The sequence below is a fragment of the Hyperolius riggenbachi genome, chromosome 12 (assembly GCF_040937935.1).
Source record: "Hyperolius riggenbachi isolate aHypRig1 chromosome 12, aHypRig1.pri, whole genome shotgun sequence".
In the NCBI taxonomy this organism is placed as follows: domain Eukaryota; kingdom Metazoa; phylum Chordata; class Amphibia; order Anura; family Hyperoliidae; genus Hyperolius; species Hyperolius riggenbachi.
In genome coordinates, this window is record NC_090657.1 from 182806601 (window position 1) to 183383316 (window position 576716).

The 576716-nt window shown below is 46.6% G+C and overlaps 7 protein-coding genes and 1 long non-coding RNA gene across 17 annotated transcripts in view; 5 read left to right on the plus strand and 3 right to left on the minus strand.

Annotated features, from left to right (window-relative positions):
* The window catches only part of TPX2 (TPX2 microtubule nucleation factor), a 113909-nt gene extending 48831 nt beyond the window's left edge, over nucleotides 1–65078 (plus strand). Inside the window, exons 1-17 of one of the 4 annotated variants that reach the window (XM_068264090.1) lie at nucleotides 12752–12859; nucleotides 13765–13887; nucleotides 28262–28321; nucleotides 28400–28475; nucleotides 36660–36779; nucleotides 36871–36987; nucleotides 39024–39154; nucleotides 44035–44189; nucleotides 48919–49099; nucleotides 49332–49470; nucleotides 50071–50284; nucleotides 53181–53276; nucleotides 54758–54931; nucleotides 58228–58374; nucleotides 59603–59714; nucleotides 59976–60163; nucleotides 63923–65078. In XM_068264090.1, the coding sequence (XP_068120191.1) occupies nucleotides 13803–13887; nucleotides 28262–28321; nucleotides 28400–28475; nucleotides 36660–36779; nucleotides 36871–36987; nucleotides 39024–39154; nucleotides 44035–44189; nucleotides 48919–49099; nucleotides 49332–49470; nucleotides 50071–50284; nucleotides 53181–53276; nucleotides 54758–54931; nucleotides 58228–58374; nucleotides 59603–59714; nucleotides 59976–60163; nucleotides 63923–64033 (2106 nt within the window). In that variant the 5' untranslated portion in view covers nucleotides 12752–12859; nucleotides 13765–13802 and the 3' untranslated portion in view covers nucleotides 64034–65078. Of the gene's footprint in view, nucleotides 1–12751; nucleotides 12860–12906; nucleotides 13068–13764; nucleotides 13888–28261; nucleotides 28322–28399; nucleotides 28476–36659; nucleotides 36780–36870; nucleotides 36988–39023; nucleotides 39155–44034; nucleotides 44190–48918; nucleotides 49100–49331; nucleotides 49471–50070; nucleotides 50285–53180; nucleotides 53277–54757; nucleotides 54932–58227; nucleotides 58375–59602; nucleotides 59715–59975; nucleotides 60164–63922 lie in introns of those variants that run through there. The other 3 variants (XM_068264093.1, XM_068264092.1, XM_068264091.1) reach the window with 3 other exon arrangements.
* A 42775-nt stretch (nucleotides 65079–107853) lies between these two features.
* On the plus strand, nucleotides 107854–247513 carry MYLK2 (myosin light chain kinase 2). Its single transcript, XM_068262018.1, has 14 exons — nucleotides 107854–107912; nucleotides 130481–130578; nucleotides 150072–150143; nucleotides 180777–181065; nucleotides 205896–206164; nucleotides 209852–209957; nucleotides 213118–213211; nucleotides 215652–215761; nucleotides 221336–221477; nucleotides 233802–233872; nucleotides 235923–236051; nucleotides 239056–239208; nucleotides 243019–243151; nucleotides 244817–247513. The coding sequence occupies exons 3-14, from the start codon at nucleotides 150107–150109 to the stop codon at nucleotides 244910–244912; spliced, it is 1629 nt and encodes a 542-aa protein (XP_068118119.1). The 5' UTR covers nucleotides 107854–107912; nucleotides 130481–130578; nucleotides 150072–150106; the 3' UTR covers nucleotides 244913–247513.
* Nucleotides 247514–260186: 12673 nt separating this feature from the next.
* LOC137542472 (interferon regulatory factor 4-like) lies at nucleotides 260187–339031 on the minus strand. Of its 3 annotated transcripts, none has more exons than XM_068264408.1 (9): nucleotides 338954–339031; nucleotides 293282–293503; nucleotides 290043–290229; nucleotides 287930–288006; nucleotides 287777–287861; nucleotides 275157–275267; nucleotides 273479–273871; nucleotides 262135–262250; nucleotides 260187–260745 (listed from the first exon to the last, which is right to left on the minus strand). In XM_068264408.1, the coding sequence occupies exons 1-9, from the start codon at nucleotides 338975–338977 to the stop codon at nucleotides 260671–260673; spliced, it is 1290 nt and encodes a 429-aa protein (XP_068120509.1). In that variant the 5' UTR covers nucleotides 338978–339031; the 3' UTR covers nucleotides 260187–260670. The 3 variants fall into 3 exon arrangements, with proteins under 3 accessions (XP_068120509.1, XP_068120510.1, XP_068120511.1); XM_068264409.1 differs by lacking the exon at nucleotides 338954–339031 and adding an exon at nucleotides 326319–326390 and having other exon boundaries at nucleotides 260188–260745; XM_068264410.1 differs by lacking the exon at nucleotides 338954–339031 and adding an exon at nucleotides 326299–326383 and having other exon boundaries at nucleotides 260188–260745.
* A 61-nt stretch (nucleotides 339032–339092) lies between these two features.
* Nucleotides 339093–409179, plus strand: TTLL9 (tubulin tyrosine ligase like 9). Of its 2 annotated transcripts, XM_068263733.1 has the most exons (14): nucleotides 339093–339200; nucleotides 340631–340677; nucleotides 342208–342300; nucleotides 361743–361854; nucleotides 364030–364215; nucleotides 364562–364630; nucleotides 364723–364813; nucleotides 366098–366138; nucleotides 373309–373396; nucleotides 389996–390054; nucleotides 393731–393927; nucleotides 405364–405477; nucleotides 407243–407364; nucleotides 407450–409179. In XM_068263733.1, exons 1-14 carry the CDS (start codon nucleotides 339186–339188, stop codon nucleotides 407515–407517), a joined length of 1302 nt encoding a protein of 433 aa, XP_068119834.1. In that variant the 5' UTR covers nucleotides 339093–339185; the 3' UTR covers nucleotides 407518–409179. The 2 variants fall into 2 exon arrangements, with proteins under 2 accessions (XP_068119834.1, XP_068119835.1); XM_068263734.1 differs by lacking the exons at nucleotides 339093–339200; nucleotides 340631–340677; nucleotides 342208–342300 and adding an exon at nucleotides 349756–349894.
* PDRG1 (p53 and DNA damage regulated 1) lies at nucleotides 405350–416855 on the minus strand. 3 transcript variants are annotated; one of them, XM_068263737.1, is made up of 6 exons: nucleotides 416508–416855; nucleotides 415556–415631; nucleotides 412190–412264; nucleotides 412029–412109; nucleotides 409188–409276; nucleotides 405350–405544 (listed from the first exon to the last, which is right to left on the minus strand). In XM_068263737.1, the coding sequence occupies exons 1-5, from the start codon at nucleotides 416595–416597 to the stop codon at nucleotides 409194–409196; spliced, it is 405 nt and encodes a 134-aa protein (XP_068119838.1). In that variant the 5' UTR covers nucleotides 416598–416855; the 3' UTR covers nucleotides 405350–405544; nucleotides 409188–409193. The 3 variants fall into 3 exon arrangements, with proteins under 3 accessions (XP_068119838.1, XP_068119839.1, XP_068119837.1); XM_068263738.1 differs by having other exon boundaries at nucleotides 405350–405451; nucleotides 409170–409276; XM_068263736.1 differs by having other exon boundaries at nucleotides 405350–405451; nucleotides 416508–416853.
* Nucleotides 416856–459134: 42279 nt separating this feature from the next.
* XKR7 (XK related 7) lies at nucleotides 459135–477486 on the plus strand. The gene is made up of 3 exons (XM_068262578.1): nucleotides 459135–459565; nucleotides 467685–467884; nucleotides 476534–477486. The coding sequence occupies exons 1-3, from the start codon at nucleotides 459180–459182 to the stop codon at nucleotides 477484–477486; spliced, it is 1539 nt and encodes a 512-aa protein (XP_068118679.1). The 5' UTR covers nucleotides 459135–459179.
* A 39248-nt stretch (nucleotides 477487–516734) lies between these two features.
* LOC137540791 (uncharacterized) lies at nucleotides 516735–534801 on the minus strand. Its single transcript, XR_011025050.1, has 3 exons — nucleotides 534762–534801; nucleotides 533166–533441; nucleotides 516735–516917 (listed from the first exon to the last, which is right to left on the minus strand). It is a non-coding gene; the product is annotated as an uncharacterized lncRNA (long non-coding RNA).
* Nucleotides 516986–576716, plus strand: part of CCM2L (CCM2 like scaffold protein) — a 64459-nt gene continuing 4728 nt past the window's right edge. The window contains exons 1-9 of one of the 2 annotated variants that reach the window (XM_068261942.1): nucleotides 516987–517105; nucleotides 532254–532421; nucleotides 534780–534863; nucleotides 537908–538091; nucleotides 544756–545273; nucleotides 547746–547878; nucleotides 548865–548928; nucleotides 552706–552853; nucleotides 568098–568236. In XM_068261942.1, coding sequence (XP_068118043.1) covers nucleotides 517076–517105; nucleotides 532254–532421; nucleotides 534780–534863; nucleotides 537908–538091; nucleotides 544756–545273; nucleotides 547746–547878; nucleotides 548865–548928; nucleotides 552706–552853; nucleotides 568098–568236 — 1468 coding nt within the window. In that variant the 5' untranslated portion in view covers nucleotides 516987–517075. Of the gene's footprint in view, nucleotides 517106–532253; nucleotides 532422–534779; nucleotides 534864–537907; nucleotides 538092–544755; nucleotides 545274–547745; nucleotides 547879–548864; nucleotides 548929–552705; nucleotides 552854–568097; nucleotides 568237–576716 lie in introns of both variants that reach the window. The other variant, XM_068261943.1, reaches the window with a different exon arrangement.

Consider the following 576716-nt stretch of genomic DNA (forward strand, 5'->3'; position numbering starts at 1 on the left):
GCACATGTACCCCAATACAGGACCATCCCACCTACCCAGCACATGTACCCCAATACAGGACCATCCCACCTACCCAGCACATGTACCCCAATACAGGACCATCCCACCTACCCAGCACATGTACCCCAATACAGGACCATCCCACCTACCCAGCACATGTACCCCAATACAGGACCATCCCACCTACCCAGCAGATGTACCCCAATACAGGACCATCCCACCTACCCAGCAGATGTACCCCAATACAGGACCATCCCACCTACCCAGCACATGTACCCCAATACAGGACCATCCCACCTACCCAGCACGATGTACCCCAATACAGGACCATCCCACCTACCCAGCAGATGTACCCCAATACAGGACCATCCCACCTACCCAGCACATGTACCCCAATACAGGACCATCCCACCTACCCAGCAGATGTACCCCAATACAGGACCATCCCACCTACCCAGCACGATGTACCCCAATACAGGACCATCCCACCTACCCAGCACATGTACCCCAATACAGGACCATCCCACCTACCCAGCACATGTACCCCAATACAGGACCATCCCACCTACCCAGCAGATGTACCCCAATACAGGACCATCCCACCTACCCAGCAGATGTACCCCAATACAGGACCATCCCACCTACCAGCAGCATGTACCCCAATACAGGACCATCCCACCTACCCAGCACATGTACCCCAATACAGGACCATCCCACCTACCCAGCACATGTACCCCAATACAGGACCATCCCACCTACCCAGCAGATGTACCCCAATACAGGACCATCCCACCTACCCAGCAGATGTACCCCAATACAGGACCATCCCACCTACCCTAGCACATGTACCCCAATACAGGACCATCCCACCTACCCAGCACGATGTACCCCAATACAGGACCATCCCACCTACCCAGCACATGTACCCCAATACAGGACCATCCCACCTACCTAGCACATGTACCCCAATACAGGACCATCCCACCTACCCAGCAGATGTACCCCAATACAGGACCATCCCACCTACCCAGCACATGTACCCCAATACAGGACCATCCCACCTACCCAGCACATGTACCCCAATACAGGACCATCCCACCTACCCAGCAGATGTACCCCAATACAGGACCATCCCACCTACCCAGCACATGTACCCCAATACAGGACCATCCCACCTACCCAGCACATGTACCCCAATACAGGACCATCCCACCTACCCAGCACATGTACCCCAATACAGGACCATCCCACCTACCCAGCACATGTACCCCAATACAGGACCATCCCACCTACCCAGCAGATGTACCCCAATACAGGACCATCCCACCTACCCAGCACATGTACCCCAATACAGGACCATCCCACCTACCCAGCAGCATGTACCCCAATACAGGACCATCCCACCTACCCAGCAGATGTACCCCAATACAGGACCATCCCACCTACCCAGCACATGTACCCCAATACAGGACCATCCCACCTACCCAGCAGATGTACCCCAATACAGGACCATCCCACCTACCCAGCACGATGTACCCCAATACAGGACCATCCCACCTACCCAGCACATGTACCCCAATACAGGACCATCCCACCTACCCAGCACATGTACCCCAATACAGGACCATCCCACCTACCCAGCACGATGTACCCCAATACAGGACCATCCCACCTACCCAGCACATGTACCCCAATACAGGACCATCCCACCTACCCAGCACATGTACCCCAATACAGGACCATCCCACCTACCCAGCACATGTACCCCAATACAGGACCATCCCACCTACCCAGCACATGTACCCCAATACAGGACCATCCCACCTACCCAGCACATGTACCCCAATACAGGACCATCCCACCTACCCAGCACATGTACCCCAATACAGGACCATCCCACCTACCCAGCACATGTACCCCAATACAGGACCATCCCACCTACCCAGCACATGTACCCCAATACAGGACCATCCCACCTACCCAGCACATGTACCCCAATACAGGACCATCCCACCTACCCAGCACATGTACCCCAATACAGGACCATCCCACCTACCCAGCACATGTACCCCAATACAGGACCATCCCACCTACCCAGCACATGTACCCCAATACAGGACCATCCCACCTACCCAGCACATGTACCCCAATACAGGACCATCCCACCTACCCAGCACATGTACCCCAATACAGGACCATCCCACCTACCCAGCAGCATGTACCCCAATACAGGACCATCCCACCTACCCAGCACATGTACCCCAATACAGGACCATCCCACCTACCCAGCAGATGTACCCCAATACAGGACCATCCCACCTACCCAGCACATGTACCCCAATACAGGACCATCCCACCTACCCAGCACATGTACCCCAATACAGGACCATCCCACCTACCCAGCACATGTACCCCAATACAGGACCATCCCACCTACCCAGCACATGTACCCCAATACAGGACCATCCCACCTACCCAGCACATGTACCCCAATACAGGACCATCCCACCTACCCAGCACATGTACCCCAATACAGGACCATCCCACCTACCCAGCACATGTACCCCAATACAGGACCATCCCACCTACCCAGCACATGTACCCCAATACAGGACCATCCCACCTACCCAGCACATGTACCCCAATACAGGACCATCCCACCTACCCAGCACATGTACCCCAATACAGGACCATCCCACCTACCCAGCAGATGTACCCCAATACAGGACCATCCCACCTACCCAGCAGCATGTACCCCAATACAGGACCATCCCACCTACCCAGCAGCATGTACCCCAATACAGGACCATCCCACCTACCCAGCAGATGTACCCCAATACAGGACCATCCCACCTACCCAGCACATGTACCCCAATACAGGACCATCCCACCTACCCAGCACATGTACCCCAATACAGGACCATCCCACCTACCCAGCACATGTACCCCAATACAGGACCATCCCACCTACCCAGCACATGTACCCCAATACAGGACCATCCCACCTACCCAGCACATGTACCCCAATACAGGACCATCCCACCTACCCAGCACATGTACCCCAATACAGGACCATCCCACCTACCCAGCACATGTACCCCAATACAGGACCATCCCACCTACCCAGCACATGTACCCCAATACAGGACCATCCCACCTACCCAGCAGATGTACCCCAATACAGGACCATCCCACCTACCCAGCAGATGTACCCCAATACAGGACCATCCCACCTACCCAGCAGATGTACCCCAATACAGGACCATCCCACCTACCCAGCAGATGTACCCCAATACAGGACCATCCCACCTACCCAGCAGATGTACCCCAATACAGGACCATCCCACCTACCCAGCAGCATGTACCCCAATACAGGACCATCCCACCTACCCAGCACATGTACCCCAATACAGGACCATCCCACCTACCCAGCACATGTACCCCAATACAGGACCATCCCACCTACCCAGCACATGTACCCCAATACAGGACCATCCCACCTACCCAGCAGATGTACCCCAATACAGGACCATCCCACCTACCCAGCAGATGTACCCCAATACAGGACCATCCCACCTACCCAGCAGATGTACCCCAATACAGGACCATCCCACCTACCCAGCAGATGTACCCCAATACAGGACCATCCCACCTACCCAGCATGTACCCCAATACAGGACCATCCCACCTACCCAGCACATGTACCCCAATACAGGACCATCCCACCTACCCAGCACATGTACCCCAATACAGGACCATCCCACCTACCCAGCACATGTACCCCAATACAGGACCATCCCACCTACCCAGCACATGTACCCCAATACAGGACCATCCCACCTACCCAGCACATGTACCCCAATACAGGACCATCCCACCTACCCAGCAGATGTACCCCAATACAGGACCATCCCACCTACCCAGCAGATGTACCCCAATACAGGACCATCCCACCTACCCAGCACATGTACCCCAATACAGGACCATCCCACCTACCCAGCACATGTACCCCAATACAGGACCATCCCACCTACCCAGCACATGTACCCCAATACAGGACCATCCCACCTACCCAGCACATGTACCCCAATACAGGACCATCCCACCTACCCAGCACATGTACCCCAATACAGGACCATCCCACCTACCCAGCACATGTACCCCAATACAGGACCATCCCACCTACCCAGCACATGTACCCCAATACAGGACCATCCCACCTACCCAGCACATGTACCCCAATACAGGACCATCCCACCTACCCAGCACATGTACCCCAATACAGGACCATCCCACCTACCCAGCACATGTACCCCAATACAGGACCATCCCACCTACCCAGCACATGTACCCCAATACAGGACCATCCCACCTACCCAGCACATGTACCCCAATACAGGACCATCCCACCTACCCAGCACATGTACCCCAATACAGGACCATCCCACCTACCCAGCACATGTACCCCAATACAGGACCATCCCACCTACCCAGCACATGTACCCCAATACAGGACCATCCCACCTACCCAGCAGATGTACCCCAATACAGGACCATCCCACCTACCCAGCAGATGTACCCCAATACAGGACCATCCCACCTACCCAGCAGATGTACCCCAATACAGGACCATCCCACCTACCCAGCAGATGTACCCCAATACAGGACCATCCCACCTACCCAGCAGATGTACCCCAATACAGGACCATCCCACCTACCCAGCACATGTACCCCAATACAGGACCATCCCACCTACCCAGCACATGTACCCCAATACAGGACCATCCCACCTACCCAGCACATGTACCCCAATACAGGACCATCCCACCTACCCAGCACATGTACCCCAATACAGGACCATCCCACCTACCCAGCACATGTACCCCAATACAGGACCATCCCACCTACCCAGCACATGTACCCCAATACAGGACCATCCCACCTACCCAGCACGATGTACCCCAATACAGGACCATCCCACCTACCCAGCAGATGTACCCCAATACAGGACCATCCCACCTACCCAGCAGATGTACCCCAATACAGGACCATCCCACCTACCCAGCAGATGTACCCCAATACAGGACCATCCCACCTACCCAGCAGATGTACCCCAATACAGGACCATCCCACCTACCCAGCAGATGTACCCCAATACAGGACCATCCCACCTACCCAGCACATGTACCCCAATACAGGACCATCCCACCTACCCAGCACATGTACCCCAATACAGGACCATCCCACCTACCCAGCACATGTACCCCAATACAGGACCATCCCACCTACCCAGCACATGTACCCCAATACAGGACCATCCCACCTACCCAGCACATGTACCCCAATACAGGACCATCCCACCTACCCAGCACATGTACCCCAATACAGGACCATCCCACCTACCCAGCAGATGTACCCCAATACAGGACCATCCCACCTACCCAGCAGATGTACCCCAATACAGGACCATCCCACCTACCCAGCAGATGTACCCCAATACAGGACCATCCCACCTACCCAGCAGATGTACCCCAATACAGGACCATCCCACCTACCCAGCAGATGTACCCCAATACAGGACCATCCCACCTACCCAGCAGATGTACCCCAATACAGGACCATCCCACCTACCCAGCAGATGTACCCCAATACAGGACCATCCCACCTACCCAGCACATGTACCCCAATACAGGACCATCCCACCTACCCAGCACATGTACCCCAATACAGGACCATCCCACCTACCCAGCACATGTACCCCAATACAGGACCATCCCACCTACCCAGCACATGTACCCCAATACAGGACCATCCCACCTACCCAGCACATGTACCCCAATACAGGACCATCCCACCTACCCAGCACATGTACCCCAATACAGGACCATCCCACCTACCCAGCACATGTACCCCAATACAGGACCATCCCACCTACCCAGCAGATGTACCCCAATACAGGACCATCCCACCTACCCAGCAGATGTACCCCAATACAGGACCATCCCACCTACCCAGCAGATGTACCCCAATACAGGACCATCCCACCTACCCAGCAGATGTACCCCAATACAGGACCATCCCACCTACCCAGCAGATGTACCCCAATACAGGACCATCCCACCTACCCAGCAGATGTACCCCAATACAGGACCATCCCACCTACCCAGCACATGTACCCCAATACAGGACCATCCCACCTACCCAGCACATGTACCCCAATACAGGACCATCCCACCTACCCAGCACATGTACCCCAATACAGGACCATCCCACCTACCCAGCAGATGTACCCCAATACAGGACCATCCCACCTACCCAGCAGATGTACCCCAATACAGGACCATCCCACCTACCCAGCACATGTACCCCAATACAGGACCATCCCACCTACCCAGCACATGTACCCCAATACAGGACCATCCCACCTACCCAGCACATGTACCCCAATACAGGACCATCCCACCTACCCAGCACATGTACCCCAATACAGGACCATCCCACCTACCCAGCACATGTACCCCAATACAGGACCATCCCACCTACCCAGCACATGTACCCCAATACAGGACCATCCCACCTACCCAGCACATGTACCCCAATACAGGACCATCCCACCTACCCAGCACATGTACCCCAATACAGGACCATCCCACCTACCCAGCACATGTACCCCAATACAGGACCATCCCACCTACCCAGCACATGTACCCCAATACAGGACCATCCCACCTACCCAGCACATGTACCCCAATACAGGACCATCCCACCTACCCAGCACATGTACCCCAATACAGGACCATCCCACCTACCCAGCACATGTACCCCAATACAGGACCATCCCACCTACCCAGCACATGTACCCCAATACAGGACCATCCCACCTACCCAGCACATGTACCCCAATACAGGACCATCCCACCTACCCAGCACATGTACCCCAATACAGGACCATCCCACCTACCCAGCACATGTACCCCAATACAGGACCATCCCACCTACCCAGCACATGTACCCCAATACAGGACCATCCCACCTACCCAGCACATGTACCCCAATACAGGACCATCCCACCTACCCAGCACATGTACCCCAATACAGGACCATCCCACCTACCCAGCACATGTACCCCAATACAGGACCATCCCACCTACCCAGCACATGTACCCCAATACAGGACCATCCCACCTACCCAGCACATGTACCCCAATACAGGACCATCCCACCTACCCAGCACATGTACCCCAATACAGGACCATCCCACCTACCCAGCACATGTACCCCAATACAGGACCATCCCACCTACCCAGCACATGTACCCCAATACAGGACCATCCCACCTACCCAGCACATGTACCCCAATACAGGACCATCCCACCTACCCAGCACATGTACCCCAATACAGGACCATCCCACCTACCCAGCACATGTACCCCAATACAGGACCATCCCACCTACCCAGCACATGTACCCCAATACAGGACCATCCCACCTACCCAGCACATGTACCCCAATACAGGACCATCCCACCTACCCAGCACATGTACCCCAATACAGGACCATCCCACCTACCCAGCACATGTACCCCAATACAGGACCATCCCACCTACCCAGCACATGTACCCCAATACAGGACCATCCCACCTACCCAGCACATGTACCCCAATACAGGACCATCCCACCTACCCAGCACATGTACCCCAATACAGGACCATCCCACCTACCCAGCAGATGTACCCCAATACAGGACCATCCCACCTACCCAGCAGATGTACCCCAATACAGGACCATCCCACCTACCCAGCACATGTACCCCAATACAGGACCATCCCACCTACCCAGCACATGTACCCCAATACAGGACCATCCCACCTACCCAGCACATGTACCCCAATACAGGACCATCCCACCTACCCAGCACATGTACCCCAATACAGGACCATCCCACCTACCCAGCAGATGTACCCCAATACAGGACCATCCCACCTACCCAGCAGATGTACCCCAATACAGGACCATCCCACCTACCCAGCAGATGTACCCCAATACAGGACCATCCCACCTACCCAGCAGATGTACCCCAATACAGGACCATCCCACCTACCCAGCACATGTACCCCAATACAGGACCATCCCACCTACCCAGCACATGTACCCCAATACAGGACCATCCCACCTACCCAGCACATGTACCCCAATACAGGACCATCCCACCAGGGGCGTAGCAATAGGGGTTGCAGAGGTTGCAACCGCATCGGGGCCCTTGGGCCAGAGGGGCTCCGAAGGGCCCTCCCTCAACTTCAGTATTAGCTCTTTATTGGTCCTGTGCTCATAATATTCACTTCTATAGATACTTTGAATAGTGGTAATCATTAACAAAGAGCTCCCCATTCCCATCTTGCAGCTCTGACACTGTAGTTGCCATTGGCAGGTGTTGGTGCGCCATATCAATTATGTATAGAGTGCTTGGGGGGCCCCATTGTAAAACTTGCATTGGGGCCAACAGCTCCGTAAGGCTCATACACACATTAGACTATAGTCTTTGGAAAATGAAAGATCACAGACCAATCTTACCACCCTTCATGTAGTATGAGAGCCATACCTACACAGTCTTTTCTATGGAGCTGAACTCCACATCAGATAGAAATCTTTGCAAGATGCTGCACACACAGATTCTGTACAGACACAAAAGATCAGTATCTGCAAAAGATCTGTTCCTGCTAAAGATCCATTCCTGCAAATTGCATTCATAGCCTATGAGATCTGCAGATCATCATACACACCTTGTTTAACTGACATTCATCTGCAGATCAGACAATCATCTGCAGATCTGAAAATCCATCCTGGTGGATCTGATCTGTAGATGAATGTCTGTTAAACAAGGTGTGTATGAGGATCTGCAAATATCATAGACTGTGAGGGCTGGTGCACACCGAGCGGCTTTTTGGGCGTTTTCAGATCCGCTTGCGGCTGCGGATCTGCTTGGTCAATGTATCTCAATGGGGTGGTGCACACCAGAGCAGCAGGCGTTTTGCAGAAACGAAAAATGCCTGGGTGAGGCATTTTTTGGATTTCGGATGCGTTTCTGCCTCAATGTTAAGTATAGGAAAAACGCAAACCGCTCTGAAAAACGGCACTTCAGAGCGGTTTTGCAGGCGTTTTTGTTACAGAAGCTGTTCAGTAACAGCTTTACTGTAACAATATATGAAATCTACTATACTGAAAACCGCAGCAGCAATCCGCAAAACGCTAGCAAAACGCCTCATAAAAATAAAAAAAAGCGTTTAAAAATCTGCTAGCATTTTGCGGATCTGCTAGCGGGTTTTGGTGTGCACCAGCCCTGAATGCATTTTGCAGGAACTGATCTTTTGCAGGAACTGATCTTTTGCAGGAACAGATCTTTTGCAGATACTGATCTTTTGAATGTCTACAGCAGTGCTGTCCAACTTCATGGGCATGGAGGGCCATTTTTTTTTCTGACCCCATGGTGGAGGGCCGAAGGTTCTTGCTGGAGCCGCAGATCTTTTGCAGATAATGACCTTTTGAATGTGTACAGCATCTTTGTGTGCAGCATCTTGCAAAGATTTTTATCTGATGGGGGGAGTTCAGCTTTATAGAATAGACTGTGTAGAGTATGGCTCTCATACTACATGGAAAGGGGGTAAAATTAGTCTGTGATCTTTAATTTTCCAAAGACTTTTATCTGATGTGTGTACCCACCTTGATAGACAGATTCAGCGCAAACAGAGGCAGTTTAAAAAAAAAATGCACATCTAGAAGGAAGTTGGAGAATAGAGATGCCTCTTTTATTGCAACTCTGTCTCAGCACAGAGAAAATGTATCAACTCAGGCAGCACAGCTAGTTTAATTCGGGAATTCCCTGACCTTTTTTACCACTGTAAAAATGTTTACAATTAGCACACAAAAGTCTAAAATACCAATACGGTGTTGTCCCTCCAATTTTTTTCCCCGCACAGCCTTTTATGAATAGAGCCCATTGGGCTCTATTCACATCACAATAACATGTGCTGTAACTCTTTTTTGGGGGGTAAAATATTACCTCCAGTGATGATTAATTTTTTTTTTTTTTTTTTTTTTTTTTAGTACTCACTAAAAATTACGGAGTGTGATAAATGTTTGATAAAAGTGCGGTAAAACAGGTGAGAATATGTAATATGTATGGAAATAAAGCTTTTTTGACCACTGTAGGGCAGCCCATATGCTTGCCACCCATTACACAGAGACTACCTGTATGTATATAATTTAGCCTAATTCCCCCTCATCTGTGAATAATCACAACTGTAATTTGAGCTCTCAGCTGTGCTAGCTGGCTGCCTCAGCAGAGCAGCTAATTTGGAAACACAGGATGTTAACCTTATGTCTGCTTCCATGAAATCAGGAAGTACACACACTGGACATTTTTGGGGGGATTTGTATAAGCTGTAACAAAGAATTATTTTTCTTTAAAGGTTATTATGCTGTTGCTTATCTTTTAGGGCTCTTTCACAGTGCGACGTTAAAGTCGCACGTTATAAAATACTTTAACGCAGAGTAACGCACAGCAATGCAAAGTCTGTGCGACATTCAGTGTGCACGTTGCTTCAGTGTGTAGCGTTAATAAAAAAGTGCTGCATGCGGTGCGTTTAGCAATGTATCTGCCGCGTTGTGTTGCACATGCTCAGTAATGTTTAAAAAAAAAAAAAAAAATGTAACGCAAGTGCCGTTTTTGTTCCATCAGTATGCGACGAAAACGACGCACCAAGAGACACATAACGCAGTGCAAAATAACGTCCAATTTCATAATCTACATGCGCTGCATTAGGCGCATCAAACGCAACGTCCCACTGTGAAAGGGGCCTAAATAGTAGTAATCATTAACAAACCGTTTCCCATCCTCTTATTGCACCTCTGACACTGTTGTTGTCCTTGGCAGGTTTTGGTGCGCCGTATCAATTGTTATCTATAGAGTGCTTGGGGGGGGGGGTGGGGGGCCATGTAAAACTTGCACCGGGGCCCATAGCTCCTTAGTTACGCCACTGATGAGAAGTTTTGTGAATAGAGCTCAATGGGCTTTATTCACAATGAGTTACCGCATGAGGTAATTTAGTTAGTGATAAATACCAACCAAAATATCCCCATTTTGAAATTCACATTTTTTTTCCTCCCTAAATTACCTCATGCGGTAAAAGTGTGGTAATTACCTCAAAATTTATCTCCAGTTTGAGATTCTCAATTGAATAGTTGGTGTTAATTACTGTTGTTTTTTTTTTTTTTTATCACCTACAAATGGTAGGTGATAATTATCACTTCATGTCAGTTTTACATAGAAGGCAGAGAAGACGAGTGTGTCTAATCTCAAGGCGCACTTTCAGACCTCGTACAGTCTTTTAGATGATTTTATAAATGCCGAGGAGGAAATTAATCTCTGCTCTAAAAGATAAGCAACAGCATAATAACCTTTAAAGAAAAACATTTTTTATTTTTTTTACAGCTGATACAAATCTAACAAAAAATCTTCAATGGGCTCTATTCTCAAAGACTTCCCGCATGCGGTAAAGTGCATGCGGGAAGTTACCGACCAAAACACCGCCACATTGAAATTCTGAAAATGTTCCGCATGTTTTTTCCGCATGTGGAAAAAGTGTGGTAAAAGTGCGGGATTCATGCGGAAAAATTTCCGCAAAAGTCGGTATTTTCCGCAATAAAAGATCAATTCTCAGAAATGTTCAGGCGCATCATTTGTCGTTAATTACCGATTTTTTATCACCTACAAGTAGTAGGTGATATATTCCGCATTCCCATTGACTTTAATGAAGTGTGGAGGCATAAGGGCTGTGCTTGCTGGACTTTAACTTTTTTTTTTTAAACACTTTTTCATGCGACCTTTTTACCGCATGATTCCCGCATGAATAATGCCTGTTTCCGCATCTTTTTTTTCCGCATGCGGCAAACATGCGGAAAATGTTAGAGAATGCTGAAAAAATGCGGAGTTTACCGCTGGCGGAAATATAGCGGTAAAATTTTGCGGAAAAGTTTGGTCTTTGAGAATAGAGCCCAATGTGTGTACTTCCTGCTTTCATGGACACAGACATAGGGTTAACATCCTGTGTTTACACATTAGCTGCTCTGCTGAGGCAGCCAGCTGGCACAGCTGAGAGCTCAAATTACAGTTGTGATTATTCACAGATGAGGAGGAATTAGGCTAAATTATATACATACAGGGTGCATTTGTTTTCCTTCTGTCCTGTGCAAGAGTTGAGGTTCCACTTTAAATGTGACAGGCTTTCCTGGGTCGTCTCTGTGTAATGGGTGGCAAGCATATGGGCTGCCCTACAGTGGTCAAAAAAAGCTTTATTTCCATACATAGTTTTGTCACCTGTTTTACCTCACTTTTATCAAACATTTATCACACTTGGTAAATTATCACTGGAGGTAATTTTTCACCTAAAAAAGTTACCGCAGATGGTTTTGTGAATAGAGCCCTTTGAGATGCATTTCACTGCCTAATGCCTATCAACAATCCATGTAAAAGGGATCTTATTTTGTGTATTTAAAAAACAAAAACAAAACAAAAAAAAGCCCACAACTATGTTCAGTAGTTAATAGGCGGGAAGTGGGAACTGCGCATGTTGCGAGCCAGGCATTCTGGGAAACGAGTTTACATCCACGCTGGCGACGTTTTCCTATCACTAATTAAGACTACATTTCCCAGAGGCCCCTAAGGGGGCGCGGCTAATGCTGCTGATCCAATAAATAGGCCTCTCTTAACTCTCCTTGTGATTGGTCAGCTTGATCTTGCGTTTTGTTTGAAACAGTGTAACGTCCCGGGCGGCGGAGAGGAGACGTAGCGCCTCGCTGTCGGGTGAGGAAAATGTGGGGGTGACGTGAGGGGTTAGGGCAGGAGACCTGGTCATGAGCGGGAAAGTGGATGAGGGTACGGTGAGCTGCTGTGGTCGGGGCCCGGATGAGGAGTCCTGCACAGCGCGCAGAATCTGGGCTGGAGGAACCGAGTGCCGTTAGCTTGGAGCTGCTGAACGTTGCAACGAGCTGTTGGTGGGGGAGGGTCTGCTGTAAGTGAAAGAGGGGAGACTGCTGCTGGGGGAGGGGTACTGACTACTGAAGGAATAAATTGGGCAGAGCTAATGTGGGTGTATCAGTCATATTGTGGGGTGGGGGGGGGGGGGGGGCGGCAGAGATAATACGTGAGGTGTTTCAATATGTTAGAATACCCAGAACAGAGGGTGGGGGATTGCTACTGCTTATGAGGGGAGCAGGGCTGCACACACAATAGAGGACGGGGCTGCAGATATGGTAAAAGTGTGTCTTCAGATAAAATGGAAAAGGGGGGCGGTGCTGCAGGTGAGGAGGGCTGCTCTCATAATTGAATTGTGTATGGGATGCTACTTTTGCTGTTGGGGGGGGGGGGCTGCACACTTAATCAAAAGGGTGGGGGTGTACTGTTTTTTCTGCTGATTGATGACTTTTCAGCACTAGTTTATTTTATGGGACTCAGGCGGAATCGGGGAAATTCCGCTAATGTCATTGGCTGGATGGCACCCTCGTGAACTGCTAGGTTTCCGATAGGTTGAAGTAAACTACTTGCACGTTATTTGGTCAATCACAATGCTTTGTGCTGTAGAGACTGATGTTGAAGTGTTCCTTGTGTGGTTTCATGTTGGGTCCCCTGAAGTGGACTAGATGTGCAAGGTCTTGGTTTACAAGCAATCCCAAAATAGTGAAAATTACACTTTTGTACTCATTTGTCAGATACCACAAGCTAGAACTGGTGGCCTTGGAAGAAAGCCATGTCTGGCACGCAAGAATCTTATTTTTTCGATGTCCCGGATTGTGACTTTGGTGAAGATGGCCAAAATCCTGATTCCTGGTTTGGTAAGCCCCTTAAAGAATCTCAAAAATAAAAAATCTATCACTTTTCAATTTGACTTGGTGTAAAGTCTGGGATCCTCTTCTTATGCTAAACATACACTGTTTGAGAATGTCCTTATCAATCGAGCCGCTGATGGCTCGATTGATAATATCCAAAGGGTCCGATGACCCGCCGGATAGATTCCCCGCTCGATCCCCGTGGGCGGGGAATAGAGCGACTGAAAAGGAGCGCAGGCATGGATCGATACGAGCGGGGGCGTGCCGGCATCGTGCCGCTGGCTTGATACCGGCGCATAAACTTATCGTGTATGCCCAGCGTTACTTATGCATACTCTACAGTAATTCTCGCTTCTATCAATAGTGCAGATGCTTACCACTAAATTCTAAGTACAGAATTTTTTTTTTTTAACTAGACCAGCATTTGCAGGGCTACACACAGAGCTTGAAAAGTTCAGTGCAGCGAAATGTGGACCCATCCAAAGTTGTAGATTCTCTTGTGTTATCTTAAATGGTATTAAGTGAGGAATGCGATACATTGGCCTCAATTCTCTAAAGGGGCCCATATACATACCACTTTTCCTGCCGATATACAGCTGATTCGATCACTGATCGAATCTGCTGTGAAATCGTTGCGCGAACGCTGACCGAACAATCGATTCCCGACCGAAATCGATGGTTCCTGTCCGTGGGGAAGATTTCACTCGATCGCCGGCAGGTCGGGAGTGCGTCGATAGCAGCATTCAAATGACCAACGCTAGCGGCAATGAATTGCCTGATCCGCCCGGCACAAGTCCCCGCTGCTTTTTCTCCGCGCTGCGCTCAGTCTGGCAGGCTTCACTTCCTCTCCCGGCAGGAAGTTTAAACAGAGGGCCCTCTACTGTTTAAACTTCCACGGTCAGGAAGTACAGTGAAGCTGGAGCAGAGAAGACAGCAGAGACTGGGGGACTCGCACCGGCCGGATCAGGTAGTGTATGTGGAAGCCTGGGGAGCAGCGGCACCTTCGCAGATGGTGAATCAAATACATGCTGAAATCTATTCACAATCTGTTTACAGTAAAGGCAGCCATACGATCCCTCTCTGATCAGAGAGGGATCTGTTGTCGATCTGATGGCAAATCGACCAGTGTAAGGCCACCTTAAGCTTTATCAAAAACATTAACAAACGTTTGATAATTTACCTCATGGGTAAAATCTAATTTTGAATTCACTAAGGTGTTATATATCGATAAAATGTTCAATAAATCTCTAACACCTTAGTAAATTCAAAATGAGATTTTACTCATGAGGTAAATTATCAAACGTTTGATAAAGTGTTTGATAAAGCTTAGTGAATTGAGGCCATTCTCTGACTGTGGAGAAGCAGCTCGACAGTCAAAGCATGTCTGCCTTCAATACATAATGAATAAAACCAGTTATTAATAAAATGCAAAGTCAGCTCACAAAGCAAAAAACTGTACTTTTGGGAACATATAATTTCTAAATGAATAATAATACTTATGCACAAATGCAATTATGATAACCGCATCGCATATAAAGTAGGAAAACATGTTTTTATTGACTATGTCAGGGTTTTAAACTGCTTTAAGTGGTATCCACTTCAAAATACCTATAGAGTTCTCTATGCTCATATCAGTTAACAATGCTGCAGGACTAACGAGCTCATTTGCTCTTCCCCTCTCCATAGAGGGGAATTTACAGGGCATATAAAGAGGAACATGTATACAAATATATGCAATATACATCTAAACCTGTAATTCACTATCTACAGAGTCTAATGGCCCATACTCACGGGCGGCAAAAGTGGCCTTTCGCCAGCACACGTGAGCGTGTGGGCGACAGGCCGGCGACAGCTCCTCGCCAGGTCCCTCCGCGTACACATGCGGAAGAGGGACCAGCAGCGCGACGGAAGCTGTCGCCAACGTTCCGCGTGTTGCGGCGACAATTGTAGCCCGTGAGTATGGGCCATTATACTACGTTTTCTCACAGACATCAATGACCATCTCAAATGCCTCCTCTCTAATCCATCAATGAAACCAGTTGCTCCCGGGAAACCAGTGTGCAAATCTACTGCATATATCAACTGTGCTCATATTACACATCACAATATACTGGATTGCATTTATTTAAAAAAAGCCAAACCACTTACATTCAAATTAAATATCCAGTTACTTTCTCTTCCAGACATTTTTGCCAAGTCTCCCCCTCTACTATTTCTGCGGACCACCTCTATCCCATAAACTACTTTCCAGACACTACGGGCAAGGAAGGTTTTGAAATGTTTGGAAAGTGAGTGTTCCTCCCAGCCCTTACTGATATTATTAATGTGTTCACCAATTCTACTCGAGTGGGACCTCTTAGTACTCCCCACATTTTTTTGCCAAACTGGCAAGATATACCATAGATCACCCCCTTAGTGAGGCAGGTGATCAAATATTTGATCTTTAAATCTTTCCCCATCCCCCTCCACATGTGTATTTATTTATTTATTTATTTTTATACCCCTTCATTCTTTTACAATTAGAGCACCTCCCACACCTTACAATCCCCCCCCCCCTTTTGAATCCCCCATCTTTTACACAAACCACCATTGCCACCCTTGACCCTATACTGTCAGTTTCTGTATGTGAACTAAGGATTTACTGGCAATATTTCATTAAGGAATTTGTCCTCTCAATATAGGCCAGTGTTTGGAGATAATAATCCTTATCTTCTGGCTCTGTGAGCTATATCTCAATTTTTTTTTTCAAAGAATGATCCTCCACACATTTGCCATTTTTATTACCATTTTTTTTTACCAGTAATTCCTCTCGATTCATCGGCTGCACCTCCCCTTTAGCTTTCTCTAATACTCCTTCATTATATCCCTTTTTCCTTAAAGAAACCTGAACTGAAATTAAAAGTCAAATAAACATACACAGGTCATACTTGCCTCCTGTGTAGTCTACTCCTCAATCTATTTTCCTCTCCTGCGTCCTGTTTGTCCACTGTGATCAATGGAATTCTCCGTCCTCCATTTTGAAAATGGCTATTACACTATAACAGCTTTCTGGTCAGCACACAGTTAAACTGTTACATCGCCCACTTGAGCCATAGGGAAACATGGACACATCAGTTCTCCTCTCAGCTGTAACTGACAGGAACTGATATATAACTGACAGCAACTGATATATTTCAGTTCTGACAAAATGTTGTCAGAACTGGAAGGGATTATTGTCAGAAGAAAATGGTGAGCTTCTGAGAGGAACTGATGGCAAGGTAACTATGTAATGTCCAGTTAAAGTTACCTCATGTGTTTATTTTAAATTTACTCAGTACAGCTTCTCTTTAAGTTTGACAGTCAATTCTTCTACCTGTTGCTTATAAATATGTTCTTCTGTGCAATTCCTCTTAAGTCATATGAATTGCCCCTTTGGAATATTATCAAGCCAAGATGGCAGATGACAGCTAGTGGCCAGGATGTAACCATTCACCTCCGTGGGGTTTTTAAAGGTCTTTGTTTTCAATTTTTTACCTTCTACATGGATGTTCAGGTCCAAAATATTTACTTTACAATTACAAATTTCAGGAGTGAGTCGCAAATTCAGAACATTCCTATTAAGTCCCTCTATAAATTTTCTCATGAATCTCTCTGTCCCCTCCAGACGAGCAGGATGTTATCAATAAATCTTTTCCAGAGGACCAGGGCCACGCCGGGCCCCTCATGCCTGTAAACATGAGATTGCTCCCAATGGGCTATGAAGAGGTTGGCGGGCGTAACTTGGCACGAACCTGGTCCTCATAGCCGTCACACTCTGCAGGAAGACCTCCCCATCATAATGAAAAAGAGGTGTGTGTGTGTGTGTGTGTGTGTGTGTGTGTGTGTGTGTGTGTGTGTGTGTGTGTGTGTGTGTGTGTGTGTGTGTGTGTGTGTGTGTGTGTGTGTGTGTGTGTGTGTGTGTGTGTGTGTGTGTGTGTGTGTGTGTGTGTGTGTGTGTGTGTGTGTGTGTGTGTGTGTGTGTGTGTGTGTGTGTGTATCTAATTGTAATCTAATTGTATCCGCAATAAAATTTCTTTGCTCATCTCTAATTGTGGGAACCTCTTCCAAGAAATCTCTCACTGCTTTTATGCTGGGCATTCACGGTGCGTTTATGCGGCGGAATCGAGACGCTGGCTCGATGCCGGCGCGTCACGCTCATACTCGCGGGCGCGTGGATCGATTACCGCTCGTCCCTGCGAACACTTCCGTATCAGCCGCTCGTTTCTTCCATTGTCCGCCCGCAGGGATCAAGCGCAGAATCGATCCGCCACGGTGATCGGACAGGTTGGATATTATCAATCGTGCCATCAGCGGCTCGATTGATAAGAACTATCTAACAGTGTATGCCCAGCATTAGGCCCTCTTCATGCTGTATAATGGTATATAAAGAGCTCACACCCAGTGTGCCTGGAAACCACCCCTCCTCCCAAGTTAGGTGCTTCAAAAGGTTCAGCACATAACTGGAGTCCTCAACAAAGGCCAGGGTTATCCTCACATTTCTGCAAGAAGGTGTAAACATATATGGATAAATTAGAGGTATTTGACCCTATACCAGATATAATCTGCCTCCCTGGAGGACTAACCAGATTCTTGTGGACTTTAGGGAGATGATAAAAAATAGCAATCCCGGGGTGGGTAATATTCACATATTCATATTCCTTTTTTTATTAATACCCACCTGATGTGCTGACTTAAAGGGATACTGTAGGGGGGGTCGGGGGGGGGGGGAAATGAGTTAACCTTACGGTCCCCTGCAGACATCCTGTGCCCGCGCAGCCACTCACCGATGCTCTGGCCCCGCCTCCGGTTCACTTCTGGAATTTCAGACTTTAAAGTCTGAAAACCACTGCACCTGCGTTGCTGTGTCCTCGATCCCGCTGATGTCACCAAGAGCACACAGCGCAGGCCCAGTATGGTCTGTCTGCGCAGTACACTCCTGGTGACATCAGCGGGAGTGAGGACACGGCAACGCAGGCGCAGTGGTTTTCAGACTTTAAAGTCTGAAATTCCAGAAGTGAACCGGAGGCGGGGCCAGAGCATCGGTGAGTGGCTGGGCGGGCACAGGATGTCTGCGGGGGACTGTTAGAAGCCCCTGGTAAGTACAACTCATTTCTCCCCCCCCCTCCTCCTCCTACAGTATCCCTTTAAGAAATCCACTCAATTCGTCTCCAAACTGTACACTTGGGTCCCCCCTCAACCACCTATATGTATCTGTATCCTTTAGCAGGCGGAGGGCTTCTTGTTTATAATTCGACTACCTCTGAATAACTATTCCTCCCCCCTTATCTGCTTGATGGATAACAATGTTCTTATGTTGGCGTTCCTGAAGGGCCAAATGCTAGGAATACACAGTACGTTTTGTACCGCTGAATCGATTCTAGCGGGCGCCTGGATCGATTCCCGCTCGTCCCCACAGACACGTCTTATCTTCTGCCCGTTTTCTTCCATTGTCCTGCCTGCAGTATCGAGCTCGGAATCGATCCGGCGGGTGATCGGACATGTCAGATTTTATCAATCGAGCCATCAGCGGCTCGATTCAGCGGTACAAAACGTACCGTGTAATTCTAGCATTAGATTCTTCCCGGGTTAGATGACCTAGGTGGCTGGTGGGGCTTTGATTTTTCTGAGATGTTTCTCTGTTACGTTCAAAGATCTGCATTTCTTTTGTTATTAAAAGCTTTATTGATCAGAGAAGCAAATTACAAAAGGCTGTGCATGCCAAAAATAATGAAGTGTACAAAAGGTGACAGCCATGATCTGCATTTCTTTACTCATCTCAATAGATGGAAAAAACGTTGAATGATTTATTTATTTTTTTTTAAACCTGTATGTTGAAAATATGTAGATCTGTTTTAGGCTCAAAGGATTTTTTTGGGAAGGATTTTTTTAAGACATAACTTTCTTGTGTTTTTTTTTTTTTTTTTTTTTTTTTTTTTTAATTTCTAAGTTTCGAATTTGTTTAGTTTACCAGTTAGGGGCAAACTTCAATCCCTTTTCTAATAGGGGTTTTCTCCGAATCTTTAGAGAGTCTGAAGCCAAATAAAAAATTGCTTGTAAGCTTATATTCAGCAAGGACATGTTTGCCCCTGCTAAAACACCGCTATCCCGCGGAATAACGAGGGGTCTTTACCCCTCAAACCCCCCCCCCCCCCCCCCCCCGCTACCTCCGGGTAGCGCTTCCGTGTGAGGCAGGGCTATGAACTGCAGTCCTGCCCCTCTGTCTGCCTTCGCTGAGAGGGGCGGGGAGAGGCGGAGATCCGCCGCTGACAGACGCGTGTGAGGCAGGGCTGCAGCTCATAGCCCTGCCTCACACGGAAGCGCTTAGGGCAGCAAAATCCACGACCAAGGTTGTAGATTTTGCAGGGGGGATTTGGGGGGTAAAGACCCCTCGTTATGCCGCGGGATAGCAGTGTTTTAGCAGGGGCAAACATGCCCCTGCTGAATATAAGCTTAAGCCATTTTTAATTTGGCTTCAGACTCTCTAAGTTCTATATTACTCCAATTGTAAATGCCCTTTCTTTGTTTTTGTCAGAGATGGTTATCTCCCTTTTGCCGCCTCTCCCTCCCCTGTCCTACTGCCCTTTGTTAAAAAATACTGATTGAAGGCCTAGTGCACACCAGAGCGGTTCGGCAGCGTTTTCAGATCCGATTGCGGATGTGGATACGCTAGGGTAATGTATTTCAATGGGCTAGTGCACACCAGAGCGGGAGGCGTTTTGCAGAAACGCATACTCCCGGGCTGCTGCAGATTTTGGATTGCGGAGGCGCTTCTGCCTCATTGTAAAGTATAGGAAAAACGCAAACCACTCTGATGTAGCATTTTTCAGAGCGGTTTGCCAGGCATTTTTGTTACAGAAGCTGTTCAGTAACAGCTTTACTTTAACAATATCTGTAATCTGCTGTACCAAAAACTGCAGCACAAAACCGCAAAACGCTTCAAAATAAGAAGAAAAAACACAGCTAAAAACACTAGCATTTTGAGGATCTGCTTGATGGGATTCGGCTTTACACCTCTATCACAGACGCATCTCTGACGCCCTCTAGTGGCGCTACACACGTCACTGGATCATAAAGATGCATCTGTGATAGTGAAGCTGAATCCTATTGGCACGGCCTGTGTAAAGGTGCTGCTCTGCAATTAGTCTGGGGGAACGCAATAACTTCTGTATACTGGTGCGCACATGCTGGGAGGGGAAGAGGCACTGGTGAGGGGGAGGAAACGATCACAGGCGCAAACCGCTCCAGCAAGGAGCAGAGGAGAGATTTTATATACTGCAGCATCACCAGTACATATGACGGGGAGAGGGGTACGGACAGCATCGGTCACTCCAGCACCCTGGGTCAGACCATGATACGAATATAAGCAGAGACCCCCACTTTTGGGCCACTTTTTGGGGCTCAAACTCTGCTTATACTCGAGTATAATAAGCAGAATTTGAGCCCCAAAAAGTGGCCCAAAAGTATATATGGTAGCTGCTGCTATCCTTATAGGAGTTTCAAAAAGATAATAAAGATATCAAGGGGCGCTGCTAGGTATTCAATATAGGGTATAATATAGACCTTTTTACGTTAAATAACAAACACACTGTTTCAGTTTTATGCTCAAATACAGGTAGTCCCTGACTTAGGAACCCCCGACTTACAAACGACCCGCCGATACGAACCGCACAGGTTCTGTTTCCATGGGAACAGGCCAAATTTTTTTTTTAAATTGGACGTGTAGTTTTTGAAAAAATAAATTTTAAAAAAATTCTAAGAAAAAAATTGCTTTTAAACTTTTATAAGCAGGCACAGAGGGGGACACTGGAGGCACAGGGAGGTACAGGGGACAGACATGGCACATTGTTCCGACTTAAAACCTACAGTCCCTATCTCGTTCGTTATGCAGGGAATAACTGTATAAATATCATGTGGAGAGAGGGATAGGGAAAGATTTAAGATCAAAGATTTGATCGCCTGCGACGCTAAGGGGATGATCTATGGTATATCTTGCCCGTGTGGCAAAATGTGGGGTGTACTAAGTGGTCCCTCTCGAGTAGAATTGGTGAACCCCTTAATATCCGTAAAGGATGGGAGGAACACCTACTTCCCAAACATTTCAAAACCTTCCTTGCCCGTAGTGTATGGGATAGAGGCGGTCCGCAGAGATAGTAGAGGGGGAGCCTTTTTGGCAAAAAAATGTCCGGAAGAGAAAGTAACTGGATATTTAATTAGAAGACTTTGAGTTGTTCAGCTTTTTTTAAATAAATGCAATCCAGTATATTGTGATGTGTAATATGAGCACAGTTGAGATATGCAGTAGATTTGCACACTGGTTTCCCTGGAGCAACTGGTTTCCTTGATGGATTAGAGAGGAGGCAATTTTTGAGATTGTCATTGTTTTCTATGAGAAAATGTAGTATTATGCTGGGCATACACAGTGATTCTAGTCCTTATCATTCGAGCCACTGATGGCTCGATTGATAATATCCGACATGTCCGATGACCTGCCGGACAGATTCTCCGTCGGCGGACAATAGCGGGGAATCGAGCGGCTGATAAGGAGCGCCGCCAGGGACGAGCGGGAATCGATCTGTGGGGATGCGCTGGCATCAAGCCAGCAGTTCGATGCGGGGCGTAATTGGATAAGTGTTTCCCAGCATTACTCTGTAGATCAGAGTTCCCCAACCCTGTGCTCAAGGCCCACCAACAGTACATGTTTTGCAAAAAACCACAAACATGCACAGGTGGGGTAATTAGTGTCTCAGCAGAGCTGATTAACTACTTTCGGACCGAGTGAGTGCGAATCTACGTCGGGCAGGGGGCGCTGCGGTCCTGACAGGACGTAAACTCTACGTCCCATTGACCGCGCGCCCCTGCCCGTCTCCGCCGCTCGGTCCGCTCTGCCCCCGCCGCTCGTTGCTGCCTCTGACGGCAGAGCACTGTGAGCCGGGCAGGAGACGTTTTCATTGGCTCCTGGCCCTGTCATTACTGTAAGCCGCTCTCATTGGCTTACATGGAGTGACAGGGTCAGGAGCCAATGAAAGCGGCTCCTGACCGGCGCTTAGCGCTCTGCTGTCATAGCGACGGCAGAGAGAGCAGCCTGCGGCGGGGACAGAGCGGCATGTTCATCGGGAGCGGCGGATCATTGCGGCGATTCGTCGGGAAGCGGCGATTTACGGGACCAGCACCCTCTGGTCCTTAAGGGGGCAGAGGGTGCTGGTCCAGAAAGGGTTAACCACCTTTGTGGATTTCCACAAAACATGCACTGTTGGTGGGCCTTGAGAACAGGGTAGGGGAACACTGATTGTGAATTACAGGTTTAGATGTATATTGCATATATTTGCATACATGTTCCTCTTTATATGCCATGTAATTTCCCTCTATGGAGAAGGGAAGAGCAAGTGAGCTTGTTAGTCCTGCTGCATTGTGAACTGATATGAGCATAGAGAACGCTATAGGTATTTTGAAGTTGATACCGCTTAAAGAAATTCGGGGAGGCGGAGTACAAATTGGATATACTTTACATATAAATATGGCGACCGGTTGCACAAAACTCAAGGATTCTGATGAAGATAGACTGCATCTGTTGAAACATGTCAATCTGATTATAATCCTGGCATAGGAGGGGCGCCCAATTATCTCCAGGCTTTTCTACCTCTCTGCCACGGAGCACCGTATAGTACACTAGGAGCAGCAAGCTTTTTTCCAAGTGGAACACAAGGCAGTATTGAGTGAGCAGGTGAGACGCACAGAGGAGGAGGAAGTGACGTCTTCCTGCCAAACCGGAATCCGCACACCGGAGATCAGTAGACGCACTGGAACGCAACAGATACTTCAGACAAGATCTTCTGTCTACTGAAGTAAAGTGCATTGATCTATTGAATCCTGGAGGACCGTCTCCACATAATCCATAAGGGGACTCTAGATAACCGCAAGGGAACTCCATTACTGCATAGACGTGAGATTGTTCTGTACTCAGAATTTAGTGGTAAGCATCTGCACTATCGCTAGAAGCAAGAACTACCGTAGAGTATGCATAAGTAAGAGGATCACGGACTTTACACCACTTTCCCGGAGTTGTTATATGAGGCAATTGTGAGGAGGATACTGCAGTTGTATTTCATTCCCAGCGGAATCTTGACAAGTCAGGGCAATTTTGGGTGCCTGGAGTTGGGAAAAAATACTCCGACTCCTAATGAATTTAAACTGTAATTAAAATAGAAAATATAAAATGTTCTATTTCTTAGATAATAGTCATCATAAATAATTTATACATACAGTAATAGCTGTGTGTAGTCTGCAAAAATGAAATAAACCAATCAAAATGAGTTACTTGTGCTGCTTCGATAAAGCAGTCCCCGTATTTTTAAAGTCAGATATACACATCTGATTGTGACTGTATATATGATGTGTACACAGGAATCTCTTATATATGTTACGGCCAGAACCCGAAGTGTGGCCACTTCGGGTTCTGGCCAGCCAATGTGCGAAGTGGCTGCAGCGCAGCGGCCAATGTTAGAAATGTAATGATTACAAGAAGTTCAATGTATTTTACGGCCTTCTCGCTGCGGCCAAATGTATTACAACTTGGTTAATTTAATGAAATTAAGCCGGCGGCAATGTAATAGATGAAGCCGCCGACTTTCGCACTGCCTCCTCTCCCCCCCCCCCGCCTCTCTCGTCTCCCTGCCTCCTATACAGTACGGAGCAGCCGGGGACATGCGTGTCCCCGAGAGTCGTTCGCCGTGGCAGGGAATCCTGCCGTTCCTGCAGAGCGGGTGCTGGCAGAAGCAATGTCTGCAGCCTCCCCACTCTGCTTCCCTTGCCGTGACGAACGACTCTCGGGGACACGCATGTCCCCGGCTGCTCTGTACTGTATAGGAGGCAGAGAGGCGGGGGAGGAGGAGGCAACGCGAAAGCAGAGGTCTTCATTTCATTAGATTAACTAAAGTTGTAATACATTTGGCCGCAGCGAGACGGCCGTGAAATACATTGAACTTATTGTAATCATTACATTTCTAACATTGCCCGCTGTGCTGCGGCCACTTCGCACATTGGCCGGCCAGAACCCAAAGTGGCTGGCCAGCACTCGAAGTGGCTACACTTCGCGTTCTGGCCGTAACATATATACGAAATAACATCTATGCTGTAAGTATAAAGCCTGATGTGTAGCAGTGTCACTAATAGAGATGGTCAATGAGATGGAACTAATTCTACGTGGATTCTGTTTTATGCAAATGTACGCACTCTCTTTGCTCATGAAATCAAATAATTTGATATGTTAAAATTTGGTTTGGTGACTATGAATGAAATGGTACCTGAGAAGGATGAAAAGAAAAGCTTTATACATACCTGGGGCTTCTTCCAGCCCCCTTCAGGCTAATCGGTCCCTTGCTGTCCACCTCCACCACCTGGATCTTCTGCTATGAGTCCTGGTAATTCAGCCAATCAGCGCAGTCCGACCGCATGCCGCTTCTACACCCAGGAGCGTTCTGCACCTGTGCAATAGTACTGCGCAGGTGTAGTACGCTCCCAGCAGCGCAGTGTGTGTGTATGCGCAGTACGCCAGACTGGCTCAAGTACCTGGACTGATAGCAGAAGATCCAGGTGGCGGAGGAGGACAGCGAGGGACTGATTAGCCTGAAGGGGGCTGGAGGAAACCCAAGGTATGCATAAAACTTGAATTTCATCTGTCTCAGGTTTACTTTGTTACACAGTAGTACTATACTCTACATATGCACTCCCCACAGAGCTGCAGGGAATCCACTGAGAATGTTGTGCACATTGAACAAGGTTTATGGGTGGTAGATAACACCTCTGTGTTCAGATTGTGCATGAAGAATGTGTAATAGAGGAAGAATCCCCTTATTTCCCTGCAGAGTACCTGCATATCACTCTTACATGCACCCACAGTCACATTGCCTAGGGCCTGATAGATTTTTTTTTTTTGTTCCGGTCTGTACCTTTTACAAGTACTTTTACCAAGGACTAGTTTTAGTCTATGACTAAAGGGAATAAATATGTCAGTCTCCATATCCTTCTCACTTCAGTTGTCTTTTAAAATTCCTAAGCGTTGGCAGTTAAGAGACGAATTTTATGTTACATACTTTAAATCAACAAGATTATAATATGCAAATTAGAGGAGTCGGAGGCATCCTAAACTGAGTCGGAGTCGGTGGATTTTTGTACCGACTCCACAGCCCTGGCAACAAGTTAGCCTTCTAAGCAAAAGACTGCTATACAGGAGTATATAAGATACTCAGAGGCTGGTTTTGTACATTTGTACTCCTCAGTCAATTCTCTGGCCATACATTTTAGTATTTTAGTATACATTTTACTTTTTTTTTTTTTTTTTTTTTTTTCACTTTTATATATTTTATATTTTTATGGGAAACCAGTGTGCTCATGTATGTATATAAATATCTATCGCACCAATAAAGGTTTCTGATCCTTAAGCGGAGGTGATTTTTACATGTCCAGCGCACCTTCTTCGCTAATATTGTTATACTGTTTTATCTGCCGTACGCAAATATCAATTGCACACAAATCTACACTTTAAAGTGGACCTGAACACTTGCACAGGACAGAAGGAAAATTTAGAGAAATTACTGTGGATGTATTTAGAGCGTTTAGCCTGTTAAATTCCCCCTCATCTGTGTCTAATCACAAGTTGTAATTTGACCTCTGTGTCACCTGACTGCCATGGCAGATAAGCTCATTTGAAAGCACAGGATGTCTGCCTCCATGAAAACAGGAAGTAGAAACATTGCAGATTGAGGGCTGGTGCACAGCAAGAGTGCTTTTATAATCGCTAGTGCCTTAAAAAGGGATTGGCTGAAGTATTTGAATGGGATGGATCTCACCCCAGAGCTTTTTTTTTTTTCTCTTTTTTTCCCCCTTCCTCTTTTATAAAGACATTCCCTGAAAAATATTTATACAAAGATGCTGACCAGCCTCCCTGCTCACTGTAAACTTTTTGCAGTTGGACGGAGCAACTGCCATTCACTAAGTGCATTCCCCCAGTGAACCCCTCCCATAAGGCGATGGGCTAGTCCAAACCCTGTCGGTTCTGTCAGATTTATACTACCTACTAATTTTAAGAATTTAGCGACAGAGGTCCTTTAAAATGAAAACTGACGCAAGAGGGATATGGAGGCTAACTTATTTATTTCCTTTTAAGCAATACCAGTTGCATGGCAGTCCTGCTGATCCTCTGCCTCCAATACCAACAAACTATTTCCTACTTTGTGTCCTCTTCCATTGTCCCCAATGTGTCCTTCTCTGTGGCTGTTTCCCTGCGTCATACTTTGCCTTCCCCATCCTCCTCTCCTCCCCATGCAGAGTACTTAGTAGCAGATGTCTCATTTGATCCGAGGGCACCCACAGTGATCAGCAGCTCCTCCTCTCCCTCACTGCTCCCCTAGTGCTGGCTTCTGCTGATTGCGTACTTTCATGTGACTGGCACTAGGGGAGGATTGAGGGGGGAAAAAAAGCCGTGGGCGGCCCCGGATCAGGTGAAACACTGCCCACTGCTAATTACTCTACATGGAGGAGTCTAGAGGACACAGGGACAGTACAGTGAGTCTGCGACATTGCAATGGGGCAGCCGCTCTTAAAGAGACTCTGTAACATCAAAAACATTCCCTGGGGGGTACTCACCTCGGGTGGGGAAAGCCTCGGTATCCTAATGAGGCTTTCCACGCCGTCCTCTGTCCCACGGGGGTCTCGCTGCAGCCCTCCGAACAGCCGGCGACACACCCGACTGTCAATTCAATATTTACCTTTGCTGGCTCCAGCGGGGGCCCTGTGGCTGCTTTCGGCTCCGAACTACACGGAAATACCCGATCTGTCGGGTCCGCTCTACTGCGCAGGCGCCGGAAACTTGCGCCTGCGCAGTAGAGCAGACCCGGCGATCGGGTATTTCTGCCTACTTTGGAGCCGACAGCCGTCAGAGCGCCTGCGCAGGAGGCGGGAAGGTAAATAATGACGTCATCTTGTACGGAGGGCCGCAGCGAGACCCCTGAGGGACGGAGGACGGCGTGAGAAGCCTCATTAGGATCCTGAGGCTTCCCCCACCCCACCCGAGGGAGGTGAGTACCCCCCCCCAGGGGACGTTTTGACGTTACAGATTCTCTTTAAGTTGGGTACTCCCTTTATTCAGCATATAAGACTAACTTTTTTCTCCCCGCTTTTGTGGGGAGTGTATTTTTCAGCCAATAAGATGTACTAATAGTCTAGAGAAATCTTTAGAGACTCTCCTGTCATGCTGGTCAGCCTCTGACCCAATTGCAGCTGTTTGATTTGTGTTTTAAATATGCCAAAAATGCTTTCTGTAACTGGACTGTAGTAGCTGTCACTGACTGAGTTTTGTATTGCACAGATCAAGTAACTGATGTGGAAAATGTCCCTCCGGACCCACTAAATGTTGCCCAGCCACAAGGTGAGGCTTTGTTCTGTTCAGAGATGTCCATTGCTATTGTTGTAAAACCCACAGCTCACCACAGGTCTCTTTTTACAGAAGAAAATATGGTCCAGTTTAAGGGAGAGGGTGGCAAACCACAGGAGAGGACTCCTCCAAAGACAAAGGCCAGGAGGTGAGATCATTATGGGGATCTATTGGGTTATATAAAACCCATGGTGTGGTGATCCACTCTGCTAATTGACAAACGCCTGCAATGGTGTCATGAGCGTTTGAGTGGTTAGGCCTCATTCACACTAAGGCCCTGTTTCCACTAGTGCGAAAATCGTGCAGAATCCACTGAGTTTCCCCGCAGAAGCAAATCGTGCGATGGAAACTATGCCATAGGGGATAATGCTGCCGCTGTCCGAATTGCTTGCCATAAGGTTTCGGCTGACATTGCAGCATTTTTCTGCACCAATGGCTGTGAATCCCATAGCCATGCATGGCACAGCTTCCGGGATTCTGCTGTATAATCGCAGACCAGGAAGTACTGCCACACGTCTCGTAGTAGCGGCTAGTGGAAATGGTCCCTCGGTGTGCATCTGTCTGCTTTTTAGCAGTACATCAATGTTAGATTGATACACATTGCTGAAAAACAAGAGACAGAAGCGCTCTAGTGTGAATGAGGCCTAAGTCTGGTTCAGGAGGCCATACTTTTGGGTGGAAGATGCTGATTCGAGTGTCGTATCCAAGTGTATTAGTGGACGGTTGAGTAGAAGGAAGAAATGTGGCAGAAAAGGGTGGGACAGATAAAAAGGGTACTGTACAGTCGAGGACATTTAGGAATTACGGCTGTAGTGGCACTCAGTAATTTGGGTGCCGGCTTGCTGAGCCTAAATTACAAAAGGCACAATTTGGCCGCCAGCAATGGCTCATAACCAAATTGCATCTTACCTTACTGTACGTCCCATTTATAGGGGGACCAGTAACTCCTGGGGGGGGGGGGTGAATGCACAGACTCAGACTCCTAATGAATTTAAACTAGTTAAAATAGAAAATATGATAAAATGTTCTATTTCTCACATAATGGTCATCATCATAAGTAACTTGTATATACAGTAATGGCTCTGCTTAGTCCACAAAAATGAAATAAACCAATAAAAAAAATTAGTTAATTGTGCTGCTTCAATAAAGCAGGCCCCGTATTTCTAAAGTCAGATACACATATCTGATTGTGACTGTATATATGATGTGTACACAGGAATCTCTTACATATATACTAAATCACATTGATGTTGTAAGTATAAAGCCTGATGTGTAGCAGTGTCACTAATAACTTAATTTCTAAGTTAACTCTTAAAGGTGGCCATGCATGTATTGCCTCTCTAAGTAGCAGAACGATTGGTCCCTCGCTGATCTAGATGGTGATTTTTCCATTTATTCGATTTTTGATTGTGCATGCTGCAATGGCCCAGCACTGTCACCCTAAAGGTCGAGTCTTGATCCCAGCTGTGGGTGGGGCTTAAAACTTGCTGTATAAGGCAAACAAAGGGACTAGTACATTATGTACCTATGTTTATCTCGTCCTGTAAATTTTCTTTGCAGATATTTTTGAATGGGGTTTATACAACATATCTATCCGATGGCATTTCCCAGCTGAAGAACGTGGGATCTTCAGAGATTACCTGTTTTAGGACAAAAGCAAGTAGTCTATGTGGGCAATAGGGTTGCTCACCAGATACAATCACAAGTTATTACTCGTGATTCATATGAGGTTTAATTGGTGCCGGTGTGTGGTGGGGATACAAGGGGTTATTTACCCATAATGCCGCTGTCCGCTCTGCGTTCTAAACAGCTTTAACACGTCCTATTGGTCACGTTGCAATCCTCACACAGTCACACTTCCTTCTTCGAGCCGGAAGGAGGAAGTGTGCCGGTGTGAGGCTGGCAACGTGACCAATAGGATGCGTGTAAGCTCTTTGGAACGCAGGGCAGACGGCAGAATTATGGGTAAATATCCCCTTGTATCCCCACTACACACCTGCAATAATTCAACCTACATTTGAATCGCTCATGATTACTTGTGATTGCATTTGGTGGGCAATAGAGTTGGGAAACAAGTGTGGTGTATGGTATGCCAATCCACTTGTGCTTCTGGTCACCAGATAAGGTATGAAAGGTCTAGCCTGACTTTGCACAGTAGGGCTAATGCTGTGCCTTTTGCTAATCTGCTCATTTAAGTACTTAAAGAGACACTGAAGTGAGACTAAATCTCGCTTCAGCTCTCATATATAGCAGGGGCACGTGTGCCCCTGCTAAAACGCCGCTATCCTGCGGCTAAACGAGGGTCCCTGACCCCCCAACCCACCCCCCGCAAAGGTTGGTCATAGAATATGCTTCCTAGAGGCAGGGCTAACTGCTGCAGCCCTGCGCCTCAGCGCGTCTATCAGACGCGCATCGCCGCCTCTCCCCTGCCCCTCTCAGTGAAGGAAGACTGAGAGGGGCGGGGGAGGCGGAGATACGCGCTGACAGACTCGCGTGGGGCAGGGCTGCGGCGGTTAGCCCTGCCCCAATGCGGAAGCGCTCCCCCGCATTACGGAGGGGCTTTGGGGGGACAGGGACCCCCGTTAAGCCGCGGGATAGCTGCGTTTTAGCAGGGGCACACGTGCCCCTGCTATATATGAGGTCTGAAGCGAGATCTATTCTCGCTTCAGACTCTTTAAAGCGGACCCAAACCAAAAATGTTTTAATACAAAGATAAATAAACACTCCTTCATCCTATGAGCATTTCAGTGCATGCTTTTCATCCTTCTCTTTTCATAACTAGGGTTACACAGGTGGCAGCCATTCTTCTGAGCTTAGTAGGTTTTAGATCATGGGTGTGTTTGTCATCAGCTACCCTCCCTCACAGGGGCATCATCTATGTGAAATCACACACAAGCTGAGATCACCTCCCCTGTGACATCATCAGTAGCAACCTGTGTTTTTGTTTTTTTTTTCTCCTCCACCAGTTTGCCAGATTCTGTCCCAGCAATATGAAAGGAAGGGAGGGGTTCCTCCAGTAAATTTAAAATATTTTATATTTGTCATCATGCAGCTGAAAAAAGGCTGCTATTTATTATTATTTAGAAAATAGATTTTATTTCTGAAATCTTGTATTTTTAATTTGGGTTTACTTTAAGGGATATTTGAAGTGAGAGGGATATGGAGTGTGCCATATTTATTTCCTTTTAAACAATTCTAGTTCGAGCATCCTGCTGATCTCTCATGCATCAGTGTCTAAAAGAAAGCATGTGGCTAATAGTCAGACTTTAGTCAAAAACATCCGATCTGCATGCTTGTTTGGGGCTATAGCTAAAAGTATTAGGGCTGCCAGGCAACTGGTATTGTTTAAAAGGAAAATATGTCAGCTTTCATATCCCTCTCACTTGTTGTCCTTTTTAAAGGGAACCTTAAAGCGGATCCGAGATGAAAAACGAACTATAACAAGTAACTTGTCTATATATCTTATGTAAAGTTTAGATGGTTTACACAGCAAATCTAGCTGCAAACAGTTTTAAAGGGACTCCGAGCTCTGAAAAAAAAGGAAAGTTGTACTCACCAGGGGCTTTTTCCAGCCCAGTGCTGGTCGGGAGGTCCCACGCCGGCGTCCTGACTCCTCTCCTTCTCCCCGCTCCGGAATGGCTGGCAGGCCGCAGCCCGGGCGACACTCTCCCGAGTGTCGGGCTGCTTCTTCCGCATATGACGCGGATTACGTCACACGCCGGCCGCCTCGCGTCATCACGGCGGCCGGCGTAAAAGTACTGCGCATGCGCGCTTTGTTCGCGCATGCGCAGTACTTTCACGCCGGCCGCCGTGATGACGCGAGGCGGCCGGCGTGTGACGTAATCCGTGTCATATGCGGAAGAAGCAGCCCGACACTCGGGAGAGTGTCGCCCGGGCTGCGGCCTGCCAGCCATTCCGGAGCGGGGAGAAGGAGAGGAGTCAGGACGCCGGCGTGGGACCTCCCGACCAGCACTGGGCTGGAAAAAGCCCCTGGTGAGTACAACTTTCCTTTTTTTTTCAGAGCTCGGAGTCCCTTTAACCACTTCGCGTCCCTGGGGTTTTCCCCCTAAAAAAACAGAACAGTTTTCTACATTTCACACTCTTCCCATTCATTAGCCAATAACTTTATCACTACTTATCACACATACATGATCTATACCTTGTTTTTTTCGCCACCAATTAGGCTTTTTTTGGGTGGTACATTTTGCTTAGAATTATTTAATTTTGAACAGATTTTAATGGTAATAATGGGGAAAAAATGAAAAAAGGAATTATTTCTCAGTTTTCAGCAATTATAATTTGAAAATAATAAGTGGTACCAAAGATTAAACCTACACATTTGATCTGCCCGTCTGTCCTGGTTATTACAGGGTTTAAAGTATGATCCTAGTACAATGTATGGCGACAATATATTATTTGGAAATAAAGGTGCATTTTTTTCCATTTTGCGGCTTTGTATTTTTCTTTAATTGTTGTGGCACTTTTTTTAATCCTCCCCGCTCCATAGTTAGCAAGATGTGCTCCTTTATACCCCCCTCCCCCCATACTTGGCCAGATGTGCCCCGTTACCCTTCCCCAGCCCCTGATGTGCCTTTGTAACCCCCCCCCCTTCATTAAACCAGATGTGCCTGTTTATCTCTCCCCCCCCATAGTTAGCCAGATGTTTTTTATTACCTCCCTCCCCCCATTCATAGCCAGGTGTATGCCCTTTATGCCTCCCCCTCCCCCATTTATAGCCAGCTGTGTGCCCCTTTTAATTTGTATTCCCCCCCCCCCCCCCCATGGATAGCCAGGTGTTGGCCCTTTAAGATATTTTATTTCCCCAAATGCCAGGTGTCCCCTCCACCTCCTCTGCAGAGCTAGGCGCAGGGAAGCATTAGGGGTAAGAATCTCTCACCTGACCTTGTTCCACCGGCGATCACGCTCTCCTCCCTGCAGTACCGCTGTCAGCCTCACTATGCTGACCGGATCGGGTCCCGGCTTGATGACGTCATCAAGCCGGGACCCGGTTCACTCAGCATAGTGAGGCTGACAGCGGGACTACAGGGAGAGGATCGCGATCGGCGCTGGAACAAGGTCAGGTAAAGATTGATACATTGTAATCCTCCATGCTGCCCGATCGCAGCATGGAGGGGGGTATTAGAGGATCGGGCGGGGGGTGGGAGGATCGGAGACCCGGAAAGGGATGCTAGTGTAGTGTAGTTAGGGGGAGGGGGTTAATGAGCCCAGGAGCGTGCTAGCACGCCCGCTGTGCTCATTAAATGACAGCAACTTATAATCACGTCATGTGGCTTTCAGGAGCCACTTGCAATGACGTGATTATACTGTATGCGGGATGTAAACTGGTTAATAGAATATGATTATTTATTCCTGTGATACAATGACAGCAGCCATGTTGTTTGTAAACATTGCACAGAGGCAGGCTTATCTGTATCTTGAGCCATCAGCCTAATCCCCCCTCCTCCCCTCTGCCTCTGAAATCAATGGCTAGTAACACCTCCCCCTCCTCCTGCCCAGACTGAGCTCCCATGAGCCCTTGCTACTGCCTTGGCTCTCTGAAAACCTGTGGGCGTGGCTTTTTTAGTTTATAGGGAATTAGAGTATTAAAACTAAAACAAAAAGTATTTGGCTTGAGGAATGCCCTATAAACAATAGGAAAGGAACACAATTATGCAATGTGTAAAAGTTCACCTCGGATCCACTTTAACTGAGGGATATGGATGTTTCCTGTTAATACCAGTTGCCTGGCTCTCCTGCTTATCTCTTTGGTTGCAGTGGTGGCTGAATCACACACCTTAAACAAGCATGCAGCTAATCCAGTCTGACTTCAGAGCACCTGATCTGCATGCTTGTTCAGTGACTGTGGCTAAAAGTATTCGAGTAACAGGATCAGCAGGAGAGTCAGGCAAATGGTCTTTTTAAAAGGAAAAATCCTTATCCTTCTCAGTTTAGGTCCCCTTTAATGGGATTGCAGCATGGCCTGGAATTTGTCTGGTGTAGCAGGCCAAGGAAAAAAGGCAATGATCTTGAGCACTTTGCTCTTCTCTAGCTATGAAATGGACCGCCTCCCTTTCAGAATTTTTCTGTTGGCAAATTGCTTTGTGGAGGAAAGGTGGCCTGTGGGATTCTGAGCAGGCAGTAGCCTTGGCTGTCTAAAACAATTTTTGTAGTAGGAGTCCCCATTTTCTCTAGCTGCCATCCCTTTTTGCCAATCGCAAGAGCACATTGCGGGGCTCCTTTCAGAATCTTTATTTTGCCAAGCACCACTGGGTCATGCGTGAAATTAGGCTTGGCGCGTACAGGGAACAAGTATAAGACACAGTATACGTCAGAAGGAACAGAAACTAATTATCACATGCATAGATGAACAAGGTGGCATAGTTTACCAGAAAACACACCATTTGTACACAGATGCTCCCAAGTTCTTGTTTTAAAGTGTACCCGAGGCGACATGTGACATGAGATAAACAGGTGTATGTACAGTACTAAACATATTAATAATCAGGATGTTTTACTTGTTTTGCTACCTGAAAGAGTTCATTTTTAAAGATGGAAGTGACAGCTTCTGTCTTGTCAGTAGCTTGTCTGGAATATAGTAAACATCACTGAGAAGCAAATTACAGCCCTAAGTTTTCCTGGCACAATACATTTTTCTACAGATTTCTGAGAGCAGGGGGAGAGAATATGGTCAATATAGTTCACGGATTTTCATTTAGGGACACTTAATAGACTGCAATTGAGCAAAAAGAACAAAACATTCAATCTACTTTCTAAAAGTTTAAATATAAAATAAAATCATAGGATGTTTAAAAAAGTCATTTTAAGGAGTAGGAGCATAAATATAATTGCTTATCTCATCAGTTTATTTTCACCTCAGGTTCACTTTAAAGTGCATCAGTACAAGCATGACATTAACCAGTTAATGACCATGTAGCGTATTAAAACGTCATGTTTGAGCCTATTAATGGCAACAGGGAGTTTTTAATATGTTGCTCTCTCCCGCCCAGGTTTCCATTGGGATTCAGTGTTTAGCGAATGGGTAAAAGGTCCGAGCGGTCCTACCCAATCGCAATGCCTGGAATGAATGGACGTGACCGCAATCACTGGCCACGTCCATTCATAAAACATGAAACCGTGTAGCTAAATGTAAAAAAAATGAACACTTCCTATAATGGGAGTGTTCACTAGCCCCATACATATACAATATTAATAAGATTTAAAAAAAACTGTAAAATACATAAATCATTGCCTTAGGGACTCAGCTTTTTTTTATCTATTTTGAGGGAAAATTGCTTTTACTTAGGGGCTTGTAATTATGGACCAGACAAAAACAAAACAGAAAAATAACACCTACATTTCAAAATGTTGATAGGTGATAGGGACATAATTTAAACTGTTTTAATAATTGGGACAACTGGGCAAATGTCTTTTTTAACCACAGGAGAAAGTTTAATTTTAAAACTATAATGCCCGAAAACTGAGAAATGACATTTTCTTTTTCCCGTTAAAACGCATTTAGAATAAAAAAAATTCTTAGCAAAATGTACTACCCACAGAAAGCCTAATTGGTGGTGAAAAGAGAGATAGAGAGATAGATAGATATTAGAGAAAGTAAAAGGGAGGAGCACTGACAGGTGAAAATTGCTCTGGTCTGTTAGGGTAAAAACCCTTGGGGGTGAGCTGGTTAATGACTTAAAGTGGGGGGCAGGAACACTGGGAGAAGTGTGGGGTGGGAGGGCGTCTAGAGTTCAGAAAGTTGACAGGTGAGGGAAAGAAGCTGTTCCTGTTTCGTCTTGAGGTCCTAGTGGACATTTCCCACTAGTACGCCTTAGGGCCACAAAAGGTCGCCTCTTTTAACACACACCTGGAGTGTGCAGAAATGTTAAAAATATGGGTTAAGTACATATCCCTGACCATCTTCCGACTGCTCCTCCAGCCTCCCAGATGTAAACCTGAGTGATTCTGAGCATCAAATGAGTCCGACCAATTTTGGGGACCTGGAGTCGTGGCTTCATAAACTGAGTCTGATGAATTTTGTATTCGAATTTCCAGGCACTTTCATCAAATTCTTAGACTAAAGGGGTCAGACGAATAATTAAAGGGAGGGGTAACTAGAGGAACCCAGAGGGCAAACTTGCAGTTGTTGGAGGATGGTCAGTAAGTTAATCTAGGCCACCACAGACTTGACTTTTTTTTTTCTCATTTTTTACTTCAGCCATCTCTTAAAACTGTGCCAACTTAAAATGGGTCATGGAGCTGAAGTGGTTATTCGATCTGTAGTGTGGGTTAATGTCTTTCGTCTTTGGTCTTTTTATTTTATTTATTTTTTTAGGTCTTCAAAGCGCTTATCTGCTCAGCAGAGAAGCAAACTGATGGCCAAGATCAGAGCTGACAAAAAGACCATAACACCAAAGCAGCATCAAGACCCGCCCCCCTCTAAGAAGCAGAGGCTGTAAGTATGGCATGCATTTCTTGGGTAGACCGCTGCCCGACAGGCAAGACACAATTCCCTTACGTTCTATATCTGACATCTGTCATTTCAGATCCGCAGCAAAGTCTAAGCTGACAGGAAACGCGGGCAGAGTTCTGTCAACCAGCGTCTCAGACGGATCTCCAAGAAAGCCCAAGCTGGTTGTGCCTACCACCCCCACCGTTCTAAAGTAAGACACCAGTGTCTTGGCCTAGTTCTGTCACCTGACCACTGTAGTGTGTTGCTACCTGGTCACAGAAGTAGCACGGTACTGGATTTCAGCGTGGTAACATGGAAATCAATAGACTATTACTAGGGAGGGCCAGTGAGAGTCTAGCAGTAGGGATGGTCAATGAGATTTAATTAACTCCCAGTTGATGCAGCGTTATGCACATTTTGTATGCAAATTTATGCAGCTTGAAAATGAACCTATCAAAGACTTCTGAGGTAAAATTTGATTGGTCCAAGCTGAGGTAAAATTTGATTGGTCCAAGCTGAGGTAAAATTTGATTGGTCCAAGCTGCATAAATTTGAATAATACTGCATCAACTTGAGATTTGCATCTCATTGACCATCCCTATCTAGCGCAAAATTTGCTTACACGTTAACTTTTTAGCCAAATGTATGCAGGTTAGAAATCGACCAGTAAAATGCAGCAGTTCTTACGTTAGTATCTCATGGTCTGTCCTCCAGATGCTGTTTGTTATATGCAGATTAGTGTTGTCCTCCAGATGCTGTTTGTTATATGCAGATTAGTGTTAAGTACTAAATTTCATTGGTCCAGTTCCAAGCTGCATAAAAACTGCATCCACTCAAAATGAAATGCTAATAATGTCAAGCTGATGCTACCTCTATGCAGCAAACACAGCAGTATGTGGCCTATGGGGATACAGCTTTTGGCACCGCATTATAGTAAGCACATTCAAGTAAATATGTAGGTGGAAAAACGTGCCCCGGGGGGGGGGGGGGTGCTTGGGAGGAGGTAGCCTCTGGATCCTAATTAGGCTTCCTCCCACAGCCAGCTCCCTCCAGCTCTGGCTTCCCTGCAGCGGCACACTCAAAGTTGCCAAGGGGCACAAGCTGCTTTTCCCGCTCAGGCTTCAGTGAAAATGGCTTAGCCCAATCGAGTACACTTTACTGCAAAGGCATGAACAGCCTGTGCAGAAGAGGACCCAATTGCCCATCATTTAAAGGGAACCCAAGGTGAAATGGAGGCTGTCATGTTTATTTCTGGGCGATGATAGGGAAACATCTGGACTATTGCGGCCAGAAAATGGTATTTAGAATTCTTTTTGGAATGTCAATGCTATATTTACGTGTGTGTGTGGGGGGGGGGGGGGGTGGAGAGACTGCGAGACAAGAAAATAAATGGTGCTGTCCACAACTTTTTGTAAAGCAAACCTTTGCCATAAATATGCCCTTTATAGGGAACATGAGATGAGTAATATGGAGGCTGCCATATTTCCTTGTAAACATTGCCAGTTGCCTAGCAGCCCTGTTGATCTTCTGGCAAATTTAGTGTGAGTAAAAACCTTGGAACAAGCATATGGCTGATCCAGTACAACCGGCGTTAGAGTACCTGATCTGCATATGTTTGTTCAGGGTCTATGGCTAAAAGTATTAGAGGCAGAGGATCAGCATGACTACCAGGCAACTAGTATTGTTTAAAAGGAAATGAATATGGCAGCCTCCATCTCACTCACCTCATGTTCCCGTTAAAGAGACACTGAAGCGAAAAAAAATATGATGAATTGGTTGTGTACTATGAATAATTACTGGAAGATTAGCAGCAAAGAAAATATGCTCATATTTTTATTTTCAGGTATATAGTGTTTTTTCTAACATTGCATCATTCTCTAATATGTGCAGATTACACAACACTCAGAGCAGTCTGTGAACTAATGACCTCTCCTCTGCCAGAGGAAAAGTAAATAGTTAACTAACAGTTGTGATAATAAAAGTAAGAAAACAGCCCTCTCCATGACTTTGAAAGTCGTAGAGATAATGGCTTTTTTGTATAGAGAGAACTGGAGTTTCTTAACTCTTCCTGTACTGGAAACAACTAGACTGATGTATCTGATCTTAAGGTTATATTTCTTAGCTGTACTACACATACAAATCATATCATAGGTCATAGGTTTTTTTTCGCTTCAGTGTCTCTTTAAGTAAAGCGTATGTAGCCATGATCATGTTTTTGATCTGAGTTTTTTATGTTTACACCACCAGGCGGAAGAATATAAATATGAAACTGAAGAACTCTGAGGAGCAGGAACTAGAAAAGGTGCAGCAGCTGCAGCAAGAACTAGCCGACATTCTTAAAAAGAATGAGGAGTCCTTCAAGTCGGCATTAGCTGGAGGTTTGTGCCACAGCCCTGCTTTTACTACTTTCTTGTCCCTGTGCACAGGAAGTGAGATTACAGATTCCAACCCCTATGCCATTAAACTTTATATTGTGAGAAGTGATTGAGTGGCGTTTGCTTTGCTTGCAGGTTTCCATTTTGCTGGATTTGCAGGTGATTATCAGAATTGTAATCTGCCAATTGATTTAAGTATACTTGAAGTTTAACTGGATTAATTACCTCGGTGGTGAAAAACCTCTAGATTAGTCCAGAGGCTTTGCAGATCCTCCTGCAGCCCACAGTTCCAGCACATGGGTCTTCTAAAGGCTGGAACCCACTAGAGCGTTTTTTTTTTTTTTTTTTTGAGAGTTTAGGGAGCGTGATAAGTCGCTAGCGATTTCCCTAAACGCTCTGCCAATGTAAATGGATGGTGCAAATTCCACAGGAGCGATGGCGATTAGCAAAAACGCAAACGCAGGACATGCAGCATGGACATGCAGCATTTTGTTAGTGTTTGCGCTTCAATGTAGCGTATATAATTGCTGGCGTAATCGCTCATCAATACCTGCACGAGCAATTTTGCTAGCATTTTAAAGTTACTGTACACTAACAAAATTAATTGAAAGGACCAATCAGACTTTAAAAATGCTAATTGCTACACAACCGCTGGCAAATGACACTTTTTAAAATCGCTCCCTAAAACGCTCATGAAATCGCTTACAAACTGCTCATACAAAACTCTAGCGATTTGTGATTAGTGCTAGTGTTTTGTAGTGGGTTCCAGGCCTAAAGGTGGCCACACATATAATACTTTTTCATTCAGATCATGTTCTTGTATGAACAATTTTAGTTTAATCTAACCACTCAACGACAAGCTAACGCCGATAGGCGGCGGCTAGTCGTTTGTGGGATTTCCATGGAAATGGGCGTTTCCTGTCGGTTCACAGCGGGGGGGGGGGGGGGGTTCCGAGAACAGATCAGAGGCTCGCAGGCGAAATGTAAACACGCGGGGAAGAAATCCGCAGTGTTTACATCGTGCGGTGATGCTGTCACAGCAGTGCCGTAAAGGAGATTGGCGATCCCCCGGCCAATCGGATTGGCCGGGGATCGCCGGCATCTGATAGGCTGGAGCCTATCTAAAGCGGTACAGGACGGATCGCCGTCCTGTACCACCCATAGTGAGGAGGAGAGGGAGGGGGAATAGCGCTGAGGAGGAAGGCTTTGAGGAGTCCCCCGCTCAGCACAAGCCAGCGATGGCGATCAGACTCCCCGCAGTGGGGAAAAGGGGGGGGGGGGGGGGGGAGTCTGATCGCCCTGCCTCAAACCTGATCTGTGCTGGGGGCTGAAGAGCCCACCCAGCACAGATCAATGAAAATTCCTGCGGTCCTTAAAGAGAACCTGTACTGAGTGAAATTTTAAAATCAACACATGAGGTAACTTCAAATGAACATTACATAGTTACCTTGCCATCAGTTCCTCTCAGAAGCTCACCATTTTCTTCTTACAGTGATTGCTTCCAATTCTGACAACATTTTGTCAGAACTGAAATATATCAGTTGCTTTCAGTTACAGCTGAGAGAAGAACTGATGTGTCCATGTCGCATACGATTTCACATGGATGACTATGTATGCGAAATTAACCATGTTTCTAGGCAAAATCGTATGCGAATTGCATGAAAATTCGCATACCAAAACCGCATGTGAATTACCTATTAAAGCGGAATATAACCCTGCATTTCAACTTTGCTCTAAAATATTATTTACAGCATATTATATGCAAAAAGCTTTTTTTTTTTTTTTTTTTACTAGACCAGCATTGGAAGGGTTAAACACAGAGGTTTAAAGTTCTGTGGAGAGATATGCAGAAGTTCAGATTGATACATTCTATTTAGTTACATGTATCTATTGATGTTACACACTCTTTGGCTGTCCTCCAAGCTCCTTCTCAGTCAGAGAGATGAGTCACATTCAACACTTAGATACATTTATGTAAACAAAATGTATCTATTTCAGCTTCAGATGCCTCTGCAGAAATCTCCAGGAATTTTAAAGCCCTGTGTAACCCTTCCAATGCTGGTCTAGTAAAAAAAAAAAAAAAATGCTGGTTGCATATAATTTACTGTAAATAATGTTTTAGAGCAAAGTTGAAATGCAGGGTTATATTCCGCTTTAAATACATTGTATGCGAATCGCATAGTGGTATGCAAATTCTGATTTCTCTGCCGTGCAGATTTTTTTTTTTTTCTGCAGAAAAACGCCCAGAAACGGTCCCATCCACTTGTATTGTTTATGTGAATCTGCATGCAAGAAATGCATGCAGATTCGCTGTAGTGGAAACAAGCCCTAAAGGTTCCCTTTAAAAAAAAAAAAAAACCAGAGCAATGTTATCATTTCAGTGCTCCTGCCATTCATTCACCAAAAACTTTAATGCAATTTTTATTTTATTTTATTTTTTTTGCGCTCCTTCTTTCGTTGGCACTTTTTTTTGCGTGTGTGTGTGTGTGTGTGTGTGTGTGTGTGTGTGTGTATTGCAATTCAATTCAAAGGACATTGTTTAAGTGAGAATTTATGGGTCTTAGTTTTCAGTTTGGAAATAAGGTGTGTTTTTTTTTTTTTTTTTTTTTTGTATATATGCAATATAAATTACAAGCCCTTATTTGCAAACAACATTACTATACCATCGTGGCAGACATACATGAAATAAAACGTGGGGCAAGTAAAAAAAAGTTACCGTAAGGACTCTACATTCTAATAATGGAAATGAGGAGTTAATGACTAATGGGAATTATGTATTTATTTTACTTTTTGGCCACTAGATCAGTGTTTCCCAACCGCTGTTCTGTGCCGCGGAACGTTGCCTGGTGTGCCGTGCTCTTATCCCCCCTCCCGCCCGTCCCCGCGGCCGCCGCTGTTATTACCTTAGCAGCGGCCGCTCTCCCCTCTCCAGACCATGTATATGCTAGCAGCGTATCTCCGGCTGCTCTGTGTGATGCACTGATGCGGAAGGAGGCAGGGCTCGGTTACCATAGTAACGGCGATACATATCGCCGTTACAGGAAGCCGCTGCCCTCCTTTCTTCCGCATCAGTGCATCACACAGAGCAGCCGGAGATACGCTGCTTGAATATACACGCGCCGGAGAGGGGAGAGTGGCCGCTGTTAACAAGGTAATAACAGCGGCGGCCGCGGGGACGAGCGGGAGGCACTAAACTGGCTATACTGGGGCACTATTCTGGGGTACTATACTGGCTATCCTGGGGCACTAAACTGGCTATACTGGGGCACTATTCTGGCTATACTGGGGCACTATTCTGGCTATACTGGGGCACTATTCTGGCTATACTGGGGCACTATTCTGGCTATACTGGGGCACTATACTAGCTATACTGGGGGGCTATACTGGGGCACTATACTGGCTATACTGGGGCACTATACTGGGGCACTAAACTGGCTATACTGGGGCACTATTCTGGGGCACTATACTAGCTATACTGGGGCACTATACTGGGGCACTATACTGGGGCACTATACTGGGGCACTATACTGGGGCACTATACTGGGGCACTATACTGGGGCACTATACTGGGGCACTATACTGGGGCACTATACTGGGGCACTATACTGGGGCACTATACTGGGGCACTATACTGGGGCACTATACTGGGGCACTATACTGGGGCACTATACTGGGGCACTATACTGGGGCACTATACTGGGGCACTATACTGGGGCACTATACTGGGGCACTATACTGGGGCACTATACTGGGGCACTATACTGGGGCACTATTCTGGGGCACTATTCTGGGGCACTATTCTGGGGCACTATACTAGCTATACTGGGGCACAATACTGGCTATACTGGGGGGCTATACTGGGGTACTATACTGGCTATACTGGGGCACTATACTAGCTATACTGGGGCACTATACTGGCTATACTGGGGCACTATACTGGGGCACTAAACTGGCTATACTGGGGCACTATTCTGGGGCACTATACTAGTTATACTGGGGCACAATACTGGCTATACTGGGGCACAATACTGGCTATACTGGGGGGCTATACTGGGGTACTATACTGGCTATACTGGGGCACTATTCTGGCTATACTGGGGCACTATACTGGGGCACTATACTGGCTATACTGGGGCACTATACTGAGGCAACTAAACTCCCTACACTGGGGCAACTATGCCAGCTATGCAGCCGCACCCCAGCCCCCCCCCCCCATAGCGGCACTGTCCACTAGGTCGCGCAAACAACCGGGGGCCGCATCGCCCCCACCGCGCGCGCCGTTCCCCGGAGAAAAATTTGGTCAGACAGTGTTCCCCGGGCCGGAAAAGGTTGGGAAACACTGCACTAGATATCACCATGCACAATCCTGTGTACTGAACAGTACACAGGAAGGTGTGTGTGTGTGTGTTTTTTTTATGCCCCTGGTTGTAAAGGGAAGTCCAGAGGGACATAGACACACAATGCAGTGGTGGGGAAGAGGTTAATATGTTTGCAGCATTTGCATTTTAAAATTGCACTCCCATTTACTTTTAAATCGCAGCAAAATTACCATGATTACGATTTTATGAAAAATTGTGAGGATGGGGAAGCCTCATTTGGATCCAGAGGCTTCCCTCTCCCGAGGTAAGAAACCTAGTTAGTCTTGTTTCCTTGTGTTGCCTCCTATGCTAGGTACACACAATGAGATTTTCTGGCAGATTTCCTGCCAGATCAATTATATCCAACATGTCTGATCTGATTTCCAATCGATTTTCTGTTCCCTTCCATGGAAAATCGATTGGAAATCGATCTGGCAGGAAATCGTGCCTAGTACACACTACGAGATTTTCAGGCAAAATGAAGCAGCTAAGTAGTGTATGGCTTACCGACTGTTCCTCTTCCAGCTCCACCTATGAAAAGGGCACCTGTGCAGGCGACAAAGCCTTTGGAGATCCATTTCCACACGGACGAACGACTGAAGCGCCATCCAGAGGAGCCAATGACTGAATACAAACCCGTGGACTTTACTGCTGCCCTTAGGAAACACCCGCCTTCTCCAGTGAGTCTATAACCACCTGCATTCTGCACTACAGCACGCTTGTATCATAACAGCTTGTATTGGCCATATCCTGCTGACACATCTTCCCCTCTAAGCATCAGTGGGACTTGCCGTATTTTTCAATCTATAAGACACTCCTGACCATAAGCCGCACCGAGGTTTAGAGGGCAAATCTAGAATACCTGGTGCATCTGTAGTGAAAGGACATATTTCGAATTATGCCACCTTTGTACCTCAGAATCCACTTCAATCCAGCACAGCTCTTTTACAAATCCACTTTATGAAAATGGAATACAAAGTTCTGGTGCTGCGTGGCGTGAACAGCCCTAGTGGCTCGAAACAGCGGGCTGTAGCCACTCGTGCAGCATTTTTTAATGGAACTTTGTACTCTATTTTCATAAAATGTGGATTTGTAAAAGCTGTGTGGATTCTGTCTGATGACCTGCTGATACACAGGTGAATCCTGGAACGCTTCTGCACCCTGACCGTTTGAGTGCTTCTCCTGTCTTGTTTGGAGTGCCCTTTGTACCTCATGCCCTTTTGTACCTCTTTTGTCTCCATGTCCTCCTCTATGCCCCTTTGTGTCCTACTCGATAGGGAGGCTTTTCCTTAAAGGGACACTTAAGTCAAACAAAAAAGATTTACTCACCTAGGGCTTCCAATAGCCCCCTGCAGCTGTCCGGTGCCCTCGCTGTCTCCCTCCGATCCTCCTGGCCCCGCCGGCAGCCACTTCCTGTTTCGGTGACAGGAGCTGACAGGCTGGGGACGCGAGTGATTCTTCGCGTTCCCAGACACATTAGCACCCTCTATGCTGCTATATGGTATATGGTATATGATATATGCTATAGCAGCATAGATGGCGCTATTGTGGCCAGGAACACGAAGAATCACTCGCGTCCCCAGCCTGTCAGCTCCTGTCACCGAAACAGGAAGCGGCTGCCGGCGGGGCCAGGAGGATCGGAGGGAGACGGCGAGGGCACCGGACAGCTGCAGGGGGCTATTGGAAGCCCCAGGTGAGTAAACTTTTTTTTTTTTTACTTAACCCATTCAGGTTCCGTGGTTTTCACGAGAGAAATGTTCACCTACCATTCATTAGCCTATAACTTTATCACTACTTATCACAATGAACTGATCTATATCTTGTTTTTTCCGCCACCAATTAGGCTTTCTTTGGGGGGTACATTTTGCTAAGAGCCACTTTACTGTAAATGCATTTTAACAGGAAGGATAAGAAAAAAATGGAAAAATTCATTTTCTCAATTTTCAGCCATTATAGTTTTAAAATAATACATGCCTCCATAATTAAAACTCACGTATTGTATATGCCCATATGTCCCGGTTATTACACCGTTAAAATTATGTCCCTATCACAATGTATGGCGACAATATTTTATTTGGAAATAAAGGTGCATTTTTTCCATTTTGCATCCATCACTATTAACAAGTTTAAAATAAAAAAAATATAGAAATATTTCATCTTTACATTGATATTTAAAAAGTTTAGACCCTAAGGTAAATATTTACTTTTTTTTTTTTTTTTTTTTTTTTTATTGTAATGTTTTTTTTTATTTATAGTAAACATTTTATTTGGGTAGTTTTGGGAGGGTGGGGGGTAAACAATAGATTTATAATGTAAATGTGTGTTGATTTTAATTCATTTTTATTTTCAGGTGTAGTATTACTTTTTGGCCACAAGATGGCGGCCATGAGTTTGTTTACATGACGTCACTCTAAGCGTAACACACGCTTAGAGTGGCGCATCAGGAAGTGAATGGCCAGAAAAGGCGCAGCTTCCGAGACAAGCTGTCGCTTTTTCAGCGGGGGAGAGGAATCAGTGATCGGACTTCATAGTCCGATACATTGATTCCCTGACTACCGAATCCGCGGCCGGGAGTGCGCGTGCACGCGCGCGATCGGGCGCGCGGTAGCGCACATGGTTTCTGGACGTAGTTTCTACGTCCAGAAACCAAAATAGGTTAAAGGACTTACGAGCCCAAAAAGCTAAAAAAAGATAAGTACCTTCAGTTTTAAATGCACGGAGGACGCCGTCCGCGCCCTCCGTGCAGTTCCGCCTGGTCCCCGCAGTGTGATCGCCCCCCGTGCCGCTCCCGACCCCACGGACGGGGTCAGGCTCCCCGTCCTCTCCTAAGATGGCCGCCGGCCGCGGCTGCGCAGTCCGCATACGCGTTAGTGCGGCTGCGCAGCTCTAGGGCCTCCCCCCTCGATCCACGCTACTGTGCGTGGATCGGGGGGGAGGGCCCTAGAGCTGCGCAGCCGCACTAACGCGTATGCGGACTGCGCGGCCGGCTCCGGCGGCCATCTTAGGAGAGGAAGGGGAGCCCGACCCCGTCCGTGGGGTCGGGAGCGGCACGGGGGGCGATCAGACTGCGGGGACCCGGCGGAACTGCACGGAGGGCGCGGACGGCGTCCTCCGTGCATTTAAAACTGAATAAGGTACTTATCTTTTTTTAGCTGTTTGGGCTCGTAAGTCCTTTAAGTGTCCCTTTAAAGGGAACCTGAGGCGAGATGATATGGAGGCTGCCATATATATTTCCTGTAAACCATGCCAGTTGCCTGGCATTCCTGTATGTATGTTGGTGTAGTGTCAGCTTTTACTGGATTTGCCATATGATTGTTCCAGGGATTTTACTGAGTCAGAGCACCTGATATGCTGCATGCTTATTCTGGGAATATGACTAAAACTTAGACACAGGATCAGGACTGCCGGTCAACTGGTATTGTTTAAAAAACAAATATGGCAGCCTCTTTATACCTCTCACCTCGGGATTCCTTTAAAGGACCGCTATCATGAAAAATTTGTAAAATGCATAGGGTTCTCAGAAGTTTTCCAGCTGGATGACATGAAAAAGTAACGGGGTGGGATGTGAGACAGGGAATGCAGGGCCGGTGACTCTGCTTACAGCAAAGGAGGGTGAGGAGGCGAGCCGATGACAGCCGGGTGCTCACCAAAATCAGCCGGCTGGAACTCCCGGCTAAAAGAGCCTGGGGAGAACACTGAAACAAAAACACATTTTGTACATATGCAGTAGTTTTTGGATTGTTCCCATTGTGACAGGTTTTGGACTAGTCAATCTCCTCATACTGTAGGTAGGGATGATCAATGAGATGCAAATACTTTTGAAATTATGCAAATATATGCAGCTTGAAAAGGGACCAATCGGAAAATTGACCAGTCAATTTAAACCCAGGTTTAAACTGCATAAATTTGCATCAACTTGGAACAATTTGCATATCTGCGATCATCTATACTCATAGGGGATTATCAAGCCCTTCCTTGAACACGGTAGTTGCTCAGTCCAACTGCCAAAATTGTGTGCAAGAGACTAGTGAGGCTGGCGGGCATCTTTGTATCTCTGTAGGGATCCTTCCCAGCCAGTGCTTTTGTAAAGAATGAAGCTGGGAGCACACTTGGCTGCATTGTGCATTTCTGCATTTTATTTTTTTTGAGAAAAATACAGTATCCTAATTTTACAAAAGATTGAAACACACTTCTGCTTCTCTATATGTATTCTGTATGATTCAGGCCAGTTTTGCATGCATTTTTATAAACCTATTTTTTTCACTCAGTATGTAACCAGTTGCTGCACTATTGGCAGTATATCTACGCCTTCTGAGGCTTCATCTAAAGTCCCAGGGACGTAGAAAAAGTTGGCGCATCTTAGAGTATGAATAAATTCAGACTGGCACTGTCCTCCGTCCCCTCTGGTGGCACCCCTGTCCCCTCAAGTGTCCCCTCTTCTACGTACGTGCATGCCGCTGATTACCAGGAAGTATCTGTATGCTTTTTGGAAGTAGCCCCACAGCTTTGGAAAGAATCTACCAATCAAAGGACTTGTACCTCAGACCTGCCAATCATGGCTGCCCCATTCTCCCTTTGATTGGAGCGGATGGTCTTGTGGGCAGAAGCACCCCCCCAAAATACGTGATTGATTATATATATTTATATTATGCTCCAGATGTTGAACTGGGGCTTTTCAGTGGATGCCTTATATTTCTATGTACACACAAGTTCCTGTGCTGTTCCTTCCTCACTGGGTTGCCTCTTCCTCTATTGGATCCATCTCTTGTGTGCCACTGTGTTCCCCCCCCCCCCCCTGTACCTTTTAGTGTCTTCTACAGTCTCCCGTGTCCTCTGGCTGCCACGGTCTCCCGTGTCCTCTGGCTTCCCCCATCTCCATACTGCGGTGTCCCAGATCTTTCGCCTATGGGGATGAATTACTGGAGCCCAGAAACAGTAGCTGCCGTACTAACACAAGTTGCCATGCTTTTCCCTGAAACTGCTGCTAGGGCTTGTATGTCTAGCATGCTTGAAATCCTTGCTAGGGCTTGTTTTTGGGGGATGCCCTAAGTTCAAGGAGAGAGGGTAGGTAAGTATCAAACCTGAAATGAGTTTCTTTACTTTAGGTTTACTTTATTTTTAAAGCAGATTCCCAATTTTAAAGTGTAAGGTAGAAGCGTTTGATATTTTACCAAAACATCTGCTAATTCGCAATAAAGGAAATGAAGTGCACCTAATAACACAATGTCTGCGAACTGAGCCCACAATGTGACGGAGCCCTTGTTGTCGGAAGTGTTTACTGTCTGAGGGTCGTGGATTTGGATGGTGAATTGGCTCGGGTCATCAGACATGCCTTATGTTTACAATGCTGCTATTTGGTGTGTGCAGACTACGGATGAGGATGCTGATTGTTCCCTGATCTATTGACAGGTGCAGATTCCAAAAGGGGGCACCACCATCCCGAAACCGTTTAACCTCTCCAAGGGAAACAAGAGAAAACATGACGAAAGCACCTCTTCAGAATACGTCTCCACTGCAGCACAAGTCCTGGCCTTCCAGAACAGAACGCCACAGCGCTTTCACTTACGGAGCCGGAAAAACGATTTGAAAGGTAGATGGAGAAACTGGCCAAGGTCAGATCAACCAGATCCCATTTCTCATGTGTATGGGGGGTAGGCATTGAGACATCAGGTTCACCTTTTTGCTTGGTTTAGGAAGCCTATTTGAAACTATTGGATATTGCTTAGGTTGGGGAGTAAATATATGCTGGAAAATTTAGCTGGGCAGCAAAATGGTTTTATTTTTACCATGTGTATAGGATTCAACTTTGTTTGGCTTTATAGGACCATCACCAGCTAAGCCGCTTAAAGCAAGGATAACTCATCCTAAGACACCACAGCTTGAAACGCGGCAGCGACACCGGCCACCTACCTGCAAAAGCACAACTGAGATTGAAGCAGAAGAACTTGAGAAACTGCAGCAGTAAGTAGCAAACTCTTTGCTTTCTTGTATCTGAGAACTAACCTCAGCCTAGAAGTGCTGGTTGGTTCACCCTGACATTGTTGATTACATTCGGAATGTGGCTGTGGAGTAGGGTGTTTTTTTTTTTTTTTTTTTTTCTTCTCCTTCATATAAATGAACTATAGTATACATTACTTTTTTTTTTTTTCCTATATCGTGGTCACTTGCAGTATTTGTGAACATTTTGTCAGGTATTGGAAATGGTCCATCTCATCATAGGGGATCTTCAGGTTCTTTATTTGCAAAAGCTCTTACTGAAGTGCAAGTTGCTCAGTCCAACTGCCAAAACAGTGTGCAAATGAGTTGAGAAAAGAATGAAGGTAATACTGAGATTCCCCCATGAGGAGATGGACTTGAAAAATGTCAAATCTGACAGCTTTTTACCATTTACTGTAATTGACAAGAACATAGAAAAATGGTGATTTATTGCCTTTTTTTTTTTTTTTTTTTACTTTGGAAAAAGTACATTTTGTATATGTAAGTATTTTTTTTTTTTAAATTTTGCACATAAGCCTATCAATTTAAAAGGTGACTCATGACTGGCATATCTATCTGTGCTAGGTACAAATTTAAAGCCCAAGAACTCAACCCGAGGATTTTGGAGGGTGGCCCCATCTTGCCAAAGAAGCCCGCTGTCAAAGAGCCTACCAGGCCTATTGGCTTTAACCTGGAAATTGAAAAGCGAATTCAGCAGCGTGAGAAAAAGGAGGAGGAAGAGGAGACTTTCACCTTCCACTCTAGGCCATGTCCAAGCAAGATCCTATCAGACGTGGTGGTGAGTACTGGCCATTTACAGCCAACACTTTTGGCCAGCATAATGGCGTAGTGAGTAGCCATCTCTCCTTGCTGTGCTGGGTCCCTGTTTCATATCCCAGCCAGGGCACTTGCTGCGTGGAGTTTGTGTTCTCTCTCCTGTCTTCCCCTGAATTGGCCCTAGACTACAGTGGACCAGGGATGCTGTCACGAGTAGATTCGAGTGGCCTAAGCACTCGAACTCGTGATTCAAATGAGCAATAATTAATGCAGGTGAGGAGCGGGACATAAGGGGTTATTTACCCATAAGGCTGCGTGCTCCCTGCGCTCCAAATAGGATCCATACGTGTCCTATTCATCGCATTACAAGCCTCACTGCAGGCACTTCTTCCGGCTTGAAGGAGGAAGTGCCCGCAGTGCCTGCAGCGAGGCTTGTAACGCAAAGAATAGGACGCGTGTGGATCCTATTTGGAGCGCAGGGAACACGCAGCCTTATGGGTAAATAACCCCTTATGTCCCGCTCCACACCTGCATTAATTATTGCTCATTTGAATCACGAGTTCGAGTGCTTAGGCCACTCGAATCTACTCGTGACAGCATCCCTGCAGTGGACGTTTAACTATGGTAAGGATTAGATTGTGAGCTCCTCTGAGGACAGTCAGTGACACGACTCTATAATCTGTCAAGCACAATGGAAGATGCTGGAATGGTTAATTTTTTTTTTCTACATCCCCATCATTTGTGCACAGGAGAATATGAGAGGAAATCCAGGCAAGAACAAAGGTTTTACATTTCAAGTAAATAAAACCTGTCCGGTGTCAGGATGAAACATGCCGGTTGGTACTCTGTATTCCGTCCCGGCAACTGACAGAATGGATGAATTTATCCCATGTTTAATTATACGGTCTAAAAACGGGATAAAATTGCACTGCTTTTAGACCCTAAAATCCAGAACTCCGGTAATCAGACTAGACCACCGAGGAGATTAACATAGGATGTGTCCACTTGTCCATTTGTGATTTTTCCTTGAATTTCAGTTTCTAGCAGGGCTTTGGAGTCGGAGCAATTTTGTGTACCTGGAGTCGGTAGTATCTGAAACTGAGAAGTCTGAGTCTGATGATATTTGTACCGACTTCACAGCCCTGGTTTGTAGACTAAAGTGTGAACTGAGCCTTAGTCTTTACTGAAGCCAGAAGGGTCAGCACAACAGTCAGACAAGGTAATAAATATGTCTGTCTTTGTAACCCTTTCAATAAAGGGTTACGTTAAATGTTATCCATTTTAGGGCTCGTTTACATTAGGGAAGATTTTTTTTTTTTTTTTTTTTTTTTGGGGGGGGGGGGGGGAGATTTTTAAATATCACCTTTAAAGGAGTTATCGGGCATCTAGAATGAAAAGTGCTACTTACCCGGGACTTCCTCCAGCCCCAAGCTCCCAGTATGTACCTCGCTGCAACTCTGCGGTGAGCTGTTCCCCGCCGCTGCCTATCGGTCTCCGGCGATGTCAGGCCAAACTAAAACAGAAAATGCTCTTCTGAAATTACAAACTCGCCAAATGAAGCAGCAGGACTGACTATACATGTTGAAAATGCAACATAATGCCAGAGTAGGCAAGATGCGGTAAAAAAATCTTGGTTTTATTGCAAAGTGCTCTTAAAACATTTTGTGAAATTTTGAATTAGTCTGAGTGTGGAGACTGTGCAAAGTCACATGTCCATGGAATCCTCAAAAGTAACTTTTTTTTTTTTTTTTTTTTTTGCCACAAAAAAAGTTTGGGAGGAGAAGCCAAAAAATAGCTCCTTGGCTATAAAAAGGAAGAAATTAAACAAACATCAATACGGACGTACTATATAATAAACCTTTTAAAGGAATAATCAGGTGATTATTAGAAAAATCTGTTTCTCACCGGGGGCTTTCTCCAGCCCCTTGCAGCCAACTGTCTCACGCTGTCACCTCCGCTGTCTCCGAACAGTGCAGATGACGACCGCGAGTTTCTCCCCCCCCCCCCTTCCCCCGTACTGGAAAAAGACTCCCACCAGTTAGTTTCATTTTGCTGACAGGCCTGGCCACGCGTAGCCGCCTTCACCTTCCCATCCACAATAGTGTCCTGCGGACAGGAACATGGAGACGCGTGGCCAGGCCTGTGCAGAAGCAGTAAGCCGGTCGGCGAAAACGAAACTAGCTGATGGCAGGGGACAGAAGGATCTGTTAATGACTGCAAAAACTGGTAGAAGCCCCAGGTCAGTAAAGTCCCACCCCACCCTATCCAAGGTTTAAAGAGGAACTGTAACATCAAAATGTCCCCTGGGGGGTACTCACCTCGGGTGGTGGAAGCCTCAGGATCCTAATGAGGCTTCCCACGCCGTCCTCCGTCCCTCTGGGGTCTCGCTGCAGCCCTCCGTACAGCGGCGACCGAAAATATTTACCTTCCCGGCTCCTGCGCAGGCGCTCTGGTGGCTGTTGGCTCCGAAGTATACGAAAATACCCGATCGCCGTCGGGTCTGCTCCACTGCGCAGGCGCAAGTCTCCGGGGCCTGCGCAGTAGAGCGGACCCGACGGAGATCGGGTATTTCCGTCTAGTTCCGAGCCGAAAGCAGCCACAGCGCCCCCGCTGGAGCCTGCAAAGGTAAATATTGAACTGACAGTCGGGTCTGTCGCCGGCTGTTCGGAGGGCTGCAGCGAGACCCCCGTGGGACAGAGGACGGCGTGGGAAGCCTCATTAGGATCCAGAGGCTTCCCCCACCCGAGGTGAGTACCCCCCAGGGGAGGTTTTTGATGTTAGTCTCTTTAAGTATCACTTCAATATTCATGTGATCTGAGAAAAAAAAAATCAACCTTTTAGTCCTGTACCAAACCATAGGGATAAAATGTTTAATCCCAAAACAATTCCCATAGGATCTTTGCTTTTGTCTCATCCAGGGTGTTCCATTAAAGAAAGAACTGCCCCTCACTGTGGCCCAATCTCCAGCCTTTGCACTGAAGAACAGAATCCGAATTACTGCAGAGGAGCCAAAGGTAAGTGCAAGTTGTGACCTTTGCACTCTTCTCATAAACTGGTGCGGTGGAAAGAATGTGTGAAGTTGGGAAAAACCATGAATGTTTCAGTTCTCTTCTGTGTGGGATTTGCTGTACTGGTGGAGGTCTTGGGTATCTGATCCTTTCATTTACCTATCAGCCTGAAGGCTGTGCTTTGCTTGCTGGCATGCATTTGAGGGGCGTTGCTCGGCTGTGATCTTTGCATCTACACTAGTGATGGTGGGTGGGGAAACTCTGTGCCAGCGATGGCATAGGCAGCAAGATTGATGAAGAAATGAAATAAAGCCCATTTGAGTTGTTCCAAAACACAACATTTATATCGGGCTTTTCTCCTGGCGAACTCAAACCGAAAGCTGCAGCCACTAGGGGTGCGCTCTATAGGCAGTAGGAGGGTTAGTAAGGAGACGTTGGGCCAAACTCCCTAAGCTGCCGGCTCACTGAAGAGCTGAGATTTGAACCCAGGTCTCGAGGCAGAGCCCTTAACCAGAAAACTATTCAGCCACTGAAACGGCATGGTAAGCACATCCACTCCACATGTGCTCTGTATAGATTGCTGTGCTTCTTTGCTTGGTCCCGAAGTTCAGTCCTGAGGACGGCAGGAGCATGAGGCTCCTCGTTGCATGACAAGCGACCAATGATAGTTCTCCCTGTTGCTAGGAATAAATTAGTCAACTTCCTGTTGTTTCCCATTTCCAATGGGGATCCCTGTGCTGCTGCCTGACACTGGCCAGTCTACTCGGACCGAGCGGAGGACTTGGCAGGGGTGGGACACGGTCAGGTGGCATGGAAAAGTAGCCGAATAAGGTGTGACGGGGGAATGCAGGGCCGGTGCAGTTTTGCTTAAGGATGAGTAGGCGAGCCAGTGACAGCCTGCTTGGTATTCCAGGTCCTACTGGAACTGGATGGTTGCACTCCTGGTTGGTCCTTCTTGGTTTTAGACAACTCCACACCCGGAAGGTGAACACCTCTAAAGGAGATGTAATGTATAGTACTGGGGTGGGGGAGTGGAGGCACCCAAAATGTAATGTAACAAAAAAATAAGGTGGAGAGAGGTGTCTTTACCACGGGTCTCAACTTACTTCTTCAGGTCAATGAAAGTACCTTTAAAATATGATCACAAGCATGTATGCAAGAAATACTTTCTGGTTCTTCCATCTGCAGTGGTAGACGCCTCTCCACCTTATTTTTTATTTCATTACGTTGCCTATCTTTGGGCACCTCCACCCACAAGTACTCTGGGTATATATGGTAAGCTTTTATTTTAGAGCAGAAGCAAAATCCATGATTTGTATTGCATTATTGACCAGAGCCACTTTTCTAAAGTTGAATTAAAACCGGCTTCGACCTTGGAGAAGCCTGATGTAGTCTAGCAGCCCACTACGCACGTTTATCAATTTTTTTTTTATTTCATTTTAATTTTTTTCCCTTTATAAACCTTTTCTCTGTTCCTCCATCTACAGGAGGAGTCAGCTCCTGTCATCAAAGCCAACCCCATGCCATTCTTTGGACTTCCATTTAAGCCGAAACTAATAGAACACAAACCCGTGGAAGTGTGTGCCTTCTCGTTCAGTGACAGGGACCGCCAGAAGATGGAAGAGAAGGAAAGGAAACTGGAGGAACTCCGAAACAAAGACGTAAGCCTGGGTGTCCTGCTGTGGTTGTTACATAACCTTTCTGACTTTTTGTATAAAACATCTGAGCGTGTTCAACCTACACCTGTAGATGCTGTTCATACTGTGCATTTGGGAGATTAGCGGCCCCATTCACTGGAATAGAATGGAGTCTTGTATCGTTTCTCCTCTGCAGACAGCTGTGCTGAGCTATGTACAAGCACCACTGCCTGTGGGAACATGCCCCTATAATCAATTCACATCGCTAGCTGTCCCTCAGTGGAGCTGGCACTCTAATGTCCCCATCACTGTACAAAAATTAACCCACCGGAATGGTTTTGGGATGTCTGAGCCAAAATGAGATCGAAATCTGAAACTAACCCAGGACTTTCTCCAAGTATCTTTGCATAGTCTGACATAAACCTGGTTGAAAGTCTCCTTTCTTCACCCTCATTTTAGTATGACCTGCTTTTACCTGTACTGGGGCTCTTGTGAAGCTAGAACTTGCTGAATGTCTCAGCACAACATGGGGTATGTCAAAACGGCAGTGAAAACTGCATGTGGGGTGAAGCTGAAAGACTGCTCACCCTGCTCTAGCTAATCTTCGTTATTTTAAACAGGGCTGTGGAGTCGGAGTCGTGGAGTCGGGCAATTTTGGGTGCCTGGAGTCGAGTCGGGAAAAAATGCTCCGACTCCTAATGAATTTGTAACTGTAATTAAAATAGAAAATATGATAAAATGTTCTATTTCTCAGATAATAGTCATTAAAAATAATGTATATATACAGTATATATACAGTAATAGCTGTGCTTAGTCCACAAAAATGAAATAAACCAATCAAAATTAGTTACTTGTGCTGCTTCAATAAAGCAGTCCCCGTATTTTTAAGGTCAGATATACATATCTGATTGTGACTGTATATATGATGTGTACACAGGAATCTCTTATATATACTAAATAACATCTATGCTGTAAGAATAAAGCCTGATGTGTAGCTGTGTCACTAATAGAGATGGTCAACGAGATGGAAATAATTCTGCATTGATGCTGATTTATGCAAATGTATGCACTCCCTATGCTGATGAAATCAAATAATTTGATATGTTGTTAAAATTTGGTTTGGTGACTACAAATTAAAGGGTAACTGAGACGGATGAAAAGTAAAGTTTTATACATACCTGGGGCTTCCTCCAGCCCCCTTCAGGCTAATCAGTCCCTCGCTGTCCTCCACCACCCGGATCTTCTGCTATGAGTCCTGGTAATTCAGCCAGTCAGCGCTGTCCGGCCGCATGCCGCTCCCACAGCCAGGATCATTCTGCACCTGCGCAATAGTGCTGCACAGGTGTAGTATGCTCCTGGCGGCGGAGTGTGTGCATGCGCACTACGCCTGACTGGCTCAAGTACCTGGACTCATAGCAGAAGATCCAGGTGGTGGAGGAGGACAACGAGGGACTGATTATCCTGAAGGCGGCTGGAGGAAGCCCCAGGTATGTATAAAACTTTAATTTCATCTGTCTCAGGTTTACTTTGTTACACAGTAGTACTATACTCTACATATGCACTCCCCACAGAGCTGCAGGGAATCCACTGAGAATGCTATGCACATTGAACACAGAGTTGTTGTCTGTTTACAATCCCCTCATTCCCCTGCAGAGTACCTGCACATCATTCTTACATGTACCCACACTTACATTGCCTAGGGCCTGATAGATGTTCTTTGTTCCGGTTTGTACCTTTTACAAGTACTCTTACCAAGGACTAGTTTTAGTCTAAAGGGAATAAATATAGTAGTCTACATATCCTTCTCACTTCAGTTGTCTTGTAAAATTCCTAAGCGTTGGCAGTTAAGAGACGAATTTCATGTTACATACTTTTAATCAACAAAATTGTAATATGCAAATTAGAGGAGTCGGAGTCGTGGAGTCGGAGTCGGTGGAATCCTAAACTGAGGAGTCTGAGTCGGTGGATTTTTGGACCGACTCCACAGCCCTGATTTTAAAAACGATTCCCCTACTGATAGCAGAATATTTTGTCTCCTGTGTAATTTGTGCTCCAGCCATTTCCTGGTGGCTTTTTTTTTTTTTTTTTTTTTCATTTGGGCTACGGCAATTGCCTAAATTACTAGGTGAGCCCCATATAGCTGTAATTCACACTACAGCGGCACCCAAATTAGATGTGTGATGGTGTAAGCCTGTTTGTCCACTCGCAAGCGTGACCTCATTTGTACTGCGTTTGCGCCACCTACCATTGAACGAAATGCAAGTGCGCCATAAATCGGGCAGGCTGGCAATTGCTATTCTGGCAAAAAAACAAATCTCTCTGGAAAAGCACTGCAATTTTTAACCCTTTCTGGACCAGCACCCTCTGCCCCCTTAAGGACCAGAGGATGCTGGTCCCGTAAATTGCCACTTCCCGACGAATCGCCGCAATGATCCGCCGCTCGACGAACACGCTGCTCTGTCCCCGCCGCAGGCTGCTCTCTCTGCCGTCGCCATGACGGCAGAGTGCTGTGCGCCGGTCAGGAGCCGCTTTCATTGGCTCCTGACCCTGTCACTCCATGTAAGCCAATGAGAGCGGCTTACAGTAATGACAGGGCCAGGAGCCAATAAAAACTGCTCCTGCCCGGCTCACAGTGCTCTGCCGTCATAGGGGCAGCAACGAGCGGCGGGGGCAGAGCGGACCGAGCGGCGGAGACGGGCAGGGGCGTGCGGTCAATGGGACGTAGAGTTTACGTCCTGTCAGGACCGCAGCGCCCCCTGCCCGACGTAGATTCGCACTCGCTCGGTCCGAAAGTAGTTAAAGTGGAACTGAAAGGTAAGTGTTTCACTTACCTGGGGCTTCTGCCAGCCCCCTGCCGCCACCCTGTGCCCACTCCGTGACATACTGACCCTGAGTTCCCTCATCACGGCTCACTTTTCTTCATGCAGTGGAAGCCGACTTTTAAGCCTACCTCCACTGCGCCCTTGCCACGGGTATCCTCGTACGCGTTCCTGGGGCTAGGAGCACCTTGTGCAGGCGCAGTATGAGAATCTGTTCTACACCTGCGCAGTGCACTACCGGCAACGGGCGCATAAACAAGGATGTGCGCAGCCAGGGCTGCACAGGCGCAGTGGACACCCACTGCATAAAGTGACTTTTGCTTTAAATGTAAATCTTTGTGGATTGCAGCAAGTGGAAAAGAGCCCTAATATGTGTTGGGCAAATCTTGCAGCCAATTCATTGTCTCTCAGAAATGTACGTTTTGAATTAATGTTGAGAAACCATGTTTACTCACAGAGGTACAAAACAATAGTAGTTTTTTTTTTTTCTTCTTCTTCTAGGCTCCCAAGTTCAAGGCTCAGCCTATACCTCACTTTGATCACGTAGCTCTTCCTGAGAAGAAGGTAAAGGAAATAACACAGCCAGAGCCATTCGATTTGGCGATAGACAAACGTGGGAAAACAAAGCAGGAGCTCCGGGAGCAACAGGTGAGAACCATAAAAGCAAGATTTAGCCTGGCTTTGTAACATGTTCAACACTGCCCTGTCTATATTGCTTGCCAGAGCTGTCCTTTGCTGTAGTATAGTAGCTGTGTGGCCTCCACCCCTCCCTGGTGCCTGTCCCTTTAAAACTCTGACCACTGCTCCTAAAGCTTTTATTTGGCCTTCATGGTCAAACTCCAGCCATGAATCTAAATAGGCTGAGGGTTGTTCAATTTTGACAAAGCAATCGCATGACCAGAAGTAATTAATAAATCAAAAAGTGGAACTCCTGCTGTCTGTGCTGATAGTGTAGGTTTTATTTTTACAGTGTAGTTAAAACTGCATAGCAGGAAAAAATGTTGAAAGACCACTTGCGCCTTAAAATTCAGGTTTTGTAGGTTAGCCACGCCCTTTTCTGCCTTGTGGCAAAAAGTATTAAGAGGCGGAGGATCAGCGGGGCTGCCGGGCAACTGGTATTGCTTAAAAAGAAATATTAGAAAAATGATACATAATATGAAGGAGGCTGGAGAAAGCCTCTGGTGATCAGTCCCTCGCTGTCTTCCTGGGCCACCGTAATCCTCTAGCTGGCTCGACCCTCAGCCAAGTTCCTTTTTAACCTCCCTGGCGGTATTCCGATATACACGTCAATACAAAATATGCTGTGAACAGTATTGACATGCATACACATCAATACACTCCTGTATTGTATACTAGACCCTTGCTTGACACATTTTGGCAAGTTACAGGAAAAAAGTTAATAAAATTAGATTACTTTTTTTGCACAGAAATCCTGGAGAAATTGAACACCAGGGAGGTTAATTACTGCTGGGCTGAAAAAAATCACTTTAAAATTACTGGCAGCAGATCTATGGCCATAGAGTTGCATTGAAGCTAATGGTACAATAATGCATTTAGATCGCTTTTCAATAATTTCATTCTGAAATCTATGGGACATCTGTTCCTAGTGTGTGGCACGCATCAGATTCGACCTGACAGGCATCTGACGGAAATCTATCTGGTCGAATCTGCTGCAAATCTGTCAGTGTATGGCCATCTTTACTCTATACTAATGTACATCTTGTATATGTGTGTAAACATGGATGTTACAATTCTGCAATCTTTTGCAACAGTGCCCCTTTGCTGGAAGTCTTATTTTGGCTTTGACTTGAGTTTTAGGAAGTCTAGTCAGTAACTCTGCTCTGGAATCTATACCTGAATCACCTCTTTCTCCCAGGTTAAGGAACAAGAGAGGCAGCTGAAGGAAATGTCCACATTCAAGGCACGTCCTAACACTGTTACCCACCAGGAGCCTTTTGTTCCCAAGAAGGAGAGCCGAATATTGTCAGGTAGGTGACCTCCCAACTTAGAGGTCATGTGACCATCCATACATCTCTCTCACCACAGCAAAACAGTCTTACATGGGACTTTTGGTTCTTTTTGATGCTTTTATGTTAAGTGCTGCTAGTCGGTCATGCTTTCAAAGTGAACACTTCTTATGGATTTGGGTACCTCAAACATGGGAGATGTGAGGTCCATGGCTGACCAGCAGCGTTCATTTTTCTTTCCATTTCCACTTGGTGCACCAGTGTTTCATTTTTGTCACGTAGATTCCCTTTCTGGTTCTGTAGTTCAGGACAGCTTTGAGCTGGCAACTGAGAAGCGCGCCAAAGAGCGGGAAGAGTTTGAGAAGCGTCTGGCAGAGTTGGAGGAACAGAAACGTCTAATGGAGGAAGAAGAGCGCAGGCAACAGGAAGAACAGGAAAGAGAGGAAATTGAGCGGTTAAGACAGGAGGCGGTGAGTGGCTCTCATTGGCTGTGTGGAGGGGGTGTAACGGTACGAGTCAGGCAAAAATGGCACTGGAAATTTCGACGTGCCAGGTGCTGCTATAGACCGTACTGTAGCTTACAGCTATTGCATCGCTCAGTAATTTGGGCATTGTCCAGACGGAGCCCAAATTACAATAAATACAGCCTGATTTGGCCGCCAGCAATAGCCCAGAGTCCACGGTGGCCTGGAGAGGGAATAGTAATTAACGCTGCTGGGACTTTTGCAGGAGCTGACCTGCTCTGATTCCCCCAATCGCCGCTGTTTTATACATGCCTGAACACCTCCAATAGCCTGCAGAGGTCGCTATGGCGGCGATCGGAACTGTGCATAATGTCAGACGTCATGGCCGATCGTCGCCATAGCAACGCCTGAAGCTATGGTGGAAGTCTCGGCGATCGTGGCCAGGTAAATATCGCCGGCGGCGATCGGAGGGGGGTGAGCAGTGTCGGGGGACATTAAAAAAAAAAAGCCACCCATGGCTGCAATTAAATGAACGCCAGGGTGGTTAACCTCCTTGCCGGTCTAATTCTCGCCGGGGAAGGAGGCAGCGCAGCACTTTTTCTTCAAATCATGTAACGAGCCCAGGGCTCGCTACATGATAGCCGCTGGGCGATCAGAGTAAGCAGGAAATCCCGTTCAGAACGGGATTTCCTGCAAGGCTTCCCCCGTCACCATGGTGGGATGACGTCATGGACGTCATAGGGAATCCTGATCCACCCCTCAGCGCTGCCTGGCACTGGATGGCCAGGCTGCACTGGGGGGGGGGGGGGGGGGGGGCGGCGGCGCCGCGAATCGGCGGGTAGCGGCGGCGATCGCGTACTACATGCAGCTAGCAAAGTGATAGCTGCGTGTAGGAAAAAAAAATTATGCAAATCGGCCCAGCGGGGCCTGAGAAATCCTCCTGCGCAGGTTACCTCCTTGCTAACCGGCAAGGAGGTTAATAGCGACAACTGTAAGTGTAAGCACGTTATGCTTATTTAAAGTACTTCTCTTGCACAGGACTGAAGAAATACATAGAGAAATTCACCCTGTATGTATTTAGAGTTTAATTCCCCCTCATTTGTGTCTAATCACAAGCTAAACAAGTTGCAATCTGATCCATTACCCCCCCCCCCCCCCCCCTTCCTGTTTCTACTTCCTGCTTTCATGGGAGCAGATTTATTTTAGGATTTGTATCAGGTGTAACAAATGTTGTTTAGAGGTTATGCTGTTGCATAGCTTTTGAAGCACAAAGACTACGTTTTGAGCTCAGGTCTGCTTTAAAGAGAGTCTGAAGCGAGAATAGATCTCGCTTCAGACCTCATATAGCAGGGGCACGTGTGCCCCTGCTAAAATGCCGATATCCCGCGGCTTAACGGGGGTCCCTGTCCCCCCAAACCCCCTCCGTAATGCGGGGGAGCGCTTCCTGGTTGGGGCAGGGCTAACCGCCGCAGCCCTGCCCCACGCGCGTCTGTCAGCGCGTACCTCCGCCTCTCCCCCGCCCCTCTCAGTCTTCCTTCACTGAGAGGGGCGGGGGAGAGGCGGCGATGCATGTCTGATAGACGCGACTGGAGGCAGGGCTGCAGCCGTTAGCCCTGCCTCCAGGAAGAATATTTCTACGACCAACTTGCCGACCATATTTTTGCGGGGGTGGGTTGGGGGTGAAGGGACCCCCGTTTAGCCGCGGGATAGCGGCATTTTAGCAGGGGCACACGTGCCCCTGCTATATATGAGAGCTGAAGCGAGATTTAGTCTCGCTTCAGTGTCTCTTTAAAGCTTCTGTGTGTCATGGTAGATTGCAGATGATCCAGGAGTCAAAGTGACTAAACAAGTTGGGGATACGGATGGTGTGTTGTTGTGGTGTGTGTGTTTTTTTGTTTGTTTTTCCTTTGGAAGGACAGATTACCATATCTAAATCACAAAAGCCAATTTCTGCTGTATTCTAACAGGGAACCTTAAAGAGCACCTGTATAAAAAAAAAAGTTCCCCGGGGGTACTCTCCTCAGTAGAGGGAGCCTCAGTTTCCCAATGAGGCTTCCCTCACTCCTGTAGCTGCAGGCAGTCCAGCGCTGGCTCCGCCAAAGTGTCCCGGAATCCTCCCTTGACAAGCCTGACAAGCGCTGATTTATTTACCTTTCCTGGCTCCAGCGGGGGCGCAGTTGCGGTTTTCCGCATGGAGATAGGCGAAAATAGCAGAGAGAGAGAGAGAGAGAGAGACCCCCCTCCCCTATGGACTATATACCCCATCCCCCCCATACCATCCCGTACATCCTCCTATGGACTGTATACCCATGTCCTTCCCTTATTCCCACAATCCCCCCCCCCCACGTTAATGTTCTATTTTGCTTTGGCAATGCTAAATGTATTTGGTCCTGCCGAGAGAGAGAGAATATCTATATATATATATATATATATATATATATATATATATATATATATATATATATATATATATATATATATATATATATATATATATATATATATATATATATATATATATATATATATATATATATATATATATATATATATATATATATATATATATATATATATAGATATATATATATATATATATATCTCTATCAGGCGGAGAGCCGATACTGCGCCTGCACTGGAGCCGGGAAGGTAAATATTTACATCCCTGCTGTTCGGGGCGCTTTATCTCCACCACCGTGGAGGACGGGGGAAGCCTTAATAGGATCCGGAGGCTTCCCCCACCCCAGGTGAGTACCCCCCCAGGGGAGGTTTTTATCAATACATGTTTTCTTTAAGTGAGTCACCTAGCTGTCCTGTTGATCTTCTGCTTGTAATAAATTTATCCATAGGCCTGTAATACATTTTAGCCATAGGCTCTGAACAAGCATGTAGATCAGGTACTCTGACTGAAGTTTGATTAAAGAGTAACTGTCAGGCTGCAGAGCTAATTTAAACCTCTATTCTCCTGTGTTAAACAGTTTAGACAGAAGCCAAAAGACATTACTAAAGATAAAATCTCTCTTACATTTAATGTGTGCTTTTCAGCAAAGCTAAGCTCCTAAGGAGGACGCAAGCCCGCATTCCATACTGCAAAGCATTCTGGGGCCCTCCCCTCGGCTGCTAAGGAGAAGAAGGGATCAAGTTTCAGCAGCTTCTAACTCAGTCCAGCCACAGCACAGATAAATCTCCGGGCAGAGTACACTGCAGGAGTCAGCTATTGTTCCTAGCCACATGGCTCATTAATATTCACTGCACACTGTGTTATTCTGTACGAGCTCCTCTGTGAATAGGGAAGCAGCAGGACATGACGACACATTTGGCTTCACAAACATGGAACCTGCCATGGGCTGTCAGGAGCATCATGCTCTGCATATACTATATAAAAATTCTGTGAAATCCAAACGTGGACAGTGAAATGCATATGTAATGTAAGTACAGCCAATCTTAGCTACTGATATATGTGTTTATTTTCTCTGAGACTTATACCTAACAGCTCCTCTTTAAATCACACCTGAAACCAGCATGCAGATAAATCCAGACACTACTGATGCATGAACGATTAGCAGGGTTGCCAGGAAACTAGAATTTAATAGGAAATATGGCATCCTCCATATCCGTCTTGCTTCAGGTTCCTTTTGAAGAGATTTGTGATGGCCACGTTTCTGGGTTGGATTGTTGGCTCAAATTTTTTTTTTGTGTGTGTGATAAATACAGTAAGGCTTTCTTAAGTGCTTATTTATATTTTTTTACTTTTTCTTTCTTCAGGTGCACAAAGCACAACCGATCAAGAAATTCCGACCGGTGGAAATCAAAGCAAGTGACCTTCCACTCACCATTCCTAAAACGCCCAAATTTTCTGACCGGTTTAAGATCTGATGTGGAAGGTGCCTCTGTTTACGCGGCAGGTGTCTGTGAGGGTGTTCTGTTCTCTAGACTTTATCTAGATGTAGTGTTAGGGAAGGGGCGAAAAAAATCTTGTCATGTGGATGCTTACAGTATACCTGACCTGAGGCTAAGGTAAGCATCTGTGCTGGCTCCATGTGGCTAAAGTAAGCACAGAGGTATGGCCATGCTGGCTCCATGCACCTCTGTATGTTTTCTCCTCGCCCCATTCCCCAACGCCTTTTGGTTAAAGTCAATTTTTCTAAAAAGGAGGAACATTGCAGCAAGCCTGCCTCTTCCCATCACTTACCCACTTTTTCTCAAGGGTAGAGAATGGGAGAAGGACATTGCAGAAAACCTGCTTCTCCCCCTCTAGCCAAAATGGTAAGGATTGCTGGGGGAGGACATCCTACAGAGATGTGGATCCAACATGAAATGTTCCTCTGTACTTAGCTTTGGTAGCTTTGCCTCAGTTCAGGTATACTTTAATTTTACATACAGTATGTATGGTGACTGTTAGGTTTTTAAATATATAAAGCAATTATAATTGCTTGTCTCAATACATTAATCAACAGTTGTTCTTACAGGAAGCTGCTGGCTTTCCCTTCTTACCAGGAGAGAAATCCTGTATTCAGATGCTGACAATTTATCCCAACATGCATCTGAATAGACAGCTTCCTTTAGGCATAATCATGTGAACTTGACCTAAGGAAAACAAAGGCCCATACAGACTCTTCCATGCATATTTGAGGAGCTGGCTGTTTCGTCTTGTAGAAAGACGAGAGGCAGGCTTGTCTTCATCAGCTTGTAAGGACAAGAAAAGCAACTAAAATATTCTGCTGTTATCCATTGCTAAGTTGGGGGGGGGGGGGGGGGGGGGTGTTAGCAGTATTGTCTGAAACACTCTATTCCTGCAACAAGGCACACATGCGACTAGCTCCCCGCATTAAAAAGGGTATATGTAAAGTTTCTGTAAATGTTATATTTTTTTTTTATTTGCCAGTTTTAAACCCATTATATATTGCAATAAAGTGTAAATAGAGGTTTATGGATTGTATTGCGTGTGTTTTTTTTTTTTTTTCTTAGTTTTGTATATTTTTTTTACTCAATCTTCCCTGTGGGTCCCCCCCCCCCCCCCTTTTTTTTTTTTTTTTTTTCGAAGACCTTTATTGAGATATTTAGAAGTAGAAATGGGCATAAACACACAGAGCCGTATCTAGAGGGGTACAGGCATGGCTCATGCCGTGGCGCCACAGCACCATGGGCACCATGGTCACCATGGTGCACTGGGCTTAGTGTTTAAAAAGAGAACAGAGATATAACTTCAGCAATATCCCAAGCCAAAAAAACACAGGCAACCATAAAACATGTAGGCAAAAAGGATGCTGGGTTTAGAGGGGTGCTAACTGGGCAGGGTGCAATTTTAGTGTTTGCCATAGGCTCTTTATTACTGAGATACGCCCCTGAAAACACCTGAATACCCATGCAGGGGTTGTAACGATGGCTATTGGAACAATTCAATGAAGGATATAATTTTTTTTTTTCTTCCTGGGAATATAGAACAAAACTTAAAGAAAACGGTAACATTTGCTCAGTGACATCACAATTAGCAGGATTTGAATATGAAATGGTATCAGACATTTAATTAGAATTTATGTAATAAGTAAGACAGCCCTGAGCTCTCAGGCTAAGCAATCTATGGGGTCCAGGTGTTGTAGCAACCCTGCATATTGTCAGCAATTTTAGCAGCGATATGGGCAGCCTATATTTTCAGATACTAAATTGTTTTAGATGGGAAAGTTCGAGGTGAGCCAGTTATAAGCCAATACTCGCTTAGCTGTAGATAATATATGCTGGAGAAGTCAGTGGGCAGGGTACAAAAGCTATGGAGGTTTATCTTCCAAGAGGATTACACTAGGCCTATATGGTATGTGACAGGAAATAATGCCGGTAGGTACACTTTGGCATATATGGTGGGCTTTCCCTAGAGCTCAATTATTTTGGATCTCTATTTTGGAAAAATCTATTGACCTGCATCCACAGAAACATAGGGGCGAGCTAGAGGAATGTAATTTGTGGAGTCTGTCTGGTGTATAATGGGCCTGATGAAAGGGCACTCCTGTCAAACCTGAGTGGTTTTTGCCTTTTTCATGATTGCTTACTCAGTAAAGGACCAGCCCTTATAGCGTTGCTATCATATAAATCCAGCATAGCGGGGTCTAAACCCTCTAACAGTAATTATAGATTGACGGTATACCTTGAAATGAATCAGAGCACTCAGTATATGATTTTATATAAAAAATTGTATTTGCTTATACAGCATATATACAAAATATGAACAGTTCCAAGTAGTGTTTCCTTCTAACAGTATTCCATCTCATCATGGCCTTTATAGCCAAACGATCATCAATCTTCTAAGTACATTCAAAAAAGAATATAACAGTTGTGTTATGTAGAATAAGATCAAAAGTAGTCTCCTCTGTATCAATAGCTGTGTATCTAAGAAGATTACTACAAGTTTTACACAGCTACTAAAGAAATGGCAAGAAGCTTTTTAGAAGCCATTTTTTTTTTTGCCAACATCTTAACAGAACTTAATGCTGAAAAATTAATAAAGTAAATCACCAGAACATTAAGCATATTACCCCATCTCTGTCATCTTTTCAGCATCTAGAACCATGTGTGGGAAGGTAGCTTCTGCCTCGTGTCTTCTCAGGAGATTTTTGGGCTTCTGCAAACTTTCAGCTCCTACTTCTATAGTGATTGGATGCAATATGGCTGCCTAATCTGAAATTTGTGCGTCAATGCTTTATCATGTTTTGAATACCTGAATCATAATCTTGTTTATAAATTCCTTATCTTATCTTGTGGGAATTAACATAATTTGGAGTGTTTGAAATTTTGACATCTGATTAATAGGTCATATTTGATGCAGTTAATAAAATATTGACGTCACCAGCCATCTTGTCTGCTGGTTGACTTTTTTTGACCCAGACATTGGACTTCCAAAAACATTAAACAATGTCATTTATGACACATTTCTGATGTGTTCTCTGCTAATTAGTTTGGCATGTGTCTGTACTTTCCCAGACATAAGATTGGTCAGGTTGACACTGTACTGAAGACTCACAGGTCTGGTTAATTTAAGACTTATTGAAACATACAGGGCTTCTAATACACTCATTTAAATATAAAGCTTATTATAATTCTTCTTAAAACAATCATATAAGGTATATAGAACACAATTTTATATTAAATTTTAATGTGCAGTTATATTTGCCTTTCTTATGAATAAATAAATGTAGTAATTCCACCGACCGATGTCACTATTTAATCATCTTTAACTAATTGGGAAAACCCCTTATTGTGTTATATTTTGAGGCCTTTCCCAAAACATAGCATATGTTATCAGCTATCATTATTCAAACTTATAGAAATGTTTATACTTTTCATATTTTAACTTTCTCTGGCTGGGAAATGTTTATCTTTTCTTGCTGGCCTTGTAAGCTAGAAGATTGTTAACATGTACTTGTTACAAGTTAAAATCCTTATAAGCTTCACAGCATGGAAGCTTTGCTTTTGGTGTATATGCAGACCTTCCGTTTGGGTTTAAAGAGAATCTGTATTGTTAAAATCGCTCAAAAGTAAACATACCAGTGTGTTAGGGGACATCTCCTATTACCCTCTGTCACAATTTCGCCGCTCCTCGCCGCATTAAAAGTGGTTAAAAACAGTTTTAAAAAGTTTGTTTGTAAACAAACAAAATGGCCACCAAAACAGGAAGTAGATTGATGTACAGTATGTCCACACATAGAAAAATACATCCATACACAAGCAGGCTGTATACAGCATTCCTTTTGAATCTCAAGAGATCATTTGTGTGTTTCTTCCCCCCTGCATCTCTCATGCACTGAAGTTTCAGGCTGCTCTTTTCTTCCTGCAAACAGCTTTGCCCTTGTTTGTAATTCCTCAGTATGTGAAAGCCCAGCCAGCTCAGAGGACGATTTATCCAGCTTGTAAAACATAAGAGAGGAGAGAGAAGCTGCTCTAATCTAAATAGCACACAGGCAGTGTGCAGAGAGGGGCCTGGAAGGAGGGGGAGTTCATAGCAGAACCACAACACTGAAGAACTTGGCAGCCTTCCAGACACAGGCCGACAAGTCTGACAGGGGAAAGATACATTGATTTATTACAGAGACTGTGATAGTATAAAGTGCTGCAGTAAGCTAGAACACATTAGAATAGCTTTTGGAACTTGTAGGATGATAAAAAACAGGATGCAATTTTTGTTACGGAGTCTCTTTAAGGTGCGTTTGCAGTTTCTAGCTTTGCTTTTGGTGTATATGCAGAGCTTCCGTTTGGGTTCAAGGTGCGTTTGCAGTTTCTGGGGGGGCTCAGTGCACCTCTGATTCGAGGCCATTCGGAGGCGGCCTGGTGATGCGCTGATCCACCTTTTGCACAATTTCCAATTTTCGAATTTACTTGATTAGCTGCACCCAGGCTATGCATATACATAGGTTAGGGTTTAGTTAGTGTTGGGTTCCTTCCCATGGAGCAATGACTTCTTCGCAGTGGGAGGGACGAGTATCTAATAGGTTGCATGCAAGCTATTACGGAAACCAACATCTTCCAGTGGTAGACTGGTCATGTGTATGCTAGTTGTGTATTTTATCCCACAAGTGGGGTTTACACTCTTTTGCAGGTGGGCACTTGTCTGTTTTTTAAGTAGCGCTGTTCATTTCCTTGCCATGCACAGCCTGGAATATGCTGATATGTCTCAGAGCAATATATTAAACTTTTCAGCTGCCCAGACGTGAAGCTCATGTCCGTTCGGCTGCGCTCTCCTGCGTGCGATCGCGGGCGCGCCCCTGTGTCCCCCGGTAGCCCTAGGAACAGTGAAAGGGAACATGGTTCCAGATCACCGATCCCTGTCCCCCGCAGAAAAACCGAAGCGCTCACCCATGAGGCTTCGGCTCTTCTGCCCGGAAAAATGTACGCATCCCCCTTGTACTTCCGCATAGTGAGAAGTACAAGGAGGGAAACCAAAAATGAAGGTGGCCATCTTGTGGCCAAATAGTAAAACTACATTAACACATTTTCTACATTAAAATTTACACATCTAACATTAAAAAATAACTGTCTCACACCAAAATATTCCCCAAATAAAATTTTTAATAGAAAAAAAAATTACAATAAAAAAAACATAGTTACCTAAGGGTCTGAACTTTTTAAATATGCATTTGAAGGGGGTATACTACAAACATTTTTTTTTTTAAATTCTAAGCTTGTAAATAGTGATGGACGCAAAACGGAAACAATGCACCTTTATTTCCAAATAAAATATTGGCGCCATACATTGTGATAGGGACAAAATTTAAATGGTATAATAACCGAGACATACGGGCAAATAAAATACATAGGTTTTAATTATGGTAGCATGGATTATTTTAAAGCTATAATGGCCGAAAACTGAGAAATGAATTTTTTCCTTTTTTTTTTTCTTATTAATCCTGTTAACATGCATTTACAGTAAAGTGGCTCTCAGCAAAATGTACCACCCACAGAAAGCCCAATTAATGGCGGAAAAAACAAGATATAGATCAGTAAATTGTGATAGTTATTAGAGAATTAATGGGAGGTGAAAATTGCTCTGATGCATAAGGTGAAAAATCCGCGCGGGCTGAAATTGTAAAATGTAAAGTTGGGGTATTACTTTAACCATGAAATTTTGCATAGAACATTAAAACTTAAAACACACGACAGCTTTTCCTGCATAAATAAAACCGCTAGAATTCTGACACTCCAGGGTAGAATTTTTTTTTTTTTTGTTGAGGTTTGGCAACAGTATGCCCAACGCTTATCTGATATGACTTTTTGCTTAAATGGGAATCTGATTTACAAAGGGTTTCCCCATAAAGCTATTGTTTAGCATAAGATGCACTCACCTAAACGATTATTAGAAACACCTGTTCAAGTTCTCATTAATGCAGTTATCTAATCAACGAATCACATGGCAGTTGCTTCTGTGCATTTAGGGGTGTGGTCCTGGTCAAGACAATCTCCTGAACTACACATTTCTTTCCCATTCTGACATTCATTTTGATTTTAAAAAAAAACCTGTATAACAAGAAAAACCTCCCCTGGGGGGTACTCTCCTCTGGTGGGGGAAGCCTCCGGATCTTATTCAGGCTTTCCCCGGCCTCCTTAGTCCCATGGTGGTGGAGAAAATCCTCCCAAACGGCGGGGATGTAAATATTTCCGTATTTCTTGGGCTCCAGCGCAGGCGCAGTATTGGCTCTCCGCCTCGGAGATGGGTGGAAATAGCCGATCGCTGTTGGGCCGCTCTACTGCGCAGGATCAAGTCTGCACCTGCGTAGTAGAGCGGACCCTACGGAGATTGGCTATTTTTGCTTATCTCCGTGCGGAGAGCCGCAACAGCGCTCCCGCTGGAGTCAGGAAAGGTAAATAAATCTGCGCTTGTCGAGGGAGGATTCCGGGACTCTTCGGGGGTGGCAGCGCTGGACTGCCTACAGTGGAGGGGGAAGCCTCATTGGGACCCTGAAGCTTCCCCCTACCGAGCGGAGTACCCCCAGGGGGCTGGTTTTAGTAATTTTTTTTTTAATACAGGGTCTCTTTAACCACTTCTCTACCACAGGTTTTTCCCCTTCAAAAGCTCTTCCCATTCATTTGGGAATAACTTTCACTAATCACACTGAAATGATCCATACATTATTTTTTTGCAGAAAAAACTAGGCTTTCTTTGGGCAGTACTTTATGCTAAGAATTATAATATTTTATATGCATTTCAGGGAAGAAGAAAATCACCATTTCTCAGCTTTCAGCCATTGTAGTTTAAACATTTTTAATAACCAGGACAAATGGGCAAATAAAATGTTTTATCTACAATAGCACATTTTATTTTTAAATTGTGTCCCTAGTACAAAGTATGGTGATAATGTTTTATTTTGGGTTAGGGGGGGAAGGCGTTACAAAAATTAAATACATTTTCATTATTTTTGAATGGTAAGTGAATAATTGTGTATTTGGAAGTAGTTTTACTTTTTGGCCACAAGATGCTATATGTACTCAGTTTTCTAAAAATAGAACCAAATATCTACATGTGTTTATAGGTGTTTGTAAACAAGGACGTAGAAAAGTGTGGCAGAAGTTGGTAAGTGGTTAAGCAATTTTTAGCGTGGCATGGTTGTTGGTTCTAGATGGGCTGGTCTGAGTATTTCACAATCTACTCAGTTACTGGGATTTTCATGCAAAACCATTTCTAGGGTTAACAAGGAATGGTGTGAAAAGGGAAAACCATCCAGTATGCAGCAGTCATGTGGGTTGAAAATGCCTTTTTGATGCTAGAGGTCAGAGGAGAATGGGTCGACTGATTTAAGCTGGTAGTAGCGCAACGTTGACTGAAATAACCACTCATTACAACAAAGGTATGCAGCAAAGCATTTGTGTAGCCACAACGCACAACCTTGAGGCGGATGGGTTACAACAGCAGAAGCCTCCACCAGTTACCACTCATCTCCACTACAAATAGGAAAAAGAGGCTACAATTTGCATGAGCTCATCAAAGAACAGTTGAAAACTGGAAAAATGTTGCCTGGTTTGAGCCTCGATAGTCAGAATTTGGAGGAAATAATGAAAACATGGATCCATCATGCCTTGTTACCACTGGGCAGGCTGGTGCTAGTAAAATGGTGTGGGGGATATTTTCTTGGCACACTTTAGGCCTCTTGGTGCCAATTGGGCATCACTTAACTGACACAAGCTAGCTGAGCAATGTTTCTGACCATGTCCATCCCTTCATGATCATCATGTACCCATCCTCTGTGGCATGGTGCACTATCCTGCTGGAAGTAGCCATCAAAGCTCATTAATCATTTCAAATTGGTTTTTTGAACATTACAGAGTTTACTGTACTAAAATGGCCTCCAGTCACCTGATCTCAACTCAATAAGGCATTTTTGGTATGTGATGGAACGGGAGCTTTGTGCCCTGGACGTGCATCCCACTAATCTCCAACTGCAAGATGCTATCCTATCAATATGGGCCAATATTTCTAAAGAGTGCCTTCAGCACCTTGTTGATTCAATGCCACGTAGAATTAATGCAGTTCTGAAGGTGAAAGGGGGTCAAACATGGTATTAGTATGGTTTTCCTAATGATGCTTTAGGTGAGTGGAAAAACTTTGCTCTCATTTTATATACAATGGATTATTTTTACACATGACCTCAAACGCAGCATATGTGAAGGATGTTGTTGAGGGAGTAGGAGTGGAGGAAGTGGAAAACCTGTTACCTCTCTGAAGCGTTTTGTATCTGTGGTGGGCTTTTAAGTAGTTTACTACTCTCTAATTCTGAATTCAAATGAAGTCTAATGACTTTACTTGTGACCATAGGCAGTGGGGTGTTAACTTACCCAGAAGTCTTTGGGGACCTATGCATTCCATTAGCTGTCGTAGGTGTAATGAAAGCTGCATCCATGATTCACTACCGCACTTCATCCTCTTGGCTTGAATAAGCGCAGTAGAGAGTTACGGAACGTGGCTTTCATTACGCCTATGTCTCTTAACGGAATGCAGACTTCCCCGATGACTTCTGGGTAAGCTGACCCTTGTTTTCTGTGGTCACAAGTTGAAGTCTTTAGACTTCATTTGAATTCTGAATTACAGTAGTAAACTGCTTGAAAGTCCACCACTGATCTGCTGCCACACAGGGAATGCTTCATTGTAGGAAAACAAATCAAGGTGCAAAAATGAAATCATAGCTAGCAGAGAATGGTTTCAAACCATCAACTTCTAGGTTATGGGACCAGCACGCTTCCACTGCTGCCACGCAGGGAATGCTTCATTGTAGGAAAATAACGCGAGGTGCAAAAATGAAATCGTAACTAGCAGAGGATGGTTTCAAACCATCAACCTCTGGGTTATGGGACTAGAACGCTTACACTGTACCCCTCTGCTGCCACATAGGGAATGCTTTGTTGTAGGAAAATAAAGCAATAAAGTGAGGTGCAAAAATGAAATCATAACTAGCAGAGGATGGTTTCAAACCATTAACCTCTAGGTTATGGGAACAGCACGCTTCCACTGCATCACTCTACTGCAACACTGGGAATGCTTTGTTGTGGGAAAATAAAGCAATAATGCAAGGTGCAAAAATGAAATCATAGCTAGCAGAGGATGGTTTCAAACCATCAACTTCTAGGTTATGGGACCAGTACACTTCCACTGCACCACTGCTGCCACACAGAGAATGCTTCATTGTAGGAAAATAAATCGAGGTGCAAAAATGAAATCATAACTAGCAGAGGATGGTTTTGAACCATCAACCTCTGGGTTATGGGGCTAGCACGCTTCCACTGCACCCCTCTGCTGCCACATAGGAATGCTTCGTTGTAGGAAAATTAAGCAATAAAGTGAGGTGCAAAAATGAAATCATAACTAGCAGAGAATGGCTTCAAACTATCAACCTCTAGGTTATGGGACCAGCACGCTTCCACTGCACCACTCTGACTGCTGCACAGGGAATGCTTTGTTGTGGGAAAATAAAGCAATAATGCCAGGTGCAAAAATGAAATCATAGCTAGCAGAGGATGGTTTCAAACCATCAACTTCTGGGTTATGGGACCAGCACGCATCCACTGCTGCCACGCAGGGAATGCTTTGTTGTAGGAAAATAAAGCAAGGTGCAAAAATGAAATCATAACTAGCAGAGGATGGGTTCGAACCATCAACCTCTAGGTTATGGGACCAGCACCACTCTGCTGCCACACAGAAACTGCTTCGTTGTAGGAAAAAAAAGCAATAAAGCGAAGTGCAAAAATCAAATCATAACTAGCAGAGGATGGTTTCAAACCATCAACCTCTGGGTTATAGGCCCTGCACACTTCCACTGCACCACTCTGCTGCCACACAGGAAAAGCTTCGTTGTAGGAAAATAAAGCGAGGTGCAAAAATGAATGAAATCATAACTAGCAGAGGATGGTTTCAAACCATCAACCTCTGGGTTATGGGACCAGCACGCTTCCACTGCACCACTCTGCTGCCACGCAGGGAATGCTTCGTTGTAGGAAAATAAAGCGAAGCGCAAAAAATGAAATCATAACTAGCAGAGCATGGTTTCTATCCATCAACCTCTGGGTTATGGGACCACCACACTTCCACTGCACCACTCTGCTGCCACACAGGAAGTGCTTCGTTGTAGGAAAATAAAGCGAGGTGCAAAAATGAAATCATAACTAGCAGAGGATGGTCTCAAACCATCAACCTCTGGGTTCATGGGACCAGCACGCTTCCACTGCACCACTCTGATTGCTGCACAAGGAATACTTTGTTGTGGGAAAATAAAGCAATAATGCAAGGTGCAAAAATGAAATCATAGCTAGCAGAGGATGGTTTCAAACCATCAACTTCTGGGTTATGGGACCAGCACGCTTCCACTGCTGCCACGCAGGGAATGCTTCATTGTAGGAAAATAAAGCGAGGTGCAAAAATGAAATGATAACTAACAGAGGATGGTTTCGAACCATCAACCTCTGGGTTATGGGACCAGCACCACTCTGCTGCCACACAGGGAATGCTTCGTTGTAGGAAAATAAAGCAAGGTGCAAAAATGAAATCTTAACTAGCAGAGGATGGGTTCGAACCATCAACCTCTAGGTTATGGGACCAGCACCACTCTGCTGCCACACAGGGAATGCTTCGTTGTAGGAAAAAAAAGCAATAAAGCGAAGTGCAAAAATGAAATCATAACTAGCAGAGGATGGTTTCAAACCATCAATCTCTGGGTTATGGGTCCAGCACACATCCACTGCACCACTCTGCTGCCACACAGGGACTGCTTCGTTGTAGGAAAATAAAGCGAGGTGCAAAAATGAAATCATAACTAGCAGAGGATGGTTTCAAACCATCAACCTCTGGGTTATGGGACTAGCATGCTTCCACTGCACCCCTCTGCTGCCACATAGGGAATGCTTCGTTGTAGGAAAATAAAGCAATAAAGTGAGGTGCAAAAATGAAATCATAACTAGCAGAGGATGGTTTCAAACCATTAACCTCTAGGTTATGGGACCAGCACCACTCTGCTGCCACACAGGGAATGCTTCGTTGTAGGAAAAAAAAGCAATAAAGCGAAGTGCAAAAATGAAATCATAACTGGCAGAGGATGGTTTCAAACCATCAACCTCTGGGTTATGGGACTAGCACGCTTCCACTGCACCCCTCTGCTGCCACACAGGAAATGCTTTGTTGTAGGAAAATAAAGCGAGGTGCAAAAATGAATGAAATCATAACTAGCAGAGGATGGTTACAAACCATCAACCTCTGGGTTATGGGACCAGCACGCTTCCACTGCACCACTCTGCTGCAACACTGGGAATGCTTTGTTGTAGGAAAAAAAAGCGAGGTGCAAAAATGAATGAAATCATAACTAGCAGAGGATGGTTTCAAACCATTAACCTCTAGGTTATGGGACCAGCACCACTCTGCTGCCACACAGGGAATGCTTCGTTGTAGGAAAAAAAAGCAATAAAGCGAAGTGCAAAAATGAAATCATAACTGGCAGAGGATGGTTTCAAACCATCAACCTCTGGGTTATGGGACTAGCACGCTTCCACTGCACCCCTCTGCTGCCACACAGGAAATGCTTTGTTGTAGGAAAATAAAGCGAGGTGCAAAAATGAATGAAATCATAACTAGCAGAGGATGGTTTCAAACCATTAACCTCTAGGTTATGGGACCAGCACCACTCTGCTGCCACACAGGGAATGCTTCGTTGTAGGAAAAAAAAGCAAAGTGCAAAAATGAAATCATAACTAGCAGAGGATGGTTTCAAACCATCAACCTCTGGTTTTGTGGGACCAGCACACTTCCACTGCACCACTCTGCTGCAACACTGGGAATGCTTTGTTGTGGGAAAATAAAGCAATAATGCAAGGTGCAAAAATGAAATCATAGCTAGCAGAGGATGGTTTCAAACCGTCAACCTCTGGGTTATGGGACCAGCACCACTCTGCTGCCACACAGGGAATGCTTCGTTGTAGGAAAAAAAAGCAAGGTGCAAAAATGAAATCATAACTAGCAGAGGATGGTTTCAAACCATCAACCTCTGGGTTATGGGACCAGCACACTTCCACTGCACCACTCTGCTGCCACGCAGGGAATGCTTCGTTGTAGGAAAATAAAGCGAAGCCCAAAAAATGAAATCATAACTAGCAGAGCATGGTTTCGAACCATCAACCTCTGGGTTATGGGACCACCACACTTCCACTGCACCACTCTGCTGCCACACAGGAAGTGCTTCGTTGTAGGAAAATAAAGCGAGGTGAAAAAATGAAATCATAACTAGCAGAGGATGGCTTCAAACTATCAACCTTTAGGTTAAGAGACCAGCACTCTTCCAGTGCACCACTCTGACTGCCGCACGGGGAATGCTTTGTTGTGGGAAAATAAAGCAATAATGCAAGGTGCAAAAATGAAATCATAGCTAGCAGAGGATGGTTTCAAACCATCAACTTCTGGGTTATGGGACCAGCACGCTTCCACTGCTGCCACGCAGGGAATGCTTCATTGTAGGAAAATAAAGCGAGGTGCAAAAATGAAATGATAACTAGCAGAGGATGGTTTCGAACCATCAACCTCTGGGCTATGGGACCAGCACCACTCTGCTGCCACACAGGGAATGCTTCGTTATAGGAAAATAAAGCAAGGTGCAAAAATGAAATCATAACTAGCAGAGGATGGGTTTGAACCATCAACCTCTAGGTTATGGGACCAGCACCACTCTGCTGCCACACAGGGAATGCTTCGTTGTAGGAAAAAAAAGCAAGGTGCAAAAATGAATGAAATCATAACTAGCAGAGGATGGTTTCAAACCATCAACCTCTGGGTTATGGGACTAGCACGCTTCCACTGCACTACTCTGCTGCAACGCAGGGAATGCTTCGTTGTAGGAAAATAAAGCGAAGCGCAAAAAATGAAATCATAACAAGCAGAGCATGGTTTTGAACCATCAACCTTTGGGTTATGGGACCACCACACTTCCACTGCACCACTGTGCTGCCACACAGGAAGTGCTTCGTTGTAGGAAAATAAAGCGAGGTGAAAAAATGAAATCATAACTAGCAGAGGATGGTCTCAAACCATCAACCTCTGGGTTATGGGACCAGCACGCTTCCACTGCTCCACTCTGCTGCCACACAGGGAATGCTTCGTTGTAGGAAAATAAAGCAATAAAGTGAGGTGCAAAAATGAAATCATAACTAGCAGAGGATGGTTTCAAACCATTAACCTCTAGGTTATGGGACCAGCACCACTCTGCTGCCACACAGGGAATGCTTCGTTGTAGGAAAAAAAAGCAATAAAGCGAAGTGCAAAAATGAAATCATAACTGGCAGAGGATGGTTTCAAACCATCAACCTCTGGGTTATGGGACTAGCACGCTTCCACTGCACCCCTCTGCTGCCACATATGGAATGCTTCGTTATAGGAAAATAAAGCAATAAAGTGAGGTGCAAAAATGAATTCATAACTAGCAGAGGATGGTTTTGAACCATCAACCTCTGGGTTATGGGACCAGCACCACTCTGCTGCCACACAGGGAATGCTTCGTTGTAGGAAAAAAAAGCAAAGTGCAAAAATGAAATCATAACTAGCAGAGGATGGTTTCAAACCATCAACCTCTGGTTTTGTGGGACCAGCACACTTCCACTGCACCACTCTGCTGCCACACAGGAAATGCTTTGTTGTAGGAAAATAAAGCGAGGTGCAAAAATGAATGAAATCATAACTAGCAGAGGATGGTTACAAACCATCAACCTCTGGGTTATGGGACCAGCACGCTTCCACTGCACCACTCTGCTGCAACACTGGGAATGCTTTGTTGTGGGAAAATAAAGCAATAATGCAAGGTGCAAAAATGAAATCATAGCTAGCAGAGGATGGTTTCAAACCGTCAACCTCTGGGTTATGGGACCAGCACCACTCTGCTGCCACACAGGGAATGCTTCGTTGTAGGAAAAAAAAGCAAGGTGCAAAAATGAAATCATAACTAGCAGAGGATGGTTTCAAACCATCAACCTCTGGGTTATGGGACCAGCACACTTCCACTGCACCACTCTGCTGCCACGCAAGGAATGCTTCGTTGTAGGAAAATAAAGCGAAGCGCAAAAAATGAAATCATAACTAGCAGAGCATGGTTTCGAACCATCAACCTCTGGGTTATGGGACCACCACACTTCCACTGCACCACTCTGCTGCCACACAGGAAGTGCTTCGTTGTAGGAAAATAAAGCGAGGTGAAAAAATGAAATCATAACTAGCAGAGGATGGCTTCAAACTATCAACCTTTAGGTTAAGAGACCAGCACTCTTCCAGTGCACCACTCTGACTGCCGCACGGGGAATGCTTTGTTGTGGGAAAATAAAGCAATAATGCAAGGTGCAAAAATGAAATCATAGCTAGCAGAGGATGGTTTCAAACCATCAACTTCTGGGTTATGGGACCAGCACGCTTCCACTGCTGCCACGCAGGGAATGCTTCATTGTAGGAAAATAAAGCGAGGTGCAAAAATGAAATGATAACTAGCAGAGGATGGTTTCGAACCATCAACCTCTGGGCTATGGGACCAGCACCACTCTGCTGCCACACAGGGAATGCTTCGTTATAGGAAAATAAAGCAAGGTGCAAAAATGAAATCATAACTAGCAGAGGATGGGTTTGAACCATCAACCTCTAGGTTATGGGACCAGCACCACTCTGCTGCCACACAGGGAATGCTTCGTTGTAGGAAAAAAAAGCAAGGTGCAAAAATGAATGAAATCATAACTAGCAGAGGATGGTTTCAAACCATCAACCTCTGGGTTATGGGACTAGCACGCTTCCACTGCACTACTCTGCTGCAACGCAGGGAATGCTTCGTTGTAGGAAAATAAAGCGAAGCGCAAAAAATGAAATCATAACAAGCAGAGCATGGTTTTGAACCATCAACCTTTGGGTTATGGGACCACCACACTTCCACTGCACCACTGTGCTGCCACACAGGAAGTGCTTCGTTGTAGGAAAATAAAGCGAGGTGAAAAAATGAAATCATAACTAGCAGAGGATGGTCTCAAACCATCAACCTCTGGGTTATGGGACCAGCACGCTTCCACTGCACCACTCTGCTGCCACACACGAAAAGCTTTGTTGTAGGAAAATAAAGCGAGGTGCAAAAATGAAATCATAACTAGCAGAGCATGGTTTCGAACCATCAACCTCTGGGTTATGGGACCACCACACTTCCACTGCACCACTCTGCTGCCACACAGGAAGTGCTTCGTTGTAGGAAAATAAAGCGAGGTGAAAAAATGAAATCATAACTAGCAGAGGATGGTTTCAAACCATCAGCCTCTGGGTAATGGGACCAGCACACTTCCACTGCACCACTCTGCTGCCACACAAGGAGAGCTTTGTTGTAGGAAAATATAGCAATAATGCAAGGTGCAAAAATGAAATGATAGCTAGCAGAGAATGGTTTCAAACCATCAACCTCTGGGTTATGGGACCAGCACGCTTCCACTTCACCACTCTACTGCCACACAGGGAATGCTTCGTTGTAGGAAAATAAAGCAATAAAGCGAAGTGCAAAAATAAAATCATAGCGAGCAGAGGATGGTTTCGAACCATCAACCTCTGGGCTATGGGACCAGCACCACTCTGCTGCCACACAGCAAATGCTTTGTTGTAGGAAAATAAAGCAAGGTGCAAAAATGAAATCATAACTAGCAGAGGATGGTTTCGAACCATCAACCTTCTGGGTTATGGGATCAGCACCATTCTGCTGCCACACAGCAAATACTTCGTTGTAGGAAAATAAAGCGAGGTGCAAAAATGAAATCATAACTAGCAGAGGATGGTCTCAATCCATCAACCTCTGGGTTATGGGACCAGCACACTTCCACTGCACCACTTTGCTGCCACACAGGGAATGCTTCGTTGTAGGAAAATAAAGCGAGGTGCAAAAATGAAATCATAGCTAGCAGAGGATGGTTTGAAATCATCAACTTCTGGGTTATGGGACCAGCACGCTTCCACTGCTGCCACGCAGGGAATGCTTCATTGTAGGCAAACAAAGCGAGGTGCAAAAATGAAATCATAACTATCAGAGGATGGTTTCGAACCATCAACCTCTGGGTTATGGGACCAGCACCACTCTGCTGCCACACAGGGAGTGCTTCGTTGTAGGAAAATAAAGCAAGGTGCAAAAATGAAATCATAACTAGCAGAGGATGGTTTCAAACCATCAACCTCTAGATTATGGGACCAGCACGCTTCCACTGCAGCACTCGGAATGCTTTGTTGTGAGAAATTAAAGCAATAATGCAAGGTGCAAAAATGAAATCATAGCTAGCAGAGGATGGTTTCAAACCGTCAACCTCTGGGTTATGGGACCAGCACCACTCTGCTGCCACACAGGGAATGCTGCATTGTAGGAAAATAAAGCAAGGTGCAAAAATGAAATCATAACTAGCAGAGGATGGTTTTAAACCATCAACCTCTGGGTTATGGGACCAGCACATTTCCACTGCACCACTCTGCTGCCACACAGGAAATGCTTCGTTGTAGGAAAATAAAACGAGGTGCAAAAATGAATGAAATCATAACTAGCAGAGGATTGTTTCAAACCATCAACCTCTGGGTTATGGGACCAGCACCACTCTGCTGCCACACAGCAAATGCTTCGTTGTAGGAAAATAAAGCAAGGTGCAAAAATGAAATCATAACTAGCACAGGATGGTTTCGAACCATCAACCTCTGGGTTATGGGATCAGCACCATTCTGCTGCCACACAGCAAATACTTCGTTGTAGGAAAATAAAGCGAGGTGCAAAAATGAAATCATAACTAGCAGAGGATGGTCTCAAACCATCAACCTCTGGGTTATGGGACTAGCACGCTTCCACTGCACCCCTCTGCTGCCACTTAGGGAATGCTTCGTTGTAGGAAAATAAAGCAATAAAGTGAGGTGCAAAAATGAAATCATAACTAGCAGAGGATGATTTCAAACCATCAATCTCTGGGTCATGGGTCCAGCACACATCCACTGCTGCCACACAGGGAATGCTTCGTTGTAGCAAAATAAAGCGAGGTGCAAAAATGAAATCATAACTAGCAGAGGATGGTTTCAAACCATCAACCTCTGGGTTATGGGACTAGCACCACTCTGCTGCCACACAGGGAATGCTTCGTTGTAGGAAAAAAAGTAATAAAGCGAAGTGCAAAAATGAAATCATAACTAGCAGATAATGGTTTCAAACCATCCATCTCTGGGTTATGGGACCAGCACACTTCCACTGCACCACTCTGCTGCCACACAGGGAAAGCTTCGTTGTAGGAAAATTAAGCGAAGCGCAAAAAATGAAATCATAACTAGCAGATGATGGTTTCAAACCATCAACCTCTGGGGTATGGGAACAGCACACTTCCACCGCACCACTCTGCTGCCACACAGGAAAACCTTTGTTGTAGGAAAATAAAGCGAGGTGCAAAAATGAATGAAATCATAACTAGCAGAGGATGGTTTCAAACCTTCAACCTCTGGGTTATGGGACCAGCACGCTTCCACTTCACCACTCTACTGCCACACAAGGAATGCTTCGTTGTAGGAAAATAAAGCAATAAAGCGAAGTGCAAAAATAAAATCATAGCGAGCAGAGGATGGTTTCGAACCATCAACCTCTGGGCTATGGGACCAGCACCACTCTGCTGCCACACAGCAAATGCTTCGTTGTAGGAAAATAAAGCAAGGTGCAAAAATGAAATCATAACTAGCAGAGGATGGTTTCGAACCATCAACCTCTGGGTTATGGGATCAGCACCATTCTGCTGCCACACAGCAAATACTTCGTTGTAGGAAAATAAAGTGAGGTGCAAAAATGAAATCATAACTAGCAGAGGATGGTCTCAAACCATCAACCTCTGGGTTATAGGACTACCACACTTCCACTGCACCACTCTGCTGCCACACAAGAAGTGCTTCGTTGTAGGAAAATAAAGCGAGGTGCAAATATGAAATCATAACTAGCAGAGGAAGGTCTCAAACCATCAACCTCTGGGTTATGGGACCAGCACACTTCCACTGCACCACTTTGCTGCCACACAGGGAATGCTTCGTTGTAGGAAAATAAAGCAATAAAGCGAGGTGCAAAAATGAAATCATAGCTAGCAGAGGATGGTTTCAAATCATCAACTTCTGGGTTATGGGACCAGCACGCTTCCACTGCTGCCACGCAGGGAATGCTTCATTGTAGGCAAATAAAGCGAGGTGCAAAAATATAATCATAACTATCAGAGGATGGTTTCGAACCATCAACCTCTGGGTTATGGGACCAGCACCACTCTGCTGCCACACAGGGAGTGCTTCGTTGTAGGAAAATAAAGCAAGGTGCAAAAATGAAATCATAACTAGCAGAGGATGGTTTCAAACCATCAACCTCTAGATTATGGGACCAGCACGCTTCCACTGCACCACTCTGCTGCAACACTGGGAATGCTTTGTTGTGGGAAATTAAAGCAATAATGCAAGGTGCAAAAATGAAATCATAGCTAGCAGAGGATGGTTTCAAACCGTCAACCTCTGGGTTATGGGACCAGCACCACTCTGCTGCCACACAGGGAATGCTGCATTGTAGGAAAATAAAAGAAGGTGCAAAAATTAAATCATAACTAGCAGAGGATGGCTTCAATCTATCAACCTCTGGGTTATGGGACCAGCACACTTCCACTGCACCACTCTGCTGCCACACAAGAAATACTTCGTTGTAGGAAAATAAAGCAAGGTGCAAAAATGAAATCATAACTAGCAGAGGATTGGTTCGAACCATCAACCTCTGGGTTATGGGATCAGCACCATTCTGCTGCCACACAGCAAATACTTCGTTGTAGGAAAATAAAGCGAGGTGCAAAAATGAAATCATAACTAGCAGAGGATGGTCTCAAACCATCAACCTCTGGGTTATGGGACTAGCACGCTTCCACTGCACCCCTCTGCTGCCACTTAGGGAATGCTTCGTTGTAGGAAAATAAAGCAATAAAGTGAGGTGCAAAAATGAAATCATAACTAGCAGAGGATGATTTCAAACCATCAATCTCTGGGTCATGGGTCCAGCACACATCCACTGCTGCCACACAGGGAATGCTTCGTTGTAGCAAAATAAAGCGAGGTGCAAAAATGAAATCATAACTAGCAGAGGATGGTTTCAAACCATCAACCTCTGGGTTATGGGACTAGCACCACTCTGCTGCCACACAGGGAATGCTTCGTTGTAGGAAAAAAAGTAATAAAGCGAAGTGCAAAAATGAAATCATAACTAGCAGATAATGGTTTCAAACCATCCATCTATGGGTTATGGGACCAGCACACTTCCACTGCACCACTCTGCTGCCACACAGGGAAAGCTTCGTTGTAGGAAAATTAAGCGAAGCGCAAAAAATGAAATCATAACTAGCAGATGATGGTTTCAAACCATCAACCTCTGGGGTATGGGAACAGCACACTTCCACCGCACCACTCTGCTGCCACACAGGAAAACCTTTGTTGTAGGAAAATAAAGCGAGGTGCAAAAATGAATGAAATCATAACTAGCAGAGGATGGTTTCAAACCTTCAACCTCTGGGTTATGGGACCAGCACGCTTCCACTTCACCACTCTACTGCCACACAAGGAATGCTTCGTTGTAGGAAAATAAAGCAATAAAGCGAAGTGCAAAAATAAAATCATAGCGAGCAGAGGATGGTTTCGAACCATCAACCTCTGGGCTATGGGACCAGCACCACTCTGCTGCCACACAGCAAATGCTTCGTTGTAGGAAAATAAAGCAAGGTGCAAAAATGAAATCATAACTAGCAGAGGATGGTCTCAAACCATCAACCTCTGGGTTATAGGACTACCACACTTCCACTGCACCACTCTGCTGCCACACAAGAAGTGCTTCGTTGTAGGAAAATAAAGCGAGGTGCAAATATGAAATCATAACTAGCAGAGGAAGGTCTCAAACCATCAACCTCTGGGTTATGGGACCAGCACACTTCCACTGCACCACTTTGCTGCCACACAGGGAATGCTTCGTTGTAGGAAAATAAAGCAATAAAGCGAGGTGCAAAAATGAAATCATAGCTAGCAGAGGATGGTTTCGAATCATCAACTTCTGGGTTATGGGACCAGCACGCTTCCACTGCTGCCACGCAGGGAATGCTTCATTGTAGGCAAATAAAGCGAGGTGCAAAAATATAATCATAACTATCAGAGGATGGTTTCGAACCATCAACCTCTGGGTTATGGGACCAGCACCACTCTGCTGCCACACAGGGAGTGCTTCGTTGTAGGAAAATAAAGCAAGGTGCAAAAATGAAATCATAACTAGCAGAGGATGGTTTCAAACCATCAACCTCTAGATTATGGGACCAGCACGCTTCCACTGCACCACTCTGCTGCAACACTGGGAATGCTTTGTTGTGGGAAATTAAAGCAATAATGCAAGGTGCAAAAATGAAATCATAGCTAGCAGAGGATGGTTTCAAACCGTCAACCTCTGGGTTATGGGACCAGCACCACTCTGCTGCCACACAGGGAATGCTGCATTGTAGGAAAATAAAAGAAGGTGCAAAAATTAAATCATAACTAGCAGAGGATGGCTTCAATCTATCAACCTCTGGGTTATGGGACCAGCACACTTCCACTGCACCACTCTGCTGCCACACAAGAAATACTTCGTTGTAGGAAAATAAAGCAAGGTGCAAAAATGAAATCATAACTAGCAGAGGATTGGTTCGAACCATCAACCTCTAGGTTATGGGACCAGCACCACTCTGCTGCCACACAGGGAATGCTTCGTTGTAGGAAAATAAAGCGAGGTGCAAAAATGAAATCTTAATTAGCAGAGGATGGTTTCAAACCATCAACCTCTGGGATATGTGACTAGCATGCTTCCACTACACCCCTCTGCTGCCACATAGGGAATGCTTCGTTATAGGAAAATAAAGCAATAAAGTGAGGTGCAAAAATGAAATCATAACTAGCAGAGGATGGTTTCAAACCATCAACCTCTAGGTTATGGGACCAGGACGCTTCCACTGCACCACTCTGCTGCAACACTGGGAATGCTTTGTTGTGGGAGAATAAAGCAATAATGCAAGGTGCCGAAATGAAATCATAGCTAGCAGAGGATGGTTTCGAATCATCAACTTCTGGGTTATGGGACCAGCACGCTTCCACTGCTGCCACGCAGGGAATGCTTCATTATAGGCAAATAAAGCGAGGTGCAAAAATAAAATCATAACTAGCAGAGGATGGTTTCGAACCATCAACCTCTGGGTTATGGGACCAGCACCACTCTGCTGCCACACAGGGAGTGCTTCGTTGTAGGAAAATAAAGCAAGGTGCAAAAATGAAATCATAACTAGCAGAGGATGGTTTCAAACCATCAACCTCTAGATTATGGGACCAGCACGCTTCCACTGCACCACTCTGCTGCAACACTGGGAATGCTTTGTTGTGGGAAATTAAAGCAATAATGCAAGGTGCAAAAATGAAATCATAGCTAGCAGAGGATGGTTTCAAACCGTCAACCTCTGGGTTATGGGACCAGCACCACTCTGCTGCCACACAGGGAATGCTGCATTGTAGGAAAATAAAAGAAGGTGGAAAAATTAAATCATAACTAGCAGAGGATGGCTTCAATCCATCAACCTCTGGGTTATGAGACCAGCACACTTCCACTACACCACTCTGCTGCAACACTGGGAATGCTTTGTTGTGGGAGAATAAAGCAATAATGCAAGGTGCCGAAATGAAATCATAGCTAGCAGAGGATGGTTTCAAACCGTCAACCTCTGGGTTATGGGACCAGTACCACTCTGCTGCCACACAGGGAATGCTGCATTGTAGGAAAATAAAGCAAGGTGCAAAAATGAAATCATAACTAGCAGAGGATGGTTTCAAACCATCAACCTCTAGATTATGGGACCAGCACGCTTCCACTGCACCACTGGGAATGCTTTGTTGTGGGAAATTAAAGCAATAATGCAAGGTGCAAAAATGAAATCATAGCTAGCAGAGGATGGTTTTAAACCATCAACCTCTGGGTTATGGGACCAGCACACTTCCACTGCACCACTCTGCTGCCACACAAGAAATGCTTCGTTGTAGGAAAATAAAACGAGGTGCAAAAATGAATGAAATCATAACTAGCAGAGGACGGTTTCAAACCATCAACCTCTGGGTTATGGGACCAGCACCACTCTGCTGCCACACAGCAAATGCTTCGTTGTAGGAAAATAAAGCAAGGTGCAAAAATGAAATCATAACTAGCAGAGAATGGTTTTGAACCATCAACCTCTGGGTTATGGGATCAGCACCACTCTGCTGCCACACAGCAAATACTTCGTTGTAGGAAAATAAAGCGAGGTGCAAAAATGAAATCATAACTAGCAGAGGATGGTCTCAAACCATCAACCTCTGGGTTATAGGACCACCACACTTCCACTGCACCACTCTGCTGCCACACAGGAAGTGCTTCGTTGTAGGAAAATAAAGCGAGGTGCAAATATGAAATCATAACTAGCAGAGGAAGGTCTCAAACCATCAACCTCTGGGTTATGAGACCAGCACACTGCCACTGCACCACTCTGCTGCCACAAAGGGAATGCTTCGTTGTAGGAAAATAAAGCAATAAAGCGAGGTGCAAAAATGAAATCATAGCTAGCAGAGGATGGTTTCAAATCATCAACTTCTGGGTTATGGGACCAGCACCACTCTGCTGCCACACAGGGAGTGCTTCGTTGTATGAAAATAAAGCAAGGTGCAAAAATGAAATCATAACTAGCAGAGGATGGTTTCAAACCATCAACCTCTAGATTATGGGACCAGCACACTTCCACTGCACCACTCTGCTGCCACGCAGGGAATGCTTCATTGTAGGCAAATAAAGCGAGGTGCAAAAATGAAATCATAACTAGCAGAGGATGGTTTCAAACCATCAACCTCTGGGTTATGGGACCAGCACCACTCTGCTGCCACACAGGGAGTGCTTCGTTGTATGAAAATAAAGCAAGGTGCAAAAATGAAATCATAACTAGCAGAGGATGGTTTCAAACCATCAACCTCTAGATTATGGGACCAGCACACTTCCACTGCACCACTCTGCTGCAACACTGGGAATGCTTTGTTGTGGGAAAATAAAGCAATAATGCAAGGTGCAAAAATGAAATCATAGCTAGCAGAGGATGGTTTCAATTCATCAACCTCTGGGTTATGGGACCAGCACACTTCCACTGCACCACTCTGCTGCCACACAGGAAATGCTTCGTTGTAGGAAAATAAAGCAAGGTGCAAAAATGAAATCATAACTAGCAGAGGATTGGTTCGAACCATCACCTCTGGGTTATGTGACTAGCATGCTTCCACTACACCCCTCTGCTGCCACATAGCGAATGCTTCGTTATAGGAAAATAAAGCAATAAAGTGAGGTGCAAAGATGAAATCATAACTAGCAGAGGATGGTTTCAAACCATCAACCTCTAGGTTATGGGACCAGCACGCTTCCACTGTACCACTCTGCTGCAATACTTAGAATGCTTTGTTGTGGGAAAATAAAGCAATAATGCAAGGTGCAGAAATCAAATCATAGCTAGCAGAGGATGGTTTTAAACCATCAACCTCTGGGTTATGGGACCAGCACGCTTCCACTGCACCACTCTGCTGCCACCCAGGAAATGCTTCGTTGTAGGAAAATAAAGCGAAGTGCAAAAAATGAAATCATAACTAGCACAGGATGGTTTCAAACCATCAACCTCTAGGTTATGGGACCAGCACACTTCCACTGCACCACTCTAATGCAACACAGGGAATGCTTCGTTGTAGGAAAATAAAGCAATAAAGCGAAGTGCAAAAATAAAATCATAGCGAGCAGAGGATGGTTTCGAACCATCAACCTCTGGGTTATGGGACCAGCACCACTCTGCTGCCACACAGCAAATGCTTCGTTGTAGGAAAATAAAGCAAGGTGCAAAAATGAAATCATAACTAGCAGAGGATGGTTTTGAACCATCAACCTCTGGGTTATGGGACCAGCACACTTCCACTGCACCACTCTGCTGCCACACTGGGAATGCTTCGTTGTAGGAAAATAAAGCAAGGTGCAAAAATGAAATCATAACTAGCAGAAGATGGGTTTGAACCATTAACCTCTAGGTTATGGGACCAGCACCACTCTGCTGCCACACAGGGAATGCTTCGTTGTAGGAAAAATAAGCAATAAAGCGAAGTGCAAAAATGAAATCATAACTAGCAGAGGATGGTTTCAAACCATCAACCTCTGGGTTATGGGACTAGCACGCTTCCACTGCACCCCTCTGCTGCCACATATGGAATGCTTCGTTATAGGAAAATAAAGCAATAAAGTGAGGTGCAAAAATGAATTCATAACTAGCAGAGGATGGTTTCAAACCATCAACCTCTAGGTTATGGGACCAGCACCACTCTGCTGCCACACAGGGAATGCTTCGTTGTAGGAAAATAAAGCGAGGTGCAAAAATGAATGAAATCATAACTAGCAGAGGATGGTTTCAAACCTTCAACCTCTGGGTTATGGGACCAGCACGCTTCTACTTCACCACTCTACTGCCACACAGGGAATGCTTCGTTGTAGGAAAATAAAGCGAAGTGCAAAAATAAAATCATAGCGAGCAGAGGATGGTTTCGAACCATCAACCTCTGGGTTATGGGACCAGCACCACTTTGCTGCCACACAGCAAATGCTTCGTTGTAGGAAAATAAAGCAAGCTGCAAAAATGAAATCATGACTAGCAGAGGATGGTTTCGAACCATCAACCTTTGGGTTATGGGATCAGTACCATTCTGCTGCCACACAGCAAATACTTCGTTGTAGGAAAATAAAGCGAGGTGCAAAAATGAAATCATAACTAGCAGAGGATGGTCTCAAACCATCAACCTCTGGGTTATAGGACTACCACACTTCCACTGCACCACTCTGCTGCCACACAAGAAGTGCTTCGTTGTAGGAAAATAAAGCGAGGTGCAAATATGAAATCATAACCAGCAGAGGAAGGTCTCAAACCATCAACCTCTGGGTTATGGGACCAGCACACTTCCACTGCACCACTTTGCTGCCACACAGGGAATGCTTCGTTGTAGGAAAATAAAGCAATAAAGCGAGGTGCAAAAATGAAATCATAGCTAGCAGAGGATGGTTTCGAATCATCAACTTCTGGGTTATGGGACCAGCACGCGTCCACTGCTGCCACGCAGGAAATGCTTCATTGTAGGCAAATTTAGCGAGGTGCAAAAATGAAATCATAACTAGCAGAGGATGGTTTCGAACCATCAACCTCTGGGTTATGGGACCAGCACCACTCTGCTGCCACACAGGGAGTGCTTCGTTGTAGGAAAATAAAGCAAGGTGCAAAAATGAAATCATAGCTTGCAGAGGATGGTTTCAAACCATCAACCTCTAGATTATGGGACCAGCACGCTTCCACTGCACCACTCTGCTGCAACACTGGGAATGCTTTGTTGTGGGAAAATAAAGCAATAATGCAAGGTGCAAAAATGAAATCATAGCTAGCAGAGGATGGTTTCAAACTGTCAACCTCTGGGTTATGGGACCAGCACCACTCTGCTGCCACACAGGGAATGCTGCATTGTAGGAAAATAAAAGAAGGTGCAAAAATTAAATCATAACTAGCAGAGGATGGCTTCAATCCATCAACCTCTGGGTAATCGGACCAGCACACTTCCACTGCACCACTCTGCTGCCACACAGGAAATGCTTCGTTGTAGGAAAATAAAGCAAGGTGCAAAAATGAAATCATAACTAGCAGAGGATTGGTTCGAACCATCAACCTCTAGGTTATGGGACCAGCACCACTCTGCTGCCACACAGGGAATGCTTCGTTGTAGGAAAATAAAGCGAGGTGCAATAATGATATCTTAACTAGCAGAGGATGGTTTCAAACCATCAACCTCTGGGTTATGTGACTAGCATGCTTCCACTACACCCCTCTGATGCCACCTAGGGAACGCTTCATTATAGGAAAATAAAGCAATAAAGTGAGGTGCAAAAATGAAATCATAACTAGCAGAGGATGGTTTCAAACCATCAACCTCTAGGTTATGGGACCAGCACCACTCTGCTGCCACACAGGGAATGCTTCGTTGTAGGAAAATAAAGCAAGGTGCAAAAATGAAATCATAACTAGCAGAAGATGGGTTTGAACCATCAACCTCTAGGTTATGGGACCAGCACCACTCTGCTGCCACACAGGGAATGCTTCGTTGTAGGAAAAAAAAGCAATAAAGCGAAGTGCAAAAATGAAATCATAACTAGCAGAGGATGGTTTCAAACCATCAACCTCTGGGTTATGGGACTAGCGCGCTTCCACTGCACCCCTCTGCTGCCACATATGGAATGCTTAGTTATAGGAAAATAAAGCAATAAAGTGAGGTGCAAAAACAAATTCATAACTAGCAAAGGATGGTTTCAAACTGTCAACCTCTGGGTTAAGGGACCAGCACGCTTCCACTGCACCACTCTGCTGCAACGCTGGGAACGCTTTGATGTGGGAAAATAATGCAAGGTGCAAAAATGAAATCATAGCTAGCAGAGGATGCGTTCAAACCGTCAACCTCTGGGTTATGGGACCAGCACCACTTTGCTGCCACACAGGGAATGCTTCGTTGTAGGAAAAAAAAGCAAGGTGCAAAAATGAATGAAATCATAACTAGCAGAGGATGGTTTCAAACCATCAACCTCTGGGTTATGGGACCAGCACGCTTCCGCTGCACCACTCTGCTGCCACGCAGGGAATGCTTCGTTGTAGGAAAATAAAGCGAAGCGCAAAAAAAGAAATCATAACTAGCAGAGCATGGTTTCAAACCATCAACCTCTGGGTTATGGGACCACCACACTTCCACTGCACCACTCTGCTGCCACACAAGAAGTGCTTCGTTGTAGGAAAATAAAGCGAGGTGAAAAAATGAAATCATAACCAGCAGAGGATGGTCTGAAACCGTCAACCTCTGGGTTATGGGACCAGCACGCTTCCACTGCACCATTCTGCTGCCACACAGGAATAGCTTCGTTGTAGGAAAATAAAGCGAGGTGCAAAAATAAAATCATAACTAGCAGAGGATGGTTTCAAACCATCAACCTCTGGGTTATGGGACTAGCACGCTTCCACTGCACCCCTCTGCTGCCACTTAGGGAATGCTTCGTTGTAGGAAAATAAAGCAATAAAGTGAGGTGCAAAAATGAAATCATAACTAGCAGAGAATGGTTTCAAACCATCAATCTCTGGGTCATGGGTCCAGCACACATCCACTGCACCACTCTTCTGCCACACAGGGAATGCTTCATTGTAGGAAAATAAAGCGAGGTGCAAAAATGAAATCATAACTAGCAGAGGATGGTTTCAAACCATCAACCTCTGGGTTATGGGACTAGCACCACTCTGCTGCCACACAGGGAATGCTTCGTTGTAGGAAAAAAAGCAATAAAGCGAAGTGCAAAAATGAAATCATAACTAGCAGATAATGGTTTCAAACCATCCATCTCTGGGTAATGGGACCAGCACACTTCCACTGCACCACTCTTCTGCCACACAGGGAATGCTTCATTGTAGGAAAATAAAGCGAAGTGCAAAAATGAAATCATAACTAGCAGAGGATGGTTTCAAACCATCAACCTCTGGGGTATGGGACCAGCACACTTCCACTGCACCACTCTGCTGCCACACAGGGAATGCTTCGTTGTAGGAAAATAAAGCAAGGTGCAAAAATGAAATCATAACTAGCAGAAGATGGGTTTGAACCATCAACCTCTAGGTTATGGGACCAGCACCACTCTGCTGCCACACAGGGAATGCTTCGTTGTAGGAAAAATAAGCAATAAAGCGAAGTGCAAAAATGAAATCATAACTAGCAGAGGATGGTTTCAAACCATCAACCTCTGGGTTATGGGACTAGCACGCTTCCACTGCACCCCTCTGCTGCCACATATGGAATGCTTCGTTATAGGAAAATAAAGCAATAAAGTGAGGTGCAAAAATGAATTCATAACTAGCAGAGGATGGTTTCAAACCATCAACCTCTAGGTTATGGGACCAGCACCACTCTGCTGCCACACAGGGAATGCTTCGTTGTAGGAAAATAAAGCGAGGTGCAAAAATGAATGAAATCATAACTAGCAGAGGATGGTTTCAAACCTTCAACCTCTGGGTTATGGGACCAGCACACTTCCACTTCACCACTCTACTGCCACACAGGGAATGCTTCGTTGTAGGAAAATAAAGCGAAGTGCAAAAATAAAATCATAGCGAGCAGAGGATGGTTTCGAACCATCAACCTCTGGGTTATGGGACCAGCACCACTTTGCTGCCACACAGCAAATGCTTCGTTGTAGGAAAATAAAGCAAGCTGCAAAAATGAAATCATGACTAGCAGAGGATGGTTTCGAACCATCAACCTTTGGGTTATGGGATCAGTACCATTCTGCTGCCACACAGCAAATACTTCGTTGTAGGAAAATAAAGCGACGTGCAAAAATGAAATCAGAACTAGCAGAGGATGGTCTCAAACCATCAACCTCTGGGTTATAGGACTACCACACTTCCACTGCACCACTCTGCTGCCACACAAGAAGTGCTTCGTTGTAGCAAAATAAAGCGAGGTGCAAATATGAAATCATAACCAGCAGAGGAAGGTCTCAAACCATCAACCTCTGGGTTATGGGACCAGCACACTTCCACTGCACCACTTTGCTGCCACACAGGGAATGCTTCGTTGTAGGAAAATAAAGCAATAAAGCGAGGTGCAAAAATGAAATCATAGCTAGCAGAGGATGGTTTCGAATCATCAACTTCTGGGTTATGGGACCAGCACGCGTCCACTGCTGCCACGCAGGAAATGCTTCATTGTAGGCAAATTTAGCGAGGTGCAAAAATGAAATCATAACTAGCAGAGGATGGTTTCGAACCATCAACCTCTGGGTTATGGGACCAGCACCACTCTGCTGCCACACAGGGAATGCTTCGTTGTAGGAAAAATAAGCAATAAAGCGAAGTGCAAAAATGAAATCATAACTAGCAGAGGATGGTTTCAAACCATCAACCTCTGGGTTATGGGACTAGCACGCTTCCACTGCACCCCTCTGCTGCCACATATGGAATGCTTCGTTATAGGAAAATAAAGCAATAAAGTGAGGTGCAAAAATGAATTCATAACTAGCAGAGGATGGTTTCAAACCATCAACCTCTAGGTTATGGGACCAGCACCACTCTGCTGCCACACAGGGAATGCTTCGTTGTAGGAAAATAAAGCGAGGTGCAAAAATGAATGAAATCATAACTAGCAGAGGATGGTTTCAAACCTTCAACCTCTGGGTTATGGGACCAGCACGCTTCTACTTCACCACTCTACTGCCACACAGGGAATGCTTCGTTGTAGGAAAATAAAGCGAAGTGCAAAAATAAAATCATAGCGAGCAGAGGATGGTTTCGAACCATCAACCTCTGGGTTATGGGACCAGCACCACTTTGCTGCCACACAGCAAATGCTTCGTTGTAGGAAAATAAAGCAAGCTGCAAAAATGAAATCATGACTAGCAGAGGATGGTTTCGAACCATCAACCTTTGGGTTATGGGATCAGTACCATTCTGCTGCCACACAGCAAATACTTCGTTGTAGGAAAATAAAGCGAGGTGCAAAAATGAAATCATAACTAGCAGAGGATGGTCTCAAACCATCAACCTCTGGGTTATAGGACTACCACACTTCCACTGCACCACTCTGCTGCCACACAAGAAGTGCTTCGTTGTAGGAAAATAAAGCGAGGTGCAAATATGAAATCATAACCAGCAGAGGAAGGTCTCAAACCATCAACCTCTGGGTTATGGGACCAGCACACTTCCACTGCACCACTTTGCTGCCACACAGGGAATGCTTCGTTGTAGGAAAATAAAGCAATAAAGCGAGGTGCAAAAATGAAATCATAGCTAGCAGAGGATGGTTTCGAATCATCAACTTCTGGGTTATGGGACCAGCACGCGTCCACTGCTGCCACGCAGGAAATGCTTCATTGTAGGCAAATTTAGCGAGGTGCAAAAATGAAATCATAACTAGCAGAGGATGGTTTCGAACCATCAACCTCTGGGTTATGGGACCAGCACCACTCTGCTGCCACACAGGGAGTGCTTCGTTGTAGGAAAATAAAGCAAGGTGCAAAAATGAAATCATAGCTTGCAGAGGATGGTTTCAAACCATCAACCTCTAGATTATGGGACCAGCACGCTTCCACTGCACCACTCTGCTGCAACACTGGGAATGCTTTGTTGTGGGAAAATAAAGCAATAATGCAAGGTGCAAAAATGAAATCATAGCTAGCAGAGGATGGTTTCAAACTGTCAACCTCTGGGTTATGGGACCAGCACCACTCTGCTGCCACACAGGGAATGCTGCATTGTAGGAAAATAAAAGAAGGTGCAAAAATTAAATCATAACTAGCAGAGGATGGCTTCAATCCATCAACCTCTGGGTAATCGGACCAGCACACTTCCACTGCACCACTCTGCTGCCACACAGGAAATGCTTCGTTGTAGGAAAATAAAGCAAGGTGCAAAAATGAAATCATAACTAGCAGAGGATTGGTTCGAACCATCAACCTCTAGGTTATGGGACCAGCACCACTCTGCTGCCACACAGGGAATGCTTCGTTGTAGGAAAATAAAGCGAGGTGCAATAATGATATCTTAACTAGCAGAGGATGGTTTCAAACCATCAACCTCTGGGTTATGTGACTAGCATGCTTCCACTACACCCCTCTGATGCCACCTAGGGAACGCTTCATTATAGGAAAATAAAGCAATAAAGTGAGGTGCAAAAATGAAATCATAACTAGCAGAGGATGGTTTCAAACCATCAACCTCTAGGTTATGGGACCAGCACCACTCTGCTGCCACACAGGGAATGCTTCGTTGTAGGAAAATAAAGCAAGGTGCAAAAATGAAATCATAACTAGCAGAAGATGGGTTTAAACCATCAACCTCTAGGTTATGGGACCAGCACCACTCTGCTGCCACACAGGGAATGCTTCGTTGTAGGAAAAAAAAGCAATAAAGCGAAGTGCAAAAATGAAATCATAACTAGCAGAGGATGGTTTCAAACCATCAACCTCTGGGTTATGGGACTAGCGCGCTTCCACTGCACCCCTCTGCTGCCACATATGGAATGCTTAGTTATAGGAAAATAAAGCAATAAAGTGAGGTGCAAAAACAAATTCATAACTAGCAAAGGATGGTTTCAAACTGTCAACCTCTGGGTTAAGGGACCAGCACGCTTCCACTGCACCACTCTGCTGCAACGCTGGGAACGCTTTGATGTGGGAAAATAATGCAAGGTGCAAAAATGAAATCATAGCTAGCAGAGGATGCGTTCAAACCGTCAACCTCTGGGTTATGGGACCAGCACCACTTTGCTGCCACACAGGGAATGCTTCGTTGTAGGAAAAAAAAGCAAGGTGCAAAAATGAATGAAATCATAACTAGCAGAGGATGGTTTCAAACCATCAACCTCTGGGTTATGGGACCAGCACGCTTCCGCTGCACCACTCTGCTGCCACGCAGGGAATGCTTCGTTGTAGGAAAATAAAGCGAAGCGCAAAAAAAGAAATCATAACTAGCAGAGCATGGTTTCAAACCATCAACCTCTGGGTTATGGGACCACCACACTTCCACTGCACCACTCTGCTGCCACACAAGAAGTGCTTCGTTGTAGGAAAATAAAGCGAGGTGAAAAAATGAAATCATAACCAGCAGAGGATGGTCTGAAACCGTCAACCTCTGGGTTATGGGACCAGCACGCTTCCACTGCACCATTCTGCTGCCACACAGGAATAGCTTCGTTGTAGGAAAATAAAGCGAGGTGCAAAAATAAAATCATAACTAGCAGAGGATGGTTTCAAACCATCAACCTCTGGGTTATGGGACTAGCACGCTTCCACTGCACCCCTCTGCTGCCACTTAGGGAATGCTTCGTTGTAGGAAAATAAAGCAATAAAGTGAGGTGCAAAAATGAAATCATAACTAGCAGAGAATGGTTTCAAACCATCAATCTCTGGGTCATGGGTCCAGCACACATCCACTGCACCACTCTTCTGCCACACAGGGAATGCTTCATTGTAGGAAAATAAAGCGAGGTGCAAAAATGAAATCATAACTAGCAGAGGATGGTTTCAAACCATCAACCTCTGGGTTATGGGACTAGCACCACTCTGCTGCCACACAGGGAATGCTTCGTTGTAGGAAAAAAAGCAATAAAGCGAAGTGCAAAAATGAAATCATAACTAGCAGATAATGGTTTCAAACCATCCATCTCTGGGTAATGGGACCAGCACACTTCCACTGCACCACTCTTCTGCCACACAGGGAATGCTTCATTGTAGGAAAATAAAGCGAAGTGCAAAAATGAAATCATAACTAGCAGAGGATGGTTTCAAACCATCAACCTCTGGGGTATGGGACCAGCACACTTCCACTGCACCACTCTGCTGCCACACAGGGAATGCTTCGTTGTAGGAAAATAAAGCAAGGTGCAAAAATGAAATCATAACTAGCAGAAGATGGGTTTGAACCATCAACCTCTAGGTTATGGGACCAGCACCACTCTGCTGCCACACAGGGAATGCTTCGTTGTAGGAAAAATAAGCAATAAAGCGAAGTGCAAAAATGAAATCATAACTAGCAGAGGATGGTTTCAAACCATCAACCTCTGGGTTATGGGACTAGCACGCTTCCACTGCACCCCTCTGCTGCCACATATGGAATGCTTCGTTATAGGAAAATAAAGCAATAAAGTGAGGTGCAAAAATGAATTCATAACTAGCAGAGGATGGTTTCAAACCATCAACCTCTAGGTTATGGGACCAGCACCACTCTGCTGCCACACAGGGAATGCTTCGTTGTAGGAAAATAAAGCGAGGTGCAAAAATGAATGAAATCATAACTAGCAGAGGATGGTTTCAAACCTTCAACCTCTGGGTTATGGGACCAGCACACTTCCACTTCACCACTCTACTGCCACACAGGGAATGCTTCGTTGTAGGAAAATAAAGCGAAGTGCAAAAATAAAATCATAGCGAGCAGAGGATGGTTTCGAACCATCAACCTCTGGGTTATGGGACCAGCACCACTTTGCTGCCACACAGCAAATGCTTCGTTGTAGGAAAATAAAGCAAGCTGCAAAAATGAAATCATGACTAGCAGAGGATGGTTTCGAACCATCAACCTTTGGGTTATGGGATCAGTACCATTCTGCTGCCACACAGCAAATACTTCGTTGTAGGAAAATAAAGCGACGTGCAAAAATGAAATCAGAACTAGCAGAGGATGGTCTCAAACCATCAACCTCTGGGTTATAGGACTACCACACTTCCACTGCACCACTCTGCTGCCACACAAGAAGTGCTTCGTTGTAGCAAAATAAAGCGAGGTGCAAATATGAAATCATAACCAGCAGAGGAAGGTCTCAAACCATCAACCTCTGGGTTATGGGACCAGCACACTTCCACTGCACCACTTTGCTGCCACACAGGGAATGCTTCGTTGTAGGAAAATAAAGCAATAAAGCGAGGTGCAAAAATGAAATCATAGCTAGCAGAGGATGGTTTCGAATCATCAACTTCTGGGTTATGGGACCAGCACGCGTCCACTGCTGCCACGCAGGAAATGCTTCATTGTAGGCAAATTTAGCGAGGTGCAAAAATGAAATCATAACTAGCAGAGGATGGTTTCGAACCATCAACCTCTGGGTTATGGGACCAGCACCACTCTGCTGCCACACAGGGAGTGCTTCGTTGTAGGAAAATAAAGCAAGGTGCAAAAATGAAATCATAACTTGCAGAGGATGGTTTCAAACCATCAACCTCTAGATTATGGGACCAGCACGCTTCCACTGCACCACTCTGCTGCAACACTGGGAATGCTTTGTTGTGGGAAAATAAAGCAATAATGCAAGGTGCAAAAATGAAATCATAGCTAGCAGAGGATGGTTTCAAACTGTCAACCTCTGGGTTATGGGACCAGCACCACTCTGCTGCCACACAGGGAATGCTGCATTGTAGGAAAATAAAAGAAGGTGCAAAAATTAAATCATAACTAGCAGAGGATGGCTTCAATCCATCAACCTCTGGGTAATCGGACCAGCACACTTCCACTGCACCACTCTGCTGCCACACAGGAAATGCTTCGTTGTAGGAAAATAAAGCAAGGTGCAAAAATGAAATCATAACTAGCAGAGGATTGGTTCGAACCATCAACCTCTAGGTTATGGGACCAGCACCACTCTGCTGCCACACAGGGAATGCTTCGTTGTAGGAAAATAAAGCGAGGTGCAATAATGAAATCTTAACTAGCAGAGGATGGTTTCAAACCATCAACCTCTGGGTTATGTGACTAGCATGCTTCCACTACACCCCTCTGATGCCACCTAGGGAACGCTTCATTATAGGAAAATAAAGCAATAAAGTGAGGTGCAAAAATGAAATCATAACTAGCAGAGGATGGTTTCAAACCATCAACCTCTAGGTTATGGGACCAGCACCACTCTGCTGCCACACAGGGAATGCTTCGTTGTAGGAAAATAAAGCAAGGTGCAAAAATGAAATCATAACTAGCAGAAGATGGGTTTGAACCATCAACCTCTAGGTTATGGGACCAGCACCACTCTGCTGCCACACAGGGAATGCTTTGTTGTAGGAAAAAGTGGCTATATGGACTGAGCGCTACTATACTGTGTGGACATTTATTGTGATAGTAGGGTAACTATATATAGAGCGCACCACCTCTATTTGCAAAGAGTACTATTATTGTTAGCGCTGTAATACTGTGTGTGTGTCTTTAACTGGCATGTACTGATAGCAATGGTTTCAAACCGTCAACCTCTGGGTTAAGGGACCAGCACGCTTCCACTGCACCACTCTGCTGCAACACTGGAAACGCTTTGATGTGGGAAAATAAAGCAATAATGCAAGGTGCAAAAATGAAATCATAGCTAGCAGAGGATGGTTTCAAACCGTCAACCTCTGGGTTATGGGACCAGCACCACTTTGCTGCCACACAGGGAATGCTTCGTTGTAGGGAAAAAAAGCAAGGTGCAAAAATGAATGAAATCATAACAAGCAGAGGATGGTTTCAAACCATCAACCTCTGGGTTATGGGACCAGCACGCTTCCGCTGCACCACTCTGCTGCCACGCAGGGAATGCTTCGTTGTAGGAAAATAAAGCGAAGCGCAAAAAATGAAATCATAACTAGCAGAGCATGGTTTCTAACCATCAATCTCTGGGTTATGGGACCACCACACTTCCACTGCACCACTCTGCTGCCACACAGGAAGTGCTTCGTTGTAGGAAAATAAAGCGAGGTGAAAAAATGAAATCATAACTAGCAGAGGATGGTTTCAAACCATCAACCTCTGGGTTATGGGACTAGCATGCTTCCACTGCACCCCTCTGCTGCCACATAGGGAATGCTTCGTTGTAGGAAAATAAAGCGAGGTGCAAAAATGAAATCATAACTAGCAGAGGATGGTTTCAAACCATCAACCTCTGGGTTATGGGACTAGCACCACTCTGCTGCCACACAGGGAATGCTTCGTTGTAGGAAAAAAAGCAATAAAGCGAACTGCAAAAATGAAAACATAACTAGCAGATAATGGTTTCAAACCATCCATCTCTGGGTTATGGGACCAGCACACTTCCACTGCACCACTCTGCTGCCACACAGGGATAGCTTCGTTGTAGGAAAATTAAGCGAAGCGCAAAAAATGAAATTATAACTAGCAGAGGATGGTTTCAAACCGTCAACCTCTAGGTTATGGGACCAGCACCACTCTGCTGCCACACAGGGAATGCTGCATTGTAGGAAAATAAAAGAAGGTGCAAAAAGTTAATCATAACTAGCAGAGGATGGCTTCAATCCATCAACCTCTGGGTTATGGGACCAGCACACTTCCACTGCACCACTCCGCTGCCACTCAGGAAATGCTTCGTTGTAGGAAAATAAAGCAAGGTGCAAAAATGAAATCATAACTAGCAGAGGATTGGTTCGAACCATCAACCTCTAGGTTATGGGACCAGCACCACTCTGCTGCCACACAGGGAATGCTTCGTTGTAGGAAAATAAAGCGAGGTGCAAAAATGAAATCTTAACTAGCAGAGGATGGTTTCAAACCATCAACCTCTGGGTTATGTGACTAGCATGCTTCCACTACACCCCTCTGCTGCCACATAGGGAATGCTTCGTTATAGGAAAATAAAGCAATAAAGTGAGGTGCAAAAATGAAATCATAACTAGCAGAGGATGGTTTCAAACCATCAACCTCTAGGTTATGGGACCAGCACGCTTCCACTGCACCACTCTGCTGCAACACTGGGAATGCTTTGTTGTGGGAGAATAAAGCAATAATGCAAGGTGCCGAAATGAAATCATAGCTAGCAGAGGATGGTTTCAAACCGTCAACCTCTGGGTTATGGGACCAGCACCACTCTGCTGCCATACAGGGAATGCTGCATTGTAGGAAAAAAAAGCAAGGTGCAAAAATGAAATCATAACTAGCAGAGGATGGTGTTAAACCATCAACCTCTGGGTTATGGGACCAGCACACTTCCACTGCACCACTCTGCTGCCACGCAAGAAATGCTTCGTTGTAGGAAAATAAAACGAGGTGCAAAAATGAATGAAATCATAACTAGCAGAGGATGGTTTCAAACCATCAACCTATGGGTTATGGGACCAGCACGCTTCCACTGCACCACTCTGCTGCCACACAGGAAATGCTTCGTTGTAGGAAAATAAAGCGAAGTGCAAAAAATGAAATCATAACTAGCACAGAATGGTTTCAAACCATCAACCTCTAGGTTATGGGAACAGCACACTTCCACTGCACCACTCTAATGCCACACAGGGAATGCTTCGTTGTAGGAAAATAAAGCAATAAAGCGAAGTGCAAAAATAAAATCATAACGAGCAAAGGATGGTTTCGAACCATCAACCTCTGGGTTATGGGACCAGCACCACTCTGCTGCCACACAGCAAATGCTTCGTTGTAGGAAAATAAAGCAAGGTGCAAAAATGAAATCATAACTAGCAGAGGATGGTTTTGAACCATCAACCTCTGGGTTATGGGACCTGCACACTTCCACTGCACCACTCTGCTGCCACACAGGAAGCAGTTCGTTGTAGGAAAATAAAGCGAGGTGCAAAAATTAAATCATAACTAGCAGAGGATGGTCTCAAACCAAAAACCTCTGGGTTATGGGACCAGCACGCTTCCACTGCTCCACTCTGCTGCCACACAGGGAATGCTTCGTTGTAGGAAAATAAAGCGAGGTGCAAAAATGAAATCATAACTAGCAGAGGATGGTTTCAAACCATCAACCTCTGGGTTATGGGACCAGCACACTTCCCCTGCTTACACCTCTCTGACACTGCAGCTGTCCTCTCCCCTGCTTACACCTCTCTGAAACTGCAGCTGTCCCCTCCCCTGCTTACACCTCTCTGACACTGCAGCTGCTCCCTCCCCTGCTTACACCTCTCTGACACTGCAGCTTCCCCCTCCCCTGCTTACACCTCTCTGACACTGCAGCGATCCCCTTCTCTGCTTACACCTCTCTGACACTGCAGCTCTTCCCTCCCCCTGCTTACACCTCTCTGACACTGCAGCTCTTCCCTCCCCCTGCTTACACCTCTCTGACACTGCAGCTTCCCCGTCCCCCTGCTTACACCTCTCTGACACTGCAGCTGTCCCCTCCCCTGCTTACACCTCTCTGACACTGCAGCTCTTCCCTCCCCCTGCTTACACCTCTCTGACACTGCAGCTGTCCCCTCCCCTGCTTACACCTCTCTGACACTGCAGCTGTCCCCTCCCCTGCTTACACCTCTCTGACACTGCAGCTCTTCCCTCCCCCTGCTTACACCTCTCTGACACTGCAGCTCTTCCCTCCCCCTGCTTACACCTCTCTGACACTGCAGCTTCCCCGTCCCCCTGCTTACACCTCTCTGACACTGCAGCTGTCCCCTCCCCCTGCTTACACCTCTCTGACACTGCAGCTGTCCCCTCCCCCTGCTTACACCTCTCTGACACTGCAGCTGCCCCCTTCCCTGCTTACACCTCTCTGACACTGCAGCGATCCCCTTCTCTGCTTACACCTCTCTGACACTGCAGCTGTCCCCTCCCCCTGCTTACACCTCTCTGACACTGCAGCTGTCCCCTCCCCTGCTTACACCTCTCTGACACTGCAGCGATCCCCTTCTCTGCTTACACCTCTCTGACACTGCAGCTGTCCCCTCCCCCTGCTTACACCTCTCTGACACTGCAGCTGCCCCCTTCCCTGCTTACACCTCTCTGACACTGCAGCGATCCCCTTCTCTGCTTACACCTCTCTGACACTGCAGCTGTCCCCTCCCCCTGCTTACACCTCTCTGACACTGCAGCTGTCCCCTCCCCCTGCTTACACCTCTCTGACACTGCAGCGATCCCCTTCTCTGCTTACACCTCTCTGACACTGCAGCTGCTCCCTCCCCTGCTTACACCTCTCTGACACTGCAGCTCTTCCCTCCCCCTGCTTACACCTCTCTGACACTGCAGCTGCTCCCTCCCCTGCTTACACCTCTCTGACACTGCAGCGATCCCCTTCTCTGCTTACACCTCTCTGACACTGCAGCTGTCCTTTACATAACAATTGATATGGAGCACCAAAACCTGCAAAGAGTGCTTGGGGGGCCCAATGTAAAACTTGCACTGGGGCACTGAGCACCTTAGCGGCTCCACTGACAATCACACATATTCCGTATCCACTTTTTTTCTATTTTAAATCAGCCAGCTTTCTCCTTTTTCATGCACGTCTTGCGTGTTCCAATGCGCTTTGCTGCCATCTGGAAAATCGCATGCTGAAACTGTGACTGCAGAGCGAATGTAGAGCACTGCAATCCTGAGAAACTGTGAGGACAAGCGTGCTCCCTGCCTGACAGACAATAGTGAGTCAGAATCCGTACATCTGGGGTCAGCCTGGGTCCCGGGTTTATTTTCAGAGCACAAGCAGTTGCCTGATCTCTGAGTTGTCACAACATATCTGGTTACTGCCGTCCTCATATGAAATGCACATGAAATAACATATCCTGTTTTTCTAGGCTGGATATGTCTTCCTTCTAGGGACACTGTGAAAAGGAATATACAGTCTTCTTCTTTCAACTGATCTACTCGCTGTAGGTAAAGAATTAATGTTCACCTGGCACAACCAGGGATGGTCGGTGAGATGTAAATAATGCTGTGTTGATGCTAATTGTATGCTAAATGTATGCAGCTGGAAGATTAACCAATTAATGCCTCATGAGCGGTGTTTGTTTGGGTCTTTTTTCAAGTTGAATAACATTGGCAGAAAGGTACCCTGACCATCCAAAGTTGGGACCAGTTAAGAAACAATGTGATGCAAATCATTTCGAGTTGATGCAGCATTATGAAAATGTTTGTGTCTTGAAAATGCACCATTTGACTTCTATCTTGGCATGAAAGAAACCCCTCCCACAGTGTGATGTCAGGGTCTGCTGTTTGTGAACCTCATTGCATTGCGGGAAATAACGTCTGATTCCAACTGCTAAGCAAGCAGTGTCTCCCTCTGTGCATAGAATTCTAGGAAACAAACATTCTGCACAGATCACCTGGCAGAACTAAAGATATCACCACTTTCAGAGTGTAAATGAGGGAGAGGAAATATTTTACAATGGGCAAACACTGACTAAACCATCTAGAAATGACTATTGTAAAAAGAATAAGCAATTTTATTCATTATGTTATTTTCACTACAGTTCCTCTTAATGCAAATTGCATGCAGCCTGGAACTTGGCGAATCAAAATGATCAGGAAGTGAATTTTGGTCCATTTCCAATTTGTATTGCATTTGCATGCAAATCGCTTTCTCTAGTTATCGTTTTTTCAGCTTCACAGAGATTTTCTATTGATACACTTATTTTCCTTTTACAGTTAAAGGACATCCAAGGTGAAAATAAGCTTATGAGAAAAACAATTGTATCTATCCTCCTCCAAAAAATAACTTTTTTAGATGTCCCACAGTTTTTTTATTTTGTTTTTAAAACTAGTTTTTAAGTTTTTACTGTTTCATTGTCTCTGCTCAATGACACCTTCATTGAAGTATGCCAGAGCTCAAATCTATGAATTATTGACCCTTTTTATTTCTTTCCTGCTCCAGGAAGCCATTTACTGACAGGAAAGTGTTTTATGGCTGTAATTACTTATCAGTGAGGGTTATGCTATAGTCTGACCCAGTCCGACACGGTCCCAACCCAGATAGAAACTGTCATTTGCATACCTGATTTTTAACCCTTTCAGGAAAAAAAGGAACACAGCATAGTTATTTGTGTGCTAGGTACTGTACATACACATGTCTATCTCATCATGTCACATGTCACCTCGGTTGTCCTTTAAGAAACTCATTTAAAGAGGAACTCCAGTGAAAATATTTAAAAAGTGCTTAATTCTTACAATAATTATGTATAAATGATTTAGTCAGTGTTTGCCCATTGTAAAATCTTTCCTCTCCCTGATTTACATTCTGGCATCTATCACATGGTGACATTTTTACTGCTGGCAGGTGATGTCACTGTAAGGAGATGCTGCTTGCATTTTTGGCAGTTGGAAACAGCTGTTATTTCCCACGATGCAACAAGGTTCCCACAGTGTGATGTCAGGACCTCAGTGCTGTGAGTTGCTGACATCACACTGTGGGAGGGGTTTCACCACAATATCAGCCATACAGATCCCCTGACGATTTGAGAAAAGGAAGATTTCTCATGGAAAAGGGGGTATCGGCTACTGATTGGGATGAAGTTCAATTATCGGTTATGGGTTCTCTTAAAGTCTTGATACATTCCTAGTAGAGGAATGCTCAGCATACCATGGAGCAGAGGTAGGGAACCTATGGCTCGGGAACCAGATGTGGCTCTTTTGATGGCTACATCTGGCTCACAGAAAAATTAGGAAGGGGTTGATTCAGCAAGTAAAATTTTCAAAGTTGGCACGCTACTGCTGTAGCATGCACTACTAACTTACTCGCGCTCCCCCCAAAACTAATGGCCGCTCCAACTGTCCCACCCTGGATCCTGTCAGGTCGCACTTCACTTGACAAGCAGCCTATTGGCCCAAAGTGCGGGGATCTCGTCCTACAAAGTGAATCAACCCCCAAGTCAGCTAGCTAATTGTACAAGCTGTTAGTCGGTATTTCTCCTGTCTGGCTCTCGGGGAAATTGCTGATGTGGCTGAAACCCAAGAGAAGCTGAAGACGTGTCTGACACTTCCGCTGCCCGGCGGATCAACTGTATACACATCACCATGGCAACAGGGAAGTGAGCCCTGCTGCCCCAGTTTGAAACATATTGTATGGCTCTTACGGAATTACATTTTAAAATATGTGGCGTTTATGGCTCTCTCAGACAAAAAGGTTCCTGACCCCTGCTATACAGCCTTCCCAGTCTTCAATCCATCCCATCCTTCCCCATTGAAGTAAGGCCTCTTTCAGATGGATTGCTGAACTGAGCACTTGCCGAGCAATTCAGTCTCACATCTGCCGCTCGCATTGCAGTGGTTGTAACGCTACGCGTGTCAAGCGTTGACATGTGGTGGTATTACCTGGTGACAGAGGACTGCGACCTGTTGAGTCTGAGTGTGGCTGCTCAGATCTGACTCCATAGAAGGGGCCGCCTGTACAGCACCAGTACCAATGCTAATGAGCGCTCAGCCGATACAGGAGAGCATCTGAGAATGGAGCAATCCAATGCCACTTGTCTATCCCCATTTATTATGTGTATGAGCTGCAATACACGCCGTATGCCTTATAAAGCACATTATTGCAAGTGTTGTAGCCAGGGGCGGGATAGTAGGCGGGGCCTGCTCCTCCCCCTCCCCACCTGTATGCAGAGCAGCAGAATAAAATATGTACTGGTTAAGGGCTCTGCCTTTGACATGGGAGACCTTACTGAATAGTTAGAAGTCCTTGGGCAAGACTTCCTAACACTGCAGGGTGGCCCGTTGAGCACGCCCTTTGTGGCGGCAGCTCTTGAGTGCGACAGGAGAAAAGCGCTATACAAATGTTAGGATTATTATTATATACCTGCTCCAATGCTGCGGGTCTCCTCCATGCTACACATGCACACACACTTAGCTACCATTCACATGACCAATACGAGTCAAATGATTGGTCAATCAAAATTGGATGTGTATATGTACCACCAGACCCATCTTGCCACACTGTGTTAGGTCCCACACCTCTGCAGTGGCTATAGGCTCACGGGAGCTAAGTGGCCAGCAAATATTTCAAGCCCTTTTTTTTGTAAATCAAAAAGGGAAGTGTTGACTAATTCCGCTTTAAAAACATTTCCGGGGTTAGGAGGTCACTTTAAGGCCTAGTACACACGATGCAATTTTTCGTCAGTAGGACAGTCAGATCTGATTTCTGATAGTTTTTCTGATCGATTTTGTTTAAAATTGATTGGTAAATTGATCAGGAAAACGGAAATCAGATCGGAACTGTCAGAAATAATCGATTCCACTATCAATCTGACAGAAAATTGCATCGTGTATACCAGGCATAACATCCGAGGTGGAGTGAGGCCTTGGCTCCATGGGTGGATGCACACTGGTTTTTGCCTACCTACCCGATTAGGAACACGCAAGCAGCCGTGCTGGGTCCGGGAATCTGGTGAGTATCATAACAGGTCAGAGTGCTCAGACCGGCAGGGAATTTATTACAGCAAGCGTGTCCTCCTAAAACCAGTTCAATTTCACTTGGAGGGCTGACGGCGGAGACACAGAGTAAGGCCTGAAACACACCAGAGGAGTTTTTCTGAGCATTTTGAGTTTTTAAATCTGCTGCTAATGTTATCCTATGTGTCCGTGCACACTGGAGCAATGAGGTTTTGTAAGAAACCCCATAGCATTACATTGGGAAGAGCTTTTAGAGGTTTCAAAAGCTCTTCCCAATGTAATGCTATGGGGTTTTTTACAAAACCTCATCGCTCCAGTGTGCACAGACACATAGGATAACCTTAGCAGCAGATTTAAAAACTCAAAACGCTCAGAAAAACTCCTCTGGTGTGTTCCAGGCCTTAAAGAGGAACTGTAGTGAAAATACCATAATTAATAAAATTGCTTATTTTTTTACAATATTCATTTATAGATTATTTAGTCAGTATTTGCTAATGGTAAAATCTTTCCTCTCCCTGATTTACAATCTGAAATGTATCACTGGTGGAGTTCCGCTAGGTGATCTGTTCGGAATGTTCGTTACTGAGAGCTCTATGCACAGAGGGAGATGATGCTTGCTTGGCAGTTGGAAACAGCCGTTATTTCCCACAATGCTACGAGGATCACAGACAGGAAACTGTCAGGACCATGGTCATGACATCGCACTGTGGGAGAGGTTTCAGCACAATGCATGGTTGCCAAGCGTCCATATTTAGATGGACAGATCGGCTGATTGCCCACAAAAATCAGCTGTCCGTTTTTTCCCGTACTTATGCGCATGCGCGCTTTGCAGTAGGAAGCTCAGGGAGTCAGACTCAGGCGGCTAAGCATGGTTCTCCTCCCTCTCTCTCACCCTCCCTCCTCCAGTGCTCCAATCAGAGAGAGAGGCAGCCGGGCCAGCCCACTACATTGTGACGCACGCCAGAAGGAGAAGAGATTTAGAAGGATCAGCGCAGCAGCCAGCAGCGAACAGCCGTGCAAGGTGCATCCAGCCAGCATTACAGTGAGTGAGCCTCCCTGCTTGTCACAGTCACACAAGAGGTATCTGGCTATAAACATTGGCTATAAACGGGGATTTAGCTATATACACTGGCTGTATATACAAGGGGATCTGGCTTGGCTATATGCAGGGGGATATGGCTATGTACATTGGCTGTATACTAAAAGAGGATCTGGTTATATACACTGGCTATATACAAGGGGGACATGGCTATATACATTTTTGTACAGCAGTAGGAAATGGCAGCACTTTCAAATATAGGCTGCACTCAAATTGACCAGCTGCATAGATGTGCAGAGCCCACACACGGGCAGTTTACACAACTTGCATTCAAAAGAGATGCAGCAAAGGGAGGACGTTGGCTTCAAAAACAGCTTGTGCACAGATTGTACAATACTAGACTCCCTCATATACACTGGCTATGCACTAAAGGGGGATCTGGCTATATACACTAGCATATAACCAGATCCTCCTTGTATATAGCCAGTGTATACAACCAGATCCCCTTTAGTATATAGCCAATGTATATAACCAGATCCCCTTTAGTATATAGCCAGTGTATATAACCAGATCCCCCTTTAGTATATAGCCAGTGTATATAACCAGATCCCCTTTAGTATATAGCCAGTGTATATAACCAGATCCCCCTTTAGTATATAGCCAGTGTAAATAACCGGATCCCCCTTTACTATATAGCCAGTGTATATAACCGGATCCCCCTTTAGTATATAGCCAGTGTAAATAACCGGATCCCCCTTTAGTATATAGCCAGTGTATATAACCGGATCCCCCTTTAGTATATAGCCAGTGTATATAACCAGATCCTCCTTGTATATATCCAGTGTATATAACCGGATCCCCTTTAGTATATAGCCAGTGTATATATCCAGATCCCCCTTTAGTATATAGCCAGTGTATATAACCGGATCCCCCTTTAGTATATAGCCAGTGTATATATCCAGATCCCCCTTTAGTATATAGCCAGTGTATATAACCAGATCCCCTTTAGTATATAGCCAGTGTATATATCCAGATCCCCCTTTAGTATATAGCCAGTGTATATAACCAGATCCCCTTTAGTATATAGCCAGTGTATATAACCAGATCCCCTTTAGTATATAGCCAGTGTATATAACCGGATCCCCCTTTAGTATATAGCCAGTGTATATAACCAGATCCCTGTAACGATTGTGGAATTCTCTCCGTGATCAGCGCACAAGTCGTGCGCTGACACTGCGGAAATCCTCCACAAGCGTATAATTTGAGGGAACCCAGCAAAAGGTGCAATGCACCTGTAGAGGGAAATTCCTGTCGGCAGGTGGAGCTGTGGAGTGCAGAGGAACAGCTCCTCTGCCCTGTCACACACGCCAGACAGGAATTGCACGAAGGGCAGAAACGCAGGGCAAGATAGCCCTGAAAGGGAGAGATCAAAGTGACAGAGGGTATGTGTGTCCACCAATCTAGTCGCCACCCTGCGACGATGAACACACAACCATGAAGAACAGGTGAGAAGGCAATCGCCAGAGATGGCGATTGCTAACAGCGACACAAGACTGAATAAGCACAGATGAGGAATGTATGTATGTCCACCAATCTAGCCGCCACCCTGCGACGGCGGACACACAACAAAGGAAACCGAGTGAGAACGCAATCGCCTGAGAAGCGATTGCGAATGAGATTGAGCAAAGGGACAGATTGTATGTGTGTGCACTTAAACTAGTCGCCAACCCACGACGATGCATACACAACAGCAGATATGAAGTAGGAACGCAATCGCGAGAGAGGCGATAACCAGAGGTGACACAAGGCTACAGCAAGGCAGAGCACGAGAGTAGCAAAGGCACAGCAAATCATACAATGAGAAGATAAGGAAAATAACAAACGCTAACTAAACGCGAACACCGTGCTCATTCGCAACAGCGAACGCGTTTACTGCGCGGTCTCCGCGTGTTAAGCACAACAGACACAAGCACGCCTAACTAACCACCGACAGACAAACATGAAACAGAGGACGCGAGCGCTTACTTAACGGTTACCTCACCGATCCTCCAGCAAGCGTTCGTAGCAGACAAGACAGATACACGAAAACAGGAATAAGTGAGAGATAACAGCAAGAGAGATGGAGATCAGACGGATCCACAGCACTAGCGCTAGACGAGTGCGATCCAGGCAACACAGATTAGATGAGTGTAACGATTGTGGAATTCTCTCCGTGATTAGCGCACAAGACGTGCGCTGACACTGCGGAAATCCTCCACAAGCGTGTAATTTGAGGGAACCCAGCAAAAGGTGCAATGCACCTGTAGAGGGAAATTCCTGTCGGCAGGTGGAGCTGTGGAGTGCAGAGGAACAGCTCCTCTGCCCTGCCACAGACGCCAGACAGGAATTGTACGAAGGGAAGAAACGCAGGGCAAGATAGCCCTGAAAGAGAGAGATCAAAGGGACAGAGGGTATGTGTGTCCACCAAACTAGTCGCCACCCTGCGACGATGAACACACAACCATGAAGACAAAGTGAGAAGGCAATCGCCAGAGATGGCGATTGCTAACAGCGGCACAAGACCGAATAAGCACAGATGAGGAATGTATGTATGTCCACCAATCTAGCCGCCAACCTGTGACGGTGGACACACAACAGAAGAAACCAAGTGAGAACGCAATCGCAAGAGAAGCGATTGTGGAAGAGAATGAGCACAGGGACAGATTGTATGTGTCTGCACCAAACTAGTCGCCAACCTGCGACGGTGCACCCACAACAGCAGATATGAAGTAGGAACGCAATTGCGAGAGAGGCGATTGCCAGAGGTGACACAAGGCTACAGCAAGGCAGAGCACGAGAGTAGCAAAGGCACAGCAAATAATACAATGAGGAGATAAGGAAAATAACAAGCGCTAACTAAACGCGAACACCGCACTCATTCGCAACAGTGCACATGTTTATGCGCGGTCCCCGCGTGATAAGCACAACAGAGACAAGCACGCCTAACTAACCACCGACAGACAAACATAAAACAGAGGATGCGAGCGCTTGCTTAACGGTAACCTCACCGAGCCTCCAGCAAGCGTTCGTACAAGACAAAACAGTTACACGAAAACAGGAATACGTAAGAGATACAATCCACTGCTCTTTCCGTCAGAGCGAGTGCGACCCAAGTAAGGCAACAACAGAACAGAGGGGCCTACCAGTAACAACCACTGCTCTGGTTAGCACCCCACAGACAGACAGAACAGGCAATACAAATAATGCAATCCTACTGCACTAGAGAAACTGCCCAGTGCAGTTCCAGGAATACTCTAAGCTAATCTTCAAACGAAGAGCAAGGCTGACACTTGGAGTGTTTCACAGGAACTAACCCTTATGACCAGCAAAGGACTCTGGGAAACATAGCTCTTTATAGAGCAAGCCTACAAAGGATGTGGCTAGGCAATCTGCATGACAAACATATGCAAATTCCTCAGCAGCAAGCTGCACAACTGACAAAAGGTCTCTCTTCCAGAGACCTGCAGAATGCAGACCTGAACAGTGGTCAAAAGGCTGCCTGCCTGTGCAGGCAGCCGCGCGGATCCTCACAATGAGATAGCTGGTAGCAACCGCTGCTCCAGCTATACTCCAAGAACAAAGATCAGAACGACTTCCTGTCGACCACCGCTGGGACAGAACAATCGCAACAGACAAACAAACAGATATGCAATCCTAACTGCACTAGGGAACCTGCCTAGTGCAGTCCCAGGAATTACTCTAAGCTAATCTTTAAACAATGAGCAAGGCTGACACTCCAGGAGTGTTTCACAGGACTAACCCTTATGACCAGCGCAGGTCTGTGATATCACATGGTATTTATAGTACAAACCTCCAGAGGATGTGGCTAGGGAATTTGCATGACCAACGTATGCAAATTCCCTAGCAGCAGCAAGCTGCAAAACTGACAAAAGGTCTCTCTTCCAGAGACCTGCAGAATGCAGACCTGAACAGTGGTCAAAAAGCTGCCTGCCTGGGCAGGCAGCTGAGCGGATCATTACAATCCCCCTTTAGTATATAGCCAGTGTATATAACCAGATCCCCTTTAGTATATAGCCAGTGTATATAACCAGATCCCCCTTAGTATATAGCCAGTGTGTAATGTTGTGGTGTTTGGTGTATACACTTCAGAGTTTTCTGATTATTAGTGATCCGCAGTATCACTAGTAATACAGATATATTTGATTATATGGTGATCTGCGGCATCACCAATAATACAAATATTTATGCGTACTCTGGAAAACAAGGTACAGATAACTTGTGGAAAACCCACCACACTGACGTTAACTCAGAGGGATGGAGACCTCTGGAAGGAAGGGCAGTGTGTGCGATTCTGCGACTAGGATAAGAACGCAGAATTGCGTTCCTCAACAGTAATGATATGCTGAGGAGTTACTGAGTTCCCCGCAAGAAGAACTCAGCAGAGTTAACCCTTTAGTGGAAAACCCACTAAAGGGGGCAAAGTCAAACGGCCTCATTACAGTACCCCCCCTTTCAGGCATGACCTCCGGGCATGCCTCACCCGGTTTCCCAGGATACAACTCATGAAATCTCCTCCTTTTCTCCTCAGCATGAAGATCTCGAAGGGGAACCCATGACCTCTCTTCTGGCCCGTACCCCTTCCAGTGCACCAGATACTGGAGCTTGTTGCGTGAGAAACGGGAATCTAAAATGTCCTGGACTTCATATTCCAATTCCCCATCCACTACCACAGGAGCAGGGGGAGTAGAATCTACCCTTACCGCAGGCTTCAATAAAGAAACATGATAAGTCCTGCCACATCTCATATTAGTAGGTAATTTTACCTTGTAAGTGACCTCATTGATCTTACTCTCTATAGGGAAAGGCCCGATAAAGCGAGGACCTAATTTTGCTGATGGTTGCCTGAGAGGAATGTGTCTAGTAGAGACCCAAACATAATCCCCTGGAATAAAGTTCCACTCCGTGGAACGTCTTCTATCAGCAAATTTCTTTTGAACAGAAAAAGCTTTGTCCAAATTATCTCTGACCTTCCCCCAGATCTCTCTGAAAGTCCCCTGCCATTCCTGGAGAGCTGGAAGAGGTGACTCCTTGACTGGAAGTGACGTAAACTTGGGACACTTCCCATTGACAATCTGAAAGGGAGAATAACCAGAGGATGCGTTTTTCAAGTTATTGTGGGCAAATTCAGCAAATGGGAGGAATCTTGTCCAGAGATGTTGTGCATCTGCTATGTAACATCTAAGAAACTGCTCCATGGACTGATTGATCCTCTCTGTCTGCCCATTAGTCTGGGGATGGTAACCTGAAGAGAATGATAAAGAAATCCCCAGATCTTTACAAAAGGCCCTCCAGAACTTTGACACAAATTGTACCCCCCTATCAGATACAATATCCACCGGAATTCCATGTAACTTAAAGATGTTATTAATAAATAAATCTGCCAATTTACGGGCAGATGGAAACCCAGACAGAGCAACGAAATGTGCCATTTTACTAAATCTGTCCGTAACAACCCAGATGACAGTGTTACCTTCAGATTCAGGCAGCTCCCCCACAAAATCCATGGAAATGTGGGACCATGGAACCTGTGGAGAAGGCAGGGGCTGAAGAGAGCCTGCTGGAGCTTTTCTGGAGGACTTACTCCTGGCACAGACAGAGCAGGACTTAACAAATTCCTCACAATCAGACATGTAAGAAGGCCACCAGACTGCCCTATTCAAGAGTTCCTGGGTTCTGGCAATACCTGGATGTCCCACATTCTTATGTTCATGAAACATCTGGAGCACCCGTTCCCGAAAACGAATAGGGACGTACAGAAGTCCCTCAGGTTTTCCATTGGGAACATTGGACTGGCATGCAATAAGCGATTTTGACAAGTCTTCGGAGATCTCAGTGGCTGCCAGAAAATACCTCTCAGGTAGAATATTGACAGGAGTGGCTGGTGGGGCAGATTCAGATTCAAAACACCTGGATAAGGCGTCAGCCTTAACATTCTTATCCCCAGGCTTATAGGTTATGATAAAATCAAACCGGGAAAAAAAAAGTGCCCATCTCGCCTGCCTGGGTGTTAACCTCTTGGCCTTCTCAATGTATTCGAGGTTCTTATGGTCAGTATAAACAGTAAAGGGAAATTCTGCCCCCTCTAACCAATGACGCCACTCCTCTAGAGCTAACTTAACAGCCAACAATTCCCGGTTCCCCACATCATAATTCCTCTCTGCCGGTGCAAACTTTCTTGAAAAAAATGCACAAGGATGAACCTTATTATCAGGTCCAAAAGCTTGCGAGAGGACTGCCCCAACCCCAACCTCCGATGCATCTACCTCTACTATGAAGGGGCGGGTGATGTCAACATGACGCAATATGGGGGCGGAACAAAAAGATTTTTTTAATGATTGAAAGGCCTCAATGGCTTCTGGTGACCAGTTAGTCGCATCAGCGCCTTTCTTGGTCAACTGGGTCATGGGGGCAACAACTGAAGAGTACCCCCTAATAAACCGCCTATAATAGTTAGCAAAGCCTAAAAATCTCTGCAGGGCTTTGAGGCCTGAAGGTTGCGGCCAATCCAACACTGCTGAGACTTTGCTTGGATCCATTGCCAGTCCAGAGGTGGATATAATATACCCTAAAAATGCCACCTCTTTCACCTCGAAGAGGCATTTCTCCAGCTTAGCATATAACTGGTTCTCCCTGAGCTTCTGTAACACAAATTTTACATGCTTCCTGTGTTCCTGTAAATTTTTTGAAAAAATTAAAATATCATCAAGATAGACCACTGTAAACCTGCCAGACACATCTCTGAAAATATCGTTTACAAACTCCTGAAAGACAGCTGGGGCATTGCACAATCCAAAGGGCATAACTAAATACTCATAGTGACCGTCAGGAGTGTTAAATGCGGTCTTCCACTCGTCGCCCTCTCTGATCCGAATAAGATTGTATGCCCCCCTCAAGTCTAACTTTGAAAAAACACAGGCCTCAGTAATCTGAGTAAACAGGTCATCAATGAGTGGAAGAGGGTATCGATTTTTTATGGTGATTTTGTTTAGCTGCCTGTAGTCTATGCAGGGGCGAAGACCACCATCCTTCTTTTTAACAAAAAAGAAACCTGCACCAGCAGGAGACTTGGAGGCACGGATAAATCCCTTCTCCAAGTTCTCCTTGATGTAATCTTTCATTGCCACCTTTTCAGGGCTGGAGAGGTTGTACAAACGACCCCTAGGAGGCAGTGTACCCGGTCTCAATTCAATGGGGCAGTCATAGGGTCTATGTGGAGGCAACCTGTCAGCAGATCGAGGACAAAATGGCCTCGATTCATAAAAGTGCCTGCGAGCGGGGAAAGTGGAGCGGGGAAACACCGCTGTCGGTATTTCCGCCTTCAGGGTGGTAATTCATAAAAATGTTGCCTGTTGTGACAGGCGTGCGGAGATACTCCGCTGTAGGCAGGCGTTAGGCTGTCGGGAGACATGCGGAAGCCGGAGAAGCAGGCGGAATCCCTCCGTGCGGTGTTCTCTCTGCAGCTGCTTGGGAGGTCTGTCCCATTCACTGCAACGGATTCCGCACGCTTCTCGCCACATCAGAGGTAGCGGTAATACCCGTCCGCATACCGCTACCTCTAATCTTTATGAATTGATATTTGTTACTTTTGTTATGATAATCACCGCGCAAGGCGGTGATTGATCACTCTGCTCCTGGATGTCGGCTTTTCATGCGGAAAAAGCCTTTATGAATACATATTTTGCTGTGTGGTCGGTAAAGCGAGCGGCTTTCTGCATTTCCTCATGCGGAAATGCTTTATGAATCGAGGCCAATACGTCGGAAAAATCAGTGTACTGAGGTGGGACCCCCTGGACCTGGACCTCTGAAGCACACACAGAAATGGATTTAAGACAATTCTCCTGACAATAGGAGGACCAGGCAGATAATTGGCCCTCTTTCCAGTCTATTTGAGGGGAATGCTTCTTCAACCATGGTAGCCCCAATATGACGGATGAGGTGGCCATCTTTAAAACATAGAACTGGATGACCTCAGTGTGCAATACTCCAACCTGAAGTGTGAGCGGCGGAGTTTGACAAAGAGGTGTCTTGTTCTGTAAAGGAGAGTCATCGATTGCTGTAACATAAATGTGTCTTTGTATGGGAAGAATGGGAATGTTAAAGTTTAAAGCCAGGTCTCTGTCAATGAAGTTGGCAGCTGACCCAGAGTCAACAAATGCAGAGGTTAGGAAGTCACTGTTCTCCCAATGAAGAGAACAGGGCAGCAAGATTTTATTCTGACATGGAGGTAGAACTGGCTCGCTTAGGGTGGTACCTCCAACCATCCCTAAGCGGACAAGTTTTCCGCCTTCTTACTGCAGTTCTGCACTCGATGACCCTTTTCCCCACAATATAGACACAGACCTTCCTTCCTTCTCCTAGCTTTCTCAGCGACTGAGAGTCGTCCGTGCCCCAACTGCATTGGCTCCTCCTCTGGAACCTCAGGGGAACCAACAGTAGAGGGCGCTCTAACTAGCACAGATGACCTGCCCTTTTTATGATAGCGAATGCGTCTATCGATCTTAACCGATAAGGCAATAGCTGCATCTACATCTTTGGGCTCAGGGTGGCTTATCATGACATCAATAATGGACTCGGAGAGACCGGTCATGTATGTGTCTAGAAGAGTGAACTGATCCCACCTCACTGAGACCGCCCACCTTCTAAACTCGGCAGCGTACTCCTCAACCATACGATTGCCTTGCTTTAGGCATCGGAGTTTACGCTCAGCAGTGCCGGCTAAATCAGGATCCTCATATATGATGGCCATGTTCTTGAAAAACTCGGACACTGAAGATAAGGCAGAGTGACCCTCAGGTAAGCTGAACGCCCATGTCTGAGAATCCCCTTGTAACAAAGTTTTAATAAAAATTACTCTCTGTACCTCAGAACCAGATGATATGGGCCTCATCTGAAAATAGGCTAAACAACGATTTTTGAAATTACTGAAGTCGGACCGAGAACCAGAAAATCTTTCAGGAAGAGCCATCTTAGGCTCGCTACTGGCTGGGGAGGGTAGAACATTAAGTGGTGCCGGCAGTTTCTGAAAGGCCTCAGTCAGCTGGTTGATCTGGACCTGCTGAGCAGCAACGGTGTTTCTAAGCTCATCGACTGCCGCAGTTAAAGTCTGCAACTGCTCGGCAACTCCCTCCATGTTACTTTTACTGGTCTGCAGTACTGTAATGTTGTGGTGTTTGGTGTATACACTTCAGAGTTTTCTGATTATTAGTGATCCGCAGTATCACTAGTAATACAGATATATTTGATTATATGGTGATCTGCGGCATCACCAATAATACAAATATTTATGCGTACTCTGGAAAACAAGGTACAGATAACTTGTGGAAAACCCACCACACTGACGTTAACTCAGAGGGATGGAGACCTCTGGAAGGAAGGGCAGTGTGTGCGATTCTGCGACTAGGATAAGAACGCAGAATTGCGTTCCTCAACAGTAATGATATGCTGAGGAGTTACTGAGTTCCCCGCAAGAAGAACTCAGCAGAGTTAACCCTTTAGTGGAAAACCCACTAAAGGGGGCAAAGTCAAACGGAAAAACGGTTCGGTATCAGAACTGGCAAAGAAGTACCGAATCGACAGACAGAAATCAAGATTAGAGGTCAAGCCAAGGTCAGCAACGGGAAATCAGATGAGCAGAGGTACAGAATCGAGAAACACAAGGGTAATCAGAAGCCAAGCCAATAGTCGGTAACGGTACGGGCTGGCGAAGTACAAAATCAGGAGGCAAGAGGATAAAGAGATAACAGGCAAAAGGTCATACACAATATAATGCAATAGTACTTTAGGCTATCAACAGAATCTGGCTAAGTGTGGATCCCCAGCTCCAGCTGGTTCTAGCACACTTTGGGATCTGACTAGGGTCTGAGTGCTAACACACAAGTATTCGCTGACTGCAGACAACTTGCAACTGACAGAATGCCTGCTTTTATACTGTGCTGGACTCAAACAGCCCGCCCAGCCATTCAACCAATCACAACGTGGCTCAAGGACCTTGCAGTACAGCTCAAGGACCTTGCTGAGGTCAGCTGACCAGCTGGTCAGCTGACTCTCTTTCTAAGAGTATAAAAGGCTCTACTGCACACGCGCGCGGCCCCTACGGGGTCCAGACTGTCATGAGAGGTGTCTCGGCGAGCAGCATGCCATGAGGCCTGTGAAGGTGTTCCAGGAGTGCAGCCTCGACGTGGAGTACGCTGAGAGGTCTGCGACTGAACGGTGGATCGTGCTACCGCTGCGGACGTGGACGTTTCTCCGCGTTCCGCATGCGGCCATGCGGGCGGTTGCGCTGCTGATGCGGACGCGGACACACGTCCGCGTTCAGCCTGCTGTTGCCTCATTACACAGTGTATATAAACAGATCCCCCTTTAGTATATAGCCAGTGTATATAACCGGATCCCCCTTTAGTATATAGCCAGTGTATATAACCGGATCCCCCTTTAGTATATAGCCAGTGTATATAACCGGATCCCCCTTTAGTATATAGCCAGTGTACATAACCGGATCCCCTTTAGTATATAGCCAGTGTACATAACCGGATCCCCTTTAGTATATAGCCAGTGTATATAACCGGATCCCCCTTTAGTATATAGCCAGTGTATATAACCGGATCCCCCTTTAGTATATAGCCAGTGTATATAACCGGATCCCCCTTTAGTATATAGCCAGTGTAAATAACCGGATCCCCCTTTAGTATATAGCCAGTGTAAATAACCGGATCCCCCTTTAGTATATAGCCAGTGTAAATAACCGGATCCCCCTTTAGTATATAGCCAGTGTATATAACCGGATCCCCCTTTAGTATATAGCCAGTGTAAATAACCGGATCCCCCTTTAGTATATAGCCAGTGTACATAACCGGATCCCCTTTAGTATATAGCCAGTGTACATAACCGGATCCCCTTTAGTATATAGCCAGTGTATATAACCAGATCCCCTTTAGTATATAGCCAGTGTATATAACCGGATCCCCCTTTAGTATATAGCCAGTGTATATAACTGGATCCCCCTTTAGTATATAGCCAGTGTAAATAACCAGATCTCCTTTAGTATATAGCCAGTGTAAATAACCGGATCCCCCTTTAGTATATAGCCAGTGTATATAACCGGATCCCCTTTAGTATATAGCCAGTGTATATAACCGGATCCCCCTTTAGTATATAGCCAGTGTAAATAACCGGATCCCCTTTAGTTATATAGCCAGTGTATATAACCGGATCCCCCTTTAGTATATAGCCAGTGTATATAACTGGATCCCCCTTTAGTATATAGCCAGTGTATATAACCGGATCCCCCTTTAGTATATAGCCAGTGTATATAACTGGATCCCCCTTTAGTATATAGGCAGTGTAAATAACCGGAACCCCCCCCCTTATAAAAGACAAGGTTCTCCTGCCGTTTTACTCATTCATCTGCCTACAGTAATTAGTGACGGGACAGCTGCTGACAGACTACTAGGGGAAGCTTAGTTAGGCTCTTGTAGGCTTTGTTAGCTTGCTCCTGGCTGATTGTTATTCCTTAAATACCACCCCACAACAGCTCCTCCTCCTCCGGAGGAGGATCTTGTCTTCCAGGGATTTGTAGGATGTCAAAAGCAAGCTCACGTACATTGGCCAGGAATCAAACCCAGGTCAACTGCTTGGAGGGCAGCTATGCTCACCACTATACCAACACTACAGGCTGAAGCCAGCCTAACTGGCCTGGGAAGGATGAAAAGCTAGATGGCCATGCAACCATTCCTGCTAACCTAAAGCTTACTTGTCGAACACGGTAAATCCAGCGCTGGAGACTTAGGCGCAGCAGCGCAGGAGACTTGGGCGCAGCCGGCGCCACCATAGGCCGTAATAGGAATTACGGCTATCGCAAGCATATGGAGTAACTTCAGCGCCGTCAGAAGACAGACCTGAAGTTGCTTTTAAAACAATAATTCGGCTTCCAGCAATTGCTGGAAGCCGAATTATTTCATTCCCCCACTATCCATGTCGGCCTGGAGGGGGAATAGTAATTAACACGGCCCGGACTTGTGCGGCAGCAGGATCAGTCATATACTGGCTGTGTCCTGCGCCCAAGTCTCCGGCGCCGTTCTCTCTCGTACGCTTACTTGTGTCTTACAACACATTGGCTTAAGACTTTACCAAATCCAATGCTCCAAAATGGGTAAGCTTCTCTGTTTGATGTTTTTTTTTTGTTTTTTTTTAAGTGTGGTGTCACAGTTCACTCATCTCTTCAACTACAAGAAAGGCCCAGTAGTAGTCTTAGCTACCGTAATATCTATGTTACAGTAGGGCCCTTATTACACTTTCTCTTACAGGGCTATGGAAACCGTTTTGCCCATGCGATAAAGCGAGGTGCAAAAATGAAACCATACCTAGCAGAGGATCATTTCGATCCATCTGGGTTATGGGCCCAGCAAACTTCTGCTTCACCACTCTGCAGTCTGCTTACATTTGTATACAATATTTAAGTTTAAAGAGAATCTGTATTGTTAAAATCGCACAAAAGTAAACATATCAGTGCGTTAGGGGACATCTCCTATTACCCTCTGTCACAATTTCGCCGCTCCCCGCCGCATTAAGTGGTTAAAAACAGTTTTAAAAAGTTTGTTTATAAACAAACAAAATGGCCACCAAAACAGGAAGTAGGTTGATGTACAGTATGTCCACACATAGAAAATACATCCATACACAAGCAGGCTGTATACACCCTTCCTTTTGAATCTCAAGAGATCATTTGTGTGTTTCCTCCTGCTGCTATCTTCCACTGAAGTGTCAGGCTGTTTCTTCCTGCAGAGTGCAGACAGCTCTGCCTATATGTAATTCCTCAGTATGTGAAAGCCCAGCCAGCTCAGAGGAGGATTTATCCAGCTTGTAAAAGATAAGAGAGAAGAGAGAATCTGCCCTAATCTAAATAGAGAGGGTCCTGGAGGGGGGAGATGCATCACAGAACCACAACACTGAAGAACTTGGCAGCCTTCCAGACACAGGCTGACAAGTCTGACAAGAGAGAGATAAGTTGATTTATTACAGAGATGGTGATAGTAGAACGTGCTGCAGTAAGCCAGAACACATTAGAATAGCTTTTGGAACTTGTAGGATGATAAAAAACAGGATGCAATTTTTGTTACGGAGTCTCTTTAAGAAGGGTACATTAGTTGAAATAGTTACACTACAATCTATGTTACAGCAAGGCCCTAATGACACTTTCTCTTAAACGGCTATGGCCGCCGATTGGCCCATGTGGTAAAGCAAAGTGTAAAAAATAAAGTACACCTAGCAGAGGATGGTTTTGATGCATCTACCTCTGGGTTATGGGCCCAGCACACTTCCGCTGTGTCACTCTGCTTACATTTGTATACAATCTTTAAGTTTAAGAAGGGTACATTAGTTGAAATAGTTACACTACAATCTATGTTACAGCAAGGCCCTAATGACACTTTCTCTTAAAGGGAACCAAAGCTGAAAAAAATAAAGATTTTATACATACCTGGGGCTTCCTCCAGCCCATATGCGCTGATCGATCCCACGCCGCCGCCCTCCTCTGCCCGCAGCTACGAGAACCAGCTCCCCGCTGTTCCGTCAGTCGGAGCCAGTCTAAGCGTAGCAGAAGCGCGCCCTTTGCATATCTCTGCAGCAGTGTATGGAGAGATACGTAGAGGGCGCACTTCTCCTGCGTAGCTGGCTCCGATGACGTCAGTGACGGGAGCCGGTTCTCGTAGATGCGGGCAGCAGTGGATGGCGGCGTGGGATCGATCAGTGCGTATGGGGCTGGAGGAAGCCCCAGGTATGTATAACTTCTTTTTCATTTTTTCAGCTAGGGTACATCTCTGGTACCGTTTAAGAGGCTATGGCCGCCGATTGGCCCATGTGGTAAAGCAAGGTGTAAAAAATGAAGTACACCTAGCAGAGGATGGTTTCGATCCATCAACCTCTGGGTTATGGGCCCAGCACACTTCTGCTGTGCCACTCTGCAGTCTGCTTATATACGCCCTTAAGAGAAATTTAGGGCCTTGCTGTAACATAGATTGTAGTGTAACTATTTAAACTAACGCACCCTTCTTAAACTTGAAGATTGTATACAAATGTAAGCAGACTGCAGAGTAGCACAGAGGAAGTGTGCTGGGCCCATCACCCCAAGGTTGATGGATCGAAACCATCCTCTGCTAGGCATGATTTAATTTTTGCACCTCGCTTTTCATCCTTCCCTGGCCAGCTAGGCTGGCTTCAGCCTGTAGTGTTGGTGGTATAATGGTGAGCATAGCTGCCCTCCAAGCAGCTGACCTGGGCTTGATTCCTGGCCAATGTATTTGAGTGTGCTTTTGACATCCTACAAATCCCTGGAAGACAATCCCTGGAGGGAGGAGGGAGAAAGAATTACACTTCCTGATTGATGTATACACATGCAAGATGTTGTAAAGCACTTTAGTCCTGCAATTCAACATTCAATGTGATTTCTGCCCTTAAAATGCTGCTTTGCGTCAAATCCGGATTTTTCCCCGGGACTTTTGACGTCTATCCCACTCATCCATGCAAAAACTCAGGTGTTAGACCCCTTGAAACATCTTTTCCATCACTTTTGTGGCCAGCATAAGTGTTTCTAGTTTTCATAGTTCGCCTCCCCATTGAAGTCTATTGCGGTTCGCGAAAGTTTGCGCAAACCGAACCTTTTGCGGAAGTTCCTGAACCCCGTTCGCGAACCTAAAATCGGAGGTTCGCGCCATCTCTAGTTATCTGGCTACCTAATCGCTGCCATATTATATATTTATATATATTGGTGAAACACTGCTGCATCATGTGTAATTTGTGGGGAAATGCTTCACATCATGTGTATTTTTTTTGTTTAAGTTTTCTCATTTCAGGAGGGCTGCTTCACATGAGCCTTAGAAACATAGCTGAATTAAGTAATTGCAAGCATAGTGCACAAATACCCATACTATTATTACAAATGGTTACTGTTGCTTAAAGGGAAACTGTAGCGTATTTAAAACGGAAAAAAAAAAAAACCACTGAGCACAATGCAAATTGAAAATGACTTGCTGGCCCCTCTGAGCCTAGGCTCACTTATGTGGTCCATCTATATCATCCCTGAAAACCATTTCTCTAAGGCCCGGTTCACATTAGCGGTGGCTATCCGGAATAGCCGTGCCGGAGCCGCACCGCATGCTGGCCGGACGAAACGGACGCACGGCATAGCAATGTAAGTCTATGCCAGGGTTCACATGTGTCCGTTTCGTCCGGACCGGAGCCGGACCGGATCCGGACTCCGGTGTCCGTTCCAACATGCGCTATTTTTTGGTCCGGCTCCTCCGGCAGCCGTATCCGGGGCGGAGCCGGACTGCACCATCCGGCCAATGGAAACCAATGAGAACCGGAGAGCGCACAACACACTGGCAAAAAATCCGGATGTTCTACCCCACTTCCTATGCGGATTTTTGCGGCGATATTGGCTGGGGACACATGGGCAAGCATTTTGGAGTGGAGCAGCACAGCTGGATCCGGATCCGGAGATGTTGGCAGCATGTCGGAGGTGGAGGTGAGTGCTAAACAGCCGGTTCTCGTAGATGCGGGCAGCAGTGGATGGCGGCGTGGGATCGATCAGTGCGTATGGGGCTGGAGGAAGCCCCAGGTATGTATAACTTCTTTTTCATTTTTTCAGCTAGGGTACATCTCTGGTACCGTTTAAGAGGCTATGGCCGCCGATTGGCCCATGTGGTAAAGCAAGGTGTAAAAAATGAAGTACACCTAGCAGAGGATGGTTTCGATCCATCAACCTCTGGGTTATGGGCCCAGCACACTTCTGCTGTGCCACTCTGCAGTCTGCTTATATACGCCCTTAAGAGAAATTTAGGGCCTTGCTGTAACATAGATTGTAGTGTAACTATTTAAACTAACGCACCCTTCTTAAACTTGAAGATTGTATACAAATGTAAGCAGACTGCAGAGTAGCACAGAGGAAGTGTGCTGGGCCCATCACCCCAAGGTTGATGGATCGAAACCATCCTCTGCTAGGCATGATTTAATTTTTGCACCTCGCTTTTCATCCTTCCCTGGCCAGCTAGGCTGGCTTCAGCCTGTAGTGTTGGTGGTATAATGGTGAGCATAGCTGCCCTCCAAGCAGCTGACCTGGGCTTGATTCCTGGCCAATGTATTTGAGTGTGCTTTTGACATCCTACAAATCCCTGGAAGACAATCCCTGGAGGGAGGAGGGAGAAAGAATTACACTTCCTGATTGATGTATACACATGCAAGATGTTGTAAAGCACTTTAGTCCTGCAATTCAACATTCAATGTGATTTCTGCCCTTAAAATGCTGCTTTGCGTCAAATCCGGATTTTTCCCCGGGACTTTTGACGTCTATCCCACTCATCCATGCAAAAACTCAGGTGTTAGACCCCTTGAAACATCTTTTCCATCACTTTTGTGGCCAGCATAAGTGTTTCTAGTTTTCATAGTTCGCCTCCCCATTGAAGTCTATTGCGGTTCGCGAAAGTTTGCGCAAACCGAACCTTTTGCGGAAGTTCCTGAACCCCGTTCGCGAACCTAAAATCGGAGGTTCGCGCCATCTCTAGTTATCTGGCTACCTAATCGCTGCCATATTATATATTTATATATATTGGTGAAACACTGCTGCATCATGTGTAATTTGTGGGGAAATGCTTCACATCATGTGTATTTTTTTTGTTTAAGTTTTCTCATTTCAGGAGGGCTGCTTCACATGAGCCTTAGAAACATAGCTGAATTAAGTAATTGCAAGCATAGTGCACAAATACCCATACTATTATTACAAATGGTTACTGTTGCTTAAAGGGAAACTGTAGCGTATTTAAAACGGAAAAAAAAAAAAACCACTGAGCACAATGCAAATTGAAAATGACTTGCTGGCCCCTCTGAGCCTAGGCTCACTTATGTGGTCCATCTATATCATCCCTGAAAACCATTTCTCTAAGGCCCGGTTCACATTAGCGGTGGCTATCCGGAATAGCCGTGCCGGAGCCGCACCGCATGCTGGCCGGACGAAACGGACGCACGGCATAGCAATGTAAGTCTATGCCAGGGTTCACATGTGTCCGTTTCGTCCGGACCGGAGCCGGACCGGATCCGGACTCCGGTGTCCGTTCCAACATGCGCTATTTTTTGGTCCGGCTCCTCCGGCAGCCGTATCCGGGGCGGAGCCGGACTGCACCATCCGGCCAATGGAAACCAATGAGAACCGGAGAGCGCACAACACACTGGCAAAAAATCCGGATGTTCTACCCCACTTCCTATGCGGATTTTTGCGGCGATATTGGCTGGGGACACATGGGCAAGCATTTTGGAGTGGAGCAGCACAGCTGGATCCGGATCCGGAGATGTTGGCAGCATGTCGGAGGTGGAGGTGAGTGCTAAACAGCAGAGGGCCTGATTCCACAGGTCCCCCTTCTGCTGACCTCCCAGACCCCAACATTTTTTTTTTTTTTTATACAGGTTGTTACTATCCGGATCCGGACCGCAACCGTGTTCATACCGCACGGAAACCGTATGCAACCGGACCGGATCCGGACAGGAACCGTACGGTTCAGGTCCGATCCGGCTCCGGTGCGGTCCGGACATCCGGTGCGGTTTTTGCAAAACCGCAAGTGTGAACCGGCCCTTATCTCCTCCATGCTTTGGTATTGTGGTATAGGATCCGGTTTTATTAACCTCCCTGGCGGTTCATTTATTTTTGAAAATGGGCAAAAATCCTTTTTTTTTAATTTTTTTTTGTTTCATGTAAAGCTACCAGAGTGGTAGCTACATGAAACACCACTAGAGGGCGCATGTGGCCCTCTAGTGCGATCGTCGCCGGCATCTATAGCAAACAGGGGAACGCGTATATAACGCGTTCCCCTGTTTGGCCTCTCCTGTCGCCATGGCGACGATCGGCATGACGTCATGGACGTCCTGACGTCATGCGCACTCGATCCAGCCCATAGCGCTGCCCGGAACTCATTGATCCGGGCAGCGCAGGGCTCTGGCGGGGGGGGCCCTCTTCAGCCACTGCGTGCGGGCGATCGCCGCAGAGCGGCGGCGATCGAGCTGTGTGCGCGGCTAGCAAAGTGCTGGCTGCGCGCACAGCACTTTGAATGGGGCGAATCGCCCCAGCAGACCCTGAGAAATCCTCCTGTGCGGCATAGCCCGAGCTCAGCTCGGGCTTACCGCCAGGGAGGTTAAGCAGCTTGAGAGCTGGAACCCACTAGATCACTTTTTCGAGTGTTTTGGGAGTGTTTTAAATCGCTACCGATTTCCCTAAACGCTCTGTCAATGCAAATAAATGTAACAAATTCCACAGTAGCGATTGCGTTTAGCAAAATTGCAATCGCAGGACATGCAGCATTTTGGGAGTGTTTGCGCTTCAATGTAAAGTATTTAAGCACTGGCAAATCGCTCATGAATCGCCACACATAGCGATTTGTGCACGATTTTAAATTACTGCAAACTGTAAAAAAATACTAATAATTTGAAACAACCAATCAGAATTAAAGTCACAAATTGCAATCACAATCGCTGGCAAAAAGCTTACACTTTTTAAAATCACTACCAAAATCCCCTTGAAAACACTCTGCAATCTCTTACAGAGCGCTAATTGAAAACGCTAGCGATTTGCAACTTGTAGTGGGTTCTAGGCCTCAGTCAGCACTTTCTCCACTTACACAAATATTTAACAATCCTGCTTGGCTTCTTCGGGTGGTGGAAGTCAAGAGGTCTCTTTCATCTGAAGCATTTTCTTGTAGATAGCAAACTCGCATCCTTGGATCAGTTTAACCCCCCTGGCGGTATGATTATTTAAGGATTTTAGGGTCTTTTTAAAAGGTTTCATATCCTAAAATCAGGAAAAATCATGCTGCCAGAAGGCTAGCAGCAGCCCCAGCTCTCACTTACCTCACTGGGCTCCAGCGCTGCAATTTTACCTCCATCCTCTGGGTGGCGCTGTAACTCTTTGGTGAGATCGATGACTGCAATCTCCCCAGAGTGATTTAGAGCCTCGGAGGACAGGAAGGAGAACAGCTGCTGACGTCTGGATCCCCCCAGAGAGGTGAGTAAAAGTTTCCGCTGCGCTATACTCTGCATAGAGCTCCCGGGTGCTAGCCCGAGCGTACCTTGGGATTACCACCAGGGAGGTTAAAAATAACCATGTATCCATGCCTACCGTCTCCGAGTCCTTTTCAGCACTCAACTTGTACCACTTTTTGAAGTCTCTCTCTCGCAATACTAAAGATATTTCTGCTGTTACCCATTTTGAGCATTGGTCCAAACTTAGACCCCTTGATGGGGGGCTCATCTCATATCTTAGTTTATTCTATATTCTCTCAGCCACTTGAGGCAACCAAATTAAAATTATGTCCCAGTGGGAAATTGAGTTGGGTCAAACAACCGTTACAGTCTGGTCTAAATGTTGCCTCACCATAAATAGGGGAAGTAGTTATTTCTCTCATATTGAGACAGGTTTGAAGGTCCTTCACAGGATGTATATTACCCCCTACTATGCTACATGGAATGGATAACAGTAGACCTAGTGAATGTTTCAGAAAATACGGAAGAGAGGGCGACTGTGCTCACATTTGGTGGTTCTGGCCTCTGGTTCAACGCTTTTGATCTGAGATTGCCGCCCTTATTAGTACGGTCTTGGACAGGTCTGGCTCCCCTGAACCGTTTATACTTGTAACGATTGGTGTTGCAACACAGACATCTGATTATGTGTGATCTGCAGAATCACCGATAATACAGACGCTATACCTGATTATGTGGTGATCTGCAGTATCACCAATAATGCAAGTATAGCAAACAGAATAGCAAACAGAATAGCAAGGTGTATAGTGCTTGGTGCAACAGTAACTGAATAGTTTAACTAGACCTCACCAGAGGAGCTGGTGGGCGCTATTGGTTCACAGTAACTGAGTAGTTTGGCTAAACCTCACCAGAGGAGCTGGTGGGTACAAGTAGTACACAGTAATAGAATAGTTAGACTAGATCTCACCAGAGGAGCTGGTGGGCACTAGCAAAAAGCACCTCACCAGTGACAAGGGCTCACTGGTGAGTAGAGTGGCCAGACAGGCTAGGATCAATAACAGGCGGGCAGGTACAGTACAAAATCGACAGGCAAGAGAGTAGTAAGATATCAGGCAGAGTTCAGCAACAGAGTCAGATGGGCAGAAGTACAGAATCAATTAGCAAGAGCAGGGTCAGAGGACAGCCAGAGTAATACACAGAATATCAAATATACAATAATACAATAATCCTAGTCTTGTGTGAAATCCCTGGTTTCCTCCCAGATCAAAACACACCGGATACTATCTAAGGTCTGAGCGCTAACACATGAGTATTCGCAACAGCAGACAGGTTGCGAGTGAAGACTGAAGGCTTTTGAAGCAGAGGAAACCCCACGGCCACGCCCACCACCAATCAGCCAATCCGGAGCGCCGTGAGTCTCCTTTGACGTCAGCCGACCGGCTGGTCCGCTGACGCGCCTCCTCCCCACTTAAAGGTCCTGTCTCCGTGCGGTACAGCAACCCTATGAGCAATTGCCCACAGCCGCAGCTTCTATGGATGTTACAATACTGTTGTTGGGCGATAAGCCGCAGGGCTGGAAGTTCCCCCTACACCATATGGCCCATCATATAGCTAAGGCTGCCAAGCTTCATATAGCTAGAATGTGGTTGTCTGCCACACACTCAGTTTGACACGACAAAGTCCATCATCACTGACATTCTTATCTCTGAAAGGTTAATTGCAATCGTAAATTATATTACAGACGTATTCATTCAAACTTGGCAGCCTTGGCTCAACTATGTTGATAACCCAGGTCTTCGACTTTGGGTCCTTACATCATGATCCTGTATATCCTATTTGCATTGTGGTTCTCTGATATGTGCTCTTCTAATTTTCCCACTTTGCTGTCCTCCTGTGCCCTTATGGCAATATGTTATCCACTTAGAACTGTTGCTGTTGATGCTGATTATATTGGTAGTCATCTTTACTATGCTTCAATTTTTACTGTTCTCTTTTCTTTTTCACCATATATTGTCATTTTAAGTCTGTTCTGTTATTTCCCCCACGGGACAGTTCAAGTGCATCCTATGTTAAACTGAAGTTATTGTTCAATAAAACTCCTTTAAAACTAAAACTAAAAAACAGATACTTACCTAAATGACCCTTCCCGTTCTCCTCCCAGTGTCCTCATTCCCCTGCAGGCTCCAAGGTTTGAATCTACTGCCGCGGGAGACTTCGGCAATCTGAAGACCGGTGGCTCTGTAATGCGCACGCACGAGTGCGCCAGAGAGGGCGCTTGAACGTGCGCAGTACGGAGCGGCCCGTCTTCAGACGTATGAGTGCTTTCGAAGATTGCCGAAGTCTCCCCAACCTAGAAGAGAGCAGTCCACGACCAAATTGGCCGCGGACTGCTAACGGGGGAGCCGGCGGCGGAACGTGGACACCGGGAGTATAACGGGAAGGCTCATTAGGACCCAAAGACTTCTCTCTCCTTAGGTTAGCATCTGTTTTTTATTTTTAAAAAATATTCAGACTCCCTTTAATTGCAGTACATCTTCTACTGAAACGCGCATGATATAGGTAATTGTATGGGAAAAAATAGCAGAAATGTGTAAAAGTGAAATCCAAAATGTGTAATTCACAAGAGGTTCCCTAAAAAGCCAGCTTCAAACCCCACCCCTGACTCTGCCCCATTCATTCAAAATTTGGGGTGTCTAGATTTTTTTTCCATCTTGTCCAGTAAGAAGTAAGGATAAGATATTGGGTTGGCAAACCTGCCACAATGTCAACCACACAGACCCCCACCCCATTGATCTATTCAAGAAAAGGTAGAGATTTCTCATGAGAATGAGGGGCAGCTGCTACTGATTGGGATGGCTATTCAGTCCGGGGTTAAAGTTCCTCTAAGGGAAAGGGTAGGTAATGTTTTAAATGTTTGAGAAATTGTTTGCAGTCTTTGATCTGTTTTCCTTCCCTACAGAAGCAAAGTTACCCAATAAGCATTCCAACAGCTGAAGACCTCCGCTGGTTGTTGTTGCTGAATGCTGGGACATCGGCCTTATCTCACATCTCCATCAAAAAGTAGTAACATAACCCAGCCAGTGTCATTCATAATAATCATCTGTCTCCAACCTGTGCAGAAGGTTCCTATGATTGATGTCTGCTAATGACCCAACCCAGCTGCTGAAGTTTGTCCCAGTAATCCCAGGGCAGGGACTTCGGGATGGGGGGGGGGGGAGGGGGGGTCTCTGTGTCCTAATGCATGGCATTAACCCCTGCTGGCCTGCCCAGGCACACTATCTCTGCACTAGTTACAGGCAGGATGCAAGCTGACAGCACGATAAAAGCAAGGAATGGGGGGAATGCATAGAAACCACAGGGCTGCTGTGTTTCTTTAAATTCTCCAGCTGAAAGAATGGCACCTATCCGACAAGCCAGATCCAGCAGTGACAGGTGCCTGTGGTGGCAATAACGCAACCGGCAGTGTAAAGGATACCCTCTGTTCTCTCCTCCCACAGCATTGTACAACAGGCACAGCTATGTCCAGTCTATATCAGATCAGGAGCAGCGAAGACCAGACGCATCCGGCACAGACCCCCGACATCACTCCATACAGGTACCACTCTGTTTACTATTATATACAGGGACTTTGTCTAACAGATCATGTGACTTTATGCAACGTGATAGCATTTCCCCTGCTTCTATGTCCCGGTCACCATTATTACTTTCCAATAAGTTCATCCATGGGAAACCACTGAACCTGGATCGGATGTCCTTTCCCCCATGTAAAATGCTAGAGTTATAGGTTTTCATATAGTGTTGCGTTTGGGAAAGGTTACGTTATATCGCCCCGTGACTCAGGCCAGCGATTCCATCAGGAGATGTTTTAGAACTATTCTGAAGTTTTTCTTCTCGTTTCGCAGAAGATTTTCTGCTCATTTTCCGCTCAAGTCGTATGCTTTATTAGTTCCTTGGGGCAGTCTATAAACCCTGGGCTCTGGAGCCTAACCCCACCCAACATGCCCTAATCATAGAATCATAGAACCATCCCTAAAGGTGGCCATAAACTTGAAAAAAAAAATTGGGTAGGTTCGACCAGAGAAATCCTTTCGATTTTACTGCTTGATCGAATAATTTGAAAAATGTAACCAATACACTTGTAATTTACTTTTCCAACACATCCAATTAGCTATTTAACCCTGAAAATTCCAAAAAGCTATTGGTTTTTTCTCAATCAAAAGGAAAAAAATGATTTTTGTGTTTACTAAATATTCCATGATTTTTATGGCAAGGCTGGAAAATCGCTGGATCTGTTTGAATCGCGCATGGCCACTTTCAGGCTGGCCGCATAAGGGACAGTTTTAGAGAAGTGTTTTTCTTGTCATTTCTTGGAAAATTGCAAACTAACCTAAAACAGTGAGGAAATCCTACTTCATAGAAATTTGTAGTCTGACAGATTATTAGAATGGCTGATTTTTGGATGATACCGATTTTACTTCTGATCTTAGGTGAAAAAATAAACAATCTGTTATCTGCTGATAGGATCATTGCAGAGAAAAACGATCTGATTGTTTGGCCAACCACATTGTCCCTTTTGTGAGCAGCAAAACGATAAGTACACTAATCCCCCCCCATTCCCCTCCCCCTCACACACACACTTTAAAGTGGACCTGAACTCAGAACAGCATAATAACCTTTAAAGAAAAAAAAATAACATTTCTTTGTTACAACTGATAGAAATAGCAATACATCTGCAGTGAGTCTATTTCCTGCTTTCATGGAAGCAGCCATAGGGTTAACATCCTGTGTTTACAAACTAGCTGCTATGCAGAGGCTGCTGAGATTCCTGTGCTGATACAGCTGAGAGATCAAATTAGAGTTGTGATTAGTCACAGCTGAGGGGGAATTAGACAGGCTAAACTCTCTAAGTACATACAGGGCTTATTTTTCTGTTTTCCCTCTGTCCTGTGCAAGAGTTCAGGTCCACTTTACCCAAAACCAACACAAATGACTGGCTTTGAGCTAAAATGCGTAAGAACATGAAAAACATGAAAAACGTTTTAGCCATTTAGGAAAGGTTTCTTTACAGTAAGAGTGATTAAGATGTGGAATGCATTGCCACAGGAAGTAGTTATGGCAAATTCTATACCTGCATTTAAAGGGGGCTTAGATGCTTTCCTTGTGTTGAAAGACATCCATGGCTATAATTACTAGGTAATGCCCAATGATGTTGATCCAGGGATTTTATCTGATTGCCATCTGGAGTCGGGAAGGAATTTTTTCCCTTTTGGGGCTAATTGGGCCATGCCTTGTAAGGGTTTTTCGCCTTCCTCTGGATTAATCAGGGATGTCTGAGGGAGCAGGCTGGTGTCTTACTTTGTTCTCTGGTTGAACTCGATGGACTATGTCTGTTTTCAACGCAAATAACTATGTAACTATGTAACATCCCTTAACATCATCTGCTTCCCCCTCCCCGCTTTCAGTGATTGGCCGAGGCGTAATATCCTTAGCTGACGCTACTGAAATTCCCTCCCTTCTCATCCCTAAATAGAACAGAACAGCCCTCTTCGGCCAGGAGCCAAGCAGAGCGTCTGTACAATGATCAGGGATAAATTGACACTTGAAATGATCAGATACCATGCCCATTCTACCACTAACTCGGACCGTTCTACCATTGCATAACCCTAACTTTAACCCTTTAAGCATTCCAGCACTAGAATATAACCTGCACCATCATTTAGGACAACTGTAACGAGAGGGATATGGAGGCTGCTATGTTTATTGCCTTTTAAACCGTACCAGTTGCCTGATGGCCCAGCTGGTCTATTTGGCTTCAGCAGTGTCTGAATTACAACAGAAACACGCATGCAGCTAATCTTGTCTGATCTGACAATAATGTCAGAAACACCTGATGTGCTGCATGCTTGTTCAGGGGCTGTGGCTTGAAGTATTAGAGGCAGAGGATCAGCAGGACAAGCCAGGCAAATGGGATTGTTTAACCACTTAAGGCCCAGGCTATGCTGCGCAGATCTGTGCTGCGTGGGCTCTCCAGCCCACAGCACAGATCGTGTAATAGCCAGGGCGACCAGACTTCCCCCTCCCCCTTTTTTCCCCACTAGGGGGATGTCCTGCTGGGGGGGTCTGATCACCGCCGGCTTGCTGCGTGTAGCGGGGGGGGGGCTCCTCAAAGCCCCCCTCTGCGGCGATATCAGGCCTCCTTCTCTTTCCCTCCCTCCCCTCCTTCCCCTGGGCGGCACAGGACGGCGATGCGTCCTGCGCCGCCTCTGATAGGCTTCAGCCTATCAGATGCCGGCAATCCCCGGCCAATTAGAGGCCGGGGATCGCCGATCTCCTTTACGGCGCTGCTGCGCAGCAACGCCGTATGATGTTAACAGCGGGGATTTCTTCCCCGCGTGTTTACATTTAGCCTGCGAGCCGCGATCGGAGGCTCACAGGCTGTTCACGGAGACACCCTCTGTGAACTGACATTGAAAGGCCGAACGAGCGGCCGTTTCCATGGGAAACCACTTGCGACCTGCCGACGCCTATCGGCATTAGGCGGTCGTTAAGTGGTTAAAAGACAATAAATATGGCAGCTTCCGTATCCCTGTCGTTACAGTTGTCCTTTAACCTTATCATTTTGGAATTTATACTTAAACCGTCTTTTACCCATCATGCCCTTATATGTCCAGGCTGACTAGTTAGTACAGTAAATGGCTCCATGAAAAATGTAGGCTCTATGTAAATCAACATAAACTATATTAACTGGTAACCGTACACTGTACACAAGAGTTGGACTACTGTACTGAGAGGGACATGGAGGCTGCCATATTTATTTCCTGTGGAGCAATACCAGTTGCCTGGCTATCCTGCGGATCCTCTGCCTCTAATGCTTTCAAATATAGACCCTAAACAAGCAAGCAGCAGATCAGGTGTTTCTGACATTATTGTCAGATCTGAGATTAGCTGCATGCTTGTTTATGGTGTGATTCAGACACTACTGCAGCCAAATAGACCAAGAGAGCTGCCAGGGAACTGGTATTATTGTATTATTTAACAGGAGATAAATATGGCAGCCTCTATATTCTTCTCACTTCAGTTGTCCTTTAAGTATGGCTGTTTAGAAAATTGAGCACTACCGGCATTGCACAAATACTGTATTTAATATGTCCAGATTGTTTGCCAGGAAAAAACATTTCTGCATAATATAAGGGACTACCTACAGTATCAACTTAAAGATTACCCAAGGTAAACATAAACTGTTATTTTACTTTCCTAGTGCTTCTGCCAGACTCCTTAGGCATGTAGGTCCTCTTCCTCGATCTGCCGTGTGGGCTGGTACAGTGGGCAAATCAGGCAATACTGCGCATGCACTGGCCTTGATCGCACTCCTGTTGCCAGGAGCGCTCTGCACATGCACACTGTGCTAAGACTTTTAGCCGGGCATGGGCAAATGAAGGCTGTGCGCTGTTGAGCCAGTGTACGCGCAGTGGTGCATGACTGTATTAATGTAAATACATTAAAAAGGTAAATAGCGTTTTATGATACATTTATTGCAGAACGGTGCGCTATTGAAAATGCAGGGGGGCTAGTACAGGCAGCGGGGTTGGGGGGAGAGAGGCAGTGGGACACTGGAGGGAATAGGCATCGGTGGAGGATGTGTGCAATATGCATACATTACCTTGTCCTGGGCCGCCGATCGCTCCTTCCCTCCGCTCCTTCACTTCCTAGTTAGTTTGCTGTAGTCCTGCAGCCAGCCAATCACCATGCGGGGACTGAAACCCACATGGTGATTGGCCGGCTGCAGGACTACAGCAAACTAACGAAAGAAGTGAAGGAGCGGAGTGAAGGAGCGATCGGCGGCCCAGGACAAGGTAATGTATGCATATTGCACATATCCTCCACCGATGCCTATTCCTTCCAGTGTCCCACTGCCTCTCTTACCCTTCTGCTATATAGATTTAAGATTGTATCATTAGTGGGCACCTTAAAGGACTTACGAGGCGAACACACAAAAAAAAGTAAATTACCTTATGGCCATTGCAGTGGTCATAGCAGACTATCAGCGCCTGGCCTGTCACTGTGTGGCCCTCTGTTAGCATTATCCAAGCTGTAGTTCAGGCCCCGACCCTGCCCAGGGTCGCCCTATCAATTTGCGATCAAAATCGCTGCTTTAAAAAAATCCTACGTCTGCGCAGTTCTTAGCCGCTAGTGCGGCTGCGCAGGTTCTCTGGCCTGTCCCCGGCCCGTCCTCGCTCCCTTCACTCAGCTCTGTACGTCATGTGGGCGTGCCCGCACGGCCGCCCACATGACTGATTGATGGACAAGTCAGCCACGCCCCCTCAGCCGAGACAAGCAGCGCTGAGCGTGGGGAGACGTAACTTGTCCATCAATCAGTCATGTGGGCGGCCGTGCGGGCACGCCCACATGACGTACGGAGCTGAGTGAAGGGAGCAAGGAAGGGCCAGGGACAGGCCAGAGAACCTGCGCCGCCGCACTAGCGGCTAAGAACTGCGCAGACGTAGGATTTTTTTAAAGCGGCGATTTTGATCGCAAATTGATAGGGCGACCCTGGGCAGGGTCGGGGCCTGAACTACAGCTTGGATAATGCTAACAGAGGGCCACACAGTGACAGGCCAGGCGCTGATAGTCTGCTATGACCACTGCAATGGCCATAAGGTAATTAACTTTTTTCCGTGTGTTCGCCTCGTAAGTTCTTTAAGGGCTGGCCCACACAGGCTTTGGACAGCGACGTGGTGGGGTCTGATCGCTCCCTCAATGTTTATTTATTTTTATACAAATATTTTTTTGTTTATTTTTAAAAAAAAAAATGTTCCCTTCCCTCCCTCCCTCCCTCCCAGAATCAGCCAACGACAGCGATCGGTTGTGATAGGCTTCAGCCTATGACAGCGGATCGCTCCTGAGAGTCTCAGGGGGACAGCTGTGTCACACGGCTGTCTCCAGTATAGCGCTGCCTTAGATCAAAGCACTGTACAGTGTTATTAGATGGCAGTTTCGCCGTCTAACAGTCTCCTAGCGGGAGATTGATGGCAGAGCGGAGTTCCATCATCCAAGTGGAGATCGCATGCGCCGATGGAGATGCGTACGCATTGGCACGTGTGATCTGCAAATCCCCGCCCCAGGACTTTACGCCAATCGGCGTTAGGCAGTCCTGGGGCTGGCGCCATGTCCACGCCAATCGCCATGACGCGGTCGCCTACAGGTTAAGACTACTAGAGGGACTTGGAATAGCCGAACTTTGCAGATCCTGGACACTATGTGTAGCGTCCAGGACAAGAACATAGGATCGAGCACAGCGTTTATAAGAACGAGGGGAAAAGCCGATACCGTCGCTTTTCCATCCATGAGCATGAACTGCCGCGTTTAATGCCCGTGTGAACCGCCCCTTTACTGTAAACATCTAGTGAAGACTGACATTGGGTAAAACGGACAGAAAAATGAACCTCACATGGTTAGATGGCATTTGTGAAGCTATGGCCATACTGGAGCACATCATGCGGGGGCTGATGGGCAGGCCTGGACTGTCACGGTTCAAGAGGGGACAAGGGGAGAGGAGTAACCCTACACTAACCAAATCCTCACTAACTAAAACACACTGACCCTCCGCTCACCCTGACCTCCCTCACCCATGAAACTGACCACAATCACCTGCTGAGAGACACTTCAGTCCCCCTGCAGCATGCTGACAGTATACAGCCCTCAATCAAACACTTTCATCCGGCAGTCAGCATTATTTATACTCATCAGTGACTCTAATTAATATTGGCACACGCAGCTCACTCAGTATGACCTGGCTGACTGAGTTTGCAATGCCAACTTCTTGTCCTAATATAAGACACTGTTTGCCTAACTGGACAGCAGTGTGTTTCTCTGGATGCACTCTGGTCTCCTGCTGAGATATCCACTCACTGAGCCACAAAAGCCAGAGACACAAGCGGCCATTACCGCAATTACATGTATAATTATGTATTTACTGTGTATATAGCAGTGACATCTTCTGCAGCACTTTACATAGTACATAGTCATGTCACTGACTATCCTCAGAGGAGCTCACAATCTAATCTCTACCGTATTCAAATGTCCTACCATATTATTATGCATTTATATAGCACTGGCATCTTCTGCAGCACTTTACAGAGTACATAGTCATGTCACTGACTGTCCTCAGAGGAGCTCACAATCTAATGCCTACTATAGCTATAGTCTAATGTCCTACCATATTATTATTATGTATTTATATATGGCTGACCTCTTCTGCAGCACATTACAGAATACATAGTCATGTTACTGACTGTCCTCAGAGGAGCTCACAATCTAATCCTACCATAGTCATAGCCTAATGTCCTACCATATTATTATTATGTATTTATATAGTACTGATATCTTCTGAAGCACTTTACAGAGTACATAGTCATATCACTGACTGTCCTCAGAGGAGCTCACAATCTAATCCTACCATAGTCATAGCCTAATGTCCTACCATATTATTATTATGTATTTATATAGTACTGATATCTTCTGAAGCACTTTACAGAGTACATAGTCATATCACTGACTGTCCTCAGAGGAGCTCACAATCTAATCCTACCATAGTCGTAGCCTAATGTCCTACCATATTATTATATTATGTATTTATATAGCACTTACATCTTCTGCAGAACATTACGGAGTACATAGTCATGTCACTGACTGCCCGCAGAGGAGCTCACACTCAAATACTTTCCAATCCACAGCAAATCCACAGCAAATATCACTCTCTAATCCATAATGCAATTATTATGAATGTCTGATTTTGCTCCCCCAAAGAGATATAAGGATCTTCTGCTTTCCTACTATTTACAAACTCATCTTAATGGCAACTGCCTGTATACAGTGCTGCCCATAATTATTCATACCACTGGCAAATTTTGACTTAAAGTTACTTTATTCAACCAGCAAGTAATTTTTTTGATGGAAAATGACATAGGTGTCTTCCCAGAAGATAAGACAATGTACAAGAGGCATTGTTGTGTAAAAACAAAAACAAAAAATTCAAATTTTTTAAAATGTATTTACATTTGAGCAAAAAGGATCACCAACTGGTGAATCTGGGCTCTGCTGGTGGCAATGTCTCAAGGCAGGCAATCCAACGGACACGTCACACTGCTGGATTCCACGAATGCAGACCAAGGAGGACACCACTTGTCCAGGTAAGGCACACAAAAGCTTGCTTGGACTTTGCAAATGTTTATCTGGACAAAGAAGAATACTTCTGGTCTTCTGTGTTATGGTCAGATGAAACAAAAATTGAACTGTTTGGTCACAGTGATGTTTCCTTCATTTGGCATAAAAAGAAGCCTTCAACCCAAAGAACACCATCCCCACTGTCAAATATGATGGTAGGAACATAATGCTTTGGGGGTGTTTTTCAGCCAATGGACCAGGGAACCTAATTAATTACAGTTAGGGCCTGTTTCCACTACAGCTAATCTGCATGCGTTTTCTGCATGCAGATTTGCATAAGCAATAGAAGTGGATGGGCCTGTTTCCACTTCTCCGGTATTCTGAGCGGTTTGTCGTGCAGAAAAAAACTGCATGGCAGACCCATCAGAATTTGCACACCATTCGCTGGTAATGTAATTAATAGGAAAACGCAAGCATTTTAGTCTTGCAGTTTTCCATGCGTTTCCGCAGGCGTTTTCGCATAAAAACCCATGTCAATGCTTACCGGCATTGACATGGTTAAAATCACATAGTGCAAACAGCGAGCAAATCCGCGTTAAAATCCGCATAGAAACGCGAACGAATCTGCAACCGCATGCGGATTTGTTGATGCGTTTTTTGTGACAGAATCGCGACGCAATGGTGGAAACGGGCCCTAAATGGCACCATAAAAAAAAGAGCAATACGTGAGGATTCTCAACGACAACATCAGGCAGTCTGCAGAGAAACTTGGCCTTGGGCACCAGTGGACATTTCAGCATGACGACCTAAACCACACAGCAAAAGTGGTAAAGAAATGGTTAGCAGACAACAACATTAACGTTTTAAAGTGGCCCAGTCAGAGTCCTAACTTTAATCCAATTGAGAATCTGTGGAGGGAGCTAAAGATCAGGGTGATGGCAAAAAGACCCTCCAACCCGAAAGACTGTGAGCTCACTGCTAAAGATGAATAGGCAACAATACCTGTGGAAAAATGCAAAAAGCTGGTCTGCAATTATGGGAAGCGTTTGATTGCTGTAATAGCCAATAAAGGCTTTTCCATTGATTATTGAGAAGGGTATGAATAATTTTGGACTGGACACTTTTTGCTCAAATGTAAATAAAAGCTGAGAAATGTTTTTTTCCCACAATGCCTCTTGTGCTGTCTTATTATCTTTTAGGAGACACCTATATCATTTCCCATCAAATAATTACCGGTTGAATAAAAGTAACGAAGTCAAAATTTGCCAGGGGTATGAATAATTATGGGCGGTACTGTAGCTCTTGTTCAGGGTCTATGGCTAAAAATATTAGAGGCAGAGGGTCAGCAGGAGAGACAGGCAATCTGCATAATTAATAATAAACAAGTCAGCATCCATATTCCCCTCATTTCGGGGTTACCTTTAAAGGGGCAAATATCATTGCGGCCTATAGGATGCCCAAATTACCAGGCAGACAGTGTGCCCATTTAACTGCTTAGGACTATTGACTCTCTTGTTAACCACTTGCCGACCGCCTACTTCATATTGGCGGCGGCAAAGTGGCAGCCCCAGGACCACGTAACGCAGAATGGCGTCGGGTCCTGGGGGAGGGGATTGCGGGCGATCGCGCGCGCGGACTGCGCGCGCATCGCCGGCATTAGGCTCCGCCCACATGTGACGTCAACCCGCCGGCCAATCAGCAGCGCCGGCGGGTTGCAACTTTTTGAAATGGCCAATTGAAAGTGTATAATACGCTTTGTTAGGTAAACAAAGCGTATTATACACGCTGCCTCCTCCCTGGTGGTCACAGCGCTCGATCGACCACCAGAGAGGAAGGCAGCACTGTGAGTCCAAATGCCAGCACACTGATCCTGCCCCCCCTGCACACTAATCGCCCACAGCACCTATCAGACCCCCCCCTGCCCACCCCCTGACAGCACTGTTTGCACCCAATCACCCCCCTAATCACCTATCAATCACCCCCTGTCACTAACTGTCAACGCTATCTTTTAGATCAGGTCCTAAACTTCCCCCTGGGGGCGCCTGATCACCCCCCCACACCCTCAGATCCTCCCCAGACCCCCCCCCCAGACCTCCCCCCCCCCTGTACTGTATACAGCTATTCTCTGTAATCACCTGTCAATCACCTGTCAATCACCCATCGATCACCCCCTGTCATCACCTGTCACTGCCACCCATCAGATTAGACCCTAACCTGCCCTTTGCGGGCATCTGATCACCCACCCACACGCTCAGATCGCCCACAGGCCCACCCTCATAACACCTACCAAGTGCATTGTTTACATCTTTTCTCTCCTCTAAACACCTACTGATCACCCATCAATCACCCATCAATCACCCCCTGTCACTACCTGTCACTGCTACCCATCAGATCAGTCCCTAATCTGCCCCTTTTGGGCACCCAATCACCCGCCCACCCCCTCAGATTGCCCTGAGACCCCCTCTGATCAACTTGCCAGTGCATTGCTTGCATATATTCTACCCTGTAATTACCTTCTGATCACCTATCAATCACCCGTCACCCCCTGTCACTGCTACCCATCAGATTAGACCCTAATCTGCCCCTTGCGGGCACCCAATCACCCACCCGAACCCTCAGATCGCCCACAGACCCCCCGCCAGTGCATTGCTTGCTTATTTTCTCCTCTGTAATTACCTATCAATCACCCCGTCACCACCTGTCACTGCAGGCTCCTGATCACCCTCCCCCCTGCCCTTATATCTCCCTCTGATCACTCCACCCTGCCCTAGATCACCCCCCTGCCATTGTGTATATCTAATCTCCTGTCTGTAACGCTTGATTGTGCTTTGATTGGCTCCAATTGTCTCAATTGCCCTGTGACTGACTTAGATTGTCCCGTGATTGGTTTTTGATTGTCCTGTGATTGGCTTCGATTGTGCTGTGATTGGCTTCGATTGTCCCGTGATTGGCTTCGATTGTCCCGTGATTGGCTTCGATTGTCCCGTGATTGGCTTCGATTGTGCTGTGATTGGCTTCGATTGTCCCGTGATTGGCTTCGATTGTCCCGTGATTGGCTTCGATTGTCCCGTGATTGGCTTCGATTGTCCCGTGATTGGTTTTCGATTGTATTGTGATTGGCTTCGATTGCCCCGCGATTGGCTTTGATTGCGCTGACTGGCTGTGATTGCCCTCTAATCACTCTTATTGGCTCTAATTGTGTTGTAATTGCCTTGATTGCCCTCTGATTGTCTGTGATTGTTTCTGATTGCCCCCATTGCTGTCTGATTGCCCCCTGATTCCCCCCCCCCCCCCCCCCGGTCACTATCCTAGTGATCTAAAAATAGTGTTTTTAGTATCACTAGTGTTAACAGTTAGGCCAGTTAGCTAGGCCCCTGTGTTAGTGTCAGTTAGCGCTCAGCCCACCGCACCACAGTCACTAATTAGTCGCTGATTAGCGTCATCACTGTCGCTAATCAGCATTGGTACTATATAGTATCTGTAAGTGATCATTACTGATCGCACACAGATCTATATTGGGGTCATTAGGATCCACTAAAAACGCAGTGTTTGCCGATCAGGCCTGATCGTTCGCCTGCACTTGCGTTCAGCCTGCCCCACCGCAGTGACAGAATTTTTTTTCTGATCACTGCAAAAAACACTGTACAATAGCTGTGGCACTGTAAAGATCAGTTTTGATTTTTTTTTTCCAAAACTCAGTGACCACAGCTTTCTGCTCCGCAAGTACTCCCTTTTGCTAGGTAGGTGCTCTTTTTCCTGGGTAGTCTCAGAGGAATACCCCCTAAATTTAGCAGCCCACCATGGCAAGAAAGGGGTATTCCGATGATGAGGTTCTCAGGTACATGGCCCAGTCGGATGAGGACGATTGGGACATCTCATCCGACGAATCTTCTGGGTCAGAGTACGAACCTGTGGACAGCAGTGGCTCGCTGACCGATAGCGATAACGAGGTTGAGGTCCCGGCTAGAGCCAGGCGTACCACACCCCATGTCACTGGACCGCAGGTGGCGCAGGATCTGCCTCAAGGGCAGCAGAGTGGTGCTAGCGCTGGTCTGAGGTTTCATGGTGAGGCATACACCAGCAGCGCAGCATCTCTTGGACCTGGCACCAGTACTTCCGTAGACCCTGGTGAAGTGGTGAGCACCAGAAGGGAAGTTGAAACTGGTTCGGTGGCACGTGCATTAAGACCCGAGTCGCAGCCACCAAGAAAACGGGCCCGTACTACCCATAGTCTTCCAGAGGTGCTGGCAAATCCCAATTGGCAATCCCCTGGTTCCGCCGCACCCGTACTGCCCCCTTTCACCGCCCAGTCTGGAGTCCAGGTGGAGACAGATAATCTAGTAACGGCCCTAGACTTTTTTCATCTGTTCTTCACCGAGGATCTCTACGACTTAATTGTGGCTGAGACCAACCGTTATGCCACACAATACATCACCGACAACCCGAATAAGTACTATTCCCAGGCTTACCGGTGGAAACCACTCCAAGTTTCCGAACTTAAAACTTTTTTGGGCCTTCTCCTTAACATGGGTCTAGTCAAATTGAATGTATTGCGGTCTTATTGGTCTACGCGCCCAATATATCACCTGCCCATGTTCTCTGCTATCATGTCCAGGACACGGTTTGAGATGATCCTGCGCTTCCTGCACTTCAATGACAACACAACCTGTCATCGGAGTGACCACCCTGCTTATGACCGGCTCCACAAAATTCGGCCCCTCATAGACCACATGTCATCAAAATTTGCAGATGCTTATACCCCTGAACAGCACATTTGTGTAGACGAGTCCCTCATACATTTTACCGGGCGCCTTGGCATCAAACAGTACATCCCAAGCAAGCGCGCCCGGTATGGGGTGAAACTGTATAAGCTCTGTGAAAGGGCCACAGGCTATACTTATGGTTTTAGGGTCTATGAGGGAAAAGACTCAAAATTGGAGCCGGTCGGATGCCCTGACTACCTGGGGAGCAGTGGCAAGATTGTGTGGGACTTGGTGTCACCTTTGTTCCAGGAGGGGTACCATCTTTATGTGGACAACTTCTACACAAGTGTGGCCCTCTATCAGCATTTAAAGATAGAAGGGATCCGCTGCTGTGGCACCGTGCGGCCTAGTCGCCGGGGCTTCCCCCAACGGCTCGTTAGTACCCGGCTTGCACGGGGGGAGAGGGCTGCCTTGTGTACAGATGACCTGCTCGCGGTGAAATGGAAGGACAAGAGGGACGTTTACCTTCTGTCCACCATTCACACAGACACGACAGTCCAAATTCAACGGGCAACTGAGGTCACTGAAAAACCTCTCGCCGTCCACGACTATAATGCTTACATGGGAGGGGTGGACTTCAATGACCAGATGTTAGGGCCCTATTTAGTTTCCCGCAAAACCAGACGCTGGTATAAAAAAGTGTCTGTTTATCTAATTCAATTGGGTATTTACAACAGCTTTGTTCTCTACAGTAAGGCTGGGAGAACTGGAGCGTTCCTTAAATTCCAGGAAGACATCGTTATGGAACTCCTGTATCCAGGAGGTGCCGTGGCCCAACCCCAAAATGCAGTTAGCCGGCTGCATGAAAGGCACTACGCCTTTCCCATTCCGTGTGGCCCAAATCAACGCACCCCAAGAAAACGTTGTCGTGTCTGCAGCAGGGCTGGAACAAGGCGTGACACCTCTGTTTACTGTCCCATGTGTCCTGACCAGCCTGGTCTATGCCTAGGGGAGTGTTTCCAGAGGTATCATGAGCAGATACACTTTTAGAGAGTAGGGAACTCCAAACATAGCAGTAGGCACACAAGGGTCTCTGTGCTATTTCACACTGGCGTGATGCGTTAGGGAAAATTGCCTAGCGAAAGTCACACTTTGCGGTCCCCCCCCTACGCCGGAAGTGCTTGACTTAACGCTAGTGCATGCCTACTGCCTACGTTACTGGGTGGCTTCTGTGGCAATTTGGGTCGGCCCGGAAGTCATGTTAGTCTACGGCGACGCAGTTACTTACTAGGCCGAATGCGATTACTGTCGAATGCTACTCTAGCGGTATTCTCTGAAGGTCTGTTTGGGGCGATGCGGTGCGCGCGACCCACCGGATACGCCAATATGCAGTGTGAACCCAGACATCAGGTTTCCAGAGACCCTAATACACAGTGCTGCCAGAAACCTCTCCTTTCACTTGGGACAAAGTGCATAATGTACTTCGCCACATCTCTGTGCGATTTGCACTTTGCATATTGTCCCATGGGGGACGAGAGGTTTGTCCTCAGAAAGGTAAGAAAAAAAAAAACAAATAAAAAAAACAGGTAAGCAAAAAAGTTAATGTTTGGTTCCCAATGTTAATGTTTGGGTTAAAAATGTTCATTAAAGTTTATAAAAGTTGATGTTAATGAAGTTATTGCTTTGCTGCTTGCTTGTTTTTTTTGTGTGTGTTTTTCTCTCTTTTTTCCATCCTTTACCCTTCCAGGTGGACCGACCGACCGACCAACCAGCTGCAGCACTGATGGTGCATCCTGACAGAAGCATTGTGTGTCTGTCAGATTACACACAAGTCGGTGCATGCAGCGCTGCAGGACGAGATTTCTCCTCTGCAGTAAAAAAGATACGTTTGCCGAGGCATATGAGCTGAGGGGTGGTGTTGGAGCTCCTATGCTTTGGCAAGCACTTTGTATCAAAAAAGAACTCTGGCAATGATTTGTTCATCCACATCGATCGGTGTGAATGGATAAATCGGCTTTGCCAGGGCATACGAGCTGAGTGGGTGGACGTTTTTGGGTGGCAGCTCCTATGTCCTGGCAGACGCCTTCCCCTCTTTTTTTTCACATTTTTTTGGCAGATATTTTTTCATCCACATTGATTGATTGATTGACTGTCATTTTTCCTTTCAGCCCAGAGTGCAGTACCCGTATGCCCAAAATAAGGAGTATAGCAGAAACTCCTAATACTGGCCATACATGTAATGATTGCAGAGACCCTAAAATGCCAGGACAGACCCCACGAATGATGCCATTTTGGAAAGAGGACACCCCAAAGTATTACGTGAGGTGCATGGTGAGTTCATAGAATATTTTATTTTTTTGTCACAAGTTAGCAGAAATTGTTGTATGTTTTTTTTCACAAAATGTCATTTTCCGCTCACTTATGACAAAAATTTTTTTTTTCTATGAGCTCACCATGCCCCTCATGGAATACCTTGGGGTGTCTTCTTTCCAAAATGGGGTCATTTGTGGGCTTTGTTCACGGTCCTGGCATGTGGGGGGGTTGCTAAATTGTGAGCACCCCTGTAAAGCCTAAAGGTGCTCATTGGACTTTGGGCCCCTTTGCGCAACTAGGCTGCTAAAAAAGTGTCACACATGAGGTATCGCTGTACTCAGGAGAAGTAGTATAATGTGTTTTGGGGTGTATTTTTACACATACCCATGCTGGGTGGGAGAAATATCTCTGTAAATCACAATTTTTTAATTTTTTTACACACAATTGTCCATTTACAGAGATATTTCTCCCACCCAGCATGGGTATGTGTAAAAATACACCGCAAAACAAATTATACTACTTCTCCTGAGTATGGGAATACCTCATGTGTGGCACTTTTTTGCACCCCAACTGCGCTAAGGGGCCCAAAGTCCAATGAGTACCTTTAAGATTTCACAGGTCATTTTGCGACATTTGGTTTCAAGACTACTCCTCACGGTTTAGGGCCCCTAAAATCCCAGGGCAGTATAGGAACCCCACAAGTGACCCCATTTTAGAAAGGAGACACCCCAAGGTATTTACTTAGGAGTATGGTGAGTTCATAGAAGATTTTATTTTTTTGTCACAAGTTAGCGGAAATTGATTTTAATTGTTTTTTTTCACAAAGTGTCATTTTCCGCTAACTTGTGACAAAAAATAAAATCTTCTATGAACTCACCATACTCCTAACTGAATACCTTGGGGTGTCTTCTTTCTAAAATGGGGTCACTTGTGGGGTTCCTATACTGCCCTGGCATTTTAGGGGCCCTAAACCGTGAGGAGTAGTCTTGAAACCAAATTTCGCAAAATGACCTGTGAAATCCTAAAGGTACTCATTGGACTTTGGGCCCCTTAGCGCAGTTGGGGTGCAAAAAAGTGCCACACATGTGGTATCGCCGTACTTAGGAGAAGTAGTATAATGTGTTTTGGGGTGTATTTTTACACATACCCGTGCTGGGTGGGAGAAATATCTCTGTAAATCACAATTTTTTAATTTTTTTACACACAATTGTCCATTTACAGAGATATTTCTCCCACCCAGCATGGGTATGTGTAAAAATACACCGCAAAACAAATTATACTACTTCTCCTGAGTACGGGAATACCTCATGTGTGGCACTTTTTTGCACCCCAACTGCGCTAAGGGGCCCAAAGTCCAATGAGTACCTTTAAGATTTCACAGGTCATTTTGCGACATTTGGTTTCAAGACTACTCCTCACGGTTTAGGGCCCCTAAAATCCCAGGGCAGTATAGGAACCCCACAAGTGACCCCATTTTAGAAAGGAGACACCCCAAGGTATTTACTTAGGAGTATGGTGAGTTCATAGAAGATTTTATTTTTTTGTCACAAGTTAGCGGAAATTGATTTTAATTGTTTTTTTTCACAAAGTGTCATTTTCCGCTAACTTGTGACAAAAAATAAAATCTTCTATGAACTCACCATACTCCTAACTGAATACCTTGGGGTGTCTTCTTTCTAAAATGGGGTCACTTGTGGGGTTCCTATACTGCCCTGGCATTTTAGGGGCCCTAAACCGTGAGGAGTAGTCTTGAAACCAAATTTCGCAAAATGACCTGTGAAATCCTAAAGGTACTCATTGGACTTTGGGCCCCTTAGCGCAGTTGGGGTGCAAAAAAGTGCCACACATGTGGTATCGCCGTACTTAGGAGAAGTAGTATAATGTGTTTTGGGGTGTATTTTTACACATACCCGTGCTGGGTGGGAGAAATATCTCTGTAAATCACAATTTTTTAATTTTTTTACACACAATTGTCCATTTACAGAGATATTTCTCCCACCCAGCATGGGTATGTGTAGAAATACACCGCAAAACAAATTATACTACTTCTCCTGAGTACGGGGATACCTCATGTGTGGCACTTTTTTGCACCTTAACTGCGCTAAGGGGCCCAAAGTCCAATGAGTACCTTTAAGATTTCACAGGTCATTTTGCGACATTTGGTTTCAAGACTACTCCTCACGGTTTAGGGCCCCTAAAATCCCAGGGCACTATAGGAACCCCACAAGTGACCCCATTTTAGAAAGGAGACACCCCAAGGTATTTAGTTAGGAGTATGGTGAGTTCATAGAAGATTTTATTTTTTTGTCACAAGTTAGCGGAAATTGATTTTAATTGTTTTTTTTCACAAAGTGTCATTTTCCGCTAACTTGTGACAAAAAATAAAATCTTCTATGAACTCACCATACTCCTAACTGAATACCTTGGGGTGTCTTCTTTCTAAAATGGGGTCACTTGTGGGGTTCCTATACTGCCCTGGCATTTTAGGGGCCCTAAACCGTGAGGAGTAGTCTTGAAACCAAATTTCGCAAAATGACCTGTGAAATCCTAAAGGTACTCATTGGACTTTGGGCCCCTTAGCGCAGTTGGGGTGCAAAAAAGTGCCACACATGTGGTATCGCCGTACTCAGGAGAAGTAGTATAATGTGTTTTGGGGTGTATTTTTACACATACCCATGCTGGGTGGGAGAAATATCTCTGTAAATCACAATTTTTTAATTTTTTTACACACAATTGTCCATTTACAGAAATATTTCTCCCACCCAGCATGGGTATGTGTAAAAATACACCGCAAAACAAATTATACTACTTCTCCTGAGTACGGGGATACCTCATGTGTGGCACTTTTTTGCACCTTAACTGCGCTAAGGGGCCCAAAGTCCAATGAGTACCTTTAAGATTTCACAGGTCATTTTGCGACATTTGGTTTCAAGACTACTCCTCACGGTTTAGGGCCCCTAAAATCCCAGGGCAGTATAGGAACCCCACTAGTGACCCCATTTTAGAAAGAAGACATCCCAAGGTATTCAGTTAGGAGTATGGTGAGTTCATAGAAGATTTTATTTTTTGTCACAACTTAGCGGAAAATGACACTTTGTGAAAAAAAACAATTAAAATCAATTTCCGCTAACTTGTGACAAAAAAATAAAATCTTCTATGAACTCACCATACTCCTAACGGAATACCTTTGGGTGTCTTCTTTCTAAAATGGGGTCACTTGTGGGGTTCCTATACTTCCCTGGGATTTTAGGGGCCCTAAACCGTGAGGAGTAGTCTTGAAACCAAATGTCGTAAAATGACCTGTGAAATCCTAAAGGTACTCATTGGACTTTGGGCCCCTTAGCGCAGTTGGGGTGCAAAAAAGTGCCACACATGTGGTATCGCCGTACTCAGGAGAAGTAGTATGATGTGTTTCTGGGTGTATTTTTACACATACCCATGCTGAGTGGGAGAAATATCTCTGTAAATGGACAATTGTGTGTAAAAAAATCAAAAAATTGTGATTTACAGAGATATTTCTCCCACCCAGCATGGGTATGTGTAAAAATACACCCCAAAACACATTATACTACTTCTCCTGAGTACGGCGATACCACATGTGTGGCACTTTTTTGCAGCCTAACTGCGCTAAGGGGCCCTAAGTGCAATGAGCACCTTTAGGCTTTACAGGGGTGCTTACAATTTAGCACCCCCCAAAATGCCAGGACAGTAAACACACCCCATAAATGACCCCATTTTGGAAAGTAGACACTTCAAGGTATTCAGAGAGGAGCATAGTGAGTCCGTGGCAGATTTCATTTTTTTTTGTCGCAAGTTAGAAGAAATGGAATTTTTTTTTCCCTTTTTTTTTGTCACAAAATGTCATTTTCCGCTAACTTGTGACAAAAAATAAAATCTTCTATGAACTCACCATGCCTCTCAGTGAATACTTTGGGATGTCTTCTTCCCAAAATGGGGTCATTTGGGGGATATTTATACTATCCTGGAATTTTAGCCCCTCATGAAACATGACAGGGGGTCAGAAAAGTCGGAGATGCTTCAAAATGGCAAAATTCACTTTTTGCACCATAGTTTGTAAACGCTATAACTTTTACCCAAACCAATAAATATACACTGAATGGGTTTTTTTTAATCAAAAACATGTTTGTCCATATTTTTCGCGCTGCATGTATACAGAAATTTTACTTTATTTGAAAAATGTCAGCACAGAAAGTTAAAAAAATCATTTTTTTGCCAAAATTCATGTCTTTTTTGATGAATATAATAAAAAGTAAAAATCACAGGAGCAATCAAATAGCATCAAAAGAAAGCTATATTAGAGAGAAGAAAAGGAGGTAAAATTCATTTAGGTGGTAGGTTGTATGACCGAGCAATAAACCGTGAAAGCTGCAGTGGTCTGAATGGAAAAAAAGGCTCTGGTCCTTAAGGGGTTTTATGACTGCAGTCCTTAAGTGGTTAAAGGACACTTGAAAAGGAAATAAATATGGCAGCCTCCATATTCCTCTCACTTCAACAATGCAAGTTGCCTGGCATCCTGCTGATCTATTTGGCTGCAGAAGTGTCTGAATCACACCAGAAACAAGCGTGCAACTAATCTAGTCAGACTTCAGGCAGAACATCTGATCTGCATGCATGTTCAGGGTCTATGGCTAAAAGTATTAGTGGCAGCAGGACAGCCAAGCAATCTGCATTATTTAAAAGGAAATGAGGGTGTCTGACATTGTCCCCCCTTTCCCCGGCACCCTCTGTACAGAAAGAGCAATGGGTCCAATTCTGCCTTCTGGGCCATTTTGTGGTACAAGAATACTCCAAGGTGTAAGCGAGCGATCATTCCACTTACATCAGCCTTCTTAGCACTATCTGATAACTCTGGACCCGTGATTAACGCTCTCCCATGTTTCATTCCCAGGCTTCAGGACCGGAGCGCCAGAATCTGATCTGTTGATGGCTCATAACCAGGATTTGCCCAACGGGGGCGCAGGTAAGGGGCATACTAGTTATTAATACCAGCCTGAATTTGTATGATCATAATGAACAGTATGGTTTATGGTGCAACTTTAGTCAAATACTAACTTTTATCAGAAGTCCAAGGCATCGTGCATTTGTTTAAAGTGAGAGGGATATGGAGGCGACCATATTTATTTCCTTTTACACAATGCACGTTGCCTGGCTGTCATGCTAATCAAATACCTCTAATAATTTTAGCCATAGAGCCTGAACAAGCATATGCAGATCAGATGTTTCTGACTTAAAGGGAACCTGAAGCGAGAAGGATATGGAGGCTGCCATATTTATTTCCTTTTAAACAATGCACATTGCCTGGCTGTCCCGCTGATTTTATTGGCTTCAGTAGTGTCTGAATCACACACCTAAAACAAGCAACCCGGGAATACTTCACTGCGCATCCCCGCTAACCTCAAGCCCAGGACGCGCTCGCTGGGTATGTCTTCCCAGGGATTGCGCACTTACTCCCACGGATCGACTGTGCATTTGGCGACCTGGACTTCGGAACAGGCTGCTTTGCAGGGAGATGGAGGCTGACGCTGGGGCAAGTGTCATCCTCCATTTCTGCACTACTCCACATTCACACACACGGCGTCATTTTTGCCATATTTTTATTATTAAGGTGCTCTTTCAAGTTAAATAAATATGGCAGCCTTCATCACTCCCTCACTTCAGGTGTGCTTTAAAGTACCTCCAACCTCATTTTTTGAATAAAATGTTTTTGATGCTTTCTTATAATCTGTGCTGTGACATAAGAGTCACAGCACAATCCTTCCCTTTCATCGCCCTCCGTCCCCTGCTCTGCTCAGCCCTTCGAGGATGGGTGGGGAGCAGTGGCGGCTCCAGGAAATTTTTTTAGGGGGTGCTATGCAGGTGCTGGACCAATTTCCGGGGGAGCTGACCACCTGCGGCGCGCGAAGCGCGCCGCGGCAAAAAATGGGTGTGGCTACAACCTGCGGCGCGCCGCGGCGAAAAAATGGGCGTGGTCATGACCGGATGAGGGCGGGGCTAACTGTAATTTAAAGTGAACCCAGGGTGAGAGTGATATGGTGGCTGCCATATTTATTTCCTTTTAAACAATACTAGTTGCCTGGCAGCCCTGCTGATCTATTTGGCTGTAGTAGTGAACTGAATTACACCAGAAACAAGCCATGCAGCTAATCTTGTCAGTTCTGACAATAAAATGGGGGTGGCTACAACCTGCGGCGCGCCGCGGCGAAAAAATGGGCGTGGTCATGACCGGATGAGGGCGGGGCTAACTGTAATTTAAAGTGAACCCAGGGTGAGAGTGATATGGTGGCTGCCATATTTATTTCCTTTTAAACAATACTAGTTGCCTGGCAGCCCTGCTGATCTATTTGGCTGTAGTAGTGAACTGAATTACACCAGAAACAAGCCATGCAGCTAATCTTGTCAGTTCTGACAATATTGTCAGAAACCCCTGACCTGCTGCATGCTTGTTCAGGGTCTATGGTTGAAAGAATAAGAGGCAGAGGACCAGCACGGCAGCCAGGCAACTGGTATTGCTTAAAGGGAGATAAATATGGCAGCCTCAATATTATTCTCACCTCGGGTTCCCTTTAAAAGTGCAACGCAAAGACAGAGGGCCCAAGTTTTGGTGACCCTTTTCCCAGAAAATTCACATAATTGTGCAGGTTTTCTCAAGAAAATACACGTAATGTGAGCAGATTTTAACAAAAAACACGTCCAATGACCCCAATATGCACAATCGTTATCAGATATGGCTCCAATATGCACAATCGTTATCAGATATGGCCCCAATATGCACAATCGGTAGCAGATATGGCCCCAATATGCACAATCGGTAGCAGATATGGCCCCAATATGCACAATCGGTGGCAGATATGGCCCCAATATGCACAATCGGTGGCAGATATGGTCCCAATATGCACAATCGGTGGCAGATATGGTCCCAATATGCACAATCGGTGGCAGATATGGTCCCAATATGCACAATCGGTGGCAGATATGGTCCCAATATGCACAATCGGTGGCAGATATGGTCCCAATATGCACAATCGGTGGCAGATATGGTCCCAATATGCACAATCGGTGGCAGATATGGTCCCAATATGCACAATCGGTGGCAGATATGGTCCCAATATGCACAATCGGTGGCAGATATGGTCCCAATATGCACAATCGGTGGCAGATATGGTCCCAATATGCACAATCGGTGGCAGATATGGTCCCAATATGCACAATCGGTGGCAGATATGGTCCCAATATGCACAATCGGTGGCAGATATGGTCCCAATATGCACAATCGGTGGCAGATATGGTCCCAATATGCACAATCGGTGGCAGATATGGTCCCAATATGCACAATCGGTGGCAGATATGGTCCCAATATGCACAATCGTTATCAGATATGGCCCCAATATGCACAATCGGTAGCAGATATGGCCCCAATATGCACAATCGGTAGCAGATATGGCCCCAATATGCACAATCGGTAGCAGATATGGCCCCAATATGCACAATCGGTAGCAGATATGACCCCAATATGCACAATCGGTAGGAGATATGACCCCAATATGCACAATCGGTAGCAGATATGACCCCAATATGCACAATCGGTAGCAGAAATGACCCCAATATGCACAATCGGTAGCAGAAATGACCCCAATATGCACAATCGGTAGCAGAAATGACCCCAATATGCACAATCGGTAGCAGAAATGACCCCAATATGCACAATCGGTAGCAGAAATGACCCCAATATGCACAATCGGTAGCAGAAATGACCCCAATATGCACAATCGGTAGCAGAAATGACCCCAATATGCACAATCGGTAGCAGAAATGACCCCAATATGCACAATCCGTAGCAGATATGACCCCAATATGCACAATCCGTAGCAGATATGACCCCAATATGCACAATCCGTAGCAGATATGACCCCAATATGCACAATCCGTAGCAGATATGACCCCAATATGCACAATCCGTAGCAGATATGACCCCCAATATGCACAATCAGCATCACCTGAAAAAGAAAAGAAAAACCCATTTACTCACCTACAGCCAGACCTTCTTTCCCGACCTCCTGTCCCGAGTCCCGACCTCATTGTGGCGCGCAGCGCCCGCGCGCCCACGATCCTCTTCCTTCCCGACGTCACGACGAGACTTCCTGCCTGCATGCAGAGAGCAGGGCTACGGGAAAATGGCCGCCCGAAGCCATGCACTGCAGACTCGAAGTCTGCAGAACAGGGCTCCGGGCGGCCATCTTACCGTAGCCCTGCCTGCTGCTCCGTGCTGCCGCTGTGTGAACTGACTTGGCGTCTTTTAGACGCCTGAAGTCAGTTCACTCCAGGGGGTGCTTGGACAATTCTAGGGGGTGCTCGAGCACCCCCTTGCACCCCCCTGGCGCCGCCCCTGGTGGGGAGGAAGTGTCAGTACTTCCTCCTCTCTGCCCGCCATCAGTAATGCCCCCCCCTGCTCTCGCCGCTGTTAGTTCCTATCTGCACAGCACACTGGAGAGCTGTGCATGTGTGCGGTCTTGACGTAATTTAGCTCAGAACGATAGTGTACTAATAGCTGTATTAATACACTATCATTCTGAGCTAAATTATCTCAATACTGCACACAGTGCAGCTCCGCAGCGCGCTGTGCAGATAGGAACTAACAGCGGCGAGAGCAGGGGGGCATTACTGATGATGGGCAGAGAAGAGGAAGTACTGACACTTTCTCCCCGCCCATCCTCGACGTTCTGCTCAAGTCGAAGATTTCAGCTGAGCAGAACCAGGGGGGGAGTAAAATATCATTAAACGAATGGCAAGGTCAGGGGTACTTTAACAGTACTACAGCTACAAAGTACTGATAGAATCCATCTGCAAAACTGTTCAAGTAATAATACAAACATCAAGACTTTCTTGGAGTAGCGGGACTGCAGAAAACACATTAACAGAGGGTTTTTAATGAAAGTAATGGGAAGAGTGTGGGATGTGCTCTCGGGACAGGTTGAGAAGAAACTTTCTACTAATTGGTTCGTTGGGAGACACTGCAACCCTTTACACAGTGTTTTAGAACCTACATATCAGCATGTGAAACCGAACTGATGGCGCTAAGGAATGTAAGACTGTGCATACATGAGCCAAGCCACAGGCAACCTTTCAAGCTGGACGAAACTTGGCTGAGGCGGCCGAATCTAGCGTCATGCTCGCCAACGCCTGAGCCATCGGTCAGCCTGGTGGACCAATTCTGGCCGAGAGCATCGTCCTTCCCACTCACCCAACTCCCGCACTGCTCTGTCAGCCCCCACCTTCCCGCGTAGCATCAGAACATGTTGCTAGCCAGCAGGCTAGCAATGCGTCTATATAACTTCAGCCCAGCAATGTCTGCGAGTGAATGAGACATTAGAGCACTAAGGTTCTGTGTTCATTCTTACTAAGCTCCTTATCGCCATGGAGTTTTAATTTCATCTGATACATATTAGTCCATTTAGCTGAAAAATGGATTTTGTCCACAGAGTTTAACCAGTTGAGGACCACAGGCTTACACCCCCCTAGCGACCGGGCGATTTTTTACAATTCAGCACACTGCAGCTTTAACAGTGTGCTGCACGGCCATACAACTTAGCACGCAAATTAATCTTCCCTCATTTTCTTGCCACCAACAGAGCTTTCTGTTGGTGGCATCTGATTGCTGCTGCGATGTTTCTTTCTTTTTTTTAAATTAATTTTGTTAATATATTTTATTAAAATTGTTTATTTTTTTTTAATTTTCCCTCCCACCATCCCTCCCTCTCCCCTGACAGCCAATCATGAAGATCGCCTCTCATTAACAGATGTAGTGTGAGAGATTCCCCCTCCCCTCATGATTTAATGGCCCATCACCCTGCTCAGCTTGGCCATCAGTTTTGTGTGAAAGTATTTTGATAACAGTAAACAAAGATGTAAGCAGTAAAATGCATACACCAGTGCTTACGAGCAGTTCCCAAACCATTCCTATCTCAGATGAAAAAAACATGTTAATTGATAGTGTTTCTTTAAAGGGAATCTGATATTTAAAAAAATCCTCGCAAGTTTGCTTCAGGCAGCAATAAATCTAGAACCGCCCCTGGACTTGTGGTGAGATCAATCTAGGACCGGCTGCCCGGTTTTCACTCCAGCTCAGTGTGCTTTTTTTTTTTTTTTTTTTTTTCTTTTCTTCCACACCCTGTCCCATGCAGATACTCGCGCCACTGAAAGAGGACACAACCAACAGCAGCCCCTGCACCTTTATTCCACAACCCCATCTACCTGCACTGTCCAGCTTGCTCCTTCTATCCGGATGGTAATCGGAGCAGGAGTATCTAAGAACCCCTGTTTTGCACTGACTCACAGGTCTGTGTCTGACACTTCCAGCTTGCCCTTTGCACCAGTGAGCGGATGGAGGCGTGATCACCGCTTGTCACTCGGGTGCCGCAGTCATGGCAAGTAGCTGTGACCAGATGGAAATATGTTTGAATCGAGTAGCCAGCGGCAGAAGCTACTGATTATGTGACCAGTTGCTACCTCAGTCACTCATGTGACATGGCCTGTGCACTGACTGACAGTTTCATCAAGATACAGTATCTATAGGTTACTTAGAGGTCAGGTGACTACTTAGCCCCTTGTCCTCTCCATGCAGTAAGTGAGCAGCTGCATCAGGTGCTGGCTATTTACTGAATAGGCCCTGTTCACATGGGAGGATGAACACCAAAATATTAACATATAAAATGGCATACAGTATAATTTTGTTATAATAAACTCTGATATACTCTGATATAGTAAACATTTGGTTATAGTAAACTATTTCTCCGGGTCCTGGCCAATCTGCATTATAAGTCTATGGGAGCAACTCCTGGTCTATTAAACTTCGATGTAATAAAACTTCTGTTATAGTAAACATGTTTTTTGGCCCCTATGTGACGCTGACTCTGGATATAGTAAACAGTGGGCAGTGCATGCGTCATATGTCAGTGGGCGGTGCATGCGTCATATGTCAGTTGATGCCTGATAACATTTGTTAGACAAGAAGAATGTACAAATAAGCAGCCTGGGGAAAAAGAGGAATAATGTGAACACAAACAAAAGGGGATGCAGTGTTACCACTTCCACTTTGCAATTACCGATAAAAGTATCGGCACAGTCCTCCCATAGGATTGTACGCACTACCGGGTATCTCGTTAGCGATGGCGCTCCTTGTAGCGCTTGGAGTGCAGTACCGGCTACTTCCACTTGTAGTGCAGACAGGGGCTAGGATCCTAAGAGATACGGAGCACTTTTGGGCACTCCAAACGGTAAATAGGTGTAGCCACGCAGCAGAATGTGGGTGTGGTCATGGGTGGAGCCAAATTTACATAAACTTAACATCGGTGTAAGTAGACCTGTCCAGCAAAATGTTGGATGAAGCCCCCACTCTCCATTAATACAAAAAAAAAAAAATGGAGCATGTCACATAAATAGGCAGCGTCACTTCAACATAACTAGGCAGAGTTACCTGGCTACTGCGCTGGCTAGTCTGGAATTGTGCTGGGTGAGCTGGCCAGCCTCCAGGTTATCTGGCAGTTCCCTCATAGCATTACCTGACCTTCTAGTGGACCTCCTCTCATGCTCCCACAGGACTCCCATTGAGGCACCACAGCTCCCTGCATGCCCTCGTAAAGGCATCACAGCGCTCAGCATGGCACCACAGCACCCAGTATGCCCACATAGAGGCATCACAGCACCCAGCATAACCCTGATTGATGCACCACAGCTCCCAGCATGCCCGCCATTGAAACACCACAGCTGGCTGCCTGGGGGACATCCGGGGCGCCCCAGAATAGATACGTGGCACGTGCCACTGATCTTTGGGGCTAGCAACACCCCTGAGTGCAGATCAGAGTGATCCTAGTCACTGCAAAACTAAGAAGAGTGGAGAGTAGAGTACTAGGTCCCACCTGCTGAGGTATCAGAGCCACTGGCATTACAGATGCAACTGGCTTATTCAATTGATCGACTTTTGGTTGATTTTCACCAAAAAATGATTGACTCCATCAATCGGATAGGATGGAAGAGATCTAGGTAGATTGGGGGCGGGGCAGGAGCGGCTGTAGATGGACGGCCCATAGCGGTGCACAGCATGGAATGGCACAATGCTGCAGTTCCAGCAATTTTCAATGCATTCCCTGCTGGAATCTATTAAACATTGATGTACTGTGTGTGTCAGGAATGGATTTCTCCCATAGAGGAATCAATCATTTTACCACATTGAGTGACAATCTATACATGTAAAAAAGAGAAACCGTGACCAAGGATTGAACTTCATGCCAATCAGTAGCTAATACCCCCTTTCCCATGAGAAATCATTTCCTTTTCACAAACAGATCATCAGGGGGATCTGTTTGGCTGATATTATGGTAAAACCCCTCCCACAGTGTGATGTCAGTGCCATGGTTCTGACATCACACTGTGGGAGCCTTGTTGCATTGTCGGAAATAACAGCTGTTTCCAACTGCCAAAAAAAGCAAGCAGCATCTCCTTTCAGTGACATCACCTGCCAGCAGCAAAAATGTCAACATGTGATAAATGTCAGAATGCAAATCAGGGAGATAAATATTTTACAATGGGCAATTACTGACTAAATCATTTATACATAATTATTGTAAAAATAAAGCACTTTTTTATTACATTATTTTCACTGGAGTTCCTCTTTTAAAGTTGGCTATACATCACGCGGCTTGGTGGCCGATTATTTTAATTGATTGGATCGTATGAAAATCGACAATGTGACAAATTTTGGTCAGAAATTAGTTGCATGTATCAGTTGGACATGCTGCAAGATGTAGGGCCGACATGCTCAATCAGGTGCACGGTGGTAATAGCCTGCGGTATCGGGACGAGTGACGAACGCGTCAGAAACCCCCAAAGCTTCTCCCCCTCCCCCAGTGTAAAATGTGCCCCGTGTGTGAATACTTTACCTGTCCGTGCCCACTGCTGGCTCCGTCCGCATACACGTGACGTCACGCACACCCACGTTACGTCGGTAACCACACGGGGCACGTGTATGAGGGCGGAGCGCGGAGCCAGTCAGGGACACCGACAGGCAAAGCATTCACGCATGGGCACCAGAAGGCACATCTTACATTACGGGGGACAATGCTGAGGGGGCGAGGTGGCTTCACAAGTCCGACTGCCAAGAGAATTCATGTTTATATTGATCCGGAATCAGCCGGTGGCGTATGGGCAGGCAGCAGATCTCTCTCTGATCAGCTTCAGTCAGAGAGAGATCTGTCTCTTCGGTGATCTGCCCATCATCGCCTGATGTGTGGGCACCTTTACACTGTGCTAATTTCTGTAATCCACATTGTTAAAGAATACCCGAAGTGACATGTGACATGATGAGATAGACATGTGTATGTACAGTGCCTACCACACAAATAACTATGCTGTGTTACTTTTTTTCTTTCTCTGCCTGAAAGAGTTAAATTTCAGGTATGTAAGTGGCTGACTCAGTCCTGACTCAGACAGGAAGTGACTGCAGTGTGACCCTCACTGATAAGAAATTCTAACTATAAAACACTTTATAGCAGAAAATGGCTTCTAAAAGCAAGAAAGAGATAAAAAGGGGAATTTCTTATCAGCATTGAAATTTGATTGAGCACTTCTGCAGGGCATCAAATGGAGACATTGATTTGTGTAGGGCAGTGGTTCCTAACCTTTTTTAAAGTCGAGACACATCACGCCAAACGCTCAGATCTCTGTGACACATCACATATGTATAATAGATAAATACTAATAACCACGAAATGGATGGAAATAGTACATTTCTAAATACACTTAAAAATGAAGGTTAGAATCCTTCAGGGAGACAGTTAGGGGTCCATTTGGAATGATAGCATAGTACCAACAACTTTTATCTCGCGCACTATAGCCATGGGCGTCCCCCTCCCAAAAAAACGCCCTCAGACTCAGTTTAGGTAGGTAGCCAGATATAGTTGCCCCCAGTATAGTTGCCCCAGTATATGTAGGTAGTATCCTGAGCTGGCGGCCGCCTCCTCTATGCATTTTCCTCTGGCCTCCTCTCCTGCGGCACAGGCGTCTTCTCTCCCTGCTTCTCCCCGCCTCCGCTCTGTCTGTAGTTAGATGGCTACAAGAAAATGGCCGCCAATGTCCTCATTTTTGGACATCAGCGGCCATTTTCTTGTAGCACTGCTCAAATTACAGACGGGGCAGAGGCTGGGAGAAGCAGGGATAGAGAGAGCGGGGCGGCGAGCGCCAACACATACCTGATGCTACCGTGACACATGAATGTGTCGCTGGGAATGACTGGTGTAGGGGAACCATTAAACTGCCCATTAACAATCCAACTACCCAAATGATCCACCGTCCAATCCGATTGTTGCGATCAATGGGAAACAATCGTTTGGGCCCACCAACGGAGGGGGAAATTATGAGCAGTCCGATCAGACTAAAATACGTTCCCAAATTGGGTTCGACAACCGACGGTACCCAATACAATCGATCCTATTGTGGATCATTGGGGAGATTGTACCATGAATCGGCACCTTTACAATGGGCCCCAGTCCAGCTGTTTACGATCTTCCCCATCAGGAAATCCCTTTGACATTCCTGCCACTTCCTGAGCTGATGCTTGCAGCCCTCCGTGTCATATTCTCAGGGCAGAGGGAGTCCCCGTATCTTGGCCTGTACGAGACAGCTTGTGCCACCCGAGCCTAGGATGGGGCTGGCGCGATGCCCGGACCCGCGGGGTGAAAATCCTGATGTTCTATACTTAGGCTGGGAACATGGTGGTGTCTGTGTGCCTGGCATTCCATTCGGCAGATATCTGCTTGAGTAAACAAAGCGTAGACGGACAGACTGCAGGTTTATGGGGTCCGGGAGTGCCCTGGGGAAGGGGGGGTTGGGATGTGTCAGGGCCCGCTGAATTGCACAATAGAGTGCGGCCGGCTCACAAGCGTAACCTAATATGACTGCTATACATAGAGAACACTTCATATACTCACAGCTAAACAATATCATTTGATCCAGAGGAATACGTGGGGGAAAATTGAGAAGAACAAGAGAATAACCTCTGCATCCCTACTTAAAGGACAATTGAAGTGAGAGGGATATGTAGGCTGCCATATTTATTTCCATTTAAACCGTACCGGTTGCCTTGACTGTCCTACTTATTCTCTGCCTCTAATACTTTTAGCCATAGAGTAGACCCTGAACAAGCATGCCGATCAGATGTTTCTGACTTAAAGGACAACGTAGTGAGAAGAATATGGAGGCTGCCATATTTATTTCCTTTTAAACAATACCAGTTCCCTGGTAGTCCTGCTAATCTCTTTGGCTGCAATTGTGTCTGAATCACACACCTGAAACAAGCATGCAGCTAATCTAGTCAGACTTTAATCAAAGTGCCTGATCTGCATGCTTGTTCAGGGGCTTGCGCATGGGGCTGGAGGAGGCCCCAGGTATGTATAAAACGTTTGATTTATGTCAGCTCTGGTACACTTTAAGGCCCATTTCCACTTGTGCCCGGCATGTGTCTCCAAATTGCATGCCAACACTCGTTTAAATGCATGTACGCATGCGTTTGCCTCTAGCCTTGCCATGCACAGCTAATGGGAATCAAATGCGTGATGCCAAATTATGCTGCATGTCGTCTGTTTTTTTCCTGCCGTATGAGACTCGGATGGCAGCATGTTGCATTTCCCCATCTGAATCGCATGCGGGGAAACACTGCAGATTTCCCGTCCGTGCATTCGGGCCCTTTAGGCAGGGCCAGAGCTACCATAGGAAAAAATGGGCAATTGCCCCAGGGCCTGAGAGCCGGTAGGGACCCCCAAGGTGTCCCTCCCCCATCTTAACTGTTAACTGTTGCTCCCTAGGGACTTTGCAGAGTCTGTTAAGTTGGGAGGTGATTGGGGGAGGGTCAGCAGCCAGCTCAAGGGCCCAGGAGGGAGATTTGGCTGCAGCAAAGGGCCTCTAATGACGCTTTTTGGTCGGGGGGTGTCTGTTGGCTAATCTTGCCCTAGGGCCCAATTGTTACTTGAACCGGCCCTGCCTTTAGGCTAAGCTTCCACTGTAGCGCTGCTTTTCAACTTTAGGAAAATCGCATTCGAATTTTTTGAGAATGAAAAAAAATGCAATGCTAGGATAGCAAGTATAAAAGAAAGAAGATCAGGACAATGTCCAGGCGAGTCCTTCTCATCATCTCCTGAACCTCTCTGCCAATCCTTTTACTGCCTTCTCATCAATAAGCCATTTGAGTGCCTTCTCCTTATTGATGAGATTCCAAGTATTTGTGGAGTGGTGACCCACGGGAGAATTGAGCACCGGCAGCTCAGCCTAAGCCAGGCCTGAGGAGGTTGTCTAGGGAAACGATTTTTGTGAATACCTTTTACTGCCTTCATCTGAGAAAAACATTAAAACTACCCTGCCTTCAAGTCATATCATCATCTCTGTATATCTGTGATCTCACACACAAATAAAAATAGTAGTAACTGTGACAGGATATACAGTGGGTTGCAAAAGTATTCGGCCCCCTTGAAGTTTTCCACATTTTGTCACATTACTGCCACAAACATGAATCAATTTTATTGGAATTCCACATGAAAGACCAATACAAAGTTGTGTACAGGTGAGAAGTGTAACAAAAATCATACATCATTCCAAACATTTTTTACAAATCAATAACTGCAAAGTGGGGTGTGCGTAATTATTCAGCCTCCTGAGTCAATACTTTGTAGAACCACCTTTTGCTGCAATTACAGCTGCCAGTCTTTTAGGGTATGTCTCTACCAGCTTTGCACATCTAGAGACTGAAATCCTTGCCCATTCTTCTTTGCAAAACAGCTCCAGCTCAGTCAGATTAGATGGACAGCGTTTGTGAACAGCAGTTTTCAGATCTTGCCACAGATTCTCGATTGGATTTAGATCTGGACTTTGACTGGGCCATTCTAACACATAGATATGTTTTGTTTTAAACCATTTGTGAAGAAACGTGGAAAAGCCGCCGTCTCTCAACGTGAGGCGGCTGTTTCCGCGTCCAGCATGGCGTCACAACGCGGAAAAACTGCCGCATGCCGCATAGGCAGGGCGGCGGAATCCGCATTGGGAACGGCGGAATCCGTATTGGGAGCGGCGGAATCCGCATTGGGAGCGGCGGAATCTGCATTGGAACTGGATACATTGCAAGACAGTACTGGTGTGGCTGGGACTGATAGTCCACCTAGATTCAGAGTGACACGTGCGCGCGCACAGAGGCAGAGCTTAAATAACAGTCAGAAGGGAGTCAGCTGACCAGGCGGGTCAGCTGACATTTTCCACCACTCTCATTGGTCCAGCAATTATGGAGGTCCTGGAAAGCTCCTTGTGTATATATACCACTGGCTGTTCACTTGCTCTTTGTCTGGCGTGCGATCACATACGTGGGAGCACCCAGATCCGTAGTCAGATCCGCAAGTGTGCCGGGACCAGCTGGAGCTGTAATCCTACACTTAGCTAGATTCTGTTGATAGCTAAAGTACTAGTTTGATTGTTATTATCTGTTATGACCTTTTGCCTGCCTGACTATCCTCCTGAACTTTGATCTTGTACCTTGCCATTCTGATACTCTGTTGCCGAACCCCAGCTTATCCTTAGACTCTGCTTCTGCCTCTTGATCTTGTACCTCGATATATCTGATACCCTGTTGCCGAACCCTGCCTGTACCTGGACTCCGCCTCTGCCTTCTGATACTGTACTTTATCTGTCCGTGTGTTTACGACCTGGCTTGTCCGACCTCGAGAACCGACCTTACTATTGGAGGCGGTTCCTCGTCCTGTCAGTGACACTTCCTCCTGAGTGTCACTTGCAGAACAGTCCTTCCTACTCTCAGCCTGACTCCTCCCGTCTAGGAGAGTCCAGGTCTTCGGAAGGAATCCGTGCAGTACTCCTCTCTGCACTGAGGCCTAGTCCTCGAAGTGTTACTGTTACACCAAACACTACACTCTACTCAGGTGAACAGAGGTTAGCTGGTATATCGGATTATCGGTGATACTGCAGATCACTTATAATCTGGTATACATCTGTATTCCCAGTGATACTGCAGATCACCGGTAATCAGATCCTCTCTGTGCTTCACAGATCGTTACAGAACGCCAGACCAAAATACAAAATGGACGCAAACACTGATTGTCTGGGTGTACTTGCCGCTTCGGTGGACAACATCAATCAAGTACTGGGCACCCACATAACTCTTATTGATGCCCTATCAGGGTCTGTACAAACCCTCCAGACATCAGTGGATCATGTGCGATCCCCATTTAGCTCTGACATACGTATGCCTGTACCTGAAAGTTTTTCCGGTCACAGATCTGACTTCCGGAATTTTAGGAGTAGAGTGTTGTCTTATTTTGAGTTGAGACCCCAATCTTCAGGTACTGAGACCCAGAGGGTCACGTTTATTAAAACTTTGTTGTCCGGCGACTCCCAGTCTTGGGCGTATAGCCTGCCCCCCGGAGACAAAGCTCTTACCTCTGTAGAGGAATTCTTTAAAGCTATGGCAGTAATTTACGACGATTCAGACCTTGCCTCGACTTCTGAGCGGAAGCTCAAGCTTTTGCGTCAAGGCGAAGGTCCGGTCGAAGATTACGCGGCCGAGTTTAGGAGGTGGTCAGTTACGGCCAGGTGGGACACTTATGCCCTATTAGATCGTTTCTTGTCAGGGCTGTCCGATGAGGTCTCTGATTTAATGTTAAGCCAGCCCGAGCCCAGAACAGTCGATGAGGCCATCTCAGCGGCCATCCGAATCGACCGCAGGCTGCGCTACCAAAAACAGACCAGGGGTAGTTCCCGTCTCAGAGGGGTATCTTACACCACGGTCCCAGTGACTCCACCTCCTACTATTTCACCTTCTCCCATCTTGCTTCCTTCCGAGCTGATACAGATTGCTCGGTCAAAATTAACCCAGGTAGAGCGAAGACGGAGAATGACCGAACAGCTGTGTCTGTACTGCGCTGAAGGGGGGCATATAGTACAGAACTGCCCCAATAAGCCGGGGAAACGCTACCGCTTAGGAGTGGTAGGGGGTAACACCCTGGGCGTCCGACTTTTACCCCTAGAAGAAAAACGATTGCTTCTTCCCTGTACCGTTACGTGGGAAGATAAGACTGAGGTCACGGAAGCCTTTATTGATTCAGGCTCCGCGGCAAATTTTATGGATTTTGAGTTTGCTAAGAGATTGTGTATTCCGCTCACACCAGTACAACCACCCATCCAGGTTACGGCAGTGGATGACTCTCCTCTGCAAGGGAATCACCCACTGTCTCAGACACCAGAGGTGGGGGTCACCATAGGGGTACTGCACTGGGAAAAGTTACAGTTCTTTGTGTTGCATATGACAACCTCCACCATTATACTCGGCATGCCATGGTTGCACCTTCATTCTCCACACATTGATTGGGCCACTGGCCAACTAATTTCTTGGTCAGCACACTGCTTTCAGCGATGTTTAGGGAAGGTGACATTGGGCCAAACCAGGGTTCATGTACAGGGGGTACCTGAGCAATATGTGGAATATTCTGATGTATTCTGTCCCAAGGCTGCAGACAAATTACCCCCACATCGCTCTTTCGATTGCCCCATTGATATCCGTTCAGGTTGTATGCCCCCTCGGGGTCATTTGTACAATTTATCTGGGCCAGAAAAATTGGCTATGCAAGAATATATCCGTGAGAATTTGGCCAAAGGCTTCATCCGTCCGTCCCGATCGCCTGCTGAAGCAGGTTTCTTTTTCATTAAAAAGAAAGACGGGGGCCTGCGGCCCTGTATTGATTACCGGGGACTAAATAAGATCACGGTAAAGAATCGCTATCCGTTACCCCTGATAGACGATTTATTTACGCAGGTCACCGATGCTAAGATCTTCTCAAAGCTGGATTTGCGGGGCGCGTACAACCTGGTGCGCATAAGAAAGGGCGATGAGTGGAAAACGGCCTTTAACACGCCAGACGGGCATTACGAGTACCTGGTGATGCCCTTTGGGTTATGTAATGCCCTGGCCATTTTCCAGGAACTCATCAACGAGGTCTTCAGAGAGGTGTTGGGGAGATTTGTTCTGGTCTATCTAGACGATATACTTGTTTTCTCCAACAACCTCTCTGAGCACAGAATGCATGTGAAATTTGTACTCAACAAATTAAGACAAAACTCACTTTACGCTAAAATTGAGAAGTGTATTTTTGAAGTCACATCTGTCGCCTTTCTGGGGTACATAATTTCCACCACGGGCCTGTCTATGGACCCCGCCAAAGTCTCCGCTGTTTTGGAATGGCCTCAGCCGGTTGGGTTGAAGTCTTTACAGCGGTTTTTAGGCTTTGCAAATTATTATAGAAGTTTCATAAAGGGGTATTCCACGGTTATCGCACCCCTCACCTGTCTTACGAAAAAAGGGGCAGATACCACCCACTGGTCTCCTGATGCATTAAGTGCTTTCTCCACTTTAAAAGATTTGTTTTGTTCCGCACCCATCCTGAGACATGTAGACACCTCTTATCCTTTTATTGTTGAGGTAGACGCCTCGGAGGTTGGGGTAGGGGCTGTGCTGTCTCAGCGGTCAGGGTTGCAGGGAAGGCTACACCCTTGTGCGTATTTCTCTCGTAGGTTTTCTCCGGCAGAGAGAAACTACGATATAGGCAACAGAGAGCTCTTAGCCATTAAACTTGCCTTTGAGGAGTGGCGTCACTGGCTGGAAGGAGCAGAACATACGATTACTGTATACACGGATCACAAGAATCTAGAATACATCGAGGGGGCTAAAAGATTAAGTCCCCGTCAGGCTCGATGGTCTTTGTTTTTTTCGAGGTTCAGGTTCGTAATTACGTATACCCCAGGTAGCAAGAACATTAAGGCAGATGCCCTGTCCAGATGCTTTGAGTTGGAGACAGCACAGCCTTCTGCCCCAGAGACCATTGTCCCACAAAATTTGGTGCTGGCCGTAACAGAGACTTGGGAAGACTGGACAGAGACCTTGAGTCCTTTTCAGCAGGATGTCCCTGAGGGGGAGCCTGAGGGGTTTTTATTTGTGCCTCTGCCATTCCGTCTCCGGGTGCTACAGATATTCCATTCACACAAGAATGCGGGACATCCTGGGGCATCTAGAACGCAGGATCTTGTGACCAGGTGTGCTTGGTGGCCGTCTCTGGCAGCTGACTGCAAAGAATTTGTTAAGGATTGTACGGTATGTGCTAAAAGCAAACCCTCCCGGCTGGCACCTGTAGGGACGTTGCAGCCTTTACCCACCCCGAGTGAACCATGGACCCACTTGTCCATGGATTTTGTGGGTGAGCTTCCCAGATCAGAGGGCATGTCGGTCATTTGGGTGGTAGTCGACCGCTTCAGCAAGATGGCCCATTTTGTGCCCTTGAAAGGACTCCCCTCGGCTCAGGAATTGGCCGACTTGTTTATCAAACACGTGTTCCGGCTGCACGGCATTCCGGAAAACATAGTGTCCGATCGGGGAGTCCAATTCGTATCTAAATTCTGGAGGGCATTCTGTCATCAAATGGGCATGAAGCTGTCGTTTTCATCGGGCTACCACCCACAGACCAACGGTCAGACGGAGAGGGTCAACCAGTCATTAGAGCAGTTCTTGAGATGCTACGTTGCAGAGGCGCAGAATGACTGGGTCAAATTTCTGCCCTTTGCAGAATTTGCACAAAACAATTTGAAAAGTTCTTCCACTGGATTTTCTCCATTCCAGGTTGTGTCTGGAAGATTGCCCAAATTTTCACTGTTACCAGTGGCCTCCACTCCGTTTCCAGCTCTGGAGGCTTGGCAAAGGTCTTTTAAAGACATTTGGCGGACGGTGAGAGACAGTTTGGAAAAGGCGTTTCTGAGTCAGAAGGGTCAAGCTGACAAGAAACGGTCTTTGGAGTGGAGATTCCAACCAGGAGACTTGGTTTGGGTATCCACACGTCACTTGGCCCTGAAACAGCCCTCAGACAAGTTGGGTCCCAGGTTTGTTGGGCCTTTCCCGATAGCCAGAAGGCTCAACAACGTCACTTACGCCGTTGATCAGTACTGGTGTGGCTGGGACTGATAGTCCACCTAGATTCAGAGTGACACGCGCGCGCGCACAGAGGCAGAGCTTAAATAACAGTCAGAAGGGAGTCAGCTGACCAGGCGGGTCAGCTGACATTTTCCACCACTCTCATTGGTCCAGCAATTAGGGAGGTCCTGGAAAGGTCCTTGTGTATATATACCACTGGCTGTTCACTTGCTCTTTGTCTGGCGTGCGATCACATACGTGGGAGCACCCAGATCCGTAGTCAGATCCGCAAGTGTGCCGGGACCAGCTGGAGCTGTAATCATACACTTAGCTAGATTCTGTTGATAGCTAAAGTACTAGTTTGATTGTTATTATCTGTTATGACCTTTTGCCTGCCTGACTATCCTCCTGAACTTTGATCTTGTACCTTGCCATTCTGATACTCTGTTGCCGAACCCCGGCTTATCCTTAGACTCTGCTTCTGCCTCTTGATCTTGTACCTCGATATATCTGATACCCTGTTGCCGAACCCTGCCTGTACCTGGACTCCGCCTCTGCCTTCTGATACTGTACTTTATCTGTCCGTGTGTTTACGACCTGGCTTGTCCGACCTCGAGAACCGACCTTACTATTGGAGGCCGTTTCTCGTCCTGTCAGTGACACTTCCTCCTGAGTGTCACTTGCAGAACAGTCCTTCCTACTCTCAGCCTGACTCTTCCCGTCTAGGAGAGTCCAGGTCTTCGGAAGGAATCCGTGCAGTACTCCTCTCTGGACTGAGGCCTAGTCCTCAAAGTGTTACTGTTACACCAAACACTACACTCTACTCAGGTGAACAGAGGTTAGCTGGTATATCGGATTATCGGTGATACTGCAGATCACTTATAATCTGGTATACATCTGTATTCCCAGTGATACTGCAGATCACCGGTAATCAGATCCTCTCTGTGCTTCACAGATCGTTACACCATTCCATTGTTGCCCTGGCTTTATGTTTAGGGTCATTGTCCTGCTGGAAGGTGAACCTCCGCCCCAGTCTCAAGTCTTTTGCAGTCTCCAAGAGGTTTTCTTCCAAGATTGCCCTGTATTTGGCTCCATCCATCTTCCCATCAACTCTGACCAGCTTCCCTGTCCCTGCTGAAGAGATGCACCCCCCGAGCATGATGCTGCCACCACCATATTTGACAGTGGGGATGGTGTGTTCAGAGTGATGTGCAGTGTTCGTTTTCCGCCACACATAGCGTTTTGCATTTTGGCCAAAAAGTTCCATTTTGGTCTCATCTGACCAGAGCACCTTCTTCCACATGGTTGCTGTGTCTCCCACATGGCTTGTGGCAAACTGAAAACGGGACTTCTTATGCTTTCTGTTAACAATGCCTTTCTTCATGCCACATAAAGGCCAACTTTGTACAGTGCATGACTTATAGTTGTCCTATGGACAGAGTCTCCCACCTGAGTTGTAGATCTCTGCAGCTCGTCCAGAGTCACCATGGGCCTCTTGACTGCATTTCTGATCAGTGCTCTCCTTGTTCGGCCTGTGAGTTTAGGTGGATGACCTTGTCTTAATAGGTTTATAGTTGTGCCATACTCCTTCCATTTCTGAATGATCGCTTGAACAGTGCTCAGTGGGATGTTCAAGGCTTTGGAAATCCTTTTGTAGCCTAAGCCTGCTTTAAATTTCTCAATAACTTGATCCCTGACCTGTCTTGTGTGTTCTTTGGACTTCACGGTGTTGTTGCTCCCAATATTCTCTTAGACAACCTCTGAGGCCCTCACAGAGCAGCTGTATAGTATTTGTACTGACATTAGATTACACACAGGTGCACTCTATTTAGTCATTAGCACTCATCAGGCAATGTCTATAGGCAACTGACTGCACTCAGATCAAAGGGGGCCGAATAATTATGCACACACCACTTTGCAGTTATTTATTTGTAAATAATGTTTGGAATCATGTATGATTTTCGTTCCCTTTCTCATGTGTACACCACTTTGTGTTGGTCTTTCATGTGGAATTCCAATAAAATTGATTCATGTTTGTGGCAGTAATATGACAAAATGTGGAAAACTTCAAGGGGGCCGAATACTTTTGCAACCCACTGTACAAAAAAACACAGGGCGTTGCTAGGATCCTAAGAGATTCGGGGCATTTTTGAAAAATGGGTGTTGCCACACACAAGAATGTTGGCCAAATTTACATGAACTGAATATCAGTCTAAGTAGGCCTGCCCAGGAAATTTTTGGATGAAGTCCCCCTCTCCACTAATACAAAAAAAAAAAAAAGCATGCTGAGGCATGCTGGTTGCCGTGTGGTGCCATGCTGGGTGCTGTGGTGTCTCTATGGGGCATACTGGGTGCTGTGGTGCATCTATGGGACATGCTAGGTGTTGTGGTTGTATGCTGGAAGCTTTAAAGCATCCATAGGGAGCATGCATCGTTGTGTGTGTCCTCACTTTTCCTCCCCCCAAAACCTTCCTTCCCAGCAGAATAACACAGCAGGAAGAACTTCTTTCTCCTCCATCCACTGTCCAAGTCTGGAGACATACTCCCCCTAGCATCCAAAAATCAGATGCTAGGAGCTCTAGCTTCTGATTCCTTCTCAGACAGTAAGGGGAGAAGCCCAGAAGAAATGTCTGCACAGTCTGGAGACCAAGCGGCCGGAGTTGAGTACTGCCTGACTCTTCCTGGGGGACATCCTGGGCACCCCAGAATAGATCCAGGGCACGTTCCACTCATCTTTGGGGCTAGCAATGTCCCTGTATACAGCTCAACTTAAACCTGATACAGCTAGGACAGATTTCTTCCCAGCATGTTTTCAAAGCTACAGACCAAAACCTGAATCCATATCACAGACATTCCATAAAGGCAGCTAGCCAGATCAGAGGCTATCTGGCCAGAAGAATATCAGTCTGGGAAGTCAGAACTAGTGTTTAGTAACTTGACATTGTGACAAGTCAGAAATGTCATACAGCTTCATATTTACCGAGTTATGAGAACTATGGATGAGCGGATAACCCAGTCTGCCCAAAAATCACAATACTGCTATATTGTAGAGATGAGTACTGAATATTAACGTGTTCTGGTGAACCACATCTTCTAGGATAGCAGTGTTTGAAGTGGCTGAAAGCTACAGCTTCAAGTTTTCTTCTCTATGGTTACCCCTCTACAGTAGTATTAGGCCTACACTCCTCAGTTTTTCCAGTCAGTTCAATCACCCTGCCGTGGTTGGTCTAGTCAGCGAGCTTTCAGAGAGGCACAGCTGCAGAGTGGAGTAGACCACTGAGGGACCTGTCAGGCTACGGGGGCTAGAAGAAGCCCCAGGTAAGTAAAGTAGAACTTTGCCTCCCGCCTCAGGTATACTTTTAGGTTGCTTTCGCACTTGTTTGCTTTGTGGTGTGTTGCGATGCTCCTGCTGCATCCCACTGCAACACAAAAAAATCACAACTACATGACCCTGTAGCAGAGTGCGCCGACAGAGTCATATACATAGCACCGCTCCCTGCTCAGTGATGTACTCCCTGCTGGGCATAATGCTGCCGGGAATTATGCAGGAGCATATGTAGAGTAGTAGGGGTGTCTCAGCACCCTAGAGAAAAAGACACAGGAGACAAAAAAGGGAGCCCAATAGCGCAATACAGTGGGATGTGAAAGTTTGGTCAACCCTGTTAATCGTCATGATTTTCCTGTATAAATCGTTGGCTGTTACGATAAAAAATGTCAGTTAAATATATCATATAGAGAAACAAAAAACAAAAATAAAAATAAAACAAAAATTTGCTTTCCTAAAACAGAAAGAATTTGCGATAATTCAGGTTGGAGTGAGCTCAAGATGTCTCCCAGAGCACCACTGCTGAATATATGCAAATTAACCATTGTACCCTTAGAAGCTAAACACACCTCCAGAACCGCTGGAATGCAATGATGTGTCAGCTTGTTAAATTGTACAGAACCATAATAATCCAACATGCATACAGACTGTTTCGGATTGTTTGATCCTCATCAGTGCATGGCATGGATTAATTTGGCTCTATGGAGTAGGGCTTGTAAACCGAGAGGTACAGACTAACCAGCAAGCTCATGGTGAACCAGAACTCATTGGAGTGTGTAAGGGACTACAATGGTCCTAAAAGCCCCCTTACTAAGATGTTAAGAAAAACAAAAATTTGCTTTCCTAAAACAGAAAGATCATATAGGAGACACACACAGTGATATTTGAGAAGTGAAATAAAGTTTATTGAATTTACAGAAAGTATGCAATAATTACAAAATTAGGCAAGGGAATACATTTGGATACCACAAAAAAGAAATGAAATCCATATTTAGTAGATCCTCCTTTTGCAGAAATTACAGCCTCTAAACGCTTCCTGTAGGTTCCAATAAGAGTCTGGATTCTGGTTGAAGGTATTTTGGACCATTCCTCTTTACAATACATCTCTAGTTCATTCAGGTTTGATGGCTTCCGAGCATGGACAGCCCTCTTTAACTCACACCACAGATTTTCAATTATATTCAGGTCTGGGGACTGAGATGGCCATTCCAGAACATTGTACTTGTTCCTCTGCATGAATGCCTTAGTGGATTTTGAGCAGTGTTTAGGGTCGTTGTCTTTTTGAAAGATCCAGCCCCGCCACAGCTTCAGCTTGGTCACTGATTCTTGGACGTTTGTCTCCAGAATCTGCTGATACTGAGAGGTATCCATGCATCACTCAACTTTGACAAGATTCCCAGTCCCTGCACTGGCCACACAGCCCCACAGCATGATGGAACCACCACCATATTTTACTGTAGGTAGCAGGTGTTTTTCTTGGAATGCTGTGTTCTTTTTCCTCCATGCATAACGCCCCTTGTTATGCCCAAATAACTAAATTTTAGTTTCATCAGTCCACATCATCTTATTTCAAAATAAAGCTGGCTTGTCCAAATGTGCTTTAGCATACCTCAAGCGGCTCTGATTGTGCTTTGGGCGGAGAAAAGGCTTCCTCTGCATCACTCTCGAATACAGCATCTCCTTGTGTAAAGTGCTCCGAATGGTTGAACGATGCACAGTGACTCCATCTGTAGCAAGATGGTGTAGTAGGTCTTTGGTGCTGGTCTGTTGGTTGACTCTGACTGTTCTCACTATTTGTATGTTCCCATTCATATGTTCCTAACTGTGGAAACAGACAGCTGAAATCTCTGAGACAGCTTTCTGTATCCTTCCCCTAAACCATGATGGTGAACAATCTTTGTCTTCAGGTCATTTGAGAGTTGTTTTGAGACCCCCATGTTGCTACTCTTCAGAGAAAATTAAAAGAGGAGGGAAACTTACAATTGACCCCCTTAAATATGCTTTCTCATAATTGGATTCACCTGTGTATGTAGGTCAGGGGTCACTGTGCTTACCAAGCCAATTTAAGTTCCAATAAATATTTCTAAAGGTTTTGGAATCAATAAAATGACAACAGTGCCCAAATTTATGCATCTGCCTAATTTTATTTAAACAATTATTGGGCACTTTCTGTAAATCCAATAAACTTAATTTCACTTCTCAAATATCACTGTGTGTCTCCTATATGATATATTTAACTGACATTTTTTATCGTAACAACCAACGATTTATACACTAAAATCATGACAATTAACAAGGTTGCCCAAACTTTCGCATCCCACTGTATGTTTTCATATATGAGATATCAACAGGTAACGTAATTGTACTACTCACAAAGGTGGGTTGCAGAGGGGCAACCGACCACAGGAAGCAGGTGGAGACAACAAACCCCGACTCCACTCGGGGTGGTCCAGCCGGACCTCGGTGTGGTTGCTCTCCTTGGTAAATGTGACAGATTATCGCTATGGTTTAAACCATGTGTGGTCTGTCTAGACCCCTCCAACAGGGTATGTTGGGGGTACGTAAAGCACAATTTGGGAAAAGAGGCGCCCCAGTGTGAATAAAATTGGATTAAAAATAAGTTAAAATTGAGGTGGCTTACCTCGAGATCTTTGTATAGACAAAGAAATATTTATTTAGCACAGGCAACGCTTTTCACGGGTCTAAGCCCGCTTCCTCAGGCCAATAACAGTGCCAATTGCAAATAGCCGATCAGCAAAGGGAGCCTCTCTTTTCTGATCGGCTATTTGTAATTGGCACATTCTCTATACAAAGATCTCGTCATTTAGGTAAGCCACCTCATTTTTCTTCGATTTTTATCTTGTTTTTAATTTAATATTATTCACACTGGGGCGCCTCTTTACCCAAATTGTGTTTTGCAGGAGCAGGGTGAGCTATTTTCCGGCCTCACCCTGTGCCCAAATTTCCCGGAGCGTTTTTGCATGTATGCAGAAGAAACTGTCCTCATGTCACTGACACTAGTCTCTGAATAAAACTCCATCCACAGGCAGTTGTTAAAGATGAGTGGTAAAAGTTGGGGTCGCTGCAACCACCCAAGCTCTGCCAGGTAGGAGCCAGGGATCCATAGGTGTCTTGTAAGATCAAATTCCAAAGAGAGATATCCCGCTACACCAGATGGCAGTTAAAACGTCCAAATCTTTATTCAATGCATCACAGGAAAAACAGGTACAAGCTAAAAGATATTAGTTGTTAAAGATATTAGCTAGGGCAGATTTTGTTATTTTCTCAAAAGCATGTTACCGAAATTGGCATCATGTTTTGTCAACTAACGACTTTGTGTACGTGTATTTTGATAGCTCAAAATCTCGTCAGCTCGTTTGAAACTGTTACGACTGTTATTCAACGCAGCATGGTCAGCATGTCCCCGTGCAGCGGAGACAGTTCTAAAACACCTGTCTAGCTCTTTCATCAATGTCGTTGGCCATCGTAAGCCTTCTTTTTACAGATATATTTACATGCGTAGAAACCGTTATAGTCACGCATGTCATGCAGGCGGATAAAGCTGTTAAGCTATAGCTGCTATATCTGCATTCTTCCTCTAATCCCCTGTTAGTGGATACTTGAAGCCAGCATTGACCACCTAATGGTTTCCTATATCTCCCCGAGACTTTGATGATGAGGTCTTTGTGCTACTTACCAAGTTTGAAGACCACTTAACAGTTTTATACCTCCAAGACTCTGGTGATTACATTTCTGAAAGTGACTTTCCAGGTCTGCTGAACCATCTTAATCGTTTTTATATCGGAGACTCTGGAGATGAGATTTCTGGACTCAACAACACAAGTCTAATGGCCTTTTTACTCTTTTAGATCTTTTAGAGATGATGGTGATGAGATCTTGACTAAAGGTAGCCATACACCAGGCGATGTATGGGCAGATCGACCATGAGACAGATCTTTCTGATCGAATTTGACCATAGAGAGATCTGTTGCCTGTCCATACACCACAGACCGATTTCTGATAAGATTTGAGCTTGATATCTATGAGGAATTGGCGTACTGATACCACCTATCCCGCCTGCCTGGCCTCCCCCCAAAGTGTTAAATGTCCCCCCCCCCCCGATACCCGTGCTCTGTAAATTCTCACCTGTCCACTAGCGCGACTCCTGACCTCCTCTGCCATTACCGCAAATACCTGGTGCCACCTGGTACAGCCACTCGTGGTAATGTTGCACACAGATGGTGTAGTCTTTAAATTTTGAGGACTCCACCCCAACTTCACTCACTCCACCTCCACTCCTCCACCCCTCCCGCCCCTCCTCCTCCCCCTCCTCCCCCCCTCCCCCTCCTCCCCTTCCCCCCCCCCCCCCTCTTCACTCACTCCCCAACTTCACTTACTCTCCCTTTCCTCCTCCCCAGCTACACTCACTCTCCCATTTCATCTTTTACCACCACAGTTTACTTTAAATAATTTTTCCCCACACAAAAGTCATCATGTTGGACTATGCTGTACAGTGTACATCCTGCAACATGTATGCATGCCTTGATCAGCGGATTGAGGGTGTTTACTGTTGCCCTGGGTGTGTGCGTGTTGCTCAGTTAGAGGCGGAAGTCGCAGAGCTAAATAAGCATCTCGCAACACTGAGAAGCATACACAACATGGAGAAGAGCTTGGATCTCAGGATCCAGACACTGGATGGAACCGTTGAAGATGAGGAGGGTGGAGTACAGCCGGACCAAGAAGCAGAGGCAGCCGCTAGTTGGGTCACAGTTAGAAGGGGTAGGGGAAAAAGTGGCAGGGAGGCTAGTCCCGAGTTGTCCCTTACTAATAAGTATGCTTGTTTGCGTAATATTGGGGAGGATGATTCAGGAGTAGCAATGCTGCAGCAGGATGTGCTCCTTAGCAACCAAGGGGCAGACTGCTGTAACGAGAAAGGGAATAGGAGTGCAGCTAAGGCTAGACAGGTACTGGTGGTAGGGGATTCAATTATTAGGCGCACAGATAGGGTAATCTGTCGAAGAAACCGCGAATGCCGTACAGTCTGTTGCCTCCCGGGTGCTCGGGTTCGGCAAGTAGCGGAAAGAATTGACAGATTACTGGGTGGGGCTGGGGAAGACCCGGCTGTCATGGTACACATTGGCACCAATGACAAAGTTAGTGGGAGATGGAAGGTCCTCAAAAATGATTTTCAGGTACTTGGAGATAAACTTAAAGCAAGGACCTCCAAGGTGGTGTTTTCTGAAATACTGCCAGTGCCACGTGCTACATCTGAGAGACAGAGGGAGCTTAGGGAGTTAAATAAGTGGCTGAGAAATTGGTGTAGGAAGGAAGGGTTTGGGTTCCTGGAGAACTGGGCAGACTTTGCAGTCGGCTACAGGTTCTACAGCAGGGATGGGCTGCACCTTAATGGGGAGGGTGCAGCTGCATTGGGGGAGAAGATGGCTAAACGGTTGGAGGAGATTTTAAACTAGGATCTGGGGGGAGGCGGGAGGATAAAGTCTCAATACATAGACAAGATGAGGTAAAAAGACAGTGGGAACCTATCATTATGGAGGGTGGAGAGGGGGGTGGGGACAGTGTAAAGATTAAGGAGGTTGGTAAAAATTCAAGTAGCCAATTTCATGTAAACAAAATTGGTAAATGTGGTGGTAAAAATATAAAGTGCATGGTAACCAATGCTCGGAGCCTTGCAAATAAAATAGACGAACTAGAGTTCATTCTGAATGACAAAGGCTATGACATTGTGGGAATAACCGAGACATGGATGGATGAAAGCCATGACTGGATAGCTAATTTAAAAGGATACAATGGGTATCATTCATAAAGCATTTCCGCATGCGGAAATGCTTAACACCGGTGACTTTCCCGACCACTCAGCATAAGCCCCATTCATAAAGGCTCTTTCCGCATGAAAAGGTGACAGAGCGATACATTTCCGCCTTGTGCGGAGTTTTTCTAGATTAATCTAGAAAAAGTAACAAACACATCCATTCATAAAGATTAGAGCAAGCGGTATCCGGAAGTAAAATACCGCTTGCTCGACAGTAGCGATAGGCGGGCGGAATACATATAAATGAATGGGAGGGACCTCCCAAGCAGCATCAGACAGAGCAGCGCAGGGAGGGAATCGGGCAGCTTTTAAGTTTCCGCATGTCTTCCGCCACGCTGCCGCCAGCTTCCTCCAGAAAACCTCCGCACTTCTTCCGCAACAGGCAGACTTCTTTATGAATGCCCACCCAGAAGTCTTAATTACCGGTTGCGGAGAAGAACGGTGTTTTCCCGCACTACCGACAGCCTGTTTATGAATGATACCCAATGTGTTTAGGAGGGATAGAACAGGGAAAAAAGGTGGAGGGATTTGTCTCTTTGTTAAGAATTCTCTTACAGCTGTCCTCAACGATGAGATGGAGGAAGATTGCGAAGATGTGGAGTCCGTTTGGGTAAATATTCATGGTGGAAATAAAAGTTGCCAATTGCTTATTGGGGTATGCTACAGGCCACCTCTTATTAATGAAGCTGCAGAACTGCGATTACTACAGCAGATTGAAAAAGCTGCAGGTAAAAATGAGGTCATAATTATGGGCGACTTCAACTTTCCAGACATTGACTGGAGTATTGAGGCTACCCATTCTGGTAAAAGCAGCAAATTTCTGGCAGCACTACAGGACAATTACTTGACTCAAATGGTAACTGAACCAACTAGGGGGAATGCGTTACTGGATCTGATCATTTCTTAAGACCAGATAATGTATCAAATGTGCAGGTTCAAGAACATTTGGGAAATAGTGATCACAACATGATAACGTTTGAGCTGGTGACTGATAGGCCACGGGGCAGCGGGACCACTAAAACTATGAACTTTAGAAAAGCAAAGTTCACTCAAATTAGGCAGGCACTAAGTTTGGTGAACTGGGATAATGTACTACAAGGGGAAGACACTGAAGGGAAATGGCAAGCTTTTAAACTTATACTCAATCAATACTGTAGTATGTATATCCCATATGGAAACAAAATGTCTAGGAATAAAAAAAGGCCTCTATGGATGAATAGAAAGGTTAAAGATAAAATGAAGAGGAAAAAGAATGCCTATAAGGTCTTAAAACAGGAGGGGACAGAGGCTGCACTAAGCAATTATAAGGAGTGCAATAAAAATTGTAAAAAAGAAATTAGGCAGGCAAAGATTGAAGCTGAAAAACAAATCGCTAAGGATATCAAATCTAACCCAAAAAAGTTTTACAAGTACATTAACTCTAAAAAAAGAAAGGTTGACTGTATAGGACTCCTAAAGGATGAGGATGGGAACTCAATGGTGGATGACCAAGGTAAGGCAGAGTTATTAAATGCTTTCTTTGCTTCTGTCTTCACAAAAGAAACAGCACTGTTGCAAACTACAGAGGCGGAAGAGTCTCAATCTTCTAACTGTAATATTAAATACTTAACGCAGGAAGAAGTGAAGGCAAGACTAAATAAATTAAAAATAGACAAGGCACCTGGCCCGGATGGCATGCATCCTCGGGTCCTAAGGGAATTAAGTTCAGTTATAGATAAACCCCTTTATCTTATCTTTTGTGACTCTCTTGCAACTGGCAGAGTCCCAGTGGATTGGCGTACAGCCCACGTTTTCCTATTATTTAAGAAGGGCAAAAAATCTGATCCAGGAAATTATAGACCTGTAAGTTTAACATCAGTTGTATGCAAACTATTTGAGGGGTTACTAAGAGATACTATACATGACTTCATAGTAGAAAATAATCTTATTTCTCAGCATCAACATGGGTTTACTAAAGACAGGTCCTGTTTGACTAACATGCTCAGCTTTTATGAGGTAGTGAATGCTAATATGGATATTGGGAATGCTGTAGATGTGATATACTTGGACTTTGCAAAGGCCTTCAACACTGTTCCCCACAAAAGTCTGGTGCAAAAGTTGAGGATGCAAGGACTGGGGAAGAGTCTGTGTTCATGGATAGGGAACTGGCTAATGGACAGAAAGCAAAGAGTTGTGGTCAATGGATCATACTCAAAATGGGAGACTGTTAGCATTATGGTCCCACAGGGGTCTGTTCTGGGTCCAGTGCTCTTCAATTTATTTATTAATGACCTAGTAGATGCAGTAGTGAGCAATGTTGCTATTTTTGCAGATGATACAAAATTGTGCAGAATCATTAACTCTCAGGAAGATAGTGTCATATTGCAACAGGATCTGGATAGGATGGCTATATGGGCACATACATGGCAGATGAAATTCAATGTTGACAAATGTAAGGTCATGCATTTTGGACGTACTAATGGTGTAGCACCATACAAAATAAATGGGATACAGTTGGGGACATCAAACTTGGAGAAGGACTTAGGAGTACTCATTGACAACAAGTTAAATAATCGTACTCAATGCCAAGCAGCTGCAGCTAAAGCTAACAAAATTTTGGGATGCATTAAAAGGGAAATAAAAACTCGAGATGCTAGCATAATATTGCCCCTGTTTAACTCTCTAGTAAGGCCACATCTGGAATATGGAATTCAGTTCTGGGCACCACATTACAAAAAAGATATTGCAGTTTTAGAGCAGGTGCAGAGACGAGCAACAAAATTGATGCGTGGGATGGAAGGTCTCACTTATCGAGAAAGGTTAGATAAACTGGGTTTATTTAGTCTAGAGAAAAGACGCCTTAGAGGGGATCTAATTAACATGTATAAATACATCAGAGGGCAATATAATACCTTGGCGGATGAGCTTTTTGTCCCTAGGCCTTCTCAAAGGACTAGAGGACATGATCTGCGCATGGAGGAAAAACGTTTTAGCCATTTATTTAGGAAAGGGTTCTTTACAGTAAGAGTGATTAAGATGTGGAATGCATTGCCACAGGAAGTCGTTATGGCAAACTCTATACCTGCATTTAAAGGGGGCTTAGATGCTTTCCTTGCGTTGAAAGACATCCATGGCTACAATTACTAGGTAATGCCTAATGATGTTGATCCAGGGATTTTATCTGATTGCCATCTGGAGTCGGGAAGGAATTTTTCCCTTTAGGGGCTAATTGGACCATGCCTTGTAAGGGTTTTTTCGCCTTCCTCTGGATCAACAGGGATATGTGAGGGAGCAGGCTGGTGTTGTACTTTATACTGGTTGAACTCGATGGACGTATGTCTTTTTTCAACCAAAATAACTATGTAACTATGTAACTATGACGGAGGAGGAGGACGGGAGTTACAACTGCGGACAGGTGAGAATTTACAGAGCACAGCCAACAGGCAGGGGTGACGTTTAACATTTGGATGGGGGACCTGCCAGGACGCTGTTGCCATATCACACGCCGTTACCACTGCGCACGCGATTGAGCATGCCCAACTGAGATTTTTCTGCATGATCGTTGCTTTCGCCCTAATTCAATAAATTTTCGAATCGGATGGTCGTTTGGGCCACAGAATCGGTGGATGTATGACCACCTTTACCAGGTTCTAACGAACATTTTATATTTTTGAGACTAGTTTGGTGATGAATCATCACTTTTGAACCGGGTTTCTCATGTCTGGTGGCCTATCAATGATCTCTGAATAATAACATTTCTCAACTTTCTAGGTCTGGTGACTTCCTCACATTTTAATGGCTCCAGGAGAATGTGGCGTTCACATCAATACCCTAAATTCTCCAAGTCTACTGACCACTCTCTTTTTATATCTTGCACAAAGCGTGTGGGGGAAAGAAGCAGGGCAGTTTCTAGGCTAAATTGCACCCAGGGCGAGGGTGTAAAAATTTGCCCCCTTCCCCCCCCCACCCCAATGGACTTGCAAACCCTTAGGGACAGTCACACAGCCACAGGTCGCAAGTAGATCTGCCTACTTACTAGTGACCAGCCGCTCATCCAGAAGGAAGCAGGGACCAGGAAAACACACTGGCGAAGAGAGCCCGGAAAGCTCTCCGGTGAGAGGTGAGATTTTACACTGCATGGGCACCGGGGGTGGGGGGCAGACACATTTACACTTGGGAGGTGTCCAGGCAGGAGGTGTTGCTAAGCTGATTTCTGATAGATTTCATGCTAAAATGTATTGGATGTTCGCTTCAAAATTAGTTTGCATGCAAAAAATGTCATACTAGACCACTCCACCACAATGAGACCATCCTGTCAGAAGGGACCGAGCATTGAAAATGAGCACATAAGGATGAGCCCAGATTGCTATCTCTTTGTCTCCCACTATATGTATACAGTATAATCCTTTCTGCTGTGAGTTACAGAATAGCATGAAAATCTGCAAACTGGATGTTTTTCTTTCAGAGGGCAGAGTGGATCCAGCCAGTGATGAATCTGGACAACAAAGTAATCCGGAGGCTTCCACCACAACAGCTGAGGCTCAGCGAGGGGCTGCGGGGACCCCCAGGGACGCAGGAAAAGCCAAATCTCAGCCAAAGCTTTTAGAGGCTCTGAATAGTATGAAAAGTACAACTACGGAGGAGAAAACGGACAAATCGCCATTGAAGGCCCCTCCTGGAGTAACAGCAGATACGTCCTCCGGCGCGGAGAATAAAGGAGGGGAGGTCAGCCAGATCAAGGGGGCAGCAACCAGGTAATACAGGGGAATGCGTACAGTCTACAAGTACAACTTGTTTTATGTATTAAAGTGGACCTAAACTCTTGCACAGCACACAATGAAAAGTCTTTCTTCCACATACAGTATAGTTGCTAAAGAAATGCACTGCTCTGTGTTCTGTGTTTGTTTAGCCAGATCAATGTGTCTAAATAGTTATTACCAGCAGCTGTGAATAGACTGCAGGAGCTTTGGCCAGGCAGCTTTTTTTTGTGTCAATCCCTCTCCTCTGGCAGGCCCGCCTTTCGGTCGTGCTTGGCTCCGCCCTAAAATCAGGTGCTAGCCACGCCCCCTGCCCCTGAAGTTGGACAGCACTGCAGTAAACAATAGAAGGCTTAACCCCTACAGGGCACCTTGCAAAGTGAAACCAAGTTAAAACTTCAGGTTTTTATTTAGGATTTCCATAAATTGTATTGAACATTTTTTCTTTCCATAAAGGTTATCATGCTAAACATTCAGAGCAGAGAAGAAGTTCTAAGTTTAGTTCCACTTTAAAGAACATCGCCAGGCACAGACCTAAATAAATATCCTCTAGCAATAAGCAATCACAGTACTGAAATCTTACTGTTTTTGTGTAAAATGAGGCTTCTGCAGCTAAAAATTCTTTGTAGAAATTATCTCACATGACCAGAAGCAACAGAATGCTGAATGTCTGAGTTTCAGGTTCTGTAAGCACGGCTGCTGCGGTTGAACAAATTGCATCATGCCTTTGTGGCTTTAAAGGGGTGGAGCACTGACAAAATCTCTCTCAAATTGCAGCCTATAGCAGTGGTAGTGGCACAGGAAGTGACCAGTGGGTGGGTCCTGACCAGATAATGTCATGGAAAAGTGATTTATTTGACATGAGCTGATCAGGGAGCTCGCAGATAGATAATAAGCTGTGCTTCTGAGTGCTCAGCGATGTAGACTAGGGATGGTCAATGAGATGCAAATAATATTGAGTTGAGGGTAGGAGCACACTAGGCAGAATCGCATGAGTTTTCCCCATAATACAGAGTGGAAAAGGCATATGTGATTCTGCCTAGTGTGTTCCTACCCTGTTGCACGATTACGCTAATTTTGTCTGCAAATTTATGCAGCTTGAAAATGGACCAATCAATTTTACCTGAGCAGCTTTTGATTGGTTCATGTTTTTAAGCTGCATATATTTGCATAATATACATATATACAAAATTTGCATAATGCAGCATCAACTCAAAATGATTTGCATCTCATTGATCATCCCTAGACGCACATTTGTACCTGCAGTGGGGGTCTTAGGCCACATACACACAGCAGACCATAGTCTTTTGAAAATGAAAGATCACAGACCAATGTTACCCCATTCCATGTAGTATAGCAGAAAATTGTATACTTACCTATCGGTAATTTTCCTTTCCCCTTGCGTCCATGGCAGCACTACGGGTATTGCCCCGCCCCCAATACCCCACAGGACCAATTATGTATAAATGTCTGCCCTTCCCTATTACCTGTGTCTTGTTAGCTAGACCTCACCGAATATGTGGTGGGTACCCTATGCTGCCATGGACGCAAGGGGAAAGGAAAATTACCGATAGGTAAGTATACAATTTTCTGCTTTCCCCAAGCTTCCATGGCAGCACTACGGGATTTAACTAGCCAAATAAAAAGGGAGGGAGACTATTGCAGGTGCACAAAAAACAAGCAACTTTATTATACAAATCACACAATAACTGTATTGGATGCGGAAGATATTACTGCTCTTCCGAAATCAACAGTAGTATAAGTAGAAGTATCAACTCTATAGTGATTAACAAAGGTATTCAAGGTCGACCAATTAGCCGCCTGACACACCTTCTCTGGAGCCACCTTTGCCTGTGCTGCCCAGGAGGTAGCAATATATCTGGTTGAATGAGCTCTTATTTCTCCAGGTGGCTCAAGAGCTGATGCCCTATAGGCTTTTTGAATTAGGCGGACCAACCAGGCCGCAATTGTCCGTGATGAAGCCTCTAAACCCTTTCTGTACCCAGAATGGACCACAAATAGTCTATTAGACCTTCTAAAGGGTTCTGTTGCTTTCACATACATCTTTAGTGAAGATGCTACATCCAGCGGGTGTAAGCTGTCTGAGTCAGGCAAGGTAAATGTTGGCAAAGACCACTCTTGGTTAAGGTGATATGATGAAACAACTTTCGGCAAGAACCCTTGCACCGGTCTTAGCACCACTCTGTCTGGGAGGAATGTTAGATGAGGCTCCTGGTGACTCAGGGCCTGAATTTCAGAGACTCTTCTGGCCGAAGTTATTGCAACTAAAAATACTGTTTTTAGCGTGAGATTCTCCAAGGAGCAGAGTTCAAGAGGATGGAATGGATCGTTCGATAAGAACTTCAGTACCAGAGGAAGGTCCCACTGAGCAAATACCGGTTTAACAGGCGGCCGTAGTTTCATTACTGCGGACGTAAATCTCTTTACAAGAGGGTGCAAGGCCCATCTGACCGACGTAAGGGCGGATAGGGCCGAAATCTGCACCTTAACTGAATGGTAACTAAGGTTTTTGTCAAGAGCTGTCTGGAGAAAAGACAGAATATGGCTAACCTCCGGATGTAACGGATCAAAGTTATTGGATGAGGCATAACTCAGGTAGACCCTCCATATTCTCTCATACGACGCATTGGTCGTGGCCTTCCTAGACTGTAACAGTGTCGTGATCACTGAATCTTCACACCCCAGGCTCCTTAGGTTCCTCCTTTCAATTTCCACGCCATTAGTCTGAGGGAGGCCGGATTCGGATGGTGTACCGGACCCTGGTAAAGCAGATCTTTGGTGACTGGTAGTGGAAACGGGCTGTCCTTCATCATCTGTCGAGCTATAGGATACCAAGGGCGTCTTGGCCAATCTGGTAGTACTGCTAAGATTGTTACTTGTTCCATTCTTAGTCTCAACAGTAGGCGGAGAATAACCGGGATTGGAGGGAAGACATAGCCCATCTGGAAGTGCCAGGGTGCCGTTAAGGCATCCACCTCCTCCGCTTCCGGGTCCAGAAATCTGCTGTAATATCTCTTCAATTTCCTGTTGGATCTGGTTGCCATTAGGTCTATCTCTGGCATCCCCCATCGGGCACAGATCATATTGAACGCCTCCTGGGATAGAGACCACTCTCCGTTGGAAACTTGATGTCGGCTTAGATAATCTGGGACCGTATTCAGGACTCCCGGAATGTGAACAGCTGTCAGAGATTGAAGATTGCCTACAGCAAATCTGAAGATTTTCTCGGCCTCCATCAACAGTGAATAACTCCGAGTTCCCCCTTGGTGGCGAATATAAGAGACTGCCGTAATGTTGTCTAGTTTCATCAGCACTGCTTTGTCTTTCACTAGCCGTTGAAAATGACAAAGAGCGCAGTAGGCTGCTCGTAGCTCTAGTTTGTTTGCTGGCCACTTTGACATGTATCGAGGCCATTGGCCCTGTGCTGTCTGGTCTTGGCAGATCGCGCCCCATCCTGACGCGCTCGCGTCTGTTGCTATTTCTATCGGCCGATCTGAAAGCAGTGGAAGTCCCTTTAGGAGATTCGTGTCTGAGAGCCACCAGGTTAGGTCCCTCTTCATCAGTTGGGATATTAGAATCGGTTGATGGAGATCTATGCCATTCCATTGTATCAGGAATCCATGTTGGAGTAATCTCTGATGCCATTGTGCCCAAGGCACCATGGGTATGGCTGCCGCCATTGTCCCTAGGGTTTCCATGCATACCCGTGCTTCGAGGCGATGTGAGAGAAGAATTCTCAGCACTCTTTCTTTTATAATTGGGATCTTCTGATCCGGGACACAAACTATATTCCTGTCTGTTAGAAATCTTGCACCTAGGTAGACAAGGTCCTTCGTCGGTTCTAGCTGGCTTTTCTGAAAGTTGATGAGCCACCCGAATTCCATTAATGTGTCTATAAGAATCTTCCTGTGAGCAATGGTTTGTTCTCTCGAATTCGCTAACAGTAACACATCGTCCAAGTAGTGGAATACTCTTATATCTTGCCTTCTGAGCAACGCTATCACTTCTACTAGTATTTTGGAAAAGGTTCTGGGTGCTGTACAAATGCCGAATGGGAGGCATACAAACTGGAAATGCGTTTCCTGGACAGCGAAGCGAAGATACCTCTGGAAGCTGGGTTTTATAGGAACGTGCAAGTACGCGTCCTCTAGATCTATCGAAAGTAAATAGTCCTGGGGCCGTACTATGGAAATAATGGTGTTGATTGATTCCATTTTGAACCTTTCTAGGAAGATAAATGAGTTTAGGCTTTTGAGGTTGAGAACCGGTCTCCAATCTCCTGTTTTCTTCTGATCAAAAAACAGGGTTGAATAGTACCCTGTTCCTTGCTCCTGAAGAGGTACTGGCACAATTGCTTGTTTCTCTATTAGTCCTGTCAGGTATTCTTTTAATATCTTTCTTTTCTCTGGACGAGTTGGCACCTTTGTGCGAATGAAACGTGCGAGAGGAGGTTGTTTTACGAATGTCCAAGAGTGTCCTGTAACAATTGTCTTCTTTACCCAGGATGACTGGACACTGTCCTCCCATACCTGTGCAAAGTTTTGTAGTCTCGAGCCTACAGGACAAAGTTGGACTTTGTAATTGTCAAAAAGATTTTTTGCCTGACTGTGGCCCTGAAGTTGATTTTTGCTTTTGGTTCTTGTTAAAGGTTGACTGCCCAGACGACCAGTTTCTTTTATAGTTCCTCCCCGGCTTGTAAGACCTAGCATTCTTATATTTAAATGATTGCGTCTGTGATTGACTGAAAGAAGGTTGCTTCCCTGGTCGTTTGTCCTGAGGTAATAGGCCAGACTTGCCTCCCGTAACTTTGCTTATAGCCGAATCCAGCTTTTCTCCGAATAGGGATCTTCCGTCATACGGAATCTTGCACCACAATAATTTTGATGACGGATCCGCCACCCACGCCTTCAGCCATAGAGCCCTCTTTGCTGTCACGGAATATAACATTGACCTTGCCGAGGCCCGGAGAACATCAATGGCCGACTCACCCACGAAATCTCCAGAAATTTTCAGATTAGAAAGGGTAGAAGTAATCGTTTCTGTGTCATCTTCTTCAATGGCCTGCTCTAGCGTCTCTGACCAACTGCGAATGGCTCTTCCCACCGACGTCAAGGCTATTGCCGGCTTACAGGAACCACCTGATATAGTATAGACTTTCTTTAGGTCGAAATCTACTTTCCTCTCCAGGTGGTCCTTAAATGAAATGGCGTCATCTTGCGGTAGCGTAACGTGATTGGCAAGACGTATGACAGAAGCATCTACTGGCGGAGCTGTATCTAATGGTTTTGCATTCTCTACCGGAATCGGATACAACTTAGAAAATCTGTTGGTGAGAGGTAATTTTTTATCCAGTCTAGACCATTCGTCTGTAATAACCGCCTGGATCTCTTCCATCACTGGAAAGGTCGATTTCTCCTTTTTCAGATGCTTATAGTACTGTTTCTTAGGTTTCTTCTTACTCTGTTCCAGCTCCTCCTCTGAGTCTTCCCATTCAATGGCATTCCTGACTGCTCGTATAAATGGTTCTACCAAGGCGAAATCGAATCCGATTTCGTTCTCATCTTCTACTGTATTGGCCCCTAAGGAAATGACCTGGTTCTGAGCTGAAGTTGAAGGCTGACACTGCTGCGGCGGTAGAACCGCCACACAATTTTTAATAGATTCCTGCACTGCTTTTTGGATAAGTTCTGAAACATCCACAGGCTCCGACATTTCCTGTCTTCCTAACTCATGGAAACAGTTCATGCAGACAGTCTTCCCGGGAGCAGCCTCCTGACCGCATCCCCAGCAGCTATCCTTGTGTGGACGTGAAGTATGATGTCGTGGAGATCTGGATCTAGATCTTTCCCTACGATGCTTTGATTTCCCTCTTCTCGATTTTTCCCGCGATCTGTCTCTCGAGGAACGTCTTCTTGGGGAACGCGATTTTGATCTGCGCTTCCTTCTGTGTCTGCAGAAAAAAATAGAAAATGTCTGCAGCACCTGCCCTTTTTTTTTTTTTTTCAAAATAGCTTCTAGAGAGGAACCTACCTGACCCCCCTCCTTACCTCTCTTCTAGATGCTGCTCTGACCGGGGCTTTCTGGCATCCATATCTGGCCAACGCATTGCAGAAGCCATAGCTGGAAAAGGGGAGAGTAAGATATAACAGAAGGCTCCTTTGTTGCCACGAATACTCCCGCCCCTCCCCCGCTCTGTCCCCATATGTTAGTACCTGCAGTAGGGACTATCGCCTGCCACACTCTCCACGCCGCCCGCAATAGACACCTTGCCCGCCATAGCTATGCCTTATTTAAGGCTGTTGCCTGCAATGGGGGCGGCGCTGGGCCGTCCGAGGTCCTGCTTCCGCATCCCGCAGTCTGCCCAATCGGCTGGCCCGAGCGGGCGGAAGCAGGCCGACGTCATGCGCTCCAGCTCGGCTCGAAGGGGCGGAGTCATGCTGCGCATCCACTCTGCGGTGGAGCGCACGCCGAGAAGCCGCCTCGTGGTGTCTGGCGGCAGAAGAGGGAACCCGGGAACCCCAATAGGAGACCCAATACCGCAGCAAGAGATAGAGAGAGAGGATGCCGCCCCAAAAACAAGCTTTTAGCCTGCTCCTTAAAAGGTAACAGTACGTGCCCTGCACATATTTTATGGCTTTAAAGGCAACTCTGTATACCAACTGGTGCATACCAGTACCCCCCTCAGAGACAGCAGAACGGGGGTTTGCCTAAAAAAACTCATTTAGAGTTTGTGAGGCATCATACAGGATAAGGCTACCTGTACTTTGATATAGACCACATTTTATGCGGCCAGGAGGGAGGTTATGAGGAAAAAAGTTGCGCAGGAACTAACCTGCACGTCCTTATGAGGTGAGGACCGGAAAAAAAGACACAGGTAATAGGGAAGGGCAGACATTTATACATAATTGGTCCTGTGGGGTATTGGGGGCGGGGCAATACCCGTAGTGCTGCCATGGAAGCTTGGGGAAAAGAGCCATACTCTACACAGTCTTTTCTATGGAGCTGAACTCCCCATCAGAAAAAAATCTTTGCAAGATGCTGCACACACAGATGCTGTACAGACACAAAAGATCAGTATCTGCAAAAGATCTGTTCCTGCCAAAGATCCGTTCCTGCAAATTACATTCAGTCTATGAGATCTGCAGATCCTCATACACACCTTGTTTAACTGACATTCATCTGCAGATCAGACAATCATCTGCAGATCTGAAAATCCATCCTGGTGGATCTGATCTGCAGATGATTGTCTGTTAAACCAAGTGTGTATGATGATCTGCAGATATCATAGACTATGAATGCAATTTGCAGGAACGGATCTTTTGCGGGAACAGATCTTTTGCAGATACTGATCTTTTGAATGTCTACAGCATCTTTGTGTGCAAAGATTTCTGTCTGATGGGGAGCTCAGCTCCATAGAATAGACTGTGTAGGTATGGCTCTCATACTACATGGAAGGGGGTACAATTGGTCTGTGATCTTTCATTTTCAAAAGACTATGGTCTGATGTATGTATGAGCCTTTAGGCCTCTTTTCCACAGGCAGTTGATAGGCAGTGAAAAGCCTCTCAAACTTTCACAACTGCTCACTGCTGCCTGGTAACTGCTCACTGCTGCCTGGTCCCTGCTCCCTTGGGGCTCGTTCACACTAGAGGCGGTTTTTGGATTTTTTAAGCGCAGGCGAAAAGCGCGTACACTATGCTTTCCAATGAGATAATTCCCATTTAGGCTTTCCCTTTACGTGGCAGCCACATGGGACGCAAACGGGGAAGCAACTGGACACTCACGGTAGCTGGACAGGTGAGATTTGAATGCACAGGAACTGAGGAGCACATTAACAGTTGGGGGGCCAGCAGCCGGGGGTTTGTCTTGGTTGTTGTGATATCGCACACCGTTACTTCCATGCACCCAATCGAACATGCCGGCCTGAGATGTTCCAGCATGCGCAATAGATACATTGTGGAATCGTCAATAGGGCATGCTTGCTGCAGCACCCATTTTTATCACCTACCTCTTCAGTCTGGCATTCATGAACATCTGACTATCTCCTCTGTAACACAACCCAGCCTGCAACCCTGTATTAATCTGAGACACAACTATGCGCTTTGAGTCCTATGGGAGAAAAGCGCTTTACAAATGTTATTGTATTGTATTGTATTGTATTGTATCTGATTCAATAAAATGATCAAATCGGTCGATCAGGCTGCAAAACTGATAATGTATGGCCACGTTTTCAATTTTCTGCGCACATCTGCATTTGTATGTAGAAAAACGCATGCGTTCCTTTCACAGCAGGTAATGTAATTGATAGACGAAACACACACGATGTGCAGAAATAGACCTTGTTTACACTATATGCGCTGCCATGCGCATTTCGGCAGCAGGTATGGTGTGTGACACGCAAGAACTTTAGAAGTGCATAGACAGCACTTCTATGCACTGCTACGCACGTTATCGCCAAAACACAGCACTGATCAAATTTACTGTAATGAATGGGATCAGCAATGCGCGGTTACACAGATGATGTGTGATAAAGTGCGTTTTGTTCTAAATGCATGGGCCTCTGCGTTGCCTGATGTGAATGAGGCCTTATACTGCTGTGAAAACAAATTCAATTGTGAACTAGCCCATGGATTAACATGAGCTGTCAGTTTAAATGCGTTTTTCTGTGCAGAAAACGCGCATGGAAATACACAAGTGTGACCCCTGCCTGAATGTCATCAGCAGGGCCAGATTTTCCATAAGGCACTGCAGGCATGCGCCTACAGGCGCCTGATGATGGAAAGGCAGCTTACTCCCCTCCCCTAGTGCCACATTTTACCACAGCCTACTGCTAGGGCAGTGAAAGTCTATGGGTGAGTTTACATTGCCTGTGGTGCGGTGCGCTGTGTTGGAAGTACCCTATCTAACGGGAGCGCACACCTATGTTACCATGCGGCTCCTGCGGTGACCTGGAAGTCATGTAAGTCTATGGCGGCATGCGGGTTTTTAAATGGACCGCCAAAGTTTTAGTGCATGCATGGAAGTGTATTTTAGCAATTCGCTTCCAGGCACGTCATCAATTTGACAACAGGAAGTGAGCATCACTTCCTGCTTGGCTTGCTACCAGAAGGGGATTACCATGTTCTAACGTGGGAATCCTCGAAGCCCTGTTTTTGATGGTGGAATGCGGCCCCCGGGCCCTGGGCCGCACAGCTGCCGCCAATATTCAGTGTGAAACCTGGCCTGAGTGTACCTCTCCCTACCTAATGCTAAGGGACACCTGTAGCCTTTGACAGACTGGGGGGGGGGGGAGTAAAGGAGAAGTGACAGCTCGTCCAGCCAGCACACTTGCAGTACTGTACAGTTCAGTTGGGGTTTGTGGGTTCATGGAAGGGGGAAGTCTAAGGTACGAGGACATCTGTGCCTATAGGCTCCTGTGATGTAAATCCGGGCCTGGTCTTCAGTAACATTTTCGGCTGCCTGTAAAGCATCTGAGCATTGTACCAGTTTGGCAGCGGGTTAAAGCAAAGCGTTTGCTGTTAAATCATAATTACTACAACACCCCAGCATAGCTCCCAACTGTCCCTCTTTTGGGAGCCCTGTCTCTCTGTTCCTCTTTCTCCCTCATTTGTCCCTCTTTCTATGTAAATATATGTATTTCTGTACTGAAAATGTGTTTAATTGACTCTAAACTTTATTCCCAGATATATTTCTTATTTTCTAATGTTAATATAAAGGGATATGAACCAGGATAGGAAGGACCAGTGTGGTTTGCGTTATAGAACAACATATTTTTCTTATGAAATCTTTATGGTATGTGGGATTAGGGGTGTGCTGGGGTGTGATCAGGGGTGTGGCTTAAGTGTCCCTCTTTCTCATCTCAAACAGTTGGGCGGTATGCCCCAGCCAGTAAGATAGTGAGTTTATAGACCGAGGTGGCATCTTTCTGGGATCATAATTTTAGTAGTCGGAAATAACCCTCAGAAGGAAGTAATCATTTTAACTAGCCAGGAGGACAACACAGAGCAATTCATTTGAATGATTATTGTTACTATGTATTTATAGCAGCGACACATTTCCCACTGCACTTTATTTAGTACATTGAGCAATTAATGTCACCAAGTGTCCCTCAAAGGTGCTCGGAATGTAATGTCCTTACAGCAGGCTGGCACCTGGTAGGAGGGATGCCAACTAATCTACAGGGAGAGCATAACGGAGTGTGGCAAGGACTTGACACTCGCTAATTGCTTAACCCCTTCAGTGCCAGCAGTCTCTGGCCCCTTATGGACCAGAGACCGCTGGTGTCAGAATCATACAAACGTCTCTATGACGGCAGAGCTCTGTGAGCCAGTCAGGAGCCGATTTCAGGACCATGTGATGAATGTAAGCCTATCCGATTGGCTCACATTGATGACAGGGCAGGGCCGGATTTACCATAAGGCACTGTAGGCACGTACCTACAGGCGCCTGATGGTGAAAAGGCTGCTCACTCCCCTCCCCAAGTGCCTCCCCCCTCCCTATGCAGAGTCCTGATTGAGATTGTAAATGAGAGGTTACTCACCCTTCTCAAGAGATCTCCCTTCAGTCAGGGGCACCTCTAGCTACTTAATATTGAGGTTACATTTGGCTACCTAATACTAAGGGGCACCTGTAGCTACCTATGATGGGCAGGGGAAGTAAGGGAGAGGTGACAGCTGGGCCAGCCAGCACAATTGCTGTGCAGTTTGGTGGGGTTTGTAGGTTCATGGAGGGCAAAGTCTAAGGTGCCAGGACATCTGTGCCTATAGGCTCCTGTGAGGTAAATCCGGGCCTGTGACAGGGTCAGGAGCCAATGAAATCGCCTCCTGACCAGATCAGGGAGCTTAGCAATTAAAAGACATCCCTAACAAGAGGTACATGTAGGCTGCCATATTTATTTCCTTTAAGGCTACTTGCACACTAAGACGTTGCGTTAGGTGCCACGTTAAGGTCGCATAACGTGCACCTAACGCGACGCCTGGTGCTCTTCGTTGTGGACGTCAGAGTGAGCCACGTTGTGCAGCTCACTCTGGCGTCCGTGATGCCGTGATGCGTACTCTTGTGCGCATGCGGCATCACGTTGTCCCGCCGGCCAATCACCGCACAGAGCGGCCGCTCCTGGAAGTAAACACTGCACGTCACAACGTGCAGTGAATATTAATTAGCCACGTGCCTGGCCGCTCTCCGCTCCTCCCCAACATGACTGCGCATGTGCAGACAGTCTAACGCGGCTTAAGCCGCTCTAACGCCGTAGCATGCTGCACTTTCTTAAGAACGTGCAGCATTACATGTAACGCAACGTGGGCTGTGTGAACAGCCCACTTGTGTTACATTGCTGTGCGTTGGGGAGCGTTACAGGCTGCACTAACGTGCGCCTGTAACGTCCCTGTGTGTAAGCAGCCTAAAGGGGTTCTGTGGAATGTAAAAAAAACAAACGGACACTTACCTGGGGATTCTATCGGCCCCCTGTAGCTGTCATGTCCCACGCCGTCCTCCTCCAAACACCCATTCCCCCACAGCTCCCAACTGTCCCTCTTTTGGAGGGACAGTCCCTCTTTGGAAGCAAAAATGTAACGTCTACGAGCGCAAAAAGCAGTAGTTCCTGAACAGCTCATTGGCTGGTAGTATGAGTGCGGCAGTGCTCATTTTCCTGTACGCGGCAAAACACTGCAGACCAATTAACGATCAATTTCAGCATTAATTTTATCGGGAATCAGCCTTGTGACGGTGCCTCTGCCACTGTCCCTCCAAATCTTATGTTAAGGCTGCTTTCACAGTGCGACGTTAAAGTCGCACGTTATAAAAAGGAATAATGCAGACTAACGCACAGCAATAGTAAGTCTGTGCAACATTCACAGTGCACACGTTGCGTTGTGTGTAACGTGTAGCAATATTTAGAAAGTGTTGCGTGCTGTGCGTTATATGCGTTATTAACTACGTTGGACTGTTTGCACATGCTCAGTAATGTTTTTGATTTTTTTTTTAAATGTGACGCATGCGCCGTTTTCGTTCTATCAGTATGCGCCGAAAACGGCGCACCAAGAGATGCATAAGGCAGTTCAATATAACGTCCAACTTCAAAACTAACATGCGTTGTGTTAGGGGCACGTTATGCGACCTTAACGTCGCATCAGACGCAACGTCTTACTGTGTAAGAGGCCTAAATGTTCACGTGTCCCCCAGTTCCTTTGCATTCAAGTCTTACCTGTTCCAGCTGTTGTGAGTGTCTATCTACTTCTGCTTCCCTATTCGTATCCCTAGTGACTGTCGCGTGTAGCACGTGGCACATTTGTGATGTCACACAAGCATCACATGGTTTATGTGGCAGCCACATGGGTTGCAAATGGGGAAGCAACTGGACACTGACGGCAGCTGGACAGGTGAGATTTGAATGCACAGGAACTGAGGAGCACATTAACAGTTGGGGGGGCAGCAGCCGGGGGTTTGTCTTGGTTGTTGTGATATCGCACTCCGTTACTTCCATGCACTCCATCAAACACGTCGGCCTGAGATGTTCCAGCATGCGCAATAGATACATTGTGGAATCGTCGATAGGGCATGCTTGCTGCGGCACTCATTTTTATCTGATTCAATAAAATTATCAAATATGATGGTTGATCAGGCCCGCAAAACGGATGGATGTATGTCCACCTTTTCAGTTTTGCTGTGAAAGAAACGCATGCGGTTTTCTGCATACAGTTAATGAAATGACTAGGCAAAATGCTCACAATGTGCAGAATTAGGCCTTGTTTACACTATACTATGCGCATTTCAGCAGCAGGTATGGTGTGTGACACGCAAGAACAGCAAGTGCTTAGACTGCACTTCTGATGTTCAGACTACATTCACTGCTGCACGCATTTCCGCCAAAACACAGCGCGGATCCCATTTACTGTAATGAATGGGATCAGCAATGCGCGGTTACACAGATGGTGTGTGATCGCGCGCGTTGCGTTCTGAATGCATAGCCCTCTGCTTTGCCTAATTTTAATGAGGCCTAATACTGCAGGATGTCAGTTTTTTTCTGCATGTGAAAAACAAATTCAATTGTGAACTAGCCCCTGGATTAACATGAGCTGTCAGTTTAAATGCGTTTTTCTGTTCGAAAAACGCACATGAAAATACACAAGTGTGACCCCTGCCTGAATGTCGTCAGCATGGCCAGATTTTCCATAAGGCACTATAGGCATGTGCCTACAGGCGCCTGAGGATGGAAAGGCGGCTCACTCCTCTCCCATAGTGCCACTAGCTACTTAAAGGGAATGTCCAAGCAAAATAAAAAAATGAGTTTCACTTCCCTGGGGCTTCTACCAGCCCCATGCAGCCATCCTGTGCCCTCGTAGTAACTCACTGCTGCTCCAGTCCCCCGCTGGCAGCTTGCCGACCTAGGAGGTCGGCGGGACGCATTGCGTACATTTTTACGCATTCCCGCTAGTGCAGGAACATTAACGCATACATTTTTACGCGTTAGTGGTTTAATGCGTAAAAATGTACGCATTGAACCAGTAATGCGTAAAAATATATGTGTTGATGTTCCTGCACTAGCGGGAATGCGTAAAAATGTACGCAATGCGTCCTGCCGACATCCGAGGTCGGTAAGCTGCCAGCGGGGGACTGGAGCGGCAGTGAGTGACTACGAGGGCACAGGATGGCTGCATGGGGCTGGTAGAAGCCCCAGGTAAGTAAAACTCATTTTTTTATTTTGCTTGAACCTTCCCTTTAATACTGAGGGCCTTTTCACACTTTTGTGGTGTGGTGCAGCATTTTACCACAGCCTACCACTAGGGCAATGAAAGTCTAGGGGGGAGTTTACATTGCCTGTGGTGCGGTGCGCTGTGCTGGAAATACCCTATCTAACGCGAGCACACACCTATGTTACCATGCGGCTCCTGCGGTTACCTGGAAGTCATGTAAGTCTATGGCGGCATGCGTGTTTTTAAATGGACCGCCACAGTTGTAGTTCATGCATGGAAGTGTATTTTAGCAATTCGCTTCCAGGCACGTCATTAATTTGACAACAGGAAGTGAGCATCACTTCCTGCTTGGCTTGCTACCAGAAGGGGATTACCATGTTCTAATGCGGGAATCCCCGAAGCCCTGTTTTTGATGGTGGGATGCGGCCCCCAGGCCGCACAGCTACCGCCAATATTCAGTGTGAAACCCGGCCTGAGGGTACCTCTGGCTACCTAATGCTAAGGGACACCTGTAGCTATGACAGACTGGGGGGAGTAAAGGTACGGTGACCATACGTCCTGCTTTACCCGGAACGTGTCCCGCCTTCGGGGGGGCGCGCCGCTGTCCCAGGCTGCATGAGGTCCCGGGAAACATCCCGCTTTTAGCAGCGGAACGTCCTGGCCTCGGGACTCTGGCCACCGTATCTGTATGAACTGGCTGCGGCGTTTATAGACGCCGTGCCAGTTCATTGCCCGCAGCCCCGCTCCAGCCTGCATAGTCTTCGTTCCCGGCAGGCGAGCAGGGCTACGGGAAGATGGCTGCCCGAAGCCCTGTACTGGAGACAATTTGTGTCTCCAGTACAGGGCTTCGGGCACCATCTTGCCATAGCCCTGCTCTGCCTGTCAGCGCGGGATATGTGCTGCAGGAGGAGCAAGATGGTCCCAGAAGCAGCGCGCCAGAGGCCGGCCAGGAGCGAGAGGAGACTTCAGTCAGGTGAGTAAATGCTTTTTTGTCCAGGTGAAATGTTGCCAACATTGCGTTTATTTTGTGCTGACATGTTGCTCATTGCGTTTATTTTGTGCTGAGTGACATGTTGCCCACATTGCGTTTATTTTGTGCTGAAATGTTTCACACATTGCTTTTATTTTGTGCTGACATGTTGCCCACATTGCGTTTATTTTGTGCTGACATGTTGCCCACATTGCGTTTATTTTCTGGTTTCTGGGGTAACTGTTGCTGCATTTATTATATAATGGGCATAGTTGGCTATGTTTGGTGCTTTGTGGTTACGGTATACTATTAAATAGCATCACACAGTTCCTGCACACCCATGATGCGAATCCTCCATGGCGTAAACACTGCTTTCTTATGCCTCGCTGCTACATCATTATGCTAGCTCCGCCCATACAATGTCATGACCACGCCCATTTTTTTGGCGCAGCCCCCCATTTTTTGGCCTGCAACCCCCCCCCCCCCAGGTTGAACCAACAAAAATCTGGTCACTCTAGTAAAGGAGAAGTGACAGCTCGGCCAGCCAGCACACTTGCAGTACTGTACAGTTCAGTTGGGGTTTGTAGGTTCCTGGAGGGGGGAAGTCTAAGGTACAAGGACATCTGTGCCTATAGGCTCCTGTGATGTAAATCCGGGCCTGGTCTTCAGTAACATTTTCGGCTGCCTGTGAAGCACCTGAGCAATGTACCGTTTTGGCAGCGAGTGAAAGCAAAGCGTTTGCTGTTAAATCATAATTGGCACTTAATTACTACAACACCCCAGTATAGCTCCCAACTGTCCCTCTTTTGGAGGGACAGTCCCTCTTTGGGAGCCCTGTTCCTCTTTCTCCCTCATTTGTCCCTCTTTCAGGACTTTGTCCCTCTTTCTATGTAAATATATGTATTTCTGTACTGAAAATGTGTTTAATTGACTCTAAACTTTATTCCCAGATATATTTCTTATTTTCTAATGTTAATATAAAGGGATATGAGCCAGGATAGGAAGGACCACTGTGGTTTGAGTTATAAAACAACATATTTTTCTTAAGAAATCCTTATGATATGCGTGGCTAGGGGTGTGCTGGGGTGTGATCAGGGGTGTGGCTTAAGTGTCTCTCTTTCTCATCTCAAACAGTTGGGCGGTATGCCCCAGCCAGTAAGATAGTGAGTTTATAGACCGAGGTGGCCTCTTTCTGGGATCATAGTTTTAGTAGTCGGAAATAACCCTCAGAAGGAAGCAATCACTTTAACTAGCCAGGAGGACAACACAGAGCAAATGAGCAATACATTTGAATGATTATTGTTACTATGTATTTATAGCAGCGACACATTTCCCACTGCACTTTATTTAGTACATTGAGCAATTAATGTCACCAAGTGTCCCTCAAAGGTGCTCGGAATGTAATGTCCTTACAGCAGGCTGGCACCTGGTAGGAGGGATGCCAACTAATCTACAGGGAGAGCATAACGGAGTGTGGCAAGGACTTGACACTCGCTAATTGCTTAACCCCTTCAGTGCCAGCCGTCTCTGGTCCCTGAGTGTGGCAAGGACTTGACATTAGCTAATTGCTTAACCCCTTCAGTGCCAGTAGTCTCCGGCCCCTTAGGGCTGGAACCCACAGGAGCGCTTTTGGCAGCGTTTTGGCAGCACTGCGATACGCTAGCAGTTTGCCAAAACGCTGGGCTAATGTTAATGGATGGGGCAACTTCCACAGGAGCGTTTGCGTTTCTCAGAAACGCAAACGCAGGACGTGCAGCATTTTGGGAGCGTTAGCGCTTCAATGTAAAGTATTGAACCGCTAGCGGAAACGCTCAGCAAAACCTAAACTGAGCGGTTTTGCTAGCGTTTTGCGGTTCAGCACACTGTAACAAAATGAAAAATAATTCACAGGACCAATCAGGATAAAAACGCAAAACGCAAAACGCTAGGCACCCGCTGGGGAAAAAAATACAATGTTGCAAAACACAACCCAAAACGCGCATGAATCCGCTTGCAAACCGCTCAGACAAAACGCTAGCGGTTGCGTTTTGCGTTTGCGGTTTTCAGTGGGTTCCAGGCCTTATGGTTTATAGACCACTGGTGTCAGAATCCGGCGCATACAAACGTCTCTATGACGGCAGAGCTCTGTGAGCCAGTCAGGAGCCGATTTCATTGGCTCCTGACCCTGTGATGAATGTAAGCCTATCAGATTGGTTCACATTGATGACAGTCAGACAGGGTCAGGAGCCAATGAAATCGGCTCCTGACCAGCTCAGGGAGCTCTGCCGTTAGCAATTAAAAGACATCCCTAACAAGAGGTACATGTAGGCTGCCATATTTATTTCCTTTAAAGGGGTTCTGTGGAATGTAAAAAAAACAAAACAAACGGACACTTACCTGGGGATTCTATCGGCCCCCTGTAGCTGTCATGTCCCACGCCGTCCTCCTCCAAACACCCATTCCCCCACAGCTCCCAACTGTCCCTCTTTTGGAGGGACAGTCCCTCTTTGGAAGCAAAAATGTAACGTCTACGAGCGCAAAAAGCAGTAGTTCCTGAACAGCTCATTGGCTGGTAGTATGAGTGCGGCAGTGCTCATTTTCCTGTACGCGGCAAAACACTGCAGACCAATTAACGATCAATTTCAGCATTAATTTTATCGGGAATCAGCCTTGTGACGGTGCCTCTGCCACTGTCCCTCCAAATCTTATGTTAAGGCTGCTTTCACAGTGCGACGTTAAAGTCGCACGTTATAAAAAGGAATAATGCAGACTAACGCACAGCAATAGTAAGTCTGTGCAACATTCACAGTGCACACGTTGCGTTGTGTGTAACGTGTAGCAATATTTAGAAAGTGTTGCGTGCTGTGCGTTATATGCGTTATTAACTACGTTGGACTGTTTGCACATGCTCAGTAATGTTTTTGATTTTTTTTTTTTAAATGTGACGCATGCGCCGTTTTCCCTCTATCAGTATGCACCGAAAACGACGCTCCAAGAGACGCATAAGGCAGTTCAATATAACGTCCAACTTCAAAACTAACATGCGTTGTGTTAGGGGCACGTTATGCAACCTTAACGTCTCATCAGACGCAACGTCTTACTGCGTAAGAGGCCTAAATGTTCATGTGTCCCCCAGTTCCTTTGCATTCAAGTCTTACCTGTTCCAGCTGTTGTGAGTGTCTATCTACTTCTGCTTCCCTATTCGTATCCCTAGTGACTGTCGCGTGTAGCACGTGGCACATTTGTGATGTCACACAAGCATCACATGGTTTATGTGGCAGCCACATGGGTTGCAAATGGGGAAGCAACTGGACACTGACGGCAGCTGGACAGGTGAGATTTGAATGCACAGGAACTGAGGAGCACATTAACAGTTGGGGGGCCAGCAGCCGGGGGTTTGTCTTGGTTGTTGTGATATCGCACTCCGTTACTTCCATGCACTCCATCAAACACGTCGGCCTGAGATGTTCCAGCATGCGCAATAGATACATTGTGGAATCGTCGATAGGGCATGCTTGCTGCGGCACCCATTTTTATCTGATTCAATAAAATGATCAAATCAGATGGTTGATCAGGCCCGCAAAACGGATGGATGTATGTCCACCTTTTCAGTTTTCTACACTCCTTTTCTGCGCACCATCTGCGTTTGCTGTGAAAGAAACGCATGCGGTTTTCTGCATACAGTTAATGAAATGACTAGGCAAAATGCTCACAATGTGCAGAATTAGGCCTTGTTTACACTATACTATGCGCATTTCAGCAGCAGGTATGGTGTGTGACACGCAAGAACAGCAAGTGCTTAGATTGCACTTCTGATGTTCAGACTACATTCACTGCTGCACGCATTTCCGCCAAAACACAGCGCGGATCCCATTTACTGTAATGAATGGGATCAGCAATGCGCGGTTACACAGATGGTGTGTGATCGCGCGCGTTGCGTTCTGAATGCATAGCCCTCTGCTTTGCCTAATTTTAATGAGGCCGTATATTGCAGGTTGTCAGGTTTTTTCTGCATGTGAAAAACAAATTCAAGTGTGAACTAGCCCATGGATTAACATGAGCTGTCAGTTTAAATGCGTTTTTCTGTGCGAAAAACGCACATGAAAATACACAAGTGTGACCCCTGCCTGAATGTCGTCAGCAGGGCCAGATTTTCCATAAGGCACTATAGGCATGTGCCTACAGGCGCCTGATGATGGAAAGGCGGCTCACTCCCCTCCCATAGTGCCACTAGCTACTTAATACTGAGGGCCTTTTCACACTGGCGTGGTGTGATGCAGCATTTTTCCACAGCCTACCGCTAGGGCAATGAAAGTCTAGGGGGGAGCTTACATTGCCTGTGGTGCGGTGCGTTGTGTTGGAAGTACCCTATCTAACGTGAGCGCACACACCTATGTTACCATGCGGCTCCTGCGGTGACCTGGAAGTCATGTAAGTCTATGGCGGCACGCGTGTTTTTAAATGGACCACTACAGTTGTAGCGCATGCATGAACGTGTATTTTGCAATTCGCTTCCAGGCACGTCATCAATTTGACAACAGGAAGTGAGCATCACTTCCTACTTGGCTTGGTACCAGAAGGGGATTACCATGTTCTAATGCGGGAATCCCCGAAGCCCCGTTTTTGATGGTGGGATGCGGCCCCTGGGCCGCACAGCTACCGCCAATATTCAGTGTGAAACCCGGCCTGAGGGTACCTCTGGCTACCTAATGCTAAGGGACACCTGTAGCTATGACAGACTGGGGGGAGTAAAGGTACGGTGACCATACGTCCTGCTTTACCCGGAACGTGTTCCGCCTTCGGGGGGGCGCGCCGCTGTCCCAGGCTGCATGAGGTCCCGGGAAACATCCCGCTTTTAGCAGCAGGACGTCCTGGCCACGGGACTCTTGCTACCGTATCTGTATGAACTGGCTGCGGCGTCTATAGACGCCGTGCCAGTTCATTGCCCGCAGCCCCGCTCCAGCCTGCATAGTCTTCCGTTCCCGGCAGGCGAGCAGGGCTACGGGAAGATGGCTGCCGAAGCCCTGTACTGGAGACAATTTGTGTCTCCAGTACAGGGCTTCGGGCACCATCTTGCCGTAGCCCTGCTCTGCCTGTCAGCGCGGGATATGTGCTGCAGGAGGAGCAAGATGGTCCCAGAAGCAGCGCGCCAGAGGCCGGCCAGGAGCGAGAGGAGACTTCAGTCAGGTGAGTAAATGCTTTTTTGTCCAGGTGAAATGTTGCCAACATTGCGTTTATTTTGTGCTGACATGTTGCTCATTGCGTTTATTTTGTGCTGACATGCAGAGCCGGGACAAGGTCCTCCAGCACCCAAGGCTGAGACACCAAAGTGTGCCCCTCCATCCCTCCCACCCCAGCCGTCACACACTGATTACAATTAGACTAAGAGGCGCCACAGGGCCCACAACCTCCCCAACACCTTAATATCTAGTTATCTGGCTTGCATTCACTGCCATGTGTCCCCTTTTTCTTATTTCTTTCTGCTTCAAACACAATTAGGAATGACAGCTGAATGAATTCTGTGTCCCCTCCTACACTGCGCCCTGAGGCTGGAGCCTCTCCAGCCTATGCCTCGGCCCGGCCCTGCTGACATGTTGCCCACATTGCGTTTATTTTGTGCTGAAATGTTTCACACATTGCGTTTATTTTGTGCTGACATGTTGCCCACATTGCGTTTATTTTGTGCTGACATGTTGCCCACATTGCATTTATTTTCTGGTTTCTGGGGTAACTGTTGCTGCATTTATTATATAATGGGCATAGTTGGCTATGTTTGGTGCTTTGTGGTTACGGTATACTATTAAATAGCATCACACAGTTTCTGCACACCCATGATGCGAATCCTCCATGGCGTAAACACTGCTTTCTTATGCCTCGCTGCTACATCATTATGCTAGATCCGCCCATACAATGTCATGACCACGCCCATTTCTTGGCGCAGCCCCCCATTTTTTGGCATGCCCCCCCCCCCCCAGGTTGAACCAACAAAAATCTGGTCACTCTAGTAAAGGAGAAGTGACAGCTCGGCCAGCCAGCACACTTGCAGTACTGTACAGTTCAGTTGGGGTTTGTAGGTTCCTGGAGGGGGGAAGTCTAAGGTACAAGGACATCTGTGCCTATAGGCTCCTGTGATGTAAATCCGGGCCTGGTCTTCAGTAACATTTTCGGCTGCCTGTGAAGCACCTGAGCAATGTACCGTTTTGGCAGCGAGTGAAAGCAAAGCGTTTGCTGTTAAATCATAATTGGCACTTAATTACTACAACACCCCAGTATAGCTCCCAACTGTCCCTCTTTTGGAGGGACAGTCCCTCTTTGGGAGCCCTGTTCCTCTGTTCCTCATTTGTCCCTCTTTCAGGACTTTGTCCCTCTTTCTATGTAAATATATGTACTTCTGTACTGAAAATGTGTTTAATTGACTCTAAACTTTATTCCCAGTTATATTTCTTATTTTCTAATGTTAATATAAAGGGATATGAGCCAGGATAGGAAGGACCACTGTGGTTTGAGTTATAAAACAGCATATTTTTCTTATGAAATCTTTATGGTATGCGTGGCTAGGGGAGTGGTGGGGGCATGCTCAGGGTTCATAATTTCTGGGTTCTGGGTTCATAGTTTTAGTAGTCGGAAATAACCCTCAGAAGGAAGCAATCACTTTAACTAGCCAGGAGGACAACACAGAGCAAATGAGCAATACATTTGAATGATTATTGTTACTATGTATTTATAGCAGCGACACATTTCCCACTGCACTTTATTTAGTACATTGAGCAATTAATGTCACCAAGTGTCCCTCAAAGGTGCTCGGAATGTAATGTCCTTACAGCAGGCTGGCACCTGGTAGGAGGGATGCCAACTAATCTACAGGGAGAGCATAACGGAGTGTGGCAAGGACTTGACACTCGCTAATTGCTTAACCCCTTCAGTGCCAGCTGTCTCTGGTCCCTGAGTGTGGCAAGGACTTGATACTCGCGAATTGCTTAACCCCTTCAGTGCCAGCAGTCTCTGGCCCCTTACGGACCAGAGACCGCTGGTGTCAGAATCAGGCGCATACAAACGTCTCTATGACGGCAGAGCTCTGTGAGCCAGTCAGGAGCCGATTTCAGGACCCTGTGATGAATGTAAGCCTATCCGATTGGCTCACATTGATGACAGGGCAGGGCCGGATTTACCATAAGGCACTGTAGGCACGTACCTACAGGCGCCTGAAGGTGGAAAGGCTGCTCACTGCCCTCCCTAAGTGCCTCCCTCCCTCCCTATGCAGAGTCCTGATGAGATTGTAAATGAGAGGTTACTCACCCTTCTCAAGAGATCTCCCTTCAGTCAGGGGCACCTCTAGCTACTTAATATTGAGGTTACATTTGGCTACCTAATACTAAGGGGCACCTGTAGCTACCTATGATGGGCAGGGGAAGTAAGGGAGAGGTGACAGCTGGGCCAGCCAGCACAATTGCTGTGCAGTTTGGTGGGGTTTGTAGGTTCATGGAGGGCAAAGTCTAAGGTGCCAGGACATCTGTGCCTATAGGCTCCTGTCAGGGCCGGAGCTACCATAGAAAAAAATAGGCAACTGCCCCAGGGCCCCAGAGCCTGTAGGGGCCCCCAAGTTATCCCTCCGCATGTTAACTGTTGCTCCCCAGGGTCTCTGCAGTGTCTGTTAAAGAGACTCCGTAACAAAAATTGCATCCTGTTTTTTATCATCCTACAAGTTCCAAAAGCTATTCTAATGTGTTCTGGCTTACTGCAGCACTTTGTAGTATCACAGTCTCTGTAATAAATCAATGTATCTTTCCCCTGTCAGACTTGTCAGCCTGTGTCTGGAAGGCTGCCAAGTTCTTCAGTGTTGTGGTTCTGCTATGCACTCCCCCCTCAGGGGGGAAAGAAACACACAAATGATCTCTTGAGATTCAAAAGGAAGGCTGTATACAGCCTGCTTGTGTATGGATGTATTTTCTATGTGTGGACATGCTGTACATCAACCTACTTCCTGTTTTGGTGGCCATTTTGTTTGTTTATAAACAAACTTTTTAAAACTGTTTTTAACCACTTTTAATGCGGCGGGGTCCGGGAGCGGTGAAATTGTGACAGAGGGGAATAGGAGATGTCCCCTAACACACTGGTATGTTTACTTTTGTGCGATTTTAACAATACAGATTCTCTTTAAGTTGGGAGGTGATTGGGGGAGGGTCAGCAGCCAGCTCAGGGGCCCAGAAGGGAAGTTTGGCTGCAACAAAGGGCCTCTAGTGATGCTTTTTGGTCGGGGGGTGTCTGTTGGGGGGCCCCCAGGCTAATTTTGCCCTAGGGCCCAACTGTTACTTGAACCGGCCCTGGCTCCTGTGATGTAAATCCAGGCCAATGAAATCGGCTCCTGACCAGCTCAGGGAGCTCTGCCGTTAGCAGTTAAAAGACATCCCTAACAAGAGGTACATGTAGGCTGCCATATTTATTTCCTTTAAAGGGGTTCTGTGGAATGTAAAAAAACCAAACAAACTGACACTTACCTGGGGCTTCTATCGGCCCCCTGTAGCTGTCATGTCCCGCGCCGTCCTCCTACGATCCTCCATTCCCCCACAGCTCCCAACTGTCCCTCTTTGGGAGCCCTGTCCCTCTTTCCTCCTCATTTGTCCCTCTTTCAGGACTTTGTCCCTCTTTCTATGTAAATATATGTATATGTATTTCAAACAATGTGTTTGATTGACTCTAAACTTTATTCCCATCCTTTAAATTGATATATTACTAATTTTAAAATGTTACAGTGAAGGGAAATGAACCAGGACAGACAGGACCAGTGTGGTTTGAATTATAAAACATTTTTTTTATGAACTCTTTATGGTATGCATGACTAGGGGTGTGTCGGGGGCGTGGTTGGAGGTGTGGCAGGGGCATGGCTTAAGTGTCCCTCTTTCTCATCTCAAAAAGTTGGGAGGTATGGATTCCCCGCCACCAGCACCAGTCAATTATCCGTCTAATAAGACGAGCGAGCATGCGCGCAGCTGCAGTCGCGCTAGAGGGCTAATTATACTGGGACCGGCGGCAGAGAACGGATGAACGTAGGAGGACGGCGCGGAACATTACAGCTAAACCCCTGAACCCCTTTAAAGCAATACCAGTTGTCTGGCTGTGCTGCTGATCCTCTGCCTCTAATACTTTTAGCCATAGACCCTGAACAAGTACTGTATTAGCTGCATGCTTGTTTCAGGTGTGTGATTCAGACACTACTGCAGCCAAAGAGATCAGCAGGACTGACAAGCAATTGGTATTGCTTAAAAGGAAATAAATATGGCAGCCTCCATGTACCTGTCACTTCAAGGGAACCTGAAGCGAGAAGTATATGGAGGCTGCCATATTTAGTACCGTTTAAATAATGCACATTGCCTGCTTGACCGGCTGATTCTCTGCCTCTAATATTCTTAGCCATAGACCCTAAACAAGCATTCAAAATAGATGTTTCTTAGGCCACATACACATTGACAACTTATGTCACCCGTCGGGGATCAGGACCTGACATCGCTGGGCCGGGCTGTATACACGCATGCAAGCTTTGTAGCTAATATTGCTATGCCGGGGGAGGGGGGAAACGGGACACAATGAGCGGTGCATGCTTCATGCAGCAGACAGGGGAGCGGAGCAAACAATGGGATTGGCAGGCGATCAGCATTGCTGGGGGTGAGTAGATCCACCCAGCAGATTTGTCACAGGTTAGGGTCGCCAGCTGCCGTACATATGCCTGATTGTCGGTCGAGGCAGTCGTTATTGGCCAGTTGGTGGTGGGGAGTTAAATGGTTTATTACACAATGACCAGGAAGAATCTATAACTGCAGTGCTGCCCACAAAGAGTTAATCTCTCAGCAGAGAAAGGGTGGTTGGGTTGGGAGCAGGTGATCAGATCTGTGTGTCTCAGAACTTGAACTGTGATGACAGCAAGGGGCTACAGGACCCAGCCATCCAGGTACTTTAATTGTGTTTATTATAATGCGATGCATACTACTTTGTGCAGTGTTAATTAATGCTATCCTACTAGCTAAAGCTTTCTTAAAAAGAACATGAGGCTGAACCTGGAATTTAAGTCACAGTTTGGCTCATGGGGTACTAAGTGCTTGTAATAAGTTGGCATTGGAATAACATGACACTAGTAACTGGATGTTGATACTCTGCTGTATTCTATTGTGTTAGGTCAAGTCGTAAAAACAGTCGAAACAGCCTTCCCTCTCTCAAAGACAAGCCTCCTCCGGGCGATGTCCACCATCCCAAGACGAACTTGAAACTGGAGATCCTCAAGAAAGAGGGGGTGACAGGGACCGACAGAGCATCACTGGATTCCGGGACAGTGGCTGTGACAATGCCAAGTCCTGGGGTCAGATGTGGGACGCCAAACACCCCAGGGGTCTTTGAGCTGCAGAGCCCCGTGGTCATCATTGGAGAAGATGTCTTTCATATTATAGGTAAGTCGGTCCAGATCACTAGCATCTGTATTGATGTCAATGGATTAGCCAGGTCGGGGCTTTTTTAGGCATTACAGTTTTTAAGCAACAGAACCATAGTGTACCAAAAGCTGCTCTAGGTAGTTAGCTAGTACAGGACTGGAGCTGTGACATCTACATATAGCATACCAAAAGAGTTCTGAAGTTCTGAAGGTTCTGATTGGGGGGGGGCACTCCAGAGTAGTATGACAATAATAGATAATTGAATGATAGCGCCTTGCATGGAACACGGTCCACTTCTTCAGATCAAATAACAAAAAAATGTCTTATTCTGTGCCATACAAGCCAGGAGCACGAAGTGTCTTATTCCGTGGAGTACAAGACAGGATCTGCTTGTACTACACTGAATAAGACACTATTTGATCTGAAGAAGCAAACTGTGTTCTGTGAAACGCAATATCATCATTCAAGTGTCTGGTCTTAAAGGGAACCTTAACTGAACGGGGGGTAAAGAGTTTTACTTACCTGGGGCTATTACCAGCCCCCTGCAGCAGTCCTGTGCCCTCGGCGCCGCTCTGGAATCCTCTGGTCCCCCGCTGTCACTTAGTTTCGTTTTTGACGACTCACCAGTCGCCGGCCGCCATGCGTATTATTGGACGTATTCACCAATGCAATTAGCGCTATTACGGACTGCAACACGTACAAAAATATGCGTTACCGCATTCCGCACGCTTAGATATGCGGCAACGCGAAACTAAGTGACAGCGGGGGACCAGAGGATTCCAGAGCGGCGCCGAGGGCACAGCACTGCTGCAGGGGGCTGGTAATAGCCCCAGGTAAGTAAAACTCTTTACCCCCCGTTCAGTTAAGGTTCCCTTTAAGTTTTTTCCAATGAATAGCTTTTACCCCTTCTTCTCTTTGAGGTAAGCCATTTAATTATCTATTATTGTCACTTATTCTACTCTGGAGCTCCTCCTTCTGTACCCAGTACAGTTCACACAGCCCCCCCCCCCCCCCCCCCATGTGAGGGGCTGTCAGGTGCAACCCCTGTTTTTCTGGAGTGCGATCCACAGGAGAGGATCCAAGAACCTGAGTAAGGACAGGGTTTCAACACCTGCTTTTACACTGTGGTTGCAACCCACCCTTGTGAGTATATTCATATAAGAATATTTTGTGGAGTCTCACTTTGACATACTACACCATTAGGGGCTTCTGGTGCCTCTCTGTTCTTTGTGTCTCCTCTGGAAGTTTGGCTGATCTCCTTAGGACACCACAAACCCCCTTTTGTGTACATTGCCTAGCCATCTGCAAGTGTATGGCCACCATTGATCCTATCTCTGGTTTAAGAGGCAGTCTTACAGATTTTTAATTTACATAACTTTCTGTCTGGGTCCAAAACAGGAAATGAGGGAAAATGTCCGCAGGGGAAACACAACTCCATTAAGAAAAACCTGATCGACATTCTAAACATTTTCCATCAATGCATTAACTATTGCCTACGCTTTGGACCGCTACTGAACGCTATTACCCTGATGATTTACGGTATGGGTGAATTTTATTATGCAATTGCAATGTGTTGTACATCCCACCCAGATGAGCCTTTGATGGAACTAGTAAGTCCATAATCATGCTCATTCCCACAAGACCTGCCACAGAAATGGTTAGAATTTGGTATTGCTGTGCACCTATGGGCGGCCATGTTGTCTCTGTGTACCACTGTGCACCTATGGGCGGCCATGTTGTCTCTGTGTACCACTGTGCACCTATGGGCGGCCATGTTGTCTCTGTGTACCACTGTGCACCTATGGGCGGCCATGTTGTCTCTGTGTACCACTGTGCACCTATGGGCGGCCATGTTGTCTCTGTGTACCACTGTGCACCTATGGGCGGCCATGTTGTCTCTGTGTACCACTGTGCACCTATGGGCGGCCATGTTGTCTCTGTGTACCACTGTGCACCTATGGGCGGCCATGTTGTCTCTGTGTACCACTGTGCACCTATGGGCGGCCATGTTGTCTTTGTGTACCACTGTGCACCTATGGGTGCCCATGTTGTCTCTGTGTACCACTGTGCACCTATGGGCGGCCATGTTGTCTCTGTGTACCACTGTGCACCTATGGGCGGCCATGTTGTCTCTGTGTACCACTGTGCACCTATGGGTGCCCATGTTGTCTCTGTGTACCACTGTGCACCTATGGGCGGCCATGTTGTCTCTGTGTACCACTGTGCACCTATGGGCGGCCATGTTGTCTCTGTGTACCACTGTGCACCTACGGGTGGCCATGTTGTCTCTGTGCACCACTGTGCACCTATGGGCGGCCATGTTGTCTCTGTGTACCACTGTGCACCTATGGGTGCCCATGTTGTCTCTGTGTACCACTGTGCACCTATGGGCGGCCATGTTGTCTCTATGTACCACTGTGCACCTATGGGCGGCCATGTTGTCTCTGTGTACCACTGTACACCTATAGGCGCCCATGTTGTCTCTGTGTACCACTGTACACCTATAGGCGCCCATGTTGTCTCTATGTACCACTGTGCATCTATGGGTGGCCATGTTGTCTCTGTGTACCACTGTGCACCTATGGGTGCCCATGTTGTCTCTGTGTACCACTGTGCACCTACGGGTGGCCATGTTGTCTCCGTGCACCACTGTGCACCTATGGGCGGCCATGTTGTCTCTGTGTACCACTGTGCATCTATGGGTGCCCATGTTGTCTCTATGTACCACTGTGCACCTATGGGCGGCCATGTTGTCTCTGTGTACCACTGTGCACCTATGGGTGCCCATGTTGTCTCCGTGCACCACTGTGCACCTATGGGCGGCCATGTTGTCTCTGTGTACCACTGTGCACCTATGGGCGCCTATGTTGTCTCTATGTACCACTGTGCATCTATGGGTGGCCATATTGTCTCCGTGCACCATTGTGCACCTATGGGTGGCCATGTTGTCTCTGTGTACCACTGTGCACCTATGGGCGGCCATTTTGTCTCTGTGTACCACTGTGCACCTATGGGCGGCCATGTTGTCTCTGTGTACCACTGTACACCTATGGGCGCCCATGTTGTCTCTATGTACCACTGTGCACCTATGGGCGGCCATGTTGTCTCTGTGTACCACTGTGCACCTATGGGCGGCCATGTTGTCTCTGTGTACCACTGTGCATCTATGGGTGGCCATATTGTCTCTGTGTACCACTGTGCACCTATGGGCGGCCATGTTGTCTCTGTGTACCACTGTGCACCTATGGGCGGCCATGTTGTCTCTGTGTACCACTGTGCACCTATGGGCGGCCATGTTGTCTCTGTGTACCACTGTGCACCTATGGGCGGCCATGTTGTCTCTATGTACCACTGTACACCTATAGGCGCCCATGTTGTCTCTATGTACCACTGTGCATCTATGGGTGGCCATGTTGTCTCTGTGTACCACTGTACACCTATAGGCGCCCATGTTGTCTCTGTGTACCACTGTACACCTATAGGCGCCCATGTTGTCTCTATGTACCACTGTGCACCTATGGGCGGCCATGTTGTCTCTGTGTACCACTGTGCACCTATGGGCGGCCATGTTGTCTCTATGTACCACTGTGCATCTATGGGTGGCCATGTTGTCTCTATGTACCACTGTGCATCTATGGGTGGCCATATTGTCTCTGTGTCTTTCACAGGTGCTGAAGTTTCATACTTCTTCTCATTTGTCTACAGATGACTGCCCCCCTCCCCTGGCACCATTTCCACATCGATTTGTGTCCCTCAAGCCTGGAAACGTCACGGATCTCTATGACCTGAACATGGAGGAGATTCTTGGCGGGTGAGAGTTTAAATAGGTATACAAGTGAGTTTGGGGGCTCAGTGGAAGATTTAGTACACATAAAAGTTTTTGACAAAATAATTCTTCAAAGCTCTGTTTGCATCTCAGCAACTTCTCATGCAGATCTTCCCTCCCTTGGAACTCTCTCCCAAAATCTGTCCCGTCACTCTCCAATATTTAGACTTTGAAATGTGAACCTAAAACTCACCTTTTTTAAGGGAATACATATAAATTTCTCTGGGCCCCTCTTCATCCGGGAAAGCCCACTCTACCATCTTATACATGGTTTGTTGATACATCTGACCTCTCACTCACCTGTTGTGACCTTAGGCCCTGGAGTCACATATGGTCCCTCAGCACTTGCTGTGCATCCCCCAGCAAGTTTGGTTGTGATCCATGCATAAAGTAATAGTCATCTATCATAGCATTATATTTGTAACATACAGCTCTGTGGCACGCTCATATCTGTGATTTACATACAGCTCACTTTGACCTCCTGGTACTTGATCAGGGGACTTGCCACTCTAATAGTTCAACTTCTCCACGTTTTCTTAGGGAGGCCACAAATACCTTCCTCCCACCATACTATCCCCCTACTCACGGGCGTAACTAAAAATCACTGGGCCCCCCTGCAAAACTTTGGATGGGGCCCCCTCATCCCCCCAGCACCCTCGCTTTTTGCACAGGTAAACTGAGAACCAATGTTATTCTACTGGCTAGTGCATACTTGTATCTTTCCTATGCAGATAAAAGCAGACAGAAGTGAAGCACTGAGAGTAATTTCTCTATCAATTTCATTCACTTTGGTGATAAAATGTGCATGTTTTCACACATACAGACAAATGGTGTGCAGAAAACGCACACAGAAAACTCACAGATGAGTGTGCTCACAGCCTCAGCTTATTACACTCACTCTGTCCATCTCTGATGGAGCAGAACTGGCTCTGTAGACTTCTCCAGCATCACTGCAGTACAGAGCACTTAGGGAAGGGGGTGGAGAGTCTGGGGTAGGGCGCTGTTCTCAAGAGCCTGCTGCACATTGACTAGGGACTGTCTACAAATCTTTGTCTGCAAAACTTTGTATGATTTGTTATCAGTGGCTGAGCAGATGCAGTCATTAGAACAATTGTGTAGAGAGCAGAATGTGTTTTCTCTCCGTGTCCTTAGTTGTCAGTCTCTCAGGACAGGGAAAAGACACTTTTCCGTTCACAGGGCACCCTGCAGCTTCTGGTCCCCCTGTAGCTGCGTCCCTTGCAGGGTCTATTGTTACGCCCCTGCTACTACTGCTCTTGAGTCCCACCATGCAGAGCAGCACAGGAAAGTAAGTGATGGCGTGTCTATATTCACATGTCATGGCTGCTTGCTGTTTCTTTTCTTTACTGCTTTTGTTCTATTCTTTATCCATATGACACAAACAATTCATTATATCATATATTTATTTTTTTTCGTTTCAGGTCTGCTTTGCTTTAATGAATAATTTCTCTTTTTGTTTACCACATTTTTAAACCGCTTCAAAAGGTTCAGATATTTGGCTTTTCAATGTCTTCACCATTTCTTAGTTAGGGCTTATTCACACTGCAAGAGCTTTTAAGTTCTAATGATTTTGAAAAGCTCTTGCTAATGCAATGCTATGGGAGATTTTTACACTATCACACCGCTTCAGTGGGATCACACATATAGTATAACATTAGCAAGAGCTTATAAAATCACAAAGCGCTCAGAAAAGTTCCTGCAGTGTGAACAAGCCCTTATGGCCCATTTCCACTAGCACAGAAATCAGGCCAAACCCACAAAGTTTCCCCACAGGCAAATCGCCAAATAAGGAATAGTGCTGCCGCCGTCAGTTTTTTGTAATTGCTGTCAGTTTTTGTGCGAGTGGCAGCGAACCCCGGGATTCAGCTGCGTACTCGCAGAAGAGGAAGTGCCACCGTGCGTCTTGTAAGACGCATAGCGGCTAGTGGAAACGGGGCCTAACTGGCATTTAATGTCATTGTTGTGGAAATCACAATAGTTACAGTATAAAAAATAGTTACTGTATGTTCACCCCAAAAAAGTTTGCATGTTGTGGTCTGAGTTTAAGATGCACTTCCTGAAGGCTTTTTTACAGCTCCTGCTGTATGTATAAACTGATCCAAGTATAATCTGATGTACTTATGTTTTCCTTAAGACACTAGAAAAATTAACTACCCCCCAAGCAAGATTAACTACCCCCCGAACTACTTTCCTGGGGCTTCCTCCAACCCCTTGCAGCTGACATGTCCCATACCGCAGGTCCGCTCTCAAGCACGGGCCCAGGATGTGTCGCCAGGCCGTCCTTTACTGCGCCTGCAGTCCACATTGTCTGGACTGCACTGCGGAGTACACTGCGGACAACGCGGACTTGATTGATAGCGGCAATTTATGCAGGCGCAGTAAGGACGATCTCAAGGTCGCCCTCTGGACCGTGCGGGAACCCCAGGCCGTCGGCTGAGGGCGGAGATACTGCGTTGGACATGTCAGCTGCAAGGGGCTGGAAGAAGCCCCAGGTAAGTAGATCGGGGGTAGTTAGTCTTGCTTGATGACTCCTTTAAGTATAAACCTAGGTTGCTTTTTAAACTCAGACCATGATGTACAAAGTTTTCAAAGATAAAACAGCTGGTGTTAATGATGTTGACCTAATGCTGCTTGTTAATAAAAACTAAAATTCAAAGCATCTATAGAAGAGATTATTACCAGCACAGGACCAATAAAGAACTAATACTGTGGTTGAGGGGGCCTTCTGGCCCAAGGGTCCCGATGTGGTTGATTGCTCCGCCTCTGGCCTTTTGTTTACTAGTCCTGTATACTGTGTACACTGGAAACCAGCTTTACTTCTTAGCACTCTGCCAACTGCCCCATGCTTCCCACTGAAAACCACCGCTGCTTTCCATTTATGTGTGAAAGATGTTCGTGCAGCTCTGTAATCTGTAGTGAGGTCTGATCATCGCTCTCTGCACATCACTTCCTGTTCCTGTCTATGCTCAGGAAACAGGCGAGGCAATCACAGGAACAGGAAGAACAGCACAGATCAATGATCAGACCTGATCTGCAAGTTATGTGTGAGTAAAGCTTTCACAGATGTTGGAACTGGTATACTTATCCTTTAACAGATGGTTTTACTAAATTTCCAATCTATGCCTAGGGGTCGCTTCGGAGAGGTTCACATCTGTACAGAAAAGGCCACTGGCATGCAGCTTGTCGCTAAAGTCCTGAAAGTCACCAGTGAAAAAGACAAGGTAAATGGGGGCAATTCAGAGTATCCTCAAAAATGTCATCCGTCTGTACTTAAGAAAGAACTGTAGTGAAAATAACATAATGAATAAAATTGCTTATTTCTTACAATATTCACTTATAAAATATGTAGTCAGTGTTTGCCAATTGTAAAAATCTTTCCTCTCCCTGATTTACATTCTGAAATGTATCTCTGGAGGTGACATTTTTAGTTCTGCTATGTGATCTGTATGGAATTTACATTACTGAGAGTTCTATGCACAGAGGGAGACACTGCTTGCTTGGCAGTTGGAAAAAGCTGTTATTTCCCACAATGCAATGAGGATTACAGACAGCAAACTGTCAGGACCATGGTCATGACATCACACTGTGGGAGTGGTTTCACCACAATATCAGTCATACACAACCTCCTGATGATCTAATTGAGAAAAGGTAAAGATTTCTCCTGGTAAAGGTGGTATCAGCTACTGATTGGGATGAAGTTCAATCCTTGGTTAAAGTTCCTCTTTAGAGCCCCATTGGGATGTGGTAGGGTTGCTCGGCTCGCGGTTCGATCGTTGCTTGATAGCTTTCTGCTGAACTGTGGTATAGGAATTGAACACTATGGGCATCATGGTGGTGTAGGGGTTAGCACACTCGCCTTGCAGCACATGGTCCTCGGTTTGAATCCCAGCCAGGGCACTTTATTTCGCTAAGCACGACTGGGTCGTGCCCGGAGTTGGGTTTCGCATGTACAGGGCTAGTATAGAACAGGACATACAATACGAGTAGAAATACAGCAGTTTAATCATAAACATTAACACAGGGTTTGAGCTCACATACAGTATGTAAAGTGAGCAGAGTGCAGTCATGTGCTATCGAATGCTACTTGTATGAGGGCGGATGAAGAGAGTTCATAGAGTTCAAAGATTTGACAGCAGAGGGGAAAAAGCTGTTCCTGTGTCATGTGGTCCTGGTGTAGATGGACCGGAATCGCCGACTGAAGAAGTGGAATTCTGGGTGAGACGGATCATTGCCGATCCTCAGAGCTCTGGAGCGTAGTCTGGAGCTGTAGAGTTGCTCTAGTGAGGGAAGTGGTTTCCCAATGATTTTCTCAGCTGATCTTATGACCCTCTGTAGTTTGTGTCTGTCGGTGGTGGAGGAGCCAACGTACCAGACCAGGATGGAGGAGCAGAGGACAGATTCAATTGTGGCTATGTAGAAGCTTGTCAGATGCTCCTAGGCCATCCCAAACGTCTTCTGTTGGCATAGGACAAATAGCCTCTGCTGGGCTTTCCTTTGGGTAGAAGTCGTGTAGGCCTTCCAAGTTGGGTCCTTGGAGATTGTAGTACCTAGGAGGCGTGCGCAGGGGGTGCTTTCCACTTCTGTGCCATCAATGCAGATTGGAGGTGGTGTGGGAGTCCTTTAAAGTCAACAATTATCTCAACTGTTTTTGTAGTGTTGAGGACTAGACCGTTCTCTCTGCACCAGTGGCAAATTTTGTCAACCTGGTTTCGGTATTCCCGCTCATCATTCCCGGAGATCAGGCCAACTATGGTGTAGTCATCAGCAAACTTGACGACTTTGACTGAGCTCCCCGGGAACCTGCAATTGTTGGTATATAAGGAGAATAAGAACGGCGACAAAACACAACCTTGAGGGGCCCCTGTGTTGGTAGACCTTGGTTGCGAGATAATAGTGTCCAGCTTGAAAGCCTGGGATCCCATATCCCAAAACATACATATAAGTTAATTGGCTTCCCCTAAAAATTGGCCCTAGACTATGATACATACACTACACGATACATACATATGACTATGGTAGGAAGTAGATTGTGAGCCCCTCTGAGGGACAGTTAGTGACAAGACAATATGCTCTGTACAGCGCTGCGGAAGATGTTGGCGCTATATAAATACTAAATAATAATATCTAATTAAGGAGGAGGCATTGTCAAATAAAGCTGATGTTGACCCATGTACAGTATTCCAACTTTTAAATTGCAACCGCTGTTCTTATAGGTGGCCTTTTTTATAGATTTATTGGTATTAATCAGCTGTTCCGTGTTTAGCGTTAGAGGTCACAGGGCCTGATGCACAAAGGGGTGCAATGCGTGTTACCCTAGTAGCAAAACGCACATTACTGGGATAACACGGGCGTTGCTATGGTAACCTGACATATACCACACAATGCCCTGGTAATGCGTGTTGTGCTAATAGGGTAACGTGCGCTGCTTCCCTGGTGTTATTACCGGTAATATTGCCATAGGGAGGCATTTACCGCTAATTTGTGCATCAGGCCCATAGACTCATCAGTTAAAACTTATTATTGCATCATTTCTTCCTCTCTCCAGTCTTTATCTTCATTCTTCTCCTTCTCTTACCTTTTCCTGTTTCTTCTCTCTTTTTTTGCAGTCTGTGGATTGTCTGTTTGCCTTCCCATTTCATCCTTTCTATTCTCCCATTGCAGGAAATGGCTCTAAACGAGATAAACGTGATGAACGAGTTGGACCACCGCAACCTCATCCAGATGTTTGATGCTATAGAGACCCCTGAAGAAATCTTCTTATTACTAGAATAGTGAGTGCCGCTACCTGCTGCTCTGCCCCTGTGGGTCATGTGACCTCCGTACATAGACAGACCTGCTAGAGGCTAGTGTCACATAGTGTTTTGTGTAGTTGGGATTTGAGCAGGGTTGTTAAGAGGGATAATGGGACACAGGCAAGCTTGCTTACTGATATTAAAGCCTCGTACACACTTATGAGTATTGTGGCCTGGCGGGATTGCGACTCCAACTCTCGGTTGATAGTTCAGGGCTGAGTGCCTGGCAGCCACATCATTAGCCTAGAGCAGCCTTACTCAACCAGGGTTCCTTGAGTGCTCTGCAGGGGTTCCTTGGCATTTTCCCCATCGTGAGGAAAGCATGATAGAGCACATTATAATAGGGGGCACTGAGGAAAAAAAACACTAAATTGGAGGTCAAATAATAATGAGCACACCAATACAAAGCACCAGAATAAGGAGACAGTATAATGAGGGATACTGTAATAGGTGGCAGCAATAGGTGGTAATAAACAGCCACACCTACTTTTAAAGTCCATGCAAAATAATAGAATGGGCTCCTTGAGATCCAAAAAATATTTGCAGGGTTCCTTTAGGTTAAAAAGGTTGAGAAAGGTTGGCCTAGATCAGGGGTGTCAAACTCAAATACAAAGTGAGCTGAAATTGTACACTGGGACTCACAGGCCGAAATTGTACACTGGGACCTAGTCACAGGCCAACCTCAATGTCTACTGGCGACCTTCCTCCCTTATTCAGTTCTCTGGTGTCTAGTGGTCCCCCCACCTCTATACAGTTCCCTAGTGTTTAGTGCTTTCCCTCTACTTCCCCATATGGCTTCCTTGGTGTTCTAGGACTTCACCCCCAATATAGCTTCCCTGGTGGTCTAGAGTGGGCCATACATAATGCAAAGTGGGGAAACTACTTGAGGGCCGAATTTAATGGCTCTGTGGGACAAATTTGGCCCGCAGACCGGAGTTTTACAAGTATGGCCTAGAGGCTGTTGCCATGAGGAGGGGAGGAGGGACGATGCGTCATGCACGATGGAGTAGCTTCTGACTCGCGAGGTGAGTAGGAGAACAGTACACTCTGGGGTCAGTCAACATAACTACAGACTCTGTATGATCGTTTTTTTTAAGTGACAACAGGGCGCTCCTGTACACACGCTAGATTATCGGCTGAAATAATTATTAATAGCCGCCTAGGGTCGAGTTTAACCCAGTGTGTGTACATAGACTCGGGCGTAAGTTCAGCGGCTCGAGCAACCCCAGCAAAATTCTGCTGGCCCGGCCTACCTGCAAACAAATCCCATTACCCCCACCCTTACACACACAGCATGCCGCTAATCTTGTAAGATCTGACAAAAATGTCAGAAACACCTGATCTGCTGCATGCTTGTTCACGGGCTATGGCTAAATGTATTAGTGGCAGAAGATCAGCAGGACAGCCAGGCAACTGGTATTGCTTAAAAGGAAATAAATATGGCATACTCCTCTCATTTCAGTTGTCCTTTAACCACTTATGAGGGTTTCAGATAGATTATCTACATCCTGCAGGACTTCAGTTCCTGCTCAGGGACGTAGATAATCATCTATAGCGGTGGATGGCTGTCGCTTGCTCACTCCCGCATGCGTCCTTGCCACCTCCTGTTATAGAGGAGATTGATGAACGGGAACGCTGTTCCCATTCATTGATCAAAGTCCCCCTGCTGTCAATGATCGCCGGCATGAATGAGATGCCTGCCGTCAAAGTAACACGTTCACGCATGATTTCCTGTTCGCGTACTAATGGTACGCTCAGGAAAATAATGTGCAAGGACATCTTGTGGCCAAATAGTAAAATTACACCTGCATACATTTAAAAAAAAAAAAAATACACATATACCATTAACCTCTTTCCGCCCGCGTCACGCCGATGGGCGTGGCCGCGGCGGCAGCCCCAGGACCGCCTAACGCCAATTGGCGTAAAAGTCCTGGGGCTGTAATTTGCATGAGATCGCGCACACGCTGCGCGCACATCTCATGCTCGGAGGGCGGAGCTCCGCCCCCTCTTGCGTGATCGCCGTCTATTTACACTGTGCACAGTGCAGCGCTGCACTGGGGACAGCCGTGTGACACGGCTGTCCCCCTGGGGGACAAGAGAGCAATCGGCTCTAATAGGCAGAAGCCTATGACAGCCGATCGCCGCAATTGGCTGGCTGTGGGGAGGGAGGGAGGGGAGATAGTTAACCTTTTCGGGACCGGCCGCCTACCCCCCCTTAAGAACCAGGCATTTTGCGCGGGAGGGGGGTGGGCACGTTTGGGGGGGTCAGGCGGCCGGATCCCGTGTGTGGCTGGCTAGATTGGTGTCCCCCCATGGTGGCCTGTGCCTCCCCCTTCTGCCAGCAGCCTTCACTCACCTTCCAGGCTCCAGCGATGAGCCGCACGGGACCCTCTTCTCCGGCCGGCATCTCCGTTCTGTCTGACGATCAGTTCCGTCATCAAGCCGGGACCCGGCGCTGAGGTCAAACGGAGCGGAGATGCCGGCCAGAGCGGAGGGGGGTGCCGAACGTCGCTGGAACGGCAGGGAGGTGAGTGGATTCTCTTCTTTTCCCCCCTGCCGCCGCAGCTGTCAAACTGATCACTGCGATCGGACGGCGATCGTAGTGATCACGTGATCAGCAGCCATACGCGATGGCTGCTGATCACTCGGGGGAGATGTCGGCTGTCATATGACAGCTTAATCTCCCCCTCCGGGTGCGCACGATCGCGTCGGGAGCGGAAATTGCGGGCCGGCGTAGATTCTACGCCGCATCAGGCTAGAACAGCCACAAGTGCGGCGTAGAATCTATTTGGTGGGGAGAAAAGGGGGGGGGGGGATCACTTGTGTGCTGTATTGTGCGGCCCTGCAGCTTGGCCTTAAAGCTGCAGTGGCCAATTTTACTAACAATGGCCTGGTCACTTGGGGGGTTTAGCCCTGCAGTCCTCAAGAGGTTAAAATTAACCCCTTACCTCCCACACACTCCCATAGTTACCTAAATAAAGTATATGCATTAAAAAAAATACCTTAAGGACTGAACTTTTTTTTTATTATTATGTATGTCAAGGGGGCATATTACTGTTATTTTTGAAATTATGGGCTTGTAATTGGTGGTGGACGCAAAACTGAAAAAATACACCTTTATTTCCAAATAAAATATTGTCGCCATACATTGTACTAGGAACATACTTTAAATGTGGTAATAACCAGGACAAGTGGGCAAATAAAATGTGTGGGTTTTATCCATAGTAGCACGTTTTAGTTTAAAACTATAATGACCGAAAACTGAGAAATAATGATTTTTCCCATTTTTTTCCTTATTATTCCCATTAAAATGCATTTTCGAATAAAATAATCCTTAGCAAAAAGTACCACCCAAAGAAAGCCTAACTGGTGGCGAAAAAAAACAAGGTATAGATCGTTTCATTGTGATATGTAGTGGTAGAGTTATTGGCGAATGAATGGGAGGAGTGCTCAAAGGCGAAAATTGCTCTGGTCCATAAGAGGGAAACCCCTCAGTGGTGAACTGTTTATTGGCCACCATAACGGATACACTTACAATAACGACACTATGTTTACCTAGTTTGGAGAGACATGTTAGAACATCTGTGAGCAATATAATATATAAATATAACATTGCTATAGGTGTTTCCACTCTGTGAAGATCCTGCTGTCTTCCCCTCCCTTTGGGGGACACAGAGAACAATAAAAACCTAACCCTTCCTAATGCCATTCCGGACTGACTGAGGATTACACAGATCCCCGCGTTAGTATGCTACAAGCCAGAAATCCCTGTGATTTGTCTATTCCTACGAACTTGTGCCGCTGTCCGTCTACATCATTATCCCCCAGTTTCCGAAATTAGGGAGTATTTAAAGAAACCCCAACAGGTGCCTAAGTAGAAGTATTCGGCAATCAATCAGATTCTGACACTTTTCACTACTGTTTCTTCTATAAATAGCACAATAGTGTTTGCTGTAATAGATGACAGGATCCCGCTATACAGATGTCATTTTAGAAGCGGAGTAGGTTCTTTGACAAGGATAGGAAAGTGGGAGGAGTCTGATGTGTTTCTGTCTTTCTGGGAAGTGGGCGGAGATAGAAGTGGCCTATTTCGGTAGTGATGATATATCAATTTTAGGCTTTTATATGCAATATTTTAGCTATGTTATATTTATCCTGACTAGTGATGAGAAGATATGCCAATTTTTTTTTTGGGGGGGCAAAAATAATGTTAAAGGGGAACTGAAGAGAGAGGTATATGGAGGCTGTCATGTTTATTTCCTTTTAATCAATACCAGTTGCCTGGCAGCCCTGCTGGTCTATTTCTCTGAAGTAGTATCTGAATAAAACCAGAAACAAGCATGCAGCTAGTCTTGTCAGATCTGATTTTAAAGTTTAAAACACCTGATCTGTTGCATGCTTGTTCAGGGGTTCAAGAGACACAGGATCAGCAGGGCTGCCAGGCAACTGGTACTGCTTAAAGAGACTCTGTAACAAAATGTTCAGCCTTTTTTCTACTATCCTACAAGTTCCTATATCTATTCTAAAGTGCTCTGGCTTACTGCAGCCTTTTTTAGTTGCTCCATTGCTGTAATAAATCAAATGTACTCTCCTTTGTCAGGCTTGTCAGCCCAAAGAGGAAGTGGCTGTATTGTTTACAGACAGGAGGAGGTTACACCGATAGTCCTTCTCTGAGTCTCTTTGAGTCTTTCACACACTGAAAACTGTGAAAAGCAGAGCTCACACATTCCCTGCTCTCAGTAACTCAGTATCATCTGCTGATAAAAGCTGATAATTGTGAGAAGTGTAGCTCATAGACTATTGCAGAATGCAGACACAGACCTGCTATCAGTAATCACTACTAAAGATTGCAGCATTCTTTACAAGGTAAAACTTCTTCTAAACTATGAAATAAATTCTAAAGGCTGAATTTATTGTTCAATAGTATAATTGTTCATGGAAACTGTAATGCAGTTTACAGGTACATGCAATATTATGAGGAACTTCCTGTTTGGCAGCCATATTTTCTGTTTACAAATACAGTTTATAAAACTGCTTTTTTTATGCCAGAATCCTGGTGGGGAGCAGCGAAAATGTGACAGAGGGGGACAGGAGATGAAAACCTACAGGCTGGTATGTTTATTTATATGAGGTTTTTAGGTTACAGGTTCTCTTTAAAAGGAAATAAACATGGCAGCCTCCATATACCTCTCTCTTCAGTTCCCCTTTAAATTTGACTTATGAGTGAAAATGCCATTAAAAATCTTATTGTAATAAGTTTGTGATTTTTCGTAAATGTTTGTGCTAAAAATAAACAATTTCACGTTTTTTGCGAATTTTCATGGTAAAATAATTTTTTGCGTTTTTTCACGAACTTTCGCATCGGAAAAAAAATTTGTTTCCTTCTACTATATTGCGAAAATGCTACATATTTTTGCTAATTTTTCTCAAAACCAAAAATAGCATTTTCAAAGCAAAAATGAATTTAGCGAAAAAGCAACACTGATCGCGACTTTTTTCTATTTTTCATTCCCTCCATCCAACGCTTCTGGTTCGTCTGTGCTCATCGTGCAGCATGGGGGGAGGGGAGCTGTTCGAGAGGATTATCGATGACGCTTACCAGCTGATGGAGGTGGACGCCATGGTGTTTGTGCGACAGATCTGCGAAGGCATCTTCTACATGCATCAGATGTACGTGCTGCACCTGGATTTGAAGGTAACAATGTGCATCATGTGATTTTGGGGCTGTGGGTGTCAGGTGACTTTGTAGGAGGAGGACTTAAAGAGGAGCTGTTAGGTATAAGGTCTCAGAGAAAGTAAACACATATATCAGTAGCTAAAGATTGGCTGTACTTACATTACATATGCATTTCACTGTCCACGTTTGGATTTTAAAGAATTTTTATATAGTATTTGCAGAGAATGATGCTCCTGACCGCTCATGGCAGGTTCCATGTTTGTCTGTCTCCTATGAAGCCAAATGTGTCGTCATGTCCTCCCTGCTTCCTGATGATTCGACTCAGAAAAAAGACAACACTACTGTGCAGTGAATATTAATTAGCCATGTGGCTGGGAACAATAGCGGACTCATGCAGTATACTCTGCCCTGTGATTTTTCAGTGCTGTGAGCTGGTCTGCATTACACGCTGTTGTAACATGAGCCTGTAACTTCTCACTAGCAGCAGAGGGGAGGACCCAAGGTGGGAAGGAGCAGCCCCAGAATGCTTTGCAGTATGGTATGCGGCCTCTCGGCCTCTTAAGAGCTCAAAAGTAACGCACACATCAAAAGTAAGAGAGATTTTTAACTTCAGTATTGCCTTTTTGGCTTCCTTCTAAACTGTTTAACACAGGAGAATAGAGGTTTAAATTAGCTTTTGCAGCCTGACAGTTACTCTTTAAGCACATCAATTTTTCTGATTGATCATATCTGCCAGTAATCTGTTGCTCCACAGTATCAGATCGGTTGCTGGTTGATCCATTTTATTCATTGTAAGTCTCATCGGACATGTTGGAAAATTTCCATGCTGCGGGGACGGGGCAGCAGCGGTAGAGGATAGATAGTCACATAGCATTGCAGTGCATCGGGCAGCACAATGTTTACGGTTTGATTGATGCTTGATAGAAGTCTATCAAAACTGAGTTTGCCATTTATGGTAGGAATCAATCACAATCTAACCGAATTGGGGTCGATCAGCTAGGCATATCAGCCAACTTCAGGGCTGTGGAGTCGGTAAAAAACATCCAACTCCTCAGTTTATGAACCCACCAACTCCCGGTATCCAAAATTGCTCCAACTCCTTGACTCCGACTCCACAGCCCTTCTGCCCATAATATATGCGTGGCTGGCTTTAGGGACTGCTCACATCCGTGTACAAATAAAGCCCAGGCATTTTACTGCATCACAATGCTGTCTATGCTTCAGGTGTGCTGAATGTACATGATATTGTGATGCAGTTAAATACCCGCCCCTTTAGCATGCAGATTATTCCATTACTCCACTCAAACACACCTGACAAAGCCAAACATAGTATTCTACAAACCAGACGTAGCCAAACATACATTCTACGCACCAGATGCAGACAGACAGCATTCTACGCACCAGATGCAGACAAACAGCATTCTACGCACCAGATGCAGACAAACAGCATTCTACACACCTGACGCAGCCAAACATAGCATTCTACACACCAGCCAAACACGGGTCAGGAAAATATGGCGTGGGGAAAAAATGGCGCACAGTGATAAATCTTTTAAAACGGTATTTATAGTTTTAAGGATATGCAGTAACTTTATTTAAAACGCTATTTATCGTTGGTCTGACCCCCGCCCCTCATGTCCTGCGGTGTCCCCCGGTTCCTGTCTTCTGCCTCCCCCGCCCCCCCTCGCACGTCCAATTTTGTCTCCCAGTGACTTCATCTCTGCCCCGGACTGGAGTGTAATGCTACAACAGTCCTACCTAAGCAGATCTTACGAACAGCTGGTGGATGTATCTGCTCGCTACCGCTGATGACTTTCTGATGCACCAATCACGCTGGGGGCGCTGCTCCAGAACTGCCAATCACCGCTGCTCATTTCTCTGCTCCGTCTGCTAATTGGACCCAATGCTCCCGCCTCCGAGACCATCGCGTCCAATTAGCAGACGGAGCAGAGACATGAGCAGCGGTGATTGGCAGTTCTGGAGCAGCGCCCCCAGCGTGATTGGTGCATCAGAAAGTCATCAGCGGCAGCGAGCAGATACATCCACCAGCTGTTCGTAAGATCTGCTTAGGTAGGACTGTTGTAGCATTACACTCCAGTCCGGGGCAGAGATGAAGTCACTGGGAGACAAAATTGGACGTGCGAGGGGGGGCGGGGGAGGCAGAAGACAGGAACCGGGGGACACCGCAGGACATGAGGGGCGGGGGTCAGACCAACGATAAATAGCGTTTTAAATAAAGTTACTGCATATCCTTAAAACTATAAATACCGTTTTAAAAGATTTATCACTGCGCCATTTTTCCCCCACGCCATTTTTGACTGTACGCAGCCAAACATACTGCTCTACAAATAAGACACAGCCAAACATCCCAATCAAACACACCTGATGCAGCCAAACATACCACTCTACATACCAGACGCAGTCAAACATAGCGCTCTACATACCAGACATAGCCAAACATAGCATTCTACACACCAGATGCAGCCAAACATTCCACTCAAACACACCTGACGCCGCCAACAATTCCACTCAAACACACCTGACGCAGCCAAACACACCTGACGCAGCCAAACATACCGCTCTGCACACCTGACGCAGCCAAACATATCGCTCTGCACACCTGACGCAGCCAAACATATCGCTCTGCACACCTGACGCAGCCAAACATACCGCTCTGCACACCTGACGCAGCCAAACATATCGCTCTGCACACCTGACGCAGCCAAACATACCGCTCTGCACACCTGACGCAGCCAAACATACCGCTCTGCACACCTGACGCAGCCAAACATACCGCTCTGCACACCTGACGCAGCCAAACAAAGTGCTCTACACACCAGGTGCAACCAAACATTCCACTCAAACACACCAGACGCAGCCAAACATAGCACTCTACACACCAGACGCAGCCAAACGGCATTCTACACACCAGACGCAGCCAAACATAGTGCTCTACAGACCGGACGCAACCAAACATAGTTCTTTACACACTTGACGCAGCCAAACATTCCACTTTACCTAACACAGCCAAACATAGTGGTCTACAGACCAGAAGCAGCCAAACATTCCATTCAAACACACCTAACAATGCAGATCATTCAACTATACACACACCTGATGCAGCCAAACATTCCACACAAGAGGAGATATTGGCAGTGCTTCTGGATATAGGCTGCACCCAAATTGACCAGCTGCATAGATGCGCAAATCTCGAAACACTGGCAGGTTACACAACTTGCATTCAAAACAGATGCAGCAAAGGAAGGGTTAGCTGCAGCAAACAGTATGTGCACAGATTGTTTCCTACTAGACTCTTCAACGACTATGACGTGCCCTCGCGGAAGAGACCTAACCACTAACCTAACAGTTAAAACATAATTCTTACCTGGGGCTGCTAGCCATAAATGGTTAATAAATGTTTTTTCAAAGAACAATAAAAGATTGGAAGCACTCCTAAACAGGCTGCAAATTAAATGAAACCAACAAAGGTGTACAGAGGGGCCTTAAATACACACCTTGAATACAAATCAAAAGTAAATTATGCACTAAACCGTAATCTAAATAAATTCAACGCAAACTGATACACATGCATGCAGCTAGCCATAAGTAGACTTGCGTTTTTTGTACAACAGGAAACATTGGCAGCGCTTCCAGATATAGGCTGCACCCGAATTGACCAGCTGCACAGATGTGGAGAGCTCAAAACATGGGCAGATTACACAACTTGCATTCAAAACAGATGCAGCAAAGTAGGTTGTTAACTTCAACAAACAGTAGTGCACAGATTGTACAATACTAGACTCTTCCATGGCGATGGGGTGCCCTCTGTGAAGAGACCTAACCACTAACCTAACAGTAAAAATATCATTCTTACCTGGGGCTTCTAGCCAAAAATGCTATTCCACTTTGCCATTTCACTTAAACACACCTGACGCAGCCAAACATAGTGCTTTACACACCAGACGCAGCCAAACATTCTACTCACACACACCTGACTCTGCAGGAACATTATACTCGCGATTCCTAATGCAGGAATGTTTTGCTGCATCATCAGGTGTTTGGGGTGTAATGTTTTACTGCGTCAGGTGTGAAAGGTGCAGTCTCTTCATGTGTAAGATATATTTGGTTCTTACTTCTGCTGTGTCAGATGCGGGGATCAATGTTCTGCAGTCTTGCTGTGTGGCTACATAAATACCGCTTTGGCCTACCGTAGTTAGATGTGAGTGATGAAATCTAAAATTCTTATGAAAGGTTAAAAGTTCAGCTGAAGGGGGCAGGTCTGAGGGGTACTAGGAAAGGCCAAAAATATTCAAGAAACATGCTTTGACTCCAGGGTGGGGCTCATCCTAGCTTCAAGGCTAACTATTTTTTTCTTCCCTAGGCCAAATTTCTTCTTGCTCTCTATCCAAGTGCCCCCTCTTCTGTGTGCAGAATCCATACAGCACCCCCTATCTTTTATGTAGAGCTCCCATGAGCTGCATCTCCCCTCTTCCACATGTTACTACCCTTTTGCAGCCTCCAGTTACAGGCTTTGCTTCCATATTCAGCAATCCATTTCCATGTCCAGCCCCCTTTGGGAAGCAGCAGCAGCCCATGGCGTGGGCCTTTGTGATCTTTCTAGAAATCTGGCCCTGCCTAGCTGGCTTTAAAGTTGACACAGGCATAGTCAACACATTAGTGTTGCTGCTGTAGTAGATACATACTGTATATCTCTAATGTTTTAATTTTCTACTTCACACAAAATATTTACAGATCTTAAAGTGCACCTGAAGGGGAAAAAATGTGCCTCAAATGGGTACCTGCCCAACTAGAGGGAAACCTCTGAATAATCCAAAGGTTTCCCCCATCCCCCTCCACCTTAGCATTCAAGCGCTGGGACCCCTAAAGCTCGTCAACAAGGGCTTATCAACAGAACTTGGCCACACTGCGCAGGTGCAGACAGCTTGTGCCTGCATAGCCGTGGCTTTTTCCATCAAACCCAATTGGTGGCTCCTTGCTACTACGCAGCCACAAGCCATTCTCTTTCATGTATGTGACCGGCCACGAACTTCTGATGGTCCCAAGCTGGATCGGTGGTCAAGCAAATAATCCAGAAAGCAGGGCCAGTTTAAGCCACATGGAGGGTGGGGCAAATATAACCTGGGGCAGCCACACCACCATAGTCAGCCCCCACCACGATCACGGCAGTTGTGATCCGTGCATTGTATGACATTGCAGCACTGTGTAGGGGATGCGGAGGCCACACATGTCTGCACTACAGCCCCCACAATCCTTTGCATCGCCTAATGCTCATACCAGGTGACCAATCATAGACAATGAGCAGTAGCCAATGCAAGGGATTGTGGGGGCTGTAGTGCAGACTTGTATGGCCTACGCATCCCCTACGCAGCACTGCAGTGCCGTGCAGCCAGCCACTCATATTGCATGAGACCCAGAGCAATTGGGGGAAGAACACCTGGAGTTCCAGCGGCTCCAGCTGTTGGTGGCCCCCGGGGCAGTTCCCCCTTTTGCCTTAATGGCAGCGCTGGCTCCTCCACCAAGGTAAAGGTCTATTTTTTCCCTTCTGGACCTCACAACTTTGCTTTAACAAACTAATGATATAGAAGGGATTGATCCACAATTGCAATGAGCCCATAGGTCTGCGGCCAATCCCCTGCCTGCTTAAAGTGAACCTGAACAGAGTAAAGTTATTTAAAATAAACACATGATGAACCTGCAAATGAGTATTACTTCCTTACCTTGCCATTCGTTCCTCTTTATTTTCTTCTAACAACGATTCCTTCCATTTCTGACAAGATTCTGTCAGAACTGAAATATATAGCAGTTGGTGTCCGTTATATATTAGTTGCTGTCAGAACTGAAAGGACAACTGATGAGCAAGGTAATGTCCATGTTTCCCTATGGCGCAAGTGGGCGATGTTACAGTTTAACAGTGTGCTGACCAGGAAGCTGTTATGGGGTAATGGCCATTTTCAAAATGGAGGACGGAGAATTCCATCGATCACAGTGGAGTAGCAGGACGCAGGAGAGGAGAAAGAGATTTGAGTAGACTACACAGGAGGTAAGTATGACGTGTGTATATTTATTCAGAGTTTTCAGTTCAGGTTTGCTTTAAAGTAGTTTCAGGAAAGTAGGGAAATACCATCAGGCAAGTGGAAAATATTCAGTTCGCCTTTAATAAGTTCCCTGCAGCTCAGATGAGCTTTCCTCCAGCCCAGTCCTTCTTGTCAGACCTGTATTGATATATTGTTCTGGCCTGTTTATGCAGCTTTCTGGAGTGTAAGAGAGCTGGGTATATTAATAGGAGCCTATGAGAATATGAGTGGCCAAATCCCCCGGGGATTAGGTGGAGGGCTCGGACAACTTAGCTGACTGCAGGCCTGACCTGCGACCTTTCGGTCCCCCGCTGAGGAGCGGGGCTGGGACTGGGTCGGATGGGAGGTGAGATGTTTATCGCACAGGTTGTGCTTGGACAGCTCTTGTTATCAGAGCACAGTCAGGGCTACACAGTAGCTGGCGGGATCCAGTGACATTTAACACCAGTACAGTATCAGGTTTGGGAGCTTTCTGTGCGATGGGCGCGGGTGCGACGCCCTGGCACTCCTCCAGCTGTTGGGCCCAGCTGCATGCCAGCGACAGTGACTGGGGAGGTGGTGGAGCTGTCACAAAACACGCATGACGTCCCTGCCCTTTGCAAGCTGGCTCTGGCTGGCACTTCAGCGATGCCAGCGGTGGATTCCTTGGCATCCATCGGCCTTGTTCAGCATAGGAAAATATTATTATGTATTTATATAGCGCTGACATTTTTTCCACAACGCTTCACTGAGAATATGGGACATTCTGCACGGCTGTTTTCATCAGCATTGTGTTTACTTGTGTTCTGATGCAGCGTGGACATGTTCTCTGCAGTGATCTGTGGAGAATAATGCACTTTCCAGGCCTATTCACGAGCCAAAAGGAGCTTACAGTCTAATGTCCAAAGCAAAATTCTTATATCCCCCCCCCCCCCCCCCCCCCACACACACACACACACAATCTCCTCCTTATCTCCCACCTCCATATCCCTCTTACCCTTTCACTGCCCTGCCCCCATCCTCCTTGCCTTTTGCCCCCCCCAACACACACACATATTACCCCCCCCCCCCACACACACTCACACTCCTCCTCCTCTCCCTTCCTCACCCCTATCTCCCTGCCACCCCCCCCCCCCCCCCCCACTCCTACTCTCCTACCCCCATCTTCCGTTTTCCCTCTCACTGCACCCTACTCTTCCCCATTCTAAATCCAAAAAAGTTGTATTGGCAGGACCAAATACATTTGGCATTGTCAAAGCAATGCATTAGCATGGGAGGGGGTGGTTGTGGGGTTAAGGGAAGGGTGTAGGGGTTAGGGTACACAGTCCATAAGGATGTGGAGGATAAAAGGGACAGTATAGGGGACTGAGATATAAAGTCCATAGGGGTGAGGAGGGTATAGGGGGCAGTCAGTATAAGGGATATATAGTCCATGGGGTATCATGTTCCTCTCAGTTGGTGGCAGGCAGAGACATATCGGGCCGCTATTTGCACTGTTGTTTCCTCTTCCCCAGTAGGATGTATAGTTTCCTCTCCTCAACTGTGGAGGAGAAATCCTGGATGTGGGCGGAGAGTCTCTGGAAGTGGGCAGTCCTCACAGGTGCGTATTTGCTGCAGTGTAGCAGGAAGTGGGCCTCATCCTCCAGGGCCCCCTGGTCACACTGCCTGCATAGTCTCACCTCCCGGGACGTCTGTGCCGCCCTCCTGTCTCTATCTCCAGGCTGTGGGCGCTCAGACGTTACAGGCTCAGGCAGGGCCGGCCTTTGACCTGAGCGACCTGTGCGATCGCTCAGGGCGCCGGCTTCCAGGGGGCGCTCCTGCCGCCTGGCCGCATGTCCTTTAATTTGGAAGCTGGCATGATGCGGCCACCATGATGGAGGGGGGAGCCGCGGGGAGAGCAGCCCGTCCTCTCCCTCCCTCCTCTCCGGGCGCTCTCCATGCTCCCCCCTGCAGAGTGCAGACTGCAGCAGTGAGAACAACTCACCTCCCTGGTTCCGATCGCCGGCGCCTCTCACGGTGTATCACTTGCCGCTGGTCTCCTCTTGTACATTGTCACTGATCGATGCACACTAAACTTCCTGCTTAGCAGGAAGTTTACTGTGTATCAGTGACAATGTACAAGAGGAGACCAGCGGCAAGTGATACACCGTGAGAGGCGCCGGCGATCGGAACCAGGGAGGTGAGTTGTTCTCTCTGGCTCTGCTGCAGTCTACATCGGAGGGGGGAGCACGGAGGGTGGCCCGGAGAGGAAGGGAGGGAGAGGTCGGGCTGCCCTCCCCGCGGCTCCCCCTCCAGTATGAGGGGAGGGGGGGCACCTACCTACCTAGCCTATACTGGGGGGGCACCTACCTATCTAGCCTATACTGGGGGGGGCAGCTACCTATCTAATCTATACTGGGGGGCAGCTACCTATCTAATATATACTGGGGGCACCTACCTATCTAATATATACTGGGGGCACCTACCTATCTAATCTATACTGGGGGCACCTACCTATCTAGCCTATACTGGGGGGGCAGCTACCTATCTAATCTATACTGGGGGGCAGCTACCTATCTAATATATACTGGGGGCACCTACCTATCTAATCTATACTGGGGGCACCTATCTATCTAACCTATACTGGGGGGGCAGCTACCTATCTAACCTATACTGGGGGGGGGGGGGGGGGCAGCTACCTATCTAACCTATACTGGGGGGCAGCTACCTATCTAATCTATACTGGGGGGCAGCTACCTATCTAATCTATACTGGGGGCACCTACCTATCTAACCTATACTGGGGGGGCAGCTACCTATCTAATCTATACTGGGGGCACCTACCTATCTAATCTATACTAGGGGCAGCTACCTATCTAAACTATACTGGGGGCAGCTACCTATCTAACCTATACTGGGGGCAGCTACCTATCTAATCTATACTGGGGGCAGCTACCTATCTAACCTTTACTGTAGGCAGATCCCCCCTTTAGTGTGTATAGGCTTAGGCTACTAGTCTTACAGTCGCAGATCCCCTTTTAGTGTATTTAGGCAGCAGATCCCCCCCCCCCATTAGTGTATGTGTGTGGTGCGCTCACACGCGAAGAGGATGAATTTGGGGGGGGGGCACCAAAATCTGGTTCTGCTCAGGGCGCTGTGAAACCTAAGGCCGGCCCTGGGCTCAGGGTTTGTCTGTCTTTGTGGTGGTGTAGCCTCTCGGGTTATGAGGCCATTGTGTACTCCTTCTGTAGTGATTGGTAGACGGTGTGTTTCTGGGAGTTCTTTATGTCACTCCTCCGTTGCTTTATAGGCCCCTATATTTGGCCTTTTGTCAGGCTGTGTTGGTGGTCCTGTCAGGGCTGGCTGCTGTTGCTTTGCTTCAGAGTGCCTGGTATGGCTTTGGCCCCATGGCTCAGTGAGGCTTTATGGTGGTAATTACAGAATACCCAAGCAGCTCGGGGTGACCCAAAACCACTAGGAAAGCCCTACTACTAAAAAAGCAATGCTTAGTGCGGTTTGTGTTCTTAAAATAGAAGGCATTTGCGATAATTCAGATTTAAAGAGAATCTGTACTGTCCGATTTGTACAATAAAAAAACTACTAATCGAGTCACTGTGATCTCCTGGATCCCTCTTTGCTGTTTACCTCCCAACATTTTGAGATCAGAAAGAGGGACACTTAAGCCACACCCCTGCCATGCCCCTGATCACGCCCCCATCACACCCCTAGTCACGCATACCATAAAGATTTCCTAAGAAAAATATGTTGTATTATAATTCAAACCACACTGGTACTTATCCTGGTTCGTTTTTCTTCATAGTAACATTTTAAAATGAGTAATATATCAATATAAAGGATGGGAATAAAATTTAGAGTCAATTAAACACATTTTTTAGTAGAGAAATCCAGTGGGTTAATCCAGCCCCGGCTCATTAGGATGTATAACAGAAATCATTTCCTCTTTTCCATTAGTACTTTCACCTCGACAACAGTAAACTTTCCTCATTGTGCTATATCATTAAAAAGTATGGACTTTATTCTAAAATACCACTCACATTTGATAGTGGTTACAACGGGCTTTTGGAAGTTTAAAGTGGGTTCCACCCCGCACAGTCTCCCAAGCTAAATGTGGTGTACATGTAGTAAAACAAAGAGATGTGTGCTCTATCCAGGGTCACCTGACTATATACTGGCTGCCTAAACTTCTATTGACTAATTAAAATGGCATTACAAATGCCTAAGCAATATGCAGGCCAGAATATGCAGGGTCTAAACCAACTCACCGCGTTCCCTGCAGGAGTTGGCCCACGCAAAATCCATTGCATCTCAACAGGAGCGCCGCCGCCGCATGTAGGCCTCCTTATGCTCCCAGGAAAAGGTGAGCAGCGGCGACACCCCACGAACATCCACTGCCCAGAGGCACCGCAGCCGCCCCCATGGGGGGGGAGCAGAGAGACCTAGACAGCTCATCCCCAGACCTGGCCAGAGCCTGGGGTACCATCCACGCTGCCCCCCAAAGAAAAGACTACTTACCATCCCGTACTTACCATTCGCATATATTTTATCTGGGATGCAAGACAATGCATGTCCTAGGAGCTACCACACCAAAATGTGAAGGGGAGGTGCAGTTGGGCCCCCCAGGTGCTGCCACCACTGGGTGCTCCATCCATAAATGTCATGTATCAGCTTTACCACCCCACTCCATTCTCAGCTGTGATCCTTCACTACCTCCTAGTGTGCTGCTGTCTTCTGGTTCAGTCTGTTCCCTACCGGTTTCGTCTATTGACTCATTAATCCCCCTGAATTAGTCAATAGACGAAACCGCAACGGAGGAGACTCCTCGAAATATTAGTGAATGATTTCTTCACAGATTGTATGACTTCAGGGGGGATTGTATTCTATGCTATTCATGCTATGTTGTGTGTGACATACTTTTAAAAGCTTTGCACTTTTTTGGTGGTTTTTAAAGTATATTGCTAGTGCTGTTTGACATTGTGATAGATCCGGTAATTGTTGTACCTTTGTTCATCTGTCATCACATTGACAACAGAAGTCCATAATTTACTCAGAGCAGGGACAACGTCCTCCAGCACTCAAGGCTGAGACACCAAAGTGCGCCCCACCCCCCATCCCTCCCACCCCAGCCGTCACACACTGATTGCTATTAGACTAAGAGGGCCACAGGGCCCACAACCTCCCCAACACCTTAATATCTAGTTATCTGGCTTGCAGTCACTGCTATGTATCCCCTTTTCTTATTTCTTTCTGCTTCATACACAATTAAGAATGACAACTGAATGAATTGTGCGCCCCATCCTACACTGCGCCCTGAGGCTGGAGCCTCTCCAGCCTATGCCTCGGCGCGGCCCTGGGGTCTATACTCATTCCTTGTTACCTGTTTGACAGCATAGCTACGTGCTGACAGCACTTATCTGTATTCAGCACACTGACAGCAAGGGATCATGGGAAGTTAGTCCTGTTTCCAATTGATAGTTGATACAGAAGGCAGCACTCACCCCTGGCAGCCCTGCTGATCTATTTGGCTGCAGTAATGTCTCAATCACATCAGAAATAAGCGTGCAGCTAATCCAGGCAGATTTCAGTCAGAGCACCTGATCTGCATGCTTGTTCAGGTTCTATAGGTGAAAATATTCGAGGTAGAGAATCAGCAGGACTGCCAGGCAAGTGGTGTTGATAAAAAGGCAATAAAATATGGCAGCCTCCATAGCCCTTTCACCTCGGGTTTCCTTTAAACACATCTGCAAGTTGATTTTTGTTTATTACAGGAATGTGCTGGAGGATTGGAGAAGTCTAGGCCTGCACTTTACTTTGTTTTGGTTTGGCAATGGTACCCTTTCAAGTACACCTGAGAGACATATGGTGGCTGCCATATTGATTTCCTTTTAAACGATACCAGTTTCCTGGCTGTCCTGCTGATCTCTTGGCTGTAGTGGTGCCTGAATCATACACCTGAAACAAGCATGCAGCTAATCTAGTCAGACTTCAGACAGAAACATCTGATTGGCATGCTTGGTCAGGACTTATTGTGTATCAGGCAGAGGATCAGCAGGACAGCCAGGCAATCTGCATTGTTTAAAAGGATATAAATATGTCAGCCTCCGTATACCTCTTAGGTCAGGTGTGCTTCGTACAGAAGTGTGGGAAAATGTCTACACTGGGTAATATTGTGTATATAACAATTGATAAATGTTAAATATAACTCTGGGTATTTGAGAAATGATTTCTCTCACTTGTTCTCTTCTGTTGCCCTTTTTGTTCCCTTCCAACAGCCTGAGAACATAGTATGTGTGTCTCCCATCAGCCACATGGTGAAGATTATAGACTTTGGCCTTGCCCGAAGGTGTGATCACCCTAATGGCTGTCTGCGGTATCTGGGGATTCTCGCATGTTGTTTGTGCTGTGCATGGCTTGCTGTGTCTCCGAGTCATACTGGGGTCTCATGGCTACTCAGGAGCCATGATCGAGTTATCTACAGATGTGTCGCTGACCTGTAGGCTAGTGAAGTGTTCTGTTGCTATGGAGGTGGGAATGCTGTGTGGGAGGAGTGGGAGGCACATTGGAATCTCTGCCTAAGGTGTGGGAGAATCTTGTTCCTGCTCTGTGTGTACAGCAGTCCCCAACCTTCACCTTCAGTGAGAGATCATCTGGACTGAATACTGCCAAACACTACTGTTCTCCCTCCTTACCCCTCCCACTCCATTGTTCGCCACTCAACATCTCTCCGCCCCTCTCACCTCCTAGTAACCGAACCCATCCATCACAGGCCTGCAGGCTTGCAACGTGTCTGCACAGCATCAAGCCAGGAAACTGTTGCCGGAAGGACCAATTCCTGCGGGCGAATGATTGCCTGCGTGAAACAAGCTGTAGGATCTTTTAGGGCCTGGTCCACTATGCAATGGAGAGCACTACCCGTTGTGCGCTCATTGCTGTGGTAAAGTGCGTTAGACCTGTTGCATTACCGAGGTAATGGGCGGTGCTCCCCCAGGCTTGGTAAAATTACCGTGCGCTCTCTGCCGCTGCGTAGTGCATCAGGCCCTCAGTGTCTTTAGAGGCAATAAAATGTAAATACAAATGTGAAACCATTATACTTAGGCCTTGTCTCCACTTGTGAGCGGCATGCGTCTTACGAGACACGATGCCGGCACAGCTGTGACGTGTCTCGCAGCCGAATCCATCTAGCCGCGCTATGCACTGCTATGGGATTGGGATGGTGACGCGAGCATAATGCTGCAGGGCCTCAGATTTTTCCCCCGGGCCTCAGATTTTTCACTGCCACGAAATTAGATGCTCAGCATAGACTTCTAATGGCTGCCAAATTCCATCCTAATTCATGGCCGGGGAATCGGCCCATTTTCACATGAATGGAAACCTAGCCTAACTGTGATATAGAAATGTTGTGCAATCAGTGATTTGGATTCTCATAAACGTCAGCCTATGACAGACTTCTTATGGAGGAGGCCTGCACAGAAACGGAAGGAAAAGTGACAACTCCCTTTGAAAATGCAGCTTGTCAGGCTTTTGTGTTGCTTCTAATCTGATCTGAAAACTTCTTCTGAGTCAAGCTTTTACATGCTGCATGCTTTTTCCAGGTGTGTGACTCCCTCTGCTGTATGGTATGAAAAATCAGTATGAAAGCCAGGGGGTTGTCATTCTTTAAAGTCCACCTTCAAGCACAAATATAGTCAGAGCTTGTTTGCATCTGCCTATAAGCTCCCTGATTAACAGATATAAAATAAATCCCTTTTAACGGAACAGGTCAGGAGCCCAGTCTCCAGCCACTTCCTGCACCATAGACAGCCGGTGCTATAGGCTCAAATCATCTTGGAGGTATTCAGTCTGTGCCACGCCCCCTTGCAGTCTAACCAGGAGGATGATACAATCCAGGGAGCAGGAGCTCCACCCACAGAGCCTGACACTGAATTCCCATGCTCTGATCCTTTTGTTCACGTGACCAAAATTTTAAGATAGGACTTTAGCTACAGGCACCTCATTTCACATGAAAAGCATTTCAGAGCTCGGGCGATAATCTAGCATGATGGACTTAAGAGGGCAATGAAATAAAGATGGCAGCCCCTATATTCTTTTCAGCCCAGTTTTATGCTGGTAGTCATGGTTGTGATATATGAACATTGAGCTAAAGTAAAACCCCTAACAGTCACACTTGGAATTCTTTTTTTTAAATTTTCAAATATAGGCTAAAAATTGAGACATTATTTCAAACGTAAAATATGTCCTTCATTTTTTTTTAATTAATCCAGTCGGATGCCCCCACCGTGTTCCCATTATTCCCAGCTCAGGGAAGCATCAGACTACCTGCCTTCTTCCTCCTCACCCTGGCTTTATGTTATATGTCTTGTTTCTTCCTCCTGACACTGATGTGCTTTTTGCAGGTATAAACCACAGAACAAGCTGAAAGTCTCTTTCGGAACTCCAGAATTTCTTTCCCCTGAAGTGATCAACTTCGACCACGTCTCTTTCCCGACAGACATGTGGAGCGTTGGTGTCATCACATACATGATGTAATGCTTACCTGTGTTTACACTGTATGACTTCCTGCATAGGGGTGTGGCTAACCTTCTAAATCAACACCCACAACCAAAGTTTTGTTATGTAAATGAATTACAGTATTTGTGACCAGAAAAAACAGAGATTAAAGGGGCACTATGGTGAAAACTTTTAAAATTTAAAATATGTGCAAACATAGACTAATAAGAAGTACATTTTTTTCCAGAGTAAAATGAGCCATAAATTACTTTTCTCCTATGTTGCTGTCACTTAGGCCCAGTGCACACCAAAACCGCTAACAGATCCACAAAACGCTAGCGGTTTTTGGAGCTGATTTCAGAGCGATTCTAGGCATGTTTAAAAAGGTTTTCTAAACATCCCTAGCGGTTTTGGGTGCGTTTTTGTGTAGCAGATTACACATATTGTTACAGTAAAAGCTGTTACTGAACAGCTCCTGTAACAAAAACGCCTGGCAAACCGCTCTGATGTAGCGTTTTTCAGAGCGGTTTTTCGTATACTTTGCAGTTTGCAGAAGCGTTTCTGCCTCAATGTAAACATGCAGCAGGAGGCACATTTGCAGTTTGCTACAAACCTCAAACCGCCGGTGTGCACAAGCCCATTGAAATACATTGGCCAAGCGTTTTTACAGGCGGATGCGGCCGGCAGATCGCATACAAAACCGCTCGGTGTGCACTGGGCCTTACAGTAGGTAGTAGAAATTGGAGAGGAATGACAGAGTAAAAAGAGCCATACATTTTTTTTCTCCTATGTTGCTGTCACTTACAGTATATAGTAGCAATATGACAGAAGCGACAGGTTTTGGACTAGTCCATCTCTTCATAGGGGATTCTCAGGGATTTATTTATTTTCAAAAGCACTTAGTGAATGGCAGTTGCTCTATCCAACTGCCAAAAAAACTGTGTAGCAAGCAGGGAAGCTGGCCAGCATCATTGTTTAAAATTCTTTTTAGGGAATGTCTTTATAAAGAATAAAAGCCTTGCTGAGAATCCCCTATGAAGAGATGGACTAGTCCAAAACCTGTCGCTTCTGTCATATTGCTACTATCTACTATAAGTGACAGCAACATAGGAGAAAAATAATTTATGGCTCATTTTACTCTGGAAAAAACATACTTCTTATTTGTCTGTTTGCACATATTTTACAATTTTTCGCCATAGTGCCCCTTTAAGTAAATTAAAAGATTTATACATACCTGGGGCGTCCTCCAGCCCCCTCTGTACAGATTGCTCCCACGTCGCCATCCTCAGCCTTCTCCAGCTCCGGATCCAGTAACTTCAGCCAGTCACGGCCAGTCTGCGCAAGTGCAGTGCGCTCTCTCTGGCGGAGAATAGTACTGCGCCTGAATCGCAGCTAATCCAGTCACACTTCGGTCAGAAACATCTGATTCAGGGTCTATGGCTAAAAGTATAAAGCCCAATCTACTCGATACGATTCTTTGTACGATTCGATTACGATTCTATTTACGTTCCGATTAAATCAAACATGTCCGATAGGGAATCGAGTCGATTCAATTCGATTTTCCATTGCAAAACAATGGCAAATCGAATTGAATCAAATCGAATTCCGATCGGACATGTCGGATTTAATCGGATCGTAAATAGAATCGTAATCGAATTGTACAAAGAATCGTATCGTGTAGATGGGGCTTTAGAGGCAGAGGATCAGCAAGACAATGGCCTCAATTCACTAAGATCATGCTGGAGATAATAAGGCAAGAGAAAAGTTGCCACCACACAGTGAGAGCCTTATGTTATCTCTTCATTCCTTAAAGAGTAACTGTCAGGCTGCAAAAGCTAATTTAAACCTCTATTCTCCTGTGTTAAACAGTTTAGAAGGAAGCCAAAAAGGCAATACTGAAGTTAAAAATCTCTCTTACTTTTAATGTGTGCTTATCAGCAAAGCTGTTAGACCCAAGCTCTCAAAAGGACGAAAGGCCGCATACCATACTGCAAAGCATTCTGGGGCTGCTTGGGTCCTCCCCTTGGCTGCTAGTGAGAAAGTACAGGCTCATGTTACAACAGCTTAGCAGTGAAAAATCTCCGGGCAGAGTACACTGCAGGAGTCCGCTATTGTTCCTAGCCACATGGCTAATCAATATTCACTGCACAGTAGTGTTATTCATTACGGATCTTTTGTGTGAGTTAATCATCCGGAAGCAGGCAGGACATGACGACACATTTGGCTTCATAGGAGACAGACAAACATGGAATCTGCCATGAGCTGTCAGGAGCATCATTCTCTGCAAATACTATATAAAAATTCTGTGAAATCCAAACGTGGACAGTGAAATGCATATGTAATGTAAGTACAGCCAATCTTTAGCTACTGATATATGTGTTTTTTTTTTCTCTGAGACTCTATACCTAACAGCTCCTCTTTAAGTTACCTCCTCTGTAGTTAATCTACCTCCTCTCTAGGTATTTTCACACGCAGTTAATTAACAGCCTGTCTTTAACTTTAGCATTCTGGAGTTATTTTAAGGATTGAAGAGTTAACTTAAAGACAGAAGAGTTAACTTTAGGTTTGCCTGAGGTAAAATGTTTCCTGAATACGACATGCCTAATCACCATGGTGATAACTCTAGAAACGTTATTAAAGACAGGATATAAGTCTAGTGACTTGAGGCCATAGTGCATTGTTTAAAACAAAACAAATATGGCAGCCTCTATATCCCTCTCACTTCAGGTGTGCTTTAAGGGGTTAAAAAGCTTGGAAGGAGGCGGCGACACAATTTTTTAAATTTGTATTTGACAAACAATAACGCAAACAATTGTGAGCTAAACTAAATGTGCACATGACAAAACGGCTTAATTTTGGGGTTTTAGGTTTAAACCAGCTTTATGCATGGCTCAATGATTTGGCCCAATTGTTGCATTATTATTATGTATAGTTAGATTACATTATATTGCATAAATCCGTATGACTGAAAACCTTGTATAATTGTTGTTGGTCCACATATCCTCTCTCCCAGGCCAGTGACCTTTTCTGTCTCCTCAGGGTCAGCGGCTTATCTCCTTTCCTGGGAGATAACGAGACTGAGACCATGAATAATATCTTGGTAGGTGACCCCGGTTTTGAGGAAGAACCTTTCGAGCAAGTCTCTGAAGAAGCTAAAGACTTCATATCCAATCTGCTCATCAGAGAGAAAGGGTCAGAAACCTTTGTGGCTTATTCTCACTGTGGCCTCTCCCAAAACCTCCCCAGCATGGTTGTGTATTTAAAGTGATCCTGAAGTGAACATAAACTGATGATATAAAACAACTATATGTACAAACCTTATCCAAAATCCCATGTTCTTACTTTGAAATCTTGGTTTGATGTTTGACCTGTCTCAGGTACATGATAGCAGTTTGTTTTATATTTATTCAGCTTCCACACAGACGAATCTTGACCTGCTAAAGTTTTATCTTTTCCTTGTACCCATTTAAGATGGCTATACACTGGTTAATTTTTTTCATCAATATCTGGCTGATTCAATCATTTGATTGAATCTGTTATGAATCGATGTATCAAATTATTTATGATCGATTTTTTTTCCAGAAATTGGTCAGTTCAGACGGTTGCTCCAGATAGAAGTTTTTGCTCTATCGGCCGCGGCTTTGGGAGCACAGCGCTAGTGACGTTTGTTTCACAATGAGCAGTGTACTCGGCAGGGATTTTATGACAGCTAATTAGTTACCACCGGGAGTTACATTTTAATTAAACTGTGGCCCCGGGTTCATAAACCTTAGAGGCCCCCATTCACACTATGGGCTTGATTCATTAAAGCGGTATAAAACCCTGACATAATATTCAACAAAAACATGTTTTCCTACTTTTTATATGCCATACGGTTATCATATTTGCATTTATGCATAAGTATTATTATTTATTTAGAAATTACAAGTTCCCAAAAGTAGTTTTTTTGCTTTGAGAGCTGATTGCATTTTATTCATAACTGGTTTTATTCATCTTGTATTGAAGGCAGAAATGCTTTCAGTGTCTCTCTGTGTCCAGGAGCTTCTGCACAGTCAGAGAATGTGTCACATTCCTCACTTGATACAATTAAGTAAACACAAGATAACATTATCTCCACTTCGCATGCAGTGAACTTCAAGCCCTGTGTTTAACTAATTGTAAGCTGTTGTAGTTAAAAAAAAATGGTGGTAGTATATAATGCTGTAAATAATTTTTTTAGAGCAAAGAAGAAATGCTGGGTTTCATTCCACTTTAAGCTGCACTGTTAGGCCTCTTGCACACTGCAAGTGATTCCGATTCAGATTCCGCTTTTTAATCAGTTTTTACATCCGATTCAGATTCCGATTTGCAGTGTGCAGGGAGCAAACTGCAAATCGGAATCTGAATCGGATGTAAAAAACTGATTAAAAAGCGGAATCTGAATCGGAATCACTTGCAGTGTGCAAGAGGCCTTGAAGAGAGTCTGAAGCGAGAATAAATCTCGCTTCAGACCTCATAGATAGCAGGGGCATGTGTGCCCCTGCTAAACCGCCGCTGTCCCGCGGCTGCACGAGGGTCCCTGTCCCCCCAAATCCCCTCCGTGCAGCCGGGGAGCGCTTCCGCATTGGGGCAGGGCTAACCGCCGCAGCCTTGCCCCACGCGCGTCTGTCAGACGCGTACCTCCGCCTCTCCCCCGCCCCTCTCAGTCTTCCTTCACTGAGAGGGGCGGGGGAGAGGCGGCGATGAGCGTCTGATAGACGCGACTAGAGGCAGGGCTGCAGCCGTTAGCCCTGCCTCTAGGAAGAGAAAATATACGAGCAACTTTGCGACCAAGTCTTGCGGGGGTGGGTTTGGGGGTGAAGAGACCCCCGTTTAGCCGCGGGATAGCGGCGTTTTAGCAGGGGCACACATGCCCCTGCTAACTATGAGCTCTGAAGCGAGATTTATTCACGCTTAAGAGTCTCTTTAAACAGAGCACCTTAATGTGAAAAAGCGGCCGCTAATGCATGCCTTACATAGTAGTGCTAGCTGCGAGGTAAGGAGCGTGCCTTCCTTAGGAACATGCCTTACTTATATAGGAGCATGCCTTTCTTATATAGGAGCATGCCTTCCTTTTAGCGAGTGCTGCTATGTAAGGCGTACTTAGTGGCCGCTCCTTCACATTAAGGTGCGTTGCTTAACAGTGCAGCTTAATGAATCGAGCCCAATGTGTGCTGCGTTTTGCACGCGTACAAACACATTGCCTGTACAACTGTAAGGGCATGTTCACATCTATGCATTGTTTACAGTAATGAATTGCATCACTTTAACATGCATGTTTCTGACTATTGCATGTGCATGGAACATGCAGAACACAGTACAGAGGCGCCAACAGGGTAAAAACAATATTTCTTTAAAGTGGATAAAATCAAGTAGGTAGTGGTGGACTTACCCCTCCAAAACAGACACAAAAAATTGCTGTTTTAAGCAAAAATCGGTTTATTTACATACTCCAAACACGGTGCAACGTGTTTCGCGGGTATATCCCACTTCCTCAGGCAATAAATAGGAGCATATCACCAATGCGGTCCGGTACGTAGCCTGGTGCCTCTGATTTTTGCTTAAAACAGCAATTTCTTGTGTCTGTTTTGGAAGGATAAGTCCACCGCTACCTACTTCATTTTATCCATTTTAAAGAAATATTGTTTTTACCCCGTTGGCACCTTTGTACTACTATTGCAGTTGTTTCCACCACTGGTGGAGGGGAATTCTTCCTTTTTCCCGATCTACAGAAATCGACTTCTTAATCCTGATTGGGGACAGGTCTTTTCTCCTTACCTGCCTTCATAGTGGTTACCTGGACGGTAACCCTTGTTTGTGAGTATAACCTACCTATCCTTACCTTCCATACCCAATTTACAGTACATACTACACTATACTGGGCTCTCGGCGTCTTCCCTTATATTATGCAGAACACAGAGTCACAGCGCTTTGAGTCCCCAGGGAGAAAAGCGCTATAAAAATATTATTATAGTGTGAGAAAAAAGGCCAGTTCTATGCAGGACTGGTACTATACATAAATGTTTATCTCATGATGTTACATGTCACTTCAGAGTCACTCTCTCTTTTCTTTAACATGCAGTTGTGATGACTTTTATTCTTCAGTAGGTCTATTTTTACCAACCACTAAGGTTGCCTTGGGGTGAATCAGTGAATTTGGGCGCAGAGATCGGTTGATAAATTGGGCACCGCCATAGACTAAAATGTAAATTTTGGCTGTGGTGGTGCTGAGTGGATAATTTGGGCACTGGAGTTTGGCTAATATGTAGCTGGTCTCTGACTAGCGGCAGTGGACAGTCAGCGGAGACTGTCATTAATCCGAACTCTGGACACTGGTGGAGATAGTGGTAGGACACAGAGTTTACAAATTTTAATGGAGGCAGCAACAAGGGTGACTAATCGCGCACTATGTAGCCAAACCACACATTGGCTCCTGAACAGCACTCGCTGTCGGTTAGTAGTAAATGTAGGTAGGAGGGAGGTTATGTGTAGGTGGGGGGAGAGGGGGTGGTTTAGGTGGTTAGGCGTAGGTAGGAAAAGGTTTGTGTGAGGTATAGATTAGGGAAGGTTATAGTAGAAAATAAGTAATATTACTGATATTCTATCGGCGTGATCCAGTGCCTAAATCACCAGATGCCTCTTTTACATTGTTACATAATTATTTTGGTTGGTAAAAGAAATCCATCCATCAAGTTCAACCAATAAATGTATGCTCCTTGAGGAGAGTGAAGATGAAAGCCTGTTCAAAGCCTATCTTGCACCAGTGACCTCTAGTGGTGGGAGGAAACCGATGTTTATCAAAGATCCTGCTGGTAGTTCCAGACCACACTGGATGAACGTAACTAATCACTTTGAGATACCTAGCATGGCCAACAGACTTTTGTGCAGCTGATATGTGTTCTTCTGTGTACATTTGGTCTTTAGTAGGATGTCATAGCACTATTCATATTTAGTCCTCCTTATTCTTCTGTCCTCTCTTGTCAGTGGAAGAATGAGTGCTGCTCAGTGTCTTAAACACCCCTGGCTCAATGACCTTGCCAGGAAGGCCAAACTCTGCAACCGGCTCCTCAAGTCACAGATTGAATTGCGTAAATACATGATGAGAAGACGCTGGAAGGTAGGTCCATCAGCTTCACGCCAGTGGCTGGACATGTTGGTTTAAGAGCAGGACATGCCAGTGAAGGCATTGCAGTGAATCTTGGCATAAGTCAACAATTGTTAGCTTTACCTCTTCACAGTGCCCCCCTCCCCCCAAAAGTTAGATGCTTACCTTAGAAGTTGGATGGTTCGGAAGGATTCCAGATCCTACAGCCCACCGTTCCAGCTCAGGGTCTCTCTGTGAGTGGCTTCAGGCATCCAGACTGGACATCTGCAAGAACAATTTGTGCATGCCCAATAGAACGAAGGTTCATTTTACTGAGCATGCACAGACCTTTCTCGCACATGCCCAGTTTGGTTGCACTCATTCATGGTCAGGAGCAAGACCAAAAGATAAAGAGGGATCCTGCGTTGACAGTGGGTACTGGAATGATTTTCTCTCAGGCCCACACATGATATATGCTGGGGAGTTGCCTTCAGGCCCACGTTTTTACCTGGGGGGGGGGGGGCTCTTGGGTCCCACTGATGAAGTTACCTGAGGGCAGGGGGGTTGCTCACAGGCCAAACAGGCATCAATTTTTTTTAAATTTATATTAGTTATCTGTGATGTAGTGAGCCACAGCAATTATTCTTTTATGAATTTGTGGCAAACACTGATCGAAATTACGTTCGGGTAGTAAATTTTGGTTGATGGACACAGCGGGGTAGCGGCGGATGAACGATGCCGCATAGAGGTGCCTCAAAAAAATGTCAGAATCGCCAAGGGTGCTCTCATCCAAAAAAGTTTGAAAACCACTGCTATAGAGGCTTCCTGGGTCTTCCTCACTCCTGCCAATGCTTGCCACGACCCCCCAGAAGATCTAGGCCGCTCTCCTCTTCTAGTACGAGTGTGACTGTGCTGCACCGCGTGAGCATGCTTGTGCCTGCGCAGTAGCATGGAGCCACGATTAAGTGTGCATACTTTGTCAGTAAGGTATTGAACCATTTTGGTTGGCCTTGCTAGTTACTTTTACTCATCTAGCTGTCTACCTTTTATATTCTTTGCCGCAGTGGTGTTGAGATAAACCCAGATTGTGTTCTAGTGGGTGGCGAGTTAGAAAGGTGGTACTGCTCTCTGTTGGTAGATTTCCTGTAGACTTTTATGTCAAAGTATCCTTTTGGCTTGACAAGTTAAAAAGCAAACTCTCCTCGCTCCAGAGGTGTATCTATAGGGGTGCAAAGCTCAAGCCATGGGCACCACAGCATCATGGGCGCCATGCCTGCTCCTGTGCTGCGCCCCCCATGCCTGCCACTGTGCTATGCCCCATGTCCACTATGGGGGGGGCATAATTTCAGTGTTTGCCATAGGCTCCATATTACCCAGATACGCCCCTGTTCCACCATGGGTCCTTTCATCTCCCAGGCAACTTCATAATGGCAGTCACATGAATGGTGTTGCTAATCAGGGACAGGGATCAGTTTTGGACTGATTTAACAAATTTGTTGTAAGTACACTTTACTTTTAACTTGTAATAGTTTTGGCAACCAAGCATTCACTTAGTCATTCCAAGTCTAGTAAGCTTCTTTCTTCTTTGCTCATCTTCAGTTAAAAGTCCATTCCCAGTATTTCCCACCCAAGACCCACCTCAAGTCACTTCACGTCTTCCTGGCTGACCCATTTATAATCCTTTTTTTCCCCCAACAGAAAAACATCTTTGCAGTGGCCGCAGCAAACAGATTTCGGAGGTCCGCAAGTACTAGTTCTTTAAGTGGACTGACAGATGTACACACAAGCGAGTAGCTGTGATGTCTCAGTCGTATGGCCATAACGACAGTGTGACCCCATCTACTGTCGTGGTGAACTTGCACTATATGAACTTATCTGACGAGTTTTGTGGTTTCAGCATTCTGAATGATTAATACCATTGGACAAAAGGGGATTGCCCTCAGTTAATAGCCATAATGAACCTCTGATTTCCTGAAGGCCTTACTCTAAAATACCTCAATGAAGACCTCTCCCCGTTCCCTCACTGGTGACACGATGCCTCAGAAATGTCCTCAGCCTCTACTGCTGGCCACTTCCGTGAAACAATAAAAGGTCTCAATCAAGTTACAGATATAAGCAAGTGAAAGCGGATGCGTAACAATCGGGATATACCTTCATGATGGATACTACTCAAATCTCTGTTTGAGGAATGGGGACTGATTCAAGACACTAAAGCACCATAAGCCATAAAACGTGTTGGGTTTTTCACGCAGTTGTTTAGTTTTCAGGCTTGCAATTAAATTAAGTCTTGACCCAGGTGCATTCAGCCGTTCCAATGACTGGCAAATCTCCTGCCTATCTTGCTGTTTACTGAATACCTATCTGTCACAACTGCACAGCAAACATAAAACAACCATAAAGCTACATAAAGATGCTAGATTTTTGTTGGTACACCATCCTTGAGGCTCGTACGCATGTCTAACAGTTGGTTTGCCAGATCCAACTGGCAGATCAACTCACATGACTGTTGGGCTGATATTGTGCAGTTGGCCACATGTACTGGTTAGAACAGTGTCTTATCAGAAGATATATCTTCTGATAAGACACTGTACTAACCTGATGAAGAGGGCAGCGACCTATGAAATGCGTTGTTTTCAGTGATATTAATAAAACCAATCGATATTTACATTTAGTGGTTTTCACCTCCCAGTGAATCATTGAGAAGCAATTAGCACTTGTCAAAAGACTGCATGGAAGCAAGAGATAGCTACAGCTAAGTGAAGAAACCTGTTAAAAAAGCCATAACTTGGACATTTGTGAAGTTTTACTTAGTTGCGTTTACATTTTAGGAAATAACATGCATTTTTTTTATTGTTTTATCTTTTTACACCTAGCTTATCCTGTTTGCAATAGTTTTCTATATAGTGAGTGTAAATAGTTTTTTGTCAATCTTGTAGGGATTTCGGTGTATGGTGGTGGTCCTTTATATAACAGGTCATATGATTTGCCAATAGTCATGATGTCTTGTTAATGTTTTTTGGCGTAGTCGGCAGGAATAAGCTCAAAGGATATGAAGACTAGCAATGTAGAATATAAAAACACAGTGCAGAAGAAAATGCAGAAACCTCAATCCACTGATGACACAAAATGTCCCTGGAAGGTAAGAACTAACTTTGGCATTCTAGAGCATGTAGAACAGTGATAATTAAACCCCAAATAAACTAGGAAAATTATACATGCAATTGCGTGGATTGGTGTAAATTGCATGTATTACTTAAGGCTACTTACACACCAAGACGTTGCGTTTTAGAGGACGTTATGATCGCATAACGTGCCCCTAACGCAACTTATGGTGGTGTTGAAGTTGGACGTCAGATTGAGCTGCGTTATGCAGCTCTCAAAGCAGCCGCTCCAGGTTAGTCATAGGAAGTCCGGATCTTTTTAAGGATTTGGATCTTTGAACCGAATCATTTGAATCATTTTACTAGGGAAGCAGACTGGGTGAAATGACTAGCAGGACAGGACTTTCCCTGCACTGTACATTCTGTATGTTCCTGTTTCTTCCAGACAGACATCCACTGTGAACTGAATCTTTCATTGTGATGATCCGGATGATTTGACTCATAAAAAAAGATCCGGATCAAATGAACGATACGTTCATGATCCGGACAACACTACAGTCCTACCACAAGTCTCTGCAGTGCAGTGAATATTAATTAGCCATGTGGCTGGCTGCAGAGGAGGAGGAGGGGAGACCTCCTCCTCCAACATTACTGAGCATGTGCAAACAGTCTAACTGGCTTAGCCCAGTATAATGTACAGCATGCAGCACTTTTTTTTTAACGTGCTGCGTTACAATGTAATGCAACCTGTGCACTGTGAACAGCAACATTGATTTTACAGTGCTGTGAGTTAGGCTGAGTTACTGGCTGCTGTAAAGTGGGACTTTAACGTCCCACTGTGAAACCAGCCTAAAAGTCCATATGTAGCTGTTCTTATTGCAGCTGTAAACCCAACCATACACGCTTGGGACCTCTAGAACCGTTCTTCTCCTGTAATTAGAGATGAGGTCTTACTTTCTCCTAATAAAGCTCTGCCTCCCCACAACAGACACATGGATTCTACAGTGATGCTGGAATTCTTGGAAAAGTAGTCCCACATCTATAGCTCTTCATACAATGTGTGTGACCTCCGTCCCAACAGCTGCAGTTGCGGGGGAGAGTAAGCAAGTTGTACTGCAGTTCCAAACACATTTGGCATTCTATCCACCACTTGGCTTCATTATACTGTTTTCTTTATCATCATGATTGCTTTTATAATATACTGTACCTTGCTGAAATTTGGGTTTAGTTGGTGTTTGTCCTTTTTGTGTCAAGTTGAAATGTTTACTTATTAAAGCAAACTATGTGGAACATATTTTTTGGCTTATAAATATATTTCAGAAAGGTTTCTTTTCTATGCGTCACCCTTTACCTGAGCCAGACTTCCGACACCTGCATTTAGCACACAGCCATTAGGCTTGCTGTTGTTCCATTGATGGGAGATGAGTACCTGGAGAACAGTGGGTGGCTCCTCATGATCCAGAGTTTAGCAACACCACTCTGTGATCTGAACACAGTGAATCCAGCGCAGGAGATTTGGGTGCACAGGGAGTAACTACGGCGCCGTCAGAAGTTACTTTTTAAACACAATAATTCGGCTTCCAGCAATAGCTGGAAGCCAAATTATTTTATTTCCCACCATCCATAGCGGCTTGGAGGGGGAATAGTATTTTACACGGCCTGGACTTGTGCAGCAGCAGGATCAGCCATATACCGGCTGTATCCTGCACCCAAGTCTCCCTCGCTGATTCCTCTCATACGCCTGTGATCAGCGTCATGTTTATCAGAATGCATCAGTCTGAAAACCCCACCCCACTTTCAGCATGAAGAAGATGCAGGGCGTGCCTGTTGACCACACACACTACACCTTTACCTAGGTTGTGTCATTCATATGAAAGGCAAGAAAAATGTGGTCATGCAACCTAGACTGATAAACAATCAAAAAAGATATGTGGAATCTTTGTCACACTTTATATGTTGCAATGAATTAAAGGTGATCCGAGATGAAAAAATAACTATAACAAGTAACTTGTCTAAATACCTTATCTAAAGTTTATATAGTTACACAGCAAATCTAGCTGCAAACAGCTTCAACAGTTTATGATTATTTATTCCTGTGATACATTGAGAGCGGCCATGTTCTGTTTGTCACATTACACACAGGCAAGCTGCTGTGCATCTCCAGCCCTGAGCCTGTGAAAACTTCACTCCCCTCTCCTCCTCCCCTCTGCCCCTGAAATCTCTGGCTAGTGACACCTCCCCCTGCCCAGACTGAGCTCCCATAAGCCCTTGCTACTAAGGCTCAGAGTGCCAAGGCACTCTGGAGAAGCTGTAGGCGAGGCTTGTTTAGTTTATACGGAATTAGAGTATTAAAAACAAAACAAAAAAAGCATTTGGCTTGAGGAATGCTGTACAAACTATATGAAAGGAACACAGTTATGCAATGAGTAAAAGTTTATCTCGGATCCAGTTATAAATCCACGTTTTTAACTTCTGTTTATGTTAAGCACTATAGCTAGTGCTAAAACGCAGCATCCCTGCAGCAAAACAAGAGGTTTATACTCCCCAAATCCCCTGTGTTACTTGCGGGGAGCGCTTCCTGCTTGAGGCAGAGCTTCGGGCTGTAGATCTGCCTCTTTGCGTGTCAATCCCCGCCTCTCCCAATCTTCTTGAGAGGGGCGGGGAGAGGCGGAGATCCGCCGGCAGAGTGACGCGCATGGAGGCAGAGCTGCAGCTCAAAGCTCTGACTCCATGGGCAGCATAATCCACAACCAAGAAAGTCGTGGATTATGCACAGAGAATTTGGGGGGTATAAACTCCTCGTTTTGCTGCAGGGATGCGGCGTTTTAGCACTAGCTATAGTGCTTAACATAAATAGAAGATAAAAACGTGGATTTAGACTCGCTTCAGAGTCTCTTTAAGACCCTGTCAATATACATAAAGTAGATTTTCCTTCTTGCTTGGACTTCAATTCATTTAAAAATCAAACTGCTAACAGCCAAAGCAAGTTTTTAAAAATATGATAACACAATCTTGAATTTGGGGGTCATTAAAAATTAAGTGAGTAAGGGGTGTGTACACTAAACTGAAGTAAGCAGCATAACATGCGTAAAGAATTACCGCACCATGAGTCGAGCGTAAAGCTATTCTCTACTCATGGTGCAGTAAAAGTTTATGCACGTTATTCTGCTTACTGCAGTTTAGAGAATATACCCCCCTAAGTGAGAAACAGAATAAAAGAAACAGCCACAGCTCTATCTCATTCTACAAATTACCTAGACTGCCTGCTACTTCCTGCACCCCGCGATTACATGTCATGTGGACAGGAAGTAAAGGACGGCCCCAGGGCCAGATTTTCCATAGAGGCACTGTAGGCACGTTCCTACAGGCACTTTGTGTGGGAGAGGCGGCCCCTCCTCCTCAGATCACTGACCTCAGGAGCTTACAGTCTAATCCCTGTCTTAAAACACTGACCTCAGGCTCATGCACGCTAATCCTTGTCTCATGTCACTAATATGAGACAGTGATTAGAGTGTAAGCTTCTATGGACAGTAAAGGCTCGTTTCCACTAGTGCGGTGCGGAATCGTCGGGATTCCACCACTGACGAAATCGCATGCGGATGCAATTCCGCGTGCGTTTTTTGCCGCGATTTCGCATGCGATTTCACATAGGCAGGCTATCAGCAATTTTAACCATGTCACTGCCTGGTTCAATTTACATTACTTTTAGTGCGAATTCTCACGCGAAATTGCGGTAAAAAACGCACGTGCGATTTCCCCTATTAAAAACATTGCCTGCGATTCGCCTACATTCCACACGCAGGCGAATTCTGCGGGCTCTACTGTGCAGAAAAATCCTGCACAGAAAAACACAGCAAAAAACTGACAAGTGGAAACAGGGCCATCCACTTCTATTGGTTATGCGAATCCGCATGCAGACAACGCATGCGGATTCGCTCTAGTGGAAACTGGCCCTAAGTGACATAAAGCAGGAATTAGAGTTCATAATATTTTACTTGGGGGTGTGGCCTGTGTTCAGGGGCGGAGTTTAGGGCACCAGAATGTCTGTGCCTATGGGCCTCTGGGTTGTAAAGCTAGCCCTGAACAGCCCTTCCCAACGGTTCTTTGTACTCCATAACAATAAATAAAGGAAAGCATAACCTATCCTGCTAGCTGTCAAATTCTGTTCTTCCAGATACCAACAGTTCAAGGGATGAGGGTACTTACACAGTATAACATGAATATGCTAAGTCTATCACATCTCTTATCTGTTTATCAGCCTGATCGATGATCTCTGTGATCCACTTCCTTCCTGTCCATGTCTAGATCACACCTGGAGCCATATGCAATTGACTTTTTCTCCTGAGTTTTCTCCTAGGAGAAAAAATTTCATTTTCCATTTAAAATAACATTTGAGCACTTTGCATTGGAAAAAGTATCAAAAAGTAGGTAAAAAGTACTATCAAAATTATTTTGAGCATTTCTTTGCTTGCTAATGGTTTAAAAATCAATTTATCGACAAGTTTCAAAATATCACCTAGGAGAAAAGTCAGGTGAAAAATTCAATTGCATATGGGCCCTGGTATGCAGACAGCTGATCACAGTCTCTAGATCACACCTGGTATGCAGACAGCTGATCACAGTCATAGGATCAGATCACACAGAGGTGAGTAATGCTTAGTGTCACAGAAATGGGCACTAAAGTATGCAGAAAGGCAGACTGCTAGCAATAGGGAATTGTTCATACACTAAAAGCTGTCTAGGACCGGCAGGCTCTGTCCCCTTAATGTGAACCCGAGGTGAGAGTGACATACAGGCTGCCATATTGATTTCCTGGCAGTCCTCCTGATCTTTCATGCATCAGTAGTGTCTGAGGGCTCGTTCCCACTGTTGCGACGCGATTTCGGCCGCATTCCGACGCTTGTAAAAACGCATGCGGATGCGTTTCCGCATGCGTTTTTACCCGCGATTTCGCATGCGATTTCGCATGGCAGGGTGCCATGCGAAATTAACCATGACACTGCCAGGGCTAAATAAAATTGAAAAAGGTGCGAAATCGCACGCGAAATCGCGGGTAAAAACGCATGTAACAAACGCATGCGTTTTTACTATTAAATACATTAGCGGCGATTCGCACGGATTCCCGACGCAGGCGAAATCGTTGGCTCTTTTGTGCGTTTTTTTACCGCTGAAAAAAACGCACCTCAACAACGCTACAGTGGAAACAGGCCCATCCACTTGCATTACATGTGCGGATCTGCATGCGTTGGACGCATGCAGATTCGCGATAGTGGGAACGAGCCCTGAATCACACACCTGAAACAAGCAAGGCTTCAGTCAGAGCACCTGATCTGCATACTTGTTCAGGGTCTATGGTATTAGGCTGGCACAAATTATGATGATACATCACCATGTGATCTGCCCAGAACAGCTGGTTTATGATGCCCATTAGTGGTACAATTTTTTTTCATCCAATCTTACCATTTCTATGTAGTATAAGGGTAAATTAAGTGAATATACTGAAAGCATAATTTAGGCCGTTCCCTTACATTACATAGAAATGGTAAGATAGGGTGAATTGTACCATGTATGGGCACCATCAGATTTGTGTGATTGGATATGGTGGCATTCTGTTTACTGAGTGATTCAAGCTCTACCAAGATCATTTTCTGCTTTGGACTTTGTGAAATTGATTTTGCACTAAAGTTAACTTTGTACATGAGAGATTAATAGACTGTTTTTTTTTTAGATAATCATGCTCCTTGTGGTCAATAAAGGAACTGGACATTATTTAATGACCATTTACTAATCTGTTGTTAATCAATAGAGGTGTTAGATAAACTGAAAGCTCTGCTCCAGATGCAAGCATTTTTTTCTAGTCCTAAGCAGCACTGTTGTCAGATAAATCACTCATAAGTGCTCTTTTCCACTTAGACATGCGATCATAAACACACTGCAATTGTGTTTCTTACTAATTTCCACTACTGTGATTGACCTCCTATACAAATGTATACAAATGGCACTGAAGACACCACAGGTGGAATGTGCTCGGGAGAAAATCGGCCGAGTGATGTCATGTGGTGGGCGGGGAGTGGGGAGAACTGTTCTCTCAGATAAATCAACCAGTCAGGCTGATCGCCCCACAAGCAATAAGAGTCTGCTGTTCACACACTAGTTTCTTGCCGAGGCTGTAGTTATCTACATTTAGTGTGTGTACGAGGCTTAAAGCTAATGGGAACCCATACTTAACCACTTGATGACCCACCCTTTACCCCCCCTTAAGGACCAGCGCTGTTTTTTGTGATCTGTGCTGGGTGGGCTCTGCAGCCCCCAGCACAGATCAGGGTGTATGCTGAGCGATCAGATCGCCATCCTTTTCTCCCCCCTATGGGGATGATGTGCAGGGGGGGTCTGATTGCTGCGGGGGGCACCTCAAAGCCCCCCCTCCGCGGAGAAATTCCGCTTCTCCCTCTCCTACCTTGCCCCCTGGTGATCGGGGCTGCACAGGACGCTATCCGTCCTGTGCAGCCTGTGACAGGACGTCCCCTGTCACATGGCGGCGAACCCGGCCGCTGATTGGCCGGGGATCGCCGATCTGCCTTACGGCGCTGCTGCTCAGCAGCGCCGTACAATGTAAACAAAGGAGACATATGTCTCCTACGTTTACATTTAGTCTGCGAGCCGCAATCAGCGGCTCGCAGGCTATTCACGGAGACCCGCTCCGTGATCTAACAGGAAATGGCCGCTCGCACGAGCGGCCTTTCCTGAATAATTAGGGAGGCACCTGGCGACGCAGAACTGCGTCGCTGGTCCTTCAGCTACCACTTTGCCGCCGCACGGTATGAGTGTGCGGTCGGCAAGTGGTTAAATAAAAAAAAAAAAGTCAGATACTCACCTAAGGAAAGGGAAGGCTCGGTCCTAATGAGCCTTCCCTCTCCTCTCCTGGTGCCCCCAGTACTGCGCTGTCTCCCCCGTTCACATCCCCTGCCGAGGGGACTTCGGGAGCTGAGTCCTCGCGAAGACAGGCGGCTCCGTACTGCGCATGCTCGCGCGTGCGCAGTGTAGAGCGGCCGTTTCCTGTTAGATCACGGAGCGGGTCTCCGTGAATAGCCTGCGAGCCGCTGATTGCGGCTCGCAGACTAAATGTAAACGTAGGAGACATATGTCTCCTTTGTTTACATTGTACGGCGCTGCTGAGCAGCAGCGCCGTACAATGTAAACAAAGGAGACATATGTCTCCTACGTTTACATTTAGTCTGCGAGCCGCAATCAGCGGCTCGCAGGCTATTCACGGAGACCCGCTCCGTGATCTAACAGGAAACGGCCGCTCGCACGAGCGGCTTTTCCTGAATAATTAGGGAGGCACCTGGCGACGCAGAACTGCGTCGCTGGTCCTTCAGCTACCACTTTGCCGCCGCACGGTATGAGTGTGCGGTCGGCAAGTGGTTAAATAAAAAAAAAAAGTCAGATACTCACCTAAGGAGAGGGAAGGCTCGGTCCTAATGAGCCTTCCCTCTCCTCTCCTGGTGCCCCCAGTACTGCGCTGTCTCCCCCGTTCACATCCCCTGCCGAGGGGACTTCGGGAGCTGAGTCCTCGCGAAGACAGGCGGCTCCGTACTGCGCATGCTCGCGCGTGCGCAGTGTAGAGCGGCCCGTCTTCGGGAGCACTCAGGCTCCCGAAGCATTTCCGAAGCCTCCCTTCGGCTGGGAGACAGTGGTATTTGACCGAAACGGCAGAATACCGCTACGGGGGAGCCAGGACAACAGCGGGGACCGGGAGAGGAGAGGGAGTGCTCTATGGGACCCAGAGCCTCCCTCTCCGTAGGTGAGTATCTGACTTTTTTTTTTAACATGGGTTCCCATTCACTTTAAGGCTGGATGCACACATAGCAGAAATGCTAGCATTACGTAAAACACAGTGTTTTTGCCGCTAATGGAAGTCTATGGGCTGCAGGAAAAACGCATATGCATTTTATATGCGTTTTCAAACCTGCGTTTTTAAAAACATTGGTTTTGTTGCATAATCATGGACGCATCAAAAACGCACATAATGAAAGTCAATAGAAACGCAATGGTATGTGTTTTTCCCCAAATATATAGTTTTTTGCTGTGTTTCCGCTTTTTGTTGGCTTCCTATTGATTTGCATAAATGGAAATATAAAAACGCATACAAAACGCATTTGTTTATGCGAACTGCAAACGCATTAAAACGCACGCAAAATGCTTGAAAAATGAATCGTAAAAACACACACAACATTAATATCAAACCTATCATAAAACTCAGCCTTTCACGTTATGTGTGCACCCAGCCTAAAGGACAACTGATGTGAGAGGGATATGGAGGCTGCCATATTTATTTCCTCTTAAACAATACCTGTTGCCTGGCAGCCCTGCTGATCCTCTGCCTCTAATACATTTAGCCACAGACCCTGAACAAGTATGCAGCATATCAGGTGTTTCTGACATTGTCAAATCTGACAAGACTAGCTGCATGCTTGATTCTGATGTTATTCAGACACTACTGCAGCCAAATAGATCAGCAGGGCTGTCAGGCAACTGGTATTGTTTAAAGGGAAATAAATATGGTGCCCTCTATATCCCTCTCATTTCATGTTCCCTTTTAAGGATAATCATAGGCATTACCACTTGTTTACATATGCCCCTTAGTGATATCAGATGGAACCCCTATGCCTGGTATAGATCCCATTTTTGATTGGGAGGAGATCGTACATAACGTAAATTATTGATTCGACCTGTCAATCTGACGGGAAATTGCAAGAGGTGTAGCTGGGACAAATCCACTTCCTGCTGATATTTGATTGGCCCAGTTCCAGTTTAGGTGCCATTTTCCAGAGAATTCTTAGGGATTGGACTGACGACCTATGCAAACTGACCCCAAAGACGTTCAGACGTTCAGTAGTTGCTACGTATATTACCATGACGATCTGGGGTGGATTCTGGAGCATGACCACCTTGCAGCAACCTATCAGGTCTCAGCTGATAAACGAAACAGAGCAGGATTATCCACCAGGCAACCTAGGCAGGTGCCTGGGGCCTAGTGGGTGTCAGGGCCCCACCTGCCACCTTCTTTGACTGCTCTCTTTACTTCAGCTTATCAAAAAGACCACAAGGGGGACACAAATCTTCTTTGCCTAGGGGCTTATTACATCTTAATCCTTCTCTGGGATTCTGACTGGTTGCTCTGGACAACGGATGTACCTTCTGATTACTCCGTCCCCCACCCCCGCCTCCAATAAATGATGACAGTGCAGCAGAGTACAGTAATGTGATGGTTTTATGGATATAAAACGCAGGGGTATTTTGCAATATAGTTTTATATTCACAGTGAATTACTGACAAATGACTCCGTATGGTAATAAAGAACTGTATACAAAGTTATCAGGTTACTCTGGACTTGCATGGATTCACAGACAGAAAGGGGACAGTCAGTGCACACTACGCAAGGCGGCATCCCCTCTCTCTATATGGTGTACGGGGGTCACATGGGCTCAGTGGCAAAGGCTGGAGTGCCTTAAAAGCAGACCTGAACTGAGAGGGATACGGAGGCCGCCATATTTATTTCCTTTCAAACAATGCCAGTTACCTGGCAGCCCTGCTGATCTCTTTGGCTGCAGTACTGTCTGAGTCCCACCAGTAAAACAAGCATGCAGCTAATCCAGTCAGACTTCAGTCAGAACACCTGATCTGCATGCTTTTCAGGGTCTATGGCTAAAAGTATTACGTTTCCATAGATCTATAGAATTGGCGGCCGATCATCATTACGAATCTGATGAAAATAGGTGACGCTAAAAACATGCCTAATCGATGATTCGACCAATTTTGGCTCAAAATTGGTCAAATGTATTGATCGGACATGCTGGAAGATGTTGGGCCAACATACTTGATTGGGTGTGCAGCGGTAACGGCGTGCGATAATCGAAACGACGAACGGAAATTCCCGGCCGCTGTCCTCTAACCATACGGGGTGCAAACCCGGGAGAGGACTCCGGACACAGCGGCGGGCAGCGTGACAGGCAAAGTATTCATGGAGTGGAATCAGTTGGTGAGGTAATCCTGTATGCACCTTGCTATCACATCGTCTTTTTACCCATGAAAAAGCTCTAAAAACATCCCTGTATGCTTTAAATGCAAGTAAAGATACTTCGAATTACATTTGGAGTTAAACCACTTCTGCCGCCCGGATGTGAAGCTCACGTTTGGGCGGCTGCTCTGCTGCGGTGCCACGCTTCGGTGCGCTCCCGCCCCCGTGCCCCCGCACTGTCCCCCGGTAGCCCTGGGATCAGTGAATGGGAACATGGTTCCCGATCACCGATCCGTGTCGATCACCGATCCGTGTCCCCAGCAGAAAAACTGAAGAGCTCTTACTAGAGGCTTCAGGGCGCGATTCCACTTGAGCGGCGTGTGTCTGCGAGCCGGCTCTTCTGGGTCTGCGGGGAAAGCAGCCGAATACCATCAGCCGTGCCATGCACGGCTATGGGATCCGCAGCCTCCCGCGCCGATTCGGATGGAAAAGTCGGCCGAATCGCTAGCGGTAGCGATTCGGCCGGCGTTACCATTGCACCCTATGGCAGGGTGTCCACGCACTATTCGCCTGCGGGGAAACTCTGCAGATTCGCAGCGGTTTCCGCTCAAGTGGAAACGCGCCCTCAGTCTTTCTGCATGTAAAATCTTCCGCGTCCCCCTTGTGCTTCCGCTTAGCGAGAAGCACAAAGAGAAAAAAAAATTCAAGGTGGCCATCTTGTGGCCAAATAGTAAAACTACGTCTACATATTTTTACCGGTACATTACAATTCACACATATAACATTAAAAATTAACTGTTTATTTCCCACACCAAAATATTACCCAAATAAAATTTTTAATGGAAAAAAAATTACAATAAAAAAAATAAAATAAAAAGACATAAATAGTTACCTAAGGGTCTGAACTTTTTAAATATGCATTTGAAGGGGGAATACTACGAACATTTTTTTTCAAATTATAAGCTTGTAAATAGTAATGGAAGCAAAACGGAAAAAAAAATGCACCTTTATTTCCAAATAAAATATTGGCGCCATACATTGTGATAGGGACAAAATTTAAATGGTGTCATAACCAAGACAAACGGGCAAATAAAATACATAGGTTTTAATTATGGTAGCGTGGATTATTTTAAAGCTATAATGGCCGAAAACTGAGAAATAATGATTTTTTTCCATTTTTTTTCTTATTAATCCTGTTAAAATGCATTTATAAAAAAAATAATTCTTAGCAAAATGTACCACCCCAAAAAAGCCTTATTAGTTACGGAAAAAAACAAGATGTAGATCAATAAATTGCGATAAGTAGTGATAAAGTTATTAGCAAATGAATGGGAGGTGAAAATTGCTCTGATGCATAAGGTGAAAAATCCCCACAGGCTGAAATGGTTAATTTCATGGATTTAAACTGCCTGTGGAGGTTTCTGAATCGGTGTGGAATCCTATTCCTATACAGACTGGGTCTTCTGCAGTGTGCCTCACTCATAAAGCGGGAATCGAAACAGAACAGTCATTAATCATATAAATAATATCAGAAATAATGCCTGCCAGTCCCTGATTCCAGAAATCTCCCCAGTCTACACAGAAGTTGGGACTATTTCTTGATATAAGCACAGGTCTTGCAGGCTTTTAGTCCTAGACACATCCCCTTCAGCTTCTGCTCACTGATACGTTTCAGCAGGGAAGAGATTGGGGCAGGCAAGTCTTCAGCTGCCACTCCAGCTTAAAGGGACCCTGAGCGGTGTCCTAAAAAAGAAAACTGGACTTACCTGGGGCTTCCTCCAGCCCACCGTAGCCCGCGAGGTCCCCGGCATCCTCCTGGCCCCCTTCCACAGTCCCTCTAGCGGCTCCGGTAATGCAGAGACTTTGAATGAAGTCGCGCGTGCTCGCCGCTGCTGTGTACTCGTAGCATCATCCTGCTGGCCACCGTAAGAAGAATGCGGGGTTCAGACTTTAGAGAACTTGGCATGCGCAGGACTCTTACAGCGGCTGGCGTGATGACGGGTACGCAGCGGGGGCGAGCATGCACGCGTCGGCACATTACCAGAGCTGCCAGCGGGACCGCGGAGGGGGCCAGAAGGATGCAGGGACCTTGGGGCTACGGTGGGCTGGAGGAAGCCCCAGGTAAGTCTCAATTTTTCTTTTTCAGGACACCGCTCAGGGTCCCTTTAACATGCGCTCGACTGCCATCAGCCGGGAATCGTTTAAAAAAAAAGAAAAAGGTGCTACGACAACGGTAAAAGACAGCATTATTGTCCTTACAAACGGATTCATCCTGGTGGATCAGTTCGTATGATCAGTTCGTCATGCCAACATTTTTCGCTCATCGCTAACCGTCGGGGATCACTCATTGCAACTATAACCAACTTGGAAGTGGAGCAATGAAAATCATTGGCTGCAGAAATGTGATTTGTCCAATTCAAAGTCATATAAATTTGCATAAAGCTTATGAAAGTGATTAGAGTCACATGACTTCATAGAGCTGTCACTTGTAAGCCACTCCCATTACCCTTCGCTGAATGGTTAAGAGGAACTCTAGTGAAAATAACGGAATGTACAAAAGTGCTTACTTTTTACAATAATTATATATAAATGATTTAGTCAGTGTTTGCCCATTGTAAAATCTTTCCTCTCCCTGATTTACATTCTGACATTAATCACATGGTGACATTTTTACTGCTGGCAGGTGATGTCAGTGGAAGTAGCTGCTGCTTGCTTGGCAGTTGGAAATGGCTGTTATTTCCCACAATGCAACAAGGCTCCCACAGTGTGATGTCAGGACCTCAGAGCTGTAAGGCGCTGACATCACACTGTGGGAGGGGTTTCACCACAATATCAGCCATACAGGCACCCCTGATGATCCATTTAAGAAAAGGAAAAAATTTCTCAAGGGAAAGGGGGTATCAGCTACTGATTGGGATGAAGTTCAATTCTTACTCACGGTTTCTTTTTAAAGGGAACCGTAACTGAACGGGGGGTAAAGAGTTTCATTTACCTGGGGCTATTACCAGCCCCCTGCAGCAGTCCTGTGCCCTCGGAGCCACTCTGGAATCCTCCGGTCCCCCGCTGTCACTTAGTTTCGTTTTTGATGACTCACCAGTCGGCCGGCCGCCATGCGTATTATTGGATGCATTCCCTACTACAATTAGCGCTGTTGCGGACCGCAATGCGTACAAAATGCAGTAGGGAATGCATCCAATAATACGCATGGCGGCCGGCTGACTGGTGAGTCATCAAAAACGAAACTAAGCGACAGCGGGGGACCGGAGGATTCCAGAGCGGCTCCGAGGGCACAGGACTGCTGCAGGGGGCTGGTAATAGCCTCAGGTAATTGAAACTCTTTACACCCTGTTCAGTTAAGGTTCCCTTTAAGTCAGTTAGGACTAGTACACAGACTTTTTGACCTGCTTTTACCGATTACCTACTAAAGGGAGTTATTGCCTTTTACATTGCCACCAGACCTTAAGGTAAAGATTTCTTGTTGGAAAGGTGGTATCAGCTACTGAATGGAATGAAGTTCAGTCCTTGGTTAAAGTTCCTGTTTAAGTAAGGCAATATTTCTAAGAGCATAATCATCAAAAAAGATTTTCAGTGCTTGACAGTCAGTGCCACTGCATGACACTGCAATACACTGCAATGAACATGGTAGTCCAACCACATATATATTTTGGTGCCAAAGCACGATACTTATATAGGTCACCAACCCCCCCCCCCCCCCCCCCCATTATGAACACACCTATATGACACATAGAAAGCACTCAAATGGTTTCTTACATGTTCATTGATAGAAAATTGATTAAATACATAACATGTTTCGGAGATGTCTCCACTTCTTCAGGTGTACAGGTGTACATATGTGGAAGGGGTACATCCCCAAAATTTCTTATTTATTCAAATAAATGCCTCGGGATGCAATTTGAATAGGCCATTGCATGCCTTCTCCCCCCCCCCCCCCCCCGTTCCTGGTTGGCCAAATTACCCACATCTAGAAGAACTGCTTCAATTCACGATCTTTCCTATCAAACTCTGCATAGCAGAGAAATCGTCACAGGTCTAGCGGGGACTTTCCTGAAACTGTAGGTGGCCAGCATTTCAGTTAAGGCCCTTCCAGGGTGAAAGTCAGGTTCATGATCTTCAGTGTTGGCGAATTTGTGCTTGGTTTGGTCCAAGGAAAGCAATGTTCTCCATTCCTACAGTGTGTGGGGTTTGGTGCAGTGTTATGGGGAGAAGTGGTACGGCTCGAGCAAAAGGTTCCCAGAAGTCTAGGTGAGTATGCAGACATTGTAAGTCCATGTCAGACAGCACACCGTTGGGAGAAGGTGAGATGAGGAGTGGTTTAGTCCTGAGTTTGTCCAGCTGCATTACTTTGGACGAGCCACAGTTCCTGGGGTGGGAAGGTAGATCGGTAGGACTCAGAATAAGATGCACCTTTTTTAGTTGATGTTCGTGACTTGGATCAGCTTCATCTTTGCCTTCTCCACGAGTTCCCGAGCGAATACTGGCTCCACCTGCGGAGAGAGGGCAAAGGTCATCATTACAGACTGCCCATCCTTCTAGTGTGGATGCAAATTTATTGCAAATTGGTAAGAAGTGCTCAAGAATTGGCCCAATTCCAAGCTGCAAACAATTTGCACCAAACTTGCATGCAAGACGGAATTACTATCATCTCAATGGCCATCTCTAGTCATAATGACAGAAGTCATGGATGGTAGAGCGCTTCTGAAGCACCAAGTTATCAGTCCTTAAGAGAATCTGTAATTAAAAAAAAAAAAAAACTGCCCCTGGTGTGTACTTAGTTCGGGAGGGGAAGTCTCTGGATCCTAATGAGGCTTCCCCCTGTCCTGTGTAGCTCCGATCCAGAGCTGGCTCCCTCGATCTGCAGCAGATGACAATATTTACCTTTAGGATCCAACGTACAGGCAGTTACCAGCTTCCCCCTCGGGCTCCGGGGGAAATAGCTGAGCCCAATCAGGTCCGCTCTACTGCACAGGCTAGCCTCATTAGGATCCAGAGGCTGCCCACTCCCAAGTAAGTACCCCCCAGGCATACTTTTTTTTTTTTTTAATTACATATTTTCTTGAACTCAACAGAAGGTCAGCAAGTCTTTTTTTTATCTCTGTTTTTGTAAAATAATATTTTTATCTAATTAGCCTCATGAGCCTTTAAAAACATATTATAAAAAAGGGTCAAATAAGATCCAGAGATTAGTTGCAATAAGTGATATAACAAGCGGTTTATTTGACATAACCTAGAGTTCTCCTTTAATTTTTATTTGTTGCTGTAGCCTATTTAAAGGCCAATTCTACGATCCTAAAACAAAAAAAAAAGTTAGATACTCACGAAGCGCAAAGGCTTTGCATCCCTTAGCCTTCCCGTTTCTCCCTGCGTCCCCTCGTTCCATTGCTGGGCGCTCGGTGAAATCTCCCGCAGGCTGCATCTTCATGTCTCCTCAGAAGGACTCGGGTCTCCGAGTACTTCCAAAGACGAGCTGTTCCTTACTGCACACACGTGGGTCTGCAGTACGGAGCCGCTCATCCTCGGAAGCACTCGGAGGCCCAGGTACTTCTGTGGCCTTCCAAGGAGAACCAAAAAGCCTCTTCCACATTAAAGTCGAAGGCTGGAACAGAGGGCCCAGTGGTGGATCGAGGGGACACAGAGAGGACCGGCAAGACTCTAAAGCAGCCTTTCTCAACCTTTTTAACCAAAATATTTTTGGGGATCTCAAGGAACCCCTGCATTTATTTTTCAGGAGGTTTGGACTTTAAAAATAGATGTGGCTGTTTATTTCACTATTACACTGCCACTCACTAAACTGTCTCCTTATTCTAGTGCATTTTATTAGTGTGCTCATTATCCCCCCCCCCCCCCCATGGACCTGTTAGAGTTGTTATACTTACATGTGCCGTTATTAGCTTACTCGTGTTCCCTGAAGTCTCCGGATACTCTTCACCGAAGCAGAGCTGGATCTGATACTGGGGTTCCGGACCTTTGCTTGTCAGGTACATCTCCCATTCTAGAACACAAAGGAAAAAGGGTGAGCAATTGCACCACGCAGGGTTAACAAATGTGCAAAAAACCAGCTCTGCTGCCTTCAGCAACCAATCCTGCTCTCCCCATAGCTCGGGTTAGGCAGTGAAAGAAGGTGATTGCTCGTCTGGCTCATAGGTTGGTTGAGATCAGGGCGTAATACAAATTGGCCAATTCTCAATTCTTATTGTGTCAAATGATCTGCCCATGCCGAGTTCCAGTCTCCCTACCTGGTCAACACTGGAACAATATTCATGCTGTACTGAAGACCAGAGCTGAGGGCAGTGTAGAGCAGATCACGTGACTGGTGTTGTCACATGATACATGCCCATCATGCTGTACTGGAGACCAGAGCTGAGGGCGGTGTAGAGCAGATCACGCGACTGTTGTGTCACAGGATACATGCCTATCATGCTGTAATGGAGACCAGAACTGAGGGCAATGTAGAGCAGATCACGTGACTGTTGTGTCACATTATACACGCCCATCATGCTGTACTGGAGACCAGAACTGGGGGCAATGTAGAGCAAATCACGTGACTGTTATGTCACATGATACACGCCCATCATGCTGTACTGAAGGACAGAGCTGAGGGCAGTGTAGAGCAGATCACGTGACTGTTGTGTCTCACGTGACTGTTGTGTCACATGATACATGCCTATCATGCTGTACTGGAGACCAGAACTGAGGGCGGTGTAGGGCAGATCACGTGACTGTTGTGTCACGATACATGCCCATCATGCTGTACTGGAGACCAGAACTGAGGGCGGTGTAGAGCAGATCACATGACTGTTGTGTCACATGATACATGCCCATCATGCTGTACTGGGGACCAGAGCTGAGGGCGGTGTAGGGCAGACCACGTGACTGTTGTGTCACACGATACATGCCCATCATGCTGTACTGGAGACCAGAGCTGAGGGTGGTGTAGAGCAGATCACGTAACTGTTGTGTCACAGAATACATGCCTATCATGCTGTACTGGAGACCAGAACTGAGGGCAATGTAGAACAGATCACGTGACTGTTGTGTCACATTATACACGCCCATCATGCTGTACTGGAGACCAGAACTGAGGGCAATGTAGAGCAAATCACGTGACTGTTATGTCACATGATACACGCCCATCATGCTGTACTGAAGACCAGAGCTGAGGGCGGTGTAGAGCAGATCACATGACTGTTGTGTCTCACGTGACTGTTGTGTCACATGATACATGCCCATCATGCTGTACTGGAGACCAGAACTGAGGGCGGTGTAGAGCAGATCACGTGACTGTTGTGTCACATGATACATGCCCATCACACTGTACTGGAGACCAGAGCTGAGGGCGGTGTAGAGCAGATCACGTGACTGTTGTGTCACATGATACATGCCCATCATGCTATACTGGAGACCAGAACTGCGGGCGGTGTAGAGCAGATCACGTGACTGTTGTGTCACATGATACATGCCCATCATGCTGTACTGGAGACCAGAAATGAGGAGGGTGTAGAGCAGATCACGTGACTGTTGTGTCACATGATACATGCCCATCATGCTGTACTGGAGACCAAAGCTGAGGGCGGTGTAGAGCAGTTCACGTGACTGTTGTGTCACATGATACATGCCGATCATGCTGTACTGGAGACCAGAGCTGAGGGCGGTGTAGAGCAGATCACGTGACTGTTGTGTCACAGGATACATGCCCATCATTCTGTACTGGAGACCAGAGCTGAGGGCGGTGTACATCATCAGATTGAGGTGGATGAGTCATGCCGCATAATAGACTGGAGCAGGGTCAGTTGGTTAATGAGGAGGCCACAGACAAGGGAGTTGCAGTAGTCAAGATGTGAAACAATGAGGGCAACACTACAACCAGAGGCACCAAAGTTAGGGCAGTGCAAAAAGGAGCACAGAAATGAGGCAAGACTTCTTGGCACGCGCTGCTATAGCCACAATGCTATAGTGTGCATCCCGATTGCAATTGCCGGACTCCAAAATACTTTTACCACTGAGCTGCTACAACTCAGAGGGGGAATAGTAATTAACGCCGCCATGTATGCGCACCACCATGTATGCATACAGAAATACCGGGCATTGTAATACTGAAGCCGCTTTATGAAGGGCACTGCAATAGGGGGCAGTATAATAAAAGCATTGTAATAATGGAGAGCGTGGAATGGGCGCTCTATAAAGTAGAAACGTAGAATAAGGGCTAAACGAGGCCGTTACAAATTTAATATTTTTTAAAGGTTAACCCCTCCCCCCACCCCTCATTTTTAGGACTACGCCACCAGCAAAAAAATTGAATGGGGCAAAAACGGCACTGAAAATTTGGGCGCAACCATAATGTGAATTAAGGCTATAGTTACATAGTTATTTGGGTTGAAAAAAGACATACGTCCATCGAGTTCAACCAGAGAACAAAGTACAACACCAGCCTGCTCCTTCACATATCCCTGCTGATCCAGAAGAAGGCGAAAAGCCCTTACAAGGCATGGTCCAATTAGCCCCAAAAGGGAAAAAATTCCTTCCCGACTCCAGATGGCAATCGGATAAAATTCCTTGATCAACATCATTGGGCATTACCTAGTAATTGTAGCCATGGATATCTTTCAACGCAAGGAAGGCATCTAAGCCCCCTTTAAATGCAGATATAGAATTTGCCATAAGTACTTCCTGTGGCAATGCATTCCACATCGTAATCACTCTTACTGTAAAGAACCCTTACCTAAATGGCTAAAATGTTTTTCCTCCATGCGCAGATCATGTCCTCTAGTCCTTTGAGAAGGCCTAGGGACAAAAAGCTCATCCGCCAAGCTTTTATATTGCCCTCTGATGTATTTATACATGTTAATTAGATCCCTTCTAAAGGCTCATACACACATCAGACTATGGTCTTTGGAAAATGAAAGATCACAGACCAATCTTACCACCCTTCATGTAGTATGAGAGCCATACTCTACACAGTCTTTTCTATGGAGCTGAACTCCACATCAGAAAAAAATCTTTGCAAGATGCTGCACACACAGATGCTGTACAGACACAAAAGATCAGTATCTGCAAAAGATCTGTTCCTGCCAAAAATCCATTCCTGCAAATTGCAATGATAGTCTATGAGATCTGCAGATCATCATACACACATGATTTAACTGACATTCATCTGCAGATCAAGCAATCATCTGCAGATCTGAAAATCCATCCTGGTGGATCTGATCTGCAGGTGAATGTCAGTTAAATCATGTGTGTATGATGATCTGCAGATCTCATAGACTATCATTGCAATTTGCAGAAATGGATTTTTGGCAGGAACAGATCTTTTGCAGATACTGATCTTTTGTGTCTGTACAGCATCTGTGAGTGCAGCATCTTGCAAAGATTTTTTTCTGATGTGGAGTTCAGCTCCATAGAAAAGACTGTGTAGGTATGGCTCTCATACTACATGAAGGGTGGTAAGATTGGTCTGTGATCTTTCATTTTCAAAAGACTATGGTCTGATGTGTGTATGTGGCCTAAGGCTTCTTTTCTCTAGACTAACTAAACCCAGTTTATCTATCCTTTCTTGGTAAGTGAGACCTTCCATCCCAAGTATCAATTTTGTTGCTCGTCTCTGCACCTGCTCTAAAACTGCGATATCTTTCCTGTAATGTGGTGCCTAGAACTGAATTCCATATTCCAGATGTGGCCTTACTAAAGAGTTACCAATCCAGACTCAACCAATTCAAGCCAGGAGATACTCCAAAATATTTTCATTTATTTGCAGCGGTTATACAGCATAAATAGACCAGCACGACGTTTCGGGCGGGGAGCCCTTTCTCAAGTGCTTAATCCAACTGGTGAACATATACTCCATATATAACAGACTGTGAAAAAAAAACACACCCCTTATGACATCAGTGGGTGGGCACAAACTTGAATTCACAATTTAACCCTATCCTTAGAGAACAGCTATAATATTACAGGAAACATTTAAGGCTAAAATCGTCGTTCAGGCCATTAGGCAGCTGCGTGCCCAGTCGGTCCATCCACCAGGCCTCACGTCTAAGCAATACATTTCTAAAATCTCTCCCTTCCTGTCTTTCAACGACTTCGAGAATCTGCCACCTTAATTGACTGACACTATGTTTCATTTCTATGAAGTGTCTAGCCAAAGGATACCCTCTCTTTTTACCTTTCTCCTTTTCCTCTTTCTCAATTCTCTCTCTGAGGGCATCGGGGTTGCGTATGTGACTGCGATGTTCATTAAGGCGTGTTTTTATATCCCTCGAGGTTTGGCCCACATAGGCCAAACCACACGGGCATTTAATCAGATACACAACCCCCTTAGTATCACATGTGGCGTAATCCCTCAAAGGGATGGGTTGACCCATTCTCGGCTGGTGCACTACAGGACCCTTAATGATCCCATTACAATGTTGGCAGCTCAGACAAGGGAATGTACCTTTTTTGGGGTTACCCAGAAATAACTGTCTAAGTGGCTTTGATCTCCCTATGTCAGCTCGCACTAAAGAATCCCTGACTGATCTGCCCTTTCTGTACACAAACCTAGGTGGTGACCTGCATACACGAGCCAACTGGGCATCTGCCTCTACCAAAGGCCAGAACTTCAATACATTATCACGCAGAACAGGGGATTCCCTGCAAAACGTGGTAATGAAACTCACCTCACTATCAATATCCTGTTCAGGTTCATTATACATCCTTAATGTTTCTCTCGCTACACCTCCCATCTCTACTGCAAAATCCTCACATTTCTTACGGTCATATCCTCTTTTCACAAAATCCTCAGTGAGGAGCCGCGCCTGCTTCCAATACAATGCGTCACTCGAAGTGATACGTCGTAACCGTACATATTGACTTTTAGGTAAACCATTGACCAGCGGTCTGGGATGACAACTACTGGCCAACAGAAACCCATTTTTATCGGTATCTTTACGATACAGATCAGTATCAAAACCATCAGCTTTTTTAGTTATCTCCACATCCAAAAAATGTAGGACGTTTTGACCGTACTCCATTTTAAATTTAAGCGTAGCATGCTTATCATTCATTTCATTGAAAAACAGTAGCAGCTCCTCCTCTGTACCTGTCCACCCAAAGAACAGGTCATCGATAAATCTGCAGTACCCCCGGATGCCCGTGGGGGCCTCCGGTCCCAAAAAATGGACCCTCTCAAAGTCAGACATGACAATATTAGCTACAGTCGGAGCATAAGGGGCCCCCATCGGCACCCCGAGGCACTGCAGATAAAACTCATCCCCAAACCTAAAATAAGCATGGGAGAGGCAAAATTCAAGGCATGACATAATGAACAATAGCATCCTATTAGATATCTGTTCCACATCAATAAGTCTTCTCCTGACCGAAGATAGTGCTTCCTCATGAATGATATTGTTATATAAATTAACCACATCCATGCTGACCAACAATTTGATCTCACTAGCATCCATGTGGTCAAGTGAATTCAGGAAATGCGTAGTGTCCCTAAGACAATATTCATCAGTTTTAATAATAGGTTGCAACCATGTGTCTACAAAGATACCCAAAGGTTCCAGGAGGGAGTCTACTGCCGACACTATAGGTCTCCCGGGGGGGTGATATAAATCCTTATGGACCTTCGGAAGTGTGTAAAAAACCGGTGTCCTTGGTAAATCCTTTTTTAAGGCCATTGCCAATTCCCTAGAGATTGTCCCTATTTCTACAGCATCATCCAATAATGTATCAATCTCAGATTTAAATTCTATTGTTGGATCTCTAGATAATAACTTGTACATATTAATATCCGCCAGCTGTCGTCTGATCTCATCGATATAATCTCTACGGTTCTGAATAACGATCGCTCCCCCCTTGTCTGCTTTTTTAATTATTATCCTGGAGGCACATGGCTACTGCTGACTGCGGGTAACTGGGCGATTCGGAGGGGGCACAGCTCCTTGTGGTTTCTGCCACCCGGTCTGCATATGTCTCAGAAATACCGAGCAAACTGCGAACTAAATGTAAGACTGATCCACCATTCTCCAGTGGGACATTAGATCTATTTGAGAAGCTAGTATTGAGAGAAACGGAAAAATCCATCAGAGAGAAAAGGATGCCTAGGCAGTATAATCTGTCTCGTGCAGAAAATGCTGCTTTGCAAAGCTTAAAGGGGGACCCGTCAATAATAATTAAAAAAGCAGACAAGGGGGGAGCGATCGTTATTCAGAACCGTAGAGATTATATCGATGAGATCAGACGACAGCTGGCGGATATTAATATGTACAAGTTATTATCTAGAGATCCAACAATAGAATTTAAATCTGAGATTGATACATTATTGGATGATGCTGTAGAAATAGGGACAATCTCTAGGGAATTGGCAATGGCCTTAAAAAAGGATTTACCAAGGACACCGGTTTTTTACACACTTCCGAAGGTCCATAAGGATTTATATCACCCCCCCGGGAGACCTATAGTGTCGGCAGTAGACTCCCTCCTGGAACCTTTGGGTATCTTTGTAGACACATGGTTGCAACCTATTATTAAAACTGATGAATATTGTCTTAGGGACACTACGCATTTCCTGAATTCACTTGACCACATGGATGCTAGTGAGATCAAATTGTTGGTCAGCATGGATGTGGTTAATTTATATAACAATATCATTCATGAGGAAGCACTATCTTCGGTCAGGAGAAGACTTATTGATGTGGAACAGATATCTAATAGGATGCTATTGTTCATTATGTCATGCCTTGAATTTTGCCTCTCCCATGCTTATTTTAGGTTTGGGGATGAGTTTTATCTGCAGTGCCTCGGGGTGCCGATGGGGGCCCCTTATGCTCCGACTGTAGCTAATATTGTCATGTCTGACTTTGAGAGGGTCCATTTTTTGGGACCGGAGGCCCCCACGGGCATCCGGGGGTACTGCAGATTTATCGATGACCTGTTCTTTGGGTGGACAGGTACAGAGGAGGAGCTGCTACTGTTTTTCAATGAAATGAATGATAAGCATGCTACGCTTAAATTTAAAATGGAGTACGGTCAAAACGTCCTACATTTTTTGGATGTGGAGATAACTAAAAAAGCTGATGGTTTTGATACTGATCTGTATCGTAAAGATACCGATAAAAATGGGTTTCTGTTGGCCAGTAGTTGTCATCCCAGACCGCTGGTCAATGGTTTACCTAAAAGTCAATATGTACGGTTACGACGTATCACTTCGAGTGACGCATTGTATTGGAAGCAGGCGCGGCTCCTCACTGAGGATTTTGTGAAAAGAGGATATGACCGTAAGAAATGTGAGGATTTTGCAGTAGAGATGGGAGGTGTAGCGAGAGAAACATTAAGGATGTATAATGAACCTGAACAGGATATTGATAGTGAGGTGAGTTTCATTACCACGTTTTGCAGGGAATCCCCTGTTCTGCGTGATAATGTATTGAAGTTCTGGCCTTTGGTAGAGGCAGATGCCCAGTTGGCTCGTGTATGCAGGTCACCACCTAGGTTTGTGTACAGAAAGGGCAGATCAGTCAGGGATTCTTTAGTGCGAGCTGACATAGGGAGATCAAAGCCACTTAGACAGTTATTTCTGGGTAACCCCAAAAAAGGTACATTCCCTTGTCTGAGCTGCCAACATTGTAATGGGATCATTAAGGGTCCTGTAGTGCACCAGCCGAGAATGGGTCAACCCATCCCTTTGAGGGATTACGCCACATGTGATACTAAGGGGGTTGTGTATCTGATTAAATGCCCGTGTGGTTTGGCCTATGTGGGCCAAACCTCGAGGGATATAAAAACACGCCTTAATGAACATCGCAGTCACATACGCAACCCCGATGCCCTCAGAGAGAGAATTGAGAAAGAGGAAAAGGAGAAAGGTAAAAAGAGAGGGTATCCTTTGGCTAGACACTTCATAGAAATGAAACATAGTGTCAGTCAATTAAGGTGGCAGATTCTCGAAGTCGTTGAAAGACAGGAAGGGAGAGATTTTAGAAATGTATTGCTTAGACGTGAGGCCTGGTGGATGGACCGACTGGGCACGCAGCTGCCTAATGGCCTGAACGACGATTTTAGCCTTAAATGTTTCCTGTAATATTATAGCTGTTCTCTAAGGATAGGGTTAAATTGTGAATTCAAGTTTGTGCCCACCCACTGATGTCATAAGGGGTGTGTTTTTTTTTTCACAGTCTGTTATATATGGAGTATATGTTCACCAGTTGAATTAAGCACTTGAGAAAGGGCTCCCCGCCCGAAACGTCGTGCTGGTCTATTTATGCTGTATAACCGCTGCAAATAAATGAAAATATTTTGGAGTATCTCCTGGCTTGAATTGGTTGAGTCTGGATTGGTAGCACAAATTGGACTTTATATTGGAGGTTTGATGGACCCTCTTTCCAATCTTTGACTCCCAACAGAAGTGTGTGTTACTGAGGCCCGCAGGTCATGTACTCTATTGGTCTTACTAAAGAGTTAAACAGGGGCAATAATATGCTATTATCTCAAGTTTTTTCATTTCCTTTTTAATGCATCCCAAAATTGTATTCGCTTTAGCTGCAGCTGCTTGGCATTGAGTACGATTATTTAACTTGTCGATGAGTATTCCTAAGTCCTTCTTCAAGTTTGATGTCCCCATCTGTATCCATTTATTTTGTATGGTGCTAGACCATTGGTACGACCAAAATGCATGACTTTACATTTTTCAACATTGAATTTCATCTGCCATTTATGTGCCCATATAGCCATCCTATCCAGATCCTGTTGCAATAACTTCCTGAGAGTTGATGATTGTGCACAATTTTGTATCATCTGCAAAAATAGCAACATTGCTTTGTACTGCATGTACTAGGTCATTAATAAATAAATTGAAGAGCAATGGACCGAGTACAGAGCCCTGTGGGACCCCACTGCTAACAGTCACATATTTTGAGTATGATCCATTGACCACAACTCTTTGTTTTCTGTCCATTAGCCCGTTCCCTAGCCTTGCACACAGAGGCCTGAAACACACCAGAGGAGTTTTTCTGAGCGTTTTGAGTTTTTAAATCTGCTGCTAAGGTTATCCTATGTGTCTGTGCACACTGGAGCAATGAGGTTTTGTAAAAAACACCATAGCATTACATTGTGAAGAGCTTTTAGAGGTTTCAAAACCTCTTCCCAATGTAATGCTATGGGGTTTTTTACAAAACCTCAAGGCTCCAGTGTGCACAGACACATAGGATAACATTAGCAGCAGATTTAAAACTCAAAACGCTCAGAAAAACTCCTCTGGTGTGTTTCAGGCCAGACTCTTCCCCAGTCCTTGCATCCTCAACTATTGTACCAGACTTTTGTGAGGAACAGTGTCGAAGGCCTTTGCAAAGTCCAAGTATATCACATCTACAGCATTCTCAATATCCATATTAGCGTTCACTACCTCATAAAAGCTGAGCATGTTAGTCAAACAGGACCTGTCTTTAGAAACCCATGCTGATGCTGAGAAATAAGATTATTTTCTACTATGAAGTCATGTATAGTATCTCTTAGTAACCCCTCAAATAGTTTGCATACAACTGATGTTATGCTTACAGGTCTATAATTTCCTGCCTGGATCTGATTTTTTTGCCCTTCTTAAATAATGGGGAAACGTGGGCTGTACGCCAATCCACTGCCAGTTGAAAGAGAGTCACAAAAGATAAGATAAAGGGGTTTACCTATTACTGAACTTAATTCCCTTAGGACCCGAGGATGCATCCCATCCGGGCCAGGTGCCTTGTCTATTTTTAATTTATTTAGTCTTGCATTCACTTCTTCCTGTTAAGTATTTAATATTACAATTGGAAGATTAAGACTCTTCTACATCTGTAATCTGCCACAGTGCTGTTTCCTTTGTGAAGACAGAAGCAAAGAAAGCATTTAATAACTCTGCCTTACCTTGGTCATCCACCATTGAGTTCCCAGCCTCATCCTTTAGGAGTCCAATACAGTCAGCCTTTCTTTTTTTAGAGTTGATGTACTTGTAAAACTTCTTTGGGTTAGATTTGATATCCCTAGTGGCTATAGCGGCGCTCAGTCAGTAATTTGGGCTCCATCAAAAGACGGAGCCCAAATTGTGAAAAAAAACTGCTTATTTCGTCTACCAGCAATATCTGGAAGCCCAATTGCGTGTTACCCCAGAGTCCATGACAGCCTGGAGGGGGAATAGTAATTAACGCTGCCGGGACTTTTGCAAGAGCAGGCTTTACCCTGCGGCCAAATTTCCCAGCGCCTTAATTACATGTATGCCAAAAAAATACCCTCTCCACTCGCTAATGTATAATTTTTTTGCAGGAGTGCCCCGGAATCCTAAACTTATTTGGAGACTTCCTCCAGAGTAAAACAGGGTGGGACTGGACAACATGGCACCTTCAAAAAAAAAAATGTACTTAACCCTTTAGCAGCCAAGTAAAGTAAAACTTTATTTGGCTGTAGGGCGGAATTTTTTACTGCCGCTGGGGAAGTGTGTCTTCCCCAGCCTGGCAGGCTCGGCAGGGTATGTGGTGGCCAGGAGCTTTCATCTATACCTGTCCAGATAGCTGGACCGCGGTGGCGACATACTCTCGACATGCCTTCTCGGTTCCGATCACATGATATGTGATCAGGATCCAGGAGACCATGTCAGCATTACAGCATCGCCCTGTGGTGGAAGAGGGGCGATGTCAGAGTCTCTTCTATCTCCCTTCTTCCACCAGCGAGTGGTGCTGTATCGCTAACACCGTTTCCTGGATCCCGATCACATTATATCATGTAATTGGGACACAGAAGACCTGCCAGAAGTTCAGAGCCGCCAGTGGAATAAGAGAAGAAGCCTTTCGGAGCAGTTCAATATAACTTCTTACTGCCACACACACACTTGTCTGGCTGCACTAGGCAGCCAAACAAGATATGCTGACAGAGGCTCACAATGCACCAGCAGCTTTCAAACAAAACATTTAGTATGAAGCTGCTAATGGGTTAAAGGATACCCGAGGTGACATGTAACATGATGAGATAGACATGTGTTTGTACAGTGCCTAGCAAACAAATAACTATGCTGTGTTCATTTTCTCTTTCACTGCTTGAAAGAGTTAAACATCTGGGATGCAAATGACAGTTTCTGTCTGGGTCAGACTATAGCATAACCCTCACTGATGAGGAATTACAGCCATAAAACACTTTCTTAGCAGAAAATGGCTTCTGAGAGCAGGAAAGAGATAAAAAGGGTCAATAGTGAATGTTTCATTGAGCCGAGGCACTCACCATGCATGAACTGTACTGTGTCCAGCACCTTGCAGGTCTTTTCTCTCTCCAGCTTGTTTGGTTGGTCCTTGTGGGTGGCCAGGGGCCCATTCCAGTATACCCGTACCTGGCACTGCCTCTTCACAAACACCCCTTCTGGTGCCACCCATAGCACCACGCCTTTATCCAGATGCTTCAGGAGCTTTTTAAGAACCTGCTGGACCTCGAGAGGAAAAACTCCCATCAGCTTCTGTGGGGAAGGAAAGGGAATCTCCTCCAGCAGGAAGGGCGGGCACGGGCTGTATTCCGTCTGGCTGGATGGAGGTAAGGCAATGCGGCACCCTTCTGCAGTCTGTGTGGTGACCTCCGACACCAGCTTTCCCTGGTAGTACAAGCGGATGTGAAGCCAGAAGTCTAACGAAGAAAAGACACGCATGCTGAAAAGTTACTCCACCAATAGGAAAGCTTCCCACCCTCCAAAATACCCCCTTCATACAAACATTCCTGGAGGCACCAAGAGGAGATTCTAGAGGAGCACCCCTGTGGTCCAGGCTATTGCAGTCCCATTTGGCAAGAAGTGAGGCGCATGCTCCATTCTTTGTTGAGGGGGTCATAGCTAAAACACACAATTACTTCCCCCTTACATTTTAGTCAATGGCCGTGGAGATTGCTATGGCATTGTGAGATGTAGTGTGCGAATGTCTAGGATGTAGCATGGAGTAAGGCGCTGTTCCCATTAGAGCGGATGCAAAACGACACGTATCTGCTCAGCGGACGCGCTGCGTTCTGTTCATTCTGCCATTCTGTCAGTTCAGCCGCTGCTGACTCCACCACTCGGCCCCGAAGGCAATAAATAAACTGGAGGCCAGCAGGTGCATGGCGCTCCCCAGAGGATTATAAGAGACCAATTATCCTAGCAACTACCAACAGGGAGAATTTTCATTGGTCAACAAAGTACCAATAAGAATCCACCCTGCTGCTTAGCATTCCCATTGGTCTTTCCAATGTGAAGCCTCATGCTTTTGCTATGCTCCAATTGGTTTACCGGGACTGAACAGAGATGTCAACAGCAGCAGAACCGGGGGATGGGTGAGTATTTGCGTTGCGGCTGCAGATAGATTAGACACGGTGACCAGTTTAGTGAGAAGGACATGGTCTGCTCTCCTAGGCATTCATTGTTTCTTTGCACTCGTTCCAAAAAATTTGCAAATTGATTGTTTTCTTTAACAAGTGGAAGCAGATCCTATGTTTAAGAATAGGGGTTGTGACCCTTTTCTACTATCTACAGAGAGCGACTTCTTATTCCTGAGTGGGGTCAGGATAATCTCCCCACCTGCCTTTACAGTGGTTGCCTATTGGTGACCCATGTTTGTGAGTATAACAACTATTACTCTTTGTCATTACCCCCTTTGTCAATACATACTACACTATTGGGGCTCTTGGTGTTCCTCTGTTTACAATGTTTAAGAATAGGATCATCATCCTGCGCTGAGCGGAGCTTTCAAAAACGTCAGGAAGCAAGTTGTGCTGCAGAGGCAAGCACAATTTGCTCCTGAAGAAGTTGCTTGTCCTCCACGTGCTTCTGTACACCATTTATGTTCACCCATCAACCTGATTTCTATTAGAATTTGTCTTGTTTCATTTTGGGTGCAGCTGTGCATTGAAAGCCAGTCTGGCGGGAAATAACAAGACGACTAACCTGAGCACGAAGACGGCGAGAAGATGGCGTCTGTCTCTGGCGTTTTCTCCCCCGCTCTCACTTTATGGTAGTTATGGAGGTCTGTTGGGAGCGCAGGGCTTGCAGGACAGTCTGAGGAGAGATAATGGAATTAAAGTGACACTGAAGGGAAAAAAAAGCCAAAACCCTTCTGATATAAATTGTATGTGTAGCACGGATAATGAATAGAACATTTGTAGCAAAGAAAAGAGTCTCATATTTTTATTTTCAGTTATATAGCTGATTTTCTATAACACTGCATCATTCTCTAATATTTGTAGTTTACAAAATACACTCTGTATTTTAAATGATGAAACAGAGCAGAGCTACCGACCCTTCCTGGCAGTATAACTTTAACAAACAGGAAACAGTGAGAGACCGGTTGAGATAAGTGCTTCAGAAAACAGTATTGCTCTCTGACGAAATTAGTCTGAGAGCTCAGAGAAGTTCTTTTGCATAGATAACAAGTGAAGTTTCTTAACTCTTCCTGTACTGGAAAACAATATGAGACTCATATCTGTGCTACTAATGTTCTATCTCTTAGCTGTACTACACATACAATTCATTATCTCATAAGTTTATTTCACTTCAGATTCCCTTTAAAGAGACTCTGTAACAAAATGTTCAGCCTTAGGGCCCATTCACACTTGTGCGTTTTCAGAGAGATTTCAGCTTTGCTGAAAATCGCTAGCGATTTGAAAAACGTGTGCACAATGAAAGTGTATGGAAGTGTTCTCATCTAAGCGTTTAGCGATTTGCTAAAACGCAAACGCGTTGCATGCAGCGTTTTCTGAGAGATTCTGGAGCGATTAGCGATTCAATAAAAGTATTTGAATTGAACTAGAAATCGCAAAACGCTAATCACTGGAAAAACGCGCTCTATACAGTGAAAAATCGCTAGGAAAAACGCTCAGCGTTTTGTTAGCGTGTAGCTATTTCTAGTGTGAATGGGCCCTTTGGGCCCATTCACACTTGAGCGTGAATCGCATGATTCCCGCTCACGGCAAACCGCTAGCGGTTCTGCGAGAACCGCTACACAATGTAGCGAATGGCAGTGTTCTCACTGCCGCGGTTGCGGTTAGCGATAACCGCAACCGTGCTGCATGCAGCGGTTTGCCGGCGACGAGCGTTCCGCGATTTGCGATCGTGATTAGCGTGCATAGCACGCTAATCGCGATCGCTCCAAAACCGCCGCAGTGTCCAGTGATTTTTCCGCGATAATCGCGGGAAAATCACTCCCGCAAAACGCCAGCGGTAATCGCCGGCGTTCTGCGGTTTTAAGTGTGAACGGGCCCTTAGAGCACATTAGAACAGGCAAAGGAACTTATAGGATAAAAGAACGGTCTTACTGCAGCCTTTCCTGATTGCACAGTGGCTGTGTTATCTCTGTTATATGATCTAATCTGTTGTCTTCTGTCGGCTCTGTCGGGCTAATGCTGGATACACACGTTGAGATTTCCCGTGCGATTTGCGGGATCGAACGAATCAATTAGATTATTTCCAACATGCTCGATTCGGATTTCGATCGTTTCTGCCGTCGATTTGGCATAGTTAATATGCAAATCGACGGCAGAATCGATCGAAATCCGAATCGAGCATGTTGGAAATAATCGAATCGATCCGTTCGATCCCGCAAATCGCACGGGAAATCTCAACGTGTGTATCCAGCATAAGGCTGGAATGTGTGGAATGTGCAGGGCTGCTTGTGATTGGATAGAAGCGATACACACCCTCTGCAGGCCCCCTGCAAGCTCTGTATGACTCACACACTCTGCTTATGTGAGCCTATCACAAGCTGGTTAGTTTGTTTGTAAACACTGCCTAAAACTGTTAATTACAAGCCAGGATTGCAGCAGAGAGTGGCAGAAACAGCACAGAGGGGCCCAGGAGAAAATAATGAATAGAATGGTATGCTTTTTGCTGTAAAAATTTTAGAGTACAGATTCTCTTTAATGAGAGGACAGCCACTGGTAGTGCTCTTATATGGAAACCCCAGCAGGTTTGCTTTGCGTGATCGCCAATAATGATCAGTCACAATTCTTTTTTGTTTCCAAACAATTTTTCTGCAGAGTTATCGGTTCACCAATAACCTCCCAGATTTGAATAGTGCCTTGGACAGGTTCCACTGATTTTTGCACTATCCTGAACAGACCTAATGACCTAATAATTCCTGTTTCGCATGCAAACTTCATGCAAATAATATGCAGCTTCTAACTGGGCCAATCAGATGCACTGCCTACTGATTTTGATTGGCCAAATTCAAAGTTGAATACAGTTTGTATTAAAACTGTATGCAAGCCACAATTATTATCATCTTACAGGCTGATGCAGGCTGATAACTGGCGTCTTCTGAAACACAATAAGATCCCATGATCACACGTTAAAGCTTGGTACACACTCAAGGCCCATACTTCATAGACCAAAGAGGATAGAGCCTGTAGGGGCCCCCAAGATGCGTGTCTCCTCCCCTACAGCTATGGTGACCCCCATACATGCCTGCAGGGAATGAGGAAGAGAGGTGCAGTGGGGAGAAGTCCGGAGTGTAGAGCATGGTGCTGCTTCCTGTGTCACCGCCCCCGAACCTGTTGCCATGGTGCTCGGATCAATTATGGGCCCCGTGAGCTGCCCTCCTATCCTAGTCCTCAGACCTCAGATCGCGGCGACTCTGCCTGCCTACCCCCCTCCCCGCTCGTCCCCCCCCCCGCACATATACAAACAGCGGCTGCTTACCTCTAACTCGATTCCAGCGTGGAGCCTGGAGACCAGCCGCAGTCCTCTCTCTCCCACCTGCTGTTCCTCCTTGTGACTGGATTCTGCTAATGACGCTGATTGCGTCATGAACGATCAGCGTCGGGGAAACAGCAGGAGGGAGAGGGAGGTCTGCGGCTGGTCTCCAGGCTCCACGCTGGAATCGAGGCAGAGGTAAGCAGCCGCTGTTTGTATATGTGCGGGCGGAGGAGGAGGAGGAGGGGGGACGAGCGGGGAGAGGAGGAGGGCAGGCGGGCAACCCCTCTACCCAGCTACCTATACTAAAAGCCCCATACCTACCTACCTACCTATACTGAAAGCCCCATACCTACCTACCTACCTACCTATACTGAAAGCCCCATACCTACCTACCTATACTGGAAGCCCCATACCTACCTACCTATACTGAAAGCCCCATACCTACCTACCTACCTATACTGAAAGCCCTACCTACCTACCTATACTGAAAGCCATACCTACCTACCTATACTGAAAGCCCAATACCTACCTATACTAAAAGCCCCCTACCTACCTATACTGAAAGCCCCATACCTACCTACCTACCTATACTGAAAGCCCAATACCTACCTACCTATACTGAAAGCCCCATACCTACCTACCTATACTGAAAGCCCAATACCTACCTACCTATACTGAAAGCCCCATACCTACCTACCTAAACTGAAAGCCCCATACCTACCTACCTAAACTGAAAGCCCAATACCTACCCACCTATACTGAAAGCCCCATACCTACCTACCTACCTATACTGAAAGCCCAATACCTACCTACCTATACTGAAAGCCCAATACCTACCTACCTATACTGAAAGCCCAATACTTACCTACCTATACTGAAAGCCCCATACCTACCTACCTATACTGAAAGCCCAATACCTACCTATACTGAAAGCCATATTGCCTACCTACCTACCTATACTGAAAGCCCCATTACCTACCTATACTGAAAGCCCCATTACCTATCTACCTATACTGAAAGCCCAATTACCTACCTACCTACCTATACTGAAAGCCCCATACCTACCTACCTACCTATATTGAAAGCCCCATACCTACCTACCTATACTGAAAGCCCCATACCTACCTACCTATACTGAAAGCCCCATACCTATCTATACTGAAAGCCCCATACCTACCTATCTATACTGAAAGCCCCATACCTACCTACCTATACTGAGGACCCCATACCTACCTACCTACCTATACTGAGGACCCCATGCCGACCTATACTGAATGCCCCATACCTACTTACTTATACTGAGGACCCCATACCTACCTACACTGAAGGTCCCATACCTATCTACCTATACTGAATGCCCCATACATTCCATGCAATTTGTATAAGGCAGTGCCCCATTAGACAGGGAGAGATTTCGGCCCAATTCCTGTTTTGCCTGCTTTCTCCGTGCCCATAGGTCACATCAAGAACCAGAATGCATATTCATAATCAGCATAATTGTGTGAATCTGTTGATACTAAACACGAGGAGTCAGGGTGATTCATAGCACCGTTCTTACTTTCACTCTTTCTACCACTGGTACTGAAAGATCCAGATGGTTGAAAATCTCACAGGACCAGTGTCACGTGAAGTCCAACACACTGTGCGAAATTGAAGGACCGGTTATCTTTGTAACACAAGAAATATTACAAATATAGTAGTCTATAGATTATTAAGGGTTACAGTAGGGTCATCTGCTCTCTGAGCTGAGCCAGCTGGGAGAGGACCTCCTTTGATCTTCCAGCTGAGGGAACCCCGAGAGACTCCCTGCTGTGATCGGTTCTTAATAGTCTAGAGAAGACTGCGGTTTATGAGGTTTTGTCAACCTAATCTCTGATGGATGGCTTATAAACTCTCAAGGGGGTCCCATGAGGCCCAGAGACCCGTTCTTCACACTTGGGTGAGAGAGACTATGTAATTAGAAAAAAACTGCCAGTGCTTGCTAGCATTTGACCAGGAAGTAGGAAAAAAAAACTGTTGATTTGAAAAAATGTCATTTTGGTTGCTTGCAATGAAACTTGCGTTAGTGACGTAAATGGCGCACACACTCGGGAACCGTGTGAGCGTCACACCCTATACCTAGTTATCTATACTGAAGGCATCTATACCTAGGTACCTATCCTGAAGGCATCTATACCTAGCTACCTATGCTGAAGCAAAGCCCCCGGGCCCAGCAAAGCAAAGACTCCAACAAAGCAAAGCCCCCGAGCCCCAGCCTAGCAAAGCTCCCAGCAAAGGTAAAGCCACTGGGCTCCAGACAGGCAAAACAAAGCCCCCAGTCCCAGCGAATCAAAGCCCCTGGACCTCAGCCCAGCAAAGCAAAGCCCCCAGCAAAGCAAAGTCCCCAGACCAGCAAAGCAAAGCCCCAGCCCAGCAAAGCACAGCCCCCCATTGCCGGGAGCCCCCCCAAGTTACTTTTGCCCCTGGGCCGCATTTTAGCTAGAAACGGCCCTGTACACACCACACAATTTTCACTTCAGATACTATTCGAGCGAGTGATCAGATCGATATTTAGATCTGACATTGTACACACGCATGCCATTGTTTCAAATTCAGATTTCTGATTGATTATAATTCAAAAATTAATTGAAAAGGCCATACACACGGAAAAATAGATTTTGAGATTGGGAGCTGGCAATCGGTAAGCTGTATATTTTTTGCCCGATTTGATAATTTTCTCAAAATAGTGTGAATTGCGTGGTGTGCAGCAGCCTTTAGAGAGGAGGAGCAAGATACTCCATGAAAGTGGGATAAAACTCTGACATAACATTCAATAAAAATGTGTTTTCCTAATTTTTATTACTGTATATTCCTGCGTATAAGACTACTTTTTAACCCTTGAAAATCTTCTGAAAAGTTGGGGGTCGTCTTATACGCCGGGTGTCATTGATGCCGGGTGATATGCCCTATCCTGTTACCACCTCTCAGATCTCCCTGCTGAGGGAGCGCAATCTATTCTTCCATACCGCGCTGATAAACAGGTAGACAAGGAGAGCTGACCAGTCTACTTAAGGAGAGTTGACCAATGCAAAAAGTCAATTGACTATATACTGTTATATACTGGGTAACACATACAGTACAGCACCAGTATCTGCTCGTACACAGCACCAGTACATGATTTTTTAATTTTAATTTTTATTTGGTGTGCATTGGAAGAGGGGTAGTCTTATACGGAGAGTATATCCCAAACTCTATATTTTAACTGGAAAAGTTGGGGGGTCGTCTTATACGTCCAGTCGTCTTATACGCCGGAATATACGGTACCCATACAGTTACCATACTTGCCTTAGACAATATTACTTGGCTCCCAAAGAACAGTTTATCTGCTCTGAAGGCTGCCATTGAATTTTATTGCATAGTTGCTGTATTTATATATTATAATCTATCTACAGATCACTTCTCAGCTCTTTCTGTTGCTTAGCTCAGTACAGCTCAGTTTCAGCACTTTGCTAATGTTTACTAAATGTATCTGACAAAGGAATGTAAACAAAATATAATGTTCTCACCTCTTCGGATGCGGGCAGAAGCTGCCGACTGAAGCAAGAAGATATCCAATGAAGAAGAAAGTGCTGTGTTTAATTGTTTGAATGCTGTTCTGCTACAATTTTGTTGTGGTAGTAGATTTTATGCTGTAAATAATCATTTAGAACTAAGAGAAAATTATGAGTTTTATACCACTTTAAAATTTAAAGGAATAACTGCCAGCTGAAATATCTTAATCACTGCAATAATTTGTGCTTGATTAATTAATTGTGCAACTTATTTTTCATCCCAAGCAGTGCATCTGAAAAGCGATAACAGGAGAAGTAGATGATTTGCAATACAGCTGCAAAAACAAAATGGCTATCTTTAAACACAAAGGAACACCTGAGAGAAGCAACATATTGCTTACCTTTGTAGAAGGTAAGAAAAAGTCTATTTACTGTATCTCACTCCAACATTGCACAGTAATTCAGTAGCAGGAATGCTATATTCAGAAATCTTTCAGTACATGTTGTGAGCAAGAAGAAACCTTAAAGGAAAACTTAAGGCAACTATAAAAAATGAGATTGACTCACCTGGGGCTCCCCTCAGCCCCCAGCAGCCGATCGGTGCCCTCGCAGCCCCGGTCAGATGCTCCTGCACCCGCCGGCAAACACTTCCGGTTTGGCCGTCACCGGCCGACAGGCATGGGAACGCGAGTGATTCTTCCCGTTCCCAGCCTGTATATCGCCCCCTATGCTGCTATTGCGACCAATGAATTTCATTGCTGTAGCTCCAAATCCTAAGGCCCAGGCTGGCATAGGCTCACTTGTGCAAGCTCATCGTACGTCTAGGCTCCCCGAATGGATATTGGTGAATATGGCAACATAAACTTGCATGCAAGGTACAATGCATACAGAGTGTATGGACACAGATATATTGGTGCGGGTGTGGAAAACAATACTTCTTGCTTTGTGCAGCTGATTACTCTAGTGGGAAGAGGAAACACCTAGGCTGCCTGTATTGAAACACAGCAGAGAATTGAGACTAGTAACAAAGTTCATCTTCTGCTTCTAGTCTGTTTTGTAAAGCAGCTATCAGCAAATTGAAAGCAAGAAGTTTTGAATCAGGATGATCCCATTTATTGCCTAACGTTGAAGAAAAAGAGTAATCTTTCGGCTATGAAGCCTTCCTCAGACTTGATTTCTGTATGCTGACAACATGTAGAAAACACAGCTTATATACAGTGGTTTGCAAAAGTATTCGGCCCCCTTGAAGTCTTCCACATCCTACCTAATAAAAGGCAAGTGTCGCTGCGTCCCATGTCCGTCCGTCAGTGCTTTTTGTGCACCGTGCATGTGCAGGGATGCAGAGACACTGCCGAGAGCTGGAGGAGGACGGGGCCAGAAGGGACGGGCGTGTGTGCGTCACGCGACGGGTGCACGGTGGATGCATGCGGCGCATTAGGGACAGACCTAGCCCGTTTTTAAACTGGCTTAGGTCCACTAGTTTTGTCATATTACTGCCACAAACATGAATCAAATGTATTGGAATTCCATGTGAAAGGCCAATACAAAGTGGTGTACACATGAGAAGTGGAACGAAAATCATACGATTCCAAACATTTAAAAAAAAAATAACTGCAAAGTGGGGTGTGTGTAATTATTCAGCCCCATGAGTCAATACTTTGTAGAACCACCTTTTGCTGCAATTACAGCTGCCAGTCTTTTAGGGTATGTCTCTACCAGCTTTGCACATCTAGAGAGCCTGAAATCCTTGCCCATTCTTCTTTGCAAAACAGCTCCAGCTCAGTCAGATTAGATGGACAGCGTTTGTTAACAGCAGTTTTCAGATCTTGCCACAGATTCTCGATTGGATTTAGATCTGGACTTTGACTAGGCCATTCTAACACATGGATATGTTTTGTTTTAAACCATTCCATTGTTGCCCTGGCTTTATGTTTAGGGTCGTTGTCCTGCTGGAAGGTGAACCTCCACCTCAGTCTCAAGTCTTTTGCAGACTCCAAGAGGTTTTCTTCCAAGATTGCCCTGTATTTGGCTCCATCCATCTACCCATCAACTCTGACCGGCTTCCCTGTCCCTGCTGAAGAGATGCACCCCCCGAGCATGATGCTGCCACCACCATATTTGACAGTGGGGATGGTGTTTTCAGAGTGATGTGCAGTGTTAGTTTTCCGCCACACATAGCGTTTTGCATTTTGGCCAAAAAGTTCCATTTTGGTCTCATCTGACCAGAGCACCTTCTTCCACATGTTTGCTGTGTCCCCCACATGGCTTGTGGCAAACTGCAAACGAGACTTCTTATGCTTTTCTGTTAACAATGGCTTTCTTCTTGCCACTCTTCCATAAAGGCAAACTTTGTGCAGTGCACGACTAATAGTTGTCCTATTGACAGATTCTCCCACCTGAGCTTTAGATCTCTGTAGCTCGTCCAGAGTCACCATGGGCCTCTTGACTGCATTTATGATCAGCACTCTCCTTGTTCGGCCTGTGAGTTTAGGTGGATGGCCTTGTCTTGGTAGGTTTACAGTTGTGCCATACTCCTTCCATTTCTGAATGATCGCTTGAACAGTGCTCCGTGGGATGTTCAAGGCTTTGTAAATCTGTTTGTAGCCTAAGCCTGCTTTAAATTTCTCAATAACTTTATCCCTGACCTGTCCGGTGTGTTCTTTGGACTTCATGGTGTTGTTGCTCCCAATATTCTCTTAGACAACTTCTGAGGCCCTCACAGAGCAGCTGTATTTGTACTGACATTAGATTACACACAGGTGCACTTGATTAAGTCATTAGCACTCATCAGGCAATGTCTATGGGCAACTGACTGCACTCAGACCAAAGGGGGCTGAATAATTACGCACACCCCACTTTGCAGTTATTTATTTGTAAAAAATGTTTGGAATTATGTATGATTTTCGTTCCACTTCTCACTTGTACACCACTTTGTGTTGGTGGAAAATTGATGCAGGTTTGTGGCAGTAATATGACAAAATGTGGAAAACTTCAAGGGGGCCGAATAGTTTTGCAAACCACTGTACACTTGACATTAAAAGGAGATACATAAACATAAATAAATGCCATTAGATGCCTTAATTACAACACCAGGAGGGTCTCACAGAGATGCTAGCTAATTTATGACAAATAGATAAGACCATTTGTTTGCTTAAACATCACAAACCACAGACTCAATGTGATGCAGAGACATCGTAAAAACAGAGTTTCAAAATAGCTTGCTCAGAATACATACAATGATTGTTATAGACTAAAAAGAATTGTGGTATCAGGAAGACACTTTCTAAAATGTACGAGATGTTGACTGGGATTGCGATTCCCACACTTATATTCTTCCACTCCTGGGAAGTGGACCTAGGGAGAACCTTTTCTCAAAATTTGCATCCTTGCACATATATCTTCACATGCAATGAGAATACAGCAAATAAACTATAAAATCCTCTCCCAGTGGTAATTAATATCCCACAAATTACGTAAAATGTATGCTGATGACAATGATACCTGTTGGAGATGTGGGAGAGATACAGGTACCCTCCTACATATCCTCTGGTCGTGACCGTCACTTACTACCTATTGGCAGAGGATAGAGAGGTTGGTTAAGGCTGTTACGGACAGGAACACCTAATTCACGCCAGAATTCTATCTTTTGCACTTTAATGATTGGTCCATGAAACAATATAAACGCTCAGTGGTTCACCATATACTTAATGCTGCAAAATGTTTGCTTGTGCAACATTGGAAACAGGCGTCATCCCCGAAAGTGGAAGAATTGATCAGGGAAATAGATGGCACTGAGATAATGGAGGACCTTAAAGGGATACTGTAGGGGGGTCGGGGGAAAATGAGTTGAACTTACCCGGGGCTTCTAATGGTCCCCTGCAGACATCCTGTGCCCGCGCAGCCACTCACCTTTGCTCCAGTCCCCGCCTCCGGTTCACTTCTGAAATTTCTGACTTTAAAGTCTGAAAACCACTGCGCCTGCGTTGCCATGTCCTCACTCCCGCTGATGTCACCAGGAGTGTACTGCGCAGACACAGACCAAACTGGGCCTGCGCTGTGCACTCTTGGTGACATCAGCGGGATCGAGGACACGGCAACGCAGGCGCAGTGATTTTCAGACATTAAAGTCTGAAATTCCAGAAGTGAACTGGAGGCGGGGCCGGAGCATCGGTGAGTGGCTGCGCCAACACAGGATGTCTGCGGGGGACCGTTAGAAGCCCCGGGTAAGTTCAACTAATTTTCCCCTGACCCCCCTACAGTATCCCTTTAAGCACAAGGCCATAAATAAAAGGTGTACAACAAAACGTGGTCTTTTTGGAATTATTTCAGATCAGCCCAGTTTCTAGGGATGTGCGACCGCCCTGAGCGCTGTGAGGGAGGGGGCGACGTGATGGCACCTATAGTTAGCTACCTATACTGGGGACACCTATGCCTGGCTACCTATACTGGGGGCACCCATACCTGACTACCTATACTGGGGGTGTAGTATGGGCTTGCGAGTCCATGGGCGGGGGCGGGTGTGCGCAATTTTTACACCCCTGGGTGCAATTTAGCCTAGAAACTGCCCTGCTTCAGATGTTCAGATGAGTTTACTACGGTCCTTAATGGCCAGTGAGCGAGATGTACCCAGTGCTAGCTCAGGGATTGGAAAAGGCAGAGTTGATACTAACACCTTTCCATAACTCTCCGCACTATGTTTTTGTTCACTTTTAGGTAAGGCCTATGACATCACTTCCAGAGGAAGGGGGTGTGGGATAGGGGGGTGAAAATGTTCTCAAAATTATTGCGAATACTGGTTAATGTTAAAGAGACACTGAAGCGAAAAAAAAATGATGATATTATGATTTGTATGTGTAGCACAGCTAAGAAATAAAACATTAAGATCAGATACATCAGTGTAATTGTTTCCAGTACAGGAAGAGTTAAGAAACTCCAGTTGTTATCTCTATGCAAACAAGCCATTAAGCTCTCGCGACTAAGTTAGTCGTGGAGAGGGCTGTTATCTGACTTTTATTATCTCAACTGTTCCTGGACTATTTACTTTTCCTCTGCCAGAGGAGAGGTCATTACTTCACAGACTGCTCTGAAAGACTCATTTTGAATGCTGAGTGTTGTGTAATGTGCACATATTATAGAATAATGCAATGTTAGAAAAAACACTATATACCTGAAAATAAAAGTATGAGAATATTTTCTTTGCTGCTAATTTTCTAGTAATTATTCATAGTACACAACCAATTCAGTATATCATTTTTTTTTTTCGCTTCAGTGTCTCTTTAAGTGACTTGCTATAGTGTTTAAAGCAAGTCTGAAGCATTAATAAAAACAGATATTCACCGAAGGAGAGGGAAGGCTCTGGATCCTATAGAGCCTTCCCGTTCTCCTCACGGTGTCCTTGTTCCCCTGCAGGCTCCTCTATTTGAATCTCCAGCCGCGGGAGACTTCGGCATTCTTCAGAAGCACTGGAGCTCCTGAAGATGAGCAGCTCTGTACTGTGCATGCGTGAATATGCAAGAGAGGGCGCTTGCATAGTACGGAGCAGTTTGTCTTCGGAAACACCTGAGTGCTTCCGAAGACTGTTGAAGCCCACCCAGCACTGAAGAGAGCAGTCCACGACTGAACGATCGTGGACTGCTAACTGGTAAGCATGCAGGGGAATGCAGAGACCAGGAGGAGAGCAGGTCTATAGGACCCAGAGCCTTCCCTCTCTTTAGGTAGCCTCTTTAGGTAGCCTTTTTTTCCCCCTTCAGACTCCCCTTACTAGCATTTTTTGATGCATGTACCAAAGTCCTGCTTGCTTTATTTGATGCCATAAGTATTTACTATTGCATAAGCTATTCCATCTGATTTAGAAGCAAATAATCTGGAGTGTCAGGTCCTATTACTCTCCTATACTATTCACTGTATATGAATATGCTTGTATGGACTTTTGCTGACTGTGTACAACAGTTATTTGATGTATACTGTCATCACTGTTTCGCAAAACAAAGGATCTAAAAAAAAAAAAAAAAATGGAATTTAAAACTAATCTTATCAGCACAAGAAATAAAAAGAATAGTCTTTGTGCAATTTGAAGCCACCCATTAATAAAGTAACAAGATCACTTAAACTGTGTCCAAGTAAGCAGAGATGTGTGGGCAATGGGAGATCAGTATATCTGTTCAAGTTTGAGGACGGCTTCATAGCCAAAAGCTTACTCCTTTTGTTCTATGTTAGCCAATAAATGGTATCATCCTTTGTTCTTTGTTTTACTGATGGCCACACGATACAATACCCAACAGTGAAACATTTGCACAGCCCAGATATGTGATTATAGTAAATTGTAGACTTTAAGCTTTCACTTACCTGTGTCCGATGAGCTCTGTTCACTCTCCACCCTCTGTAGTTTGGGTAAAGGTTCTTCATCAGAGAGACTGTCGCTCTCCACAATCTATGGGACAAACATTATTAGAAGGGTCAAATATTCTACAGTGTCCCTGCTGTTGGTGGAGTCCTTACCTGGAGTGGTCTCTCTTCTAGGGGGCTTGGAGATCTCTCTTGGTAGGGGCTCCTGGACATTGTTTTATTCTCATCATCTGTAACATGTAAAGTCCACCATGAGCCAACCATACTCATAACATCTTGTTAATTAAACCCATCTTTAATGCAATCCTAGTCTCAGTAGAGGGAAACCCCTCTATCCTCCAGAAGAATCCCACATCCTCCTCCTCCTGACCACTGCAGGAAGCCGGCACCTCCTGGAAGTTCGTGGCCACGCACCTGTACATGAGTGTGGCCGAGGAAAAAGCCAACGCGTTCTCAGATTTTCACTCATTTTTACCTGTTCTGAGTGCCTTTACCTAACTGCAGCAACTGTGCAGTGCCAGTGGGATTGTGGGAACTGGGAAGTGTTATTTGTTTGTTTTTACTTTTTAGCTTCAGTAAGAAGCTTATCTCAGCATGTGCATAGCAGAAAGCTTCCTATTCTGGATAAGATAAGGAAACTATGACCACAAAGGTAACTGAATCCGTCCCCGGTACGATTTTCCGTGCTATTTTCCGACCCGATCGTTTTTCCGCACGATTCTGCACTTGATTCTGCGCTCGATTCTCTTATCTTCATTCATTTTTCTTATCTTTTTCCGTTCACTGCTATGACAAATTGAGAGCAGAAACGATCGGGAGCAATATCGGACATGACGGATTTTATCAATCGGATCCATCTATCGCACGGAAAATCGTACCGTGTGCTTTAGGCATAAGAGTTACAGTGTAAGCCTGTTAGCTAGATGATGTTTGCTGTGGGAAGGACAGTAATCTGTAAAATAAGCAGTGAATCAACCACTTACCGACAAGCTGACGCATTAAACCGTCCTGTTGGAGCCTGTTAATGGCTCCAGGACATTTTAATGCATCGCTTGCTCCCACCACCGCTGTGCACGTGTGCTCACCCCCCGCCCCCATTACATAAGGACACCACGATCTGTGACTGGGGAAGAGGACCGAGCGGTCCTCTACCTAATCGCAATGCCTGGAATCAATGGACATGACCCCGATCAGGGGCTATGTCCATTCATAAAACACAAAGCCGTCAGAGGCTAGCAAAATTTTTAAAAAAGAAATCTATATTTTATGAGGGTATGTTACTATTACTTTACTACGTGGGGCTTGTAATTATGGACGAGACAAAAAAAGAAAAAAACAGACAGAAAAATTACACTAATTTTTCCTAATATATTATCACCATACATTGTGATATAACAGGACATAATTTAAACGGTCAAATAATTGGGACACATGAGCAAATATAGTGTACGTGTTGTATCCACAGGAGAACATTTTATTTTAAAACTATAATGGCCAAACACTGAGAAATAATGATTTTATTTTCCATTTTTTTTCCCGTTAAATTGCATTTAGAATAAACAAAAATTCTTAGCAAAAAGCCTAATTGATGGCAAAAAAACAAGGTATAGATCATTTTGTTGCAATAAGTAGTAATAAAGTTATTGGCGAATAAAAGGGAGGAGCACTGACAGGTGAAAATTGCTCTTGTCCGTTAGGGTAAAAACCCCTCAGCGTGAAGTGGTTGACACTGAGCTGTGTTGAAAAAAAAAGAAGGGCAGAAGTGATGTCACTTTTGGCATCACAAAGAAACAGTTAAGATAGAAACCAGCAGAAATATTTTCTCTTTTGCATATTTCTCCTTAATCTGATACTGAACACTAAAAACAACAGGATAGGTAAGCTTAGTAAATAACTTATTGCATGATTTTTTCCCTCAGTTAATGTTTTAACTCACTTTAAAATACACCTGAACTGAGAAGGGCGTATGGTGGCTGCCATATTTATTTCCTCTTACACCATACCAGTTGCCTGGCAGCCCTGCTGACCTCTTTGGCATCAGTAATGTCTGAATCCCACCAGAAGCAAGCATTCAGCTAATCCAGTCACACTTCAGTCAGAAACATCTGATCTGCATGCTTGTTCAGGGTCTATGGCTAAAGGTATTAGAGGCAGAGGATCAGCAGGACAGCTGGGTAATGTGCATTGGTCGGTTTAGGTGTGCTTTAAGGTGAGGAAGACTTAGAACACATTTAATCCCCCAGTGGCTGAAGATGATTTTTCTTACTGCTTCTCTCTTGTGGCTCAGAAACAATCCTGTAAATCTTATAGGGTTCCCCGGCATCCTGGCAGCTTTCCGGGACCTCCTGGAAATCTGGACTCTTGTTGAGGGCACATCGTAGCCTGGTCTTCCATGCAGAAGGCTCTGCCTTGGTGGTTCCTTCTCGAAACTTCCCTTTGTACACCGCCCAGGCCTACAGAAGCAATGGAGATCACCTGTGAGCACAATATGACTACTCTGTGTGTCAGAATTATCGGCATGCCGCATTATAAATGAGAACCTCATTTAAGTTATAGGAAATCGCACTATAATATGAGCACAGCAACACTACGGGATTTATTTATAAAGTGCTGCTATGTCTGCAGAAATAAAGACATTTTTCTGGAAATCAAGGGTTCTTTCACACCAGAGCCCGTTTGCTGCGGTTTAACGCAAAGTAGAAACTTTGCGTTAACTAAGGTAAAATAAAAGTCCATAGACTTTCATCTTACCTTTCACACCCAACAACGCGCTTCGATGCATTGCCGTTCGACGCACCCGCAGCCTTTAATTGTCGGGAGCCGTCGTTTTCCCGCCAGGTTGAATGTATTACTACCACCGCTAAATTGCGTTGCATCGCTACTTCACGCCGCAGGGTATATAACACATGCAGGAGAACGGCTCCTGCACGCCTAGGAGAGGAGGTTAGTGTTACGCATTAGGAAGGGAGTTAGTGTTAAGGCTGTAAGGAAATGTGAGGAGGTTAGTGTTAGGCAGTAATAAAATTGAACTGCGCTCTCAGCTAACTATAGCTTAAAGGGACCCTGAGCAGTAAAAATAAATTAAATCGGTACTTACCTGGGGCTTCCTCCAGCCCACCGTAGGACGCAAGGTCCCCTGGCATCCTCCAGGATCCTCTCCGGGACCCGCTGCAGACTTCATTACCGGCGACACCCGGGCCGAGTCTCTGCCCAACACTTCCTTAAAGAGACTCTGTAACAAAAAAAACATCCCCTTGGAGGTACTCGCCTTGGGAGGGGGAGGCCTCAGGGTCCAAATGAGGCTTCCCCAATCCCTGTAGCTGCAGGCAGTCCAGCGCTGGCTCCCCCGAAGCGTCCCAGAATCCTTACCCGACAAGTGCTGATTTATTTACCTTCTCTGGCTCCAGCGGGGGCGCTGTTAAGGCTCTCAGCATGGAGATAGGTGGGAATAGCCTGCGCCTGCGCAGCAGAGCGGACCGACAGCGATCGGCTATTTCCTCCTATCTCCGAGCGGAGAGCCGATACTGCACCTGAAACCGGGAAAGTAAATATTTACATCCCCGCTATTCGGAGGGGCACAACGAGACCGGCGTGGGACACAGGAGGACAGGGGGAAACCTCGATCGGATCTGGAGGCTTCCCCCACCCGAGGTGGGTACCCCCCAGGGGAACTTTTTTTAGTAACAGGTTTTCTTTAATGGTGATGCTACGCGTCATCTCGGCGGCCGGTGTGACAGTACTGCGCATGCTAAGTTTTCTAACTCTGAACCGCACATGCGCAGGACTGTCACGCTGGCCGGTTTGATGAGGCCACACACACAATACAATAAAATGATCAGCTTTTATGAAAATTCTATAAATATGATCAGATCTCCTGAAAAAAATTGAAAGCTTTTTTTCATTCGACTGAAAATCTGATTTCCCTTTTTTTTTTCGATTTTCATCGATCCGAAATGCTGGAAATTTTTCTTCAATTTTTCTAAAGATTGTATGGTGTGTGTTAGATTGTCAATTTATTAATATACACACCCTAGCAATTTTCTCAGTTTCCAATCATTTTTAGCATAATTGGGGAAAAATTGAACATAAGTGTGATTGTAACATTTCAAAAATATGACCAATGTACCACAGTCAGAAAAATGTATTGCAATCCTTGAATTGAACAGATATTAAAAAAAATTGTATGGTGTGTGTGGCCACCTTTAGGCATTAGGAGGGTAAGTCTATAGTAAAACAATCTGTAATGTAAAAATTATATTACCAATGTTTTAACTATCGGCATCTTCCGGCCCCTAACTCAACAGGCGGGGCGCTCTACGCAGGACTGTGGAGTCGGAGTCGAGGAGTCAGAGCAATTTTGGATACATGGAGTCTGAATAGGTAGTTTCATAAACTTTTTGTACCAACTCCACAGCCCTGGTTATACGTACTCTGAGATCTTTAAACCATAAAATCCTGATTAAACAGTCTTATCCATTCTTTTCACTTCCCTCATAGTATGACAGCTTGCCTAAACAATCTGTTCATACTACTGTATTCACTCTCTGTTGATCATTAACCACTTGACGACCAGGGGATTTTCCCCTTATCTGTGCTGTGTGGGCTCTTCAGCCCACAGCACAGATCGTGTTTGCAGCCCCCCCCCTTTTTTCCCCACTAGGGTGAAGTCCTGCTGGGGGGGTCTGATTGCCACCGGCTATTTGGGTTTCGTGGGGGGGCTCCTCAAAGCCCCCCTCCGCAGCGCTATTGTGCCCTCCATCCCTTTCCCTCCCTCCCCTCCTTGCTGTGGGCGGCACAGGACGGTGATCCGTCCTGCGCCGCCTCTAATAGGCATTAGCCTATCAAATGCTGGCGATCCCCGGCCAATCAGAGGCTGGGGATCACCGATCTCCTTAACGGTGCTGCTGCGCATCAACGCCGTATTGATGTAAACACAGGGGATTTCTTCCCCGAGTGTTTACAATTATGGAACGGTTTCCATGGAAACACCTCTTCGACCTGCCGACGCCTATCGGCGTTAGGCGGTCGTTAAGTGGTTAAATTAGCCATACATCTAGCAATGTTGCATCGAGTGATTAAGCGATCAACAACAGTGTGGTTGATTGAAAGTCGATTGACTAGTGGCCCACACACTGCAAGCAAGATCCTATGCTATTCACTTTCACTAATAGATCTGAACGATGTTGTGCCTCCATGCTCTGAATCCAAAAATCGATTGTTTATCGATTTAAATCATGTGAACAGTAGCCGATTCTTTTACGGTCAACCATTATTTTCCATCTAGCTTGATTATAGTTGATCGCACATACTGGAACACACGCGATTCTCTCTCGATTAGATTAAAATATTGACTCGGATTGTCGATCATCCGCTCGATGTATGGCTACCCGTATACTACACAGATCTGGTGAAGCTGTACAGAATTGTACGGCCGATATTGTGTAAAGTATGTCCGGCATTAGGCTGATCAGGTAATATCAGTAATATCTCAGTGGCGCCGGATACCTTAAATAAAGCGGCGTCCTCCTCCTCGCTGTAGTTCTGTTTGGCGGCGTGCTTCCATGGGATCTTAAACACGGTCTTCTCTGCATTTTCCCAGCACAGGCCGGGGTACTGGCCGCTGTCTATCTGCTGGATGAGCCAGTCTTTCAGTCTCAGTGGCTGAGCCGTCCTCTGATACATCTTCCAGCTGAACGGTCTGACGCGACCTGTGACGTCTATCAAGACCTGAAACCGAGAGAGAACTGTACAGTTAATGCATATGTTCTGTCCGGTCATAACTAGAAGTGGCCTTCTCATTGCGGCCAATGAGTTCCTCGCGGCTCCGTTCTTCTCCTACAGCTCTGGCTCCTCCCCCTGCCCCCCCCCTCCTATTGAGTTCTGGCAGTCGGACACACACACGTGCACCTAGGGTCGTTCATCCCGGCAGGAAAGCAGGGATTTCCTGCAGGAAGGGTGCTGGCAGAGGCAATGTCCGCAGTGTTCCCGCTCTGCTTCCCTGCTGCGACAAACGACTCTGAGGGCGTGTGTGTCCCCGGCTGTCAGAACTCAGTAGGAAGGGGGTGGGGGGAGAAACCAGAGCCAGGGAAGAAGAAGGAGCCGCCAGAATTCAATCCATTTTGGGCACTGGCTGCAGTGAGATGGCCACTTCTAGTTTTGACAGACCAGACTTCGGTTTTGGCCGAGTATCCGGTACCATCAGGGATCGCCGTACGCCAGATACATGTGCTTGCTGGTTGCTTGAGCAACTGGCCAAAAAGCACAAACATCCCCCCTGATATTTAAATGCTTACCGAACGTCCAGCAATGTCTTCCAGCTTTCCCTTTGCTACCAGGTCAGGTGACACGGCGACCTCTATGCACGGACGCCAGAAGCCGCTAGGAGTCTGCAAGGAGCGAGAGGAAGGCTGGATGACATAGCTGGATGCTCAGTAAGCATTTAAATACCAGCAAAAAAAAAACCAAACCCCGTAAACAAAGTCTCCGTTATCCCCACAGGCCTGCTGGTTAGTTGAGACTTCCGGTTACCTGAGTTCCGGATAACGGGGACTTTGCTGTAGACCTGTGTATAGAGCCCTATCTTGGTTCATTATATCTTAATAGAAGTAAAGCTACACACCTGTGATTATTGTCACCCACTGGGGGTTGGAAAATGACAAATTGGGGACTGATTCTGTACAGACACATCTCTAGCCTTCAGGCTAGCGATGCATACAGTTGCTATGGAGGGGGGCAGGAGGGCAACGATCAGCACAGGACAGAGCAGCTTTCTGCGGCCAGGAGGAGCAAAAACTACATTGGGATGGGGCATGCTTGGATCCTTAAGCGATATCGGCCGCACATTGTACAAACATTAAAAAAGCCACTGATTATCGTCTGAAGTGGTCATTATAGGCCGACTTATCTATTTTGTGTATACAGACCTCAATGGAGTACTTTCTCAGATGCCTACCTGCCTATATTCCAATACAAACCACAAGTAACCACGCAAAGCACACCTCCATCCGCCCCAACCCCAACTTGATGGAGTGTTCTGTACAGGCGGATAGGGTCCCAATATAACAAGAGATAAAACATACACAACCATCAGGTAATGCAGCATACTCAGAACAGAGAGGAACATAGAATGAATACAGAAAATAACAAAACCATAGAGATCATTCCAGCACTTTGCATACACAGTGACCTCTTGTGGTTGCTTTACTATACTGCAGTTTAAGTAATAATCCTATTGATACTTCCAACACAACCACCTCATTCTTCCCGCAAACATACCACACATTTACAGTACATTGAGTGCTTTCTCATTTAATCCTAACCCATCTGTATAGATGTACATACAAATACACATCCCGCGTAACCGCACACTCCATACCCACACTCACTCTACATACATACACACCTACACATACCACATATAGAAGTAGTACAGTAGTGTACCGTGTTAGCCAACCCTATGTATGTAATGTATATGAGCTGTGTGTTATAACACTGTGGCAGTTTACAGGAATTGAGTGTGATGAACAAGGCTGTGGAGTCGGTACAAAAATCCACTGACTCCGACTCCTCAGTTTAGGATTCCACCGACTCCGACTCCTCGACTCCGACTCCTCTAATTTGCATATTACAATCTTGTTGATTGAAAGTATGTAACATGAAATTCGTCTCTTAACTGCCAACACTTAGGAATTTTAAAAGACAACTGAAGTGAGAAGGATATGGAGACTGCCATATTTATTCCCTTTAGTCATAGACTAAAACTAGTCCTTGGTAAGAGAACTTGTAAAAGGTACAGACTGGAACAAAGAACATCTATCAGGCCCTAGGCAATGTAACTGTGGGTGCATGTAAGAATGATGTGCAGGTACTCTGCAGTGGAATGAGGAGATTCTTCCTCTATTACACATTCTTCATGCACAATCTGAACCAGGTTTATGGGTGATAGACAACACCTCTGTGTTCAATGTGCACAACATTCTCAGTGGATTCCCTGCAGCTCTTTGGAGAGTGCATATGTAGAGTATAGTACTACTGTGTAACAAAGTAAACCTGAGACAGATGAAAATAAAGTTTTATACATACTTGGGGCTTCCTCCAGCCCCCTTAAGGCTAATCAGTCCCTCATTGTCCTCCTCCACCACCTGGAACTTCTGCTATGAGTCAAGGTACTTGAGCCAGTCGGGCGTAGTGCGCATGCACACACTCCGCCGCCAGGAACATACTACACCTGTGCAGCACTATTGCGCAGGTGCAGAACGCTCCTGGCTGTGGAAGCGGCATGCGGCCGGACTGCGCTGACTGGCTGAATTACCAGGTCTCATAGCAGAAGATCCAGGTGGCGGAGGAGGACAGCGAGGGACTGATTGGCCTGAAGGGGGCTGGAGGAAGCCCCAGGTATGTATAAAATTTTTCTTTTCATCCTTCTCAGGTACCCTTTAATTCGTAGTCCCCAAGCCAAATTTTAACAACATATCAAATTATTTGATTTCATCAGCAAAGGGAGTGCATATATTTGCATAAATCAGCCAGGGCCGGCCCGCTCATGAGGCGGGGTGAAACTTTTGCCTCAGGCGGCAAATTTCCAGGGGCGGCACCCGCCCGTCCGTGGGTGCGGGGAGCCGGCCGCCGAGCTGGAGGGGTAGCTGGCAGGACGGGGGTATTGGGCCAGCGGCGGGGAGGGGGGTCGGACCCCCCCCTCCCTCGCCTGGGTCCCCCGTCCTCCGCTCCCCTCCAGCCTTAAATAGAAGCAGCCGCTATGTGTAAGAGGAACGGGCGGGGAGGACTCACCTCTTCCTCGTTCCAGCGTGCGCTCCACTGACGTCACTTCCTGCAACGCTGCAGGAAGTGACGTCAGTGGAGCTCACGCTGGGAAGAGGTGAGTGTCCTCCCCGCCCGTTCCTCTTACACATCACATAGCGGCTGCTTCTATTTAAGGCTAGAGGGGAGCGGAGGACAGGGGACCCAGGCGAGGGAGGGGGGGGGGTCCGACCCCCCTCCCCCCCTCCCCGCCGCTGGCCCAATACCCCGTCCTGCCAGCTACCACTCCAGCTCGGCGGCCCCCCCACGGGGGGCGGCAGCGGCGGCAATTTTTAAAAAATTTGCCTCAGGCGGCAAAAAGTCTAGGGCCGGCCCTGAAATCAGCATCAATGCAGAATTATTTCCATCTCATTGACCATCTCTATTAGTGACACAGCTACACATCAGGCTTTATTCTTACAGCATAGATGTTATTTAGTATATATAAGAGATTCCTGTGTACACATCATATATACTGTACAGTCACAATCAGATATGTATATTTGACTTTAAAAATACGGGGACTGCTTTATTGAAGCAGCATAAGTAACTAATTTTGATTGGTTTATTTCATTTTTGTGGACTAAGCACAGCTATTACTGTATGTATAAATTATTTATGAGGACTATTATCTGAGAAATAGAAAATTGTATAATATTTTCTATTTTAATTACAGTTTAAATACATTAGGAGTCGATGCATTTTTTCCCGACTCCGACTCCAGGCACCCAAAATTGCCCCGACTCCGACTCCACGACTCCACAGCCCTGGTGATGAAGGCTTATTAGCTGAAAGCTTACTCTTTTTCTTATTATTTAGCCAATAAATAGTATCATCCGGTTTCAAAACTTTGTAATACCACATACTGTACTGTATATCCACACATGTACGTTGCCGTGGAGTACTACATTTACATTGCCGTGCATATGATGCAGTACTTCTACCTTTGTTTGGTTTACAAATACTGTTCTATCAATACACACCACATGTACCTGCACAAGCCGCTGCTCACAAACCAAACACTATATGATGTAGTCGCTTATAATACGCCTACACACACACACACATGCATAAGGAAAGTACCTAGACATCATGCATCCATCCATCCAGTCACTCACCTCTTCCCACACACATACCATACACACTGACATACCACACATATCTACATGTCCTGCCCATGTATACCACACATTTCCTCACACACCTATACATATGATATGTCCTGTAACCCCACCACCACCACCACCACCATCACCACACACACACGCATAAGGAAAGTACCTAGACACCATGCATCCATCCAGTCGCTCACCTCTTCCCACACACATACCATACACACCGACATACTACACATATCTACATGTCCTGCCCATGTATACCACACATTTCCTCACACACCTACACAATTCTCTATACTTATCAATCCTAGTACATCCAAAAGCATTTGATATTGACATTGACTCAATGGGCTTGATTCACAAAGCCGTGATGACTCTTATCACGGTCGCGCTAGCGTTTTGCGTAATGTTTTTTGCACGCAAACGAGAATTTGCGCATAAAATCGCGGCCGTTTCTGCAAGAAAATTTGAGAAGTGAAATGACATTTATTGGATTTACAGAAAGTGTGCAATAATGGTTTAAAAAAAATTAGGCGGGTGCATAAATTAGGACACTACACATACACAGGTGAATCCCATTAAAAGAGAGAGTTTTTAAAGGAGTCAATTGTAAGTTTCCCTCATCTTTTAATTTCCTCTGAAGAGGAGCAACATGGGGGTTTCAAAACAACTCTCAAATGACCTGAAAACAAAGATTGTTCACCATCATGGTTTAGGGGAAGGATACAGAAAGCTGTCTCAGAGATTTAAACTGACCACAGGCTCAGTTCAAGTCAAGGCTCGAAGTGGCAGACCAAGAAAAATCTCAGATAGACAATGCGACAAATAGTGAGAACAGTCAGAGTCAACCCACAGACCAGCACCAAAGATCTACAACATCATCTTGCTGCAGATGGAGTCACTGTGCACTGTTCAACCATTCGGCATACTTTACACAAGGAGATGCTGTATGCGAAAGTGATGCAGAGGAAGCCTTTTCTCCGACCAAAGCACAAACAGAGCCGCTTAAGGTATGCTAAAGCACATTTCGACAAGCTAGCTTCATTTTGGAATAAGGTGCTGTGGACTGATGAAACTAAAATTGAGTTATTTGGACATAACAAGGGGTGTTATGCATGGAGGAAAAAGAACATAGCATTCCAAGAAAAACACCTGCTACCTACAGTAAAATATGGTGGTGGTTCCAACATGCTGTGGGGCTGTGTGGCCAGTGCAGGGACTGGGAATCTTGTCAAAGTTGAGGGACAAATGGATTCCACTCAGTATCAGCAGATTCTGGAGACCAATGTCCAGGAATTAGTGACAAACCTGAAGCTGCACCGGGGCTGGATCTTTCAACGAGACAACAACCCTAAACACTTCTCAAAATCCACTAAATCATTCATGCAGAGGAAAAAGTACTAAGTTCTGGAATGGCCATCTCAATCCCCAGAGCTGAATTTAATTGAAAATCTGTGGTGTGAGTTAAAGAGAGCTGTCCATGCTCGGAAGCCATCAAACCTGAATGAACTAGAGATGTATTGTAAAGAGGAATGGTCCAAAATACCTTTAACCAGAATCCAGACTCTCATTGGAACCTACAGGAAGCGTTTAGAGGCTGTAATTTCTGCAAAAGGAGGATCTACTAAATATATATTTCATTTCTTATCAGGGCCGGGCCGAGGCATAGGCTGGAGAGGCTCCAGCCTCAGGGCGCAGTGTAGGAGGGGGCGCACAATTCATTCAGCTGTCATTCCTAATTGTGTTTGAAGCAGAAAGAAATAAGAAAAGGGGATACATAGCAGTGACTGCAAGCCAGATAACTAGATATTAAGGTGTTGGGGAGGTTGTGGGCCCTGTGGCACCTTTTAGTCTAATAGCAATCAGTGTGTGACGGCTGGGGTGGGAGGGATGGGGGGGCGCACTTTGGTGTCTCAGCCTTGGGTGCTGGAGGACCTTGTCCCGCCTCTGTTTCTTATGCACCTGCCTAATTTTGTTTTTAACAATTCTTGAACACTTTCTGTAAATCCAATAAACTTCATTTCACTTCTCAAATATCACTGTGTGTGTCTCCTATATGATATATTTAAAGAGGAACTGAAGTAAGAGGTATACGGAGGCTGCCATATTTATTTCCTTTTAATCAATACCAGTTGCCTGGCAGCCCTGCTGATCTATTTCTCTGCAGTAGTATCTAAATAACACCAGAAACAAGCATGCAGCTAGTCTTGTCAGATCTGACTTTAACCTCTTGAGGACTGCAGGGCTAAACCCCCCTAGTGACCAGGCATTTTTTAGCTAAAATGGCCACTGCAGCTTTAAGGCCAAGCTGCAGGGCCGCATAACTCAGCACACAAGTGATTCCCCCCCCCTTTTCTCCCCACCAACAGAGCTCTCTGTTGGTGGGGTCTGATCGCTCCCCCCATGTTTATTTTTTTTTTTATAAATATTATTGTTTGTTTTTTTTAAAAAAAAAACCCTGTTTCTTTAACTCCCTTCCCTCCCTCCCTCCCTCCCTCCCCACAGCCGGCCAAATATGGCGATCGGCTGTCATAGGCTTCTGCCTATGAGAGCCGATCGCTCTCTTGTCCCCCATGGGGACAGCCGTGTCACACGGCTGTCCCCAGTGCAGCGCTGCTGCTGATCGCAGCGCTGCACAAAGTAAATAGACGGCGATCACGCCGTCTACCGGTCTCCCGAGCGGCAATAGCCGCTCGGAGACTGAAGGCGGGGCGGAGCTCCGCCCCCCAAGCAGGAGATGCGCGCGCAGCCTGCGCGCGATCTCCTGCAAAACAGAGCCCCAGGACTTTACGCCAATTGGCGTTAGGCGGTCCTGGGGCTGCCGCCACGGCCACGCCTACTGGCGTGACGCGGTCGGCAAGAAGTTAAAGTCTGAAACACCTGATCTGCTGCATGCTTGTTCAGGGGCTATGGCTAATAGTATTAGAGGCAGAGGATCAGCAGGGCTGCCAGGCAACTGGTATTGATTAAAAGGAAATAAATATGGCAGCCTCCGTATACCTCTCACTTCAGTTCCCATTTAACTGACATTTTTTATTGTAACAACCAACGATTTATACAGGAAAATTATGACGATTAATAAGGTTGCCCAAACTTTCGCATCCCATTGTATGTAACTATGTGGCATCGGGACTTGGAAGAGACAGGAAAAAGCAGAGGAAAGTTTAGTTTGTGTTAGGAATGTCATGCTTACTGGCTCCCTCCTCGGCATTTTCCCACGACGTCCTGCCTGTGTGCACCCACGCGAGAGAGGACGGCATCTTATGTTTTTGGCTAGACGTATCACACCCTATGGCGTCACGTCTAACGTATGTTTATCGTGAATGAGCGTTTGTGCATGCATGAAGTGTCGTTGAGATGCTCATGCATATGCAAGTGATCTCTCAGATGCGCATGCACAGCCTGCTTCTCCTTGTGGCTGGTGCTGACTGTTCATGCAGCTTGACTTGCATCAGTACTTGTACATGCCTGCCATTTCCTGATCTGATTACCCGTTATTGACCTTGGCTTGTTTCCTGTGTATGTCTGCCTGCTGCCCGTTCTGACCTTTTACCTGTAACCTGACTGGGACTGAACTCAGACTGCCTTGGATCCTTGATTGTGACCGGACTACGTCCGTCTGCCGCCTGCCCCAGATCTCAGCCTATTACTTAACTACAAACTCCACTAAGCAGCGTCACTGGCTCTCTCTCGTCACTGGTGGGGCAATCCCGAGGGTCGTGACCTGGTAGCTACCAGGCAGTAAAGTAGACCGCTGCACACTAGGGGTAGCATCCCATCATCCCTTGCAGGTGCTCTGGTGAAGGCCCGTAGCTGCTTAGATTCTACACCTCAGGAGATCCCATGTCTACCCCTAGCCCCTAGTGGTGGAGTCAACAGAGCTTGCTATTGCCTTGAACAAGAAAGCTGTCTGGGGCATTTCTTATTGCACAACTGAATATTTATCAATCAGGCTGCACTGACATGCCAAAATGACAAGGGAGACGGCACACCACTGGCTGCAAAAGTTGCTTGTATTGCGGAACAGACACTTGCAATTTTTGTTGACCAACAACATGTTTACTTTTGACGGTAAAAGGTACCTCCAGGTGCAGGGTGAAGCAATAGGAACGACTTGTGCCCCATCGTATGCAAATCTGTACCTGGGGGACTGGGAGAGATTCATATTTTCTGACGAGGGGTTGTCTAAATGCCTGTGCCACATGTTATCGTGGCACAGGTACATCAACAACATCCTAATTTTGTGGTCGGGATCATCCGCGCAGGTGGCTGAGTTCGTCTCGCGTCTTAATCAAAATGACAGAAATCTTAAATTTACATTAGAGGTACAATCCAGATCAATTGCTTTTCTGGATATTTGCATCTCAATCGAACATGATGGCTGATTGGCCACGACTCTCCATCGTAAAGCCAAGGCGAGTAACACGCTACTTTGTGCGGATAGTTTCCACTCCAAACACGCCATCAGAGGCATACCTATCGGTAAATATTTACGGGCACGTCGGAACTGCTCGAAGGATGAGTCCTTTATTGCTGAAGCAGGTGATTTACGACGGTTTAGATCCAGAGTGTATAGTAATGGTGATTTGCGTAGAGCGTTCAAACGAGCGTGGAGAAGCAATTGGGCTGATCTTCTCCAACCATGTAGGAGGAAAAATTAGGGTGTTAATTCTGCACCTATGCGCTTTTTTACGAGATATTGTGCGCAGCATCCTGCACTCAAAAACATATTAAGCAGACATTGGTATTTATTGCAAAATGACCCAGTAGTTGGCCCTTTAACTCCAGCATCTCCTAATCTCACATTTCGGAGGGCCAGATCTTTACGGGATGCCTTCGTACGGAGTCATTTTACTGACGCCACCCCCAAAAAACACTGCCTAACCACGGGTATTTATACCTGTGGGGGCTGTGACTACTGCCAGTATGTACAGGTTGGCGGAGTGATTCCTATGCCAGGTGGTAGGAAAATTATGCAATCCCATTTTTTCAATTGTAAGACGAAGTTAGTGGTCTATATTTTATTATGCCACTGCAGTGCTTTTTATGTTGGTAAAACAAAACGCCCCTTAAAGAGAACCCGAGGTGTGTTTAAAGAATGTTATCTGCATACAGAGGCTGGATCTGCCTATACAGCCCAGCCTCTGTTGCTATCCCAAACCCTCCTAAGGTCCCCCTGCACTCTGCAATCCCTCATAAATCACAGCCGTGCTGTGAGGCTGTGTTTACATCTGTAGTGTCAGTCTCGCTGCTCCCCCGCCTCCTGCATAGCTCCGGTCCCTGCCCCCATCCCCTCCCTCCAATCAGCAGGGAGGGAAGGGATGCAGGCGGGGACTGGAGTTCTGCAGGAGGCGGGGAGAGCAGCAGACTGACACTATAGAGATGAACACAGCCAGCTCTGACAAGCTGTTTGTCAGCAGTGTGGCTGTGATTTATGAGGGATTGCAGAGTGCAGGGGGACCTTAGGGGGGTTTGGGATAGCAACAGAGGCTGGGCTGTATAGGCAGATTCAGCCTCTGTATGCAGATAACATTCTTCAAACCCACCTCGGGTTCTCTTTAAGAAAGCGCATGTCTGAGCATAGAAAGAGCATCGAGGATAGGGAAGCGAGTTCTCCAGTGGCGAGGCACTTTGCATTGCAACATGATGGCAGTACTAGAGGGGTTAAATTTATGGCCCTTGATCGTATACATCCCACTATTAGAGGAGGTAACTTTGATAGACTCCTCTTGAGATGTGAATCTCGCTGGATTTACAATCTACAGGCTTGTTCAGCACCGGGTCTGAATGAGCAAACTAGCTATGCCCACTTCTTGCCCACTTAATTTGGGCGTGTGTACGTCTGTTGTGTATGTCCCTGGATATCGCTTTGTGTGCGTGATTATGTCGCCCCTGTGTTTATGGGGTTGTTCACTGTAGCATCACTCCCTTTGCTTGCCCTGAGTCCAGTGTCCTATTTCTCTTCCTGTTTAGGAGCTGTTGCCAATGGTGATTATAGTATAATATTTTATTGTACTCTATTATATCTGATGATTCATTGGCCCGGTTTTATCCTCTGGTGGACATAGTTTCTTTGGCAGTCCATCTATATACACATAGATTACTAAATTACCGTCCACAGGACGGTGGATATTACTTACTTATGTATTTGTGTGGCCACGGGGAATGGTAGGTGTAACGATTGGGGAATTATCTCCGTGGTCAGCGCACAAGCTGTGCGCTGACACTGCGGAAATCCTCCACAAGCGTCTGAATAACAGAACCCAGCTTTGGTGCAATGCACCTGTAGAGAGGAATTCCCCCTGGCAGATGGAGCTGTGGAGTGAAGAGGAATAAACCCTCTGCACTGCCACAGATGTCAGATAGGAATTGTACGAGGGGAAGTAATGCAGGTCAAGATAGCCCCTAGTGAGAGAGAGTGAGCACAGAGACAGAATGTATGTATGCCCACGAATCTAGTCGCCACCCGGCGACGGTGAACACACACCAGCGAAGACCAAGTGGGAAAGCAATCGCCAGAATGGCGATTGCTAATAGCGACACAAGACTGAGTAAAGACAGAGCATAGGTGTAGTAAGAAAGACACAGCAAACCATAACAATCAGAACGCCAAGGAAAATAACAAACACACTAGCTAAACGTGGTCGCCGCACGAGAAGCGCAACAGCGACAAAACACGTCAATGGCGCGGTCTCCGCACGAAAAGCGCAACAGAGACAAAACGCGCCAACCCTGAGTAACAAAAGAACACAGAAAACACAAACAAACAAATAACAGAAACACTTGCTAATCGGTTGCCTTACCTCAGGCAACAGCAAGCGTTTACTCCAGACCGACAGATAGACAGACAACAGGAACAGGTCAGATAAGATCCACTACTCTTCCGCAAGAGCGAGTGCGATCCGCACAACAAGACAGACAGAAGAAGTAGCCAGTAGCAACCGCAGCTCTGGCTATACTCCTAGACAGAATACAGAGAGATCCACCGCCTCTAACGCTAGGGCAAATGCAATCCAAACTGACAGAGCGATTTTCTGTCAGCCGCCGCAGCGACAGAACAATCGCAACAGAAAGACAGAACAATGCAATACAGATAATAACGACCTACTATGCTAGAAAGAATGCCAGTGCACACCCAAGGTACTACTCTAAGATAGTGTAATGATTGCGGAATAATCTCCGTGGTCAGCGCACAAAGCGTGCGCCGACACGGCGGAAATCCTCCACAAGCGTATGAAGGGGGGAACCCAGCTTTGGTGCAAGCACCAGTAGATGGAAATTCTCATCGGCAGGTGGAGCTGTGGAGCGCAGAGGAGCAAGGTCTCTGCGCTGCCACAGACGCTAGATGAGAAGAGTCCGAATTGCAACGGTGAAGGGCTAGATAGCCCTTAAAGAGAAGAGCATAGAGAAAAACTAAATGTGTGTTCCCCAATCTAGTCGCCACCCAGCGACGGTGAACACACATTCGCAGAAACAAAGTATGAACGCGATCGCGAGAGAGGCGATCGCCAGACACAAGACAGATCAGAACAGAACACAAGAGTAGCAAAGGCACAGCAAACGACAATGAGAAAATAACAAACGCTAGCTAAACGCGAACACCGCACTCATTCGCAACAGCGAACGCGTTTACACCGCGATCTCCGCACGTTAAGCGCAACTAACCACCGTCAGACAAACACGAAACAAAGAACGCGAGCGCTTGCTTAACGGTTACATAGTTACATAGTTATTTTGGTTGAAAAAAGACATACGTCCATCGAGTTCAACCAGTATAAAGTACAACACCAGCCTGCTCCCTCACATATCCCTGTTGATCCAGAGGACCTCGCCGAGCCTACAGCAAGCGCTCTTATCAGACAAGACAGACAAACGGAAAACGGGAATACGAGAGGAAAGATCCACTGCTCTTTCCGTCAGAGCGAGTGTAATCCAAGTTCAGGAACAGGCTAGGGAAGATCCACTGCTCTTTCCGCCAGAGCAAGTGCGATCCGGGTACAGGGACAAGAAAGCAGATCAGAAGGATCCACAGCCGCTACCGCTAGGGGCTAGTGCGATCCAAGCATGACAGACAGATGAGATAGCAGAGAGCAACCGCTGCTTCAGCTATACTCCAAGAACAAAGATCAGAAGGATCCACAGCCGCTACCGGTAGAGGCTAGTGCGATCCAAACAAGACAGACAGATTAACAGAAGGGGCTACCAGTAGCGACCGCTGCTCTGGTTAGCACCCCAGACAGACAGAATGATTTCCTGACAACCACCGTTGGCGACAGGACAATCACAACACAGAGGCAATACAGACAAAACAGATAGCAAGCTAACTGCACTAGGGAAGCTGCCTAGTGCAGTCCCAAGAATTACTCTAAGATAACTTTGACAAGAAATAGCATGGCTGACACTCTAGGAGTGTTTCAACAAACCCTGAAGGATAACCAGCAAAGGACTCTGGGAAACAGCTCTTTATACTGCCAGCCTACAAAGGAATTAGCTGGGCGATTTGCATAACCAATGTATGCAAATTCCTCAGCAGCAGAGCAGATCAGAAACTTACAAAGGAAAGACAGGTCTCTCTTCCAGAGACCTGCAGCCCACAGACTAAAGGAATGGTCAAACAGCTGTCTGCCTGTGCAGCCAGCTGAGCGGATCATTACAGTACCAACCCCTCTAGGGACGGCTTCCAGACGTCTTTCAAAACTGGTATTTCCACAAAACTTTAACTGAAGACTCATGAAGGTCGGGACAGCCCAACAAGGCCCAATTCCAGAGTCAGTCCACCCGAAACCGAGCTCATCGGAAGCAGAAGCCACCGAAACATGCCCATCAGTACTACAAGTCTCAGTGTAACACCCATCAGGACTGTGAATGCCAGAGAAGAAGCCATCGACACCCTCCAGACAATACCCACCACCTTCCAGGGAGCGTCCGAAAATACCAAACCTGCCACAATACCTGTTCGAAGTGTCCCTTTCAACACAAAAGCCACTGTTGATCTTATCCAGGGTACCAAGCAAAATTTTTCCCAGGAATCTCCCAGAACCCTTTGAAGTTCCGCAGAGATCCCAAGAGGCCAGAACACTCACCAGGCTCACATGGAGAACTACCAAGAACCCCTATGGAACCTATGATTATTCTGGATTCAGAATTACCAGGACACCCATCAAGATCAGGACTTTCAGGGACCACTTCTGGGCATGCAAGCAGGCAGGCAATATTAGAGCATGTCTCCACCGAGGAAGCATCTGAGCATGCTGGTAACCGAGGCCCACTTGGGCTTTCTGGGTCACAGAGCCCATTGGGGTACACCAGCACAGGAGAAACCTCAGGACATGTCAGGGAACTGCCAACCTCAGAGTCCGACACGACAAGACCAAAACCAGTACCGGGCAGAAAATCATCACGAGTAGAGGTCACTGGTACTGGTCTTTCAAAAGAAGACTCTGACTTAACTTCAGAATTTTCTGTGACTGTAATATCATCATTGACTACACATGAGTGAAGCTCCACAAGAGCTGCAAAGGTAGTCAGCACAAGAGCAATGCCTACCGAAGTGGGCAAAACCTCAGACGGATCTGGGGGGCAGGAGGCATCTCCTAGAAGTTCTGCACCCTTAAGGAGGGACTTGGAAACCTCCAAAACATCAACCAAGACCTCAGAAATGTCATTTTCCAAGTTTTCTATGAAGGATTCTGAACTATCCATGTTACAGGGCTGACCATTAAATGCCTCCTGCAGGCAGGGCAGATGTCCCAGGAATGGTTCCACCATAAGCTGAGACTGAATTTTATCATCAGGACAAAGAGACACAGGAATATCTAGTGAAACTAGCTCTGACTCTGAGTTTCGTTTCACTGCAGGCAGAATCCTCCATAGCAGTCAAACCAGACTGCAATTCTAAAATAGCGGAGAAACAGGTGAGAATAGTAGCAACACCTAGACGAGCCTCTGGGCTCACTGCAGGAGATATTGTACAAGGCAATATTGACTCATCCAGAGTACAGGGTGGAGAGTCAGTACTTTCTTCAGAGGAAGAAAGGGACTCCCAAATGTCAGTGCGATTGGACATCATATTGTTATTCATGGTACAGGGCATGCTCAGAGAAACCTTCTCTGGACACAGCAAAGATGCTTCAGAGTCAGATTCGCAAAACCAAAGCGCTGTCTCACTCTTAGACTCGGCTAACGATGTCGAATCCGAGGAGACAGAACGCAAAATTTGCGAATCCACGATCGCTTTAGGTTGCAAAACTGACTATTCCAAAGTACAAGCCTCCGCAATCTGCAGACCAGACTGTAAAGTGTTCAGGACAGACACACTGGAGCAACTGTCATCAGACAACAGGCCTTCACAGGTGTGAACAGAGTGAGACATAGGTTCATTAGCAGAAGAAATTGCGACAACAACAGGAGAAACTTTATTAGACATATTAATTTTACTTTTGATACTGCATAGTTTAGGAATTTTCCCCATAGCAGGATCATAGATGGAAGATCTTAAAGATCTGTTTTTAAATGACAAGGGATCCCACATAACTTTGAGAAAACTGACACATTCATGTTGATTACAATCTGCAGGAACATCTGAGAAACAGGCATTACATTGCATAGATTCAGACTGCACACAGTCAGGAGAGAATCTTTCAGGATTCACACAGGAATCAACCACAGTGGGACACCCATTCATTTCAGATCGCACAATGTCTAGACTCACATGCTTTACACCAGAAAGGCAGGAACAATCATCCGATAACGATGTCTCTTTATTGGAAACAATTGATTGGTGTGTGTGCAATTCATCCAAAATCGTCTCCCACACACACATCACTGGATCCACAAAACATTTGTCACACTCATCAGAATCTATCAAGGTGTACACGGAATTTATACAAGCGTTTAGCGTCTCTGCGCTTTCTGCGATATAGAAATCGCAAAACGCCTTCCAATCAATCTCGAATTCCTCAAGCAAAGCTCCAATATCCCAGGGAGCAAATGGGGGCTCAAACAACCTGGTATCTAAGTAGCTCTCATAAGGGTTGGGGTTCGGAACATGCATAGACTTTCTTACTCCTTTAATATAGAAAATATTTCTGCCTATTAAAGGATCCACAAAAGCTTTTGATTGGGGTAATAAACCCGGAGACTGAGCAACATCATTGTCAACATCTATAGGAAAAGTTTTATTCAGATGTTTGTGTTTTTTAGATTTTTTCTTTTTAGCAACTTTGGATGGCTGCTGTGTAAACGCAAGGGAGGAATCAAAGCATTCCTCTTGCATCTGTTTAAAACCTGAAGTGGCAACAGAAACTTTGAACTGATTGTCATACTGCATGGTTTTGTATGGAAGGGATAGATCAGCTGACTTATTAACAGCTACAGACTCAAACAGAGCAGGTGGTAAGCAGGGCAGCTTAAACCAGTGAGAGAAGATCACTGTAAGAAATTGATACAGATTATTATTCCAAGAATTGTCTTTTAATACATTATAAGCCCAGGAGAACAGATCCCCTTGCAAGAGCACATAGGCTAATTCAAGAGGTGACGTGGATGGATCAGTAATTTGACAGGTTGGATTCAGACAAAATTTTACACATTCAGGCCTAGTGCACACCAGAGCGGTTCGGCTGCGGTTTGCGATCCGCTTGCGGGTGCGGATCCGCTAGGGTAATGTATTTCAATGGGCTGGTGCACACCAGAGCGCCAGGCGTTTTGCAGAAACGCATACTCCCGGGCTGCTGCAGATTTTGGATTGCGGATGCGTTTCTGCCTCAATGTTAAGTATAGGAAAAACGCAAACTGCTCTGAAAAACGGCACTTCAGAGCGGTTTGCCAGGCGTTTTTTGTTACAGTAGCTGTTCAGTAACAGCTTTACTGTAACAATACATGAAATCTACTACACCAAAAACGCTTCACAAAACCGCAAAATGCTAGCTGAAACGCTACAGAAAAAGAAGAAAAAGCGTTTCAAAATCTGCTAGCATTTTGCGTATCTGCTAGCGGTTTTTGGTGTGCACTAGGCCTCAGAGAGGAAATCCTGCTTAAGCTGGCTACTAACGGTCCAATTTCTAGCGAAAAATCATTCGAGCGATCCAAAATTCTGATCGGATTGGTTGTAAATAATCTCCATTGGTGGACACAATCGATTATGAACGAGTGAAAAAAATGTTGCCCGAATGAATTTTCGTCGAACGAAAATTTGGATTTTCTTGGTGGTCGTGATAGATAGGAAGCAATGATTGGTTAGTTGATGGTGTAGTGAACGATTTTTCGTCCGATCAGAATTTCTGATCGCTCGAACGATTTTTCGCTAGAAATTGGACCGTTAGTGGCCAGCTTTAGTCTCTGAATCCAGTTTTTTGAAGCTCTTAAAGACACAGGACCCATATTCATCAAAAACGTACAAATTGGAAATTCCCTCTACACTGGGAATTTCGGTTTGGCTGGTCATTCTGTAACGATTGCGGAATAATCTCCGTGGTCAGCGCACAAAGCGTGCGCCAACACGGCGGAAATCCTCCACAAGCGTATGAAGGGGGGAACCCAGCTTTGGTGCAAGCACCAGTAGAGGGAAATTCTCACCGGCAGGTGGAGCTGTAGAGCGCAGAGGAGCAAGGTCTCCGCGCTGCCACAGACGCCAGATGAGAAGTGTCCGAATTGCAACCGCGTAGGGCTAGATAGCCCTTAAAGAGAAGAGCATAGAGAAAGACTAAATGTGTGTTCCCCAATCTAGTCGCCACCCAGTGACGGTGAACACACATTCGCAGAAACAAAGTATGAACGCGATCGTGAGAGGCGATCGCCAGAAGTGACACAAGACAGATCAGAACAGAACAGAACACAAGAGTAGCAAAGGCACAGCAAACGACAATGAGAAAATAACAAACGCTAGCTAAACGCGAACACCGCACTCATTCGCAACAGTGAACGCGTTTACACCGCGATCTCCGCATGTTAAGCGCAACAGAGACAAGCAAGCCTAACTAACGCACGCGAACGCGAGCGCTTCCTTAACGGTTACCTCACCGAGCCTACAGCAAGCGCTCCTATCAGACAAGACAGACAAACGGAAAACGGGAATACGAGATGAAAGATCCACTGCTCTTTCCGTCAGAGCGAGTGCGATCCGAGTTCAGGAACAGACTAGGGAAGATCCACTGCTCTTTCCGCCAGAGCAAGTGCGATCCGGGTACAGGGACAAGAAAGCAGATCAGAAGGATCCACAACCGCTACCACTAGGGGCTAGTGCGATCCAAGCACGACAGACAGATGAGATAGCAGGGAGAAACCGCTGCTCCAGCTATACTCCAAGAACAAAGATCAGAAGGATCCACAGCCGCTACCGCTAGAGGCTAGTGCGATCCAAACAAGACAGACAGATTAACAGAAGGAGCTACCAGTAGCGACCGCTGCTCTGGTTAGCACCCCAGACAGACAGAACGATTTCCTGACAACCACCGTTGGCGACAGGACAATCGCAACACAGAGGCAATACAGACAAAACAGATAGCAAGCTAACTGCACTAGGGAAGCTGCCTAGTGCAGTCCCAAGAATTACTCTAAGATAACCTTGACAAGAAATAGCATGGCTGACACTCTAGGAGTGTTTCAACAAACCCTGAAGGATGACCAGCAAAGGACTCTGGGAAACATAGCTCTTTATACTGCCAGTCTACAAAGGAATTAGCTGTGCGATTTGCATAACCAATGTATGCAAATTCCTCAGCAGCAGAGCAGATCAGAAACTTGCAAAAGAAAGTCAGGTCTCTCTTCCAGAGACCTGCAGCCCACAGACTAGAGGAATGGTCAAACAGCTGTCTGCCTGTGCAGCCAGCTGAGCGGATCATTACAGATAGCAATATTAGCAAACAATAAGCAGAGGGCTGAGACTCCAGGCAAGTTAGCAGGAACAAACCTTCATGACCAGCAGAGAATTCTGGGAGAAAATGGTATTTATACTGCAAGCCATCAAAGGAAGCAGCTAAGCAATTTGCATGACAAGTGGATGCAAATTCCTCACCAGAGCAGCAACTCTGCAACTTGCAGAGTGAAGAAAGGTCTCTTTTCCAGGGACCTGCAGCACTCAGACCTAAAAAATGGTCAAAAAGCTGTCTGCCTGTGCAGACAGCAGAGCAGATCATTACAGTAGGCATGTAAGGTGGACTGACGTGTGAGAGCCGCGCTGCCATTAATACAGGGTCATGTTTTTGTACAATTTTTGTTTTTCAAGAGCTGGCATTTGTGGGTGCTAGTCCGGGATCCATATATATATATTTTTTGATCCCCTTGCCTCTTTGGACCTTGTGTGTTGGAATCTGCAGACAGCACTGCCCTCACTGTCATTCTGACGTTTTTGCCCGCCCTGTGCCTGCCCCCTCCTCAGCGACTATACAGTTCTCTGGAATGAATGGGCGGTGAGTGAAGTCTGATTGGCTAGAAGTTAGTCAAAAACTATTGGGAATTACGTGTTGGCAACCATGCCCCCTTGAGAAAGCTGGACGCCGGCGAAACGTCGGGGGAGCTACACGTCTCCTGCATGGGACGCCACGCCATCCCAACCTTCATCCTGCCGCGCGCTACAGGTCTGTGAAAGGGCCCACCGCCGTGCATGCTGTGCGGTCAGGCCGACTGCGTTAGCCTCTGCTTGGACCTGTAGTCCCCCTGCCTCCTATGCAGATCATCCTACAGCATATGGACATTACACACTATGGATTCCAGAGCGGGCACACAGAGTTTGTACCGGTTTAACCTATGCGGTGAGATGGATTACCGCTGGGCATGCATCCTAGTTCCATGGACATGGTGAGACAAGCTAATCTACACATTGTGTTTCTGCTACGGAGCTAAGGCGCTGTGATGCGCATATTTGTTGCTACTGACTGTTGCTATATGTGCTTGCTCCCAGCATGGCTATTTGTAAATTAATTTCATCACTGCACACCCTTCCATTGCTTAATGCTATGATCATCTCGCATTAGGTTCCCAGCTCTGAGTTATACGAGTTACATAATTTACAACAGTGTGATTGCTCTGCTTCAACAACGGGACTGTGTTTTCTACAACACTGAGTCCAGGGGATTGGCTTTTTGCTTTACATCGTTAATGTAGTGGCCTTTTTTTCCACCATCATTGACTCTTTTCTGAAGCTAAACGAGTTAATTGAAGGGCGCTGCTATCTTAATTTAGAGCTGCCTATTCCTCAAGGTCTGGGGTATCCCCTTCCCCCTACCAATAATTGGAGCAAAAAAAGTTAATACAGAGGATGCCGCGCTACGAACAGGCAGAGCCGAGACTCGAACACTGGTTGCCTGTGTCAAAGGCAGAGCCCTCAATCACTACACTATCCAGCCACCACTGGCTGGACTATTTCGGGATGTATAGTTATTATGCACACAATCCAATATATATATGAAAGGATAACGTCAGTTTGTGCATAATAACTATACATCCCGGAATAGTCCAGCCAGTGGTGGCTGGAGCGTGTAGTGGTTGAGGGCTCTGCCTTTGACACAGGCAACCAGTGTTCGAGTCTCGGCTCTGCCTGTTCGTAGCACCATCCTCTGTATTAACCACTTGATCACCCAGCCTTTACCCCCCCTTAAAGGGAAGGTTCAGGGAGGGTGGCTAAAAAATAAAAATCAATTTCCACTTACCTGGGGCTTCCTCCAGCCCGTGGCAGGCAGGAGGTGCCCTCGCCGCAGCTCCGCAGGCTCCCGGTGGTCTCCGGTGGCCGACCCGACCTGGTCAGGCCGGCTGCCAGGTCGGGCTCTTCTGCGCTCCAAGGCCTGGCACTTCTGCGTCCCACGCCGGCGCGCTGACGTCATCAGACATCTGCCGGGCTGTACTGCCCAGGCGCAGAACTACTGCGCCTGCGCAGTACAGCCCGGCGGACGTCCGATGACGTCAGCGCGCCGGCGTGGGACGCAGAAGTGCGGGGCCTTGGAGCGCAGAAGAGCCCGACCTGGCAGCCGGCCTGGTCAGGTCGGCCACCGGAGACCACCGGGAGCCTGCGGAGCTGCGGCGAGGGCACCTCCTGCCTGCCACGGGCTGGAGGACGCCCCAGGTAAGTGGAAATTGATTTTTATTTTTTAACCACACTCCCTGAACCTGCCCTTTAAGGACCAGCGCTGTATTTGCTGATCTGTGCTGGGTGGGCTCTACAGCCCCCAGCATAGATCAAACACCAGGCAGATCGCCCCCCTTTTTTCCCCACTAGGGGGATGATCGCTCCTGCCTGTGTGTGGCTGGCGGGGGGGGGCACCTCAAAGCCCCCTCCACCGCAGGATTCTCCCTCTCCTCCCTCCCTTCCCTCGGAGATCCGAGGCTGCACAGGAACGGATCTGTCCTGTGCAGCCTCTAACAGGCTCCTGCCTGTCATGTGACAGCGATCCCCGGCCGCTGATTGGCCTGGGGATCGCTGATCCAGTACAACGCTGCTAGTTAGCAGCGTTGTACAAATGTAAACAAAGCGGATTATTTCCGCTTGTGTTTACATTTAGCCTGCGAGCCGCGATCGGCGGCCCGCAGGCTATTTACGGAGCCCCCCCGCCGTGAATTGACAGGAAGCAGCCGCTCGCGCGAGCGGCTGCTTCCTGATTAATTAGCCTGCAGCCGGTGACGCAGATCTGCGTCGCTGGTCCTGCAGCTGCCACTTTGCCGACGCGCGGTATAAGTGCGCGGTCGGCAAGTGGTTAACTTCTTTTCTAAAGCTAGTCTAATGGTGCATACACACGAGGTACGGCTGTCGCCGCAACCACGTGGCACGTGCGTGTTGCGGCGACAGGTCGCCCGTGCGTATGACGCTCGCGCCCCGAACCGTCGCACGTCGGAGCTGTCGCCAGGCGATTGACATGTTCAATCGCCGGCTACAGCTGTCGCCGCAACTTCGCCGCAACTGTTGCTAGTCCCGCGTGTGTATGCGGGCTAGCGACAGGAGACCTACGCGAGTGAATGGAGCATCTGGCCGGGGGATGCTTCATTCACAAACCGCTTCCGCCGCGTCTCTGCCTTTCTGGCGAGACGTGTGGACAGCTGTCGCCGGCAGGGAGCTGTCACTCCCTTGTCGCGTGTATGCATGCAACGGGGGACAATTGTCCCCTGTGTGTATGTAGCTTTAGATGCCGTCGGATGTTTGCGGCCTGGTGCGTGTGTGTGTGTGCTAGGATGGAGAAGTGTTTTTTAATGGTAACATTTATACAATTTTCTAAATAAATTTTGACACGGTTTTTGAAGCTAAGGGCGCGTTTCCACTTAAGCGGAAACCGCCGCTAATCCGCAGAGTTTCCCCGCAGGCGAATAGTGCGGGGAAACTCTGCCATAGGGTGCAATGGTAACGCCGGCCAAAACGCTACCGTTAGCGATTCGGCCGGCTTTTCCATCCGAATCGGCGCGGGAGGCTGCGGATCCCATAGCCGTGCATGGCACGGCAGATGGGATTCGTCTGCTTTCCCCACAGACCCGGAAGAGCCGGCTCGCGTCTCGCAGACGCACGCCGCTCTAGTGGAATCGCGCCCTCACAGTAAGTTTTTGTGCATTGCTTTCAGTGGCTGTCTAATGGGCATTGTATATCCTGCTTCTTAAATATCCCACTGCCAACCCTTTTGATTATTGCATTTCTCTATGTGTTCCTCCTGTCCTGTGTGAGAGTTCAGGTCCACTTTAACAATAAAGGCTCATACACACATCAGACCATAGTATTTTGAAAATGAAAGATCACAGACCAATTTTACGACTAAAGGAAGAGCCCTGATTAATCTCTTCTGGCACATTTCAGAGATTCTATCAGCCATCAGCTCATTCTACATTTCATAAACTCAGCAGTGTTTACATCAGTACTTACCACACACTATGCAAGAGTTTTAATATAGCAGATGTTTGGTTTCATAGAAACAAACAAAAACAATCATGTTTTGATAAAAAAAAGAAGAAGCTTGCTTTAGAAATTATTAGATAAGAAGATTCTTATTGATTGGTGAAGGGATACGGAAGGGAACAGTGGGTAAACAACACATGTATACTCGGTTTCCCTGAGATCAAGACATCGCTGGAAGAAATCCCTAGTGGGAATTCTGAGCATGCTCGAAATATAAGCCTTACCTGAAGATAAGCCCTAGCGGTGGTAAGGGGAAAAAGTATGGCAATTTGTTATTACTGGAGCAGATGGTCTCGCGGGTGGGACCATGGCTCCGTCATTGGGCCAGTCACTGCACTCGCAGCTACTCAGCAAGTGCAAGATTGGCCCAATAATGGAGTCATGGTCCCGCCTGTGAGACCATCGGCCCCAGTAGAAACACAAGCTGCTTTACTTCTTCCCCATAGGCTTAAGCTTGGGGACAGAGCGGCAAGGAACTGGGGGAAATAAGAGGATGCAGGGGGACATCGGAGGACATGGGGAACAGCATGGCATGGAGCTGGGGATAAGAGGAGGCTGTAGGGGGACATTGGAAGACACAGCGGAGGACACAGGAGGAAAGGGGATAGAAGTACAGAGGGAGGCACCAGGAGGACACTAAGGCTGCTTTCACAATGGACGTTACAGACGCACGTTAGAGCAGCTTGTAACGCAGCCCAACTCACACAATGTAACGCAACGTGGGCAGCTGTGGAGTCGGTCCAAAAATCCACCGACTCCAACTCCTCAGTTTAGGATTCCACCGACTCCGACTCCTCGACTCCTCTAATTTGCATATTACAATTTTGTTGATTAAAAGTATGTAACATGAAATTCGTCTCTTAACTGCCAACGCTTAGGAATTTTACAAGACAACTGAAGTGAGAATGATATGTAGACTACTATATTTATTCCCTTTAGACTAAAACTAGTCCTTGGTAAGAGTACTTGTAAAAGGTACAAACCGGAACAAAGAACATCTATCAGGCCCTAGGCAATGTAAGTGTGGGTGCATGTAAGAATGATGTGCAGGTGAGTACCTGGGGAACGAGGAGATTCTTCCTCTATTACACATTATTCATGTACAATCTGAACATGGATCAGGCCCTAGGCAATGTAACTGTGGGTGCATGTAAGAATGATGTGCAGGTACTCTGCAGGGGAATGAGGAGATTCTTCCTTTATTACACATTCTTCATGCACAATCTGAACAAGGTTTATGGGTGATAGACAACACCTCTGTGTTCAATGTGCACAGCATTCTCAGTGGATTCCCTGCAGCTCTGTGGGGAGTGCATATGTAGAGTATAGTGCTACTGTGTAACAAAGTAAACCTGAGACAGATGAAATTAAAGTTTTATACATACCTGGGGCTTCCTCCAGCCGCCTTCAAGATAATCAGTCCCTCGTTGTCCTCCTCCACCACCTGGATCTTCTGCTATGAGTCCAGGTACTTGAGCTAGTTGGGCGTAGTGCGCATGCACATACTCCGCCGCCAGGAGCATACTACACCTGTGCAGCACTATTGCGCAGGTGCAGAATGTTCCTGGCTGTGGGAGCGGCATGCGGCCGGACAGCGCTGACTGGCTGAATTACCAGGACTCATAGCAGAAGATCCGGGTGGTGGAAGACAGCGAGGGACTGATTAGCCTGAAGGGGGCTGGAGGAAGCCCCAGGTATGTATAAAACTTTACTTTTCATCCGTCTCAGGTACCCTTTAAAGAGACTCCGTAACAAAAATTGCATCCTGTTTTTTATCATCCTACAAGTTCCAAAAGCTATTCTAATGTACTCTGGCTTACTGCAGCACTTTCTACTATCTGTAACGATCGGTGAAGCACAGCGAGGATCTGATTACCGGTGATCTGCAGTATCACTGGGAATACAGATATATACCAGATTATAAGTGATCTGCAGTATCACTGATAATCCGATATACCAGCTAACCTCTAGTTCACCTGAGTAGAGTGTAGTGTTTAGTGTAACAGTAAAGGTGGCCATACACTGGTCGATGTGCCATTAGATCGACCAGCTGACAGATCCCTATCTGATCGAATCTGATCAGAGAGGGATCGTATGGCTGCCTTTACTGCAAACAGATTGTGAATCGATTTCAGCCTGAAACCGATTCACCATCTGCTGAGCTGCTCCTGCCACCTGTCCCCCCCCCCCCCCGTATACATTATCTGACGCTGGCTCCCGGGCATCTTCTCCGCATTGCATGGCTCTGTTCCGGCTCCATTACGGCGCTTCCTGTGTTACTCCGTGACCAGGAAGTTCAAATAGAGCGCCCTCTATTTGAACTTCCTGGTCACTGCAGTGACACAGGAAGCGCCGGGATGGATGGAGCCGGAACAGAGCGGTGCAGCGTGGAGAAGACGCCCGGGAGCCAGCCTCAGGTAATGTATACTTGATCGGATCGGCCGCCGCTAGCGACGCGCACTTTACCCGCGGGCGATCGAGGGTAATTTCCCGCACGGCGCGATCGACGGACCGATCCGATTTCGGGAGGAAATCGGATCGGCGGCTGCGTTTACCGCGAACGATTGGAAACGGCCGCGAATCGAGCTAGTGTATGGCCGCCTTAACACTTAGAGGACTAGGCCTCAGTGCAGTGCACAGATTCCTTCCGAAGACCTGAACTCTCCAAGGCGGGAGGAGTCAGGTCGAGAGTAGGAAGGATTCTCTGAAAGTGACACTCAGGAGGAAGTGTCACTAACAGGACGGGGAACTGCCTCCAATAGTGAGGTCGGTTCTCGAGGTTGGACAAGCCAGGTCGTAAACACACGGACAGATAAAGTACAGATTCAGAAGGCAGAGGCGGAGTCTAGGTACAGGCAGGGTTCGGCAACAGGGTATCAGAATTATCGAGGTACAAGATCAGGAGGCAGAAGCAGAGTCTAAGGTTGAGCCGGGGTTCGGCAACAGAGTATCAGAATGGCAAGGTACAAGATCAGAGTTCAGGAGGATAGTCAGGCAGGCAAGGGGTCATAACAGATAATCACAATCAAACTAGTACTTTAAGCTATCAAGAGAATCTAGCTAAGTGTAGGATTACAGCTCCAGCTGGTCCTGGCACACTTAAGGATCTGACTAAAGGTCTGAGTGCTCCCACGTTTGTGATCGCAACGCCAGACAACCAGCAACTGAGCAGCTAGTAGTATATATACACAGAGATCTCTCCAGCACCTCCCTAAGTGCTGGACCAATGAGGAGTGGAGCCAGAGTCAGCTGACCAGCCTGGTCAGCTGACTCACTTCTGGCTGTCATATAATCCCTGCCTGAGTGCGCGCGCGTTACTCTAAACCTAGAGGGACTAAGAGGGACTAAGTGTCCCAGCCACACCAGCACCGCTCTGCGGTGTCTCCGCACTGGGGCCATGCGCGCTAACTGCCGCGTCCAACGCGGCGGTTTCTCTGCGCTCCGCCATGCCCTGCACGGAGACAGCCGCCTCACACTGAGAGGAGGCGGCTGCCTCTCCGTGTCCAGCCATACTGTGCGCGGAAAGAGCCGCCTCCTGCTGACTCCTGGCGGCGGCTCTTCCGCGCTTCTTCACACTATCACAGTCTCTGTAATAAATCAATGTATCTTTCCCCTGTCAGACTTGTCGGCCTGTGTCTGGAAGGCTGCAAAGTTCTTCAGTGTTGTGATTCTGCTATGAACTCCCCCTTCCAGGCCCCTCTATGCACACTGCCTGTGTATTATTTAGATTAGGGCAGCTTCTCTCTTCTCTCTTATCTTTTACAAGCTGGATAAATCGTCCTCTGAGCTGGCTGGGCTTTCACATACTGAGGAATTACAGACAAGGGTAAAGCTGTTTGCAGGAAGAAACGAGCAGCCTGAAACTTCAGTGCATGAGAACTGCAGGGGGAAAGAAACACACAAATGATCTCTTGAGATTCAAAAGGAAGGGTGTATACAGCCTGCTTGTGTATGGATGTATTTTCTATGTGTGGACATACTGTACATCAACCTACTTCCTGTTTTGGTGGCCATTTTGTTTGTTTATAAACAAACCTTTTAAAACTGTTTTTAACCACTTTTAATGCGGCGAGGAGCGGCGAAATTGTGACAGAGGGTAATAGGAGATGTCCCCTAACGCACTTGTATGTTTACTTTTGTGCGATTTTAACAATACAGATTCTCTTTAATTTGTAGTCACCAAACCAAATTTTAACATCATATCAAATTATTTAATTTCATCAGCAGAGGGAGTGCATACATTTGCATAAATCAGCATCAGTGCAGAATTATTTCCATCTCATTGACCATCTCTATTAGTGACACAGCTACACATCAGGCTTTATTCTTACAGCATAGATGTTATTTAGTATATATAAGAGATTCCTGTGTACACATCATATATACAGTCACAATCAGATATGTATATCTGACCTTAAAAATACGGTGACTGCAGTGGCGTAGCTAAAGAGCTGTGGGCCCCGGTGCAAGTTTTACATGGGGGCCCCCCAAGCACTCTATACATAAAAATTGATACGGCGCACCAAAACCTGCCAAGGACAACCCCAGTGTCAGAGGTGCAAGAAGGGGATGGGGAACAGTGTGTTAAGGATTACTACTATTTAAAGCATCTATAGAAGTGATTATTACCAGCACAGGACCAATAGAGAGCTAATACTGTGATAGAGGGTGGACCTTTCGGGGCCCCTCTGGCCCAAGGGCCCCGATGCGGTCGCTACCTCTGCACCCCCTATTGCTACGCCCCTGGGTGACTGCTTTATTGAAGCAGCACAAGTAACTAATTTTGATTGGTTTATTTCATTTTTGTGGACTAAGCACAGCTATTACTTTATATATACTGTATATATACATTATTTTTAATGACTATTATCTGAGAAATAGAACATTTTATCATATTTTCTATTTTAATTACAGTTACAAATTCATTAGGAGTCGGTGCATTTTTTCCCGACTCCGACTCCAGGCACCCAAAATTGCCCGACTCCACGACTCCGACTCCACAGCCCTGCTGTGAACAGCCCATTGATTTTTCATTACTAACGCTGCACGTTCTATGAAAGTGCAGCATGCTGTGCGTTATACGTGGTTTTAGCTGCATTAGACTGTTTGCACATGCTCAGTAATGTTGTTTTATTGGTCTTTGTGTGCAGGAGAGGAGGAGGGGAGAGTCGCTATTTTGCCTAGCCACATGGCTAATTAATATTCACTGCACTGCAATGCTGGTTCTCTTCCTGCTAGCAATGGTTCATATGAATCATTCTCTGCCTGCTAGCAATGATCCATATGAATCATTCTCTGCCTGCTAGCAATGATTCATATGAATCATTCTCGGTTTCTGCCTGCTAGCAAGGATTCATATGAATCATTCTCGGTTCTCTGCCTGCTAGCAATGATTCATATGAATCATTCTCTGCCTGCTAGCAATGATTCATATGAATCATTCTCGGTCTCTGCCTGCTAGCAATGATTCATATGAATCATTGCCGGTTCTATCGAACGAAAACGGCGCACCAAGAGCCGCATGACGCGGCTCTATGTAGCGTCCACCTTTAGCACCACCATGCATTGCGTTAGGGAAACGTTATGCGACGTTAACGTCCCCTGCAACGCAACATCCCACTGTGTAAGAGCCCTAAACACAAGGGGAACACAGGTGCACACAAGAGGTGGCTCCAGAGGAAGGCAGTGGGGAAGACAGGCGGACACACATCATAGAAACTTGTGTGTTCATAGAAATATAAGACATCCCCTGAAAATAAGCCCTAGCACATCTTTTGGAGCAAAAATCAATATAAGACAATGTTTTATTTTTGGGAAAAGATAGCTGTGGCGGCATTCTGGTTTGTTTGTTATTTTACCATATTTTTGCTGAAATCTAATCGATATTGAGTGACGTGCAATACTCCCCAACCGTTCTTTCCCAGGAGGAGCATAGGTCATACCAGGGCTGTGGAGTCGATACAAAAATCCACCGACTCCGACTCCTCAGTTTAGGATTCCACCGACTCCGACTCCTCTAATTTGCATATTACAATCTTGTTGATTGAAAGTATGTAACATGAATATCGTCTCTTAACTGCCAACGCTTAAGAATTTTAAAAGACAACTGAAGTGAGAAGGATATGGAGACTGCCATATTTATTCCCTTTAGTCATAGACTAAAACTAGTCCTTGGTAAGAGTACTTGTAAAAGGTAAAGACCAGAACAAAGAACATCTATCAGGCCCTAGGCAATGTAACTGTGGGTACATGTAAGAATGATGTGCAGGTACTCAAGCAGAGGAATAAGGAGATTCTTCCTCTATTACACATTCTTCATGCACAATCTGAACCAGGTTTATGGGTGACAGACAACACCTCTGTGTTTAATGTACACAGCATTCTCAGTGGATTCCCTGCAGCTCTGTGGGGAGTGCATATGTAGAGTATAGTACTACTGTGTAACAAAGTAAACCTGAGACAGATGAAATTAAAGTGTTATACATACCTGGGGCTTCCTCCAGCCCCCTTCAGGCTAATCAGTCCCTCGCTGTCCTCTTCTGCCATCTGGATCTTCTGCTATGAGTCCAGGTACTTGAGCCAGTCTGGCGTGGTGCGCATGCACACACTCCGCCGAAGGGAGCGTACTACATCTGCGCAGCACTAGTGCGCAGGTGCAGAATGCTCCTGGCTGTGGAAGCGGCATGCAGCCGTACAGCGCTGACTGGCTGATTTACCAGGACTCATAGCAGAAGTGGAGGCCCCAGGTATGTATAAAATTTTTCTTTTCATCCTTCTCCGGTACCATTTAATTCGTAGTCACCAAACCAAATTTTAACAACATATCAAATTATTTGATTTCATGAGCAAAGAGAGTGCGTACATTTGCATAAATCAGCATCAACGCAGAATTATTTCCATCTCATTGACCATCTCTATTAGTGACACGGCTACACATCAGGCTTTATACTTAAAGCATAGATGTTATTTAGTATATATAAGAGATTCCTGTGTACACATCATATATACAGTCACAATCAGATATGTATATCTGACTTTAAAAATACGGGGGCTGCTTTATTGAAGCAGCACAAGTAACTAATTTTGATAGGTTTATTTCATTTTTGTGGACTAAGCACAGCTATTACTGTATGTATAAATTATTTATGAGGACTATTATCTGAGAGATAGAACATTTTATCATATTTTCTATTTTAATTACAGTTTAAATTCATTAGGAGACGGAGTCGGTGCATTTTTTTCCGACTCCGACTCCAGGCACCCAAAATTGCCCCGATTCCGACTCCACGACTCCGACTCCACAGCCCTGGGTCATACGTGTTATTGTAGCAAGTCGGTATTTCGGCTATAAATTGCAAGTGATGTTGGAGGCCAACCAATGACTACTAATGATACGTAGTAGCGACCGCCACCATCAATTATCATTAGCAATTCCATTGGTTAGTCCTAAAAGCTTTTGCACCCAATAATTATTATAACTAGTTATCAATTAGTTTTGCTGGCCATTATCAGCTTTAGAAAGGATACATCTAAATATTCAGGAGATCTTATCGATAAAGATGAAATCTTCAGTGAACAAGGATGGCTGAAAATGCGCAATTAAATGGTGGTGATTTTTCCAATGATGAATCTGTGACCCTAAAGCTGGCCATACACGCACAGACCCAATGTGGCAAAATCAATCCATCTCTGATCTGGTCAGAGAGGGATCATATCCATCCATACACTACACACAGCTTTTCACCATGAAATCTATTGAAGATCTATTGAGCTGCAGCTTTCGATGCAGTGAAACGCTATGGGCCATCGGTCTACGGCCGCAGCAGGGTGGCATAGTGGATAGCAGTCTGCTTTGCAGCGCTGGGTCCCCGGTTCGAATCCCAGTCAGGCCACTATCTGCTCAGAGTTTGTATGTTCTCACCGTGTCTGCGTGGGTTTCCTCTGCAGCACTCATTCCCCAAAAAATACAGATAAGTTACATAGTTACATAGTTATTTTGGTTGAAAAAAGACATACATCCATCGAGTTAATTGGCTTCATCTTATACTGGCCCTAGACTACAATGGACACATGAATATGACGGGGATATATTGTGAGCTCCTCTGAGGGACAATCAGTGACAGGACTATATTCTCTGTAAAGTGCTGCAGAAGATATCACTGCTATATAAGTGCATAATAATATGGTAGGACATTACACTATGACTATGGTAGGATTAGATTGTGAGCTCCTGAGGACAGTCAGTGACAGGACTATATTCTCTGTCAAGTGCTGCAGAAGATATCACTGCTATATAAATGCATAATATGGTAGGACATCACACTATGACTATGGTAGGATTAGATTGTGAGCTCCTCTGAAGACAGGCAGTAACATGACTATGTACTCTGTAAAGTGCTGCAGAAGAAGTCAGTGCTATATACAGAGCTGTCCACCGACTCAGACGGTTAGGATTCCTCCAACTCCTCTAATTTGCATATTACAATCTTGTTGATTCAAAGTATGTAACATGAAATGCATCTCTTAACTGCCAACGCTTAGGAATTTTAAAAGACAACTGAAGGGAGAGGGATATGGAGGCTGCCATATTTATTCCCTTTTAAACAATACCAGTTACCTGGCTATCCAGCTGATCTTCTGCCTCTAATACTTTTAGTCATAGACTAACACTAGTCCTTGGTAAGAGTACTTGTAGAAGGTACAGACAGGAACAAAGAACATCTATCGGGCCCTAGGCAATGTAACTGTGGGTACAAGTAGGTGTGATGTGCAGGTACTCTGCAGTAGAATGAGGAGATTCTTCCTCTATTACACATTCTTCATGTACAATCTGAACCAGGTTTATGGGCGATAGACAACACCTCTCTGTTCAATGTGCACAACATTCTCAGTGGATTCCCTGCAGCTCTGTGGAGAGTGCATATGTAGAGTATAGTACTACTGTGTAACAAAGTAAACCTGAGACATATGAAATTAAAGTTTCATACATACCTGGTGCTTCCGCCAGCCCCCTTCAGGCTAATCAGTCCCTCACTGTCCTCCGCCACCTGAATCTTCTGTTATGGGTCCAGGTATTGAGCCAGTCGGGCGTAGTGCGCATGCACACACTCCGCCGGGAGCGTTCTACACCTGCGCAGCACTAGTGCGCAGGTGCAGAGTGCTCCTGGCTGTGAAAGCGGCATGTGGCCGGACTGCGCTGACTGGCTGAATTACCAGGACTCATAGCAGAAGATCCAGGTGGTGGAGGAGGACAGCGAGGGACTGATTAGCCTGAAGGGGGCTGGAAGAAGCCCCAGGTATGTATAAAACTTTTCTTTTCATCCGTCTCAGGTACCCTTTAATTCGTAGTCATTAAACCAAATTTTAACAACATATCAAATTATTTGATTTCATGAGCAAAGGGAGTGCATACATTTGCATAAACCAGCATCAATGCAGAATTATTTGCATCTCATTGACCATCTCTATTAGTGACACGGCTCCCCCTCTCACTTTATACTTGCAGTATAGATGTTATTTTGTATCTATAAGAGATTCCTGTGTGCACATCATATATACAGTCACAATCAGATGTGTATATATGACTTTAAAAATACGGGGACTGCTTTATTGAAGCAGCACAAGTAGCAGAGCTATTACTGTATATATAAATTATTTATGATGACTATTATCTGAGAAATAGAACATTTTATCATATTTTCTATTTTAACTACAGTTTATATTCATCAGGAGTTGGAGTCTGTGCATTTTTTCCCGACTCCGACTCCAGGTACCCAAAAATTGCTTTGACTCCACAGCCCTGGCTATATAAATACATACATAATAATATGTTAGGACATTAGACTATGACTGTGGTAGGATTCGATTGTGAGCTCCTCTGAGGACAGTCAGAGGCATGACTCTGTAAAGTGCTGCAGAAGATCTCAGTGCTATATAAATACATAATAATAATATATGGTAAGACATTAGATTATGGTAGGGATTAGATTGTGAGCTCCTCTGAGGACAGTCAGTGACATGGCTATGTAATCTGTAATGTGCTGCAGAAGATGTCAGTGCTATATAAATAACATAATAATAATAATACTGTTAAAATCAGGGCTGTGGAATCAGAGTCAGATGATTTTTGTACCAAATCCTGGTAAATAAGGAGTCGGAGTTGAGGAGTCAGAGCCATTTTCTGTACATGGAGTCGGAGTTGGAGTCAGTGGATTTATAAACTTAGGAGTCTAATTATTTTTTTTACCGACTCCACAGCCCTGATTAATATGGTACTATGAAACTACTAGGACACTATGACTATGGAAGGATTAGATTGTGATCTCCTTTGAGGACAGTCAGTGACATGAATGACTATATACTCTGTACATCGCTGCAGAAGATGTTGGAACTATATAAATAATAATAATAATACCACTGTGTCCAATCGATCAACACTTTCCGTCCGATCATAATCTCTATCGATGTGGCTCATCATGCAACAGATTTCCGGCAGATTCGGTAAGAGGGATAATCAATGCGTATATGGCCTTCTAAAAACCCACCCTGCCACCTTAATATGGCTACTACATACATACATAGCTTCTTATGAACTCATTGATTACTCATAGGTTACATTTGGGTCCCTCATATCTGAACCTTGTTCAGTCTGTATTCTGCAGAACCGTCCTCTCCCTTCCTACACAAGTTCTTCCAGCATCCACCACCTTTACTCCACCTGTAATCAGAAGCCCAGGGCTTACCCCTATTCCATCACCCTTACTTCAATGCTTCCCACGTCCGTCTGTGATGTTTTGGCCTTTCTTGAGTGGGAATTGCAGCAGTTTCTGTCCTCTCCCCCTCTTCTGAGAATGAAAAGTGAAACTGATAGTCACGCTGATTACATGCTTTCAGTTTCCAGCTGGCTTAGAGTTGCACACGACATGTAAGAACAATCCTATCTCACGCAGAAACACCTAAGGCAGACACACAACTACAATGCACGGCACAGCCACAATGGCTGGCCTTATATGGAGACACTAAATGTAAAATAACTTTATACCCCACAAAAAAGACACCTTTAAAACAGCACTCCATTTGATTGGGAGTTGAGCAGGAATAAGGCCTCGTTCACATCAGGGCTATTTCTGTGCGCTTTTCATAGCGCATTGCCCTGTGTGTTCTGCAAGGTATTGATTTCCCTGTGTAATTAAATGTACCTTGGTCACATCGATGCGCTGCGCTGCGTTACAAAACGTAGTGTTGCATGCAGTTCTGTGCGTTGATCTGTAAAGGGAACATCAATGCAAGTGAATGGGTGCGCTTCTTTAGCGCATACAAGCGCATGCGTTTTTTACCCTTAAAGGAGTTATCAGGCAAATATTAATAAAACAAGCGCTACTTACCCAGGGCTTCCTCCAGCTCCAAGCTCCCAGCATATCCCTCGCCGCAGCTCTGCACGCAGCCGTTCGCCGCAGCTCCGTCCCGGTCCCTGGCGATGACCCCGGTCGGGCCTGTACTGAGGCGATTTTAAAAAGTGTAAGCTTTTTTCCAGTGATTGTGTAGCGATTACAGTAATTTAAAATCGCACTCAAATCGCTATGTGTAGCAATTCATGAGTGATTTGCCAGCGCTTCAATACTTTACATTGAAGCACAAACGCTCCCAAAATGCTGCATGTTCTGCGATTGCAATTTTGCTAATCGCCATCGCCACTGTGGAATTTATTACATTTATTTACATTGGCAGAGCGTTTAGGGAAATCGCTAGCGATTTAAAGCGCTCCCTAAATGCTCAAAAAATCACTATAGTGGGTTCCAGCCCTAAATCCTGTTTTTATTATCTTGATTTTATTTTTATTTTTTTGCTTCCTTCTGTCACAGTGTTGTCGTGTTGTCCCAAATCCCTCAAACTCCCCCCACATACTCACATACATACAGGGCTCTGCCACTCACCCAAACTTGCTTGACTCCTCCCCACAACAACTTCCCCCTTTCCCCCACCATAACTCGCACTGGAGGAGAATTTAATATTATATTAGCAGCATCCTATTCCAAGGGACTGACTGACAAGTGGTGGCCCCAATAGCCAATATCAGAAATGGTCCATTGGGGTGATAATCATTTTGAATGTATGCTATTTGGATGCAAATTTATGCTGATTAGAAAAGGACCAATCAAATACTGTCACAACACAAAGAATTTAATGTGTGTATGAAACCCCAAGTAGAATCTGACAAATCTGGCTTTGCAAATTTGGCCTAATATGCATTTGCTTTTGCATGTCAAAATATGCAGGGTCTAACACTAATACCGCAAAGCGGTTGCCCTGTGGGGATGAGTTCATGCTACATTAGCACTATCCAGGGGCGCCACGTGGAGGCTCCCTAATGCCCCCATACAACCGGGGAGCCGCGGGGCCCCAAGCCCTCTCACTGCCTTGGTGTTTGATGCACACATTAAATTCTTTGTGATGTGATTCTAATTCTTTCCCCTTTGGAGGCGGGTGGTGGATGGGTTGTTCTAGGAGGTGAGAGCCCTGGAGCAGAGATGTCGGCGAACCCCTCATCCTGTACTACTTCCGGGTCGCTATGACCCGGAGTAGTACGGCTGTGCTGGGCCGTCGGTGCACCGCCTTGATCGCGCACCTGTTCCCGGGCACTTTCAGCGAATGTGCGTGACGCCATGAGTGACGTCACGCTCATGCGCAGAGAGTGCCCGGCAACAGGCGCGCGATCAAAGACGCGCACCGCCGGCCCAGCGCAGCCGTACTACTACGGGTCAAAGCGACCCGGAAGTAGTAGCGGCCCATAGAGATTCGCTGGCTAACATCTTTACCCTGGAGCAGGCTGTTGCTCCCAAGTCTTGCTCATACAGCAGAATGCAATGGACGTTAAGGTAAGTGCCTGTTTTTTAAATTTTGGGAGGTGGGTGCGGGTGGCTCTCCCCGGCGCTGGCCACGCTTGGGGGGGGGGGGGGGGGGGATAAAGAGCGTCGCATGCACCTCCCAGCCTCCCCCTCCGGGGTACCGCTGTGGCTTCCAAGCAGTGAGAGGGCTTTGGGCGGTATTAGTTTTAGACCATGCATATTTTGGCATGCGAAAGCAAATGCATATTTGCATGAGCAATGTCTCATGATAAGCCAATTAGGCCAAAGTTGCAAAGCCAGATTTGTCAGGTTCGACTTGGTGTTTGATACACACATTAAATTCTTTGTGATGCAATCAAATACTGTAGCTGATGTATTTGGTTTATATCTAAGATGCAGAAGCGTAAAGTATGCATCAACTAATTAGCATCTCATTGATCATCCTGAGACTATATAATGGTTGGGCTGTGTCTACAACAACTGCTTGTCATTTACAGTATAATCTCGTTATAGTAAACTCCAAGGGACCAGGAAAAGTAGTTTACTACAGCAGAAGTTGTCCTAGAAATGGCCCAGCATGCTCTGGTACATTCTCTGCTGCAAAGGAACAATTGGAGGTACAGTACAAGCACTTGCACATTTGGTGGACTACAAGGTTAACCATTTCAGCCGCCCAGACGTGAAGCTCACGTCCTGGCGGCTGCTCATCTGCGCGCTCCCACACGCGATCGCGGGCGTGCCCCCATGGTGTCCCCCGGTAGCCCTGGGATCAGTGAAAGGGAACATGGTTCCTGATCACCGATCCCTGTCCCCCGCAGAAAAAACGAAGCGCTCACCCGTGAGGCTTCAGTTCTTCTGCCCGGAAAGATTTCCGCATCCCCCTTGTGCTTCCGCTTAGCGAGAAGTACAAGGAGGGAAAACAAAAACGAAGGTGGCCATCTTGTGGCCAAATAGTAAAACTACATCTACATATTTTTTACATTACACTCTACACATTTAACAACATTAAAAATTAACTGTTTATGTCCCACACTAAAATATTCCCCAAATAAAAAGGTTTACGGTAAAAAAAAAAATTACTATTAAAAAAAAAAAAAGACATAAGTAGTTACCTAAGGGTCTGAACTTTTTAAATATGCATTTGAAGGGGGTATACTACGAACATTTTTTAAATTATAAGCTTGTAAATAGTGATGGACGCAAAACGGAAACAATGCACCTTTATTTCCAAATAAAATATTGGTGCCATACATTGTGATAGGGACAAAATTAAATTGGTATAATAACCGAGACATATGGGAAAATAAAATACATAGGTTTTAATTATGGTAGCGTGGATTATTTTAAAGCTATAATGGCCGAAAACTGAGAAATAATGATTTTTTTCCCATTTTTTTTCTTATTAATCCTGTTAAAATGCATTTATAAATAAATAATTCTTAGCAAAATGTACCACCCAAAGAAAGCCTAATTAGTGGCGGAAAAAACAAGATATAGATCAATAAATTGTGATAAGTAGTGATAAAGTTATTAGCGAATGAATGGGAGGTGAAAATTGCTCTGATGCATAAGGTGAAAAATCCCTGCGGGCTGAAATGGTTAAGTACACCTTAGTACTGCAAGCCAGGCTGGACAAATCGCTAGTACAGTATCCAAGGCTCCTTAAAAATTGCAGCAGTCACTGAATAGAGGCAGCCACTCTTTTCCTGTGAGTGGCTCCGATACCTCTGTGAGCGGGACTTGCAGCACGTGTCCTGCAAAACTTTCTGCTCACAGCTGAGCCAATCATGAAGCCTCTCTTCAAAATGCAGCCAATCATAATGAGCCACTTGCATCTGTAATGAGAATGGCTCTGATACCTCAATGGGTGGGACTTAGCACTCTACACTCCACTCTCCTTATGCTGCATACACACTTGAGATAAAAGTCTCTGGAAAAGGCAAGATCACAGACCAATTATACCCCATTCCATGTAGTATGAGAGCCATACCTTCACAGTCTATTCTATGGAGCTGCACTCCCCATCAGATAAAATCTTTGCAAGATGCTGCACACAAAGATGCCCGTACACACTCAAAAGATCATTATCTGCAAAAGATCTGTTCCTGCAATAGATCCATTCCTGCAAAATGCATTCATAGTCTGAGATCTGCAGATCTTCATACACACCTTGTTTAACAGACTTCATCTGCATATCTGGCAATCATCTGCAGATCTGAAAATCCATCCTGGTGGATCTGATCTACAGATGATCTGCAGATGATTGCCTGCTAAACAAGGTGTGTATGATGATCTGCAGATCTCATAGACTATGAATGCATTTTGAAGGAATGGATCTATTGCAGGAAGAGATCTTTTGCAGATACTAATCTGTTGAATGTGTACGGGCATCTTTGTGTGCAGCATCCTGCAAAGATTGTATCTGATGGGGAGTGCAGCTCCATAGAATAGACTATGAAGGTATGGCTGTCATACTACATGGAATGGGGTATAATTGGTCTGTGATCTTGCCTTTTCCAGAGACTTTTATCTCAAGTGTGTATGCAGCATTAGTTTTGCAGCAAGTAGGCCTGCTCTGTTCTAGCATAAAGCAGCGTACACACGCCGGACTTTAGGCAACGACGGGTCCGTCGTTGCCTCCCGCTGGGTGGGCGTGCCAGCGACAGTCCGGCGTGTGTACGCTCTGTCGTCAGACTGATACGGCTGTTTCTGAGCGATCCGCCGGGCGGATCGCTCAGAAACAGCCGTATCAGTCTGACGACAGAGCGTACACACGCCGGACTGTCGCTGGCACGCCCACCCAGCGGGAGGCAACGACGGACCCGTCGTTGCCTAAAGTCCGGCGTGTGTACGGACCTTAACCCTCACTGATAAGTAGTTACAGCCATAAAACACTTTCCTCTCAGTAAATGGCTTCTGAAAACAGAAAAGAGATAAAAAGGGTAAATAATTCATAGAATTAAGCTATGGCATACTCCAATGAAGGTGTTGATCAGGGACAATGGCCTCAATTCACTAAGATCATGCTGGAGATAATAAGGCAAGAGAAAACTTACCTCCACATAGTGAGAGAGTTATCTTATCTCTTCATCCCTTACGTTAATTACCTATTCTGTAGTTAATTTACCTCCTCTGTAGTTGTTACCTCTACTGTAGTTATTTTCACACGCAGTTAATGAACAGCCTGTCTTTAACTCTGGAGTTATTTTAAGGATTAAAGAGTTAACTTAAAAACAGAAGAGTTAACTTTAGGTTTGCCTGAGGTAAAATGTTTCCTGAATACTACATGCCTTATCACCATAGTAACAACTCTAGAAGAGTTATTAAAGACAGGAGATAAGCTTAGTGAATTGAGGCCAATGAAACAGTCAAAACTTAAAAACTAGATTTAAATGTATTTTATTTTATTATTTTATTTATAAAATAAAACTGTGGGATATCTTTAAAAAACATTTCAGTTTTAGGAGAAGGAGGATAGATACAATTGTTTTTCTCATCAGTTTATTTTCACCTCAGGGTGTCCTTTAAATATTATTATGCTGTTGCTTATCTTTTAGAGCAGAGAGGAAGTTCTGAGTTCAAGTACACTTTAATTTTCAGTCAGGATTCTCAGGAATTTGTTGGAAAACTGACATTTTTAGCAAACCTGTCTTTAAAGTCCTGTTCGAACTGAAAACAGGAAAAAAATTCTCTTCGCTCCATTGTCTAATGGTGGCCACTAATGATCCAATCTTTTTCATCCAATCTTACCAAATATATGTAGTATAAGGGTAAATTGAGTAAATACATTGAATGGATAGTTTAGGCAGTTCCCTTATATTACATAGAAATGGTAAGATTGGAAGAAAAACGTTGGATCATTAGTGGCCACCTTAACCCTAACCTAAAGATTAACCTTTTTACATCCCCAAAGCTCCATCTATAATCTACTACTGGGGTATTCGCATTTAGGCAGGCCTCCGCCCCAGCACTGGACAAAGACACACGTTGTCTATATGTCGTATGTAGCTGATATCTGACACTTGACTACACACTCAGCAATAGCACCCGAATATTACAAGAAGCCACTACCGATAATGGGCGGTGCCCAACTGAGCAGGTGCTCCAATCAGCTGCTTTGACAGAAATGCTGCCAGCCAACGGTATAATTCTGAGTCTGCATTATGTACAACATACTTACGACCAAACCTTGGCAACTCTCCAAAGAGTTAGATAAGCAAAATCCTAGGGTAATTCCCAGAATGTGAAGGAGGAAGATAACTACAGCAAAGTGTGGACTGTAATAAAGAAAGCAAACAGAGAGAAATCGCTGACAAACCAGCCACTGGGGCAAGAGGCAGGCAAGCAACGCATGCAGAATACTGCAGTGCAATCCACAGGATACTCGTGCACACGTACGCTTGTCTGATAGCGGAATCTCCTAATGTGGTCAATCGAATTACGGTAATTAATCTTTCAATGCTTATTTGGGGGGCAAATTTATGTAGCTGGAAAATAGACCAATCAATTGAATCACCTGCGGCCTTTTTTCTGAAACTTCCGACCTGTATCTGCATGGTTTTATGAATAAATCTTTGTACACACGCTATATGGTTCTCGGTCGAGGCGTCTGGCTATCTAGGGTGAGAATCTGGTGTGGGTACAGCGACCCCCTAATCCCCCTTGGTACTTCGGCCGATCGTTTCAACCAAGCGCATCTTTCTCCCACTTGCCCCGATGGCTCCATGCCACTCAGTGAGTCATGCTGTCACTCTTCTTGCCCCTCCAGTAGAGCAGAATCATCCACATGGCAACCTAAGCGGGTGTCTGGGGCCCAGTGGGTGTCAAGGGCCCGGATGTCTTTTTTTTTTACCCCTTTCTCACTTCAGATTACTAAAAGGACCATTAGAGGAAGTCAAAGCTTACTACCTTGCCTACCGCCCCATTTCCTCTTAATCCATCTTCCATCTTTGCTCCAAAGGGGCAGAAAGTTGTACAGCCTTGGCCCAAACTGTCACTCTAGGGATCAAGTCCTGCTCCGACACCCCTCATGCTGCTAGTGGTCTTCGGGGCATGAACAGGGCATGCGCAAGTTCCAAAACTTGCCCAGTGACAGAAAGTCCTTGTGCACTTTGTCTTTTCGCGCCAAGCACCTCAAGGAGCTGCAGCAGCTCTGGCCATCCAACTCCCTGTGGGCTGCAGGGGTGTAACTACAATTCATGGAGACCCCCCAGCGAAACTTCGATGAGCCCCCTCCAATGTTCAAACCTCTTCCATTGCCCCCCCCCCTCCTCCCTTGGTGCCCTTCAGGGCCTGGGGGCCCATATTCCAATGGTCCTAAAACAAGTGTGGCCATCATGATCTTCACACCCATAACAAGTGTAGCCACATTATAAAATGCTGTCACTTCCCTGCCTATAGACTCCTGATACTTAAAGAGGAAGTCCAGTGAAAATAACGTAATAAACAAAAGTACTTAATTTTTACAATAATGATGTATACGGTAAATGATTTAGTCAGTGTTTGCCAATTGTAAAATCTTTCCTCTCCCTAAATTTACATTATGACATTTATCACACGGTGACATTTTTACTGCTGGCAGATGATGTCAGTGGAAGTAGCTGCTGCTTGCTCTTTTGGTAGTTGGAAACAGCTGTTATCTCCCACAATGCAACAAGGCTCCCACAGTGTGATGTCAGCACCATGGTCCTGATATCACACTGTGGGAGGGGTTTCAACACAATATCAGCCATACAGAGCCGCCTGATGATCCATTTGTGAAAAGGAATACAGTAGATTTCTCATGGGAAAGGGGTATCAGCTACTGATTGGGATGAAGTTAAATCCGTGGTCACGGTTTCTCTTTAAAGTTTACTTGAGGCAATATACTGTACAGCTAGGTCCATAAATATTTGGACAGAGAACATCTTTTTGAAAAAAATGTTGGTACATTACCCCAATGAATTTTAAATGAAACAACTCAGATGCATCAGTTTTAGTGCTTTCAGCTTTAATTCAGTGGGGTGAACGCCCAAATATTTATGGACCTAACTGTATAAGGGGAGAAAAAAAAAAGATAAAAAAAGATACTTGCCTAGGTAGACTGAAGCCTCTGAATAGGCCAGAATCTTCCTATGTCTTCCTCACACTCAACATTGCCGCGTTCAGACCCATCAAACAGGAGCCTGTCGGATATGTTCTCGTGGCTGCGCTCTCCTTCCTGCGCAAGCAGCTGTACTGTGCCTGCCTCAGTATGGCCGCGCCTGCGCAGTAAGCCGAAGCCGCTCATCTAGGAGATGCTCCGTGTTATCAGGTGTGGCTGTACTCACGCAGGCGCAGCATAGCCACATTCCTGCAAGATATTATCAGGGGTGCAATCCAAAGGAAATTCACACTCTCCGGGACCTTTCACACTGGTGTGGTGCGTTGCGGCAAATTGCCGCACTGCTACTGCAGCCTAATGAAAGCCTATGGGAAAGTTCATACTTTCCACATTCGGGTACGCTGCGCCAGAAGTGCTCGATATAACGCTAGCCCATACCTATGTTACCTCGCGACTCCTTCGGCAATCTGCGCCGGACCGAAATTCATGTTAACCTATGGCAATGCAGGCTTCTTTAAAGAAGTTGGCTTCGCATCGTCGTGGCCCGCATGCAAATTTTTATTAATATCCTTCCGTTCACTTCCGGATACCTGACGCTGAATGCCAGACAGGGAACACCGTTTACTAAGGCGGTGTTCCCTGAAGCCCTATTTCTGGTGGTACGATGCGGCAGGTGCAATGCACCACAGCGCTGTCGCCACTTTACAGTGTAAAACCAGCCTCAGCAATGCCGCACACAGACCCCTGGAACTTTCTGGATATGTTGTTAAGCTCATGCTCCCCTTCCTGCGCAAGCGAGGCTGTACTGTGCCAGTGTGAGTACAGACACGCCAACGCAGTATGCCAAAGCCGCTCATACAGGCGAGGTTCCATGCTAGCAGGTGCAGCCATACTCACGCAGGCACAGTATAGCCACACTTCTGCCAGATATTACCAGGGTGCAATCTAACGGAAATTGCTACTCTCAACCTGCCCATGTGGCGTAGCTAAGGAGCTGTGGGCCCCGATGCAAGTTTTACATGGGGCCCCCCAAGCACTCTATACATGACAATTGATACGGCGCACCAAAACTTGCCAATGGCAACTACAGTGTCAGAGGTGCAAGAAGGGGATGGAGAACAGCTTGTTAATGATTACCACTATTCAAAGTGTCTATAGAAGTGATTATTATGAGCACAGGACCAATAGAGAGCTAATACTGTAGTTGAGGGAGGGCCCCTCTGGCCCAAGTGCCCCGATGCGGTCGCTACCTCTGCACCCCCTATTGCTATGCCCCTGCATATGTTATAGGTTCTCACAAATGTAAATACCGACAGCAACAACACCTGCGATTCCTCATTGGGCTTCACTGGCTTCTGTAAACAAACAGCTGCGTGTAAGAGGCTAAAAAGGACCAAAAAGCCCTTTTGATGGAAACACTATGCAAAACAGAAGTTTGCCTTCTTAAAGCAGAAGGCATTTGTGATTATTCAGCTTGGAGAGCGCATATGATGATGTCCCCCAATTCATCACTGCAGAATATGCAAATCATCCTTTATTGTCCCTTATAGCACTCCAAAGCCGCTGGAATGCAATGATGTGTCAGCTTGTTCATTGTACAGAGTCACAATAATCCAACGTGCATTCAGACTGTTTGGCCCTCATCAGTAGATGCCATGGATTATTAAGGCTGTATGGGGTAGGACCACTATCACGGAAAAAGTAGGCAGTTAAAATTCCACAGAACTGACAGGTTTTGAGCCAGTCCATCTCCTCATGGGGGATTCTCAGGGTTTTCTTTGTTTTCAACAGCATTTCCTGAACAGCAGTTTAACTGCCAAAATAGTAAGATACCAGCCAGCCTCCTTACTCACTTGCACACTATTTTGTCAGTTAGACTTGAAAACAAAGAAAACCCTAAAAATCACCCATGAGGAGATGGACTGGTCCAAAACTTGTCGGCTCTGTCAGATTTTAACACCCTACTTTTTTCGCGATAGTGGTCCTTTAAAGAGAAACTGTTGACCAAGAATTGAACTTCATCCCAATCAGTAGCTGATACCCCCTTTTACATGAGAAATCTTTTCCTTTTCACAAACGGATCATCAGGGGGCTCTGTATGGCTGATATTGTGGTGAAACCCCCCCCACAGTGTGATGTCAGGACCATGGTGCTGACATCACACTGGGAGCCTTGTTGCATTGTGGGAAATAACAGCTGTTTTCAACTACCAAAAGAAGCAAGCAGCATCTCCTTCCACTGACATCACCTGCCAGCAGTAAAAATGTCACCATGTGATAAATGTCAGAATGTAAATCAGGGAGAGGAAAGATTTTACAATGGGCAAACACTGACTAAATCATTTATACATACAGTAATTATTGTAAAAATTAAGCATGATTTTCACTAGAGTTTCTCTTTAACGTCGCCCGGACTTCAGCGGCAGCAGGGTGAGCCGTCATTCATCTCACCCTGAGCCCAGCTGATCAGGCGTTTCCTCTAGGCACTCTGGTTTCCTCCCACATCTCAAAAACATACAGATAATTAAATTGGCTTCCCCCTTGGTCCTAGACTAGGAGACATACACTACACGATACATACATAGACATAAGACTATAGCAGGGATTAGATTGTGAGCCCCTCTGAGGGACAGTTAAATGACGAGACAATATACTCTGTACAGCGCTGCGGAAGATGTCGGTGCTATATAAATACCAAATGATGATTAAAAAGTACTTAGAAAAATGACATGCTATTGTCACGCCTACAGTTATGCAAAAATCAGTAACCCTTTGCACGCTCGCTTGCAAATGTTCAAACAAATGCATTCACAGATTCACTCATCCAGGCACCACTGTTATCCCTAGAGCTAAATTACAAGCCGGGGTCTTAGTTCACAAAGGAATACATTATTTTGCTTAGTCCCCTACACTGCGCAGAAGTACCCAGGCAAACATAGGTGTCCTAACTCTAGCCCTGTAACATGCATAGTGCAGACATGCAAACATTCATTGCATCAAGCCTTTCTAGGGATTAGGAGCACACATCGAACTCGATGGACGTATGTCTTTTTTCAACCAAAATAATTATGTAACTATGTAACATCCTGACGTCCTCTCCTGGGACAGATAGCGCATCTTACCAATCACACAAGGGAGCTAACGTAATGTATCCATGCGCACAATGCACATACACCAGCATAAGCTGTGTGCATGCTGACAAAAAACACACAAACAGGGGAAGGAGGGAGCGCACTAGATTAAAACCCTGGCCACAAGAAAAATACACATAAATCCAGGCACATCGCCTCTAGTTAGGACATTTAAATAAGTAATTTAAGGAAAGGGAGGTGCTAAAGGGGGTGTGGCCAGAAAAGTAGCTAAAATCAGTAACCCTTTGCATGCTTGCATGCAAATGTTCAAACAAATGCATTCACAGATTCACTCATCCAGGCACCACTGTTATCCCTACAGCTAAATTAAAAGCCGGGGTCTTAGTTCACAAAGGACTGCATTCTTTGCTTAGTCACCTACACTGCGCAGAAGTACCCAGGTAAACGTAGATGTCCTAACTCTACCTCCTTCCCCTGTTTGTGGTTTTTGTCAGCATGTACACAGCGTATGCTGGTGTATGTGCATTGTGCGCATGGATACATTACGTTAGCTCCCTTGTGCGATTGGTATGACGTCCCATGAGAGGACGTCAGGATGTGTGCTCCTAATCCCTAGATAGGTTTGATGCAATGAATGTTTGCATGTCTGCACTATGCACGCTACAGGATTAGAGTTAGGACATCTACGTTTACCTGGGTTCTTCTGCGCAGTGTAGGTGACTAAGCAAAAGAATTCATTCCTTTGTGAACTAAGACCCCGGCTTTTAATTTAGCTGTAGGGATAACATTGGTGCCTGGATGAATGCATTTGTTTGAACATTTGCACGGGAGCGTGCAAAGAGTTACTGATTTTTGCTACTTTTCTGGCCACACCCCCTTTAGCAACTCCCTTTCCTTAAATTACTTATTTAAATGTCCTAACAAGAGGTGATGTGCGTGGATTTATGTGGTTTTTTTTTTTACAGTTACGCAAAGGGAAGCTCAAATGGGTATGCCTTTCCTGATGTCTGCAATTGATTTTGAATCACATCAACCTAAAGGGACATCAGAAAAGCAAATGATATTCTAATATCATTTTATGCAGTTTAGTAATTCTAGCCTATGTTATATTTACTTCCAATACAGAGACAGTGTGCAGCACAAATTGAGCTCTTCATTAGTATATAGACACCCATAAGAAGGAAACCACTAATAATATATCAGTACCACCTATAAATTGGGCACTAAGCCATCCATAGATCACTAAAGAACACACTCAAGTGTATTCCAGCTGACCTAACAGAGCTCTACAAATATTGCACTGCGATGCACAGATCATAAATGAACATATATAAGCTTGTCTTAGGAGACAGTTAATAATGAGAAAAAAAACATATTACCGTAGGGCAGCGCTGAGTTGACATGCTTTGTCAAACCAAAAAAATGTCCGCGCTCTCTCTAGCAGAGCCGGCGACAGGTTACAGCGGTGACGTACTTCCGTTCCGGCAGCTGGTGGAGTGAACGCGCGTGCTGCAAGTCTGCGCTGAGGCTTCTGTTACCATGGCAACTGCCGAGCTCTACGGATGCTGAGAGGCTCGCGTTCTCGGGACTGTGGCGCCTGGGAAAGTGGAGATGTCCAGAGGGAAGGTGAGACGGGGGCTGCCATGGTTCATGACATATTTATGTGTGTTGTACTAATGTCCACATTACTGGGGGGCTCTAGCTGCCCGTTCAGACTGGACATTCCCTTTTTTACATTAGTAGGTCACATGACCATTGCAAGTTATTGCGTCACGTGATAACTGTTCTACATTATTTCACTATGTCATGTGACTGCTATCATGCATAGCAATAGAGGAGGTGAATAAGATGCAAATAATTCAGAGTCGATGCAAATGTTACGGATATTTTATGCAGCTTGAAAATAATCTGACCAAAATGAAGTGGCTGTGGCTTTTAATTGGTCATGGTAAAACAATTTTTCAGTTTATTAGTATTGTTGATTTATAAAGCACCAACATATTCTGTAGCGTTGTACAAAGTAAGAAACAAACACGAGGTACAGAATACAGACAATGGTGTACACCAATATACAAAATACAGACAAAATACAGAATTGGTAATGACAGTGATAAAAGCAACATAATGAATAAAATGTATTATGATTTCCAGAACACAAAAGGGGAGAGAGCCTTACCCTTGCAAGCTTTATTAGTACAGTATGAGATTATTTTACTCACTCTGTTTATTATTATTTAGTATTTATATAGCACCGTCATCTTCCGCCGCAGCGCTGTACAGAGTGTTGTCTTGTCATTTAACTGTCCCTCAGAGGGGCTCACATCTAATCCCTACCATAGTCATGTCTATGTCTGTATCGTGTTGTAGTATATGTATCGTAGTCTAGGGCCAATTTTAGGGGGACGCCAATTCACTTATCTGTATTTTTTTGGGTGTGGGAGGAAACCAGACTGCTCTGAAGAAACCCACACAGACATGGGGAGAATATACAAACTCCGTGCAGATAGTGTACAGGCTGGGATTCTAATCAGGGACCCATCACTGCAAGGCGAGAGTGATAATCATTACGCCACAGAGCTGCCCATGTTTCTCTTTTTCATTACTCAAATTAAATGAATCAGAGCGTGCAAGTTGCTGGTAGACTATCAGCTGGAACGGTCATGAGATCTTGTCTGTACAGGGCTTTGCTTGTCATTCTGTGTAGACTGATTGGAAGCTATGAGGATTAATCAGGAACGGTGTGGGAAGTTTGGGAGTGGGGTATTGTCTACCCCCTCAGGAGTGTATTTGTGCTGCAGAGTATGGTGGCTGTTCTCTAATGTATTCTTTGATTATTTGGAGGAGTGGGTTGAGACTTTTATATCAAAATGTTATACAAGCTGTACACTGACTGCTTTACATTGTGTCAAAGTGTCACATCTTCAGTGTTGTCCCATGAAAAGATATTATGAAGTGAGGTGTACTGACTTATGTGGGAATGGTATTGTCTGTGCTTGTTTGTCCGTGTGTTCAGCACATGCTGCGACTGCTTCTGATTGCTTGTTGTGTTGTTGTAGGTGGTTGCGGCCAGAGCTCAGTATGGATTTCAGCGACAGAAGGAGCGGTAAGTAGGATTCATATGCAGGTGATAATAGTCCCCGACTTACAAGCACCCGCCGATACGAACCGCCAGCCTATCCGTCGCAGTGATGTCACAAAGTAGGAGAATTCCTCTTCTGCGCTCCCTCAGCCACGTTCCTTTAGCAGAGTATGTGGCGTGGTACAGTGGCATGTACCCTCAGGTAGGGCAGATCACTGGGAGGGAGGGAGCCGAACCAGAGGAAGAATGGATGGAGAAAAGAAGAGTAGTAAGTAGAATCAAGAGGGAGAGTCAGGAAGAGAGGAGCAGAGCCTCACAGCCTGGTTGGCAAAGAGTCTTCCATACAGGCATAATACAGGGAGTCCCCAAGATTTAAACAACCCACTGATCCTGTTGCATGTAATTGCACACCCCCTACCTGCACTCCCCCAGCCCATTATGTAAATGCAGAGTATAATGCAGCAGAAGCTGTGCCTTCTCCTGTCCCCGGAGTCATCCAGCGCTGAGGTGCCAGCACTAGAGGGAGCAGGTGACAGACAGGATGGTCTCTCAGGCACAGCACTGGGAGGTGAGAGCATAGCTTCTAGATAAAGATAAATTCTTCACCACAATATATCAAATGCTCAGAGGTAGGTATCCGCCAAACATCAAAACAAGAAAAGGCTTACCAACTCCCAACAACCCACATTATAAGGTTGTAAAATGGCTCAGGTCACAAATAACGTCCAGGAAACATCAGACGTCGTGAAGATCCAGTGGACATCCGTATGGAGGTAAAGTTTCAGGAATTTACATAGGAAAACAGAAACGGCAATATCTAAGCGTAACCCGTTTATTTAGATAACATTTCTTTAAAAGGCAGTAGATATAAAAACAATAACTCACATACCGGGCCCATAAACAGGGAACCCCGGAAGATTAGCGCACATGTAATGGTCAATCGAAGTTCAATAGACAATGGTGCCGCCTGTTACCTTCCCGACCGGTTTCGCAGTCTTGCGTCATTAGGGGAGAAAATACTCTGTATTTACAATTAGGCTGGGAGAGTGCAGGAGGGGAATGGGAACAAATAGCGGCACAAGGGGACAGAAGGAGGCACAGAGGGATGCACAGGGGGGCAGAGGTAGTGCAAGGGGACAGAAGGTGGCAAGTGGCCAGAAGAAGTCACAAGGCGATAAAGAAGGAGGCACAGAGGGACGGAAGAATGCACAATGGGGGACAGAAGGAGGCAAAAGATGTGCACCATGTCGCCAGTAACCCTACAGCCCCAAAAAGCACAAGGTATTGGCACCAGTGAACACTACTATGGCTACCCTAGCTGGGTCCAAGTACTAGCGGGCCAGAAGCTTATAGGCTGCCTCTTTGGTGTGTAAGTTGCTGGAACATCTAAGGATCCTGTTCCAGGAGGCTATCCAGTCCTCCCTGCTTCTAGGCTTCCCGCTCGGAGATGTGTGGGGATGAAATGTCAGGACGTTTTATTTTACTTTTTGTTTAAATGTCCTAATTATGATAAGTGAGAACGTTCTCATTGTCTCCTGCTTGTGTTTTGTCCAGGGAGCCCCGATCCTGTGTCCGATACAAGTGTGCGCTCATTAACACCATCTCAGACGTGCTGAGGCTGCGCCCTGGCTGGACAGAAGTGAAGGAGTAAGGTTACAATGCACTGTGATTGTTATTGTGTTCTGAGCTGTTGGTCATGAACCAGTTTCTTTCATCTGGAGCAGATCTGGTGAGGGCCAGTGATGGTTGAAATAGCATAGGGTGTATAATCCGAAACTCCCAACTTGTCTCCTCCATACATCTCCTCACGCATTTCCAGATACCACCCAAACTGCAACCTCCGCAATGAGCATACACCCTTCTACGAGAGTCACCTCCTGACATTCCATTATACATGTGGGGGTTCTGGAGGTCAGGACCTACCTTCCAGAAATGGAGACAAAAAGACCAGAGAGACACCAATAGCCCTCTATAGCAGGGCCGAGGCAGAGGCGAGAGTGGCTCCTGCCTCAGGGCGCAGTGTAGGAGCGAGCGCACAACTCACTCAGCTATCATTCCCCTATTATGTTTGAAGCAGAGAGAAATAAGAAAATGGGATACATGGCAGTAACTGCCAGCCATATAACTAGTGATTAAGGTGTTGGGGGCCCTGGGGCGCCTCTTACCCTACCCATACACTGCGTCATTTTCCTGCTGAAAGACAGCAGATTCGATCACAGTGATCGAATCTGCTGTGAAATCGATAACACAAATGTTGACCGAATGATCGATTTCCACCTGAAATCGTTCGGTTCAGTCGATCTGTCCCGACAGAAATATTTGTTCGACTGCAGGCGGGAGCGCGCCATTAGCGGCGATCAACCGACGCAGCATAGCGGCAGTGATACATTACCTGTCCACTGGCGCGAGTCCCTCTTTCCTCATTACTTCCTGTCTCCACCTGTGACAAGCCGAAGTTTAAACAGTAGAGCGCCCTTGTCACAGACCGCTAGGCCGGTCTGCGGGTGGGTCAGTCGATCAGCGTCAGAAATCTTCTTACACGGTCATTTGTTCATCACGAAGGGTAACCCGCGTTCGCAATTTGATGAACTGACTCACGAAGGGAGCGTTCTGATACCAACCGAATCACTCCACACACATACACAATTCAAAGATCTGCCACCAAGCGAGTTACACAGCCCGCTACTGTAATTATACTAGGATTTGGAGAACGCTCTATTAACCCTTAGCAGTGTGCAGGAACCTGGGTCAGATCTGACTATCTGAGCCGGATTCACGCTTACGGGTTATAAATGTATACTTCTATTAAACACAGGGTAGCGAGTTCAGGAGAATAGGTACGATTGTGTATGTTCAGCAACAGGTCATAACCGCTAAACGATTTTGAAACGTTTAATAACAAAAATGCATTACATACATTAATAGTCCTGCACGGATATGACCCAGGCAAAACAAGACTGTTACCTCTTAGATTAGAGACTGTCACATTTAAACAATTAACATATACACCGATCTTAAAAATAAAAAGGAATAAAATCAGAAAATTCTTACTTCGTTAGCTGAGCAGTCCATTTGAAGAATGAAGAAAATAGTCCAGTTTAAAGTAGGCATTCAGGTTAAAGTCTTTGTACACAACATGCGCCCGGTTCTCCTTGAGCACATGTCTAGACCTTCCTGGTAGATGGGAATTGAAGAACTGAGGCGGAGTTCCTCGCAAACACTTTTTACTGACCTCAGTTTTGGGGCGGTCACTACCTGGAAAGTAGGTGTGTTTAAGGCAGGGTTCCCTCCTGGAAGCCAGGTTGTCACCCTCAGACTTAGAGCAAGAAATGTACCAATTTATTAATAATTTGTGTGACTCGGCCCAAGATTAGTGTATCGCAAATCCGAGCCCATATTCATAAGCAGCATGCTACTCTGTATTAAATGAGGCTATACATGCCTAGTCTAACGAATTTGCTCTACGCATGCCGGATAAAGTGGTTTCTCAATTGATTCCTGATAGCTAGAGAATGATAATTCATGTGAATTATAGACCTGTTTCCTAGGTATCAGGAAATGTAATTTTGGTCTTGCTGTGCCAAACCTATTTTGAATTATTAATAAGTTAACGTTCCCTCTGTGTGAGGCTATGAGTTTTTGGAGGGAAATTTGAATTTCAACCAGTTTGAGGAGGTTTTTCTTTTGGGGAAAGATGAGCTGTGTAGCCAAATGGCTTCTCCCCAGGGAAGCTAGCCACGTGTTACATTCTTTCCTGACACAGGATGTGGGGGAGGCTACTGTACTCCTGCAATGCTCTCAGAAGAAGAGCAAAGAAAGGTATTTGTTATCCTACCCAGGGCTGACGGTGACTGTGCACGACCATGTGAAAAGCGATGGCGATTTTGCGCACAATTTTCCGTAATATTCGTCACATCTCCCCTCTACCAGTCGGACGCACAGAGTGAGTCTGCCAGACCCGCTCTACGCGCCGCTTAGCTACTGAACGGGTTCTCGACTTCTTATCTGACTGCCCTTTGGACAACTCACCAGAAGCATAAGGCCTCATGGTCCGGTGTGTCCCAGTGTCCGCTTTGCGGACGGTGCGATGCACACCAACAGGCCTACCTCTAAAGGCTTGGCTGGGTTTGCGTAGCGCTTCCTGTAAGGGAGAGAGTCGTTGGCTGACATCCGGGTCACTTCCTGACTCTCGGGTGTCAGCCTGCGAATCTGGAAGCAGCGTGGCATACCCCTGCTCTAACTGACTACACCTTGGCACAACATTTTGGTCAGCACAACCTAGGTGGACATTAGTGCACCTTTTAAAAAACGAATCAGCCTTCACCTGGGTGGCGAGGCTTGCCCCTTCTCCAGGAAGGATAGAGGGTGGACCTCTGGGCAGTTTTGCACTGGGTTGCTTTTGCAAGGGGAAGACATGCAAGGGTGAGACAGGGAAGGCATGGCCTGTTTCCACCAGCTGTTTGTTAACAGCAGGCAATGGTGGAGCACTCTGGCTGTCATAGCAGGAGGGGAGGTCTAGGCCCCCAGCTGACTGCTCTGACACCTGGCCTGCTTCCACTGCCCTGCACGGATATGACCCAGGCAAAACAAGACTGTTACCTCTTAGATTAGAGACTGTCACATTTAAACATACATCATTTTTAGCACTGTGAGATTCAGCATGAAAGCTATTGGCAACATCTGGTACAACATTAACATCACAGTTACGTTCATTTTTCACATCATGTACACAGGTATCTGGAACAACAGTGACAGGTTTAGAATCAGACAAACCGTGATTAGCCAGCTGTCCATTAGAAACAGGTACCGCTTCCTTGCCTCCTTCCCTAGGAGGGCTAGGTACCATTACTCTGGCTGCCTCCCTCTGTCCCACCCCAAGCTTGTACAGTACCTGAGTGGGTCCAGACTGGCAATCCGGGGTGTTGATCACAGGTTCATAAAAGGATCGTAGGGTGCCAAGATCAGTGCCCAACAGCACAGGCACTGGGATGTCATCTGTCACCCCCACAACTTTTGACTGGCGGCCCCTTCCCCAATCGAGAACAACACGAGCTTTGGCGATGCGTGCGTGTGCGCCACCAACTCCCACAAGTGTGACACTCTCATTAGGCAGGAAATTCGCCCTGGCTACAAGATGAGAGCGAACCAAAGTAAGCTCTGCGCCTGTGTCGCGGAAACCAACAGCGATCTGGTCGTTAACTTCCACGACTTGATGATTTCCGGAAAGTCGAGGATTTGCTGCTCCCATGACGAGGTAGGCGTGTGCAGTAGAGGATGCGCTAGCCACTTCTGCGCTAGGCTCTGGAGACGGCGTCCTCACCTCGGGACAGGCAGACTTGAGGTGTCCTCGCTGTCCACAATGGTAACACTTCGGAACATATGTGGCATCAGGCGGATGAGTAGCAGGTGCAGCATCCGGCCTCTGTGGCTGTGGGACCCGATTCCCACGGTTAGCAGGGGGAGGAGAGCTGGGTTGCATAGGTCTCCCCCCTCTCCAGCTCTGGGCTGGAGGTTTGCGGCTGTCCGGCACACGGGTGGCCACAAAAGTGTCTGCAAGTTCTGCGGCAGTTTTGGCGGATTCAGGCTTCCGCTCCAAGATAAACTGCCGGACATCTGGAGTGCAGCAGTTCAGCAACTGCTCCTGCACGATGAGGTCCTCCAGACCTTGGTGAGAGTCTTTTTTGAGGCCCCGCGACCACTGCCTGAACACGGTCAGCAGGCGACTTTCCAGGTCGGTGTAAGAGTCGGCGTGGCCTTTCTGCAGGGAGCAAAACTTTTTGCGATAGACCTCTGGGGTCAACTGGTATTTGGCGATAATTGCAGCTTTTATCGCAGCATAGTCATTGTCCTTGTCAGCGGGTAAGTCCACAAACGCCTCAAGCGCTTTGTCCCGCAAGTTGGGTGTCAGATATCTCGTCCACTGCTCCTGGGGTAGATGATGCTGACGGCAAGTCTTTTCAAATGAGTGTAAATAAGTGTCCGGGTCGGTTCCCTTCTCCATTTCTGGGAACTTAAATTTGGGAGTCCCAAACGGGCCTGCTGTGGGCCGTGGTTCCGGAGCACTTTGCGAGGGATTTTGGCCTTGCGCTCGCAGGTTGGCCATTTCAAGGTCATGTCTGCGTGCGGCTGCTCTCTCCTCTCTTTCCGCTTCTCTCTCAGCAAACCACCGGCGCTCGGAGGCTTCCCGTTCTGCCTGCTCCCGGCGTTCTGCCCGGTCAGCGTTTTCTCTGACAATCTGCATGTACAGATCAGGATTTGTCTCCAACAGCCTTTGTAATCCAGGTTGCATTCCAGCATCAGGAACACAGAACAGGTTGGCATGGGCGGGCTCCTGCCGGCCACCATGCTCCTCAGCAGTTACAGCGACCGGTTCAGACGCGGTCCCGTTTTCCTCTGGGTCTGGAAGTGGGTTGCTTTGCTCCAACCGCTCACTTCCCTCTGCCCCAGTTACAGCACCGTCTGAACCAGGAGTGTGCTCTCCCAGCATCTGCTCCGGCTGAGTATTCAGTCGCAACAAGTCCTCGATCAATTGCGATTTCTTTTTTCTATAAGTCACCATGCCTTTTTCCTCACACAAGTTTACTAGGTCTGCCACTGACATTTTCTTGTATCTTGCTGCAGCCATTTTTGCCAAATAAAAGATAGGATAGCAAAAGAGATTGGGGGGGAACTCTGTGCTACACGTTTAGTCTATATAAATAGTAATGCACCAGTTATCGACCACAGATTTTTGATCTGTTCTGGCAGGTTAATCAAATAACGTTGCCGTTAATGTTCTGAACATACACAAATCCCAGTAAGCTGCCAAACAATGTCACAGACCGCTAGTCCGGTCTGCGGGTGGGTCAGTCGATCAGCGTCAGAAATCCTCTTACACGGTCATTTGTTCATCACGAAGGGTAACCCGCGTTCGCAATTTGATGAACTGACTCACGAAGGGAGCGTTCTGATACCAACCGAATCACTCCACACACATACACAATTCAAAGATCTGCCACCAAGCGAGTTACACAGCCCGCTACTGTAATTATACTAGGATTTGGCGAACGCTCTATTAACCCTTAGCAGTATGCAGGAACCTGGGTCAGATCTGACTATCTGAGCCGGATTCACGCATACGGGTTATAAATGTATACTTCTATTAAACACAGGGTAGCGAGTTCAGGAGAATAGGTACGATTGTGTATGTTCAGCAACAGGTCATAACCGCTAAACGATTTTGAAACGTTTAATAACAAAAATGCATTACATACAGTTATATACACCAATTAACATATACACAGATCTTAAAAATAAAAAGGAATAAAATCAGAAAATTCTTACTTCGTTAGCTGAGCAGTCCATTTGAAGAATGAAGAAAATAGTCCAGTTTAAAGTAGGCATTCAGGTTAAAGTCTTTGTACACAACATGCGCCCGGTTCTCCTTGAGCACATGTCTAGACCTTCCTGGTAGATGGGAATTGAAGAACTGAGGCGGAGTTCCTCGCAAACACTTTTTACTGACCTCAGTTTTGGGGCGGTCACTACCTGGAAAGTAGGTGTGTTTAAGGCAGGGTTCCCTCCTGGAAGCCAGGTTGCCACCCTCAGACTTAGAGCAAGAAATGTACCAATTTATTAATAATATGTGTGACTCGGCCCAAGATTAGTGTATCGCAAATCCGAGCCCATATTCATAAGCAGCATGCTACTCTGTATTAAATGAGGCTATACATGCCTAGTCTAACGAATTTGCTCTACGCATGCCGGATAAAGTGGTTTCTCAATTGATTCCTGATAGCTAGAGAATGATAATTCATGTGAATTATAGACCTGTTTCCTAGGTATCAGGAAATGTAATTTTGGTCTTGCTGTGCCAAACCTATTTTGAATTATTAATAAGTTAACGTTCCCTTTGTGTGAGGCTATGAGTTTTTGGAGGGAAATTTGAATCTCAACCAGTTTGAGGAGGTTTTTCTTTTGGGGAAAGATGAGCTGTGTAGCCAAATGGCTTCTCCCCAGGGAAGCTAGCCACGTGTTACATTCTTTCCTGACACAGGATGTGGGGGAGGCTACTGTACTCCTGCAATGCTCTCAGAAGAAGAGCAAAGAAAGGTATTTGTAATCCTACCCAGGGCTGACAGTGACTGTGCACGACCATGCGAAAATCGATGGCGATTTTGCGCACAACTTTCCGTAATATTCGTCACAGCCCTCTCCTGTTTGTACTTCTGCTTGTCACAGGACGGGACAGGAAGTAATGAGGAGACAGGTCAGCCGGAGAAAATGTCAGCATGGACTAGAGACTCACGCTGGCAGACAGGTAATGTATCACTGCTGGCCGGGGGAGCACACCGGGGGCGGAGAGCAGACGGCAGCTCCACAGGTTATGAACCGATTTCAAGCTGAAATAGATTCAAAAACTGTGTGCAGTAAGGCAGTCACTGGTGGCTATCGACCAGTGAATGGCTGCCTTAGTCTAATATCAATCAGTGTGTGAGGGCTGAGAGGGATGGAGGGGCGCACTAGCGTCTTAGCCTTGGGAGCTGCAGGACCTTGTCCGGCTCTGCTCTATAGTGTAGTATGTTGCAGGATAGTTGATAAAAAGTGAAATACAAAATGACCTTATCCTGGGTGTAGTTTGCCTTCTTAAAGGGAACCCAGGGTGAGAGGGATATGGAGGCTGCCGTATTTATTTCCTTGTAAACAATACCGGTTGCCTGGCAGTCCTCCTGATGCCCTGCATGCCCTCATAGATGTCTGACATCCAAGTCACGTGGACACAGGAAGTGCATCATGCATTTCCGACTGCATGTGTGCTCAGTGGCGGCGCTACACTGGGGCTTACCCAGGCTTAAGCCCCAGCTCACAAGCTGCCAGCCCCCCCAAAAGCCCCCCTGCCCGTACAATCCATAACAGAATGGTCAGCATTCGTAAAAATGTTACAGCGGGGGGCGGGGCCGCCAGCCGGGGCATCATTGCCGCACAGCTAATGGAGACAGAGCTGGCTGACAGAGGGAGAGACTCCAGTCCCACCCCTCAGCTCAGGCATCCAACTGCAGCCCAGCTTTTCCTCCTCTCAGCCTCTATCTTCCTGTCAGCCGGGATCCAGCTCCACCCCCTCTCTACAGCACACGAGACACAGACTGAGACTACTGGGGAGTGGGGAACGAGGCAGCCTGCAGGAAAGTGTAGCTAGCCGTGCCATACAAGTGACAGCAGCCAAAGCAGCCAGTCAAGCCCAGCAATGAATCACCACAGAAAGGTTTGGGCTGACAGTCTCACATTCATTGTCTGTAGTTGCTGCCTGTGTACCTTCTCCCAGCCCCCGACTGCAGCTCTGACCCAGGTGCTGCGAGCAGGGGGAACTGTCTTTCCCTCTCTGATAGTGTCTCTCCTCTCCTTCCTCATAATCCCCCACAATCCCCCACCTTGCCAGCATTCACTTGTCAATTAGGTCTGCCTGGAGACTCTTATAAGCACACAGAATGTAATAATGGGGGAAGGGAGCCTTATGATGTGCACTGATATCCTCCTGCTGACCAGCCATGAATGGGGTCAGTTTAACTCATTAGTTTTACCTCCTCTCCACACTTAAAACACAACTGAAGACTGGGAAATATAGAGATTCACGTTACCTGAAGCTTCTCCCAGCCTCCTGCAGACGTCCTGTCAAAGATCCTTCCGGTCCCCCACCGCAGCCCGGTTTATTCACCGCCGACTTACAAGTCAACGGCCACTGTGCCTGCGCAGCTCTGGCCGTACGCATCCTTGTTTGTGCTCCTGTGGCCGGCAGTGTGTTGCATAGGTGCAGTATGAGAAAACCTGTACTGCGTCTGCGAACTAGTACAAACTGCGCCTGGCGGGGGACCAGAGGATCGGTTCAGGTATGTGTGGGCCCAGGATGGCTGCAGGGGGCTAACAGAGGCCCCAGGTAAGTGAATCTCTTTGTTTTTATTCAATCTTAAGGTCCACTTTAAGGTGGCCATACATTTATCGACTTTGTGGCCGATCAACCATCCGACTTGATTATCAAATCGGATGAAAATCAGTGCTGCTAAGAGAATGCGTGAACGATGATGCAACCGATTTCGGGCCGAAATTGGTGGCATGTATTGATTGGACATGATGAAAGATGTCGGACCGTCGTGGTTGATCAGGTGTGCAGCTGTAACCGCGAGCAATATCAGGACGAGTGACAAAACCCCCAGCACTGTCCCTTCTAAAGTCAAATGTGTACTATTCTTAATGTGTCCGCAGCTGGCTCCATCCACAATCTGCATACATTTGACTATGTTACTGCGGCAACCACCTGGGGCACGTGTATGCAGATTTCGGACGAAGCCCGCAGCAGACACAGACAGGTAAAGTATAGTGCAACAGGAAGAGGAGGGGGGTGTCAGCGTCAAGGCGGTGGTTGTGGTGTCACAAGGTTGATTCCCAATCGATATCAGCATAAAATCGATCGGGAATTGGCCTGCAGTGCATGTGCAGCTAACTGATCTCTTTCTAATTAGATTGAATTAGAGAGAGATTTGCCTCTTGATTGAATCTGCCCATCATCACCTGATGTATGGCTACCTTTGGAGTGCTGCCAGATTACGTGTGTTTTGGGGGGAAACTACGGTGGTGCTCAAACTTCCCCGGCAGGCCCACTTACACCACTGTCTCTCCTTACATGCATTTACTGGGGAAAGGCTGTATCTCATTACATGCATTTACTGGGTAAACGCTGTCTGTCATTATGTGCATTTACTGGTGAAAGGCTGTCTCTCATTGCATTCATTTACTGGTGAAACGCTGTCTGTCATTATGTGCATTTACTGGTGAAGGGCTGTATCTCATTACATGCATTTACTGGTGAAACGCTGTCTGTCATTATGTGCATTTACTGGTGAAAGGCTGTCTCTCATTGCATGCATTTACTGGTGAAACGCTGTCTGTCATTATGTGCATTTACTGGTGAAAGGCTGTCTCTCATTGCATGCATTTACTGGTGAAACGCTGTCTGTCATTATGTGCATTTACTGGTGAAAGGCTGTCTCTCATTGCATGCATTTACTGGTGAAACGCTGTCTGTCATTATGTGCATGTACTGGTGAAAGGCTGTCTCTCATTGCATGCATTTACTGGTGAAACGCTGTCTGTCATTATGTGCATTTACTGGTGAAAGGCTGTCTCTCATTGCATGCATTTACTGGTGAAACGCTGTCTGTCATTACATGCATTTACTGGGTAAACGCTGTCTGTCATTATGTGCATTTACTGGTGAAAGGCTGTCTCTCATTACATGCATTTACTGGGTAAACGCTGTCTGTCATTATGTGCATTTACTGGTGAAAGGCTGTCTCTCATTGCATGCATTTACTGGTGAAACGCTGTCTGTCATTACGTGCATTTACTGGTGAAAGGCTGTCTGTCATTACGTGCATTTACTGATGAAACGCTGTCTGTCATTATGTGCATTTACTGGTGAAACACTGTCTGTCATTACATGCATTTACTGGGTAAACGCTGTCTCTCATTGCATGCATTTACTGGTGAAAGGCTGTCTCTCATTACATGCATTTACTGGGTAAACGCTGTCTGTCATTATGTGCATTTACTGGTGAAAGGCTGTCTCTCATTGCATGCATTTACTGGTGAAACGCTGTCTGTCATTACGTGCATTTACTGGTGAAAGGCTGTCTGTCATTACGTGCATTTACTGATGAAACGCTGTCTGTCATTATGTGCATTTACTGGTGAAACACTGTCATTACGTGCATTTACTGGTTAAAGGCTGTCTGTCATTACGTGCATTTACTGATGAAACGCTGTCTGTCATTATGTGCATTTACTGGTGAAACACTGTCATTATGTGCATTTACTGGTGAAAGGCTGTCTGTCATTGCATGCATTTACTGGTGAAACGCTGTCTCTCATTACGTGACTTTACTGGTGAAAGGCGGTCTGTCATTACTTGCATTTACTGGTGGAACACTGTCTCTTATGTGCATTTACTGGTGAAACGCTGACTCTCATTACGTGCATTTACTGGTGAAACGCGGTCTCTCATCATGTGCATTTAATGGGGAAACGCTGTCTGTCATTATGTGCATTTACTTCATTTTTTCATGTAACTACATTAGCTGGTATAACTACATTAGTTAGCCCCGCCCACATGACATCATGACCATGCCCATTTTCACCACGGCGCGTAATTTCTCCCATGAGCCCCGCCTGCCAGCCACTGTGCCCCTTTTGAGCCCCCCTAAAAATCTGAAGCTGGAGCCGCCGCTGTGTGTGCTGCACCACTACCATAGCAATGTATAAAGATTAGTACATGGCAAGGAAATGAAATGGAGGCGGCCTGGTGATGCGCTGATCCACCTTTTGCACAATTTTCGATTTTACTTGGTGGCGCACCAGGCTATGCATATGCATAGGTTAGGATTTAGTTAGTGTTAGGTCCCCTCCCATCGAGGCTGACTTCTCCGCAGTGGGAGGGACGAGTACTTAATAGGTTGCATGCAAGCTGTTACAGGAAACCAACATCATCCAGTGGTAGACAGGTCATGTGTATGCTAGGTGTGTATTTTATCCCACAAGTGGGGCTTGCACTCTCTTGCAGGTAGGCACTTATCTGTTTTTAAGTAGCGCTGTTCATTTCCTTGCCATGTACTAATTTAATTCATTTTTGGTCAGCTGCTCCCACTTAAAAGCCATGCTTTTGGTGTATATGCAGAGCTTCGGTTTGGGTTCAAGGTGAGCGTTTGCAGTTTCTGGGGGGGCTCAGCGCACCTCTGATTCCATGCAGTAACATTCATACCACTTGGCAATACGCTGCAACCTCTGCGTTGCTCGAACCACTTCTGTCGCACTGTTTTGTACCACAGGTACTGTGACCTGTCTCATTGAGATCAATGGTCACTGCGACCGGGGAGTGGCGAAGAGAGTACCTTGAAACGCCAGTGTGAACGTAAGCTACCGTCACCATTTTTAAACTGGCTTTTTACATTTTTATATTCCATCTGGGCTGCCTCCTCCCACTCTTTCACATTCCCCCTATACAGGACGTTTCATGAGCATCTCCCCTCCTCTGAAATTTCTTTCCAGACATGTTTGTCACACTCCAATATTTGCAAATATTAACCTCCCTGGCGGTGCATGTCTGTCTGGAATAATGAGTCAAAAGCGGTACATTTTTTTTCAAGAATTTTAAACCTCCAATTCTTAAGTCATAACTCACCAAAATATATCAGAATAAAGGCCTGGTAGACACCCTGCATATAAATAAAATACTGGAACACAAAATTGCTGAAATCATTGAATTTATCAATAAACTGAAATAATAGCAAAACTGTACAAATAAGGCATCAGATTATATATACAGTATGTACATGCAGTACAGTATAAACCGAATACACCTCCTGGGTGTGGTATATTTTAAAACAAGAAACTGCACACATGGCGACATTACAATCCGGGCAGTAGAATCTGGTTTCTTTCCGGACTTTCTTGCCCTTGCTATCAGTCTTGCTGCAGCATACAACGCGCATCCTGGTTGGTGTAGCTTTTCTTGGAGTGGGAGATATGTGCTCCGTAAAGAGACGGCGCTCAGGATTTATAATGCACGATGCACGGCGCCCAACTCTCGCATCTGCTGATGACGTCTGGTACTTTATGAAGATGCATTAGTACATTTTCCAAATAAAATTTGCATGCATAACTGGCCTGTCACTGTGCTGTTTGTACTAGATGAACGCGTTCCAAAGGCTCTGTTCCAGCAGATTACTAAAAAATTTTTTTTATAATATTTCTTCTGCTGTCTGCGGACTGCAGGGTAGAAGGTCATCGCCTGGTCAGTTCTGTCCACCCCACCCATTGTGTTGTTATAGTCCAGGATGACTTGAGGCTTGTCAAGGACTTTCCCTCCTCATGTTCTGGTGGTGAAATATGATGCATCATGGACAGTGCTGAGCGCACAAACATCCTTCTTGTCACGCCAGCGGAATGCCAACATTTTTCCCTTCTGCCAAGCCACAATGTCCCCAGTTTTTAGTTTTTGCTAGTTGAAGGCTGTTGGCATTTCTCGCCGGTTAGGCCGAACAGTGCCGTAGGTATCAGTTTTTTTTTCTGATCAAGATGTCAAAAAGTTCAGGGGAACTATAGAAGTTGTCTGTGGTCACACAATATCCCTTGTTCATCAAAGTCTCCACTAAAGTCAGCACAGATGAAGTCGCCAGTCCGTAGCTGCTGAAGGCAGGGTTACATTTTGTTCCTTTTCCAGTATACATAATGCAATTCCAAATGTATCCCGTTGCTGCCTTGCAAAGCATATAGGAATTGACTCCAATGCGGGCCCTCTTGTATGCAGTGTACTGTAACCAGGATAGTCTGCCCTTGTAGGCCATCAGGCTTTCATCCACACTTATGTCCCTCTCGAGTACATAAGTGTTTCTGAAATTTTTTTACCACCAGCTGATAAACCTCCCAATTTTTTTTCAGCTTTAGCGCAGGGTGGGTGGACTCGAAGGTGGTGTTGTCTGCAAAGTGCAAATACTTCATTATAAGTCCAAAACAGCATGCCAACATTACCGTGCCAAAGAAGGGGGTAGCAATAATCTTGTTGATCGACCAGTACCATTTCTGCACCCCCCTACAGAATAATTAGTCCAAGGAACAACCACAAGTCCTCCTTGGTGACTGGCTCCCTCGTCCTGCTCCTTGAAAAGGGCCCTCGTGGAGCAGCCAGTTCTTGCGTGGCGTAGCGGTTCGTCTACACCACGATTTTCTCAATGACAGCATCATTGAAAGAGAGCTGCATGTATGCCAGGAGGCTGTGATTACACTCAATCTTCAGGCTGGGTTCCTCAGTAAAGGGGAAACGTGGGGGCGGTGGCAGAGCCTGAGTAGTGTCGATTGGGCACCAAACCCATACATCACTAACCTCGGTGTCAATGGTGATGGAGTCACTGTCGCTCTCCGAGTCAGACGACAGGTTACCAGGTGCGTCACTGTCACGGGAGTCCGCCAGTGTTTGCAAATCAGAATTGCTGTCCTCGAACTCCATCAGCACTTCTGGTGAGAGACGCCTTGAGGCTCATGCCATAGCAGGTGACAGGCAGAGAGAAATCAAATCCAGGCAGAGGCGGCAGGCAAAGAGAGTATTCGTAAGCCAGGCAGGGATTGGTACAGGCAGCAGGCAAACAGAATAGTCGTACTCCAGGCAGAGGTCGGTACAGGCAGCGTTCAAAAAGAATAGTCGTAATCCAGGCAGAGGTCGGTACAGGCAACAGACAAAGAGAGTAGTCAAAAACCAGGCAAAAATCGGTACACAGGCAATCAAAAAATCAGGCAGAACAGCAGATCACAGGTATCACAGCACTTGCTCACAAGCAGGGAACCAAATGGCTACAATGCAATGGATACACATGTATTTCATACACGTATATCCAATACATGCAGAATAAGGCCAATCAGAATTTTTGAATTTTCCGCACCTCCCCCTTGACATCACGGCGCACCGCTGACAGCGCCGCTCCGCTCATCTGATTGGCCGCCGGGTCCCCGGAAGAAGAGCGGGGCTATGGGGATCCCGGTGGCCGGACAATGCTGTCTCTCTCACCTGTGGGAGAGAGGCTGGAGTCCTGCTGCGCAGCGCTGATTGCACGCGGGACTCCACTGGACAAGGTAAAGAGCTGATTTCCCTACCCCGAGTGCTCAGGGTTACTGCTCGCAGCATTTTTTTCCTACCCCGAGCTCAGGTCGGGGTTACCGCTAGGCAGGTTAAAGGGTACCTAAACTGTTAAAAAATGAGCACGCTTCATATTGCATTTTTATTACTCCTTATAGCTGAAGATTCAATAGCAGTCTCATGCTTCCCCATCCCCCAATTCTAGGATCATTTACAGCAATGGCCGAAAACCACTCGAGCGGAAGCACTTGCTGCCACCGACACGCAACAATGCATGCCCAGTAAAAGGAAAAGCTCATGTGTTAAGTACCCATTCGCTGCTGTAAATGATCCAAGAATGGGAGAGCCTGAGATTGTTATGGGGACCTTCAGCGATGAAAAAAAAAAAGGGGGGCACACACAGGGGCGTTCCAAGGGTCCTTGGAGATCGGGGGCACCTGTGGGCACTAGGTGGGGGTATATGCGGCGTGCACAGCGCACCGTGGCAAAATGGGCGTGGCCATGCGGTGAGTGGGCGTGGCCACGGATGGGGCCAAATGTACATGAACTTAGCAGTGGTGTAAGCTACAGATAACGGGCCTGCCCATCGAAATATTGGATGGAGCCCCCTGTCCTTTATTTAGATAATTTATAATCAGTATAGGCATAGATCAAAGATGTATACGTACATACAATTTTGATTGGTCAATCACTGACCAATTTTACCACCCCCGTGCAGTAAGTAGGCCAACAGACAATGAATTTTATAAACAGAGCTAAAATTGGCTAATTGGCACAGAGTAACACCTTATACTGTACACACTGGAGGTAGATCAGCACACAGTGCAGGCACTAGAGAACAGCTTATACTGTACATACTGTAGGCAGCAGAATTCAGCACACTGCAGCTAGTGCGCCAAAAAATATGAGGGTTACGTTGTGCTTGGTGCGCCGCATCGAAAAATGGGTGCCATGGACCAGAATGTGGGTGTGGTAACGGGTGGAGACAAATTTACATGAACTTAGCAATGGTGAGACATTAGACTAGGACAGTGGTGGAGAAACCTTTTGGAGGCCGAGTGCCCAAACTGCAACCCAAAAGTCACTTATCTATCGCAAAGTGGCAACAGCAATTTAAACTAAATACTGTACAAACGTTTTAACTCATACATGAACATTATGGAAAATCCAAGTTGAAAATAAACTGTGAAGATAAACAATTTCATCCATCCTACTCCTGAAAAATGTATTCAATTTTTTAGAACCTCCCAGTTTTATTGTCTGTTTTAAAAAGCTAATAAAGTAGGTTTACTGCTATTGTCTCATATGATGAGGATTCAGCTTTTCCCATAGTCTCGCAGTTAGCAATCATGTGACCCCCAACAAAACAAATTCAGCAATCATGAGGCTCCCCATCGAGACAAATTCAGCAATCGTGAAGCCCCTATCAAGACGAATTCAGCAATCATGAGGCCCCAAACATGACAAAGTCAGCAAGCGTGAGGCCCCCAACATGACAAATTCTGCAATCGTGAGGTCCCCAACAAGACAAATTCAGCCACAGGGGGATGCTGTGGCTGGGTGGGCTGGCAGTGATGCTGGGCTGTGCTTGGCTGGTTGAAATAAATGCTGGCCTGACTGGTGGTGATGCTGTGGCCTTTTTGACAGTGATTCTGGGCTGGTTGGCTGGTGGTAATGCTGGGCTGGCTGGCCTCGATAGTTTAGGTAATGACAGGTGCCCCTAGTTAAGGTAGCGCCAGGAGTCCCCCAGTTTAGGTAGCGACAGAAGGACCTCAGTTTAGGTAGTGACAGGTGCCCCCCAGGTTAGGTAGTGAGTGACAGGGACCACCAGGTTAGATAGTGTCAGGTGCCCCCCAGTTAGGTAGTGAGTGACAGGGACCACCAGGTTAGGTAGTGAGTGACAGGGACCCCCAGTTAGGTAGTGAGTGACAGGGACCCCCAGGTTAGATAGTGAGTGACAGACGCCCCCCAGTTAGGTAGTGAGTGACAGGGACCCCAAGGTTAGATAGTGAGTGACAGGGACCCCCAGGTTAGATAGTGAGTGACAGGGACCCCCAGGTTACCCAGTGAGTGACAGGGACCCCCAGGTTACATAGTGAGTGACAGGGACCCCAGGTTAGGTAGTGAGTGACAGGGACCCCCAGGTTAGATAGTGAGTGACAGGGACCCCCAGGTTACCCAGTGAGTAACAGGGACCCCCAGGTTACATAGTGAGTGACAGGGACCCCAGGTTAGTTAGTGAGTGACAGGGACCCCAGGTTAGGTAGTGAGTGACAGGGACCCCCAGGTTAGGTAGTGAGTGACAGGACCACCAGGTTAGGTAGTGAAAGACAGGGACCGCCAGGTTAGGTAGTGAGTGACAGGGACCCCCACCTTAGATAGTGAGTGACAGGGACCCCCAGGTTAGATAGTGAGTGACAGGGACCCCCAGGTTAGATAGTGAGTGACAGGCGCCCCCCAGTTAGGTAGTGAGTGACAGGGACCCCCAGGTTAGATAGTGAGTGACAGGGACCCCCAGGTTAGATAGTGAGTGACAGGGACCCCCCAGGTTAGGTAGTGAGTGACAGGGACCACCAGGTTAGGTAGTGAGTGAAAGAGACCACCAGGTTAGGTAGTGAGTGACAGGGTCCCCCAGGTTAGATAGTGAGTGACAGGGCCCCCCAGGTTAGATAGTGAGTGACAGGGCCCCCCAGGTTAGATAGTGAGTGACAGGGACCACCAGGTTAGGTAGTGAGTGACAGGGACCCCCAGGTTAGGTAGTGAGTGACAGGGACCCCCAGTTAGGTAGTGAGTGACAGGGACCCCCAGGTTAGGTAGTGAGTGACAGGGACCCCCAGGTTAGATAGTGAGTGACAGGGAACCCCAGGTTAGATAGTGAGTGACAGGGACCACCAGGTTAGATAGTGAGTTACAGGTGCTCCCCAGTTAGGTAGTGAGTGACAGGGACCCCCAGGTTAGATAGTAAGTGAGACAGGGACCCCCAGGTTAGGTAGTGAGTGACAGGGACCACCAGGTTAGATAGTGAGTGACAGGTGCCCCCCAGTTAGGTAGTGAGTGACAGGGACCCCTCACTCACCTCACAGCAGTAGCAGCAGCTTCAGACCTCGATCAGCGGGCAACCCGACCAGTTAGAGCGGGCGCACGGAAGTGATGTCAATCAGTCAGTGGTCACCGGCTGATCGAGGTCTGATGCTGGCAGCGGCGGCCGGGGGAGACAGCGGGGCACCCCAATAAATTGGGGGCACCCGCGGATATGTTGGGGGCACAGGCCCCCCTAAAATAGGGCTAGGGACGCCCCTGGGCACACATAATATAACACCGCAGTTTTTTAACAGTTTAGTTATCAATCTGAAGCCACCCCAAAGAAAAAAAAATAGATACTCAACTATGGAGAGGATGGGACAGGAGATCTGGTTCTAGATCCACCCACATAGGGGTATGGATGGACGGAGGTGTTAATTAGAGTCAGCTGCAGGGCCGAGGCAGAGGCGAGAGAGGCTCCAGAACTCACTGAGCTATCATTCCTCTATTGTGTTTGAATTGAAACACGTGCGGGGAAACTCTTCCATAGGAAACAATGGCGCCGCTGGCCGAATTGCTTGTGCTAGCGATTCGGCCATTGCCATCTGTTTCCGTGCGGGAGGCTACAAATCCCGTAGACATGGCACAGCTGATGGAATTCTTCTGCGTACCCGCAGACTAGGAAGTGCCGCCGCGCGTCTCACAGCCACGCGCGGCACAAGTGAAAATGGGCCCTTATGCTTGGCATACACAGCTTGTGTTTGCTGCTCGATTCTCCCATTTGATCGTTTCGCCGCTCAATTCTGCAGTCGATTCTCTTATTTTACACTCCTTCAGGAATCGAGCAGCAAAACGATCGGGCGGGAGATCGGACATATCGGAAATTATCTATCGAGCCATCTAAATGGCTCAAAAACGAGCCGTGTATTCCCAGCATTAGGAGTTGGGGCCCTGGGGCGCCTCTTAAGGTGGCCACACACATGCAATAAAATGATCCGATTTTGTCAATTCGATAAATATCATTGGATATCCCGAAATAATCAAAAGTTTCTTTTCATTCGACTGAAAAATCTGATCGGATTTCCCATTTTTTTTTCGATTTTAATCGATCCGGAATGCTGGAAATGTTTCATCAATTTTTCTAAAGATTGTTAGATTGTCAATTTATTAATATAACACCCTAGCAATTTTCTCAGAGTTTCCAATCATTTTTATCATAATTGGGGAATAATTGAACATATGTGTGGTACATTGGTCAGAGAAATTGATAGCAATTCTTGAAATTGAACAGATTATTAAAAGATTGTATGGTGTGTGGCCACCTTTAGTCTAATAGCAATCAGTGTGTGATGGCTGGGGTGGGATGGATGGAGGGGCGCACTTTGGTGTCTCAGCCTTGGGTGCTGGAGGACCTTGTCCCAGCTCTGGTCAGCTGGGCAGCTTTGTAATAGTTGGCTAAAGAGGGCATTCCCACTCCCCCAGCAGTTTTTGACATGGTGAGAATCTTCCTATGGATGCTGGGATGTTTACCAGGCCAGATAAAACGTGTACATTGGGGTTGCAGTTTGACGATGTCCCCTAAGGGAACTTTAACTGGAAGAACTTGGAATAAGTATAGGATTCTAGGGAGCAGTATTATTCTAACCAAATGAATTCTGCCTGACAATGATATATTATATTTATTCCTGTCTTGCAGATCCTGGCTTAATTTTTGCAAAAATGGGTGGGTAATTACATTTGTAGGGATCAGAGGGTTGTTTTGTTAAATTGATTCCTATGTATTTAATGTATTTGTCCTGGTATGCTAAGTTTAAGGATGCGGCTAATCTCCGTCGCACCTGGGTGGATATCACTATAAGCATTATTTCAGATTATATTCAATTTTACATTGCCCAATTCGTCACTTTACTTCCTGTTTCTAGCGATGGGACAGGAAGTGACTTTAAAGAGACTCAGAGATGAATATAACTAGAGATTTTTACTTACCCGGGGTTTCCTTCAGCCCCATAAGCACGGATGCGTCCCTTGCGGTCCTCCCGCGGTCTCCCATTCAGCCGCAATCAGCCCCAGTAACTGGCTCAGTCGTGTCAGTCCGGATCAACTGCGCATGCGCAGATGACCCAGACTGGACCCGACTGAGCCAGTTACCGGGGCTGATTGCGACTGTACGGCAGACCACGGGAGGACCGCAAGGGACGCATCTGTGCTTATGGGGCTGGAGGAGGCCTCGGGTAAGTAAAAAATCTTTAGTTATATTCAACTCAGAGTCTCTTTAAGACTTTTTTTTATACAAAGCCAACACCTTTTCATAGAAGTTCTGCTTTCACGTATGTTTTGAGTACTATGAGCTGTGCACACTGGTTGCTGCCATGGCTGATTATGACTATTATAGTAATAAATCCTGTGTTCGCAGTGATGGAGATTGGGACTTCTACTGGTGTGACGTTGGCTGGCTACGAGAGAACTTCGATCACATTTATATGGAGGAACACGTGCGCATCTGCCACTTCCGCAATCACTACGAGGTGACCCATCCCATTCAATATGGCGGGGAAGGGAACGTACCTTCATTTCTACACATATACGGGCTGCAGCAGGTTTGACGCTCAGTTTGGAATATACTCCAGCAGTTTCTGAAAGTTCAGCTCAGGCCTGTCTCAGCTTTTCTCTTTTGGGTAATAAATCAATGACCTATAACACACCTGTACCTAGGATGATACAGTATATGGCCAATATAGCCAAATTCCACAGTTATCCCACTGAACTGAGATGGGTATGGAGGCTGCCATATTTATTTCCTTTTAAACAATACTAGTTGACTGGCAGCTCTGCTGGCCTATTTGGCTGCAGTAGTGTCTGAATCACACACCTGAAACAAGCATGCAGCTAATTAAGTCAGACTTCAGTCAGAAGCATCTGATCTGCATGCTTGTTCCGGGACCTGAACTCTTGCACAGGACAGAAGGAAAACAGAGAGAATTGCACCCTGTATGTGTTTAGAGAGTTAGTTTAGTTTGTCTAATTCCCCCTAATCTGTGACTAAGCACAAATTGTAACCTGATACCTCTGTCAGCTGATCTGACTCATTTGTAAACACAGTATGTTAAAGTGTACCAGAGATCTGAAAAGAAGAAGATTTGATTATACTCACCTGCAGCTTCCTCCAGCAGCATAAACCTGTCTGAGTCCCTCACCGTCCTCCCGCGGTCTGCCGTTCAGGCACAATCATCCCCTGGCAATTGCTTCAGTCACGTCACTCTGGGTCTTCTGCACATGCGTAGAAGACCCAGACTGCACCTGACTGAGCCTGTTACCGAGGCCAAACGCGACTGAACGGCAGGTCGAGGGAGGACGGTGAGGGACTCAAACAGGTTTATGCTGCTGGAGGAAGCCACGGGTGAGTATCAAATCTTCTTATCAGATCTCTGGTTTACTTTCCCTTCCATGAAAGCAGGAAGTAGTCAAACTGCAGATTTATTGCAATAGTTATATAAGCTGTAGCAAAGGAAGTTTTTTCTGTAAGGCTGCTTTCACAGTGGGATGTTACAGAGGCAGGTTAGAGCAGCTTGTAACGCAGCCCAACTCACAGTAATGAAAAATCAATGGGCTGTTCACAGTGCCCATGTTGCGTTACAGTGTAACGCTGGACGTTCAAAGAAAGTGCAGCATGCTGTGCGTTGTAGGTGGTTTTAGCTGCTTTAGACTGTTTGCACATGCTCAGTAAGGGGAGAGTCCACTATTGTTCCTAGCCACATGGCTAATTAATATTCACTGCACTGTAGTGTTGTCCAGATCATGAACAATTCGGATCTTTGATCCGGATCTTTTTTGTGAGTCGAATCATCCGGATCATCATAATGAACGGTTCGGTTTACAGTAGATGTCTGGAAGAAACAGGAACTGCAGCTTCTGTGCACAAGCACAATCTTCCTGCTGCATCTCTCCCTTCCCCATTAGCACCCTCAATGTGCCTTCATTCTCCTGCACCTCTCACTCTGCTGCACCCCCTGCTTCCCTAGTAAAATGATTCAAAGATTCAGTTCAAAGATCCGGATCTTTTCAATGATCCGATTCGAATCATCCAAATCATTGAAAAGATCCGGACTTCCCAGGATAGTAAACGGGGCACCAAGAGCCGCATAACGCAGCTCAATCTGACGTCCAACTTCAACACCACCATGCGCTGCGTTAGGGGCACGTTATGGGACCTTAACATCCCCTAAAACGCAACGTCTTGGTGTGAAAGAGGCCTAAAGGTTATTATGCTGTTGCTTATCTTTTTTAAAGGTACGCTTTAAAATTGAGTCTTACAGTATTTCACTTGATAAAGCCATGATTCTCACACTGCCAGGGAAAGTAGAACCTTTTTTTTGACAGGCTATTTGTTAAATATATCAGTTATTATTTTTATCATGACATCTTGAAAAAAAAGACAAATAAAAAAGCAAAAATCATAAAAAATAAAGAGGACTATTGCAGTATTTCTAACAGAAAGACAGCCAAGCAACTGATACTGTTTAATGACCCTGAACTACACAAAGATTTGGTGCCGTTCTATACAGATTAATGATTTGCTGCTGATTTCATCCATTTGAATACTGATTGTGATTTATGTAAGTTTTTTTTTTCTTCCTACTAAAACTTTTGGAACTAAAAATTGCGGGTGGACTGAGACAGATCTTGTGTCACTTTTGCTGCAGCTCACCCGCAAAAACTTCATGGTGAAGAACCTGAAACGCTTCCGGAAGCAGCTGGAGAGGGAGTCTGGGAGGCTGGAGGCCGCAAAATGCGACTTCTTCCCAAAGACATTTGAATTGCCTTCAGAATATCATCTATTTGTGGAGGAGTTCCGCAGAAATCCTGGCATCACCTGGATCATGAAGCCTGTAAGTGATAAAAGGAGGTTTGCCTGTACATAGTTATGGTACATAGTTTGGTCGAAAAAAGACATCCAGGGCATATATCTGAAGCAATAAAATCAGTTTGGTCTGCTGTTTTCACTGGAGATAACCTCTGATAATGTATTTTATGATCAGTGCCTCCCTCTGACCCGACTCTTCAAAAGGAGCAAAAGCAGAAATCATTGTCATAGGAGAGAAAGCACTCATTACTAAACTTATTCATATAATGAAGACAATGTATATTAGAACAGGCTTTTGTATTTCAGGGTGGCCACAGGAAAAGCAATACTGACAGGAGATACGCTTTTAATGTATTTTTTTCCCTCTGCAGGTGGCGAGGTCGCAGGGGAAAGGGATTTTCCTCTTCCGGAGGTTGAAGGACATCATGGACTGGAAGAAGGTACCAGCCTGCAGGAGGGGCATGTAGTGCGGGGGGAGGAGCAGTGACACCTCACCCCACATCACTTTCGTCTGTTTTTATCTCTTCCTCAGGACGGAAGTCGTGTTGACGAGCAGAAAGATGAGATCCCAGTAGAGAATTATGTAGCGCAACGTTACATAGAGAACCCATATTTAATTGGAGGTGAGACAAGATATTCTATAGTAATATATGCATTAAAAAATGGGAGATGAAACAAGGACTTCAACTAATGAATAATATGATCAGGTAGACTAGTGATTGGACTACATGTACTTATAATAAGGTCCAGTTGTTGGATATACCCTGACCTTATTTCTCTAACCCTAACACACAATTACTCAATAACCAAGTTTGTGAGCTTTGCGGTCTTTGGCATCAATAATTTGCACTGAAATGAAACAAATCTGATTGGCTGTTTGTGGCTCCACCCCCTTTTCTGAATTTGAACCCCAGTCGCCCAATGACTAACTGTACCAGGTTTGAGGCTTGTGCCATTAACAGTGCAAGAATGGCAGCAATTAAATATTTCCCTTGAAAATCAATATTTCGACGACTAGGGGTTTAATTCAGTGCACTCCCTCCTTCCCCTGTATGTGTTTTTTTATGCTGGTGTATGTGCATTGTGCGCATGGATACATTACATTAGCTCCCTTGTGCGATTGGTATGATGCGCTATCTGTCCCAGGAGAGGACGTCAGGATGTGTGCTCCTAATCGCTAGATAGGTTTGATGCAATGAATGTTTGCATGTCTGCACTATGCATGTTACAGGGCCAGAGTTAGGACACTTATGTTAACCTGGGTACTTCTGCTCAGTGTTGGTGACTAAGCAAAAGAATGCATTCTTCTGTGAACTAAGACCCCGGCTTTTAACTTAGCTGTAGGGTTAACAGTGGTGCCTGGATGAGTGAATCTGTGAATGCATTTGTTTGAACATTTGCATGCGAGAGTGCGAAGGGTTAATAGATTTTTGCTGTTTTCTGGTCACACCCCCTTCAGCACCTCCCTTTCCTTAATAACTTATTTAATGTCCTAACTAAAGGCGATGTGCCTGGATATATGTGTTTTTTCCTTGAAAATCAATATGTGAATTTTGATTGGCTTTTGTAGGCTCCATCCACTTTTATGAATATTAATCCCAGTCACCCAGTTACCAACTGTGCAGAGTTTGAGAACCCTGCCATTAACAGTGTAAAAATAGCTGCAGTTTACATTTCCCCCAGTGAAATTTGTCTCCGCCCACTTTTTGGTTATGGGGATAAAAGTCTCCAGGTATTAGGTTATTCCAGGTAATGCACAATATTGTGTGTGCCAAATGTCATTCAAATCCGTTCAGCCATTGTTGTGTAATTGAGTAACAAACATTCAAACTTTCGCACTTATAATATTAGTGAGATAACGCTTTATTTTCCAGAGGCTGTTATGTACGTTTTATTTTAATTTGCAGAAAGAAAATTTGATCTGCGTGTGTATGTTCTGGTCACATCGGTAAGATGCATTACTATTGGCTTGTGTTGTTATTTCAGAAATCGGCTGCTCATGTCTAACCATTCTCCAGTAACCAAGAACACCTTGTAGTGTTAGAAGCAGAAAATTGCTCAAATGAGTATTTTGGTATTACACAAATCCCCACATCCTTATTTTAGTTTTATACATTAATGGACTTTAAAGGGGACACATAACCTAAACCAGTTGTATATATTCATGATTACACACCTTAACATGGTTAAAACTTGAATGTTAATTAATAAAATCAGACAAAGTATTCATAAAAACATAGGTATCCTAGGAAAAATGTACACAATGATGCACCACCCTTGTTTACAAAAATCCTACAAATATATACAGATCTTATATATTAATAGATTAAAAACACTTCCAAATATCTTTTGGAGCAGCAACATATTCGCCACTACTCCGGTCAAAACTGGTATGTGAAGGATATTTTACATTTTAGCAACCCCCAAAACAGTCAACGTGTTTTGTGAAGGAAAATTCCCTTCTTCAGGAGAAGCAATTGAACATTCACAAATTAGTGGACTAGGGTTTAGGTAGTATGAAAAAATTCCTGTTACCATCTGACACAAGGATTCTGATAAACCCTCACTGGAGGTAGACCGTCTGGAGGGATATCTACAGCGTCAGGCTGCACTTGGTGGCGACCATGCCCCGAGTTGTGTAATAATACTTAGGATTTCAGAAATCTGCTGCTTATGTCTGATAATACTTAGGATTTCAGAAATCTGCTGCTTATGTCTGATAATACATAAGCCTCATCTACACGGGTAGATGAGGCTGCGATCCGGCGACTCGATTAGCCGGCGGATCGCCTCTTCCGCGTCCCCCGGATTCGATTCCCCGCTCGTCTCCACCGGCGCCGCTTATCTTCCGCTCGATTCCCTGCCATTGTCCCCTCGCGGGGAGCGAGCAGGGAATCGGCGGTGAGGAGATCCGTCCTGTCGGATCTTATCAATCGAGCCGCATCAGCGGCTCGATTGATAAGGAGCATCGCCGCCTGATTACACTCCGGATTTCAGAAATCGGCTGCTCGGGTCTGATTACACTCTGGATTTCAGAAATCGGCTGCTCAGGTCTGATTACACTCTGGATTTCAGAAATCTGCTGCTCAAGTCTAATAATACTATTGCTAGGTACACACGATGCAATTTTCTCCCAGATTTACTGTCAGATCGATTATTTCCAACATGTCCGATCTGATTTCCAATTGATTTTTTAATCGATTTTCTGTTCACTTATATGAAAAATCGATCTGAAATCAGATCGGACATGTTGGAAATAATCGATCTGACAGTAAATCTATCAAAAAATTGCATTGTGTGTACCTAGCATTAGAACTTCATCTACTTAGATCTACTGCTCAGGTCTGTTAATTCTTTCAATTTTTAGAAATCTGCTGCTCAGGTCTGGATTTCAGAAATCTGCTACTTATGTCTGATGAGTGTTTAGATTTTATGAAATCTGCTGCTCATTTCTGATCACACTTAGGATTTCTGAAATCTGCTGCTTATATTGTGCTTATGGGAGTATGGGAGTAACTCACACAGGACAAATACAAACTGAAGGGTAACTTCTCCATCAGGCTTGCAAAAATATACAGACAAAAAAAGAAAGAGATACATACCTCAGTAGAGGCAGGGCCTGATTTGTACTCTCTACCACCCAAGTCCACTGATACCAGCCGTCCTCCTTCAGTGTAGGTAGCGAGATGATCCCTCCCCCATGGGCATAAAAATAGACCCTTCAAGGGATGCAGCTGCAGGGGGTGGGGGGCAGAGGCCTCAGGGGGGAGAAGTTTATTTTACCTCAACAAACAATATGATGGCAGTGGTAAAAAATAGCAGGACCTACACCCCCTATAGCATTAACTAGAAGGACAAGATTCATACATGTATATAGCAAAAAATTGTATAAATTTTATTGAATATCAAGAGACAGCATAAAATCAATAAAAGGAACATGGGATGGCCACCCCGTCACGACACAAACCATCCAACTCCTCATACACACCATCACTCACTAGCCGGCATCTGAAAAGATCGGACCCAATGCATAGGGTCTATGTTCCAATATCTACTGGTTAACAGCAATTCCAGAGCAGTTCAAAAATATTACAGACCAAAGTATGGCTCACTATTGATGTGTAATCCACCAGGATAAATGGATGGGAGTCTATGCAGCAGGTTAGAAGCGGGTTGTTAGTAAGCAAGAGCGTAACAAGCTGTATGCGAAATGACCTATAAATCCATGCAAAAGCCAGGCAGCATAAAAGAACACACAGATCGGATCTCCACGATCACAGTTCATATGCAATATGTATAAATGCCCAGCAAAGAACCTGTCAACGTGCAACAGTTTGGCTCACCAGACCGCATCAGAGGATGGTAATCTTGTCTCCCAGGCATCCATCAATGAAGTAGAAATAGATTGTGCATGTGTGATGCTCCAGCAGGTGCCCCAGGCGGGTATGCGAAGGCGTGCAGAGGAATGGCACAGCAAGTCCAAAGCAAAGTCCACCTCGGCCCCGGGACCGGGCAGCTTGCACGGCTGGATGTCAATGCCTTAGTGCGGACCCGCAATGCGCTGAATGGAGGGCGGGACGGCGTGGCGTCCCATGCAGGAAGTATGCGGCTCCCCCGACGTTTCGCCGGCTTCCGGCTTCCTCAAGGGGGCGTGGTTGCCACAATACTGTTTCCCCTCACCTTTTACCCAACAAGCAGTCAATCCATTCATACGCAAAGCACGTTCGTTCCTATAGAAACAAAAAACCATAGTGGGCGTGTGGGACCGGAGGCATTGCGTGGACGTCCCAATGACGTAATTCGGCCAGTGCGGCGATAGGCGCATATTATGAAAACTGCCCCACACCGGGCCTATCCACCAAAAGGAGATGGAGAGACAGAACGGTGACGTATTCATGCCACAAAATATATGCTGTTACACGGGAACAAGGAAGATTTATCTCCGTCACCGTGTGAAGCACAGGTACGCGCATCCCCACACAGGCCGATAATGCACTTCCCGAGCACACTCCCACCATATGGATAACCTAATCAAATAAACCCCTAATTACAATATATGTGTAGGGGTAACAACTTCTATTTAAAATTATAGCTGCCAAAATCGTGCCCTTACCAGAGAATAAATGATCAATGATCCCAAGATACACACATGTCACCATTGGGATCTAGATCGAAGTGAAGCTTATGCATACGTTTATTTATATATTTGGGGGCTATCTGTCAGCAAACTTCTCCTTTATCGGAGTGAAGGCAGAGAGGCCCCATAATAATGGGCACAATGGAGAGGTACAGTGGTTGCCTAGGGCCCAGGAGAGGGCGACAGACCGCCCAAACGACACACATACAGGGACACACAACAAGCCGAACTCAGGAACTACAAAGGTAAAAAATGAGCATAATTCATCTGCTCATTCAAGCCTGGTTCAGTACAGGCCTTTAAATTATAAATCCATCGGGATTCACACCATAACAGAAGTCTATCCAGATTCCCTCCCCTAATAGTGGGATGTATACGATCAAGGGCCATGAATTTGATCCCTCTTGTGGTGCCACCATGTTCCCGGGTGCAGTGCCTTGCCACCGGGGAGGTGACATCGCCCCCTTCAATATTTTTTATATGTTCAGACATGCGCTCCCGCAGGGTACGCTTGGTTTTACCAACATAAAAAGCGCCACAGTGGCATAATATATAGACCACCAATTTGGTTTTGCAATAAAAAAATGGGACAATGTAACTCTCCTCCCCCCTGGCAGTACAATCACCCTACCGACCTGAATGAATTGGCAATAGTCACAACCACCACAGGTATAAATACCCGTAGTGGGGCAGTGTTTCCTAGGGGACATGCCAGAGAAGTGACTGCGCACGAGGGCATCACGCAGGGACCTAGCCCTGCAAAACGTTAAACTCGGATGTGCTGATATTTGTGAACCCACCGTCGGGTCATTGCGCAAAAGGTACCAATGTTTGTCCAGGATGGCCTTAAGTGCAGGGTGCTGCGCACAATATCTCGTAAAGAAACGTAAGGGTGCGTCCGCTCCCTTCTCCACCCTTTTTCGCTGTAGGAGGAGATTCTCCCTCCTGCTTTTCCAAGCCCGATTAAATGCCCTCCGTAAACAGCCATCCTCGTATCCTCTCGCCTGAAATCTCTGTCTAAGGTCTCGTGCTTCTTTTAGGAAGGATTCGTCCTCCAAACAATTTCGGCGAGCCCGTAGGTATTGACCGATAGGTATACCCCGTATAGTATGTGAGGGGTGAAAACTATCTGCGCATAGCAAAGCATTGCTAGCAGTGGCTTTACGATGAAGGGTAGTACAAAGCCGACCAGTTTGAGTGATAGAAATCTTGATGTCCAAAAACGCAATACACTCAGGCTGCACCTCCAGTGTGAACCTTAAATTCCTCTCGTTTTTATTAAGACATGAAACAAAATCGGCCACCTCTGCAGAAGTACCGGTCCACAAAATTAGAATATCGTCTATATATCTGTGCCATGATAATACATGGCACAGATAATCCGACAGGCGTTCATCAAAGAAGACGAATCTCTCCCAATCCCCCAGGTACAGGTTTGCGTACGATGGGGCACACGTGGTTCCCATCGCCTCGCCCTGCACCTGGAGGAACCTCTCTCCATCAAAAGTGAAAATATTATTAGTTAACAGAAAATGTAGAAGATCCAAAATAAAACCGTTGTGCGCAGCATCCTGCACCCCCAGCTCACCCAGGAAATTGGCCACAGCATCCACCCCGGGGCCATGGGGGATGCACGTATAGAGCGACTCGACATCCAGGGACACCAGAAGAACCTTCCCCATGGGCATAAAAATAATCCCTGCAAGGGATGCAACTGCAGGGGGGGCAGAGACCTCAGGGGGGAGAAGTTTATTTTACCTGTCCTGACAGACTGACAACTAAGGGTAGGGAGAGAAAAAACTTTCCGCTCTATGCACAATTGTTGTAATGACTGCATCTGCTCAGCTACTAATAAGGAATCATAGATCAAAGATTTGTAGACAGTCCCTATTCCGCGTGCGGCAGGCTCTTGTGTAAAACGCCCTCTGCCCAGCCTCTCTACCCCTACCTAAGTACTCTATACTCAGAGATGGACAGAGTGAGTGTAATAAGCTGGGACTGGGAGCACACTTGTCTGTCAGTTTTCTATACGCGTTTTCTGTACACCATGTGTGTCTGTATGTGTGAAAACATTATTATTATTATTATTATTTAGTATTTATATAGCGCCAACATATTACACAGCGCTGTACAGTGTATATATATATATATATATATATATATATATATATATATATATATATATATATATTGTCTTGTCACTTGTTTTATCACAGAAGCTAATGTAGAGAAGATGTGTGAGAAAACGCCTGCAGTGCTTCCCTGCTGTCTGTTTTTATCTGCATGGGGAAAACACATTCAAGTGTGTACTAGCCAATGAAATGATATTTGTTCTCAATTTACCTGTGCAGAAAACGGCAATGGTGATGGTGGGGTGGCGGGTTATGGCCCCATCCAAAATTTTGCAGGGGGGCCCAGTGATTTCTAGTTACGCCCCTGCCCTCCCCCCTTCCCTCCAGTATAGGTAGCTAAATGACTCCCTTAATTCCTCCTTTTTCCCCTTTCAGTTTAGGTTGCCAACTCGCCTTCACACCGCAGCAACCGTCCGTGTCACTTATTTCTTCACTCGTCTCCAGTGCAGAAGCTTCCTTTTCCTCGCCGTCTCCAATGCTTCTCAAGTCAATAGCCGCCAGCCACAATGCAAATGTGCACAGAGAGCAAGGTGGCTGCAGAGTACTACGTTCAGGCGCTTGCCTGATCTCCCTGCATTGCAGCATTAGCAAGCTTGCAAATGCTGCACCAGTTTAGCCTGCTGCTTTGGTGCCCTTGCTCTGAGTAGGGGGAAACGCCTGGATGTTCCAGAGGCTTCTCGGATCCAGCGCTGGGTTCCTCTAAGCATATTCGCCAAGAGATTGTATCCTTGTGGCCACGCCTCCAGTCCATGTACGCGCGTGACTGTACCGCACATGCCCATTTATGGTCTGCACACGCACAGAAGCATGTAGCCTATTTCCTTCATGCTACTCGGGGTGTGCAGACCGTACTTGCACATGTGCATTATGGTCACAACCGTTGCATTCCTACACAGACAGGAGCTTAGCTACAGAGAGGAAGAGAGACCCAGCGCTGCAGCGGTGGGTTCGGGGATAATCTGTGGAGCACCCAAAGGCTTCCCACTACTTAGATAAGTATCTCATTTTCAGGCCTCTTGCACACTACATGCAATTCCGATTTTTTTATACGGCATTTTTGATTCCGATTAAAAAACGTAGTAGCATGCAGTTTTTTTAATCTGAATCAAAAATCAGATCAGATAAAAAATCGGAATCACATGCAGTGTGCAAGAGGCCTCAGGGTTTTTTTTCCTTCACAGGGTTGTTTTAGGCTGGTTTCACACCAGGACGTTGCGTTTTAGGGGACGTTATGGTCGCATAACGTGTCCCAAACGCAACGCCTGGTGCTCTCTAATGTGGACGTCAGAGTGAGGTGCGTTGTGCAGCTCACTCTGGCGTCCGTGATGCGCACTCTTGGACGCATGCGGCATCACGTGGTCCCGCCCGGCCAATCGTCGCACAGAGCGGCCGCTCCAGGAAGTAAACACTGCACGTCACTGAGTGCAGTGAATATTAATTAGCCATGTGCTTGGCCGCTCTCCGCTCCTCCCCAACATTACAACGCATGTGCAAGCAGTCTAACGCGGCTCTGCCGCTTATAAAGTACTGCATGCAGTACGTTCTGTTATGGCGCAGCGTTACTGAGTAACGCAACGTGGGCACTGTGAACAGCCCATTGATTTTTCATTGCTGTGCGGTGGAGTGCGTTACAGGCTGCTCTAACGTGCGCCTGTAACGTCCCACTGTGAAACCAGCCTTAAGCCTAACCTGTAGTTAGCCAGCTGTGGTCCTCACCAGTGACCCCCTTTTCTAGTTGTTACTCAGCCTGTCCTTGTGCTCACACTATCTAACGCTCTACTGGTTCTGTAATCCATATTAGGCTATATATCTGTTGTCTTTGTGTTGTAATCCATGTGTCTCACTGCAGTACATTCCGCTACGAGCCTGGCTTTACCGAGACGGCTTTGCACGGTTTTCCAACACTCGCTTCACGCTAAGCAGCATCGATGACCAGTGTATCCTTCCCGTAACTATATGTTGGTCTTTTGTGTGAGCGTATCACATAAAACATGACGAGATTGCAGCAGCAGCACAGTCTGAGGCACTGGAGCACAGCTAGTACAGAAATGGAGGAGATACCAAGATGGAAGATTCTGATTGGTCGCTCTGGGTAACTGCTCCAGCTCTGCACCAGGTATGTTTTTAGGTCTCTTTGCACTGGTTTTGGCAGCAACAAACAGTTACCAGGCAGCAGTGAGCAGTTAAGAGAGTTTGATAGGCATTTCACTGCCTATCAACAGTCCATGGAAAAGAGGCCTTAAAGGGATACTTAAAGGGTACCTGAGATGGCAGGATATAAAAGTTTTAAACATACCCGGGGCTTCCTCCAGTCCCCTCCATGACAATCGTTACATCACCGCCATCCTCGGGTAGATGCCCCGTTAGACTTGTCAGTCTCGGCACACTGCGCATGTGCGGCCTTTCCATGCATGCGGTAGAATTGCTGCCGCTACTGAGCCACATTACCGGGACCAATACAAGGAGAATGGAGCTTCTCAGGAGGAGGGTGAGGGACTCATCGGTGCTCATGGGGCTGGAGGAAGCCCCAAGTAAGTATCAAATCTTTTTATCTGGCCATCTCAGGTTTACTTTCAGACAAAAAAAAAGCAGTTTTACTTACCTGGGCTGGCCTCGTTTGCCTTAACAAGGAACTGAACTCAGAATTTCTGCTCTAAAAGATAAGCAACAGCACAATAACCTTTAAAGAAAAACATTTATTTGTTACATCTTATAAAAATCTTGCAATAAATCTGCCGTGTGTCTACTTCCTGCATTCATGGAAGCAGCAATATTTTTAACATCCTGTGTTTACAGATGAGCTCTCTGCTGTGGCAGTCAGCTGAGGGATCAAATTACAACTTGTGTGTAGTCACAGATGAGGGGGAATTAGACAGGCTCAACTTTGTAAATACACACAGGGTGCATTTCTCTCTGTTTTCCTGCTGTCCTGTGCAAGCATGCAGGTCCACTTTAATTCAAACTTGGCTTTCATCTGACTTTGCGATGTCATTACCGACTATAAGGCCTCTTTCCCATGGACAGTTGATAGGTAGTGAAATGCCTCTCTAATGCTGCATACACACTTGAGATAAACGTCTTTGGAAAAGGCAAGATCACAGACCAATTTTATCCTATTCCATGTAGTATGAGAGAATACTCTACACAGTCTATTCTATGGAGCTGAACTCCCCATCAGATAGAAATCTTTGCAAGATGCTGCACACAAAGATGCTGTACACATTCAAAAGATCAGTATCTGCAAAAGATCTCTTCCTGCAATAGATCCATTCCTGCAAAATGCATTCATAGTCTATGATATCTGCAGATCCTCATACACACCTTGTTTAACAGACATTCATCTGCATATCTGGCAGTCATCTGCAGATCTGAAAATCCATCCTGGTGGATCTGATCTGCAGATGATTGCCTGTTAAACAAGGTGTGTATGATGATCTGCAGATCTCATAGACTATGAATGCATTTTGCAGGAATGGATCTATTGCAGGAAGAGAGCTTTTGCAGATAATGATCTTTTGAATGTGTACGGGCATCTTTGTGTGCAGCATCTTGCAAAGATTGTTATCTGATGGGGAGTGCAGCTCCATAGAATAGACTGTGTAGAGCACGGGTCCTCAAACTACGGCCCGCGGGCCACATCCGGCCCGCCTTCTCATGCTTACCGGCCCGCCAGTCATTCCCCCCATCAAACCGCCGCTGGCCGAGTTCTACCGGCCCTCCACACCACTGCCACATCAAACCGCCGCTGGCCCGAGTTCCCGAATCCAGTCCCCGCCGCTGCATGCATGCAGCGCGACTTCGGGTAACCATGGCAACCACGCTGGGCTCGGAGCGGTGACGTGCGCCGAGTGGGCGATCATGCGCACAATGACGGGAGGTGTTCGGGTTCCTTCGCGCTGGGCTCGGGGCGGTGACGTGCGCCAAAGGGGCGGTGACGTGTGCCGAGCGGGCGATCATGCGCACAATGACGGGAGGTGTTCGGGTTCCTTCGCGCTGGGCTCGGGGCGGTGACGTGGGCAAAAGGGGTGGTGACGTGGGCAAAAGGGGCGCGAGGATGTGAGGTGCTATTCAGAGCGTAGCACTAATTCCAAAACGAGCAGTAAATGTATGTTCTCCTCTCGGACAACACTACTAATACCTTCATTCTTATTAGCAGCTCCGGAACAAGATCTGTTATTGTACCATTACCATAGTTTTTTTTTTTTTAGTGTCTGCATCCACTACACCAGCAGTTCCAGCTGCAATACAGCAGGCCTGCCAGGCCAGCAGCAGCTCTTGGCAGCCCAGGTGCAGGGTTAGCAGCAAAACCACCAGCAAAATCTTGGCCAGCAGCACTTCCAGCCAGTACCAGGCCAGCAGCACTTCCAGCCAGTACCAGGCCAGCAGCACTTCCAGCCAGTACCAGGCCAGCAGCACTTCCAGCCAGTACCAGGCCAGCAGCACTTCCAGCCAGTACCAGGCCAGCAGCACTTCCAGCCAGTACCAGGCCAGCAGCACTTCCAGCCAGTACCAGGCCAGCAGCACTTCCAGCCAGTACCCGTACCAGGCCAGCAGCACTTTTAGCCAGTACCAGGCCAGCAGCACTTTTAGCCAGTACCAGGCCAGCAGCACTTCCAGCCAAAACCAGACCAGCAGCTGCTCACGCCAGCCAGAACCAGGCCAGCAGCACTACTAGCCAGTACCAGACCAGCAGCTGCTCACACCAGCCACTACCAGACCAGCAGCACTACTAGCCAGTACCAGGCCAGCAGCACTTTTAGCCAGTACCAGGCCAGCAGCACTTCCAGACAGTACCAGACCAGCAGCTGCTCACGCCAGCCAGTACCAGACCAGCAGCACTACTAGCCAGTACCAGGCCAGCAGCACTTCCAGACAGTACCAGGCCAGCAGCACTTCCAGCCAGTACCAGGCCAGCAGCACTTCCAGCCAGTACCCGTACCAGGCCAGCAGCACCTTTAGCCAGTACCAGGCCAGCAGCACTTCCAGCCAAAACCAGACCAGCAGCTGCTCACGCCAGCCAGTACCAGGCCAGCAGCACTTCCAGCCAGAACCAGGCCAGCAGCACTTCCAGCCAGTACCAGGCCAGCAGCACTTTTAGCCAGTACCAGACCAGCAGCTGCTCACGCCAGCCAGTACCAGACCAGCAGCACTACTAGCCAGTACCAGGCCTGCAGCACTTCCAGACAGTACCAGGCCAGCAGCACTTCCAGACAGTACCAGGCCAGCAGCACTTCCAGACAGTACCAGGCCAGCAGCACTTCCAGCCAGTACCCGTACCAGGCCAGCAGCACTTTTAGCCAGTACCAGGCCAGCAGCACTTCCAGCCAAAACCAGACCAGCAGCTGCTCACGCCAGCCAGAACCAGGCCAGCAGCACTTCCAGCCAGTACCAGGCCAGCAGCACTTCCAGCCAGAACCAGGCCAGCAGCACTTCCAGCCAGAACCAGGCCAGCTGCACTACTAGCCAGTACCAGGCTAGCAGCACTTCCAGCCAGTACCAGGCCAGCAGCATTTCCAGCCAGAACCAGGCCAGCAACACTTCCAGCCAGAACCAGGCCAGCAGCACTACTAGCCAGTACCAGGCCAGCAGCACTTCCAGACAGTACCAGGCCAGCAGCACTTCCAGCCAGTACCAGGCCAGCAGCACTTTTAGCCAGTACCAGGCCAGCAGCACTTCCAGCCAGAACCAGGCCAGCAGCACTTCCAGCCAGTACCAGGCCAGCAGCACTTTTAGCCAGTACCAGACCAGCAGCTGCTCACGCCAGCCAGTACCAGACCAGCAGCACTACTAGCCAGTACCAGGCCAGCAGTACTTCCAGACAGTACCAGGCCAGCAGCACTTCCAGACAGTACCAGGCAGGGGCGTAGGAATAGGCCCTGCAGCCCCTGCGCCCGCGGGGGGGCCCGGCCCCCCCCCTGGGGCCCGCTCGCGGCCGTTTTGTGGGTGCTGGAGGGGTGGCAGCATGAGGGGAAAGCCTTGCCCACAGTCGGCGGGGAGAGGGGTAGTTCCCCCCTCTCCCTCACCTCGGGGCTCTCCCCTCCAGCTCGTAAGTGTCTGTGGGGCTGTGGTGGGCAGCGAGCGGCGGGCAGATACATACCTGCTTCCGTGCGTTCCATCGGAGACTTCTCCCTCTAGCGGCTGACGTCACTTCCGGAAGTGACGTCAGCCGCTAGAGGGAGAAGTCTCCGATGGAACGCACGGAAGCAGGTATGTATCTGCCCGCCGCTCGCTGCCCACCACAGCCCCACAGACACTTACGAGCTGGAGGGGAGCGCAGAGGGGAGAGCCCCGAGGTGAGGGAGAGGGGGGAACTACCCCTCTCCCCGCCGACTGTGGGCAAGGCTTTCCCCTCATGCTGCCACCCCTCCAGCACCCACAAAACGGCCGCGAGCGGGCCCCGGGGGGGGGGGGGGGCCCGCTCAGAAAATCTGCAGGGGGGCCCGGTGGGGCCTAGTTACGCCCCAGGCCAGCAGCACTTCCAGCCAGTACCAGGCCAGCAGCACTTCCAGCCAGTACCCGTACCAGGCCAGCAGCACTTTTAGCCAGTACCAGGCCAGCAGCACTTCCAGCCAAAACCAGACCAGCAGCTGCTCACGCCAGCCAGAACCAGGCCAGCAGCACTTCCAGCCAGTACCAGGCCAGCAGCACTTCCAGCCAGAACCAGGCCAGCAGCACTTCCAGCCAGAACCAGGCCAGCAGCACTTCCAGCCAGAACCAGGCCAGCTGCACTACTAGCCAGTACCAGGCTAGCAGCACTTCCAGCCAGTACCAGGCCAGCAGCACTTCCAGCCAGAACCAGGCCAGCAACACTTCCAGCCAGTACCAGGCCAGCAGCACTACTAGCCAGTACCAGGCCAGCAGCACTTCCAGACAGTACCAGGCCAGCAGCACTTCCAGCCAGTACCAGACCAGCAGCACTACTAGCCAGTACCAGGCCAGCAGCACTTCCAGCCAGAACCAGGCCAGCAGTACTTCCAGCCAGAACCAGGCCAGCAGCACTTCCAGCCAGTACCAGGCCAGCAGCACTTTTAGCCAGTACCAGGCCAGCAGCACTTTCAGACAGTACCAGACCAGCAGCTGCTCACGCCAGCCAGTACCAGACCAGCAGCACTACTAGCCAGTACCAGGCCAGCAGCACTTCCAGACAGTACCAGGCCAGCAGCACTTCCAGCCAGTACCAGACCAGCAGCTGCTCACGCCAGCCAGTACCAGACCAGCAGCACTACTAGCCAGTACCAGGCCAGCAGCACTTCCAGACAGTACCAGGCCAGCAGCACTTCCAGACAGTACCAGGCCAGCAGCACTTCCAGCCAGTACCAGGCCAGCAGCACTTCCAGCCAGTACAAGGCCAGCAGCACTTCCAGCCAGTACCAGGCCAGCAGCACTTCCAGCCAGTACCAGGCCAGCAGCACTTCCAGCCAGTACCAGGCCAGCAGCACTTCTAGCCAGTACCAGGCCAGCAGCACTACTAGCCAGTACCAGGCCAGCAGCACTACTAGCCAGTACCAGGCCAGCAGCACTTCCAGCCAGTACCAGACCAGCAGCACTACTAGCCAGTACCAGGCCAGCAGCACTTCCAGCCAGTACCAGACCAACAGAAGCTCCTTTAAGCGAGTACCAGGCCAGCAGCACTTTTAGCCAGTACCAGACCAGCAGCTGCTCACGCCAGCCAGTACCAGGCCAGCAGCACTACTAGCCAGTACCAGGCCAGCAGCACTTCGAGCCAGTACCAGACCAGCAGCACTACTAGCCAGTACCAGGCCAGCAGCACTTCCAGACAGTACCAGGCCACCAGCACTTTTAGCCAGTACCAGGGCAGCAGCACTTCCAGCCAGTACCAGACCAACAGAAGCTCCTTTAAGCGAGTACCAGGCCAGCAGCACTTTTAGCCAGTACCAGACCAGCAGCTGCTCACGCCAGCCAGTACCAGGCCAGCAGCACTACTAGCCAGTACCAGGCCAGCAGCACCTCCAGCCAGTACCAGATCAGCAGAAGCTCCTGTAAGCTAGTTCCAGGCCAGCAACTCCCACCAGCCAGTACCAGGCAGCAACTACCACCAGCCAGTACAAGGCCAGCAGCAAAACCAGTACCAGGCCAGCAAAAACTCCCACTAGCCAGTATTAGAAGCAGGCCAGCAGCTACAAGTACCCTTCCAAAGGTAGTCATGTCCAAAAAAAGAAAAATTGACTCTGAGTGCAGAATATTTAAAGAGCAGTGGACCTATGATTACTTTTTTATACAGTGCAAGGAGAGAGCCGTTTGTCTGCTATGTCAGGAGTCAGTAGCTGTATTCAAAGAATACAATTTGCGCCGACCAGGCCCGGCCCTAGACTTTTTGCCGCCTGAGGCAAAATTCAAAAAAATCGCCGCCCCTCCCCCCCCCCCCCCCAAGCCGTGTGTGTGTGGGGGGCCGCCCGAGCTGGAGGGGATAGCGGGCAGGAAGGGGGTATTGGGCCTAGCGGTGGGGAGGGGGGTCGGACCCCCCCCTCCCTCGCCTGGGTCCCCCGTCCTCCGCTCCCCTCCAGCTTTAGAAGTGAGGTCGCTGGCTGCAGCTATATTGTAAGAGGCAACGGGCGGGGATCACTCACCTCTTCCTCGTTCCAGCCCGAGCCTGCGCTCCACTGACATCACTTCCTGCGGCGTAGCAGGAAGTGACGTCAGTGGAGCGCAGGCTCGGGCTGGAACGAGGAAGAGGTGAGTCCTCCCCGCCCGTGGCCTCTTACAATATAGCTGCAGCCAGCGACCTCACTTCTAAAGCTGGAGGGGAGCGGAGGACGGGGGACCCAGGCGAGGGAGGGGGGGGGTCCGACCCCCCTCCCCGCCGCTAGGCCCAATACCCCCTTCCTGCCCGCTATCCCCTCCAGCTCGGGCGGCCCCCCACACACACAGACGGGCGGCTGCCGCCCCTCCAGAAGTGCCGCCTGAGGCAAAAGTTTCACCCCGCCTCATGGGCGGGCCGGCCCTGGCGCCGACACTACGAAACACGACATAAAGACAAATATGATTGTTTGGTTGGACAACTGAGAAAAGACAAAATATTAAAACTGAAAAATGTACTGTCAACTCAACAAAATACTTTTGTGAAGCAGAAGCAGTTAAATATTTCATCACTGCGAGCGAGTTTTCATGTAGCCAAGCTGATAGCGCGCAGTGGCAAACCATTCACAGAGGGAGAATTTGTAAAAGAATGCCTTCTTTCTGTTGCCAAAGAGGTGTGTCCAGAGAAGACTGATTTGTTTAACACAGTGAGTCTTTCAGCACCAACAATTACCCGTAGAATTGAGGAAATGGGGGACAATTTGCATCAACATTTGCACAAATCATAAAAAAATCTGTGCTATTTTTCGTTGGCACTTGACGAAAGCACAGACGTTCGTGATTCTGCACAGCTTCTTATTTTCATTCGTGGAACCAATTCACAATTCGAAGTCACAGAGGAGCTTGCTGCCCTGCAAAGTATCAAAGGAACTACAACAGGAGAGGATATCTATGAAAAAGTTTGCCAAACTTTTACTGATTTGGAGCTGGACTGGGGTAAATTAGCCAGTGTTACAACTGACGGTGCTCCTAGTATGGTGGGATCTGTGAAAGGAGTAGTAGCACGCATTAACCAAGAGATGGACAAGCACCGCTATTCGCGTCCTATAGCCATACACTGCCTCATCCATCAACAAGCGCTGTGTTGTAAATCACTGAAATGGGACTCTGTCATGAAAGTTGTGGTCTCTTGTGTGAACTTTATTAGGGCTCACGCACTAAACCACAGGCAATTTCAAGAACTGCTGTCTGAGCTGAATGCTAGCCATGAAGATATTTTATACCACACAGAAGTCCGTTGGCTGAGTCGAGGGAAAGTTTTAAAACGATTTTATGATTTACTTCCAGAGGTATCTGCTTTTCTGCTTTCAAAAAACAAAGAAATACCGGAGCTTCAAGATGCAGAATGGAAATGGCACCTTGCCTTTCTGACAGATGTCACAGAGCAACTTAATGTTTTAAATCTGCAACTTCAAGGAAAGGGGAAGCTCGTCTGTGACATGTACTCTCATGTGAAAGCGTTTGAAGTAAAATTAGAACTCCTCATTAAACATGTAAAGGAGGAAAACTTTTGCCATCTCCCCATTACTCAAAAGCTGTTGGCTGAAAAACCAGAAGTGGCATTCCCAAACCAAAAATGTGTGGATGCACTGGAAATGCTGAAAAGGGAGTTTCAAATGAGATTTAAAGAGCTTCATCTCCATGAACAGGACATACAACTTTTCCGGAACCCCTTTTCAGTTGACATTGACATTGTGGATCCAATTTATCAAATGGAACTGGCTGAATTACAGAATTGTGACTCTCTGAAAGACTCATTCAAGTCAATCAACCTTACTAATTTCTATGCTTCTCTTGCCTCTGAGACATATCCTAATCTCAGAAAACATGCCCTCAAAATGGCAACCATCTTTGGAAGCACCTATGTCTGTGAACAGACTTTTTCCCGAATGAAACACCTGAAATCCCCAACCAGATCCAGAATAACTGATGCGCACTTGCATCACTTGTTACGGATGGCAGTGACAAACATGGAACCGGACATTGACTAGCTCATCAGCCAAAAGCAGGCACACACTTCCCATTGAAATAAAAATGTGCAGAGTGCATGGAAATAGATAAAGTGTTTCTCAAATTATCAGTAGCATCACCATTCACCCAATACCCAGAAACCCAGACCAGCTGCATCACCTCCCACCCAGACACCCAGGCCAGCTGCATTGCCTGCCACCCAGAAACCCAGGCCAGCTGCATTGCCTGCCACCCAGAAACCAAGGCCAGCTGCATTGCCTGCCACCCAGAAACCAAGGCCAGCTGCATTGCCTGCCACCCAGAAACCCAGACCAGCTGCATCACCTGCCACCCAGACCAGCTGCATCACCTGCCACCCAGATATCCAGACCAGCTGCATCCCCTGCCACCCAGACCAGCTGCATCACCTCCCACCCAGACACCCAGGCCAGCTGCATTGCCTGCCACCCAGAAACCCAGGCCAGCTGCATCTCCTGCTACCCAGACCAGCTGCATCACCTGCCACCCAGACCAGCTGCATCACCTGCCACCCAGAAACCAAGGCCAGCTGCATTGCCTGCCACCCAGAAACCCAGACCAGCTGCATCACCTGCCACCCAGACCAGCTGCATCACCTGCCACCCAGATATCCAGACCAGCTGCATCACCTGCCACCCAGACCAGCTGCATCACCTCCCACCCAGACACCCAGGCCAGCTGCATTGCCTGCCACCCAGAAACTCAGGCCAGCTGCATCACCTGCTACCCAGACCAGCTTCATCACCTGCCACCCAGACCAGCTGCATCACCTGCCACCCAGAAACCAAGCCCAGCTGCATTGCCTGCCACCAAGAACCCCAGACCAGCTGCATCACCTGCCAGCCAGACACCCAGACCAGCTGCATTGCCTGCCACCCAGACCAGCTGCATTGCCTGCCACCCAGACCAGCTGCATCTCACCTGTCACCCAGACACCCAGGCCAGCTGCATTGCCTGCCACCCAGAAACCAAGGCCAGCTGCATCACCTGCCACCCGGACCAGCTGCATCACCTGCCACCCAGATATCCAGACCAGCTGCATCTCACCTGTCACCCAGACACCCAGGCCAGCTGCATCACCTGCCACCCAGAAACCAAGGCCAGCTGCATCACCTGCCACCCAGACCAGCTGCATCACCTGCCACCCAGAAATCCAGACCAGCTGCATCTCACCTGTCACCCAGACACCCAGACCAGCTGCATCACCTGCGACCCAGAAACCAAGCCCAGCTGTATTGCCTGCCACCAAGAAACCCAGACCAGCTGCATCACCTGCCACCCAGACCAGCTGCATCACCTGCCACCCAGACCAGCTGCATCACCTGCCACCCAGACCAGCTGCATCACCTGCCACCCAGATATCCAGACCAGCTGCATCACCTGCCACCCAGACCCGCTGCATCACCTGCCACCCAGAAACCAAGCCCAGCTGTATTGCCTGTCACCCAGAAACCCAGACCAGCTGCATCACCTGCCACCCAGACCAGCTGCATCTCACCTGTCACCCAGACACCCAGGCCAGCTGCATTGCCTGCCACCCAGAAACCAAGGCCAGCTGCATCACCTGCCACCCAGAAACCCAGACCAGCTGCATCACCTGCCACCCAGACCAGCTGCATTGCCTACCACCCAGAAACCCAGACCAGCTGCATCACCTGCCACCCAGACCAGCTGCATCACCTGCCACCCAGATATCCAGACCAGCAGCATCACCTGCCACCCAGATATCCAGACCAGCTGCATTACCTGCCACCCAGAAACCAAGGCCAGCTGCATTGCCTGCCACCAAGAAACCCAGACCAGCTGCATCACCTGCCACCCAGACCAGCTGTATCACCTGCCACCCAGAAACCCAGACCAGCAGCATCACCTGCCACCCAGAAACCCAGACCAGCTGCATCACCTGCCACCCAGACCAGCTGTATCACCTGCCACCCAGATATCCAGACCAGCAGCATCACCTGCCACCCAGACCAGCTGCATCACCTGCCACCCAGACCAGCTGTATCACCTGCCACCCAGATATCCAGACCAGCAGCATCACCTGCCACCCAGAAACCAAGGCCAGCTGCATTGCCTGCCACCAAGAAACCCAGACCAGCTGCATCACCTGCCACCCAGACCAGCTGCATCACCTGCCACCCAGACCAGCTGCATCTCACCTGTCACCCAGACACCCAGGCCAGCTGCATTGCCTGCCACCAATATACAGGTAGTTTATTTGATGTTTAATTTTCACTACAAATAATAGTTCCGGCCCCCCAACAGACTGAGTGACCGTGACCTGGCCCCCGGTATAAAAAGTTTGAGGACCCCTGGTGTAGAGTATGGCTCTCATACTACATGGAATGGGGTATAATTGGTCTGTGATCTTGCCTTTTCCAAAGACTTTTATCTCAAGTGTGTATGCAGCATAACTCTCACAACTGCTTGCTGCTGCCTGATAACGGCTCACTGCTGCTTAGTAAGGGCCTTTTCCCACTGTATACAGTGCGATGCGGCTACATAGCCGTATTGCACTGCTACCGAACTGTAACCAATGCACGGCAATGGAACAGTTTCCATTGTGTGCTGGTTATGCGGAGCAATCTCTTTGATTCTCATACGGTGCACGCTGCAGATTCTCATACGGCCGCATTCGCGTCCCTTCTCCTTCATTCACTTCTGCATGGGGAGATGCGGAAGTGACACGAATGTAAGCGAAAGTGATGTGATACAGCGAGGTAGTCGCATTTGCATCACTTCGCTAGTGGAAAAGCGCCCTTAGGGCCCTTTTCCACTACGGCGTTTGCGATGGCTGAATCGCAAAACCGCAAACCGCTAGTGATTTTACAAATCGCTACAGTTTGCTTTTAACATAGGAATCGCGGTAGGTCATTTCCACTACCGCGATTCGTTTTTGACCTGATCGCGATCGCGCGGCGGAGCGATTATTGCCGCGATTTTGCTATGCAGTGCTTAGCATAGCAAAATCGCGGCCGCAAACGTCGGGAAATCGCCGGTCATTTTTTACATTTTGCGATTCAGCAATCGCTAGCGTTCAGCGCGAACGCTAGCGACTGCTAATGGAAAAGGGCCCTTACTGCCACAAGCAGTTACCAGGTAGCATTGAACAGTTACCAGGCAGCAGCAAGCGGTTGTGAGAGTTTGAGAGGCATTTCACTGCCTATCAACTGTCCGTGGAAAAGAGGCCTTAGTTTTGTCAAAAGCCCATGTACCCCAGGACACACTGTGATTTGTCTGACATCAGCTAATCAAGAAAATATTATATTAAGCTTGCCTTTGGGGGGTATTCAGGTAGACAACCATCTGATATCAGATAGAGGTTCAAAAGATAACTAAGAAGAGAAGCACTGCCCTGTTTGACCGCATTATTCTGAGAATGATCACTGTATGAGCAGGACGCCAGGCGGAAGCCAGCACTGCATGTTGAGGCTTTTAGCAGAGGAACAGATGGGGTGTGCTGCATCCGGCTTTACATTAAAAAATAAAGAGGCCCTTAATGAGATGATTCTCGCCATGAAGTTATTGATCAGCAAAGCGGTGGGAGATCGCCTGCCTTGTTTATGGTTATTCCGCTTATCGACTCGCGCTTATATCTCAGCCAAGCGGGCAGCTGGCAGCTCCCAGACGTCTCTGCGGAACATGCGGGGAAAGCGGCTGCTCGCTGCAGAATGGCTCACCCCTCGCCAGAACGCCACTCGCTAAACAACCCGAACCAAGTCCACATTCATGGGTACGCGATCCAGCTCAAGGCGTCCAGGTGTTGTATGAGAATAAATTAAGGGCTCTTTTCCATGGACATTTGATAAGCAGTGAAATGCCTCTCAAACTCTCACAACTGCTCGCTGCTGCCTGGTAACTGCTCACTGCTGCCTGACAACTGCTTGCTGAGCACACAGTTCAACTGTACGGGGAAAAGAGACCTTGAACTCTCATTCAGCCACACACCTATTCATGCCTGGAATAGTAAAGTGTGCATTAAAGGGAACATGAAATAACTTTAAAAAAAGAAGTTTTAAAGAGACTCCGTAACAAAAATTGCATCCTGTTTTTTATCATTCTACAAGTTCCAAAAGCTATTCTAATGTGTTCTGGCTTACTGCAGCACTTTATACTATCACAGTCTCTGTAATAAATCAATGTATCTTTCCCCTGTCAGACTTGTCAGCCTGTGTCTGGAAGGCTGCCAAGTTCTTCAGTGTTGTGGTTCTGCTATGAACTCCCCCCTCAGGGGGGAAAGAAACACACAAATGATCTCTTGAGATTCAAAAGGAACGCTGTATACAGCCTGCTTGTGTATGGATGTATTTTCTATGTGTGGACATACTCTACATCAATCTACTTCCTGTTTTGGTGGCCATTTTGTTTGTTTATAAACAAACTTTTTAAAACTGTTTTTAACCACTTTTAAAGCGGCAAGGAGCGGCGAAATTGTGACAGAGGGTAATAGGAGATGTCCCCTAACGCACTGGTATGTTTACTTTTGTGCGATTTTAACAATACAGATTCTCTTTAAGCCTTTTTTTTACAAACTGTTGAACTGTGTGCTCAGCAAGCAGTTACCAAGCAGCAGTGAGCAGTTACCAGGCAGCAACGAGCGGTTACCAGGCAGCAGTGAGCAGTTGTGAGAGTTTGAGAGGCATTTAAGTGCTTATCAGCAGTCCGTGGAAAAGAGGCCTTACTTACCTGGGGCTTTTGCCAGCACCCGCAGCTGCCCTAAAGAAACTTAGACGGTTTGGGGAACTAGAAGGTTGTTCCAGGACGGCGCGGCCACGGGGGCTGGCAGAAGCCCCATGTAAGTGAAACGTTTTATTTTTTTTATTTTTTAAAGTTATTTCAGTTCCCCGTTAATTAACAATGCATAATGTCTCATACTTTTTACAGTACACCCAACTTCCGAACAGCAGGCCGATACAAACAGTATGAAAATGGGAACAAGTCAAGAATGTTTTTTTCAAAAAGACCTTTGTGAAAATCAAATTTTAAAAAAATTCATAGAAATACTAGAACTCAGTGGAATGGCATTTTGCTGCGGTACACTGTACTGTATAGCGAGTGCCGTGTTCTGCATACACATTTTATACATTTTAAAGCAAACCTGTGATCCAGTGCTGGGATCATCTGGAAGTTTGCGAGGATTACATGAAATCAATTCATTTTCAAAAGCGTAATCCTCTATAATAAAACCCTACTGTCTCTGCGTCCCGTGTCCCTGTGTGTGTCCCACTCTGCGCATGTGCAGGGCCGCAGAGACAGTGAGGGGGAGTGATGTGCGGCGAGCGATGACGGGCAAAGGGGCGGACGGGCCGGCGGGTGGGCGGGCGCACGGCAGAAATGTGCATGCGCGGCGGGTGCATACGCAGTGACAGAACTAGCCCATTTTTAAACGGGCTTAGGTCCACTAGTTACTTATAATTGTAATTGCAAAATTTTCTGTGAAATCAACAGGACTGAAGGAGGCACAAAGGGGGACAAATGCAAAGGTTTCTGCCAGTCTCAGTTGCGCTCTTTTTGTTTGTTTTTAGCCATGTTCATTGGATCACAGAGCTGCATATGAGCAGGATTGCCTGATCGCACCAAAAGGGGATACTCCAAAACCCCATTCTATCGCTACCTTTTCCTGTTGAGATAACACTGCCATTTTATTGGACAGAACAAGGCTCTAGTTGCTGTCCAAACGGCTCTCCATGTTCCCTCACTACCTATTCAGTAAGGAGTCCTTGGGCAAGAATTCATAATACTGCAGGGAGGCCTGTTGAGCACACCCTAAAGGTGACCATACACTAATAGATGCCAACCAGATCGGCCATCAGTTAGATCTTCTCTGGTCGAATCTGATCAGAGAGGAACCTATTAACTGCCCACACACTGTAAACAGATTTTCAATAGATTTCAGCATGAATGAAATCTATGGAAAATCTGTGGAGCTGCCCCCTTCTGGGTCATCCGGGTCTCCCCCAAAGCAGGAAACGTGGGCTCCCGCTATCATTAGAAACTGCGACGCTGCATAGGCGCAATTAAAAATGGCAATTATAGTGTGAGATTTCGGCGCCCGAAAGCAGATAGATTCGCTATTTATCGGGCGCCCATAGCGTGAAATTTGGTATCGGGCACCAAAATTCATAGTAAGGACGCCCTACTGTATAAATAACAAATTTTACGGGCACCTGTACAAAATGATCGGAATAGCGGCAGGGATTAGTTAAGTGTGTGTATGGGGAGGTGGTACTGGTTACGGTTAGGCCTGGAGGAGGGTGATTTTAAGCGTTAGTCATGATGGGGGAGTGGTTAAGGTTAGGCATCGGTAAAGGAGGGTTCTGTGTGAGAATAGTGTTAGGTTGAGTTGTAGTAAAATATCTGTATTATTTTCCGATAATTTGCATTTAAAACGTAAAATATTAATTTCTACTAGCGGAAATTGGGTGCCCAAATTTCCTTGCGCCCCTTATTCATGCACGCGGTCTCCCCCACCTAATGTGCTCCCCCGGGTGTTGTCAGCGGAGGCTAGTCTTGCCTGTCTCAGCTGTCTCACCTGTACACCCCCCCCCCCCCTTTACTCCTGTGTCCTTGCAGTCCCTCCTGTATGTAAATTATTGCAACTCTCCTCTATCACCTAGGCTAGGTGATGTGATGCTAATAATTCCATGTTAAGGCATAGTTTATGCAAATTTATTTAACTTGGTATTGGACCAATCAAATAAAGCAGTCAATTCCCAAACTGCATATATTTACATAAAATGTACACCAATTAATGAGCTTATTATTGACCATCCCTAGATAGGATTACTATCGGGCAGTTGAACTGTTTGTTCAGTGAGCAGTTTCCAGGCAGCAGTAAACAGTTACCAGGCAGAAGCAAGCAGTTGTGAGTTTGAGAGGCATTTCAGGGCCCATTCACACTTGCTGATCGCACGTTTTGCTCTGGCGTTTTTTGGCTATTAACTCCAAAAAAATCACCATTCATACCTGGCAATTTTTTAGCGATCGCGTTTTGCGCCGCTTTTATAGCACTAAGGCGCGATCGCTGGGAAATCGCCTGAAAGTGGTGCAGGCTACGCGTTTGTGTTTAGCATTTTTGGCCGATTTGCGGCGATAAGCGCAAACCGCCCAAATGAGAACGGGCCCATAGACTTTTATTACCCTAGCGCTTTGAAAAGTGCTAGCGTTTGAGCGTTTTGCCAAAATCTCTGGCAAAACGCTTAAGTGTGAATGGGCTCTCACTGCCTATAATTTTCCATGGACTGCTTGCTGCTGCCTGAAAACAGCTCACTGCTGCCTGGTAACTTCTTGCTAAGCACACAGCTCAACAGTCTGTGGAAAAGAGGTCTTATTTATGCTGGCTTGCTGGAGACTGACAGAAAGAGGCGATATGCTGGCTTGCTGGAGACTGACAGAAAGAGGCGATATGCTGGCTTGCTGGAGACTGACTGAAAGAGGCGATATTCAGGCCTCTTTTACACGGACAGTTGATAGGCAGTGAAATGCCTCTCAAACTCTCACAACTGCTTGCTGCTGCCTGGTAACTGCTCACTGTTGCCTGATAACTGCTCACTGCTGCCTGGTAACTGCTTGCTGAGCACTCAGTTCAACAGTCTGTGGAAAAGAGGCCTTATGGTGCCCATACATGGTACAATTTTTCATTTTTTTTTATTAGATAATTTTGTTCGATTATTCCGTTAGATCAAATATAAAGATTTTCCCAACATATCCGATCGGATTTTTATTGAAAAAAAAACGGGATAATCGTTCGTTTTTCTTGATCGAAAAAAACAATTAATTTCAACTTTCATTCGATTTGATCATTTTGGTCGAATAAATGAGAAATTGAAAGTTTTTATTGGCCCGTGTATGGGCACCATTACAGTAGGTACTGACGCACAAGCACATGATGTTATTTATGGTTCATTTTATCCCCACTGGAATGCTTCTTTAACTCAGGAATCCAGATATTCACCTGACCAATGTGGCCGTGCAGAAGACAGCGCCGGACTATGATCCAGAAAAGGTGAGAGAAGCGCATACTATGGACAGCGGAGTCTGAGGCCTGGAACCCACTGAAATCCGCAAACGCAAAACACAACCGCTAGCGTTTTGCTTTTCGCGTTTTTATCCTGATTGGTCCTGTGAATTATTTTTAATTTTGTTACAGTGTGCTGAACCACAAAACGCTAGCAAAACCGCTCAGTTTAGGTTTTGCTGAGCGTTTCTGCTAGCGTTTCAATACTTTACATTGAAGCGCTAACGCTCCCAAAATGCTGCAGGTCCTGCGTTTGCGTTTCTGGGAAACGCAAACGCTCCTGTGGAAGTTGCCCCATCCATTAACATCAGCTGAGCGTTTTGGCAAAACGCTAGCGTATCGCAGCGCTGCCAAAATGCTCAAAAAAACGCTCTTGTGGGTTCCAGCCCAGATTGTTGGTCTATTTGCAAGGCTGGATTGACACTTTTATGCCCCTAGGCTTCCCATTCTTGTGCAGCGGTCACCCTCCCTTTTCCATGTGCTACAGCCTCTCTTTCATGTACTGCTAACAATTTGAGTCCTCCTTTTTTTTTTATTCACGGCCCCTTTTCTATATGCTGCAAACCCTTGGCTTGGCCTTTCCAGAAAGTCTAAGGCTGCATTTCCACTTGTGCGGTGCGGAATCGCAGGGAAATCACCGCAGACAAAATCGCATGCGGGTGCGATTTTGCATGCGTTTTTTCCCGTGATTTCGCATAGGGTAGTAGGTGGGCGATTTTAACCTCCTTAGCGGTAACCCTGTGTGTGACACGGGGTAAGCCGCCGGAGGGTGCCGCTCAGGCCCTGCTCGCCGCCGCCGCGCGCCCGATCGCCGCTATCCGGTGCGGCGCGCGGCACCCCCCCCCCCAGACCCCTGCGCTGCCTGGCCAATCAGTGCCAGGCAGCGACAAGGGGTGGATCGGGTCTCCCAATGACGTCCAGACGTCGGTGACGTCATCCCGCCCCGTCGCCATGGCGACGGGGGAAGCCCTCCACGAAATCCCGTTCTTTGAACGGGATTTCCTGATCGCCTATCGCCGGAGGCGATCGGCGGGGCTGGGGGGATGCCGCTGAGCAGCGGCTATCATGTAGCGAGCCCTGGGCTCGCTACATGATTTAAAAAAAATAAATAAAAAAAAAACTGCTGCGCTGCCCCCTGGCGGTATTTTTCATACCGCCAAGGGGGTTAACCATGTCACTGCCTGTGTAAATTAACATTACCTCCTATGCGAAATCGCGGGGAAAAAAGGCATGCCAAAACCACATGCGATTTCCCTATTAGATACATTGTATGCGATTCGCTTAGCGGTGTGCGGGGAGTGAATTCTGACGTGCAGATTTTCCCCGCACACAAAAACGCTCCGCACAACGCACAAGTGGAAACAGGCCCATCCACTTGTATTGGCTGTGCGAATCCGCATGCGGACAACGCATGCGGATTCGCTTTAGTGGAAATGAGCCCTAAAATTACTCCAGAACTGGGTAAAAATGTTGATACTTACCTCAGTAGTGGGAAGACTCTTGATGGTCCAGAGGCATCCTGGATCCTTCTGCAGACCACTGTTCCAGTGCAGGGACCCTCTGTTCCTGTTCAACTTGCACCAGTTGCATAAGGGTTTCGTTAGGGATTAATGTTACAAGATGGGTAGCTCCATCCTACACATATCATGGCTGTGCCTGGTAGGAAGTCCTTTCAGATTTTGTAACTTACTAGATAAGACAAATAACATTTGCGCTTTTCTCCTGGAGGACTCAAAGCGCCAGAGCTGCAGCCACTAGGGCACACTCAGCAGCAGTGTTAACCACCCTGGCGTTCTGATTAAATCGCCAGGGTGGCTGCGGGAGGGTTTTTTTTAAAATAAAAAAAAACATTTCATGCAGCCAACTGAAAGTTGGCTGCATGAAAGCCCACTAGAGGGCGCTCCGGAGGCGATCTTCCGCTCGCCTCCGGCGCCCAGAATAAACAAGGAAGGCCGCAATGAGCGGCCTTCCTTGTTTTGCTTACATCGTCGCCATAGCGACGAGCGGAGTGACGTCATCGACGTCAGCCGACGTCCTGACGTCAGCCGCCTCCGATCCAGCCCTTCGCGCTGGCCGGAACTTTTTGTTCCGGCTACGCTGGGCTCAGGCGGCTGGGGGGACCCTCTTTCGCCGCTGCTCGCGGCGGATCGCCGCAGAGCGGCGGCGATCAGGCAGCACACGCGGCTGGCAAAGTGCCAGCTGCGTGTGCTGCACTTTATTTGACGAAAATCGGCCCAGCAGGGCCTGAGCGGCAGCCTCTGGCGGTGTTGGACGAGCTGAGCTCGTCCAGACCGCTCAGCAGGTTAAGGCTTGTCCAAGGTTTCCTTACTTTAAAGGTGATGGCTTACTGACCAGGAAGAGCCAAGATTGGAACCCTGGTCTCCTGTGTCAGAGACACATCTCTCTCTTATCTAAAATCTCTTGGGAATGGGCCAGAGTTTTCTGTCATGCTGCCCCTATCCTTTGGAATTCCAATCCCTACCACACCCAGCAAAGACAGCCCCTTCCCTGGAGCTATTCAAATCCACACTGAAAAACCAACTGTTTAGCCTGGCATCTGCAGACTTAAAGAGAACCTGAACTGGAAATAAACATACACAGGTCATACTTACCTCCCGTGTAGTCAACTCCACAATCTTTCTCCTCCCCTGTGTCCCATTTGTCCACTGTGATCAATGGAATTCTCCGTCCTCCATTTTAAAAATGGCCATTACCCCTTAACAGCTTCTTGGTCAGCACACTGTTAAACTGTAATACCACCCACCTGAGCCATATGGAAACATGGACATTACCTTGCACATTCAGTTGTAACTGACAGCTGCTGGTATATAACTGACAGCAACTGGTATATTTCAGTTCTGACAAAATATTGTCTCTAAGATTGAACCGCGCATGAGCAGGGCTCTCACGACGTCCGGCATGGTGACGCGTAGCCGGCCGGCGTAATGCCGCAACTGTCCACAGCGGGAAACAGACCTGACGACTTCAGTCCAAAGTCGTCCTGGGACCGGGATCAGGAAAAGAGCCAGGAGGACACTGGGGGACGTTGTGGTCTACCATGGGTTGGAGGAAGCCCCAGGTAAATGTAAATTGTTTTTTTTAACCTGCTCAGGGTCCCTTTAAGGCAGCCTTTCTCAACCTTTTTACCCTGGAGGAAACCTGTAAATAACGTTTGCATCTCAAGGAACCCCTGCAAACTATTTTTTTATCCGAGGAACACCCGCATGGTCTTTAAAAGTAGGTGAGGCTCTTTATTTTACTAGCCCCTATTACACTGACACTCATTATACTGTCTCCTTATCCTAGTGCCTTTTTTTTTTAATGTGCTCATTATTATTCTGTCCCACAAGTAAGTGCTGTTTTTTTTTTTTACAGTACCCCCTCCCCCCCCCCCCCCCGTGCAATTTGCTCTACTATACTTCCCCTATGATGGATGAAAATGCCAAGGAACCCTGGTTGAGAAACCTGCTTTAAGGTGTGCAAAAAACAACAATTTCAGCGTCAGTCTTGGGGATTCATAGGCTGAAATGGAAAGATATTTTTGGAGAAAATCAAATTGCAGAAAGTCTTGTTGGGCACTGATAGGGTAGTGGCAGTATTCAGTAACAGTGAAGTTTTGCTTTAATCCTGTAGAATATCACGCGTTGTCGTTCTTCCTCCCCAGGGATGTAAGTGGATGATCCAACAGCTTCGCCATTACCTGACCGCCAAACATGGCCCAGAAGCAGTGGAGACCCTCTTCCAAAACATGGACAACATCTTCATCAAGAGCCTGCAGAGCGTCCAGAAGATCATCATTAATGACAAGCACTGCTTCGAACTGTACGGCTACGACATCCTACTGGACCAAGACCTCAAGCCGTAAGCAGACACCTTCCATATGGTCAGAGCACAATTGTAGGCCTGGTACCTCAGCCAATCACCTCTCACATTCGATATTGGGTGGCCAACGTTTATGATGAAGCACTACTCCAAAAAAGGAGAGACTTTGGAACCCTAGACACCAGTACAACCTAATTCAAAACCTCTGTCTCTACATGTGCTTTACAAAATCATTTTTATTATTGGCGTACAAAAATTTCCAGCAAATGCAATTCATCAACCCTTTTGCTGGAAATTTTTGTACGCCAATAATAAAAATGATTTTGTACAGCACATGTAGAGACAGAGGTTTTGAATTAGGTTGTACCTCAGCCAATCACACTTGGCTGTCACTAACAAGTCTCTGTGGAGTTTCAGGCCCTTATTCAATTCACTTTCTCAAATTTTTAATCTTCGGTTTCAAATAAAGGTGCTGATACATCAGGCGATGATGGGCAGATCGACCAAGAGACAGATCTCTCTCTGATCGAATCTGAGCAGATAGAGATCTGTTGGCTGCCCATTTTGACATTGCATCTGCCCGCCGACCCCCAATGTAAAACGTGCCCAGTGCAGTATACTGGTCTGTGTCTGCTGCTGGCTCCATCAGCATACACGCACCCCACGTGGTTGCTGGCTTATACGTGGGTGTGTGAATGACCTCACACAAGTCCATCGCCGTCTTGATATCGTTTGCCATTACCGCTGCGCACCCGATCGACCACGACGCACAACATCTTGCTGCATGTCGATATACAGTGGGTTGCAAAAGTATTCGCCCCCCTTGAAGTTTTCCACATTTTGTCATATTACTGCCACAAACATGAAACAATTTTATTGGAATTCCACATGAAAGACCAACACAAAGTGGTGTACACATGAGAAGTGGAACGAAAATCATACATGATTCCAAACATTTTTTTTACAAATAACTGCAAAGTGGTGTGTGCATAATTATTTGGCCCCCTTTGATCTGAGTACAGTCAGTTGCCTATAGAAATTGCCTGATGAGTGCTAATGACTATATAGAGTGCACCTGTGTGTAATCTAATGTCAGTACAAATACAGCTGCTCTGTGACGGCCTCAGAGGTTGTCTAAGAGAATATCGCTGGCCATACACTGGCCCGATTTGCCGCCGTTTCGACAGCAGATTCGATCACTGGGATCGAATCTGCTGCCAATCGTTCGCTCTACACGCCGAATTTCGATCCATTCCGTCCGATCCCGTCGATCGCGCCGTGCGGAAAATAACCGTCGATCGTTCGCGGGTAAAGAGTGCATCGCTAGCGGCATTTGAGTGCCCGACGACCGACGCAATAGAGCTGCAATACATTACCTGCTCCGCCGGCGCGACTCCCGGGTCTCTGCTCTTTTTCTCCGCTCTGGTCTGGTCTCCGGCATGCTTCCCTTCTTCCTGTCCCGGCAGGAAGTTTAAACAGTAGAGGGCGCTCTACTGTTTAAACTTCCCCCAGACAGGAAGAAGGGAAGCATGCTGGACCTGGAGACCAGACCAGAGCGGAGAAGAAGAACGGAGACCCGGGAGTCGCGCCGGCGGAGCAGGTAATGTATGCGGGATGGGGGGGAAGCGGCAGCAGCACAACCACCACAGATTGTGAACGGTTTCAGGCTGAAATCGGTTCACAATCTGTTTGCAGTTAAGGTAGCCATACGATCCCTCTCTGATCAGATTCGATCAGATAGGGATCTGTCTGTTGGTCGAATCTGATGGCAAATCGACCAGTGTATGGCTACCTTATTAGGAGCAACAACACCGTGAAGTCCAAAGAACACCCAAGACAGGTCAGGGATCAAGTTATTGAGAAATTTAAAGCAGGCTTAGGCTACAAAAAGATTTCCAAAGCCTTGAACATCCCACGGAGCACTGTTCAAGTGATCATTCAGAAATGGAAGGAGTATGGCACAACTGTAAACCTACCAAGACAAGGCCATCCACCTAAACTCACAGGCCGAATAAGGAGAGCGCTGATCAGAAATGCAGTCAAGAGGCCCATGGTGACTCTGGACGAGCTGCAGAGATCTACAGCTCAGGTGGGGGAATCTGTCCATAGGACAACTATTAGTCATGCACTGTACAAAGTTGGCCTTTATGGAAGAGTGGCAAGAAGAAAGGCATTGTTAACCGAAAAGCATAAGAAGTCATGTTTGCAGTTTGCCACAAGCCATGTGGGGGACACAGCAACCATGTGGAAGAAGGTGCTCTGGTCAGATGAGACCAAAATGGAACTTTTTGGCCAAAATGCAAAACGCTATGTGTGGCGGAAAACTAACACTGCACATCACTCTGAACACACCACCCCCACTGTCAAATATGGTGGTGGCAACATCATGCTCTGGGGGTGCTTCTCTTCAGCAGGGACAGGGAAGCTGGTCAGAGTTGATGGGAAGATAGATGGAGCCAAATACAGGGCTAACTTGGAAGAAAACCTCTTGGAGACTGCAAAAGACTTGAGACTGGGGCGGAGGTTCACCTTCCAGCAAGACAATGACCCTAAACATAAAGCCAGGGCAACAATGGAATGGTTTAAAACAAAACATATCTATGTGTTAGAATGGCCCAGTCAAAGTCCCGATCTAAATCCAATCGAGAATCTGTGGCAAGATCTGAAAACTGCTGTTCACAAACGCTGTCCATCTAATCTGACTGAGCTGGAGCTGTTTGGCAAAGAAGAATGGGCAAGGATTTCAGACTCTAGATGTGCAAAGCTGGTAGAGACATACCCTAAAAGACTGGCAGCTGTAATTGCAGCAAAAGGTGGTTCTACAAAGTATTGACTCAGGGGGCCGAATAATTATGCACACCCCACTTTGCAGTTATTTATTTGTAAAAAATGTTTGGAATCATGTATGATTTTCGTTCCACTTCTCACGTGTACACCACTTTGTATTGGTCTTTCACGTGGAATTCCAATAAAATGGATTCATGTTTGTGGCAGTAATGTGACAAAATGTGGAAAACTTCAAGGGGGACGTATACTTTTGCAACCCACTGTACATGCAACCAATTTCATTGATTGCATCGTCAATCGGCATGCTCTTGGTGGGACTGATTTTTCATCTGATTTGATAATGATCTAATCGAGCCCAACATTTTTTTTAATAATTAACTAATCAGATGGTTGATTGGCCGCCAAGTCTAGAGATGTATGGCCACCTTAACTTTTCAGCACTCTGCAATTGAAAAAGTACCAAAAAGTAGGTGAAAAAGTACTATAAAAATCCTGAGTATTTTCTTGCTTGCTGGTGGCTTAAAAGGCATTTTATTGATAAGATGTGAAAACATAAACTCGGAGACAACTTAGGAGAAAAAGTGAATTGGATTTGGCCCACTGTGAGCCCAGTTGTTTTTTGGCTACACTTCTCCAAATCAGAAGCCTAGTTATGCCAACTCCAACCCAAACATCAGCTCGCTTTTGCCCCACCCCTCTCACAGCAATGAAGCAGGGCCATAACACTCTGGCCTTTGTATCAGTATAGAGCCCAAGCTTGGATCATGTGGTGGCAATTATAGTGGAGTAAGTCAACTCCAAGAAAGATAGGGAGGCAGCCATATGCTACAGGGTCACGTTAAATTTGAATGTTTATTGCACTTTTTTGGGGGGATTTTTTTCTTTTTATTAGCTTTGTATTTTATTACAAGATGGTAAAACATAACAACTCCATTCTCTTCACCCACCCTAGACAATGCTAAATTATAAGGAAGAAATGTGCCCCCTGGAAGATCAGTTCTATCTGGGTATCCGCTATGATGGTTTTGTGGGGTATATCTTGTCCTGTATATGGGGACAAAAATAAATAAATGAAGCCCAGAGTGGGGTAGATGACCCTTCCCTGAGTGTGCTGACGCTGATCGTTATCCTCGGGCCTCTCCCCTTATTCCCTATCCCTCTAAATATTTATCAGGATCCGCCAGTCAAATGATTTTCAAGGACACTCCCCCTAGCCATGCGATCCAGTACTGCGCAATTTCCAAACCACAAGTGCACAGCAAAACAAGCACTTATCTACAAGTGCTTTCTTTCACTGCGCAGGCGCAGATCGAAACTTGTGCCTGCGTTCAGAATTGCTCTGCGCCCCTCTTCTGGGAGGTGTGGGAGCTAAGGGGGTGCACCAAGGATAATGCGCAGCAGCAGCACTGTTGGGGAAGGTAGTCTAGCCCACCATGGCAAACACGTCGATTAGAGAGCAGGAGATTTGGGCGAAGCCGGCGCCATCATAGACCGTAATAGTGATTACGGCTATAGCAGCGTACAGAGAGTACCTTCAGCGCTGTCAGATGACGGAGCTGAAGTTACTTTTAAAACTGTAATTCGGCCTCCAGCAACAGCTGGCAGCCAAATTACATCATTCACCACCATCCACGTAGACCTGGAGGGGGAATAGTAATTAACGCCGCCGGGACTTGTGCAGGAGGAGCAGGATAAGCCACACTGGCTGCATCCTGCGCCCAAGTCTCCCGGTGGCGATTTAACTAGTACGCCACCATAGGCCTCATTCAATATGTTGTTTCCTGGTTTTCCAGTGGTACTTTAAGCTGTATAACTGTCTCTAGTGGAGAGAAATACCCCAGTCATACTGTCTACTGTGTCAGACCATTCTGCTGTAGATGGATTTTCTAGATCTTTACACCAAGGTTTAGTAGGAATTATTGAGCCTCCGGAGTGTTTTGTGGAGCAATTACCCTTATTCACGTTCAACGATATCTTAATCAATTGATGGCGTATGAAAATGCCCTTAAGTCTGATTTAATGTACCTGGCAGCCATTTATGTACTGTATGGCTTAAAGCTGAAGAAAGCTAAACAGCATAACGTAAGATAGTTTGTATTTGTTCTTAAATTGCTGGGTTAGTAAAGTCTCCCCTAGTGCTACATATTCTACTTTCAGTTCCAAAGTGGGCCCAAATCAGTGGGTCAGGGATGGAATACAGGAGGGGGTCTGTTCTCCCACATCAAATATTTATTGTACTGCATATTCATCTATAGAAGTCTACTGTAATGTTTGACCCTCTTGATTTGGAAACGGTGAGGACTAAAGTATAAGTCAGCACAACAAACATAGCCCTGCAACACCCCCCCCCCCCCCCCCCCCATAAGTAGTCTAAGTAATGCTTGCTTCCCCTCCCCCCAAAAAATACACAATACAGCCCCCGCCCCCCCAGGCTTACCTAGGGTAACCAGTGCGATGCCTATGGCTAACACTGAAATCCACCCAGGGGAAAAGGGAGGGGGGGGGGTTGCACCATCCAAAAAATTAAAGGTGCTGTCATTTTGTGAAATTGATTGTATCCAAGTTGACATGAAGCATGGCCTGTAAGACTGAAGTATGGCAGTGGGCCAGCCTGTACATATCCCCCAAATAACAATTAGGCAGCTTGTCCCCCCAAAAATGTAAACAGGCAGCAGAAAACCCACCAGATAAAAAATAAAATCTCTATGGAGAACACCAGGGACATTGGTGCAGCGCCTACAGTACAAGGAGCCCAGGGCAAATGCCATACCTGCACCCCTGTAGATACACCTTCCATGCTACAGAGCAGATATAAGCAGATTAGCATAGCTACCCATTCCTACATGAGCACATTCTGTCTGTAGTGTTATTCATCTTCAGTACCTTGTGGTTCAGAACCCGAATACACACATTCAGCACAGAACAGCAGGTTGGGTGCGTTTCATTTATCTCCAATACTTACACCTTTCGGGTTGGAAGGAGGAAGACAAGACAAATAACATTTATATTGCTCTTTTCTCCTGGCAGACGCAAAGCACCAGAGCTGTAGCAATTACAGCGCGCCCTGAAAGGCAGTAGCAGTATTAGGGAGTCTTGCCCAAGGTCTCCTCACTAAATTGGTGCAGGCTTACTGAACAGGAAGAGCTGAGATTTGAACCCCGGTCTCCTGTGTCAGAGGAGGAAGTACGAAACGCACCCCGTCCTGCTGGTTTGTGCTAACTGCATGTGTTTGGATTCCAAACCTCGCATTGCCGGAGTCAAACAACACTACTACTAGCAAGCCTCTCGTGTGTCTGTTCCCATATCCCTGCAGTGCTTTATTAGTCATGGCAGATGGCCCTGCAGTAGTAGTGCTGGTTCTCTGCCCAGGTGTCTCAATGTGTATGTATGCCAAAGGACAGATCAAGTCAGGCATAAAACGAAAAATATATTTATTTCAGCTCAGTTGCAAGCAATTTAAACCAAACATGCATGAGATATACTGTAACAACTGATAAACTACCAGCTGTGCTCAGAGCCACGATGTGCCGTCACCTGCAGTACAGTAACCAATCAGCTGTCGCCAGCTAAGCACACGTTAACCAAAACTGGATCCTGATTGGTTCTTACACATTTCTTCAAAATGTTACCTACTTATATGTTTTATATACAGTAGAATCCCTTCATAGTACACTCCATGGGACCAGGCAAAGTCATTTACTATATTAGAAGTTTACTATATCAGAAATGGTCATATTTAAAGGGGTTCTGTGGAGTCCTTCAAAAAAACAAACTGACACTTACCTGGGGCTTCTATCAGCCCCCTGTAGCTGTAATGTCCCACGCTGTCCTCCTCTGAAAACTCCTTCTCCACCGCCGGTCCCGATCTAATTACGCGTGTTACGCGTCTGCGGCGCTCCCGTCTCCGGGAGCATACTGCGCAGCAGTACAACAAAACCTTGTACTGCGCCTGCACGGTAAGCTCCCGGAGACGCGAGCGGGAGCACGCATTATTCATCTTGTTAGACGAATAATCAGGGCTGTGGAGTCGGAGTCGTGGAGTCGGAGTCGTGGAGTCAGGCAATTTTGGGTGCCTGGAGTCGGAGTCGGGAAAAAATGCACCGACTCCAACTCCTAATGAATTTGTAACTGTAATTAAAATAGAAAATATGATAAAATGTTCTATTTCTCAGATAATAGTCATTAAAAATAATGTATATATACAGTATATATACAGTAATAGCTGTGCTTAGTCCACAAAAATGAAATAAACCAATCAAAATGAGTTACTTGTGTGCTGCTTTAATAAAGCAGTCCCCGTATTTTTAAGGTCAGATATACATATCTGATTGTGACTGTATATATGATGTGTACACAGGAATCTCTTATATATACTAAATAACATCTATGCTGTAAGAATAAAGCCTGATGTGTAGCTGTGTCACTAATAGAGATGGTCAACGAGATGGAAATAATTCTGCATTGATGCTGATTTATGCAAATATAGGCACTCCCTTTGCTGATGAAATCAACTAATTTGATATGTTAAAATTTGGTTTGGCGACTACAAATTAAAGGGTAACTGAGACGGATGAAAAGTAACGTTTTATACATGCCTGGGGCTTCCTCCAGCCCCCTTCAGGCTAATCCGTCCCTTGCTGTCCTCCATCACCCGGATCTTCTGCTATGAGTCCTGGTAATTCAGCCAGTCAGCGCTGTCCGGCCGCATGCCGCTCCCACAGCCAGGAACATTCTGCACCTGCGCAATAGTGCTGCACAGGTGTAGTATGCTCCTGGCGGCGGAGTGTGTGCATGCGCACTACGCCCGACTGGCTCAAGTACCTGGACTCATAGCAGAAGATCCAGGTGGTGGAGGAGGACAACGAGGGACTGATTATCCTGAAGGCGGCTGGAGGAAGCCCCAGGTATGTATAAAACTTTAATTTCATCTGTCTCAGGTTTACTTTGTTACACAGTAGTACTATACTCTACATATGCACTCCCCACAGAGCTGCAGGGAATCAACTGAGAATGCTGTGCACATTGAACACAGAGGTGTTGTCTGTTTACAATCTCCTCATTCCCCTGCAGAGTACCGGCACATCATTCTTACATGTACCCACACTTACATTGCCTAGGGCCTGATAGATGTTCTTTGTTCCGGTTTGTACCTTTTACAAGTACTCTTACCAAGGACTAGTTTTAGTCTAAAGGGAATAAATATAGTAGTCTACATATCCTTCTCACTTCAGTTGTCTTGTAAAATTCCTAAGCGTTGGCAGTTAAGAGACGAATTTCATGTTACATACTTTTAATCAACAAAATTGTAATATGCAAATTAGAGGAGTCGGAGTCGAGGAGTCGGTGGAATCCTAAACTGAGGAGTCGGAGTCGGAGGATTTTTGGACCAACTCCACAGCCCTGCGAATACGAGTGATCGTAGGAGGACGGTGTGGGACATTACAGCTACAGAGGGCTGATAGAAGCCCCAGGTAAGTGTCTGTTTAGGTTTATTGAAGGACTCCACAGAAACCCTTTAAGCACAGAAAGTATACTATAGTACTGTATCTTATAGTACTGTATCTTAATTCAGTCAGCAATTGTGTGTGATTTTTTTCTTTTCAGTGCCTTAGCAATTGAGCACAGACAGTGCTAAGCTAGATCATAATGCACAGTGCTCAGGCTGCAGGGTTGTGTATGCAATAATCACACCACAGCTTGCTCAGGAAGCATAGGTCTCACCAGTTAAAGGAATACTTTCGATACCCAAGTGTTCTAAAATGACAATGTACAAATAATGTCTAAGTAGCTGTGTAAACATTTTCCTAATTTTCATGTTAAATATCAGAGGCAAAAGCTGTAATTTGAGGGTAGGATTTAGCTATATTGGGACAAATCAATTGCAGAAGGGGGTGTCTTCTTCAATGCACAGCCAGAGTTGCACATCAGACTACAGAAAGAAAATATCAAACAGATCAAACTCTGAAAGCAAAAACAATATGAAAAAGCTGTGACAATTAGTTACATTACCTCTGCTCTCTTCAGACACTTCAGTCAGAAACAGAGCTCCCAACAGCTGCAGCTCCTGTGTCCTGTCTGTCTCTGTCACACACAGAGCTACACATAGAGTTAATTGATCAAGTGTGAGGAGAATTTCCCCTCTCCTCATGGCTCAGTCAGCCATCAGTTTTGGCTTCAGTAAACTTTGAATGTATTTTGCTAACAGTAAACAAAGAAGTTGCTACTAAAATGTATACACCAGTACTTAGAGTAATAATCCGCACCACCTTCAAGCATGTATCTCCATTTATTGGTAGAAAAAGACAAACATATTAAAAAGAACTGTAGGGCAAAACAGTCCGCTGTTTCGGGCTACCTGCCCATCTTCAAGTTGCCCAGTTCTGATTAAAACACATTTCAATGCACACATATATACACATCTCGTCCAATCATAGAAGGTATGCAAATTAGAGAACCTGATGGGGAACTGATCATTTGCATATGCTGACCACTCCTATAGAGCCACCAAGTGAGCTGATTGGCTAAAGTCAAATTTCAAATTCCCAGCACAATGTGAATACAATAAAAACCATTATCAGCATCAACAAACATACCCATCATTATATTGGTTCAAAAGCAAGAACGGGTGTCAGAAAATAGATACTCACATGGGGACGAAATCTTATAAATAAACCCCACCGGTAAAGTATGATGGAAAGGTCTGCCACCCAATCAGGAAGTCCAGGAGCGTGTATCAGACGCCGCACGCGAAGAAGCGCCGACCTATCAGAATACCGCCGGCGTGGCGGTGACGTCAGCGCGATGCAAACGCCGACCAGTAGGGAACTTCCGCACAAGGCGGAATTACGTAGTTAGTACCATACGGCGTCATGGCAACCAGACCTATAGGAGTGGTCAGCATATGCAAATGATTAGTTCCCCATCAGGTTCTCTAATTTGCATACCTTCTATGATTGGACGAGATGTGTATATATGTGTGCATTGAAATGTGTTTTAATCAGAACTGGGCAACTTGAAGATGGGCAGGTAGCCCGAAACAGCGGACTGTTTTGCCCTACAGTTCTTTTTAATATGTTTGTCTTTTTCTACCAATAAATGGAGATACATGCTTGAAGATGGTGCGGATTATTACGCTTTGATACTACTGAATCCTGTGGTGTCCAGGATTTTTCTCCAGCACACCTACCATTCCTGACCGGATGGTTTGCCAGTGAGTGCTACCCTATACATAGGACTACACCAGTACTTAGGGCTTTTTCACAGCCGTTTGCGTTAACCAAGGAATGAAAGTCCATAGACTTTCATTTTACCTTTCACACCCGACGCTGCGTTTTGATGCGTTGCGGTTCCGACGCACCCGGGTGCAGTTTTTCATCCAACGCACCCGCGAGCCGGCGTTTTCCGTCGGGTTTAATTACCAGCTACCGCCGCTGATTGCGTCGCACCGCAGATACCCGACGACACGCCGCAGGCAGACAACGCGTGCAGGAGAAAAGCTCCTGCATGCGTTGTCTAATGTGAAAGAGCCCTTAGCAGCACTTCCCAAACAATTCCTGTGTCAATTGAAAAAAATATGTGAATCGATAGTATTCCTTTAAAGCAGTTACAGTATGGACAGTATGCTCCTCTGTCCACATTTCTGTGCAGCCTGGGTGATACTGTAGCATTGTAGCCATGCACAAGCAAGTCACAGATGACAGGCATTTCCCTCAGTAATCAGGCAGCAGCTTACACAGAAAGCATAGGTCTCACCGCCTGGTGTTTTTGAGGTAATCCATGCAGTCCCAGAGTAGTGTGCGGATAGCGAGCAGACTACAAGTGGCTGCCAGCTCCCACCCACTGACCACAGGTCATGGGTCTCTGACTGATGCAAGCACCCGCCCACTTTCCACTATAGCTGGATACAGGATACCACAGGGGTACAAAAACCAAACAAACAAACAAAAACAGGTCGACTATAACAGAAGTTCTATTATATCAGGGTTTACTATACCAGGCGTTAATCCCATATAATTATAGTGGTGCTTGTTTGGGACCTGGACACAGTTTACTATACCCAGTGTTTTACTACATCAGAGAATAGTTACGATAACAAACATTACACTTTATTTAGTATATAACCCAAATGTTAATAATTTACATATTCTCACTCTGCAACTACCGGTATGGCAGCGGCGATACAATGACCCGACATGCCTCTGGGTCATATTAGGATTCCAGTATGCCGCCTCAGGTTCTCTTTAAGAGAAAAATATGGCAGCCTCCATATCCCTTTTGCTTCAGATGTCCTTTTAAAAAAATGCTCTTCTGACTAAATGCATAAACGGCTTCTCAACTGAGGCTACTGTGAGCTGCGATGTGCAAGAATGGCATTTTCAACCCATTTACACTATTTCAGCCGCCATTGTGATCTGTACACATAAAGGCTCCAGGAAGATAACATTCCAAATTGTGGGGCAAAGCACGCAGATATGTTACAAGCAAAAAAAAATAAAAAAAAAAATAGGAAGGCCTGATTGGTTTTGTAGCTTCAGCATCCAGTCATATGGGTGTGGTCCAGCCAATCAGTGATGTACTCTGGTCTCTACAGCCAGCCAATCAGCAATGTTCTCTGGTCTCCACAGCCAGCCAATCACTGTTGTACTCTGGTCTCTACAGCCAATCAGTGATGTATTCTGGTCTCCACAGGTGGCTTATAGAAGTCAATGCCTCCCCTTCTCTGACCGCTAGCAGCCAGGAGGACTACGAGCTGAAGTGTCGCCTCCTGGAGGACACCCTGCATGTGGTAGACATGGAAGGCAGGTGAGGCAATTATATACTGCATGACAATAACTTCCTTCTTCAATATTACAGCCTCATTACTCGGCTCCTGCAGCAAAGTAAAGCTGTTTCATGCTTGGCCACTTAAAAAAAAAAAAAAGAAAAAAAAGAAGAAGAAACAGAAAAGTGCTTGTGAATGTTTTCCGATTGGCTGTCACAGCGACCACAATGCTCACACAGCCAATCACAAAGCTGCACAAGTGAAAAGGTTTCTGATTAAAGGGAGCCTTAACTGAGAGGGATATGAACGTTTCCTTTTAAACAATACCAGTTGCCTGACAGTCCTGCTTATCTCTTTGGCTGTAGTAGTGGCTGAATCACACACCTGTAACAAGCATGCAGCTAATCCAGTCTGACTTCAGTCAGAGGCAGAGCATTTGACCTGCATGCTTGTTGAGGGGCTGTGGCTAAAAGTATTAGAGACACAGGATCAGCAGGAGAGTCAGGCAACTGGTATTATTTTAAAAGTAAAATCAATATCCTCAGTTTAGGTTCCCTTTAATGTAACAGTTGTGTTACTATATTCCATTCTCTAGGGGCAAGGGACTGAAGAATCGCAGCATGTCAACCTGGCCCCTTTCCACGCCCACCTGATGAGCATCCCAGAAGCCCCTGCACCAATCCCACAATAATATCCAATAGAGAACCTAGAAGGAGCTGGGGTGCACTACCCTTCAGATATTGGCTGAACCACCAACCATGCAATAAGTGAGAGCAGCTGTACAAAATCTGTACTTTTAAAGCAGCAACATAAAGAAAGTACAAGCACTCAAGCAGCAATAACATTGTATAAAACTTTATTGAGTCATATGCTGCATGTAAGCACCTCCCCACATCCTGGAGTTGTTCATTTGATATGAAAGCTGTGAGCTCCCGCTATGGTGCACCTTATCACTGTTGGATGTTTTTTTTTCTACTAGGGTACAGTGGGTGGGTGGGGGGTTTGGAGGGTGAATTGCATTACTTCTTACATGAAGTATAGGAGGACTACTACTACTACTACTACTACTACTACTACTACACATTTTTGTACACTTTTATTGTTGCTTGAGTGCCTGAACTTTCACAATAATATCTACCCTGCCCTCCTCCCACAACCTTCTGAGGTGCATCAAAGAAGCCCATGCACCGACCCCACCAGTCTCCTCCCCATGACCTTCTGAGGTGCATCCCAGAAGCACCTGCACCAAGCCCACCCAACTCCTCCCTACGACCTTCTAAAGGTGTTTCCCAACTATCCAGAGAAACACCACCACACCTTATTAAAAGAATGGCATCGGCAAGTCAATAGCTAAAAAGCCGATGGAGAGGTTAGCTGGAGCCGCCACATCCCCTCCTGCCTGAAGGAGGCTGAGCCACCTATGTAGGAGATATGGCGAGGATCTGAAGGGAATGGGGAATCTCAGGTGTGATGTGGATGGATGTCTTTTTCTTTTTTTGTTTTTGGGGGGGGGGGGGGGGGGCGCTGCCATAGGCCATGATGAGAATTATGGCTATAGCAGCATACAATTACTAATTTGGGCAGTCACAATAGCCAGTGCTTGAATTATGTGTTCCCCGAAATTGCGACAACTTCGAGGGGGAGTTTGGCTGCAGCAGGGGAGCAGTCTTTTGGCTTCACCGTGCAACAAAATCTACAATCTACACTAGGGATTGCCTTATTATGCTGCCGCCAGTTGAGGTCACATGACTGAAGTGACATTTCTCATGCAAATACTAGTATACATCGCGTTCTGTCTTTACTCAGGTTAACCGGGAAAGAGAAGAGAGTCGGGGGATTTGATCTGATGTGGAATGATGGCCCCGTGTCCCAAGACGACGGACAAGATGCCCTCAGCAACGGAGGCTTCATGGCCAACACACACTTAGGTAAGGAAGGGGAGACTGTCCGCTTTGGAACAAAATGTTGAGGTCCTCCCAGCATCGGCCTCCACTGTCGCCTTTCTCTTTACAGGGTGCATCAATGACCGGAAGAAGAATCTCCGACAGATACTGAAACCTGCCCCCACCAAGAAACCCTGAGAGAGAAGTGTGTACAGAGACTCAATAAAGTACATTTACAGAAGTGTACCGCAAGTTACACTATTAGTATGACCTGCGAGTGTGGCTATGGTAACGCGCGTTGGTAAAATGCATTACTGTAGCAACACTCGCATTACTCGAGTACCACAGATCACATTAACCACTTCAACTCCCAGGGTTTTTCCCCTTAAAAACCAGAGCAATTTTAACCTATCAGCCATTCATCTGCCAATAACATTATCAGTACTTATCACATTGAAATGATCTATACATTATTTTTTCCACCACCAATTAGGCTTTCTTTGGGGGGTACTTTTTGCTAACAATTATTTTATTCCAATGCATTTTAATGGGAATAATAAGAAAAAAAAATTTTCAGCTTTCGGCCATTATAGTTTTACATGCTACCATAATTAAAACCCACGTTTTATTTGTCCCAGTTATTGCAACATTTAAAATATTTCCTTGGTGCAATGTATGGCGCCAGTATTTATTTGAAAATGAAGGTGCATTTTTTTCAGTTTTGCGTCCATCACTAATTACAAACCCATAATTTAAAAATTAACAGTAATATACTCTCTTGACAAATATATTAAAAAGTTCAGTCCCTAAGGTATTTTTTTTAAAGTGTATATATATTTTCACAAAAGTTTTATTCGTGTAACTTTTGGGGAGTGTGGGAGGTAAGGGGGTAATTTTACTATTTGCGCATAACTTCCCTGCGCATACGATTAGTACGCAAACAGGAAGTAATGCGTGGATGTGCAAGTATCGGCCTTTGTATTACACAGGTATCTCATTGATGCTGGTGATCATTCACACAGGGACTTAGATCCATTTATTGATCTCCCCTCTAACAATCATCAGTGAGAACGAGCGCGGGAGCGAGCCCGCAGCAAGGTGAAGAGGGATTTTTCACAGACGTAGATACTTGTCCCGGGGGAGGGTAAGTGGTTAATAGTGTAATTTGTGGTACGCTGCTATAGTAGTCCCGGTAACATTGCCTTGCACTGTCTCCACATGTTAATATTACCGCAAGTTATTGCCTCGGGCCCTGTATGTCTTAAAGTGAACCCAAGGTGAGAGAGTTATATGGAGGCTGCCATTTTTATTTCCTTTTAAACCAGTAGCCTGGCAGTCCAGCTGATCCTCGGCCTCTAATACTTTTAGCCATAGACCCAGAACAAGCATTCAGCAGATCAGGTGTTTCTGACATTGTCAGATCTGACAAGATTACCTGCATGCTTGTTTCTGGTGTGATTCAGACACTACTGCGGCCAAATAGATCAAAAGGGCAGCCAGGCAACTGGTATTGTTTAAAAGGAAACAAATATGGCAGCCTCCATATCCCTCTCACCCAGTGTTCACTTTAATGTTGTCGGAAGCATGGTAATAACTAGTCACAAAATAAATCCCCCATCAGCTTAGCATTTTCATGACTGACTGATCACGACTCCATCCTTTGAGCGAGCAGCAGGCCTGAACAGGAGTCAGCTGCATTTTTGTGATCCTCTGCTCATTTTTGCTTTTTTGGAATGCTAAACTGGACACACATGTACTCAGTCTGCTGTCTTACTAATAGGTTTGTACTGCGTGAACATATTTCCAGTGTGTCTTCTGACATCAATCCTTTATATAAATAAAAAAAAAACCTATATATAATTCCATACCATCTTTTATCCCTGCAATACTTTGTGTATTGCCTTCATTTCATCCGGGTCTAGTGGTGTCAGGTCAAAGCCTTTCAGTTCAGGTTTTCCTGAAAAACAAAAAGTTAGAAAGTCAGGGGCATTCATTTTTAAAGAGACACTGAAGCGAGAATATATCTCGCTTCAGTGCTTATATTCAGCAGGGGCACGTGTGCCCCTGCTAAAACGCCGCTATCTCGCGGCTAATCGGGGGTCCCTTACCTCCCCAATCCCCCTCGTGCTGTGCGGGCAGCGCTTCCGCATTCAGGCAGGGCTAATGGCCGCAGCCCTGCTTCACGCGCGTCTGTCAGCGCGTATCTCCGCCTCTCCCCCGCCCCTCTGTCTTCCTTCGCTGAGAGGGGCGGGGAGAGGCGGCGATGCACCGCTGATTGACGGCGCTGACAGGCAAGGCTGCAGCCGTTAGCCGTTGCAGGGGGGGGGGGGGTTGGGGGTGAAGGGACCCCCATTCAGCCACGGGATAGCGTCGGTTTAGCAGGGGCACACGGGCCCCTGCTGAATATAAGTGTCTCTTTAAAGTGAATTTAATTTCTGTTTTGTGCCTATTTTTTTTATTTATTTCACCTCTGGTCATAAGACCCCTATCTAGTCTCTGACTCCTCTCTCTGAGAGTCTCCCTTCTTTCATGAAAGTCTATACATGCGTGCCTCCACCTTGCTTCTCCTTGTGCTGCAGATGAAGCAGTTCAAAGCAGCCGGGGGTCGGAGGGGGCTGAGGTTGCATGCCGCAGTGCATGCTGGGAGATGTACTCACATTAAGGACTACATCTCCCAGTATGCACTGCAGCAGGTCTGATTTTACATTACTAGAGCCTGTAGGCACAGATGTCTTGGCACCTTAGACTTTGCCTTCCATGAACCTACAAACCCCCGCCGAACTGCACCGCAAGTGTGCTGGCTGGCCCAGATGTCACTTCTCCCTTACTTCCCTGCCGGGCGTAGGTAGCTACATGTGCCCCTTAGTATTAGGTAGCCAGCAGTATCCTCAGTATTAAGTAGCTAGAGATGCTCCCAAGTATTAGGAAGCTAGAGGTACCCCCGACTGAAGGCAGGTTTAGCCACTAGAATGCCAAGAGCTGGGTGAGTAACCTCTCATTTACACTCCGCTCTGGGCTCTGCATAGGTAAGGCAGGCACTTTAGAATGGGTGTGAGCTGCCTTTCCATCATCAGGCGCCTGTAGGCACGTGCCTACAGTGCCTTATGGTAAATCCGACCTTGGGCAGGGGCATGCGATATCACCATGGCTGCTTCGCACTGCTGCACACGAAGAAGCAAGATGGAGGCACATGGATAGACTGGGGAAAGGGATGTGTCTATAGAACAGCCCCCCTCCATAAGTAAATGCTTACTGACTCCAAAACACACACTATGAACCTCTCTTAGGGGTAGGTTTGTTTTTGTTTTTTAACCAAGGAGCACCGTGGTGCTCCATTAACTTTAAGGCAGACATTAACTCAGAGATCAAACAGATTGAGGCTGGTTTTAAATTTGATATTTTGCACTGTGGTGCTCCTGCCACAATGCAAAAAAGTCGTATGACCCCGCAGCAGAGTGCGCTGATAGGGTCATATACTTTGGCCCACCCGTTCAGTGACTTACTTCCAGCTGAGCAGGAAGTACGTCAAACTGTGGCGTTTACACTTACTACGCCGCCCAATACCTTCCATTACCCCAAGTATTGTGCATAACGCATAATGCCCTGCAGCCCTCGCATTGGATACTTCCGGCGCACCGCAACAGACTTCAATAGGTGTGAAAGTCTTCATAGACTTTCATTGCTTTTGTGGCAAACTAGGGTAATGAAACAGGTTTAAAGGACACCTGAAAATAAACTAATGAAATAATTGTATATATCCTCCTTCTCCTAAAAATGACTTTTTAACCACTTCGGGACCAGCACCCTCTGCCCCCTTAAGGACCAGAGGGTGCTGGTCCAGTAAACCGCCGCTTCCCGACAAATCGCCACTAAAATTCACCGCTCTCGCCGCTCTGTCCCCGCCGCAGGCTGCTCTCTCTGCCATCGGTATGACGGCAGAGCGCTGTGCGCCGGTTAGGAGCCGCTTTCATTGGCTCCTGACCCTGTCACTCCATGTAAGCCAATGAAAAACGGCTCCTGCCCGGCTCACAGTGCTCTGCAGTCATAGAGGTGGCAGGGCAGCACATTGCGGCGGGGACAGAGCGGCGGGAACGGGCGGGGGCGTGCGGTGAATGGGACGTAGAGTTTACGCCAGGTCAGAACCACAGCGCCCCCTGCCCGCCGTAGATTTAAACTGCGGCAGTCCGCAGGTAGTTAAGATATTCCACAGTTGTTAATGTTTTATTGTCTTTGCTCAATGACACATTCATTGAAGTATGCCAGGGCTAAAATCTATGAACTATTGACCCCTTTATCTCTTTCCTGTTCTCAGAAGCCATTTTCTACTAGGAAAGTATTTTATAGTTGGAATTTCTTATCAGTTCGGGTCACACTGTAGTCTGACCCGGTCCTAACAGAACTGCCACTTACACACCTGATGTTCAACTCTTACAGGAAGAGAAAGAAAAAAAAGGAACACAGCATAGTTATTTGTGTGCTTGGTACTGTACATACACCTGCCTATCTCATTTTGTCACATGTCACCTCGGGTATCCTTTAACCTGCAAGTGTTGCTCTCAAAAGCTTGTAAAAAAATTGTCTAAATTCTGTCATTAATGGTATTACCAAAACAAACTTTTGTTATCTTGACAAAAGCTTGTTTTTGGATTTACTCTACAACTGATACGGACCCCATATAGATAAAAAAAAATGCTTGGCTAGGATCTCACCTTGTGCTTCATACAGCTGGTTTACCTTCCCCTTCAGCTTGGAGCGAATATCCTGCATCTCTTGGTCCAGCTGCTGCTGATCTGTCAGAGGACGACACTTTAAGCTAGAATAATACGGACAATAATAGCTTCAAATCACACGTCCTCCTCACCCGACTCACCTCGCTGAATCATGTCCTTTGTTTTACTTTTGGGCAGATCTATGAAGATGTTTCCAAAGCAAACGGTCACTGTTTCTGCAGATAAAAACGGACAAACGTCATATCAGTCTGGCGGAAAAAAAGCTGAGCGGATCAGGTAGCCGCCACCAAAACCTCCGCTCCCCGCAACTCCTGTGTGCCGCACTGGCCCACTTTCATGACCTATGGGTCACAACGCTGGAATGAGAGACTGTCTCTCATTCACAGCGTGCAGGGAGGCAAGGGATCGGCAGGGGGCGCGGTCAGGGAGAACTGCGCAATGGCAGCTCTGGAAAGCCTGCAGGAATGCCCCTGGCAGGCGTTTTGAACAGGGAATCCCTCTCCCACGTTTACCCTCGAGATAGCAACAAATATTGGCCTCAATTCAATAAGATCATACTGGAGATAATAAGGCAAGAGGAAGCTTGCCACCACACAGTGAGAGAGTTATCTTATCATTCCTTAACGGAGTTATCCGGGCTAGATAAAGAAAATAAAGGCTACTTACCGGGGGCTTCCTCCAGCCCCAAGCTCCCCGGCGGTCACTCTGACGTCGCCGGGGACCGGGACGGAGCTCCGGTGACGGCTGCACGCAGAGGTGCGGCGAGGGAGGTCCTGGGAGCTTGGGGCTGAAGGAAGCCCCCGGTAAGTAGCCTTTATTTTCTTTATCTAGCCCGGATAACTCATTTAAGTTACCTCCTCTGTAGTTATTTTCACACGCAGTTAAAATAGCTCCAGAATTCTAACCGGTTGTTAATTAAGGATTGAAGAGTTAACTTAGACAGAAGAGTTAACTTTAGGTTTGCCTGAGGTAAAATGTTTCCTAAATACTACATGCCTCATCACCATGGTGATAACTCTAGAAACTTTATGAAAGACAGGAGATAAGCTTAGTGAATTGAGGCCAATGTCGTTAATGTCGGGGGGAGGTGGGGGGGAGGGGCTATAGCGTGGGGGCAGAGAGCAGAGGTGTGGGGACACAGAGGAATGTCATGAGGCAGAGAACACGCCTCTGTGTCCCATCTGCCCTCCCCCCCCCCAAAAAAAAAACCTTGGGTTCCTTTAAGCAGTACCAGTTGCCTGGCTGTCTTGCTGATCCTCTGCATCTAATACTTCTAGCAATAGACCCTGAACAAGCATGCAGCAGATTAGATGTTTCTGACACTATTGTCAAACCTGATAAGATTACCTTCATGCTTGTTTCTGGTGTGATTCAGACACTCATGCAGCCAAACAGATCAGCAGGACTGCCTTGCAACTGGTATTGTTAAACAGGAAATAAATATGGCAGCTTCCATATTATTCTTACTTTAAAGGTGGCCATATGCTTGCCGATTTGCTGGTCTGATCAGAGAGGGATCGTATGGCCACCTTTACTGCAAACAGATTGTGAACCGATTTCAGCCTGAAACCGTTCACAATCTGTGGTGGTGGTGGAGGTGGTGCTGCCACCGCCCCCCCCCCCCCCCCGCATACATTACCTGCTCCGCCGTTCGACTCCCCAGGTCTCTGCTATCTTCTTCTCCGGTCTGGTCTCCGGCATGCTTCACTTCTTCCTGCCCGGCAAGAAGTTTAAACAGTAGAGCTCCCTCTACTGTTTAAACTTCCTGCCGGGCAGGACGAAGTGAAGCAAGGTAATGTATACCCGCTGTATTGCGTCGGTCGTCGGGCATGCGAACGCCGCTATCGATGCACTCCCGACCCGCCGGCGATCGAGAAAAATCTGCCGCACGGACGGATCGGGAACGATCGATTTTGGACGGAAATCGATCGTTCTGTCAGCGGTGTGCGCGGCGATTTCACAGCAGATTCGATCACTGTGATCGAATCGGCCGTATATCGGCGGGAAAATAGTTAGGTGTATGGGCCCCTTAATTGCTCTTTAAATCTGCTCTTGGTCCATGAGATGCTAATAATTACAAGTTGAGGCAGGTGTTTGTCTCCATTCTTTCCATTGTGCATGCCATTGCAGGTGTGGTGCACCTGCAGGAGCTTGGCACTGGCATACCGTGTCCTGTACTGTGGACCAGTAAGGTGAGGCAAGTGTGACATTCTTTTGGAGCCATTCCCATGCCCTACATGTACATGTAAGCGGGTGGCATCTGCCTGGCCGACATTCATACATTGCAATACCCCTCACTCCCACAAGTCTTTATGAATTCAACAGAGGTCTCTCCGTTGTGATTTTGAGGAACATTCTGGGACTCGAATATCAAAATTAGAGACTTTCCTGATACGTTGAGAAGGAGAATAAGAAATATCTAAGAAAATGTATACTTTCAACTATCAAGCGGTTTATCGAGCCATTTAGGCTCTTTTTACACTTGCAGGCTAAACCTCATTGTGTTACCCTATCTTGCTCCAAGGGGCGCAAAAGCAATGAAAGTCTGTGGAGGAGACTTTAATACTTACTGCAGTCCATTGTGGTGTGCCTCAGATGTATCCGATCTGACACAAAGGCTTGTGGTAATGGGAGTCTGTGGGCGACACGTGTAGTGTAAACGACTGAGGTGTGTTACGTATATGACCCTGTCAGAGCACTCAGGGTCACATGTTTGTCATTTTTTGTTTTGTGGTGGGATGAGGCAGGAGCATCGCATCCCCACCGCAAGAAACAAGATATAAAACCGGCCTTAAAGTTTATTTACCAACTGGCATAATATACAACAACAACTTGTTTTTCTACTCTTTATTGCCCAGGTAGTGACCCTATTAGCATTTGCACTTTAAAGGATACCCGAAGTGACATGATGAGATAGACATGTGTATGTACAGTGCCTAGCACACAAATAACTAGGCTGTGTTCCTTTTTCTTTCTCTGGCTGAAAGAGTTAAATATCAGGCATGTAAGTGGCTGACTCAAACAGGAAGTGACTACAGTGTGACCCTCACTGATAAGAAATTCCAACTATAAAACACTTTCCTAGCAGAAAATGGCTTCTGAGAGCAAGAAAGGTAAAAAGGAATTTCTTGTTAGTGAGGGTCACACTGTAGTCACTTCCTGTCTGAGTCAGCCACTTACATACCTGATATTTAACTCTTTTAGGCAGAGAAAAAAAAAAAAAAAAGGAACACAGCATAGTTATTTGTGTGGTAGGCACTGTACATACCCATGTCTATCTCATCAGGTCACTTCGGGTATCCTTTACAATAGATGATACCTCCAAAAGGAGTTGGCGTGCTGTGCAGTGGTATAGTGGGATGTGGCTCTGAATGACACCTCCTGAGCCCTATAGTGGTCTTTGTGCCTGATATTGTTGTTCCTATGCTGCTGAACGTACGCAATTTACTAGGTTACTTTTTCTCCCACAAGTTATTTAGTGATTCAGCTGCAGTGTATGCGGTCACCTGACTTATCCGTGTCCTTCATCAGAGCTCTCAACGCTTCTCGGTTCTGGTTCCTTTTGATATCCAGGTCCATGATCTACAAATATAAAAACACCCACCATCAATAGCTAACTGGTACAGAAGTGAAAAAAAAAAAATAACCAAAAATGCACTCACAAAAAGAAGTCACAGTTGTACTGTACCATTATTCCGTGGCAAGGCATGCTGGAACTGCAATAGCAGATCAACAGATATCACGCCTATGTCTGTTCTGTACGTCTGGCATAGCAGGGGAAACCGCCAGCACTGTAGATGCTCAATGCCCTGCCAATCTCAAACTGGAATTAAAGGAAACTTGAGGAATCTAAGAGTTCTACTTACCTAGGGCATCTGACAGCCCCCTGCAGATGTCCTGTACCCACACTGTTACCAAACGATCCTCCGTTCTTCTGCCGCAGCTCACATTCGCTTTCTCCAGTCGCCGTCCACTGCGCCTAAGCGGCCCTGGCCCCACGCGTCCTCTTTTTTTGTACTGCGCCTGTGCCGGACGCTACGGGAGCTCATACTAGGATGCGCAAGCACAGTGGTTGTCAACTTGCAAGTCAGCGAGAATGAAAGTGAGCTGTGGCGGGGGACCGGAGGATCCTTTGGTAATGTCGCACGCTGCAGAGGGCTGGAAGAAGCCCCAGGTAAGATTCTTCAGGTCCGCTTTAAAGTAACGGTCGGGTGTTAAATCAATTCTTTATTTTTATCTAGTGAACAAGGAATACAAAAGTTAAAATCACTATTACTTGTTGATAAATGATCATGCCCCAGTTTACCTGACTCTTATTTGGTACACACAAAATTTGGTACGCAAAAGGGAAGTTACAGGGCAAGCTGGGTTGTCCACACTGGGGTAATGACAGTACTAGACACGTGTGCTGCTATAAGCACTATTGTGAAGGCTGTTATTGCTCCCTTTCCTGCTCACCTGCCTCCTGTCTGCCATCACATCCTCAGCCTTCTTCTCCACCTCTTGCAGGTAGTCCAGCACTGTGTCCATGCCATCATACACCTCCATCTCTACCACCCCTCATTCAGAAGACACAGATTATACTCCTGTAACTTCCGCCGCAGGGCCCATATGTATCGAAGTAACAAACCCAAATATGCCTGGGTGTCTACATGTGTGTGGTCTGAAGGTTACAATAGCTGACACGTTAATGGAGACCAGCCCTGTATTACGCGTGCGGACGTCCTCAACAAAATGGCCGCGGCGAAGTAGACAGAATACGGTGTAAAAGGCCCCCTCTTGTATCCGGGCGAGCAGACAACGCGCATGCGCCTCGTGTACCTAACGCTGAGAATAGGAGCCTCATCAGAATGCCTCCTGTGCGCCTGTGCGTGTCAGATTACGCTAAGAACGCCGCGTTCCACTCCTCTCGTGGTTGGGCGTGTCAGACATACTGATGGGGGCGCGGCCTGTATGCCTCTTGTATATTGATGCGTGTGTCAAGCCGATGAGGGCGTGGCCTGTGCGCCTCCTGTTTATGGATGGGTGTGTCAGATACTGATGGGGGCGCGGCCTGGGCGCCTCTTGTTTATGGATGGGTGTGTCAAGCCGATAAGGCCGCGGACTGCGCGCCTCTTGTTTATAGATGGGTGTGTTAGACACTGATGGGGGCTTCTTGTATAGTGATGGGGGTGTGTCAAGCCAATAAGGGAGCTGTCTCTCCGCCTTTGGATGGGTGTGTCAAGCCGATGAGGGCGCGGTCTGTGCGCCTCTTGTTTATGATGGGTGTGTCAGAACTCATGAGGGCGCAGCCAGAACTCATGAGGGCGCGGTCTTGGGCCTATGGCACACTGACGAGGGCGCGGCCTTTGCGTCTTTTGTATATGGATTGGTGTGTCAAGCGGATGAGGGCGCGACCTGTGCGCCTCTTGTTTATGGGTGAGTGGTTGTGTCAGACACTGATGGGGGCGCGGCCTGTGCGCCGCTTGTATATGGATGGGTGTGTCAAGCCGATGAGGACGATCTGATTGTCCTATCCGTTGTCCTTTATGTATCTGCTTAGGCATGCTGACTGTGATGAGGGCGCGGCCTATGCGCCGCCTTTTTTGGGTGGGCGTGTCAGATACCAATGAGGGCGCGGCCCCGACGCCTTTTCAGGTAACGCAGCTTCTATACTTGTGTCCAACACGTTGTGTGGGCATGCTGGTGATTGTGGTTCCACAGTGTCAATACACCAACATCATGGAGCTCGCTGGCTGTACACTTGCTCTGAGTCAGAAATAAGGATAATATAAAGGCAACTATAATACAACTTCAAATTGGGCCAGTCGGATCCGGATGCAGTTTGGTCAGTTTTGATTGGTCCAATTCTATGTCGCATAAAGTTTGCATTAACCACTTGAGGACCGTGGTGTTAGCAGAGCTCTCTGTTAGTGGGGTCTGATCGCTTCCCAGTTGTTTTTTTTATATATTTATTTTTTAAAATGTAACCTTTTTTAAAATTTATTTTATATTCCCCTTCCCCTGCCAGCCAATCAGCGTGATCAGCTGTCATAGGCAGCGCTGTACAGGGTTATTAGCAGGGCTGTGGAGTCGGAGTTGGGGCGATTTTGGGCACCCGGAGTCAGACCAACTCCACAGCCCTGGTTATTAGACGGTGGTTTCACCGTCTAATGCCTAGTACACACCATACAATTTTCTGTTAAGGTGGCCATACACTTATATGATTTGCAGCAGATTCGACCATCAGATAGATTTCTGTCAGATGCCTAATCAGGTCGAATCTGACAGGAATGTATCTGAGTGTGCCACACAGAAGAAACCGAATTTCAATAGATTTTAGAGTGAAATCGATGGAATATCGATCTAAATGCAGTGTTGCACTGTTCGATCCAATGCAACCCTATGGGCCATCGATCGGCTGCCAGCAGCCGATCGACCCAGATTTTCCGGACCAATCAGATCGATCGAAATTGTCCATGATCGATCTGACGATCGATAATGCTTTCTGCTGCATCGATTTCTAGCCCATTCGATCAAAACTGTCGAATCGGCCGTCGATCGATGGCTAAAATAGACCAGTGAATGGGCCCCTTTAGATTTTCCTGCCAGATAGATAATTTTCAACATGTTGGAAATTATCTAATGCTGGGATTACATGATACGCGATCTATTAGCCATTCAAATTTCTGCTCGATTCTCCTATCTTCCACTTGTTTTTCTTATCTTTTTTCCATCGAAATCGAGCGGAACATCGGACATGTCGGAATTTTATCATCGAAGGCATCTATCGGAACGATTCTTATGCCTGGCATACACGGCTTGACTGCAGGCTTATCAGTCGAGCCGCTGATGGCTCGATTGATAATATCCGACAGGTCCGTTGACCCACAGGATCGATTCCCCGCTCGATCCCCACCGGCGGGGAATCGAGCGGCTGATAAGGAGCGCCGGCGGGGACGAGCGGGAATCAATCCGCGGGGACGCGGCAGGCGGCCGCCGGATCGACCCGTGTATGCCCAGCATTACAAAAAAAGTATTGTGTAATCCCAGCTTAACCATCTATCTGCCTAGCAATTGAAGGACTTACGAGGCCAAAACCTGTAAAAAAGTAAAGTACCTGCATGTTCTTTAAATGCACGGAGGACGCCATCCACGCCCTCCGTGCAGTTCCGCCGGGTCCCGTTAGTGACATCGTCCACCCCCCCGTGCGCTTGCGACCCCACAGGCCGGCTCTCCAGCCACTCCTAATATGGCCGCGGCTGCGCAGTCCGCATTGCCGCGAGTGCAGCTTCGTAGCTCTAGGGCCAACCCCTCCAAACCACGCACTGTCGCGTGGATCGGGGGTGTCAGGAACCGGCCCGCGGAACGCCTGCGTATACGGTTCCCAACTGCGGGTTTGACCAGATCAAGCGGGGAGCAGCCTTATTCGAGCTACAAACAAGGCTGGGACCCCTCAAAAGCTCCTTACTGCCACCACTAGCGGTTTGCTAGACACGTTCACTCAGCTGTCGAGTGCTCAACACGCAATCTGCGTTTTCGTATTTGGGACAGCTTTGCGCTTAGGCCGAATACGAGAACGCCACGCACACACACACAGTTGCAATCTTACACTGTAGTGAAGCAAAACCTCTAACAGTCGTTCCGAACGATACTGTTAGACTTCCCACTCGGCTGTCGAGCGCAGAAGTGCCCCATACACACAATGCAATTACAATTTCATATGGTAGTTGTCACAGGAGCCCTGGTGGCTGACCACAATTGGCCTTCTAGACGGTGCCAGCGCACAGATCGTGCGAACTCTGGTCGCAGTCAATGCGCAGGAACCGTTAAGAATTAGCCGCAGACAAACCAGAAGGGAGCCTGTGAGATACGGGTGATTACAACTTCACACACTGGTTCAGGGTAGGTCTGCCACCACCGCGGTTACCATGGGACCGAGGAGCCCACTGACTGACTAATCCTGCGAATAAAACGGTTAAACACACGATATTCTGTCTAGCCAACAACAAACAAACAGTAGCGTATCTTCAGAGACCCGGGATCAGTTCTGTGTGTGCTGATAAGCAGGGTAGCGGACAGTGAATGACTTGGAGAAAGTCGTTTATTCACGCAATATAAATAATTAATATATACAGACAATTATTAAAATCACAATTATTAAGACAGTAATAGCCAGTATGAAATAAAAAGGGAGAAAATACTTATGGTTTGTGGAAATATGTCCTTTTGTGGGAAAATCATAAAGTTCAAGCAAAACGGTTTCAAGTTCTTAAAGCTCTTGGTTTCAATCAAAGTTCAGCAGAATTCTTTGTTCCAGGTTACAGAAGATGCCAATCAAGATGGCCGCTAGCACATGTGTCCTTTGTTTCAGATGGGTCAGCAAAATGGCCACCAGCCCTATGTCCTCTGGCTGGCAGCAGGATGTTCTCAGATGGGTGGAATGGGAGGACTCGATGCCCGCCTGCTGGCCAGGTGCTTTTGATGAAGCTGGTTTGGGGGGGTGGCAATGCCGGCCCCTCTGAGTCACCGAACAATGCCAGTCCATTCCCTCTGAGAGATTTTAGGGCTAAACTTATGAAATGCTGTACCTCCTGAACCATACACGTTATATTTAGGGGGGTAACAGCTTCATACTTGGTGGAAAATACAGATTAATATGATATCCGACATGGCTAGTGCAGCAGATCAGGGTCCTGGGTAGATTCATACCTGGGTTGTAGGGGCCCCGGGCCCCTCTCGACTGGTATCAAGAGATCCAGCATGACCCTACGGATCCAATGATACCGCTCTCATAACCACCCTATTTATTGTATTCTGTAAATGGGCAAAAGATTATATAGTACATTCATTTCTTCCTGCTAAGGCTGGAGCCAGGCTGACTGGAGTCCAGCTGTGTCTGCTTCTTGGGATATCCCTCTATGAAAGGCCCTGTTGGCTCCTTCAATTAACATCTGAATGTGAGATCAGCTTAGACAAACTTTGAGTTTACACCCCTGGCTTAATCAGCAGTCACAGGGCCAGTCTTCCTGGCAGCTGCTAACAGGGGAAAAAAAACTGCCTATTTAAAAAACCAGGAATGTCAGTCTCTAAATCGCTGGCCTGACTACACTCACGGGCAATCGGCGCAATAAACCGATTGCGTTCTCGTTTCTCACGGCTGTTCCGTGACAGTAGTGTTGCTCAAGCATACGATTAGGCATGGACTTATACACAGCTACACTGCAGTCTCCTCTAGGCTATGAGTGTTAGTTTAGTACAGCAGAAGTCAAGCTTATTAAATAATAATTTAATATTCCAGGAAAAAAGTGGAACAATGCAGAACAGAATATATACAAAAGATTACAAAAACTAAAAAGTTACAAAATTAAGAGTCTACAAAGATACACACGAGACAAGTTGCAAAAAATGGGATAAACGTAAAGTGAACTTTTACCATCGCAAATGTCCAACCGTGGAGAGACGCGGATTTACCGATTTCCTCAGGATCATCTCTAGCGATGAGCTACTCTCGGGAGAAGATACCTGTGACTGTTCTGGACCACCTTAAATAGTCTGAAGTGTCTCCTGGGGCATTAAATGTCCAGCCCCCAGGAACTAATGCAATTTCCCCGTTTGTGACATCACCGAACGCTTGTCATAAACTTCCTGTGATATGCGAACTTCAAAGGGTTCTTGTTTCAGCTTTTTGAAGGTTGCCGATTTCACAGGTAAGATTGTATCCTGAGAACAACAAGTATCCTGTTTACACTTACAGATTTCAAAGCAATTCCACTTCCAGCCCACTATTAAGACTAAGAGCTAGCCGAACGCCTGTGTGGGCTTCAACCTGGTCGGGTAAATGTCTAAGTAAGTGTTTCCTTCCTAGTGGCTAGGTAGACAGTTCCTAATTACTGTCCAGGTTCCTTTGCCTATTGAAGGTGACTGGTCTATTCAATGAAGACAATGGCAGTTCCCTTGATATCTGCCCTCAATGCAAATTTAATCTACATACAGACATTATCCAGGTGACACCTTCCAAAAGCCAGACTGGCTGACATACAATCCCATATGATACAGTAGTACACAGCAGACATAAAAATGGGAAAATGAAAATATATTACTGTATTATCCTTAACAGCATCAGCACCCCAATATATCACCACAGGGGGGGGGTTAGCCCTAGAGCTGTGCAGCCGCACTTGCGGCAATGCGGACTGCGCAGCCGCGGCCAGCTCCGGCGGCCATATTAGGAGTGGCTGGAGAGCCCGACCCAGCCTGTGGGGTCGCGAGCGCACGGGGGGCGATGTCACTAAGGGGACCCGGCGGAACTGCACGGAGGGCGCGAATGGCGTCCTCCGTCCATTTAAAAAACATGCAGGTACTTTACTTCTTTACGCCAAACGCGTCATGCGGACGCGCTTTACGGCTCTTTACGACGGGGAATACGGAAGAAGAGGACTCTTTGCCCGAGAACGACCTGCAGTCGTCCGAAAACGAAACTTAGCCGTGGAGGGAGACCGGAGGGCACCGAAGGACCGGCGCGGGCACAGGACGGCTGCAGGAGGCTTGGGAAAGCGCCCAGGTAAGTGAATTTTTTTTCCCCGCCAGTTAAGGTTCCCTTTAAGCATTGCTCTACTCAGCAGGTCAGCAGGAGATAACCAGAAGACAATGCACCAGAGATAATGACCAGTCTTTACCAGTACTTTACAGAAAATAATCTAATTACAGAAAATCTAACAGAAAATTGTATGGTGCGTACTAGGCATTAGAGCGGCTGCTGGAAAGCGGATATGTGCACGATCTCCTGCTAGCCCCATTGAAATATTTGGCTATTATGCTGGGCATACACGGCGCGATAAAGCATTATCGAGCCAGCTGCTCGATGCCGGCGCGTCCACGCGTGCGCACGACGCTCCTTATCAGCCACTCAATTCCCCGCCATTGTCTGCCAGCGGGGATTGAGCGGGGTCATCGGACCTGCTGAATATTATCAGCTGCTCGATACACGGTACAGAAACGTACCGTGTATCCCCAGCATTAGACAAATATTTCTGCAAAAATATCATGGCACATGAGAAAAAATTATTTTGCAAAAAATCAGTACAACTTTATTCATACAAAAAGTACAAAATGGTGAATCTTCATAATCTGGCTTGACAAAGTTGGTAATAATAAGGGGCGTTTCTAGGTTCCTGGGAGATCCTGGGCACCAAGAGGGAATGATTGTGCGTAGCATGTCGCAGCAGAAAATGGGCGTGGTCATGCCACGAAAGTGTGCATGGTCATAGGTGGGGCCAAATGTACATGCACATAGCAGAGGCGTAACTTAAATATATTCAATAGGTAGTATTTCACACAAATAAGCCCCTCACCGGGCTTCAGTCTTGTCTTCGGCTGGCTGGCCTGTGTGCTTTACTCGGCTGGCGGTGATGCTGTGCGATGCTTTGCTGGCAGTGATGCTGTGCCGGCCTGGCTGGTGGGGATGTTGAGCCGGCCTGGCTTTTCTAGGTGACTTGCTGGGGGCATTTTTTTTTTGGGGGGGGGGGTGCTGGGCTGGGGGCTTTACTTGGCTGTATGCTGAGCTGAGACCAGGAGGCTTTACTTTTCTGGGGGCTGTGCTTTGTTGGGCTGGGGCTTTGCTTGGTTGTAGATAGGTAGGTGCTTGCAGTATAGTTTAGATAGGTAGGTAGGTAGGTGCCTCCAGTATAGCTTAGATAGGTAGGAGACTCCAGTGTAGGTTAGATAAGTAGGTGCCTCCAGTATATGTTAGATAGGTACTGTAGCTTCCCCCAGTATAGGTTAGATAGGTAGGTAACTCCAGTATAGGTTAGATAGGTACTGTAGCTTCCCCCAGTATAGGTTAGATAGGTAGGTGACTCCAGTGTAGATTAGATAAGTAGGTTCGCCCAGTATAGGTTAGATAGGTAAGTTCCTGCAGTATAGGTTAGATAACAGCTTCATACTTGGTGGAAAATACAGATTAATATGATATCCGACATGGCTAGTGCAGCAGATCAGGGTCCTGGGTAGATTCATACCTGGGTTGTAGGGGCCCCGGGCCCCTCTCGACTGGTATCAAGAGATCCAGCATGACCCTACGGATCCAATGATACCGCTCTCATAACCACCCTATTTATTGTATTCTGTAAATGGGCAAAAGATTATATAGTACATTCATTTCTTCCTGCTAAGGCTGGAGCCAGGCTGACTGGAGTCCAGCTGTGTCTGCTTCTTGGGATATCCCTCTATGAAAGGCCCTGTTGGCTCCTTCAATTAACATCTGAATGTGAGATCAGCTTAGACAAACTTTGAGTTTACACCCCTGGCTTAATCAGCAGTCACAGGGCCAGTCTTCCTGGCAGCTGCTAACAGGGGAAAAAAAACTGCCTATTTAAAAAACCAGGAATGTCAGTCTCTAAATCGCTGGCCTGACTACACTCACGGGCAATCGGCGCAATAAACCGATTGCGTTCTCGTTTCTCACGGCTGTTCCGTGACAGTAGTGTTGCTCAAGCATACGATTAGGCATGGACTTATACACAGCTACACTGCAGTCTCCTCTAGGCTATGAGTGTTAGTTTAGTACAGCAGAAGTCAAGCTTATTAAATAATAATTTAATATTCCAGGAAAAAAGTGGAACAATGCAGAACAGAATATATACAAAAGATTACAAAAACTAAAAAGTTACAAAATTAAGAGTCTACAAAGATACACACGAGACAAGTTGCAAAAAATGGGATAAACGTAAAGTGAACTTTTACCATCGCAAATGTCCAACCGTGGAGAGACGCGGATTTACCGATTTCCTCAGGATCATCTCTAGCGATGAGCTACTCTCGGGAGAAGATACCTGTGACTGTTCTGGACCACCTTAAATAGTCTGAAGTGTCTCCTGGGGCATTAAATGTCCAGCCCCCAGGAACTAATGCAATTTCCCCGTTTGTGACATCACCGAACGCTTGTCATAAACTTCCTGTGATATGCGAACTTCAAAGGGTTCTTGTTTCAGCTTTTTGAAGGTTGCCGATTTCACAGGTAAGATTGTATCCTGAGAACAACAAGTATCCTGTTTACACTTACAGATTTCAAAGCAATTCCACTTCCAGCCCACTATTAAGACTAAGAGCTAGCCGAACGCCTGTGTGGGCTTCAACCTGGTCGGGTAAATGTCTAAGTAAGTGTTTCCTTCCTAGTGGCTAGGTAGACAGTTCCTAATTACTGTCCAGGTTCCTTTGCCTATTGAAGGTGACTGGTCTATTCAATGAAGACAATGGCAGTTCCCTTGATATCTGCCCTCAATGCAAATTTAATCTACATACAGACATTATCCAGGTGACACCTTCCAAAAGCCAGACTGGCTGACATACAATTCCATATGATACAGTAGTACACAGCAGACATAAAAATGGGAAAATGAAAATATATTACTGTATTATCCTTAACAGCATCAGCACCCCAATATATCACCACAGGGGGGGGGTTAGCCCTAGAGCTGTGCAGCCGCACTTGCGGCAATGCGGACTGCGCAGCCGCGGCCAGCTCCGGCGGCCATATTAGGAGTGGCTGGAGAGCCCGACCCAGCCTGTGGGGTCGCGAGCGCACGGGGGGCGATGTCACTAAGGGGACCCGGCGGAACTGCACGGAGGGCGCGAATGGCGTCCTCCGTCCATTTAAAAAACATGCAGGTACTTTACTTCTTTACGCCAAACGCGTCATGCGGACGCGCTTTACGGCTCTTTACGACGGGGAATACGGAAGAAGAGGACTCTTTGCCCGAGAACGACTGGCAGTCGTCCGAAAACGAAACTTAGCCGTGGAGGGAGACCGGAGGGCACCGAAGGACCGGCGCGGGCACAGGACGGCTGCAGGAGGCTTGGGAAAGCGCCCAGGTAAGTGAATTTTTTTTCCCCGCCAGTTAAGGTTCCCTTTAAGCATTGCTCTACTCAGCAGGTCAGCAGGAGATAACCAGAAGACAATGCACCAGAGATAATGACCAGTCTTTACCAGTACTTTACAGAAAATAATCTAATTACAGAAAATCTAACAGAAAATTGTATGGTGCGTACTAGGCATTAGAGCGGCTGCTGGAAAGCGGATATGTGCACGATCTCCTGCTAGCCCCATTGAAATATTTGGCTATTATGCTGGGCATACACGGCGCGATAAAGCATTATCGAGCCAGCTGCTCGATGCCGGCGCGTCCACGCGTGCGCACGACGCTCCTTATCAGCCACTCAATTCCCCGCCATTGTCTGCCAGCGGGGATTGAGCGGGGTCATCGGACCTGCTGAATATTATCAGCTGCTCGATACACGGTACAGAAACGTACCGTGTATCCCCAGCATTAGACAAATATTTCTGCAAAAATATCATGGCACATGAGAAAAAATTATTTTGCAAAAAATCAGTACAACTTTATTCATACAAAAAGTACAAAATGGTGAATCTTCATAATCTGGCTTGACAAAGTTGGTAATAATAAGGGGCGTTTCTAGGTTCCTGGGAGATCCTGGGCACCAAGAGGGAATGATTGTGCGTAGCAGCAGAAAATGTGCGTGGTCATGCCACGAAAGTGTGCATGGTCATAGGTGGGGCCAAATGTACATGCACATAGCAGAGGCGTAACTTAAATATATTCAATAGGTAGTATTTCACACAAATAAGCCCCTCACCGGGCTTCAGTCTTGTCTTCGGCTGGCTGGCCTGTGTGCTTTACTCGGCTGGCGGTGATGCTGTGCGATGCTTTGCTGGCAGTGATGCTGTGCCGGCCTGGCTGGTGGGGATGTTGAGCCGGCCTGGCTTTTCTAGGTGACTTGCTGGGGGCATTTTTTTTTTGGGGGGGGGGGGTGCTGGGCTGGGGGCTTTACTTGGCTGTATGCTGAGCTGAGACCAGGAGGCTTTACTTTTCTGGGGGCTGTGCTTTGTTGGGCTGGGGCTTTGCTTGGTTGTAGATAGGTAGGTGCTTGCAGTATAGTTTAGATAGGTAGGTAGGTAGGTGCCTCCAGTATAGCTTAGATAGGTAGGAGACTCCAGTGTAGGTTAGATAAGTAGGTGCCTCCAGTATATGTTAGATAGGTACTGTAGCTTCCCCCAGTATAGGTTAGATAGGTAGGTAACTCCAGTATAGGTTAGATAGGTACTGTAGCTTCCCCCAGTATAGGTTAGATAGGTAGGTGACTCCAGTGTAGATTAGATAAGTAGGTTCGCCCAGTATAGGTTAGATAGGTAAGTTCCTGCAGTATAGGTTAGATAGGTAGGTTCCCGCAGTATAGGTTAGATAGGTAGCTTCCCCCAGTATAGGTTACATAGAGATGTAGCTTCCCCCAGTGTAGGTTACATAGATAGGTAGCTTCCCCCAGTGTAGGTTACATAGATAGGTAGCTTCCCCCAGTGTAGGTTACATAGATGGGTAGCTTCCCCCAGTGTTGGTTACATAGATAGGAAGCTTCCCCCAGTGTAGGTTACATAGATAGGTAGCTTCCCCCAGTGTAGGTCTGGAGATCTAAGTCAATGCAATACTCTACCTACAGTGGCTTGCAAAAGTATTTGGCCCCCTTGAAGTTTTCCACATTTTGTCATATTACTGCCACAAACATGAATCAATTTTATTGGAATTCCACGTAAAAGACCGATACAAAGTGGTGTACATGTGAGAAGTGGAATGAAAATCATACATGATTCCAAACACTTTTTACAAATAAATAACTGCAAAGTGGTGTGCGCGTTATTATTCAGCCCCCTTTGGTCTGAGTGCAGTCAGTTGCCCATAGACATTGCCTGATGGGTGATAATGACTAAATAGAGTGCACCTGTGTGTAATCTAATGTCAGTACAAATACGGCTGCTCTGTGACGGCCTCAGAGGTTGTCTAAGAGAATCTTGGGAGCAACAACACCATGAAGTCCAAAGAACACACGAGACAGGTCAAGGATAAAGTTATTGAGAAATTTAAAGCAGGCTTAGGCTACAAAAAGATTTCCAAAGCCTTGAAAAGCCCACAGAGCACTGTTCAAGCGTTCATTCAGAAAAGGAAAGAGTATGGAACAACTGTAAACCTACCAAGACAAGGCTGTCCACCTAAACTCACAGGCCGAACAAGGAGAGCGCTGATCAGAAATGCAGTCAAGAGGCCCATGGTGACTCTGGACGAGCTGCAGAGATCTACAGCTCAGGTGGGGGAATCTGTCCATAGGGCAACTATTAGTCGTGCACTGCACAAAGTTGGCCTTTATGGAAGAGTGGCAATAAGAAAGCCAGTGTAACAGAAAAGCATAAGAAGTCCCGTTTGCAGTTTGCCACAAGCCATGTGGGGGACACAGCAAACATGTGGAAGAAGGTGCTCTGGTCCGATGAGACCAAAATGTAACTTTTTGGCCAAAATGCAAAATGCTGTGTGTGGCGTAAAAATTAACACTGCACATCACTCTGAACACACCATCCCCACTGTCAAATATGGTGGTGGCAGCATCGTGCTCTGGGGGTGCTTCTCTTCAGCAGGGACAGGGAAGCTGGTCAGTTGATGGGAAGATGGATGGAGCCAAATACATGGCAATCTTGGAAGAAAACCTCTTGGAGTCTGCAAAAGACTTGAGACTGGGGCGGAGGTTCACCTTCCAGCAGGACAATGACCCTAAACATAAAGCCAGGGCAACAACGGAATGGTTTAAAACAAAACATTTCCAAGTGTTAGAATGGCCCAGTCAAGGTCCAGATCTAAATCCAATTGAGAATCTGTGGCAAGATCTGAAAACTGCTGTTCACAAACGCTGTCCATCTAATCTGACTGACCAGAAAAATGGGCAAGGATTTCAGTCTCTAGATGTGCAAAGCTGGTAGAGACATACCCTAAAAGACTAGCAGCTGGTTGCAGCAAAAGGTGGTTCTACAAAGTATTGACTAAGGGTGCTGAATAATTACGCACACCCCACTTTGCAGTTATTTATTTGCAAAAAATGTTTGGAATCATGTATAATTTTCGTTCCACTTCTCACGTGTACACCACTTTGTGTTGGTCTTTCACGTGGAATTCCAATAAAATTGATTCATCTTTGTGGCAGTAATGTGACAAAATATGGAAAACTTCTTGGGGGCCGAATACTTTTGCAAGCCACTGTATACTGGTGGCACCTTACTGCTGCTGTGGCCGCTCTGCCTCGGGTCCCGCGCTGATCTGGAGGTCTGAGACAATGCATTACTCTACCTATACTGGTGGCACCACACTACTAATACTGGGGATGCCACACTACCTATGTCGACAGACTACTGGGAATTTAAAATTTTGCTGTGGGGGACTGGACTGCTGGGCTGGCTGCGAAGGGGTGACTGACTTTCTCTTAGCTAGAAAAAAGTCCCTGGAACTCACTGGCGTTCAAAGATGTGATAACCTCACATAGGTGGGGGAGCATGAGACTGTCAAATGTAGTAATTCAAGAAAAAAATAAAAAGTAAAATCAGGCTCTGCTTCAACATCACTATAACGCTTTATTCAAAAGCAATGCCAAACACTGGAAATCACTACTGTGTCGTACAGGCCCGGCCCTAGACTTTTTGCCGCCTGAGGCAATTTTCAAAGAAATCGCCGCCGCCCCCCCCCCCCCCCAAGCCGTGGGTGTGGGAGGCCGCCCGAGCTGGAGGGGACAGCGGGCAGGAAGGGCGTATTGGGCCTAGCGGCGGGGAGGGGGGTCGGACCCCCCCCTCCCTCGCCTGGGTCCCCCGTCCTCCGCTCCCCTCCAGCTTTAACAAGGTCCGTGCTGGCTGCAGCTATTTGTAAGAGGCAACGGGCGGGGATTACTCACCTTTTCCTCGTTCCAGGTCAGCGTGCGCTCCACTGACGTCACTTCCTGTGGCGTAGCAAATAGCTGCAGCCAGCACGGACCTTGTTAAAGCTGGAGGGGAGCGGAGAACGGGGGACCCAGGCGAGGGAGGGGGGGTCCGACCCCCCCCTCCCCGCCGCTAGGCCCAATACCCCCTTCCTGCCCGCTGTCCCCTCCAGCTCGGGCGGCCCCCCACACACACGGACGGGCCGGTGCCGCCCCCCCAGAAGTGCCGCCTGAGGCAAAAGTTTCACCCCGCCTCATGGGCGGGCCGGCCCTGGTGTCGTATTAAAAACATAAAATCACACTGCGGGATGTTACTAGTACAACCGGCTGGACTCACACATACAGCACTTCACTCACACCTGGGATCCCTTCATCCAGCAACTGACTCTACACTATGTACTATAACACTGGCTGATATGATAAGCTAGAGTTCCTCCATAGAAGCCATAGTATCGACTTCAGCGAACTCCAGTCAAAAATTAGGTGAGCTGAAATTTCACTATTGCAAAAAACCTTGTGCCAAAACACCTCTACTAGTTCCAAGCTGTAATAGGAATACAGGTATTCGCCTCACTGAGGCTCTCACCACTCAGCGGTACAGTTGTGTGCCATCAGGGGTCCTGTATTTGTAGGTGCAGTGTGGACATCCTTCACCCAGTTCACAAGTCGGCCATGAGCAAGTCCTGTGCGCTGCAACGCTGGTATGGTCCCCAGAGTGGCAGTCTGCCGTTCAAAGCATTCTAGTGTGCTGCCCATAACCTTGTAAGGTGCCGGACTCCAGAGTGGGCACAGGCAGGTCTTGTGGCTGGCGTGCGCAAGGCCGCAGTGTGAACCTCCCTTGTTGGGTTCTATGCAGAGCAATGCATGCAGCGGGCGTTTCAACTCACCTCACTTTACCTGGGGTAAAAGCCCAGGTTCCCATTGCGTTCCGCTCGTGTATCCATCTACATTTGGCTGTTTTAGAGGCGTTATTTTTTTTTCCTCTCCCGGCGCTTGGGTGGGCGATGTGGTTTTGTTAAAAGCTCTTTTCTAAACGCTTTTGCCCAGCGTTTTTTTTTATTCACTCCCTGACGCAAGTCAGGAAGTAAACACTTTGACTCGGAAAAGAATAAATACAATGTAATTATTCTTACAAAAGCACAAAGCGATTTTGTGAGCGTTTAGCATTTTTCCTATACCTTCCATTGAGGCGGAACCGCCTCTAAAATGGCCCAGGCAGCGCTTATCTGAGCGGATCGGAAACTAACCGCTCAGATGTGAACATTGTCATAGACAATCATTGCACAAGCGTTTTCAGGGCAATTTTGAAAATTGCCAGCGCTTAAAGTTTTTCTTGGTTTGAGTTTAGGTCCACTTTAAAGGGACTCTGTAACAAAAATGTCAGTGTGTTTTCTACCATCCTACAGGTTCCTAAACCTATTATAATGTGCTCTGGCTTACTGCAGCACTTTATACTATCACCTTCTCTGTAATAAATCAGCTTATCTTTCCCCTGTCGGACTTGTCGTCCTGTGCCTGGAAGGCTGCCAACTCTTCAGTGTGATCTGTTATGCATGCCCCCTCTATGCACAATCCCCTGTGTGTGAGTGTGTGTGTGTGTGTGTGTGTGTGTGTGTGTGTTATTTACATTAGCCAGCTTTTCTCTGCTCTCTTATCTTTTACAAGCTGGATAAATCCTCTGTTCACATACTGATGAGTCACACACTGCAGAATTACAGACAACCAGGCAGAGCTGCCTGCAAGAGTAAACAAACAATCAGCTTGTAACTATTCAGTGAGCTGAAAGAAACACAAATGATCTCTTGAGATTCAAAAGGAAGGCTGTATACAGCCTGATTGTGTATGGATGTATTTTCTATGTGTGGACATACTGTACATCAACCTACTTCCTGTTTTGGTGGCCATTTTGTTTGTTTACAAACAAACCTTTTAAAACTGTTTTTGACTACTTTTAATGCGGCGGGAAGCGGCTAAATTGTGACAGAGGGTAATAGGAGATGTCCCCTAACACACTGGTATGTTTACCTTTGTGTGATTTTAACAATACAGATTCTCTTTAAAGGAAATCTGTAAGAAAAAAAAGAGTATCCCCATACTTACCTTGTGAGGGGGAAGCCTCTGGATCCTAATGAGGCTTCCTCCATCCTCTTCACCAGCCGGGATCCAACGCTGGCAGTCCCTGGACAATCAGCCAACAAGCTTGTCAGTGGTGCACGCAGGTGCAGTAGCAGCGCACAGCAATATTTACCATCTGTGCCTCTGCAAAGTCACCTGCGCAGCAGAGCAGACCCGAGTGGGCTTTACTATTTCCACCAGGAAAGCCGCTACTGCACAGGAGCGCAGATGGTAAATATTGACATGTGTGCTGTTCTGGGTTTGCCAGTGCTGGTTCGCTGAGGCTTAGGAGGATGGGGGAATCCTCATTGGGATCCAGAGGAATCCCCCTCCCGAGGTACGGTAAGTATCCCATAGGGGAAGTTTTCTACAGGTTTACTTTAATGAAACACTAATAACTAGCTTGCATACAAATTGTGTGCAGCTCAGACGTGAGCCAATGAAATGCACTCCCTGCCGATTTGGATTGGCCCAGTTGCAAGCAGCATGCAATGTGCACTCAGTTTACATGCAAGCTGGAATTTGTAACCTCTGGTTGTCTGTTTCAGAGCAGAGGAAAGTGCTTTGCAAATCAGGATTCTGCATGCTCCACATAGCGTGTTTGGGTTTATTGTGAACCCGAGGCGAGAGTGATATGGAGGCTGTCATATTTATTTCATTTTAAGCAATACCAGTTGCCTGGCAGTCCTGCTGATCTCTATGGCTGCAGCAGTGTCTGAATCAGACCAGAAATAAGCAAGCAACTAATCTTGTCAGTATTTACAATAAACGCCTGATCTGCTGCATGCTTGTTCAGGGTCTATGGCTGAAAGTATTAGAGGCAGGGGATCAGCAGGGCAGCCAGGCAACCGGTATTGTTTAACCTTCCTGGCGGTAACGTTCGGGGTAAGCCGCGCAGGAGGTTTTCTCAGGCCCTGCTGGGCCGATTTGAGTAATTTTTTTTTTTTTGCTCAACGCAGCTAGCACTTTGCTAGCTGCGTCAGCACTTCGATCGCCGCCGCCCCGTGCTCGATCGCCGCTATCCGCGTCGCAACACAGCCCCCCCCCCTAGACCCCTGCGCTGCCTGGCCTATCAGCGCCAGGCAGCGGCAAGGGGTGGATCGGGACTCACTTAGACGTCACGACGTCCATGACGTCGGTGACGTCATCCCGCCATGGCGACGGGGGAAGCCCTCCAGGAAATCCCGTTCTTTGAACGGGATTTCCTGATCGCCTATCGCCGGAGGCGATCGGCGGGGCTGGGGGGATGCCGCTGAGCAGCGGCTATCATGTAGCGAGCCCTAGGCTCGCTACATGATTTAAAAAAATAAATAAATAAAAAAAACGGCTGCGCTGCCCCCTGGCGGTTTTTAATATACCGCCAGGAGGGTTAAATGGAAATAAATATGGCAGCCTCCATGTACCTCTTGCTTCGGTTTCCCTTTAATGCTTTCTGGGCAGGGAGACTGATAACTCTTCCCAGCATCTGTTACTTGAGAGACTAGTTAATTTTTATTTTTTTCTGCCAAGACTGCCAGGGAGAGAAGGATTGCCATGTCACAGCAGACTATCGTTTCCTTTCCTGCCAGCAGAGGGAGGCGGAGGTGAGCTGAGAGGAGGTGACACAGGGACGCTGCATTGGCCTTGATGTAGTTCCCTTGACAGGCTGAGGGCTGACGTAGCCGGTCTCCCTCGGCTACCCTGTCTGCGCCATGCTTTATTGCTTACTTTGTGGAAAATTACTTAAAGTGAACCTGTCACCATTTTTAGTATTTGTAACCTAAACTGGATTAGTTATTATAATTTTAATAATTTGAGTTTAGTGTACTTATTGTTAAAGCTTTTAGCTTAGCCTGCCATTATTTAATGCATTTCTCAATAAATTTGCACCAATTAGTAATGTACAAGGCTTTGCGCATTGCACATTTGTAGATAATGCATTAAAAATACAGTAGGCTCTCGGGTTATCCGGGCGTTTGCCTAATGTTGCATGTGTGCAATTAGTAGCTTGAAGCATCTGGATGCCTCAATGTTGCGGTAACACTGCCCCGCCCCCTTTCCCGGGACCTCATTACTTCCTGTTTGCTTTACTGCTTCCTCTGCACAGCTCTCAGTGCGTCTCGTGACCCAACGTGGGTCAGGTGACACACATTGGAAGCCTACAAAGGATGCAGCAGCAGGAAGTGCAGAGGATCGGCACCTGGACAATAGTCTTTAAGTCTTTAGTTTAATGTCCCGGTATTGCTAAGTTCATGTAAATTTGGCTCCACTCGGGACCACACCCACATCCTGGTCCATGGCCACACCCATTTTTAGGTCTCTGCCTCCATTTTTCGGTGTAGCGCACTGGCTGGCTCCTGCAGTTCCTTTTCATCTTGAGACAATTTTGCAACTTAATGGAGCAGACCATGTCTCTGATTGCTACTCCCTCTGTTTTTAACAGCCCACATAAGGTACACAGAGAGGAGCTGGAAGGGAACACAAGTCTTTACTATGGCGCTCGATTGCCTTGTCTTTCTGTTGGTGAGAGTTTTAAACTTTGTGGTCAGCATGGCAACATTATTGGTAACCTGTGACTTTTCTCTCTGTCCCTGTTCTGAGCATTTAACCCTTCCCCCACCCTAAGATTTCTAAAAGGGGAAATGGAAAAGCTGTAAAAAAACGTGTTTTTTTTTCTTTATTGCTGGTACAAGGTTATTGCTATTTTTTCGCGGTACGCCCTGCATGCAGTGCATTGGTATGCCACACGACATTAAGCCGCACCAGCCAAGCTGTAAATGTCGCAATGGGGGTTGCAGTGCAGTGTTGAAAGCCGTGTTACACTCCGCCCGCTACGCCACACTGCAGTGCACAACTGTGAGCACCACTTACAGGATTTAGAACCATTTTATAGTAATGGCTCCATGTCTATACCGATACTCAGGATGATCTGTGCACAGATAGGGAGAACACAGGCAGAGTGGGGGCGGGCTTGAGCAGACTGCTCTCACAGATAGGGAGAACCCAGGTAGAGAGGGGGGCAGGCTTGAGCAGACTGCTCTCACAGATGGGGAGAACACAGGCAGAGAGGGGGGCGGGCTTGAGCAGACTGCTCTTACAGATAGGGAGAACACAGGCAGAGAGGGGGGCGGGCTTGAGCAGACTGCTCTTACAGATAGGGAGAACACAGGCAGAGAGGGTGGCTGGCTTGAGCAGACTGCTGTCACAGATAGGAAGAACACAGGCAGAGAGGGGGGCTGGCTTGAGCAGAACACAGGCAGAGAGGGGGGTGGGCTTGAGCAGAACACGGGCAGAGAGGGGGGCGGGCTTGAGCAGAATACAGGCAGAGAGGGGGGCAGGCTTGAGCAGACTGCTCTCACACATATGGAGAACGCAGGCAGAGAGGGGGCTGGCTTGAGCAGACTGCTGTCACAGATAGGAAGAACACAGGCAGAGAGTGGGGCTGGCTTGAGCAGAACACAGGCAGATAGGGGGGTGGGCTTGAGCAGACTGCTCTCATTGCTCTCACAGATAGGGAGAACACAGGCAGAGAGGGGGGCGGGCTTGAGCAGACTGCTCTCACAGATAGGGAGAACACAGGCATAGAGGGGGGCGGGCTTGAGCAGACTGCTCTCACAGATGGGGAGAACACAGGCAGAGAGGGGGCGGGCTTGAGCAGAACACAGGCAGAGAGGGGGGCGGGCTTGAGAAGACTGCTCTCACATATAGGGAGAACACAGGCAGAGAGGGGGGCTGGCTTGAGCAGACTGCTGTCACAGATAGGAAGAACACCGGCAGAGAGGGGGGCTGGATTGAGTAGAACACAGGCAGAGAGAGGGGTGGGCTTGAGCAGAACACAGGCAGAGAGGGGGGCGGGCTTGAGCAGAATACAGGCAGAGGGAGGCGGGGCTTGAGCAGACTGCTCTCACAGATAGGGAGAACACAGGCAGAGAGGGGGGTGGGCTTGAGCATAACACAGGCAGGGAGGGGGGCGGGCTTGAGCAGAACACAGGCAGAGAGGGGGGCGGGCTTGAGCAGACTGCTCTGACTGCTATAGAGCTTCCTGATAAAACAGCTGACTGAGGGCTGGTTCACATTGAGCGCTTTACCGCGATCGCGATTCGGCAGCTCAAATCTCGCGATTCAGAGAGTTTTGCGCTTGTGATTACCGTTCAATAGAACAAGAATTACAGAGCAATCGTCCTCGAAATGCTGCATGCAGCGCGTTTGCGATTGATGGAAATCGCAACCGTTGCAGTGTGGATGTATCCATAGGGATACATTAGAGCAGTGCTTTGCTGATCACAGTTGATCAGCAAAGCACTGAAGAATCACCCCAGTGTGAACCAGCCCTGAGAGCTCAGTCGGTGGTTTTTACAGGGGGGATTACAAGCTCACAGGACAGATCAGAATAAAACAGACAGCAGGGTAAGTGTCTGTTCTCATGTCCCTACCAGTATATAGTATTAATTAAAGCAGGTTGCTTCCTTTCTGGTATACTTTAAGCGCTACCAGTTGCCTGATAGCCTTGCTGATCCCCTGCCTCTAATGGCCCATACTCACGAGGGACTTTTGTCGCCTCAACACGCGGCGCGCGCGTGTTGCGGCGACAGGTCGCCCGTGAGTATGGGCCGTCGCGCGCGCGTGCACCCTGAACTGTCGCCCGTCGCTCATGTCGCCATGCGATTGAAAGTTTCAATCGCATGGCGACAGTCGCCGCCGCACCTCCCCCGCAACTGTCGCTAGTCCGCGTGAGTACACGGACTAGCGACAGCAACCTCCATTGTGGTAAATGGAGCTTCCGGCGGGGGGAGGAGGAACGTCGGCGACAGCTTCCGTCTCGCCGCTGGTCCCTCTTCCGCGTGTGTACGCGGAGGGACCTGGCGAGGAGCTGTCGCCGGCCTGTCGCCCACACGCTCACGTGTGCTGGCGACAGGCCACTTCTGCAGCCCGTGAGTACGGGCCATAATACTTTCAGCCATAGACCCTGAACAAGCATGCAGCAGATGTGTCAGGTGTTTCTGACATTATTGTCAGATCATAATCAGAATCACTTTTATTTCGCCAAGCACGACTGGGTCGTACCCGGAATTGGGTTTGGCACATGAATACAGGGCATATACATAGAAACATCTGAGACATCAGAACATAGGACATAATATACGTCCAAACAACAGTACATACATACAGTACATAAACCACAATTCTCCATAGCTAGGTTGGTTACAGACAGAGAGTCTAAGGAGGGAGAGCATGAGCAGAGTTTATGGTGTTCAGCGAGTTTACCGCTGAGGGGAAGAAGCTGTTTTTGTGTCTCATGGTCTTTGTGGAGATGGACCTATACCTCAGATACCTCCGTCCCAAGGGGAGCTGATTGAAAAACTGGTGGCCAGGGTGTGAGGGGTCTTTGGCAATCTTCAGTACTCTGGAGCGTAATCTGGCATTGTAGAGGAAGTCCAGGGCAGGGAGTGTGCGCCCGATTATCTTTTCCGCTGACCTGATGACCCTCTGTAGTTTGCGCCTGTCACTTTCAGTGCAGCCAGCATACCAGACAAGGATGGAAGAACAGAGGATGGATTCGATGGTTGCGGTATAGAAGTTCATCAGGAGTTTCAGGGACATGCCGAACTTCTTCAGTTGGCGGAGGAAGTAAAGCCTCTGCTGGGCTTTCCTCTGGGTTGAAACAGTGTTTGCTTTCCACTTCAGGGTGCTGGAGATGGTGGTGCCCAGGAGGCGGGCACAGGGCACTTTTTCCACCAACATCCCTTCAATGTGCAGTGGAGGCGGGGTGGGGGCCTGCTTTCTAAAGTCAAAGATGATTTCAACGGTTTTTGCAATGTTGAGGACCAGCTTGTTCTCCCTGCACCAGTGGCAAATCTTGTCGACCTGGTGGCGGTATGCCTATTCGTCGTTATTGGAGATCAGGCCAACTATAGTGGTGTCATCCGCAAATTTGATTACCTTGACAGATTGTTCATGTACAGGGAGAACAGGAATGGTGACAAGAAGCAGCCTTGTGGGGCCCCTGTGTTGGTGGTCCTTGGCTGCGAGGTGATGGAGCCCAGCTTGACAACCTGAGATCTGTTTGTAAGGAAGTCCCTGATCCACAGTTGAAGTGTGGGGTGGACTCTGAGCTCAGCCAGATTTTCTTGTAGTATATGGGGGCTAATGGTGTTAAATGCCGAGCTGAAGTCGAGGAGGAGGACCCTGGCATATGAATTTGGTTTGTCAAAGTGATTGTTGACAAGCTCCAGACAGATGTTAATGGCATCGTCGGTCGACCTATTTGCCCTATAAGCAAATTGATATGGGTCTAATTGGGCTTCCGTTTTGTGCTTGAGGAGGGGCAGGACTGCTTTTTCAAAAGTTTTCATTATGACCGACGTGAGGGCGACGGGTCTGAAGTTGTTGAGGACGGACGCTCCCTGCTTTTTGGGCACAGGGATGATGGTGGACCGCTTGAAGCATGCCGGTACTTTGCCACTCTCTATGGACCTGTTGAAGATGGAGGAAAGGATAGGGGCAAGCTGCTGTGCACATGTTTTCAGGCAGGCTGTCGACACTCCGTCAGGGCCTGAGGCTTTCCTGGCATTTAGTCTGGACAGGTGGCACTCTACGTCCGACTCGTTTATGGTCGGGGGAGGCAAGTCTTGGCATGGTGGTACTGAGGCGTGGGGTGAATTGAAGGGAGCTTGTAGTTCCGGAGACCCCTCGGGAGCCTCCTTCTCCTCGAACCTGCAGTAGAAGCTGCTGAGGTTTTCTGCTAGCTCAGTGCTGGGAGGTGCGTTTTGAGGGGGGGGGCTTGTAATTGGTGGCAGCTTTAAGCCCTCGCCAAACAGCTTGTGAGTCATTCGAGGAGAGGTCCTCCTTCAGCTTATCTGCGATCTGACAAGGATTAGCTGCATGCTTGTTTCTGTTGTGATTCAGACACTACTGCAGCCAAGTAGATCAGCAGGGCAGCAAGGCAACTTGTATTGTTTAAAAGGAAATCAATATGGCAGCCTCCATATCACTCTCACATGGGGTTCACTTTAAGAATGAACATTTATTGAACAGTCTCAAACTAAGTGGCATAACTGTAGCAAACATGGGGGGGTAATAGCTCCTCCTCTTCTGCAGAATAGCGCTGTGGAGGACATATAGGGGATAAAGAGGCGCCCTGGTTGTATAAAATGTTAAAAACAACTAAAAAGGAACAAGTGAGGTGGCTTACCTTAGATACAAAATTCTTAGACAAAGAATTTTTACAACAAAGCACATTGTAATAAAAAATTCTTTGTGTAAGAAGTTTGTATCTGAGGTAAGCCACCTCACTTGTTCCTTTTTAGTTGTTTTTAATGTATTTTATACAACCAGGGCGCCTCTTTATCCCCTATATGTGCTAAATCTACCCCTCAACTTCCCCCGTTGAAGGGGTATAAGCATTAGCCACGGTGTTTTTACACAAGCCTAGTGCTTCTTTTTATCAAGGAGAGCGACCAGCCGAGGTCCTAACGGACCACCCCGAGTGGAGTCGGGTTCATTGTCTCCACCTGCTGCCAGTGGTCGGTTGCCCCTAGCAACCCACCTTTGTGAGTAGACCTTTTGCTTAATTCTTTTCACATATTGTGTTACTTTGACATACTGCACCATTGGGCTCCCATGTAATCTCTTGTATGTTTTGCGCCAGGGTGCTTACACACCTACCGTATATACTCGCAAGCAAGCCGAATTTTTGACCCCCCAAAAGTGGGCCAAAAGTTGGGGGGTCGGCTTGCTTGCGAGTCGTGGGTGGGTGGGTGCTGTCCCTCCCCGCTCCCCCCGCGGCCACCGCTGCTATTACCTTAGGCGGCGCCGCTGCCTCTATCCCCGTCCTCCTCCGGTAACTCATTCACAGCAGCGCGCCCCCCGCTGCTGTGATGACGCAGGAAACCATAGAGAGCGGTTCCCATAGTAACGGCATCGCGCTACAGGAAGCCGCTCTCTATGGTTTCCTGCGTCATCACAGCAGCGAGAGGCGCGCTGCTGTGAATGAGTTACTACCGGAGGAGGACGGGGATAGAGGAAGCGGCGCCGCCTAAGGTAATAGCAGCGGCGGCGGCGGCCGCGGGGGGAGCGGGGAGGGACAGCACCTACCCACCCACCCATACTGGGGCACTATGCTAGCTATATGGGGCACTATGCTAGCTATGGGGCACTATACTAGCTATAATAGGGCACTATACTAGCTATAATGGGGCACTATACTAGCTATAATGGGGCACTATACTAGCTATAATGGGGCGCTATACTAGCTATACTGGGGGCACTATACTAGCTATAATGGGGCACTATACTAGCTATACTGGGGGCACTATACTAGCTATACTGGGGGCACTATACTAGCTATACTGGGGGCACTATACTAGCTATAATGGGGCACTATACTAGCTATAATGGGGCACTATACTGAGCACTATACTAGCTAAACTGGGGCACTTCACTAGCTATACTGAGCACTATACTAGCTATACTGAGCACTATACTAGCTATACTGAGCACTATACTGAGCACTATACTAGCTATACTGAGCACTATACTAGCTATACTGGGGCATTTTACTAGCTATACTGAGCACTACCTACCTATACTGAGCACTATACTAGCTAAACTGGGGCACTTCACTAGCTATACTGAGCACTATACTAGCTATAATGAGCACTATACTAGCTATACTGAGCACTATACTAGCTATACTGAGCACTATACTAGCTATACTGAGCACTATACTAGCTATACTGGGGCATTTTACTTGCTATACTGAGCACTACCTACCTATACTGGGCACTATACTAGCTATACTGGGACATACTGGGGGGATCACGCGGCCAGCGTTTCCTACCCCCGGCTTACATGAGGGTCAATCATTTTTTCCTGTTTTTTGGGGTAAAAGTGGGGGGGTCGGCTTACATGCGGGTCGGCTTGCTTGCGAGTATATACGGTACTTTGTGTGGCTCAAGGCAATATGCTAGCCTTCACTTCCCCCATAGTCAGGGGAGGACTGGCCAGGGGGGAAGGGGGGACATTTCCCCCCAGGCTGCCTCTCATTTAATGATTTAGGGCTGGTACAGTGCCTGGTACATGTTTTTGTATAAGGCAATGTGAACCACTAGGCTGACCGACGGGAAATCAATGCCTAATTACAGAGTAATTAGAGGGTGGGCAAGTTGGTAAATATAAACAACATGATGCAGAGCAGAGGCTTGCCTGCAGGGTCCGTGGGAAAATATCTGTCTGATTTTGGGTGGAAATTGGTTGAAGTATCGATCTGAGATGCTGGGAAATCTTGGGCTGATGTGGTCGATCCAGTGCAATAATCATAAACAATGAACGCGTCAAACCCTGGCCGTTGTAACTCAAAATGTTTTATGTGCCCCCTCCCCCCCTTCATTGCCAGTGCATTATACTTTACTTGTCACGCTGTCCCTCGTGTCCTTGCTGTATTTCCCATGTGACTTTTGGCATATAGCACGTGGGGCACGTGTGTGATGTAATTTGGGCCCGGGCTGCCGTGAAAATGGGCCTCTAGTTTGTGTTTTCCCTCCAGGCCAAAAGGTCCCAGTCCTCCCCTGCCCATAGTATTTTTGATAAGCTGAGGTGGTGGGTAAGGGGTGTGGGGGTGGTTTTACCAGGCACACAAGAGGAGGTCCCATGCTAATTTTGCTGTGGGGAGGGAAGTCCCATGAGTTGTTGCTGCACCCCTTCCCCCCCCCCCCCTCAAACTGGCAATGATTCAACCAGAAACACTGTCACTGGTGTGCTCCTCTGCATGGGAAGGCAATGTACTGTTGTTTTCACTGCTTACAATGATGCACATTTGAAGCTCTGGAGGGCCGCATTTGTCGCACAGGCCTTATGTTTGATACCTGTGCATTGCATGAGGGTGGTAAAACTGGTCAGTGATTGGCCTATCAAAATTGGATGTGTTCATGCACACCACCAGGCTGCAGGTGCTCACAGCCCCAGGTGTAGCCATGGCTAGGGGTGCCGCTGTGGGGCTCAGCCAGTTTATTCTTCCAATTGGGACCTTTTTTCATAGTTTGGGCAACATTGGGGAAAAAAGCAGCAGGCAGTGCAGGGGACTGTACTACTCCCTGCACTAGATGTAGCACCCCTCCCCCTTCCAGCACCATGGGGAATGTGTCTCCTCACTCTCTACACACAGCCTGCAGTGAGTGAATGTGCAGAGCAGCAGGGTGAGTAGAGAGAATTATGTGCTGCAGCCGGGACAGAAGTTGCCTGTCATTAGTAGCCATGTGCACTGGTTGCTGTGATACCAGAGTGCCCTGGACTATTGATTATTTATCCTGATCGGAGTAATTAATCAATAATGCAGGGCAGTCTGCTGTTGCAGAAACCAGTGATACAGGTGCTGACAGCTGACTTCTGTAGTAAGCAGAGAAGCAAGCTCCAAGCAATTTAGATTAGCTTGATTGCAGGTAATCTTATCTCTTTTCCAAGCTTTCCCTCCCACCCTGTTGTCTTCCCCATGACCCTTTCCTCTTTTCAGATTTGAGTGGCTTCTTTTAACAGCATGTCTCTGCCAAACAGCACTGGTGATGTCTGCAGTGCTGGTGAGAGGTTTTCCTGCCAATTCTCCTCTCCCACCAGACTCTCTGTCTTGTGCCTCTACCTCTTTATCTCCCCCACTTCTCCTACTTTCGTATGTCACCCTTTTCTGATTGTCCTCAGAGGAGCCCACAATCTAATTGTACCATAGTCATAGTCTAATGTCCTACCATATTATTATTGTGTATTTATACAGCACTGACATCTTCTGCAGAGTTTCATAACGGTTAGCTCCATCCACATCCTTTTCCCCCTTAAAATTTGCAGCGACACGCTCGGCGCCCCAACCTGTCAAAAAAATTGATGGGGGGGGGGGGGATGGGCGGGCCGTGTCCATAAATAATCAGCATTCGATGACAAATTCCCTAGGTACACTACTGCTCTGGGAAGTGTTTGGTTATTTGTTTGTACAGCTTCATATCCACCCCCCCCCCACCACCTCTCAGTGTAGTAGGTGAAAACCTATAAAGGGGATTTGATATAAGCGTATGTTACTCACAAGACTGGGTCATATGAACGGCAACCACACACTGAGCCGGTGGAGAAAATGATCCCTTAACTCCCTTTTAAACTAATTTGAATTGTTTTATATCCCGCTGCGCCTCCCATTTATCAATAGACTCACATGGCTGCCTCAGAGAGGGTACAACTTGCGTTCATTAGACGTAAGCTTCCAGGAAGGAGCAGTACCTGTGGTGATTAAAGTGAACATTTTAAATGAAAATAAACTGATGAGATAAACAATTGTGTCTAATCTCCTACTCCTAAAATGACTTTTAGATATCCCACAGTTTTATGTTTGTTTAGAAACCTAAAAGTAGATTTATTGTGTTATCTCTGCTCAGTGACACAGTCTGTCCCCTGTCTCATGAAACTAAAACATGACTTTTTTTATCTAGCCCTTTCTCTCAGAAGCCCAGTTCTGTGCCAGAAAATATTTTATGGCTGTAATTCCTTTTCAGTGAGGGATTCTATAGTCATAAACGGTCAGTTGCATAGCTGAATATTAACTCTTCCAGGCACAGAATGAAGAAAAGGCGCAAAACATAGGTATTACTATACATGCAGATTTAGCTCATCATGTCACATGTCATTTAAAGGATACCCGAAGTGACATGTGACATGATGAGATAGACATGGGTATGTACAGTGCCTAGCACACAACTAAATATGCTGTGTTAAAGAGTTAAAAATCAGGAATGTAAGTGGCTGACTCAGTTCTGACTCAGAGGGGAAGTGACTACAGTGTGACCCTCAATGATAAGTAATTCCCCTTTTTATCTCTTTCTTATGCTGGGAATACACGTTTCGTTTTTGCCTTCGTTTAAACCTTCGATTGTGCCTTTTGGCCTTTTCGATCCCGAAATAATCGATCGTACGGTTAATATCACCACCCACGGTTTCGTTTTTTTTTTCCGATTCTGATGGTTTCGTTTTTCCAATGATCGAAGGCTGCAAAGAAACGAAACGTAGTACAGGGACGGACGGCATAAACGAATATATAATCGATCTGAACAGCCATTAAGCCTACCAATGGCTTGATTAGATGGATAAAGAGAGATAATATCAAACATGTTCGATCACTAGTCGTTCGTTTTTGGGGTCTATTAATCGAAACTATAATGAGATTATGACTATTTTCACATACGTTTTCAACACTCGATTCGTTTACCGAACGAATCGAAGGCTAAAACGAAGGCAAAAAACGAAACGTGTATTCCCAGCATTACTCTCAGAAGCCATTTTCTGCTAGGAAAATGTTTTAGAGAGTAAGAAAGAGATAAAAAGAGGAATTTCTTATCAGTGAGGGTCACACTGTAGTCACTTCCTGTCTGAGTCAGGACTGAGTCAGCCACTTACATACCTGATATTTAACTCTTTCAGGCAGAGAAAGAAAAAAAGGAACACAGCATAGTTATTTGTGTACCAAGGACTGTACATACACATGTCTATCTCATCATGTCACATGCCACTTCGGGCATCCTTTAAGATTCCACTGAACACACATGGCACAAGAACCTTATAAAATGCAGTACAGTGGTATCGGATGACCAGTTCTTCCAGCACACAACATGCGGTACAGACACCTCTGCACTACAGGATCCCTTTAAAGGGCAATTGAAGTGAGAGGGATATGGAGGCTACCATATTTTTTTTCCTTTTAAGTGTAGCGCATCCGTAGGTGTAGCTGTGTTAGATGGGTTCTGCTCTTGTACAACTCCGGTGACACCTGAAACCTCCAGCGATACACATACACCAGCAGTATAATGCTAAGCAATTTTATTGGATCCGGAGACCCAGTAATAAAGATAAAATTAACAATTTACCTTCTAGAAATATGTTCTAACAGGTCATAGCATTTGAACTCACAGTTATGGCAATAATGGAATACCAACAGTTGCTTGCAAAGGAATGCAATAGAGAATGACACCTCCAAAGTCTCTGGAAAGGGTTTGGCCCAAAGAAGCAGCAGAAAATCCAGAGATCTCAAATCCCCAAATCACAGTAAATCATTATGTGCACTTTAAATGACAAATGTATAAACAGTCTGTTATAATCAAACTCCGATAAACGTTTAAAGAGGAACTGTCACGAAAATTTTAAAACGCATACAAATAAGAAGTACATTTCTCCCAGAGTAAAATGAGCCATAAATTACTTCTCTCCTATGTTGCTGTGACTCACAGTAGGTAGTAGAAATCTGACATTACCGACAGGTTTTGGGCTAGTCCATCTCTCCATAGGGGATTCTCAGCATGGCCTTTATTTTTTATAAAGACATTCCCTTTATACAAAGATGCTGGCCATCCTCCCTGCTCGCTGTACACTATTTTGGCATTTGGACGAAGCAACTGCCATTCACTAAGTGCTTTTAAAAATAAAGAAAACCCTGAGAACCCCCCTATGAGAAGATGGACTAGTCCAAAACCTGTCGGTAATGACAGATTTCTACTTCTTATTGTAAATGACAGCAACATAGGAGAAAAGTAATTTATGGCTCATTTTACTCTGGGAAAATGTACTTATTTGTATGGGTTTTAAATTTAAGATTTTCGCAACAGTTCCTCTTTAAGCTAATTTCCCCAAACATTGCCCAATGTTCATCTAAGTAGTAGGCCTTCAGTTGGAGCTCATATATAAAACAGTATTTGTAATCCACAATGAGCTTCACTCAGGAGAGCAGCAGCAGGAAGATGACACAAGCTGGATCATTAGATATATATGAATGATCCTCTTCTGATAGGCCTAGACACCCCAGAGCAGATTGTTAGGCCAATAGGACAGTTTTTGTCTCTAGTCCCTACTGGGGCTGCTTTGCAAAAGACCTTGGGAGCAGAGGGCCCAACCGTCCCGATCTCGTCGGGACTGTCACGATTTGGGGGGGCTCTCCCGCTATCACGGTATGAGCCCCCCCAAGTCCCAGCGGCAGTGGGCAGCAGTAAAAAAAAAAAATTATCGAGGCGCCAGCCGCGCCTAAGTGGGATGCGGGATGCGGCCATTGCATTACTACCTCCCTTCCTCCTTCCCTTGAGATCTGCCCCCGTGTCCCCCGTTAGCAGAGTGCGCAGCGAGCAGAGCGGGCTGTCATTACCTGCGTCCATGCACGAGTACCGATGTCCGGCTTCACTCTGCTTCCTGTGACGTCACAGGAAGCTGGATGAAGACACGGTACTCGTGCATGGACGCAGGTAAGATGACAGCTCGCTGCGCACTCTGCTAACGGGGGACACAGGGGGGCAGATCTCAAGGGAAGGAGGGAGGGAGGTAGTAATGCTATGGCTGGCATCCCACATCCCACTTAGACGCAGCTGGCGCCTCGATCATTTTTTTGGCACCCATCCTCACCCACGGGCAGGGTGTATGAGGGTATATTTAGTAAAAAAAAAGAATAAGGGCATAAATATTAATAAAAAAAAATCTTCAAAAAACAATGGTAGGCTTGTCTTGGGGGTGTGGTTGGAGGTGTGGTTAGGGGTGTGGCCAGTGTCCCGGTTTCTTAGTTTAAAATGTTGGGAGGTACGCTGGGAGATCTGCAAACACAACGGGGGTTGTCCACAGACCTCAGGAATCACTCTGTTAATCTCGGGGAGTCACAGATCATCGTAGGAGGTCCATCAAGCCTCCAATCATAATCCAGTCCATACACAATCAATCGATTCCGGACTCAACCCTTGCACGAATAATCTTCAGAATTTATTGTAATAATGTATGCGGTTATACAGCAGACAAAAAAGCACAACGTTTCGGGCTACATGCCCTTTCTCAAGTGCTTAACCATCTGAACAAACTTAGACCTTCATATGAACACACACATATTGACACACCCCTCCAAAGCATTAAGGGGCGGGCACAAAACTTTTCCAGAACATTAACCCTTACTCCTGAAAGGACAACCATTTATCATAAGAAGCACTTTAAACTGAAGTCCTCGTTAAGGCCACTGGGGGACTGCGTCCCCAACCTGTCCATCCACCAAGCCTCACGCCGCAACAGCGCACTCCTAAATTCTCTACCTTCTTGGCGCTGAACCACTTCGAGTACCTGCCATCGAAGCTGGCTCACGCCATGATTAAATTCCGTGAAATGGCGTGCGAGGGGATATTCCCGTTTTTTCTCCTCATCCTTTTTCTTTTTACACGCTTCGGGGTGGTGAATGTTGCTCTTATGCGCGTTGAGTCTAGTTTTAATGTCCCTTGAGGTCTAGCCAACATAGGACAGACCGCAAGGGCATTTGATTAAGTAAACAACACCCGTCGAATCGCAAGTGGCGAAATCTCTAATAGGAACCGGCTTAACCGATCTAGTACTTTGTACGTTGGGCCCCCTTATGATGCCATTGCAATGCTGGCAATTGAGACATGGAAAGGTCCCTTTCCTAGGGGTACCCAAAAACACCTGGCGGGGTAATTTAGATCTCCCAATGTCCGCCCTAACCAATTGGTCTTTAATGGACTTACCCTTACGGTAGACGAACCTAGGGGACGCTGGGAGGTCTGACCATGTGAAAGTCACATTCCAACAGGAATGACTCACTCAAAGCTGGCTCTGTGAATCTGAAGGGAGTTGCAATGCAGGCAGATAAACATACTAATAAACTGATAAAAAATAGAAAACCGAGAGCCCAATATGCTGTAGTATGTTAAAAACAATAGGAATATATGATTAGTGAGATAGGTATACTCACAAATATGGGTTACCACTTAGGCAACCACTGTATAGGCAGGTGAGGAGATTATCCTGTCCTCACTCAGGATTAAGAAGTCGCTCTCTGTAGATCAGAAGAAAAGGGGGTAGGTCACCCCTCCACCAGGGGTGGACACAATATAGCAGTAGGAGAACAGAGGCGCCAGCAGGATAAAACCTTTAAAATTTGTTTGGAGGAAGTGGTGGACTTGCCTCCAGAAAGCAGACACGACAGACTGTCTAAATAATAACACATTTATTAAATGGTACCCCAAAGGTGCAACATATTTCGTAGGCAACGCCCACTTCATCAGGCAATAAGGTGGGGACAACAGAAATTCAGCAAAAGCAATTTACTACAGCTGGTCACTGTAGTTATAAAGTAGCTTGCTTACAGCGCCTTCAGATGAGGCAGAATGAAGCAGCCATGTGATGTAGTCTGTCACGCTCCTTCAGAAAGGAAGCAGTCACAGGACACAGTGGAGAAAGGATTTCCACCTCACAGACCTCTCAGTTCTGCAGATCTCCTTCAGGCTTTTTTCTTTCTCTCTCTGCTTCAGGCTCACTGCAATTTCCAGCAAATTTTCTGAGCGAAGACTCTGACTTTCTCTCATTGGCTACAAAATCTCCACAATATAAAAGCTGCTCTCTCCAATTGGTGGGATGAATTCACCTAGATGTAGGAGGGAAAGTTCAATCCGAGCAAACTATTAACTGTTTCAGAGCTGAATTTCATAGAACTACAAATCCCCACAATATTATTACACAGATAATTCACTTTGTACAGGTACTGAATAGCCATGCTGGCAGGATGGCTACACTAGCAATAACAGTTGTTGCCTGGCAGCCCTGCTGATCCTCTGCCTCTAATACTTTATAATACTATAGCCATAGACCCTGAACAAGCATGCAGCAGATCGGGTGTTTCTCATAATATTGTCAGATTTGACAGGATTAGCTGCATGCTTGTTTCTGGTGTTATTCAGACACTACTGCAGCCAAGTAGATCAGCAGGGGCTGCCAGGCAACTAGCATTGTTTAAAAGTAAAAAAAAATGTTAGCCTCAAAATACCTTTCACTTCAGTTGCCTGCTTGTTAGAACCTCTACATTATGCAGAGTAGTCATTGAACTGAATGCGGTATTTTTTCCCCCGTGTTTGATCCCGTGCATTGCCTGAACTTGGCGGAGGAGCCAGAGAATGCAGCGGATGTATTGCAGAAGCCTTTCCATCAACCATTTCTTCCCAGAGAATATCAGCCGTGTTGTCACTCCTTGTCATGCGCTTCTGACCTCCCCAGCCTACATTCTGCCTTCCCCTGCATTGAACGGTGCCATCATTTGCTGACAGGGCAAATGAGAACTAATGTTGTAATTATACCCTTTTCTGTCTGTGTGCGTTGCCCTATTCAAGTATTTCCACACACGGCTGACTGGAGCGATTACTATAATTATCATTCTTACTTGCTCTGTTGTATTGTGAGCAAGATCAGACTTGTTACGAACAAAAATAAAATAAGCAGTAGGCAGTCCCAATTAAAAAAAAAAAAAAAAAAAAAAAAAAAAGTTCCCGGAATGTTGTATGAAAAAAAAAAAAATACCCCATCGTTTGTGTTACTATGAAAGTCATTAGCAATTTTTGCTTAAAGAAAACCTGTAACAAAAAAAAAACCCTCTGGGGTACTTCCCTCGGGAGGGGGAAGCTCTGGTCCTACCGAGGCTTTTCCTCCGTCCTCCGTCCCTGCAATCCAGCGCTGCAGCCCCCCGAACAGCAGTGAGGTCAATATTTACCTACCGCGATCCTGCGCAGGCTCATGTACGGGCTAAGGCGGAAATAGCTGAACCCGATCGTATCTTCTCTACTGCACAGGCACGAGTCCTTAGCACCTGCGCCGTAGTGTGGATCAGCTGGGCTCGGCAATTTCCGCCTACCTCGAATGAAGAGCCGCTACTGCGCCTGCTCTGGATGGCAGTAGGTAAATATTGCAGCACATTCGCAGTATTTGTCAGCCTTTGTCGAGGAAGTTTTGGGGAGCCAGGGCTGGATTCCCCCAGGCTACAGAGGACGAGGAAGCCTCATTTGGACCCTGAGGCTTCCTCCTCTCCCGAGATAAGTATCCCCCAGAGGGAGATTTTTTTTGTTACAGTTGTTCTTTAAATGATACATCTGAGGAAAAGTTTCGCTCAGCTGGGGCTTCTTCCAGCCCCTAGAAGACTGTAAGGTCCCATGTTGTGGTTCCGGTCTGAGCCAGGCCTCCGCTCTCGCCTGTGGAAGATCACGGCCAGGTCAGGAACTTCTGCCCATGCATGCTGCGCCCCTCTCGTGATCGCGCTCCAGTCACCAGGAGTGCTCTGCACTTGCATGGAGCATTGAATTGCTCAAGTGTAGAATATTCTGGGCTGCAGGTCGCGATCTTCCCAGAGGGGAGAGCTGAGGCCTGGCTAGGAGCATAACTACGGCGTGGGACCTAACAGACTTCTAAGGGCTGAAAGAAGCCCCCAGGGGGAGCAAAACTTTCCCTTCCCCCTCTGCTCTGTTTCTTTCTTCACTGCTCAGCCTGCTTCTAATCGGCCCTGATAAAATCCCTGACTGAGCATTCAGTCTGGCTTTGTTCAGGAGCTCATTATAGCAGAGCCACAAAGGGGCAGGCTTGGGCTTGAAAAGACATCAGAGAAGACAGACTCAGCTATAATGATTCCTGAGCAAAGCCAGACTGAATGCTCAGTCAAGGATTTTATCAGGGCTGATAAGAAGCAAGCCGAGCAGTTAAAAATGAACCGGAGAGCAGGGTAGGTGTTTTCTCTAATGTTCCCACTGACATATATGGTAAAATACATGAGGGAATTTCATCTCTGGTTCACTTTAAAGCAAACCTGTGATTTAAAAAAAAGAAAAGTTTATACTCGCCTCCATAGAGGGAACCTCCAGAGGATTCTCCAATCCGGGATCTCCTTCTTCACAGCTGGGCTTCATCCTGTAACAAGTGCAGGAGCACTGAGGGCCTGTGCAGTGGCACGGAGCCATTCATGTGTGGAAGTAAAAGCCAGGCACAAGCAAATCACAGTGCAGGCATGGGCCATCTTGCGCCTGCATGAACCTATTTCACAAGCCAGTGCCTGATGAGTATAGATGGATCCTAGCACTGGAATGGTGAGCTGGAGGGGGATGGGGTTACCGAGGTAAGTAACTTTCTATTCTATTTTGCAACAACCTATAGAGGAATGTACTAAATTATTCAGGGTACCCACTTTTTATGTTATATGTCTGCCTGTCTCTGTCTCTCCTCTATTTTTATAACCACGCCCTCCCAGCCTAGGCTATGATGTCGTGAAGCCTTCTCCCAGTGCTCTCTGGGAGACCAGGTGCTGTTTCTGCTCACTTCGGAACTTACACCAAACATTCCACAGTGATGCACCTGCCAGCAGTAAAGATGTTGCTACCTGTGATAAATTTTAAGAATGTAAATTAGGGAGAGAAAAGATTTTACAACTACGGTAAGTCATTTATAAAGTAACATTGTAAAAAAAAACCTGGAACTTTTATGAGTAAAATTGTAGTACCTAGTAACGCCAGTATTTGCGTTACTAGACACTACAGCACTGTGTGCTGCTGCAGCAAGACTCCAGGGATTCCACTGCCATCTCCCCAGCGCAGAATTGAGCATACTGGATGGTTATGACCACCTCTCCCCACTCAAAATTCTGTTTGTGTTATAAAGTTGCCATAAACCAAGATCAGCACCGTACAAGTCCTTTTGTGATTAAAGTACCCATGAATCAGGGAAAACCTATTGAATGAAGCCCATGGTGGGATGGATTACTTCCTCCTGAGTGCCGCTCGTTGTCCTCAGGGATTCCCCTGTTCCCCGTATTTGGGGCTCTGTTTTACTTCCTTTAAAAAGGGATTGGATTGTATTTTACTACCTTTTTAACCTCCCTGCCGTTCTAAAAATGTGCTGCGCACGGCAGGGAGGGTGTTTTTTTGCATTTTTTTTTCTAGCATGTAGCTAGCCTAGCGCTAGCTACATGCTTCCCCCCTCCCTGCGGCATCCCCCCCCCCCGTATGCGCCGATCACCGCCGGCGCATATGTCCATCCGCAAATCCCATTCTGAACGGGATTTCCATGAGGGCTTCCCCCGTCGCCGTGATGTCAGAGGGAGTCCCAATCCACCCCTCAGCGCTGCCTGGCACTGATTGGCCGGGCAGCGCACGGGTCTCGGGGGGGCACCCTCTGATGCGGCGGGTAGCAGCGAATCGGTGCGGAGCGGCGGCGATCGTAAGTGACACGCAGCTAGCAAAGTGCTAGCTGCGTGTATGAAAAAAAAAATTATGCAAATCGGCCCAGCAGGGCCTGAGGAATCCTCCGCTGCAGGTTACCCCGAGCTGAGCTCGGGATAACCGGCAACGAGGTTAAATTACGGACATGTCAGCCCCAGTATGTGTGCTACAAACTGCAATCACTGCTGATCTCTGATTCAGTAAAGTACAGTGAACTCTCCCCACCTTCTCTAAACTTATAGTACAATATTACTGTTAAATTATTTATAACTGGGCCTGCGCCATCCTTCCGAGTCCCTCCAATGAGTAGCAGTGACCCCCTCAAAGCTGGCTGGTTGTGGTCAGTCAGAGGCCACTGCGCATGCGTGGCCCCAAGCCGTGCGCACCCTGATCGCGCTCCTGCTGCCTGGAGTGCCATGTGCAATAACTATTGCCACGTACTGTGCATGTGCAGAACGCTTCCGGCAGCCGGAGCGCGTGGTCGGCCAGCTTTGCGGGGGTCGCCACTGCTGGCCGGAGGGTCTTGCATGGACGGTGCGGTCACTGGATGACTGCAGGAGGCTGCAAGAAGCAGCTTGCCATTTTTTCATTTGGAGGTCTTAAAAATGGCTCCTTTTTCGGATGACTCCAGGAGGCTGCAAGAAGCCCCAGGAAAGCTAAACAGATTTTTTTTTTTCCGCTTTAGATTTCCTTTAAAGTGCTGATAACACCAGCAGAGGATGGGTTCCATTGTAGGGGCTGGGCTGCTTCTAACTAATGAGCTTCTACTGTATAACAGAATCAGAGACTTCATTTAAAGAGAAACTGTAACCAAGGATTGAACTTCATCCCAGTCAGTAGCTGATACCCCCTTTCACATGATAAATCTTTTCCTTTTCCCAAACAGATCATCAGGGGGGTCTGTATGGCTGATATTGTGGTGAAACCCCTCCCACAGTAAGATGTCAGCACCAGGGTGCTGACATCACACAGTGTGAGCCTTGTTGCATTGGCTATCATTCATAAAAGTGTTGACGATAACCAAAATCCGTGCGGGAAAATACCGCTGTCGGTATTTCAGCCTTCTGGGTGGTTATTCATAAAAATGTTGCCTGTTGCGATAGAAGTGCGGAGATTTCCCGCTGTAGGCATTCGGCTGTCGGTAGGCATGCGGAAACAGGAGAAGCTGGCTGAGTCCCTCCATGCGGTGTTCTCTCTGCTGCTGCTTGGGAGGTCTGTCCCATTCTCTTACATGTACTCCGCATGCTTATCGCTACATCCAGGGGAGCGGTAATCCCCGTCCGCATACCGCCTGCATTCGTTTTTATGAATTTACATTTTGTTACATTTCCACATAGAATCACCACAGAATGCGGTGATTTATGGCTCTGCTCGGAAAAGTCAATCTCCTACCACTGACATCATCAGCAGTTAAAATGTTGCCTTGTGATAAATGTCAGAATGTAAATCAGGGAGAGGAAATATTTTGCAATGGGCACACACTGACTAAATCTATAAATTAAGCACTCTTTTTCATTGTTATTTTCACTGGAGTTCCTCTTTAAATACTAAAAATACAGTTACCTGGGGCTTCTGCCAGCCCCTTGCAGCCTTCCTGTTCTGCGCCGGTCCTTCATGATCCTCCATTCTCCCGCCGCTAGCTAGATTTGTTACATTCAACTCAGCAACTGTGCCTGCATGCCCGTGTATCTTTCTTCACGTTCCCACCCGCAATAGCGCAGGACGCTATTGCAGGCAGGAACGCGAAGAAGATAAATGTGGCTCGGGGTGAGCAGGCACAGTTGCCATCAACTTACAAGTCGACTGTAACGAAACTAGCTGGCGGCATGAGAACGGAGGATCGTGCAGGACCGGCGCAGAACAGGAAGGCTGCAAGGGCTGGCAGAAACACCAGGTAAGTGTAACACTGTTTGTTTGGGGTTTTTTTGTATTCAATTCCGCTTAAGAAAATCTGTAACTAAAAAAACCTCCCTGGGGGGTACTCACCTTGGGAGGTGGAAGCCTCTGGATCCTATCGAGGCTTCCACTGTCCTCCTGTTTCACACGGCGGCAGCGATAAAGCTCCCCGAACGGCGGGGATGTAAATATTTACCTTCCCGGCTCCAGCGCAGGCGCAGTATCGGCTCTCCGCTTGGAGATAGGCAGAAACAGCCGATCGCTGTCGGCCCGCTCTACTGTGCAGGCGCAAGTCTCCTGCGCAGTAGAGCGGACCTGACGGAGATTGGCTATTTTCGCCTATCTCTGTGCGGAGAGCCACAACAGCACACCCGCTGGAGCCAGGAAAGGTAAATATTGCACAGCCTGACAAATTGTCGGGTGTGCGTTCGGTGGGCTGCTCTCTCCCTAGCCACTCCCCCGCCTCCCTGCATGTTGCTCTGTGTGAGACACACAGAGCAGCTCTTCCTCCAGCGTTGTGACCCCAAGGGGTCATACAAAGTGAAAGTAAAGGCCCATACACACGTCGGATTTCCACGAACGACGGGTCGTTTGAACGTCCCGTCGTTTGCCCGCTAAATCGGGCGTGTGTACAGACTGTCGTTCGCTTGACAAGGGTGAGTTTGATGAGCGATCCGCCGGGCGGATCGCTCAAACTCACCCTTATCAAGAGAACGACAGTCTGTACACACGCCCGATTTAGCGGGGTGAACGACGGGACGTTCAAACGACCCGTCGTTTGCGGAAATCCGACGTGTGTATGGGCCTTAAGGCATTGCTGGTTACAGGAGCTGTGAAAATTGCAGCTACCTGACCCGCCCCCCCCCCCCCCCCCACCCACCCCAGATCAGGTAGCATTGTTCTTTTTTTAATTTACAACCCCACCTCGTGTTTCCTTTAATTGGATGCTTTTTAAATTATAATTTCTGTAAAAGGATAATCAGATTTTGGTCACTGGTGAACACCAATCTGTAGCTCCATTCACGAATAATGGGATAGCTTTTATTGCTACTTTTTAAAGTGGGGCTCTGCGTCAAAAATGGCAAATAGGGTGTGGAAAAAAGAAAACTGCTTGATTTGAAAACATTGTGGTCGTCATTGAACAGCCAGTGTACATGTAATTGGGGGGCAGGAAGATTTTGGGCGCAGTGTAAAGCCGAAAAAAATTATCACCCAGCTCCTGCAAAGTCCTGGCGGCGTTAAAGGAGAACTGTAGTGAGAGGTGTATAGAGGCTGCCATATTGGTTTCCTTTTAGGCAATACCAGTTACCTGAGCTATCTGCGTGCAGAATCACACCAGAAACAAGCATGCAGCGAATCTTGTCAGATCTGACAAAAATGTCAGAACCACCTGATCTGCTGCATGCTTGTTCAGGGTCTAGGGCAAAAAGTATTAGAGGCAGAGGATCAGCAGGATAGCCAGGAAACTGGAAATCAATATGGCAGCCTCTATCTACCTCTCACTACAGTTCTCCTTTAATATGGAATAGAATATTAACGCCGCCTGATTTTTGCAGGAGCTGGGTGAGCTGCAGTGTCAGAGAGGAGTATTTAGAGTAAGGAAACAGTTGGTTAGGGTTACCACTATGCACTGCACATTTAGAGGTGTTCATTACCAGCATAGCACCAATGCAAAGCTAACAAGATGGATGAAGGAGGGCTTATAGTGGACCCTTCTGGTCCAGGGGCCCCATGCGGTCGCAATCTCTGCATCCACTATTGCTTCGCCACTGGCTGTTTGGCTGTTACACCCACAGATCTCCCCCCTATATATGGAGTGGGGTCATATGTCACATAGGACCCTAAAGTTCAGGACCCTCAGAGGAGATTTTGGGAGGAATACAGTGTTACATAAGTTAGGGAAACAGGAAGGATATAGATCGGGGGAAAAAATAAAAATAGCTTTAACCTCCCTGGCGGTCTATTAAAGATCGCCAGGGGGCAGCGCTGCGCTATTTTTTTAATATTTTTTTTTTCAATCATGTAGCTAGCCTAGCGCTAGCTACATGATGCCCCCCTCCCTTCTGCATCCCTCCCACCCCTCCGATCGCCGCCGGCGCTGTTAGCCATAAGGAAATCCCGTTATGAACGGGATTTCCTTTAGGGCTTCCCCCGTCGCCATGGCGACGATCGTGATGATGTCATCGACGTCGTGACGTCATCCGGAGTCCCGATCCACCCCTCAGCGCTGCCTGGCACTGATTGGCCAGGCTGCGCAGGGGTCTCGGGAGGGGGGGAGGCCCTTACAAGGCGGGAAGCGGCGGGCGGCGGCGATCATCTATAACACGCAGCAAGCAAAGTGCTTGCTGCGTGTTTTAAAATAAAAATTATGAAAATCGGCCCAGCGGGGCCTGAGCGGCGTCCTCCGGCGGTAATGGACGTAATAACGCGTCCATACCGCTAAGGAGGTTAAGGCTCAGTCCCCACTAGATGCGGTTGCAGAACACAATCCGTGGTCCAGGCTTCGGTTTTCTAAAACGAAACGTAAACAGATGGAAAACGGATCCGTGCTGCCCTTTTTGCAGCATGTTTCCAGTCCGTTTACATTTTCAAAAATCGATCTGTGCCCCATAGCAGTGGGTGGGGAGAGGGCCACCATGCTGGAGGGGGAAGCAGCCAGGAAGCGGGGCAGCGGGGTCAAACTCCCCCTCCCGCACTTAGGTCCCCCCCTTTCGTGCCTTCCCTCCAGCTACTTTCCTTAAAATCAAGCCTGTAGCGAGCGGGGAACTCACTCACTACCTTGTTCCACAGCTCGCCGCGTGACTTCCTGCAATGCCGCCCACTGAAGTACAGAGGGCAGCATTGCCAGAAGTGACACGTTGAGCGGTGAAACGCACGGGAGTGAGTTCCCCGCTCGCTATAGGCTTGATTTTAAGGAAACAAGCTAGGGGGAGCGTAGAAGGGGGGACCCAATTGAGGGAAGAGGTCTGACCCCCCTCCCCTGCCGCTGTGCCCGCTGCCCCCCTTCCTGGCTGCTTCCCCCTCCAGCCTACCTGGGGACACCTATGACTTTGAGGAGAGGAGCAGGCAGTAGGAAGTACGGATCTCCCTCCGTTTCTGTGTCTGTGTTGAGGGAGATCCGTTTTTGCATTGCCTGCCACTGCCCCTCCATGTATCCGGGTTCTGTGACGTCCCGACAAGTCCGGACTCTCAATTCAGTTTTTCAAAACAGAAACCCCCGGATCGCCCGCGGATCCGTTTTTAAGTGAAGACAACTGCTATTTTTAACATTGGTATCCATGGCTCCGGTTTTGGTCCGGACCCAAAAACTGAGCCATGGATACGTTTTTACAAGTGTGAACCGGCCCTAACAGGTGGATGCTATTATTTGCCGGATTTCTACTGTTTAGGCCCGGTTCACATTGGCGTTATTTTGCGGACCGCAGCCTGCGGAAACAGAACGGACGAGAAAGCGTCCAATATTTATCAATGGATCCGTACGCACTCGTCCGTTCCTCCGGATGCGGATTGCGGTCCGGATTTTTCCAACCTGCGCCGTTTTTCCTGACCGAGACCTCCGTCCACCGCCGCCGGAACAGATCTGGACAAATTACCCAGCACAACAGGAACCAATGAAAAACGGAAGTGCACAGCACACTTCCGGATGAAAGCCGGTCGTCCTACCCCAATTCCTGTGGGGTTTTTATGGTACAGACGGCCATCTGGATAGCGAAACGCATGTGCCCAGCGCCAGACAGCCCCCAGCCTCTCCAAGAGGTACCTGGGAGGCCAGGGAATACTCCACCGAGGGCCCGACCGTCCAGGCGCAGCCCTGTGGGACAAAAGGGCACGCAGACCACTGGATCCATGGTCCACACAGCAGTCTCTCTCTCTCCAAGGATGATGTCCACACAGCAGGCTCTCTCCAAAAATGACCCCAGCGCTTTTCCAGACCCCTCTTTGAAAACAGAAACGGATCCAAATCCGCATGCAGAACGGAAGTAAATCCGGATGCAAACTGAACGTGAACTGACCGGATCCGGATGGCAAACGGATGTTCTCAGAACAGACTGGAACGGATCCGTGCCACCGGTCAGTATTTGCAGAAAACGCAAGTGTGAACCGGGCCTTAGCCCAGGGAACCGCTTCATGATGGATTTATGAAACATTTCCATGTCTATCTGTGACTGCTCCACAAACTCGCACATGTTCCTGTCAGCCAGTGTCTGCTGCCAGACTGGGACCGGCGCTCACAGTTCAGCACCAAGGACAGCGCCGGTGACATTAACTGAGAACACGGGAGAGAGAGAGGAGGGGTGTGACTGATTGGGGGATGCCGAGTACTGGCTGGAAGGAAGGGGGTCTGCAGGGGATTATCGGGGGGATGTGCTCAATTGGAGGGGATTAGGTGGTCATAGAGGGGTTTTTAGACCCAGCAGGATGTGAAGGGAGAAAGCTCCCTCTATTTTCACCTCTGTCTGGCCACTGGTTTGGGGACAGATCCCTGGCCACTGGTTTGGAGCTTGGGGACAGATGCCTGGTCATTGACTTGGGGACAGAACCTTAGTCACGTGGTCCTCAGCGCGTTCTACAATACGATACAATGTTGCAGCTGGACCGATCGTTAGTTCTCCTGCAGCTTCCTATACCGGGATCTGTGTGATGGGCAGTGGTCGCTGGGGTCTTTCTATTTGGATTCTGAATAAGAAGACCCCCCCCCCTCCCCCCAAACAAAAATTGGAGAGGGATGAGGAACAGAGACCCCGTTCCCTGTGTGTGTATGAAGCCATTAGTAAGCCCCCAGGGATAAGCTGTGATCCTCCTGGATTGGAGAGGGAAAAGGAAGGGAGTCTCTGTCCCCTGTGTGTATGAAGCCATAGGAAGCTCCCAGGGATAAAATGTAATCCTCCTGGATTGGAGAGGGATGGGGAAGGTGGTCTCTGTCCCCTGTGTGTATGAAGCCATTAGGAAGCTCCCAGGGATAAAATGTAATCCGCCTGGATTGGAGAGGGATGGGGAAGGTGGTCTCTGTCTCATGCAGGAAGCCCCCAGGGATAGGCTGTGATCCTCCAGGATTGGAGAGGGATGAGGAAGGGGGGCTCTGTCCCCTGTATGAAGCCCCCAATGATAAGCTGTGATCCTCCTGGATTGGAGAGTGAAAAGGGGGTCTCTGTCCCGAGTGTATGAAGCCATTAGGAAGCCCCCAGTGATGCCCCCTCCCCCAGCAATGATGCTCAGGTTACCAGGAGATGAAAGCCGCCCCTTAGGAGGATGGAAGACTCCCTCTCCCCGGCACTGATTGAGGACACTCTGTCCCCGGTAGGGCTCCGGTAAGGGTCCCTCCCCGGCGTGGATGTGTCGGAGGAGCCGGGTGTGGCCCCGGAAGTGGGCTCCTCCCATCATGGCGGCGGAGTCGGACGGTGGACGGGTGGCTCCCCGGTGCCCCCGGTACTCTCTCCGGGACGGGCTATGGCTGGTGGCGGCTCTGCTGGTCTTCTTCTCGGACGGTGCGTCGGACCTGTGGCTGGCGGCGGATTACCTGCAGCAGCGCCGCCTCAGCTGCTTCTGGCCCACTGTGCTGCTGGTGCTGCTGCCCTCCCTGCTTACCCAGAGCCTGAGCTTCAGCTGGGTGGTCACCGACCGCAGCCCCCCACCCCCCGGCAACCGAACCTGCTGCCGCCTATGTGCCTGGATCGTGCAGGGCTCCGTCCACCTGCTGCAGCTCGGCCAGGTCTGGAGGTGAGTAGGGGAGGACACGGGGGTGGTGGTGGTCTTATACTGGGGGAGAGTTGTGTCTTACATGATGCCAATTTCATGCAGTGAATATTGATAAAAACTGATTGACAGCCGGGGGATTATAGCCATCTATGATAAAACACTGATTGGCATGGGGGATTATATCCAATGACTGATGAGACACTGATTGGCAGTGGGGATTATATCCAATGACTGATGAGACACTGATTGGCAGGGGGGGATTATATCCAATGACTGATGAGACACTGATTGGCAGGGGGGATTATATCCAATGACTGATGAGACACTGATTGGCAGGGGGATTATATCCAATGACTGATGAGACACTGATTGGCAGGGGGATTATATCCAATGACTGATGAGACACTGATTGGCAGAGGAATTATATCCAAACATTGATGAGACACTGATTGGCAGGGGGGATTATATCCAAAGATTGATGAGACACTGATTGGCAGGGGGGATTATATCCAAAGATTGATGAGACACTGATTGGCAGGGGGGATTATATCCAAAGATTGATGAGACACTGATTGGCAGGGGGATTATATCCAATGACTGATGAGACACTGATTGGCAGGGGGGATTATATTAAATGACTAATGAGACACTGATTGGCAGGGGGGGGGGGGGTTATATTAAATGACTGATGAGACACTGATTGGCAGGGGGGGATTATATCCAATGACTGATGAGACACTGATTGGCAGGGGGATTATATTTTATCAATGACTGATGAGACACTGATTGGCAGGGGGCATTATATCCAATGACTGATGAGACACTGATTGGCAGGGGGATTATATTTTATCAATGACTGATGAGACACTGATTGGCAGGGGGCATTATATCCAATGACTGATGAGACACTGATTGGCAGGGAGGATTATATCCAATGAGTTACGAGACACTGATTGGCAGGGGGATTATATTTTATCAATGACTGATGAGACACTGATTGGCAGGGGGCATTATATCCAATGACTGATGAGACACTGATTGGCAGGGAGGATTATATCCAATGAGTTACGAGACACTGATTGGCAGGGGGATTATATTTTATCAATGACTGATGAGACACTGATTGGCAGGGGGCATTATATCCAATGACTGATGAGACACTGATTGGCAGGGGGCATTATATCCAATGACTGATGAGACACTGATTAGCAGGGGGATTATATTTTATCAATGACTGATGAGACACTGATTGGCAGGGGGCATTATAGCCAATGACTGATGAGACACTGATTGGCAGGGGGATTATATCCAATGACTGATGAGACACTGAATGGGGGGGATTATATCTAATCAGTACTATGAGGGATTATAGCAGGGTGGGATACTGATTGATCTGGATTTATTACTTAGGACTCACTGATTGGAATTTACTGATAAGGAGACCTGTTATTACAGACACAGTTGATCGGTAGCGGTTTGTCGGTCAGTGTTCCATCGAAATAGCCCACCCCTTGATTTGTCCCACCTTAATTTTTTAAGATGGTGCCTAATAGTGGTACAATCTTTTTCTTAGATGTGATTATTCAATCACATTTGTATGATTGAATTGTACAGAAAACCATGCAACTGGTCTTTTTTAAATGTGGCAGCCTCTATATTTCTATATTCTTTTCACTTCAGTTGTCCTTTAAAGGATACCACAACTGAAATGTGACATTATGAGATAGAAATGTGTATGTACAGTGCCTAGCACACAGATAACTATGCTGTGTTCCTTTTTTTCTTTCTCTGCCTGAAATAGTTAAATATCAGGTATGTAAGTGGCTGACTCAGTCCTGACTCAGACAGGAAGTGACTACAGTGTGACCCACACTGATAAGAAATTCCAACTATAAAACACTTTCCTAGCAGAAAATGGCTTCTGAGAGCAAGAAAGAGGTAAAAAAGGGGAATTTCTTATCAGTGAGAGTCACACTGTAGTCACTTCCTGTCTGAGTCAGGACTGAATCAGCCACTTACATACCTGATATTTAACTCTTTCAGGCAGAGAAAGAAAAAAAGGAACACAGCATAGTTATCTGTGTGCTAGGCACTGTACATACAAATGTCTATCTCATTATGTCACATTTCAGTTGTGGTATCCTTTAAGTTTAGGTGCCAGACAGGAGGAGGTTAATACTAAACACCAGAACAAGATGTTTGCACTGCTCCTAGGAATAGGGTTAGGGGGTGTAGGCAAAGGTTAGGTGCCAGGCAGGAAGGGGTTAAGCATAGGTAGCATGGATTCTCAGGACCCCCAGGTCACTAGCTGAAGCATTTAGTGACAGGTGAGGCAGACAGTTGAGGGGACGATTGGTCATGTGGGGTCGTACATATTTCAGAGGGAATCCAGTCTCATGGGGGAGGAGACTTTTCAACGTTGTTTGGCAGAAGTTGTATATCTGAGGATGACACGATTGGCACAGGGGATGGTGACAGATGTGGGGTGTTGGGCAGTTATGACTGCACTGATTAGACATGGAGGGGGCAAAAACCTGAGGGTAGATTGTGAATGTGAATGAGAAGAGGGATTATAGACTTGACAAAGGCTTGCCTGAAAAGACACTGGTATTCATTAGGATAGACAAAATGGGGCAGCAGACAGTGGTGTCACTGACAGGACCGTCTACGGACTGAAGGTACTAAGAGGATTACTTCTGACTGGGCTGTTGTGGGAACTCCCGATAGACAGGTTCAGAGACCTCCAACAGTGGGAGATACTGACAGATGTGTGAGGTCACTGAATTAGGGCGTCCAGTTTCCAGTACAATGAAACCCGATTGGCTACCGTTGGAAGCAGTACTACAGTCTACTCTGATAAATCCTTTGTAGAGTCATTTGTCAGCGGTGCTTTTGCTTTTAGACTGTGCATTATCACAAAAAGAGGATTAAAGTCTCAGGAGGTCCTAGAAATCACCCGGCTGTTAACTTTCTTTGTTTAATTCCACTTTCGTTAAAAATAGACGTGACGGTTTACTGCTACACAGGCCACTTCCTAATTCATCATGACTAATTCATCATACACTCAGCCGATTTTCTGGCCGACCGATCGATCAATTGCAAATCGGTTGGCCAATTGACCGATCAATGGCCGATTTCGATGGATTTCCATCGAACTGGCAGGGTGGATAGATCATCAGATGCATTTCTTATCTATCTGCTGCCAATTTGACGAGTATATGGGCACCTTAAAAATGTCCTTGCCCTTTCAAACAGCCACCTGATGGAATGGAATGTCATTGCCAGGACGTTTAATCTTCACTTCCTTATATCCATGGCAAGAGTACACCATGTTGTGTACAGAAAGCCCCCTGAGTTCTATATTTCTGTATGTGGGTGTTTAGAGATATACTGTAGATAGAGTTCTCAGCATCCGGGGACAAAGACAGTTTTTGTGCCCCCCTCTGGATAGTCGTGCAGCACATGGCCATGCATCATGAATGTGGGAGTGATCATGGGTGGAGCCAAATGCACAAATGCTGTTCCCCCTTACCCCATAGAAAGCCAAATGTGCCCCATTCTCCCCCCCCCCCCCTCAGTTAGCCAGTGTGCCCCACTATAGATGCCAGATGTGCCCCTCTCCTCGGTTCAGATAACCAAATGTGCCTCCTTCCCTTGTTCAGTTAGCCATATGTACCCCTCTTCCTCCATTCAGATAGCCAGATGTGCCCCCTACACTGAGTGCCCTCACAGTGCTGTGCTTCCTCCCCCCCCCCCCCTCCCATAGCTACACCTCTGTGTGTGTTTAGCAGCATAGAACAGGAAGTATAACTTTTAGCATCCATCCCCAAGCAGGGCCTTGTTTGGCCATTTTGGTACCCTAGACAAGAGACTATGTCAATCCTCCAATTCCCTTCGTCCGGTTTTCAATAACTTTTTGGTTTCTGAAACTAGTAGGAAGTGATAGTAAACTTCGGCAGCAGTTGAATTCCCTTTTGTACTTCTATATACAAGCCCCTCACGCATTATTATTATTGTACAAGTTTCAGGAACACTGAGTTAATCAAGAGCAACCAGCTCAGAACAATTAGCACATTAATAGCACCTGCTACACTGTTGTTATGTTAATCTGGGTGTCATTGCTATGCTAATTGAAATTGTGATTACATTAACAAATTACTTAGAGTTAGTTTGTTTTTGTTTTTGCAAATAACATACGCTGTAAACATATTTTTCCTATTCTATTGTTCCTATAATGTACTCAACAGCTGTATATAAAAATTCTGGAAGGAGCACAGTGGTTCTTTGAGATAGTGTCCAATAGGAGGTGCCCTAACCAGCTGCCTAGTTGGCCTTTGCCCAAAAACGGCAATGTCTCCAGGCGTTATCCTTAGGTTTACTGAAGTGATTCTGTTATTACCCTGACCCATTGGTTTATCTCAGTGAATGATCAAGTAATTCTAGCAGGGGTATACACCTCTTTAGCATGTCTTCCTTGGTGCTTGCTACCATGATTTGTGTAATTATATATTCAGCAGAATAAGAGCAGAACTGTCCCATACATTTAACCCAGGATTTTCCCCAACCCCCAGCAAAGATGGTTAAGCTCCTTTCACGCTGATAGTAAAATTGTTCTGCTTTGTGGAGTGTGACGGAATGGATTTAACCACTTAAGTACCAGCGCTCTTGGGTCCTGGGGCTGCCGACCGCCCCACGCCAATGGGCGTGGCCACGGCGGCAGCCCCAGGACCGCCTAACGCCAATTGGCGTCAAGTCCTGGGGCTCTGTTTTGCAGGAGATTGCGCGCAGGCTGCGCACGCATCTCCTGCTCGGTGGGCGGAGCTCTGCCTTCAGTCTCCGACTGTTAGACGGCGTAACCGCCATCTATTTACATGTTCAGCGCTGGGATCTGCAGCAGCGATGTACTGGGGACAACTGTGTGACACGGCTGTCCCCCTGGGGCACCAGAGAGCGATCGCCTCTCATAGGCTGAAGCCTATGACAGCCGATCGCCGTGATTGGCTGGTGGGGAGTGGGTGGGATAATACAAAAAAAAATACATTTATTTAATAAAAAAAAAACAATAAATATTTATAAAAACAACTAAACAACTGGGGGGCGATCAGACCCCACCAACAGAGAGCACTGTTGGTCATGAGAAAAGGAGAGGGGGATCACTTGTGTGCCTTGTTGTGTGGTTAAAGCTGCAGTGGCCAATTTACTTAAAATAGCCCTGGTCTTTGGGGGGGGGGGGGGGGGGGGTTACCACTGCACTCTTCGAGAGGTTAAGGACCAGAGACCGCTGGTACAATACGACAAAATCACGAAGAATCACCGCATATACCCGCTGTCTCCGCCACGCGCTGTGATCCTCAGGACATCCACTCTGCCATCTCTATGACAGCAGATTTCCTGTGAGCCGATCAGGAGCTGCTTTCATTGGCTCCTGACCGTGTCTATCAATGTAAGCCTATGGGAGTTGCTTACATAGGGGCATAGATTTCAATCACCTTGGTCCTAAAGTAGTTAAAGACGAACTGTAGCGAAAAGGGGAGAAAAATAAATCAGTACATTGCAAAGTAAGAAGTTATAAAATAGAAGAGAGATCTAGAAATGATTGAGATCTGCCATGTAATGTGTACATGTACATGTTGTTTGATCCACAATCAGCCTGCTGGTAATCATTTTTACTACTGGCAGACATGAAAAAAACCCAACAGCACCAACTGCCATTATCTATAACCACACCCCCTAACACTGCGATAGGTTAAAAAGAAACTCTGACCAAGAATTGAACTTTATCCCAATCAGTAGCCGATACCCCTTTTACATGAGAAATCTATTCCTTTTCACAAACAGACCATCAGGGGGCGCTGTATGGCTGATATTGTGGTGAAACCCCTCCCACAAGAAACTCTGAGGACCGTGGTACTCCTGGCAGTTTCCGGTTTGTGAACCTTGTTGCATTGTGGGAAATAACTGTTTACAGCTGTTTCCAACTGCCAAAAAAGCATGCAGCAGCTACATCACCAGCCAACATGTCAGAATGTAAATCGGGGAGAGGAAAGATTTTACAATGGACAAACACTGACTAAATCATTTATACATAATTATTGTAAAAATGAAGCACTTTTTTATTACATTATTTTCACTGGAGTTCCTCTTTAAAAGGCTGTTTAAATAGATATGCATAGGGACAAGTTGAGATACTGGTTGCTTGGCAGTTAGAAACAGCAGTTATTTCCCACAATGCAACAAGGTTCACTAGGGAACAAAACTGGTAAATATCTGGCCAGCCAGTGACCAACGTCCTACAGGCACACCTCTCCTATAGATAGCACAAAAAAGGACATGTACTTAAAGGGGAACTGAAGAGAGAGGTATATGGAGGCTGTCATGTTTATTTCCTTTTAATCAATACCAGTTGCCTGTCAGCCCTGCTGGTCTATATCTCTGCAGTAGTATCTGATTAAAACCAGAAACAAGCATGCAGCTAGTCTTGTCAGATCAGACTTATAAGTCTGAACCACTGAAACACCTGATCTGCTGCATGCTTGTTCAGGGGCTATGGCTAATAGTATTAGAGGCAGAGGATCAGCAGGGCTGCCAGGCAACTGGTATTGTATAAAAGGAAATAAACATGACAGCCTCCATATACCTCTCTCTTCAGTTCCCCTTTAAAGAGGAACTCCAGTGAAAATAATGTAATAAAAAAAGTGCTTCATTTTTACAATAATTATGTATAAATTATTTAGTCAGTGTTTGCCCATTGTAAAATATTTTAAATCCCTGATTTATATTCAGACATTTATCACATGGTGACATTTTTACTGCTGGCAGGTAAAGTAGCTGCTGCTTGCTGTTTTGGCAGTTGGAAACAGCTGTAAACAGCTATTTCCCACAATGCAACAGGGTTCACAGACAGGAAACTGCCAAGAGTACGTACTCAGAATTTCTTTGTGGGAGGGGTTTCACCACAATATCAGCCATACAGCGCCCCCTGATGGTCTGTGAAAAGGAATAGATTTCTCATGTAAAAGGGGGTATCAGCTACTGATTGGGATAAAGTTCAATTCTTGGATGGAGTTTCTCTTTAAAGGGCTGTATGCTGTATTGGAGCTAGTGTATACATTACATGTTTCGGGCGGAACCCTTCCTCAAGGATCTGTTCTCATCAGTCTGTTCGTAATAGACCAGTTTGGTCCATTCCGTTAAACGGATCGCAAGTTTGGGTCCCCCACGATTTTTCGTAATCGAGCAGATGCAACAGAGCCCTACGGAATCAATGCTAGCCTATGACTAGGCTGCATGTCGCGTGGGTACCCTGTGGCTGCCTATTCAGGTCCTCTGCCGCTTCCAATCTGGTCCCTGCACGGAACAAATGCCGGAGCATGGCTCCCATTGGTTGCAATAGACTTATGGATAAAGTCCTTTCCCAGGGAGGATTCTCATTGGCTCATTGAGAAGAGGACCTGGGGAGGGACGATTCCCATTGGTCTATTACAACTAATTGGAGCCTGCTGAGGCTTCTGCTGGAGCTCTGGGAACAGTATATCAGCATTTCTAACATATAGGGACCCAAATGGAAGGCGGCTGAGAACCTGAATGGAGAGCATCAGCTGGGGAATTCAACCAGGTAGCAAATGGATCGGATCTGAAAATCAGATTAAACTGATGCACAATTTAAAGCGGACCTGAACTCAGAACTTTCTCTCTGCTCTAAAAGATAAGCAACAGCATAATAACATTTAAAGAAAAAATACATTTATTTGTTACAGCTGATATAAATCCTGCAATAAATCTGCAGTGTCTACTTCCTGCTTTCATAGAAGACAAAGGGCTAGCATCCTGTGTTTATACCAATTACCTCTGCTGTGGTTTTCAGCTGATACAGTTGAGGGATCAAATTACAACGTGTGCTTAGTCAGATGAGGGGGGATTAGACAGACTAAACTCTCTAAATACGTGCAGGGTGCATTTCTCTCTGTTTTCCTTCTGTTCTGTGCAAGAGTTCAGGTCCATTTTAAATGGACCTCATCATCAACATCCGATACAGTGTGACTCCAGCCTTTACACTTTATAATGACTGTCAGGCAGTACTGGCCTCCCTGTAGCCATTCTATGGAAAATACGAGTCACCTTGTTGTTGTCACCCCTGCAGATACCTGCGAGCCCTGTACCTGGGCCTCCAGAGCCGATGGCAGTCCGAGCAGCAGAGCCGACACTTCTACTGGCGTATGATGTTTGAGAGTGCGGACATCAGTATGCTGCGACTCCTGGAGACTTTCCTCAAGAGCGCCCCCCAGCTGGTGCTGCAGCTCTGCATCATGGTGCAACAAGGCAATGTAGAGCCCCTACAGGGTGAGTGCCCTCTATAGTCTCTATAATATTATTATTATTGCATTATTTCAGATGCATTTTTTAAATTTATCTAGGTAAAAAAAATGGGTCTTATAAAAACAGCTTAATTTGTTTTATTTTAGGGTTAAAATGAACTTAAAGAGAACCCGAGGTGTGTTTAAAGAATGTGATCTGCATACAGAGGCTGGATCTGCCTATGCAGCTATCCAAAACCCCCCTAAGGTCCAACTGCACTCTGCAATCCCTCATAAATCACAGCCATGCTGTGAGGCTGTGTTTACATCTGTAGTGTCAGTCTCAGCTGCTCCCCCGCCTCCTGCAGAGCTCCGGTCCCTGCCCCCGTCCCTTCCCTCCAATCAGCAGGGAGGGAAGGGATGCAGGCGGTGACTGGAGTTCTGCAGGAGGCGGGGAGAGCAGCAGACTGACACTATAGAGATAAACACAGCCAGCTCTGACAAGCTGTTTGTCAGCAGAGTGGCTTTGATTTATGAGGGATTGCAGAGTGCAGTTGGACCTTAGGGGGGTTTGGGATAGCAACAGAGGCTGGGCTGTATAGGCAGATCCAGCCTCTGTATGCAGATAATATTCTTCAAACCCACCTCGGGTTCTCTTTAAAGTGAAAATAAACTTATGAGATAATGAATATACAATTCATTATCTCATAAGTTTATTTTCACTTTCAGCTAAGCAAAGCAGAGTGTAGATTCTAAGCAGCAGCTGTGACAATCTGATGTCATTTTATCACCCGTACTAGTACGGATGATAAAATGACATCAGATTGTCACAGCTGCTGCTTAGAATCTACACTCTGCTTTGCTTAGCTGAAAGGGAACTAATGACCCTTTGAGCTTTCCTGCAGTAAAACCTCATAAGAACCCTTATTCGCGTGCAGCGGCGAAAGAGGGTCCCCCCAGCCGCCCGAGCCCAGCGTAGCCGGAACAAACAGTTCCGGCCAGCGCTAAGGGCTGGATCGGAGGCGGCTGACGTCAAGACGTCGGCTGACGTCCATGACGTCACTCCGCCCGTCGCCATGGCGACGAGGGAAGCGAAACACGGAGGGCCGCTCATTGCGGCCTTCCGTGTTATCTCTTGCCGCCGGAGGCGATCGGAAGATCGCCTCCGGAGCGCCCTCTAGTGGGCTTTCATGCAGCCAACTTTCAGTTGGCTGCATGAAATAGTTTTTTTTTTATTTAAAAAAAACCCTCCCGCAGCCACCCTGGCGATTTAATCAGAACGCCAGGGTGGTTAATGAGTTGGGATGCATTGTGTCACGTTCCATTTTGGCAGATGGTATGCAACGTGACGCAACTCAACGCATTAAGTGTAAATAGGGCCTCACTGTTCAGGAAACTGGACTGAAGGGATGGTCAGTGAGATGCAAATAATTTCAGGTTGATGCAGGATTAGTCCAATTTTGTATACAAATTTATACATCTTAAAAAAGGGACCAATCGAATTTTACCTCAGCAGGATCTGATTGGTTCATTTTCAAGATGCACACATTTGCATGCAAAATTTGCATGATCTTGCATCAGCTCAAAATATTTGCATCTCCTTAACTATCTTTATTCACAAGCTGTCCACACGCTATTTTGCTTAGTTAACTCAATTTTTTTTAACTCTTGCTGTACTGGAAAACCGAAAGGGATTTCTGATCATTTCTTAGCAGGGATAATGCTATATGTGTACTTTTATCTTATGTAACATGCCACTTCAGGTATCCTTTTTAAATTGAGAGAAAAGATGTGTTTTTTTTTTTTTTCATTTAGCCCAAAATGTCCAAAACAAAATATTCCACACAGTACTGGAATGGAGAAAGGGGTCACACTATATAAAGTGCTTTACTTGTGCACCAGTCCCTCAGCTTGGGTCATCTCTCATCACTAGTATTCTGTAACCTGTAGACCATCTCTGGCATGTGCCAGGTTCAGGGCTTCTACCCCTCTCAGGATCACTAGTGGCCACCTGTCCTAGACCTGCTAGTGCTCTCTGCCTCTCGCTTATCTAGGTCTTTCCTGGATCTACAGACCTGAGGTCTAACTCAAGGCCACACCATCAGCAGCCACCAGGTGCACTGCCTTCTGGGAAATGCAACTCTTTGTGGGACTTAGCCAAGTAAACTGATTGTGCCTGTTTTTCCAAAACTAAAACCCGGCCAGGATGTGAAGGAATGAAGTGGGAAGACCATCTTTCCTCCAATACATGCTGGTCATGGACCCCAAAGAGTCCTGTGAAGGACAGCAGGTTCTAAGATCACAACTCTTCCCTCAAACCCAGGCCAAATCTGATACAAGAGAGAATATGTCAAGGACAGCACTGTCATAAAGGAAAAGTAGAATGATGTGGCAGCCTAGCAGCTGAGATCAGTGGGGTTGGTGGGTTATCACAGCTGGGCTTACAGCGGTCAGTAGAGATGGTAAATAAGTAACCAGTCGTTTCATCTTGCATACGATGCAAGGCGGTATGAATACATGAATTGTGACCGCTTTTTAAAAAAACATTTCTACCATCGGCGATTGTGGGACATGGGAGCGGTGGTAATTGATGTTACCTGATCCGGCTAGCCTTCTATATCAGGTAGCGTGTTTTTTTGTTTTTTTTTTGTTTTTAACAAAAATGTCCACCAATGGGTCTACCTCAAGATCATACTTGAAGAGAGAAAGTGCCCTAATGGACCCGTTTATGGGAACAATTGATAATTACCGTCCAATAACTTGATGATGATGTTATCCATTCAGTGGTATCCGACTCCTGGCAATTCTGTGGGTGAGCTCTCTCCATGCTGTCCGATCTTGTACCATTTCTGCCAGTTGCCTTAAAGAGACTCTGTAACATGAAAAACATCCCCTGGGGGGTACTCACCTCGGGTGGGGGAAGCCTCGGGATCCTAATGAGGCTTCCCACGCCGTCCTCTGTCCCACGGGGGTCTCGCCGCAGCCCTCCGAACAGCCGGCGACTGTGCCGACTGTCAGTTCAATATTTACCTTTGCTGGCTCCAGCGGGGGCGCTGTGGCGACTTTCGGCACGGAAATAGACGGAAATACCCGATCTCCGTCGGGCGCGCTCTACTGCGCAGGCGCCGGAAACTTGCGCCTGCGCAGTAGAGCAGACCCGACGGCGATCGGGTATTTCCGCCTACTTCGGCGCCGACAGCCATCAAAACGCCTGCGCAGGAGCCAGGAAGGTAAATATTGCGTCACCGCTGTACGGAGGGCTACAGCGAAACCCCCGAGGGACGCAGGACGGCGTGGGAAGCCTCATTAGGATCCTGAGGCTTCCCCCACCCGAGGTGAGTACCCCCCAGGGGCCGTTTTGTCGTTACAGTTCCTCTTTAAGATCAATCCTGTGTCAGCTTTGATGGTGTCAAGCCAACGCGTTCTCTGGTGGCCTTGTCGCCCTTTGCCACCAATCAGTCCTAGCATTAGGTCTTTCTCTAAGGAATTTGATCGCATCACATGGCCGAAATATGAGAGTCTGGTGATCTTGCTTTCCAGTGACATGTCTGGCCTTATACGTCCTAATACTTCCTTGTTAGTCATCCTTGCTGTCCATGGAATGCGAAGCAACCGTCGCCAATAACTTATGATCCCGCAAATCTGATCGAATGATCGCATCTGAGGAAGATATTGTACTATTAATGGGCACCTTTAGAGGACGATTGTTGTGCCAGAGGGTTACTGAAAGATTATTGCTGCTACCTCTGATGTAGTTTGGAAGACCTGGTGCAGAGATTGCTAAATTCCCGACTGTAATTCCATCAATAGGTGGTGATCGATAAGCGAATACTGTACAACCCTACCCTCGCAAGTGTTCTATCGTGCTGTTCAGTTAATTGTTACGCATTTGTCAGTCTCCCATTGTCCTTCGCCCTACCCCACCTGCAAAATAATTTTTTTGCTGCACCACCAAATTGATCAATAGCCTATCTGAAATCCAGTGGTTAGATATTTTAGAATGAGGAGGAAGACCACTGTTCTTGTTCCGCAGTTCTAAGGCCTGGAACCCACTGCAAATCGCTAGCGCAATCGCTGGCGTTTTTTAATTAGTGTTTTGTAAGTGATTTCATGAGCGGTTTCTGCTGGTTTGGGAGCGATTTTTAAAAAATTTAAGCTTCTTGCCAACGATTTGCGATTAGCGATTTTAATTCTGATTGGTTCTTTCAATATTTCATAAATTTTTTTACAGTTTGCAGTAATTTAAAATCGCACTCAAATCGCTATGTGTGGCGATTCATGAGCTATTTGCCAGTGCTTCAATACATTACATTGAAGCGCAAACACTACCAAAATGCTGCATGTCCTGCGATTGCGATTTTGCTAATCGCAGTCGCTACTGTGGAATTTGTTACATTTATTTACATTGGCAGAGCGTTTAGAGATTTAAAGCTCTCCCTAAATGCTCAAAAAATCGCTCTAGTGGGTTCCAGGCCTAAGGCAGGGTTCCATTTTTTGGCTTGTGTACTTTGCGTTAAAATTGCATTCGTATGCATTTTTTTTTTTTTGCATGCTCTGGCAACCTGCATGTGAATATTTGCACACAAATGTGAATTTTAAAGTTTACCTGAAGGTGGTGGTGGTGGTGGGAGGGGGGATCAAGCTCTGGCTCCCCCCCAAAATCCCCTTGTCGGCACTTGTAAGGAGCCTCGTGTAGGCGCGGTATTGGGGAACCTGATGGGGTTTAGGGATAGTTCACACTCGGCGCCGCTAGCCCGCGATCACGATTTTACAAAAAGTCTTGCGCCCTTTGCTTTTGTGATTCCCGTTCAATAGAAAGGGAATCACAGAGCAATCGCCCTCAAAACGCTGCATGCATTGATGGAAATCGCAACTGCTTTAGTGTGAATGTATCCATAGGTATACATTGTAGCAGCGCTTTGCTGATCGCCGGCAATCAGCAAAGCGCTCAAGAATCGCCCCAATGTGAACCGAATGTGACAATATCAGCGCTCGATCGGGTCCGCTCCCCCAACTGACCCAGCCAATGAAGTGAAAGCACATCTGTAGAGTATGGATAGAAATTTATGGCAGTGTTTGCTGCACCTGCTGCCATACCTTCCAACTTTTTGAGATCAGAAAGGGGGACACTTGAGCCACACCCATGCCACACCTCTAGCCCCACTCCCAACACACACCTTAGTCACGCATACTATAAAGATTTCATTGATGCTGGTCCTTTCTATACAGGTTCATTTACCTTCATATTAACGTTTGAAAATGAGAAATGTATCAATTTAATGTACGGGAATAAAGTTTAAAGTCAATTAAACACATTTTCCAGAAGAGAAAAAAACATATATTTACATAGATCTGTACATCAGTCCTGAAAGGGGGACAAATGAGGGAGAAGGAGAGACAGGGCTTCCAAAGAGACGCTGTCCCTCCAAAAGAGTGACAGTTGGGAGCTATGCTATGCAGTTGGAAGCTGATGCTGTGGCAACAAATTCACAGTCTGAACTTTCCTACTTACCTGCGGGGTGTACTGGCAGCATCTGGAGGAATTTGAAACCCCTGACGGTGTCTCCACAATGCAGCATGGGAGATGTAGTCCATGGATGCAAGTATAGAGCTGTACTAAGTCTCCCAGCATGCATTGTGGCACGCAAGAGAAACTACTAGGAGCTTAAAAATCTTCCAGATGCTGCCAATTGGGTGGAGAAGACGGACGGTGGGCCAGAGGAACTGTACCACATGTTGCTACCCCCCCCCCCCCAACAGCGCTGGAACTGCTTTGTGAACAGTATTTCTGTCAGCTGAGAGACTGCTCTCTTCTGTAGGACTGTTCAGGGACGGTGTCTCCACAATGCAGCATGGGAGATGTAGTCCATGGATGCAAGTATAGAGCTGTACTAAGTCTCCCAGCATGCATTGTGGCACGCAAGAGAAACTACTAGGAGCTTAAAAATCTTCCAGATGCTGCCAATTGGGTGGAGAAGACGGACGGTGGGCCAGAGGAACTGTACCACATGTTGCTACCCTCCCCCCCCCCCCCCCCCCCCCCAACAGCGCTGGAACTGCTTTGTGAACAGTATTTCTGTCAGCTGAGAGACTGCTCTCTTCTGTAGGACTGTTCAGGGACTCAGGCCTGGTCTCGGGCACACCCCTTTACGTGTTCTTTAAGCTGAGCGGAGTGTTGCTGCCACCTCATCCCTCTCCAAACATGTTGGAAAGATGCTGTCACACAGGCGTATTGCAATACAGCGTTTGTCATGTAGTGAAAGGAAGTGGTTAACCTTTGAAGTGCAAATTATGTCTAAATTGGGGTAGATGAATAGCAAGACTCCAGATGAATTTACCATCAACATGTCTTTATTAGCATTATGAGACTTTTTATGTCTGATTTAGTCCTTGCGAGGAATCTGTGCAGACATTCCACGTTAGTTGCACACTTGTGATTTTCGAGACGGCCCTTTAATGTTGGATGAAAACGGCACTAAATGCCTGTCTGGTGATGAATTATTTACCGTCACTGGTAATGAGTGTGGCTGTTGCAGCGGTGGGGGGTATGGCTGTGTAGGAAGGCCTGCGTAGTTGGTCTGCCCCCTGCCTCTGTGTGCGCTGGCTGTGTGACCTATCTATTCTCTGTGCCCCTCACTACAGGCTGCTGTGTGCAGAAATAGCTGTCTAATGCAAGGCAGTGGCTCCTCTCTTCTCTCACCACCATACCTCCAATACTCACTCACTCACTCTCCTCTCCTTACTTCCTATTTCTCTGTTTCCCCCCTCCCTTTCTCACTGTATTCCCCTTTCCTCCTCCTGACACCCCCCCCCCCACCCCATCACTCTCTCTTTCTGTTTCTCTCATTTTTCTCTCACTCTTTCCTTCCTTAAATACTCACTCAACTCTCTCTTTTCTCTCTCTCTCTCTTTATCTCCCTCTGTCTCTCTCTCTCTCTCTCTCTCTCTCTCTCTTTCCCTCTGCTTCTCCCTCTCTGCCTCCCCCCCCTTTTCTGTTTCTGCCTCTCTCTGCCTTGCTCGGTCCCGCTCTGCCCCCTCTCTTTTTCTCTCTTTCTCTGCCTTGCTTGGGCTCGCTCTACCCCCCCCCCCTCTCTCGGCCTTGCTCTGCCTCTCTCTCCCTCTGCCTCTTCTCTTTCTCTCTCTCTCTGCCTTGCTTGGCCCCGCTCTGCCCCCCTTCTCTCTCGCTCTGCCTTGCTCTGCCTCTCTCTCTCTCTACCTTGCTCTGCCTCTCTCTCCCTCTGCCTCCTCTCCCTTTCTCTCTCTCTGCCTTGCTCGGCCTCGCTCTACCTCCTCTCTCTCCCTCTGCCTCCTCTCTCTCTCCGCCTCGCTTTGCCTCTCTCTCTCTTTGCCTTCTCTCTCTCTCTCTCTCTCTGCCTTCTCTCTCTTCTCTCTCTCTGCCTTGATCAGCCTCTCTCTCCGCCTTGCTCAGCCTCTCTCTCCCTCTGCCTTCTCTCTCTACCTCTCTCTCCCTCTCTCTGCCTTGCTAGGCCTCGCTCTGCCTCTCTCCCCCGCCTCCTCTATTTCTCTCTCTCTCTCTCTCTCTCTCTCTCTCTCTCTCTCTCTCTCTCTCTCTCTCTCTGCCTTGCTCTGCCTCTCCCTCCCTCTGCCTCCCCTCTCTCTCTCTCTCTCTCTCTCTCTCCCTCTCTCTGCCTCTCTACCTCTCTCTCTCTCTTCCTCTGCCTATCTCTCTTCCTCTGCCTATCTCTCTCCCTCTTTCTCTCTCCCTCTGCCCCCCTCTCCCCCTCTTACTCTCTCTCCTCTTTTCCATTTTCTCTCTTTTTTTTCAGGCTGCATTCACATTAATTAGATCCCAGCTGTGCCTGCACAGTGGATGCGCCGCCACTGTCCATTCTATGAACCCCACAATTAGATTGCCTCCATTTTATCTGTTGCTATTTATGACATGGTCTGAAATTATCGTGTACTGCACAACTCTGCCTTCTGCTCATGGCAGCAGAAATAGCTGATCTGGTGACAATGGACACATATGAACGGACCCTACACTTAACATAGCATCTGACAACACGTCCATTTATCTATGACTAGCTATGAGTAAGGAGCCATGTGTTTGCTCCGATATGCGTGAGCTGTATTTGCTGTTTGTCCACTAATGCCACAATAAAAATTGGACTTTTAGCCTACAGTCGTGCAGTAGGCTAAAAGTCCAGCAGAGGTGGTAGGTGTAGGACCAAGTAGCCAAAGTCCATACAAGTATCCATAGAAGGTCCGCACACCACCTAACAGGACCACAGGAAATCCTTTGTCAAGGCACAGTTATGGTCATATGATTGTAACTTTGCCTTGACAAACGGCACTGTATCATGCATACTCCTCATATTGTCATTGCTATGACTGTCTTATGCACTGTGTTTGTACTACTGTCTTGTACTAATGCCATTGTACCAGAACCATAATCAATTCTGAGTATGTCATATGGCATATTTGGCAAATAAAGTCGATTCTGATTCCTGAGTGGCCCCGAAACAATCATCGGTTTTATTATTGATTTTGTGTACTGTATATGGTGATGAAGCAAGTGGTGTGCAGACCTTCTTTGAATACTGATAAATCCAACTGTCATCTGACATTTCTGGTTAGTTTTTAACAGTTTATTATTCCTGCTTAGTAACTGCTTTTCTTTTTCACTTTTCCGTTTCACCTATTTTTCTCTCTCTGCTCCCCTCTCTTTGCTCAGGTCTATCTGCCTCTGCCTCTCTGCTGTCTCTTGCCTGGATGATCGCTTCTTACCAGAAGGTCCTGAGGGATTCCCGAGACGATAAGATGCCCATGTCCTACAAGGGGGCAGTGGTACAGATCCTTTGGCATCTCTTTACCATTGCTGCCCGAGCTTTGGCCTTCTCTCTCTTTGCCTCGGAGTTCCACTTGTACTTTGGCATTTTCATTGTCACCCACTGGTGCATCATGACCTTCTGGATCATCCAAGGGGAGACGGACTTCTGCATGTCTCGCTGGGAGGAGATCATCTACAACATGGTTCTGGGTATCATCTACATCTTCTGCTGGTTCAATGTGCGAGAGGGTCGGACTCGCTGCAGGATGACCTTGTACTATGTTATTGTCCTTACAGAAAATGTGGTGCTCACCGTTCTGTGGTATTACAGCCGTCAAAACTCCCCTCTCGGTGACTTTTATGCTCTTCTTATTGTTTGCTCGGTCTTCTGCAGCTTTGCTTTGGGCGTCTTCTTCATGCTCCTTTACTACAGTCTCCTTCATCCGAATGGTCCGATGTTTGGGCCTTCCAGCAGCAGCTGTGTATTCACTGAGGGTCCCGAGATCCCCCAGGGCCCTTTACCTGAAGGCACGGAGAGCCTTCCCCGTACTTTGCCACGGACTACAGAGCAAGAAAGGGACTTTGCACCTGGAGATAGGGACAGTTGTGGTCCAGTCTTCCAAGTGCGATCTAGCATCCCCCCAACACCCGTGACACGTCTTCCAGGGGCACAGGGGCCAGTCATACGTATAGATCTTCCGCGCAAGAAGTACCCAGCCTGGGATGCGCACTTCATTGACCGGCGCTTGCGGAAGACTATATTGGCTCTTGAATATACCTCCCCAGCCACTCCTCGTGTCCAGTATCGCACATTAGGGACCTCACAGGAACTGACAGAGTATGAAACCACAGTGTGACCCGTTCCTCAAGCAGTAGGGCTCAGGAGAGACTGAAGAACCTAACTGGCTGGTCAGTGTAGGGGCTCTGCATTGTGTGTACAGGTTGAGGAGATAATGGAATGCACAGGAGAATCTAGAACCTTTTTTATAGGTAGCTCTATAAAACCATGAGCTCTAGACTACGGGTGATGTGAAGTAAAGATTTTACAATGGTTTGTTATACAGAGAATAAGTCGAGTTTGATCAGCTGAGTGCTGGTGGGAAGCCAATGATACCAGTGCTTCTCCACAAACAGAAGCTGCTTAGTCAGGTCTAGGGAGTCTACATGACAACATTTACTCCACACAGCAGATCTAAGCAACCTGCGGGCCCTCAGAAGTCATAGTTGTGCCATTGAATGTTGTATTAACGTTGTTTATGAAAGCTGTGCTTTGTATGGTGGGCTTGGTATGTCTTAGGACAGTGCCCAGATGTTCACAGTGGTGCCAGATCCAGTCTGGCAGGATGTACGTGGGATCGTTCCTTTAAAAGAATGAGGGATGTTGGCTCAAGAATGGTCTTTGAAGGCCATTTCCTGTAAGATTGGCAATACACGTGCTGTAGCAGTGTCTTGTCTCGATATATTCAGTGCAGTCGTTTCAGCAAGTACCTATCCTGGGTCACTATAGATAGTGTTGATGGTGTGTACATGGTCGCATTTATCCAATTCCGTCTAGTAGTATGGAGACACAAAGAATACGTGATTGTTTCCGACTCTTGTATAGCACAATTCGGGCCACCACATACATGGTCATTAGGGAAACTGGCAATAGAATGGATGACTACGATCGTGCTTCCGGAATTTTGGTATGAGAAACTTGTTTTTTTTCTTGTTTTTTTTTTTTCCTCTTTGTCAGTTTGCTGGAGAGTGTAGGAGATGTAAAGTGCACACCACACATACGAGTTTTGATGTCAGATCAGCGGGTTGGGGTCATGCGCATGAACTGGCCCCCTATCTTGAGGAACAGTTGCAGAGTTGAAGGTGCAGACCGCTACCCCCCATGGAATTCATTTCAAAAGTTCAGCTCCAAAAGTGATACTTTAAATTTGACACTAATCAGAATAATTGCTTTGAGAATTTGTAGTGTACAATTTTGGAATGTAAGGGAAACCTGAAATGTTCTAGCGCTTAAAGGACCTCTATTGCAAAAAATTGTAAAATGAATGAAAACACATAAATAAAAAGTTCTCATAGAGTAAAAAATACCTATAAATTACTTTTCTTCTATGTTGCTGTCACTTAGGTAGTAGAAATCTGACAGAACTGACACGTTTTGGACTAGCTCATCTCCTCGTGGGGCATTTCTTTATATTAAAAAGCACTTCCTGAACAGCAGTTGCTCAGTCCAACTGTCAGAATAGTGTGCAAAACAGATTGGAGGGACAGCCTGCATCTTTGTATAGATCCTTTCCAGGGAGGGCTTTTGTAAAGAATAATTGAAAGACTGTGAATCTCCCACAAAGAGATAGACTAGTCAAAAACCTGTCAGTTCCATCAGACTTCTACTAACTACGGTAAGTGACAGCAACATAGGAGGAAAGTAATTTATAGCTTATTTTGCGCTGGAGAAAAAAAATACTTATTTGTGTTTACATGTACTTTAAATTTTACATTTTTTTTCGATAGTTGTCCTTTAATTGGTTTTAACAATGATAAATGCCGGGCTGCTTTCCGGATCTTCTTTCCTGATTTTCCTGATTTTTTTTTTTTTTCCTGATAGTCCACTTTCAGGTCTTGTTTTAGAAGGTCATCTGAACCTAAATAAACCCTCAGCAGTGCTGATAATGGCTAACCTCTTTCCGCCCACTACTTTATTCTGTAATTTATGGCCTCTTTCCCACCCCCCAAACCCCTTTCAAACAACCCTGAAGTGGGGAAAAAAGACTTTAGATCCGCATCTACAGTAAAAATAGTGGGGGCTCTGGATCCCATAGAACAGTACATCCAACTGACGGCCCACAGGCCGCACTTGCTTGCCCGGAGTATTTTTTTTGTATCAGTCCTTCTCCTCTGGCACATCCTCCTCTTCTTCGCTCTAGTCCCTGCCCCCTTTAAGTGAAAAATCAGGTGCTGGCCACGCCCCCTACCCATGAAGTTGGACAGCACTGTTATAGAGCCTTCCTGGTTCTCCCTCTGTGTCCTTGTTCCAGTGCTGCCCCCCTCCGTGGTGAAATGATTCAACCCACTACTCAAATATATCTTTAGCTCTCCTTGGGCAGCCTTGGAAACTTCCCGTGTCCCTGAGCACTTCCAAAGACGAGCAGAACGTGCATGCAAAGTACAGATGCGTCCGTCTTCGGAAGCACTTGGGGATGAAAGTGCTTCCCAGGAGTCCCGAAGGCAACAATACTGAACGGCGGGCAGCAGGTGAACGAGGAGACTGATAAGAGGACTGGGACAGCTCTATGGGATTCAGAGTCTTCTCTCTTCCTAGGGGAGTATCAGTCTTTTGTTTGAGGTCACTTCAGGGTTGCTTTCATTATACCAGAGGCAAGGACTGCATTGCCACTGCCTAGTTCTACGTAATTCCAGCTCCTGTAGACTTCGGTTAGGTAACCCTCCCATGCTTTCACTGTGTTTGTTCTGTGGGCACAGGACCAACCACAACTGGGCAAGAGCAACATGGTCCTAGCTCCAGGAATAGAGACAGGCTGAGAGGGGGAGGCCACTCACCCCACAACTCTATGATAAAGGGGGATTCAGAGCTGAAACAGGACAATGCCAAACCAGTCAGATTTACCCCAACTTGTGGGACTTTCTTTTATGATTATCTTAGGCATAGATGGGGTATAAGAACACTGAGAACACAGAGTTCATTCAGCCGGCACATACCAACCAGATGAATGGGGGGGGGGGGGGGGGTTTGAGTGCCGGATGCAGTAAGCCTGACGGCCATCTCTCCCGCGACGCTTCGTTGGAGGTTGGTCTTGGCCTCTGATGAAGCAAAGCGTGTGAAGCGGCTGTCAGGCTTTCTGTTTACATTGGATATTCATCTGTTTATATTGTGGCCAGAGCATGCCATGTTTTCAGGAGCGGTCGCTATTCAGCCATATCCTCCACCCTTGTTTGATACACCCCATAGTGCCAACTGTCATTCTCTGCGCCAATCTAATATATTGTGGCTAATGACCGGTAATAGACGTGAGTCCTGAGGACACAGGGAGCCGACAGAACATCTCGGAACTGTCACTTCTTGGCATGTGAAGCAATAGATAACAGGAAGGACTTCTGCTTTAGAATTCTGTATTTTAAATACTCCATTTTATTTATGGAGCCGTATTGTGTCTAAAGGAAAATTAGACTGCATTTTTTTTACTTGCTGAAGATGTTTCATCCCCATCACTGAGCTGCTTCTCATGTTCTAGAGCTGCAGAAGTTGCTCAGTAAGCGCAACGGAATGTCTTACAAAAGGTTTCCCAGTTGAAGTTACTTTTTTTTTACTTTTCTTCCTTTGACTACCGTATATACTCACAGATAAGCCGAGGTACCCACTTTTCCCTCAGAGCCCAGAAAAAAAGAAAAAAAAAGTGATTGACTTGCACATAAGCTCCCTCCACAGTAGCCAGAGGTGCCCCTAGTACAAGTCATCCCCTCTCCCCATAGCCAGATGTGCCCCAAGGATGATACAGCTGTGTCTCAAAACGCAGCTATATGGCGTCATAGGAGACACAGCATTGCCACACAGGAAGAATCCCCAATCATTGCACCGCTGACAGCTTGCTTGCACGCTCTGCTCCACAAGCCAGGGGACACAGGTAGTCATGAATAGCGCACTCTGCACACCATGTTGCAGGAGATGCTGGGCATAGACAAAGCAGAGCGCAAGCTGGCAAGAGCAGGACCACTAGTGCGCGATCCTTGTGCTCCTCAGCCAGTTACAAAACCTAATCCACTGACTCACATATAAGCCGAGGGGGTAAACTTTTCAGCACATTCTTTGTGCTGAAAAATTAGGCTTATACGCGAGTATATAAGGTATATCACGACCTGCATAAATGAGTAATGTAGTTCCTTGCAAAGGCGATACAGTGCACGTAGACTGCAGGAGCCAATCAGGCTTCAGCATTTTTACTGTCATCCATCCGGCTGGTTGAGTCTGCCTCTCTGCCTTGGCCTGCGACTTTCCAAATGGGGGACAAATGTAAGATTTGGTACAAAGGCAAGGCTGAGATGTTTTCTTCAAAACTAGCCCCGTTTTAAATATATTGTTTTTACCGTGGATTAATGTAATGTTGCACAATTCAGAGGGCAGATGTGGTGAATAAAATGCATCAATAAGTGATATTGCTTTAAAGTCAGGCTACGTTTCCACTAGTGCGTTGCGATTTCTTTGCGGAAAATGCATAAACGAATTTGCATTCTAATCCGTATGCGTACTTTTAACGCGAAAACACACGCGATTTCACATATTTTCCTAAATATGCATTTTTAACCATGTCAGTGCCTATGTGCTTTTGTATTAAAATGTACGTGAAAACGTACGCAAATTCTCATGGAAAACCACACGTCGAAAACGCAGGTGATTTTCCTTTTAATTACATGCGAATCGCACACTATGCGCACGGTGTGCGAATTCTGATGGCTCTGCTGTGCAGATTTTTTTCTGCACAGCCCTGTGCGCAGATTCTGTTTGTAGTGAAAACAGGCCCATTGAATTGTATTCTCATGCGAATCTGCATGCAGAAAATGCATGGGAACTTGCGTTAGTGGAAACGGGCCCTCACACTGGAGCAAGGCTGTGTGATGGAAACAGAGCAGAGTAAACAAAAAAAGTAAAATTATTATAAGAGATCTACAGGGAAAACAGCAAGACCACATTTTCATTCACTCCAGAGATTGGGGCCGATGTAATAAAGCAATGCTGAATGGTGAGCTGAGCTCCTGAACATTCCGATTGGTTAGTGTAGTCTATCCTGTTAAAGGACCAATGAGGAGGCCTGAACGACGATCACAAGGGAGGGATTTACTCTGACTCTAGGGGACTTACTCCTGACACTTTTTGCTACAATACTGATAATTATATCTCTGTAATATAGAATGATTTTGTCACACGGTTTGCACTGAGGGAGACCTCTTGTGTATTTTATCCTCCATAAGGACACTTTATAGCACCCAGGTTTATTTCAGGGTGGCTGTATGTGACTCCAGGCATACAGTTGCATGTAGTAAATAACATCAGTGAACTGGAGGCCGGTTTCACACTTCATATCTGCGGTTGTGGTGCGTCCCCGGGGCCCGCACCACCGAAAACAGCCTGCAGGGATTACCACATTAGTACGCGGTAACCCCTGTCTGGCAGCTGGCCAAGCAGGAAATGACGCCCACTTTCTGTGGCCAAATCAATGAAGTGCGCTTGCGTTAGATTAGCTACTTACGTGTCACGTGTAGTGTGATATGCCCCACAGACTTTCATTGCCCTAGAATTGTGCTGCAGTAAAATGCTGCACCGCGCCAGTGTGAAAAGCCCCTGAGCTGCTATAATTGACTCTTGCGCGATACAACAGTTTAAAGTGTATTTGGGACCGTGGAGGGGGGTTGAATAAGATTTAGGGCTCTTTCACAGTGCGATGTGAAAGTTGCACGTTATAAAATACTTTAACCCAGAGTAACGCACAGCAATGCAAAGTCTGTGCGACATTCACGATGCACACATTGCATTGTGTGTAACGTGTAGCGTTATTAAAAAGTGCTGCATGCTGTTGTGCATTTACCAATGTATCTGCTGCGTTATGTGTGTTGCACATGCTCAGTAACGTTTTTTTTTAAATGTAACGCATGCGCCGTTTTCATTCCATCAGTATGCGGCGAAAACGGCGCACCAAGAGACACATAACGCAGTGCAAAATAACGTCCAATTTCATAACCTACATGCGCTGCGTTAGGGGCACTTTGTGCGACTTTAACGTTGCATCAAACACAACGTCCCACTGTGAAAGATGCCTTATACTTACTTGTGGCTTATTCCAGCTGCTCAGTGTCCAGGGTCTCTCACGCAGTCTGTCCGGGTAAACTCCTAGACTAAGCCACAAGAGTGTGATCAGGAGTTGCGCTCGCCCAGGACCGTGCATGCTCAGTTGCCTGCAACCCAACTGGAGCAGGTAGTTTGAACTTTATTTAACATACGAAGAATCCACGCAAAGTCGCTGCAAAAATCGCCTTTGAACAGCGGTTTAAAAGCGATATTTTGCAGCGCTGGTATACTTTACATTGGAACACAATTCCCCCCAAAACGCTGCAGGACCCAAGATCGTGATTTGGCCAAATTGTAGTCGCTCCTGTGGGTTCTCCTGCATGCACTTCCATCAGCATAGTGCTGAAATCGGTACTTTTCAGCCAGGCGCATCCACTAGGTGGCGATAATTACTATTCCCCCTCCAGGCCGCCATGGATAGTAGGGAAAGATGTAATTCTGGTGGAGTTTTATCGCCACCTAGTGGATGCGCCTGGCTAACGGAAAAGTACCCTGAAATCTCTAGCGAGTCCCATGCCTTAGGATTAGTACTACAGATATGTGTGTTTATCCAATCTTGTTTTTAATGATGGACTTCATTCTCCTTGATTGTCAGCCTGTCAGTACCGGGCTCGGGGTTGCCACCTCGTCCATTTAAATACTGGCACATATGAATTATACATGCCTTGTGGCTAGTTAGATGCAGTTTAGGCACCGATTATGTGTGAGTATCCCCAGAACCTGTATAATTCATATGTGCCGGTATTTAAAGGGATGAGGTGGCAACTCTAAGCTGCTCCCCCACCTAGTATCTCATCCTAATTGTGATGAAAACATCAGCATCCTCTAGTAAAAGTGCACAAGAGATCGGCGTTGTCTGGTTGGCACTTGGCACCACTGAATCCCCGGGTCCCATTGGATCTTCAGCTAACAGCTGATTGGGATCTTTAACCCCTTCTCCCGCCCCTTCCTGTGCATGGCTAGGTGTAGTCCCAATAGACTCAGTACAAATGGGGTGAGCAGATATAATGCCTGGCCGAGTGTAATCTTCAGTTCTAGAGCTGCCAGTTTCAGCATCAGTGCCGCTTCCTGTAGCTGTGTCCGCATTTGTCAGTCTAATGAGCAGCTATCCTGCCTGGCTGCCAGCAGGGAGCGAATATCAGCAGATCTCAGGAGAGAGGGAAGCAGAGGCAGAGAGCTGCTGTATAATGACAAACCTGTTCATTCTACGTTTATCTCTCCGTGTAGTGCGTCCTCCCCCGATTCACACACTGATAGACGTATTGGACTTTCCGAGGGGTCCTAATGAGCACTCCAGTCCTCTAAAGTGCACCGCTACGCACTGGGATTTCTAACTTGGCTAAAAAAAAAGGCATTAAAGGACAACTGAAGTGAGAATAATATGGAGGCTGCCATATTTATTTCCTTTTAAATGATATCAGTTGCCTGGCAGCCCTGCTGATCTATTTGGCTGTAGTAGTGCCTGAATAACACCAGGAACAAGTATGCAGCTAATCTTGTCAGCTCTGACAATGGGCTCTATTCTCAAAGAGGCCAAATCACCGCAAAATATTACCGCTAAATTTCCGCCAGCGGTAAACTCCGCATTTTTTCCACATTCACTAATATTTTCCGCATGTTTTTCGCATGCGGGAAAAAAGATGCGGAAACAGCCATTATTAATGTGGGAATCATTCGGTAAAAAGGTCGCATGAAAAAGTGTTTAAAAAAAAATTAAAGTCCACCAAGCACAGCCCTTAAGCCTCCACACTTCATTAAAGTCAATGGGATGCGGAATATATCACCTACTATTTGTAGGTGATAAAAAAAATCAGTAAATAACGACGAAATGATGCGCCTGAACATTTTTGAGAATTGATTTTTTTATTGCGGAAAATACCGACTTTTGCGGAAATGTTTCCGCATGAATACCGCACTTTTATCACACTTTTTCTGCATGCGGAAAAAACATGTGGAACATTTTGAGAATGTCAACTTGACGGTATTTTGGTCGCAAACTTCCCGCATGTACTTTACCACATGCGGGAAGTCTTTGAGAATAGAGCCCATTGTCAGAAACGCCTCATATGCTGCATGCTTGTTCAGGGTCTGTGGCTAAAAGTATCAGAGGCAGAGGATCAGCAGGAAAGCCAGGTAACTGGTACTGTTTAAAGTGGACCTGAACTTTTGCACAGGACAGAAGGAAAACATAGAGAAATGCACCGTGTATGTATTCAGAATTTACGCTTCTTTTCCATGGACTGTTGAGCTGTGTGCTCCGCAAGCAGTTACCAGGCAGCAGTGAGCAGTTGCCAGGCAGCAGTGAGCAGTTGCCAGGCAGCAGTGCATGTAACTTTTGTGCATGTCAAACTTACATGCACAAAACACACTACATCTGCCCCCAAAAATTGTCTGCAAAATTATATAAAGAGATATTGGTGCCATGTATCCTAACTAGGGATTGTCAATGAGATGCAAATCATTTCGAGTTGATGCAGTATTATGCAAATGTATGCAACTTAAAAATGAACCAATTAGATCTTGCTGAGGTAAAATTTGATAAGTCCATTTTCAAGCTGCATAAATTTGCATACCAAATTTGCACAATCATGCATCAACTCGAATTTATTTGCATCTCATTGACCACCCCTAGCCCTAACTAGGGATGATCAAAGATATGCAAATTCTTCTGAGTTGATGCAAATATATGCAGTTGGAAAATGGACCAATCAGTGGGTTTAAATTGATTGGTCCTTTTTCAAGCTGCATATATTTGGCAAAAAATGTGCATAATTTTCTAACATAGGTAAAATACAACATCTCCTTAAAGGAACACTATTGTGAAAAATTTAAAAATCAAAATACATGAAAAGACAAATAACAAGAAAATTTCTCCTAGAGTAAATTGTGCTGTAAACTACTTTTCTCCTATTTTGCTGTCACTTATAGTAGGTCGTACACAGACATTAGACAGGTTTTGGAGTAGCCCATTTCCTCGTGGGGGATTCTCAAGGTTTTTTTTATTTTGACAAAGCACTTAGTGAATGTCAGTTGGTCAGTTGAATTGCCAGAATAATGTACAAACAGATAGGGGTGTGACCTGCATCTTTGTATAGATCCTCTCCAGGGAGTGCTTTTGTAAAGAATAAATTTAAATTATGAGACTTTTCCATGAAGTGATAGACTAGTTAAAAACCTGTCAGTTCCGTCCTATTTCTACTGACTAAGGTAAGTGACAGCAACATAGGAGAAAAGTAATTTATAGCACATTTCACTCCAGAAGAAACATACAGCAGAGTCCCCCTTATCCGGCACCAGCGGGGATTACCGGATGCCGGATATATGTGCTTGTTGGTTACTTGAGCAACCCCTTAGGCTGCATTTCCACTTGTGCGGTGCGAATCGCCGCGGCAAAAATTCACATGCGGAATTTTTTATGCAAATTTTCATGCGAATTCGCATGGATGACGATGTATGCGAATTTAACCATGGCAGTGCTGGTGTGCTTTCCCATTGTTTCTATGCGAATTCGCATGAAAATTCGCATAGAAATTTGCATGCCCAAACCTCATGCGAATTTCCTATTACATACATTGTATACGATTCGCATAGCGGTATGCGAATTCTGATGGCTCTGCCATGCGAATTTTTTCTGCACAGAAAAATGCAAAGGAATCCTGACAAGTGGAAACAGTCCCATTCACTTGTATTGCTATGCGAATTTGCATGCGAATTCGCGATAGTGGAAATGGGCCCTTAAAGACATATGGAGGCTGCAGTGATGTCTGGCAGTCTCTCTCTATCTCCCCGCAGGCTCGTAGTGGCTTTCCGGCTTCCCCAGTGCATGGGAGGCGGCGTATCAGCTGACCCGCATCTGGTCATGTGACACGCCAGCTTCTGTACACAGATGTCGGGAGCCTCTAGGAACCCGCAGGGAGATAGAAAGAGACTGCCAGACATCGCTGGAGCCACCGTATGTCTTTCAAAGCCTGCCAGCACCCACAGGAAGCCCCCCAGCAGAGGGCCCCATTATCCCCCAGGCATGCTGGTTAGTGGAGACTTCCAGTTGCCTGAATCCAAGATAATGCGGACTTTGCTGTACTTCTTATTTGTATGTGTTTACTTGTATTTAAAATCTTACAATTTTTTGCACCAGTAGTCCCTTGAAGGCCATTTTTGTAAACTATTTTACAATGGGCAAGCACTGACTAAATCATTTATACATACTTATTCTAAAAATTAAGCACTTTTTTTATTACATTATTTTCACTGGAGTTCCTCTTTAAAGACCATGCCTCCTGCAAAATAAATGCAAGGGTTCCCTGAGATCCAAAAATTATTTGCAGGGTTCCCCCAGTGTAAGAAGGTTGAGAAGGCTGATTTAGGTTGTGCTATTGGCTATCATGACCAGCACAAAACCATTTCAAGCTGGCTGTATTATCCTCTTGGATTCAGCGACAGGAAGTTGCATCCTGGTTGCAGCTCCGTAGGTTGGCTCCGCTGACAATTTACCAGGGAACATATTGCGGGGTGTAGGAGAAGAATCGGTTGCGTGAGATTCTGGGCACATTTCGCTCTGACAATGAAATGTGCCCCATATGCGTGCTATAGTTTGTACAGACATGGGTGGTTTAGGGCTCACACTCAGCCCACCAATCATGGGGCTTCCAGCTGTGCTGTGAACACTGAACAAGATGGCTGCCACGGTAACCATATCAACAAGTCTTGCTTTATAATAAACTCGTTCGGGTCTCTGGCAGCATGTGGCCATGGACAGCTTGAGCGCCGCATGTTGTGAAATCTGCGCCTCTCTCCACCTCGCTTTTATTCCAAGAAAGCGTTCGGCTTTTTACAAAGCTGGAACTGTGAAAACAGAAGTGGTGGCGATGTTCCTCTGTGGGAGAAAAACAGGTTTTTGCTGGGCTGCGAGACGGCCGCAAGACATTTCCTGTTATGTCCAGCGTTGATGGCGGCAATTAAGGCTGATTCATGCAGAAGTTACAACAGCCTATCTTACTGGCTTTTTTTTATTATCAGGAAATTGTCACTTGCATGGCAGTATGAATTCTTAGGAATTCTGATTTTTTTTCCCTCTCTCTTTAGTTTAACCTTTTGGGGACCACTGATAGTAAATCCTACGCCACACTTGTGGCTGTCTAAGCCTGAGGTAGTGTAGGATCTACGCCACCTGCTATTTTCGCTCCCGACGTGATCATGCGCACCCGAGAGGGGAGATTACGCTGTCATATGACAGCTGACATCTCCCCTCAGTGATCAGGAGCCATCGCCGGTCACCGGTGGATAGTAGTGATCACTGTCGGGTCCTGGCTTGATGACGTCATCAGGCCGTGACCTGGAACTTAACGACAATGTGAGGGAGGATGCCGGCCAGAGCGAAGGGGGCTAGAGCTGTAGGCAATACAGGGGACACCTGGCCACACTGGGGACACCATGTCCAGCTAGCCATACTAGGGATCCGGCTGCCTGGCCCCCCAAATGCCCCCCCCCCCCCTCATGGAAAATGTCCTGGTCCTTAAGGGGGGTTAGGCAGCTGGTCCCAGAAGGGTTAACTTAGCCATGTGCCTCCTCTCGGCGTCCCCACGCACGGCAGCGGTCAGCACATGGGCAGTATGGGAACATTGCTACTGTGCATGCACAGAACGCTCTCAGCAGCGGCATGCACAGTAGCCTCCAACTGGCTGCCTCTGAGCAGCTTCGAGGGGGTCGCCTCCCCTGAACTTGGAACACCTCCCCTGAACTCAGAACTACCTCTTTGCTCTAAAAGATTAACAACAGCTTAAAGCGGACCCAAACCAAACATTTTTTTAATAAAAAATATTTAGTTGCCCCACTCTGACACATACAAATATAAACACTCCTTCAAACCTATGATCATTTCAGTGCATGCTTTTCACCCTTCTTTTCATAGCTAGGGTTATACTGGGGGCAGCCATTAGCAATTCCAATTCCTCCATTGCCAGACACCATCTACTCCACCAGTTTGCCGGAAAAATCCCTGCAATTTTGAGAAGGGAGGGGTTCCTCCAATAAATGTAAAATATTTTATATTTGTCATCATGCAGCTGAAAAAAGGCTGCTATTTATTGCTATAATTTCAAAAAGAGATTTTATTTCTGAAATCTTGTATTTTTAATTTGGGTCCACTTTAATAACCTTTTTTTTTTTAAATGTCTTTGTTACAGCTGATACAAATCCTGCAATAAATCTGCAGTGTGTCTACTTCCTGCTTTCTTGGAAGCAGACATATTGTTAACATTCTGTGTTTGCTAGAAACACTGCTCTGCCATGGCAGCCAGCTGACTCAGCTGAGATCAAATTACAGTGGTGATTAGTCACAGATAAGGGGGAATTAGACAGGCTAAACTCTCTAAATACATACAGGGTATATTTCTCTGTGTTTTTCCTGTGCAAGAGTTCTGGTCCACTTTAAGGTGGCCATACACTGGTCAATATGGCCAGCAGATAGATCTCTCTCTCTCATCATTATCTGATCAGAGAGGGATCCATCTGCTCGATTGTCTCCACCTTAATTTTAAATGGATTTTTGAAAAATCCAAACTACATGGTTCTCACCTGTCCACTGCGTGATTCTGGTCTTTGCTTCTAACCGCCATCTGCTCCATCTTCTTCACTTCCTTGTCTCTGAGCACCTGTGTGATGTGATACAGGGGACAGACACTGGGGGTGCTGTGACCACTAGAAGCCTCTAGATGTGAAGAAGACGTCGGGGAGAAGCAGAGACCGGGCTGTGCTGCGGACAGGTGAGAGTACCTTTGTCGGTCGCCAAATCAAGTACCGTTAGCAACGTGCTCCCCAGCTGCCGCCAAATTAATGACATTTTCTAGCTGGACCGATGGGCCCAATCAAGGTCAATTGATTGGACCAAATGCTGCACCAATTTCTCACCAATTCGACCAGAGTGATCAAATCAGCCGTATATCGACTGAAGAAATTGGCGAGTAAATGGCCTTCTTTAGCCTATTGCTAGTCGTAAACGATTCTCAGATGTATTCGCTTGCCATTTTTTTCATTTGGAGCTCTTGAGTATGGCAGCTTTTCCTGTTGGCCACTTGGCAGCTGAGAGGGGAAGTGATCACATGGTAACCACTGCACAGTAGACTGCCATGGCTAGGCGAGGCAATTTTTTTGTTTTTTCCCCCCAAAGTCTTTAATTTACTGCATCATTTATGTCCAATACTTCTGAATTATGACTGTGAGGCTACATTTCCTCCATCAGCATTTTGCGATCCAATTCCGATCGCTTGCAGATTGCTAAATTCTAGATACAGTAAAACTAGAGCGGTCTAGAGGAGCGAATGTTTCCATTAGTGCGATGTGCTTACAACGGGATTCTTTTCCTGATCGCAGTCTCCATCCTGCTTCATTTTTCTTGCGCTTGGTCTCCTATACAATGTATAGGGACACAGGAAAATCGCCTAGAAGTCATGTTGCTATGCGATTTTCTAATGATGGTACTTATCCGTTAGCCGGGCGCATCCGGCAGGTGGCGACAAAACTCCACCAGAGTTACGTCTTTCCCTACTATCCATGGCGGCCTGGAGGGGGAATAGTAATTAGCGCCACCTGCCGGATGCGCCCGGCTAACGGATAAGTACCCTAATGATTTGTTAATTTAGATTAATTTTCCTTTTTTCTTTTTTTTCTTCAAAATTGCACCGTATACCCAATAAATAGCGGCAGTAGCAATGATAAATGGATTGCAACTGAGTGGGGTTTTTTTGGGGGGGGAGGGGGGGGGGGTGTTGTGTTTTTTTTTAATTTTTTTTATTTTAGGGGCCTTGGGCCTCGTTCACATTACACGCGTTGCTGTCCGTATTTCGGCAACGCGTGGGGGAGGCAGACACACACGACATCAGAAGTGCATAGACTGCGCTGTCTGATGTTCACACTGCATGCGTTGTGGACCAGTGCAGTCTGGGAACGCATGCTGCACGCATTTTTTGCCCAAATACATGGTTGTCCCATTCATTACAGTGAATGGGAATCAGCCACGCAACGCATGCAAATGCAGATGCACAAGCATGTATACACACACAGGCTCACACTCATGCACAAGCATGCACACACACAGGCTCACACTCATGCACAAGCATGCACACACACAGGCTCACACTCATGCACAAGCATGCACACACACAGGCTCACACTCATGCACAAGCATGCACACACACAGGCTCACACTCATGCACAAGCATGCACACACACAGGCTCACACTCATGCACAAGCATGTACACACATACAGGCTCACACTCATGCACAAGCATGTACACACACAGGCTCACACTCATGCACAAGCATGCACACACAGGCTCACACTCATGCACAAGCATGTACACACACAGGCTCACACTCATGCACAAGCATGTACACACACAGGCTCACACTCATGCACAAGCATGCACACACACAGGCTCACACTCATGCACAAGCATGCACACACACAGGCTCACACTCATGCACAAGCATGCACACACACAGGCTCACACTCATGCACAAGCATGCACACACACAGGCTCACACTCATGCACAAGCATGCACACACACAGGCTCACACTCATGCACAAGCACGCACACACACAGGTTTACACTCATGCACAAGCATGCACACACACAGGATCACACTCATGCACAAGCATGCACACACACAGGCTTACACACATGCTATCACACTGCATTACCCATTTATCCAAAGTCTTGTCTTTGAATGCCCGCCTTCTTAACTTCAATAAATGACAAGGTTTTTGAGCTTCTTGAAGACATGATGACTGTTGTGAGGGCTTCTACCTGTAACATTGGGGTTGATTCAGAAAAGGCCAGTAACATTGCCCACCGTGCGGCAGTGTGTACTGAAAGTAGTAATTGCCATAACAAGCCGCATACACAGTATACGTGCGGTACGACCACTTCCTAACGCACGGTACACTGCTTACACACATTGCTACGGTAACGCTCGTCGCTCTATTGGCGCAACGAGCGTTAATATTTTCAGTACAGTCCGGTAACATTGACGCACAGTGTGTAATGGGTACTTATCCGTTAGCCGGGCGCATCCGGCAGGTGGCGCTAATTACTATTCCCCCTCCAGGCCGCCATGGATAGTAGGAAAAGATGTAACTCTGGTGGATATTTGTCGCCACCTACAGGATGCGCCCGGCTAACGGAAAAGAACCGTGTAATGTTACCCAGGCTTTTGTAAATCAACCCCTTTGACTCCTATAATTACTTCGCTGGTTGTGAATTATTCCTAAGCAGTACCGATTTAAAATAAATATACATATATATCTTTTGAAATGACAGTATATAGCGAAAGTGGAGTGTATTTATATTCCATAGATTTAGATGTGTTTTATATACAACTGAGTTTAATATTTTTGTTTTGGGTATTTTCCACCCCTTTGCCTAAGGGTGGGGGACAGAATTTGTTTGGTGTGGTAGCAAATCATTTTGGTGACTACATGTGGAATTCAAGTATTAATTGGCTGTGACTTGGGAATGAGAGTCAGTCTTATCAGGAGAAAAGCGAAATAGCTTTTATGCTCATTACATTTCTTTGGTATCACTGCTCATATAAATAACATAGAATACTAGGTCTGCAAGTCTCTTTTACCAGAGATGTCATCAAACAATGTACTGCTATATAGGACAGGGCTGTTTCTGGGTACAGGCAAACTAGGCAATATATGGGGTGAAGTACTGCACTTTCTGTGTTAATAAAATGCTGTTTCAGGCAGTCTGCAGTGCCCCTGTGATGATTTTCAGCTTTCAGGTGTCCCCTATAGTGTTATCCTGGCTGGTGTCACTCCATGCATCCCCCTCTACTCCCCTCCTCACAGAGTGCGCTTGGGGAACGGGGGAGGGGGGGGGGCATGTGGTTTTTCCTGCAGTACTAAATAGGTCAGAAACAATGAGTAAATGGCGTCTCGGTGCCAGGCAGTTCGGCGCAGGGCGAGCCGAATGACGGCTCTCCCTACTGCCGCTAAACTCTGAGGTGGCGTTAGATACTATTCCCCCTCTGAGTTGTCGCTACGCGGAGGGAGATGTAATTAGGGGTACGGCATCCTCCAGTGTCCCGAATTACCATTACGCGGGGTGCACATCATCTCATTGCTGCTATTAAGGCGCCCAACACCGCGCGCTGAAATAACCTGCTTTAATCCATGCTTTAAAGAGGATCTGTGGTGAAAATAACAATGAATAAAATGGCTTACTTTTTACAATACTCATTTATAGATGATTTAGTCCGTGTTTGCCCATCAAAAAATATTTCCTCTCCCTGATCTACGTTCTTAAATGTATCACTGGTGGTGCCATCTTTAGTTCTGCCAGGTGATCTTTACAGAATGTTCGTTACTGAGAGCTCTATGCACAGAGGGAGATATTGCCTGCTTGGCAGTTGGAAACAGCTGTTATTTCCACAATGCAGACAACAAACTGTCAGGACTATGGTCATGATATCACACTGTGGGAGGGATTTCACCACGATATCAGCCATACAGACCCACCTGATGATCTATTAGAAGAAAGGTAAAGATTTCACATGAGAAAAGGGGGTATCGGTTACTGATTGGGATGAAGTTCAATCCTGGGTTAAAGTTCCTCTTTAAGGATGGTGTCTCAGGACTTTAGTCTCTGATATTCCAGTATTAGCTTCTGCTTTGAGATGGCTTTGGAGGAAGAGGAGATTAGGGCAGACAAGTCTTCAGCTGCCTCTCTTGGGGTACTTTTTTTCCTCACAGTCACTCTTTAAGTTAGATGTTTTACAGCCAGTCATGGCAGCATTGTACAGACATGTGATTGTTGAGGAAAGGGAGCATGACTTTGTAGCCTGTGTTGAGCCTTATATGACACACAGGACCTCATTCCTCAGGTGCAGGGCCGAGGGTGTTCAGGCTAGCAAGATGCTCTGTTGCTATGCAGGGGAGGGGATGGGGGGCGGCTGACAGGGCAGGTGTATCATCACGCAGGAGCTAGGTGAGTGGGGCTGTTCACTGGCAGGGATGGTTCGTTATTAACCAACCTGGCCGAGTCTTATCTAGCATGTGTGTACAGCTTTAACCAAAGGAGACTTAAAGGAAAACTTAAGTGTCCTAAAAAAATGACTTGTACTCACCCGGGGCTCCCCTCAGCCCCCTGCAGCTGAACGGTGCCCTCGCCGTGTCTCTCCGATGCAGCTGGACTCGCCGGCGGCCACTTCCGGTTTGGCCGTCACCGGCCGACAGGCTGGGAACGCGGCTGATTAGCCGCGTTCCCGGCCGCAATAACATTAAAGAAGGCGCTATTGCGGCCGGGAACGCGGCTAATCAGCCGCGTTCCCAGCCTGTCGGCCGGTGACGGCCAAACTGGAAGTGGCCGCCGGCGAGTCCAGCTGCATCGGAGAGACACGGCGAGGGCACCGTTCAGCTGCAGGGGGCTGAGGGGAGCCCCGGGTGAGTACAAGTCATTTTTTTAGGACACTTAAGTATTCCTTTAAGGCGGTCATACATCATGTGACTTGGCGGCCAATCGACCATTTGATTACCGTAGATTATGATAAGCGGATGAAAATTTGTTGCGCAAAGAGCATGCCTGATCAACAATTTCAGGCTAAAATTGGCCGCATGTATAGATCAGACATACTGAAAGTTGTACGGCCGACATGCTCAATGAGGTGCGCGATGGTAACGGCGTGCGATATCGGGACGAAGGCGATAGAATCCCCGGCACTGTCCCCCCTCCTCCAATGTAAAATGTGCCGCGTACAATATACTTTACCTGCTGGTGTCTGCCGCTAGCTCTATCTCTACACTGCCTCCCATACATATTGCCCATGCTGGCAACCATGTGGGACGCATGTATGGGAGGCAGTGCGGAGATGGAGCTAGCGGCAGAAACCGACAGGTAACGTATATTGTACACGGCACATTTTACATTAAGGGGGACAACGCAGGGGCGGTGAGGTGGCGGATGCAGCGTCACAAAGCCGATTCCGAGAGAGTTCATGCTGAAGTTGATCAGGAATTGGTCTGTCGTGTATGGGCAGGCAACAGATGTCTCTCTGATGAGATTTGATTAGAAATAGATCTGTCTCCTAGTTGATCTGCCCATAAATCGTCTGATTTATGGGCACCTTTATTGACTGACTGCAGATCAGTTTCACAATAGGCAGCCTTGAATTTGATTCATATGAGACAGGCCCATTTGCCCTAGCAGTCCAACTACAATGAAACCTCACGGAGTATCCAGGACCTATATTCAGCTGTAATATGTTTTATATATTGACGATCGGAAAACCCAAGCAGTGTTCTCCCTAGAAATTTTTTTCCAGCAGGGTGGCATAAAATAGTAGCCGGGTGGCATAAAAAAGCAGCCAGATGGGGCGAAATGAGAGTGCAGGGCCAGTGCTTCTGTGAGCAACTCTGCTTACAGCATAGGAGGAGGGGAGCCGATGACAGCCGGGTGCTCACCAAAACTAGCCGGGTGGAGCACCTGGCTAAAAGAGCCTGGGGAGAACAATACCAAGACTTGTAATTAGGAGACACATACTATAATGCAAGTACGATACCACCTAAATATGAATGGATTTTAATTTGAGTGATTTCTACATTCTGTCTTACACTGGATGTAATTGTACAGTAGACAGAAATTGTCCCGTCTACGGCTTTTTCACATGGGCGGCTGTGCCGTGACTTCTCATAGGTCCTGCCACTCGCCTGATCGCTAGGCTCTGCTTCTCAAAGTAAAGACTTCCTTATACACGGACAACCGCCAAACCGACATTGCACGTGTGTTCCGCCGAATACTGCAGCGTTGGCTTCTTCTGCGTGAGATTGTGGCCACTCTAGTAAATTAGCCGTATAGAATTATATTCCTACCTTTTTATCAGCAATAACAAATTTAAAAACCAATAATCACTACTGTAATAGTATTTATAGGTGTTGACTGTTACCTTTTTCCGAATGCTGAATTTAGCAGTTGTGGAGAGGATTTGTAACAAAAACAAAACAACCCCTGGTGGCTACTCCCCTTGGCAGGGGAAGCCTCTGGATCCAGCTTGTAGGCTGTAGCGGTTGAAATATTTACCTTACCGTGCAAGGCACGCAACGCAGGCGCAGGAAAGAATACAACGCAGGCACAGTAGTGGCCTTCTAATTGGCGGTGGAAATGGCTGAGCCCGATCAGGTCCGCTCTACTATGCAGGCGACTCGCAGCTGTGCAGTGGAGCGAACCGGATCGGGGTCAGCTATTTACACCGGAGGTGATTAGAAAGCCACTACTGCGCCTGTACGGGAGCGCGTAAGGTAAATATTGACATCACCTCTGTAAGGGGCTGCCAGCGCTGGATGCCGGAGGGTGAAGAGGCCTCATTTGGATACAGAGGATTCCCCCTCCTGTGGTAAGTATCCCTCGGGGGCTGGTTTTTTTTTTTTTTGCTACGGATTCTCTTCAAGGTGCCCATTGAGGGTACAATATTTTCCTCAGATGCAATCATTTGATCAGATCTTTATCAAATTGTACAGAAAATCACACAGTAGTTTCTGTGGTCGATTGGTATATAGGATTTCTTTGATCATGATGTTTCATTTCACAGTTGTACCCAAAGTGAAAAAGCACCCTAATTCACCTAATTTTTCTGGACCTTGAATTGGACATGTCATGATAGCATCACTATTATGGCATATCTCATGCAACGCTGTCCACGGCACTGCCCAAGTTCTGTGGGATAGCCTAATCCAGGAAGGGGAAGCTGTGCTGGCAAGTGGCAGCCACTAGCTGCAGGTCATTTCACGCTTCCTCTAGCTAATTGTTTGGCAGCCAGTGGGTTTCATTTGCTAACACAGTTTCCATTTCCAGGCTGTATTGCAGGTGAATCCTGATTCCATCCCCTCATACTAAACTACAGGCCCAGATGACTTTGGAAGTCAACTGTAATGTAGCTAAACTCGTAAGAGAGCCATGCCCACTTAAAATAAGCACCCAGCACCCCATAGCCAAAGGTGGAGGAGACCAGGGACGGATCAAGACCAAGTTGCGCCTGGGGCAAGGTCAGGTTTTGGCGCCTAAAGGTCAGGTTTTGGTGCCTAAACTGCCATTCATTTTGCCGCCTTTTTAAGAATTCAACAAACTGCGCCTGGGGCAAGATACCTGCTTGTTCCCCCCCCCCCCCCCTAGATCCGTCCCTGGGGGAGACCCATAGGGGGAGCTCTAAATTTCGCTAGCATTTGTCACCTTTCAAGTGGTAAAACCATCCTTGTGAGCAGATGTGATGTGGCGTGTATAATGGGCCTCATTACGCCTTCATAAATTAGACTCAGACTTCTATTTCGCTCTATTCTGTTCAACCTTTAATTTTTTTTTCTTTTAAAGAGACTCTGTAATAATAATAAAAAACCTGCCCTGGTTGGTACTTAACCTTGGGAGGGGGAAGTCTCTGGATCCTAATGAGGCTTCCCCCGTCCTCCTGTGCAGCCCCAATCCAGCGCTGGCTCCCTCAATCCGCAGCAGATGACAATATTGACCTATGCCATCCAGCGCAGCCGCAGTTCCATCTTCCCCCTCGGGCCCCAGAGGAAATTGCCAAGCCCGATCGGGTCTGATCTACTGTGCAGGCCCCTTTGGCTCAGCTACGTCCGCCGAAACCCGAGGGGGAAGCTGGTACTGCGCCTGCACTGGATCCTAAAAGTAAGTATCGCCATGTGCTGCAGGCGCTACTGTGCCTCTGCGCATTGTCGACGGATTTGCGGGGGGGGGGAGCGAGCGCTGGATCTGGGCTACACAGGACGACGGGGTAGCCTCATTAGGATCCAAAGGCTTTCCCCTCCTGAGGTAAGTACCTCCCAGGGGCTTTATTAAATATATTGTTTAATAATTATTACAGATTCTCACTTTTTGCTCCAGGGTCGTAGATAATCATCTAGCAAGTTAATGAGAAGCAAATGAGCAGTGAAAATTGCTCTGGTTCTGGAGTGGTTAAAGAAACCCCTTTGCTTTAGCAGTCCTTTAAAAAGGAACATGTTTATGATTTGTGTAATTTATTTTTCCTTTTACTGTAAGTTTTTTTTTTTCTTCTGAAATGTTTGTTCATCTGCAAAGCTTGTTTCCGTACTTCATAATTTTTTCCGAAGTAAATAATTAACAGTGTGTGTTGCAAGTGGGGCACAGACCTGTCTCGGCTTCCGACCTGTGCAAGTTTTATAAATGTCAGGCGGGGTCCCTGAGGAAGGGAGCGCAGAGGCACGGCGCTCAGCCGCTAGTTATATCTGCTCATTTGTGTTCCTCTGTACGGCACATGTGGGCCGGACAGCCCTGGAGAGGGGGCAGAGCTAGAAACTCTACACTTATAGATTTCCACTCGATGTTCCAAAACTATCTATTCCTTTCAGAAAATAAGTTTGCCTTCTTATAACAAAAGGTATTTGTGATAATTCAGATTGGAGTGAGCTCCGAGAGGTCTCCCACAATGCATCGCTGCAAATTGTCTATTGTTGTCCTGATAGCTAAACACCCCTCCAGAACCGCTAGAATGTAATGATGTGTCAGCCTGTTAATATTACAGAGCTGCAACGAATGCCGAAAAGTGTGTACAGGTATATAGAGAAATACATTGCGTGTATACTCTGATTCGATCAAGATACATGCATATATACATGCAATGTATTTCTCTATTTTAATACTATTAATAAAGTACTGTATTTTAAACGAGTGGTTGATACTTCCACTCTCATTGTTGTTCTATAGGGCTATTTTGGTCCATCGTCACCAATATGTTGCATAATATTACAGAGCCACAATAATTCAGCATGCATATAGACTGTTTCAGACTGGTTGGTCCTCATCAGTGCATGGCATGGATTAGTATGATTCAATGGGATAGGACTTGAAACACCAAGAGTTACAGACTACCCAGCAAGCTCATAGTGAACCAGATCTCCTAGGAGTGTGTAAAGGGCTAAAAAGGACCAAAAAGCACTCTTGCTAAAATGCTATGGGAAACGAAAGGTTGAACCCGAGGCGGTTCGTGGGGGGAGGGGGGATTTGGGTCAGATGGGATACAGAGGCATGTTTTCTGCCTCATGACATCCCTCTGGGTCCCCACACCTCCCACCTCTCTCTGTCCCCCCACCGCTGTGCTATAGCTCCCCGAGAATAGCAACAATATTTGTCGCTACCTTGGAGGTAAACATGGGGGAGAGGGATTCCATGTTCAAAATGCCAGCTACGGGCCTTCCTGCAGGGTTTCCAGAGCTGCCATTGGTCAGCTCTCTCTCCCTGGCCGCGCCCCATGCGGCTCCCCCGCCTCCCTGCACGCTGTGAATGAGAAACAGTCTCTCCAACGTTGTGACGCAGAGGTCATGAAAGTGAGAGTGGGCCAGTGCAGCCCACAGGGGCGGCAGTTTTGGTGGCTACCTGATCTGCTTAGCCCCCCCCCCCCAGATCGGGTAGCCTATGTTTTGTTTGTTTTTTAATCTTATGAGCCCACCACGGCTATCTTTAAAACACTCCTGGTAGTTCCGGTTCAACATGAGCTTGCTGGGTACTCTATTTAGAAGCAATCAATTCCTACCACACACAGCAGATCAAATTTAAAATTTTTTAATAGATTCCATCAGGGAATCTGTTGAAAATCAATCATACCGTTGCATTGCACTGTTCAATACAATGTAACCCTATGGCCTGTAAATCATACTCCACTTTTACCACCCCCCCAATCAACCTGTACTTAAAAACAGAAAGGGACTTCAGATGATTTCTTAGTAGGGCTAGTACTGTATGTGTATATGTTTATCTCATCCTGTCACTTCAGGTACCCTTCAAGTGTGATCAAAATGTCTTTAAATGAAGCCGTGATTAGTAATGCCACGTACTTGCAGTATTGGTTTTATCCTAGCATTAAAATACTGTCTTAAGACTTGGAATAACTTGCTCCTGACTAGCTCAAGCTCTAAAGTGCTGAAAAGGCACTGCAAAATGATAAGCAATGCAGACACACTATTTACAAACAGGAAGAGCTTAGTGAACTTTAGAAGCAGTGGCAACATTTTCAAAACACATTTTCCAGGCACGGATCAGCACACAATCTGCAGCTATTTTACTATCAAAGAGGACACAGAGAGCTGTTACTGTTGAGTGGGGGTGACATTTACGGTATCTTAACTGCCTAATGACTGCTCTGCGCCGATCGGCGTGAGCAGAGCGGCAGCCCCAGGACCACTCCACGCCGATTGTCGTGAAGTGCTGGGGGCGGAGATTGCAGGAGATCGCGCACGCATCTCCGCATGAATGATGGAGCTCCGCTCCTCCATCAGTCTCCTAGCGGCGATCACCGTCTTCTTACTGTGTACAGCGCTGTACCTGGGAGGCACTACAGCGATCCGCTGTCATAAGCTGACAGCCGATCGCGCTGATTGGCTGGCGGGGCTAGGGTTACATAAATAATAATAATTTAAAAAAAAAAAGTGAAATTTATTTAATAAAAAAAAATCAAAAATATTTATAAAAAAAATAAAATAAATAAACATTGGGGGAAGCGGTCATTGCCCACCAACAGAGAGTTCTGTTGGTGGGAAGAAGGGGGGGGGGAGGGTGAATCACTTGTGCTGAGTTGTACGGCCGTACAGCAAGGCCTTAAAGCTGCAGTGCCCTTATAGTAAAAAAACGGCCTGGTTACTGGGGGGGTTTAAGACTGCGGTCCTCAAGAGGTTAAAATGGGGGTGAAATCAATAAAGTAAGAATGCTTTATTGATCAGGAACCCAGTTTAACCACACGTCTCTGCCATGAACTAATAAAAATAAGTGGCTATAGGGAAAATGTGCATTTTATTGCCAGTATAAGTGCTGCTTCCTGTACATATCAGCAACATAGGTTCTGTCTGTGCCTATATATATATATATCAAGAATAACAGTGCCACACTGTCGTCTGAACCATTTCTCTCAAAGAGAACTGTAGTGAAAATAATGTAATTAATAAAAGCTTGGGGTTTTTTTTTTTTTTTACAGTACATAAATGATTTAGTCAGTTTACCCATTGTAACATCTCTCCTCTCTCCAATTTACATTCTGAAATTCATCACAGGTGACGACCTTTTTAGTCCTGTCAGCTGCATCGTCAGAAATGTTCATTTACTAAAAATTCCAAAGCCAGTGCAAATAATGCCCGATATCCCAGAATGCTCTGGGAGGAGAATTCTAAACAGCCTAGGCTAAGCATCACTGGAAGGGCGGGGCTACACACTAATGTACAGCAATATATAGATGTAGGACGTGTTTCTGATGCTGAAGCCAGGAAACTTATCAAAGTGGGTATCCTGAATAATTTACTGCACTCTACTGTACAATATGGGGCCTCTTTAGGGTGACTATAGATGAGTCAACCACATTTTCATGGAGGTTTTTTGTTTTTATATAAAAAAAAAATCAAATGCAGTTTTTTGTGAATTGAGAAAATCTATTGAATTTCCTGAATATTTGAATCTTTTGATCTATTGGTCATGGTGGAAAATTCTGGGCGATTTTTAGAAACATTGTATAGTGTATGGTGGATTAGTTTGAATTTTCTAACAATAATACAGTCCCTCAAAATATAGACCCCTTTACAGATATACCCCCATTCTGTCGTTTGTGCACCAAATTGTATATGATGCACTTTTTACGAACGGACACCCAGTGCTGTGATTATGCAGGAGATATCCTGGTAGCGCCTCCTGCAGGGAGAACTCTGAATACCCATGTGACTGATGAACAGCTGCAAGATGGGTGGCAGCGATCAAAGGCAGGAGCATTTGCGCATGAGGTGTGCGTAGTAACCACTTGTTAGCTTCTGTACAATTACAGCACAACATGCCTGTTAGTGAAGGCCGATATGCTTCATTTTGGACTAATCCTCTTCTTGCAAAAATGTGGAAGGCAGAAACATTGGCATCAGGTTATCTCTGCAAGAGGAGTTGTTTGGTCCAAATTGCTAGAGTGCTGTCCTTACCACATAACCACAAAGAGAACAAATACAAGACTTGTCCTCCTAACTTCAATGAAACCTTCAGCAGCAACACCGTTTCTGGGCACAGGCTGCCAACGCAAAGGTCTGGGAGACCTCTAGTGTACAGGGCACAGTATTGCACCCTCTGTAGTAATGGAATTTTGTTTCAAGCAGTCTCCAGTGCACGGCACAGTATATTCTAGGATCACTGTAATCTATTTAGACTGTTAGGGTCCTCTGTATTGTATTCGAGGAGTCCAGTGGCCCCTGTAGTGCAGTCCTTGGCTGATACTATTGTAGTTCCCACAGTGGGGTTAATCCAGTTTGTCCTCCCCTTTCTCTATAGAGCCTATACAGAGAAGGGCTGTGGAGTGTGGAGTCGGTACAACAATCATCTGACTCCGACTCCTTAGTTTATGAAACCTCCAACTCTGACTCTAGGTACCCAAAATGGCTCTGACTCCGACTCCTCAACTCCAACTCCTTAGTCTAAAGGTGCGTACACACATGCGACTATAGTCGTTTGAAACGATCGTTCCCCGATCATTTCAAACGACGATCGTTTAAAAAAAGGAGCCAACGACCATTAAGTCTAACGACGGACGAGCTAGATCGTTAAAAAAGAACGATCTATCTTGGCGGATTTTTTTCCAACGACGATCGTTTGCAAAAGTAGTACATCGTTGGAAACGGTCATTCGTACTAAGCTTGACATGCGCATTTCGCTATTTCTCCATGGAACTTTCATTTTTATGTGCAAGCACAATAGTTGCTTTACGTGATGTAACGTTCGTTCCAACGATCAGATTGTTGCGCACCTTTAAAAATTAAGTTTGCTTAGGTCGTTCTTTCATCAATTAAAAGTTCATTCATCGTTCACAACGAACGATCGTTGTCGCATGTGTGTACGTAGCTTTATACTTACCAGGGCTGTGGATTTGGTACAAAAATCATCCGACTCCAGGTACCCAAAATTGCTCCGACTCCACAGCCCTCGGGCTTCACTTCCAGCAGCCCAAGTTCTAGTCCACGAGCATTAGGTGGTGTGTTCCAATTTACTTTTCATACTAACATATGATTGTTTAAACTGGATCTTCAGTACACAAACAGTTTAATCACCCCTCCCCCAAAAAAGTTTCAGTAAGGGCTCGTTTCCACTATAGAGAATCCGCATGCGGATTCGCACAGCCAATACAAGTGGATTGGCCTGTTTCCACTTGTGCGTTGTGCGGAGCGTTTTTGTGTGCGGGGAAAATCTGCACGGCAGAGCCGTCAGAATTCACTCCCCGCACACCGCTAAGCGAATCGCATACAATGTATCTAATAGGGAAATCACATGCGGTTTTGGCATGCGGTTTTCCCCGCGATTTCGCATAGGAGGTAATGTTAATTTACACAGGCAGTGACATGGTTAAAATTGCCCACCTCCTATCCTATGCGAAATCGCATGCGAAATCGTGGGAAAAACCGCATGCAAAATCGCACCCGCATGCGATTTCGTCTGCGGTGATTTTCCCGGCGATTCCGCACCACACAAGTGGAAATGCAGCCTAAATGGTTTTTATACTGCATGGGGTACCCCCGGGATGGGAGCTCATATAGCCACACAAGGGGTTGCAGCTCCCCCTGCTGGATGGTACAGCACACAACAACCACATTTGGTGGGCACAAGCACTAACTAGCATTACATTCAGGAATATCAGAAAAACCCAGCATATGAGACAGTTCATCCTCAAAAATATTCATCAAATATCACTTTTGCATAGACTGGAACTTTAAAGAGGAACGGTAGTGAATGTAACAATGAGTTAAATGGCTTTTTTAGGCTTTACAATATTCAGTTATAAACGATTAAGTCCCCATAGTTAAAATTTTCCTTCCCCTGATTTACATTCTGAAATTTATTACAGGTGTTGACATCTTGAGTCCTGTTAAGTACATTGCTGGGAAATGTTTGTTTACTGAGAGCTCTGAAGCCAGTAGAAAAGATACCTGCTTTCCTAGAATGCTTTGGGAAGAGACTTCTGCATAGCTAAACAGCACTGGGAGGATGGGGCTACACATACCAATGTTAAGCAATATATAGGAAGTGTTTCTGAATCGGAAATCAGGAAAATTACTGTATTAGTGGGTATTTTGAATCATTTATAGTATACCACTTATAGTATATGTCACTACTCTTTAATGAAGGCAGTGAAAAGTTTGACAACTGTGTGCAAAGTGCACTAGTCTAGAAAAACGATGCACCTCTCGGTTTTGTAGTCAGGTGGTTGGCTGATTCCTCTGGTTTACTGCTCAGTTCAGCCTGCTATCGCACTAGGTTGTGGTGAAGCTCACAAGGAATTACCTTTTTTTGACAACCAATCAGAAAACCTAATAAGTTCACCAATAATTTTCCATTTTAGTTGTACGTGTGTGCAGGCCAATGACCACAAGCTAATATGCTCCTTCATACTTGTTCGGGGGCTGATTGTAGGTAGATTGGACCACGCAAGTTTTCTATTATGGGTCTTGAGTTTTTAGGGTTCTGATCTGTCACCCAAAGTCTCGTCACCGGTCTGTCACCATCGCTGCCCCTCCCCCACCCCACAACGTGCACAATATCGGTGGAGCGATATCGGGATTCTAGGAATCTTATTTTGTAAACACAAATTCTTTTGTATATTTTTCATTTGGTGCTACCTGAAAATAATAAACATGATTTCAATATTCCGTTTCCTGGTGCGTTATTGCTTCCCTTCAAACTTCGAAACCGTCTGTTGTCTGTTGTTTTTGTCTTTTTTGCATTGTAACAAAACTTTTTAAAGTTCCCTGGGGGGTACTTACCTCAGGAGGGGGAAGCCTCTGGATCCTAATGAGGCTCCCCCCGTCCTCCACAGGCTGGGTGCACACTTGTCAGTGCGTGAAAGGTTGCGTTTTCTGCCTTGTGCGGTTTTTAATGCATTTTAAGTGCGTTTTCTGTGCGGTTGTAGTTTACATTTTGCGTGCGTTTTAATGCGTTTGCGGTTTGCATATACAAAACGCATATGCGTTTTGTATGCGTTTTTGTATTGTGTTTTCTGCAAATCACTAGGAAGACCACGAGAAGCTGAAATGCATATGGTTTAAAAAAAACAAACATAAAACGCAATACATTGCATCACCTTTGACTTTCATTATGTGCCCTTTTGATGCGTTTTTGAAAAATATGCAACAAAACCAGTGTTTTTAAAAACGCATATTATAAAACGCATATACATTTTTATATGCTTTTTTTTTTATGCGGCCCATTGACTAACACTGCATGCATAAACGCTGCGTTTTCCACAATGCTAGCGTTTCTGCTTAGTGTGTTCCCAGCCACAGGCAGCTTTTATCCGGCACTGGTACCCCGAGCAGTCTCCCACAATATTTACAGGAACCGCTGCGCACATGCACAGTAGCCACTACATATTTTTGTGGGAGGGCTCGTTTCCACTATTGCGGTGCGGAATCGCCTGGATTCCACCACTGATGAAATCGCATGCGGATGCGATTCCGCATGCGTTTTTTGCCGCGAATTCGCATGCAAATTCGCATAGGTGAGGGTATATGCGATTTTAACCATGTCACTGCCTGTGTGAATTTACATTGGTACCTATGCAAATTCGCGGCAAGAAACGCATGGGGAAAACGCAAGCGATTTCCCTATTAAATACATTGTGTGCGATTCGCCTGCATTCTACACGCAGGCGAATTCTGCAGGGTGTTCCGTGCAGATTTTCTCCGCACAATAAAACGCTACCGCAGACGCATAAGTGGAAACAGGCCCATTCACTTATATTGTCTATGCGAATCCGCATACGCAAGACGCATGCGGATTCGCGATAGTGGAAACGGGGCCGGAGACTGCTCAGGGGAGCCATGAATAAATTTGCACACAAAATTTGCATAGTGATGCATCCGCTCAAAGTTATTTGTATCTCATTGACCAGTGGTCAGTGAGATACAAATAATTTGATGCAAATATTATGCTAATTCTCTGAGCGATTTATTTATTTATTTTTTGCGATTGCTGGCAGTTTTGTTCGATTTGTGTTTTTTGCAAGCGATTTTGTAAGCATTGCAGACAAACAGGAAGTGCACTCTTTGACCTAGAAATGAATTCTTTGAGGGCTCATTCACTACACACAAATACGTTTAGAGCATAGGAAAATGTCTGTGGTATAAATTACGACCATAGGAAGCAAATGATACTCGTACACAGCAAAAAGATACCTATTCAAGGTTGTGGGCAATTGCAACCCATATAATCAATATAATTAAATAAAGGATCCCACTAATAAATATCCACAAGAAAATGTCAGTTTATTAACCCTCCTGGCGGTCTAATGAATTCCGCCAGGAGGCAGCGCAGCAGCTTGTTTTTTTGTTTTTTTTAAATCATGTAGCGAGCCCAGGGCTCGCTACATGATAGCCGCTGCTCAGCGGCATCCCCCTGCCCGCTTCGATCGCCGTCGGCCAAAGAACGGGATTTCCTGGAGGGATTCCCCCGTCGCCATGGCGACGGGGCGGAATGACGTCAGTGACGTCATTGGGAGTCCCGATCCACCCCTCAGCGCTGCCTGGCACTGATTGGCCAGGCAGCGCACGGGGTCTGGGGGGGGGCGCGCGGCGTGACAGATAGTGGCGATCGAGCGCGGGGCGGCGGCGATCGGTGTGCTGACGCAGCTAGCAAAGTGCTATAAAAAATAATTAAGCAAATCGGCCCAGCAGGGCCTGAGAAAACCTCCTGCACGGCTTACCCTGAGCTACGTTCGGGGTTACCGCCAGGAAGGTTAAGGACGTATCCCATACAAACAATGAAAAGACAGTACAATAAAATCCCCCACAGACACCGCAGATAAGCAGTACTCCTCCCAACATGTGGGTCAAAAATAGATATGAACAGATAATAGTAAGTAGCACAAGCACCTTACTTATACACAGATAGTAGTAAATACCACAGGGGTTAAGTAAGGTGCTTGTGCTACTTACTATTATCTGTTCATATCTATTTTTGACCCACATGTTGGGAGGAGTACTGCTTATAACAACAATAATATTTTTATAGCGCTTTTCTCCCTGGGGACTCAAAGTGCTGTCTGGGGGGGGTTTTATTGGTCTTTTCATTGTTTTTATGGGATACGTCCTTAATAAACTGACATTTTCTCAAGGATAATTATTAGTGGGATCCGTTATTTTATTCTATTGATTATATGGGTTACAATTGCCCACATCTGAGGGCTCATTCACATCTAGGGCGTATTCAGGCTTTTTTCAAGCGCAGGTGATTTTCAAATCTCCCACAAACCGCGTGTGCAATGATTTTCTATGAGAAGGTTCATATCTGTGCGTTTCTGCGGTGCATGTACCATTTTTGAGGCAATTTTGCTCTAATGGAAGGTATAGGAAGAGTGCTAAACACTCACAAAATAGCTTTATGCAGTGATTACGTTTGCGGTTTTAAGAATAAATACATTGTATTTATTCTTTTCCGGGTCAAAGCGTTGACTTCCTGACTGATGTCAGGAAGTGAAAAAAATGGAATCGCTCTGCAAGACCGCTTACAACAGCACTTTTCACAAAATCGTAGCGCGCAGTGGAGCACTGGGAGGGGGAAAAATAACGAGCAAAAAATAGAAATCGCTGCCGTCAGCGATTTCGATTTTAGATGTGAACAGAGCCTAAAATCATTTTTTTTTTCTTGAAAAACACTCTTAAAATAGCTTTTCCAAGCGCTTTTAGGGCTCTTTCACAGTGCGACGTTAAAGTCTCACTTTATAAAATACTTTAACGCAGAGTAATGCACAGCAATGCAAAGTCTGTGTGTAAGGGCTCGTTTCCACTAGAGCGAATCTGCATGCGTTTCCTGCATGCAGATTCGCTCAAACAATACTAGTGGATGGCGCCGTTTCCACTTGTCAGGAATTCTGTGCGGCTCGCTCTGCAGAAAAAATCTGCACAGCAGAGCCGTCAGAATTTGCTCGCCGCACACCCGCACGCGAATCGTTGGTCATGTAACTAAATAGGAAAACCGCAAGCACTTGAGTCTTGCGGTTTTCCCCGCGATTGTGTTAAAAAACCCATGTCAACGCTTGCCGGCATTGACATGGTTAAAATCGCGTTGTTAAAATCGTGAACGATTCCGCGTGAAAATCTGCATGAAAACGTCAACGAATCCGCAACCGTATGCGGATTCATTGACTCGTTTTCCACGAGCAAATCGCGCCGCACAAGTGGAAACGTACCCTTACTCACAGTGCACACGTTGCGTTAGTGTGTAACGTGCAGCGTTATTAAAAAAAGTGCTGCATGCTGTGCGTTTTGCAATGCGTTGTGAGTTGCACATGCTCAGTAATGTTTTTTTTTTTTAATGTAACGCATGCGCCGTTTTCGTTCCATCAGTATGTGACAAAAACGGCGCACCAAGAAACACATAACGCAGTGCTAAATACCATCCAATATCATAACCTACATGCACTGCGTTAGGGGCACGTTGTACGACTTTAACGTCGCATCAAACGCAACGTCTCACTGTGAAAGAGGCCTTAGGCCTGGAACCCACTGAAAACTGCAAACGCAAAACGCAACTGCTAGCGTTTTGTCTGAGCGGTTTGCAAGCGGATTCATGCGCGTTTTGGGTTGTGTTTTGCAACATTGTATTTTTTTCCCCAGCGGGTGCCTAGCGTTTTGCGTTTTGCGTTTTTATCCTGATTGGTCCTGTGAATTATTTTTCATTTTGTTACAGTGTGCTGAACCGCAAAACGCTAGCAAAACCGCTCAGTTTAGGTTTTGCTGAGCGTTTCCGCTAGCGGTTCAATACTTTACATTGAAGCGCTAACGCTCCCAAAATGCTGCACGTCCTGCGTTTGCGTTTCTGAGAAACGCAAACGCTCCTGTGGAAGTTGCCCCATCCATTAACATTAGCCCAGCGTTTTGGCAAACTGCTAGCGTATCGCAGTGCTGCCAAAACGCTGCCAAAAGCGCTCCTGTGGGTTCCAGCCCACAAGGTTATTTGCTATTTTCCTATACCTTGCATTGAAGCACAAAAGCTCAGAAAATGGTGCCGGACATGTGTTTGAAATTGGAAAGAAAGCTCATCGCTCATGTGAGAACACTCGCATTGGATTTCATTATATAAGTGCTTTGAGGATTTGTTCACATCGCTGACGGCAGCGATTTTCATTTCTGGCTCTTTTCCCCCCTCCCGGCGCTCCACTGCGCGCTACGATTTTGTGCAAATCGCTTTTTCAAACACTTTTGCAGAGCGATTCAGTTTTGTCACTGTCCTGATGTCAGCGAAGCGCAAAGCGGGCAAAACGCATTGATATGAACCTTCTCATAGAGAATCCTTGCACAAGCGTGTTGTGGGCAATTTTGAAAATTGCCTGTGCTTGAAAAAGCCTTGAGGGCCTTTTTCCGCTAGACAGCTGAATCGCAAAATCGCTAGTGATTATTAAATCGCTAGGGTTGGTACTTTATAATAGAAATCATGAGAAGTATTTTCCACTATAGTGATTCGATTTGGAAATGGCAAATCGCAATGGCTTTCTGGAACAATTTTTAGAGTGATAATACAATGCAAATGAAAAATCGCAATCGCATAACAGAATTAATGAAAAATCGTAATCGCTGGCATTTGTGATTGCTAGTGGAAAAGGGCCCTGGGAGCGCTTTTAAAAATGCAAGTGATTAGAAGCTTGCAAAAAATTTCTATGATCTCGGTTGTTTGCACCTAATTGGCTAAGCCACAAGGGGACTAGGGATGGTCAATGAGATGCAAATAATTTTGAGTTTATGCAGTATTATGCAAATTTTGTATGCAAATTTATGCAGCTCGAAAATGAGCCAACCAAATCCTGTTGAGTTAAAATTTCGATTGGTCCTTTATTCAAGCTGCATAAATATGCATACAAAATTTGCCTATTCCTGAATCAACTTTAAATTATTTGCATCTCATTGACCAACCTGCCAAGGGATGTTCAGTGAGATACAAATGTGATCTGAGTTGATTCAGGATTATGCAAAAATTATGTAAATATATACATTATGAAAACGGAGCTAATGGAATTCCACCTAGGCTGGATTCATTAGGTTCATTTTCAAGTTGCACAAATTTGCATAATCCTGCATCAAGATCTTCTTCTGCTTCCTGCATACACCAAAACAGGAAGTCAATAGAGCAAGAGAACCAGTCCTTTAAACCAGCACCACACAGTAATGAAGTTCAATCAATCAATTTATTTATATAACAAAGTTAATTCTCACTAAAGAAACATGTTAAAAACACTTAAAATCAGTCATGCTGCCCAATACAATGACAATCATAATGCAAGTGCAAATCAATATACTATAGACATGTATATATATTATGAAATACTAATGCGCCTGGATATGTAATAGTATGGCTGATTATAATCAGCAATTAACACTGTAGAGTGCTCAAAACAGAGCTGCTCACAGTGATTGAACCCGGGTTCAGTATATGGCTCATAAACAGTACAGTGATATAACAATGTCGTACAAATAGTGAACACACAGTGTAAAAAACCAACCATCAATATGATGCATACAATATATAAGATGCAATATGATCAATTAAAGTGAAGAGAAAGATCCTAAAGTGAATAGTGATACTCAATGGAGTGACCATGATACTGCATACTGAAAAGTGGACACAGTAAAGATTGCAATATACTTATCCGGACAGCGCAATGAAGAGGGCAGCAGAGCAATGAAGGAGCCCCCGGCGGATGTCTCCACCGGTTCCGCGGCCGCAACGCCGCTTTGTCAAGAGCAGGAGGGAGTCCCTCCTGCTCTTGACAAAGCGGCGTTGCGGCCGCGGAACCGGTGGAGACATCCGCCGGGGGCTCCTTCATTGCTCTGCTGCCCTCTTCATTGCGCTGTCCGGATAAGTATATTGCAATCTTTACTGTGTCCACTTTTCAGTATGCAGTATCATGGTCACTCCATTGAGTATCACTATTCACTTTAGGATCTTTCTCTTCACTTTAATTGATCATATTGCATCTTATATATTGTATGCATCATATTGATGGTTGGTTTTTTACACTGTGTGTTCACTATTTGTACGACATTGTTATATCACTGTACTGTTTATGAGCCATATACTGAACCCGGGTTCAATCACTGTGAGCAGCTCTGTTTTGAGCACTCTACAGTGTTAATTGCTGATTATAATCAGCCATACTATTACATATCCAGGCGCATTAGTATTTCATAATATATATACATGTCTATAGTATATTGATTTGCACTTGCATTATGATTGTCATTGTATTGGGCAGCATGACTGATTTTAAGTGTTTTTAACATGTTTCTTTAGTGAGAATTAACTTTGTTATATAAATAAATTGATTGATTGAACTTCATTACTGTGTGGTGCTGGTTTAAAGGACTGGTTCTCTTGCTCTATTGTCTGATATATTTAGTCCTAGCACACGCAATGGATAGTGTTGCTGAGATAATTGCCATTGTATACCAAAACAGGAAGTACTAATTATCACATGATCATGACCAGTTTATTGCAGTCAAAACAGATCAGAGAGATTGTTTCTCTGTGAATTCTTATCATAGAGAACCTACAAGCAAAATAGTCTAAATGGTCAGTCATGGTGTGGAAGCAACCAGCCATTCTCAAGATAAAAACAAGGAACACCAAGAGCCCCAATAGTGTAATATGTACTGGTAAATGGTTACTAGATAGAGTAAATATTAATACTCACAAACCAGGGTTACCATTAGGCAACCACTGTAAAGGCAGGTGGGGAGATTTTCCTGACCTCACTCAGGAATAAGAAGACGCTCTCTGTAGATGAGAAAAAAAGGGGGTTCAACCCTCCACCCAGGGTGGACTCAATATTATGCAGGAGAACAGAGGTGCCAAAAGGATAAAAGGAAGCTAAATGAGCTTAAAAACCAAATTCTTGGTAAATAGAGGAGGTAGTGGTGGACTTGCCTCCTCCAAGTAGACACACAACGACTATAGTAAAGACAGTCGATATATATTTTATTTATGAACGCCAAATATGCAACGCGTTTCGCAGGTTTGATCCCGCTTCATCAGGCAATAACAACGGAGCAATAGCATATGTGGTCAGTAGAAGAGCCAGGCACCTCTGTGAGAGAGACATTGGGTATTATTCATAATGCATTTCCGCATGCGGAAATGCTGAAAACAGCTGACTTTACCGACCACTTGCCAAAATCTCCATTCATAAAGGCTCTTTCCGCATGAAAAACTGACATTCCCGTGCAGAGCGATAAATTTCCGCCTTGTGCGGTGATTATCTAGATTTATCTAGAAAAAGTAACAAAATATCCATTCATAAACATTAGAGTAAGCGGTATGCGGACGGGGATTACCGCTCCCTCGGCAGTAACGTTAAGCATGCAGAATACATGTAAGTGAATGGGACAGACCTCCCAAGCAGCAGCAGAGAGAGCAGCACACGGAGGGACTCAGGCAGCTTCTCTGTTTCCACAAGCCTACCGACAGCCTTCTTAGGAAAATCTCTGCACTTGTATCGCAACAGGCAACATTTTTATGAATGACCACCCAGAAGTCTAAAATACCAACAGCAGTGTTTTCCCGCACTGATTCTCATTACCGACAACACTTTTATAAATGATACCCATTGTAGGAATCCCCCTAGCAGAGGTGCCTGGCTCTTCTACTGACCACATATGCTATTGCTCCGTTGTTATTGCCTGATGAAGCGGGATCAAACCTGCGAAATGCGTTGCATATTTGGAGTTCATAAATAAAATATATTGACTGTCTTTACTGCAATCGTTGAGTCCTTCTCAAGAGGTACCCTGGAACAAGCATGTGGTCTTCTGTCTGGAAAGTGCTGTTTTCCTGAGGGCCAATCACACCGTTGCCTTTATCTCTGACTCACTACCTTATAGGGAAGTCACAGCCCTATGTGTAGACAGACAGCATATTCTGGAACACCTGTCCAGCCAAAATATTTTGTTTAGATGAAGCAGGTAATTTTGGCACTTTGGTAGAATTGGCACTGCATGGTTTGCAGTGTTAGCTGCAGCTATAGCGGCACCCAGTTGGTAATTAATGTGCCGGCGGCGCAGATATTGTCAGAGGGTGAGTTTAGTAATAAGGGTGGTGGATATTGTGGCAGGGTTGAGGGGGGGGGGGGGAGTCAGTTAGAGTTGGGCACCGTCAGAAGGAGGATTTAAGTGAGAGCAGGGTTAGGTTTAATTAAAAAAGAATTATTAATCGTCTACTAACGTATTTCCCGATAGTAGACTATCGGTAATTTTGCCAATATTCTACCAGCCGATTTCCCCGGCGCCCAAATTACTACGGCACCCTTTTTAAAGAGAACCAGAGACGAAGCACCCTCATGTATTTTATTACATTTATCAGTGGGAACATGACAGTAAACACCTACCCTGCTTTTAGTTTCATTCTTATCTGCTTAATTAGTCTATTATCAGCTGTGATAAGAATCCCCGACTGGCTCAGTCTAGGTTTGACCTGGAAACATTATAGCTGAGTCACTCTTCTGTGGAGTCTTTAAGCCCAAGCCTGCCACCTCCTGGCTTAGATTTCCTGCTTTGCATACTGAGAGCTGTGATGACATGGGAGGGGCTGCTGCTGCTGAGAGAGAATCTCTGAAACAGACAAGTGTGGCTGCAATATTGTCTGTGTGCACTCTGCATAGATAATGATGATGACTGCAGTTTCATTCCTATGAGAGACACTTCCTACAGGCAGCTGCACATCATACCAAAATGAAAGCACAAAGATTAATTCTCATATAGCCTAGATAGCAGTCTAGTCTCATATAACCTAGACAGCACATCCAGAACAACTTATAACCCGGAAGGAGAAGGGATATGAGCCGGCGGCCATATTTGATTTTTACTGGAGCAATAATGGATAAAAAACACTAAAAAAGGCCCACCAGAGCAGAGAAATTATCAGGTAGAGCATTTATTCTTTACAAGCTATCGACTGATATGTTTATTTTGTGTGAAATGTTCATCTCTGGTTCCCTTTAAATGTGCACGCTTTAGACACTACAGGCAGTCACCTACTTACAAACAATTTGCGTTACAATTTGGCACTAGTCTAGTTTAGGGGACCCAGCAGGAAACCTCATAGAGAACAGTCCTCCAATCACAGCACCCTCTACAGCACAAAGGGCTCTATTCACAATCACACATGTGGTAAGAGATTTTTTACCGCTATATTAACGCCAGTGATAATTTCCACATTATTTCCACATTCACAAAAAATTTCCGCATGTTTCCCGCATGCGGGAACAATGTGTAAAAAATTTGGGAAACATGCGTAATTACATAGTGAACATGCAGAAACCATGCGGAAAAAAAGTGGCATAAAAAAACTTGTCAAAAAAAAAGAAATTAAAGTCCAGCAAACACAGCACTCAAGGCTCCAGACTCCATTTAGGGCCCATTCACACTAGAGAATTTTGCTGCGATTTTGGCAAAACGCTCAAACGCTAGCGCTTTTTAAATGCGCTAGTGTAATGAAACCCTATGGGCCCGTTCTTACTTGGGCGATTTGCACTAAGCGCCGCAAATCGCCCAAAAATGCGAAATGAAAACCCATCGCCTGCACCATTTTCAGGCGATTTCCCGGCAATCGCGTTTCAGTGCTAAACGCGGTCGTGGCAAAATCGTTGCAGTGTTCAGTGATTTTTCCACATGAAATCATGGAAAAATCACTCCTGCAAAACGCCAGCAAAAAAAGCGTTTTGCGTTTCTAAGTGTGAATGGGCCCTTAAAGAGGAACTGTAAGGACAAAACGTCCCCTGGGGGGTACTCACCTCGGATGGGGGAAGCCTCCGGATCCTAATGAGGCTTCCCACTCCGTCCTCCATCCCTCAGGGGTCTCGCTGCAGCCCTCCGTGCAGCGGTGACGTCAATATTCACCTTCCCGGCTCCTGGCAGGCGCTCTGACGGCTGTTGGCTCCGAAGTAGGCGTAAATACCCGATCGCCGTCGGGTCTGCTCTACTGCGCAGGCGCAAGTTTCCGGCGCCTGCGCAGTAGAGCGGACCCGACAGAGATCGGGTATTTCTGTCTATTTCCGTGCCGAAAGCAGCCACAGCACCCCCGCTGGAGCCAGCAAAGGTAAATATTGAATCTACAGTCGGCTCTGTCGCTGGCTGTTCGGAGGGCTGCAGCAAGACCCCCGTGGGACAGAGGATGGCGTGAGAAGCCTCATTAGGATCCGGAGGCTTCCCCCACCCGAGGTGAGTAACCCACAGGGGAGGTCTTTCATGTTACAGAGTCTCTTTAAGCCAATGGGAAGCGAAATATATCACCAAGTATTAGTAGGTGATATAAAATCGGTAGTTAAGTCACAAAAAAGCCCCCCCCCCCCCCCCCTTTTTTTTTGTGAAGTTAGCTTTTTTTGCGGGGATTACTGACTTTTGCGGACTTTCACCGCACTTTTTACGCATTCGGTAAATGTTCATGTGTGAAATTTTGTGAATATCAAGATGGTCTCATTTCAGTCAGGAATTTACCGCAGGTGCATTTCCGCATGCGGAAAATGATTGTGAATAGAGCCCAAAGCGTTGTGATTGGCTAAATAGTGTGGGCGTAGTTTACTACAACCTATTGGAAACCTAGTCGTTGGGTAGGGTGTTCTCCACCCATTCACGTTTGCTGAATTTCCCTATGAGGTTTTGGCCGGATCCACACTATAAGCGCTTTTGTGAGCGCTTGCGTTTGATTAGCGCTTGCTAAGCTCTTGTTAAAAAGTCTCTTTAAAATTGCATAAAAATCACCACTTTCACGTACACTATCGCAGTGATTTTTACTGCAATTTTAATAAAAGTGAATGGGAGCGATTTTTTTATTTTTATTTTATTTTTTATTATTTTTTACAATCGCTACGCAAGGGCTCCCAAAAGCATATCACGGCCACGCTAGCGTTTTTGCGCACAATTGCGAATTTCCAAGCGCATTCGCCGACTATTTGCGGTAAACGCAAAGATGCTTCATGCAGCATTTTTTCGCGATTTTAGAGTGATCGCAGTTGCAAAATGTGAATCGTGATTGCTCAAAAATCGTGAAAATGTACTGTAAAAAAATACGCAATAATTGTGAAAAAAAATGCAACAAAACACTATCAATATTCGCTAGCGTTTTGCAATCCCCAGTGTGAACGGAGCCTAAAAGGAAATAAATATGGCAGCCTCCATAGAACACTCGCTATTTCTGCAATAATCCTGATGAATAAGTCACCAATGAATCTTTAGCCAGTGTAGGGGAATGAGGTGATTGTCTCGTGGTCGCTGGTATGAGCAGCGCAGGTGCCGGGGATCTCCTCTGCATCGCACACTGCTGCAGTTCTTCCTCCATCTCCTCTCCACTCAGTGACCAGGGTCTATTATCACACCGGACAGAGGCAGGAACTGAGGCCAGATCTGGTGGAGTTTCCTCTGCTGGAAAATAACAAAGAATGTGAAGTATGGAGAGGAAGCTGAGCTCGCTTGAGACAGGAGATCCTGGTCAGAGCTAAGTCACAGCATCCAGCCAGCATGGCAGCCAGCAAGTAGCCACACAAGTGCCGCACTACTACCAGAGAACGGCCGGGGCCAGCATGGAGCAGCCAACCAAGAAAGGAAAGAAGGTACGACGTATCACTTGTATCCCAAACATTCCACCTGTATAGTCCTATCCATTGTGTCTTTCCTCTTCCTATAGCGTTGCTCTTTCAGGCCTGTATCCCACTAGAAGGTTGTTTGAGCATTTAGGGAGCGCTTTCAATCGCTAGCGATTTCCCTTAACGCTCTGCCAATGTAAATGGATTTGACAGATTCCACTAGATAGATTGCGATTAAAGAGGAACTCCAGCCTAAACAAACATACTGGCATTAAGTTACATTAGTTATGTTAATTAAAATAGATAGGTAATATAATCTCTTACCCACCCTGTTTTAAAAGAACAGGCAAATGTTTGTGATCTCATGGGGGCAGCCATCTTTTTGGTTGAAAGGAAGTGACAGGGAGCATGAGTCACAGTTCCAACTGTTCTGATCACCCCTCCCAGCTGCTTGTACTAGGCTTCAAATTTCAAATTCAAAATAAAAAAAACGAATTTGCGCCAAAACAGCAAAAGGAGAACAACATCCGAAATCCCATCATGCTTTGCACAGCGTCAGGGGAAAAATGCCCGGGGAGATTTCTTCTGTGCAGCTAAAAATGAGGCTTGGATAATAAAAACAAAGTTTTGATGCCGTGAAACTGTTAACCTCCCTGGCGGTAAGCCCGACACAGTGTCAGGCTAGCCGCCGCAGGGGATCGCATGGCCCCGGGAGGATTTTTTAAAATAAAAATGGTTCTATTTGGTTAAACTAGCACTTCGCTAGCTAACCATGTGGCCCAAGTCCCTCCGGTCCCCTCTGATCGCCCCTGGTATACATACCCCCCAGGGATCCCGCAATGGCGCAGCCTCCCAATCAGCACCCGGCTTCGCTATGGGGAGGATCGGAACTGCGCATGACGTCATGTCCAATCGTCGCCATAGTGACGAGTGAAGCTAATTGGGAAGCTGCAGCTCTCGCGGGATCGCGGACGGGTGAGTGTTGCCGGGGGCGGGGGGGGGAGGTGGTTTCAGAGAGGTGCAGGGGGACTTGGGCCACATAGTTAGCTAGCCTACTGCTAGCTAAAATAAAGAAAAACACTTTTAAAGGGGAACTGAAGTAAGAGGTATACGGAGGCTGCCATATTTATTTCCTTTTAATCAATACCAGTTGCTCTGCAGTAGTATCTGAATAACACCAGAAACAAGCATGCAGCTAGTCTTGTCATATCTGACTTTAAAGTCTGAAACACCTGATCTGCTGCATGCTTGTTCAGGGGTTATGGCTAATTGTATTAGAGGCAGAGGATCAGCAGGGCTGCCAGGCAACTGGTATTGCGTCGAAGGAAATAAACATGGCAGCCTCCATATACCTCTCTCTTCAGTTCCCCTTTAATTAAAAAAATCCCTCCCGCGGACGCAGCCACTGCATCTGCCTACCGCCAGGGAGGTTAAAGACACAACAAGCCTTTTCAGTGCTGCTGAGTAGATTTTTAGTCTGGAGGTTCACTTTAAGCAAATCTCAATCACATGACATGCAGCATTTTGGGAGCATTTCCATTCTAATGACTTGTGACTTGTATAGTAGCTGGGAAATCGCTTGCAAAAGGCTATCACAAATCGCTAGCGATTGCAATAGTGCAACTTTCTAGTGGGTTCCAGGCTCCATTGTTGTTTGGAATGCTTCCTTCAGTTTTTTTCTTAAAGGAGCACTATAGTGGAAAAAAAAGTAAGCAGTTGAAATCTGGCAGAACTGAAGGTTGTGGACTAATGTCTCCCCATGGGGGATTCTCACGGTTTCCTTTGTTTTCAAAAATATTTCCTAAACGATAGTTGCTCTGTCTAACTCCCAAATAGTAAGACACCAGCCAGCCTCCCTACTCGCTTGCACACTATTTTGGCAGTTAGACTTGTCCACTGCTATTAATTTTGAAAACAAAGAAAACCCTGAGAATCCCCCTTGAGGAGATGGACTAGTCCAAAACCTGTTGGTTGTGTCAGATTTTAATTGCTTACTCTTTTAGCTGTAGTTGTCCTTTTAAAGGGAACACGAGGTGAGAGGGATATGGAGGCTGACCTGTTTATTTCTTTTTAAATAATGCAGATTGCCTGGCTATTTTGCTGATCCTCTGCCTCTAAAGCCCCATTTCATGCGAAAAAATCACTGAACACTGCAGCGATTTTGCCGCGATCGCGTTTAGCGCTTCTATAGCACTGAAACGCTATCACCGGGAAATAGCCTGAAAATGGTACAGGCGACGCGTTTGCGTTTCGCGTTTTTGGCCGTTTTTTGGGTGATTTGCGGCGATTAGCACAAATCGGTCAAGTAAGAAGGTGCCCATAGGGTTCCATTACACTAGCGCTTTTAAAAAGCGCTAGCGTTTTACTGAAATCGCGGCAAAACGCTGTAGTGTGAATGGGCCCTCATACTGTAAGTCATATACCCTGAACAAGCGTGCAGATCAGATGTCTGGGACAAATCTGACAAGATTAGCTGCATGCTTGTTTCAGGTGTGTGATTTAGAATCTGACCAGAAAGATCATCAGGGCTGCCAGGTAACTGGTATTGTTTAAAAGGAAATAAATATGGCAGCTTCCATAGGTCTCGCACAATAGGCTCTATTCACAAAACTTCTCATAAATTACTCACATAATTGATAAAAATAACCTTTCAGCGCATTTAAAAGCAAAATAATCACTTAATGTAAGTTCCTGATGAACTTCATTTCAATATTACTTTTCGTGCCCTAATTATATTATATTTGTTCTCTGTACTTTTCCGTTAGCCGGGCGCATCCACTAGGTGGTGTTGGTGTTAATTACTATTCCCCCTCCAGGCCGACATGGATAGTAGGGAAAGATGTAATTCTGGTGGAGTTTTATCGCCACCTAGTGGATGCGCCCGGCTAACGGAAAAGTACCTTTTTCTCTTTGGGAGCTTAAAAATGTAACATAGATAAGGTGAAAATAAAGGAAAACAGTTGAAACATTTTTGTAAATCACGGCCTTTGGCTTCTTTTTATGCCTCTTTTCCATGGACAGTTGATAGGCAGTGAAATATCTCTCAAACTCACAACTGCTTGCTGCTGCCTGGTAACTGCACACTGCTGCCTGGCAACTGTTGCTGAGCACAGAGTTCCACTGCTGTGGAAAAGAGGCCTTAAAGAGAACCTGAGGTGGGTTTGAAGAATATTATCTGCATACAGAGGCTGGATCTGCCTATACAGCCCAGCCTCTGTTGCTATCCCAAACCCCCCTAAGGTCCCCCTGCACTCTGCAATCCCTCATAAATCACAGCCACGCTGCTGACAAACAGCTTGTCAGAGCTGGCTGTGTTTATCTCTATAGTGTCAGTCTTCTGCTCCCCCGCCTCCTGCAGAACTCCAGTCCCCGCCTGCATCCCTTCCCTCCCTGCTGATTGGAGGGAAGGGACGGGGGCAGGGACCGGAGCTATGCAGGAGGCGGGGGAGTAGCTGAGACTGACACTACAGATGTAAACACAGCCTCACAGCATGGCTGTGATTTATGAGGGATTGCAGAGTGCAGGGGGACCTTAGTGGGGTTTGGGATAGCAACAGAGGCTAGGCTGTATAGGCAGATCCAGCCTCTGTATGCAGATAACATTCTTTAAACACACCTCGGGTTCTCTTTAAGGGGGAAAAAAAACAAATCCATTATAGCTGTGCCTTTTAGGCCTCTTTTCCACGGACTGTTGAGCTGTGTGCTCGGGTAGCCGTTACCAGGGAGCAAGCAGTTACCAGGCAGCAGCAAGCAGTTCTGAGAGTTTGAGACACATTTCACAGCCTATCAATAGTCCGTGGAAAAAAGGCCTAAATAGGCCTTTCATGCAAATATATTCTACTTTGTATGCAGCTTGGCCTAATTTAGGCCTCTTCCACGGACTGTTGAACTGTGCACTCGGCAAGCAGCTACCAGGAGGCAGTAAGCAGTTGTGAGAGTTTGAGAGGCATTTCACTCAAAGGTTTTTATGCTGTTGCGTATTTTTTAGAGCAGAGAGAAAGTTCTGAGTTCAGGTCCGCTTTAACGATCATTTCAGAAAATCAAAATCTGACATGTGTAAGGCCTCTTTTCCACTAACTGGTTGATTGATGAATCAGCTGTCAGGTAATCCGTCATTCGTTTTCAAATCTAAATTTAAAAGACACCTGAAGTGAGGGCCGTTTCCACTAACGCGAATCTTCGCATGACATACCGTATACAAGTTAATGGGCCTGTTTCCATTACAGGCGAAATTTGCTTACCCCGCAGGCAAAAAAAAAACCCAACTGCCTCTGCCAGAATTTTCTGCGCGGTTTAAGTGGCTTTGCGCTAACGTGTATGCATTTCCGCGTACGTGCTTCTGTATATGCGTTTACGCATGCGGAGGTCAATAGTAATCAATGGAGGTGGTAAAATATAATTTAAAAAAATATGCGTACGCATGCGAATTCACATGAAAAAAACACCTGCAAATGCACGCAAATTCACATATGCATGTGAATCCGCAAGTGTTTTTTCTGTGCGGATTCACTTAGGTATAGTGGAAAAAAACATTGGGGGAGCGATCAGACCCCACCAACAGAGAGCTCTGTTGGTTGGCAGAAAAGGGGGGGGGGGGGAATCACTTGTGTGCTGAGTCGTGCGGCCCCGCAACGAGCCCTTAAAGCTGCAGTGGCCATTTTTGTAAAAAATAGCCTAGTCTTTAGGGGGAGGGGGGTAAAGCCTGTGGTCCTGAAGAGGTTAGGGCCTCTTGCACACTACATGAGATTCCGATTATTTATTTTTTGTTTTGTTTTTATCTGATCCGATTTTTGATTCCAATTAAAAAACGTACTGCATGCTGCTACGTTTTTTTTTAATCATTAAAAAATCAGAATCACGTGTAGCGTGCAAGAAAAAACCACAAATCAGAATCGCATGTAGTGTGCAAGAGGCCTGATTTTTTTTTTTTTCTATTCCATGCTTAACCGCTTGCCGCCCGCGTCACGCCACTGGGAGTGGCCGCGGCGGCCGCCCCAGGACCAGCTAACGCCAATTGGCGGAAAGTCCTGGGGCAGCAGTTTACGGGAGATCGCGCGCTCCGCCTTCAGTCTCCGAGCGGCGATCGCCGCTCAGGAGACTGTTACATGGCGAAACTGCCGTGTATTTACATGTGCAGCGCTGCGATCAGCAGCAGCGCTGCACTGGGGACAGCCGTGTGACACGGCTATTCCTCTGGGGGACAAGAGAGCGATCGGCTCTCATAGGCAGAAGCCTATGACAGCCGATCGCCGTGATTGGCCGGCTGGGGGGAGGGAGGGGATTTAGAATAAAAAAAAAAAAAAGAAAATAGCAAAAAATATTTAAAAACAACAAAACAAATATTTATCAAAAAAAAAAAATAAACACAGGGGGGGGGGGGGGGGGGTGATCAGACCTCACCAACAGAGAGCTCTGTTGGTGGGGAGAAAAGGGGGGGGGGGAATCACTTGTGTGCAGAGGTATACGGCCTTGCAGCTTGGCCTTAAAGCTGCAGTGGCCAATTAAGGTAAAATTAGGCTGGTCACTAGGGGGGTTTACCACCATGGTCCTCAAGAGGTTAAGTGGCTCCCTTTAAGCTTTGTACTCCCGTTAGATAGTTCTTGGCCTCGGAGGCCTCGGCCAAGAATCTGGTGTGTGTACAGTGGCCCACAATCCTCCTTGGTGTGTTGACAAGTGAAATGCCTGGCCTATCGTCTCAGCTGAGGGCGTCGCTCTCCTGACAACCGTGCTTGTCAGCCCACCACCTCCCTTCATAGCAACAATGCGTTGTTGGTAACATGTCTGTACAGCCAAGACAGGCAAAAACGGCACTGGGAAATTTGGGCACTCCAGGCGCTGCCATAGGCCGTAATGTGAATTACAGCTATAGGTGCCCTCAGTCAGTAATTTGGATGCTGTCAAAAGACTGAGCCCAAATTACTAAAAAAAAAAAGTGATTTTCCTATACCAACTATTGAGGCGCAAACACTCTGAAAATGGTTCAGGACCCGCGTTTGCGATCGGAAAGAACGCTCATTGCTCATCTGTGAACACTCACATTGAAATGCATTGCTCAAGTGCTTTTTAACCACTTGCCGACCGACTACTACCTATAGGCGTCGGCAAAGTGGCACCCCCAGGACCGCCTAACGCCGATTGGCGGCACCTGGGGGACTGAATAGCCAGGGATCGCGTGCATCCGCCGGCATTAGGCTCCGCCCAACCGCGACGTCAACTCGCCGGCCAATTAGCAGCGCCGGCGGGTTGTTAACCCCCGATCTGCCGCCTTCAAAGCGTATAATACGCTTTGTAATGTATACAAAGAGTATTATACAGGCTGCCTCCTGCCACGGTGGTCCCAGTGATCGAGGGACCACCAGGGGAGGTTGCAGCTGTGCCTGTAATGACACACACACACACTGATCCTGCCCCCCCCCCCCTGCTCCCTGATCGTCCACAGCACCCCTCAGACCCCCACCTGATCACCCCTCAGACCACTGTTTGCACCCAATCACCCCCCTAATCAGCCATCAATCACCCCCTGTCACTATCTGTCAACGCTAAAATTTAGATTAGGTCCTAAACTGCCCCCTGGGGGCTCCTGATCACCCCCCCCCCCCACACACACACACCCAGATCCCCCTTCCTGTGTACTGGATATATCTATTCACCCCTGTAATCACCAACCTGTCAATCACCCCCTGTCACTGCCACCCATCAGATCAGACCCTAACCTGCCCCTTGCGTGCACCTGATCACCCGCCCACACCCTCAGATCGCCAGCAGACCCACTCTCAGATCACCTCCCAAGTGCATTGTTTACATCTGTTCTCCCCTCTGATCACCCACTGATCACCCATCAGTCACCACCTGTCACTGCTACCCATCATACCCATCAGATCAGACCCTCATCCGCCCCTTGTGGGCACCCAATCACCCGCCCACACCCTCAGATCGCCCTCAGACCCACCCCTGATCACCTCCCCAGTGCATTATTTACATCTGTTCTCCCCTCTAATCACCCACTGATCACCCATCAATCACCCCCTGTCACCCCCTAGCACACCTACCCATCAGATCAGGCCCTAATTTGTCCCCTGTGGGCTCCTGATCACTCCGCCAAACCCTCAGATCGCCCTCAGACCCCCCCTGATCACCTCCCCAGTGCATTGCTTGCATCTATTCCCCCCTCTAATCACCCCCTGAGACACCCATCAATCGCATCCTGTCACCCCCTAGCACTCCTATCCATCAGATCAGGCCCTAATCTACCCCCTGCAGGCTTCTGATCACCCGGCCAAACCCTCACCCGCCCCACCGCAGTGACAGAATTTTTTTTTTCTGATCACTGCTGGTCTCTACGACTTAATTGTGGCTGAGACCAACCGTTATGCCACACAATACACAACCGCCAGTCCAAGAAGCTACCATGCCCAGCCTTTTTGGTGGAAACCACTCCAAGTTTCCGAACTTAACATTTTTTGGGGCCTTCTCCTTAACATGGGTCTAGTCAAAAAGAATGTATTGCGGTCTTATTGGTCTACGCACCCAATACATCACATGCCCATGTTGTCTGCTGCCATGTCCCGGTCACGATTTGAGAACATCAGTGGCGTACCTAGGGCATTTGGCACCCGGTGCTGGGTATTAAAAGACCCCCCCCCCTAAAAAAATGGGCGTGACCACAACCTGCGGCGTGCTTCGTGGCAAAAATTGGCGTGGTCATGACCGGATGAGGGCGGAGCTAACTGTAATTTAAAGTATTAGCTAGTATAGGTGCCCCAGTATAGCTAGTAGTTTCCCCCAGAATAGCTGCCCCCAGTGAAGCTAGTATAGTTGCCCCCAATGAAGTTAGTATAGTTACCCCCAGTATAGCTAGTTTAGTTGCCCCCAGTATAGCTGGTATAGTTGCCCCCAGTATAGCTGGTATAGTTGCCCCCAGTATAGCTGGTATAGTTGCCCCTAGTATAGCTGGTATAGTTGCCCCCAGTATAGCTAGTATAGCTGCCCCCAGTATAGCTAGTATAGCTGCTCCCAGTATAGCTAGTATAGCTGCCCCCAGTATAGCTAGTATAGCTGCCCCCAGTATAGCTAGTATAGCTGCCCCTAAGTATAGCTGGTATAGTTACCCCCAGTATAGATGGTCTAGTTGCCCCCAGTATAGCTGGTATAGTTGCCCCCAGTATAGCTGGTATAGTTGCCCCCAGTATAGCTGGTATAGTTGCCCCAGTATAGCTGGTATAGTTGCCCCCAGTATAGCTGGTAGAGCTGCCCCCAGTATAGCTAGTAGAGCTGCCCCCAGTATAGCTGCCCCCCAGTATAGCTAGTTTAGTTGCCCCCAGTATAGCTGCCCCCAGTATAGCTAGTTTAGTTGCCCCCAGTATAGCTAGTATAGCTGCCCCAGTATAGCTGCCCCCAATATAGCTGCCCCCAGTATAGCTGGTATAGTTGCCCCCAGTATAGCTGGTATAGTTGCCCCCAGTATAGCTAGTAGAGCTGCCCCCAGTAAAGCTAGTAGAGCTGCCCCCAGTATAGCTAGTAGAGCTGCCCCCAGTATAGCTGCCCCCCAGTATAGCTAGTTTAGTTGCCCCCAGTATAGCTGCCCCCAGTATAGCTAGTTTAGTTGCCCCCAGTATAGCTAGTATAGCTGCCCCCAATATAGCTGCCCCCAGTATAGCTGGTATAGTTGCCCCCAGTATAGCTGGTATAGTTGCCCCCAGTATAGCTGGTATAGTTGCCCCCAGTATAGCTGCCCCCAGTATAGCTGGTATAGTTGCCCCCAGTATAGCTGGTATAGTTGCCCCCAGTATAGCTGCCCCCAGTATAGCTAGTATAGCTGCCCCCAGTATAGCTAGTATAGTTGGCCCCAGTATAGCTGCCCCCAGTACAGCTGGTATAGTTGCCCGCAGTATAGATGTCCCTGGAGGGGGGAAGCAGCGCTAGAAGGAGGGGCAGTGGGGGCAGCGGTGGGGAGGGGGGAAATATCCCCCCCTCCCTCACCTGGGACCCCTCCTTCTGCCTCTCTCCCCCTCCATTCAGTGGTGGCAAGTGCGGGCTCGGTGGCGGGGAGACATGCGCAGAATTACCACTTCCGCGTTCCAAGCGCCGGCAGCGTCATGTCGTCACAGATCTCCGCCTTCAATGAAGGCGGAGATCTGTGACGACATGACGCTGCCGGCGCTTGGAATGCGGAAATGGTGACTAATTCTCCGCACGTCTCCCCGCCGCCGAGCCCGCACTTGCCACCACTGAATGGAGGGGGAGAGAGGCAGAAGGAGGGGTCCCAGGTGAGGGAGGGGAGGGATATTTCCCCCCTCCCCACCGCTGCCCCCACTGCCCCTCCTTCTAGCGCTGCTTCCCCCTCCTGCTCTGTGCTGTGGGGGGTTGTGGCGACACCCCCTGGGTGTCTGTCACCCGGTGCGCCCTGCCCCCCTGTGCACTACAGTAGGAACGCCACTGGAGAACATCCTGCGCTTCCTGCACTTCAGTGCGAAAACAACCTGTCATCTAAGAGGCCACCCTGCTTATGACCGGTTCCACAAAATTCAGCCCCTCATAGACCTCCTGTCATCAAAATTTGCAGATGCTTATACCCGTGAACAGTCATTTTGAGGAATTTGGTTTCCAGACTACTCCTCACGGTTTTGGGCCCCTAAAATGCCAGGACAGTATAGGAACCCCACAAGTGACCCCGTTTTAGAAAGAAGACACCGCAAGGTATTCCGTTAGGTGTATGATGAGTTCATAGAAGATTTTATTTTTTGTCACAAGTTAGTGGAAATGACAAAAATCAATATCCGCTAACTTATGACAAAAAAATAAATCTTCTATGAACTCACCATACTCCTAACGGAATACCTTTGGGTGTCTTCTTTCTAAAATGGGGTCACTTGTGGGGTTCCTAAACTGCCCTGGCATTTTAGGGGCCCTAAACCGTGAGGAGTAGTCTGGAAACCAAATGCCTCAAAATGACCTGTGAAATCCTATAGGTACTCATTGCACTGGGCCCCTTAGCGCACCTAGGCTGCAAAAAAGTATCACACATGTGGTATCGCCGTACTCAGGAGAAGTAGTATAATGTGTTTTGGGGTGTATTTTTACACATACCCATGCTGGGTGGGAGAAATATCTCTGTAAATGACAATTGTGTGCAAAAAAAAAATCTAAAAAATCTCATTTACAGAGACATTTCTGCCACTCAGCATGGGTATGTGTAAAAATACACCCCAAAACACATTATACTACTTCTCCTGAGTACGGCGATACCACATGTGTGACACTTTTTTGCAGCCTAACTGCGCTAAGGGGCCCAAAGTCCAATGAGTACATTTAGGCTTTACAGGGGTGCTTACAAATGCGAGGACAATAAACACACCCCACAAATGACCCCATTTTGGAAAGTAGACACCCCAAAGTATTCAGAGAGGGGCATGGTGAGTCCGTGGCAGATTTCATTTTTTTTTTTTTTGTCACAAGTTAGCAGAAATGGAAACTTTTTTTTATTTTCTTGTCACAAAGTGTCATTTTCTGCTAACTTGTGACAAAAAATAAAATCTTCTATGAACTCACCATGTCTCTTGGGCCCATTTCCACTATCGTTAATTCGCATGCGTTTTTCGCATGCAAATTTGCATAGCAATACAAGTGAATGGGACGGTTTCCACTTGTCAGGATTTCTTTGCGGTTTTCTGTGCAGAAACAATTTGCATGGCAGAGCCATCAGAATTCGCATACCGCATACCGCTTACCGCTATGCGAATCGCATACAATGTATTTAATAGGTAATTCGCATGCGGCTTGGGTATGCAAATTTCCTTGCGAATTTTCATGCGAATTCACATAGAAACAATGAAAAAACACACCAGCACTGCCATGGTTAAATTCGCATACATCATCATCCATGCAAATTCGCATGAAAATTCGCATAGACCCGCATGCGATATTCGCATCCACATGCGAATTTTTGCCGCGGCGATTTGCACCGCACAAGTGGAAATGGGCCCTCAGTTAATACTTTGGGATGTCTTCTTTCCAAAATGGGGTCATTTGGGGGGTATTTATGCTATCCTGGAATTTTAGCACCTCATGAAACATGACAGGTGCTCCATAGTTTGTAAACGCTATAATTTTTACCCAAACCAATAAATATACACTTATTGGATTTTATCAAAGACATGTAGCACAATATATCTGGACAAAAATGTATACAGAAACTTTACTTTATTTGAAAAATGTCAGCACAGAAAGTAAAAAAACAACAACATGTTTTTGACAAAATTCATGTCTTTTTGATAAATATAATAAAAACTAAAAATCACAGCAGCAATGAAATAGCACCAAAAGAAAGCTGTATTGGTGACAAGAAAAGGAGGTAAAATTCATTTAGGTGGTAGGTTGTATGACCGAGCAATAAACTGTTAAAGCTGCAGTGGTCTAAATGGAAAAAAAAGTGTCTGGTCCTTAAAGAGGAATTGAACTTTATCCCAATCAGTAGCTGATACCCCCTTTTACATGAGAAATATAATGCTTTTCACAAACCGACCATCAGGGGGCGCTGTATGACTGATTTTGTGCTGAAACCCCTCCACAAGAAGCTCTGGGACCACAGTGGTCTGGGCAAACTGCCACAATGTAACAATTTTCACAGACAGGAAATAGCTGCTTACAGCTGTCTGTAATGGCCAGAACAGCTAGAAGCAGCTACATAACCTGCCCACAGTAACAATGTCACCCAGGGGAGGACTGGCCCAGGGGGGCGGGTGGCAATTGCCCCCCGGGCCGCCCAAATCTTAAGTAATTAGGGCCAGCCGCTGCTATACGCAGCGGCCGCAGACATACCACAGGTGACAGGTTCGCAGTGGGGATCGCAACCTCGCGCGATATTTCCCGGCAAGTTGAAGTATCCAATCAGAGCAGGGGCTGAGGCGGCCGACCGAGGTGTGCCCTTGTGCGTGGCTGCGCCTGCGGTGGATGTGAGCGGCACAAGGACACAAATAGCTTAGGTCCTCTCCGGCCCGGTGGGTTGACCCCGCTTGACTCCGCCCCCCGCCTGGAGCCATTGCCGCCCGCAACGTGCTGCTGTGCCTGCGGTGTCATCGGAGTGAGCTGTCTCACTCTTCAGCTTTCTGTGCTGGGGGCCTGGAGCTGTGGCTACGAGTGGCTGGCTGGAGGAGTCGGACACAGTCCTCCCCAGTGCTGCTGTGCCTGCGGTGTCATCGGAGTGAGCTGTCTCACTCTTTAGCTTTCTGTGCTGGGGGGGCTGGGGGCCTGGAGCTGTGGCTATGAGTGGCTGGCTGGAGGAGTCGGACACAGTCCTCCCCTGTGCTGCTGTGCCTGAGGTGTCGTCGGAGTGAGCTGTCTCACTCTTCAGCTTTCTGTGCTGGGGGGGCTGGGGGCCTGGAGCTGCGGCTACGAGTGGCTGGCTGTCCTGGCTGGAGGAGTCGGACACTCGGGGGGGCTGGGAGTCGGAGATGCCACCTATAGCTGCTTGCTGCTGTGGAGGAGGTGTAGGACTGAGGAGACAGGAGGATAGAGGAGGTCGGGTCCAGGTTGCCAGAGGAGAAGGTGGTTTTTATAAATTTTGTTTCTGTACTTCTTCTCCCTTCTTGTCACTGAGTTACTCACACTTTGCTGCCTGCCTGCTACTGCTGTCAAATTCAATTCTCTGCCCAGGCCAGTGCCCTCTGAGTTTTTTTTTTGTGTGATAATCATCCCCATTCTGACCCTGGCCTGAGGGAGAACGTTTTTTCTTCTTGTGGTGTGATTGGCGACAGGGGAGGGGGGAGGCAGGCAGTTAGGCACTGTGTGTGTGTGGGGGGGGGGGGGAGGGTTGTTTAAAGGAGTTATCAGGTTTAATGAAATAAGTGCTACTTACCCGGGGCTTCCTCCAGCCCCATGCTCCCAGCATGTCCCTTGCCGCAGCTCTGCAGTCAGCCATTCGCTGCCGCTGCCTCCCAGTCCCCAGCGATGGCACCAGTCCGACCTGGATGTCGGCCTGTACTGCGCCTGTGCGAGCAGCACTGTCAATCACCGCCACATGGACCGGAGTGTACTGCGCAGGCGCAGTAGTTCTGCGTCTGCACAGTACGCTCTGGTCCATGTGGCGGTGATTGACAGCGCCGCTCGCACGGGCGCAGTCGGCCTGATGTCATCGCCGGGGGCTGGGAGGCAGCGGCAGCGAACAGCTGACTGCAGAGCTGCGGCCAGGGACATGCTGGAAGCTTGGGGCTGGACAAGCCCTGGGTAAGTAACACTTATTTTTCTAAAAAAAAAAAAAAGCCTGATAACTCCTTTAAAGTTAGGCATCAGACACAGACAGGAAGATTGTGCGGAGAAATGGGGTTAGGCATCAGGTACATAGTGTTTGTGTGTGTGCGTGCGTGCGTGCGTGCGTGTGTGTGTGTGTGTGTGTGTGTGTGTTAGTCAGTCATCACAATTTGAAGATTTGCACACAAGAAAGATATGGCTTTGGGCTGGGGATGTTTTGAAACGGGCCTCTAGTTTGTGTTGTCCCCCCAGGCCAAAAGGTCCCAGTCCTCCCCTGATGTCACCATGTAATAAATGTCAGAATGTGAATCGGGGAGAGGAAAGATTTTACAATGAGCAAACACTGACTAAATCATTTATATATAATTATTGTAAAAATGAAGCACTTTTTTATCACATTATTTTCACTGGAGTTCCTCTTTAAGTGGTTAAAAACTCTTGTGCTTAAAAAAGTCTCAAGGTGCTCATAGTGTGAACAAGCCCTTACTGGCTGCAGCTCTTGAGCGCTTTGAGTCCAACAGGAGAAAAGCGCTATATACAGTAAATGTTAGGTTTATTAAAGGCCAAACGAACACAGAAGCTTGAGTAGGGGGGTCCAATTTAGTCGTCTGTGGCAGTTTGGGAGATAAACAGATGTTTGTATTTATGTGCATAAGTACAGCTCTGTATAAACCCTCATACACACGTATGAAGCATGTCACCCACCAGGACTCGACTCCTTGGGTGACATTGCAGGGTGGAGGCTTTGCAGATGCATTCAAGTAATGAATGGAAATGTCAGCCAAATCAAGCTATGCAAGCTCTACTTAGCCAGGGCTTCCTCCAGCCCCTTGCAGCCGACATGTCCCACGCCGCAGCTCTAATCGCAGCCCGGGGCCCCCGCCGATGCAGAGGCTGACCTTGCGAAGTTGTCTTCTACTGTGCCAGTGCCGCTGTGAATCACTCAGACGTGGGCTGGAGAGTTCTGCGCAGTAACCGTAGTTCTGCGTCTGCGCAGAACACTCCAGCCCACGTGTGACTGATTGACAGCAGCGCTTGCACAGGCGCAGTAGAGGACGACCTCGCAAGGCTGGGCTGCAAGGGGCTGGAGGTAAGTAGAGCTTGTATAGCTTCATTTGGCTGACATTTCCTCTAAGGCGCCGGGATATTTGGGTGCAGGGCAAAGCTGAAAAATTTCTCACCCTGCACCTCAAAGTCCCGGCAGCTGCTGCAAAAGACCCGGCAGTGTTAATTACTATTCCCCCTCCAGGCCGCCATGGACTCCGAGGAAAGATGTAATTTGGCTGCCAGCTATTGCTGGAGGCCGAATTACTCTGTTTTTATGGTAATCTAAAGATGGCGCCCACATTTCTGTGCCGCCTATGCCAGTGCATTGTGCGCCCAAATTTACTGTTTCTCTGTGATGACAAAAGTGACATCATTTCTGCCCTTTATTTTTCCAGCCCAGCTCAGTGTTCATTTTCTCACCTTACTGCCACAACTTATAGGGTCCTTTTCCACTTGCTGCAATTCTGCAGCATTTCCGTTGCTTGCGTTTTGAAAAACGCATTCACTTGAATGAATTGCTGCAAAATTGGGCCGGGATTCGCATTCAAGTGAGTGTGAATGCGTTTTTCAAAATGTAACGAGAATACTGCGGAATTGCAGCTAGTGGAAAAGTGGAGGGGGTGGGATTTAATTACCTTCCGGTCATAGTGTCCTTCTCTTATCTAAGATTGAAAGGTCTCTATTATTTGTATGCTGAGAGAAGCCTGATATTGTAGCTAAGAAAAAAAACTTCACACAATCCTACTGGTACTGCTCAGTTCCTGCTATTAGGCAAAAGCACCCAAACGAGGTAAAAGGAAATATAAATGGGGGACATATTTTTGCATGTTATAACCGTCTTTAAAATGGCACAAAATCATTAAAACAAATGTGTTGCCGCCAGGCTCTGGTCTCCCCCATAAAGCGTCTGGTGTCTTTGAAGTCGTCACGGCGCTCTGCAGCCAGGAACAGCACCTACCGGCGTCCTCTGCACTCCGTACCTGTGATGGCCCCAGACTACCTGCTGGACCCCCAAATCCTGATACATGATTATGTGGAGAAGGAGGTCAAGGTAAGAGGAGTATGTATAAGCATATCACTGCTTTCCCTAAGATGAAAATCTTATCAAGTAATCGCAATACATCAACATACTCGTGATTTCTCTGCTGTTCCCCTCAATCTCTGCTCTGAACCTCTTCATATGCTTCACAGTGAGTAACTAGCATGGCTCTGTCACCTGTCACTGAGATGGGAGTGAATACTTGAAAACGATGCGTATGCATTCCAGAATGCACACAGGCGTTAACCCACCACAGGACGTCCTGTCCGCCCTGTGGAGTAAATGTGTCATTGCCGCAAACCAGCACAGCTTAAAACAACAAGTGAGATCCACAGGACAAAAAGCTAGATACTTCCTGGGATCCACCATGGGCTTCCCATGTCCTCCTCTCGACCACCGACCCAGCGCTGGGACACTCAGATGTTTGCAGTTGCACTGTGCAGGCTGACTCGTGCTTACGCAGAAGCTAGGAGCTGCCTCTCTGGCTCAGCGGAAAAAGCCGAGTCCGTTCAGCTCCATGCCACTGCACAGGCGCGAGCTCCATCAACAAGTTTTGGGGTATCCCAGCACTGGAATGGCTAGGAGGTGGGGGACTTGGGAAGCCTCTAGATTAGAGGCTTCCCTCTACTTAGGTAAGCACCCATTTGGGGAAAACATTTTCCCTTCAGGTACACTTTAATGCAACTTTGAAATGATGAAAAAAGATTTAAAGTGAACCTAAAGTAAAAAAAAAAAAACAATTGCCCATTTACTTACGTGGGGCTTCTCCCAGCCCCTTGAAGTCTTCCAGCTCCTTCTCCGTCATCCTGCACGCCGCCGTTCATCTGCTGTCTTCACTGTACTTCCTCTATCACGGTCTCGTGGCTGGGAGCGTTCTGCACATGTGCGGTAGAAATGTTGACTTACTACGCAATCACAGCACGATAGAGGACACACGGGATAACGCATCCAGGGTGGAGGGTACACCGGAGGAACTACCAGTCACTTCTAGGGATCATGGGAAGTGTAGTCCTGTGTCCTACTTATGGGGTACTGCAATGGGGTTAGAAATATCATGTCATCAGAATAGACAGTACTATTTTAAGTTAATACTGACGAAGGTCCTTTCCAGCATGCCCAGCAAAGTCGCTTGATGAGTGCATCACTCCATAGCTCCTTTCTTTCATCATTTTATTGCTAGATCAACTTATCAGGGGCCGTAGCAATGAAACGCGTAGGTGAGTTATGGAGTGATGCACATATCACGTGACCTCGCTGAACGCGGCTGATATCATTTGGTAGGATGGACTTTAATGTTAGCATGGCTTAAACAGGTGGAGGACAAGTGGTGAGAGCGGATAAGCAGGACCATAGATTGGGGAGCAGGCACAAGGCACCCCGTTTTCTTGTAACACCATAAGTGCAGTTTTCAGTTTTTAATTTAACGGAGTGCATTAAAGAGGAGCTGCAATAATTATTTATAGATGATTTAGTCAGTGTTTGCCCATTGTAAAATCTTTCCTCTCCCTGATTTATATTCTGACATCACTGGTGGTGACCTCTTTAGTTCTGCCAGGTGATCTGTGCGGAATGTTCGTTACTGAGGGTTCTATGCACAGTGCGAAATATTGCTTGCTTGGCAGCTGGAAAGAGCTGTTATTTCCCACAATGCAATGAGGTTTACAGACAGCAAACTGTCAGGACCTTGGCCATGACATCACACCGTGGGAGGGGTTTCACCACAATATTAGCCACACAGAAACCCCCCCCCCCCCTTATGGTTTTTTCAAGAAAAGGAAGAGATTTCTCATGGGTAAGGGGGTATCAGCTACTAACTCGGATGAAGTTCAATCCTTGGTTAACGTTCCCCTTTAAGGAGGTCTTTTTAGGTGCCTTGCTTCCCAAAAGGGTTCTTAGAGGTGGACTTTGCCTCAGAACGTGAGGGTTGGCTTGCTGCCCAGATACACAATGAGGCCCACTGATCAGCCCAGTTTCCATCTGTAGGGGGGATGGTGGTGAGAAACTGCCAAGAAGGGGGTAAACAGCAAATGTTCTGTTTCCTGTGACTATTCGTCTGGGACAGAGACTGATTTGAGCGCAATCCTAGAATATTCTTATTGGATGAACTAGCAATTCACTCTAGTGGTGATTGCAAACCTCTCACAGACCATTTATTACTGTGCCTAACTGAAGGTGCCCATACATTACTTGATTTGCACTATCAATATCCCACAGATTCCATCATAATTATTGAATATGTGAGATTACCACTGCATACCTAATCGACCATGACGGCCCGACATCTTGCATTTGAATGTTTGTTTGTTTTTTGTAGCTGAGAAAAATTTCTAATGCGTTAATGTAGCTTTTTACCTCTTCCTGATTCGCCAGTTCTTAGGTCACCTGACCTGGGTCGTGGCGTCGCTCAATCCGTCCAGTCGAGATGAAATCCTCCAGCTGTTGGACATGGCTCGGGTAAGTCACTCACTGGAAATCATCCTGCTGTCTGATAGCGCCCCCTAGTTCAATGTAAAGCCTTGTACGCATGCTACATGATCTTCAGCTGCAGTCATTACTCTGCACCATGCTATTCGAAAATCTAATGTGTACACAGGTTGGGGGAGGGGGTGGCACTACAGCTATTCCTGTATTCTGGAGTACCTGACTAAGGCTTTCGCCTTGCAGACAGTCTCGCTCATTCTGCGGTATCTCAGCGATAGGGCATAAATGATCAACCCAATAGGGATTCAGAATTCCAGAGGGTAGGTGTGGGTGGAGCTGCAAAATGTATGCATAGTCAGCACTCCAGAAAAGCAGCGAGTTCTATAATAGAGCATATACTGTAATAGAAGCCAGAAGATGTTTTGTGCTCTATGGGGTCCCTTCATCAAGGCAACCCGGTAAACAAGGATTCTTTCCACAAGGTGCATCTCAGCAGAACTGTGCACATAATGGGGGGTGCGTCAAGTTTATAAATTTGTTTATTACTAGGCCTTAAAGGACAACTGAAGTGAGAAGACTATGGTGGCTACCATATTTATTTCCTTTTAAACAATACCAGTTGCCTGGCAGCACCAATTGATTTATTTGGCTGCAGTAGTGTCTGAATCACACCAGAAACAATCATGCAGCTAATCTTGTCAGACCTGACAATAATGTCACCTAATATGTGTGTTCTGTAGGGTCCATGGCTAAAGGTGCGTACACATAGTTACATAGTGTGAGAAAACGCGGAAGAGCCGCCGCCATGAGCCAGCGGCCGGCGGCTCTTTCCGCGTACAGCGACCTCACACACGGAGAGGCAGCCGCCGCCTCCTCCCAGCATGAGGCGGCTGTCCCCGTGAAGAAGCGTGCGGAGCGCGGAGAAACCGCCGCGTTGGACGCGGCGGTTGGCGCGCATACTTCCGCTGTGGAGGCTCAGAGCGGGGCTGCTGTGGCTGGGACATGTAGTCCCTCCAGATTTAGAGTGACGCGCGCGCGCACGCACTCAGGCAGGGCATATATTGTAGCCAGAGGTAGTCAGCTGACCAGGCTGGTCAGCTGACTCTGGCTTCACTCCCCATTGGTCCAGCACTGTGGGAGGTGCTGGGGAGCGAGATGGGTATATATACTGCTGGCTGGTCATTTCTCGGGTGTCTGGCGTTGCGATCACATATGTGGGAGCACCCAGATCCGTAGTCAGATCCGCAAGTGTGCCGGGACCAGCTGGAGCTGTAATCCTACGCAAGGAAGGCATCTAAGCCCCCTTAAAATGCAGGTATAGAGTTTGCCATAACGACTTCCTGTGGCAATGCATTCCACATCTTAATCACTCTTACTGTAAAGAACCCTTTCCTAAATAAATGTCTAAAACGTTTTTCCTCCATGCGCAGATCATGTCCTCTAGTCCTTTGAGAAGGCCAAGGGACTTCACTCATCCGCCAAGCTATTATATTGCCCTCTGATGTATTTATACATGTTAATTAGATCTCCTCTAAGGCGTCTTTTCTCTAGACTAAATAAACCCAGTTTATCTAACCTTTCTTGGTAAGCGAGACCTTCCATCCCACGTATCAATTTTGTAGCTCGTCTCTGCACCTGCTCTAAAACTGCAATATCTTTTTTGTAATGTGGTGCCCAGAACTGACACACATGTGACTATAGTCGTTTGAAACTCTGAGTTCTGTTTGTGATGTTTACATTTGGTTCCTATCATTGTTGAATGCGTTAGCCTTAATTTTATCACCCGAGTTAGACAAAAAATATCTAAAGTATGCCATACAAACATCGATTTTGGCCCCATCAGCCAGCCATCGTGCACCCCAAAAATTAGAAGCCGGACCCACCACTGCATGGAAGGCTACAGAAGTCTTCAGGAGCCCGAGTGCTCCCGAAGATGGGCCGCTCCGTACTGTGCATGCATGAGAGAGCACGCATGCACAGTACGGAACGGCCCATCTTTGGAAATACTCGGGCTCCTGAAGACTTCTGTAGCCTTCCATGCAGTGGTGGGTCCGGCTTCTAATTTTTGGGGTGCACGATGGCTGGCTGATGGGGCCCATCTGGGTGATAAAAATCGATGTTTGTATGGCATACTGCAGCAGAGAGCAGTCTGAACCATCGGTCGGAAACAGCTAACTGGGGAGACAGCGCTGGAACGAGGGGTCCAGGAAAGAAATAAAAAGGATCAATAAGACCCAGCGCCTTCCCTCTGCTTAGGTGAGTATCTGTTTTATTTAAAATACGCTTCAGGTTTGCTTAAACTGGCCCCAGTGCAAACTTAAGCTGCCCCTCTCCAAGCATTGGTCTCCTCTTAAAAAAAAAAAAAGCGGCCGCTGGGTACCGGGGTGTGTAATGACTTAAGTTGTGGTGGTGCTGGTGAGCGGCGGGGTGGCATATACAGGTACATTACTCCACGCAGGCGCAGTTGCCTTCCTCGTTTCTTCTTGTTGGTGAGAGGCACGCACCGTGGCGACAGCACGGTGCCTCTTCCCTCCACTGACTTGGCCTCACATCGATAAGGAGAACGCCGCTGCGGCCATCTGCAGCGCGTGAGGTGAAGTGGTGGAAGCCATCCCAACCGGACCGGTGTGGAACCAGGTTAAGTATGTGCCTCCCTGCAACTGTTGATCGCCAGCACCACTGCAACTTAAGTCACTACATGCTACGGTACCCAGTAGCCTGTTGCCCGACAACATAATTTTTTAAGAGGTGACATGTTTTTTTGGGGGGGGGGTTGCCGGCCCTGTTGACTGTGCTCCGGTCCGTGCACGAGCAGCCTTGTTCTACTCGGCATGTGCGAATCTCACTCACACATGCCCAGTACAGAGAAGCTTGTACTCAGACAAGGGCGCTGGAATGGAGGGGTGTCTGAGGGTCGGGGAAGCCTCTGGGCTATCCATGGGCTTCCCACTAATGAGGTAGATATCTGTTTTCATTTTTTAGTTCACTTCAGGTAAGCAGACTATCAGTTTAATTCCTAACTCCTCTAGTGGGGGAAGGCCATAGTGTGACGCTCTCCCCTCTTCTTCTTCCTGCAGCAGCTGAAGGAGCTGCCCCTACACTGCACACCTGAGCAGGACAGTATCCTCAGCATGTCCGCTCGCAGCCTGCTGCTAACCTGGAGGGACAACGAGGAACTCATCCTGCGCATCCCAACTCATGAGATCGCTGCCGCCTCCTACGTCCGGGACGATGCCCTCCACCTGCTCGTCCTGAAAACAGGTAGCGGGAGACCGCAAGATCCCACACTGGCATGCAAATACCGCAAAATCCATGAACCCTCCCCACACTCGCATGCAAATACTCACCACAAAATCCATGAACCCTCCCCACACTCGCATGCAAATATTCACCACAAAATCCATGAACCCTTCCCACATTTGCATGTAGTGATGGTCAAGTAGATGCAAATAACTTCATGTTGATGCAAATTTATGCAGCATGAAAATGAACCAATCTGTGAGAATCTACTCAGCTGCCTGTGCAGACAGGCAGCTTTTTGACCACTGTTCAGGTCTGCATTCTGCAGGTCTCTTTAACCTGCTGAGCGGTCTGGACGAGCTCAGCTCGTCCAACACCGCCAGAGGCTGCCGCTCAGGCCCTGCTGGGCCGATTTTAATGAAATAAAAAGCAGCACACGCAGCCGGCACTTTGCCAGCCGCGTGTGCTGCCTGATCACCGCTGCAGCGGCGAAAGAGGGTCCCCCCAGCCGCCTGAGCCCAGCGTAGCCGGAACAAACAGTTCCGGCCAGCGCTAAGGGCTGGATCGGAGGCGGCTGACAACAGGACGTCGGCTGACGTCCATGACGTCACTCCGCTCGTCGCCATGGTGACGAGGTAAGCGAAACACGGAAGGCCGCTTATTAACTTTCAGTTGGCTGCATGGAATAGTTTTTTTTTTATTTAAAAAAAACCCTCCCGCAGCCACCCTGGCGATTTAATCAGAACGCCAGGGTGGTTAAGAGAGACTTTTTGTCAGTATTGCAGCTTGCTGCTGAGGAATTTGCATACATTCGTTATGCAAATCCCCTACCTGCCTCCTGTGATGACTGGCAGTATAAAGGTTGGGATTACCCACAGTCCTTTGCTGGTCATTCCTTCAGGGTTTGTAGTAAACACTCCTAGAGAGTGTCAGCCATGCTACTTCTTGTTGAAGTTATCTTAGAGTAATTCTGGGGACTGCACTAGGCAGTTTCTTTAGTGCCGTTAGGATTGCTTATCTGTTTGTTTGTCTGTTGCGACTATCCTGTCCCAGCGGTGGTCGATAGGAAGTCGTTCTGTGTGTCTGGGTGCTAACCGGAACAGCGGTTGTTACTGGTAGCCCCTTCTGATCTGTCTTCCCTGGATCGCACTCGCCTTGCGCTAGTGCTGTGGATCCTTCTGTTCTGCTACTCTGTACCTTGATCGCGCTAGTCACTTTCGCTAGTGCTGTGGATCCTTCTGTTCTGCTACTCTGTACCTGGATCGCGCTAGTCACTTTCGCTAGTGCTGTGGATCCTTCTGTTCTGCTATTCTGTCTGCCTGGATCGCACTCGCCTAGCGCTAGTGCTGTGGATCCTTCTGATCTGTCTTTACGGATCGCACTAACCACTAGCAGTAGCGGCTGTGGATATTTCTGATCTGTGTTTCTGCTTGGATCACACTTGCTCTGACGGAAGAGTGGTGGATCCTTTCTGCCTCGTTCCTGTTTCACGTTTGTCTGTCTTGTCTGATACGAACGCTTGCTGTAGGCTCGGTGAGGTAACCGTTAAGCAAGCGCTCGCGTTCTCTGTTTCGGGTTTCTGTCTTTGGTTAGTTAGGTGTGCTTGTCTCTGTTGTGCGTAACACGCGGAGACCGCGCACGAATGCGTGCACTGTTGTGAATGAGTGCGGTGTTCGCGTTCAGCTAGCGTTTGTTATTTTCCTTATCTTTCTCTTTGTATGATTTGCTGTGCCTTTGCTACCCTTGTGCTCTGTCCTGCTCAGTCTTGTCGCTATTGGCAATCACCATTCTTGCGATTGCGTTTCCTACTTCGTTTCCGCCATTGTGTGTTCGCCGTTGCTGGGTGGCGACTAGTTTGGTGGGCACACATTGGTTCTGTCCCTTTGCTCTGTTCCCTGTGGGCTATCCAGCCCTGCCTGATTGTACCTTGTCCTGGATCTGTACAATTCCCATTTGGCATCTGTGGCTGTGCAGCGGCTGTGTTCGCCTGCACTCCACAGCGCCATCTGCCGGTGGGAATTGCCCTCTGCGGGTGCATAGCACCTAGCCTGGGTGTCCTCAATTATACGCTTGTGGAGGAAATCCGCCGCGTCAGCGCACGTCTGGTGCGCTGACCACGGAGACGATTCCACATTCGTTACACAATCGAATTTTACCTCAGCAGGCCTTATCTATGGCTACCTTTTAGCTGTATTACACATACAAATAATTATCTCATAAGTATTTTTCATTTCAAATTCCCTTTAACCCCTAGCCGACCGCTCCACGTCGGCGTGAACGCAGTGGCAGCCCCAGGACTACTCCATGCCGGTTGGCATGACTGGCTGCAGGCGGGGATTGCAGGAGATCAAGCGTGATAATGCGCGCACATCTCCACATGAGTGATGGAGCTCCATTCCACCTTCAGTCTCGACTGTTAGACGACAAAACTGCCGTCTATTAACAATGTACAGCGCTGTACTGGGGACAGCCGTGTGACATGGCTGCCCCCCTGGCAGGCAGAAAGCCTTCTGAAGCCTATGACACGCGGATTGGCTGGCAGGGGGAGGGAGTAAGGGAGTGATATAAAATAAATAAAAAAATAGTGAAATTTATATATATAAAAAAAAAAAAAAAAAACAAAGAAAAAAAACAAGAACAAATATTTATGAAAAGAAAAACAAAAAACGAAACAAACATCTGGGGAGTGATCAGACCCCAGAGAGAGCTCAGAGCTCTGTTGGTGGGGAGAAGGGAGGGGGTTCACTTGTGTGCTGAATTGTGCGGCCCAGCAGCGAGCCCTTAAAGCTGCAGTGGCCTAATTAGGAAAAAATTGCCTGGCCACTAGGGGGGTTTAACACAGCGTCCTCAAGTGTTTAAAGGAAACCAGGGATAAACCTAAAAAAAGTTTTATAGATACCTGGGGCTTCCTCCAGCTAACAAGCCGCCGTCCTCCACTGTCCGCAGTTCCGGTATCGGGTCCCATTAGTTCTGTCCGTTGCGGCCAGTCTGCGCAAGAGAAGTGCGCCCTCTACATATCAGGCACTGGAGAGATACGTAGAGAGCGCACTTCCTCTTTAAAACTTTAAAGGGAATCTAAAGTCAAAATAAAGTTATGATATGATTTGTATGTGTAATACAGCTAAGAAATACAGAGGAACATTAGGAGCAGAGACATGAGTCTAATATTGTTTCCAGTACCGGAAGAGTTAAGAAACTCCAGTTGTTATTTATGAAAAAGAGACACTGAGCTCCACGGCTTTCAAAGTCGCAGAGAGCTCTGTCTTCTGAAGCTGGTTATCTCAACTGTCAGTCACTGTATTGTTTTTTTCTCTCCAGAGGACAGTTCAAAAGTTCACTAGCCTGCTCTGTGAAATCACTGCTGAAAATAAAAGTATGAGAATATTTTCTTTGCTACTAAAGTTATAGTAATTATCCGTACTACACAACCAATTCATTATATCATAATTTATTTATTTTTTTTGCTTCAGTGTCTCTTCAAGTGTTTTCACTTGAGGATATGAGCCTGGATTCTGTGTCTTTAGGGTACCTAAGGACAGCTGTAGCATGTCTTCTGTACACTGAACATAGAACAGATCATCAGTGGGTTCATCTCTGCAGTCCTGAAAATAATGAATATTGTGCTCACTGTGGCAGTGTCGAATATTTTGTTTCACACATCCAAAAGTATGCCAGAATGCTGTGAGAAGTGCTGTAGGACCAATTACCATGCTGTAGGACCAATTACCATGCTGTAGGACCAATTACCATGCTGTAGGACCAATTAACAGAAAGCTTCTCCACACCTTGTCCTAGGAATCCCCTTTCTTAAGGTCGCCATACATCTGTAGACGTAGCCAATTGACCATCATATTTGATAAAATTATCGAATCTGATGAAAATCTTTGCCACCATGAGCATGCCCGATCGACAATTAGACCACGTATCGATGGGACATGCTGGAAAATCTCGAGCGGACATGCTCGATCGGGAGTGTGGCATGTGATAATTGTGAATGACGAACATGACGGAAGCTCCTTGCCACTGCCCCCCCCCCCCCCAATCTTTTATGTAGCCCCCCCACCGTGTCCATGCAGTAATACTTTACTGGGGCCCCCTGTGCTAGAACGCCGGCAACCACGTCGGGGTGCAAATGTTGAAGTACATTGAGGATGGAGGCAGGTATGGCGTGGGCCATGGCGGGACCACTACATTTTTTTTTTCCAGTGATGGGCAGCACCAGAGATTGGCCACTTTGCTCAGCTGACGTCTTCAGCGCCCAGCCTGTGCCCTTTGCCCCAGGAATCACTGAAGAGACGAGTTGTCTGATAGACAGGTCCTGATTTGGCCAACCCCAGCCGATCAGCAGCAAATTGAGCAGTCTTGTTTTTTTCCTAACAAAGTGGGAAGCTGTCATCTCCCTGTGTCCTCGTTCCTTCCCCATCCTCCCCGTGTCCTCGTTCCAGCAGCATCACCCATGTGTACTGAAGTGGCTCCGCTCAGCTGTCAGAGATAGAATTCATTAGCATCTGCACGCACGGGTCCTCAGCTGCCCTCTCTCCTGGCTGCGTCTCACTCCTCTGCAATCATTCTTCGGGTCAGCGTCTGCCCAATCTTCCCCATTTACTGTTCTATTCCTGTGCGCTCCGCCTGAATGGCACTCCGACATCTCCTCTTTATTCCTTCTGACATGGCAGCTGCTGTGCGGTCTAATCGCGGCAGTGGTAGGGGTTTGATCTTTGGGCGAGAAGACATTTAGAGCTCCTACAGGCAGCCGTCCGTGACTGACAGTTTGAGTTCTCTTGGAAATAAACCTGCAGATTCCTTCACCGGAGTAAAGAAAGCTCTGCATTATGTAGACGTATTAGATATTACGAGGCTCCAGACGGTCCCCACTGTATTTTTAGATGAGCAACCTGCCCTGTCTGTCATGACATCTCTGAAAATGGCCAGCCAATCAGGTTCCACCAATATACAAATCTGCCCAGACAACTGGTAATTGAATAGAATGGAGGCGCCCAATGTGTGTTCTATTTTAGTGTTATAAAATAAAAAGATTCTCCAGAAGATATAGTCACCAGTTCAACTGGAAATTTTTTAAAATTCAAAACGCAATCTGACTACACGTTTCACGGGTCATGGCCCGCTTCCTCAGGTCAATACAAAATGCCTTGATAACATACAGGATAGAGTGTAGGTGCCTCTAGTGGATACACATTGGGTGTGTCCATTTCCCCCCCCCCCCCCCCCACACACACACACACACACACACACACATATGGATGTCTCCTTAGGGATGACAGATGATTGCCAAGTGCGACTGGTGGCGCTGTAGTAAGGCAGCCTCGGCTCTTGGTCATTATCCCCCCCCCATCCTTCCAGAACCTGTATGAGCCAAAACCAATTCTGGGTACAACCACCTGTTTGTACTTGTAGAAATAAAATAAATGATTCTGAATATCAGGGAAGGGGGATGACATGGGCAGTAGTGGCCATAGCTGGGCGTCTGAACCTGGAAGGCCAGCAAGACTCCTGAGACCAGAGTAGTGTCTCATTAGTGACGGCAACCAGTGGTTCTGAGGCGGTAACACTGTAATACTGTACAAGTTTACTTCCAGAGTGGTAAGAGCAGTGACTCACGACAGGGTACCTTTTAAAGTATGGAGAAGATTGCAAGATCTTACTTAGCAATGGACAACAACAACAAAACGTTTGTAAAGAGCTTTTCTACCGTAGGACCCAAAGCGCATAAGCTTGTCTTAGATCAATACATAGTGAGGTGTACAGGGGGAAAAGCTATGTGACCAAAAAATGCCAGACTAAACAGGTGGCTTTTCAGATTTGATTTAAACGTTTCCAGGGTTGGAGTTGTCTTGATTAAGTTTGGTAAGGCATTCCACAGGGTAGTGGCAGCATGACCGAAAGCTCTGGCTCCAAAGGTTTTTAGTTGGACTCAGGGGGTGGTCAAGTTAGGGATCCTTTTGATCTGAGGTTGTGGGAGGTGTGACTCCTCAGATGCAACAAATCCTTCAGGTATCCAGGGCCAAGGTCATGTAGGGGTTTGAATGCCAGTACAGAGCCGGGACAAGGTCCTCCAGCACCCAAGGCTGAGACACCAAAGTGCGCCCCTCTATTCCTGCCACCCCAGCCATCAAACACTGATTGCTATTAGACTAAGAGGCGCCACAGGGCCCACAACCTCCCCAGCACCTTAATATCTAGTTATCTGGCTTGCAGTCACTGCCATGTATCCCCTTTTCTTATTATTTCTGCTTCAAACACAATTAAGAATGACAGCTGAATGAATTCTGCGCCCCCTCCTACAGTGCGCCCTGAGGCTGGAGCCTCTCCAGCCTATGCCTCGGCCCGGCCCTGTTGTATGCCAATTTTGAAAAGGATTCTCCATTTTATGGGTAGCCTGTGTTGTGAGCAAATGATTGCTGTTATGTGGCAATGGGGGGGGGGGGGGGGGGGGTGGCTCTGTAAGTCTTGCGGTAGCATTCTGTGCTAGCTGCAAGTGGTGTAGGTCTTTATTTGGAAGGGCCTGTACAGAGGGGCATTGCAATAGTCTAGCCATGATGTGATGAAGGCATGAACTAGGCATGGACGGAAGAGGAAGACCGATATTTAGAATATATATTTGCAAATCATTTTGTTGTGTCATTTGTTTAAACTTAATTTTTTATATATATTATTTCTCCCCCAGGGCTTGGATTGGACCCGGTGCCAGCAGCTGGTAGCCTGGAAAGAAAACCGCCAATGGGCAACACTGACCCCGCTCAGGGAGGAGACAGAACAGGCCCCAAGCCTGTGGGGGGCGCTATGGAGAGGCGTCATACTATCTGTAGTCTGGACTGGAAAATGGCTCACAGGACTTCGGATGGGCGCCCCAAAGGAGGGGGCAGCCTGGAGAGACGAGGGGGAAAGCAGGACAGTGGCAGTTGGGAGAAGAGGCAAGGAGGTCAGGCCTGTGCCAACTGGGAGAGAAGAATGACCTTCAGTGGCAGCTGGGAGCGGCGACAACCGTGTGGCGGGAGTTGGGAGAGAAGGCAACCCTGCGGGGGCAGCTGGGAGCGGCGTCAGCCTTGCGGGGGCAGCTGGGAGCGGCGGCAGGCTTGTGGGGGCAGCTGGGAGAGGCGGCATGCGGGGCAGAACCCTTTAGATCCAAAGGAACCAAGTGCTGGAGCCTACTGCAACCTCATCATCCTGGCAGTAGAGAACAGAGTGAGTTATGCTTTTATACTTTTCACATTTTACTTTGCTGTTTCCTTGAGTTTCCAGAACGCTGCCACACCACCCAAAACCTCAGATTAAACAACCCCCATAGTCCAACTAAAAACTTATGAGCCAGAGCTTTCTGTCATGCTGCCCCTACCCTGTGGAATGCCTTGCCAAACTTAATCAAGACCGCTCCAACCCTAAATAAAAAAAAAAGCCACCTGTTTGGTCTGGCATTTATGATCACATAACTTCTTCCCCTGTACTGATTTGAGACAAGCTTATATGCTTTGGGTCCTCAGGGTGAAAAGGATTTTTACAAATGTTTCGATGTTCTTGTTGTTGGTCAATGAGATGATTAAAAATTCCAAGTCGTCATCGTGCTTCATGTGACCCTGCGAAATGGAGCTGTGTGTGATGATGTCATCACATAGCTCCTCACAGCGGCTGCACCAATTTTCATATTGTGTAATATTTCAATACAGAGTGTGCCTAAGCAGCAGCTGAACATGTACCAATATACATTTTTAGCCTGTGAACCATTGCTTCATGCTTTTTACACAAAGTCCGTGCAGGTTTGCACCATCGCGTTGAACGAGGAAGCGCATGCATGTGCGGCCTAGTATAGTTCTACTGGAGACAGGACTGGCTGGAAATAGGCAGTGGGAATGCAGTCTGAGGGCCCATTCACTTTTCTTCACTTTCCCCCCAGACTTAACTAATGCAGACTGACTGGCTGAAGCCTCTTTCCCTCCTGTTTTCCCCTCCCACACCTCTGTTCCTCTCTGATTGGCCAATATTCACAATGCACTTTCTACTGCAGACCTGGGTGGGAGTGTCTGAGGACTCGGAGAGAGGGCAATGATACACAGACAGAGTAAGGGAGGAAATGATATCAGGATTGGCTTCAAGCTAGACACAGACAAAATGGAAAATCCTAAGAAGGATTTTCTCTTTTTTTACTATAGAAAAATCACAAAAACCAAAATGTGGTCAGTGCAATACATATGTTATGTAAGTAGAGCAAGTATTTATCTACTTATATATGTGGGTTTTTTTCTGAGATAGTATGGCTGACAGCTGCACTTCAAGGACAGTGGCCTGGGGGGGAAAAAAAGCCTCACCCGCACAACAATATGGGAAATGTGGTGGAGTGCAAAGTAAGGCACATGAGACAGATCTCTCTCTGATCGAATCTGATTATACACCATACACAGATTCCCATAAAATTTGGGATGAATCAGAAATCAGCAAGAAGTAGGCAGCGCTCCTATTCAGGCTGCAAATGAAATGAAACCAACAGAGGCATGCAGTGTCCCCCAGGGACTGATATGCACCTGGAACACAAATCAAATGCAGCTATGCACTAAACCCTTATCTGAACAAATTGAATGCAAACTGATACACATGAGTGCAGCTAGCCACACGTGGACTTACATTTTGATACAGCAGGAGGAAATGGCAGCGCTTTCATATATAGGCTGCACCCGAATGAACTAGCTGCACAGATGTGCAGAGCCAACCACGGGCAGATTACACAACTTGCATTGAAAACAGATGCAGCAAAGGAGGATGTTGGCTTCAAGGACAGCCTGTGCACAGATTGTACAATATTAGACTCTTCCACGACTATGATGTGCCCTCTCGAAAGGGCACGCCATCGTCATGAAAGAGTCTAGTACTGAACATTCTGCGCACAGGCTGTCCTTGAAGCCAACGTCCTCCTTTGCTGCATCTGTTTTCAATGCAAGTTGTGTAATCTGCCCGTGTTTGGCTCTGCACATCTGTGCAATTTCCTCCTGCTGAATCGGAAATCCGCCTAGAGCCGGCGTCGCCTGCCCGGCAACCCTCCCGTGTAAAATTCTCACCTGTCTCGTTGGTGCAACTCCCGTCATCCTCCGCTGTCACCGCCATTACCACGTGGTGCATGTGTGACATCACACGGCACGCTCGGTGCCACATGGCACAGCACTCAATAATGAGAGCGCCAGCAAAACAAGAGAGAGTTCACTGGGATCGGGCACTGGGGGCGACATTTTACGTTTGAGGGGACAGCCGTCTAGAGTATGTTGGCCGTTGCAATATCGAATGCAGCTACCGCCACGCATCCAATTGAGCACTTTCGACTGATATTTTCCAGCGTATCTGATCGATGCATTTGACCAATTTCGGCCTGAAACAGATCAAATCATCAATCAGGCGGATATGTTTTATCACTGATTAGTTGATTGGACCACAGAATTTCTAGATTATGGTCACCTTAACTGTGCGCCCATTCTCCTGGATCTGTGTAGCACTCTGTGGCACAGCTAGTATATATCTGTCTATGAGCTCCTTGGTTGGCTGATATAGATCCCATCACACAGAGTCCCTGCGTTTTGTTTTTTTTAGCATGTTGAGCAGCATTAGTGATTACTATGGACACGTTGGCCATCTGTGCTATTTGTGAACTTGAAGCTGTTTCCTGTTCTCCGTCAGGATGCTGCGGAGGAGTCCTGCGCTCTCATCTGCCAAGTCTTCCAGATCATCTACGGAGATCAGAGCATCGAGTGTGTGGACCGCGCTGGCTACCATTACACATCACCGCCGGAGAGACCGTGGCTGTCCCGCTGTAAGACGCATTGTGGAATATATCCGCTCTTGATAACTTAAAGGGACCCAAGCAGCTTTTTTTTTTTCTGCAGTTTGTCCTGGCTTCTAATAGCTGTTGGAGCTGCCACCCCTTTCCATTTGCCCTTATTTATCCAGGGGAAGGTGTGGATGTAATGAAGTGTGACTCTCTAAACTGTTTGAAGTACAGTGTCCTATCTCCCCACTGCCCCTGCTGATGAAAGCTTTTGTTTGCTCATTGCTACTGCTAATTACAGCAGTCTTTATCTGCCTGCTCTTTCTGTGGACATAGGCAATGGAAGTAGGCCAATAAAAGCCTATAACACATATTTAAATGTAAAAAAAAGACGTAGGATGGAATTTCTTTTTCAGTAATGAGCCACATTGTTGGCATGCATTTTTAATGTGCTATTGAGTTGCCCCTGGGGGCTAAAAGTGCTGCTTGGTTCACTTTAAAACCCAACTACTGGCTCAAAGTAAAATGGCCAAGCTAGTAGTGACTAGTACAGCACTGTTCTATGCGTGTTGCCTTTACACCTGCTGCTTTGTGTAGTGCTGTGGTGTGCGGCCTCCTCCCCTCCCTGGCCTTTCTGTTATGTTGGAGATCTGACCAGAGCTCCGCCTACTGTCACAGCAGTCCATGCATAATGCTATGGCATGCACGGGCACAAGTAAGCATTAATGGATGGGAGCTCTGACTGGAAGCAGCAGTGCAGCTGCAGTCAGAGCTCCAGCATGATTGGTGCCTAAGAGGGGAGGGGGCCACATACCAAAGCACTACACAAAATAGCCAGTCTAACATGCAGGGCAGCGATGAACTAGTCAGCACTAGCCCTGCTGTCTGCATTTACTGTACTTTTAGCCTTAAATGGAATCTGAACTGAGAGGGATATGGAGGGTGACATACTTGTTTCCTTTTAAACAATGCACATTGCCTGGCTGTCCTGCTGATCCCATGCCTCTAATTGACCCTGCTCTGTATTGCAGGTGACAGTTCCCACACAGACGGGACGTTTTCCTACGATGCCGACTACAGCTGCTGCAGCTCATTGTAAGGGCACTTTATTTCCTGTCACAGTCTATAAAGTCCTAAGAATACCCGTAAACCCCTCCCACCCATAAACCCCTCCCACGTCGCTATTCTGTGATGTCACACTCACACACCTTCATAGGACCTTAAAGGACACATCTGGGAAAAAGTTGTATAAAAAAAGAAAATGCATACCTACTGCTGAGAGTCCAATAGTTCATAAATTTTAGTTTATTGAGTAGGGACAATGGAATAGTAATAATTAAAGTAGATTTAAATATAAAATAAAGCTGTGGGATATCTACAAAAGGCATTTTTTTAGAAGTAGGAGGATAGATAAAATTCAATTGTTTATCTCATCAGTTTATTTTCACCTCGGATGTTCTTTAAGGGGGGCTGCATTGTGCATCAACGGTCTGTAGTTAGTGACACTGGCAGTCTGGTGGCAGCAGTCCCTATGTTTTGGGTGACATTTTGAGGCCTTTAATCTAAATGTTATGGCAAAATGGTTGCAAAGTGTTATCATGCGTCCATTTTAACTAATTAAAGACCGCCTCACGCCAATGGGCGTGACCGCAGCACCAGCCCCAGGACCGCCTAACGCCAATTGGCGTCAAGTCCTGGGGTTGCAGTTTCACAGAACGGGCGCGCGCATGCACGATCGTGGCGATCGTTCCCTGCCACTTCACGGAACGGAGTTCCGTGATTAGCCTGCTAGCCGCCGATCGCCGCTAGCAGGCTGTTTGCAAACGAAAGGGGAAAGAAATCCCCTTTGTTTACAAGTGTACAGCGGTGCAGTCCCCGGCAGCGCTGTACGAGATCGGCGATCCCCGGCCTCTGATTGGCCGGGGAGCGCCGTCCTCTCAAAGGCTGATGCCTGTGAGAGGCGGAACAGGACGGATCGCCGTCCTGTTCCATAAAGATTACGGAAGGGAGGAGGGAAGGGGAGGGAGGGAGAGAGAGCCTCATAGAGGCTGGGGAAAAAAAAAACAAACGGCCGCAGCGATCGGACCCCTCCGGCGGCATGTCCCCTTAGGGACAAAAAAAGGAGGTGAGTCTGATCGCTGGGCTCCTTAGCTGGGCTGTGCTGTGCAGGAGGCTGAAAAGCCTGCACAGCCCAGTACTGCAAAAAATGGCCTGGTCTTTAGGGGGGGTTAGCACTATGGGTGTCAAGTGGTTAAGTGAAGTAGATTGGATCTTGCTCGACACATATTGGTGTACAGGCTGAAGTATCTGACTCACAGAGAGAACTGCTGAGAAAGGGCTCGCTGCCATGAGGGAACTGAATGCATTAAAGTGGACCTGGACTCTTGCACAGGACACAATGAAAACAGAGAGAAATGCACCATGTGCGTTTTTAGAGAGACAAGCCTGTCTAATTCCCACTCATCTTCAAGTAATCACAAGTGTAATTTGATCTCTCAGCTGTGTCCGCACAGAAATTCAGCAGTCCTCTGCAAACACAGCTGATATGTAAACACAGGATGTTAACCCTATGTCTGCTTCCATGAAAGCAGGAAGTACACTCACTGCAGATTTACGGCAGGATTTGTATCAGCTGTAACAAATATTTTTTCTTTAAAGGTTATTATGCTGTTGCTTATCTGTTAGAGCAGAGAGGGAGTCCTGAGTTCAGGTCCACTTTAAGGACGTATGTGTATATCATATGGATAGTTGTAGAAAGAGCCCCTCTAATAAATGGTATATAAATGAATTTCTCTAATGAAGAACTTGTGCAGTGATATGGAGAGAAAGTAAGCTATACTGATGTACAAACGTGTTACACATGAGAACGCAGTTTAGCTGGATGGATTCCATGACGCATTAACTACAGCATTAGCCAATAAGGATGGTCAGTGAGAGGCTCCTATTTACAAGTTGGTGCAAGTGTTATGCAAATTTCTGCAGCTGGGAAACGGACTAGTAAAGCGCAGCCATGCTAAGATGTGACGCCTCCCAGCTGCCCGTACCATGCGGCGGGTGCACTGGCGTAGCTGGTAGGTGTTGGATATGCCACCTTCACCCCCTCATTGGTTATTTTGAGAACAAATATAAAGTAAACTTTAAGCAAAAATAAACGTATGATATAATGAATTGTATGTGTAGTGCAGCTAAGAAATAGAACGTTAGCAAAGAAAAGAGTCTCATATTTTTATTTTGCGTTATATAGCTTCTTTTTATGACATTGCGTTATATTTGCAGTTTATAAACCAACCTCTGTCTTTTAAGCTATAAAACAAAGCATTAAAAAGAAATAATGTTCCTTTGAACTTTCCTGCAGTAAAGCCTTATCCAAAGTTGTCTCTCACTGTTTTTGGCTGTGTAACTGCTGCAGAAAACCGGACTGTATTTAACTCAGTGGATATTGTCTTGTCCTGTATAGTTTTCCAGTACAAGAAAAGTAAAAAACTTCAATTGTTATCCATGTTACGGCCAGAACCCGAAGTTTGGCCACTTCTAGTTCTGGCCGGCCACTTCGGGTTCTGGCCGGCCAATGTGAGAAGTGGCCGCTGCGCTGCGGCCAATGTTAGAAATGGAATGATTCCTCTCAGGTTAATGTATCTTCTGGCCGCAGCGCAGCGGCCAAACGTATAACAACTTAGTGAATTTATTGCAATTCAGCCGGCGGCAATGTAACAATTCAAGCCGCCAGCTTTTTTTTTTTTTTCTGCCTCTCTCTCTCCTCTTATGGGCAGCAGGCGGGGACATGCGTGTCCCCGGGAGTCGTTCGTGGCGCCAGGGCAGCAGAGCGGGGAGGCTGCAGACATTGCTTCTGCCAGCACCCGCTCTGCAAGAACAGCAGGATTCCCCTGCCGCGACGAACGACTCCGGGGGGACACGCGTGTCCCCGCCGGCGGCCCATAGGAGAGCGAGAGAGGCGGGGGGGGGGGGGGGAGGAGAGAGAGGCAGAGAAAAAGCCGGCGGCTTGAATTGTTACATTGCCGCCGGCTGAATTGCAATAAATTCACTAAGTTGTTATACGTTTGGCCGCTGCGCTGCGGCCAGAAGATACATTAACCTGAGAGGAATCATTCCATTTCTAACATTGGCCGCAGCGCAGCGGCCACTTCGCGCATTGGCCGGCCAGAACTAGAAGTGGCCAAACTTCGGGTTCTGGCCGTAACATCCACGCAAAATAACGTCTCTCAGCTCTGTCACCCACTGGGTTGAATACAGTTTTGTTTTCTGCAGCTCTTACACAGCCAAGAAACAGTGAGAGACAGCTTGAGATAAGGTTTTACTGCAGGAAAGTTCAAAGGAGCATTCTTTCTTTTTAAAGCTTAAAGACAGAGTGTGGTTTATAAACTGCAAATATAACATAATTATGTAATGCTATAAAAATAAGCTATATAATGGTAAATTAAAATATGAGACACTTTTCTTTGCCACTAAGGTTCTATTCATTGTCTGTACTACACATACAATACATTATATCATAAGTTTATCGCTTCACATTTGCTGTAAAGGGAACCTAATCTGAGAAGCATATGGATTTTTCCTTTTAAAATAATACCAGTTGCCTGCCTCTCCTGCGGATCCTTTGTCTCTAATACGTTTAGCCACAGCCCCTCAACAAGCATGCAGATCAGGTGCTCTGACTGAAGTCAGACTGGATTAGCTGCATGCTTGTTTCAGGTGTGTGATTCAGCCACTACCGCAGCCAAAGAGATGAGCAGGACTGTCAGGCAACTGGTATTGTTTAAAAGCAAACATCCATATCCCTCTCAATTTAGGTTCCCTTTAAAGGGAGGTACTTTATGGTTGTAACAAGTTATATTTCTTCTTTCCTTGCCCCAGTAACGGCTCCCATGACACGTTTGAAGTACACTACAGCGGCGAGTCCTCCCCTTCATTCGCCATGTCTGAGCAGAGTTTGGCATCGGGCGTCAGCGATGGCGATCAGGGTGGAGTTCCTCTGGAGCAGCTGCAGGACTACATGATCACTGTGAGTCCCATCATATGTGCTGATCTGAGATCCCAGAGTTGTCTTATGCCAGTTCTGGTACCCTTTATGTTAGAGAACCCGAGGTGTGTTTTACAAATCCTATTAGCACACAGAGGCTGGGTCTGCATATAATGCTCAGCCTCTGTTACTATACAGTTCTCACCTAGCCCCCACCCCCCTGCGCACTCTGCTGTGCCCCCAAAATAAAACCGCTGATTGGAGGGAAGGGGAGCGGCGCTATAGAGGAGGCGGGGACCGGCGGAGAGTGACAGTTTACATGTAAACAGCTTTCTAGCGACACACTGTGTGTCGCTAACACGGCGGTTTTATTTTGGGGGCAAGCAGAGCGCAGGGGGGGCCTGGGTGAGAACTGTATAGTAACAGAGGCTGGGCATTATATGCAGACCCAGCCTCTGTGTGCTAATAGGATTTTTAAAACCCACCTCGGGTTCTCTTTAAGGGTTTGTTTTCACATCCTGGTACAAAAAGTGCTGCAGTACAGGAGCTCCCATGCCATGGTATATACCAGGGCCAGGCAGAGGCGAGAGAGGCTCCAGCCTCAGGGTGCAGTGTAGGAGGGGCTATCATTCCCCTATTGTGTTTGAAGCAGAGAGAAATAAAAAAAAGGGTTACATGGCAGTGGCTGCAAGCCAGATAACTAGAGATTAAGGTGTTGGGGGCCCTGGGGCACCTCTTAAGGTGGCCAATCCAATTTCTAGAGAAAAATTGTTAGAGCGATCAGAAATTCTGATCGGATTGGTTGTAAATAATCTCCGTTGATGGGCACAATAGATTACAAACGATTATAAAAATAGTCGTCCGATTGGATTTTTGACAAACCAAAATTTGGATTTTCTTGTTGGTTGTGATAGGAAGCAAAGATTGTTTCATTGATGGTGTAGTGACCGATTTCACTTCCAATCAGAATTTCTGATCGCTCGAACAATTTATCGCCAGAAATTGGACAGTTAGTGGCCACTTTAAGTCTTATAGCAATCCATGTGTGACGGCTGGGGTGGGAGGGATGGAAGGACTCACTTTGGTGTCTCAGCCTTGGGTGCTGAAGGGCCTTGTCATGGCTCTGGTATATACAAATTATGATAGTAGTAGTGTTATCAGAGATGTGTAAATACCTTATTTTTATGTCTAGAATGTCAATCACATGACCGCAGATCAGCGTCTCTTCCTCTGATCTTCCTTTGAGAGACGCTCCATGTCTTAGGATGCAAGAAACCCTCCTACTATGTCTACAGGAGAGGGTGTGTCCCATAATGCTAGAGTGCAGGACCTTGCCTTGCATTCTGGGACAGGAGAGGGTGTGTCCCATACTGCTAGAGTGCAGGACCTTGCCTGGCAATCTAGCAGTATGGGACACACCCTCTCCTGTCTAAAGCCCCATCTACACGATACGATTCTTTGTACGATTCGATTACGATTCTATTTACGATCCGATTAAATGTGACATGTCCGATCAGGATTCGATTCAATTCGATTTGCCATTGTTTTGCAATGGCGAATCAAATCGAATCCCCATCGGACATGTCGGATTTAATCAGATCGTAAACAGAATCGTAATCGAATCGTATGGTGTAGATGGGGCTTTAGATTGCCAGGCAAGGTCCTGCACTCTAAGACAGGAGAGGGTGTGTCCCATACTGCTAGAGTGCAGGACCTTGCTGAGCATTCTGGGACAAGAGCGGGAGTGTGCCATACTGCTAGCGATCTGGGCCTTGCTCAGAATTCCAGGACAGGAGTAGAGATGTCTTGAAACATAGAATTTTGTCGTGAAAAATAGAAAATTCACAAACCGGCTATTCGCAGCGGGCTCCATAGACTTCTATGGCAGGCGAGCGGCAAAAAGACCTTTTATAGTTTTTGAGAATAGATTTTAAAATTTCATAGGAAAAAAGTATTGGAAATACACAGACCCAGGAGCACCAATGCTGGCTTCCAGACTTAAAGTGTGCCACGGTCCCACCCCAGTACCAAGGGGTCACAGTAATGGATATCTTCAATGACCGGCACCACACGAAGAGTATTATAGCTCAACACAGATTACAGAATAAAGTAATTGAGCTATAATACTCTTCGTGTGGTGCCGGTCATTGAAGATATCCATAGGAAAAAAGTATACATTTAAATGCAGTAAATGACAGATAATGTGGCAAACCTAACGGTAGTAGAAATTTTACATGTCAAAAGAATGAAATCATGGCGGGGTTTCCAGGGGGTCTGTGCACAGTGCGTACGGACCCCCTAGAAACCCCTCTGGAGCCGCAACGCTTTGGCTAGGGATCGCTATACAGCTGCAATATGGCTGTATAAAGATCCCTGGCAACTCTACCTATTTTTGGAAACCCTCTTTTTTTTCAAATGTTCAGAGTGTGTAAAACCCCTGAACCCCTTGTCCCCCCCATGCAGGCTGAGATAGCCAGAGTGGGGCTTCGCACCCTGAGCTTTACCAGCCCACTTGGTCCATGTTATGAGGGCTCAGGGGCGGGGGGAGGTGTGGCCAAGCCTCCCCCCCCTCCCCCGGAGCCCTTGGCCAATCCGTGGTGCCCCAGGAGGAGGTGGGGGCAATGACTCCCTGGGGGGGGATCATGGTGGCCTCTGGGAGTCTCCTTTAAGAAGGGGACCCCCAGATGCCCGCCCCCCACCCCCAGGAGAAATGAGTACAGGGGCTACCCCTTACCCATTTCCACAAAGGGTTAAATGAAATAAAAACCCAACAACGAATAAAGTCCTTTAATAATCTTAATTAACCAGAAATACTTACCTGTCCCTTTTTAAAAAAGAGTTCCCACGGCAATATCCTTGATTGAAAATCTCTGTGCATGGCTCTTAGCTATACTATAGCTGCGAGCAAAAGCATCTTTAAATTTCCCTTCAAGGCTCTCCATTGGTTCCTTAACAGACCAATGGGGATCAGGAGGATCATGAGGGAAATTTAAAGACTCTTTTGCTCTCAGCGATACTAAGTATAGCTGAGAGCGCGTCCAATGTGGATGCTTTGTCGCCAGCTCGCGCTGTCCTCCCCACACCTATCACCCTCACCCAAGCTGCGGCACCCAGTGCACCCATGCACTAGGTGCCAGCATGGGTGGGGTGACAGGTGTGGGGGGCGTGGAGGGCAGCCGGAGCTGCCGGCAAAGCGTCTGCATAGGACGCGCTCTCAGCTATACTTAGTATAGGTGAGAGCAGTGTGGTGGGGGTGGCCGGCCGGTGGAGATCTTCAATCAACTATATTGGCGTGGGACCTTTCCGAGGATATTGGCCTGGGAACATTTTTTTTAAAGGTACAGGTAAGAATTTCTGATTATAAAGGACTTTTTTTTTGTGTTTTTATTTCATTTAACTCTTTGTGGAAATGGGCATGGGCGTCTGCATGTCGGGCAAATTGGGGCGGCTGCATCCCCCTGGCTGCCCGCTGCCCCCCTCCCCCCTGGCCGCCCCCCGTCCGAATCAGTGGCGCCCCCCCCATACCCACCACCCGACTCAGCGCAGTGAAGGGGGAGCAGCAAGCACAGCAGCGGAGAAGGGGAGACATCTCCCCCCCCTTCCCTCACCTTGGGGATCCCCCTTACTCGCTCCCCCCTCCATAATATAGCGGCGGGCGCAGCAGAGCAGAACACTTCCTCTGCACGCGAGGAAGGCTCTGTGCGCAGCTGGTCTGGTCTAGTCAGTGACGTCAGACCAGCGATGCACAGATCTCCCTCTCGTGCAGGGAATGGAAGAAGTGTTCATTATGGAGGGGGGACCCCTTCCCCCCCCATTGTCACAACTGGGGTGTCCCTGTTACTACCTGAACTGGGGGTTAGGGGGTCCCTGTCACTACCTAAACTGGGGGGGCTCCTGTCACTACCTAAACTGGGGGGTCCCTGTCACTACCTGAACTGGGGGGTCCCTGTCACTACCAAAACTGGGGGGTCCCTGTAACTACCTGAGCTGGGGTCCCTGTCACTACCTAAACTGGGGGGGCTCCTGTCACTAACTAAACTAGGAGGTACCTGTCACTACCTGAACTGGGGGGTCCCTGTCACTACCTGAACTGGGGGGGCTCCTGTCACTACCTAAACTGGAGGGTCCCTGTCACTTACTGAACTGGGAGGGCTTCTGTCACTACCAAAACTGGGGGTCCCTGTAACTACCTGAGCTGGGGGTCCCTGTCACTACCTAAACTGGGGGGGGGTCCCTGTCACTACCTGAACTGGGGGAGGGGGCTCCTGTCAATACCTAAACTGGGGGGCTCCTGTCACTACCTAAACTGGGGGGTCCCTGTCACTACTCTAAACTGGGGGGGTCCCTATTACTACCTGAACTGGGGGGCTCCTGTCGCTACCTGAACTCGGGGGCTCTTGTCACTACCTAAACTAGGAGGCACCTGTCACTACCTAAACTGGGGGGCCCTGTCACTACCTAAACTGTGGGGTCCCTGTCACTACCTGAACTTGGGGGCTCCTGTCACTACCTGAACTCGGGGGCTCCTGTCACTACCTAAACTAGGAGGCACCTGTCACTACCTAAACTGGGGGGCCCTGTCACTACCTAAACTGGGGGACCCTGTCACTACCTAAACTGGGGGTCCCTGTCACTACTTAAACTGGAGGGCACCTGTCACTACCTAAACTATCCAGGCCAGGCCAGCCCAGCATCACCGCCAGACAGGCCAGCCCAGCATCACCGCCAGCCAGGCCAGCCTAGCATCACTGCCAGGCCTTTCGGCCCACACAACATCCCCGAGCCAGCCAAAAACAGTAATGCCAGGCCAGCCAAGCACAGCAGCCAGTAGAGGAGAATTCAGAAGGCAGGTGAGAGGTGTCTACCATATTAAGGGGGCATTTTGCCTATTCATGTGAAATGCTGTCTATTTATGTCCCTTATGACTGCTGAATTTGTCTTGTTGGGGGCCTCATGATTGCTGAATTTGTCTTGTTGGGGGCCTCATGATTGCTGAATTTGTCTTGTTGGGGGCCTCATGATTGCTGAATTTGTCTTGTTGGGGGCAGTGGCGTAGCTGAGGGCCCCGATGCAGGTTTTACAATGAGGCCCCCCAAGCACTCTATACATAACAATTGATACAGCGCACCAAAACCTGCCAATGGAAGCTACAGTGTCAGAGGTGCAAGAAGGGGATGGGGAACAGTTTGTTAATGATTACTACTATTCAAAGCATCTATTATCAGCACAGGACCAATAGAGAGCTAATACTGCTGTTGAGGGAGGGCCCCGATGCGGTTGCTACCTCTGCAACCCCTATTGCTACACCCCTGGTTGGGGGCCTCATGATTGCCTCATGATTGCTGAATTTGTCTTGTTGGGGGCCTCATGATTGCTGAATTTGTCTTGTTGGGGGCCTCATGATTGCTAAATTTGTCTTGTTGGGGGACCTCATGATTGCTGAATTTTTCTTATTGGGGGGCCTCATGATTGCTGAATTTGTCTTGTTGGGGGCCTGTAATAGATAGCGGAGATGCCGCCGCATCGGTGAGCGGCATGGCGGCTGTCTCCGCGTCTCAGCCGGCGGCTTTCGCCGCGCAGTTACATGGTGGAGTTTTGCCTGGTCCGTCAGTTGCACATAGACTGAGGGCTACGCGCAAGCGACAGGACCTTTATGCGAATAGAAGGGGAGTCAGCTGATCGGCCGGTCAGCTGACTCCAGCAGTGCTCCTGATTGGTTGAGTGACTGGGGCGGCGCTGTGGCGCGCTCTCAGTATATATAGGACCTGCCTGTCAGTAGCTCTTCATCTGCTGTTGCAAATGCTACGTGTTAGCACTCAGACCTTAGTCAGATCCCAAAGTGTGCTAGAACCAGCAGGAGCTGGGGATCCACACTTTCTGTTGATAGCTAAAGTACTAATTGAATTGTATTATTTGTTATGACCTTCTGCTAGCCTTGACTACTCTTCTGCTTACTGATTCTGTGCTTCTGCCTATCTGATCCTGTTGCCGACTCAGCCTGAACACTACTCTGATTTAAGCCTTCTGTCTTTGTACCGTATCTGTCCGTTTGTTGCCGAATCTGCTTGTCTGACTCTCCTGCCCTCACCAGTGAGCCTAGTCCCTGGTGAGGGATTCTCTGTACAGCTTAATCACCTGCTCCTCAGGTGACCAGTAGCTGCAGTACAGTCTTAATCACCTGCTCCTCAGGTGACTAGTAGCTGCAGTACAGTCTTAATCACCTGCTCCTCAGGTGACCAGTAGCTGCAGTACAGTCTTAATCACCTGCTCCTCAGGTGACTAGTAACTACGGTACTGTCCTCATCACCTGCTCCTCAGGTGATTAGGGGTTGCAGTACAGTCTTGATCTCATGCCTCTCAGGTGATCACCTGTTGCAGTACAGTCTGAATCACCCGCTCCACGGCTGATCAGTATACGTTGTTTTACTGTGCACCACCCGCTCCTCGGGTGAACTGATTACTAGTTCATCTGCATCTCCAGCATGCTGGAGTGCTGATCCCTGTGTTCTATAGAGATATCTCCCTCTACCAGCTTCTCTGGGGGAGTTGGTATCTCCATCTGTATTACTGTTGCACCAAACACCTACAGTGGGTTGCAAAAGTATTCGGCCCCCTTGAAGTTTTCCACATTTTGTCACATTACTGCCACAAACCTGCATCAATTTTATTGGAATTCCACGTGAAAGACCAATACAAAGTGGTGTACATGTGAGAAGTGGATCGAAAATCATACATCATTCCAAACATTTTTTACAAATAAATAACTGCAAAGTGGGGTGTGCGTAATTATTCGGCCCCCTGAGTCAATACTTTGTAGAACCACCTTTGCTGCAATTACAGCTGCCAGTCTTTTAGGGTATGTCTCTACCAGCTTTGCACATCTAGAGTCTGAAATCCTTGCCCATTCTTCTTTGCCAAACAGCTCCAGCTCAGTCAGATTAGATGGACAGTGTTTGTGAACAGCAGTTTTCAGATCTTGCCACAGATTCTCGATTGGATTTAGATCTGGACTTTGACTGGGCCATTCTAACACATAGATATGTTTGGTTTTAAACCATTCCATTGTTGCCCTGGCTTTATGTTTAGGGTCATTGTCCTGCTGAAAGGTGAACCTCCGCCCCAGACTCAAGTCTTTTGCAGTCTCCAAGAGGTTTTCTACCAAGTTTGCCCTGTATTTGGCTCCATCCATCTTCCCATCAACTCTGACCAGCTTCCCTGTCCCTGCTGAAGAGATGCACCCCCTGAGCATGATGCTGCCACCACCATATTTGACAGTGGGGATGGTGTGTTCAGAGTGATGTGCAGTGTTAGTTTTCTGCCACACATAGCGTTTTGCATTTTGGCCAAAAAGTTCCATTTTGGTCTCATCTGACCAGAGCACCTTCTTCCACATGGTTGCAGTGTCCCCCACATGGCTTGTGGCAAACTGCAAACGGGACTTCTTATGCTTTCTGTTAACAATGCCTTTCTTCTTGCCACTCTTCCATAAAGGCCAACTTTGTACAGTGCATGACTAATAGTTGCCCTATGGACAGAGTCTTCCACCTGAGCTGTAGATCTCTGCAGCTCGTCCAGAGTCACCATGGGCCTCTTGACTGCATTTCTGATCAGCGCTCTCCTTGTTCGGCCTGTGAGTTTAGGTGGATGGCCTAGTCTTGGTAGGTGTACAGTTGTGCCGTACTTCTTCCATTTCTGAATGATCGCTTGAACAGTGCTCCGTGGGATGTTCAAGGCTTTGGAAATCTGTTTGCAGCCTAAGCCTGCTTTACATTTCTCAATAACTTGATCCCTGACCTGTCTTGTGTGTTCTTTGGACTTCACAGTGTTGTTGCTCCCAATATTCTCTTAGACAACCTCTGTGGCCCTCACAGAGCATCTGTATTTGTACTGACATTAGATTACACACAGATGCACTCTATTTAGTCATTAGCACTCATCAGGCAATGTCTATAGGCAACTGACTGCACTCAGATCAAAGGGGACCGATTAATTATGCACACACCACTTTGGAGTTATTTATTTGTAAAATATGTTTGGAATCATGTATGATTTTCGTTCCACTTCTTATGTGTACACTACTTTGTGTTGGTCTTTCATGTGGAATTCCAATGAAATACTTTTGCAACCCACTGTATCTTTACATCTGGTTGTCCTGTGTCTCGCTATACTCGCATTATTGGTGATTCTGCAGATCACCACATAATCAGGTATAGTATCTGTATTATTGGTGATACTGCAGATCACCAATAATCAGAAAATCTGTTCTTGCTGACACCAATCGTTACAGAACAGCAGACCAAACATTATGGACGCACTGCATAGTCAGGTTGAAGTCCTGACCACTGCGGTAAACAATCTTACCGGGGTGATCAATACCCAACAGACTCAGATCACTCAACTGTCTGGGACAGTACAGGTACTTCAAACGACTATTGATACAGTGCGATCCCCTTCCGTCACGGACCCAATCTGTCAGGATCTGAGAACCAGAGGGTAACCTTTTATAAAGACCTTTTTGTCAGGAGATTCACAAGCATGGGCATATAGTCTTCACACAAGGCATGAGGCATTATCCTCAGTTCAGGAGTTTTTTAAGGCCATGGCCGTTATATACGATGATCCAGATATTGCTATCACGGCTGAGAGGAAACTAAAGACTCTCAGGCAAGGTCGTAATCCAGTGGAGGTTTATGCCGCCTAATTTAGGAGGTGGGCTGTATCCGCTAGATGGGGAATGTATGCTTTATTAGACTGTTTCCTGCCAGAACTATCCGATGCAGTTTCTGATTTGATGTTAGGTCATCCTGAGCCTAAATCTCTAGACGAAGCAATTTCATTGGCGGTGCGGGTTGATCGCCGCCTTCGCTATCAAAAACAAACCCATGGCAGAAATGCTGTAAGATCTGTTCCCTACGCCTCTTCTCCACCCTCGTCACCTCAGGACGAACCAATGCAGATTGGTCAGTCTAGGTTAACACAAGTGGAGAAGAATCGCAGAAGGTCAGAAAGACTCTGTCTATACTGTGCTGAGGAGGGTCACATTGTTCAGAATTGCCCTAAAAAGTCAGGAAATGCTGCCGCCTAGGTGTAGTCGGAGGTAATACCCTACCCGTGTTTACCTCTAGATAATAAACGCTTATTCCTCCCTTGCTCCATTACCTGGGAGGGTCGGGTCACGGCCACAGAAGTATTCGTGGACTCAGGCTCTGCAGCTAATTTTATAGATTATGACTTTGTCAAAAAATTGGGGATTCCCTTACTTCCTTTAGACCATCAGATTTTGATCACAGCAGTAGATGACTCTCCATTACAGTGTAGACAGCCTCTCTCCCAGACCCCCTTATGGTTGTGTAATATAGGGGTTTTACATAAGGAGAAACTACAGTTCTTTGTCCTGCAAATGGCAATCTCCACCATAATCCTCGGTATGCCTTGGTTGCAACTACACTCCCCTCAGATCGACTGGGCTTCAGGTCAGCTACAGAGCTGGTCAGCCCATTGTCACCATCATTGTTTGGAGAAAGTTGCTGTTTGCGTCACCAAGATTCAGGTGAAAGGGGTGCCAGTGCAGTACGCAGAATTTTCTGATGTGTTTTGTCCAAAATCAGCAGAGAAACTCCAGCCACACCGGAGCTTCGACTGTCCCATAGAGTTAAGATCAGGTTGTATGCCCCCTAGAGGCCATCTCTATAATCTGTCGGGGCCAGAGAAGCTGGCTATGGAGGAATACATTAAAGAAAATTTGGCCAAGGGCTTTATCTGTCTTTCCCGGTCACCAGCAGGGGCTGGGTTCTTTTTTGTACAGAAAAGGGACGGTGGGCTTCGACCTTGTATTGGCTATCGGAGTTTAAATAAGATCACAGTGAAAAATCGCTATCCACTGCCTTTGATTGTCGATTTGTTTGCTCAGGTGACTAATGCCAGTATCTTCTCTAAGCTAGACCTACGAGGAGCATACAACCTGGTACGCATTAGGGACGGTGATGAATGGAAGACGGCATCCAACACGCCCGATGGGCACTACGAGTATCTGGTCATGCCCTTCGGGTTGTGTAATGCTCCTGTCGTCTTCCAGGAGTTAATCAATGAAGTCTTTAAGGAAGTTCTGGGAAAATTTGTGCTAGTGTATCTGGACGATATACTGATTTTCTCACCCAATCTAACCGAACATCGGAAACGTGAAGTTCGTTTTAAGAAAATTGAGGCAGAACTCGTTGTATGCGAAGTTAGAGAAATGCCTCTTTGAAGTCACTAAGGTCCCTTTTTTGGGATATATTATTTCCACTTCGGGTCTCTCCATGGATCCTGAAAAAGTCGCTGCTGTATTGGAGTGGCCTCAACCTGTAGGATTGAAGGCACTCCAAAGATTTCTTGGCTTCGCCAATTACTACAGGAAGTTCATCAAAGGGTTTTCTTCTGTAGTGTCACCCCTCACCTTACCAAGAAGGGGGCTGACACTTACCATTGGACAGTAGAGGCACAGTCTGCCTTCGCTACGTTGAAAAAATTATTTTGTTCTGCTCCCATTTTGAGACACGTGGATGTCACCTTCCCCTTCATTGTTGAGGTGGATGCTCTGCTCCCATTTTGAGACACGTGGATGTCACTTTCCCCTTCATTGTTGAGGTGGATGCATCAGAGATTGGGGTTGGGGCTGTACTGTCTCAACGCTCTGGCCTTCAAGGCAAACTACAACCCTGTGCCTACTTTTCTCGTAGGTTCTCTCCAGCCTAGAGGAACTACGATATTGGCAATAGGGAGCTCTTGGCCATTAAGTTAGCCTTTGAAGAATGGCGCCATTGGCTGGAAGGGGCAGAACATACGATCACGGTCTATACTGATCATAAAAATTTGGAGTACATCGAAGGGGCCAAATGACTTAGCCCCCGACAGGCTCGCTGGTCCTTGTTCTTTTCAAGGTTCAGGTTTGTCATCACGTATACACCGGGAAGTAAGAATGTCAAAGCAGATGCATTATCTAGGTTTTTTGAGCCCGAGACAGTTCAGCCATCAACCCCTGAGACCATCTTACCTCAAAGACTGGTGGTGGCAGCCACGGAAACCTGGGAAGACTGGGCGGTTACCCTAGGGCCTTACCAGCAAGAAATTCCAGAAGGGAAGCCCGAGGGGGTTCTGTTTGTGCCACTTCCTTTTTCGCCTACAACTCTTGCAATTGTTCCACGCCCATAAGAATGCAGGGCATCCCGGGGCTGCTCGAACTCAGGACCTACTGGCCAGATGTGTATGGTGGCCTTCGTTGCCTCTTGATTGCAAAGAGTTTGTGAGAGAGTGCTCTGTGTGTGCCAGAAATAAACCCTCTCGTCAAGCACCAGTAGGTACGCTACAACCTTTACCGGTGCCAAATGTACCATGGACCCACTTGTCTATGGACTTTGTAGGGGAACTCCCCAGGTCTGAGGGCAAGTCGGTCATCTGGGTGGTAGTTGATAGGTTCAGTAAAATGGCTCATTTTGTCCCTCTGAAAGGGACTCCCCTCGGACCAGGAATTGGCTGATCTCTTCATCCAGCACATTTTCCGGCTGCGTGGCATTCCGGAGAATGTGGTGTCAGATAGGGGAGTCCAGTTTGTGTCTAAATTCTGGAGAGCCTTTTGCCACCAGCTCGGTATGGACCTATAATTTTCATCAGGCTACCACCCACAGACCAATGGACAGACTGAAAGAGTTAATCAGTCCTTGGAGCAATTGGCAAAGGGCATTGAAGGAAATTTGGGGGCTTGTAAAAAGGAATCTGGGAATAGCCTTCCAGACGCAGAAAAAACAGGCGGATAAAAGGCGGTCTGTTGAGTGGAAGTTTTCCCCAGGAGACATGGTGTGGGTGTCTACTCGGCATCTGGCGTTAAAGCAACCATCACCTAAGTTAGGACCCAGATTTGTAGGCCCATACCCTGTGTCCAGAAAGATTAATGACGTGACATATGTGATTGATCTTCCAGCCAGCATGAGAGGTGTGAGATCATTTCATGTTTCTTTGTTGAAGCCTGCTGTACATGTGAATTCCTCTCCCCCCCCCCCCCCCCTCCCCTGTGATGATTGACGACCAACCGGAGTATGAGATCGAGAAGATTTTAGATTCTCGATTAGTGCAGAATTCTGTACAGTACCTGGTTCATTGGAAGGGGTATGGTCTGGAGGAGAGAACTTGGGTTCCGGATTGCCGCATGCATGCCAAGGATCTAAAAAAAGAGTTTCATGAGTTACACCCTGAAAAGGCGTGTAAGAAGTGTCCGGGGTCCACTCCTCAGGGGGGGGGGGGGGGGGAACTGTAATAGATAGCGGAGATGCCGCCGCAGCGGTGAGCGGCATGGCGGCTGTCTCCGCGTCTCAGCGGGCGGCTTTCGCCGCACAGTTACATGGTGGAGTTTTGCCTGGTCCGTCAGTTGCACATAGACTGAGGGCTACGCGCGCGCGCCAGGCGACAGGAACTTTATGCGAATAGAAGGGGAGTCAGCTGATCGGCCGGTCAGCTGACTTCAGCAGTGCTCCTGATTGGTTGAGTGACTGGGGCGGCACTGTGGGGCGCTCTCAGTGTATATAGGACCTGCCTGTCAGTAGCTCCTCATCTGCTGTTGCAAATGCTACGTGTTAGCGCTCAGACCTTAGTCAGATCGCAAAGTGTGCTAGAACCAGCAGGAGCTGGGGATCCACACTTAGTCAGATTCTGTTGATAGCTAAAGTACTAATTGAATTGTATTATTTGTTATGACCTTCTGCTAGCCTTGACTACTCTTCTGCTTACTGATTCTGTGCTTCTGCCTATCTGATCCTGTTGCCGACTCAGCCTGAACACTAATCTGATTTAAGCCTTGTCTTTGTACCGTATCTGTCCGTTTGTTGCCGAATCTGCTTGTCTGACTCTCCTGCCCTCACCAGTGAGCCTAGTCCCTGGTGAGGGATTCTCTGTACAGCTTAATCACCTGCTCCTCAGGTGACCAGTAGCTGCAGTACAGTCTTAATCACCTGCTCCTCATGTGACTAGTAACTACGGTACTGTCCTCATCACCTGCTCCTCAGGTGATAAGGAGTTGCAGTACAGTCTTGATCTCCTGCCCTTCAGGCCTGTTGCAGTACAGTCTGAATCACCTGCTCCACGGGTGATCAGTATACGTTGTCTTACTGTGCACCACCCGCTCCTCGGGATTACTAGTTCATCTGCATCTCCAGCTTGCTGGAGTGCTGATCCCTGTGTTCTATAGAGATATCTCCCTCTACCAGCTTCTCTGGGGGAGTTGGTATCTCTATCTGTATTACTGTTGCACCAAACACCTATCTTTACATCTGGTTGTCCTGTGTCTCGCTATACTCGCATTATTGGTGATTCTGCAGATCACCACATAATCAGGTATAGTATCTGTATTATTGGTGATACTGCAGATCACCAATAATCAGAAAATCTGTTCTTGCTGACACCAATCGTTACAGGGCCTCATGATTGCTGAAATTGTCTTGTTGGGGGTCTCATGATTGCTTAATTCGTCTTGTTGGGGGCCTCATGATTGCCAAATTTGTTTTGTTGGGGGCCTCATGATTGCTGAATTTGTCTTGTTGGGGGCCTCATGATTGCTGAATTTGTCTTGTTGGGGGTCTCATGATTGCCGAATTTGTCTTGTTGGGGGCCTCATGATTGCGGAATTTGTCTTGTTGGGGGTCACATGATTGCTAACTGCGAGACTATGGGAAAAGATGTATCATCATCATATGAGACAATAGCATTAAACCTACTTTTTTGGCTTTTTAAAACAGAAAATTAAAACTGGGAGGTTCTAAAAAAAATGAATAAATTTTTCAGGAGTAGGATGGATGAAATTGTTTATCTTCACATTTTATTTTCAACTTGCATTTTCCATAATGTTCACATAATGTTCATGTATGAGTTAAAACATTTGTATTTAGTTTAAATTGCCGTGTTCGCACTTTGCGATAGATAAGTGACTTTTGGGTTGCAGTTTGGGCACTCGGCCTCCAAAAGGTTCTCCTCCTGTGGCGCCATGGAGGCTCCTTCAATAACCTACGGGGGGTCACCTACCTATCTAACCTTTATTGCGGTCACCTACCTATCTAACCTATACTGAGGGCACTTGCCTATCTAACCCTATACTGGGGGGGGGGGGACCTACCTATCTAACCTATACTGGGGGGGGGGGGCACCTACCTATCTAACCTATACTGCAGGCACCTACCTATCTAACCTATACTGAGGGCACTTGCCTATCTAACCTATACTGGGGGGGGGGGGGGTGCACCTACGTATCTAACCTATACTGGGGGGGCTCCTACCTATCTAACCTATACTGGTGGGCCTACCTATATAACCTATACTGGGGGCACCTACCTATCTAACGTATACTGCAGGCACTTACCTAACTAACCTATACTTGGGGGAGCCTACCTATCTAGCCTATACTGGTGGCACCTATCTAACTTATACCGTGGGCACCTACCTATCTAACATATAATGCGGGCACCTACCTATCTAACCTATACTGAGGGCACCTACCTATCTAACCTATACGGGGGGGCTCTTACCTATCTAACCTATACTGGTGGCAACTATACTGGCTACCCATATTGGAGGCACCTACCTAGCTAACCTACACTGAGGGCACCTACCTATCTAACCTATACCAAAGGCAACTATATTGGCTACCTATATTGGAGGCACCCACCTAGCAAACCTATACTCTGGGCTGTACCAGGTGCACCTGCCTATCTAACCTATTCTGGAGGGAACTATACTGGCTACCTATACTGAAGGCACCGACCTGGCTAACCTATACTGGGGGCAATCATACTGGCTACCTATACTGGGGGAAGCTATAGCTGGCCTCCTATTCTAGGTGCAACTAGACCTGGCTAACCTATACTGCGGGCACCTATACCTGGCTCCACGGAGGCGCGCGGGGGTGGGGTGGGGGGAGTTGCAGCGCAATTTTTACACCCTCGCCCTGGGTGCAATTTAGCCTAGAAACTGCCCTGCCCAGCATTCCAGAACAGGAAAGGGGATTGGCTTACAATCATGTGATCACTTTTTAAGTATCAAAAATAAAATATTTATACCTCTCTTTTAAAACAACTACTATTACTGTTATATCTTGCATAGGTGGAAAGTTAATAAATTCCTTGGGCTTTTTGTTCTGGACGTTCGGGGAAAATCAGAGCATCCTTGCAGAGCCTAAAGGGATTCGTAGCTCTTCAGTTATAGCAGAACAAAGGCCCCTCCGATCGCCTCTGTAAGCTGATCTCACCTCTAAACTTTATGTTTGTAGATGCGAAACAAGCTGGCCCCAACGGAGATCTATCGCTTTGCTTGTCTCCTTCGTGAGTACCGTCTCGGGATGGATGTGAAGGATTACTGCCGGGAACTGCTGCAGCTCTATGGAGAGAACAGAAAATTTCTTCTGCTCGGTATGACTCACAGCCATAACAACCGACTGGGGGAAAGAAGAGTTAGCAGTGGACTGTAAAGGGAATTTCATGGCTGGATATTGATTATGTTTTTAGTAGATGGGCACTAGCAGAGCTAGATACATGGATCTAAGATGACCTGTCTGGGCGAACGTCGGACAGACAGGGGAGTGGGGGCACCTGTTATAAGGAGGACATATGCCGGCCCATGTTGCAGAGGGGATACAGGGTGTTATGAAAGTGCTTAAAACTGGGGGAATAAAATGGCAGAGCTTTTTATAAGGGGGACATTATTGTTTATATTGTGTGTTTGGGTGAGGGAGCAATACATTTGTGCTTGTTTAGGGTGAGACATGTCTTCTGCATTTGTCATAGAGGAGACATAATGGCTGCACTTGTTATGGAGGGGGACATAATGGCTGCACTTGTAATGGAGGGAGACATAATGGCTTCACTTGTTATGCAGGGGGATATACTGGCTGCACTTGTTATGGAGGGGGACATAATGGCTGCACTTGTTATGGAGTGGGGGACATAATGGTTGCACTTGTTATGGAGGGGGACATACTGGCTGCACTTGTTATGGAGGGGGACATAATGGCTGTACTTGTTATGGAGGGGGGGGAGGAGGCATACTAGCTGCACTTGTTATGAAGGGCAACATAATGGTTGCACTTGTTATGGAGGGGGGTTATAATGGCTGCACTTTTTATGGAGGGGGGACATAATGGCTGCACTTGTTATGGAGGGAGACATACTAGCTGCACTTGTTATGGAGGGGGACATACTAGCTGCACTTGTTATGGAGGTGGGGGGGACATAGTGGCTGCACTTGATATGGAGGAGGATATAATGGCAGAACTTGTTATGGATGGGGACATAATAGCAGGACTTGTTATGAAGGGGGGTTATAAGGGCTGCACTTTTATGGAGTGGGGGACATAATGGCTGTACTTGTTATGGAGGAGGACATAATGGCTGCACTTGTTATGGAGAGGGATATTCTGGCTGCACTTGTTATGGAGGGGGACCTAGTGGCTGCACTTGTTATGGAGGGGGGCATAATGGCTGCACTTGTTATGGAGGGGGATATTCTGGCTGTACTTGTTATGGAGGGGGACATAATGTCTGCACTTGTTATGGAGGGGGTCAGGGGGACATAATGGCTGCACTTGTTATGGAGGGGAGACATAATGGCTGCACTTGTTATGGAGGGGGACATAATGGCTGCACTTGTTATGGAGGGGGACATAATGGCTGCACTTGTTATGGAGGGGGTCATAATGGCTGCACTTGTTATGGAGGGGGGTATTCTGGCTGCACTTGTTATGGAGGGGGGTATTCTGGCTGCACTTGTTATGGAGGGGGACATAATGGCTGCACTTGTTATGGAGTGGGGGACATAAAGGATGCACTTGTTATGGAGGGGGACATAATAGCTGCGCTTGTTATTTGGGGGAAGGTGACATAATGGCTGCACTTGTTATGGAGGGGGGCATAATGGCTGCACTTGTTATGGAGGGGGATATTCTGGCTGCACTTGTTATATAGGGGGATATTCTGGCTGCACTTGTTATGGAGTGGGGGACATAATGGTTGCACTTGTTATGGAGGGAGACATACTGACTGCACTTGTTATGGAGGGGGACATAATGGCTGCACTTGTTATGGAGGTGGGGGGGGGGGAGGCATACTAGCTGCACTTGTTATGAAGGGCAACATAATGGTTGCACTTGTTATGGAGGGGGTTATAATGGCTGCACTTGTTATGGAGGGGGATATTCTGGCTGCACTTGTTATGGAGGGGGACATAATGGCTGCACTTGTTATGGAGGGAGACATAACGGCTGCACTTGTTGTGGAGGGGGACATAATAGCTGCACTTGTTATGGAGTGGGGGACATAATGGCTGCACTTGTTATGGAGTGGGGGACATAATGGCTGCACTTGTTATGGAGGGGGACATAATGGCTGCACTTGTTATGGAGGGGGAATGTAACGATCGGTGAAGCACAGAGAGGATCTGATTACCGGTGATCTGCAGTATCACTGGGAATACAGAAGTATACCAGATTATAAGTGATCTGCAGTATCACTGATAATCCGATATACAAGCTAACCTCTGTTCACCTGAGTAGAGTGTAGTGTTTGGTGTAACAGTAATACTTAGAGGACAAGGCCTCAGTGCAGCGAGGAGTACTGCACAGATTCCTTCCGCAGACCTGAGCTCTCCAAGACGGGAGGAGTCAGACTGACAGTAGGAAGGATAGTCTGAAAGTGACACTCAGGAGGAAGGGTCACTAACAGAGCGAGGAACCGCCTCTAACGGTAAGGTCGGTTCTCGAGGTCGGACAAGCCAGGTAGTACACACAAGGACAGATACAGTACAATATCAGAAAGCAAAGGCGGAGTCTAAGTACAGGCAGGGTTCGGCAACGGGGAATCAGATATAACGAGGTACAGAATCAGGAGGCAGAAGCGGAGTCTAGGTACAAGCTGGGGTTCGGCAACAGAGTATCAGAAGTATCGAGGTACAAGATCAGAGTTCAAGGGGATAGTCAAGGCAGGCAAAGGTCATAACAGATAATCACAATCAAACTAGTACTTTAGCTATCAACAGAATCTAGCTAAGTGTAGGATTACAGCTCCAGCTGGTCCCGGCACACTTGCGGATCTAACTACGGATCTGGGTGCTCCCACATATGTGATCGCAACGTCAGACAAAGAGCAAGTGAACAGCCAGCAGTATATATACTCAAGGACCTTTCCAGGACCTCCCTAATTGCTGGACCAATGAGAGTTGTGGAAAATGTCAGCTGACCAGCCTGGTCAGCTGACTCACTTCTGGCTGTTATTTAAACTCAGCCTCTGTGCGCGCGCGCGTGTCACTCTGAATCTTGGTGGACTATCAGTCCCAGCCACACCAGTACTGTCTTGCAATGTATCTTGTGAACCGCTTGCGGGGGCCGCCTCCAATGCGGATTCCGCCGTTCCAAATGCGGATTCCGCCGTTCCAAATGCGGATTCTGCCGCTCTGCCTAAGCGGCATGCGGCGGTTTTTCCGCGTTGTGACGCCCTGCTGGACGCGGAAACAGCCGCCTCACTTTGAGAGACGGCGGCTTTTCCGCGTTTCCTCACAGTACCCCCCCCCATGAGAAGTGGACTCCGGACAACTCCCACCAGGTTTCTCGGGATGTAAGGCATGAAATTCCCTCCTTAATTCGTCTGCATGCATGCGCGTCCCCGGTACCCATTGCCTCTCCTCAATGCCGTACCCTTTCCAGTGTACGAGATATTGTACCGAGTTTTGTACAGTGCGTGAATCTAGAATCTTTTCCACCTCATATTCGGGTTGAGCATCTACCAACACAGGAGGAGGAGGAGTGGGACCCACCTGGACTGCTGGTTTAAGAAGGGATACGTGGAAGGACCTTACCCCCCGCATGCTAGTGGGAAGATCGACAGTATAAGTAACATCGTTGATTTTCTTGGTTACCGGGAATGGACCCACAAACCTGGGACCAAGCTTATTAGAAGGTTGTCTTAGGGTCAAGTGACGTGTGGACACCCAGACCAAGTCTCCTGGTCGGAACCTCCACTCCAACGAACGTCTCTTGTCGGCCAGGACCTTCTTACTCAGAAAAGCCTTCTCCAGGTTACTTCTTACTGTCCCCCAAAGGTCCTTAAATTACCTTTGCCAGGCCTCCAGGGCTGGGAACGGAGTGGAGGCTATAGGTAATGGGGAAAATTTGGGTGATCTCCCCGTCACTACCTGAAAAGGGGACAATCCGGAGGACGAGTTTTTTAAATTATTTTGGGCAAATTCCGCGAAGGGCAGAAATCTGACCCAATCGTCTTGCGCCTCTGCCACATAACACCTTAAAAACTGCTCTAAAGACAGATTTATCCTCTCCGTCTGGCCATTGGTTTGTGGGTGATAGCCAGACGAGAAAGACAGCTTTATGCCCATGAGCTGGCAAAAAGCTTTCCAAAATCGTGAGACAAATTGGACTCCCCTGTCTGAGACTATGTCTTCGGGAATGCCGTGCAATCGGAAGACATGAGTGATGAACAACTCGGCCAGTTCCTGAGCCGAGGGGAGTCCTTTCAAAGGCACAAAATGGGCCATTTTGCTAAAACGGTCGACCACCACCCAAATGACCGCCATACCCTCAGACCTGGGCAGCTCACCCACAAAATCCATGGACAAGTGGGTCCACGGCTCACTCGGGGTGGGCAAAGGCTGCAAGGTACCGACAGGTGCCAGCCGGGAGGGTTTACTCTTGGCACATATCACACACTCCTTCACGTATTCCTTGCAATCCGCTGCCAAGGAAGGCCACCAGGCGCATCTGGCTACCAAATCCTGTGTTCTAGATGCCCCAGGATGCCCTGCATTCTTATGCGCATGGAACATCTCTAGAACCTGGAGGCGAAACGGCAGAGGAACGAACAGAACCCGTGCGGGCTTCCCTTCCGGGATGTCCTGCTGAAAGGGAATCAACGTCTCCCTCCAATCCTCCCAAGTTTCAGTGGCTGCCAATATCAACCTCTGGGGAATAATGGTCTCTGGAATGGAGGGCTGTGCTGTCTCTGACTCAAAGCATCTGGATAAAGCATCCGCCTTAACATTCTTGCTCCCCGGGGTGTACGTAATAATGAAAGTGAACCTGGAGAAGAATAACGACCATCGAGCCTGACGAGGGCTCAACCTCTTAGCCCCCTCGATGTATTCTAAGTTTTTGTGATCCGTGTAAACCGTGATGGTATGCTCAGCTCCCTCTAACCAATGTCGCCATTCCTTCGAAAGCTAATTTAATGGCCAGGAGCTCCCTGTTGCCAATATCGTAATTCCTCTCTGCAGGGGAGAACCTGCGAGAGAAGTAAGCACACGGGTGCATTCTACCCTGCAAGCCTGACCACTGAGACAGCACAGCCCCCACCCCAACCTCCGAGGCATCCACCTCCACAATGAACGGGAAAGACGTATCCACATGTCTGAGGATGGGTGCTGAACAGAATAGGCCCTTCAGGGTGGCAAAAGCATGTAAAGCCTCAGGAGACCAGTGAGTGGTATCTGCCCCTTTTTTAGTGAGACTGGTAAGGGGAGAAATGACCGTGGAGTACCCCTTTATAAACCTTCTATAATAATTGGCAAAGCCAAGAAAGCGCTGAAGGGACTTCAACCCAACCGGTTGCGGCCACTCCAGCACAGCGGAGACCTTGGCAGGATCCATAGACAGGCCCGTGGTGGAAATTATGTACCCCGAGAAAGCGACAGATGTTACTTCAAAGATGCATTTTTCAAGCTTTGCGTATAAAGAGTTCTGCCTTAACTGATTCAAAACAAACCTCACATGGTTTCTATGTTCAGAGAGGTTGTTGGAGAAGATAAGGATATCATCTAGATAGACTAGAACAAATCTCCCCAACACCTCCCTGAATACCTCGTTAATGAGTTCCTGGAAAACGGCCGGAGCATTACATAGCCCGAAGGGCATCACCAGGTACTCATAATGCCCGTCTGGTGTATTAAAGGCCGTCTTCCACTCATCGCCCTTTCTTATGCGTATCAGGTTGTACGCGCCCCGCAAATCTAGCTTAGAAAAGATCTTAGCGTCTGTAATCTGTGTGAACAAATCGTCTATCAGTGGCAGCGGATAGCGATTTTTTTACTGTAATTTTGTTAAGGCCGCGATAGTCGATGCAGGGTCGCAGACCTCCGTCTTTCTTTTTAACAAAAAAGAAACCTGCTCCAGCAGGTGACCAGGACGGGCGAATGAAACCCTTGGCCAAATTTTCACGGATGTAATCCTGCATGGCTAATTTTTCGGGCCCCGACAGATTGTACAAATGACCCCGGGGAGGTACACAACCTGAACGGAGGTCAATGGGACAATCGAAAGGGCGATGTGGGGGCAACTTGTCTGCTGCCTTGGGACAGAACACGTCGGAATACTCAGAGTACTAGTCTGGTACCCCCCCCACCTGAATTCTGGTTTGCCCCAGGATCAACCTTCCCAAACACCGCTGAAAACAACGAGGTGACCAAGTAGTTAACTGACCCGTGGCCCAGTCTATTTGAGGTGAATGGACTTGCAACCACGGCATGCCTAGGATAATAGTGGAGGTTGACATGTGCAATGCAAAAAATGATAATTGTTCCCCATGCAGTACCCCTATGGTGACCTTCACCTCCGGAGTCTGAGACAGAGCACGATTCCGTTGCAGAGGGGAATCGTCTACTGCCGTGACCTGAATAGGGGGTTTCACAGGAGTGAGAGGAATACCCAACTCCTGAGCAAACTCAAAGTTCATAAAATTGGCCGCTGAGCCTGAGTCAATGAAAGCCTCAGTGGCCACAGACTTATTCTCCCATGTAATCGTACAGGGGAGCAGTAATTTCTTTTCTTTAAGGGGTGAAAATGGTGTGCCTAGGGTGTCACCCCCCACTACTCCTAGGCAAACTCGTTTCCCGACTTGTTCGGGCAGTTTCGCACCCTATGCCCTGCTTCTGCACAGTATAGGCACAGTTGTTCCGTCATTCTCCGCCTGCGCTCCATCTGGGTCAGTTTCGACCGACCAATCTGCATTGGTTCGGGTGGAGGCAAGGCCAGAGAGGGTGAGACAGACGGAGATGGCGTTACTAGGGGTGCAGCGGAGGAAGCCGCATAAGATGTCACCCTGACACGGTGACTGCCCCGAATCTGCCTCTGATGGCGTAATCGACAGTCGACTCGAATGGCCGATGTGATGGCCTCATCGACTGTCTTGGGCTCGGGTAAGGTTAACATTAGATCAGAGACAACCCAGACAAGAAGTAATCCATCAGGGCAAAATTGTCAAATCTGGCGGTGACTGACCATCTACGAAATTCTGCCGAGTAATCCTCGACTGAGCCTCTGCCTTGTCGCAAAAGTTTGAGCTTCCGCTCAGAGGTTGCCGCAAGGTCAGGGTCGTCGTATATCACTGCCATGGCCCTAAAAAACTCCTCTACCGAGGTCAGAGCTGTATCTGTGGGAGGCAGATTGTATGCCCAGGTCTGGGAATCACCAGTTAACAATGTTTTAATAAAAATAACCCGTTGGGTCTCAGTCCCCGAGGATCGGGGTCTCAACTCGAAGTAAGATAACACTCTACTCTTAAAATTCCGGAAGTCAGACTTGTGCCGGAAAATTTGTCTGGTACGGGCATCCGTATGTCATCACTAGGAGGGGATCGCACCGAATCGACTGACGTCTGAAGGGTTCGCACAGAGCCTGTTAGGGCATCAATCAAAGCTTTGTGCTGACCCAGTGCTTGATGGATGGTATCCACCGAAGTGGCAAGCACAGTCAGAGGGTCAGCGCGTGCGTCCATCGGTATTTTGGTCTGGCGTTCAGTAACGATCGGTGAAGCACAGAGAGGATCTGATTACCGGTGATCTGCAGTATCACTGGGAATACAGAAGTATACCAGATTATAAGTGATCTGCAGTATCACTGATAATCCGATATACAAGCTAACCTCTGTTCACCTGAGTAGAGTGTAGTGTTTGGTGTAACAGTAATACTTAGAGGACAAGGCCTCAGTGCAGCGAGGAGTACTGCATAGATTCCTTCCGCAGACCTGAGCTCTCCAAGATGGGAGGAGTCAGACTGACAGTGGGAAGGATAGTCTGAAAGTGACACTCAGGAGGAAGGGTCACTAACAGAGCGAGGAACCGCCTCTAACGGTAAGGCCGGTTCTCGAGGTCGGACAAGCCAGGTAGTACACACACGGACAGATACAGTACAATATCAGAAAGCAAAGGCGGAGTCTAAGTACAGGCAGGGTTCGGCAATGGGGAATCAGATATAACGAGGTACAGAATCAGGAGGCAGAAGCGGAGTCTAGGTACAAGCTGGGGTTCGGCAACAGAGTATCAGAAGTATCGAGGTACAAGATCAGAGTTCAAGGGGATAGTCAAGGCAGGCAAAGGTCATAACAGATAATCACAATCAAACTAGTACTTTAGCTATCAACAGAATCTAGCTAAGTGTAGGATTACAGCTCCAGCTGGTCCCGGCACACTTGCGGATCTAACTACAGATCTGGGTGCTCCCACATATGTGATCGCAACGCCAGACAAAGAGCAAGTGAACAGCCAGCAGTATATATACTCAAGGACCTTTCCAGGACCTCCCTAATTGCTGGACCAATGAGAGTTGTGGAAAATGTCAGCTGACCAGCCTGGTCAGCTGACTCACTTCTGGCTGTTATTTAAACTCAGCCTCTGTGCGCGCGCACGTGTCACTCTGAATCTTGGTGGACTATCAGTCCCAGCCACACTAGTACTGTCTTGCAATGTATCTTGTGAACCGCTTGCGGGGGCCGCCTCCAATGCGGATTCCGCCGTTCCAAATGCGGATTCCGCCATTCCCAATGCGGATTCCGCCGCTCTGCCTAAGCGGCATGCGGCGGTTTTTCCGCGTTGTGACGCCCTGCTGGACGCGGAAACA

What these genes read in the sequence shown, in the direction of transcription:
- XKR7 (XM_068262578.1), top strand. Translation starts at nt 459,180, where the DNA reads ATGTGTCGGAGGAGCCGGGTGTGGCCCCGGAAGTGGGCTCCTCCCATC. An exon ending in CAGCTCGGCCAGGTCTGGAG is followed by an intron (nt 459,566 to 467,684) that starts GTGAGTAGGGGA and finishes TCACCCCTGCAG; the next exon opens with ATACCTGCGAGCCCTGTACC. An exon ending in CAATGTAGAGCCCCTACAGG is followed by an intron (nt 467,885 to 476,533) that starts GTGAGTGCCCTC and finishes CTCTTTGCTCAG; the next exon opens with GTCTATCTGCCTCTGCCTCT.
- LOC137542472 (XM_068264408.1), bottom strand. Translation starts at nt 338,977, where the DNA reads ATGTCAACTCAGCGCTGCCCTACG. An exon ending in ACAGAGCTCATCGGACACAG is followed by an intron (nt 275,268 to 287,776) that starts GTAAGTGAAAGC and finishes ATCTCTCCTCAG; the next exon opens with ACTGTCCTGCAAGCCCTGCG. An exon ending in GTAAGCTAATAACGGCACAT is followed by an intron (nt 260,746 to 262,134) that starts GTAAGTATAACA and finishes CTCTCTCCGCAG; the next exon opens with GTGGAGCCAGTATTCGCTCG.
- MYLK2 (XM_068262018.1), top strand. Translation starts at nt 150,107, where the DNA reads ATGGCTCATAACCAGGATTTGCCCAACGGGGGCGCAG. An exon ending in GACTTTGGCCTTGCCCGAAG is followed by an intron (nt 233,873 to 235,922) that starts GTGTGATCACCC and finishes TGCTTTTTGCAG; the next exon opens with GTATAAACCACAGAACAAGC. An exon ending in GGTGTCATCACATACATGAT is followed by an intron (nt 236,052 to 239,055) that starts GTAATGCTTACC and finishes CTGTCTCCTCAG; the next exon opens with GGTCAGCGGCTTATCTCCTT.
- TTLL9 (XM_068263733.1), top strand. An exon ending in TCACCTGGATCATGAAGCCT is followed by an intron (nt 364,216 to 364,561) that starts GTAAGTGATAAA and finishes TTCCCTCTGCAG; the next exon opens with GTGGCGAGGTCGCAGGGGAA. An exon ending in CATGGCCAACACACACTTAG is followed by an intron (nt 407,365 to 407,449) that starts GTAAGGAAGGGG and finishes TTCTCTTTACAG; the next exon opens with GGTGCATCAATGACCGGAAG.
- PDRG1 (XM_068263737.1), bottom strand. Translation starts at nt 416,597, where the DNA reads ATGGAGGTGTATGATGGCATGGACACAGTGCTGGACTACCTGCAAGAG. An exon ending in AAAGGACATGATTCAGCGAG is followed by an intron (nt 412,110 to 412,189) that starts GTGAGTCGGGTG and finishes GTCCTCTGACAG; the next exon opens with ATCAGCAGCAGCTGGACCAA. An exon ending in CCAGCTGTATGAAGCACAAG is followed by an intron (nt 409,277 to 412,028) that starts GTGAGATCCTAG and finishes TTTGTTTTTCAG; the next exon opens with GAAAACCTGAACTGAAAGGC.